Source organism: Rhinopithecus roxellana, chromosome 18, assembly GCF_007565055.1.
Source record: "Rhinopithecus roxellana isolate Shanxi Qingling chromosome 18, ASM756505v1, whole genome shotgun sequence".
NCBI lineage: Eukaryota > Metazoa > Chordata > Mammalia > Primates > Cercopithecidae > Rhinopithecus > Rhinopithecus roxellana.
The window spans coordinates 26076120-26652835 of NC_044566.1; the positions used below are offsets into that span (position 1 = coordinate 26076120).

Below are 576716 nucleotides of genomic sequence, written 5' to 3' on the forward strand. Positions count from 1 at the left end.
GCCAAGAAGAAATGGTTTTGCCAGAGCTAACTGTCAACCAAAGGACTAGCCCCACCCCACCTGCCTCTTCCAGCACCTACCCCTTCCAGCTTTTCCAGTAGAGCTGCAAACGACCTCCCCTGTTATAAATAGCAGCACAGATGTTGACAGAAAAATGCTCCCTTAATTACCATACAAACTGCTTTACTTGAGTGAACCGTTTAAAGCAGCCTCCAAAGGAAGTTCACTCAAGCAATTCCGCAGATTACAGCTAATGAACAATATTTCCTCGCACCTATTTAGTGCTCATTAAAATGAAAAAGCCTTTCATTTTAAACAGACGCACAATAAATAATTCCTCTCTATCTCTCTGTTTCTGAGCAGCTTGGATAAAAGCTGTGAGAAGAGGGAGCTGGAGGAGCAGGGCTGGACTGCTGCGGGTGGGTGGAGGCAGTAAGAGAGACAGCCAGGCAGAGAAGGGCGGATGGGGAAAGGGAGGCCCAAAAAATAGCTGTGGGCTCATTAATATCCTAAAAAGCCTCTGCTTGTCTGGTAGGAGGAATGTCCGTGTTTGGAGTTCAACAGACAGATCCTAGGACCAGACATATCCTACCCACTCATCCAGCACAGCCAGCCAGCCATGAATGAGTACAGCAAACAAAAGCTACAGCGGGCAACACTGTGAAGCAGAGAGGAGCCAACTCAAGATAGAGCTGGGGGTGGGTAGAGCCCTTCCAAAGTAATACATTACTAGTGCCGTGTTTCTTTAGAGAGTCCCTTATTTGTTTGTTTGTTTGTTTTGTCTTCATTTATTTTTAGGACTGAGGTTAGAAGATGAGTACCAGGTAAACCTTGAGGAGTTACTTGTTGCCAATGGGAACAGAGGGAGTCTATAGATGTTTTCTTGTTCCTGCAGGGCCTTGTACACCCACCTGTAGTAGTTTGGTTGTATAACGCAGGCAGCACGTAAGACGGAGAAATCTTTTGTGTGTTGAGTGAGTTGGACATGGGGGATGGTGGCAAAGATAGATTTTTAGAGGACTGTGACTGTTCTTTTTGAGATAAATAGGAAAAGAAAGTGGACCAGGGACTTGGTAAAATATATGCCTTGAGTGGATTTTAAAAATCTCTGCTTTTAATATTTTTCTCCTTAAGAGAGGTATCACTCTTAGAGATTGCTGGGACCAAAATAATGAAACCAGTGACAAATGAAACTGACAGGACTAATGCATAATAAATTGTCTCAAACTTTAGTCAACTTGTTGGCCCTGTGTTTAACATAAAGTTACCTTAATAATCAAGAATGACTAAGAAATTTCTTTCTCTCTTTTTTTTTTTTTTTTTTTTTTTTTTAAAAAAGCAATGGACAAGAAATCTTGATACTATCGAGGAACATTGTCTTTTAGCCAAAATAGGCAGTATTCCTTTTAACCTTATTGAGTCTGCATGGAAATACAGTGAGTAGAAAAGATGTCTGAAACCCACTGTGTTAGTCCGTTTTCACACTGCTGATAAGGACATACCATAATTTATATAGAAAAAGAGGTCTAATGGACTCACAGTTCCAGGTGGCTGGGGAGGCCTCACAGTCAAGGCGGAAGGCAAAAGGCAGGTCTTACATGGTGGCAGGAGAAAGAGAATGAGAGAGCCAAGCGAAAGAGGAAACCTCTTATAAAACCATCAGATCTCGTGAGACTTACTCACTACCATGAGAAGAGTCTGGGGGAAACCACTTCCCATGATTCAGTTATCTCCCACCAGATCCCTCCCACAACATGTGGGAACTACAATTCAAGATGAGATTTGGGTGGGGACACAGACAAATCATGTCACCCACCATCTTCTTTTTTTAGACCTCATGTATTTTTTACAATAGTATTGAGTGCCAGACATTGTGTCACGTATGGAGGACACAGAAATGAATAAGTGATGTTCCTCTCATGAGCCCTAAGACATGTAGAAGTCACTATGCTACAGTGCAATAAATGCTGTTACAGTGATATGGACCAGAAGTGCTCTAGATTCTAAGAGAGGTAGGAGGTTCAGGATACTATTGATACCTGAAAACTTCATAATCTCTACTGTAATTGGTTACATTGTTATAGCCTTATTCCAGAGCTCAGCAAATACTTGATTTGTGGCATGGTTTCATTTGCAGAAGCTAAATGTCTGTTAAGGAGTGGCGGGCAGGCATCTGGGAGGGGACATGCAAGTATACATTTGAACCTGTTTCCATGACCATGAGGAAGGCATGGTAAAGAAGAATTAAGTCTGTACTTGGCTTTTAACTAAGGTCATTTGAAAATGGTCTTCAACACCCATCTCATTTGCTTTTTTATGCCTGCCAATTTAGTGTTGTATTCAAAATGATTAATTAGTTTGTAGTGAACGTTTATTAGGTAATCTTCCTGTCAATCAAAAATCACTAGGGTTTCAGGGCAGAATAAAGAGTACCAAGCTATTTCATAAAGATGGAGAATTTATATCATTATTGCATTCAAAAAAGGCACAATCTTAACATTTTAGAGTACATAGTACATAGAGGAGTTAATATGGATATTATTGAAGTTGACACGAGAGATTTTGTCCTCCTGAATATTTATGGGTTTTTTTCTACTAAGAAAAATACAAAGTGTAAATTAACCTTTCATATTTTTTCTGTGCTACTGATTTAAACATGGAGTATTTTTACTTTTCTTATTCAGACCTATAAAAATATGGGAAACATAACAGATTAAAATACTTACTTAAAGCTATGTTATGCCTTAAACCAAGGTAAATCAAGGGGGTAATGATAATTCCAGAAATCAAAGATATTTCCACAGTTAAGAGTACATTCACATTGTGCTATTCTGGAAACTAACCCAGACCTAGAAGCTGTATTTCCTAAATAACAGACCATTACCTGACATATTTTGTTCCTCACATGTGTGTGTATTTTTTTCCTCATATGTGTGTGTATATGTGTGTGTTTGTATGTGTGTGTGTGAGTTATTTTACATTTAAATAAAAGTTTTATCACAACAATACTGCTTTCTTTGCAATCCTTAAAAGTTCTTGTTATTTAAATAATTTGATGAAAATCTGTGGTAAATATTACTGCTTAATGTCTGTGTTTATACAAAAATAACTATGCAAATACAGTAAACATGTACTGTAGGTAGTAAACAAAAGATGAACCTGTTCTTTGAGGGTTTTACTTGACATGCATTGCCAGATGTTTCCTTCTAGTCTACTACCTTAATAATTTTAAAATTTATGGATTTCTTTTTCCTAACATAGACATAAATGCCAAAAAAAAACTCTAACACATAGTGAGAGCTCAATAAATAAATATTATTATTGTTTTAACTAGTTTTTACTGACACAAAAGCATCTTTAACCTAAAGGAATTTTTAAGATTAAGTTACAAACTACAATGACTTATTTCTGATAACAGTGGTAGTATGAGTGTTTTTAAATGTTAATATGGGTTTTCAGGGTCATTTGTGCCTTTAACTTAAAATGTTGTTTTGCTTCTTTGAATTGGTGCACATTTTTGTGGATCTTACGGAATAGATTACCTGAAATATTGCACAAAATATTTCCTCGGAAGAAATAGCTCTTGGGCTGACCATGGGAAAAGAAAAAAAAAATGATAAATCAGAATTAACAACACAAAACAGCCCACTAAACACTACACAGCAATCCCAATTATGGTGGATTTAGTCTCTTTATCTAAAGCCATAAAGTGAATATGATTAGAAGGGGTAAAAGACAATTGTGTGTGTGTGTGCATACACACACACACATATATATACACACACCTACACATTTGTGTAACCGATGCAAATCAATAGCCCATAGCCAGAATTTTGTTGTTCAATGTTCCAGGTAAGGACCAACAAACGGTGAATGACATCATATCAGGAACTCTGGGATATAGCTTCAATTACATTTAAATTCACACAAATGCTTACATTTTAAAAAGAAAATATATTTCATTGATTTACAAAGGCCCATATAAATATAGATATGGTTTGGCCAGGGAATTGTAAATTTAGTCTCAGGTGGGCTTCACATTCAGCCTGAAATGAATCTGCAGAGAGAGGGAGAGTCTGAGTGTTACAAATTCAGTGGCTCTAGGGGAAATTTGTTAGAGATCATTCTGAAAGTCAGTGCTGCCTGAAAAATAAAAGAGAGAGAGAGAAAAAAACCCACCCCACACTGTGTTCAAATGATTTTCTCCCCTCTAACAACAGCATTTTAATTTAATATTTCTTATATTTGCCCTTCCTTCTGCCTTGTGGATTTTCAGAAAAGCGGTTTGGAACCATTTAGAGTTATGATTTTATGTATGTGACATGAAATGGTAAAACAAGCTGTCTTGGTGTATTGAACGAAGAAAGAGAAACAAAAATTGAGCAGGCTATCTTACTTGTCTCATTTGCCAGGCCCCATCATAAAAAAGTAAATGAGTTGTTTCGTTGTGATCCTTCAGAAAGATGTAATAACAGCGTTTGGTCCATAGGCACGCGGGGACGAGGCTACTCCGCACCCCCGCGCTAGATGGATGATACTGATGGTGAGTGAACACGCACATCCTGCCTGAATATGAACAACAGATTTGTCAGTGTGTGACAGGCTGACAGCCCAGCTCCCAGCTGCTTGTCCAGTGTTGTTATATCAGTACCTTGTCTAAGTATTCAGCAAAGAGGCAATCTGCTTCCTCCATTCATGGGAGGCAGGTTGCCAGTTAAAAAACAAGTATTGGCTTCAGGCAGCAGTGCCAGAACGCATTGAAAAGATGCAATTTAAACCCTTGCATGCTCCTCAGGCAACATATCACAGGCCTTAGAAGTCCAGTCCTCCAGATTAGGTTTGTAAAACAAAGACGGTAACTCAAAATGAGATCTATGCTGGCAAAACATCGTAATTTAACTTCCATAAGTGTCTCAGCGGAGCTTGGTTATGAAAGAAAAAACATGCTTGACTTTGGCACTGGGAGTGTGGCTGAAGTGAAAGTTTGCTCGGTGTTTCTGCTATTACAATGCTATTCTTAAGGGCAGTTAGAACTGTGTCAGTGAAAATGTACCATGGCTCAGAGACTTTTCAGAGTTAATGATGAGCATTAAAAGTTATCGTTTTTACTAATTGGGCCTTGTTGATATGGTTGACAACCATTAATAAAATATTTTACAACCTAAAAATTGTGGAAATAGATTTATCAGACTTTATTTGCATCATTATAAAAACCTGATTAAGTATCCAAAAATTTTTACTGTACCTAGTTCTAAAATCTACAGAAATTAATTAGAAAATGGGAGATAATTAAAGTAGCTAATGAGTTATACATGCTATTTTAAAATGTTAAGGAGAATGGATTCAATACATTAAATTTAAAAAAAAAGTAGAAGAATCAATGAATTTCAGAAGAAATTGCCAGTTTGCTTTGGATACCATGAATGTATTGTTCAGAAGTTAGAGCATCACTTACTACTTTCAGCAGCCTGTTTCAATGGCAGTCTCTGACAGTTTGAGTTAAATAAGAGAAAACCCAAAAGGATTTATACTATGGTCTTTAATGGCTCCTTCAAAGCAGTTATGGCCTGTCAAACCATTAATAAGCAGTATTTAAGAGTCCCTAAGTACACATTTGCACAACAGTCCCCAGGGACTAAGGGGAAGCCATTATAGTTTGCTGGATCAATAATTATCATCATTTCATTCAAGTCCACTGCAAAATGAAGAACTGGCTATGGGGTCTTCTAGCATCCTTGCCTCAGGTCACAGTGTGATGTTATAGGTCTTGGGAAGATTGCAGTGACTTTGTCCTCTAGCATCCCTGGAGACTCGGGCCCCACACACTAACCATACCCACAGTCCTTCTTTTGCCATGCGTAAGACTCGGGAGATGCCTACGTTCTTGTAAGTATGACGCACTCAACAAATCCAGTCTTTAGCTGACTAAGAAAATTTATTCATTGATGTTTTTCTTAAAAAATAACCTGAAAAACAAATAACAAAATGATGTTAGAAAGCATGCCTAGGCCGGGCGCGGTGGCTCAAGCCTGTAATCCCAGCACTTTGGGAGGCCGAGACGGGCGGATCACGAGGTCAGGAGATCGAGACCACCCTGGCTAACACGGTGAAACCCCGTCTTTACTAAAAACTACAAAAAACTAGCCGGGCGAGGTGGCAGGCGCCTGTAGTCCCAGCTACTCGGGAGGCTGAGGCAGGAGAATGGCGTGAACCCGGGAGGCGGAGCTTGCAGTGAGCTGAGATCCGGCCACAGCACTCCAGCCTGGGCGACAGAGCGAGACTCCGTCTCAAAAAAAAAAAAAAAAAAAAGAAAGAAAGCATGCCTAGCAATTTGGATAGAAGTGCTATACATATTTTTTTCTGCTAAAACGTAATAGCCCAAATATCTATTTATAGATGGCTAGTTGGATAAGTTATTAATCCTTTATACAATGGAATACTCTGAGGGTGTCACTAAAAATGGTATTGTATGAGACAAGAAAGTGTTCCTTATACTCGTAAGGGAAAAAAGCAGCTTAAAAAACTGTATGTTAATGTTTTGCGATTTTTAAATATTACATACAATTAATTATATACCCTATGTATAGATGAATATGTAGAAAAAAGAGAGTGAGAGAAGGATAAAGAAGGATGTATACTATACTGTAAAATAAAATGAATGTAGAACGTACTCTACTGAAAATTTTTGCGTTCTTCTTTGTGCTTTTCTGTATTTCTGATATTTTTCTCCATGACAATGTGGTGCTTTTTTTAATTAGATAAAATATGCCATTAAAATTAAAAGCTGACAACAATAGAGATGTACAGTTAAATTATAGAACTTTCCTACTTAGTTATTTGCTACTCTCTTATCTTCTGTTAGGTATTTGTGATAGGCATAATGTGATACATTAATATAATGTGAAATATCACAAATGGAAAGCCTGAAATTGCCTTTTATTCTTGTTATTTGTTGTATAATATGTAAATATTTTAATAAAGACTCTCTCTTTACAAAAATTAATGTCTTTGATGAGAAGATGAACAAATAATAGTATCCCATGCCCACTCTAGTTATACCCATTAGAGGTAATGGAAGTCAACAGCCTCCTTTCATATCTGTCCCCATGTTTGTACAAATATTTATATCTATATATAGATACAGAGTCTTTCTTCATAAGATCAAAATTAGCTTCTAGTATGAATGTTATTCTGTACAAGTGCTTCATTCACTCAACATATGCACAGCTTTCTAAACCCAAGCATATATAACCACTTATTACTTTTAAGATATTTTTCATTTTAATTGGCCTATCTGATAATTTATTCAACTAATAGACACTCAAGTTGCTCCCAGTTTATGCTTTTACAATGTTTCAATACATCTTTGAATTTATATTAATATGTGTCATGGCTTTTATATTCCTGATGTGAAAATTGCTGAGTCAATGGGTATACCCATTTTAAAATCTAGAAGATATTGTCATATCCCCTTCCCCAAAAGCTGTTTACCTGCAATGTTTGAGAAAGCCTGTTTCCCCATGTACTTGCCAGCACTGAGCTTTATGATACTAATTCTTTTCATTCCTATCAATCTGATGGATGAATAATGGTAGCTCCCTGTTTTGATTTGCATTTTCATAACTACCGGTACTACTATCTTGATTTTAGAACTAGGTTAATCTAAGGAGATTCTATCTTCTAAACAATGGCATCCTCTGTTTTTTGTCAACACTTTTGATTTATTTTTTATCCCATGTTGATAGTCAGGACAGATCTAAATCAGGCTGCAAAAAGGTGACGAGTTTTCCTGAAGACCTTAACATGACAGAGTTGGCACTTAAAATTAGATCACCTGATTTTAAAGACTGCACTTATTCTGCTGCATGTTAGGACCACTGAGAGAAAACACATCAAAAAAGGCTTTTGTCCATTCGTTTTCATTCCCTTCCTTCAGATCTCTCCCTCAATAACAAATTCTCCTTCTTCACTTTCTCAGTACATTCACCACACCTCTTGCTTTTTGGAGAGTATTATAATATTATATGTTGATCTTCCTCTTACACTCCACCATGCCTACCCATTCTTTGTGTTAACCATCCAGAGTCCTCCTTCTGCTCTGCATGAGCTACTTCTCTGGCAAACTACTAGGTTCCAAAGCATTAACGACCAATGAAGAGCTACTGCCCTGTTCCCTGTGGCAAGTGTTTGTATCTACACAGGGACATTACATCTATATTGTCTTTATTCAAGATATTTCTGCTCTGAGAAAAATAAATTCCCTGACTCATAAGTGAGAGAGATGGTTAGATCAGCAATGCTATCCATTAAAGAAATGGATTCTGGAAGAAGACCCTGTTTCTCCTTTTGCCTCTGACAATACATGTAGGCTCCTGTGTTAAGACTGAACAGAAATAAAGCCTATTTACTTTGCAGTCTGCTTGCCAACAGTAGCTTCAAGGAATTGAGCAATTTATTTCTCTTTGAAATCATTGTAAATTTATAGATTAAAATTCATAAATTATATACACAGTAAAATATATAGCATACATATCATTATATTTAGTGAAATAAAATACATATATAATAATATAATTATACCTATATACAATGGACACTCTTATAACTGACTTTCCACATTAACGAAAACTCGACATTTTCTCTGTAAAACATGTCAACTGATGTTCATAATCAGTTGAATCCTTGACTATATTTCACTTTCTTTTAATAACTGTTTTTAGCATTGCCATTCAGGATTGTATTTAAACTCTATTTAAATTCATTTATATTTCTCTCCAGTATGACTCCTTATGGGTAATGAGTTTTATAACTTTATAGCCTGATACACAATGGTGTACTTCTATGTATTTACACGTTAGAATGGATGACCTATCTTCATAATGTTAATTTCCATTATGTAATTCTTTCGACGAGAGTATCGTCTTACATGTCTGCTTCTATGGGTTTCCTGAGCTATCATGGATATATAAAAATCCCTTCATAAGTATTATACATTGTCTAGAAGACACTCACTAACTAGGAAATGTTCTCAGGTTTATGGAAGTAAGTTTCTTTAATCATGAATGTAAAATATCAGCTGAATAAAATGAACCCACAATTTAGCTTCACTTTATTTGCTAATGTTGGAAAATTATCAGACCAGGCAACACCTAATTTAATGTGTGTAACCATATCACCATGCCATTTGCTCTGGACATTTGATTTATGTAAGAGGTGTCAGAAATCAATTTATCTAAGGCTAGGAACTGGTAGAACGATAGACCACTTTAGATGGTATGGTTTGCAAATAGCTTTTAAGAAGGACCCTTGAGACCTAAAGAATGAGGAAGAGGCAGCTGTGTGACAAGACTGGAGGTGGAGCTACCTCTGATTTGTATTCATCTCAGCTGCGTTCAAATTCTCACACGGTAGGAACAATATCCCAAAGTTATTTTGTGTATGTTAAAAATAATCAATCCAGTCTTCTACAGGCCGATCTCATCTCCACGGCCCATGTTTTATTATGTTATTTTTACCAGTGATGTATTCATCGCGTATTTCTTAATTTATCAACTTAGGTAGACTATACTAACTAGCTGTGAGGAAATTAGCATTCTTCTACTCCCTCAGTTTTGTTTCTTATATACTATTTTTATTGTCATAGTTTATAATGTTTATTTTTCTTTGGTAATTCTATTAGACCTTTCAAATATTGTCTACAGGTTGATTAAAAATTGAAAGAAACGGAATCTAAAATATTACAGTTATGTAAATTTTGTTCGTTTGTTTGTTTTTTGTTTTTTGTTTTTTGTTTTTTTGAGACTGAGTCTCACTCTGTCGCCCAGGCCGGAGCGCAGTGGCGTGATCTTGGCTCACTGCAAAAGCTCTGCCTCCCGGGTTCATGCCATTCTCCTGCCTCAGCTTCCTGAGTAGTTGGGTCTACAGGTGCCCGCCACCACACTCGGCTAATTTTTTGCGGTTTTGGTGGAAACAGGGTTTCACCATGTTAGCCAGGATGGTCTCGGTCTCCTGACCTTGTGATCCACCCGCCTCGGCCTCCCAAAGTGCTGGGATTACAGGCGTGAGCCACCGTGTCCGGCTTTATTGATTGATTGATTGATTGATTGTTTTTGACTGTCTCGCTCTGTCACCCAGGCTGGTGTGCATTAAGGTGATCTCCGCTCACTGCAACCTCCTCCTCCCAGATTCAAGCAGTTCTTCCACCTCAGCCTCCCAAGTAGCTGGAATTACAGGTGCCCGTCACCATGCCTGGCTAATTTTTGTATTTTTAGTAGAGACAGGGTTTTGCCATGTAAGCAAGGCTGGTCTCCAACTCCTGGGCTCCACTCACCTCAGCCTCCCAAAGTGCTGGGATTACTGGCGTGTGCCACCGCGCAGGGCCTGGCTGTGTAAACGTTTTAAAGTTTAGAACAAAGTAGTGTAGATGGAGCCATTTAGAAGAGACGGAATCATGCAATCCTACATCATTTAAACTTTCCTAAGGCAAACCTTTCAGTGTGGAAGATTCTGTTTTAATTTTTCTGACTCCATCTTTTCTTTCTCTATTTTCATATCCCAGGATGTTTCCTTTCATAGATTCTTTTTTATTCCACTGGACCACTTACTCGAGTAATTTTTTTTCCTGTAGGGTTCAAAAGGGGTTTACTCATATCAAGTTTAAAAGCAGAATGCTTTCTGAGCTTTGGCACGTATAAAATGTCTCTATTTTGCTCTTACTTTTCATTGATAGTTTTACTAGCTAGCAGAACTCTAGGTTCAAAATCTTTTCTCCAATCACTTTGAAAACACTGCTCCAATGGTTTCTAGAACCCGTTAACTGTTATGAAAAGTCTGATGCCCATTTGATTTACATTCCTGTGTAGATAATATGTTCCACAAATAGACTTCCCTTACCTCTTCAAAATTATATCAGTTTTCTCTGTATTTGTCCTGTTTGGCACTCAGGGGATTCATTTCCATGTGAAGATTTACATTGTTTTATGGATTTATTTATTTATTTTGCCCAGGTAAATTTTCCTTTTTTTATTTGTTGGATTTTCTCTTCCTTCCATTGCCCAAATTCCCTTCTACTAGAACTCTTAGTAAATTAATGTTAAATATGACTAGTCTTCATTATTCTTAAGTTTCCTTATATTTACCATCTCTTTTCCTGCAGCCTTGGTAAATTTATCATTCACCTCCATTGTGGGACCTCTTATTTTGGCAGTTGTATTTCTTTTTTCTTTCTTTCTTTCTTTCTTTTTTCTTTCTTTCTTTCTTTCTTTCTTTCTTTCTTTCTTTCTTTCTTTCTTTCTTTCTTTCTTTTCTTTTCTTTTCTTTCTTTCTTTCTTTTTTTCTTTTTCTTTCTTTTTCTTTTTTTTTTTTTTTTTGGGACAGAGTCTCACTCTGTTACCCAGGCTGGAGTGCAATGGCACAATCTCAGCTCACTGCAACGTCCGCCTTCTGGGTTCAAGTGATTCTCCTGCCTCAGCCTCCTGAGTAGCTGGGGTTACAGGCACCCACCACCACACCTGGCTCATTTTTGTAATGTTAGTAGAGACGAGGTTTCACCATGTTGGCCAGGCTGGTCTTGAACTCCTGACCTCAGGTGATCCACCTAACTCGGCCTCCCAAAGTGCTGGGATTACAGGCGTGAGCCACTGCGCCTGCTGGCAGTTGTATTTCTAACTTCCAAGAATATTTTTTTGCTCTTTGATTTGTCGTGTTCATGACAAGTTCTTCATGTAATTGTTATAGCAGCAATAGTCTCTCTAATGTCTCTGAAGATATTAATTAACATATTTAAACTTCTCTTCTGTTCCCTGAATTATGGCTGTGCCTACTGGGGTCCGTTGCACTGTTTGTATTTTAGTTAACAAATACTCATATAGTTCTTACTATGTGCCAGGCTCTGTTCCAACCAGTTGTTCTTCTCTGTCTGGCCCCACTTCACCTCCATCATCTCATGCCACTACTCTCAAAAATCCTGCATTATACTTCTACGAAACCGTTTGTCCTTCCTAAAATTACATCATGTCCTCCCAGCTCTGTGCTATTGTCTGAGTGATTAACTTTCCCATGAATATTTACCCTCTTCTCTATTTGCCAAATTCCCATTCATTCTTTTTTTTTTTTTTTTTTTTTTTTTTTTTTTTTTTTTTTGACACATGGTCTCCCTCCATCACCCAGGCACTATCTCAGTTCACTGCAAACTCCACCTCCCAGGTTCAAGCGATTCTCCTGTCTCAGCCTCCTGAGTAGCTGGGATTACAGGCATCCACTACCATGCCCAGCTAATTTTTCTATTTTTAGAAGAGACAGGGTTTCACCATATTGGTCAGGCTGGTCTCGAACTCCTGACCTTGGGTGATCCAACTACCTTGGCCTCTCAAAGTGCTGGGATTACAAGCGTGAGCCACCGCACCTGGTCACCATTCATTCTTTAAGATTCAGCAAAAACATTGTCTTCCATGAAGACAGAATGGGTCGTTTCCTCCTCTATATTTCTTTAATTCTTTGTACAGACCCATCTTATAGTTTGGGTCAATTGTTATTGCAATTATTTGTTTAAGTACATAAACAAATAATTGTATTCTTCTGTCATTATTCAAGATTGTTTAAGGTGAGGAATTTAACTTAGTTTTATGTTTCTGCCTTCCCCACTTAGCTTCTCATATTACGGCTGGGGTATGGTGGGGTCAAAATTTGATGAATAAATGTCTCATTGGCCTCAAATAAAATAACAGATACCATACAAAGGTGACAAATACCAATGAATGTGACATTTTGAATTGATTGCTGGCTGCGACACCGTCTCTTATAAGACAAAATAAAATAATTATTTTTCCTTACACAACATTTTCTTTGAAATGTCACTTTAAGATTACTCTATTTGCTATAATCTCAATGTTATAAAGCCTCAGTCAACTGTTAGAAATTAACCCTGCAATTAGACAGGCATGGTGGCAGGTGCCTGTAATCCCAGCTACTCAGAGGCTGAGGCAGGAGAATCACTTGAACCCGGGGGGAAGAGCTCGCATTGAGCTGAGATCATGCCACTTCACTCCAGCCTGGGCAAAAGAGTGAGACTCTGTCTCAATAAATAAATAAATAAATAAATAAATAAATAAATAATTAAAAATAAAATAAAAAGAAGTTAATCTTCCAATATACACATGAAGATTACAGTTGGAGTTGTCACATAGTATGTATAAGGTAAGTACTTTCACTTGGAGGTAGGTATAACAAACCTGAAAGCTTATTTTAAAATAACAGCTTTACTCTTGCTTGCTTGTATTTTCATGATTCAATGGTCAAGAAGAAATAAATATTTTCTGAAACGAAGAGCAATTGATAAATTATAAAATACTTCATAAGTATAAAATAGAAATAGAAATGATGTGAAAAGGAAGATAAGTATTTTAATTGTATAGTATTAACCAGGATTTTAGGAAAAGGGTGTAAGTATCATTCTTTAATGTTATGTTGGTACACATGTGTGTATTTTACCCTAACCAAGAAAAATAGTCATTAGAAACTAACTGTTTTTAACATCTTAGGTTTTAAGAAGATATTTTCTAAGCTGATATGAATCCTACTTAAGTATATTTAAGATCTCTCATTTAGAGTTAAGTGGAAGAAGAAAAGGCAAAATTGTCTTTGCAGATGTTGAGAAGAAATTCATTGCAGGCAATCATAATTTAATACCCAGTACTGACTTTTTGAACAAGTGCTTTCTCTAAATGATAAATCTAATGTGTTGGCACTAACAGTAATCTCTTAGAATATGAATGAGAAAAGCAAGAATATTAAAACAATAGAAACATTATCATAAAATATCAGCCATTATAGCAAAGAACAGCAAAGGAAATTGGGAAATTATTTTGAATTTTTTTATGGCTCATGTTAACGTGGTCTACAGCAGGGACTATTGCATAAAAAAGCTAAAATAAGAATTGAGCTGTAAATATTTACCCATTGGCATTGTGGAAACTAACATTTGAAATGAAAGGATGGAAAATCTTGTGATAGACACTGAAAAATAATTTTTTTCTTAAATACTACAATGTCTTCTGCTCTAGACAAATGAGACTACTTTCTAGATTTTGAACAAGCCATATACACATTTTTCCACCTCGGTTTACATTCCTTTGCCTCCATTGGCCAAGCTTACCTCCATCTCTGTCTACAGAAGGCTTAATTTTCTTTAAGGCTCAGCAGGAAAACACCTGCTTTTATTACCTCTGTAGGCAGAAGTCATTAATTTTTGAATACTTAATGCATTATATAAGCTTTTGGGGTACTTGTCATAAACATTTTTGTACAGATTTCCATAGCATTTTAATTTTCAAAATGCTTTATATAATATTACTTTGTTAGATATTTTATGTGTGTGGTGAGGGGGTCGGGGACAGGGTCTTGCTCTGTTGCTCTGTTGCTCTGTCACCCAGGCTGGAGTGCGGTGGTACCATCATAGCTCACTGCAGCCTCAAACTCCTGACTCAAGCAATCCTCCTGCCTCAGCCTCCCAAGTAGCTGGGACTACAGGCACACACCACCATGATCGGCTATTTTTTAATTAATTTATTATTATTATTATTTGTAGAGACAAGGTCTCACTATGTTGCCCAGGCTGATCTCAAACTCTTGACTTTAAGCAATCCTCCTGCCTTGGCCTCAAAAGTGTTGGCATTACAGGCATGAGCCACCATGCCTGGCCTCATTTCATCTTCACTGTAACCCTCTGGCAAAACAGGAGAAGAAAACAGAAGAAACTGAGGCTTCCAAGGGCGGGCGCTGCCCAAGACAACCCAGTGTGTAAATGAAGGGAGAGGACTGTGCTCGTGAATCTGCTCCTTTCCCAGCATTCCACGCTGCATCTCAGCCCCTTACTCTCATCTTCCCTTGTTAAGTTGAATGCCAGATGAGGGCAGAAAGGAAACAAAATGAACAGATTGCTCTCCAAATACTAACAGGGTTTACGTGAGTGTATAGCAGCCCCAAACATTTCCTACACAGATTTAAACCCTCAATTTTATGAATCATTGTTTACCTTGCACATGTATCCAGATCCCATCGGGTTAACCCATATTCCATAAAAATGACCTTAGGCTCAGCAAATAGACAGGTTGCCCAGTGATGGAGGACTTGAGAACTCAGTTACTAGCAAAGCATTTTGGTTCAATAAAATTCAGGGAAGACTCCGCTGCCAGGCAGGGTCAGCATGGATGCCTCTGTACCAAGAACGCTATCCCATCAACATTGTCGTTATAGGGAGATTCTTCTTCTGTAAGAGGAAATGGAAATAACTCCATCCCTATCCCGATAGAGCATGTTAACACCGGGATTTTAAGGTGCATTTTGTGTTATTATCTGGTGGGTGTCAGGCTGGTTTCTGATTTTGAAATGCCTTCCCTTCTCCTGCCTGCCTCTGCGACGAAGTGGCATGACACAAACGTGGCTTTGATCCCCTTCTTTACATTAATTCTCTTTTTACAGATATAAGCCTTTTTGTACCCAGCTTTGCTTTTATTTTTATTCCTATTATTAAAGTGGTCTTTTGGCTACCAGCTGCTTCTTTTCAGCATTTATGAGGATTTGGCAGTTATTTTTTTATTTCAGTGGTGGGGAGCCCAAAGTTCAACTCTAGCAAGGGGTCCATCAGACTGCGTTTTGTAGGTGGATTATGCATAAGGCAGGCCCACACCTTGGCTCTGATTTCAGCTCTATGGGCTTCCTCTTGCCTGGGAGCCTGTGAAAAGTTGCATTCTTGGAACCTCCCAGAGCGGGTGGATGTAGCGGGAGAGACGAAGGCTTTAGGCTAAATTGCCAAATCCTATATTTGTACACCAGCAGGCAATAAGTGAAGAAGCTTAAGTATTGCATTCCCACTGTCTGAAGTCTGCAGACCCTGCAATCAAACACCGAGACCATATTCTGAAACAATTGTGTCCGATGACAGTTTATTATGGAAAGAGTCAGTATCGCTCAGGATGCTTGCCAATAAAACAAAGTGAAAAACAGGATCTCTTCATAATTTCTATTCCATGATCCACAATTTCATAGATGATAGCTGAGCTCTTATTCAGATTTCGAAAACCACTTTGTGTCCTTATGGGCCATTCACTCACACAGGGCCCGAGTTGGGGGAACCCTCCACGGGCAGCGGGCAGTGGCAAGCAGAGACAGCCTGCCTTTGCTAAGCCTATCCTGAGCCTGCCCGGTGACCTCCTCTCCCAGTGACACAGACAACCTCTAAAGACTGAGTTAAGTGTGAGATTCAAACAGCAGCCAGCGCTGATGATTTGCCTCTTATTTTGGTGTTAAAGTTGGGAATTATCATCCTGCAGAATGATTTTATAGACACCTCTGAGTCAATCCTTTATATCTAAATCAGAACAGCACAGTCACTAGCAGGTTTGACAACAGGTAAACTTTTGCAAAATGCCAGCTGGCCTCACTAAGAAATTATACTCAGTGGAAGGCATGGAGCTACATTTTCTTGTCACCTCTGGCAGACGTTTTGTTTACAGATTTAGCTGAATGTTCCTCTTAGTTAAGGAATGCAGCTGGAGGCTGCCTGTGTGAAATAGTCACACTCATTTCTTCTGCATTTGCTTGAAAAAATATTTTCCCTCAAATAAAATTGTGCAAGCAGCCACTCTGACTTTGGACAAGAAAGTCACACCCTCATGGTGTCTGCTGTGGATAAGGAAGAGCTGCATATCTGGCATTTACATTCCATCATATATATTGGCATTTGATTAGAACCAGTATAAGATTTTAGACATTTTTTTTCTCCAACAGTTAAAAAAAATCAGATGAAAGCAAGGCTGGTATTCACTGGCATGCACCATGACACTCTGTCAATTATTAATAGCTGGCATTCATTCAGATAAGATGGGTTTCCAGTCTCATTGGCTGGTGCCTGTGCCAGTCTGATTAGGAACTATTCTGAATACCATTCCTGAATATATGTTGCATATTTCCAAAAAGATTCTAAGTCCCTTGTGGGTGGAGAGTACAGTACAAAATTCTTATGAATCCTTGAAGCAACCAACTTGGTGAGAAACATATGGCAGATGCTCCATAAATACTTAGCAAGTGGCATTTAATTAGATAATAGGAATTAGACACATTCTGCATTGGCACAATATGACTATCATTGGTCTCATTTCACTCTGTAATGAGCCGTTTACCTAGCCTAATGACCTGCAAGGTACTGTGGTTATTTTCACTAGTGCAAAAGTCAGATTAAAGAACGGACCCAGAGTGGGTCACAGAAAAACCCTATGCAACTCATCAACACAGGAATGCACAATAATGCATACGCCCAATGTGAGACGCACCACAAAAACCTTTCCTGGCTCAACCTACTGCCAGACATGATTAGGAAATGGATAGAAGAGGTTAGACTCTTAGGTGTATTAAAACATTTCTGCCCATCACCCTGGAGTAGGGCTGAAATGTTGCCGTCAACGGATTCACAAAGGGTTTCAGCTAATTTAGACTGATATTTCATACTAGCTCATCTTTTGATTAGTTTAATGTCTTCTATTAAAATAAATGTCTTTTGGCTTCCTTTTACTCAAAACCCAGTGCCATCCCCCCATCTACCACCACTTCTTAAAAATTTTAAACCAACCAATACATACTTTTCACGTTCTAGAACTAAAGGGTAATTCTTGAAAAAAATTTTATTCCTCTTTGATGTTTCTGTCTTTAAGATATTCTTGAGGTTATTAAACCCTCTCTGTGGCCATTATTTAGCAAACTTTACATTATTCATTGCCTATATTTTCCTTAAAGTCAGTCCCTTTAGCCTTTAATCATCTGTGTGTTCTCTGAACCCATTCCAATTCCACAAATTATATATGGAGTTAGGGTCACTGACCCTGGACCCCAGTTCTTTAATAGAAAAAAACCCATGACTTTCTTCTTCATTGTTCTGGGAAATCATGCTCAGGCTCTTGTTCAAAGTCATGTTGCCGAGTTAGTGTTATTCTGTATCTATGATCTAGGAGACTGACATGTCATGAGACATACATCAGGGGACTGTCAAATGTTAGGTATGTGGGCGTTACACATTTTGAATTTGTGGTAATTGGAGCATGGGCTTGGTTAGTATGCCTGTGCACTATAATCATAGTTTTATCACATCAGTTAATGGCAGAAGCAAGTTACAGGGGAAATAAAGTAGTTAAGGAAAATCAAAGTTTTCGAAACTCTTGATACTATACAAACACTGTATACCAATGTGGATCAGAATATTCATTCAGTTAAATAAAAAATTTTATTCAATAAACAATAACATTGCCTATCTGTAAGTATTAAATAATGTGGAGTTTCTGCTAATTTAGGAATGAGATTTTCCCTAATTAGTCTGCATTGTGGAAGTGTCATCTAATCTTTGTAACTGAGAAGAACCTGAGTAGTAAGACTTTTCGGTGACGTCCACTGAGAAATGGTGTAAGAAATCTCCAGCACAGAAGAGGCACTTAGACGTTTCCCCTCAACAGCTAACAGCTGAACTGACTAGCCTGAGTGTGTGAGAAGCAATAGTTACAAGATGGAATGGAAAGACCAAAGGAAGTGGCTTCTGTTTTTCACAGCCTTGCCATGCTCTCCCTTACTCTGTGGCACATAAAAACTGTAAAATAGCTCCATGAAAAAATCACATGTTATACACCATTAGTAAAATACTACCATTATTTTTATGGTACTAATTCTCTGCTGGATGTTGTCCAACAATTTAGGTAATCTATTACTTATATGTAAAATAACACTAAGTATTACTCAGGATTCTCTTCCAATCTTATGAGTGTCCCTTGAAGTAATGGGTTTCCTCTATAGATAGGAATGAGAGGGTTAGAATTTGATAGAGTTTGGGTCAATTTTTAAAAAGGGAGACTGGGTTCAGTGGCTCACAATTGTAATCCCGGCACTTTGGGAGGCTGAGGTGGAAGGATTTCTTGAGCCTGGGAGTTTGAGACCAGCCTGGGCAGCATAGTGAGACCCTATCTCTTACAAAAAAAAATTAGCTGAGCATGGTGGTGCACACCTATAGTTCCAGCTCCTCAGGAGGCTGATGTGGGAGAATCACTTGAGCCCAGGAGGTTGGAGCTGCAGTGAGCAGTAATTGGGCTGCTGCACCTCAGCCTGATCAACAGAGGAAAAGACTGTCCCCACCCTTCACCACCAAAAAAAGAGAGCTAAACAGAAAAATTAGGCAATGTCCCTTAAAATGCTCTTCTGCCACAAGATAGAATTTTGTTAAAACATTATAAGGTGTAACAGCTCCTATAAATTCTGAGATGATTGCACAGAGAAAATTCAGTTGGTCAAACATAGTACTTTTCAGTGTTTTACAATACATTTAAACATTAGCCAACATCCAGCAAGAGAATTAGTATTATGTGGAAGTAACAGAAAACCTCTAATTTAGCCTGTAAAAAAAGGGACATGTATTATAAGATAAGGGGGTGTCTTATGGGATTGAGAATAAGACCTCAGAAAAGAATTACAACCGTGTTAGAACACTCGGGATGTATTAACCTGGGCAGGCTGTTATTTTAGCTTCTTGTCTGCTAACATAAAAATCTAAAAGCTGGACAATTAACTATCATTATAATTTTAGATTTGTGTTATCTGGATCTAGGGTGGATATTTAATAAATACTGGCTTAAACACTTTAGCTTTGACTTTTTCCCTCTGTTAAGTATTTAATGATCTGTAAATAAGCACTTCAGAAAATGCTACCTAAAAGGACTCTGTGCTCTTTTACAACATGAAAAATCTTTGTGTAATGTGAATGATTCACCCTCTGATTTGTCTGTTTGCTAATGAGATGTTTAGCTCACATGGTCAGTATCTTGTCCAATAATATATTTTGTCCAATAATGTGAAAGGCCAGTCCTATGGAAGGAGGTCATATTCTCCTAAAGAGGTGTTTCTTCCTCCACATTTCAGGTGAGGTTCCTCTTGTTTTTTTGGAAGAGAACATCTGACAACCTTAAGCCAGGTCTCTAGGGTTGTAGGAAACACACACATTTTCTCTCCATCTTTGTTCTCTCTGATCCTCTGTTTCATTTTTTTCTCATTTACAGACTTTCTCTGTTTGTTTGCTTCCCGATATCCTCCCTTAAAGAGAACAGTCACATCAAGGTTGAAATGAAATCTCTTAGTCCTAACACTAAATTCCCAGGAATTTTCTTCCACAGAGGGTCAGAGGGTGTTAGAACACTTCCCAGAAAAGGAGAGCTTGGGCAGATGACACAGTTAGATCCACCATAGAAGACCGAGCTTGGCTATGGGCAAAGGTTTGGTGATTACCTCATCTATTTCTTCTAAGACAGTCTTGCTCAACTGAATTCTCATTCTCAGGTGCCTCTTTGAGAGTAGAGTTTAAGAATATCAGTTTTTTTAAGTGCTCCTCTGGTGCTTCTTGTGCAGTCTGAAGACTGGTAGACACTGTTCTAGAATATACTCCCAAAACAACTGTGAAAAGACAGAGTTTCAACCTGCACATCTGTAATAAACAGCATATCTGAGGAAACTGTTAAAACATTTGCTATTCTTAGAGTCCTGAGACAACTCTATTCTCTGCTGGAGCTGGGCACTGGGTTCTGTGTCTCCCTTTCATGGTTCTGTGTGATCAGCTGCATACACAAGGGAGAGCCATGATAGGTTTCAAAGGCCTTGGTGGGCATGGCTGATGTTTCCTGAGTGACTTGCAGTCAGCTCTAGTAAGAAATTAGTCACTGAGTGGCAGGTAGTTAAATTCTGTACTTTTATTGTTTATAGGTTTTAGTTAAATGTAATTTTTAAAACCTAACATCATTTGGAGCCACAGCAAAAGTTTACTATTAAGGGTGTGCCCATGGTGGGGGCAGCTATGAAATTAGGAAGACTGTTTAATATGACTATCTTCATTGGGATTTTTTATTTTTATTTATTTGTTTTTTTGTTTTGAGAGAGGGTCTCTTTCTGTTGCCCAGGCTGCAGTGCAGTGGCATGATCTCGGCTCATTGCAACCTCCACTTCCCGGGTTCAAGCGATTCTTGTGCCTCAGTCTCCCGAGTAGCTGGGATTACATGCATGTACCACCATCCCTGGCTAATTTTTCTATTTTTATTAGTAGAGAAGGGGTTTCACCATGTTATTCAGGCTGGTCTGGAACTCCTGACCTCAAGTAATCTGCCTGCCTCTACCTCCCCAATTATTGGGATTACATGCATGAGCCACTGCGGCCAGACTTCATTGGGATCTTTAGGGAAGTAAAAATACATGAACATTTTTCTCCAACCCTCTCTCCCCAGAAAGCTGAAATTGGGTACGTTGTCGTCATGGGTGGTGCACTGCAATTTGGTAGTTTTTCTCTCTTTCTTAATGGTACATAACATTGAGGTGCATCTTAAGATCGATGGCATCTTAGATTCAAAGAAATATGGTATAGGCTGCTTTGATATTTCTTTCTTTCTTTCTTTTTTTTTGGAGATGGAGTTTCGCTCTTGTTGCCCAGCCTGGAGTGCAATGGCGCGTTCTTGGCTCACCACAACCTCCGCCTCCCAGGTTCAAGCAATTCTCCTGCCTCAGCCTCCTGAGTAGCTGGGATTACAGGCATGCGCCACCACACCCAGCTAGTGATCCACCCACCTCGTTCTCCCAAAGTGCTGGGATTACAGGCATGATACTGTACCCGGTCTTATATTTCACAGTCTGGATGCTTCCTATCAAGATTACATGGTAGAATTAGTGGTCACCAAGTATCCACATGCTCCCCTACTATCTACAGCTTCTCTGCAATTCATTTGGGCCCGTGTGGCCAATTCTGACCAATAGATCATGAACAGAAGTGACTCACGTCTCTCACCACTTCCTGACCTCCCACCCCAGCCCAAGGCAGTTAAGTGCTAATGTACCTCTTGTATCCCCTTTTCCCTGCCACAGCAAAATTGGGAGTCCGTAGGCACTAAATACTCATTTGTTTAACAGGCTTGAAGTAATATATACCCACCTGACAAGTGGACCATGAAAACTCCTCCTGCTGGGTTCCTACTAAGCAAAGACTCATTACTTTCCACACCTGACATTTTAAGTAGTGGCCCTGGGGTGCCGCTCCCCCTTGTTCCCGTGCATCTCTCAGCTTTTCATGATCAGCTAAACTTTCACATTCTTTTACCATAACTGGCTTGGGGATGGGGGAGAAATAATCTTCCAAACAGGAACACAAGGAAAAGCACTGGATTTCTGCTCTCCAAATATTTGGTGAGATTTGAGAAGCAACCAGGAATGTGAGCTTCAAAAAATTGGGCGATTCCTCCAAGGTGGAAATCTTTTGGCACACTGAATCTTTTGGTCCACCGGCTTCTTGAGAAGCCTTTAAGGTCATGATCCCCAGAACAAGATCTCTCTCGGGCGTCACTGGGAGTTATTCTTTTGAAAATGCAATTCTGAATTCACTTTTCATGTTGTCTCAGGAAAATCCTGTTTGTGAAAATGCCTCATGGTATCTTCCTGAATCTGAAGAAGTAAAGAGAAAGACTGTTTGCTTTGATGTAATCAGATTCTCTGGAATTTAATCCTATATCCTATTTATGGCTGAGCTAGCCATTCAAAATTAAAATGAACCTTTCATCCATGTGTATCATAAATGGGCATTTATCAGGATTATATGATTTTGCAATCCATCTGAATACGTAACCAGAATTTGTTTTCTTTCCGTTTCACTATGTAATTACCATGCAACAATAACAAAAGTGACATGTTTGAAGAACAGATAAAATGCTGTAAATTGGCCAGTAATGGTGATATTTCCTCATCTTCTGAAAAACCCATTTATTCTCTCTCTCAACAAATCAAGGCATTGTCAGCCCATACTCATCTTGTGGCCAGAGGGGCTCCACCAATTTCTGGATGTAAGTGAGTCCTGGAATGCAGATGAGGCTGGCTAACGAAGGCTTTCAGTGCAGGCAGCTGGTCTTTGCTTGCCTCAATTTCTAAATCATCTATAATGGGGCCAAGACCTCCCAAGCACTAAAAAGAGCGAGCTGACATGCTGGACAAACTGTTAATTTTTTCCTGAAGAAGCTGCTATATTGCACATCTGTCACTACGGTGCAGACAATTACTCACTGAGTCAGGGAAAAAAATCTGCCGCTTGTTTCTAGCTGAGTTGTTAAGGGACCTAATGGAGAAATACAATGGCGTGGGAGTCAAAACATGCTGGTTTCCTGTGTGCTCCGCAATTGTTCACTCCTTTTGGAAGACTGTCTTGTAATATTAAAACGTGTGAAGTAGACTAAGATGTGTGTTTACAAAAAACAGCAAAGGAATGAGAAGACGTACAATAAAAGGACAGGCATATAAAGAGGTAGGACGATCAAGAACCCAGCCTTACAGATTGCGGACCACTGTACTTATTGCTGAGAACGTAACAACGCTGTGGCCAGTGTATTAGAAATACTGTGATTTTGCACATTATACATTTTAAACTTTCAATGTGTTTTCCCCAAGTGCTTCACAGCCATCTAAAAATTATTTTATGAATTTCATGCCTCGTATATGAAAGATGGTTTATCTATACTGTTTCCATAATGAATTACAGGCATCAGTGAGACACTTTAGAATCCCAGATTTGTCAGTCATCTAACAGAACTTTAGTTTGGTTTTTTTTTTTATCTTCGCTAAACTCATTTGCTTATCATAAATATGAAATTCTGGCATTTGAAGAAATTAACTTCAATAAGTGATGGAAGAATTTGTTTGGATTTGAAAAGCATATATTGAGTGAGTATACTGTCTCTCAGTCTTTCTATTTTTATTGAAGAATATTGTTTTTATAAAGAAAGAAACTTTTTTTTTTTTTAGAAATTTAATAGGAAGATGCAAACAGAAGATAGTTTTGGCTATTTTACTTGGGATACTATTATAATATACTTTTATCTCTACAGTCTTACAGCTAGAAAATCAAGCATTCTACACACTCTTAATATACTAGCACTTTATCTTGAAAGTTCAAACTGAAAAAAAAAAAAAAGAAACATAAAAAATAGCCCTCAATTTTCACCTTACTTCAGCCTTGAAAAATTAAGAAACAAACACAGGACATTCTGATATTGCAACAGGAGGGAGGTATGTGGATCTGAGAATGATTTAAACTGTCTGACAATTCAAAGACAGGAGACAACTTTAATGTACAGATAAAACTAAAAGTGGCAATAGTAGATCATACTCCTGGTAGTTAATGGCAGTGACTTGCTGGAGACAAATCTGGATCTACTTAAAGTGTCAGGTGTGTAAAGTAATGAGTCTTTGCTTAGTAGGAACCTGGCAGAAGGAGCCTTCATGGTCCACTTGCCAGTTGAGTATATATTACTACAAGCCTGTTAAATCAATGAGTATTTAATACCTATTGCATGAAAAAAAAAAAACAAAAAAAACTCTACTTATTTTAACAATTTTACTCAGTTTTTTTGGGAGAAAAGATAAGTTTAATCAACATAGTGAAATGCCTCTTACAGAAAACAAAACTCAATACTTTCATCTGTATTACGAAACACTTAAAATGTCCAAGCAGCTTTATGAGAGGCACAACTTTCCAAAAGGAAATGGAGTGATTGTAACAGATTTGAACTCTGATACTTTAAGTGGTCAGAGAGAGCCTGCATACCCTGTTACATTAGAATCACAGAATCCTTGAGCGGAAAGAGACCTTAAGCAAGTTAGTCTAATCAAGCTTCACAGAAACAATAAAAACAGGGAAATGTGGTAGAGCAGCTCACAATCGACTATGAATACATTCGTGAATCAAATACATTTACCAATATTTTTCTCTAATTTTTTTGAGATATTGAAATTTTTCAAGGCTTAATAACAATGAACTTAACTGCATTATTAAATGCTAATTGTCATCGGGTACTCATTGAAACAAATTTTTGAAGTACTTTCAACTGTTAAAAAATTACTGTAAGGTAAAAGGGAAACATTTAAAGCACAAAGACAATGACTGCTTATAAATAATGGTCTTAAACATTAGGTTTTATTCTTTCCTTCTTTGTTGTACTATTAATATAACTTTCTGCCAAAAGAAAGAATAAAAAAAAAATTCTTTGCTAGCAATTTCTTTACAATGCCAATTTAGATCACTTTTCTTTTTGAAAGACAAAATACAGATGAAAATGGTTTTAAAAAGCATGTCAACAGCGATTTTTTTCTCTTTTGGGAAATATCCGCTCAAAATGAAATGTACTGAATAGAAGCAATTGTCAGTTCAATTTACAAGAATACCAATTCTCTATGTTAATATAAACATTAATAAAATGCAATATTTTCTAATTATGTCTGTATACTGCACATAGGCATTATAAATACACCTATAGGTACACATTATGTATATCTTTACACCTACTGTGTTAACTTCTGTTTGATAACCACAGTATGAGTTATAAAATATATGGTATTTAAATGCTGAGACCAATTTATTGGCAGATTTTAATTAGCAATGAATTCTTATTTAAAAGGGTGCCATATAGTTTAAAAATAAAAGCAACCAAATTAAATATTGTATTTGGGGAGCAGAAAAGAAGGAAACAAATGACTCCAGCACACAGTCTGGTCGTTATCAAGTATAACAAATAAATTTTTTAAACAGTCAAGTTGGTAATGTAATCATGCTCACTGTCTCTAGGCTATTGCAGGTAATTAGGATAGAAAAGGAAGACCTATGCACTCTCTAAAATTTTTAGTACAACCAGTTAATTTGCTATAAGGCTACAGATACTGTAGAAGAGTGGCTTCACAAAGGAGCAGAAGAAACATCTTACTACCTTTTAAGGGAAACATAAATCTTTCCTTTATACATTCTAAATCTTGGGGTTCTATGGACATCGTAACTGGCAAAAAATTAACTGTAACTATATATAAAACTCAAATTAGTGGGCTTCAGATGGTGAAAGACATTTGATTTATACTAAAAAAATCCTATTTTAATTGTTTTTGTTTCTCCAATTAAGTTCAGGTACAACCAGAACATCAGGTCTGCACTGAATTTTCTTAAAGACTGAATGCTGAGGGCATGTCAGTAGGAGTATGGGGGAAGCTTGGGATGTTATCACTTTTCTACTTTGAGTGCTGATTCACATATACTGTAGAGTACATATATTCTGCACAATTAAACACTTCAACAGAATAAGAAGTATTTTAAGTCCTCTGTGAAAAACAAAGAGGGTGTCAAGATGAAGAACTGTCTTCTATTAGCTGAAAATACAAAGAATAATTTTTTTGAGGTGTTAGAGAACCTAAATGTACATCCTACAGAAGTTGCTTTGGAAGATCTGTATCTGGCCAGAACAGCAACAATAAACAGCATTCATAAGGATTGCAATATTTAATGAAGAAGTTCCTATACACTAGTCTGATATATATACTGCTCTTCTTCACTACAAGGGTTTTTACCTCCATTAGAACACAGTAAGGTGAAAAAGAACAGCCAAGTCCTCAGAAGTTTGGAACCAGGCTCATAATGACCTCATTGTTTGCTCTTAGTGGCTTCACACTTGGCTTTCTGAGATCCTACGGTTTTTGCAGATCTCCAGGCAATTAAATTAAGAAAAAGCTCAAACTCCAAATTTTGAATAGATCCTAGAGCACAATACACTATCACAAAGAAGTTTTAAAACTTGTATATAATCTTCCCCCTTTCCCTGGCTACAGAGATAGAATGAGCATTTAGAAAATATCCATTTAGAAAATGGCAAATTTATAAGTAAAAAACTTGTAGAAAGTCCATGGGGTTACTTCATCCATTAAGAGTGATTCAAAAGAACATCTCTTCTGGTCGTCCATAGTCCCCTAACCAACCTGTCCTCTAGGCACAATATCCCTGGGAAAGAAGATGATTCTCAAGAAATGTACATTTGGCAAACTGTGAAGAATTTCAAATAGAAGGTTGGCCTTCACCTCCCCAGTTGGCAGGATTTTTTTTTAGGGGACCACCTGAGAAAGGTCTGTTACATGCATAAACTTCCTTTAACACCTTTTAAAACTCTTCTGGGGGCCAGGCATGGTGGTTCATGCCTATAATCCCAGCACTTTGGGAGGCTAATGTGGGTGGATCACTTGAGGTCAGGAGTTCAAGACCAGCCTGGCCAACATGGTGAAACTCTGTCTATACCAAAAACACAAAACTTATCCGGATGTGGTGGTGGGTACCTGTAATCCCAGCTATTTGGGAGGCTGAGGCAGAACAATCACTTGAGCCCAGGATGGGGAGGCTGCAGTGAGCCGAGATTACGCCACTGCGCTCCAGCCTGGGCGACAGAGCCAGAGCCAGACTCTGTCAAAAAAAAAAAAAAAAAAAGAAAGAAACAAAAAAATCTCTTTGGAAAGTGACAAGATTTAAAAAACCCATTAGAAAAGTGATTCAGGTGTGTTATCTTAGTCTTTACTCAACCAATAAAAGCCATTATAAATAAAATAATCATCATAAGTTGTTAATAATGAGGATAATAAATAAAGATCTTCTAAACTAAAAGCAATTTAGAATCTCTGATACTATGAAGCAAATGACTCAGAAATAGCTCAATACTAGGCACATAATAAAAAGGACTTCTTTTGCTAGGTTTTAAAGTCACATCTTGGGTCCTAGAAAGGGCAAATCAGTACCATTTACTTCTTCTGTTCACCTTCTAAATGGTTTGGGCCATTGCCAGAAATCTGAGTTCTGGGAGAGCCATTTAACTCTTCATATAAATTGACTCAATATTGTAATAAATTACTCCAATGATTAAAATTATAAATCCGTTTACTACACTTGAGTTGATGTTAAAAAAAATATCAGTTTTTGGGAAAACAGAGGTAGAAGTACATCTGGATTAATAGAATTTACAGTTCAATCATGGTGAATTTAAAAAATACATTTTTCTTTCAATAATCATTTTATGTTCTAAATGAGGTAAAATTTATAAAATCTGCATTAAAGTAATGTCGAGGGCACTCTGGTGATAACAATGATGAGGTTTATTTTTGTCAAAATGTCCAAGGGAAACATTAATTATTGTTTATCAACTGTGAACTTCACACTATATTATCTAAGGATAGAAAATTAATGGGTATCATTTGTCAGAAAATCCTCACAAAGAAGCCAAATTCAAGGAATATGAAATTGACAAGCCTTTCAAACAAAGATGTGTTCGGACTTCGCTGATGCGATGGCAGGTCTATTGGGTTACAATAGATAGGGATGATATAAAACACAATCCTTTCCTGCCTATCCCATTTTAGAAACCGGTGGGTGTGCTCACATTTGTCTGGGCATTGCAGCACTGCACACATACATGAATTAAGCAAAGCATCAGAAAGTACTGACACATGAGATTAAAATAAATAAGAGAAATGAGCTGCTCTTTATACCTAGAAATAGCTGGAAATTACTGAAAAAAATTAAAGGGCAGAGGTTTTCATTTTAGCACCATGAATTGTGATGAAATCCCATTTCTCTCACTATGGTAGGACTGTATGCAGTTAGGAAGCTAGAGTGATGTGTTTGAGGCAATGTAGATTTTTGCTTCAAAAACAGAAGTCATGTTATGATTTTAGAACAATGGGACATAGTGAATAAGGTCTGTAAAACATTTTTTCTTTGCTTTTCTTAGGCGGATTTTCCTGCATTGGGGGTATTAGTTGCAGAAGTACTTTTTGGTAGAGGAAATCCAAGTCCTAATCCCTTTGGCCTCTGCATGGCTTGAATTGGCTCAGAGATCCCCTTGCCATCTCGTCCAAGGCCTGACCCAGGCGTCCAGCCCATATTCTGAAGCATTCGGTTTCCAATATTATTTTCTAGGATTGGCTGGGCATTTTCACCTACAAATCCTGAAATGATAAAACAACAGCACACATTAATTAGTATGAACACAGGTGAAGATATTAGGCTATGAAAATGATGTTCTCCTTAGTTTTTTTTTTTTTTTTTTCCAACCAGGTACTAGAGGGGGCTGCATATTCATCTTTGGATACTTCTTGTAGTTGAGAGAACAATGGAAGAGGATCTTGTTTAGAATTTCAATTCTAGCACTTCACAGCAGGGTGAGCTATTCAACCTCTCTGGGATTTTGTTTCCTCATCTGTTAAATAGCCACAATACAACCTACATTGCCTATCTCACAGAGATCTGTAGGACAGATGAGATCATGTATGTAAAGAAACTTCTCAGTAAACCATAAAGTACCCTATGAATGGATTTATTTTCATTACCATGTTAGCCTTATGGATTATTCTGAAAATCATCAACCTATATGGTAGTATCTCACATTTGCCCATGACCTTGACATTTGACAGAACCAAAACTAAAACCAAACCAAACAAAAAGCACAATTGGTGGCATCTTGAATTCCTAGGAATTTACATTCTTATAATCTCTCTTCTTGTTATTTATTATTCAGTCTGTAATGTATGCATCCTTTAGTTCCTTTCCTCCTTTTCCTTCCATGGCCACATTTAAATGACTATATAATTAAGTTAGTAGAAATAAAAGAGGAAAATAATATTAAATATACATATATTATAAAATTTAAAAAATATATTATATAAATTTGCAGAGACATAGACCACAATTCCCTCCATAGGCCTCCAGGTATAGATATATTTCTCCCTATTTCCCTTCCTCCTTTCTTTCCTTCCCTCCCTCCCTTCCTCCCTTCATTCCTTATTTGAAAAAGGAGATTGGCTAGTGCTTAACATGAAATTTATATATAGATGTTGTTTACCATATTTTCTTAGCAGGCAATTGAGAAATGCATCTATTTTAAGCATTTTCTCTTTGATGACATTTTCAAAAATAGACTTCTAATTTAATTTTCTTTTGTAGGCCCTTATAGAAAAAGTTGAGCATAGATAGTGTATATTTGGTTCTAGGGAAAAACTGAGAAGTACTAGGTATCTGAAGTCCAAAGATGGAGAAATTAACAAACACCATGAAAATCAAAGAATACAAGAACTTGAGCTCTTTCATTCAATTGCAAGCTTGGGCTTGGCCTTGGCCATGGTCGGTCTATCCCAGGCGTGGCACAGGTTGGCTCTTTCCTTGATTGGTTCATTTCTGTTTCTCCTCTAGCAGCAGGTATCATATTATGGTGTATGAAAAGGGAATATAGCAAATCTAGAGCTAACCAGATACAAGCAATCAGAAATCTTAATTATCAGAGCATTTCTCATGGTTACTCCCCTCTTAGAAGAAAGTGGTTAACAAACAAACTAATATTGGAGTCTGTAAGAAAAAAAAAAAGAGAGAGATGAAAGTGTACCTTAAAAGAACCTTTGTCTTAGTGAGAACATATTTGGCCCAGCCCAATCTCTTATACCAGGGCTCAAATTTACAGGGATAGTGTTTGACACCATTCCCTCCATAGGCCTCCTATACTACACTTTCCAAATATCTATAGAATGCCTGTGGTATAGCAGCTGAGACCTGGCTCTAGCATATTCCTGCTCTGAAATGTGGACCATGTCTTCCCAGACAGAGGTTGAAATGGGCAGCTGTTGACATAACCACTCACTACCCTCAAAGATTCGTGAGTCTCTTTAGCACCAACCTACACCTCACCCTGCCACTACCCCTTTCCCATCATCAGTTTTCTTCTTCTCTGACTCAGGATTATTGCAGGACCTTCTCCCCAACTACCAAAAAAAAGCTGGAACTCTCTGTCCTACTGTTTGCACCTTCTCCCCACCTACCAAAAAAAAGTTGTAACTCTCTGTCCTACTGTTTCTCTGAGACTATGTTCAGAATGGTGGTACCAGCAGAGAAGGATCCTTGGATCTCAAACATCAATAAGAATAACAAAAATATTAACGATGGGACTCCAGAGTACAGTAGTGTTCTCTTTCTTATCCTGAGTTGTGGTTACCCAAATGGCCAATTTATTATTGCTCTTTAAACTGTTCATATAATTTTTTTTTTTTTTTTTTTTTTTTAGACAGAGTCTCACTCTGTTGCCCAGGCCGGAGTGCGGTGGTGAAATCTTGGCTTACTGCAACCTCCGCCTCCTGGGTTCAAGTGATTCTTGTGCCTCAGCCTCCTGAGTAGCTGGGATTACAGGTGTGTGCCATCACACCCAACTAATTTTTGTATTTTTTAGTAGAGATGGGATTTCACCATGTTGACCAGGCTGGTCTTGAACTCCTCACTTCAAGTGATCCACCTGCCTTGACCTCCCAAAGTTCTGGGATTACAGGTGTGAGCCATGGCACCCAAACTGTACATATACATTTTTAAGTGTATTCTTTGAACTATGTATTTCACAGTAAAAAATAAAATAATAGTAAAAGAAATGTCAGCGTTGAACCAAGTGTATCTTATCTGGTAATCTGTATCTCCCATTGTGGGGAAGAGCAAGCGAGTCACGCTCTGTGATTCTTACTTGTAGAATAAGGAAAGCCACAAAATGCTAGACATGGGTTTTAATACCTACAACCCTCTTATTTACCATGGAGTAATCATCAATTGATTTTCAAAGCCGTTTATTAAACATTTTGGTATTTTCAATCCTCGACGCATTTCAAGACCAAGAAGAGACCACATCACTACCATTTGCTAAATTCCTTACAGGGAGTAAGAACTAGCCAATGATTAATTGGCTTTGGATTTCTCAAATGAATTCATAGCTCATGGAAACAAGTACCTTAACATGTAACAGAAAGAACCTTCAACTACTTGCCTATTGAGTGGCAACATCTAATGTCAAACAAAAATTCTTGACTAACATTATTTACTGCATGAGAAGGGCAAAATGCATATACAGAGATTATAAATATATGTGTGTGTGTGTGTGACAGTGAAAAATGGACCTTAGTCACAAATACATACACGCATGCACAAAATAAAAGTCTTTTGTCAAAAATGTTGAATATAACACAAAAGCAATTAATTTTTTATTTTGAAGTCATGACTGTGGTGGTAACCAGGACAGACCTCCACAGACCTCCAAGGTACGTAGTTTTTTTCTGGACAGCTGCTGATAAGGTATGTCAGGTTAAACAGTGCCTTAGCATGTTGTCTCATATCCCTGATTTTTTTGGTGATTGTCATGAATTAATTTAATTCTACCCTAAGCTAAAGTCAGACCAGAGGTCTAATGCTGCTCTGGGCTGTACATCTGTTTACTCACATTTTCTTTTCTTTTCTTTTTTTTTTTTGAGACGGAGTCTCGCTCTGCCGCCCAGGCTGGAGTGCAGTGGTGGGATCTCAGCTCACTGCAAGCTCCGCCTCCCGGGTTCACGCCATTCTCCTGCCTCAGCCTCCCGAGTAGCTGGGACTACAGGCGCCCGCCACGTCGCCCGGCTAGTTTTTTGTATTTTTTAGTAGATACGGGGTTTCACCGTGTTAGCCAGGATGGTCTCGATCTCCTGACCTCGTGATCCGCCCGTCTCGGCCTCCCAAAGTGCTGGGATTACAGGCTTGAGCCACCGCGCCCGGCCTACTCACATTTTTGATAGGATAGCTTGCAAAAGTTCAGAATTAAAATTTGCTTAATATTTAAGAAAAGAATAAGGCCAATTTAAAATATTTCTATAAAAATTGCTAAATTATGGTGCATTTTCAGTCCTAAAGTGAGCAGCAAATGATAATTGATTCACTATTATAATTTTAAAATGTTGGTATTTCAAACAGGGTAGCCCAGGGGTGATCAGCATACTCTCATGCTTTTGTTTTTATATAGACAGAAAAGAACTCTTTCTCATTTTTTTAAATGATGGTTTCATTTCTCTTCATAAAAATAAAACAGTATGACACAAAAGAAAGCATTATCTTGTACTTGGAAGAAAAAAGAACGTTTTATTCCTCAAATGCCAAATCTTTCCTCATAGAAACACAACCTAAAAAACAAAAACAGTAACAGAGACTTCGTTATTCATGGAAAGCGATTCTAGAGTAAAATCTACTGCTGGCTTCTCATCCTTCTTTTATGAGACTAAGACTTGGGAGTGGAACAAGTCAGCCTCAGTGCAGTATACACCACAACCATAATTTCCCTTTCTTTTGCTCCTGGCAGTGTTAAATCCTTTAAGACCTATCCTAGAAGGCTCTCCTGCTCAGGCAGCTTTAGCAATACATCGCCTGTTAACCTTTCTGCCTGCTTCCGCTCCCAGCCCCCTGTCTGCTGGATCTCTCACATCCATTACAGCTGAGTCGGTCCTTTCCCCTCAAATCTTCCAAAGAGTACCGTGGAGGGTAATTCACTTGCATAATTGGCTCAAGAGATGAAAATCTTGTATCGGCCTCTCTTAGCCACTAATCTATCCAGCTGACTGCAAGCCTAATTGGCAGCTTGTTTAGTAATTTGGCTCCTAAAGTGTTGTATTGATGTTGGATAAACAGCCAATGGAAGGGGAGGTGACACATGCTGCTTCCCATAGAATAGCTAGTGCACTCCGCCTCTGTCCCTACCCTGTATTCACAAGGCATTTATTAGTTTGTGATCACTCTTTCTTCGCATACTTTTTTCGCCATTACTTGACTAGCCAGCTGAGAGGCTGGGCTATTCTCACTATTATTAGCAACGTTATAACAAGGGTAAGTTATAATAGTGTCCTCTGTTCTCAGTAACTAATTTAGGGACACGGATTTTTGATTGTTGTTATTATGAACTCAAGGAACAGCATTAAGCACAGTTTAAGATGAGAGAAAGTGGTAGGTGTTACTACTACTCATCGTCTAATGTTTTAATTATTTCATTTATTAATATAGAAAAGCTTTAATTCAGACTAGTTTATAATTTTATCTGCAATATTGCAGACATACTTCATGATACTTTTGTTAACTAAAATCAGTTTAAATAGTTAAGTGCATAAATATATGATGCACTGACTTACTTAAATAACAGAAATTTAATGTAAAACTAGTTTTTTTCCCTTAAGTGATAAAAACCTTGTAGAGAATAAAAGACATGATCTGTTATTGACATGCTTAGAGGAGGAAGTGTTCTTATTAACAGATGTTTTTAGTTAAACCGAAGTATATTTCTTATGGAATGCTTATGTATCAAACAGTATGTATTTTCAAAAAATTAAAAACAAATCTTACAAATAGAAAACTGTTTTGGCCCTGAAGTCAGATAGGAATGTTTATCTGCCACAATATAATCAGAATCATTTTTGGTCCTCCTACTACAAAGCATGTCTAAACAAAGCATGTGGTATATTTGTTAGGTATCTGATATTCACTATTTTTACTCTTCATTCAAAAATGAAATTTTAATGGTCCTCAGAGAGTTGAAGTCACTTAACCTTGACCACACAGTGAGTAAGCTAGGATTTAAACTTTGGTTAAGCTTACTCCAAAAGCCTACACACATTTCTTTACCTGATTTCCTATAAGAATTTTTAGCAGAGATATTGTACAAATCACTAAAAAAATTCATTGAGCAATATATGAATTGCAATATTAGGCTCTCTCAGTTTGTATATGAATAATATATCACAATTTGTATATGGACCATATATCACAAATATATCACAGACACATTTGGATAACGCTGAATACAATGATGTCTGCAGCCCTTAGAAATTATAAAAGCTTCCATATTCATAATTTCTTTTGATCTTTTCAACATGAAAGGGGAGTATTATTGGCCCCATTTTATAGATGAAACTGATGTTTGGAGAGGTAATTCAGCTGCCTGAAGTCAATTAGCTAAAAAGTACCCCAGTTAGAACTTGAACTTAGGACATTTGATCCCAGATGCCACCCTTTCAGTCGACTGAACACTGAACTTGCAATATTATATCATCAACATTTTCTGATGCATGGGGAGTTGCCCACAAGATGGCCGAATAGAAACAGCTCCGGTCTGCAGCTCCCAGTGAGATCAATGCAGAAAGCAGGTGATTTCTGCATTTCCAACTGAGGTACCTGGTTCATCTCACTGGGACTGATTAGACAGTGGGGGCAGCCCATGGAGGGTGAGCGGAAGCAGGGTGGGGCACTGCCTCACCCAGGAAGTGCAAGGGGTCAGGCAACTCCCTCCCCTAGCCATGGGAAGCCTTGAGGGACTGTGCCTTGAGGAATGGTGCATTCCAGCCCAGATACTATGCTTTTCCCATGATCTTCACAACCCGCAGATCAGAAGATCCCCTCGGGTGCCTATGACACCAGGGCCCTGGGTTTCAAGCACAAAACTGGGAGACCATTTGAGCAGACACCAAGCTAGTTGCAGAAGTTTTTTTTCATACCCCAGTGGCACCTGGAACGCCAGCAGGACACAACCATTCACTCCCCTGGAAAGGGGGCTGAAGCCAGGGAGCCAAGTGGTCTTGCTCAGCACATCCCACCCACACGGAGCCCAACAAGCTAAGATTCACGGGCTTGAAATTCTCACTGCCAGCACAGCAGTGTGAAGTTGACCTGGGATGCTCAAGCTTGGTGGGGGAAGGGGTGTCCGCCATTACTGAGGCTTGAGTAGATGGTTTTCCCCTCACAGTGTAAACAAAGCTGCTGGGAGTTCGAACTGAGTGGAGCCCACTGCAGCTCAGTAAAGCTGCTGTAGCCAGACTGCCTCTCTAGATTCCTCCTCTCTGGGTAGGGCATCTCTGAAAGAAATGCAGCAGCCCCAGTAAGGGGCTCATAGATAAAACCCCCATCTCCCTGGGACAGAGCACCTGTGGGAAGGGGCGGCTGTGGGCACAACTTCAGGAGACTTAAACGTTCCTGCCTGCTGGCTCTAAAGAGAGTAGCAGATCTCCCAGCACAGCGCTTGAGCTCTGCTAATGGAAAGAGTGCCACCTCAAGTGGCTCCCTGACCTCCGTGCTTCCTGACTGGGAGAAAACTCCCAGCAGGGGTCAACAGACACCTCATACAGGAGAGCTCCAGCTGGCATCTGGAGGGTGCTCCTCTGGGATGAAGCTTCCAGAGGAAGGAACAGGCAGCAATCTTTGCTGTTCTGTAGCCTCTGCTAGTGATACCCAGGCAAACAGAGTCTGGAGTGGACCTCTAGTGAACTCCAGTAGACCTGCAGCAGAGGGGCCAGACTGTTAGAAGAAAAACTAACAAACAGAAAAGAATAGCATCAACATCAACATCAACAAAAAGGATGTCCACACAGAAACCCCATCCAAAGGTCACTAACATCAAAGACCAAAGGTAGATAAATCCACGACGATGAAGAAAAACCAGCACAAAAAGGCAGAAAATTCCAAAAACCAGAATGCCTCTTCTCCTCCAAAGGATTACAACTCCTTGCCAGCAAGGGAACAAAACTGGATGGAGAATGAGTTTGAGGAATTGACAGAAGTAGGCTTGAGAAGGTGGGTAATAACAAACTCCTCTGAGCTAAAGGAGCATGTTCTAACCCAGGGCAAGAAAGCTAACCAACTTGAAAAAAGGTAACTGGAATAACCAGTTTACAGAAGAACATAAATAGCCTGATTGAGCTGAAAAACACAGCACGAGAACTTCGTGAAGCATACGCAAGGATCAATAGCTAAATTGATCAAGCGGAAGAAAGGATATCAGAGATTGAAGATCTACTAAATGAAATAAAGCATGAAGACAAGATTAGAGAAAAAATAATGAAAAGGAATGGACAAAGCCTCCAAGAAATACGGGATTATGTGAAAAGACCAAACCTACGGTTGATAGGTGTATCTGAAAGTGATGGGGCGAATGGAACCAAGTTGGAAAATACTCTTCAGGATATTATCCAGGAGAACTTCCCCAACCTAGTAAGACAGGACAACACCTGTCTTCTCACTGCCAGATTCATAAAACAAGTTCTTAGAGATCTACAAAGAGACTTAGACTTCCACACAATAATAGTGGGAGACTTTAAAACCCTGCTGTCAATATTAGTGCAACGAGACAGAAAATTAACAAGGATATTCAGGACTTGAACTCAACTCTGGTCCAAGCAGACCTAATAGACATCTACAGAACTCTCCACTGCAAATCAACAGAATATACATTCTTCTCAGCACCAAATCGCACTTATTCTAAATTGACCACATAATTGAAAGTACAACACTCCTCAGCAAATGCAAAAGAATGGAAATTATAACAAACAGTCTCTCAGACCAAAGTGCAATCAAATTAGAATTCAGGATTAAGAGATTCACTCAAAACCACACAACTCCATGGAAACTGAACAACCTGTTCCTGAATGACTACTGGGTAAATAAGGAAATTAAGGCAGAAATAAATAAGTTATTTGAAACCAATGAGAACAAAGACAAAACGTACCAGAATCTCTGGGACATAGCTAAAACTGTTTAGAGGGAAATTGATAGCACTAAATGCGCAAAAGAGAAAGTGGGAAAGATCTAAAATTGACATCATAACATCACAATTAAAAGAACTAGAGAAGCAAGGGCAAACAAATGCAAAAGCTAGCAGAAGACAAGAAATAATTAAGATTAGAGCAGAACTGAAGGAGGGAGAGATATGAAAAAAACTCTTCAAAAAAATCAGTGAATCCAGGAGCTGGTTGTTTGAAAAGATTAACAAAATAGATAGACTGCTAGTCAGACTAATGAAGAAGAAAAGAGAAAAGAATCAAATAGACACAATAAGAAATGATAAAGGGGATATCAGCACTGATCCCACAGATATACAAAATACCATCAGAGAATAGTATAAACACCTCTATGCAAATAAACTAGAAAATCTAGAAGAAATGGATAAATTCCTGGACACATACACCCTCCCAAGACTAAAGCAGGAAGAAGTCGAATCCCTGAATAGACCAATAACAAGTTCTGACACTGAGGCAGCAATTAACAGCCTACCAACCAAAAAAAGCCCAGGACCAGATGGATTCACAGTCAAATTCTACCAGAGGTACAAAGAGGAGCTGGTACCATTCCTTCTGAAACTATTCCAAACAACAGAAAAAGAGGGACTCCTCCCGGACTCATTTTATGAGGCCAGCATCATCCTGATACCAAAACTTGGCAGAGACACAACAACAACAACAACAACAAAATTCAGGCTAGTATCCCTGATGAACATCAATGTGAAAATCCTCGATAAAATACTGGCAAACTGAATCCAGCAGCACACTGTAGGTTTATCCAACATGATCAAGTTGGCTTCATCCCTGGAATGCAAGGCTGGTTCAATATACTCAAATCAATAAACGTAATCCATCACATAAACAGAACCACTCACAAAAACCATGTGATTATTTCAATAGACACAGAAAAGGCCTTTGATAAAATTCAACACCCCTACATGCTAAAAACTGTCAATAAACTAGGTATTGATGAAATGTATCTTAAAATAATAAGAGCTATTTATGACAAACCCACAGCCAATATTATAATGAATGAACAAAAGCTGGAAGCATTCCCTTTGAAAACCAGCACAAGACAAGGACGCCCTCTCTCACCACTCCTGTTCAACATAGTACTGGAAGTTCTGGCCAGGACAATCAGGCAAGAGAAAGAAATAAGGGTATTCCAATGGGAAGAGAGGAAGTCAAATTGTCTCTGTTTGAAGAAGACATGACTGTATATTTAGAAAACCCCATTGTCTCAACCCCAAATCTCCTTAAGCTGATAAGAAACTTCAGCAAAGTCTCAGGATACAAAATCAATGTTCAAAAATCACAAGCCTTCCTATACATCAATAATAGACAAACAGAAAGCCAAATCATGAATGAATTGCCATTCACAATTGCTACAAAGAGAATAAAATACTGAGGAATACAGCTTACAGGGGATATGAAGGACCTCTTCAAGGAGAGCTACAAACCACCGCTCAAGGATCTAAGAGAGGACACAAACAAATGGAAAAACATTCCATGCTCATGGATAGGAAGAATCAATATTGTGAAAATGGCCACACTGCCCAAAGTAATTTACAGATTCAATGCTATCCCCATCAAGCTAACACTGACTTTCTTCACAGAATTGGAAAAAACTACTTTGAAGTTCATGTAGAACCAAAAGAAAGCCCAGATATCCAAGACAATCCTAAGCAAAAAGAACAAAGCTGGAGGCATTGTGCTACCTGACTTCAAACCAGACTACAAGGCTCCAGTAACCAAAACAGCATGGTACTGGTACCAACACAGATATATAGACCAATGGAACAGAACAGAGGCCTCAGAAATAATGCCACACATCTACAATCATCTGATCTTTGACAAACCTGACAAAAACAAGAAATGGGGAAAGGAGTCCCTATTTAATAAATGGTGTTGGGAAAACTGGCTAGCCATATGCAGAAAACTGAAACTGGACCCCCTCTTACACCTTATACAAAAATTAACTCAAGATGGATTAAGACTTAAACATAACCTAAAACCATACCTTAGAAGAAAACCTAGGCAATACCATTCAAGATATAGGCATGGGCAAAAACTTCATGACTAAAACACCAAAAGCAATGGCAACAAAAGCCAAAATTGACAAATGGGATCTAATTAAACTAAAGAGCTTCTGCACAGAAAAGAAACTATCATCAGAGTGAACAGGCAACCTACAGAATGGGAGAAAGTGTTTGCAATCTACCCATCTGACAAAGGGCTAATATCCAGAATCTACAAAGAACTTAAACAAATTTCCAAGAAAAAGTCAAACAACCCCATCAAAAAGTGGGTGAAGGATATGAACAGACACTTCTCAAAAGAAGACATTTATGTGGCCAACAAATATGAAAAGAAAGCTCATCATCACTGGTCATTAGAGAAATGCAAATCAAAAACACAATGAGACACCATCTCACGCCAGTTAGAATGTTGATCATTAAAAAGTCAGGAAACAACAGATGCTGGAGAGGATGTAGAGAAATAGGAACGCTTTTACATTGTTGGTAGGAGTGCAAATTAGTTCAACCATTGTGGAAGACAGTACAGTGTGGTGATTCTTCAAGGATCTAGAACCGGAAATACAATTTGACCCAGCAATCCCATTACTGGGTATATATCCAAAGGATTATAAATCATTCTACTATAAAGATACACGAATATGTATGTTTATTACAGCACTGTTCACAATAGCAAAGACTTGGAACCAACCCAAATGCCTATCAATGATAGACTGGATAAAGAAAATGTGGCACATATACACCATGGAATACTATGCAGCCATAAAAAAGGATGAGTTCATGTCCTTTGCAGGGACTTGGATGAAGCTGGAAACCATCATTCTCAGCAAACTAACACAGGAACAGAAAACCAAACACCACATGTTCTCACTCATAAGTGGGAGTTGAACAATGAGAACATATGGGCACAGGGAGGGGACCATCACATACTGGGGCCTCTTGTGGGGTAGGGGACTAGGGAAGGAATAGCATTAGGAGAAATACCTAACGTAGCTGACAGGTTGATGGGTGCAGCAAACCACCATGATATGTGTATACCTATGTAACAAGCCTGCACGTTGTGCACAGGTACAGCAGAACTTAAAGTATAATAAAAGAAAAATGGTTGGGCATGGTGGCTCACACCTGTAATACCAGCACTTTGGAAGGCCGAGGCGGGTGGATCACGAGGTCAGGAGATCCAGACCATCCTGGCTAACACGGTGAAACCCTGTCTCTACTAAAAATACAAAAAACTAGCCGGGCGTGGTGACGGGCGCCTGCAGTCCCAGCTACTAGGGAGGATGAGGCAGGAGAATGGTGTGAACTTGGGGGGCGGAGCTTGCAGTGAGCCGAGACAGTGCCACTGCACTCCAGCATGGGCGACAGAGTGAGACTCCGCATCAAAAAACAAAACAAAATAAAAACAAAAAGAAAAAAACATTTTCTAGTACATCATTTCTTTTGCCATATTTCCCCAAATGTTAAGGTTTTATTCTATTCACAGATTTCTAACTCCTAGTAGAAGTACAAATCTAAACAAGTATAGCAAATCTGACTAAAGAGAGTATTCTAACTCCTGAAATACCTCAAGATTCATTTTGCTTGTTATAAACCCAGTTACTCTAGCTTTCTTTGGCTAATACTTAAATTAAACCTTATATTTAGTTGTATTTATGGTAAAAAGCATATAGTGAGTTTCTTCTTGTATCCATTATAATCTCTAAATTTAACGGATGTAGTTTCTCCATTTACATTTATCATGATTACTAATATACCTAGATTTATTTTTACTATATTATTTAATGCTATTAACTTTGCTTTTTATATGAATTTTTATTTCCTCCTTTCTGGAATTTATATCTTGCTTATACTATCTTGAAGACTATATACAATATTTCTATCCTTTTAAGTGATGACCTTTAAAAGTCAAAATGCATATCTCGCTTATTCCCTCACATTTTACATACTATTGTCCAGAGTTTTAGTTCCATCTTACTTTTATATATCCAAATTAATCATCTACATGGTCACTGTCTCCATCATTATTACTTTTATCCAGTTACTATTAATTTAGCTTTTAGTACATGCTCAACAATTTCTTTGCTCACCATTACTTCCTGAATTTCATTCTTTTTTAATGGATTCTGTTTTCTTCTACAAGAGGTATCAAATTTAGCAGTGGTCAGTCTTTATCCGAAATGACTTTATTTCATCCTCACTCTTGGGTAATAATTTAGCTGGATATGTAACTCAGGTTGATTTGATTATTTTGTCTTAGCACTTTAGAAATATTATCTCTTACGTTCACAATTGTACTGCTATTTTTAAGTTTGCTACCAGTACAATTGCATTCTTACGTAGGTTATATTTTTTCTCCTTGGCTGCTCTTAAGTCATTCTCTTTGTCTTTGGTGTTCTGAAGTTTAATTACAATGTGACTTTATTTATATTTAATATTTCTTGATATAGACTCATACTTGTTGAATAAGAAAATTCATGTTTTCCTTCCGTTCTAAAAATTCTTATTTTCCTAAATATTGCACCATCTTACTCTCTCTACTCTTCCTTCTGTAAGTTCTATTAGACACAGGTTGAACTTCATTGTCCTTAAGTCCTTCAGCCTCTTTTATATTTTCAATCATTTTATCTCTCTGTGCTGCTTTTATGTAGCATAGATATCACGCTTCAGATCTCTCCTAAAATTCAGTATCTTTTCCGTTATATCTGATCTGTCATATAACCCATTCAGTGATTTGTGTAGTTTTTAAGATATTTTCGTAATAAAATAATCTCAAATTTCTACTCAACTCTTTACCACATTTGTCTTTTCTTTGTCTACAATTATTTCCTCTCCTTTTTGAATTTGTTTTTATAACTAACTTTTTAGTTTTGGTTTATGAGATCGTCATTGGTAGGTTTTTATTTGTGGTGCTTCTTTGAGGCCTGGGTTGAAGGGCCTACACCTCTAGAGTGGCTTTGAATGTGCTTCTGAAACCAGTTTTTATGTTAAGTTTTGGCTTAGTGTAATTTAAAACCAGAAACTCATGTGAGGGCAGCCTCTTGGTCACAAATCTTCAGAGAGTTTTCTATTTGGAGCCCAGGCAGAAATAAGATTCTTTATCTTCCACTGTGCCTGTGGATGAGTTTTGTTTCCAGTCTGCCCATTTCTGAGGATGGAGCTTTTAGAGGTTCTAAGGAGACTTAACGCTCAGATCCTAGGCTTGACTTCCCGTCCACGGGGGAACTAACGAGCATGCCTTAGGTTTTCAAGCTTGCCAGTAGTATGAGTGGGTGTGGGAGCTGCTCAGGGCCATTTTAGTCTTAAACATTTCCCTTTCTTTCCGGTAGTCTCAGCTATCTTTGTAAAAAGATGGCTTCAAATTTTATTCAGTGTTTTCAGGTGTTTGGTAGTTTAAGTGTTTTCTCATTACTTAGTCTTTTATCAGGAAACAGCAATTCTTTTCTATATAACATGTGTGCTTACTCTGTCCATCCTGTACTGAATGATAATGGAAAACTGTTTATTAAGATTCTACTAAAATACATAACTGAAGAGTGGGCTGGTGGTGTATGTGTCAAGAGGTGAAGGATTGCATATATCCTAGGCTTTATTACTCATTCAGATAGAGCCTGATTTCAAAATTAATAAAGATCCCCTTGGAAAAGTCTGCCTGTTTTAAAATCCTGAAAGAGCTACAAATAATGTACAGCAGCTATATGGAACCAGGGATAGCAGGAAATAAAAATATAATTATTGATAAGATAAATTTGGACAACTACAATCTAGTACCTTGAAAAGGAGCTTGGTTACACCACACATTTCTGATTATGTTTGGTATGACTTTTAATTGCAAATGAGCCTTTAAAAAGTCTTCACCCATTATTATTATTGACAACCTGCCTTCATTGCCTTAAATATTCATGAAAATTATTTTCCTATTGAAATATCAGCAGGACGTGGAGAAAAAAGTCGAAAAGCCACAAAAAGCTGTAATGTAACCTCTTGCCAAGAACTCACATGTTCATGAAAAAAAAAACTACCCTAGAGCAATATGTATATGAAGACATTAAACTTCAAAAGGCATTTCGTTTCTATACTTAAAATGTATAGAAAAAAGGCTGACTCCTTATAATAAATATTTCACCATGATATTATTTCAATAGAAAGCAAAATAGTAACAGGCAATATTAATTGTGGATAACATTGAATTTCATACTGTATAGTGGACAAACTTTTAAAAAAATACAGTACCCACAATATCTCAATAAATGAACTTAAATCTTTTTACTATTAAATCCTCAATAAGCTATGCCTTCTACCAAAAACACGGACCATAACCAACATTGCTAACTGCCTTTTTAAAAAGTGTTAATAATATTCCTCTTATTTTGTTCGCTGCTTTTCTTCACCTTTACAGATGACATTTTTCAAACTATAAAATGCATTCTGCTGGCAAACCTTCTTGCTTCGATAGTTCTCAATTTTATAATAGTAAATCTACATCCTTTGCTACTGAGACATCCACTATCTTTCGGTATGTGACTTTGAATGAGGCAGAGAACAAGCTATACATTAAAAAAATCAATATCTAACCTTATCAATATTCATTTTACTTTGTCAATACAAAATACAAAGGTGAAAGAGCAGTAAATAAGCTAAAGCACTGAAATAAATTTGGTGTTCCTGTCACAATTAATAAATGTTCAAATGATAACACTGCTGGTTAGTCTAGAGCTTTCTAAAGCGACTGAAATTATGCTTCAAAGCTATTGCTAAAAGAAGGTGAGAAAAATTTTCAATACACTAGCAGGTAAACGTAATCAATTCTGGGTTATTAATTTCATAGGGGGCTTTAAATCTTTTATCAAAAGTGTTATTTATTATGAATACAATTTATCTTTAGTCATAAATTGTTATACAAACCCAGTTTTGGATTTAAAGGGTCTAATTATAGTTTTCTGACAACTTTTTGGTAAATCCTTTCTAAAGTTGCTGTTTGATTGCATAATATTTCACATATAAATCAGAGGGAATTATCAAACAATATGCAAGCTGTCGGTCTTTTAACTCTTACTCCCTATTTCAAATAAAAGAGAGTTATCGTCTGCATTTTTCCTGTTTAGAGTTAATGCTGACTAAAGGCAAAAGAAACTGAAAATATATCTCAATTCGATGTGTTTTTCAGGAGTTCTGCAAGGGCCTATAAAAGGGCAAGAATATTATCCTTAGCTAAAATTCAGAAGTTTACAAATACAACTGACTCTTTATTATGTGACTGACTCTTTTTCAGAATTTGAAAACTGTAATTTTCAGAGACAAGATGATCTAGATTTATACCCTCATTATCAAAGTGTATTTATGCAAAAACATTTCTTACTTGAATTTGGATAATAATCTACACTGTAGAGTTGATTCATTAGCATTAAAAGATATTCTATTTAAAACTGAGGACTTTAAACTTAATCTCTTCCTCTTTGAGAGAAACAGTTACGCACAGATTTTAAAAATGGGTCGAAAATGAGTGATGCAATTCTCCTGCTCCACTACTTTTTGAGTAATTAAAATTTTCTAAGAATTTTATCTTCTAAGTTAAAATGTAGTAATACCAAAATCCTGACTGTTAAGAGAATCATAACAATTCTGAAATATAAAATCTGGAATATGCTGGTGTAAGCTTACAAAAAAAACTGTTTTAGGCTAAAGCTCGATGCTTGTACCCATACGCCATATAAATGATTTCCTCTGATGTTACTGAGTTGTAATGTCAAAATCACCTTGCAGAAATAATTATATTATCCTCTCCTCAACCATTATGCATTTTCCTTCTCATTTCACATATGTTCAGAGTGTTAGGACGTGACCCCAGTATTTTCTTTTCCTTACTGCTGCCACTAAGGTGCTTTAGTAGCATTCCTAAGATTGTTCTTGTACTGTTTCTGCCGCTAATGCTTGAATCACTGAAAGATAAGAAAATTCAGGGACCGGCCGGGCGCGGTGGCTCAAGCCTGTAATCCCAGCACTTTGGGAGGCCGAGACAGGCGGATCACGAGGTCAGGAGATCGAGATCATCCTGGCTAACACGGTGAAACCCCGTCTCTACTAAAAAATACAAAAAACTAGCCGGGCGTGGTGGCGGGCGCCTGTAGTCCCAGCTACTCGGGAGGCTGAGGCAGGAGAATGGCGTAAACCCGGGAGGCGGAGCTTGCAGTGAGCTGAGATCCGGCCACTGCACTCCAGCCTGGGCGACAGAGCTAGACTCCGTCTCAAAAAAAAAAAAAAAAAAAACAACAAAAAAAGAAAATTCAGGGACCATTCAACTGGAATGGGGATGTTAAAGAATCCTATACCTGCCTTGTGAAAGATCTGAATTGCAAGACTAATGACATGTGTTTCATGCAAAATGTGGCTACATGTTCATGTATGAAGAGATATATTAGAAGTATTTCATGAATATTCTGCATTTCTACATAGTAATAGATAAATCTATAAAACTTAAGGCATACTATATGCCTTAAGTCAGCATACGCAATAGGACAATCTTTACATATAGGTAATATGTATATGAAGAATATATATATATATATGCTAACGAAGAGGCTGTAAGTACATTTTTATGGAAAGAACATGGATTTAGGAGTTAGGCAGACCTAGGCTTGAAACTTTCCCTTGCATTCAATAATTCTGTCATCTTAGGTAGCTAAGCTAACACTTCTTTGCATCTTAATTTTACGATCTGTAAGGTGCTGATAACACCATCTCCCTCATATAGTTGTTATAAAGATAAAATAATAAAGTTTCCGATACACAGTGGGTACCCAATAAGTGGCAAATACTATTCTACACAAATACAAATGCACTCTACACACAGGTGTTTCCTAATCTTGAAAATTCAGTACTGCCAGAAGACGATCAGGTATGCATCTAAATGCATAATTTTATGATGCAGTCCCTTATACAGAACAACTGCATTAGAAGTGCTCCAATTTTAAGTTATTCTTCAATTTTCTAGTGCTTAACTATGGAACAGGTTCCCTAAGTAGAGAACGTGGCTGGACGCAGTGGCTCACGCCTGTAATCCCAGCACTTTGGGAGGCCGAGGCAGGGAGATCACCTGAGGTCAGGAGTTCAAGACCAGCCTGGCCAACATGGTGAACCCCATCTCTACCAAAAATACAAAAATTAGCTGGGCGTGGTGGTGGGTGCACGTAATCCCAGCCACTTGGGAGGCTGAGGCAGGAGAATCGCTTGAACACGAGAGGCGGAGGTTGCAGTGAGCTGAGATTATACCACTGCATCCCAGACTGGGCAACAAGAGTGAAACTCCATTTCAAAAAAAAAAAAAAAAAAAAAAAAAATGGAGAATGTCAGCTTCACATCTTTTTTTCCTCTTAAACTCACCATGCAACCTCACCCCACCAAAACCATGCATATACTTATATATATTTTTCTTTTCACTGTTTACTCTCCTGTTGATATGAATCTTATTTTCATAGTCTATAATTAAAATCATTTTTCCTATAAAGGCTGCCCAAATGAAACTAAGAGAAAATTTATAAATCTGTGTGGTTATAGATCCCAGGCAATAGGGATATTATTTTCTGTTTCTACACTGAAAAACGTTTTCTCATAGAGCTTGCTGCACCACAAATCCATCATGGTTAACTGTTGTTTATTTATATGTGGGTGTCCACATTTTAATGCCTACTTGGCTTCCTCCTATCACTGACTTTATCTGTGCCTCCCTTACCACTGCTCTTGCATGAGATTTTCAATACATACTATTTTATTCACAACCTTCACTACAAGGTGAGTCTTTGCCCTTTCAGTAAGGCTTCCTGTCCTCTCTGACCTACAGTGACTTCCCTCTGATCAGCACTTGTAGTTTTCTCAAGACCACACTCATTATTAGAATGGCATATTATTAGAATGACATGATTTTTGAGGTAGAAATGAGAGCGTTCTCAGTCTAACGCTAATGTTGTCTAACGAAGGAATGAGGAATCTAAGACTGCTACAGAGCTGGGACTAGAAACCAGACTGTCACAGTCGTTCAGTCAGGTTTCTATCTCCTACTACATGGAGTCTTGTGTTTTGGGGCTGAGGCTATACTTTTTGAATTTATTACTATTAATCTCTTCTGGGGTTATTTGTCATTTCATCTCTTTATGCCTTATTTTCCAACAAGACTGTAAATTTATAGAGGCCAAAGATATAGCCTTTCAAGTTTTTGTATCCTTTTAATATCTTGCACGAAATCTTGCATTTGAGCAGGGATGTAACATATACATTAATGACTGGTTACCTGGAAAATCTACAAATGGAACATGCAATACATCCTGATACCACATGCAAACGATTTGTTTTAACAGCTTCTTGCAACTGTGCTTCTTCTTCTTCATTGCAAGTGATTAAGAACTGTCTACATTTTATTCTTCATGATTTATGAACTCTACATTTGTGCTCCACTCTAACCCTGCTTTTGTTTTACCTGTGGTAGTAGGTCCAGGCAAAGGTGCAGCTTTTCTTCTCCGTTTGATGTCTCCCGTGCATAAGGATCCTAAATGCATGCTTGTTTGCCTACAAGTAATTATCAGAAAAAACTATTAACAAAGAAGAAAAAAATGACACATAAATACACAGCTTGTATCATCTGAACCTAAATCAAAACATTCTCAACAAAGATGGAGCTGCATAGTAAAATCACCAATCTTGTTTATATCGAAACATAATTACGTTTGTTGACAAGCGTTCAGCAGCTAAATGCGCCATCATAAATTGTTACCGGAATGAATAATATAAAAGGAATGCTTTTTAATTTTCAAAACTGGCAATCTTTCTGGCTCAACATAAAATCAAGCACTGTTGCTTCTGACAGGAAAATGGCTAAGATTAATTATCTAAAGAGATCACAATATTGTTGCAAGGTTATCAATTGGTTGCTAATGCTTTACTGTCAGAACAACATCTATTACAGGAAAAGTATGATCAATTTCTTTTAGGATATTATGCAGCAGTGAATTCTCTTAAAATATTTTAAATAGAAGGAAATAGTGATGCTTCCCTTATAATTCATATGATTAGAATTCTTCAGTTAATTATTTATTAGCTGAGTGAGAAAACATAATTTGAATGCATTAATGCTGGTCTACTGCTATTTAACCATCTAATATGATACTGGATTGTATTTCTAAAAACATGATACATAAAAACTGAGAAGTGGATCTTCTGCTATTTTTGGAACAAGCTATTATACAATTAGTCTTCTGTCTAATCTTGGTCTCCTAAATTGAAAAGTTATATAAAAAAAATAAGAAATGGGCCAATTAGAAATCAAGACAAATACAAAAAAGAAAGGATTTAAAGTCTTCAAACTTTTCAAGCTATAGAAAGATTCTGTGTTCATTTCCTGTGTCATAATCCTTGATGCAGGGTTGGGATAGGGCCTGGGGAACATGAAGCAGAAATAAATGAAGCATGTTTATGACAGCACATGTTCTTTTAGGAAGAGAGATATCTGACAGTATCCTGAGGTTTTAAAGAAACCAATTTGAAAATAAACAGATTATTAGGGGAAAAAAAAGGAAAAATTAATTAAAATTAATTCAGGTAAAATTCAAAACTCAAGATAAATATTTAAACACATATACTCAGATGTTTAAATATAATGAAAAATTAGTGCTGGAGAGTCCAGTTATTTCAAATATAGATTTTATTTATAAAGCACAAAGTACAGTCATAATTAATGATCCGAGTAATCCAAGGGCCACAGGCAGCCAAAAAAATATACCACAAAACCTTATCAATGTATCTTAACAGGAAATGAGCATTTGTCTGTTGTCTTCTACCTTTTTATTGAGTGCATACTGTTTCTGTTACAAAATAATTACAATTATTAAAATATTTCAAAAAACCTTTCAAAAATTCATTCTGTTAATGACTAAATTAGCTCTGCTTTGCTCTCCAAATGTTCATTGACATGAATGACTATAACATTTTTATTGGATTTTGAGGTATGGTCTTGGCTCATGATGCCAAGAAAAATGAATAGTTATGACTGTGTCTCCTTTTTAAGATTATATATACATTTTTAAAAAGTAGAATGATGTCACAGGGAAGACATATTCTTTTTGTACAAATTTAAAGTTATTCCGTTACCTATTCAGCAAACATTTATCAGTATCTATTATGGACTTAGCATAAGACTCCAGTGGTGGTGAAAATAGGGAGAGGGGAAAAGAGAAGATGGAAGATACAAAGGAAATGAAACTTTCAGTTCTTCTTATTGGAAGAATTTAAAGTCTGAGTGGAGAAATAAAACATAAATCTGTGTATATGAAATAATTAGGTACAGTGGTAGTGGCAGCAGGCATAACCAACTTTATTAACGACTAGTAAAGGCTATATTATTTAGTCCTTACAACAATCCTAAATATGCTGCATCAAATACACATTTTTTCCTCGGTAGGATAAAATTTGTGATTCCATGGAAAAACTATGCTTTCAGGAGTATACCGTTTCAGTCACTGAATGCTAATTCTATGAAAGCTATTTTACAACTCTACCTTGTAGCTAACCGAAAGCAACGGGAAATACTTCTTAACTACAGAAACAGAAATAAATTCTGCTCTATGGAACGACAACCCTGCTATCTGTGGAAAAGCTAGTTTTGGGTCCATTTAAACAATCATTTCAATATTCCATTACTCTATATACACTTGAGCTTCTTTGACTTCTCCTTTCAACTTGTTATAACATCTGCCCAGTTCCCTCATTAGCTAATGAGTTAAATAAAACCTTTAACACATACCCACTTAATATCCGTATGACAGTCATAATATTACCTTTTTGTAAAAAACTATCCTTTCATATATCTTATGCCTATTGAAATCTCCCCTTAGCAAAAGACTGCAGTAAAGTTTACCTTCTGCAGAGCATATACCAGATAGACTCAGATATCAGAAATAGCTGAAGAGGAGGGGAAGGTACCATTCTGAAAACAGGGAATAAAGTGGGAATCTGAATTCTGCAGTGTGGGTCTTCTGTAATCAAGCTGTGAAAACCAACTCATGAACTAGCTACATCTCATCCTGTGTTAAAACATAATAAACATTCTTACAGTTTAAGCCACTGCAGGTCAGGTTTTCTATACTTGCTGCTGAACGAATTCCTGAGTGGTAAAGAGTTTGCTCTGTTCAGGGAGTTATGAGTAGTTCAGGATGTCTGCAGAGCAGTGTTTGCAGAAGGGACTGTACAATATAAATGGAGAAGAGCACTGGGGCTGGATCATGGGGCCATACATGCCGCCTTTGCCCCATGAAGGTGTTTGGACTTAACAGCAATGTGGAGTCACTAAAGATTTTATAAAAGGAGAGAAAGTAGACCAAGTGCATGGGTGCTGGTAGAGAGCTCGAGTTGGACAGAGTTGAGACTGAAGAGAGAGGAGACCAGCTAGGTGTGCCATAGTTCAGACACACACTTCCTCATTTCAGTTATAATAACTAAAGAATGAGTCAAGTTACTGCATAATGAAACTTCCTGGATGTACAAATATTAAATATCAATAAAAATTTAAAAAGAACTAAGGCTGGTTTTATTGATTTCAGATATTTTTAAAGCTCAAACTAAGCTAAAACAGTTATTAGCCAGGACACGTTTCTTAAGAAACACATTTTTAGAAATAATCAGAAGCAATACTTGAGTGTCTGATATCAGATGCTCACTGTGACTATTAATACCATTGGTTTCTACTTACTTTGTTCTTGCACTAGTTATATATAATTGGAGTATTCTAATTGCTTGAAAATAACTCTCTCAAGTCAATATTGCCTTTATAACTATTTTTTCATACTTCTTACAATTTATTAGGTAGGCCTATTTACAAAGACAGTGAAAAACAAACTTCAGGAACAACCAACTCCCTTTTCTAAACCTTTTTTTTTTTCCATCTGCTGGACCAAACATTTTGGGTATCTTCACAGAAATGAAATATAACATTTTCATTCAACTCCCTTCCCCCACCCCCAACATAGCTGCATAAAGGAAAGGAGAAAAATGTTCAAGGAGAATAAAGTTAATAAACTCAGCAGCACTGAACCTGAAGACCTGAGCCATAAGAAAAACAGCTAGCTGTATATTTCAGTAATTCTATCAAGAATTGACTATCTACTACAGAGCATTGAGAGATCTGGATTATTGATCAGTAAGATTATCCCATTTAGGCTTGCCCCACACTCCTCTTCTTTCAGACAGGTGCAGTGGAGTTGCTACAAATGACACTAAGTAAGGTTTACTCTGTTATTTAGTTGTAAACCATAACAGTTATTTTTTAATTTAAAATCAATGAATGTCTCAAAGGCAGCCTTGTTTCTTCAGTCTAAATGAGTCATTTGTCTTTGCAAAGGCGAACATTTGGAATACTACTCAAGGTGATGGTTGGCATTTTCTGTTTCTTTTTTTCTGTGGTGTTTTGAGAATGACAATGCAACGTCCTAGGAACGGACCCAAAGTTATTAAAGAACAATATTAAGATCCTTTTGTAAGGCGTGTCAGAAAAACACCAATCAACTAGATGAGTATATTTGTTTTAGCTGGGATATTTGCATGGGGAAGAAAAAAGGGGAGACAAATCAAAACCAACCTATCCTGAAGTGGAAAGGATAAAGACATGATGCTTTCTTGTTATAGGTCTGTCACTTACGATTTGAAACATGGTTTCCCATGTATTACTTCTGAAAATTTTCCTATTAAATATTAGAAAAGCAGAACTCAAAAATAAGTCTTTTTGTTTTATTTTGCTTTTTAAACAGACTTCACTTGGCTTATCCCCATCGTTTGCTGCAAGCTATCTTTTAAATGGGGTGGTGGCAGGAAGCTGGACATCTTATCTGGAGGGAAAAACGTAGAAACAATACAAAGCAAAACAACAACCCAATAAACTCAAAACAAAAAACAGAAACAAAAACTCTACTGAGAACCACCATGTCTGAAAACTTGGCTTTTGACATGGACTGACAAGGACTGAAGCAGGCAGTGTCAAACGCAATAATATTAAAGAGAAGACAATAGGAACTTGTCTCTTCATTGTATGCAATTACAAACAGAGGCTTTTCAGAGAATTAGGCCTAGTTAAAGCTGCCCCCTGGATAAAATGTGTTCCCAAGCAGCCCTGGACAAGCTGCGGAAGAGAGACAAACAGACGTGACTATGGGCCCTGGCATTTGGCAAGAACACTCACTGTCAGTTAGAAAAATATCAGCCTGGACAGGGCATCAGCTGCACAGAAATAAAGCAGGTCTGTGGTGTCACTGGAGGAGCATTCCAATGGCAGAGAGAAGGATGGGGGTTGGGAACCCAGCCCCATGTGAACTTCCTTTTCTAGATCCAAATTACCCTCCCCGCTTTACTTGGTGTCAATATGTCTCAACATATTAAACTGAACAGACAGACATCAGTATCTAGCTTTTTTTCCTTTAGTACCCAAATGCACAATACAATAAGTATCAAGCACTTTCAAGTATAAATGTTTTTTAACCATTAGGAGGACTGAATTAAATCCTTGTTTTTCTGGCCGGGTGCGGTGGCTCACGCCTGTAATCCCAGCACTTTGGGAGGCCAAGGTGGGCGGATCACGAGGTCGGGAGATCGAGACCATCCTGGCTAACACGGTGAAACCCCATCTCTACTAAAAATACAAAAAATTAGCTGGGCGTGGTGGTGGGCACCTGTAGTCCCAGCTACTCGGGAGGCTGAGGCAGGAGAATGGCGGGAACCTGGGAGGCAGAGCTTGCAGTGAGCTGAGATCTGGCCACTGCACTCTGCACTCCAGCCTGGGCAACAGAGCAAGACTGCATCTCAAACAAACAAACAAAAAAAAACAAAAAAAAAAAACAACAAAAAAAAGCTTGTTTTCTTTTTTTTCCTCCCTTTTTGAGACAGAGACTCACTGTCCCCCAGTTTGGAATGCAGTGGCGCTGCTCACTGTGACCTCTGCCTCCTGACTTCAAGTGATTCTCATATCTCAGTGCCACGCCCCCCCTCCCCCACCGCCCCCGGTCCCCACGGGACTACGGGCGCACACCACTATGCCTTACTAACTTTTGTATTTTTACTAGAGAAGGGGTTTCACCATATTGACCAGGCTGGTCTCGATTTCCTGACCTCAAGCGATCTGTCCACCTCTGCCTCCCAAAGTGTTGGGATTACGGCCACCGCACCCGGCCAAATCCTTGTTTTTAATGGTGGTGTTTTCTTTCAAAGCAGTTTTTTGTGCATGATCCCTTTGGACATTCATAGCAACACTTTGCATTTGGTATTGTGGATCACAGCCCGACCAGTTAATGGCTCTGGTCTTTTCTCTTGATGGCTTTGCTCATTTGACTTCACATTCTGCCTCAATCCCATTTATCTTCTCTTTGGAACAAACCTGACCTTGGCAAGAGGTGGTTTAAGTTTTAGCTCAGTGCACTGAAGTCAGTACTTGGGTTTCAGTAATTGGGTCCAAGCTTTATTCTAGACTTACTCTACCTTACCACAAACCTTGTAGTAACTTAGTTCTTTCAGAACTGGGTAATTGCCTTGACTTCCTAGATGCTCAACTCCTGGCCATGAAATGGAATCTGGTGATGGAGGCTCTTTATAATACTACCTGCTGACCCTTCTCCAAGCATCAGCAGCCCCTGGCTCCTATCCCTGTTCAGTGCCTACCTTTTGGCAACTCTTGACTCTATGTTGATTAACCTTCTACCACATGTAGCCTGAGGCTCTACCCCTTAGATAGAATGATCTGCCTGCCACTGTGTAGTTCCTCTCACTGCTTCAGATGGATCTGTCCTGTTAGTGCCTCTTCCACTCTAGTCAGAGGGTTCGAGTCCAAACTTCCTTCTTCCCAGTCTGCTTTATCCTGCTACAGGTAATTGGTGGCTTCTCCTGGAGCTACTGTTTATTGTGTTTCCTATGTGCCTAGTGTTAGTGAGCCACTGATATGGACAGGAGACAGGGAAATACTGGGTAGAAGAGGGCGGTTCCCCGGCAAAGGCCCCACCCTCAAGCTGTAGTCCTAAATGAGAACAGGCATTCCTGTTTTTGTGTCCAAAAGTTGCCTTTGGCCTGTCACACCTCCCTATCCTGTACTCATATAAACCCCAGGCCCCAGGCTCCAGAAGCAGACAAGGAGAAGACAGATAAAAGAGCAGAAGCACAGAAGAATGAATGGTGTAGCAGAGAGAAGAGATGGAGCATCTGAACGTCAAGAAGAATTTGGGGATAGTCAGAGAGGAGATCGGCCACTGGATGGCCAAATTCCATGGGAAGATAATCTTCCCACTCCATCCACTTCCCAGCTCCCCATCCATCTCACTGAGAGCCACCTCCACCACTCAGTAAAACCCCTGCATTCACCATCTTGAAGTCTGTGTGTGACCTGATTCTTCCTGGGCGCGGGACAAGGACCTGAGTACCAAGAGGGCACTGAGCTGGTTAACACTTAAACTGTCTGTAGATGGCAAAGCTAAAAGAGTGCACTGTAACACACACCATGCCCACTTGGGCTTTGGGAGTCACAAGTACCCACCCCTAGATGCTACTGTGGGGCCAGAGCCCCTGGCTCACCCCTGGCTCCTATACCTGCCCATCTGTGTGTTCCCCCTCCCGTAAAGGGTTTGAGGGCACACGGTAGACCAACAGACAAGTCACACCCCGTCACACCTCCTGCGAGGGGGCACAGGGAACACTCCCGTTTTAGCACCACTGTGTCAGAAGGCTTCTGAAGGAGCTCAAGGGCCTCATTTCACTCCTGCTGCCACCCGGCTAGTCAAGGACTCTCCTGGCTCCTCAAAGCAGTGTCAGCAGGGCTGAAATGTAGTGTGCAAGGAGGTGAGATGCAGGAGACAAGGTGGTAGCCTTCAGAAAGGCCAGAAACTTCCTGAAATTATGTGCGAAACACATGTATGCATACTTTTCTTGCAAGAGGATACATGAATTTTATGTGATTCTGAATGATTAACGGAGAGGGTTATCCAAAAAATAGACTCAGTAGTTTTAAACCAAACTATTCATAATCTAAAATAGAAAATGCTTGTCTTAAAATGTCATTGGAATATTTAAAATATGCCATATATATAGGTCACCTTTTAAAATCACAATATCAAAAAACACAGAATAGGTGTGTATACTAAACTAAAATATCCAAAGCAATGAATATGCATAGGATAGGGTTGAAAGGCATGGAAGACTGTGCAACAAAATACTGATGATAACGATCTGTGTGTGATGGCATTTTGTGGGAATTTTCTTCTTTACACTTCTCATTTATTACTATTTTTTCTTATATTAAGCATGCAATGAAAAAGATACAAATTATAACTAGATTAATTAGAAAAGAGAAAGACAATGGTATTGATAAATGTAAGTGGTTTTGGCAGCTGGATGAATTTCTCAAAGGCAAAGTCAAGCTTTTCACACTGGGGCAGCTGTGGTGTAAATTCAAGATATAGGTTGCATTGGTTTGATTTGCATTTGGGATGAGCCAGGGAGTCAGGACACGTTCCTTCTTGTATCATCGTGTCTGCTTTCTCACTAGAGCTTTGAAAAAACCCGCTTATCGATGTCTGAGAAGGCTTTTTATCAGCCTTTGGCATGTTACTTACATTCTCTTTGCCTCCATTTCCTGAACTTCAGGAATTATGATTAGACTAGTGCTTACCTCAAAAGGTTTTATTTAGAAATCATTTATGTAAAACATTTTAGCACATGCCTATACAATCAACAGCTGTTAGCTATTACTCTTACTATTACTATCATCCCCACCCTTCAGATAAGCAGCCCGGGCACAAAAAAGTTAAGTAATTTACCTACAGTGACAGTTAAAGGGAACAGATGGAAGGCACTTTGCCATACAATACATGCTGAAGAATGCTTAGTGTAGGGTGTCACTAAACTCATACCAAACAAACACATAGCAGAGTAAACTCATTACATCTGAAAACTGCCATTATGCTACAATAAAGGAAGAATTAGGGTCATTTAAAAAATCACGTAGGTATTTTTTTGGTAGTTAATAGAAAGGTTAAGTTTTTCTTCATTGTCCATTTCTGCTTGCTTTAAGTGTGTCATAACATACAAGAACGAAGCCCTCATTTTCATGTCAAAAACTCAATTAAAGGACCACAAGAGTCCTTGAGACGAAAACCCACTGATATTCTGACATCAGCCTATTGCTGCAGATTCTCTCTTGGCCACCATTTGGTACTATCTACTTCAAAGATGTCTTGCTTCCTTCATATGGTATGTTTCATGCTTTATCTAAAGCCTAGAGGGACTGCTAGTCCGATGATATCATTCCTTGTGTATGTTAAGAAATACACGACACCGTATTCCTTAACAGCTCAGTTAAATATTTCTTTTGTACTGCTTCATTATTCCACACAAACGATAACTGAAAATGGTAGTGGCTGTTCTATGAAATTCAGGTAATTCTTACAACTTCTTTAGTATATGTAAATGAAGACATTCTCGCATCTGGGGGAATGTTAGACTTTTCATAGAGTAAGTTATTCTAACTCGATTCAGGAGACCTGCTATTATAATCTTACCTTACATCATGCCCCGTATTTTTCCAGGTCCTTTAGACTTTTTTTTTTTAAACAGCTGCTAGTCATTGAGACCATGTATTTGTGTTAACATTAGAACAATGTATCTACCCACTTAAAAAAATTTTCTTTCTATGTTTCCTAATTCTGCCCTAAAACAGTTTCTTCCTATGTTTCCCAATTCTGCCCATGTTAGAGAGTCTGCTTTTTCCCTTCACTTCTCCAAGTGCCCTCAAGTCTAAACGTTCTTTCTCCTCTTTAAACTTTCCTAACCTCGCTACTCTTCAAGTGTTTTTCTCTGTATTTCCACATCAATCTGTGTATATTGTTGTCCATATCTTACCATACAGTATATAGTATTTGCCTCAAGTTGTTTTCAGATTAGAGGAGACTGTCAGCTAAATATATATAGAAAGCAACTTGAGGTCAAGAACCATGTCTAATTCCCAGAACCTAGCTTTGTTTTTCATATATTAAAAGCACAAGAAAAGCTTATTGAACTAAAATGAATAAAACTACCGTAACTAACTATTGTTGTTTCAACATTTCAGATGGCAATCAACCATGAATTTTTTTGAAATAGTAACACTTCTTTCTTGAACTGTTATTTAAATTTACTCAAAAACACTCCCTTAACAATTGACAAATTTTGACAAAGTGTCAGTTATTCTACTAGATGCTAAACTAAATAGAAGGGTAAGATAGCTCCCACCCTCAAGGAGTTCATAGCCTAAGGAAATGAACATGAACAATAAATTACTATGCAATGTAATAAATCCACAGGGCTATAGTAGCAGACCACCTCTTTGGGGAAATTGAGGAAAATTCATTTCGCCTGAATTGAAATTTGGATATTGTCTCGCCAAGTAGAATCTGATATTTGAGGCATCTTGGAGTATTCTTTTATTCTTCACACCACAGTACCTAGGAAATAGTAGGCACTTAGTAAACTGTTTATCTCATTCTCAGCTATAATTATACATTTCTGGAATCTGTTTATCATTGATATTTAGTGTAGAGTTTCAACAATTATGCTTACTGTAATTTGCTTAAAATGATATCTTGGATCTCACATAAAAAACCTATCAAAACAGACTATAGATTCAGATATAATCCCATACTCTCTCTTTGATGATGACACTATTATTAAACATTTCCTAGGACACTATGGTTGCCATTTATAATATCTATTAATAAAAGTATGAAATATTCCTAATATTCCTAACGTTTTTGAGGGAAGTCCATGCATTTACTCATTTTTGGATCTACTTCATCTAGTGCACTATATGATATTTGGATATGTTTGCTGAATTGACCTTTTACTGTATTCTTCTGTTTGATATCTCAGACTCTAAGCCAAGCTGTAAGTTCTGTTCTGAGGTAGCATTTTAGAGCAGATACGTGCTAAGTTTTTTCTTTCATCAGCAGAGGAAATAACAGAATTTAAAGAGCAAAGTAGAGAATATACATATTTATTTTTATTTTTCCATTTAATACATGTTGGTTTCTTAAGTATTGGAATTTATTATCTGAACTACTACAAACATCCAGGCTCACTGAGTTCCAACTATATAAAAGGTATTATGCCAGCTATTTTTACATAATGTAATCTTCACAAAATCCATTACATATCTGAGGAATCTGAAGTCCAGAAAAACTGTTACTTGTCAAAGATCCCATGAACAGAAAGTTAAGTTACTGTATTTGTGCCAAAGCTTTCTTGACTCCAAGGAACTACTCTTCCCCCATACCTTACTACATCATCCAGCTTACTTTAATATACCTTACTTAATAAACTTCTGTTGAAAATGTAATGCAAGACATGCCCTATGCTATCAGACAGGAAATACATTTTTTATTGAGAAATAAAAAAGATACGATGTTCATTTTCTAGGGGTTCAAGTCTATTGATCATGTGGGAAAAATGATTCCAATCCAATTTTCAAAGAGAATCCCCAACCAGCATATAAGGGCATTCTAGGCCCCTAGGTGAGAGAACACATTTGCAGAGGCACAAAGGCATTCAGGTGTGCACATGACATGCCATTGCTGTGTTGCTGTAGGTAATTCAGTATAACTGGAGTTGGCACATACGGAGCAGTGGGAGGAGATGACACCTCTCTGCACACATCAAGTTTTAGTAAATTCTATAAATCTGTCTATTCACAATTATTTAAAATTCCCCTTAAAAATCTTATTTAATTTATGCAGTTTATTAATCATACTGACAAACTGAATTCAATGGAAAAAGGTCACTCCATAATTCTCTATAGACACAATTCTGGAAGTTGCTCTCAGGCAGAGATGGAGTCAAATGTGGATCCATTTCCAAGGTAACTCTTGAAGTTGACAGGCTTCACTCATTCAAGAGAGTCTACAATTTACTTGCATAATTGAGTTGGCAAATACAGGCTGAAGACTGAGTTCAGCTTTGATTTTCTGCAAAGTGTCCCACGACTTTGCTTGTTGAGCAAAGTAATATGGTAATGATAATGTCACAGTTCTATATGCTATAATGTACATTTTCTGAGTAGGACTACTAAAGAGTAAAGAAAAAATGTGCTTGCTACTTTTATCTCTGTATTGAGAAGATAAGACTAGATGTCTTAATATTAGGCCAGAATATCAGAAACTTTTGAAATATATAAGAAGTTATTTCTATTTTGAAATATGTCAGACAGTGTTACCATGTAAATGCAAACTTACTTGCATTTAGGTTAAATTATTGCTTATTGGTAGAATTCAATTGGAAACCTATGACACACTTGAAATGCCACCTCCGTTATGCAGACTCTTCTGATACACATTGTCAGAAATAACCTCTTACTCATGGGAGTAAACAGTATTTTCTACCTTAAACTACAGCTATATATGTACACAAACTAGTATTCTAGCCAGACTGTATACTCCTTGAAGGCAGTAAGGCCCACATCTGATTTATTTCTTTAAGTACATTTTCCTTAGCAGTTACGTGCCTTGCCATATCAGGTATTTAATAAATAGTTATTGAATAAAATTTAACAAGGCATGTCAGGGTTTTATAAAATTAGTAATCTATTTTCATGTTAACCAGTCTTTTTATTGTGGTTCCAATTTCTTTACTATATAAATGCTTAGTTACAGAACACTACAAAACATATTTGGTCCATTTCTTGGGCTTTAGAATATAAATATCTGCAAAACTAAGCTTATTAACTGAAGCTAGTTTTTATAGTATATGCATGTACCTTTATTCTAAAATGTTTCCCTTTCTACACAATTTTGCATTTCACTAAGTGTAACTTTATGAAAAGAATGGTTTCAGACCCTCCTCTTCCATGATAGTTTTTGGTAGGTAAATGTTATATCCATAAAACTTTTACAGACTTGTTAACAAATATTTACTAGACTATAAAACATACTGTAATAGCTACATGAGGTATCAGGAGGCTTGTGATGAGTACATGAACATTAACGTTCAACAACTGGGAGGAAGAGGACTTCAGGATTCTCCTAATTAACTTCAACTGAAATAACTGGAAAGTTGGGGAGCATTAGCTTATATTCAGGATAGTTTTGACATTAAGACCTTTGAATCAAAGGCAGTTTATAATTTTGTTAATTTGGGTCTATTACTTGCTGTATTTAAGAGGTCTACTGATTTTAAATGTCTATGGAGAAAAATACTACCCTACAAAAATTAACCTCAAATATAAACTGTCTTTTCCTCTTCTCATTTTTACAATGCTTTTCTTTAGAAAAACATACAAGTCTCTATGTTTTGTAAATTTCAGAAATCAAATGTCAAATGATTCAACAATGATCAGGTTAGTCATGACTGCAAAATATCACTTTTCTTTGCACATAAATCAATCTACATACTGTTTAAGTGCTATTTTAGAGGAATCAACAGTTTTGATTAAAGGCAAGATAACAGATTTCAGAAAGCAGTCAAGTTTACTTTTAAATGGCATAGAAATAAGACAAAAAAAAAAAGACGCTGCTGTATAAATTAATCACCATTTGACCTGAGAAAGCTATTTAACCCTTCTGTTTCATCCTGTGTAAAATGGGGATAATAAGAATATCTACTTCATAGGGTAATATCGGAAATTAAATGAGTCATCGTTAACAATCAATGAATCTTAGCTATTATGGTGTTAGCTATAAACAGGATGGGGAAATTATTTTCTTCAGCTAAAGTCGTATATTTTAAATTATCTGTTTTTTCATTCCTCCTCACCTCCCCATCTACTCATCTTGTGAGGCAGAAGAGCACAGCGGTTAAGAGTGTGGACTTTGCAGCCCAAAGAGACAAAGTTCAATTCCTCCTCCCTCACTTAGCAACTTGGGTGAACCTGGGCAAGTTAGTTAATCCTTTTATGCTTGGCCTTTCTCATGTGTAAAATGGAGATGATAGCAGAACCAATCTCACAGAATTGATGTGAAGATCGAAGAAATGTGTGCCTCACATATGCATTCAATAAATGTTACCCATAATTTCCCATAAAGGAAATTTGTATAAAATAAATTGAATATGGCATAATTTGGCATTTTTGAGGCCCAATCATAAGTATAAAAGAGTAGAGAAACTCTGTGATTGAGATCGTATTTTATTGTTACAGTACAAACAGGAAATAGAATGGATTTATTAGTAGCTAATAAGGTCTAAATGTATTCTACAAACTAAAATATGAAAGTGTCATTTATGCTAACATGGCAGAACACAGCATACCAAATCATAGTTTCTCAAGCTGATTTCCCACAACACTTTATATCTTTTTTATGAGTCTTAAAATCTACCATAGAGAGGGTATAGTTTACTTGAGGAAGTAAAACAAGTTCATTACAGCTGGCACATGGCATTCAAGGTAAGAAGTAATTGGATATGAGGCTGAAAAAAATAAGAAAGGCTAGACCAGGAAGGCCTTGCAAGCCATGTTTAGGACTTGGTTTTAAGGCAATGAGAAGCCATTAAGAAATTTTAAGTAGGTCAGCAGGATGATATATACCTGTAATCCCAGCACTTTGGGAGGCTGAGATGGGAGGATTGCCTGAGGGCAGAAGTTCAAGACCAGCCTGGGCAATGTAGCAAGACCTTATCACTCCAAAAAAAAAAAACAAAAACAAAAACAAAAACAAAAACAAAAAAAAGGCAGGAACAGTGGTGTTCACTTTAGTGCTAGCTACTTCGGAGGCTCAAGGCTCAGGCAGAAAGATATCTTGGGCCCAGGAGTTCAAGGTTTAAGTATACATAAATAGATTTGGATTCCCCAAAAGTCATTCTGGTTATGATGTGGAGAATGGATAAAGAGAACAAGGGTGAGGATTGAAAGGAGTGAAAGACAGAATCCAGGTTTTTCTGGCCAGAATGTAAGTTCCTGGAATGCAGACAGAATAGCATCTGGGTCCCACACATATCACCTAGCCTAATGTCTTTTACATACTCAGAATAAAAGGCACTTAATGGTGTGTGAAGGACTGCATGAAACATCATTTTTTTCTAGGAACAGACAATATCATCCTAAAAGAAATAAAACCCTGACCACTTAGCACTCTAATAATTTATTTACTCCACTTAAAAATAAACATGCTATGTAGAAGGCCTGAATAGTCATAATTAAGAGTACTCTGGGAATATGGTGGCAACGACACTGTTGTTGAATGTATATAATAACATGTGGCATTACCGAAAACCCCTGTACACCAATACCTAGGCAACAAGGCATTCCCTAAACCCTCCCCTTCTCATCCTCAAACAGGTGGTTAGATAGAAATTATTGGCAGCTATGAGATGCCACATCAACACCTGGGTAGGAAAAAGCAGAGGAATCTGCAAATGGCCCCCAGCACAGGAAAACCTCCAAAGCTCTACCACTCAATGGAAAGTATAGGGAGACAAGATGAAAACAGATGCTAAACTTAGGAGGTGTTCTGAGAGATTCCAGTTTATAAATGAGTGCAAGAGGACCAAGATGTAATAGTTCTGTGATGTTGGATTAGTTGGATCATATACATTCTTGAAGTTAAAAAATTAAAGTGATTTCCCAGGATAAAAATCCTACACCAAGGAAAAACCGTGGAAGTAGACGTGAACTGGAGCAAAACAGAGGCCAAGGGGAAAAGGAAACAGAAGGTCTAGATAAAAATACTGAGAGGAATAGAAGAGGCAGATATCGGCAAATATGAGGCCAGAATCCTGACTGGTTTGTGAAAACAACAGAAGAGAGAGGTATAAAACCATGAAATTAGAAAGCTATCCTGTCTCATGGTCTCCTTCTTAAAAGTACAGGAAACCTCATTCACAACAGCATTGCAGATAATTAAATACAAACAATTATTAAAAGAAAAAAATAAGGTCCTTAGAGACTGTAAGAGTACTCTAAAAAGATATGCCCACAAAAATGAAAACTACACCTGATAATTCTAAAACAAGTTAGAGGAAATTAAGAAAATGATAGAAGATACTTGAAAAAGTCACAACTAGAGATGTTGAGAAATAAAGGGACTGGATAAAAGGAAGATTTAAAAGAAGAGATGGTAGCATTCAGGAAGCAATTAGAAATAAAAGGAAAAATTACTTCAGAAATGAAACTAAACTAAAAGGAACAGAGGAGTGAGCCATATGCTGGAGAAACAGAATATGAAAATATAATAAAAATGGAAAAGGCAAAAAATAAAAACTTTAAAAATTATAAAAAAGAAATTAAAAGTATTAGAAAATGATACCTACGGAAGACAGGCAAAGAAGATCCAATACAAGTATAAAAGAAAATTTTAAAACAAAGCCAAAGCAACAAAACAAAACAAATATAAAACATAATTGGAGAAAATCTTGAAATTTATCTTTAACATGAGATGGTTTGCCTGTGTCCTCACCCAAATCTCAACTTGAATTGTAACTCCCAAAGTTCTCACATGTTGTGGGAGGGACCCAGGGGGAGGTAACTGAATCACAGGGGCAGGTCTGTCCCATGCAATTCTCATAACAACGAATAAGAGTCTAACGAGATCCGATTGGTTTATCAGGGGTTTCCGCTTTTGCTTCTTCCTCATTCTCTTTTGCCGCCAACATGTAAGAACTGCCTTTCATTCTCCATCATGATTGTGAGACCTTCCCCAGCCACGTGGAACTGTAAATCCAATTAAACCTCTTTTTCTTCCCAGTCTTGGGTATGTCTTTATCAGAAGCATGAAAACAGACTAATACATAAAACAATAATAACTACCTATCAAAAAAGCATAACTTCATCCCTGGGAAAAATCACTTAAAATTATCAACATTAGAATATAGTCTAGTAAAACTCTTGGTCTTTAAAGAAAAGGAAAATACACATTGAGCATCCAGGCAAAACCAAGTCACTTTTATGTCTAAGAAAATCAGACACTATCAGACATCGAAAGCAACGTTTTATATAGGCATTGGAGTAACATATTTAAGATAGTTAAGAGAAGAAAACATGAGCAATGGATTGTGTATCTGGCCAAAATGACCTTTAAATATACAGTTCATGCATAAACTGCTAATAACAGGCAAGAACTCAGGAAATATTGTTTGAATGAGCACTTCCAGAGGAAATAACTAGAGAATAAACTTCAGACACAAAGAGTACAAAAGCATTGACTTAAGATTTTGTGGTGATCATTAAAAATATATTTAGTTATAGAACTAAAACTGAATGGACTGAACTAAAACTAAATAAAACTAGAACTGAAAAAGAAAAAAGGAGGCAGTATAGCACTAAATGGCTGTATGTGTCAGACAATGTACACACAGTATAACTACCTAAAAGTGGATGAAAATACCTGTTTTTTTCTTTCTTTCTTCCTTTTTGTGGAGAATGGGGTCTTTCTATATGGCCCAGGCAGGTCTCAAATTCCTGGGCTCAAGCTATCCTTCTGCCTCTGCCTCCCTAAGTGCTGGGGTAACAGGCATGAGCCACCATGCCTGGCTAAAAATGGATGAACATTAAAAGTATATAGGAAAAATAAAATAAATTTCCTGACTGTCTTACAGATATTAACAAATGAAAGGAGGGCACATGAGGCCAGCTAACTTCAACATTGCTCACAGTAGGGAACCAGCAGCAAGGGGACTCAAAATGGAAGGGAAAGGGCCTAAGACTGTTATATAGAGGTAATAATAAACAGGTAATTATTAGGGAAAAAAAAAAAGCCTTCCTCAAAGTCCAATGGTATACCAGAGTGAGAATGAGGGCAAGAGAAAGGAGAAAAAGAAAGGTAAAGGTAGTAAGAGAGGGAGAGAAAAAGAGATGTCTGTTTCTCTTAAAAACAGGGAAACAAAAGCCAATGAAAGGATGTATCGGCCGGGCACGGTGGCTCACGCCTGTGATCCCAGCACTTTGCGAGGCTGAGGCAGGCAGATTGCCTGAGGTCAGGAGTTTGAGACCATCTGGCCAACATGGTGAAACCCTGTCTCTACTGAGGCAGGAGAATGGCGTAAACCCGGGAGGCGGAGCTTGCAGTGAGCTGAGATCCGGCCACTGCACTCCAGCCTGGGCGACAGAGCGAGACTCCGTCTCAAAAAAAAAAAAAAAAAAAAAAAAATACAAACATTAGCTAGGTGTGGTGGCAGGTGCCTGTGGTCCCAGCTACTCAGGAGGCTGAGGCAGGAGAATCGCTTGTACAAACCTGGGAGGTGGACGTTGCAGTGAGCCAAGATCATGCCAGTGCTCTCCAGCCTGGGTGATAGAGTGAGGCTCCGTCTCAAAAAAAAAAAAAAAAAAAAAAAAAAAAAAAAAGAAAAAAAGGGATAAATCATAAGCAAAACAAAACCCATTTTGGGGAAGAAACAAATGGAGGGAACCAGGTAGAAGCGAGACTTCTTTGAAAATAACTGCCTGTGAAAATTTGATTATGGATCCCATGAGTATTTTTATATTATTATAAGACAAAATTAAACACATTAAAAAGAAACCTGTTGCTGAAAACGACACTAATTATACATTGGCATACCTAAACTTAGAAACTATTTCAAGTTACTTTAAAACACAGGAAAATGACTGCATATTCCTAGTGTACTTATAGTAAGCACCAAATAAATATAGAAAAGAGAAAAAAACACTTTTTAGTGATTATTTTACTGGTAGTGATGATAGTATGGTGATTCTGAGATTGCTGTCTGTGTATGGTGGGGTAAATAAAATGAGTGTTCCGATATCAAGATGTGATATTTTTAATACAGTTGGAAAAAGACTAAAATCAATGACAGAAAGTATAAACAATAAAGTCTTGAATTTGAACTGGAACTATCAGTATGAATCAATATTTTTTTTCTAAAAAAAACAAATCCTAACTCATTTATCTGAAAAGACCTAGAAACAGAGACATTCCTAACATCCAGACTGTGGCTTCTAAACCTATTTCCTATTATAGAAAAGGAATCAGCGCTTCTTGGAGAAATGGGTGACTCCTATTCTAAGTCAGAAAAGGTCCAAAAAAAGCCTAGAAAACGTAAACATACCAGAAAGCAAAGACTAGCAGCAAAGAAACACACAACTACTTTAAATAATCTCCCATTGGCCACAAATGGGACAATTTTAGCATCAATTAGAATTATAACTAACGGAGGAAACATATCAAATGTGTTTACATCAGTGAGTTCACCTTTGGAAAATGTTAGGAACCAATTCATTTTGAAAACTGACATCTAATAAGGGGAAAGAATCAAGTATTTCTCTTGCTTTTCCCACATGATCTGTACCTTAAAGTAATTGAGTAGTTGGAGAGGAGGAAGTTTTCAACAGAAGTAACAAGAACATATTAAAAGAATTTACACAGCTCTATTTTGCAACCCTTAATGAATAAATCTGGGCAATAATCATTATGGCAAATAAATCACGGAAAGAGATATAAGTGAGGGAAGTATACAATATCACCTTTGGAACAATCTTGCCAAACAAAACAAAACACCAAACCTGAATCTCTAATCAGTTCTCTAGATCTAAATACCAATTACAGGAAACACAGAGGACAATGGAGTATGTTAAATGACACCATGTAGAGAAAATCAGCAACATTCCAATACGTGAGAAATTTTACAGGCCAAACACCCGATGTCTTCAACCAAAATATGTCAAGGAACGCACGCGCGGGCGCACACACACACACGCACACAGAGAGAGAGAGAGACAGAGAGAGCTGGAGAAGGGGAATTTATATATCAAAGGAAATCTTAGAGATTATAAGGCAATAGAATAATAAAGGAAATGTAAATATCAACTGCATATATACATATTCATATATATTAAGGGATTATTGTTATTTTTTATAGATGGAATAAAGACACTGAAACTTGTTTTTAAGAAGTTGTTACCTTTTAGAGAAACACACTGATGTATTTCAGTTGAAATAAAGGAGTTGGGGGCCGGGGGGATACAGATGAAACAGGGTTTGCCACATGTTGATAATTATCTAAGCCAGTTAATAGACAATGAGTTTATGTTTTTCTTTGTATTTCTGTGTATAAAAAAATTGTTAAAAATTGCTTTCATCATCTTGACAATGTAAGTGAAAGAACATCTTTTAAAGCCTTAAGATTGCCAGTCTAAGTCATTACAGTTTTTTCAAGGCTTAATGAAAGAGACTCTTCATAATTTTTAAGTGACCAAATTTGAAATTAAATTAAGTTATTCATGAGGTCTAAATCATCTAGTCTGCATAGACCCCTGGACTGTAACTTGATTTAAAAAGATTACAAAAATCTTTATCTGAGGTTTATTGTCCTTAGAAAGGATAATACATAGTTTTTATTCCATCTTTCTAATTAGTAATTTAAGCATATGTTCAGCATTTAACTCTAAATGTTTGCCTTTTCCCCAAGCTCGAAGACAGCTGTCCAAGATTTGAATGCCAGAAAACATTTAAATATCAACATCTGTTGAATTATGTTAATTTAGTGTAATATAATTGGGCATGAGTTGGAACTGATCAGAAGTATATGAAATAAACAAAGGTAAATTCCCACCAATATCTTGGTATACAAACAAATCACTAAGGACTGATGAAAAACAATCTGAAAAACAATTATTCCTACAGAAAAAGGCAAAGGAAAGGTACTGATTATAAAGAAATTGATTCTTTTAAAAGCATAGTTCTAACTTTCAGGATATTATCTTGCTATTTTTAAATTGTTCCTGTAATTGAAAGGAAATGAAAATTATCTAAAATGAGTGATAGCCAAATATTTAATATTTGAATATTTTTACTCATTATATAGTAAAACATTCTAATTATACTTATATATGCATTAAATTTTTAGATTGCAGAATAATTCTTGTTATGAGCAGTAAATATTCAAGGGTTGATGTGATTTCTGTAGACATAAAGTAATACTTTAAAATTGTAAGTATTTTCAGTGTGGCAGATGAATTTAATAGGTTTTTTCCTGAGGACTGTAAGGTACAAATTATCAAGCAGCAGATGTTGTTTATTATTTTGCTGATTTAAAATATTAATTTTTACAGTGATTATCTTATTAGTAAATTAGGACTGCTTGTTTGTTTTGGGAAATATTCTGGCACATACACATTGGATTAACAGATCCCCAAATGTACCCATAATGAAGTTATAACCCAGGCTGCAGTAGTGATACAAGCTGTTGTGATATGGGCCTGCAGGTGTATCCTAATCATTTCCTAGGAGAATCATCTCTGGGAGTTAAAGGTTAGTTCTGTGTCCATGCCCATTTAATCATAGGACCAATTTGGAGAGTGCCAACTGTGAAACAAACACCTGTCCCTAAGGAAATGGACTTTAGACCACAAATTCATTTCAGCTAAGGGTCACTGGAACAGATTTCACATGCCAACTATCTTCCATCATTAGTGACCATGGCCAAATTCAACTGCAATCCTAGAGATGAGAGGCTGTGCATACTTTTGTCATTTGAAAATATCTAGTTCATCTACCAGAAAAAGAGAAGATATAAGTAATAAGAGTTTCACTAGTTAGTAGTAGTGTTTTGTTTTTGTTTTATTTACCACCTATTGGGCATATTACTTATTTCTAACTGTCAAATTCCTTTTTTTCTGTGTGGGTTTTTCATATAAAACTGAAAAGCAACCTCCAAAATTCTAAGTGGCTGATAACTAATTTTATTTAGTGTAATAACAATTTAAAATAACCCTCTATGATCATTAGTTTACAATCTTGGCAAGGAAGAATTTCAGGATGCCAAAAGGACAGGAAGCATGAGAACTGGCAAATTGAGAATAGTGTAGTTTTATACAATACAATAATTTGGTTATATAGAGTAAAACAGATTAATTAAATCCCTTAAAAACCATTTTATGTTGTATACATGGTATGCTTCCAATTATTCTCCTCTAAGGATCTCTATACTTAGATGCCATTTTTCTTTTTAATTGGAATAAATATGTAATTAAATGCATTCCAATTAAACAAATATAGAATGTATACATTCTAATTAAAGCAAATATGTGAATACTTTCTATTCATGCATACATAAGAATCAATAAAAAACTAAGACATTTTTCTATCTGAAAGGTTAAACTTTTTTACAACAATAAAATCTAATGCTAATTTTAGGTATGGAAAGGAAAAAATAAGAATAAACTAGAAATTTTACTTTTAAAGTTAGTTTAAAAGCAGTTTTAAACCATTATTTTGGACATATAAATATAAAATATATAAAATATAAAATGTCAAGTGATAGAATTTGCTTTAAAATATGACAAAAGATAATTTGTTTTAAAATCCTAAATTTACTAAGGTAGGATATACAACTTAAATCATTAAAATAAAGCATCACTTTTTGTTGATATACTTAATTTTGTTGATACATTTCTGGGAAAAGCAACATTAAACAAATATAGCCCATATCATTAAGCAGTACTCTAATGAATAGTTACCCAATCCCAATTTATTAACAGCTGCTCAAAAATTTCATAATTAATAGTTTCATTTACTTTTGGCAAATCTGCAAAATGACAAATAGTTTTGTATCTGTTGCAAATTATGTCTCCTTTCCAAACAACAAATGACAGTATGGGGAAGACTGAGCAAACTGAATCCTTGAACATCTTTGGATCTTTAGATGATCAAATAAAGAGCAGCTGTAATTCTATCTGTTACATCCGCAACAAAATACAGTGATCTGTATCATATAAAAACGAATGTGCTCTGTATTAAAGTAAATAGGAATGTTCTTTCTAACTTGACGGAAGAGGGTTGACATGAATGTGATGAGATCTGTTCTGTTTTTCTGATTAAATCTATTGTCATTTTTTTTTTTTTCCATTTTAGGAGACTCCTTGTATTGCTAATCAGGTAAAATGACAGGAAAAAAGGTTTCTTTCTTCTCATTATTAATACACAACCTAAGAAATTATGTCACATGGAATCCATGGATGATCAAATCATTTGACATTAAGTAGATGAAAAGTGAAAAATATAATGCATTTAGCAACTAAGTAAAAGTGAATTAAATGTTTCTAAAAGACACTTAAAAATTTAAGTACAATTTAATAATGTCAGCAATAAAAATGTTTTTACTTGATTTCAAATTACATGTCAGGCTACTAAATGATTTGGCTTTTGTGCTTCATAACAGTAAATGACAAAAATATGGAAGTAAGAAAACACGGCAAATTCAAATCCTACTCCTTCAAAAAAATGGTGCCATATCCATAAGGAAAGGCTTTGAATCTAAACAGTTGAATAAAGCTGCCCCAAATAATCAAGTTTGTTGCATGGATACTTACTTTAAGCTGTAAAATGTGTTAAAAGAGTAAGATCTTTTAAAAAATGCCGTATCACTTCATATTAGGCATCGCTTAATGCATGCCTAAAGTCCGTTTTCAACGAACTTTCTTTTTTGTTTTTTGAGACAGAGTCTTGCTCTGTCACCCAGGCTGGAGTGCAGTGGCCCAATGTTGGCTCACTGTAAGCTCCGCTTCCCAGGTTCATGCCATTCTCCAGCCTCAGCCTCCCGAGTAGCTGGGACTACAGGCGCCTGCCACCATGCCTGGCTAACTTTTTGTATTTTTGAGAGACGGGGTTTCACCACTTTAGCCAAGATGGTCTCGATTTCCTGACCTCATGATCTGCCCGCCTTGGCCTCCCAAAGTGATGGGATTACAGGCGTGAGCCACCACGCCTGGCCCAACAGACTTTCAATTTGGAAAAGCTATATTGAACTTTCTGGTGCTAACCAAAGGCTTCTGACATGAGAAACAACGTGACATTATTTAGTTGTAGCTCTAAAATGAGGTGATAGCAGTGGGAAAGGTCTTTCTAATTTTGTGAAGCATAAAATCATATTTAAATACAGAAATACCAAGAAAAAAAAGGATTGAAATTGCAGAACTGTTCTCCCTGCTTTCTCACCTGTAGTTCTCAAGAATAACTGGAGAAAGAACGTACAGAGGGAGGAACTGGCTGAAATGGCTTTGGTATTTGTCCTAGTCCCCCCTAGAAACAGGATGTCCTTCAACTCTTTAGCACTGCAAGTTCTTTCACCACTAAGGTATATAACCCAGGGCATGCTTACTTTCTGGATCCCTCAGCTGTGGTGCGACTGGGCACGCGTGGAGGAAACTCTATCAGCCCCAGGCAGCTTTCCTGTGCCTTGGGAGTCTGGCTCACAAAGGATCATAAAAACTTTTGTCCCTTACTACCTATCTGTGAGTAATCACTCTGCTTCATGTAACCGGTGGCACGTGAGTGTGTTCTGCCTTAGTAGACTCAGATAAGTTGGTAACGTGCACAGTGAACTTGCTTAATAAATCTAGACATCACTAGTATTTCTCTCTAAAAAACACTTGGCTCAAGGTTTTGTTCTGTGTGTGTGTGTACATGTGTGTATTTGTGTGTGTGTTCACTTTAGCTAATAACTGCTTGCATGTAATGACCACTCAAAAACCATGCCTGTTGATTACTAAATATTGAAAGTGACAGGTAATAGGTAGTTCTTTTTTAAAAAAAATATCAACTGGTCTCTACTAAAAAATACAAAAAAATAGCCAGGCAAGGTGGCAGGTGCCTGTAGTCCCAGCTACTCGGGAGGCTGAGGCAGGAGAATGGCGTAAACCCGGGAGGCGAAGCTTGCAGTGAGCTAAGATCTGGCCACCGCACTCCAGCCTGGGCAACAGAGCAAGACTCCGTCTCAAAAAAAAAAAAAAACAGAAAAAAAACCAAAAACAACTGTGTATGCTTTTATGCATTTATTTATGAAAAGAATTTCATGTTTTCCTGAGTTGTAGTCATGCCTTTCAAAGGTTTTGAGGTATATTAAAGTGACAGAACAGCATGAACAAACCCTGAGACATCCATAAAATATTAGACAGATAAGAGACGACAAAACTAAGATAAAACTTCATAGTAGGCAAATGGACAGAAAACACAGAAGAAATGGAAGAATGACTGTAAAAAAAAAAAAAAAGAAAACCCATGGACGTATCAAACAAAAGTATAGAAGGAAATAATCAACATGATATAAGCAATGTGAAAGAAGATGAGACAGGAAACATGTAACTCTAGGGACTATGAGGCTAAATCTCGGGAAAACACATCAAATAAATATATGAAAATAATGTTATGATGACAGTTCCTCACATAACTCACTATCTGACACATCTACTTTATGATAAGGACACCTCTCAGGAAATAAAAATGAAACAATAAACTAAAAGAAAGATTACATGACTAATATCACTTGAATCAATTAGATAAATTAAATCCGTATTAAAAATCAGCGTGTTTCTCCCTTGAAATTTGATTACAGGATCCATTATGCATACTATGTGAGAAGAATAAGAATGTTATTTACAATAAACGTATGAACAAATACAGTGAATCAATACTTTATTAGTAGTGAATATTAATATTCAGGATATGATGAAATGGCATGTAATGATGGGCACTGCTTATGGTAACTGATTCCACGAGAGGAGATAGTGAAGCATGAGAAGCAAGTCAGGAAACCCACAGGAACCCTGCCCTTTTAGGAAAAGAGAGAAGTATAGGATACCTTGAAGAATACAGTGTCCATTATTGATGAAGTAGAACTTCCTGATAGAAAGGATTAAAATAGTTAAAATGAGTTATTTGTTTAAAGGAAATTATAAAGGTCACTTGTTTGGATTGTTAGATATAGAAAGGTTAAAGAGTTGGAAGACAATTCTTTTGCACTCATAATTAAGAGTCTAGATGAAAATTAATGTGAATGTGGCAAAAAAGGAGAAATGGCATAAATTGGACATAAAGAAAACCACCACAAAAGTGAATTATAGTAAGTGGCATTGGTAAATATCTCCCCAAATCCCTTTTTACAGAGGTCCTGAAAACTCCCCTGAGGAGTTGAGGGTGAGATGTCCTACATTCCAAAGACTAAAGCCATAACTACATAGCACTTTATTCAGCGCTTTTGTGAGGAATGCCTACGTTAAGGGCATGCTTTAGTCATGCACTTCAAAGTCTTGGCTTTGAATCATGAACAGTGGACCGTTTATGCATTTATCTTTTTTTATCTGCTTGGTATATTTTGGGAGTAAATGATCCTACAATTTATTGATTTAATGTATTATAGTTCTCTTCTCTAACCTATGTTTTTCTACAAGTTGAAAAAGGGAACTGCAGTCACTCATCCAAAAGGGGTAAGAAAAGTCAAGATACTATTAAAAATACTAAGAAAATGGATTGCAGAGTAACATAGAAAAATGCATATAAATAGGAAAAGTGAAGAACTTTTATCTTGCATTTAACAAAACTTGTAACAAGAATTAAACATGAGTAGTCTTTCTCTTCTTACACATCTATTTCACCTTTTCAAGTTGCCCTGTGCTTAACAAAACTGAAGGCTTCAGAGAGAAGAAAAAATACGCACTCACAAACCAGTGAAAAGAAGGTATGAAAGGAATGCTCAAAGAAACAAGAGAAGGTTGGGCACAGTGGCACACGCTTTTAATTGCAGTACTTTGGGACTCTGAGGCGGGTGGACCACTTGAGGTCAGGAGTTTGAGACCAGCCTGGCCAACACGGTGAAACCCTCTCTCTAGTAAAAATACAAAAATTAGCCGGATGTGGTGGCAGATGCCTGTAATCCCAGTTACTTGGGAGGCTGAGGCAGGAGAACTGCTTGAGCCTGGGAGGCAGAGATTGCAGTGAGCTGAGATTGCGTCACTGCACTCCAGCCTGGGTGACAGAGCAAGACTCCATCTCAAAAAACAAAACAAAACAAATCAAACAAACAAACAAAAAATTAGAGAAACAAGAGGAGATCTTGGAAATGAAAAGAATAAGATAATTTTAAATATAATTAAGTTACTTGGGGCTGAGTGTTGAGAAAACTGCCCCCAAATCTTCCAAGAAAATAATACATAAAAGAAAAGTTTAAAAAGTTAGAGGATCATTTAAGGGTGCTCCAATACTGAAAAATTAGGAGCACAGAGAAAATGGTAACCACTGAAAACTGAAAGACATTGGATCAATGCCTTCAAAACCCTGAGGCAAAAAAATTTTCAAACTGGAACTCAATTCCCAGCTAAATCAATCAATGTGAGATAAGAATAAAGACATTTTCAGACATGCAAAATTCCATAAATTTAACCATCTCTGTTCTCTTCTGGGAAAGCTGAAGAAAAATAATGCCATTGGATCTAGGGCACATAAAATCCCACACGGGGGATATACGAAGGAAATCTCAAGCATGATAGTTAAGAGAGATGCCAGGACATTAGATGTGCAGCAGGTCCAGAGAGCAAACAGTCCAGCGTGAGCCTGAAAAATGGAGGGCTCCAAGAGAGATGCCACCAAGAAAAATAACTGAGAGGTGTCCAGCTTCTGTCAAGAGGCATCTGATGAGTTAGGGATAGGCACATAGAGCAAAAAGCAAATAAGAAACAAAACCATGATAACCACAACAACTAAAAGTGATATATCTGTGAATATCTACATAGATAATCATATTCATGAAAACAATGGATATTTATTTGGTCTGGGAGAAAGAGGGAAAGAAATCCAGATATGAGTGTGTGTGTGTGTGGATTGTTGGAGGGGGCCGGACCCAGCAAGAAATCAATATGCACAAGACTTGGGGTGGAGCAAGATGGCAGAATAGGAGACTTCACCAATTGCCACCCCCTCCAGGACACCAATTTAAGAAGCGCATTCATAACAACCACAAATAGGTGAGCATTCACAATACCTGGATTTAACTTCATACTGCTGGAAAAGGCACTGAAGAGGCAGGAAAAATAGTCTTGAATCACTGATGCTGCCCCTACCCTATTCCCTGGCAGTGGCGGTGTAGTATGAAGAGCATGTCTATGCTCTGGGGTGAGGTAGAGCACAGCAATTGTGAGGCACTGAACCCAGTGCTGCCCTGTTATAGCATAAATCAAAACAGAACCAAACTCAGCTGATGCCTGCCCACGGAGGAAACATTTAAACCAGCCCTAGCCAGAAGGGAATCACCAATCCTAGCGGTCCAAGCTTGAGTTTCTGCAAACCTCGCAACCATAAGCTAAAGTACTCTGGGGCTTTAAATAAATTCGAAAGGCAGTCTATGCCACAAAGACTGCAACTCCTAGGAGAGTCCTAGTTCTGAACTGGGCCCAGAGGTAGTGGACTGGCGGGGTATGCAACATACTGAGACAGCAGCAGGGGTGGTTAAGGGAATGCTAGCATCACTCCTCTCCTAACCCCAAGCTGCATAACTCATAACTCCAAAAGGGATCCCTTTCTTCTTCTGAAGGAGATGAGAGGGAAGAGTAGGGAGGACTTTGTCTTGCATCTTGGATACCAGCTCAGCCACAGCAGGATAGGGGACCGGTCAGAGTTGTGAGGCCTTCTTTCCAGGGCCTAGCTCCTGGATGACATTTCTAGATATATCCTGGGCCGGAAGGGAGCCCACTGCCTTGAAGGGAAGGACTTGGTTCTGACAGGATTCATCACTTGCTAACTGAAGAGCCTTTGGGCCCTGTATAGCAAGCAGCAATACCTAGCTACCACACTGAGGGCCTTGAGTGAGCCTCTGAGACTTGCTGACTTCAAGAGAGACTCAGCACATTCACAGCTGTGCTGACTCGTCTGCTTGAGAAAAGCAGAGGGAAAAGTAAAGAGGACGTCTTGCACTTTAGGTACCAGCTTAGCCACAGGGGCACGGAGCACCAAGTGGGATCTTGGGGTCCATGATTCCAGAACTTGGTTCCTGTGTGGCATTTCTGGACCTGTCCTGGGCCAGAGGGGATCCCACTGCCCTGAGAGTGAGTCCTAGGCCAGGCAGCATCCACCACAAGCTGACCAAAGACCCCTTGGGCCTAAGGGAACATTGGCAATAGTCTGGCAGTACTCCCCATGGGCCTGTGGTAGGAGTGGCCATGGGGTGAGGATCCTCTGCCTTTGGAAAGGGGAAGAAAGAGTGGGAAGGACTACAACTAGTGGTGTGAGTGCCAAATCAGCAGAGTGTAATAGAATACCAGGTAGACTTCTAAGCTTTTTGATTCTACTCCCTGGCTCCCACATGGCCCCTCTGGACCCCCCTGGGGTAAGGGGAAGTGGTTACAACAGGCCTTGGGCAAGACCTAATGCTGTGCTGGCTTCAAGTCTGACCCATGGTCCTTCTGGTGGTGTTCAAGGAGATGCTTGTGTCACTCTACTGCTAGCTTCATGAGACTCAGAGCAAGAGAGAAACTATATGTGATTGGGAGAAAGAAAGGGAAGAGAAGAAGAATCTCTGCCTGGTAATTCAGATAATTCTCCCAGATCTTGTCTAAGACTATACAGGCAATACCTCTACAAGTCTGCAAGAACTACAGTGTTACTGTTCTTGGGATGCCGCCTAAAGCACTACAGCTTAGATTACAATATCCAAGTCCCTTTGAATATCTGGAAAGCCTTTGCAAGAAAGATGGGTACAAAAGAGCCCAGACTGAGAAGACTACAATAAACACCTAATTCTTCACTGCCCAGACACAGACAAACATCTACAAGTATCAAGACCATTCAGGAAAACGTGACCTCACCAAATGAACTAAATAAGGCACCAGGGACCATCCTGGAGAAACAGACAGAATTTTAAATACCTATTTTGAGGAAACTCAAAGATATTCAAGATAATACAAAGACAGAATTCAAAATTCTATTAGACGCATTTAATAAAGAGATTGAAATAATGAAAAGCAGGATAGATCAAGCTGAAAAACGATTGGTGAGTTGAAGACAGGATAAAAACACATGGTCAGAAGAGACAAAAGACAAAAGACCAAAAAACAAGGAAGCACACCCACAGGACCTAGAACATAGCATCAAAAGGGCAAGTATGAAAGTAACTGGCCTTAAAAAGTGGGAAATGAAAGAGATAGGGGTAGAAAGTGTATTTAAAGGGATAACAGAGAATTTTTCAAACCTAGAGAAAGGTATCAATATGTAAGTCCAAGAAGGTTATGGAACACTAAACAGATTTAATCAAAAGAAAACTACCTCAAAGCATTTAATAATCAAACTCCCAAAGGTGAAGAATAAAATAAAGAACCCTAAAAGCAGCCAGAGAAAAGAAACAAGTAACATACAACAGAGCTCCAATACATGTGGCAGCAGACTTTTCAGTGGAAATCTTCTAGGCCAGGAGAGAGTGACATGACATATTTAAAATGCTGAAGGAAAAAATCTTTTACTCTAGAATAGTTTATCTGGTGAAAATATCTTTCAAACATGAAGGAGAAATAAAGGCTTTCCCAGACAAACAAAACCTGAGGGATTTCATCAACACCAGACACATCCTACAAGAAATGCTAAGGGAGTTTTTCAGTCTGAAAGAAAAGGACATTAATGAGCAATAAGAAATCATCTAAAGGTACAAAATTCACTGGTAATAGTAAGTACACAGAAAAACACAGAATATCGTAACACTGTAATTATGATGTCTAAACTACTCTTAAGTAGAAAGACTAAATGATGAAAGAATCAAAAATAATAACTGCAACAATTTTTCAAGAGATAGTACAAGAAGATACAAATAGAAACTACAAAAAGTTAAAAAGTGGAGGAATGAGGTTGAGGCATAGTTTTTAATTAGTTTTCTTTTTGCTTTATGTAAACAGTGTTGTTATAATCTTAAAATAATGTGTCATAAAATAGTGTTTGCAAGCCTCAGTGGTAACTTCTAATCAAAAAGCCTACAACAGATACACAAAAAAATAAGCAAATAACTAAATCATATTACCAGAGAAAAATCACCTTCACTAAAAGGAAGACAAGAAAGAGAGAAGGAAGAGAAGATCACAAAACAACCAGAAAACAAATAAAAAATGGCTGGAGTAAGTCCTTACTTATCAATAATAACACTGAATGTAAATGGACTAAACTCTCTGGTCAATAGACAGAGAGTGGCTGAATGGATAAAAATTCAAGAGCCAATGATCTGTTGCCTACAAGAAATACACTTCACCTGTAAAGACACAAATTGAATGAAAATAAAGAAATGGAAAAACATACTCCATACCAATGGAAACCAAAAAAAGAGCAGGAATGGCTATATTTATATGAGACAAAATAGATTTCAAGACAAAAGCTGTAAGAAGAGAAAAAGAAGATTACGTAATGATAACAGGGTCAATTCAGCAAGAGGGTTTAACAGTTTTAAATATATATGCACTCAACACTGGGGCACCCAGATATATAAAGCAAATATTATTAAAGCTAAAGAGAGATATAGGCCCCAATACAATAATAGCTGGAGACTTTGATCTGGGCAAAAATTTCTTGAGTAATACCCCATGAGCAAAGGCAACCACAGCAAAAATGGACAAATGGGGTCACATCAAATTAAAAATCTTCCGCACAGCAAAGGGAACAATCAACAAAGTGAGGAGACAACTCACAGAATGGGAGAAAATATTTGCAAACTACCCACCTGACAAAGGATTAGTAACCAGAAAAAAAAGGAGCTCTAACAACTCTACAGGAAAAAAAAAAATCTAATAATCTTATTTAAAAAATGGACAAAAGATTTGGATAGACAGTTCTCAAAAGAAGACATACAATGACAAACAGGCATATGAAATGGTGCTCAACATCACTGATCATCAGAGAAGGGCAAAGCAAAACCACAATGAGATATCATCTCACACCAGCTGAAATGGCTTATATCCAAATGAGGTAATAACGAATTCTGGCAAGGATGTGGAGAAAAGGGAACCCTCTAATGCTGTTGGCAGGAAAGTAAATTAGTACAACCACTATGGAGAACAATTTGGAGGTTCCTCAGAAAACTAAAAATAGAGCTACTATATGATCCAGCAATCCCATGGCTGGGTATGTACCTAAAAGAATGGAAATCAGTGTATCAAAGAGATACCTGCACTGCCATGTTTGTTGCAGCACAGTTCACAATGGCCAAGATTTGGAGGTAACCTAAGTGTCCATCAACAGATGAACAGATAAATAAAATGTGATACATATACATAATGGAGTAGTATTCAGCCACTAAAAATAATGGTTTTCTGTCATTTACAACAATATGGATGGAACTGGAATTGATTATGCTAAGTGAAATAAGCCAGGCACAGAAAGACAAACATCAAAACCACACTGGGGTATCATCATCTTTTCACTTAATTGGGGGATCTGAAAATCAAAACAATTGAACTCATGGAGATAAAGAGTTCTAGAAGAATGACTACCAGAGACTGGGAAGGGGAGTGGGAGGGTAGCAGGGATGTGGGATAATTAATGAGTACAAAACAAATAGAAAGAATGAATAAGACCTAGTATTTGATAGCACAACAGGTAACTATAGTCAATAATAATTTAATTATACATTTTAAAATAACAAGTCTAACTGGATTATTGGTAATAAAAAGGACAAATGGTTGAGGGGATGGCTACCCCATTTTCCATAATGTGATTATTATGTATTGCATGCCTGTAACAAAACATCTGACGTACCCCATAAATATACATACCTACTCTGTCTCCACAAAAATTAAAATAAAATGAATTTTTTTTTTTTTTTTTTTTGAGACGGAGTCTCACTCTGTCGCCCGGGCTGGAGTGCAGTGGCCGGATCTCAGCTCACTGCAAGCTCCGCCTCCCGGGTTTACGCCATTCTCCTGCCTCAGCCTCCCGAGTAGCTGGGACTACAGGCGCCCGCCACCTCGCCCGGCTAGTTTTTTGTATTTTTTTAGTAGAGACGGGGTTTCACCGTGTTAGCCAGGATGGTCTTGATCTCCTGACCTCGTGATCCGCCCGTCTCGGCCTCCCAAAGTGCTGGGATTACAGGCTTGAGCCACCGCGCCCGGCCAATAAAATGAATTTTTAAAAAGTCAACAGGCACTATTAAACTGAAAACTTCAAGAAACAGCAATATAAATATGCAATACTAGAAATATAGAGGTGAACAGAAGACATAGCTAAAACAGTTGAGAGTAGTTTCCTTTCAAGAGTGAAATTAGAGAATGGTAAAGAATAGGGCAGGGACCCACTGTATTTTGTTATAAGTTTATAGAACAATTTAACATTCTAAACGATGTACAAAAATAATGTGATAGAAAAATTCAACTTAACAAGTGCCTAGGTCCAGGCACAGTGGCTCATGCCTATAACCCCAGCACTTTTGGAGGCTGAGGTAAGAAGGTTCTTTGATGCCAGGAGTTCAAGACCAGCCTGAGCACACAGTGAGACTCCATCTCTACAAAAAATAAAAACAATTAGTGAGGCGTGGTGGTGGATGCCTGTAGTCCCAGCTAATCAGAAGGCTGAGGCAGAAGGATTGCTTGTGCCCAGGAGTTTGAGACTACGTATGATGAGCTATGACTGTACCACTGCACTTTAGCCTGAGAGATAGAGTGAGACCCTGCCTCAAGTAGCCCAAAAAACAAACAAACAAAAAACAAAACAAAACCAAAACCAAGTGCTTAGGAAACATACAATAAAAATAGAAACAATAATAATATAGTCATAATAACAGCTAACATTCACTTATTTATTATTGTTTATTCCTTAAAACAATGCTATGAGGTAGGTACTATCATTTTCTTTATTTTATTGATAAGTAAACTGAGAGAGAGAGAGGGTCAGATTTTGCTCGGGATCACCCAGTTAGTAAGTGATTAAACTGGAATTAGAAGTCAGGCACTTCAGTTCCAGGGCCTACACACTTAATCAGTCTACTTTACTCCTTAGTTTTCATTTTAAATTGATTCTATAAATATTTTATGCAACAAACATTTGCCTAATAGTGCCAGGCACTGTTTTTGGTATTGGGGTTACATGAGTGAGTAAAACAAAGACCATGTATTCATGAAGCTTATAAAGAGGAAAAATAGAGACAATAGGGAAGACACATAAAGCAGGGACAGGGGACAGGATATGATGCTACTGGTGGACAGTGGACCTTACACTGAGCAGAGACTCGAAGGAAATGAGGAGAAAGCCATATGGGCACTTGTAGACAGAGGGTTTTGGCAGAGGGAACAGCAGGTGCAAAGGCCCTGAGGTGTGAGTGTGGATGGTGTGCTGGAGGAACCACTAAGAGGCCAGTGTATCTGGAGCTCATGGTGAATAAGAGTTGAAGTGGGAGGAGACAAGGTCAGGGAGGAAGCCACAAGGGGTGAGTCACATCACATATAGTCTTGTAGGCCAAAACGAAAACACTTCAGTTTTTACTTGGAATGAAAGAGAAAGCCACTAAAGATTTTATTTAAAAAAAAAAAAGTTTGAAGAGTTTTGACAGTTTCCCTATCATCCTGGTGCCTGACACACATAACCTTCAAATACTTAAAGTATACAATTTGATATGTTTTGACACATTCATACACACATGAAACAATCACCATAATCAAGATAATGAACATATCTATCATCCCAAAAGTTTCTACATGCCCCTTTGTAGCCCTTTCCTCCCACATCCCCCTGGTCCTCACCCCATGCTGGGCAACAACTGATTCTGCTATCTTTCACTATATATTAGTTTACGTTTCCTAGAATTTTACATAAATGTGTTATGTATATCAATTCTTCATTCCTTTTTGTTGGTGACTGAGTTGCTTTCCACTGTTTGGATATACCAACATTGTTTATCCATATACTCTCTATCGAAGTTTTAGTATATATAAGTTGTTCCCTTTTTGATTTTACTATTATGAATAAAGATGCTACAAATATTTGTGTACCAATCTTGTTTTGTTTGTTTGTTTGAGACAGTCTCATTCTGTCTCTGTCGGTACAATCTTGGCTCACTGCAACCTCTGCCTCCCTGGCTCAAGCAATCCTCCCACCTCGGCCTCCTGAGTAGATGGGACTACAGGCATGTGCCACCATGCCTGACTAATTTTTTTCAGTTTTTGTAGAGATGGCATCTCACTATGTTGACCAAGATGGCCTTGAGCTTTAGAGCTCAATGAATCCTCCCACCTTGGCCTCCCAAAGTGTTGGGATTACAGGTATAAGCCACTGTGCCCAGCCCCCTGTTGCTTTTTTTGGAGACAGGGTCTTGCTCTGTCACCCAGGCTTCAGTGCAGTGGTGTGGTGTGTATAAGTCTTTTAAGTATTCGTGTAGAATGCATAGTAGGTCTACACTTAACATTTTAGGAAACTTCAAAACTGGTTTCCAGAATGTAATATAGTACATTCATTTTGTTATTTTTAGCTATTCTAATTGTTGTGAGTGATACCTCATTGTGGTTTTACTTCCCATTTTCCTAATGAGTAATGATGTTTAACATCTTTGCATATGCAATTTGCCATTTACATATCTTCTTTGGTTAGGTGTCTATTCAAACTTTTCCTTATTGTTTAATTGGATTGATTTCTTAACATTGAGTTTTCAGAGTTCTTTACATATTCTTGATATAAATGTTTTATAAGATATGTGATTACAAACATTTTTTCTAAGTCTGTGGCTTTTCATTTTCTGAACTGTGGCTTGAAGAATGTAAGTTTTAAATTTTCATAAATTCCAATTTATCAATTTATTCTTTCCTGGATTGTGTTCTGAAGTTTTATCAAAGAAATCTTTGCTGAAGCCAACGTATGTTGGTTACTTTTATGAATCAACTTGACTGGGTCACGAGGTCCCCAGACATTTGGTCAAATATTACTGTGTCTATGTCTGTGAGAGTGTTTCCAGATGAGATTAAATTTGAATTGGTACACTAAGTAGATTTATCTCCTAATTGTGGGTGGGCTTCTTCCAATCAATTGTTTTTTAGAACACAAAAAGGATGAGTAAGAGGAACCTCTTCCTACCTGACTACTTAGATTGAACATCAGTTTCCTGCTTTTGGATTGGAACTAAAAAATTGGCTTTTCTTGGGTCTTGAGTCTGTTGACTATCAGACTAGAAGTTACATCACAGATTTTCCTGGTTCTCAGGCCCTCAGACTCAGACTAGATCTACACCACTGGTTCTCCTGAGTCTCCAGCTTGTCAGCTGAAGACCTTGGGACTTCTCAGTCTCTGTAATTGTGTGAGCCAATTCCTTCAAATAAATCTTTCTATATATAATTATTTATATATATATATAGGATGCATCTATACACGTGTGTATAGATGCATACACATATGCATATGCATATACACATACATATGCATGTGTATACATCTGTACACCCATGCATACATACATACACATATATGTGTATACACATATAAACATATGTGTGCATATATGTGTGTATAGAGGTGATATATGTACATATGTATACGAATATATAGGAGGTATAGGTATATATAGGATGGATATATTCCCATATAGATGTATATGTGTATATATGTGTGTATATATTTATTTATATGAACTCAGTTTCTCTGAAGAACCTGGCCTATAAACACACCAAAGTTGCAAAGATTTTCTCCTGTGTTTTCTTGAGGTTTTATACATTTAGGTTTTACATTTAGGTCTGTTATCCATGTGGGTTATGTGATATATACACATAAATATATTTACTATAGAAATTGGCTCATGTGATTATGGAGGCTGAGAAGTCCCACAATCTGTGGTCTGCAAAATGGAGAAGTAGGCAAGTTGGTGGAGTAATTCAGCTGAGAGCTAGGGAGTAATGGGGTAAGACTTCATCTGAGTTTGTGGGTCTAAGAACCAGGAGTGCTGATGTCTAAGGGCAAGAGAATATGGATCTCCCAGTTCAAGAATAGAAAATAAATTTGCCATTCCTCTGCCTTTATGTTTTATTCAGGCCCTTAATAGATTGGATGATGTCCATCTGCATAAGAGAGATCTTTACTCAGTCTACCGATTCAAATGCTAGTCTCTTCCAGAAACACCCTTATGGACAAACCCAGAAATATTCATTGAGCAGCTATCTGGGCATCTCTTAGCCCAGTCAAGTTGACACATAAAATTAACCATTACATGCTGTACGGTGTTAGGTGTGGGTTGAAAATATATTTTTTTTCTGCAAATGACAATATACTTGATCCAGTACTATTTGTTGAAAAGACTATCAAACTTTCTTCATTGACTTTGTACATTGGTGAAAATCAGTTAGTTGTCTTTGTACATGTGGTTGTATTTCTTGACCTCTATTCCTCTCTAATGATCTGTTTTTCTATCTTCATATAAATGTAGTCAGGCATCAATTAATGACAAGGATACAAACCTGATGGTGTAGCCTACTACACACCTAGGCTATATGGTGTAACCTATTGCTTCTAGGCTACAAACCTGCACAGCATGTTACTGTACTGAATCCTGTAGGCAACTGTAATACGATGGTAAGTATTTGTGTATCCAAACATAACTAAACACGGGAAAGACACAGTAAAAGTATGGTATTGTAATCTTCTGGGACCACTGTTATATATGTGAACCCTCACTGACTGAAATGTCCTTATCTGACTGTACCAGACTGTCTTAATTAATACAGCTTTATAATAAAGTCTTCAAATAATGTAGTGTTAGCATTTCAAGTTTATTTTTCTTGTTCTAAGTTGTTTGGGCTAAGTCCTTTGCATTTCCATATGAAATTTAGAATTAGCTTATCTATCTCTGTAAAATTGCCTGCTGGGATTTTGATTTAGATAGTATTTAATCTAGACAATTTGGAGAATACTGATCTTAAGATATTGAGTCTTCTGACCCATGAACAAGGTGTATCTCTTCAGTCACGTATATCTTAAGACTTAGATAAATATCTGGTTCTTAATTATGTGTTCTTTTTCTTGCTTCGTATTGTAAATATCTTCCTATATCTATTTTGGTTAATATGTATCATGCTAATTACAGTTTTGTTGATTCTCTTGTGCCAACATTTCTGCTTCTATTGGAATCTGTAATCCAATTGATTGCTTTTCTTTTGAAAAGGCTGTTCTTGTCAAATGTCTTTTTTCTTTTTCTTTTTTTTTTTTTGTTTTTTGAGACAGGGTCTTACTCTGTTGCCCACACTGGAGTGGACCAGCATGATCATGGCTCACTGCAGCCTCAACTGCCCAGTTAGTTTTTAAATGTTTTATAGAGACAGAGTCTCACTATGTTGCACTGGCTGGTCTTGAACTCCTGGGCTCAGGTGATCCTCCCGCCTTGGCCTTCCAAAGTGCTGGGATTACAGGTATGAGCTACGGTGCCTGGCCTTTTCAAATGTCTTATCTTGGCCTATGAGTTCATTTTCCTCTGAGAATATTGGCTAGTCCGTCAGGCAATGGCATGAGAAAAGCAACTGGGGTTGTGAGCCTTAGAGAAGACAGGCCCTGGCACCAGAAAACCACAGTCATCACACCCCACCCCATGAAATAACCCCTTTGGTTAGGAGAATACCTTTTCCCTCTTCTCACTCCCAGAGAGAAGCAGAACTAATTCTTCAGCACTGGGTTTTAGAGAAGCTGCAGCAAGGACATTATAATCTTTCACCCAGTTCCATCAAGTTCCTCAAAAACAGCACTGTGAACTACTGAGTTTATTTCGGAAGACACTTAGACCAGAGGTCTGAGTCTTTGTGTGGGGCAGACAGCAGTTCTCCCAAGGCAATGGCCAATGATGAAAAAGTACAGAACTTCAAAGGTTTACCCTGTATTTCATATTTTATTCTCTCTCAGCCAGGCTAGATTGCCTCCTGTCTCAAGTCAAAGCCACCCTGCTTTACATACATAAGTTTAAGATAGCACTTATAATACCAAGGGCTTCTTGAAGTTTCCTATGTATTTTGTCTTTCTAAATTTCTGCTGGGTTGATCGTCAGGGAGGCAGCAGTAATCCTACAGTTCAGAAACTTGATTGTAACAGGAGCTGGGACTGAATTTCTAATGTAAGCAAACATTTAAGGCAGTAGAATTTCCTCCAATTACCATCTAATTGTAACCCACATGTCTTGATATTAATAAAGTTGCTTCTGACACGTGAGTTGCTTGGAAGAATACTTTGTGTGTGTGTGTGTGTGTGTGTGTGTGTATCGGAGTTTCACTCTTGTTGCCCAGGCTGGAGTGCAATGGCCCCATCTTGGCTCACTGCAACCTCCGACTTCCAGGTTCAGGCGATTCTCCTGGCTCAGCTTCCCAAGTAGCTGGGACTACAGGCGGGGGCCACCCAGCTTGGCACATTTTTTTATTTTTAGCAGAAACAAGGTTTCACCATTTTGGCCATGCTGATCTCGAACTCCTGAACTCAGGTGTCCGCCCTCCTCAGCCTCCCAAAGTGCTGGGATTACAGGCATAAGCCACTGTATCCGGCCAGAAGTGTACTTTTTAACTGTAACTTTTTGTTTTGGAGACGGAGTTTCACTCTGTCGCCCAGGCTGTAGTGCAGTGGCGTGATCTTGGCTCACTGCAACCTCCGACTCCTGGGCTCAAGTGATTCTCCTGCTTCAGCCTCCTGAGTAGCTGGGATTACAGGTGCATGCCACCACGTCTGGCTAATTTTGTATTTTTAATAGAGACGGGGTTTCACCATGTTGGTCAGGCTGGTCTCAAATTCCTGACCTCGTGATCCACCTGCATTGGCCTCCCAAAGATTACAGGCATGAACCACCGTGCCCAGCCTTTAACTGTAACCTTAAAAAAAAAAAAAAAAAAAAAAAAAAAAAAAAAAAAAAATTTGGTACCAATTGCTAACTTAATCACATTCCAGTAAAGGAATATATTTTTTATGATCCATATTCACTAAAATTTGTTGATACTAGCTTTTGGCCTGGTAAGTGATTAATTTTGTAGTGTTCTATGTGTCTTTGAGAAAAGTGTGTTTTTTCTACCAGTTTGGATGCAAGGTTTTATATAATATTACTAACTTCAGCTTGCTAATTTTGTGTTACAGAAATTTTCCGTTTATAAATTTTCTGGGTGGCTTAAGCTATCAATAATAAGAGTGTTATGATAGTGGGTTAGTGAGTTTCTCCATGTACTCCTATTGCTCTTTGCTTTATACATTTTTGAGGTTATTTAATTGAGTGCCTATACGTTGAATCTTTTATCATAAAATAATGACTTTTTAAAACTTGGTAAAGTTTTTCTTCCTAAATCACTTTGGTATGAGAGCTTTCTTTATAATGCATCTGGCATATATCCTGTTCCTTCTTTAGTTTTCCACCTTTCCCTGCCATATTTCAGGTGTGTCTTTTATAAAGAACATATACTAGATATTTCCAATAAGTCCAATCTAATTAGTTCTGCTTTTAACTGACATGTTTAATCATAAATTATTTTATTTCATTTTAATTTTTAAAAAACTATTTTTTTTTGGAGACAGAGTCTCACTGTGTTGCCCAGGCTGAAGGGCAGTGGCATGATCATGGCTCTCTGTAAGGTCCAACTCCTGGGCTCAAGTAGTCCTCCTGCCTCAGCCTGCTGTGTAGCTGGGATTATAGACATGCATCACCACAGACCATTTAAAAAAAAATTTTTTTTTTTTGTAGAGACAGAGTCTTGCATGTTGCCCATGGTGGTCTCAAACTCCTTGTCTCAAGTAATCTCAAAGTGCTGTGGCTTAACAGGTGTGAGCCTCTTCGCCCAGCCAACCATAAATACTTCCTGTGATTACTGATCTGTGTGTGTGTGTGTTTATGTGTATGACTCAATTGTCTAATTTTATGTTTTGTATGTATCTTATTTTCTCAATGCTTTTTCTTTTCACTTTTTTTTTTTTTTTTGGCAGAGATGGGGATCTCACTATGTTGCCCAGGCTGGTCTCGAGCTCCTGGCCTCAAGCAATCCTCCTGTTTCAGACTTCCAAAGTGCTGGAATTAATTACAGGCATACATCGTCATGCCCCTCACTTTTTAAAAAACGGATTATTTGGGGGTGGGGACAATATTTTAATTCCATTTCCCTCCTTCCACTGGTTTGGTAATTATATACTCCGTTTCTACTGACTTAGAAGTTATTTAGATATTTTACCAATGAATACTTAATGTAGTCTTATCAAGTGTTAAATGCTTGACTGACTAATGAGTTAGACATCTTAAACAATTCAAGGACCTTACATTGGACTTTCACTATAATCACCGACCCTGCAAACTTCACATGCTATTGCTGTCCATTATTTTCTTTCTTTTCTTTTTTTTTTTTTTTTTTTGTCCATTATTTTAGATTGCCTCTAAGTCCTACAAATTGTCCGGGCACGGTGGCTCATGCCTGTAATCCCAGCACTTTGGGAGGCCAAGGCAGGCAGATCACCTGAGGTCAGGGGTTCGAGACTAGCCTGGCCAACATGGTGAAACCCCGTCTCTACTACAAATACAAAACTAGCCAGGCGTGGTGGCACACGCCTGTAATCCCAGGTACTTGAGAGGCTGGGGCAGGAGAATTGCTTGAACCCGAGAGGTGGAGGTTGCAGTGAGTGGCGATTGCGCCACTGCACTCCAGCCTGGGCAACAAGAGAGAAACTCCGTCTCAAATAAAAAAAAAAAAAATTTTTAAAACGTCCTACAAATGGCATTATTACAATTATCACTCTATATAAGCAATGATTATTTATATAAACATTTTAATCAGTATATTGGCTCATTATTCATCCTTGCCTCTCAGACCTTCCTTGGGACTTTTCTTGAAATACACTCTTTAAAACTTCTTCACAAAGGTCTGTAAACATTCTCTCTTTTTGAAAATCTTAAAATTATTTTACTTCATCTTTGTACATGAAAGATGGATTTCCAGGTACATAGTTCTAGGTTGACAATTTATTTTCATGCAGCACAATGAGGATGATTCCACTGTCTTCTGGCCTCACTGATGCTACTGAGAAATCTGATATATCATTGTCATTCCTTTGTAGATAATTTGCCTTTTATCTTGATTCTTTTAACATTTGTCTTCGCTTTTGGTCTACTATGGTATATTATTAGGTGTGGATTTCGTTTTACTTATCGTGCATGTTATTCACTGTGCTTTTTGTATCTGTATCTATGGGTTTATAACTTTTACCAGGTTTGGGAATTCATAGCGACTATCTCATCAAATTTCATGTTTTTTTTCAGCTATTCTATTCTTTTCATCGAGGACTATATGATTGACTGTATCACAGATCTTCTATGTCTCTTACGTACTCCTTCAGTTTCTCATCTCCTTGAATTTTTATACTATATTCTGGTCCATTCTTCAGATGTATCTTTCATTTCACTAATTATCTCTTGAACAATCACATTTCCTATTTCTAAAAATTATATATATTTTTCACTTCTTACTGATTCATCTTTATAGTGATTTGTTGCTTGTTCATTTTATTTCTATAAATGTCTCAACCATAGTTATTTTATAATCTATATCTTATAATTTTAGGATCTGGCAGTCTTAGGAGAAAATCTCTTAGTCGTTTATGTTGACTATCACTGATAGTGAATTATCTCATTTTACGTTTGGTGATTTTTGATTGTCTATATTAGGTATGCTAGGCAGGATTTGCATTTGCTTCTGCAGACACCCGGTGGGATCTCAGTTGACATTTATCTGCACAACATGGCACTTTGAAGCTGTAGTTTGGTTACTTGGGAATGTTAAAGTCAGTGGACAGCACACTATCACTGGGAAGCCATGGGATGCAATGGTGGCTGCTGAGGTCAGTTGTCTCTTCTCAAGGATAAAACAAATGTAAATATCAGGGCAGTTTTTCTAATCAACATTCTGACAAGAAGGGTAGCCATTTTCATTTAAACAAAAATTAAGTCTCCAGAAACCCCATTTGCAAAATTTGAAAACATATTGTCTAAAAAACAAACTGGGGGAAATCCCTGATATTATGGAAAAAATCAACATTGGAAAAAATGAACAAGATTCTAAAAGCACTCTTTAAAAGAGACTACTTTCTTCCCAGTCTTTACTCATTTATATGTTATGAAAATATACATATTTCTCTCTCATAAGGTCTAAATGCCACTTAAGTTTAGGGAAAGAGATTAAGCCCATTTATTAGATTAAAAATGAATTATTATTGTAAATGTTGATCTAAAATTCAATAGTTAAGGGAGATAAATATTTTATTTTAAAAATTAATTATTTTTTAAAAGTTTAAAAAATATAAATAAAATATATTTTTATTCATTACTAGTAATCCTAAAATAGATTCCAATAAACAATACATAAAATATTTTAAGCTGACTTTTTAGAACCAAAGGCAACCTAACAACAATTCATTCCATTCTTATAGGCATAGAAAAAAGAAAATGAATGAATCAAAAGTGATTTTGAATTGCTTACCTGCTGGCTGTTTTCATAGAACAATTTTTCTTATGTCCTCTTTCAGCTCGATTATCTCTCAGAAGCTGATGCTACACAAAGTGTTAAGACAAAGTCATAGAAACAAAAATATTTTCATTATATTATTTTGCAAGTAGGAAAATATTCTCATTCAAAGGGACACTCTTCATTTATTTGCCTGGCTTTTTTTTTCTTTTTTTACTGGTTTCTCTTAAAGCAAAGATTGTAAGTACTACTTTTTCTGGAGTTCAATAGTTTAGGAAGACAAATTTTTCTTTTTAAAATTCATTTTTTATTGTCACTGTTGCAAAATATCAGCGAGAGTTAGCAATCCAGTTCTTCTGGGAGAGCTAAACTGCCCTCAGAGTCAGTTAAGATGTGGCCTGGGGATGGAAGTCTAGAACACAGTTCTTTTTCTGGTTCACTGCAGTAGCCCTGGTTGAAGTAATGCAACCTCTCTTGTCAACGGCCTTCACTGTCTCATTCAGCTGTGAATTTTTTAAGGCTTTGTTACCTATGCTGACATAAAGAGCTAATATTATTTTCTCTGTACCTACTGGCCTACCATGGTAAAGAAACACGCTTAAAACATTCTTCTTCAAAGAAATTATTGGCTTGGAAATATATAATTAGAAAAAAACATATTTGATTGCCTCCTCAAAATGCCTTACCATACACTTCCCTTCACACTTGCTTTACCCTAACTAATTGGAAAGAAAAAAACAAATAGTCAATATTCTTCACTATGTGCTCACTCAAACTCTAGCTTATCTTATTTATGCAGAAATATGATTATATGCAAGACCGGGCTAAAATGAAATTGTACAGAATATTAGCAATGAACCCCAACAAAAATAAAAGTCTTATAAGTAATAATGCAGGATAGAGCTGGGTTCTAATCTCAGCTGGGCCAGTAAATAAAAAGTCACTGGGTTCCAATAACAGCTTTACCATTAAGTACTTTAGGCAAAGTACTTAACTTCTCTAAGCCTTGGTCTCCACCTGTAAAATGGAGGTAACAATAATATCTACCTGTAATGCTATTGTGAGTATTAAGTAATATAAACCATTTAAAATATTCAGCACTATAAAACTGGAACATAGGAAATGCTGAGAAAGAATATGGCTTAAATGCTATTATTATAATTATGATGATAATTAATGGGACTGGCTCTCGGTAGGTATTATCTGACCAGTATCAATTATTTCTAATGACGAATAACTGCTTTGAACCGTTCAATTACATCACTTAGAATCAATTATTAGTTTACTTAGCTGTCCTTGAGAAGGAATAGACCTTAATTAGATGATCAAGAATATGGTTAGGCTCATTCTTTAAGGAATGTCTGAACTAAATAAGTATTCTTAAATTTTTTCTTAAATGTCTACTCTCCATTCCCATTGCCACCATCCTAGTTCAGACCATCATTTTCTCTGTCCTGGCAAAGTCTCCCAAATGATCTCTCTGCCTCCAGGCCTGCTCTCTTCTAATCTACTTTCCACACTGCATACTCTATGAGCTTTCTAAAATTAATCTCATTATGTGACTCTATGGAGATCAAACTCAAAATCTTGTACAAGGCTTTCATGACCCTTCATAATTTGATTACATCTCTAAATTCATAATTTATTATGTTTCCTCCTACCCCAACCTATCCTTCTTCCGTCTAAATGATATATCCTAGCCATATTGAACTTGTTAGTTTGGGGTATGTACCATGCTGTTGCTCATCTCTGGCCCTTTGCTTGGGTATGCAATTTGCCTACATCTTCAGGGTTCATGCACTATGTCTGGAGCATTTCAGTGCTCAAAAAATATTTGCTGAATGAATGGATGAATGAAATAAAGGAAGAGGGAGTGAGATCTGGTATCTGATATGTAGCTGAAGCCATATCTCGTTATTACTACTTATAGAAAAGAGCAACCAGTTATCCTAAATCCATTAATCTGAAAGTGTTTCAATTTAGAAACACTTCGTACCATGAACACTAAATTGTTTCTGAAAATCAAGAAAATTAATTACTTTGGCATTTCTAAGTCTAGTGCCTTTTAAAAAAAATATATATATATACAAACCAACATTTGTGACACAGATAGCTAGAAGTAGGATGATGAAATCTCTACCTCTACCTTAAATTGATAATAGTTAATAGTTAATTAAGTTTTCTAACTGATAAAAGACAGATACTTGAACACTATTCCTGAGGCTTGTGTTAAAACAGTTCAAACAAAGAACTCAAAATCCCAAACACAATGTTATGAAAAAAAACTAAAAATTTATAGTTTAGTTTTGAAAAATGCAATTATAAGGACCAAAATAAACATTAGGTTGTATCTACTAGGTTTGGATAGTTCTCAGAGAGGCCACCAACCTGGATGAACTTAAATGACATAGAACCCTCTCTGAACGTTGATGTTATAGCTCCTTTTATTAGATTTATATAAGAATATGTTTTCTTCTTCAAGTTTATAGTTTTGATGGGCTTTGTACATAAAAACAAGTCAAACAATGGCATTACTTAATGCAGTGCATCTGTATGTATAAAAGCCATCATAAACTTATTTCACCTTATCAATACAATTATAAATCTGGGGATACGACTGCAAATTTAAAATGAAGCTCAGATAAAACTACAGAGATCTCTGGGTCATGAATCACAAGTTAATATGTGAGCTTAGATCTTTTATGGGGCAAAGACGAAAAAAATAATCTAAGGTGTTACTTGAACAACATATATTTGCATTTAGAAGGCTCCTGGCCAGGCATGGTGGCTCACGCCTGTAATCCCAGCACTTTGGGAAGTCAAGGCGGGCAGATCACCTGAAGTTATGAGTTTGAATTCAGCCTGGTCAACATGGCAAAACTCTGTCTCTACTAAAAATACAAAAATTAGCCAGGCATGGTGGCAGGTGCCTGTAATTAATCCCAGCTACTCAGGGAGGATGAGGCACAAGAATTGTTTGAACCTGGGAGACAGAGAATGCAGTGAGCTGAGGTTGTGCCATTGCACTCCAGCCTGGGCGAAAAAGCGAGACTCCATCTCAAAAAAAAAAAAAAAGAAGACTCCAATATATTTTTTTTAAAAGTCAGATTATGAATTCAAAATAAACAAGAATCCTTGAACCCTGCTCTAATAAGCAAGAGTAGGTCAAAAGATTTTGAAAATTTTTTCATTCTTCTTGATACATATTTTTTTCTGGACCCTTGGACTCCTATCAGTGTCACAAGTGAGGTTACTTTTCTGGATTCCGACTCAATAATGTCAACTCTGATCAAAAACAGAACTTCTGAATATGGTGCGAAGTGCTTCTTACCTTCCAACTTTCAGATTGCTGGACTTAGGCCAAACGAAGATACAATCCCCTTATTAGTGACCTGCAGATGTATATTAAAAAATAACTCATATAAGAATTACATTAAAATCTGTAAGTAAAAACCTACGTACACAATTTGAAAAACTGCTGAATTAAACCAGGAAGAAAAGTATACCTTGTGGATAATGGTTTTTACATTTAAAAAAAGGAACTAAGAGTTTCTGTGGCTATTCATGACATTTTTCAAGATTATTAAAAGTCTCAAATCTCAAGAGGAAAGACAAAGAGCAGAAATCTCATTCTCCACCAGTCCTCCCTTTACTACCTGGTTATACATAAGGCACTCAAGCTCAGGAGTGCTTCTACTGGCAGCCACTGTTGAGGTAATTCCTCAAATGTCAGACAAATAATTTCAAGTCTCTCCGCACTCAGCAGTGTCCTCAAAATTAAAAGAGGAATTAGGTAAAATCCAAACTATGATCTGACTCACTAAGATACTTCTTGTAAACTCAGTCAAAATGCCTCAAGGAAGCAAAGCTTCCTTCCACCCCTGAACTAACTTCGACATTTCTCTTTTGTGGCCTTCATAGTGCCTTCTCTATGGTTTTCTGAAACATTTATCAACATAGTATAATTACTGCTTACCTTCTCCAGACTATGACCACCTCAGGGGAAAAATTGTGTTGTTTTTTTACAAATATCTCTTTTGATAAAAACAGAGAGTACTCAACAGATAGTGGCTGGTGGGTAAGTTATTTAATAAATGTATAGTAAAGGCATGATCACTATGCATGGTAAATTGAAATGGGACTTAGCACTGAAGAACAGCAAGAAAGAAAAATCATTAAGATGGAGAAAGGAGTGACAGATGGAATTTAAAAAGTAGGGTTAATATTATTGTTTCTTTGTGTTAAGTTGGTATGAGAAAAACATATGTTAATCATGCATGTCAATTAGTCAATCATTCAACAATAAACTAAAAGATTTTATACTTCATGGTCTTGCATTTCATCACTTGCACCTAACTTCAGACAACAGTTTAGTTTGCTATATAGTTAGGTCTGAGTTGAACTAAGAAATTATCCCTTATTTAAATAGAATGCATTGTACATATACATACATGTACAATTCATTGTCATTATTCAGACTCCATATACCTACTTGCTAACATTTATTTGTAACACAAAAACCAATGTTTCCCCTGCTTTTGCAGTCATGTGCAGACATGTGTAGGCAGAGTGGTAAAAATCTGAGTAGCTTCTAACACGTTTCCAGCTGAGCTCCAGCCCGGTGACACGGCCTCGTTTCAAGCTCTCATAGTATAAACAAGTGTATTTCGTGCAGTCTGTTTAATGCTATGAGTTTTTTGGTTTTTGGTTTGTTTGTTTTGCATAATTGTGCTTCTGTTGGTGACTTCACTATTTAAAATGGCCCCAACATAGTGCTAAAGTGCTGTCTACTGTTCCTAAGTGCAAGAAGACAGTGATGGGACTTAAAGAGAAAATATGTGCTTTAGATAAGCTTCATTCAGGCATGAGTTATGACGCTGTTGGCCGTGAGTTCAATGTTAATGAATCAACAACAGACATTAAATAAGGTGTCTTTAAACAGAAACACACACAAAACAAGGTTATGTATTGATCAGTTGATGAAGATGTGACGTGGGGTTCAAAGAAACCTAACCCTGTATTTCCCCTACAAGCAATGGTTCAGTATTCATTGATTCAGTGTTTGAGTTGACTACACAGAACATAACTACCATATGTAACAATAATTAACTGTATTTATTAATTAATAATCTACCTAGTAAGGATACAGATCTGAAATGGCACATCAAAGTTTAAGTAAAAAGCTGATTCAAAAATCGAGCAAAAAGATTTAAAAAGATTTAAAAAATTGGTCAATTTCTTCCTTATAAGGTATTAGCTGTTAAAGGTAACTTTTAATTTCAGAATAAAGCTTGGCTGGAAGCAACCAGGTATACCATAGTCTAAAATCTAGATTTAAGACATGGCTTTAGTACTTCTCAAGTTCTAAAGGGTAGAAAATGAGCTTTATAAAATTATATTTTCAGATAAAATATATCCTGATGCAACTTACTACTAAAAGCAGAATATTATTGTAAGCATTGTACATAGAGGGATATGAACCATTTAGGAAAGCAGAAAGTCTAATTTTTGTATTGTAAATAATGAGAGGAACACATCATAGATGTAGCTTAGCTTAGTTAATTTTGAATTCCTAGTCCATTATTAATATGAGAAGTATCTTTAAAGAGGTAACTCACTCTCATGGAAAAAAAGCAAGTTAAAAAAATCATGAAAATGAAAGGTATTTCTATTAAGCTTATGTGTGTTAAAAAATAAAGAAGGGTTCATAATGAAGTGCGTAGCACCTTCCTTTTATTAGTAAAAGGAACTATGGTATATGCAGCAGCTGTGAACCTGCTGCTCAACCCAAGAAAAATCAAACATTATAAAGTAATGTTACCAATTACCATTAAAGCACAAAGTCCTCTTTACTACCTATTTCTCTGCCTACCCCTCAGAAGAAATGATCCCTGAGGATTTGAGGTTTATCACTCCCCTTTATTTTAAAAATAACTTTTATCATTCACAATAAAAGATACAAACTTTGCAAGGATGCAAACTCTAAAATGTATATGCTTTAAAACATCACAAGTTTAAGCATGCTTCTGAGAAAGGACTAATATAATCAAGGAGTAACTGCTGATTTTATATGTAAAAATAACTGTAATGAACGTCAACTCCTCACTGTCAACTAATCATTGTGCTGCCATGTATACCAATGAGATTTTAAAAAATTCATCTAGAAATATAATGTAAAAGTATAAGAAACTCTTCACTCTACCTTCTAAACTTCAGATACAAATATTCTCTTCCTGGCTGAACTTAGATTTAATACAAATTAATTTTTAAGCACATGTACTGTTTTGATACCTTAACTTTGTGAAAAATAAAGATCAATAGTGAGCTCCTACAAATGAATGAGTTTCAGAGTCTTTCCACGGAGGTCACACATACGACTGCAGACGGTGGCAGTAAAGGAAAGAAAACTCTCATGCTGATTAAGGATCATGCATTTATTTGGTCAGTGTATTAATCACTGGCATAATTAACACCTTTTAAAATGAGCAGGGATTTGTATTTTTTCTCATAGAGCTGATCTACTCTCTTGAAGGGAGACAGTTAAATACTTGAAAGAGGCTGAGTAACTTCCTTTTGGATTACAATGGTCCTTACCTGGTCATGCTCTGTCCTAGCCCCAGGGCTAAACCAATGGCTGCAGAGGAAAGAAAAAGGCAGTTAGAGGGAACCTAACTAAAAGCACATGCCCTCACATGATCAAGCCACACGTGCTTTAAGGAATTTATTTGTCATCAGCAACAGAGCCTTCAATATGCTTTATTTTAATGGATATTTCATTTAATTCTAGACTTAGACCAATTCTGACAGAAATGTAAAAGTGCTCATAACCCGGTAATTTTCAATTTAATAAGCAAACTGAGTTAGAATTACATTTCCATTTAATGATGTTAACATAAACTGCTGGGACTGTATTCATTTTATGAATCAATTCTGGTTATAAAATCTACAAATGCTATCATTTACCACAACTTAATTACAGCATCATTACAACAAATTATGACCTTTTGATCGTTGGAGTTATAAAAAAATGTTAAAAATACAAGAATATTACATTGTCTAGCTATGCCCCCAGGAGCAATACACAAAGCCCTTGACATGAATTCTGCAGCATCAGCTGAGGTACCTTGGACCTATTCCCTCCACAGTTACAACAACCTAGATTCTGGCTGAGAACAAGTTCAACAACATCAAAAATATAGAAGTTACTGCATCATTAAAGCCTTGCCTTCTTACATAGCCTAGCCCAGACCATTTTGCTTCAGCTGCCCCTGGGACTCTTAACACTGACGTATCTGGCAGTACCTTTTCCATAGGAGTTGTTATCATTAGCTATGCGCCCAGTCCTCTGGCAGTATTCTGCATAAAAAACCTAACTGTAAACATCAAGGACTAGGAAATTGAGAGAGGTATTATGGCAAATCAATCACTAAAGGCCCACAATCACAGGGAATGATACTAACATTACTATTAATGCTATTTATGATTTCAACAACCATAATACCGAGTCCCTCTATGTACTAATTAAGCACGTGGCATGGTTTACTTCCCATCTTCACAAAATCCTTACAAGGTTAGGCTCATGTTCCAAATACAGAAATGAGGGCTCAAATGTTAGCTTACTTGTATAAGGTGTGTTTTCACCACACCACACTGCAGAAGGGCAAGGGGCTAGAAAGGGTTTACATGTCCTAGGACTCTCTAAGACTTCTTTGCATTCTCTAGCCTCTGTGGTATTAAAACCAGGAACAAACAGCCTCTTCATTAATAGGCCTTGTCTATGCATTAATATAGTATTTCTCAAGCTCAAAGATAGTGACAGTGATGCTCCTAGGCAGGTCAGATTCCACCAGTGATGGGGGAATGGACATTTATTGGTATTAGTCAATAACATCTGGATTAATTACCAAATTCATTAATCATTCACTGTAGTTCCTCTGACAGCTTGACTAAGATATTTCCCCTTTGATTTGGATTGTGCCTTTTCTCGATTCAAAGAAAAACATTTTTCTTAAATCAAATGCATACACACAGTTTAAAAGAAAAAAAACTAAAAGGATTAAAAATAGCAATTTCTTGTTCCATTTATCCTGACTCCTAAGCTCTGTTGAGAGAAACCACTGTCAACTCTTTTAGTCCTTTTGTTTTGTATTTAATGCTATATTTCTAAAGAATAAGGTTATACCAATAGCTTGTGATTCACTGATTTTAGATGTGAGGTACTGACTTTCTATTATCATAGACTTAGCTCTTTTTTTAATCTCCTAACCCTCTATTTCCAATTATAGCATCTTTTTAATTAATCAATTGTGAACACAGACATTATTATGACTACATGAATACTTTCTGCTGCTAAGGTTTTCTTTTTGTTTTTCCTAAAGTTGATATTTGTCTTGTTTTTGCTATTTTTTTCTATGTACCTGCCAGCCTTCTTAATTTTTCTAGTACCTGCCAGCCTATCTTTATTACATTCTTATTTTTATCATTGTTAGTTTTCAAATATTAAAACATATCTGAAAATATGCCCATCCCTTACTCCTCCCTCCTCTTCAGCCTCCAGTGATCTCCTCCCAAGGCCCTCTGTCTACTTGGTCTCATCTGAGCTGTTGTTCTCCAGATCTGTCCTAGAACTTCCTTGGCTCTCATTGGGTGTTCATGTCATTTCTCTCCTTTGCCGCACCGCTTGTTCCCTGGAGCCCGCACCTTCTCAGTTCATTTCCACCTTTTGCTGAAGAACTCACTCAAATAGTGAGAATGGTTGAGAAGTGTATTGTTTGAGTTGATTTTTTCCCACTTGTTTGTCCGTTTTCTTCTTCATATTCTTAAGTTTTCAATAGGCCGATAAAAAAAAATGCTTATTGGCCGGGCGCGGTGGCTCAAGCCTGTAATCCCAGCACTGTGGGAGGCCGAGACGGGCGGATCACGAGGTCAGGAGATCGAGATCATCCTGGCTAACACGGTGAAACCCTGTCTCTACTAAAAACTCAAAAAAAAAAAAAAAAAAAAAAAAAAAACTAGCGGGGCGACGTGGCGGCGCCTGTAGTCCCAGCTGCTCGGGAGGCTGAGGCAGGAGAATGGTGTGAACCCGGGAGGCGGAGCTTGCAGTGAGCTGAGATCCGGCCACAGCACTCCAGCCTGGGTGACAGAGCGAGACTCCGTCTCAAAAAAAAAAAGAAAGAAAAAAAAAAAAAGCTTATTCTCGTTGCTTTGAATGTGATCTGGATTTTTTTCCTCTGGATGCTGTTAGAAGTTTTTAATTTCTCTAGTAGTGTGCATTTTTCATTTGCTGAGTTGGGTGAGACCTCACAATCAAGAGATCTGGGTCCTTCAGTGTGAGAACATTTGTTTTCACTTTTTTCTCTCTCTGGAATGCCTAATAATTAAATGTTAGATCTTCTGAGTTGATCTGTTAGTTTTTCTTAGTTTTTTCCTCCTGAAATTTGTCTTTTTGTTTGCCTGCTAAATGATTTATCAATCTTTACATGAAATATTTATTTTGAGATAATTGTAGGTTTACTTGCAGTTGGTAGTGATCCTGTGCACCTTTACCCCCGTTTCCCAAAATGGTATTTTGCAAACTATAGTGTAACATCACAACTAAGATACTGACACTGATACAGACCAGATACAGAACAATTTATTACTACAACGATCCTTCATGTTGCCCTTTTACAGCCTTACCCATTTCACTCCAACCCTCAATCTCCTATATTTAATCCCTGTTAACCCACTAACCCATTCTCTATTTTTATAACTTTGTCATTTAAATAATGTTACACAAATGGTATGATGTAACCTTTTCAGACTGGCTTTTAAACTCAGCATAATTCTCTGAAAAGTCAGCGAAGTTGTTGATGTATCAATAGTTTATTCCTTTTTATTTGGAGTAGTATTCCACTGTATAGGTGTACATAGTTTGTTTAACCATTCATTTATTGGAAGACTTCTGAGTTGTATCCAATTTTGGGCTATTACGAATAAAGCTGCTGTTAACCTTAGTGTAGAGGTTTTTCTATGAACAGTGTTTTCACTTTGGTGGGATCAATGACCAAGAGTGAGATTGCTCGTTAGTGTCGTAGTTGCATGTTTAGTTTCGTAAAACTGCCAACATTTTCCAGAATGGCTACGTCATTTTATAATCTCATCAGCAATGTATGAGTAATCCAGTTTTTCCACATCCTCATTGGCATTTGATGCTGTCACTATGTTTTACTTCAGCCAATCTGATAGCTATGTAGTGATATCTCATTGTGGTCCTAATTTGCATTTCTCTAATAGATAATGACGCTAAACATATTTTTGTGTGCTTATCTGCTACTTGTGTATCCTCCTTGGTAAAATGGAGGTTCATGTCTTTTGTCCATTTTCTAACTAGATTGTTTTGTTTTTTAACTGTTTTATAACTATTAAATTTTGAAAGGTCTTTATATATTCCGATACTAGTCTTTTGCTAGATACATGGTTTGCAAATATTTTCTCTCAGTACGTAGCTTCTTTTCATCCCTTTAAAGGGATTTTTCCAGAACACTAGTTTTAAATATTGTTGAAAAGACTATTCTTCCTTCATTGAACTGCTTTTGCAACTTTGTCAAAAATCCATTGACTGTATTTGTGCGTGTGCGGGGGGGAGCTATTTTTGGGGTTCTCTATTCTGTTACATTGATTTATGTGCCTTTCCCTCTGCCAATACCACACAGTCTTGAATACTGTAGCTATACAGTAAGTCTTGAAATCTGGTAGGATGATTCCTACAACTTTATTGTTTGTTAAAAAATTGTTTTTGCGATTCAAGTTCCTTTGCTTTTCCATATACATTTAAAAATAATCTTTGCTGTATTTACAAAAATCTTGCTGGGATTTTGATAAGAATTGCATTAAACCTAACTATCAATTTGGGGAAAACTGACGTCCTTACTATGTTGAATCTTCCTACCTATGAACCATAAAGTCTGTTCATATTTGTGGATGTCCTGATTTCTTTCACCATTTTAATCTCCCACTTCATTTTTCATTTCTTTTACTTTTTCTTCAAAATGTATGAAATGTTCAAATATTCAATAAAGTTAAAAGCATCTTAGAATGAATACCCATATACCACTATCTAGATTCTACTATTAACATTTTACTCTACTTGGTTTATAAATTATCTGTCTATGGCATCTTTTGATGAGCAGGTCCTTTTTTCCTGTTTGTTCCTCTCTTTATACTGAAGTATTTTCTCAAATATCTGGTGATCCTTACTTATCTAGTCAATATTTAAAAAGGCACTACAAAACTGATTAGAAGAGTTTTTTCAACATATAAGTTTATCTACAGGATGATCATACAAGAGTCTCCTCATGGTGGAAACTTACAATGTTACTGTCTTGTCTATTTTTCTCAGATTAGTAAATTTCTGAAGAAAAGAAAGATTTACTTTCTTGACTGAGACATATTATTTCAGCTCCGTGCCCTACCCTATTTCGAAGTTTTCAGATTTTCTAGGGCCTGTGAGGGACAAATCAGCATTTATTTCATCAGACTCTTAAGTTTATATTTATTCTACCTGCCTACTTAGGTGAAAATCTCCAAGTACTTCTAGCTCTAGAAATTGGCTGAAATCTCTAATCTGCTGAAATGCTCCTTCTTTGTCATTGTGTGTTTACATCTTTTTTCTTCTTTCTAGTGGAATCTGGGTAGGACGAATAAAAATAAACGTTCAGAGCAGGAAACAACCCAAGCGACAGTGGTATCACTGAGGCCATGAAGAAATGTTTTAAGAAGGGAGTGGTCACTGGTGTTAAATATAGAGAAATCAAGTCTGACAGGAACTGAGAAAACACAACTGGAGGGGTCACTGGTGAGCTTTTCCAGAGAAGTTTCTAGAATGTGATGTGGGACCAAAGCAGGATTATAATATCATGGTAGGGTGGAGAAGAAGGAACTATACTGTAATCTACTCTTTCTAGAAGTTTGGCTTTCAAAGTATGAGAGAGAGAAAACACATTAGAGTTAAAGAAAATTAAAGGGGAGGTTAAAAAATGTAGTAGATGATGAAAGAAGCTTTTGGAAAAGAAAAAAAAAAAAACCTTTCAATCAAAAGCATAGGTCAAAAGCATAGGTGTTAAGAGTTAGCCTTGGACAGGAGAAGAGAGATCTTTTCCTCTAAGTCTAAGAAAAAGGGGAGTGAAAGCATATTTGGATAAGTTTATCCAAATTTAAATAGCAGTCTTAATGAGTCTAAAGAACATAGGTAGTGAACATAAGACAAAAAAGCGGAGAGAGTATTAGGTTGTGGTAAGAAAATGGTATAATACCATTCAAAATTTCGGAGCTCTATTAGTTCTGGGTGATGTTTATATTTAAGAGCAGCCAGGGGAGTTTCTCAAGTAGCAGTCAGATGAAGAACACTGGATTCCAGGAGGAAAAAAAAAAAAAACTGTGCTAGGTGCCAGCATGTACTATTCCATCCAATCGCTGCCATGGCTTTGTTGATCATAGGAGTATTCAACATGCATTGAGCCCTTACCAAGGCCATTTAATCCTTAAACTACTTTAGGGGTAGTTACTAATACCATTCCGCAAATAAAGAAACAGGCTCAGAGAGATTAAGAGGTTTGCCAAAGATTTCATAACTAAGCGGCAGAGCAGGAATTCAGTTAGGTCTCCTGATTCCAAAGCCCATGTCCCTTCCAACCACTACACATGTTGTCATCAATTAGGATAGCTGAAGTTGATGCAGGAAAGAAAGACTAATTCAAGTGCCAAAGTCCTGTATGAATGAGGGCAAATAAGGAAAGGCAGATAGTAGTATGAACCTCAGACAACAAAAAAAGTTTTACCCAGGAGTAAAAAAGGAATAATCTGGAAAGGGCAATAATGCTGTTGGAAAATGGTGGCCTCTGTGTCCTAGGGTTTATAGGAATGAGAGGAGGCGAATGGCTTCCTCCTTTGAGCAGCCTGTTGAACTCACCCTGGCAGCTTTAGATGCTTCCTCTTCTAAACTCCCAATGTCTCTGCCGATATCTCCACTAAAGCTATTATATTCGTATACTGCAGTTGATTATTTATCCTAATAAAAAATCAGAGGTCCTTGAGAAAAGGATAATGATAGTAACACTAACAGAAATAGTGGTAGCAGCTGTAGAAAATGTGGTAGAAGTAGTAATAAAAGTTGCAATAAAAGCACTATCACCACTCACTAAGTGTTAGTTGTGTGCTGGTTATCATTCTCATGGCCATACATGAATTATCTCATTCAATTCTTACAACAACTTTATGAAATAGTCCTATTACCATTCAAGCTCACACAGCTAGCAAGTACTGGAATCAGAATTTGAATTCAGTCTGTGTGATTCCATATCTTGTATTTTTCAACATATACTTCCCCTTCATTTCCTTCAAGTACTATCATGTTTTGGGGGCATAATGGAAAGGATTGGTTTTCTTTTCTTTCTTTTTTCTTTCTTTTCTTTCTTTCTTCTTTCTTTTTCTTTGTATTGCCATAATCTAGCATAATACATGGAAAATAAAAGTTACTTAATAACTTTCTAGTGAAAAATGAGCAAACAAGGAAACACAGGAAGTAGCATCCTTGAAAGTCAGAGTCAAGTGTACGCAAAGGCAGAGGAAGAAAAAAATGCTCTGAAAGAGAATGGGTATTTATTGATATGTATTTACACTGGAGCCAAGGTTCCACATGGGCTTCATGCAGAGACTAACAGTGATAGAAAAATCTGGGAGCAGGGAGCACAGAAGAGTTTAAAACTGATCGACTGTAAAGAATGGCTGGGCTTAGAGACACAGGCAGGTTGCCTGTTCTCACAATTCATAGGGTTGAATGTGGTTTCCAAATTCAGTTCTCCCTCTAGGACACAGACGCATTTTAGGGAGGTCTAGGAACTAAGCCTGGCATATTATTTCATTTACTCCTTACTGCGGCACTGCTGGTAACAGGAATAGTCATAACCTATCGAGCTCTCAGTACAGTGCTCTTTCAAGTACAGTACAGCAGTTGTGGTCGGTAACTCTGTGGAGAAGAAAGAATTTTTTTTTTTTTTTTTTTTTTTAAGAATGACCAGAAAATAAACCTTTAGGAAAGAAGGTTTTTAAAAACTAAGATCTCTGCAGATGCAGAGTTTCACACTAATTCCTTCTCACTGTTTCTTAATCCCCCCTTTCCTCACCCACAGTGTTGAACTACAGGCAGCAGAAATGTATAGGATTTCATGGGAAGTCAATTAATATTATATCTAGACAAAAGGACAAAATCAACCTCAAGATTCTTAACTGAGGTCTCCTAAAAATGTACTTTTCAGAAGGAAAGAGCTATTGCAACTTGTAATATGGATTTTTATTGTTAGAGATAAGTTTCTGTTTTTGGACTCAGAGGCATAATTTCATTTTAACTCATAATTTCATTTAACTTCTAGTATATATAAAATGATCTAAACCTGTGCTAATATGGTAGCCACTAGCCATATATGGTCATTTAAATTTATTTAACTTAATTAATTAATTAATTAATTTTTTGAGACAGAGTCTTGCTCCATCACCCAGGCTGGAGTGCAGTGGCACAATCTCGGCTCACTGCAACTTCCACCTCCTAGGTTCAAGTGATTCTCCTGTCTCAGTCTCTGAACTGGTTGGGATTACAGGCATGTTCCACCATGCCAGCTAATTTTTGTATTTTTGTAGAGACAAGGCTTCACCACGTTGGCCAGGCTGATCTCGAACTCCTGATATCAAGTTATCCTCCCATTTCAGCTTAAATTTAAATTAATATTAAAAATTAAGTTTCTTAATTGCAATAGTTACACTTCAAGTGCTAAAGGCATATGCGGTTTAATAACTACCATACTGGGCAGTGAAAATACATAACGTTTCCACTACTGTAAAGAGTTCTTCTGCTGGGTAACACTGGTCTAAGTGGATTATCACTAAATATACGAATTAACTTTTAAAATAGTATACAGTCTTCTACACCGACAGTTTCCCTGTGAACTATAACTACTTTATTGAAGAGACTTGCAAGTATGAAAAATTACACATGAGAGAGGAGGGAGGGGGACAAAGAAGTAGAAATATATGTCAAACTCCTAACCCAATATACTGTAACAGGGTTTCATAGATCGAGATACGGAAATAAAAATTAGGGCAAGACAACAGAGTATTAAGAAGCCATGTGACTAGGTAAGAACAGATCTTGGTAGCAATCATAAGGAGGATGCCAAAAGGCGAATAGGGCACATTTATCAATGTAGAAATTGACAGGGAGTTCATTCACACCAAGTGAACAATAAATAAGCAAAAGCAAACGAAAACCTTAAGTGGCTTTCCAAACACTCTTAGGAGAAAGAATCTGTAACATGACCTACCAGGTTTGGCATCATGTGCTCCTTGCTGATCCTTTTCTGGTCTCATTACACACCACATGCTTTTCCTTCCTGTATTGTTTTAGCATTCCTTTAGTTTCTTGAACACAACACATATGATTTTCTCTGCTTGAAATGCTTTTCTTGCCACCAATTCACTTAGATTCTAGAGATCTCATTAGCCGTCCTCATCTCAATGTCTAGTTCAAATTCAATTTTTACAAGTTCTTCTTTAGAGTACTTAGCTCAGTATATAATAATGCATTTATGTGTCAGTGTATAATTATACATTTGTGTGTGTGCTGACTAATCTCTATTATCTCTATCACATTGTAAGTAATGTGAGAATCACAACAACCGTGATCATGTAGTCTTATTCACTACTGTAAACCCAGCAACTAGTACACCCTCATAAATATCTTCTGAATGAACGGACAAATGAATGACTTGAGATATAGGATGGAGTTTCATCAACTATGGTTGCTATGTTATTCTATATGAAGGTAAAAGAATGAGAACACTGGGCTGTGTGATCTTTTAAGATTCCTTTGGGTTCTTATGCTCTATGGACTAGAAGACCACAATGCTAAAGGTATTCCTCACTCAATAAAATGTCCTATGCAACAAAAAGTCAACTCTAAAATTATGCTCAAGAGGCCCTGCTAAAACTTTCTTTCTTGTATTAAACTACGAATTTTACGTAAATTCAGGAAGTTCAGCCTCATGCGGTTACTAAATCAGAAAGACCTAAGCTTGGATACAGGCTCTGCCACTTACTGATTAGGTGAATTCTGACAAATTGTTTTATTTTCTGAGTCTCAGTTTCTTCCTCATGCATAAAATAAACTTAACCACTCTCAGTATTTGGAAGGCTTAAAACAACACTAAGAAATTGGCAGATGATGTTTATTAATTTTCTTCCCCTAACAGTACAGTGGAATATAGTAATATGTAAACCTTTATTCCGTAAGTTTTAACATGCAACAATTACCTTTTAATTTCTAACTCTCTATAAAGAAACAAGTGCTAAAGGGCGTTACTTATACCCTAACAAGTTTGGCATGTTAACCAACAATTAATAGAGGCTTAATAAATTTGTCTTTTTAATTAACTTTTGGTTGAGTGATGTGTAGTGTGTGACTTCAGAAAAGTCTAATTATTTATTAAATGGGGTCTAATACCTGCTATGACTATTTGAGAGAGGTAGTAAAAAATACTAAAAACAGTGGTGTATATGAAAATTGTCTGAAAAAATAAAATACAATGTACAATATAAAGTATGTCATCATTATCATCATCATTTTGAAATGTTTCATACCTAGTTTAATAATTTCTGTATTTTACCTAAGCACCTTGTAAAAATATCTTACATAAGAAAGGACTGTTACTATATTATATTTATTCTATAACTAAACTTAAGACATGTAAACTAAATGACTCACCCATGGGAATCACAATAAATCAGAAGAGGAATCGATCTGTATTTCTTATTTATCTCAATCTAGAGTTAAAGACACTTTCACTATAAAGCAATAGATGTTAAATTTCAAAGTGTAAAAAGTATTCCCAATGAACATAACCTTTAATCCAGGCAAATCTTGCTTTAAGCAAACTCGGTATTTACACAAAAGATAAAATAAGGGGTGAGTATTTGCTTTATAAAGGAATTCGTCATAGGATTATAATGAGTTACCCATGTGCATTTAAAATAAGTTTGATAAGTTTGATTTACATACAATTCCTCAGGTAAATATCCTCTACTTAAAACTGAAATAAAAGTAAAATATATAAATTGCACAATCGATTAAGAAATCATATTTATCTCTATTTAAAAGCAAGTATCTCACAAGTGATTGGAAAAAAAAAATTTCTGGAACCATTTACAGAGTACATAAAGGGAGGCTGAATTAATAAGAAGTAACTCCATTTTTATGCTTACATATATTTTTAATGTAGTCATATATTAATTTTATTTTTAACATTTTAACATTTGTAGCTTTAAAAAGTCAACAGAATAATTAAAATATAATTTCAAAACTTAGGTTACTTTTACTGAGAAATTAGATACTAATTGATCTTAGTCAATATTGATCTTAGTCAATATTTCATTTCTCTGTACTACATATTTCTGATTAAAAGAAACTTATCATACATTAATGATTGGACTTTAAATACAGTAATATGTTTTTCAAGGAAATAATTACTAGATGGTATTTAAAACAATTTGTACATTGTTGTGCTATTTTATTAAAATGATTGGATTTTTATATTATGACACTCTGGAAGGATTTTCTGTATTTGTCTTCAAAAATAAGACTGCAGCCTGGAGCAGTGGCCCACGCCTATAATCCCAGCACTCTGGGAGGAGAAGGCGGGTGGATCACTTGAGGTCAGGAGTTCAAGACCAGCCTGGGTAACATGGTGAAACCCCATATCTACTAAAAATACAAAAAAGTGGCTGGGCATGGTGGTGCACACCTATAGTCCTAGCTACTTAGGAGGCTGAGGCACCAGAATCACTTGAACCTGGGAGGCGGAAGTGGCAGTGCACCAAGGTCGCGCCACTGCTTTCCAGTCTGGAGTGAGTCATCTGGCTTTTTCGTCCTCTAAATATAAAAGTAACATGTCCACTGAAATAAAGTTTGGTAGATACTAACATGTACCCCTACCTCACCTGCTCCTAGTAAAACACAAAACGAACCTGCAATCCCATCATCCAGTGATGACCAATTTTAGTGTTTATTTCTGGTGGTGGTTTGTCTTATATATTCTGCAAGCTAGTCTCTGAACTGAGTCTTTCTGAGCCTCAAGTTCTCATCTATAAAATTCAAGTGACTGGACTGGACAGCACCTAAGGTTCGTTCTAGCTCTAGTATTTGCTTCTTCTGCCAATTATCAATTGTATTTAACAAGTATTCAGTTGGTGCCTTCATGGATGCTTTCCATCACTAGCTAGCAGTAGAATTTGATAATCTCGAACCGAGGCCTATGATTTGAGTGTAACGCATTGTGACGTACAATGTAAGAGATTCAAAGTACAAGACAAAGTCTCCAACCTCGGCAAGTTCTTGGTCCATCAATGGGAATAAAACATGCATTTTACAATTATATAACAAATAATAATATGATAAATACCACAATCAAGTAAAAATAAAAAAGAAAAAAATAGGAGATACAGAGAATGCTGATAGGAATTTGAGGGGAAACACCAATGATTCCCTAAAGGAGGTTATAGCAGATATTACTACTGCTTCCTCAATAGCTCTGCAATTGCCTCCTTCCAGATTTCGGGTTCTACCAGGAAACTAAACTGCTATTTGTTTAAACCATTACTTGTAGAATATTCTGTTACTTTTTCCTGAAAACATGCTATACAACAGTGGTCTTTACCATTTTTGAATATGTATTGCCTGAAATAGTTATGAAAACACTCTCCTCACGTAATGTTAGGAAGACATCTAACATTTTTCAACAAAATTTTAAACATTTGCAAGGATTTAATTTTCTATCAATTATAATTGATTATAAATTATCAATATATTGATAATTTAAAATAAAACCATTGCGCTACTCTTTGAAATATATACATTGGTATATAAATATTACTGTGATTTGATATCCTCCACCATTTATTTAAAACAAAAACCAAACCAGGATGCACATTTCTTTAAAAGTTGAAAACTTTACATAGTTTATTTTTCTCCTTAACTCCTGTTTAACATATATTTAATATATAATCATATATTGGGTAACAGTAAACACAAAAAATAAAACAACAGTAAACATAAAAAATAAAATTTTATTAGAAAGGCATCATTAATGAGCTTTCCCGCCATAGTTCATTGATGAGTACGTTTTTTAGTGTCAATTCTATTACCATCTTTTAATTCCATAGAGTGCTCAGAAACCTTGTTCACACAAACTGGTAAATGGAAATAAAAGGAACCTGGTTAGCACAGTCACGTGATTATTTAAAGTCTTTTGGAGTTTTATGCCCAAAGTCACAAAATGACTTCTAGGTTAAGAAATATTTTTAATAATCTAGCAGTTGCTGAAAAAAAAGAATTAGAGGCCGGGTACAGTGGCTCACATCTGTAATCCTAGCACTCAGGGAGGCTGAGGCGGGCAAATCACCTGCAGTCAGGAATTCGAGACCAGCCTGGCCAACACAGTGAAACCCTGTCTTTACCAAAAAAATCCAAAAAAAAATTATCTGGGCATGGTGGCGCACACCTGTAGTCACAGTTACTCTGGAGGCTGAGGCAGGAGAATCATTTGAACTGGGAGGTGGAGGTTGCAGTGAGCTGAGATCATGCCACTGCACTCCAGCCTGGGTGACAGAGTGAGAATTCATGTCAAAATAAAAAATAAAATAAATAAAATAAACATGAAATAAAATTAGAAACTGTATACCTAAATAGCAAAATGCTTTGTGATTTATTCATTAAATCCAATCCCTCAACATCAATATCAGCACAATATTTGAAATATCTGTTTAGAGCCCGGAAAGATTTTATAGCGTGCACCAAAGATTAGGATTGGTAGGGGTGTCTTTTTTCCCTAAGGAAGAAGAAAGCCACTGGGAAAAGTAAGAACCAGCAAAATAACCGGGGCTGATAATTTTCAGGAAAGACGTTTATACATGGAAGCAAGGGATTTGAAAATTGACTCCCTTAAAACTACTGGTGATTCTGCTAGAAATTATTTGTATATCCTGAGGGTATGAGCACCTTAGTTTTTCTACTATGAGATGCTGAATTTGATAATAAGAGTCAGTTTCATGTATCTAACTCACGGAGCAGGAGGAATGGAAGAAGGGTAACAGGCAGTATAGAATCACTTATTCCAGCTAGGAAGTTGGGAAACCATATAACTAAAACTCTCTGGCCAGAGTGGATACTGGCCATATACTTTCTTCTGTTAAAGGAGCTGATGGGAACATTTCAGATACTGAGTTTTTCTCCTAGAGCAATAAAAGAGACAAGCTGAAGTAAAATGGAGTCAGTTTTAAGGCAGACAGGCAGGCCAGTCCCTAGAAGGGCATCAACCTATGTAACTTAACTGGAAGTCTGTGTGTGTTTGTGTCTGCACAACATTGCCTACATACTTATTTATTTCTGTAAAAGAAAATTCCCATGATGTGGTGTCCTGTGGCTTCTCCTTGTCAAGAGTGGGATCTGTAAGGGACCTCCTCCTCATTGGCTCTACATAGGTAAGGGATGGGCCTGAATAAAGGGATGAAAATACAGACTTACTAAATAAGCCTATAAAACATTATCAAGGCCAAGCATGGTGGCTCACAGCTGTAATCCCAACACTTTGGGAGGTGGAGGTGGTATGATTGTTTGAGCCCAGGAGTTCATGACTAGCCTGGGCAACACGGTGAGACCACATGTCTACCAAAAAAAAGAAAAATTAGCCAGGCATGGTGGCCCATGCTTGTGGTCCCAGCTACTTGTGGAGTTGAGGCCGGAGGACCACTTGAGCCTGGGAGGTCGAGGCTTCAGTGAGCCATGAGAGTGACTGAGCAACAGAGCAAGACCCTGTCTTTAAAAAAATAAATAAATAAAACAAAATATAATCTAAATTGAATTAAAGTCTTATAATCAGGCAATTGCAGCTGGGGAAACCACGTTTGGAACCCCTAAACGGAAACAGGCAGTGGCATGGAAGGTAGATTTAACAAGCAAAATGACTCTAGTCTAGATCTTCCTGAATACCTCTCTGTAGGATTTCTCTGACAAAAAGCATGAGCCTGCTGAAAAAGATTTCCTAAAGACCTATACCTACTTGCTGGAGGCCATGGCTTTGAACTGCCTCAGGGCAGAAGCCATTAAACTAAGGAGACTAAGAGTAGAGGAAGAACATGGAGGCCAGCAGCATTTGCTGGCATGAAATTGTAACAACAAATACAACAGAAACCACTATATTTTTGATGAAATGCTAGTGCTGAAATAAATAACTTGGTCAACAAGAGTCTGTGACTGCTTAGTTCCTTAGGCAGATGACAAACCTCTTACTTTCACCAACAAGAAATGGGCTGATAAAACTGTGCAGTACCCTTTAAGGCATCTGCTGCTATGAACATACCAGTTGAGATCTTCAGAGGAAGAATAACAAGTTAGGTTCTCCAAGAGAGGAGAGAGGGAATTGCTTGCCAAACTGGACATATGCGTTGTGACATGCTGAGTATTAAGTATCTCATTTCCTGAATGAGAACTTTTGTTGAAATAGCGTACCTTAGGCCAGATGTAGTGGTTCACACCTGTATTTCCAGCACTTTGGGAGGCTGAGGCAGGCGGAAGGCCTGAGGTCAGTGGTTTGAGACCAGCCTGGCCAACATGGGGAAACCCCATCTCTGCTAAAAACACAAAAATTAGCCGGGTGTGGTGGCACGCGCCTGTAGTCCCAGATACTCAAGAGGCTGATGCAGAAGAATCCCTTGAACCCGGGAGGCAGAGAGTGCAGTTAGCCGAGATTGCGCCACTGCACTCCAGCCTGGGCGACAAGAACGAGACTCTGTCTCAAGGAAAAAAAAAAAAAAAAAAAAGAAATAGCCTACCTTCTCCACAATTCTATAGTCTATGCATGCACTTTGAATTTATAGGCCACTATAAGATTATTATATCATTTTGCTATATCTGAACAATAATCTCTATTTTTTATTTGTTAAGTAGTGATTTTAAAAAATAGAAACTAATGGATCCTAATATGTTTGCTTGCCACAAAAAATTTATTCAATAATTAATTCATGTCTTCCCAAAGGCCTTTTTAAAAGTTCAATCAAATTTGCAGGAGATATATGGTATTGATCTAAAATACACAATAAGTTAAGCTTTTCCAACAAAGATGTATTTACAGATAGAATTAACCCATGGAAATTCAAGCAATAATTTACCAAAGTCAAAGCTACAACTACTTAATTTTTAAAAATTATCTAGTAAGTAGTCTCCTCCTTTTGTTGCAAAATGGAAATACATTCTGGTTGTTTCACAGCTCTTTGTATTATTACCAAATGCTTGGCAGTAGCAGGAAGTAGAGAAGTAATTAGAAAAAAAAAAAAACCAGTCTTTTTTTTTTTTTTTTTTTTTTTTTTTGAGAGATGGGAGTCTCGCCCTGTTTTCCAGGCTGGAATGCCTCTGCTCACTGTAACCTCTGCCTCCCAGGTTCAAGTGAGTCTCCTGTCTCAGCTTCCCAAGTAGCTGGGACTACAGGCATGCACCACCACGACCAGCTGATTTTTGTATTTTTAGTAGAGACTGGGTTTCACGATATGTTGGCCAGGCTGGTCTCGAACTCCTGACCTCAGGTGATCTGTCCACCTTGGCCTCCCAAAGTGCTGAGATTACAGCCCTGAGCCACCACGCTTGGCCTCCCCCGCCCCCCCAAAAAAACAAAAAACAAAAAACAAACAAAAAAAACAACAACACAGTCTTTTACTCTTTTTTTTTTTTTTTTTTTCCGTCTGTGATGGAGTCTCGCTCTGCTGCCGAAGCTGGAGTACAGAGGCATGATCTCAGCTAACTGCAACTTCCACCTCCTGGGTTCAAGCGATTCTCCTTCCTCAGCTCCTGAGTAGCTGGGATTATAGGCATGTGCCACCATGCCTGGATAATTTTTGTATTTTTAGTAGAGATGGGTTTCGCCATGTTGGCCAGGCTGGTCTCAAACTCCTGACCTCAGGTGATCTGCCCTCCTCAGCCTCCCAAAGTGCTGGGATTACGGGCATGAGCCACCATGCCTGGCTTAGTACTCTTCATTTTAGTATTTTAGAAGGGTTGGGATAGAGAATAAGGATGGAGGTGTAGGAAAGCTTGATGCTACTCAATGTAATGAAAATTTAAATTTTTAAAGATAATACATACATTTCAATAATGCATGATTTCAAATACTATCACAAATAACAGAATAACTATATTTAAAAATCTCCATTTAAATTTTGTCATGGTTTTCATTTAAATTGTTCTTACATTATTACCAATGGTAAATTATACTTACTCTTTTTAAAAAGTACAAATTAAACCAGGTTTACTAGTAGTAGCTAATAATTTCCCCAAAGAGCTAAGTAGAATACTTCAATAAGGTTATATAAACACATTGAGTACTCACTCATGGTGATGAGAATCTGGAGAAAAATGAACCATTCTCTTGTTACCCACTGGGCCAGGAGTGGGTACCTACAGGGAAATTTAAAAAGAAAAAATAAATTTCAGATTTGTATATAAAACGACCATGGATAATAGTGATATATCAATTTGAGGACATCACTCTAAAATTGAGAATACAAGATTTTCATATCTCTGACAACATTGCATGGATCAAAAGTATAATTTAATTCCTGGTAAGAATACTCTACTTGTTTTGGTCTAGTGTATTTCCTCTGCTAGATTTTTTTTTTTTTTTTTTTTTGGAGATGCAGTCTCGCTCTGTCCCCCAGGCTACAGTGCAGTGGCCCGATCTCAGCTCACTGCAAGCTCCGCCTCCCAGGTTCACGCCATTCTCCTGCCTCAGCCTCCCCAATAGCTGGGACTACAGGCGCCCGCCACAACGCCCGGCTAATTTTTTGTGTTTTTAGTAGAGACGGGGTTTCACCGTGTTAGCCAGGATGGTCTTGATCTCCTGACCTCGTGATTGGCCCGCCTCGCCCTCCCAAAGTGTTGGGATTATAGGCGTGAGCCACGGGGCCCGACCCCTCTCCTAGATTTTTAAGACTATTTAAAAAAAATCTTGGCCGGGCACAGTGGCTCACGCCTGCAATCCCAGCACTTTGGGAGGCTGAGGTGGGCGGATCACCTGAGGTCAGGAGTTTGAGACCAGCCTGGCCAACATGGTGAAACCCCGTCTATACTAAAAATGCAAAAATTAGCCAGGAGTGGTGGCACGCACCTGTAATCCCAGCTACTCGGGAGGCTGAGGCAGCAGAATCGCTTGCGTCCAGGAGGCAGAGGCTGCAGTGAACTGCCAGCTTGTCACTGCACTCCAGCCTGGGTGACAGAGCAAGACTCTGTCTCAAAATAATAAATAAATAAATAAATAAAAGACTATTTACAATAGTGTAAATATCCTTTTAAAAAACACAGACTTATTATGTGACTTATTATATTAAAAAAAAAGTTTAATTAGATTAGTGTTAAGCAGATATTTCCGAGGACCAATGTACTTGTAGCTAGATCCTAAATATAAATAACATGTATTATAACACATACATTTAAATATATACAAAAACTTAGATCAAGGAAGTGGTGAGCAACCCTTTTCATAGTTTCGCCGAGAAGATAGGAGTCATCTGTGTATATACATAGTACAAAATACAATTTCATCTAAGAGAAAAATATTTTCACTCCTTTATTTCTAAATAAAATTTAAAATCTGAAGTAAGCTACTCCTATTTTTTTTTTTTTTTTTAGAATTTCATAACTTTCTTACATAGATGGTTCTCAAAGGGAACATAGCACTGCACAGGAATGAATCTATCAATCACAATTGACAAGGCATACATTTACAGCAAAAGGCTTTAAGTTATGTTCCATTTTAACAACAACAAAAAAAACCCTCCGTAATTATAGAAGTGCCATCTATATAGGATGGGGGTTGAAAAGCATGAGACAGTAATAAAATTCCTCTTAGAGAACACCCTAACATTTTCAAAACCTTACTTCTTCTAGTATCACTTGGGTTACAAGAATGCCAGCATATACTCAGAAATTCCAAGAAATGCAAATACTGCAAATGTGCACAGATGATGACATTAATAACCCTATGGTTTGAGCACCACAGGTAAACATGTGGCTCAACTCCAGGACTGCATCCTGCATTCATCTCAAAATGAGGTTTTCATGCTATTCCAGTGGGTATCCCTGGAATACCGTAATCCATTTTCTACACTGTGGCTATGAGAAAAACCGACTGTGCCTATGTCATGCTTTGTTAGAGGTTCATGATCACATTATCTCATGGTGGACCTGACACTTTTATTCAGTTTACAGTATGTTCTATGTACAGGCAACTTATTTCCTTTGCCAAGGCTGCTGACAACCTTTTCCACACTATATTAATCTTGTTTACTGACTTTATCTCGGTACAAATATCAGAAAACTAAACTTTTTATCTCAGAGAAAAAATAAACAACGTGTTGACAGAAGCAGAAGCTATTTTCAGGACTAAAATTGCTTGTTTACCTGAAGCTATACTTATGGAAAAATGTTTAAGTCTTGCTCTGGTTTGAAATACATAATCTGAAATTTAATAAATAAAGAAATTTCACATACACCCATGTGATAAATTGCCTGATGAAAACAAAGCAACTGAATACAATAAAACAGAATTTATAGCTAATTTATACCATAATACAAATGTAAGCTTTCAATCTAGTCAGAAATAATCATACTAGGTATTTCTCAGCAATCATATATATGTATAAAAAAACTGTAAGCTCAATTCAATTGCGGCAAGTAACCCACAAAAGATTTACAGTTTCAAGTGTAGATATTTACATGATTTTACATACTTACCTAGTACATGATCCCTTTAAAAAGACAGAGGTGACTATCCTTTATTGTTATTTTAACTAAATTTTTGTTTTACTTTTAAAGATATGCAAAAATAGGCACAGTTTAGAAATTTACTTTTTTTAATGAAATAAAGCAACATATCATGATCTCTTCAGGGTCAATGTCAGTGGTCTGTCTCAGGAGCAAAATGTTCTTAAAACGGGAACCTTTTGCTACTGTGGCAACTAGACACACTTACCTAAAAGTTGAGAATAATATCTTTAATATAGAATTCAGCTTGTGGAAAGCAGTGTTATACTGAAGTTTTAGTGAATTTTAAACTTTAAAACATGTTTAATTTGATTATTAGGAGAATACTTCAAAATACTGTCAAACTTCAAGGAACACACTTAAGGAATTCTTTCTAAAAGTTTCATCATTTATTCAAGATAGAAAATATGGCATAAGTATACATATGTAACAAACCTGCACGTTATGCACATGTACCCTAGAACTTAAAGTATAATAAAAAAAAAAAAAAAAAAGAAAAAGGACATTTATGGGATAATTGATGAAATTTAAATGTCAAAAAAAAATAAATAAATAAATAAAGTGAAAAAAAAAAAAAAAAAAAAAAAAAAAAAAAGAAAATAATCTTTATAAAAATTAAAGAAGCAGTTTTAAACATTAGATCAAAGTATTAAATTCTAGCATACAATTAAGTATGGTGACTGTTTTCTTCTCCAAAACATATGCTTTCTACTGATTTCAGAACTGTCTCAGAAATCACAAATTTTAAGAAATTGTTTCACTTTAAATATCTAAAAAAAATTCATATAGTAAAGTTTATTAGTGAGAAAAATACATTGTATTCCATAAGAATTCCATAAGATTAGGTAGGAAACAGGTATTCTGTTCTTCATGAGAAACAGTGTCTTCACAATCCAATTCTTATAACTGACAAAACCCTGGAGACAATCATTTATGTAATTAGCCAATATTAATGTTGATAACCTTAGACATCACATTACACACCCTGAATCCTTATGATTCATTTGTGAAATATTACTACATAAATAACGACTACAATCCGAAATAAAGCAGATATATTTCTTTTTATTAGATGTTTATCACACAAAGTCTTAGGAAGTAAACTGAAAGTTAGAAAGGAGTTGATGGTTTCTAGATAACATAACTTTTGTGTCCTAATTCTAAACGATCACATGGGTCATAGATTTTGCTGTTGCTTAAATATTATCAATGTCAGGAAATAAGAATGTAGTAGCAAGAGATGAAAATTTAACAACAGTTGTACAAGTACCACTATCGATTCAGGAGGTCAATATGCACCAATATATTGGAAATTCTGCTAAATGATAATTATCAATGACAAAATATCTGTTCTCTCAAAGTTATTAGACATATTAAAAGCAATTTCTTATTCTTTTTGTCCCTGATGTATTGACACCAATGTCATGATTTTACTTAAAAGATAAAAAGTTGGTTTTACTTCTCATTTTCATTTACTTGTGGCATTATCAAATCCAATGCATGCTATACTATTCTTTCACAATTATGTAACCAAACAAATAACCTTCCAAATCTGGTAAACTTCTCTGAGACACAAGAGTCTTGTAAGATTAATACAGAGGCCATTCAATATGGATGATATCTTACTTATATTCTCAATGATTAAGATTCCTTCTGTAAATTAATGAAGTTTCTTTTCATGGCCACATGTAAGAACAAGAAACCATCCACCTTTCTTCCCTCCTTCTAGTACGGCTGGTCCCCTTCAATTTTTGCTCTGCTTTTCAACTATATTTTATTTGCCTTCCAAATTCTACTCTGCTTCAGTGCCCACACTGACAAACACTTACGTGGGCAAGCTGCCATTCAAAAGAAGGCCTTTCCATTTTGTGAAGACTGGTCAATCGAATATGCCTGGTCTCCAGGCTGTCGGGAGGCACTGCCTCAGGCTCCGGGCCAGCTTGTCAAGACCCAGAGGTTTCTGGTTTCTCTTATAGCAATTATTAATTTGACTCAACTTCTTTGAAGAAAGAAACAAGACTTTTAAGTAAAATAATATTCTAAATGTTTTACAGTAATTCATTTTAATTAATAGACATTGAAATAAATGTGTTGAATATTTATCTCCATACAGAAGAATAAAGGAAGATTCTTCGAAAGCATTTCATATGAGCGCACTTTTGTTTTTTATTGGTGTTTTAAAAGTTCTGTTACAAGATAGTTGGAGGAATGAATAAAATATTTCATTGTATCACCTATTCTTATTACAGAGTGGTCACAAATCACAAAAAGCACAATCTGTTTGGGGATGAGAAACATATTCAAGGAAATAACATTAAAATTACTTTTAAAGCAACATACAAAAATGTAAAAATTACTTTAGAATTGCTTTTAAAGAAAATACAAAAAGTGATAATTCAAGGAGCATAAATTGGATATCATTTATAAGATTAAAAGGAAACAAAGTACTTATCTGATTTAAGAGGAATAAAAAATCATCTCTAAGAAGGGAGTTGCATGCAATTTATCTCCCCCTGCTCCAATACATCTTACCAATGTGCCAAATTCAACTTTCTAAATTGCTGCTTTTCACATGTCAACTTTCTCATTCCACAGCCATCCATGGCTCTACACTGAAAGTAAAATGAAAACTAATGAGATATGCATGCAAGGCTTTCCCTAAGCTGATCCTTACTTACTTGCCAATGTGATCTAGCACCTTATGCAGCCACCGAGAGCTTCTTATTCTAAATTCAATACTGCTTAGTTGGTACAATTAAACTAGTAACCTAACGCACATATAAAATTATGTTTAACCTTACCATGTAATAAGTTATATGTGTTCCCTTTCAATTGGGTGATTTTAGTTATATTGTTACATTGAACTAATCTTTTTGATGTCTTGATAAAAGTCAAGTTATGGAGCTCCTCTAATTCCAAGGGTTGTTTTGATTGTTGTTTTTTAAACCGAAAAATATTAGTAAATATAATTCACATAATAATTCATATTTCACCTTTATCTGTCTAGATTTCTATTAAAGTAAAAATGTATTCATATGGCAGGCCAGGAAAAATCCTCATCACTGGCTACAAGAAATGAAAAAATTGGTGCATATGAAATATATGTCATAAAAACGAACATCTAATGTATGCCTGGTAATGTGTCTAATGCTAGGGAGAAGTCACTAGAAATCCTTACCTACCAGATGTTTTAGTTTCAGACAATGTCCTCTTAGAAAGAATATTCAGGAAGGAAGATGATCCATTCCTGAGGACAACTGAATTACAGGAGTGTTCAAAACTGTTGTAGAAAATCACCAAGGTTATACAATATAACTCAGTTTTCCAACGGAGAAAATACCTCAAAGTTTGGAATTTTATAAAATCTAATAATGGTACAAAAAGCCATACCAGGTTCCTATCATTCATACCTTTAAAAATACCAATATTCACAAGCAATCTTGCTCTTATTAGCAGAGCTCACACTGTATGACTTTTAGGAAAAGACTTTGAACTAGGACCTATATAGTATTGACTATTCATAGCATTCATGTTATCTAAATTATAGTATAGTGGGTGAAACTGATTATTTTTACCTGTTAGTCAAGGTGAAAATAAAAATTCTGTATCGTTTGTTATGTTTTTACAATGCAATTTTAAATCTTTCTTGGTAGGACTTAAGCATGAACAAACTGACAAAGAATGTGTAATAATGAGCACAAAAGATATATCAAAAATTAATATAATTAGAAATATTTCTATTGTCATTAATAATAATATCCCTATTTTTATTTGTTTAAATTTATGTAAGTGTATTTACTCATTTGAGACAAGGTCTCATTCTATTGCCCAAGCAAGAGTACTCACAACTCATAGCTTAATGACAGCTCACTGCACCCTCAAACTCCTGGGCTCAAGCAATTCCCCTGCCTCAGTTGCTGGAGCAGCTAGGACTACAGGTGCATACCACCATGCCCAGTTACTTTTTAAAATTTTGTAGAGAGCTGGGGCCCTGCTATGTTGGGTGCACTGGTCTTGAACTTCCAGCCTCAAGTAATCTTCCCACCTCAGCCTCCCCAAGTACTGGGATTACGGGCATGAGCTACGGTGTCCAGTCACTCCTGTTCTTTATAGCCTGCTTTATGGCTTGCTTTTCATAAACAAATGTGCTTAGAGTGAAGAAACATCATTATTCTCAAATAATAGTGAAGAAACTAACACTCACAGAGGTGAAGGCACATGCCCTAGATGATAGGGACTGAATTAAGCTAACTTTGAATCAAAATTGTCCAATTTACCACCTAGTACTTTTTCCCCTACAGGGAGACTGCAAAAAACAAACAAACAAACAAACAAACAAAAAAACAAACAAAAAAAACACATCAAAACCAATGTTTTCTGTATTTGGGGATTTGTCCCAGGAAATGATGGCCTGAATCTGGAATACACTCTAGGAAAACCTTCAGCCAAGGATACTCTAGACCTTGCCTGTAACTTCTGGGTAGCATGTGGGCTATTTTAAGTATACGCAATGCAGGGCAGCGCAGCACTAAACAGGGTTACCAGCACATATTATAGAAGGACTAACAAGAATAACAAATGGCTTCCCTATTAATCATTACAGCAAAAGAAGGATAACATTTACAAAGTGTAGTAGAGGGGAGCAAACACTCCACGATGAGAGTATGTGAAAGAACGTGGGGAAAATTAGAGAACTTAGGCTATTTTTCCTTTGAAAGCAGATATAAATCTAAATACATGATTACATCTTTAAACCAGAAAGGTTAAAAAAAAAAAAAAAGCCAGAAATAAACCACAGAGAAGTACAAAGCTTGCCTTTCTATTGAGGATTAGCCTTCCTAGAGGAATCCATATGTGTGTTGCAGGGAAGATGCTAACCTTACAGCTGATAGCATTGCATTAAGTAGTGAATAAAGACATAGACTTCAGCTAGTTTCAAAGTGATCTTACTATATTCTTAAGAGCAGCACATATAGTTCTCTATGAAATGACAGAATGAAAATTACACTAAAGTTTAGAAATATATACATACACATATAGTTGTATGTATGACAACATTAGCAATTATGTTTTTAACATAAAACTAAACAATGTCATTGTTTTAAATCTTCATTTTAAACAATTTTTTTCCTAGTTAAAGCCAATCTGCATTGATAATTAAAAATTTAGAATTATTGGTCTATTACAATAATCATACATCTAATTATTAAATACATAAATTCTCATTTCTGGTATATACTACTAATGAAAAATCTAAATGCTTTCACAGAAAAGATTAATCAGTACATAATTCAGAAACAAATACAGCAACAACTTTTTTCATACCACTCCATCGTAATACTATTTTTGTTAAGTAAGGAACTAAAAATTAATCGATCAGAATGATGCCCAATACTGATAGTAAAGAGTTTCACTTCGCCATCCAGTTTTAGTAACAAGCTGTGAGTGGCCTCTACTGGCTGACCAAAGGCTTCCTAAATCCCTCATTTATGAAGCTTGCAATATTATAAGAGTCAAGAAAATAAGGATGTGTCCACGTATGTTTATGTAAAATCCACTGTGCATAAAGATCTTCTTTTACGAATAAATCACAAAGTAATAAACAAAATTGTATGTAAGATGGTGTAAAAAACTTTTATCATTTCATCCCACTGCTATATGCTTGGATTATATTGGCAATCTATATATCTTCTAAAATTCTAATTTATATACCATGATAATCTAAATGTGGATTTTCTTAATTCATATCAAAGCAATTCACATCTGCATTTAAAAATAAATTGTTTTGGGGACTCGTTCAATACACAAACACATACAACTTCTCAAAATTAAGTTTATATTTAGGATTGGCAAACTGACTTTGGAGGCAAACACAAAGAAGACTGAATTTAAAAACTTGAAAGAATTTTTAATTTTAAAAAATATTAATATTTTATGTAATGGTTTATGAAAATACTATCCTGGAAACACAGTAATCTAAAGCAATTTAAAAAATTTCTACATTGTTGCTCCTATGTTTGGGAGGGAGTAATTTTATATTTAAAATGAAATAGCAGTCAAGAAGGCAAAACCTTGCTTGTATTAGGAAATGTCCATTCAGTATTCATAATAGAGAAGAAAACAAATTTCAGTTTTTGCTCAGCAGCTTCCTAATAATAAAAGCTTCCCGTATGTGGGAAAATTTGTAATTTGTATTTATCTATTTAAACATACAATCATATATTTGATTCACTTCATCCTTTACCCAATCTATTCACCTGAAGATACTCTATTAAAAATTATTAGCAAATATATCTAATCATGTCAAAAGGTGACTACGTTTATTTTAAAAAGTTATTGTTCTTACATGTAACAATATTCCAGTATATTTCAACCTTCATTTCAGAATTCAGTCCCATTATCTTGCCTGCTCAAAATGGTTCAGAGGGTTATCTAGCTGACATATAAGATAACCCTCCATCTCACTAGACACCACTGGGATATGACACACTGACTCGCAGTAAGCCTTTATTATTATCCTGAAATATATAGCACATAACGTAGTTGCTGCCAAGGAATTTGTTTATAAAAATCTTTTTTTATCTCTCTGGACATTTAAGTCATTCTTTAAAAGTAATGTTCAACTATTTTAAAGAATTTCATACATGAATAAACGTTCTATTTTATGTTTAAAGTCTTCATTCCTATTTCCCACAATTTTACCAAAGGTTAAAAAAAAAAACCCACATACATAGAAAATAAAAGCCAGAAAGTATTTTCTCCTTGTTGCTTAGGTTACATAGAGCCTATTATATAAAGGATAAGACTTAAAAACAAAAGAGATGTCAATAGTTCATTCCTAGGGAGAATTATGCATATTGAAGCTCAATACATGTAAAATTAATTGTCTTCTTTTTAATTTTTTGGGGGGTAGCAGAAGAGGTCAGAGGGCAATACGGTAGTGAAGATAATGATGAGATTCAGCAAACATGTTTGAGGACATAACACATTATTAATACAGCTTTTTGAAAAAAATTCTACAGGCACATTAAAAAAATTTATTTAGGAATATAAGCAGACTAGGAAAACTTTTAAGTGCTTGCTTATAAACTACTTAAATTATTTCGGTACTCAAAATCACATGATCAACATTTTGGCAGCTAAAATTTATTTTCTTTCCACATTATTCAACAATGTGTCACATCATCCATTGTGCATACTTTTTGAACTGGGTATTATTTCTACTATTTTTCAAACTGTTTTTATAAACTAGTCAATTTCTTCTTAACTTGATAGTGGTGTTGCATAAAACCTTAATTTACATCAAGGGAAAAAATTACAGCTGGTTTTCATAATTAAAAATGTATTTCTAAGAATCTCAAGGACAAATGGTAATTTATAAGAAAAATGCTGATAGTCTCAACACTTCTAAACTGACAACTTAATGTGGTTTATATTTAGCAAATAAAACACTTAAAATATTGCTCTGTACAAGCTATTCTAAAGCAAACACTCAGGCAATCATTCAATCATTCAATCTTATCTGATGCAGTTCAAGACCTTATACTGTTAATTGCACTAAAAATTACCACAGCTAAAAAAAAAGTATGTAATCATGATTAGATGGGGGAAGGAAAAAGTACAAATGTACAACATATTGCAAACTATTTGCGGTATGAATAAATGAGTGAATGAGTTAATTAAAAAGAGGTCAAATATTAGTTAACAAATAGCAGTGTAAGTATAATCTTAGCATATTACATACTCAATAAATGACAACAAAAATCCCAAGTAACCTAAAACTTTTAACATTTTTTGGCCAATATCTATTTTAAGTAAATAACCACAGTCAGACTCTCACATTTTTGAAAGAGTTAATAGCTTTACCTTAATAGAAGTAAATGTCTATCCCAAGTCTGGTTGTTTACAGCAAGGGACCGCAACCAGGCCACACAGCAGAAGGTGAACAGCAGATGAGCAAGCAAAGCTTCATCTGTATTCACAGCTGCTCCCCACTGCTCACATTAGCACCTAAGCCCTGCCTCCTGTTAGATCAGTGGTGGCATTTAATTCTCATAGGAGTGTGATCCCAATTGAATTGTGCATGCAAGGGATCAAGGTTGTGTGTTCCTTATGAGAATCTAATGCCTGATGATCTGTCACTGTGTCCCATCAGCCCCAGAGGGGACTGTCTAGTCTCAGGAAAACAAACTGAGTGCTCCCACTAATTCTACATTATGGTGAGCTGTAGAAGTTTTTCATTATGTATTGCAATGTAATAATGATATAATTATTTCATTATGTATTACAATGTATTAATAATAGAAATACAGTGCACAATAAATGTAATGTGCTTGACTCATCCCCAAACCATCCCCCTACCCTCAGTTTGTGGAAAAACTGTCTTCCAGGAAACCAGTCCCTGGTGTCAAAAAAGGTTGGAAAGCACTGGTTTATAAAGTCAGTCAGGCAGCCAGAGACAACTCACCTCCTGTGAGGTGCGTTCTGGACAATAAGAGATATGTGTAGTCACCAGGTGGTGAAGTTTCTAAGGAAAGTTCAAGTGACTAACTCAGTTGGCATGTGCCTTGTGCCCTTCTTTGTACTTCATGGTACCTGGGATATGGCCAATAACATCCTTTTTTTTTTTTTTTTGACTAGGAGTTAAAGACCAAAAGAATCAAAGGTTTCCATCATGGTATCTTTTATCTGGGTAACCAAGCCACCAAGTGCCTTTCTATGTCATGGGGGAAACAAAATAAAACAAATCAAGCCATCATTATATGGATACCTTATTATGTACACCAAGCTCAATTCGTAATTAATAATAATGAAGCCAATTATATCCATTAAATTCTACATTTAGTCCTAGAAAACAATGTGTCATTTGGTGGACTAGGAATTCACTAATAAGAGAGGAGATTGTAAACAACTTCTTCATATGTCCAGCACTCGGGTGCTATATGGAAGATTCTAATGAATTGCACGGTATCAACCCTACTAGCTAATATGTTGCAGACTTAAAACATAAAGCCATCTAAAGATTAAACAACTACTAAACTGTGTGCATTTAGTTATAACTGCAACAGAAGTTAAAAAAAAAAAAAAAAAAAAGCATTAAAGCCCAAATTAGCAAATGTGGTTTTTGGAGGAGATGAGACTTATGCTGAGTGTTAGAGCTGGCTAGGATCTAAGCCAACAGAAGGAGGGGTGACTATATGCATAAACAAGTTATGAATCAAAAGGGTATATATATTGGAAATGAGAAAATAAACCTGACTAGAAGTTCACAGGAAACAATGGTTGGATAGGTAACAAAGGTTCAGAAATCTAAGAATATTGTTCATCCTGTAAAATAACCTCTATGTTCAAGTCTTTAAAAATTAAGCTAGATTTTCGTGACTAATAGACATCATCAGACTCTGTCAAGGGTGGCCAAGTAAAAATAAAAAGACACAAACAAGATGTTTTCATGTATTGAATTTCCATATTTTCACCTTTACTTCTTTATTGCTTTCTGGATCCTATGTCAAGAGCTTGAACATGGTTTCTTCTACACACAGCAGGATGAGGCAAACCCTTCTGCCTATGACTAGGACCTGAGGCATTCTGCCCCTTCCTACTCCTTGGTGCATGGAAAGGAGAACTAGGCTGAAGTAGGAGGAGTAAGTCAGAAACTAACATTCTAATGATCTCCATGCCTCTTGCATAAAGTAAGGTGGAAGGTCAGAGAAGCATGGGGGCACTGAGGGATGTTTGCTTCCTGAGGTACAGTCGGGGAGTAACATGTCTAAAAGAGGTGCCACATTTGAACTGACACCTTGTCCAACAGGCCACAGTAGTAAAAATGCTGCATTTGTGGAAGGTGGAGGCCAGAAAGATAGCCTGAGAGAACACTGCTGGTTCCCCAAGGTCTGAGTATGTGAGACAGGTGATCCAGGAGTTTCTGACCCTAATGAGGGGACCAGTGGGTGAGGACTGTCTTGGGATTCAAGAACGCAAGGGACTTGAAGATCCGAGCAAACGGCTGGAATCTGTGGGCTTCAGTAATGGGTACCAGAATAATACCCCCAAAGGCCAAATGGAACCAGACTCAGAGAAGTGAATGTGGTGCCAGTGTTCAGTCCAGACCAGCTAGAGGTCAGCAAGCAAAGAACAGTGATTGGACAGAGAGATGATGCATGGATCTGAGGTAACAGATTCCCCCATAACCCCCCCAGGACACATAAGCTCTGTAGTGCCACCTTGGAGAGAAAGAGATGGGGAGAGAGGAGAACTGCAAGAACAAGCATTTGTTAAAAAGGGGCTGAGTTACCCAAAGAAATAGTTTATACAGAGATAACTGTAACTGAAAAATCTGTTTCACTTTCTCCTGTGGTTTGGATATGGTTTGTTTGTCCCCATCAAAACTTATGTTGAAATTTGGTCCCTGGCATGATGGTATTGGGAGGTGGGGACTAGTTGGAGGTGTTTGGGTCATGAGATCCCTCAAGAATGGTTTGGTTCCCTCTGCATGGTAGTGAGTTCTCCTGCTGGAAGACTAGATTAATTCTTGTAGAAATGGATTAGTCCCCTCCAGAGTAAGTTGTTATAAAGCCAGGACATTGCTCAGGTTTTTCTCTTCACACATGTCTGTTTCCCCTTTGATCTTCTCCTCCATGTTATGATGCAGAACAAGAGCCCTCACCAGAAGACAGTGTTGTACCCTTGAAATTCTCAGCATGCACAATTGTGAGCTAAATAAACCTCTTTTATTTATAAATTATTCAGTCTTGGGTATTTTGTTATAGCAACACAAAACAGACTAATATGATTCCCAGATTCCTGTTCCTCCACCAATGTACTTCTTTCCCCACTTTCCCCACACCAGGCACTAACAGGCAGAAGCTCATGAGAAATAACAAATGTCGTAAATAAAGAAGCTACATTTTCTCTCACCCAAGAGTTAACGTTTTGCCTACCACACTTACAAACTGACATCAACTCTTTAGAACATATTCAAGAATACAGGAATTATCCTTACAAATTAGAACAGATAAAAATCTTTCAATGTATCCACAATAGTAAAGTACTAAATACTAGTTTAAGCTTTCTTGCTGTTTCATAGCAAAATACCACATAATGTATGTCATGCTTTTCAATCTACAGGTTACAAAATCAACAGTGACAAAGACATAACCTTTGTAATAAGTCTACAAAGTAATATGGAGTCCTAGCAGTAATTCTTGTTGTCCAATGCAGTGATCACAATGAAATATGCTATCCACCAAGTTTAACAAAATAAACTGAAATTTGTGGATTTCATCATTTTTTCCCCCTCCAGTATAAAGTAGTTCTTAAGAATTGAAGAGCATAGAGATGAAAACTGGGCTATGGAGCCAGACTGCCCAGGTCCAAATACTAACTTCTCCATGTTTCAGTGTTATGACTGTGTCAATTTCCTCATCTACAAAATGGAGGTGGATAATAGTACCTATTTGAGTGCTTTATTACAAAAATTAAATGAGATCATTTGTAAAGCATATAGATCAGTGTATATTAGTTATTATTATTTGTATTAATTGTTTCACAGTCTAATGAAAAGTACAATCTCAATAATAAGATGACAATAAATGTTACAGAGGATGTTAGCAAGAATAAGGAGTTTTTGTAGGGTTGGGGGGAGTGGGAGCAAGGAAGGCGTGTGTACACAGAAAAATGGTGCCATCAAAGATGTTTATTTATTGGGGCCATCACCACTTCTTTCCATGAATTAATTGAAACTATCTTGGTGGGGTTTGATAAAAATCAAACAATTTTTTTCTCGTGATTGTTTCAGAAGTGCAGATACATACTTAGTTTACAAAACACTCATTGTTTAAAAATAGTTTCTTAAAGCCTGTGGTACTTAGTCTAAATTATAAAACTTAATTCAATAATTTCCACAAAGACATTATTGGTGACTGTACAGGCTGATAATTCTGATGCTTTTCAATTAGTGTAAAGGTCATGAATTAAAATAAAATAGAGAAGTATTTTAGCTATAATAATCGTCACTAAATTGAATGTTTCACAGCGATTTGCTTTTCTTGGCCAATTCTAAGGGCCTGAAAACTCGAACAGGCAGATCAGTTGAATACATGGTATTCAGTTGCTGGAAGAAATAAAGGGAACGCACTTCCTCCCAAGCCCAGTTACACACACACACACACACAGACACACACACACACACTTTATTTAACTTTATGCAAAATAATACAGAACCTTGAAGGCTTCTCTGACCACACACAACAGAAGTAATTTCTTTATACAATTTTAATTCCTATATATCTCTGTATCTTTCCTATATCACTTAACATACTGCCTGCCTTGTGTTAGGATTACACATATGTTTGTCTTCTCTATAATAATATGATTCTCAAAAGCAGAGGCTATATATTATTTACTGTTGCATTGCCACCAGGATCTGGCACATTTGCCTACACTGAACCACGTGCTGAATTAGTCAAAAGCACAAATATTTTTCATGAGAGCTGATTAGCATTTTGCAATAGTCAAAAAAATTCAGTCTATACTTCGAGTAATTCACAAACAGGTTAAATACTATAGTATTTCAAAAATCTGGATATGGTGTTTTTGAAGTCACACTGCCATCTGCATAATTAAAACCACTCTAATACCAATCTCATGAAATAGTACACACACACACACACACACACACATATACACACACACACAAAACCAGTAGAGAATACAAAGAGAATCAATTGACTACAGGCATATAATTTACTCAGTGCTTTGCACATAGAGTAGTTCATAATTTTTAAAATATAGAAAATGAAAGAGATGCTCATTACTATAATTAATGAACACCTAAAACATTTTTGACAAGTTGGTCAAAACAGAGGAAAAAAGAATACAAGACAAAAGAAAAACAAATTGCTGAATTATCTTTCTGGGTAGCACACTGTTAAGAAATTCGTTGACAGAAAGGATGCTGTCAAGCACTAGCATATACTCTGAGACTATGGTAGGATATGTCATATGTGCTTACAAACCGTTCTAGAAGCTACCTTCAAAGAGGAGCATGTATGCATCAGTATAATTAAGAAACTGGAAATCACCAATTATTTCTTGAATTGTTTCACAGTATTAACTATGAGTTCTGTGAACATTAAACCACATCATGGAATCTGAAACAATAGGATATTGTCTATCATAGTCAGTCTGTGAAACATGGACATAATGTCACTGCAACCCAACTCCACTGAACTGGTACACAAACAGAATCCCAAGTAGCACACTCCACTGGGCTGTGAGCAACTCCAGGTGCAGGTGCACCATTTTATTCTTCTGTCCTCTGTGATTAACCCAGTATGTACTCAGTAAATAGTATCCATTACTATTGATTTCAACAAACAATGATTGAGTACTTCCTAGGTGGCAGAAACTCTCAGAAGTTGCATATTAAATATTTCTAATGCTCACAACTCTGCAAGATTCTAATTATTATCTCAATCTTACAAATGAGGCTCAGAGAGATTAAGACAACTTACCTAAGGCCACCTACCTGACAAGTAGCACAGCCACTATTTTGGTCCAGAAATGTCTGGTTCATTGACTCAACAAAAAACATATTGAGCCCTGGCTATGTATCCTGAGCAAGGAGGAGGAGATGTATTGGTGAACAAATGTATTGGTGAAAAGGCCCCTGCATTTATGGGACTGACATTTTACTCTAGGGAGTCACAATGAATAAAACAAACAGACAAGAACACTACAGATTTTAGAAAATGAAATGAAGGAAATAAATAAGAAGGTGGTAGGGAAGAGGAACCCCAGCTGACCTGACCCCTGAAGGATAAGATGGAGCAGCCAAGTAAAGGGCAGGAGGAATGAAACATTCCTAGATAAAGGAAGAAGGATATATGAAGGCCTGGAAGCAAGGAAGAGTTTACATGATCAAGGAGTAGGATGGAAGTCTGTGTGGGGAAGGGAAGACGGGTACAATGTGACGTCAGAGAACAGAACAGGGTCCCACTGTCCTTAATTGTAAAATGTTGTGCTCTTTCCTTATCTTTTGTTTTTTTGAGACAGGGTCTCGCTCTGGTACCCGGGCTAGAGTGCAGTGGTGCCATCATAGCTCACTGCAGCCTTGACCTCCTAGGTTCAAGTGATTCTTCCACCTCAGCCTCTGGAGTAGCTGCGACTGCAGGTGTATACCACCCTGCCCACATGGCTAATTTTTTTTTTTTTTTTAAGAGATGGGGAGATGGGGTTTCACCATGTTGCCCAGGCTGGTCTTGAACTCCTGAGCTCAAGTGATCTGCCTGTCCCAGCTTCCCACAGTGTTGGAATTACAGGCATTAAGCCACCACACCCAGCCTGCTCTTTTCTTTATAACAGCAATTCTCAAACTTCATACTCTTAAAAATGATGGAGGACTACTAAGAGCTTTTGTTTATGTAGATTATATCTATTGATATTGAGTGTATGAGATATTAACACTGTGTTAATTTTTAAATTCAAGAATCTACAAGCACACACTTCCTGGAGACTAGAAAATACCACTGTACAGTTGTGAAAAAATAAAGGTGAAAAAGACAAATAATATCTTAGTATTATGAAAACAGTTTTGCCCCTGAGGACCCACTCAAAGAGTCTCAGGGACCCCCAGTGGTTTCCAGATCACACTTGGAGAAGCATTGCCACATGCCGTGGTTGTCCAAGTGTGGTTCTCAGACTAGAATTAGCAGCATCTAGAGACTAGGAACTGTCTCTTACTCAACTGTGTTTCTCCCATACATTGCTCAGTGTCTGGCACATGGCAAATATGAAATAAAACAATACTCACTTGTTGACTTAAGTATTTATGTTTTCTCTTGATATTTAGATTGGTATCTCCATGAAAGTCATGCCAGATACTTTGTTCTGAATCATATATGACAGAATCCTAGGTGCACAGGTTTTCATTAAGCCCTTTTTATTGAATATAGATATAGATTTAATAAATAGCAAAGGGGATAACAAATATAATTAGCAAGAAAACTCTGTGCTCTTTTAATGATGTATAGAAATACTTAAATGAATATAAAATAAGATCTATCAAAAAGATTCTTATAGCTGGGCATGGTGACTGACACCTATAATCCCAGCACTTTAGGAGGCCAAGGTGGGCGGATCACCTGAGGTCAAGAGTTTGAGACCAGCCTGGCCAACATGATGAAACCCCACCTATACTAAAAACACAAAAATTAGCTGTGCATAGTGGGGGGTGCCTGTAATCCCAGCTACTCAGGAGGCTGAGGCAGAAGAATCGCTTGAACCCAGGAAGTGGAGGTTGCAGTGAGCCAAGATCACGTCTGCATTCCACTCTGGTCAACAGAATGAGACCCTGTCTCAAAAATAAATAAATAAATAAATGAAAATAAAAAGATTCTTGCAGTTCTTATAATTAATTGCCCTCTCCTATAAAATACAGACCATACTTTATGCCACCCACATTTTGAAGATTTAGGAACAGCCATGAAAACATCCTAGCAAACATTCATTCTCAAATCAAACACTAGACTGTAATTTAATCTTATTATCAACTGGGTAAAGTATTAGCTTTTAAGTAAAAATTGCCCATCTTCTTATTAGTGAGCATGGCCTTGACGGTCCAGTTAACTTTCACCTATAAAATAAGGCCATTTTTCATATTCAAAATGAAATTCTGTGTTAAACTCCTTCTTCCATTTATAAAATTACTTACAGTCTGTGAAAAAAAAAAAAAAACATTTAGGATATCTAAAGATAATAAAAGCTCACAACTGGTATCCTCTGCACTCACCACCACCTGGATTAAGCAAAAATTAATTGTCCTCTTTAAAGCTGGATCCTTTTGGCACTTTCCCAATTCTCATAGGGTGACCAGATGTCACATGACCACACAGTTGGATAGGGTACAAAATTTATTGCACCATGAGCTGTAAAGGTACTAACTACATTCAGTTGAGGATACTGCAGATGTCTGTCTCAGTTACTTAGCTCAACTTGGCACTAAATAATTGGAGATTAGTTTGAGTGTTTAAGTCAACTATCTTGTTCAAATTCATGCTTTGTCACTTTCTAGCTATTTAGTTATTTAGTACTTCCGTTGCCTTACAGGTAAAAAGTCAATAATAGTAAAACCTGCTTTATAGGGCTGTTATGAAAATTACATGAGTTAATACACATAAAGTGCTTGGAAAAATGCCTGGCACATAGTAAGGACCCAATAATGCTAGTTCTTATGCCTAGCAGATTTTATAGATTTTATAGTCCCAATCTGCTTTACCAACAGGCTTGACATTTCAACTCAGACCTAGTTATTAGGACTACTCATTCCTGGAACTGTTGCTGGTTTTTATTTCAATCACTTAACTTAATCGAAATAGAAAAAATAAATTCCTCTGTATTACACTGTTACCTCAATGTCAAGCATCTACTTACTCAACTTCAGTTGAGTGGGTGAGTTGATATTGAGGTAACAGTCTAAAAAGGAAGTTTTTATTCTCTTTTTAAGTTAATGTACAAGATTACTATTATTATTATTATTATTATTATTACTATTTGAGACGGAATCTCACTCTGTAGCCCAGCCTGGAGTGCAATGGCGTGATCCCAGCTCATTGCAAGCTCTGCTTCCCGCGTTCACGCCATTCTCCTGCCTCAACTTCCAGAGTAGCTGGGACTACAGGTGCCCGCCACCACGCCTGGCTAATTTTTTTTTTTGTATTTTTAGTAGAGATGGGGTTTCACCGTGTTAGCCAGGATGGTCTCAATCTCCTGACCTTGCGATCCGCCTGCCTCGGCCTCCCAAAATGCTGCCTGGCCAAGTTAATGCACAAGATTGTTTTAAGTAAAAGCCAGAAAGGAGACGGTTCAAAATGCATCCTGTGTCCCTAAAATACTACCTAGAATATTTGTTGAATGAATAGACAACTGACTCCGGTTTTACGAGAATAACCCCCAGTGTACTTGGAATTGGAACTAAAAACCAGCATTGAGGGAATGAGCAGCCTACCACAAACTCTGGAAATAGTTCCACCTCATCATTTCTACTGATTTCAGATTACAAAAACGTTTTTAAATTTTTAAATTTCTTTTAACTTTGCCCTTCCCTTTTTCTCCCTCAAATCACTTACACTGTTTTTGTATATGCTAAGAATCACGTGAAGCTCCTTATATACAAATAAATTTATTAGAATCTCTCTCAAATTAACATCTTTTCCTAAAGCCCAATTGTAAAATTTTATTAGTATTTATTTACTTGTTTTTGGCTACTGGCAAATACCAGTACTTTTTTAGTCTCATAGGTCAGAAAATCTGGGAGTCATCTGTTAATGACTAACAGGATAGTAGAGAAGAAAGAAGGAGTTCTTTGCAGTCAGATGAAGCAATCTCTTTTACTATGCAACCTAGCTATGTTAATTAACTCACTCTGTGCCTCAGTAATCTCAGCCATAAATTGATTCTAATTCTGATTTCATAGATTTTCTGTAAGGATTAAAAAGAGAAAATACATAGAAAAAATTATAAGCACAACACTCTGGCAAACAAGAGGCACACATGCACTGAATATTTTATGAGGACTTTTGTACCAGAAACTGCCACTCTTCTGCTTCTTATTTTCTTTTTCTTTCATTCAAACTGATAGTCTCCATTTATCCAAATAATTTGCTGATTTCTTCTGTAGTGTATTTTCCATTTCTATTAGCCTATTTCTAATGTTTTGGAAATTCCATCGCAATTAAGGTGAATACTATATAATTTTGAACTTAATTGCTTGCTTTCTAGTGATTAGGAAGGTTTTACCTAGATGGTAACCTCTACAAGTACACTAAATCTGTAATCAATAACTATATTCTTAAAAAAACAGATGTATGGCTAGGTGCGGTGGCTCACACCTGTAATCCCAACACTTTTTGGGAGGCCGAGGCGGATGGATCACGAGGTCAGGAGTTTGAGACCAGCCTGACCAACATGGTGAAACCCCTTCTCTACTAAAAAAATACAAAAATTAGTCAGGTGTGGTGGCGCATGCCTGTAATCCCAGCTATTTGGAAGGCTGAGGCAGGAGAGTTGCTTGAACCAGCGGAGGTTGCAGTGAACCAAGATCGTGCCACTGCACTCCAGCCTGAGTGACAGAGTGAGACTCCCTCTCAAACAAAACAAAACCAACCAACCAACCAGCCAAACAAACAGAGGTATAAGCTTTGATAAGTCACTTTAAGTCACTGGATCTTGATTTTTGAATCTGTTAAAAAAATTCAGTATTTTCTCTAAAATCCTTTGCATCAAAAACATTTGGTGATTCTATGTTGAGTTCTTAGGTCATTTTCATACAGATTAGAAATCAAAGAAAAGGAGTCCTTTTCGGTTTATTCCCTCTCTCTGAATTTCCTCAGCTTTTTGTTCATTCCATTAATAACACACTTTACCACATTACATTAAGCACGTCTACCCTGCTAGGTAGCAAATTCCTTGACAATAGGGTCTGTTTCAGTTAATAAACTTTGTATCTGGGCTACTTAAGACAGTGTGTGGAACATAGTAGGTGTTCAATATATGTTTGCTACATTGAAATTAATTATCTTAAGAAGTATGAGATGGGAAAACATTATAAGGCTTTATAATTATAACATATAAAGGTTATAATTATATATTACAAAGATTGTAAGTGCTTTGCACTGAAAACAGGTATTCTCTTTCTAAAACCCTGTCTCTCCTAACTACCCTCTCACTACTATCACTGTCCTGATGCTACTCAAAATATTAAAATATGAGGTGAAAGAATCATTACTGCAACAAATGAAACCACTTTGGTCTTACGTGATAAAAATGGTGAAACGAAAGAGCCAAATTCATCAAAGTAAAATCAAACCATTGAGGGCTTAAATGTCCATTTAGACTAAATAAGGAAAAAAGGAAATGCTTAAATTAATTTGATAAATACAACTTTTCCCACTAATTCAATCATCTGGATAATTCCAAGAATTTCAAATTGACAATAACATAGAAATTTCATCATTCCAGATTTTCTCACTGCAATTCATTTTTTATATCAAAAATTACAAAACTTCTTTAAAGACAGTAAGCAGATTATAATATCTAAGTACTATACATATTTATTTCTTTCAGTAATAAACACTACTAGGTTTTTAATTACACAGACGTTACCTCCTCCTTACCACGATCCTTTATTTTTAGACTGTATAAGGATGAAATAAGTACAAAACTATTCTCTCAGCCCTACCTTTCCATCAAAAAACGAATTGATTCTAACTTAGATAGATTCCTGTAGGTATCAACTAAAAAATCTACATCCATTAAAAAAAATAAAGTTTGAACTCAAGAAATTTTGCAAGAGAATATTCAAGAGATCCAAAAGGCATGATATATTCATTCATGCTTTTGTGGCAGTTCTAATGATGTGACTCACATACATGAAGTAGGTTCATGACAAGTTAGCTGAGCAGTCACATTTCAATACACCTTTGTACACCTAAATTTCATTACATCAATCTTATTTAAGATTTGCAGATTCTGTAAATTTGGGGTTAATGTTACTAAAATGTTATGTGCTATGGAGTTTATTTTATTGGCAGAATTTTCTTTAATAGCTTTATAAATAATTTAGTCTTGTGTTTATAGAATCCTTAATAGTCTGAAGGGTCAAAATGGTTTTTAGTTATACTTCACCAGATTTTATGGGGAAAATAATATGTAATTACATTTTCCCATTTGCAGATACATGAAGGTCTCAGGACAAATCTCTTGCAAATATCAAGGGTCTACTGTAATCGTTTCCAGTCTGCGCATTGAAACTTAGCAAATGGGTAACACCCTGGCCTCTCCATTCTGACTGTGGCTTGGATTGGAAGGTTAATCACCATGAAGAGCAGAAGAGCTGAACCTTAATGTTAAGATGGGCATAAATCCTAATCCACAATGTATGCTTTTAAAAAATATATATATACCAATAGGCTCTTTGGGTTACTATGGGCCAAGTTATGTCCATCATAGTCATACTTAACAGTGTTGGGTCCTAATTTTTCACACAGTTATGCATGCTATACTGTCAAACAGCATGGGCATTTAGGGATAGATTCATGCTGATGCCTTGTGCTGACTCCCATCACCGCCCCCTTTATCAAATCACTTTCTTATACCCTCTGCTTATCTAAAAGCAGATGAAAAGGTGTATCAATGTGGACAAGATTTGCCACTTGGGGTGTGGGTGTGGGTATGGCATATGAGTTTAATAGAATTTCTGTGTGTTGATAATTAAATAGTTCCATATGTGAAAGTTAATTAAATCCATAATTCCATATAGGAAAACATTACTACAATTTTTTCTTTAGTACATCAGATAAAAAAATAAAACACTGACAAGTATGAGCTCAATTCTAATATATTAAGGCTAATTTCAGAATGGCAAGTATCTCATACTGTTCCAAAATGTAAATACCATGTTGAAAAAAATGGTTATTCTCTCAGTAAAAGAAGGATCATTAATTTCAAATCAAGGAAGAGTTTTTATGATTAAACCAGTATATATTTGCTCAATTTACTATCTGGAGATTTTAACAACAAGATTGAAACAGACTGACTATTAGAAATTTGAAAAGGGCAATGTCCACATTGTTCCCCTGGTACTGTACAATGGCAGGTCAAACTTTTGTTCCTCTTGTCCTACAAACAATTTTCAAGCCCACGCTCAATAAATAAATTTGGTCTCAGCACTCCCAATCAGTGCTACACAATCCCCTCAGTAGCAGACCTATGATAAATGGACTTATTTTCCCAAATCAAACACTTGAATTTAAATTCAGATGAGTTAATGCAAAGGTCAACATTGTAATCAGTTCTTTTGATCTTTATAGAATTTCTGGAGTAATACATAATAAATCTGAAACAAGGCAATTTGCAGCTCTGTATGTGTGGCTGGCAATAAAAATCTTAACGATCAGAGCCTTTATGTACTTAGGGAACGTTTTATCGTAATGGCTATGGTGAGGGCTTCAATGCATAGGAAACAATGGCAATAGATAACCCTGAAAGCCCTGATTTCTTGATTGTTTTACAATTTATTTATATATGTATTTATAAGAAACTTAATGAATATACATCTATGCTTACTGTATGTTTGAAAGTCACTACTTTTATCACAACCACCTAGTTTTGCGTTAATAGGTTGGACATAAAAATTGCCTATGATAAACATTTGCATATCAGGTTCAACCTGAAATTTTCCAATCTCAGTTAGAATTGCATTTCTTTAGAGAGTTTTTACATTAAAGAGTTTTGGAAGGTTAGGCAATATAAAAATTAAATGCAATTCTTCAATTTTATAACTGATAAAGCACGATTAATTCATTATGGTACAATCACAAAGGGGTTCTAATGGTCTTTAAACTGAAATTTAAGGAAAGAAGGAAAGGAAGGAGGGAGGGAGGGAGAAAAACCAGATAGATGAACAGGAAGTAAGACCGACAGACTTGCAGCTAAGTGCCCCTTTTGTAGCTGGCTGCTAGGTACTATTGGGTCCTATGGCTTTAGGCTGTTCCTTTACTGTCCGTGTCTTGGAACCCTCTGACAACAATTTACCTTAAAGCAGCAGTCCCAGTTATTCAACAAAACACTACATGATTATGGGTGAAAGTAACATGAATTTTTACATCGATAGCAGTAATAAACAATAGCCTACTAGTGTTTTCAAAAAAATAGAATCTTTTTTATCTTAGTAACATAGCAGTGATTGATCCTTTCTAAACAATAAAACCATTTTTGTCAATTTTATTACACTAAAGTGCACAGTGTTTGCACAATAGTGCTACTCTTTAAAGCATCAATTCTGATCCATTTTAGTGGTAAACAGATTTCAACAAGTATGTAATATTCAAGGTAAGTCTTTTAATGAAATTATAAACATGAAAAAAAATCCTAATTTCTAGCAGTGAGGAACCTAGTATACATAAATTTGAAGTAGTAGCCTTAGGACTATGTAGCGAAAGGTGAAAAGAAAAACAGCTTCCAAGGTGGCATTTAATATCTGTTCCCACAGTGTCTCTCTTCAGAACAATCGACTCTTATTTTTGGCTAAAACACTGAGGCTGAAATATGGCATTGTGCACAAATTTATTGTAATACTGTTTTCTGGAGACTCAATGAGAGTACGTAAGAGCCAGATGTATCCTGCGTACTTGTGGCGTGACAACCGTAACTCCAGTTGGATCCAAATATTTCACTGAATTTGGCCAAACAACAAGGAATTTTAGAAACTTCTGGGACAAATACATTCATCTATAGCTTTTGTAATTAAGTTCTTTCATCGGCAGGAAAGTTTGGTTAAGGTCCATGAGCTCCTTTTGACGGAGTACTACAATGCCACACCTTCTATCATCCCAAGTTTCCTCTCTAAAGCTAAAGAAAAGCAAAATCATTACTCATACTGAAAATTCTGTCATTTTCTTCAAATTGTGACTTTATTTCTCTAATAAAGCCTTCATAAATCTCTGATATCATTGAATGCAACACAATTCGGCAGTAGAAATGACTGGGCACAAGGTAATAACTGCTCTATTCAGACGTCTGACATGAGTCTAAATTTCCATACTTCCTAAGAAAAATCAGCCATGTTTTTGTTTTCTCCCCCTGCAGTTTCATATTTAGGGTATACAGATGTCCTGTCACAGCAGTTAAAAAGTACAGTCTTGTGAGTCACTAGGGGTCTGACAAGTGGAGTCTCAAAGCCCGATAATTACAAAGAGTCCTTGATTTGAAGAGAGCTCATTTCATTTTTTGTCCAGCAAGTTTCTACATTGCAGCCTGCATTAACAAAAGAATCAAACAAAATCATAAAACTTAAGCTTCTACATTCTGTTCAGACACATAAGTATCCTAAAAATTAGCAATAGTTAAATGTATACATATAGTAAAAGTTCAATTATTTTCTTAATCCATGTGAATACTTATTTATCATCTACTATGTGTAAGACAATGGGTTGGGTAATTCAATACATCACATAAGAATCTGATTGGCAAGTTAACAACACAAGCCTTTTAGATAAATGACAAAGTGGAAGCTGAGAACATCCAAATTTAGTCTGAATAAAATGTTCAAGCCTCTTTCACAAGCTACATATTAGGTATTCCATCTGGGAAGACTGAAGTAGAGTTTTTTATAGAAAGCCCAAATATCCCAATTTTCTTATTAGCATGTCCTTTGGTTCAACTAAGTCACTCACGCTCATAAATCATGTAAGAACTTGCTTTTTGGTAAAAAAAAAAAATTCGAAGGGGGGGCTATATACCCTGAAGTCAAGAGGGTCAAGATTATATAATATAAGTTTTGTTTCTTAAGGAATCTTGCTGGGTTTACGTTGTGATGAGCATCTACTGGTTGGCTGACAGTGTCTATTCCTTCTTCTAATAACATCCTGATTTTTTCCACAAGAAAATATCCTTCTCTCATCCTTACCGTAGGAGATACAGTGGCATAGTCTCCAATTCCCTGGCCCAGGCCTGGGCATTCACAGCACCCCATACTATGCCCATTATAGTTGGCTCAGGGATGTGAAAGTCAACAAGAATCAATTCTAGAACAGTTTTGAAACTACTGAAAAGAAAAAAATTCCTCTTTTTGGGGTGGGAGAAGGATTCCAGAGATAAGATATAAGTTTCAAGTGCTGGGACCCCTCTGTCTCTAGAAGCGGGAGGGCCTGGCCAAGAATGACTCAATCCCGAGGAAAACAGCCAACAGATGGAAGGGGCCAGATTTAGGACCAAAGCCATCCTTTAAGCCTGCAGATTTAACATTTTAGTTCTCTGAGCCAATAAACATCTATTTCCTTGTAAAAATGTCTCAGCATAATAAGACTGGCTGAGTTGGGTTTCTCCTACTTAAAACCCAAAAAGTCTTAAGAATTAATACCAAAGTCCTAAACTGAAAGCTTTTGCCTAGGGTTTAGTATCCTCCAGAGTTGACAAGATATTTTCTTCCACAAGCTTTTCCACTTTTCCTTAATCTGGAAGTTTTCCCCCTACTTTGTCACTGGCATCATAAGGCAGAATAGTATAGGGACATTAAAGAAAGGCAGTCAGCTGCAGCTCACTAAAGAGAGTAATCCATCCCTGAGCTTAAGATGCTGGTACAGGTGGCATCTGGAGACAAGAAAGGGAACTAAAACTCCTAACACCTGCCATGAGCCAGGCACAGTTCTGCCTGTTTTACCTACATCAGTCCACTTAACCTTATTTCACATTTGCATAACATTATGAAGAAGAGACAGACGCCTTAGGGACTAAGAAATTGCTAGTCAGAGAATATAGTGGCATTTAGTACATTTAGTACAAAGTAGTGGCTAGGTGTATTGGCTCCAGAGTCAGTTTTAGATTTATGTCTCAGAGGCTACATCATTGAAAAGCATGATGATGGGAATGTTTTAAATCTGCTCCATGCCTCAGTTTCCCGACATGATTCAAAGTCATCTTTATCTTACTTATTGGGATAGTGTGAGAATAATTAAGACGTTACTCATCAAATATTTTAAGACAATACTTGGCATATTGTAAGCTGCTAGTAGCAAAGCCTGAAATTAAGTCATGATAAAACACCTGTATGTTCTGAGAAAGAGTGTATTAAATCAACTGATATGAGGAAATGACCAGTCCAGCCCACAGTTTCATGGACAAGAACAAATGTGTTGTCCACGGCTCCAAGAACAAACAAAGAAGGGCAGGAAGAGCCATAGTTATAACCAAAGATGAGAAACCAAGAAGAGAATCCTTCAAGAGGATTCCTTCTTAGGCTCGCTTGGCTAAGAGTTGTATTGCTTCTATAATGTGAATGGACTAGAAGTTAATATCAAGACGTTAATTTATCTTATTTGTAGTGTGTGTATATAGTTATACTTCAGTCACTACGTTTATAAAGTCTTAAAAAAGTTTACTCCAGATATTCTCATATTGAACATCTGAACTGAGATATGAAACTGCAATAACCTCGGCACATTGGCTCATGCCTGTAAACCCAGCACTTTGGGAGGCTGAAGAAGGCGGATCACTTGAAGTCAAGAGTTCGAAATCAGCCTGGCCAACATGGCAAAACCTGTCTCTACTAAAAATACAAAATTAGCCAGGTGTGGTGGTACACACCTCTAATCCCGGGAGATTAGCTGTTGGAGAGACTGAGGCAGCGGAATCGCTTGAATCCAGGAAGGCAGAGGTTGCAGTTAGCCAAGATCGCACCACTGCACTCCAGGCTGGGCAACAGAGCCAGACTGTTTCAAAAACAAACAAACAAACCAAATTATGTGATTCTCCTGTGTCCACTATCCTTTCCAACCCAGAGGCCAACATTCTCTAAAAACAAAAAGTTTAATTCCCTTTGTCAGTTCTTCTCTCCACACACCAGCATAAGTAAACCCTAATCAGAAGCAAGCCAAGATTTCTCCACACACCTGTAAATTATCTGCCTTCCATACCCAGGCTGCTAACTGCTGTTGGAAATAAAAAGCCACACAAATGAGATGAACTTGATCAATGCATGTGCAAGTGGGCAATCCCAACAGTCCCTAGTGCTCTCTCTCTTCAGTTCTTCACATAAGGCATTGAGAACTTTCTCAAGTCCATTCAAACCTTTTCACTACTTCCCTGCTATCCTCAACCTTAGCAAACAAATTTGCCTTCTATCTTACAAATAAAATATAAATGAACGGTTTTTCATTTCCTGCCCTGAAACTGTAAACTTAACTCCAATATACCTGCCCTTTATGTTCCTTCTAGTAAAATGAAAGAAATGTCTTTCCTCCCATTCACAGTGCGTAGCTTGAGGCTAAGCTCTTCATCTGTATTCTGGCTCCTGCTGTCTTTGACTTAATTAGAAATCTCTTTCAATTCATTAGCCCCTCTCCTTGTTTTCTCAACATCTCCCCGCCTACTGGAGGCTTCCCAATTGGCAGACATATTTTATGTCCTCCTTTATCAAAACCAACTGAAACTCTGAACAGTGCCATTTCCTTTCTCTCTCTTCCCTTGAAAGCCCAGCTTCCTAGAAGGACAGTCAATACATGCCTGTCCCCACTTTCTCACAAGTGGCTACAACATAAAATCTGGCTGAGGTAGCCCAGCAATCAGAGATTCCAGGTGACCTTCAATTCAGAAATGTGAGTGGAGAGCGACAGTGAAGCACTGTTTATTCACAGCAGGAGTTCCTTCAATGCACAAGCACTACCAAGACCATATCTGAGACTCTGGGAAGACGACTGGCTGGTAAGATCTTAGAGTGAGGCCTTGGCCTCTTTTCCTCTAGTCCTTGTCATAGAGGGTACTTGGGCAGCACCTAGAGTCTGAGTCCATAAAGGTGCATACTTATTATTTTTCTCCCACAGAAAGGGAAAATAAAAGAAAAGGATCTTCTTAAGAAATTCTTATCTTTCCAATCAAAATTGATCTGTCCTTCATTGAATGTCTAAACACTTTAACAGTAATTTGATTTAATAGCTACTTGTCTACAGACCTTTCTCTTGATTATAGGCTTCTTGGCAGTAGACTACGTAATTGTTTTTCTGTGTTGTCCATGGCTCCAAGCACAATTGGTCACAAGAACAAGCCAGGGAATCACGAGGCCAAACTGGGATTATGAGAGGCCCTGATGTGTAGAAAACTAAAATGAGGTAAAATACATAAAGGGTTTTATAAATTACAAAGCGTCAAATACAGATGAAATTATTTTACACACAGCTAGATCATAACGCGCATTTGCTGAGAAAATGGGTAACTGTTAAACAGACATTTGTAATGTTATAAAGCCAACAATGCCATTTCAATAATTTTCTCTGGGTAAAGTGTTAGACAATGGGTAGGATGAACTGTGGGTTTGAGTATCTGCCAACTACTATGTTCTTTTCTGTGAAATGAAGATTCTCTTACCAGTTTTTATATCACAAAGTTTTAAATCTTTTAAATAAAATTCCTAAGAACAGAGAGGTGAAAGATCTCTACAAGGAGAACTACAAACCACTGCTCAAAGAAATAAGAGATGGCACAAGCAAATAGAAAAACACCCCATGCTCATGGATAGGAAGAATCAATATCATTAAAATGAACATAATGCCCGAGCAATTTATAGATTAAATGCTATTCCTATTAAACTACCATTGAGATTCTTCACAGAAATAGAAAAAAAAAAAAAAAAAAAAACTATTGTTTAGGCAATTCTAAGCAAAAAGAACAAAGCTGGAGGCATCAGACTACCCAACTTCAAAGTATACTACAGGGCTACTGTAACCAAAACAGCATGGTATTGGTACAAAAACAGACACATAGGCTAATGGAATGTAACAGAGAGTCCAGAAATAAGGCTGCACACCTGCAACAATCTGAGCTATGACAAACCAGACAGAAACAAGCAATGGGAAAAAGATTCCCTATTCAATAAATGGTGCTGGGATAACTGGCTAGCCATATGCGGAAGATAAAACTGGACCCCTTCCTTATAGGAGATACAAAAATTAAGATGGATTAAAGACTTAAATGTAAAACCCAAAACTATAAAAACCCTGGAAGACAACATAAGCAATACCATTCAGGACATAGACATGGGCAAAGACTTTATGATGAAGATGCCAAAAGCAATGGCAACCAAAGAAAAAAATTGACAAATGGGATCTAATTAAAGAGCTTCTGCACAGACAAAGAAACTATCAACAGAGTAGCCAACCTAAAGAATGTGAGAACATTTTTGTAAACTTTGCATCTGACAAAGGTGTAACATCCAGCATTTGTAAGGAACTTAAACAAATTTACAATAAAAAACTCAAATAACCCCATTAAAAAGTGGGCAAAGGACATGAACAGACACTTCTCAAAAGAAGACATACATACAGTCAACAATCATATAAAAAAAAAAAAAAACACTCAACATCACTATCACTGGAGAAATGCAAATGAAAACCACAATGAGATACTATCTCACACCAGTCAGAATGGCTATTATTAAGAAGTCAAGGCAGGAATGGTGGCTCACACCTGTAATTCCAGCACTTAGGGAGGACAAGGCAGGTGGATCACGAGGTCAGGAGTTCAAGACCAGCCTGGCCAACGTAGTGAAACCCCGTCTCTACTAAAAATACAAAAAATTAGCCAGGTGTGGTGGCAGGCACCTGGAATCCCAGCTACTTGGGAAGCTGAGGCAGGAGAACTGCTTGAACCTGGCAGGCAGAGGTTGCAGTGAGTGGAGATTATGCCACTGTATGCCAGCCTGGGCGACAGTGCAAAAACAAAACAAAACAAAAAAAGTCAAAAAATAACAGACGCTGGCAAGGTTGTAAAGAAAAAGGAACGCTTTTACACTGTCGGTGAGAGTATAAATTAATTCAACCATTGTGGGAGATAGTGTGGCAGTTCCTCAAAGACCTAAAGACAGAAATACCATTCGATCCAGCAATCTCATTACTGCATATATACCCAAAGGAATATAAGTCATTCTATTACAAGGACACATGCATGCATATGTTCACCGCAGTACTATTCACAATAGCAAAGACATGGAATAAACTTAAATGCTAATCAATAAACTGGATTTAAAAATGTGGTACACTGACACCATGGAATACTATGCACCCATAAAAAAGAATTAGATCATGTCCTTTACAGGGACATTGGTGGAGCTGGAGGTCATTATCCTTGGCAAACTAACTGATATGGTTTGGCTCTGTGTCCCCATCCAAATCTCATCTCAAATTGTAATCCCCATGTTTTGGAGGAGGTCTGTTGTGGGGGTGATTGAATCATGGGGGCGAACTTCCCCTTGCTGTTGGGGAAGTGACAGTGAGTTCTCACGAGATCTGGTTGTTTGAAAGTGTGTGGTACTTCCCCCTTAGTTCTCCTCTGTCTCTCCTGCTCCTCCATGGCAAAATGTGCTTGCTTTCCTTTTGCCTTGTGCCATGATTGTAAGTTTCTTGAGGCTTCCCAGTCATGTTTCCTGTTAAGCCTGTGGAGCTGTGAATCAATTAAATCTCTTTTTTTCATAATTTACCTAGTCTCATGTAGTTCTTTATACCAGTGTGAAAATGGACGAATACACTAACGCAGGAATAGAAAACCGAATGCTGCATGTTCTCACTTATAAGTGGCAGCTAAATGATGAGAACACATGGACAGATAGAGGGGAAAAACATACTGGGGCCTATTGGAGGTTGTGGTGGGGGAAGAGGGAGATGATCAGTAAAAAAACCAATGGGTACTAGACTTAATACCTGGATGATGAAATAATCTGTACAACAAATCCCCATGACACAAGTTTACCTATGTAACAAACCTGCACAGGTATGCACAAGTACCCCTGAAAATGAAAGTAATCTTTTTGATTACATGTGCTGCAAATACTAAAAGAGACACCTGCTTCTCTCAATCTTTGCAAAATCAGAAATCTCAGTTGTGAAAAGAATACTTTGAATATTTTACAGGCTTTTTATAGTGAATTCAATAATTTATTCAGTGAACACAATTTTTATAAAACTTTCTTTTGTCCTAAACTGGGTGATATGGTTTGGCTGTGGCCCCACCCAAATCTCATCTTGTAGTTCCCATAATCCCCATGTGTCATGGGAGGAACCCGATGGGAGGTAACTGAATCATGGGGGCAGTTTCCTCCATACTGTTCTCATGATAGTGAGTGAGTTCTCATGAGATCTGATGGTTTTATAAGCATCTGGCATTTCCCCTGCTGGCACTCATTCTCTCTCCTGCTGCCCTGTAAAGAGGTGTCTTCTGCCATGATTGTAAGTTTCCTGAGGTCTCCCCAGTCATGTGGAACTGTGAGTCCATAAAACCTCTTTCATATAATGTACCCAGTCTCAGGTATTTCTTCATAGCAGCATGAAAATGGACTAATACATGGGGAGATATCACAGTTTGATGGTGGTGCCGCATTCTCTTTAAAAATAAAAATCACCTGAGGAGTGGTAGTTGCCAGGTGCAAACGAATGTCTGTATACTGTTGCTTGTTCTTTTCCTCTTTCTATACAGCTTTGTCTAGTAGTATCTAAACACATTCTTTTCAAAATACTTAAGTTTTGGCAGTTCTCATTTAAGGCCACAGTCTCTCAGTTCAATTACAAAACCATTTACTGAGCACATATTATGGATTAGACATCATGGGAGATATATTTTAATTAATCTCAATTAATGACCATACAATTTATAACTCATATCAATATGAGTTTTTAACTTAATTATAAATTTATATTTCTTAGGATATAGACTCGCCCCTCATGTTCCATGTGTCTGTTATGTCAGGATTGTCCATCGGAGCTAATATTTGGTAAATGAAGATGGTAAATGTTGCTTTGCAATGAAAATGCTCCAGAAACATTTAAGATATTCCTGCTACTATATATAGAAAGATTAGTATCCCATGAGAAAAGTTCATTTGATGTGGTATCTTCTTACCTCTCAGTCTTTGCCCTTATGATACTAACAAATGGCTCCATTTTATCTGAATTACATCTCACAGAAGACGATTCAGGAGAGAAGTAATGAAATACTTAGAAACTCTTGTCATTCATTCATTCACTCATGTGTTTATTCATTCTTCATTCAACAAGCATTTGCTGATAACTCATATTCCTTGGTAAGATAAATTTACTAAGAACCATATATGAGAAAAAACAAAGAATGGACTAATTTAGTTAAATGACTCAAGGACTATCAAAACATAGAAAGACTTCTTAATTAGCAAATTAATCCATAAACTAACTCATCTTATGCAAAGTCATAGGAATTAGAAAAAAAGAAAAGCCTAAAGACTAAAAATTTTCAGTGAATTTAGGTTCACATTTAGATTTGCTCTTAGTTGGCTGCAAACACCATACTTGGATGCCAATTGCTTTAAATTATATACAAACAAAATCAAACCTCATTTCCTTCTCATTAGTTCTTTAACGGGAGAACTCTGTAAGGAATAACTGTCTATTCACCATTTTTAGTTTCCTATTTTCCTAAATGCCAATCTCTACACTTCCTAAATATTATATATTTTTCTATTTTATCCCACAGAATATAAAACTTTGAGGCAGCACGATTTAGTGACAAGACTCTGGGTTCTATAACAGAAACACAAGGGTTCATCACTTGTTAGCTATGACCCATGGTAGGTTTCTGTAAGCTCAGGCTCCTCTGTGATTAATAATGTCTAATTTTTATAGGGCATGATGAGGATAAAGTATGTACATTCTTAACGAAAGATCTACCACACAGTAAGTGCCCAATAAAAGATCATTATTATTCATTTATTCACCAAATGCTTACAGAAACCTGTCTGGTCAGTGTTGAGTACTGATTTGACCTTAAGGATCTTAAGGTGTACAAAATAGACACTCATTACCCTCAAAGTTGATTCTCGTGAAGGGAGACCCACTACAAACACATGAAAAAAAACCTAGGAATAATGTTAAATACAAACTGAAATTATGCTATCATCGTTAATTAAAATTATTTTTAGTGAATGACACTCATCTATAAGTGAAAGTCAATTTTCTTGTTACCCAGTTGGTTTAAAAAAAAGACATAGCAAAAATCTATTGACAAAATAAAAAATGTTTAATAACTTGCTTCAATAACAGAAACCCCCAAAGTAAAATTTGTTTCAAAAAATGAAGCAGCTTTCTCTGTACTTATCACAATTTTAAAAACATGATTTTAAAATAATTTTTAACTTCCACTAGTCTGCTTTACACAATTTTAATGAACAAATATTTTCCCTATAAGCAATAAAATATCTGTGATATTATACTGTATTTTTGTAATTATATACTATTTTAATATAATTAAACACATGTAGGGAAGCAAGACATGCAATAATTAAGATAAGTAATTACATGATTAGTAAGTCTAATTACATAGCATATAATCAGAGACTTTATGAAGAATTTTTGCTTACATGGACAGATGATTTTTCATATGCTTATGCATTATAAATGTTAAAAAATTCATAATTTGAAATAATATTTTAATCAAAATCATTTAAGAAGCTCTAAATTCTTAAGAAAATATAACAAGAATTCTTCAGAAACCATGAAAAAAAAAAAAACCAGAGAGAAATCTAGACTAGTCAGGAGTGCAAATCTGGTTATGTCAGAAACAGAAAAAGATGTATGGTCAGTAAAGAAAGTCTTTGCTCTTTGTAGGCCTGCACGGGCATTCTATTTGATGCCAATGGTACTAAACACAAAGGCAAGGTATCATAAATTCATTCATTTCATTCTTACTATCATTTAAGAAAAGGTCTCTGTAGACCAATGTTCCTAAAAGCATCAGTGTCAATTGGGAACTTGCTAGAAATGCAAATTCTCAAACCCTGACAAAAACCTACAGAATCAGAAACTGGGAGTGGACCCAGCAACTCCTAATTTAACAAGCCTTCCAGCTGATTCTTACACATAGTACAGTTTGAATACCACTGCTCTAGGTTAATATTGAAAGAACCAAGACTGCTAGTCTTCTCTATTAATACTTTAACCTTGAAAACAGTGCCAAAAAAGTCTCCTTTGCCAGAAACATTAGCAATTTGAACCATGAACTGAGAAATAAGAACACAGATCTCATTCAATGTTGTATTTGTTGTATCTGAATAATATTTTTTAAGACTTTGCGCCATGTTAGGCAGAAATCATGTTAAGCTATTTATATCCATTAACACAAAAGAATGCTACAACAGAAGTACTATCATTAACCCAGTTTTCAAGGGGGGAAACCAAAGTTTAGAGGGGTCATGTAACTTGTATAAGGTCAAATGGCTAGAAGTAAAATGGCATGCTTGCCGATGATAAAATAACTACATATCATGTAACATCACCCATTTTCATTTAAATAATTTACTTTTCAGTTATCATAGCCTTGGATGCCACAGAAAATATTCTTTAACATTACAGGCTAAGAACGTTATTAAGACAATAAGATAATTTTTAAAATTCTTAACCTATTTTTAGATGGGTACGTTTGCAATTACCTGTCAGTTACTAACACAACTTTAAGTAGTATATCTGGTGGCGAAATACGGAGAAAGAATACTGACTGCCTTACCAACAAACCAACCTGATGTATATGAATAAAACCTTGCAAACTTCTCCTATGCATATGAATAAAACCTGTCTGATGTATATGAATAAAACCTTGTAAAACCTCTCAACATTTACTGAAGCAATCTCAACTAAAGTTCGGCCTTTACATATAAGGAGGCACTTCAAATATATTCGTATTCATTAGAACTGGAACAGATTCATATGGTATATCCATACACACACACATATACTATTCAGAATGTACTCATATAATTTAATTTAATAACTTATCTAGTTAAAGGTGTATGTGGCCTACTACAAATTCAATACCGGTTTACCTGTTCCAGAAGCAGTAAAGGTAGTAGTAAAAGTAGCCACAGGAGGGCAAAGGGAGAAGAGTCTATGTTCAACAGAGAATTTCAGCTGGACAGTGATGAAAAGTCCATATGGTACAGTGCCATCATAAATTATGTTGGAATGAATGGTCAGGCCACAAAGGGGTTCCAAAAATAGGTTGAAACTGCTCACACTCTGAAAACTAATTGCCTAAATTCCAATATGAAAAAAACAGTGTTCTTGACATATATTTTCATGTGGCCACTACTGGGTGAAGCTAGGTCTACAGGGATGAAATACAATATACTTTGGTTTTGAAATTGGAAGTTGTTACTCCATCAAGACACTAAAATGCAAAAAAATCTGCATGAGTCTAGTGCCTCAAGGCTTAAAGATTTATTATGAAGGAAAGACAAAATGAACGATGGCATGTCAGTTGGCCTGAATCCTGGGAGTGAACCTGCGTTTTGGAGAGACGAAAACCTCAGAAGTCTTACCTTTTAATCATCTCAGGAGTGTGAATTTGAATTATATAATTATTGGTTTATCTAAATTATAAATTTAAGTCATAATAATGGGAAAATCATTAATCAAAAGCAAAAGTACTCAGAGTTTCATTATTATTAACAAGTTCATTTTTCTTAAGGGGAAACACCAAATCTAAAATATTAAAAAATAGTTGTATGATCATTTCCCTTAAAAGATGGAAAATCAACAGAAAAAAAGTAATGAAAAAACTAAGGGGTTGTTTAGTTTATAATCCTTGTTCAAGATGTCTGTGGTTAATCACCAGGAAAAGCAGCTACCTATCAGTAACTAAATTTGCAATATTTCATTTTAAGAACCTCATAATCACAAAATACATAAATACATGGGCTTTATAAATGAATACTCAACAGACTCTATTCTGCACTTTAAAAAATTTGGTATGCATCTAAGGGAGAACAAGAAATCCAATCATCATATTTTATTGATTAATTTCATCGCAGGACTAAAATGCTGAAGGATCACGTGAATATGGCTTTAAGTCAAACAATATTCAATTGTGATAGAACTGTCACAGGTGTATCATTATTGTAATTGTAAGAATATGTATACTATATGTATTAATAATAGTAACGTATTTAGGGAATATTAAGCAATACTTTAAGAAAAAATTAATGTTCCAACATAATGTTTTGTACAGTCTACATTATTGTTTTGAAAATTAAAAGTGGTAAGTTGTATATAGAAACAACAAATGCATTCTTATTCTACATAAAAGCCTCACGTGATTCAGGACACAGGTTTCGATTGTGATTCAAGTTGCATTAAAATTATTTTCTCATTTGAGAAATCATTTGTCAACAATAGAAAATATCATTAGCTCAGTTTTGTGAAATACAATGGCATTTTTACATAACTAAAAAGTAACCAAAAGCTTCCAAACAGGGTAGAAATGTTACATTGAACAACCAAGAGAGAACCAAACAGTGTAAAGCCATATTGTCCCACAGCATGAAGTGATCAGATACCTGCCTAAAATGATGGACAGCTCTGGCCTAGTGAACAAGCAAAAAAAATCCCATTTACTTTCGTCCAGATGGGACCAACTGGACGCTTCAGCGCAAACAACTCATCCTTCTTCGGACCTTCTTGTCCAGCTCTTGAGCTAGCTCCAGCTGATAATGATGAATATCAAGGCTACAGTAAAGTGGGTGACAACAGAAGCCTTGTTATAGCTGCCAGTCTTTCGCTCTTGTCATTATTACACATTGAAGATTTATTTGAGTTTATTGTTGTGCACAGGGTCTAGCCATTTGCAATTCATCACCTACTACAGAAAGTTCAAGATAGTGGCCGAAGCTATAATTGCCACCTCCACCTGCTTCTGGAAATTATGAGGTCACGAGCTAGGGCAACCTAGCCCTCACTGAGCTCCAAAAGTCACAGCAGCATGTAGTATGAAATAGTCAGTCCCTATCTGTACTGGAGCATCTCTTGAGATCACATTAATAACACTACATTGCCTGGCAATTGATTAACTTGTATCTATAGTACAAAAAACACTAAGAGGTGACAGTCACAGCAAAGAAATAATGAAACTATTAGAACTGCCACAATTTGAACATTATTGTTATCATAAATGCTGTAGTTACTATGTGTTGATTCAGGAATATATATATCCATTGATAAGGCACATTCTTTTATTTAATCTGACATAATCTAATCTTCCAAAAGTCAAACTAGTCTAACTGTAAATCTATTTTGGAAGTAGGTGGAATGTAAATCCTATACAAATAATAGTAATATTTTAAAAAACAAGTACTTTGATATTTCTTACATGTTACTACACTAGAGTGTTAAATGAGTTTGACTCTGGGAAAAAAGTGAATAATAAAAAACCCCATTCTTTATTTTTAAACTGTCTTTTCTCCTATATTTATCCATTTTATTTTTATAAAGGTACAAACTTTTCCCTGCAAAAGAGTTGAAAAAACTTTTGAGAGCTTTTGCCTGTACTATTGAGCACTCAAGGTTTTACAGCCAGTGCTACAAAGAGTAGTAGCGTTAAAGATTTCCATTCTTCTAAAATACATGAATCACTCATCAGTTTGCTCAGTGTACAGATGGCTTCAAAATTTATGACACCTGAATCTTTTCCTTCTTCGTATTATGCCATTACTTGGTTGCTATATTCTCACTGTTAATGGATTTCTAAAACCAAGGTTTACTGAGATAGGTATTTTTTGTTCCAGGTCCTCTTTTTAAAAAATCAACGTGGCAAGTAATGCAGCAAAAGTAAGCTAGCATCATAATTTAATATAAAACCCCAACTATTATAAGATTGTCTACATCCTATTTTATTCCTCAGAGTCTAATGATGTTCAATAATTTCATTTTATACGACTATAGAGGATTCAAAATTCTAAGTGGGAAGTTTCTGTCTGCAAATTCTTTTACAAATGGTTTCAAATACACACTATTGTAGCTTTCTGCCACATTGGCTAAAATGTCAGCTTGAGCGGGACAATTTGCTACTGCTTGTACATTAGGGCATGAAGGTTTAGAAGTTCTGATGTAATTTTTTTTTTTTTTTTTTTTTTTTTTTAGACGGAGTCTTGCTCTGTTGCCCGGGCTGGAGTGCAGTGGCCGGATCTCAGCTCACTGCAAGCTCCGCCTCCCGGGTTTACGCCATTCTCCTGCCTCAGCCTCAAGAGTAGGTGGGACTACAGGCGCCGGCCACCTCGCCCGGCTAGTTTTTTGTATTTTTTTTTTTAGTAGAGACGGGGTTTCACCATGTTAGCCAGGGTGGTCTCGATCTCCTGACCTCGTGATCTGCCCATCTCGGCCTCCCAAAGTGCTGAGATTACAGGCTTGAGCCACTGTGCCCGGCCGATGTAATTTTACTATTAAAGGTTTGGCCTCATTTTGAATCTCACCTTTACTTACTCTTGGGAGCACTGTAAGGTAAGACAAGAAAAATGTCCATGATACTTATTAATCACATTGTTTCTCAAAAAACATGACAATGACATAACTAACATAAAGCCACATCTCAACCAAGTATTCCAGGTTATCACTTGGTGGAAAGCTGCAGAGAATTAGACACTGGAAGCCGTCCCAACTTTTCCTCCTCTGCTGATCAGCTCCATAAGAAAGTAGCATAGGACCAATGACCTGCAGTAACAGCTGACAGGGAAAAGCCTGCAGGCTTGGGAATAAGTCCACAAGAGTAGTGGACTGATAAAAATAACAAATGGGCATCAGCCCTGTTCAACCCATTTAGGAGATCGTTATGGTTCAAAACAGAGTCGACTATAATTTTCAAATCAACTCCAGCAAATAAAACTCATATTCAAGGTTTAGCTAGGACGCTCAGCAACAGAGACTGGAATTCTTATGTCACTTACATTTTTAACTAACACCTACACTACACTTCTCCTTAAAGTTTATGAACATCTGCACTTCACCTTAAAGTTTATGAACTTCTTTCATGTACCTATATCATACAATCTTATGAGGCACGGGCTAATACTACACGAATTTTACAGACGGAGAGACTAAGGCTGAGTCATACAGGTCATACTCCAAATTCTTTTACTTTGTACTACATGACAGGCAGAACAAAATAGTCAACTTATAAATCATTTGAACTGCTCTATCTTTCCTAATACTGAAAAGAGGTTTGAGATATGTAATGAATGGAATTACAACTTTGTAATTTATCCAAGAAAGAAATTTTCTTTTTCTTTAAAATGCAAATCTGAACCATTATTAGGATAGAAACAAAAATACATAAGAAAATTCTAACATCCATTGCTTTGATCCTTTTTAAACTCTGAAATACAGCTTATACAGTTAAGTCTGTAAAAAAATCACACGAGTAGTTTAAGGAGCAGTAACTCAAGCCAGGAACTAGAATGTTAACACACTCCAAGTGTCCCCATTGACCCTGCCACATTTATATCTTCCCCCTTCTCTTCAGGGGGCAACCACTACTGTGAATTCTGGTTTCATCATTCTCTTTCTATTCATTATTGTTACCACTGGTGTATGTATCCCTAAACAACACTGTTCCATCTTGCCAACCTTTGAACTTTACATAAATAGAAACACACTGCATGCATTATTCTGCACTTGCTCATTTTTTCTAATATTGTATTTTGAAATTTATTAACATTGATGCATCTAGCTGTAGTTCATTTTTACTATTAATATAGTATTCCACTGAATGAATATACCACAATTTATCCATTCTCCTGCCAATAGACATTTATGATTTTTTTGTCCAGTTTTATACTATCACAAAGATTGCTACTATGGATATTTTTGTACATGCCTCCTAGCACAAAAGGGCAGAAGTTTTCCTGAGAAATATACATTGCGAGCCATTGTAAATTCATGAGATATGCATTCTTTACGGGCTGGTGCCTTTTTCCAAAATAGTTAAATCAGTGTGTATTCCCAGATACAAGGTTTCAGGAATGCCAATGATCCTTACCTTGATAACAATTTGTACTGTCTGTTTTTAATTTTTGGTAATCTGGTGAAATGGTATCTCATTGCGATTTTAATTACAGTTCCCTATTTTCTAATTAAGTTGAACACGTATCATGTTTATAGACCCGTTGTGTTTCTTCTTTTGTGAAATATTTGTTCTTTTCTTTCGCTCATCTTTCTGCTAAGTGTTTTTCATTTGAAAAAGCCACTCCCAGTCTGTGGCTTGGGGTGTGTGTGTGCTGTTTCTCTCTCTTTACATCTTTTTAAAATGTCAAGTTGGCCAGGTGTGGTGGCTCATGCCTGTAATCCCAGCACTTTGGGAGGCCGAGGTGGGTGGATCACCTGAGGTCAGGAGTTCGAGACCAGCATGGCCAACATGGTGAAATTCCATCTCTACTAAAAATACAAAAATTAGCTGGGTGTGGTGGCAGGTGCCTGTAATCCCAGCTATTCGGGAGGCTTGGGCAGGAATATTGCTTGAACCCGGGAGGTGGAGATTGCAGTGAGCCGAGATCACACTACTGCACTCCAGTCTGGGCAACAAGAGCGAAACCCCGCCTCAAAAAAAAAAAAAAAAAAAAAAAAAAAAAAAAAGTCCATTCATTTTAATGTGGTTTACTTTAACAGTCTTTTCCTCTATAAACTTTTTTGTCCTACTTAAAAATTCTTTGCCTACAGGTCATAGAGTTCTTCAATATTTGTTCAAAAATGTTGTAGCTTTGCCTTTCCATTTGTGCATTTAATCCACTTGGAATCAATTTTTGTATGTGCTATAAGGCAGAGATTCCAACTTCATTTCACCCTACATGGATAACTCATTATCTCTTCATCCTTGGTTAAAAAGTCCATCCTTTTCCCACTGATCTATACTATTACCTTTGTCATATGTCAAATGAGACTATTTGAGTGCTTTTGCTTTGGACTCCTTGTTCTGTTCCACTTGTTTATTTTTCTTTCCCTGCACTGATACTATACTGTCCACTAACGTATCTTTCATAAGATGAAATTTTGAATTCCTAAAACTTTTCAGTACATGATAATCACACTGTAAAATAAGCAGAAGTAAACTTTATTACCATTTAACAAGTTAATAAGCTGAAGACACAAGTTAATCTGTAAAATGCTTCTGAATCATGATCCACATCTTATGATTTCCAAACCATTGACTTTTTAACCCGCTGACTTTTTTAAAGCATTTTCCTGTTATTTCATCAATCTTGAATTTAAAATGATACTAAATTTATATAATAGCTTTATATTATTGTAGAAAAACCACATGTTTTGAAATCACATGCACAAAAAAAAATTAGAAACAGGGCTCTAAAAAGACTGGCTGCATAATCTTGAACAAATCATTTACCTCTCTGAGGCTAACGTCACCTCATCAGTACAGTGTTGATAACCACTGTCTTGAAGGGTTTCTGTGTGTAACATAGGTAATATATTTAAACACTTAATACCATGCTTGAAATGTAGTATACACTAAATAAATAATAAATATTTTGACATTGAATACATGTGAACTCATGTATCTTTTACTAATAGGGCTCTCAATCCTAACATTAAACAACAATGGAATCAAACGTGGAAGGTACAAATTCCATGATCTTCTGTTATAATAAAGTGTCTCATAAAGCCTTTATACAGACTACATGCATCCAACTGATTACGAAAAAGTCAAGAACCAATCTAAGAAGTCCATCAGCCATCCTGCCAGCCAATGCCTATTCTTTAGCACTGAGGTATTTAAATTAAATTCTGGTACGTTCCCTGTTTAGAGTTCCTATATTCCACCCCATCAAAACTCAAACAAGTTATGGTCATCATTAAAACAAAACAAGGCCTGGAGTGGCAGCTCACACCTGTAATCCCAGTACTTTGGGAGGCCAAGGTGGGAGAAGCGCTTGAGGCCAGGAGTTGAGACCAGTCTGGGCAACAGAGTGAGACCTGTTCTACAGAAGGTTTTAAAAAATAAAATAATAATAATAATAAAACATCACAAAAGACTACAATCAATCAAAGTTAAGGCAAAAGCCTAGAAGTCATCCCTGACTACTCCTTCTCTTTGCTTCATCCAACTATACTTGGTAGGAAACAAATCAAGTGGGTCTACCACGCTCACTAATTCTTCCTCCAGCAATATCTCCCTTCAGGCTCCCATGATCTCTCTTCTTCTTCAAGTTCCTCACACTCAACTGAACATACTGCTTTAAATATTCCCTACTGCCTCAGGAATATGTATAATCATATTAATTTAAACCAATAATTAAACAATTAATCTAAAATGGCACCAAATGTTCTCAGATGTTACAACAAAATCCTGTAAAAATACGTTTGTTTTACAGCTAAGAAAAGTGAGGCACGAAGAGGTTAGATGGCATGTGTAGAGCTTTAGGTACTAGATCTAGAATTCAAACCAGATCAGCTAAGGCCAAAAGATACCTCTCAACCACTATACTGCGCCATGAATCATGACTCATTCTAAAACATAAACATATCACCCACTGCTAAAAAAAAAAAAAAAAAAACCTTCAAAAGATAAGGAAAGATCAGATTCTAGATATGTTTTCAATAGAAACCTTCAACAGCCCCTGCACACCTGTGACATAAAAAATCAAACTCCTTTTTCTAATACCCCATTGAGAGCTGGCTACAGTCCTATTTCTCATTATCACCCACTTTGCACTCTTCTCTCCATGCTTAACAAAGGATTATCATTACCTTCATCTTACGGCATTACAAACATATAAGCTAGCTCAAGGAAATGGAAAAAAAAAAGGGTAGAAACACTGACAAGCAGGCAGGGTGAAAGCAAAAGGGAGGGTGAGCCCAGGAGAGCCCAAGTCTGGTTGAGAATGAATGAGAAAGAGAGCAGGTGAGCCTGAGAGAGAGCAAGTGAGTTCCAACCCAGTTCGGGGAGAAACCAGAGACTGAGCTGGGCTAAAGACAGACACCACAACAAGTGAGAGCCCAAAAGTGCTTGAGAGAGACAGTCTATGAACCCATTAGCGCACCCAAAAAACAGAGACAGAGATCAAGAGACACAAAAATCCAGAGGGAGAGAGAGAGAGAGAGGTCTATAACTCACTGTCCCACATCAGGCTATTCTAGCTTGGAATGTCTTTTTTTTTAATTTAATTTTTTTATTTTTTTGAGACGTCTCACTCTGTCACCAGGCTGGAGTGCAGTGGTGCGATCTTGGCTCACTACAACCTCCGCCTCCCAGGTTCAAGCGATTCTCCTGCCTTAGCCTCCCAAGTAGTTGGGACTGCAGGCACCTGCCACCACACCCAGCTCATATTTGTATTTTTAGTAGAGATGGGGTTTCACCATGTTGGCCAGGATGGTCTCAATCTCCTGACCTTGTGATCCGCTGCCTTGGCCTCCCAAAGTGTTGGGATTACAGGCATGAGCCACCGTGCCCGGCCGGAATGCTTTTTATTGTTCCTCTCCACCTCATTTTCCTGGTTACTCCTGTTTGTTTTGCAAGGCTCAGCTTAAGAAGCTTGTACTCCAAGAGCCTTGCCCACATCCACCTTGTGAGTGCATGCTACGTGTCCTTCCTCGCTATACCCACAGTATCCTATTCCTTGTATGTTATCACAGCTCTGAGCAAATGGTTTTGGAAGTCACTGACTTTTTCATCATTTAACTCCTCAGGGGTATTTGTTTTCCTCATTGCTCATCAATGTCTTGCAAATAGTGGGGCTCAGTACATGTTGAACGAATGAAAAAAACCCAGTTTTTCCACTTCTGCAACAAACACTTTCCAAATATAACAAGATACAGCAGCCAATTCTCACCTATATACACTTTCTTGAACACATTCTCCCTTAATTAAGGTTATCAAATAAAACATTAAGTGAATATGCAAACTTCAAACATTCTGAATATAATGGCCCAACAATTATGAACCTCCAATTCTGTAGGTGCTTTATTTACAGCAGAATTTCTCAACCCCTGCATGATGGACATCTGTGGCCAGGTTAATTCTTTGCTGTGGGAGACTGGTGTGTACACAGGATGCTTAGCAGCATCCCAGGACTCTTCTGACTGGAAGTTAGTAGCAGCCCCAACCCTGTTTTAACAGCAAAGAATGACTGTCTGTTTCCTATGGCGGGTATATTTTCTTTAGGTACTAATCAATTAAAGTTTTCATTTTTCACTAACTTTAAAAGTTGGCATAGACAGTGGTAAGTGTTATTTAATGGGGTAGGAAAAAAGGATGCTCAGTTAGTCCTAATTTCACTTGAAAAGGTAAGAGAATACTCAAAGTTTAAAAATAAAAAGTTTTGATAATGTGAGTAATTTCACTCACTTCTGGAAAAAACAAACAAAAAAAAAAAAGAAAGAAAATACCTCTATACTAGTTGTGCATTATTTACACCTTCCTGAAATGCTGCAGTTTTCAAAGTCACTTCTGCAATACACTTGGTTTTTCCTTGTATGCAGAATCAAACCAGACATTTAAAATTACAACTCAACATGAGGGTAAATAACTGCATCTGCTACAAAACTTAATAAAATAATCACAAACACCATTGCTTTGCTGACAGGAGGAGCTCTGGTGTCACTAAAACTGAAGAAAAGGTTTATCTAAAAACATGTACAGCAGTTACTGAGATAAAATCACACTTAGAGAATAAAAAACTGAAAAAGAGATGACACTTCAAGCAGCCAGAAGATTTATGATGACGTTTGTCATCGAGGCGTGTGTGTGTATATTTAATGCATTTTAGGCAAGCCCACCACATTCAGTAGAAACTCCTCTTTTTTAACTGCACAAAATAATCCTGTTTATTCTTTTTAAACTTTGATTTATGCCAAGTTCATTTTCAAAACTGTCTTCACACATTGGTATTTCCTCTTCTGCCAATGGTCTTTTCCCCACTTTCCTCTGAGATACATGCAGTTATCTAGAGTCGGGCTCACTGAAAGTCTGAGTGACATACAGACTTTCAGAAACTGGATCATCACCACTGTTTTCATCCCCTGACAAGTGCAAGAAGTAGAGGAGAAACACAGGGTACACAGCTCACAGACACCCTCCTCTGCAGGGTATGATTAGGTACCTGCCTTGCTTCTGAACTGACCCAAAGGATCTCTGACAGGACTTAAGGACTTAAGGCAAGTCCTTAAGGACAGAAAAATTATTCTCTCTGGGGACTGGTTCTAGTTTGTGTTTTCTCAAGCAGGTATATTGGAATTTCAAGAAAGAATATCTCTCTTCAATCAGGCATGCCAAGTTCTGAACATACCTGAGCATACAACTTTTCTCCTTTCTACCACCAAGCACTGCAGTGCAAGAAAACTATCACCACACTAGTGCCCCAGCAGTCAAGCTCAACCTTAGCAATTCCAAATGATCTGAAAAGTATTCCAGCGCTTGGGGAGGAGACAAGTGGCTTAGAAATGCCCCCTAAAAAACAGAATGCCCCCCTCCGTTTTTTAAAACACAACATTGGGTTTATTAACTTCATAAACAGGTGTAAACAGAGGTCTAGGAATAATGTTACATGGAATAGAGCATATTATTTTTTAACTTTTTCAGCAGGGAAATTTTCCTAATAAAAATCTTGCTTGGAACCTTAAGGCTAAGTGAATTACTATGACTGATGGCAGGCTGGATTCCTATCCTCTTACCCATGCCTTGGCACCTTCACTAGGCCTGAGGCAACTCATGGGAATCAAGGGCTGCATGGAACACACTTGGAAAACTACTAGGACAGAGAAACACTGATCAAGAAAATATGGGGCTTGGCTTTAAGAATAGAAAAAGAAATTAACAAAGACTAGGGCAAAAACAATGAACCTACAGTGAAAAGATCCAGATGTGAACCACACTGTACATTTACCAGTGGTCTAATCTGAAACAAGTTTTCAGCTCACCATATTGTCATTAATAAACTAGAGATAGACACATATGTCCAAACCACAGGGTTTGCTTAGTATCATGAGTCACTTACTAGCAATGTGATCCTGAATAACTCACTTAACATCTCTACACTTTGGTTTCTTCATCTGTTAAAAAGGGATAATAGTATCTAATTCATACAGTTGTTGTAAAGGTTAACTAAGACATTTGGCACCCAAAAAAACAGTACAGATCAGCTATTCCTCCTACTGTTTCCTAGCAGTAAACTTTGAAAACTTTAACAGTACTATGAAATATTGGGCAACACACTATTGTTGTTCTATAAATAAACTTTTGTTGTTATTGCTATTGTTAATGACTTTGGACAAGTTGCTAAGTTGCTATGGGGTTTCTATTGACTCCACACTACACTTGGATTCCAAAGTATCCAGTTGTCTGATATTTATTCTCAAATTTAGACAACCCCACAAGTAAAGGTAATATCCCTTCCTACTACCCTAGCTTAACATCCTATCTTGAATTCCTTTGCAGAATTTTGCATTAAGCCAGAAGATTCTCCAAGGGAGCAACAATTTATCTTGCAGTTATACGGCCACTATTAGGTCTTTTCCTTGAAGTAATGAATTGCATCTAGTACATATTCAGGAACATTAAAAACCACACAAAAAAATAGTTATACTGTTCAATCCTTCAAACTTCAAATAAATAAAAAATTGTGCTGTATAAAATGCTGCCTCCTCGTGGACTGAGCCAAAATTAGTAAGACTGGTTCTATGGTAAACAAACATTTTTTTCTACTGAGACCTACCATGATAGTGAGACAGAAAAGACCTCAGGTTAATCAGTTCAGTCCTATATGTCCACAAGAAAGAAATCTAAATAAGAATTTGATTGACATTGATAAAGAAATAAGGTACATTTTCCTATTATGTGAACTGCTGACATCCTGTTTTCAATACCTAAAAAAGCTTAAACTTCCAGAAATTAAAACAGGAGAGAAATAATTTTTGACTCAACATAACTATAATGCTCTACAAAGTAAATAGAAAACAAATATTGCTATCTCTAAATATGGTTTTATAGACACGTCAGAAGAATGAAGAGAAAGTTTTAAAGAAGTATGTGTAGGCCGGGCACAGTGGCTCATGCCTGTAATCCCAGCACTTTGGGAGGCCGAGGCAGGCGGATCACCTGAGGTCAGGAGTTCGAGACCAGCCTGACCAACATGGAGAAACCCCATCTCTAGTAAAAATACAAAATTAAGCGGGCATGGTGGCGCATGCCTGTAATCCCAACTACTCAGGAGGCTGAGGCAGGAGAATCACTTGAACGCGGGAGGCGGAGGTTGTGGTGAGCCAAGATCATACCACTGTACTCCAGCCTGGGCAGCAAGAGTAAAACTCCATCTCAACTTAAAAAAAAAAAAAAAAAGAAGTACGAATAAAAAGGATAATTTATTCCAGAATAATTTGCAGACGGAAAGAAATGTTGTGAATTACTCAGAGTTCAAAAAGTTTCTTTACTTTTAATACTTTACTTGAAGTCCGATAAAAATCATCACTTAAAAAAAGGGTAATGTTATTTGCAAATTGAGCAAGAGGACCGATGATAGCCATATATAATCAGTTGTCACCTTGCAGCTCAATTAGCCCTCATGTAAAAACGAGGCATGTAAGGAGAAATGAGGTTTTGACATTATCTCTGCCAGCAAGATAATTACACAGCCTTCATTTAACAGTAGGGCAACACTACTGTAGCAACAAATTAACTCAGCTCCATTTGCAATTCATGGTGTGTTTTCTCATTTAATACCATTTGTCTTACCCCAAGTGAATGTTTCCATTAGTTTTCTCCGGCACAGCAAATACTCCGTTTGACTCCACACATTACATCACTGAGTCAAGGCTTACCTTCCAGCAACTCTTTGAAAACATACTCAAAATGCAACAGAATGTCCCATTTTTTTTTTTTTTTTCCATTTCAGCTACAACTTTTTTCTGGTTTATGGCCAAACAATACAGCAGGTGTATGTGTGTTGAACAACCAAGGACACGAAATTCCCCATAGCTACAATCTCTTTCAGAAGTGTCTGCTCCTTTCATAAAGAAAAATTAAGAAAGAAGCAAATATCAGTGAAGTCCTCACTTGGGTACAACCATATATTAAGTTATTAATACATCTCCATAATGCATACTTTAGGAAAGACAAAAATGTGCTGCTGGCTCTAAGTGTTAAGTTTTTAGATACCATAGCCTAAAAAAATAAAAAAATGACTCTGTGAGCTCATTTATTTCCTTTGCAAATATTACATTAAATACTTTTCCTGTGCCCCTCAAACTAACATGATTGAGGAGAGTTGAAAAAGAAGCAGCAGAATATTTAAACAGCAATGAGCACAAAAAACAGGAACTGGTAGGCTCCTGTGTTGTCATGAACAGGCTGATCATCAAATTTCACATTCAACTCTAAAAGGTAATGCTAATTTGACTAATGATTTATTATTTGAGATATTAGTCATTGAATTATTCACTCCTGGCAATACAAAGGCCCTAAAAATTCTAAGAACCTCAAGTCCCTGGAATTGCTTTAGTCCAATGCTTAAATTTATATATAAAATACTGATTTTCAAACATGCAAATGTATAAAGGCAAATGCATTTATTTATAATCAATGTATATTAATAGAGAAAGAAAACTTAATACTTTGTATTTGTATTTGTAACTGAATACAGAAAAATTGCAAAGTAGAGAAATTCAATTTTTGAAAATAAACAGTTATTATTCTTTATGAAATTTAAAGAAATTCCTGAAGAGAAAAACAATACTTTCCAGGAGTTTTATTTCACTTATCACAATAGCAACAAGCAAAAGCAGGCACAGAAAACTGTATTATTTTATACTCTTAAAAGAATTACGAAAACATACATATGCATGCATTTCACACACAGATTCATTGCTACATGGTTACTTTAACACTGTAAACTGGCAGATAAGTATCCATGATGTGTGAGGTTTCTTTTCCTTTTTTGTAACTGTTAAGACAATTCATCAACATTTCCACACTTTTAGGTAACCAAGTGTTCTAAGGAATATATTTAAGGCTTGAAACTTAACATATAAATAAAATGTATATATAAAAAAGTTCTATGCTTTTCTGTGTGATCCAACCTAATATCTACAGTAAAAGAGATCTCCAACAAAAGATGAAAGAGCAAATATTTTGCAAGTTTTTACCACAGCATTCTGGAAGTGTAACTTTCTTATAAATACAGAAATTTTAGATACTTGACTAGCAGTTATCTAGCCTTAGCTCAAGCAATTCAAATACGGAAAAAAGACATAAAATAAAGATATCGAAAAGTAAAAACTTTCTTTTGTGCTCACTTGTTCTTACCAACTGAATATTCATCCTATGCTGTGGGAAGGGTAAACTCCTTAATCTTTAGATATGCTTCTATCATTAGGTCTAAAACTGCATATGTATCACTATTACAGATCTCCATTTTGTATACTGAATTCATTCATTACACACAAATACGACAGGAATAACATTATTAATTTTTATATATAGTTCACACAAATCAATACATGGGCAAAAGATATGAATGAATAAAGATATGAATGAATATCATATCCATATATGAAAAATTAACTCATCAATCCAATTATTAATGAAATATATGGAAAATATCCATTCCTTTGTTTACTTTCCTTCATTATTCTTCTAATCAGTTTGATCACTTTGGAAAAGATCAAGAAAGCATGCATCCAAATGTGATATTTAAATTAACACTTAAAGAATGAGTACAAATTACCTTAAAAGTATGTTAAAATATGCAGTTGAAATACTGAGATTCCATTTTTGAATTTAATACAAAAGTAGACAGTTAAAATAGAATATAGACTGTTTTGCTACTGTGGCAGTTTTACTCTTAACAAACTTCACAATTAAAAAAAATGCTATTAAAACAATGGTTTCAACGAGAAACTTGTGGTTGGAAAATTAGGCTTTTAGATTCACAATAACAGTTATTTTCAGGCAAACAGTTAATACTAAGAGGTGCTTTTTATGGCTATGAGTGTATAGCTATCACATCACTCAGGAAACACAACTTTTTTTTTTTTTTTTTTTTGAGACAGAGTTTTGCTCTTGTTGCCCAGGCTGGAGTGCAATGGTGCAATCTTGGCTCACTGCAACCTCCACCTCCTGGGTTCAAGCGATTCTCCTGCCTCAGCCTCCCGAGTAGCTGGGATTACAGGCATGCACCACCTCACCCAGCCAATTTTGTGTTTTTACTACAGACGAGGTTTCTCCATTGGTCAGTCTGGTCTTGAACTCCCGATCTCAGGTGATCTGCCTGCCTCAGCCTTCCAAAATATTGGGATTACAAGAGTGAGCCACCATGCCCAGCCTAAATATAGCTCTTACTTACACCTACCATTTGCTTAAGAGTATTGGTCTTTCTTTTCCAGTTCATGATTAGCATTATCATTAATGTAATATTTTACACATTTTGAAAATCATCTATGATAAAGCACAAAGCCACTAAAACAATGCAACTGTAAAGTATGTGCAAGCATCCTACCTTAGCTGGTTCTCAGTGCAAATTGTGTTCCCTTATATCTGATTTGCTTTATGAACACACACACATAATACAGGAGAAATGCCCATATGTAATGTTGAGGACTGTCTAATGTTTCTGTTAGAGTTATCTAGACACCATTCATAAATTGGTACAAGCCTTTTGGCTTTAAACATTTAAGAATATTTACAGTTTTCAACAAAGTAATTTTATTGAAGTCACTCATTCTAAGGAAATAATTATATGCCTGTGCATGCATTGTGTGTGTCTCAGAAGGGAAAATCTCATTCACCAAAATGTTCATCAAAACATTATTTATGGCCAGGCCCAGTGGCTCACGCCTGTAATCCCAGCACTTTGAGAGGCTGAGGTGGGCAGATTATGAGGTCAGGAGTTCAAGACCATGCTGGCTAACATGGTGAAACTCCATTGCTACTGAAAATACAAAAAAAATAGCCAAGCGTGCTGGCGGGCGCCAGTAGTTCCAGCTACTTGGGAGGCTGAGGCAGGAGAATGGCATGAACCTGGGAGGCAGAGCTTGCAGTGAGCTGGGATAGTGCCACTGCATTCCAGCCTGGGGACAGAGCAAGGCTCCATCTCAAAAACAAAACAAACAAACAAAAATTATTTATAACAGTATAAAAGTGACAACCTAAACAAAGAACATATTTACATCTACATGATGAAATATCATGCAACCATTAAAATGTATGGTTATTAATATATACTTATATATTAAGTTAAAATGCAGGATTAAAAGCTGAATGTACAGAATGCATATATTCTCTCAAACACTGACCAAGTACTATGTGTCAGGCACAGTGTGCTAAGGCCATGGGCACATAGCTATGAACAAAACAGATAAGAATCTCTGCTTTCATGGAGCCTATATTCCACTAAGAGGAGACACGCAATAAAAACACATAGATCAGATAAGTGCTATGGGGGAAAAAAAGCAAAAAAGTGAAATTGAGAGTACTGGGGCAAGAGGGTTACAGTTTTTAAATAGTCAGAGAATGCCTCAAATAGGTGAGGAAGAAAGCCATGCTTGTACCCAATGGAACAACAATACAGGCTGAGGGAAGAGCTACCTTGAGAGCATGCAGGCAAGATTGCAAGGCCAGTGGTGCTAGACAGAAATGAGCAAAGAGACAGGAAGTAGAAGGTCAGAAAGATGGGGAGGGGGGCTTTGATATAGGGTCTTGTCCTGTAAGTTACTGTAGGATTTTATTTTAGTGAGATGGGAAGTCATTCAAGATTTCTGAGTATAGGAATGATGAGATGGGACTTATCTGACCATGGTCAATCTAGCTGTTGTTTTGAGAACAGACTGTAGAGAGCAAAGGCAAAGCGAATAGTTTTGTAAAAATCAAAAAAGGCACGTAGTAGTGCTAGAACAAGAAGGTGAAGTTGAAGGTGGTAAGAAGGGATGTGATTCCGAATACATCTGAAGATAGATCCACTAGGATTTACTAAGGAATTAAAATATTATGAAAGACAGGAATCAGGATGACAACAGCGTTTATAGTATCAACAACTAAAAAGACAACACTGATATTACTTAAAGAAAAAAAAAAAAAAAAAAAACTCCAGAAGAAAAAATTTAATATAAGACCGGTACAGATGACGAAATGGGAGTAGACAGATATTTGGGGATGCATGTTTTTAATTAGTTAAGTAATACGTTTGACTTGGATGAAAATACTAGAAGAAACTATATCATAAAGAAGGATATGTTACTTTCTTCAAAATTCTAAATAAAAACAATGAATGCTGTCATTAAGTAAGCAAGTGGAGGGTGGGGTGGATATGTGTAACCCATTTTATGAAGCAAGTATTTAAGGTAATAAATCAAATAAGCCTGGCCAGGCACAGTGGCTCATGCCTGCATTCCAGCACTTTGGGAGGCCGAGGCGGGCAGATCACCTGAGGTCAAGAGTCCGAGACCAGCCTGGCTAACATGGCGAACCCCATCTCTACTAAAAATACAAAAATTAGCTGGGTGCAGTGGCGTGCACCTGTAATCCCAGTTACTTGGGAGGCTGAGGCAGGAGAATTGCTTGAACCTGGGAGATGGAGGTTGCAGTGAGTCAAAATTGCACCATTGCACTACAGACTGCATGACAAGAGCGAAACTCCACCTCAAAAATAAATAAATAAATAAATAAATGAAATGAAATAAGGCCAAAGGTTAAAAGAATATGTACACGATATGGAATGAAGTCAAGGATGAACATAAAACATTAGCACAAACTCATCGGAATACCACGAGGAAGACAAGAGCCCAAGAGCCCAAAACGTAAACTGGAGCTAATGAAAAATGCTAAAGGCAAAAGAGAATGGGATTCTAATTTATATTTGGCAATGTTTGAAGCCAGAAAATGAACAGAAAACATGGAAATTCACTATTTGGAGGGTTGGTAGGGGTGACAAAGACTCTTCAAATCCTCAGATTTTTGAGTAAATTATTTAATCTCTCTAGGTCCCGATATAATAAGTAAATGTATGGGTAACAATATTTTCATTGTAAAGATATTTTGTATTTTTTAGTAGAGACGGGGTTTCACAGTGTTAGCCAGGATGGTCTCGATCTCCTGACTTCGTGATCCGCCCGTCTCAGCCTCCCAAAGTGCTGGGATTACAGGCTTGAGCCACCGCGCCCGGCTGAGGCAGGAGAATGGCGTGAACCCGGGAGGCAGAGCTTGCAGTGAGCTGAGATCCGGCCACTGCACTCCAGCCTGGGCGACAGAGTGAGACTCCATCTCAAAAAAAAAAAAAAAAAAAAAAAAAGATATTTTGATCAACAATAACAAATATAACCCAAAACATATATATGTTTTGAGACAGTCTCGCTCGTGTTGCCCAGGCTGGAGTGCGGTGGCTCAATCTCGGCTGACTGTAACCTCCACCTCCTGGGTTCCAGCGATTCTCCTGCCTCAGCCTCCTGAGTAGCTGGGACCACAGGCGCCCGCCACCACGCCTGGCTAATTTTTTGTATTTTTAGTAGAGATGGGGTTTCACCATGTTAACCAGGCTGGTGTTGAACTCCTGATCTCAAGTGATCTGCTCGCCTCAGCCTCCCAAAGTGCTGGGATTACAGGTATGAGCCACCACACCTGGCCCCAAAATATGTACTTAAAAGGGATATTAGTGTTTGTCTGTTTCCTTTTCCAACTCAAATGCTGCTTTTACTATAAATCTTTCTGTAAGTATCTTGCACCCCAAGACACAGAATATTTTTTTTTAATTAGTTCAAATTTCTAGGTTCATGTAGATATTCAGGGATAATTCAAATGTAATCCTGGAATTATATTTTACTTGTATCTAAAAATTTCAGGAGACCAACAAATTAATAACTAACAAAGCAATGGCGAGTGAAGGTAGAATTCTGCATCAGTTTATGAAGACCTAGGAACAGAGATGATTAATCACCAGGAGCTAGCATAGGTTCACTAAGAATAAATTCTGGAAAAAGTGTCATTTAATTTTACTGAAAAGGTTACTATTCTGAAAGGATGATGGTAAGAAATATCATGTATTAGAACTTCAAATGGGTATTTGACAGTCTTTAATGGTATTATTTGCAACAATGAAAGTAAACTATGGCTAGTCAAGAGTTTAGTTAGGTGAAATTATAGAGATTTAAACAAACTTAGGCAAAGAAAACTGATTAATGAATTGGAATAAATCTGTAAAGACATTTCCAATGGCAACCTACCAGGTGCTATTCTTGGCTCCTTCAGTTTAATCAGCCCTGTTTCAAAGTCTCAGAATGAAGAAATAAAATGTATACTTCTCAAATTTAATTATATCAGACCGTGTTAGGTGACAAAATCAAGACTCAAAAGAAAGTCTTGACAGGCTGAAATCCAGCCTTCAACTAAAAAGAAGAAGTGTAACAGGGACATTAAGCTGGAATTTATTTTAACGTACACACACTCTCTCTTTCTCTAACTGTTCTAGAGGAAAGGAAAACTGACCTCAACATGTTTGTATAAATTGAGTTTTAGTTGTAAACCCAAACAGGTGCTCAGTATAATGTTAGCCTAAATGCTAAATGTGATATCATAAGACCGTCTTCCCCTCCCCCAAAATGAAGCATTGTTAGACTGTTTTAATGTGACTTGTGTTCCCAGAGCAAAAGAAGACAAATATGCAATAAACTCAACAGTATTTTACTTCTGGGCACCACATTTCAAAGACATTTAAAGAAAAAAAAAGCATATTTAAAGGTTAGCAATCAAAAAGTTACAAGGGTTTGGAAAAGGGTAAAAAATAGCTGAAAGAAATTAGGTGATCTACACTTGAGGCCAGTCTGAGACCAGCCTGGCCAACATAGCGAAACCCCTGTCTCTACTAAAAATACATAAATTCACCCAGCGAAGAACAAAAACGAAACCAAAAAAAAAAAAAGAAGAAGAAGAAAAAAAGAAAATTAGCTGGGTGCAGTGGCACATGCCTATAGCCCCAGCTACTTGAAAGGCTGAGGCACAAGAATCACTTGAACCCAGGAGGTCAAGAGATGGAGGTTGCAGTGGGCCAAGATCACATGACTGCATTCCAGCCTGGGCCACAAGAGTGAGATTCTGAGAAAGAGAAAGACAGAAAGACAGAAAGAAAGACAGACAAAAGAAGAAAGAAAGAAAAGGAAGGAAGGAAGGAAGGAAGGAAGGAAGGAAGGAAGGAAGGAAGGAAGGAAGGAAGGAAGGAAAGAAGGGAGGGAGGGAGGGAGGGAGGGAGAGGGAGAGAAATTAGGTGATCTAGCATGAAAAAGATATAAGAAATGTGCAAGTATTTGTGGAACTATCATGTGGCAACTGTATTCCTTTCATTTGTCTGATATCTTGATACTTTTCTTACAGGTAAAAAGACTTAGAGAGGATACAATGATAGCTAGTAGAAGAATTAGAACTTAAATTTAGGTCTTGTGAAAAGGGGGAATCTAACTTATTCTGTGTAATTCAAGAGGGTAGAACTAGACCAATTACACTGTGAAGCCAGATTTCAGGTCACTGTAAGAAAGACATAAAAAGAAAACAAAAGCTTAAAACCATATTATATGATGATGTTCACAGTTTCCATAAAGTCTGGACACAAAGGCAAATATATACATTGTCATCAAGAACAACTTCAGTCTCTAAAACTTTATTATCTATTGTTTTCAGGCTTCATGGGCACCCCGTATTTGCTGAACAACCATTAACCATTATACTAGGTGCTCTGTAATCCCTTAATCTGCACAACAACTCCAATGAGAAAACAGAATCTTATTAAAGACTAGCATCATTTGCCCAAGGCCCCAAAGTGAATACATTAAGAAACAGAATTCAGCCGGGCGCGGTGGCTCAAGCCTGTAATCCCAGCACTTTGGGAGGCCGAGACGGGCGGATCACGAGGTCAGGAGATCGAGATCATCCTGGCGAACACGGTGAAACCCTGTCTCTACTAAAAAATACAAAAAACTAGCCGGGCGAGGTGGCGGGCGCCTGTAGTCCCAGCTACTTGGGAGGCTGAGGCAGGAGAATGGCGTAAACCCGGGAGGCAGAACTTGCAGTGAGCCGAGATCGCGCCACTGCACTCCAGCCTGGGCGACAGAGCGAGGCTCTGTCTCAAAAAAAAAAAAAAAAAAAAAAAAAAAAAAGAAACAGAATTCAATCACAGGTATTCCTGATTCTTCTAAAATTCTCTCACCCTGGTTGCATATAAGGATCACCAAATCTCTTTTAAAATGACAATGTCTGCGTTCTACCCCCAGACGTTATGATTTAATTGATCTAAGATGAGGCCAGTTGTTGAGAGCAGTATATGACTTCCCAAATAACTGGATATATACGTAGCCACACATAAAAGAGAGAAAGGCTACTTTTCTGGGTGAAGGGAGGGTTAATAGTGAAAATGTAAGAAGAAACCTTAGCAAAAGAGTGTTCAAGCACCTTTATAAAAGTAATTTTCAAATATAATTTTTATACCTACTTAAGATACGTTAGAACAAAATCCAGATGTCCTGCAATCCAAAACATCAAAAGTGCAAGAAGACAGGAAGTCTGACACAAAAGTTCATAACCCCTTCATCTAAAATATGCTTTTTAAGCAAATAAAATGACACTTTTTAAAGTCAAATACTGTAAAAGATTACTTGTCTTTTGCACAAGTGGCAGATCTGTTATCATTCTCATCATATTGAAAGCTTATCCAACAGATGCCCTCTCCGTACCCTCCAATAGCTCTTTGTGCACTCAAAATTAACCCCACTATCACAGTGTTTCTCTGCATTAACCAACGTAAGACATTTGAAGAGGGTCTTTGTTGTTGTAAAATGAGGAAAGTTGCATTAGAAGCATTAAAATAATTGTGCTCACTTGGAAAAAAAAACCAGCAAAGTACAGTACCAGCATTTTATGTGAGCCATTCCTTGCAAACAACTAACAGTTTTCAAGTCTTTAATTAAAGAGATATTCTTTAAAATTGGGAAGAAGTGTTAAGTTGAATGTCATCCCCTTTCTCCTAGAATGAATGACCTCTGATAAGCATCTGAACCACTTAAACACAAACACACATAAAATGTGATTTTATTAAATGCAACAAACATGAACTTTGGAGTGGCTGAAGAAAAACAAGAACTATTTTCTAAATTTAATTAAACAGAAAAAGACAGAGCTGACAAGCAGATGAGTTGTCTAAATAAACTTTACAAGTCAGGTATTAAAAAAAGGAGTGTCATTTTCTTGTTAGGAGCCCAAGGTGACTGCTTATGTTTTGAACACTGGTTAATTCTAGCTGGAGCACAAATCTATCTTTTCTTTCATAATTAATTGTCAGTGTCAGAATTGCTAGACGTCCTTTTCAGAATCAACCTATCCTGGCCGTTAATTATACTACAGAAATATGTTCAAATAATATTAATGGCCTGATTCTATGGTCACAGAACAAGCTGTAGGAAAAGCTCAATTAAGACTTTGCTAAATGTGTTTACTTAATTATTTTGCAGAGAATATGAGAATGGTTTACTTTGCAAAAGTGATATCTGAGAAAATGGTTTTTAAAAAGAAAAGCAACATGCAGTCTTAACACGGATACTAAATAGGAACCACTGTTTGAATATTAAGACAAATAATGATTATTCTTAGAAGTACCTAATAGTGAGATATTATTTTTTAGAAGGTTTCTCAAATGCTGAGTAAATAGAAAAATAAGAGAAATATAGTGACCAAGAAAGTCTTTTGAAGGATAGTGATACAAAGTGTGCCTTTTTTACATTTTTATATATTCAATTGCAATGGGCTTATTTTCTTAATCATCTACTTTGGGACCATCCTAGCCGGAGCCCCAGTGTTGCCATGGAAATTTAGATCGAAACCAATAAACTCAAAACTACCCAAGAGAGGCCTTGAAGCTGACTTCAGAGTTGACTAGGAATTTCCTACAGCTCTGAGACTAGTTTAAGTCCAGGGAGTGCCCTTCCACTTAGGCCTGCAATGTGGAATGATGACACTTAGTAACTGGGTTTAGTTTCTGGGTGGTTTACCTGCCTGTGGATAGCTGGCATGCAATTGGTCGAAGTGAGACAAACAATAAAAGGAATAGTCATAAACCTAAAATAAGGAAAAGATAAAACATTTTGGGCACCTGTGATGGGCCTGTCCTGTTGCTAAGTACTTTACATATGTTATACTCATTAAACGTCTCTTCTCCCATAAACTTTTCCAGGTAAAGATTACCATTCCCACTTACAAAAGTAGAAACCAAGGTACAGAGGTTAAGTAAAGTGTACAAAATCACTCAGTCAATAATAAGCGACAGGTCCAACCAGGATTTGAGTCCTGGTCTTTTTGGCTCCAAAGAGCAAGCTTATCTAGCAAACTACAAAGAAAGGCAAAATTTGAGATCAAATTCAGAGATAAGGGAAACAAAAAATTCAATCTCATATATTCAGTACCTGAAATATGAAAGATCATTTTTTTCACTTTTAATTCCTGATAAATCCACACACAGGGTTGGAAATGTGGTACTTACATGATTTTTCTTAGTCTCAGAAGTGATTTAGGCCTATGGCAACCTTTCTACTTAGCATCATTTATAGGTAAAAAGAATAATAAAATAAAAAGCTTAAGTTTCCTTCAGTCATATCAATGAGGAATAAAGACAAAATGCTCAAATGTCTTGCCTAAAGTCACAATGCTAGATTTCTACAAAGCTGGGATTAGAACTCAAAGCTGACCCATGGTCTACTGTTGTTTCCATTACAAAGTATTGTTTTATTTTGTTTTTCCTTGGCCCTAGAAAAAGGTGGAAACTGTTAGTTATCACATAAGTACATGAAACAGCCACAATTTGGAATGATGTTAAAAATCCTCTTAAGATTAGCACGTTCAACCATCACCTTAAAAAGGAAACCAATCATCTAGGTTTATGTCAATTTGGTTTCAAATGGCATTAAGAAAAAGACAAAACCGGGTAAGCTTACTTAATATAAAAGTTTGAATTTATTGGTCAAAATTCCAAGTGGCTCAGATTTAAAATACAACTGATGTAAAAAATCAATGCATCATGACATGAGAAAACTGTTACTGATTCTTTATGTGCTTCCAATTTGATTGCTTTGGCCTTCCAAACAAATAAATGGCAGTACCAGAAACCTATTAGTATGATAATAAAGCCTCGCTCCTGGATGTATACAATCTCTGTACTTGGAGGATAACAAATAAACAAACAAATATCAGTGTAAAGACCTGCTCTAGATTTCAATTTAATAGAACAATATTAGCAGAAATGATAAAACCTAAGGGTAATCAGAATGCCTTCATTTTAAGTCCCTATAAAAGTTCATTTCTGTAAGGTTTAAAAGCTAATAGCTTCTATTTCTTAGCCCATTTTTCCAACTTAATTTTTGTGTTTTTTCCAAAATTCTAAATTTTTAAAAATCCAAACCTAATAGCTTCACGTTATTATCATCTATTACTATCCAAGACACCGTGAGTGCAGTGGGTCCATTTACATACAGAAAATAGTATAGTTGGTAGATAGACATTAATCAAGGTTATGAACCAAAAAAATGAAAATGTACCAAAGGCATATATTAAAACACAGGTAAATATATCCACACATATGTACACAAACACTTACAAATCCAAACTTCAATATCTGGAATGCTTTTGCCTGATTATATACCTCCCATCCCAAAAAATCGAAGTAGTTTTATAATTCAAGAATGCATTTTCCTATTATGAATACATATTTTTCCTGTCACATGTAATGAATTACATTGAACCAGTGATGACACACTATCTGATAGTAACAGAATGATTAAGACCCTATTTAAAGTTAAAGTACACTTTCCTAGAACTTAACATTATTAAATCATCCATGTTTCATTACCACAAAGTTTATAACATCATAAAAGTAACAGTGATAGCAAAAAGAAAATGCTTAAGTGTTTTCCTATTTTTGTTGAACCTATGTAACTTCAAAAAAGAAACACATGTATATGACTATGCAAATGGTTCCCAAATTTTTATACATTCTATTTACTCTATTGTAGCCAGCTTCAGCCACATAATTCACATGCAGAACTATCACCCTTTGAACTAAATGAATTCTGTTATAATGGAGAGCTGAGACTTGAAAAAATTGCTTACAATTGCACATACAAGTGAAAAAGATAGCTAAGTCTAAATTAAGATGTTGGCTATGAGGTTTCCAATAGGACCTTGACATGACTGTTGACCTACTCATGACATGATCGCACCAGTACGGATTTGGAATTCTATTAGTATTACCAGAGGAAAAAAAGTCAAGGAGTCATCAAGAAAACAAATCTATATCTTCTACTCCATCAGCCAATTACTGTTGTTAAAGTGGAATTAGATGGGTATTGACAATGCGAAGGGGATAAGGATTAAGCAGATGACTGAATATATCGCAAGCACTGGTGATCGTATTTTGGATTTTTAGCATTGTTTTGCTTTTGCTGCATAGTTTTTAAAAACTCTAAGATAGGAATGTGCAAAGCAGATTAATTGCTAATATCATGCCTGAAAAAATGCAATTTATAATACATTTGCTAATTGGATAATGCACAAATATTTTCACATAAGAGTGCTATTTTATACCAGCATATATTCAGCAGCTAAGCAAAGATTTAATAGAAACCCGCATCTGTTTATAAGTATAGGACCATTGGAAAGATAATAAAAGGCTTAAAAAATTCCTTATCCTGGACTTCATGTCTGAAACACCAAAAGCAATGGCAACAAAAGCCAAAATTGACAAATGGGATCTAATTAAACTAAAGGGCTTCTGCACAGCAAAAGAAACTACCATCAGAGTGAACAGGCAACCTACAGAATGGGAGAATATTTTTGCAATCTACTCATCTTACAAAGGGCTAATATCCAGAACCTACAAAGAACTCAAACAAATTTACAAGAAAAAAACAACCCCATCAAAAAGTGGGCAAAGGATATGAACAGACATTTCTCAAAATGCATACAGCCAACACACACATGAAAAAATGCTCCTCATCACTGGCCATCAGAGAAATGCAAATCAAAACCACAATGAGATACCATCTCACACCAGTTAGAATGGCAATCATTAAAAAGTCAAGAAACAACAGGTGCTGGAGAGGATGTGGAGAAATAGGAACACTTTTACACTGTTGGTGGGATTGTCAACCAGTTCAACCATTATGGAAAACAGTATGGCGATTCCTCAAGGATCTAGAACTAGAAGTACCATATGACCCAGCCATCCCATTACTGGGCATATACCCAAAGGATTATAAATCATGCTGCTATAAAGACACATGCACACGTATGTTCATTGCGGCACTATTCACAATAGCAAAGACTTGGAATCAACCCAAATGTCCATCAGTGACAGACTGGATTAAGAAAATGTGGCACATACACACCATGGAATACTATGCAGCCATAAAAAGGGATGAGTTTGTGTCCTTTGTAGGGACATGGATGCAGCTGGAAACCATCATTCTCAGCAAACTATCGCAAGAACAGAAAACCAAACACTGCATGTTCTCACTCATAGGTGGGAGCTGAACAATGAGATCACTTGGACTCAGGAAGGGGAACATCACACACTGGGGCCTATTATGGGGAGCGAGGAGTGGGGAGGGATTGCATTGGGAGTTATACCTGATGTAAATGATGAGTTGATGGGTGCTGACAAGTTGATGGGTGCAGCACACCAACATGGCGCAAGTATACATATGTAACAAACCTGCACGTTATGCACATGTACCCTAGAACTTAAAGTATAAAAAAAAAAATTCCTTACCCTAATTTAAGGCAGAAAATTCCCCAGATTTTGAAAATGTTATCTTTTCTTAAAAAGTAATAATACAACTCAACTGATTATAAAACCAAAATGCTTTTATTGCAAGAGGTAGCAGTATCCTGTAATATTTAAGAGCATGACCTTTGACTCTATGGAGACCTAGTTTCAACTGTGGCCTCTGCCACTTGCTATAGCTTTGTGACCTTGAGGAAATTACTCAACCTATGTCTTGATTTTCCAATCTGTAAAACTGAGATAGAGTATCCAAGCTATATGGTACTGTGAGGTCTAATGAGCGTGCTTGTGTAAAAACTTTGCATAATATTTAACTAGTATTAGCTTCAGCTATTATAAAATGTTATCTCCATACATCCATTGAAGTCAGGCAGCTATTTTGTCTATAGAAAAAATTCAGTTTTGTTATATGGTGAATGGAATTCCTGAGGTACTAACAGGTCAAAGCCAAGAAACCTATACAAGTATTGGTTATCAATGCCAAAGTCCGAAGTATCATATAAAATCTGGTTTTACTTTTTATTATTATAACTATTTTGAGATGGAGTTTCGCTTTTGCTGCCCGGGCTGGAGTGCAATGGTGCAATCTCAGCTCACTGCCACCTCCACCTCCCGGGTTCAAGTGTTTCTCCTGCCTCAGCCACCCGAGTAGCTGAGATTATAGGAATGCGCCACCACGCCTGGCTAATTTTGTATTTTTAGTGGAGACGGGGTTTCTCCCTGTTGGTCAGGCTGGTCTCGAACTCCTGACCTCAGGTGATTCGCCCACCTGGGCCTTCCAAAGTGCTGGGATTACAGGCACGAGCCACTCCGCGCCTGGCCTGGTTTTATTTCATACTGCAAACTCCACTTCATTGGGGAGTTTGCAGTATGGGGCGCGGGGGGGAGGATCACAAAGTAGCAGGCAGATTTGAATTAACAGCAGGGGGAGGATTAGCAGTTTAAAGTGCAAGTAATACCACCAAGAAAGTAGTTCTGAGTTCTGTTTTGTTTGAAAAAGAAATATTTCTGCCACTTAAAAAATTTTTTAAGACAAGGTCTCGTTCTATTGCCCCGATTGAAGGGCAGTGGCATGATCATAGCTCACTACAGCCTCAAAGAACTTCTAGGCCCAAGGGATCCTCCAGGCTCAAGGGATCCTCCCACCTCAGCCTCCCTAAGCAGCTGGGAATACAGGCACATGCCACCAGGCCTGGCTAATTTTTTAAAATTTTTTGTAGAGACAGGCCTCACTATGTTGCCCAGGCTGGTCTTGAACTCCTGGATTCAAGCAATTCTCCTGCCTCGTTATCCTAAAGAGCTGAGAGTACAGGCGCAAGCCTCTGAGCTTGGGCTACTTCTTGATGAGTTCACTAAGTCCTGGTTAAGGTTTCTGGTACCATTTTCTGCCTTCTCTTCTTACATCAAAGCTTTTACCCATTTACAAACTATGTTTTACTGATTGAGTAACACCCTCACATCCCTCTTTTCACACAATCCACGTATTTTGATAGGAAGCATGCTTACTACATCTTTTGTCTTTTAAAGTCAACTTTGAATTAATGGCATATCATGACAGATATACTGATGCCAGTCTAAAATAGCTAAGTAAAATCATAATCCAATGAGTATATCAATGAACTTGGAGTAGCATCACTTGATGAATCAAGATTACTAGTATTTGTCTTCCTAGTGTGTGGACAAAGATTGACCAATACTCTCCTACATTCCAAAGACTTGACAACTGATATTTTGAGTTAGTGAAAATATGCAAATAGAGTTTTCACTTATAACATCAAACGTAAATCCTACATTCAGATGTACACTTCGATACTGTGGTGGATTATGCCTGAATCTTTTCAACCCTTGTTAAATATTTCCAATGAGTTGAGGTAATCTTACTTTGCAGTATGATTTTTTAAAAGGTGTAACGCACCTAAACACATACACAAAAAGGATGCAAAGAAATATAGCTTAGTTTTTCAACACAAATAAAATCTAAACAATGATATATCTTACAATAATGTAAGAATACTTAAAATACATTGTTTTAAAAAAACAGTGGCAAAGAATGCCAAGAATCTAATAAGGGAAGTGAAGGTTTGCAATTTATTAAAGAGAATAATCACACACAAAAAGTAAGAGGCATAGGAATGTGCTATTAAATTGTTTGTCGTATTTTTAAAATAAAATTCTAATCAAGAAAAAAAAGCAGAGATGCCCAAACACAGACAAGAAAAAAACCCTATAACAAATCTAATAAATTTAACTTGCCCTGCCAGATCTTTTTAACTTATTGGAAAATTCGCTTGACTTAATATTGACACAGAGATGTGTAAATCAATACATTCAGAATGAAAGATATATTTTAATTTAAAAATGTTCAAACTGCAGCAGTAAATCTATGCACTTAGCACATAAAAATCATTAAGAGTTTAAATGTTCAGACATAATATTGGGGTTGACCAACACACCTATAGGTGAAAGCCAACTACTAAATTCTGACCACCAAAATACTTACTTTTTATGTCACATATAAGGCAATCTTTACAAAATTTACTGCAAAATATTTATAAATACTAGACAAATGGATTTTCATTGAGAATCCATCAAAGCCTGCAACCAGGGCACCACCTATCTGCTGCTGAGAAAAAGTCCTACTTTTATATATTATACAACTATAGGCTATTGTGATCTATGAGATCAAATGAAATGAGAAAAGTAAAAGAAATGAAGCTATCCCTTAATCTCAGTGACTGTCTATGTGGTAAAAGCCTTTAGCTGTGCCATCCAACATGGTAGCCACTAGTTATATGCGGCTATTAAATTAAGATGTATTCAAAGTATAAAATATACAAAAGATTTTGAATTTACTCCAAGAAAAGTATAAAATACGTCATAATTTTTGCAACAATAATTTTATTGTTACATACACACATTTGCAGGATAAAAATCAAATAATTTGTTTCACTTAGGAATGTATTATACAAAAAAGCGAGACTTCAACAGACAAGCACAATAATTTACTATAGTTTAAATTTATCTCCTAAGTATTTCTGATGCACAAATTTAACTTGGTATACCACACCATAAATCTAAACTATCTTGAGTTTAAATAAATTGGTAGTGTCCTCACTCCCCCACCTTCCATGGATGGTGACATAAAGGATGAAACAAAGGATGGGCAAAAGGTGTGTATCAGATGATGTACAAAGGATGAAAAACCAGTAATTATGACCCTGATCTCTAGTAAGCTAACTTTTCAACTTACAAATTTATAAAAATAGGGAAACATTTTACTACTAGAAAAACAAATCTGTATCAAATAAGAAGTGCTTATATTTACTAAAATATATATGATTATAGTGAAAAATTTCCTAATTATCTCAAAATCGCAGCAAAGAGAACTGCTTCTCATGTTCTACTATAATTTTTCATTATAATTAGTGTACATTACCTTCGGTAATCTCAATCCCTTTACTTTTATCGTCCTTCTCCTTTAAAATCTTTCCTTTCCCCAACTATCTTCTCTTCTCAAGCTTTGCTACTGACTAAGAGTGGGCCCCAAGCCAACATCATCAGCATCTTCTGGGAGCTTGTTAGAAACGCAGAATCTCAAGTTCCTCCCACGACTTATTGAATCAGAATTGACATTTTAACAAGATCCACTCCCACCAGCCCCCAAGATTTGTAGGGAGATTAAATTTAAGCATCTCCGCTCAACATTTGGTGGAAAGAATTTCTAGCTTCATGGTCTGTGTCTCTTGTTCTTACCGTTTACACGTTTTCATTGGTCCTCAGGTTAATAAGGTTAGTAAGCATGTTAAAAACCATTGATTTCAAAACTTACATTTTATAGATAGCAAACTAGAAATAAACATTAATGTCTAGCACAAGACCTTACAAGAAAAGGCCCTTAATAAAAGACAAGTTGGAAGACAAACTCAAGATGAGAGAAGTTGAAGCTAAAAGAGGTTAAGGGCTTACACGGTTTCTATAGCTAATTAGTTGCATGGTGAGACAAGAATCTGTGTCTCATGTTGACCCCAAAGTCCAATGCTCATTCCAATATACGATGCAAGACAGAGCCAGAGTTTCTGAGTCCCACCTCTCCCAACTTCTCACCATGATTTACACAAGAGAGTATGTCCTTGTGAATAGGTGAATGTGCACACATGTGAAAACCTAGGCACACCCAGCCCTGGAGTGTTTCCCAAGAAAACAGTGTGAAATATTAGAAGTTTAAGCCAGGCACGGTGGCTCTCGTCTGTAATTCCAGCACTTTGGGAGGCTGAGGTGGGCAGATCACGAGGTCAGGAGTTCGAGACCAGTCTGGCCAAAATAGTGAGACCCCACCCCCCCGTCTCTACTAAAAATACAAAAATTAGCCGGCCGCAATAACAGGCACCTGTAATCCCAGCCACTCAGGAGTCTGAGGCAGGAGAATCGCTTGAACCTGGGAGGCAGAGGTTGCAGTGAGCCAAGATTGAACCACTGCACTCCAGACTGGGCGACAGAGTGAGACTTCATCTTAAAAAAACAAACAAACAAACAAAAAAACCAAGATAGAAGACTGATAATAAACGAGAAGCTATATTTGGATAAGGGCTGAAATTTTTTTTAAAGAACTGATTAAAGATAGGAATTCTCAGATATAGGAAGCACAACATAAAAAAAAAAGCAGGATAAATAAATTTACATCTATATATTGTTGGGAAACTACAGAATATAAAATACATATTTTTTTTTCTTAAAAACAGATAGGGAATAAAAATAAAATACATTATTTACCATTAGTGGAACAGATATCTCATAGCAATAGTGAATGCCAGAAGACAATACAAGAGTATCTTTCAAATGCTGAGAAAAATTATTTAACCCAGAATTATATACCAAGAAAAACTACTATTCATTAAAAAGGGTAAAATCAATGTAGTTTCATATTAAAAACGTGAACTTATCTGTTTTAGATTTTCACCAAAAGAACTTCTAAACACAATGGAAGAAAAATGACCCTGCAAACAGAGACTGAAATATAAGATGAAAGGTGAGAAAGAATCAGGTAAACCTTGTAGACCTAAATAAATGCTATACATTAATAATAATGTCTAATTTATAGGTTGACAAAACTAAAAGACTGGAAATCAAGAGAATATTTTATGTTCTAAGAGGTGCGGTCAAAATTAATGTTCTAGGCCTGGCACGGTGGCTCACGCCTGTAATGCTAGTGGGAGGCTGAGGCGGGCGGATCACTTGAGGTCAGGAGTTTCAAATCAGCCTGGCCAACATGGTGAAAACTCACCTCTACTTAAAAAAAATTAAAAAAATAAAAATTAGCCGGGCATGTTGGCAGGCGCCTGTAATCCCAGCTACTTGAGAGGCTGAGGCAGGAGAGTTGCTTGAACCCGGGAGGCGGAAGTTGCAGTGAGCCTAGATCGCACCACTGTGCTCCAGCCTGGGCGACAGAGTGAGACTCCATCTCAAAGAAAACAAAAAACAAAATTAATGTTCTAAAGTCCTAGTATCATTTAGGAGAGGTTTAAATATTGACAGTAGATGTTAAAAGCTGTTAAACACACACAACAAAACTTCAAAGACATCAGAGGCATGGAAGCAACCAGGGTAGATACCTAACTTCCAAACCAGTAAAATGGAGGAGAAAATTAGAACGGAAAAGAAAAGAGAGCAACAAGTCAATACTAGAGGGAAAAAAAACTTTCAAAATGTTAGAAAAATAAAAATATGGAGTTGATATAAATACATGTCCACATATATCAGAAATCACAATAATCTGAAAGCATTAGTTACATGGTGGACAATAACATATTAGATTTTTAAAAATCCAACTATATGCTGTTTACAAAAGATATACCTAAAACAAATGGACCCAGAAAGGTAGAAAAAATAAAAAGGTGGAAAAAATAATACCAGGAAAATATAAACTAAAGAAAGCTGAGGGCAGATATGTTAATATAATGCATAATAGACCTTATATAATCTTAAAAGCATTATTAAAAATAAAACAAATGTTAAATTAACCAGGAAGGTTAATCCACTTCAGACACTAGCTTCTTTAATTTTGTCTGTTTGAGTACATATTTATATGAATGGGATCTTACACTGTTTTCTTCTATAATTTGCTTTTTTTCTCTCAATGAGACTCATTCATGTTAATGTTTGCAGTTATATATAGTTCATTCCACTGCTGAATTCCATAGTATAAATGTATCTATGATTAATGTATTCTAATATGAATTGGTAAAAAGTGAAACAGGTGACATGTATAAGAACAGCAATGCCGGGTGCAGCAGCTCACGCCTGTAATCACAGCACTTTGGGAGGCAGAGGCGGGCAAATCATGAGGTCGAGAGATCGAGACCATCCTGGCCAACATGGTGAAATCCCGTCTCTACTAAAAATACAAAAATTAGCTGGCATGGTGACACACTCCTGTAGTTCCAGCTACTCAGGAGGCTGAGGCAGGAGAATCGCTTGAACCCGGGAAGCGGAGGGTGCAGTGAGCTGAGATCCCGCCACTGCATTCCAGCCTGGCGACAGAGCAAGAGTCTGTCTCAAAAAATAATAACAATATAAAAAAAGAACAGCAGCGATGTTTGTTAATAGCCAGAAACTTGTAACAATGTAGAGACTCATAAGATTGCTTAGATTGCCCAAATATGTGGCACTAAAGCCATGCATTGTTAACACCGGGGATACATTCTGAGAAATGTATCCTTAGGCAATGTCACAGTCACACAAACATCGTAGAGTATACTTACATAAACCCAGATGATATCGCCTGTTATCCACCTAGGCTATATGGTACAGCCTCTTGCTTCCAGGCTACAAACTTCTACAGCATGTTACTGTATTGAATAACATAGGTAACTCTCACACAATGGTATTTGTGTATCTAGACATATCTAAATATAGAAAATGTATAGTAAAAAATATGATACAAATGGTATACCTGTATAGGGCACTTACCATGAATGCAGCTTGCAGTACTGGAAGTTGCTCTGGGTGAGTGAGTGAGGGAGAGGTGAGTGAAAGTGAAGGCCTAGGACTCTTTTGGACACTAATGTAGACTTCATAAACATTGTATACTTAAGCTACACTAAATTTATTTTAAGATACACTCTTTCTTCAATAATAACTTAACCTTGGTTTATTGTAACATTTAACTTTACAGACATTCAAAATTCTTCACTTTTTGATTCTTGTAATAACACTTAGCTTAAAACAAACATTGCACAGCTGTACAAAACTATTTTCTTCCTTTATATTCTTGTTTTGTAAGCTTTCTTCTATAATTTTTTTTTTTTTTTACTTTTAAAACTTTTTGTTAAAAACAAAGACACAAACACACACATTAGCCTAGTCCTACACAAGGTGAGAATCATCAATATCACTGTCTTCCACCTCCACATCTTGTCTCACTGGAAGGTCTTCAGGGACAATAACACACATGGAACTGTCATCTCCTGTGATAAGAATGCCTTCTTCTGGAATACCTTTTGAAGCACCTGAGGCTGTTTCAGAGTTACATTTTTGAAGGAGGATACTCTAAAATGATGATTAAAAGTACACTATAGTAAACATATAAACCTACTCACATAGTTGTTTATTATCATTATCAACTATTATGTACGGTACATACTTGTATTGTGTATACTTTGGGAGCACAGTCATATGTTTACACCAGAATCACCATAAACATGTGAGTAATGTATTGCACTGCGTATTCCACGAGGTGACAGGAATTTTTCAACTCCATTATAATCTTATGGGATCACCATTGTAGAGGCAGTTCATTCTTGACTGAAACATTGTTATGCAGCACATGGCCGTATACACTGTGCTATAAAACAAACACAAAGCTATAAATAAAGGCGAGGATATGATTAACATAAAATTCTTGATAGTAGTTACCTCTGGGAGAAGAGGTGATGTAATCTGGAAGTATAACTAAAAGCCCTGGAACTACTGATGGTGTACGGTGGTGGGGGGAGGTTCTGCAAGTTTGGAGGATTTTCTTACCCTAGGATCAATTTATCTCAGAGAGCTAGTTAAAAGCAGTAAAGAGATGGAAAACTAAATTTCCTGACTACAAACAGTTTCCCAAAAGCATTTCCAAATGATAGTTCTAAAAACTGATTCTCAAAGAAAAAAGCAGGGTGGAAGGAGAAGTTCCTTTGGGAAATAGTACAAATCATATTTCTCCGCAAAAGTTCTACTTAAAAAGCACTAAAGTCCTAAATGTCAGAAACTTACTTAAATTGCTTTAATTTAGTGTTTCCCAGACAAACTGTACCACTGAACACTCCTTTTCCTTTTCCATATCCTACAAAATGACTACTTAAAATCCAAGATTAAATTTTTAAAAATTAAATCTCAAAGTATGGAAACCTAAGATAGAAAAAAAGAGACTGGTCAAATTTCAGAGGGCCTTGAAACCAGTAGGCAAAGGAGAACCAATGAAAACTTTGAACAAGTCCAAACCACAGCAATGAACAGAGCCAGGTTTTAAAAAGATTACAGTAAGAATAATAATCTGCATGAACAGTAGTGTGAAATTGTGGGGATACTAATCACAAGGCCACTGTTAGAGTTTGAAAACTAAGAAGAAACTGGACTAAACAGAGGTAGTACAAATGGAAAGGAGAGATGCAAATTTCAGCAACAATACAGAAGATTCTTCTGGATTGGTCAACTGACTAGGGAGGAGTAAGGAACAAAAAGAACTAAAATATTTTCAGTAGGATGACTAAAATACATAACTTCTTTAAATCTTTACAGCCAGCCTATTAGATAGGTATTATGAAAGACTCAAAACTTAATTTTTCCAAAAGCATAAAACTAGTAAATGATGAAGCTAAGAATTGAGTATTTCAGTTGATACCTCTAAAATAAAGAATGTATTGAACTTATCTTTGGATTCATAGCCCAACACTGTTTCCTTTACAGCAAGAATAAGACTTTAAGCTTTCTAGACAGGTGACTAGGAGATAATGATATTATTAGTATATAGAAATCAGAGGTGCAAACTTGTTGGTGAAGACTCTATCTTCAATTCCCTCCCTCTCTTGGATAATCCATCCTGCATATTCTTCCAGGGGACAGAAAAGACAGATCAATGAAGAAATGAGTTACAATTCTTGCAGAGAACTGAAAGAACTTAAAAGCTTTACTCAGAAGAATAGGAAACAACTGCTAAGAACAACTGGTAGCAATTATCTAAATCTGATACCTGGCTAGCACTGTGTCCAATGATGATACCTAAGAATACAATAACCAGAAAGGATCTACCTACTGGGAAGCTATTTCAATGGGAACAATTTTTTCAAGTACACAGCTGTGTTTTTTTTTTTTTTTTTTTTTTTTTTTGTGAGACGGAGTCTCGCTCTGTCGCCCAGGCTGGAGTGCAGTGGCCTGATCTCAGCTCACTGCAAGCTCCGCCTCCCGGGTTTACGCCATTCTCCTGCCTCAGCCTCCGGAGTAGCTGGGACTACAGGCGCCTGCCACTTCGCCCGGCGAGTTTTTTGTATTTTTTTTTTTTAGTAGAGACGGGGTTTCACCGTGTTAGCCAGGATGGTCTCGATCTCCTGACCTCGTGATCCGCCCGTCTTGGCCTCCCAAAGTGCTGGGATTACAGGCTTGAGCCACCGCACCCGGCCCACAGCTGTGTTTTTAAGTATTATTATTACAACTATCAGGATGACCTCATCATTAGAAAGGTCGAAGTTTTTTTTTTATTATTTAAATAAAGCACTTTACCTATTAAAACTTAATTGAACCATAAGACATTATCCAGTATATGACATTCTCAGAAAAATTCCAGTCACATAATTAAATGTCCTTCAAAATGAAATAGAGTAAAAAATAAAATAAATAGTGCACAAATCTTTAACTCAGTAATACTTTCTTTATGGTTCTTTATTCCTTACTCAGTATCATCATTCATGCAAACCAATGTATTTAACAACTGAAATGGAATATAGCCTCCTAAAATAATAGATTCTAAAAGGTAACTGTTATAAACTATTGTCAGCTGACATCAGTAAGAAAAGCTACCCCCTTTCCCCAAGGGAGATAACAATTTCATGGAGAGGACAAGTTAAAGAAATATCCCACTATTCCACTATGGACATATAAAACATTTTAAACACAATTTATCAAGCATGTAACTAATAACAGTTATGCAGTCATCTGCTTACATGAACTAGGCTGCAAACAACTTTAAAAGGACATTTTTTAGGACACTTTCATCGAAGGAAGTAAACTGAGCAATCATGAACAGGGCATGACAGCAGAAAGAGGTGAAAAGTGAGCCTTCCAGGTGGGGCCAATCATTTCAAACTCTGAGAAACAATTCACTCCTGTTTAGTAGTATTAGAGGTGATTTCTCCTACATGTGAAAGAATGTGGGCCCATATGTCATGTCAAGTCACTTAAAATCTCCCAGAGGACCTGACTGCTATAATGGAACTGTTCAATCTCCAAGCAGACCATGGCCTGCCTGTTCCTCCCTTTTCTGCTTCTTGCCATCCCTTCTTCGTTCCGTTCCCCTCTAGAAGCACACCATGTTGCTTCATGACCTAAGTCCCTGCTCATGCCCTCCCCTCTGCCCAGAGTGGCTACCCTGCTATTCTTCACCTGGATAATGACTACTACTTTTCCAAGACTGCTCTCAAGTTCTGTCTCCTAGAAAAGTAATTCCCAGACTGCAGAGATGGTCATTTCACTTGTAAATATGATAAAAATACAGAGTATATAGACACACTGCAGTCTTTTGGGTCTTTGGCATGTATGTTACTGTTTAACCAAATCTATATTACATTCTTCTAAAGATCCAAGAACTGTACCTAAATCTAGGTTTTAAAAATGGGTCCTAACACATTGGATGAGATATATTTAAATCTCTAAAGATGGGAAAATGAAGAGCACACATTTTCCAGATCCCACAGAAAAGAACCATTAAATCTCAAGCGCTAGGGTTTTCTTCAGCCAGTTGTCAAGGATCAGAAGGAAAAGCAATTGAATAAAATAGGCACTAGACTCAAACTTATTGCTCTATTCAGTCTGCTGGAGTCCACTAATGCAAAGAGACAGGGAAAAATAACATCTTTACAGTAAAATGCCTGAATTCTCAATTAATTATAATAGTGCTTCTATAACCAACTCTATTTGAAAAGGAGTTAAGACAAAAGTGTGCATAGTATATTTTCTAGGGAAAACCCAGAAAGCTTTCACTAGAAGACCAAAGAGAAACTATGGTCTGTACAATGTCTTTTATTATTATTATTTTATTGTTATTTTTATTTATTTATTTTTGAGATAGAGTCTCACTCTGCTACCCAGGCTGGAGTGCAGTGGCATGATCTCGGCTCACTGAAACCTCCAACCCCTGGGTTCAATCAATTCTCCTGACTCATCCTCCCTAGTAGCTGGGATCACAGGCATGCACTACCACACCTGGCTAATTTTTGTATTTTTTTTTAGTAGAGACGGGGGTTTCACTATGTTGGCCAGCCTGGTCTCGAACTCTTGACCTCAAGTGATCTGCCTACTTTGGCCTCCCAAAGCACTGGAATTAGAGGCGTGAGCCAGTGCGCCCGGCCCTGTACAATGTCGTTTTTAAACCTCCTGCTTGCTGATCAGGAAAATAGCTTAAAATGCAACCATCTCAATTCCCACATTACACATTAAACTTCACTTACTCATTTATGTCATCCACTTACCCACCTACCTCTACCACTTTAAGGTTGCATTAAGTACCTGCAACATGCAATGCTTTGTCAGAATGAAATGATATATCTTTTCAGCTTAGGCTAAGATAGGGAAGATGATATACACAAGGGGGCAGCAGTATTTGACCAATCAGTGGCTTTTCTCCCTTTTACGGCCATTATAGCATCTAAAGAAGTTTTGAATTTAAATATATTTGACCAGGGAATGCACTTTCTAGTGTGCTGATACATCCCCTAACACCAAGCTACTTCCCACATGTGTATTATCTGCCTGGCCCCTAGAAGGCATTTGAGCTTCGGACTCCTGAGGTAAATGAGTGATAATAGTTCCTTTACAGTTACAAAGTCCTATCACCTACACTATTTCATCTTATCTTTTATTATTCCTATTATAGGGATGAGAAACATGAAGCTCAAAGGGGTGATTTCTCCAAGGTCACATAGCCAGTAAATCATGGATCTGGGAGAGGTAATTCTGAATCAACTAGAGAGAATTCAGATATGAAAATGGAAAGATAAGTAGAAGCACTAGTGGCAAAGGCCTAGAATTGCAAGAAAAGTAATTTATATTTTATTTTGTAAACCAAGGAAAGGCAGTAAACAATTTAAATTAGAAGTCAAAAGGGTCACAAAGATCATATTAGAATTTGAGGAGACTTGATAGTGGTACAAAAGAAAGTAGAAAAGTTAACGAGTAAACAGGGAGAATAGTTAGGCTATGTCAACAGCCAAGAGATTGAAATGAGACATATATATATGTTGAACATATATACACACACACACATGCATATATATGATGAACATATATGAACTCTGACTTCTAATTTAAATTGTGTGTATGTGTGTGTGTGTAAGACTAACGGACCTGTTTAAAAAACATTTGTTTTGCTTGAAAATAGTAAAATTTCCCTGGTAATTCCTAAAAGCATAGTTAAAAGCATTGACAAAACGTCTGTCTCTAGGATGAATTCACACTGAACTAGAAAGATTAGCGAGACAGATGGAAGAGATAGACAATGGGACCAGAAATAACTAAACCCTGGCTAATATCTTATTATGTGAGTTACTTATTCTCTCTAAATCATAACTTCTTCTTTTGAAAGGTGAATATGATAAAACTGTTGTCCTTCAGAAAACTGAGTTTAACCATGCAAAGTTGACAACTGTGACATTGCAGTTATTGTTAAAGTCTACATTATTGACAGTAATAGAGAAAACCCTAAACCTTAGTAATACACGAACTCTGTATTAACCAATTTTATAAAATAACTAGAAGAAATCACCAAAAACTATTATCAGTATTTTAAAAGAAAGGCATAAGCATTTTAGTTTATCATTTTTTATTTAAAGAAACATGATCTGATTTACTTTTATATTTAATGTGATGGGAAAAACAATCAGGAAGTACACATAAGTCAGATTATTTTTAAAGTTTTTACAGCTAGCTAAATCTATTAAAACCTATAATTTGTTAATGTAGAAATTAATCTGGCAAGTTCAAGTGAGTAACAGATTTTATAATAAAGACTTCATATATCAAAAGAAATGAACAAGTTCACAACTTAAAAAAGGAACTACTTTTTGATAAACAAGAAAGACTTGGAATTAGTTTTTGATCTTTGCCTTAGAAAATGTACCTTTTCTTCGCCATGTAAGTAGCCCAAATAATTAATTCTACTCAGTCTATTCTGGCAACACAAGCTACATTTTTTGACTGCTAACTTAATCATATAGCATCTTGTATTATAGCAACTACATAAATTTGCCAATAAGTTACCAGTTTGAGTCGAATTAGTTAATGTCACTTTCTACTTTAGAATTTTAATTGGTATAACTCAAAAATATAGGCTTAACACCAAGCCTCAAAACACGTTGATTTCAAACACATTTTTATTAAATTGGTGGGAAAGTAGATGGCTTCTCACTTTCATTTTTAAAGTTTATATAATAGCACAGAGGAGGTGAAGGTATACAAAAAGGGAAACCAGTGTGACTTCACTATGGAATTAGTGAAAGTACAAAATTAAAATAACAGGAGTCACTGTTCACCATATGATATTGAAAAAAATCTAATTTAAGTAACATTAAAGAGTATAAAGAATGGGAAGTGGTCCTGAATCATTTATCGAATTTTTAAAACTGAGCACTACATTTTGTACATGTAGTGTTTGTGGAAAACCAAACTGATTTCAATCACTTAGGATACATTATCAAAAAAAAAAAAAAAAAAAAAAAAAAAAAACCTGAACATGTATATTTAGAGATTAAAAATGTATACCTGGGGATTAATAAGAAGATATTTCTGCAAGACATAGAGATAGAATATAGCTTCCTTTTAATGCCACTGTTGGGTTACTGCTATCAACAGAAAATAAAAGCAGATGCCCATTCTGATCAATATCTGAAACCTAATTCAAATGGTTATTTCTCTTCTTTGTACCACTTACATGAAATGATGGTACAACCCCATGTATTCCAGCCCACCCCCGACTTTTGATTCAAAAATGGATCTATGGCAACAATTATCTAACAACCTCTTAAGTGCTTGTTTTATGAATCTGGCCGTTACTCAAGAAGTTTCATTGAAAAGTCTTTTAATCTCCTTCTGAAAAGAATTTACAGGACTGCATTTAAGTTCAAGTTCAAGGGTATTAAAATGTACAAAGGAGGGTGAAAAAGGTGCTAGGTTATAGATTTTAACTTCTTAACTAGAAAATTGACTCAAAATAGATTTTCTAATTTACAATGAATCAAAAGAGAAAACATTAGACCATAGCAGAAGTGGCACAAATGTATCAAAAATGAAATGAATAAACATTTGAGGAGATTTATTATTAGAAATTGCAATAAATTTTGGAAAGATGAATTGATTTTAGTTAAAAGGTATAACTGACAATTTATTGGGCGGGAAGATGCATTATTTTCCAATTGTTATCCATCTAGAGTAAAACTGATTTGTGTCCTATTGTATTTTATGGAAAAGGAGAGTGCAACTTTCAGTGATTTAGATTAAATGTATTAATCATAACCAAGCACTGTGAACTATATATCTACTATTAAAGAAGATTTTTGACATTTAATTCTGTAGCAATATTTTGGCTCTGTACCACTCTTCCTAAATCCAATTCCTGCTACAGTTGGCAGATTTCTCCCTTTTAATTTTATGAGGCTTAAAGTAGCATTTAACCACCCATGCGGTAAATAATGCGGGATTAGAAATATTTAGTGTTTTGTTTCCCTTTCAAGAGTGGTAATCCATCAAATCCAAAAATGTTCTCTGAAATTTTTCTATATTTTCGGCAATCTGTAATATATCGTATCATAAAAACCATAAAATTAAATAAAATGCATTACATAGCTAGAATAGATCTGCTTTTCTAAAGAACTGCGTTAACCTAAAAAAGCAGGTAAAATTCACTTTCAACCAGAAGCACGAATCCTTATTGCAAAACAAAACAAAATTAAAATTAAAGATTAAAACAGGATACTTAATTAGAATCTTTTAATTTTGTTTCTTCAGGTAATGAATCTTAAGGAGTATGCAAATAATTTCTAAGTAGTTTAACCATTTAGCATCTATCTAAACAAGATACTGTTAGAAGTATTAGAATAATACAGAACAATTATTTAACATCTAGATGCTCTAGGTACGTGGCTAAGTGCTTCATAAATGTAAAACTAAATTTTAAACTTAATATATCACATGTGATGCACATTTGTTCCCAAGAAACACATTTAACTCATAATTTTTTCATACACGTGAGGCACAACGCAAAAACGAATTGATTCATCTTCAGGAGCTAATATTTCTAACTATAATTTAGAACAGTTAAAAACATTTTTATATTTAACATGTGAACTTAAAAATAATTAACAACTGCTGTTTAAAAAAGTATTTTTTATTATTAAATCAAATTAACCAACAGAAGTAAAATTGACTTTAAACAAAATCAAATTCTAACTTTTACAATTTAATTTATATGAAATGCTAATTTTGGTTATTAATGATTCCAAATTATTATAATAATCACACTGTAACTGCATGTGGTACTTTGAGATATATCAAAGGAATAAAGTAACCTGTCAAATGAGTAATTATCTATATTTAATCTATATATAAAACAAATGGCCCAGAAATGAGTAAAGTCTGTAATTCACTCAAGACACAGTGATACTATATATTCATGGTTAGAACATCTAATTTCTTCATACATATTCATACCTTAATTCACTTAAAAAATTCATGATTATAATTGTTGTAAAAATAAGTTTATGTCCTCCTAGTGACTAAATGAAATCAAGGATTATCTATTAGAAATAAGATAATCTAAAAAGAAAATGTGTGTGTGTGCATATGTGTGTAAAGGTACCTTTCCCATATATAAAGTGCCTGCTTTGCCCTCCTTGTCCTTCACAGTGCTCCACTGTGGAGCTGGGAGTTACATATCGAGGGAAATAGGATGAAAGAAAACGCATCCAGTCAGCTAGACAGCTAGCACCTTTAAGGAGCATGCCAAAGGAAAGTAAGGGCATTTCAGTAACAAATATATGATTACAGTAAGATGTTAAGGAAAGAGGGTGACTCTGAGATTACGTTCAATCAAGGAATGAGTTAGATTAACTGGTATTTCCTAAAAACAGTCAATTCCAAAAGTTGAGCAAGCACAGTTTTGAGAAGCTATATGAGGAAGAAGGATTAGTGAAGAAGGAATAGGTCTGATATTAGTATACATGAAAGGGGCTAATGCCAAATACGTGGCTTGAATTAAATTATTTATTTCAATATCATTTATAATTTTAAAGAGCAAACTAAGGATTCAACAGTAAAAACCCTTGAATCTTTCCCCAAAAGGGGAACTCAATCAAATTCTGAGACAGGCAACGTTGTAAAGTTTACAAGTAATGTAAATTTCAAGTCTCAGTGTTTTCAAAAGTAACATTCAAAAAAGCAACATCACTATAGCTCTAGCTGAAAATATGGAAAAAAGCATATTTTTCTGAGAATTTTAATTTACAACAGAACTGGAGTTCAGAGATCTAACTGTGATCCCTTTTTTTTTTTTTTTTTTGACGGAGTCTCACTTTTATTGCCCAGGCTGGAGTGCAGTGGCGCGATCTCAGCTCACTGCAACCTCCACCTCCTGGGTTCAAGAAATTCTCCTGCCTCAGCCTCCTGAGTAGCTGGAATTACAGGCGTGTACCACCATGCTTGGCTAATTTTTGTATTTTCAGTAGAGAAAGGGTTTTTACAAGCATGAGCCACTGCACCCGGCCGATCCTTCTTAATGTAGGTAATTATTTGAAAATCTATTTGTGAACCCATAAAATGGATCCTACAAAGGTGCTCCTTATAAAACATTAAGTGTTATTCAAATATTTACTATTGTCACTAACTTTTAAAATATATATATGTGTGTATATATATATGTGTGTGTGTGTATATATATGTGTGTGTGTGTATATATATAAAAGAAAACTGACAGGTAACAGAATAATTTACATTTTAATAAACTTGAGAAAGAAAAAACCTACATGTCACAGTAAGAATCTTTTAACATAACTTAAATCAAAAGATACCAAGAATAGGAGAGAAAATATTAAGTGAGGTGAAGTGGTAGAAGAAAGAATTGATAGAAAGAAGGATAAAGAGTATCTTTACATTATGAAAAACGATTACATTGAAAAATAAAACACATTTACAATTCAAAAAATTTAATTTCATAAACCAAACTCAGAATAATGATTTGCCCAGTATATTCATTAAATTGACCAAAATATCTGGCTGAGATATATTATTTTAGTGGGCAGTTAGGTTTATCAAATTTTTTAAAAATTAACTGGAAATATATATTTTACCGTTACAAGGAATGCTGTATAGCTTGATGGTTAAGTCCTTGGGAAATTGGCCACGAGGTAGTGTTAAAATCCTGTGACCTTGAACAAGTCATTTAAGCCATTTGTTCCTCAGTTTCCTGGTCTATAAGATGGAGAGGAGATAATATTGACCTAATTAGGCTTTTTGTGAACATTAAATGATTTGATATACATAAAAAGATTAGAATAAAACCTGGCAATTAATAAGAACTCAATAAATGTTAGCTATTATAATGAATAGTAATCAAATATTTCTGCCCTTTTATATTAGTTTAACACAAAAGCTGATATGAAAAATAATTTAATAATATTCTATAATGAAATATTATACTGCCAAACGAATGAAAATATAGGTATGATTTAGGATCTCTCCATCATTTTTTTCAAGTGTATAAAGCAAGGTTAAAGTCACAGAAGCTCTGTTTGTACAGATGAGTATGGAAGGGACTGGGCACAGGGAAGGACTTTCTACTGGATACTTTCTATTTGAATTTTAAAACCTGTGTATTTATTATTTTAAAATAACGATAATTAAAAGAAAAGAACACTAGCTAGGACTTCCCAGGAAATCTAACACACTGATCATACATTTATTTCAGCTTCCTCCCAAAGCCCCATTAAAATCAATAGAATAAAAAGGTACAACTCCACAAGGACAAAGAAAACAGAAAAGAAGATACCAACAGACAAAGTATGTCAACAGGCCAGGTGTGGTGTCTGTAATCCCAGCACTTTGGGAGGCTGAGGCGAGAGGATCACTTAAGGCCAGGAGTTTGAGAACAGCCTGGACAACATAGCAAGACCCCTGTCCCTACCAAAAAAAAAAAAAAAAAAAATTAAAGATTAGCTGGGCATGGTGGTCAGTGTCTATAGTATTAGCTACTCAGGAGGGTGAGGCAGGAGGATCACTTGAGCCCAGGAGTTCAAGGCTGCAGTTAGCTATGAGGGAACTACTGCACTCTAGCCTGGGCAACAGAGTGAGACTCTTGTCTCTTAAAAAACAAAAAAGGCAAAATCACAGAAGATGAAAATCAAACAGATGTGAGGCTGACCGATCAGCTTCTTCTATGTGCAACAGGGTGGGGAGAGGGTGGCAATAAAAAACAAGCTGACTGAAACACTACACTCCAGAAAAGTTCACACATTGGAGGCTCTAGATACCTCTTAAACAGGCAATTCATAGATAGTCTATTTTCTAAAACGTTGATCCCCAGATCCCATTTCTCAGCCCATACAGTCATATATTACAACTTCTACCCTATATCCCACCAGAAGCTCAAAACTGATTATATGAAAATGTTACACTAGCAAGGGGACATTCCTACAAAGCTCATGATACTCTTTTACTAAAATCAGGAAAATTCAGTGAAAACCTGCACAGTGAATAAAACCTGTCCTTCTTTACAACAAGAATGTTGGCTAGTGGACTCCATTGTATCCCCCACCCCAAAAAACAAAGGCATGTCATTCTCTCTCCAACTCGCCAAAGGGAAATCCCTATGGATAGCAGCACTTACAGATCCCCCAACCAAAAGGTCTAGCAAGCCCTGCATCTGCACACCAGGCATTCAATCATCTTTTTAATGTGCTGTCAACTGTAACTGCATATGCTATCATTTCATGAAGCATATAAAAGGGCAAAACTAAAACAATGAAAACCTTGGAAACTAATATTTGTCAGAAAGAATGCTGTTGTTACTTAAAGTTACACTGGCAATATAACTAGTGGTGGAAAACTGCCTATAAAACATAGGGTCGGTGGGTGCAGTGGCTCACATATGTAATCCCAGCACTTTGGTAGGCTGAGGTGGGAGGATTACTTGAAATAAAGAGTTTAAGACCAGCCTGGACAACATATCGAAACCCTGACTCTACTAAAAATGCAAAAAAATTAGTTAAGTGTGCTGGTGCATGCCTGTAATCCCAGCTACTCAGGAGGCTGAGGCACAAGAATCACATGAACCTGGGAACTAGAGGTTGCAGCGAGCCAAGATTGCACTGTTGCAATCAAGCTGGGGCCACAGAGCCAGATTCTGTCATGAAAACAAAAGAAAACAAAACAAAAAACCGTAAGGTCATACCCAGTAAATAACCATCAACATTAAAAAAAAAAAATTTTTTGAGACAGAGTCTCACTCCGTTGCCCAGACTGGAGTGCAGTGGCTCAGTCTTGGTTCACTGCAACCTCCACCTCCTGGGTTCAAGCGACTCTCCTTCCTCAGCCTCCCAAGTAGCTGGGATTACAGGTGCCTGCCACCATGCCTGGCTAATTTTTTGTATTTTTAGTAGAGATGGGGTTTCACCATGTTGACCAGGCTGGTCTCAAACTCCTGACCTCAGGTGATCCGCCTGCCTCGGCCTCCCAAAGTGTGCGATTACAGGCGTGAGCCACTGCGTCCAGCCTAAAAAAATATTAAACACATACAATGTGCTAATAACTCCCATCACTGGAGCTATTGTATGTGCTAACAGGATTCCCATCATTGGGTACACATAGTTAAAGCAAGCAGATGGTTAACAATATAATATACTAGGTTATCTGTGAATGAATTAATGAGTGGCAGAGACAGAAGGTATAATGCCATTTCGGATAACAGTGACTTCAAAAGTGTGAAGAGTTGGGGAAGGTTTTGAAAAAAAGGTATAGAATTGAACTGATACCTGAAGGACATGAATCTAGCAGGAAGAAGTGAGGGGTACACTGTTGTGAACAGAGGTGTAATATACATGGATATGGTTGAATATGGGAAGGCTGGAGAAAGGGTGGGGGCACTGAGAACATAAAACCATCTGGAAAGGAGTGAAGTATTATATAGGCCATAGGTGAAGAAGGAAAATAGAAAAGAACCAATCTGAATTTTATTAAGATGGCAATGGAAACTATTTCTTGGCACAGGAGTGACATGAGCATAACCACACTTTAGAAATGTTTACTTGGAGTTACGTGTGATATAGATTCGAGGCAGGAAAATCAAAAGACAGACCAGGGAGGAGGCTATAAAAATGTAAGGCTATGAGATACTACATTAGGGTAGTGATAGATGAAATTGAAAAGAAGGGGCTGCTATGACAGATGAAGAAATAAGGCTCAGACTTGTCTAGATGTGGCAAGAGTGGAGGCAGACAAAGATAACACATAAAACCAAATGTTAAGGACCAAAACCCACTTAGGATCAATGCTTCCCTTGACAAATGTTAGGTCTCTTTTTTTGCTCCTCCTTTCTCAATTTTCAGTAACCAAACTGTAAGGTACCTGAGGACAAATTTTGTATCCCCGGCCCCTTGAACAATGAAGATATCCTAAGTCTTCATGACATGTGCATACAGCTGAACCACAAACTTTATAGTTGAAAACACAATTAGGCAAGACATCAAGTTTTTGAGTCAAATGTAACATACACTTATTTTTTCATCTGACAAATGATATAAAATACTTTTGTGAATTTTTATGAGTATTTTTGTGAAATGAAAAATTAGAAGAATTTATTAAGGATACATTTAAATGAGATAAAATGAGATGAAATGTAAGTAATAAACGTTTATCTAGCCGGGCGAGGTGGCGGGCGCCTGTAGTCCCAGCTACTCGGGAGGCTGAGGCAGGAGAATGGCGTAAACCCGGGAGGCGGAGCTTGCAGTGAGCTGAGATCCGGCCACTGCACTCCAGCCTGGGCGACAGAGCAAGACTCCGTCTCAAAAAATAAAAAATAAAAAAAAAAGTAATAAACGTTTAGTTTTTAAAGAACAATTTCTAGACTGAATACTTCAAAATCAATTCAAATCTAAAACACCTCAAAAAAACCAAGTAGCCACCATTAAATGTTACTACATAGTTACATGTCACTTAAAGATAAACACTCCTGCAAATTCAGAATTGTATGGACCTGGAATACTTCAATAGTAAACTGTCTATGACCAAACATGAGATTGAAATATGAAGTTCTAAGAGGAAGATTAATGGCACAAGTCATTACTCCTTTGGTAAGAAAAAAAAATCATCAAATTGCCCCCATTAAGTACTGGTCAGTGTTTCAGATAACTGGGACTGAACAACAAAAATTTTACAAGTTTTATTGGCTTAAAACATACATAAGTACCTGCTGGCATCTCTGATTTATCACAATCCCCTTTCCTGGATGACAGTCAACAAATACCTGGTTGGCATTCTCTAACTATAGTAAAGAAAACTCCTATCTAGATGATTTCATTATGAATTTTCAGTTCTTCAAATTGACCTTCAGTTGGAGGACTTGCAGGTGACTTCTGTATAGAAAGTGCTTGTTAAATATTATTTGGAAGTGTTCTACTCATCATTGATTTTGAACTTTTCTGATATTCGGTATCTGACATATCTGAAGGGAAAGTAGAAAACTGAATTTTATAGACCATCAGAATAACTGTATCAGCAACATAAAAGGCAGAAAAACAGAGTAGAAGGTTCCTAGAAAGTAAAATGTTTGCAGCATTTCTGTTTCCCTGATTTTGATTTTTAAAAAATAATAATAATGGGGACTATGGCAATGTCATCACCCTTTCAAAAGACAACTAAAAAAAGGTGTTGTGTCTTCATCTGTGAAGTCAAATGGTCACCAATCAGCAGCCTTAATTTTGAAAGAAAGAGTATTTTAAAACATATTTCAAAGGTTTCTTAGGATACAAAAGAGAAGTTTTAAAATGACAATCATAGTCTAAGAAGTATTTTTAGAAAACCTCACATTTGCAAATTCAATGTTTTTAAAGAGATTCATTAAAAAGTCCATAGATCATATATATCTCAAAAACAAAAAAGTAAAATAAGCCATTTCTTTACTAATAAAGGAATGACTTAAGAATTTGTATGCAAATACTAAACTGAGAAAAATAAAAAGCAGAAAGCATGGTATTTCATGCATTTTTAAAAAGGTAATAAAAAGACTAGTTGTACCGCATAATATTTAAGTAGCCATGAAAGCAGAAGAGTAAACTGGTAACCTCTGTAGGGAAGTTCTTACATATTAAATTTCAGGACATATATTATGATGAAATCTAAAGGGAACATCCAAAATGCTATATAAATATTTAGCATCTGTAAACTTTCTGTAAAAAAAAAATCATTCAAAAGTTACAAAGAAATGATAAATGTTTGAAGTGATGGACATCGTAATTAATCTGATTTATTACATATTGCATATATGTTTCAGAATATCACAATACCCCATAAATATGTATAATTATTACTGTCTCAATTAAAAAAATAAACATAAAGGCAAAAAAAAATATTCAGAAGCATTAGCAGGAAAGATGTACCTAGTAAACAAAAGTGCCTTTTTTTGCTATTCACAGGCCTATCTATAATGACATTTAAAAGCTTTGGGCAATCTGATCAGGAATCACGAGAGATGGCTAAAACCTATCCCAACTTCTTGAATGAAAAGGGATGAATAATGTACGCCCTTGCTCCTTTCCCCAATTGTTACAATGGCAAGTAGAAGAAAGGCACTAGACTGTCCAAGGCTGAAAATCCCAGCCTGCAAATCATATTCTCTCCAATCAACATCATATCCTATAATTCTCTAACACTTACCCTACTTAATTTTCTCCATGTCCATTTTTATTTCCTTATTCTCCTCGCAACCTCCACCAGGTTTATTTTTATTCATTAAAATGTAAGCTTCAAGAGATCATATCTAACTTGTTCATCACTAACACCTGAGGCCCAGCAGTATCTGATACTGGTATTACCTAGTATCAAAAATCTTTGTTAAACGAATGGATGTCATGCAAGAGTTGATCAGAATATCAGGTCCAGTAAAAATTTAACGGTTCAGTCTAGTCTATGGATCCTACCTACTGTAGAAAAGGCATGGATCTTAGCCTCCTGATATAGTCTTAACGAGTAATTATCTAATGTACTCTCTACACTGCTGCCCGTGTAATCTTTTAAAAAACAAATCTGATCATCTTTAACCCCTTGGAGATTACATGGGTTCACATGCATTCCCATGGACCACAACGTCCATAAGGACCTAACCCCTGCCCACATTTTCAGCCAAACCTTCCCTGCTACATACCACTCCACACAAGCATATCTTATATCTCAGTAATACTGGATTCACGGTTTCCTGAATACCCCAGGCTGTTTCAAACTTAATCCTTGACCATGCCTTTCCGTCTGCCAATTTCCCTACCCAATCAGTTGGTAAGCTCTAACTTATTCTCGAAGTCTCAGCTAAAAAGATCAACTTCCTTTAAGAGGCTTTCCCAGAGTTTTGCTAAGTTATATGAGAAAGGAGGGGAAAGGAATATAAGAAATACAGAGGATATTAGAACAGCTGAACTAAAAGAGCAATGTGACAGCTATGAGGCACATTGTAAAACAGGTTGGAGAGATGAGGGACCATGGAAGTCAGGCAGGGAGAACAAGCTGAAACAGAGGAAGCAAGCAGACCAAAAGGTGCTAGAATTAGATCAGCAAAAAGGTATTATAGACTATCTGAGAAACATACAAAGGGAAGAAAGGGTGAAAATGGAGGATTGAGTTCCAGTGATTAATCTGATAGAAGCAGTAAAACATTTCATTATCATTTTTATTATGGCACACATCTTCATTATGCTTGCCATTCAAGATACAAAGAATGCTTGTGAGTATTTCAAAAATAACTCACACTTTGTAACCAGTCATTTTGTAACCAAGAAATGAAGACTACTTTGTGAAGCGAATTTATTTATATTTATTAATATTGGCAACATGACAGAAATATAACTTCCGAATCATATTAATTTTGGCTTGTCAAAGGAAGAACACGTAATAAACTGTTTAAGTTGTAAACATAAATGTATATTATAGATATGTTAATAAGATTAACGAAAATATATATATCTGTAAGTAGCCTGTAGAAAAGTATCTGGCACATAGTAAGTAAGCAACATTGTGTCTGTAGTAATTACTAAAAATACTAACATTCACTTTGCAAGATTCCAGATTTCTGAAGCATCACAAACTCAAATGACAATGAAGTCTTTGAAGTCAAGCCAATTCAAAGACTAAGTTATCAGAGAAGCAAGAACCAATATTTTAAATATATGGAAAAATATATGTTGTCAATTTTGGTAACATTAAAATACCAAGATTGAACACCTGTTCATGTAATTTTTCCTAAAGGATTTTTAAGACTAAATATGGAGAATATAATAAACATTAAAATACTGTTAATTAAATGAACAAATATACTACTGTATTGGCACTATTTAAATTTGTAAATATCTGCTCTTTTAATAAAGCATAATACAATAAGAATATCAAGACAAACAGATACCATTTAATAGAACTGAATGAAAAGTTGTTCAAGTCATATTTTCAAATAACTGTGGATATTAAATTTTTATGATATTGAATCTACATTGTAAATGACATCAAAATAGATTATTTATTTATTTATTTTTATTTTTTTGTGATGGAATCTTGCTCTGTTGCCCAGACTAGAGTGCAGTGGCATGATCTCAGCTCACTGCAACCTCCACCTCCTGAGTTTAAGTGATTCTCCTGCCTCTGCTTCCCTAGTAGCTGGGATTACAGGCACATATCATCACCATGCCCTGCTAATTTTTGTATTTTTAGTAGAGATGGGGTTTTACCATGTTGGCCAGGCTGGTCTTGAACTCCTGACCTTAGGTGATCTGTCTGCCTTGGCCTCCCAGTGCTGTGATTATAGGTGTGAGCCACCGTGCCTGGCCCAAAACAGAGAATTTTAAATGAAAGAGACTGTATTAAAATGTCTTTTGTAAAAGAAATATTTATTATAATTCTATTAAGTTGTACTTTTCTAAGATACAGAATCAAGTTATTTCAAAATAAGTTATTTTAAAAAGTGTCAGTTTCTGGCCGGGCATAGTGGCTCATGACTGTAATCCTAGAACTTTGGGAGGCTGAGGTGGAAGGATCACCTGAGGTCAGGAGTTTGAGAACAGCCTGGCCAACATGGTGAAACTCCGTCTCTACTGAAAATATAAAAATTAGCAGGGCATGGTGGCACACGAAGGTGGTCTCAGCTACTAGGGAGGCTGAGGCAGGAGAATGGCTTGAACCCAGGAGGCGGAGGTTGCAGTGGGCCGAGATCGCACTACTGCACTCCAACCTGGGTGAGAGTGAGACTCCATCTCAAAAAAAGAAAAAAAGTATCAGTGTCTAATGTGAAATCTTAATCTTAAACTGATTTTGAAATAAGATAAACACAAAATTAATATATAGTAATAGATTAGATTATACATGATATATATTTAAAATATAAGTTTAAACACACTTTCTTCTTGTATTCTCCAAAGTATCCCAAAATGTCTTACAGATACAAACATGTATCAGTTCACAGGGGTTAAAATAAAGCATTTCACTAGTGAATTCCACTCAAAAAATGTTAATCAGTCATGGTCAAATTACAGTTGAGGACACAGGTTGTGTGTATTTTTTAAAATCATTTTAGATTTGCTTTCTATCATAAAAGTTTTCCTTTCTCTTCGACTATCAAGTTCCCTTATGTAAATCAACTGCATTTTAAATGGCCCTTCTGGCCTAGTGTGATGGCTTGTGCCTGTAATCCCAGCACTTTGTGAGGCCGAGGCCAGTGGATCACCTGAGGTTAGGAGTTGAGACCAGCCTGGCCAACATGGCGAAATCCTGACTCTACTAAAAATACAAAAATTGGCTGGCGTGGTGGCAGGCGCCTATAGTCCCAACTACTGGGGAGGCTGAGGCAGGAGAATCGCTTGACCCTGGGAGACAAATGTTGCAGTGAGCTGAGATCTGCCACTGCACTCCAGCCTTGGCAACAGAGCAAGGCTTTGTCTCAAAAAAAAAAAAAAAAAAAAAAAAAAAAAAAAAACAAATTTAAGGGCCGGGTGTGGTGGCTCATGCCTGTAATCCCAGCACTTTGGGAGGCCCAGGCGGGCGGATCACGAGGTCAGGAGATCAAGACCATCCTGGCTACGGTGAAACCCCATCTCTACTAAAAATACAAAAAATTAGCCGGGCATGGTGGCGGGCACCTGTAGTCCCAGCTACTCGGGAGGCTGAGGCAGGAGAATGGCATGAGCCCTGGAGGTGGAGCTTGCAGTGAGCCGAGATCGCGCCACTGCACTCCTGCCTGGGCGACAGAGCCAGACTCCATCTCAAAGAAAAAAAAAAAAATTTAAATGGCCCTTCTGTTGTAAAAGGCTATAAAGTAGACTAAATATTCCTACTCTAGTTTCCTAAGAAACAACAAAAGTTGAGCAAGACATACAGAGTAAATCATTACAGTATGATTGTCATTAACAAAATGCCACTCATGTAATCCTGGTTTTCTATGACTTCACAGAAGAAAATACAATATTCTTTTTCTCCTATAGAATGAACTGACTCAAGATTCTAAACAGATACAAATTATTGTGTTCAGGATTTTTGTACAGTGAATGTAAACAGTATGTTTATTTGTATAGCATGATAAACTGGATTAAGAGCTAATGCTCACATTTTTTTCAGATTTTTGAACTTGATAAACATGTATAAATAGTCAATTAAATCAGATTCATTTTCTTTGGCAGAATAACCACCAATACCAGCACCAATGCATTCTTATTCCAACCATACAGAAAAGTGGACTGAGGCAATTATAAAACTTTAAACAAATTCCTATCACTCTTATATAAAATTTCTATGTAATATTTATGTTGGCTTTCAACAACTGTGTTTTAAGCTGAGTCATGTATTTCCTGATCTTTCAAAAGACTACACAGTTTGAATGCTGATTTTCGGTAGACCAATGTAACACCTGTTGAAAGACCATTAATTCAAATCAAAAAAGAATTTTAAAAAGCTCTGACCTACAAAAATCACTAATTTTTTAGTATGCACAGGAATAGAATATATCTTGGCTAACTGGAAGGTATGCTTACGTAAGGTTACTTGGATTCACTTTATAGGTACTATATCCCAAAACTGATTCTGGCATCATTATTCTTAGAAATATTATTTTGAATTAAGCTTAATGCACAAACTATGGAAATGTAAGAGATTCAGGCTGAATCTCCTGGATAATAGCCTCAGCATATCCCTTGAAATTAATTACCATTTGCTTCATTCTCCTAAAAGTGGAGAATAAGAGATGCTAGTTAGCTGGGTTTTAACAAACTGGTACTTTACTAGGATGGCAACAGTAATTCCTCTCAACACAAAAATCTCAGGACTCTGTTTGCATGCACATGAGCATAATTAATTAAAAAAATCAGGGAGGTCAAGTAGATCAGGACCCAAATCTCCTGAACAGTATAGGTTCAGGAATAGCTATTAGGCCTTCTCCCATCATTTAAGCTACTCATTTAGCTTAAATGATGGAGGGAGAAGGTCTATGTGCTCTGTGGTCAGGAGAAGAGTTTAGAGCAGTTTCTCAGTTTGCAGTTAAGTTTTGAGCTTTAGTGGAGTGGCTGTCAACCTAAATATTTGAAACTATGATTCACAGACCATATTAAAGAAAGAGGCCAGTTCAAATATAAATGAGGATATAAAAGAAACATAAAAGAATGCCATATAAAAAGCTTTAAATATTAAATGTAAAGGCAAATTTTATATAAAATATGAACAAGCCAGTTGCGGTACTTCACGCTTGTAATTCCAACACTTTGGGAGGATTGAGCCCAGGAGTTTGACACCAGCCTGGACAATATGGCGAAACCCCATCTCTACTAAAAATATAACAATTAGCCACATGTGTTGGTGCACACCTGTAGACCCTGCTACTCAGGAGGTTGAGGTGGGAGCATTGCTTGAGACTGGGAGGTCGCGGCTGCAGTGAGCCTTGATTGTGCCACTGCACTCCAGCCTGGGCAACAGAGCGAGAACCATCTCAAAAAAAAAAAAAAAAGAAAAACCAGAAAAGTTTAAGGTCCACAATTCTGCACTTCGACTCATGATACAAATGTTCTCTAAGTACCAGGTATTGTGTTTAATATATCTAATAATAGTAACTATCATTTATTTAACATATATTATGCACCAGAGATGGTGCTGGGCCCATTATGTATACATAATCTCATTTAAAAACCTGACGACACTTATGCAAAAGTAATTATTGTTGGTATTTAACAAAAGGAGGGAAGAAGGTTCAAAATGTAACTACAACTAAACTAAAAAGAAGAATCAGAGTGTGGATTCACAAAGGTCTGACTTCAAAATCTATAAATTTTCTACAATAGCACTTTGCTCTCTATAAAACTAAATACAATCAATCTCGTTCCCATTGTGGATTCCATATTTTTAAGTCAGCCTGCTTGCTAAAATTTATTTGTTAAACCCAAAATCAATACTCACAATTTCTGACTATCGTAGTCATTCAGTAACATGTACAGAGCAGTGAAAAATGCTGAGTTGCCTGACATACATGTGCATCCCTACCAGAGGTCAGCGAGGTGACTTTCTTCCTACTTGTTTAAACTATCATACTGTAAACACATGTCCTTTTTGTAGTCTAAATTAGTACCAGATTTTTTTTTTTTTGCATTGCTGTGCTTTTTGTGGGTGATTATTCTGTTTTAAATAGCCCCTTGTATAGTGCTGAGAAATGCCATCTAGTGCTCCTAAGTGCAAGAAGGCTGGATGTGCCTTATAGAGAAAAGACTTGATAAGCTTTGTTCAGACATAAGTTATAGTGCTATTGGCCATGAGTTCAATGTTAGTATATCAACAATATATATTAACTATCTTTAAACACAAACATAAAACAAAACAAGGTTATCTATTGATCAGTTGGTAAAAATGTTGTGACCAGAGGCTCGCAGGAACCTAACTCTGTCTTTCCCTTAGGAGCCATGATTCAGTATTCCCTAATTCAATGTTTTCAGCAAATGTATAGAATACAATTATGGCAAATAGTCAGAATCAACTATAATACAACTGAAAACTTTCCCCCAAAAACGTTTACATAGATATTTCAGTAAAAGATTCTCCCTCTGTCATTATACTTCAAAGATACTACCTCATTATATTTATGCAGTCATCATTCATCTGCTTAAGAAACCTTCTATTGGCCTTCTGTTTAATGGGTTGCAGTTCCATGTGTTGGACTTTGCTCAGAAAATTAATCTGTCTTAAAAACAATCTGGCTTTCCAGTGTGAAAGTTTGAGGCCATTAAATTTCACTTCTTATTATCAGATGTCATGGGTACTGTGCAAAGATGACTGTTTTGTGAGCTTATGATTTTTTTTTTTTTTTTTTGAGATGGAGTCTCGCTCTGTGGCCCAGGCTGGAGGGCAGTGGCGTGATCTCGGCTCACTGCAATCTCGGCTCACTGCAAGCTCCGCCTTCCGGGTTCACGCCATTCTCCTGCCTCAGCCTCCCGAGTAGCGGGGACTACAGGCGTCTGCCACCTCGCCCGGCTAGTTTTTTGTATTTTTTAGTAGAGACGGGGTTTCACTGGGTTAGCCAGGATGGTCTCGATCTCCTGACCTCGTGATCCGCCCGTTTCGGCCTCCCAAAGTGCTGGAATTACAGGCTTGAGCCACCGCGCCCGGCCAAACTTATGATTTTTAAAACTACATATTATAGTTGCACATAATATAAACAGCATAAGCAACAAGAACAACAACGAAAACTTAGCAAAGGAAATCAGAGAAATATCAGCACAAATTGGAACTCTTACCTTTCTTGCCCAAGTCAGAGATTTTATTGGAAAAAAAAAAATTACAGTACTTAAAAATCCAAACAAGGACAATTCAGGGTTGAAAGAAAGAAAACCCAAAGGAGTCCATTGTCTTCAGTAAAATTGTAAATACAAAAAACATAGACCAGAAAAACAGTTTATGGCCTAATGCACTAGTTCCATGATAAACAAACATATATAGTATATCTCCATCAAGTGAAACTTAATCACCTTTTTACAATTTAGAGAGGGAAGGCAGCTTTTAGTATGGTTAAGCCATGTATCATCAATACCATGAAGCTAGCCTATCAGTTGTAATAGCTTCTATAAAATACCACAGTGAGATTGCAATAAGCCTAGAAAATGGGCTACAAATCCCAGCTATGCTCAAGCAAGCAGTGAACCAAAAATAAAAATAGGTAAAACTGAACCAAGAACTAGATAGCATTCATCTAGATTAATGATTGATAAGGCAAAGTTCATAGGCCAAGGTTTTAAAGTGACTTATTCAGATCTAAAAGACAGTCATTATACAAAATAAAACAAAAGCATTTATGTAATTCAGAAAAAAAACATGAATTTTTCACTCCAGAGACACAGCACAGAAAAGCTTACTTACAATTACCAACACCACACTATTGTACCTTTAAATATCACTTTAAATATGCAAAGGTAAAGAGACTCAAAGTTGCACTTTACCATTTTTAATCTCTCCAAATTAGACAAGCAATCTAAAAGGAGATGTCACACATTCCTGCTTAATGCATTTGCTGAAATCTTTCAGATTTTAAAAACTCTAGGTAAAAGCAATGGCAACTTGAAGTTTCTTTTCCAATCATATTTAAGTTAGCCATTAAATGCTGAATTAACAATCCATACAATAATATAAAAATACACATATTAAATCACATTGTTTTTCATTATTGAAGCTTAATAAAAATATCATTTTAATATAACCATTTTGAAGAACTCAAATGGTCTAAACTTATTATAGTGTCTAAATTATACCATCAATAGAAACATTACATTTTCCCCCCGGTTGGTGAAAATGAGCTCATGCAAGTATTTCTGACACTCACAGTGACACATATGGTCTGCCATTCTAAAGATGTACAAGCAGCTCTCACTTTTAAACATGACAATATGATTCAGAATCACACAGTATTTGTTAAAAATACCAGCTTTCACATGTTTCATTAAGCTCTAAACCAAAATAATAATTTTGATGTGTTTCAGGTATCAGACAAAGCAGATAATTTAAAAGGTAAATGATTCTACTACTGCAGACTAGTTATCACTGTGGCTAATTTAGAACGAGGATGATTTTTGCAGTACAATGAAAGCTATACTATAAAATACAATGAGTTTGCAATACAGAGCAGATTATCCAAGTAGAAAGGAAGCTGAACAAAATACAAACTCCAGCAAAGATTATCAACCTCACCTACTACTCATCTTAGCCCTTGTTAAAATACCCTGAGTAAAATGCAAATATTTTAAATAATGCTGGTTATATAAGACTTCTCTAAAAATGAACCATAAATGTCAATGCATCACGATTTTTATTTACAACAGTCAGATATGTAAAAATTAATTCTTAATCAGTCACAATATAAACATTAAGGAATACTTGTCAGATCTGGAAGTTTAAAATTTTCTAGCTTTGTTAGCATTTTGGCAAAGCAAGTATACATAAATGGATTCAATGTAAAAAAAATCATAAAAGAGAAAAATATATAATTTACAGTAGTTTCTATCCACCCTGGGCCAATCTAAATCCCTAGAAAGCCTCCCCAGTCAGGTTCACTTCTGACTAAAAGTTAGAATACCAGTCCTCCAGCAAAAACAGCCCCATCTTTTCATCAAAGAGGCTCTCACTTCAATGATATTCCTCCAGGGAAGAGGACAGGAGCCAGGTTCCCTCGAATGTCATTCCCCAGATGTTCAAAACGTAACTAATTTATTAGCATTAGAAGATTTGGTTTATAGGGGAATCTCACTGGTCCAGTTTGTAGCCTACAAAAAAATGGATTATTTTTAAGTTTAACATTAGAATATGAATAAAGGATGAGGATGTGGCTTTTTATTCCATAGAAATGGAAACATTTCCAAACATGACAATTACACAAAAAAAGTATGCCTACCATTGAAGTTGGAGTCCCTCCAGACTTTTTAATATTCTTTGAAGACATTCCATGAAGGCGACTGAGTCTAGCTTGGAAACCTGGAAAATCAAAGTACTCAATTTAGAAGTTTTCTATGATCGCTGAAGCATAGAAGAAGAAGATCCTATCAATAGAGAATGAAAAGTAAGTTGGTGGTGGCGGTGAATGCCATGAATATTATTTGGGAAAATGCAAAACTCACACTTAAAGAAACTGAAGCAATACCTAGCAAAGTACTAATGTAGTCAGCCATTAAATAACCAGTGTTTAATCACTAGAGTAATAAATACCCATTTTCTTTTCTCCCAATTCATGTTCCTATCATTTCAACATTTTCTCAGTAAGTCTAGCAAGAAAGCAAGTCAATTTTTCAAATAATTTGAAAGCATGATAAATGTAGTACGTATATTAGTGGCCAATATGTTTCTTTACAGCATCTTGTCTTTACATTCTCTAATTTCCACTTTATCTTATCCTCTTTGAATGAATATTCCTGGATTGACCTTAAACCCATTATATCTACCAGGGAGCCAGTGCTACTGACCTCTTCTGCTTGAGTGTGACATAAGGGGAAAAGAACCAGTTAAGATACTTTCAAAGACAGGATCTGGTAAATTTTTGTCTAGCTCAGTAGGATCTTCCTTTTCCCACCAGGGCACGACTCCAGTGATACCACATGCTCCACCTGATTCCTTTTCATAGAACCAGTCACTCTGTTCATCATCACCTGTATAAATACAAGAAACCCCCCCACCAAAGATTCAGTTTTATCATCCAGTTACACAATTAGTCTTAGGTAACAAAAATACAAGATGACAGTTAAATTTGAATTTAAGATCAATGACTAACTTTTAATATAAGTATATAATACTTGCATTAAATTTTTAGTGGAAATATGTCTAAGTATTGCATGGGACATACTTGTACTAAAAAATTATGTGTTATTTACCTATAATTTAAATTAAATTGGGGATCCTATGTTTTATTTGATAACTGCATATATAATCTATAAGGAAAACTTTTTATTTTATACCACAGCTTTACTTAAGAAATATTATCTTAAGACTATAAGAAACTGTCGGCAACAAAAACACAAAATTTTATGTTTTAGAACCAATTTTAAAATGTGAAAAACAATAATAAGCTGGTTAATCCTTTGGCAAAACCTATTAGAAAATCCATTTAAGTTACTACCCCGTCCACATTAAGAAAAAACAAACCTTAATCTGCTCCCAGGAATTAAGAAGTGTTAAAACTGTAGAACCCTTGCTTTGCAGTAGATATGGGTATATAATTAGCTTAATTTCATGATTTGTAGAGTATAAAAGGGGAAACAATCATGAACAGATGTGACTAAATGAAATTAATCCCATTAAGCTAATTAAGAAATTGTTTTGAAAAAGTTGATTTTAAATGAAAAGTGACAATACCTTAGAGTTTATGAAGAAAGTGTATTAAATAAGTGAGATGTTTTTGCCCAACACTGTCCAATAATTCTGACTTTTGGGAACATCCATGAGTGTAACCATGGAACAATAAATGATCAATTGAAAATTCAGTTTGAAATGTGCCATAGGTGAGAATCAGTATTTTGTTTTTTGAACAAAAAGTAGTTATGAAGAGACAAAAATACAGAAGACAGATGGCTTTTAAAAGAAAGAGAGACTGGCCAGATATGGTGGCTCATGTATGTAATCCCAGTACTTTGAGAGGCCAAAGTGGGAGGATCATTTGAGGTCAGGAGTTCCAGATCAACCTGGGCAAGATAGCGAGACCCTATTTTAAAAAGATTAGAAATTAGCCGGGCATGGTGACATGCACCTGTGTACTCCTAGCTACTCGGGAGTCTGAGGCAGGAGGATCCCTTGAGCCCAGCAGTTTGAGGTTACAGTGAGCTACGATCGTACCACCAGCACTCCAGCCTGGATGACAGGGCGAGACCTTGTGTTAAAAAAAAAGAGAAAAAAGAAAAGAAAAACAGAAAGAAACAAATAGCATTTTGAAGATGATCTGAGATTCATTAAAGTCTCCTTCCCTTGATTATGAGAAGCCACCACTAATTCTGGTTTCTAAGAGGGTCATCGTGATTGTCATAAACTGTTTCCCTTTAGAGAAAGATATTTCTGATTTCTAAAATCTCTTTCAACAAACGTCTTTAAAGGAAAACTAAAAATACTCTTAAGTTTCAGTTGAAAATTATTTTATGAGAAATAGCTATATTTCAACTAAGATGGAATCGAAAGTTAAAGGCATTTCAAAAACTAGAGTCACCAGCTTGTTTCTATTGGGGAATTAATAAAAAACTTTTTTTTTCAAAAAACACAATTAACAGCACTTAAATATCAGGACTTTCACTGAGCTTTATATTAAAATTACACAGATCAGGTTTAAGCATAAGAAAAAACAGGGCCTCACTTGAAACTGACTACTTTATATCTGAATTCCAACACTATTACAGAAAAATAAAGTTATTTTATTTTTGATGTAATACACAACTTTATTCTTCAATAGGGAAATCAAATAGTCATTGGTTAAGAACTTGCTCTGAAGTCAGACAGACTAATTAGAATTCTAGTGTTCTACAACACCAGGAAAGTTACTTCAACTCTATTAGAGTCAGTTTCTTCATTTTAAAAAACTGGGAATCTCAAAGGGATTTTAAGAATTAATTAAGAACTTAAATGCAAGAAAAACACTTAGCAACGTGAAACATAGTAAGTTCACAGTAAATGCTAGCATATCATTGTAAGCCCTTCCATCCTTATCAAAGATTGATAGGCTTGTCAAAGTTATTTTTTTCATTTTATTTCATTACCAATATCATGTTTATAATACAATCCTGAGGAAAGATCTGTATTTTAATGAGAATTTAAGTATATTATCAAAGTAGTTACCCTCGCATTTAGCCCCAGCATTCTAACATATTTCAGCAAAGTATCAATTTCAAAGTCCATGGCCTTTCAAATAGTTACGTACCTATTCATCTAAGACAAATAGTTTACAAGTAGGCAGAAAAGAATGATCACTTCATTTACGTTTTTTTGTACTGCCAAAAGGATGAACAGACTAAGAAAAAAAGTGTAGGCGGCTACTACTTTGTCCTTTTCTTATAACATCATTAAATAAATTTATAATTTAAAATTTATGTTAGTGTTTTTCACTTGGAACTTACTGTCTTCCACTAATGTATTCTTAAGAAAGGAAGAGAACGTTTATGATAGGTATTTGTCTGTATTAATTTCATGATTTGTGTGGAGTGTAAAAAGGGAAACAATCAGGAAGAGGTGTGACTAAATGAAATTAATCCTATTAAGGATTAATCCTGCTCTTTATTAAGGTGTTTTAAATTTTTCATAGCTTCAAAATACTGCCATGTTAATGACTGAAGCTTCCTGAAGTTTCAAAGATGGAAAACATATAAGTTGCAAGACATTTCCGTTTAACGGTTTACAATATTGAATTCATAAAAATCATCTAATTACTTACAAACTGGATAGAATGAATTAATGTCACAGTTGAATAAAAATGACAAATGACTTGGAAATCCACCTTTATGAATGCTTAAACAGTTTTAAGTACATTTGGAATTAGGTAGAGAATGAGAACCGGTTTCTTTCAAATTTGCTAAAAGAAAGAAAATCAAAAAGGTACGTAAAGCTTTCTCAAACAAGATAATCCTTCCTTAATATTATTAGCTCTACATACTAGCTTTTGGAGACAATCGATTACTTAGGTCATGAAGGCAGAACACCTTCCATAGCATATAAAAAACCAGCTACGATACTAAATCCTAGTTCACTAAGTAATGTGTGTAAGGTAAATGGACTGCAGTCATCAACTTATGAAATAACAAGTAATAAGCACAACTTTAGAATGAAGAAGATTTTCCACAGAGAGAAAAAAATATCATTTCAGTACCTTGTCTTCCCTCATCATTGGTAAACAATCCAGCATCAGTACTGCTGAGACTGCTGGAATCACTGTAATAAGGAAAAAGAAAGAAACAGATCAAAAGAACAATTGATCTCTCAGTCGTAAAATTTTAAAGAGACATGGCAGCTTAGAGATGGAACTTAAGCCTGACAAAGATCTGAAAGAAAATAAGATGTTTTTTTTTAAATCAAACTGCTAATATCCTGGTTCCATTCACTACAGAGCATATTATTTTTGGCACATAAAACCACAGGAATCTAATGGGACCCTGACAGTAAGCCAGATGTGACTGCAACGAGATGCTGACACAATTGATGCATTTTATTATGTGCTTTCATCAAATGCTCACTGCTCCTTTCTTATGCCACGCAATTCAGCTTGAGCCTGGAACACCACTGCTCAATAAAATGTGAAAAGTCTCAATCAAAAGCAGGCTAAGCCTTTTTTCAGCACATGAAATACAAGGGACTAGGATGAGATTACTTTTCATAACCACATTTGCAAATATTCTGAAGAAGACATTACTTAAGAATTCACAACAACTCTATTAGTTTGCAAGGAAGAAAAAAGTTTAAAATGGTGATAATTCATTATATCGAAGTTAAGGTCACTTTTAAGCAAAACAAAAGAATATTACAAATATTAAGGGGGGAATGTGAAAAAATAACACAGGCTCTCATTGCTACCACAGAATCTCCAGAGTCAAATCTAACATACAAATAAAACAAACAGTAGATATTTGAATAACATAAACAAACTGTTACTATTAGTTCTAACAGAAGTAATGCTTATATGATGGTCTAGTTTAAAATATTAGGAGAACAAGGTCATATAATGAGAGGCTTAGCTTTCAAAGAAAATTTAGTGATGTTCTTTAAAAATTCTCATGTATTTTATTTTTACCATAATTCTTAATTTTAACCAATCACGAAATCATCCCTTTTTTAATTAAAATATTTAAATTGAGAAGTTTAGGATTAAAATTATAGGTGAGATCTAAATCCACATACAATTTCTGAATATAATTTCAGTTTCTGTTTGATTTCTTAAAAAATAAATATTAATGAAGAATATAGGAATTTCTTAAGAGGCACATTCTTCCAAGGAGTTCTGAATTTAGACCTCTCTCTAGCTTTCTTCCAAATTAAGTGCTGTATGAAGCTCCCTATATTGTGCAATTGGTAATGAAAAAAAAAATTCTCTAAGAGCATCACAACCATATTTTCTTATTTACAAATATATATGGTCTTCTATGTACCATGAGAGTATTAAAATCACCTCAGAAACTATCTTTCTGACATTTTGCTTTCTAAACTACTATTGATACTTTCCTCTTTCCTGTGTGCCCTCCATTAACACAACTCAAATGAAGGGTCTTATATATACCTCAAGTCACAGTTCCTTTTCTGAAACCCTTGAGGCAAAATGTATTTAAAATTCTGAATTATTCCAATTTCAGCAAGGTATATTCTACACTGCCTCAGAGGAGTCTGGGATAGTGCTCCATAAAACAGATTAATATATTTTTTTCAATTAAATGAATGAATATCCACACTAAATACAGGTCAAATTAAATTTGGCCACAAATCAATTAGTTTTTCATAACTTTTCAGAGTTCAGATTTGCAGACAAAGAATTATGAATTGATAAGCTATTTTTTCTAGACCATGATCTTCTAATCTGAATTCAGATTTACCCCGCTCTAATCTATTCTACATACAGCTAGGTTCATCTTTTCAGAATAAAACAAGTTGACTAAAGGTAATATGATATTCTGAAATCAAAAACAGGATATTAAAAAATAGCAAAGGAAATTCTAATAAACTGTGAACTTTACTTACAAATGTATCAATTTTGTTTCATTAATTGTGAGAGATTAACCATAGTAATGTACAATATTAACAATAGGGGAAAGTGGATTTGGGATATATAGGAATGTGATATACATGAACTCTCTGAACTATCTTTATAACTTTACTGTAAATTTATATCTATTCAAAAAAGTAGTTGATAAAGTATGTACACACACAAAGTATGTACACACAAACACACACACGTGTATATTATAGAACAGTCTTCTATTTAAAAATCTAAAATTACTTCAACACTTGTTGAATTAAATTTAGATTTAGATTTGAAGACGTTCTATGGATGGGCCTCCATCTAAATCTTCTTATTCTCATCTCTGGTCCTTTCGTTTATGTTCTTTTCACAGTGGTATGCTTATCTCCACTCTCTTCCCTCTCCACCTGTCCAAGCTCTTGAAGATATAAAGAAATCAGGATTCCCTCTCTTCCAGCTCTTAGTCCTTAATGATGCTTGTTCTACTTTGAGATATGTTGGCATGTATGTATACAACATGTTTCTTTATTAACATTTCACCTTATTGGTATCCAGAGTCGCTCCGTGTACATTACGTATGTGTTTCTATGTTCAATAAATCAGAACAAGAACTTAAATAGAAGCAAGCCTTTTACTTTCAGCAGTTGACAGTCATTACAGCTTACCTCCAAGGACACCCTTTCCTTGGAGATTCACCTTTTTGGAGTGAATTTTATAACATGGTATTTGGATTAGAATATATTCCATATACGCTAGATGAACAAATATATGTACGCTAATACCAATCACTTGCCCCAATTTGTTCAATTCCTATATTTTCTGTAGAGTCCTCTTTCTCATTCATCCTCTCAAATACAGTCAGTCAACCTCCCGTCGATTCTAACTCTTAAAATTGGTCTCAAATACTCTCAAATACTTAGTTCTTTCTGCTAGCATATCATAATTCACCTCCCACTTAAGCATGGACTGGAGGTCAAAGATAAACAAAATACAGCTGTAAAGATCACACTATCTTGTAAAAATGTAAATCAACTTGAGTTTCTTCACTGTTAAAAATTCTTCACTGATCCCATTAACTATAAGATGATAAAATCCAAACTATTTACTGTAGCACATAGACCTCTGAGAAATGCTTTTTGCCGTAATTCTGATCCCATTTTATTTCTGGTAAAAACGAAGTATGTATACTTCCCCAAATACACCACTTTCATTTCACAATTCATGCCTTTGCACAAGCTGTTCGCTCTCTACCTATGGATGCCATTTCCCTCTCTTGACTCCCTCAATTCCTGAACAAGTCTTAGTACTTCCTTTAAAGTGCAGCTCCCTTAGGAAGTCTTCCTTCACTAATACTTTCCACTCAGCACATTTCGTTTTTATCATTTGCTTGTCTGGCTATTCCAGACTATGCAGCTGTTGAGAACAGAGTCTCCATTATTAGTCCAGGTGCCACCAGTGAAGAGTAAATAGTAGTTAATCATCAAATGTTTGTTAAATCTGACACACACACACACACACACACACACTCCACACAGTGAAGTTTCTCTTATTTATCAATCAACCCCAAGGAAATACAAAGCTTTTTGTAGTAGGAAAGCTTTGGAAGTAATCTTGAAAACACTTATACTTGTTACCAAAATACCTTAAATATTTAGCAATCTTTGCACAGATGGAATTTGCACCTAACTTTTAAGTGACAACAGAAAATAGTTTATAAATAAGTTTTACATCAGAGAAAATATATATTTTTAACATTGATTCAAGAGTAAAAAACATACTCTGAAAACGTGTAGCTGGGCTGTTTGTGGACTGCTAGGTAGCCTGATCATGCCTAGTGGATACTCAAATACTTTTTACAATGAAAAGAAATGAAAAATGGGAGTTTGATCTCATTTCCATTGCCAGTTACATGTCCTATAAAAAAGCAGATCAATAAAAGCCAGAAATTAAAAAAAGGAGGGGGGGTTTGCACAATGAATCCAAAAAGCTGGTAATCTAATTGTGAATAATCCAGAATTGAGTATCTTCTGCCATATACTGTCCCTCCCGGTAATTGAGTCAATTACTTTCAAGTAAGGTTGAGTAGTCTTAAGTCACAATGGCCCAATATAAATAATAGTTATTTCCATATAAAAATGACAATTTTCTTGCAAGAAAAACAGATACCATAAACTTTTCAAAGCCCTCTGGAAACTTATTTATTTATTTATTTATTTATTTATTTATTTATTTATTTGAGATGGAGTCTTGTTCTGTTGCAGTGGCGTGATCTTGGCTCACTATAACCTCCGTCTCCCAGGTTCAAGTGATTCTCCTGCCTCAGCCTCCTGAGTAGCTGGGACTACTGGCGCACATCACTACACTCAGCTAATTTTTGTATTTTTAGTAGAGATGGGGTTTCCCATATTGGTCTGGCTGGTCTCAAACTCCTGACCTCAGGTGATCCACCAGCCTCAGCTTACCAAAGTGCTGGGATTAAAGGAATGAGCCACCATGCTCAGCCACATTGTTTTTATGTAAGTAATTTTTACTTCTTTAGAAAAATTATATGACTAGCACACCATGTCTAATAAAAGGATAATTCCATAAACTTTTACCATGTCCCACTCACATTTACAAGCAAAAAAAAAAAAAAAAACAAAAACAAAAAAATAAAAAAATGAAAACCAAATAAAAGATTGAGAGCTCACCACAATTCACGTGATTAAAATGATCCCAGCCCTTGGGAGGCCAAGGCAGGTGAATCACTTGAGGTCAGGAGTTCAAGACCAGCCTGGCCAACATGCTGAAAAGTCATCTCTACTAAAAATACAAAAACAAGTAGCCAGGCATGGTGGTGTAATCCCAGCTACTCTGGAGGCTGAGGCAGGAGAATCACCTGAACCCAGGAAGTGGAGGTTGCAATGAGCTGAGATCGCACCCTTGCACTCCAGCGTGGGAAACAGAGTGAGTCTCTATCTCAAAAAAAAAAAAAAAAAAAAAAAAAAGAAACCAGTCCTACAAATTAAAAATCAAATACTCTTTCTCAGACCGTTTTTACAGACTGTTTTTTTCTGGCTCATAGTTCTGCATTTGGTTTTGCAGACCCATGCCTAAAAGGATAAAGCGTTAACACATTCTCATTTCTTGCAAGTAACATGACTTCATCACTTCAGTATAAAAGAAAAATGATCACTTACCTTTCAATGCCGTCAAAATAGTACTTAACAATTATCATTATAGTATACCTGCTTCCTAGAATAGATTAGACTAACTGCCACAGGACCATTGTTTTTCCTATTTTTCTAATGACAAAACCAGGTGTTTCTAGCCTATAAATTAGGCTTTACAATTCATAAGTGATCAGAATTCCTAGAAAGTTACAGATTTTTTATGTCAAGCCACACACGTTGAAGTGGTATAAACTTTTGATTTTCAAGAATCAGAATAGATTAATGAATTGTGACACTCTAAAAAGTACCAAAAGCTAAAGGTCTATAATTAAACATATAAATAATTATATATCCAATTCTGAGTTACAAACGTGCTGTTATTCAAAAGCACATTCTTTTCCACTGAAAATCCATTTCCTTTTCTCCTTGTAGCTGAAAATTGAGTCATTATAATATAATCAAAAGACTTCGTATAAATCAAATAAGCAATTTTGCTTTGTGCTAAACATCATAAATTATAAGGAAATATAACCAGTTAAACAGTAATAATATCACTATCATTATTACAATTTATAATTATTTTAAAATAGAATTAATTAAAATATAAAACATTCAACCACAAACACTGGAGATAAATATTTTTATATTTAGAGAACATAAAAGTCACCTTTCACTCATGAGCTCATCTGAGACTTTTTGCTCTTCACATTCCATTTTGTCCTTATTGGTCTGGCTCATTTCCTCACTTTCTAAAACTACTCCTTCATCTTGGATTTTTGGTCCTTGTCTGATTATTTTCAACTTTCTTTTTTTGACTTTGATCTTGGTAAATTCTTGATACTGGTAGGCTCTATCACTGTCCATGTCCTGATCCCTACAACCCTCAGGTGGCTGGGTCATTGTCCGTTTGTTAGAGATGTCCTGTGGGAGATCTACTGCCATGCGTTTTACCTTTCTCCTCCTGCGCAGAGTTCTATTGCCAACATTGTCCACAGCAAAATCAGACTCATGCCATAGAGGTCTTTTCCCTCGAACATTATTATTTAAGTTTGATGATGGCCTGCGCTTTGCTACTAACATTTGGTCATCAGAATCACTGTGATCTTTTTTATTATTATTGTGATTCTCTCTGTAGTCCTTGCTTGGTTCTTCTAAACTAGAATCAGAGCCTTCACTTAAGCAGTGACCAGTCTCCCACGGGTGATGCACATTATAGGACCTCCGTTTTCTCCCTCTCCTTTTCCTTGCCTGGCGTTTCAGAGGGCAAGATATACTCCGAGAATGGTCTCCTGTTTCAGCAAATCCACCTCGAGCTTGCTCTGAGCTCTCTTCCAATGCTGAGACAAGGTCATGAACCAGCTCCTCCATGGTTCTACTGAAATGCCTTCATTTTTTAGAGAAATAAAAAAGAAAATAGTCAATCTTAACCACAGTAACCTCGTTTTCTATAACAGATAATTCATTCTAAATTTGACAAAAATTAATAATGATTACAAAATGTTTCAAAGCTATTTTTCCTATCCAAGATATTAGTTTTAAATATTGATTCATTTTTGGCCTCTTCTTATATAAGTTACTTTATTAAACATAGGAATTACTTCCAAGATAGAATAAGCTTATGAGCAATGAAAGATCCCAGTACTTTTATATTTTTACTGTATAATTATGGAAAAGTTCTGTTTAAATCCCTATCCGCTGGCCCACTCCTACCCCTTTTCTAGAGTCAGTTTTCCTACAGCAGATACAGAGAGAACTTTCTCAGTCCCCTCTTCGCCCACTAATCTCTAAGTGAAAAAAGAAACATGAAATCTTCTATTCACCATGTGTTCTAACCAGTCACTGCCATCATATAAGAGGCAGTTAGAAAGACAGACAGGTAGTTTCAGGATTAGTAATATATGTGAAAGTTTAACCAACACCATGCATTTATTTAGGCCACACTAATCTCTTAACCCAGTGAAGCAGAAACTACATTCGCATTCAAATTGCAGTCTCATGGGTTTAAAAGGGCCCATCATTACTTCACTCTGAAGCAATTTCTTAGGCTTTCCTTTTTTAAGAGCATTAAACTATATTACTAGTATGAATTTTTTTCAGTAGTCAGCAAGGATAAGCATCAGCATTCTTTGGGAATTTTTATAAATTATACTTGTCCTTTTAAAACCCAATTCCCAAAGATTTTAAATTAGTTGGTATGACATACAGCCAAGGTATCTGGTTTTATTTTTTAAACATTACAGATAATTGAGATTTGCACCCTTCTTATGAAGGCCACAGGCAATCATTTGTCAAATAGAGATCTAGAGGCACCTAGGGATTGAAATATTCTCAACAGCCATACAGAGCTTCTAGAGCCTACAGCAGGAGCAGGCACACTTTTAAGTAACTGGCCTGCTAGTAAATACTCTAGGCTTTGCAGGCCATTGGGTCTCCCACAATTACTCAATTTGCCACTGTAATGCAAAAATAGCCATAAGCAATACATAAATAAATGGGTATGGCTATGTTCTAATAAAGTTTTATTTATAGAATCAGGTTATAACTGGTTATAGTTTGCTGATCTGTGTTCTATATAGTCTCTACAGTTATGTATAGTCTCTACAGTCATGTATAGTCTCCAACAGTCAATAATTTCAGGCTTTTGCAAGTTCCTTATAACAGCTTTCAACTTTTGTGTTTTCATTTTAATGATAACCTAAAAACAACACACATTGTGATTCAACTGGATACACCATTTATAATGTGATGCACACACACGCTTGCTAACATTTGTGTATTTACTATTTGCCAGACCCATTCCTAAGTGTTTTACATGTATTATTTAATTTCATTCTCACACAATAACCCTATGAGGTGGGAGATGAAATACACAAAGGCCAAAAGATTCCTGTCGCAATGTGATGCATCTAAGTAGTGGAGAGAGGATTCAAACTCCAGCAATCAGGTTCCAGAGCTCCAACATTGAACAAACTACAGCCAAGATCAGCGACACAATCCCAGTAGACAGTTTGTATTTCTGTTTATGATTAATTTAGCACCAGGTAGCATTACTGTAATCCTCAAGACAGATTTAATATACATCTATGTAAAACCCAAATGACTCATAGGGAGCTATTATATTGTTTTGAATAGAAAAAAAAAAGAGGTGAAAGACCTGAATCAACACAAGGGACAGGGTGGTATAGCTGGTGAAAGTAAACTGAGCTCAAAGAACCAACCCTGTACTGGTTAGTAAAATGTACACTGTGAGCAACTAAGTAACATGGCATTGCATTTGGTTAATGTGAATTGGTATTTTCCAGATGTATTTCTGTGGGCATTCTGAATGTATTTAATATGAACAAAAAATCTAACGCATACAGCTTTTTAAAAAATGTGGTGATTCACATATCTATTTTAAATAAACTCTGGAGGGCCACTGAGATTTGATTTTTCTTTTCTAAGGATATTATATACAACTCAGGTTTTTTTGTGTTTGTTTGTTTGAGACGGAGTCTCGCTCTGTTATCCAGGCTGAAGTGCAGTGGCATGATCTCGGCTCCCTGCAACTTCTGCCTCCCGGTTTCAAGTGATTCTCCTGCCTTAACCTCCTGAGTAGCTGGGATTACAGGCACATGCCACCATGCCCGGCTAATTCTTGTATTTTTTAGTAGAGACGGGGTTTCACCGTGTCGGCCAGGCTGATCTCGAACTCCTGACCTCAAGTGATCCACCTGCCATGCTTCTCAATGCTGGAATTATAGGCGTGAGCCACCATGCCCAGCCCCACAAATCAGGATTTAGAACACTGAATTTGATTAAAAGAAATATGTATCACATAGGAATTAGCTTTAAGCCAAACAAAACAGAGGCTTTGACTACACTGATAAGCCAAATGAATCTTTTTTCTATTATCTATGTCAACAAATGCCCTTTTCCCTTAAAACAATGAATATTGTGTTCTTTTCCTTTGACATTATTTCATTAAAAGAAATATAGTCTGAAAGACCCATTGTCTCTGAATATAATATTGCACCTTAAAAAAAATTCACTTGAAGCCACTTTAACATGTATTAAAATTAGTATCCTTTCTCTCTATTATCTGGTTCTGGAGTAACTTATTCTTGGAAGACAGAGTTTTCTTATCAATGGGTGAATGGCCAGTTCAAAATAATAAAACATGAAATTAACTCGATGTATGAATATAATATCTAATTAAAGTCAGTTTATTTTGGATATTACAATTTAGTGCTTTACTGTAGCACAGAAAATTTATAGTACTAACATTAGAAAAAGGTTAGTACATCTGATACAATCCATCGAAATCTGATACTCTTCAATTAATTTTGTTTAAAAAGTATTGCTGTAACCAATAGTTTAATAAAATACTAATACTAATACTAACGAATTTCATTCTTAGTAATATTAGCAGTTATATACACAAAATTTCTCTAGAATCTCATGAAAACTGTGTCAGCCTTATTTGACTTTATGTTGCTTCTCTTGAGAGAAAATAAAACATATTTTTAGGCTGGGGGTGATGGCTCACGCCTGTAATCCCAGCACTTTGGGAGGCTGAGGCCAGCAAATCACCTGAGGTCAGGAGTTTGAGACCAGCCTGGCCAACATGGTGAAATCCCATCTCTGCTAAGAATACAAATATTAGGCCGGTGTGCTGGTGGGTGCCTGTAATCCTAGCGACTCGGGAGGCTTAGGCAGGAGAAGTGCTTGAACCCAGAAGGCAGAGGTTGCAGCGAGCTGAGATCACACCATTGTACTCCAGCCTGGGCGAAAAGAACAAAACTCCATCTCAAAAAACAAACAAAAAAAAAACATATTTTAAAAAATACTGTAATTAGAAGAATCCAATTTATTCCATGATGTCACTCAAATATGAACCAACTACATATTACTTTTAAAAGCTTTTTTAAAAAATCCTATAAAAACACAGACAAAATATAGATTTAACAAGTCCTACTCAGAGTTCAAATTACCTTTTTCGCCTTCAGTTTCAAATAACTAGACTCTTCTCCAAGTCAATACCAAGCAAAACCCATGCTAATGAGCCGGTAGTATTATAGTCAGTTAACCTCAAGCTGCTTCACTAACATCCCTCAGTTAAAACTGGCATCGGCAGGGCACAGTATCTCACGCCTGTAATCCCAGCACTTTGGGAGGCTGAGGCAGCAGGATCACTTGAGATCAGGAGTTCAAGACCAGCTTGGCCAACAAGCTGAAACCCCATCTCTACTAAATATACAAAAATTAGCCATGCATGGTGGCGATGCCTGTAATCTCAGCTACTCAGGAGGCTGAGACAGGAGAATCGCTTGAACCGGGAGGCAGAGGCTGTAGTGAGCCAAGATCATGCCACTGTACTCCAGCCTGGGCGGCAGAAAGACTCTTGTCTCCTACTGGCTGGTCAAAACCAAAGTGATCCTAAGAGACCATCACATGACCAATAGCTCTTTTATTTCCTTTGCCTTGGCAGTTTACACTGATGTATCAGAAGACTAATGTATTAAAACACTTTATCCTAGAGATAGTTTCTTAAATAAGACTTTCCTATTAAAGGGGAAACCTGGAAATGTAGAAGTTTTCTATACAAATCAGTACTTACTGAACAACCGGTTTTAAAGTTTGAATTATACTAAATTCAGTGAATGTACCACTTAACTAACTTGAGATTTTTATACTCATAATTGTAAAAGCCATTTTTCTTCATTTAGAACTCATTTGGAAATGAAATCTACTGGGAACAGTTCATATTGGGTAATGTCTAAGATAACAATAGTTCATCAATAGTTTTATTAAGACACTCTGAATGAACAGAATACCCCAAAACAAAATTATGGCCCCAACATCTATATAAAGATGGATTTTATGAAAGGAAATGACTTGTGCAGGTGAGTACTTTGTTTTTTCAGGTGGTATTGGATTATGCTGAGCAATATAAAATGTATGATCAATCCAAGACTTGATATGCAAGCTTTATTTAAAAATTTTAGGTCAAACATCAAGTTTGTTTGTTTCACTTCTTCTACCCAATACCCAGTAAATAAGTGAACTATTATCCTTGTGTTCCTTATCAGCAGGCTCTAATAAATTCAGAAAAAGGCTCTCCTAAAAGTGGATGTTTAAGTGTTTTTCTTTCAAATATTTCTGGTTCAAGGAAGAAGAATCAGGAAGATGCTTTAGTCCTAATTTACTGCTTAATCTACCCTAAGAACTGGAAGTTAATTGATGGCCCATGAGCTCCTAAATGTCAGTCCACAATATATTGATAATAAACCCAATATATAAATAAACCCAAGTTCATATTAAAAACAAAAACTGGCAGGAAGCGGTAGATCACGCCTGTAATCCCAGCACTCTGGGAGGCCAACCGAGGTGGATGGATCACCTGAGGTCAGGCGTTCAAGACCAGCCTGGCCAACATGGCGAAACTCCATCTCTACTAAAAATAAAAAAATTAGCCGGGCGTGATGGTGCACACCTGTAATCCCAGCTACTCGGGAGGCTGAGGCAGGAGAACTGCTCCAACCCAGGAGGCAGAGGTTGCAGTGAGCCAAGACTGTGCCACTGCACTACAGCTTGGACAACAGAGAGAGAGACACCGTTTCAAAATAAAACCTTCTGGATAGAACTAAAGGATAATTGATTATAGCAAGTAAGTAACTAGTTAAAGAAGAGGAAAGTAAATACTGTTTATCACCTAGTACTGGGTAAAACTCTCATCTTTACTTCTCTAAAACGTGGATTATCAGTTCTACAAAGTTAAGTAATTTTAGCAATGCAGTGCTAAAAGTTAGGTGGTGTTAAGTGCATCTGCTTACTTCGCTTACAAAAATTTAAGGGAACAAATAATCATTAATGTATTAGTTTCTGTATGAATAAAAATTCAGTGTGTACAAAAACACTGTACTAACACAGAGTACATAGTCAAGGACTATGCTGCTGAATGTTATAAACTACTCACAAACTTAAGACAAAGACAGTCTTGGACTTACATGTCTCCATTATCACGTTAGCTTTTATAAAAGGTTGGCTAGTGCTAAAAGTATGCAGCAAACAGCTGAACCAAGCAGATTAAAATTAATGCATAATAGTGCAGACTATGAAAATGAGTGACTAAACATGCAAATGGTGAGCCTTCAAGATGCCACATCAAGGCTAAATGACTAATGACTTTATGACTAATTTCACACCATATTATCCATAAGAATTATCTTCAGATTTCTGCTGCTTATGGGAATTTACATATTTCCCTCCTCAATGGGAATATTATTCATCAAATAAGTCCTTATCTCAACCTAGAAATCTATTAAAAGACTTTGTCTTCAATTTTCTCCTTTTATATATATGTGGGGGAGTGGGTGGGCATTATCTTAGGAAATTATCAATAACCCTAACACGAAATGTTGACACTTACGCTAGTTTAGAAATTCCTTGACTTACCTATTTAAATTATTAATCAAAAGTAAACTTCTTCTGTCTTTTTGAAAAAGGTAAGGTGGGGTAGGGAAGAATTATCTTACTCTGAAACATGTAAATGATTAATTACAACTTTACATTAATATTAGGCAATAAATAGGAAACACCATTCTCTGGGGAAAAAAAAAAAAGGCTGGGAGAAAACTACAGAGAACATGAGCTTAGAAATCAAGGCTACGAATTTGGAAGCTAATTCCAGTTATATTCATTAGCTATCGGACTTGGGACAAATTACCTATCTTCTGATCTGTTTATTCATCATAAAAATCAGCATAATTTCTACCTTGAAAAGATTTTTCTGAGGATGAGTGGGTACTTAATGTTCAACAGAAGTTATTTCATGTTTTCACGACCTCTACCCACAAATAAGAGAAACTGGTCACTAAAAGATCCCAAATTATTCTGCTTTTAAGGTATAACCATACTGGGAATCTTGAAGGTATTACAGTTAAAGGCCTTCAATCTTTCTGAGGTGATGAAGCATTCTGAATGTTGGGAAAAGGAAGGATAGCAGACATATATAACTTGCTGCATACAATTTCAATAAGTTCATGGACTCCTTGAAGACTCTATGAAGCTAAAAGAAAATTTTAAATCTCAAAAAATTAATGCCGTGTATCTGACTTATTTCCACCTTAAAAATATACATATGTAAATTTAAAAAGATTAAATAATCCTTCCCAGTTAAAAGTGGAAAGGAAGCAAAAGCTCCACTGACTTATATTCAATCACAGGTGCTCCTGGCAGCTTCTACTTTGTCACCTTTGTCACCATAGGAACTTTCAGGAAGTTTTCTTTCCTCTTTACCATGGCTTGCTCAAAATCAAACCATGAATGGCTTTAAGAAAAAAAAAAAAGTCTAACTCTAGTTTCCAAATTAGTGATTTAATAAGGCAAGCTCATTTATTATTTACATCTGAAGATGACTTCATGAGTCATTCAAACTTTTCCTTACACTTTAATTACTTTCAAAAGGTAAACTATTGAAAACGCTGCCTATATGAAATAAAGTCAGTTTAAAACAAAACAAAAAATTTAGCATCTAATAAGTAATTCATTCTAGCTCTTGTCAATATGCATATATTCAAATGTATAAGGCAAACAGTAGGTAGGAAATGAGACTTATTTAATGTTTATATTAATATATGGTAACTGTTCAATAAAAATTTACTGAACATATAACCTGAATTCTTATAACAGGAATGAGAATAAAGACAAATGAATATTAATTACAAGTAGCATACTGCTTGACACATAACAGATTTTAAAAAATAATCTGCCAGACGAGCAAACCAATGAATGACTAAATGACTGATCAAATAAAAGAAAAACATAATGACTAAAACTTTTAGACAATCCATATTCCAAATTTTCTGCTACATTAACAAGCCAGACACTCTAGGTTTTTAGCTAAGTAAATGTGAAGTTAAGGAAAAATTATCAAAGGCAATGTAAAGGCTTCCAGCTTGACATAAATATGGCTGCTAAGAAGCTATACCAAATTTAATGAATTACTTGAACAAAATCATACTGTTTATTGCTTTGATTCTTAATTGTTGAAACAAAAACCTGACTCAAACCTGCTGGTACGCAACAAAGTTCAAGACAAACAAACTCCAAAAAACAAGTAATTCAAAAAAATGCACACATTTTACTATGCAGTTTTCCAGATTTCAATACAATCAAAATACCAAATAGGAATGAAAATGCAGAAACAAAAGTCCAGAGTCAATATAGTTTATTTTAATGGCTTTGTTTTTTTAAGCAAAGCCACATAACAAAGTTAAAAAAAAAATAGAATACCATAGTTGAATAAAGAAATTATCTACATTTACCCATTTGGTGCCTAAAAATTGAAAGAGCAACCTCCACATTGGAGAAGTTGAAAAAGTCAAGACAGGAGCTAAAAAGTCAGAAAATCCAGACTGGGTAACAAATTTGGGTATCTAACCGCTAGGTTATATATTTCTTGAGATATTTTATCTCATTCAGACACATAGGCAACATATAAAAGTGGTTAAGAATTTTGGGGGTGGTATACTGGAATCATCTTGCAAATATGATACTTAGGCCAGTTACTTAAACCATCTTTGCTTCTGTGTCACCTTATCTAAAATGCAAAGAATGATACACCTACCTCAAAAGATTTACATGAGATGACACATATTTGTAAAACCTGGCACCTAGTTAACTCCTTAATAGCAGTATTCCCAGTGGGACTGGAATTTACTACTGGGATCAAACATATATGTTATATAGTAAATATCTGTTCAATTAATGAAAAAGAAAATTCCATTAAGAAATCTGGAATGACTGGATGGTCGTACAGATAGACTAGAAAATAAAGATCCAGTTTTCTGGAACATGTTGATACTGACAAAACAGGAATGACTTTAGAATTTCATTAAAAAATACTAAGTGCTACCACTCTATTATACTATGGTGCCATAAGAAATGGTGAGTTGTATGACAAGAGAGCCTTTAAAAGAGAATTGAAGGAGGTTTCTCTCAGTACCTAACCATGATTTGGAAGGCAGAAGAAGCTGAGAGAATCAATCATATTCTGATGTAGTCACCTATCCTACAAATCGATAGCACCCTAGGAAGAGCAGACCAATCTACATAGGATATTTTGTCTCCCTGACTTCACCAAGATAATGAATGGTGAAACATTAAGACAGGTATCCTTGAGAGGGAACTGTGGGGTGATGGACAAATCCATTATCTTGTTTTGTGTGGTGTTTACTTAAGTATATACAATGCCAAAACTAGTAAAATTAAGCATGTAAGAATTGTGCATTTCATTCTATGCTAGTTATACCATTAAAAACTGGTTCATTTAAAAAGTGCTCCCTGCTTTTCTCCCTGGAAAATGTAATAATTTACTAATAGTATAATCAAATCTATATTAACTATAAAATTAACTACAGGATGATGTCACCCAACTAAAAATATTTTGGATAAGGTAATTCTTTTAACTTTTCAGTGACAGATGATGTAAAAGTAATTCTTTGAGATCACAGACTACTAAAATTCCTTCTGTTCTAATTTTTGCAGAATCTAGGAATGAACATGCACCGTTTAGCCACATTTCTTTCACTTGTTGGTCAAAACTTTATGTTTGAGAGAATTTTCAATGGGAAATTGCTTGTTTGTATCACTGGTTGTCTTGTGTTACTTTCGGAGGAAAAGGGCTTGGGAGAAAAATACGACAGATATTACAGTGTATATTACAGTGTTCAACTAGAAATCCCAAAACCAGGATTCTAGCTCTAGGATTAAAATGTACAGGGCAACTTTGGACACGGCACTTGAATATTCTGTGCTTGTGATATTCTGCTATCACAGGGCTGTCATAGGATAAAGTGTATTAATTTGTGGAAATACTTTGAAAAGTCAAAGCAATGTATTATTCTAACGTGGCATTGGTGACATGATACCACAGACATAGTCAAGCCCCAAACTTAATCCTGACAGTTATATGTTCTTGGGAAGTCCCCATATACATCTCCCTTGAACTTGAATAGAATATTCAAGAGGGTGGAAACAGGTAGGTTATCCCCTCTCTCTAAAAAAGTGGGTGAGAGGGTGATGTGTTTTCCACTATTGAACTTCCATAATTCTACATTTCTGGAATTTATCTTCCAAAATATTTGATATAATCTGGTAAATATTGAAAGAGGAGTGGGGAATAAGGCCCAGATTAAGATAGATTCTTCCTGTCCCCAGTGTTGTCAACAATCAATGAGGAGATAAATTGCTCCTGGAGTACAGGAAGCTTGACTTCTAAAATATTGTTAAACAAGCAATCAGCAAACATTTACTGTATTCTTTAACAAATCTTTGGCACACACCCAAGAGCTCCCTCAAACTGCGTGCATCCCAGGAATGAGTGAGAGTAAGGCCTAGATGTCTTCAGATCATCCATCACAGCTCTCTCCCGCCTCCATTCCAGGTCCAGCAGAGCGGCCTCGGGCAATCACACCCTTCCCTGACCTCCCCCTCCCCAGGGCCGCCAGCCTCACCAGCTGTTCCCGGCTGCTGGAGCTCCGATCGGTTGGCGCCCGGCGGCCCCGAACATTAACGACACCCAGGAGCCTGGCCTCGAGGCTCAGGCCCGTGAACAGACTCCAACTACTACAGCACCGGCGACTTCCAAAGAGCAGTTCAGCATTTTGAGATGAGCTTCCGGAAGCCGACAGGAGGCGGAAACCGGATGCCCGGAGCAACCATTAGTTCTCCGCGTCTACTGTTTTCCGTTCCTATAATCCCCTCTTCCTACTCGCAATAGAGACAGAGATAAATAAATTAAACTTTTTGTGCTACACAGAAATTTCTTAATTCTCTTTTTAGTACTCTTAAAGTTGAAGTAGCGTGAGAGAAAAGAGGAGTGAACAAAAAGTCGGACCCCGAGAATGAACTATGGTTTAGCCCAGTTACCATGGAGACCGGTAGTAACACCAGTTGTAAACCCAAGGCCAAAAGACCATGGCCACATTAGCCCGGCTGCAAGCTAGGTCGTCGACTGTAGGAAATCAGTACTACTTTAGAAACAGGTAAGTCAGAAAGAGAAAGATCGCGTAAAGGGCAGGCGTGACATTATACCAGTTGTTCCTCAGCGGGAGTTTCCAATTAACGATTTCCCTGATTCATTAAGTAGTACCCAATTCTTCCCTTAATGGGCTGCAAACAGAATCGGGAGTTTCTGTTACCATACAACGAAATTCTAAACAGAGAGGGGCCATAGATACTCGGTGTGAGATGATTTAGAAAAACTCCCAGCATAGATAAACTTGTAAAGTGCTTTTTTTCTTCGACATCACCACTCTGCAATTTCATGAAACCTTTGTTCTCCGGGTTCAAGATTCAATACCTGACTGGGGGTCACCCTGGCTCACTAGCCCAGTGAGCTCAGACTGTTTCCCATCTACCTAGGGATTTGAGCCTCCATTATTTTACAAACATCACTGAACCCAATTGTTCTATGACTCATTTGCCTTTCTAAAATGAACGTATAGGCCGGGCGTGGTTGCTCACGCCTGTACTCCTAACACTGTGAGAGGCCGAGGCAGGCGAATCACCTGAGGCCGGGAGTTCGAGACCAACCAGGCCAACATGGTGAAACCCCGTCTCTACTAAAATATAACAATTAGCCGGGCACTGTGGCTCATGCCTGTCATCCCACCTTGTTGGGAAGCTGAGGGAGGAGAATCGCTTGAACTGGGAAGCGGAGGTTGCAGTGACCTGACATTGTACCACTGCACTCCAGCCTGGTTGACAAATTAAGACCCTGTCTCAAAATAAAATAAAATAAAATAAATAAAATTAAATAAAATAAAATAAAATAGAAATAAAATGAAAGTGTCTAAACCATTCTGACACAGTAACTAGTACCAATATATTAATTAATAAACAATGGGCAAGAAAACCACTAGCAGTCTTCTTCATTTCCCTACACCCAAACTTCTTGCCTAGGAAGAGTTTCATTTTAAAGAAGCATTGCCCCAGGAGTTTTTGTAACTTAAGAGAAACTGCACAAAAGTGAATTAGACTATTATGGAATACAGTGATATGACAGACCAATGGAAAATGTGTCAATGAGATAGGGTCTTGCTGAGCTGTTTTTATTCTAACGTTTATCTCACCTACCACATCATTATTTCACAACATACCTCTCTTACAGCACTGATCACAATTCAATTTTACATTCTTTTATGAGATAATATCTATCTCCCCTCTTAAACTAGTAGTAGAGACAGTGTCTCTTATTTGACTCACTAGTATTTTTGTCTGCAATGTCTATGATAGCTCCATACAAATAATAGTAACACAATAATTGTTGAAGACTCACATTAATGAATCTTTCAATAAATCACTAGCCCTGGTTTAAGTAAACATACTAACAATAGCTAAACATAGGAATTATCTATTTATTTAGAGTATGTGGCAGATGCTGTATTTATGACATATATAAATGAAATAAGCCCCATCCATCATGATGTTGACATCCTAGTATGGAATATAGGCTTTTTAAAAATAATTACAATACTAGCTGGGCTTGGTGGCTCATGCCTATAATCCCAGCACTTTGGGAGGCTGAGGCGGATGGATCGCTTGAGGGCAGGAGTTCAAGACCATCCTGGCCAACATGACAAAACCCTGTCTTTACTAAAAATACAGAAATTAGCCAGGCATGGTGGCGCAGGCCTATAGTACCAGCTACTCTGGAAGCTGAGTCAAGAGAATCCGTTGAACCCAGGAGGCAGAAGTTGTAGTGAGCCGAGATGGCACCACGCATTCCAGCCTGGGTGACAGAGCAAGACTCTGTCTCAAATATATAAATAAATAATAACAACAATAGAATAACATGGACAGGAAGGGAAACAACCAGTATTTTTTGAGGACTGCATTTATGAGGGATTGCACTAGGAACTGCTTCATATGATCTTTCATTTGGTTATGACAATGTTACAAGTGAATGTAAAAATTATCTATTTATTAGATAATCTATATTTTTAGAGCTATAGAACAGTGTCCTAGAAAAGCCTGATGAAGTGCCAAGCAAACACAAATAATTGGCCAGGAATAGAGACTCAGGCCTGTAATCCCAGCACGTCGGGAGGCCAAGGCAGATGGATGGCTTGAGGTCAATTATGAATTATCAGAGCCAAGTAATCTAACTCTAAAACCTATGCTGTTCCTATCACTAAACAAAATTTTCTTCCCATTAAGCTGATTTAATTAAATTGCAACAAGCACCAAGATCCAGAGGTCCAAATGGCTTGAGTATACTGTCCCAAATCCATTAACATGTAGGGAACAGAGTTGTGGGAAACAATTTAAAGTCTCCTTGGTTTCTTTCGATGTCTTCTGTTTTGGTAACAAGGTAGGGACAAAAATGCTTCTTCCTAATGGCTAGCATCAGAATAATGCTTAAATTGAAAGATGACTTTGTTGAGAAAATATATTCCTAAGTGGTTAGGTTAGTATCTGAAACTGCAAGGCCTGGAAGTCCAATGTGGAAAAGAGAAGCTCCTCTGCCTAACAAAGAGAAAGGATCTTGAACTCCAAGAAGTGAGCAGCAAATACAGGAGATTTTGAACTACAAAGAGTAGGAGGAGTGTGGGTTGCCCGACTGATGTAATACTCTGGAAAGTTGCTCCCACAGGGAATGTTTGGTGTGTGTTTATGTTTTGGTCTGGTCCATCAAAGAGGCTGAATATTTTGTCCTGGACATAAGGTGAGCAAAAGATAGTAGGCCATTGTTGTAACTGCCCAATGTGTTCACCTTGCCTGTTGCCTAGACAGAGCCAATTTATCAAGACGGGAATTGCAATAGAGAAAGAATAATTCACACAGAGCCAGTTGTACGGGAGACCAGAGTTTTATTGTTACTCAAATCTGTCTCCCTGAGCATTAGGGGATCAGTTTTTAAGGATAATTTGGTAGGTTAGGGTGAGGCCAGTGAGTCAGGAGTGCTGATTGGTTGGGTTGGAGATGAAATCATAGAGGGTGGAACCTATCTTCTTGCACTGAGTCAGTTCCGGGGTGGGGGCCACAGGGTCAGAGCCAGTTCATCAATGAGCCAGTTTATCAGTCTGGGTGGTGCCAGCTGATCCATCAAATGCAGCATCTGCCAAATATCTCCAGCACCGATCTTAGATTTTCCAATACTGATGTTATCCCAAGGAGCAATTTAGGGAGGGTCAGAATCTTGTAACCTCCAGCTGTGTGACTCCCAAACCATAATTTCTAATCTTTTAACTAATTTGTTATTCCTACAAAGGCAGTCTAGTCCCCAGGCAAGAAGGGGATTTGCCTTGGGAAAGGCCTGTTATCATCTTTGTTTTAAACTGTAAACTAAGTTCCTCGCAAAGCTAGTTCAGTCTATGTCCAGGGATGAACGAGGAGAGCCTGGAGGTTAGAAGCAAGATGGAGTTGGTTAGGTGAGCTCTCTTTCACTGTCTCATTACAGTTTTGCAGTGGCAGTTCCATTGTCACTTGACAGAGTATTGGCCTTTTTGTTGTTGTTGTTGTTGTTTTCACTTTCTCTGGTAATTCTTAGCTTCATTTCTGTTCTTCCGAACTATGAGATTTTCTTTGTGACTTATTGGTCATTTATACTACACACTATACTGCACTGTGTGGAGAGAAGAGTTCAGTATATGTTTATTGATCATATTGTTCATTTTCGCCATATTCTTATTTAAATTTCATCTAATCTGTCAAATTCTAATAGGAATAAGGTAAAATGTTTCTCTTCCACTGTGTTTCTGTAGTGTGGGTGATCCCAAAGTATCTGAGACAGGCTTCAGTCAATTTAGAAAGTTTCTTTTGCCAAGGTTAAAGATGCACCTATGACACAGCCTCAGGAAGTCCTGATGTCATGTACCTAAGACAGTCCGGGTACAGCTTGCTTTTATGCATTTTATGGAGACATAATACATCTATCAATACATGTGAGATTTATATTGATTCCACAATGCGGGGGCCTCTTAGGTCTTAGGTAGATTTAAAAATTTTCTGGCTGGGCGTGGTGGCTCACGCCTGTAATCCCAGCACTTTGGGAGGCTGAGGTGGGTGGATCACTTGAGGTCAGGAGTTCCAGAACAGCCTGGGCAACATGGCAAAACCCTGTCTCTACTAAAAATACAAAAATTAGCCAGGGGTGGTGGTGCGCCCCTGTAATCCCAGCTACTCGGGAGGCTGAGGCAGGAGAATCACTTGAACCCAGGAGGCAGAGATTGCAGTGAGCCAAGGTCGCACCATTGCAATCCAGCCTGGACAACAGAGCAAGACTCAAATTCTGATTGGCAAGTAATTGAGTGAGTTATTATCAGTAGAAAGAAATGAGGAATGTCTGGGTTATGATAAGGGATTGGGGAGACCTAGGTTTTATCATTTTATCATACAGATGAAGTCTCCAAGTTGCAAGCTTTAAAAAGAATAGACTGAGGCCAGGTGCAGTGGCTCAGGCTTGTAATCCCAGCACTTTGGGAGGTCAAGGTGGACAGATCACGAGGTCAGGAATTCGAGACCAGCCTGGCCAACATGGTGAAACCCCGTCTCTACTAAAAATACAAAAATTAGCTGCAAGTGGTGGCAGGTGCCTGTAATCCCAGCTAATCGGGAGGCTGAGGCAGGAGAATCACTTGAACCCTAGAGGTGGAGATTGCAGTGAGCCGAGGTCATGCCACTGTACTCCAGCCTGGCGACAGAACGAGACTCTGTCTCAAAAAAAAAAAAAAAAAAAAAAAAAAAAATGGTGTTTTCAGCAGAGGAGTGACATGATGTGACTTCTGTCTATAAAAACAATAAATAAGAAAGTAACCTTTGACTTATTATTATTATTGTAATTTTTAGACAGAGTCTTGCTCTGTTGCCCAGGCTGGAGTGCAGTTGCGTGATCTCTGCTCACTGCACCTCTGCCTCCCAGGTTCAAGAGATTCTCCTGCCTCAGATTCCTGAGTAGGGGGGATTACAGGCACCTGCCACCACACCCAGCTAATTTTTTTCTCTTTTTAGCATTTTTAGTGAAGATGGGTTTTCACCATGTTGGCTAGGCTGGTCTTGAACTCCTGGGCTCAAGCCATCTGCCCACCTCGGCATCCCAAAGTGCTGGGATTACAGGTGTGAGCCACGGGGACCAGTCCCTTTGACTTGTTTTTAAGTTGGATAAAGGATTTTGCTTTTGTTTTTCCCATTTCTACTTTCTTCCTCCACTTCCATCTTTTAACTTTTTGGGGCCAGTTTTTGCTTAACAAAATTTAAATCAAATCTGCTTGTGTCAATGAAAAAAGTAAATAACACTTAAAAAATTTTAAAACACATACGCTTTCTAACAATATGTAAGCAGAAATCAGCCAGATATATGTAAAATCTTTTCTAATTGGCTTAGCTGAAGGGAAAAGTATGTTGGAGAATACAGAGAAAGCTGTGGCTGAGGAAGAGGGCAAGAAGTTCTGTAGAGACATGCTATGTAGACCAACTGTCAAATGTCCACATCTCTTAATATCTGAAAGGGGGTTTGAGGAGTGCATGGGGATAGACAAAAAGAAATAGAAAGAAAAATAAATGTTATCGAATATCTACTACATGCTGAGCACTTCCTTCCCAAACATTATTTTATTTGATGTTTACAATAATCTTATGAGGTTATTTTTCTTATTCCTGGTTTACAATGAAGGAATGTGAGATTTAGACAATCTATATTACTTGCCAAAGATAAAGAAGATCAAAGATCTAGTGATATTTGATCCATTTCATTCCACATTTTTACCTGGGAGAGGGGGATCTTTAGATTATTAAGTCTCTGCAGGGAAGTAAGTTCATCAAATACATAAGGCCTAACCTGTCTTTCCAAGATCAGGTTGAGAAAAAGAAAACGGGGCTACATTACTCTGTGGTACAAGACTGGTGATTTGCACGTACTTCATTACCCTGTATCAACCTAAGGTATAATGTTCCTTAAATTGGCCTGATTTCAGGGTATATGATTCCTATAAACGTAATAAATTTGTTTCTGACTCTGACACAGTAAATTGACTGTGGTTCCTCACTGTATTCTTAGTCTAATAATTTTGTTCAGTGTCCTTGAATTTGGACGATCCGCTTAGTCCTATTAGCCTAAATAAATAGCAGTTTAGTTGAATAGATGTGAGTCCCTTCCCCTGATTCTAATTAATTACTGAAATTTTTCTTACAGGTGTACTCAATTCTGACAAGTAAAACTTAGCAAAGCTTCTTCCAAATATACAAGGAAGATTTTTGCCAAAGTGCAACAGTTCAAATCCTAACTCTGTGTTACTTTAGGTTTAAATGTAAACTTTTATACTTATATTCTTACCTTACTTAAACTCTTTAGATTTTAGTTTTCTCATCTGTAACAGGGATAATAATCCCTAGTGATACGTTAACTAAAAAGATTAAATGACCATCTGGTATATTAATAAACACCCAATAAATTCATAATTATAATAGGAAATTGCAACAGAAGGGCAAAGTATAAAATACATTATGATCGACTCAGTGAATATCAAAAAGGTAGTTGAAAAATTTTACAGCTATTCATAAATATTTTTCTTTTTTTATTAAAAATGTAAAACTTTTTATTGCTGTATTATATACATTAAATAAAGTATATAAACTGTGTGAAGTGTACAACTCAGTAATTTTCCATAGGTATATACCTGTCCAAACTTCAGTCAGATAAAGTTCTTCAATGTTTTAAAACATGTTTACAAAAGAAATAAAAATGTTTTAATAATGAAGAATATGTTTCTAAAACCAACAGCCAACATTAGATGTGCTGCTGGAATACAATAGAGATGGTTCCATTTAATTCAAAAGCAAAACAAAACTGCACACTAAATCTGCCTATTTATCATGCCCTGAAAGACAGATCCCTGTTTGCCAACATGTTCACTGCTGGCTCATTGATGGGGAAAAAGAAAATTGAAAGTACCTTTTACTGTCTATCAGTTTATCACTGCCCAAGTAACCTGAGCGGAAAGCCCTGTATAGGTATCAACAGCTGAATATCTATTAAATAGGCAGATAAGCTTCACAAGACATTTAAGGAAATGTTAGTATGGAGGAAGGAGATTAAGCTAAGAAACCAGAACAGATGGCTACTATGGAGTTAGAACTAATGGATGAAATAGATACAAACTTCAATAAAAATGTAATGAGAACTTTTAGAGAGATAAAACTAGAAGAAAAAAGTTACGGTAACCAATTTTTAAAAATAACAATTTTCCATTTAAAAATGTAATAGATGAATTAAAAACTAGAATAGTCACTACTGAAATATAAATATGTTAGGAAAGCAAATAAAGGAAATATCCATAAACACATGTGAATAGAAATCATGAATAATAAGATTAATAATACGGAGGACATACCCAGAGGACTTGTTGTGTGAATAATAGTCACTGTAGAATTCTGACTGGGATTGGGGTAGAGATAGAACAATAATAAAGAAATACTCTAGAAGAAAACTCCTAAACTGAAAAAAAAAATATGGCTTAGAATAGAAAGGATTCTCTGAGTCCTATATAGTATTTCCTTTAACACCTACTTCTTAGATTTTATCTGGTAAACTTCCAAGAATACAGGAAAAATAATCTCATAGGATTCTATTCTAGACAGAAAATAAAAATAGTTATTTGCCAAGGAAATGAATGCCCTCTCTGCTCAACACGGGAACCCAAAAGACAGAAAAACAATAATTACTAATTATTCAAGACCATAGATAAGAATTCTATCAAAGATTCATTTGGGGATGGGGATGAAGGAAAGACATTTTCAGACACGTAAAGATTCACAGTTATGTCATCTATGTACCCTACCTGATGAAATGTACTCAAGAAAGTACTCGCCGTAATCAAGTGAAAATTAAATTGGAACAAAGATCTCAAGATAGAGAAAGAAGAGCAAAAGAAATAATAGAAACAACAATGAGCAATTCTACAATAATTTTCATTTAATTAAAAATTAAATAAGCATTATATTACTGTGATTTGCCCTATATTTAATTAAGATAAATTAATCTAGAAGAAGTAAAACAAACTAAGCTAGAAGAATCCTATTGGTACTTTAACGTCCTTTCTAGATATCTCCTTAGGCAAGTTCAAAAGTTCATTGTACATTTTCAGTCTTCCAAGTGATCACAGGCAATAGTCTTACTATAATAATTGTCCCACTCTCACATAATAGAGGTTCTTTTTCCAGTTTCTAATATCAACTTTTTCACCACTCTTCCAGCCCACACGTATGGTCTTTCAATGACCTGTGCATCTTCTTCACCTTCTCGCGCATCACCCAGTCTCAAAACCAATATCATAATGTTTCAGGTTCTTGCCGTGGCCATCAACCATTCTATCAGTTTTCTTTTATGCTTTTACAGTCAAATTAGTAAATTTATTCATCTGGCTTTAGCAATCTTAGTTGTTCTTGGAACAGTCTTTTCCAGCCTAAGATTATATTTATTTATAATATTTAAAAAGTTTTGTTATATTTTTCCTTCAGTCTATGTGCAGTTGTGTTTATGTGCATGTATTGTGTGAGACAGAGGCCTAACTTTTTCTATAGAATACAATAGTCTCAACACCAGCTATTAAATAGTCCATCCTTTTCTTACTAGTTTTAAATGTTGAATGATAAGTAAAAGGCATAAAAATTGCAAAGAAAGAAGTAAAATTGTCTTTACTGACAGCATAATTATATGTATAAAAAAGTCTATACCACATACAAAAAGAAGATTTAGAAGTAATACATGAACTTAACAAGTTCTCAGGATGCAAGGGCAATATGCAGTAGTCTTTACATAACAGCAATGAACAATTATAATTTAAGACTTCAGCAATACCATTTTTAATAGCATCAAAATGCATGTCATTTGAGTCAGAACTGTCAGTTGTTCTATTGGCCTCATAAAAATGCTCTCGTGTATACAAAAGTTGTGTACAAGAGTATTTTATATACAGGATTATGTACAAGGTCATTCATTAAAGCTTTATTCCTAATAGGCAAAAAATAAAAATAAAAACTGTAAATAACTTGTATCTATTTGCAACTACTCTGACTAAATAAAGACAAGCATATGAGGGAAAATAAATAGCCGTTTTAAAGAGTGAAACATTTTATACATAATGACATGTTCTAAATCTCTGAGACAAAATAAGGTTTAAGAAAAGCCCAGATTATAGAAAATATATAATACATTTAGTGTTTTTTATGTAAAACAAATGTGAAAATACATAGAGATACAAAACTGGAATTAGATAGATCTGGAATTACACGTAATAAGTTGCTAGTAGTGGTTAAATTTTAAAAATTGAAAGAAAGGGAGGTTGAAATAGAATCTTTTTTCTCTCTGTTTTTCTATATTGTTTAACATTTTGTATTGAGCATTGGTTAATCAGGTACTTATTTGTGAAATAAACAGTAGATAAATAGGAGAAAGTTTGTCCTAGGACAAAAATTTTGTTTTGAAAACAAAACTAAACATAGAAAACAAGTGGCCGTGGAAGATTTAACTGGTGTAAAACTTGTCCTCCGACCATGAAGGACTAGAATACTTAACAAAATATGTGAACATTTTTAGATATTGATACAGTAGGCAATGCAGGATTTGATCGCAAGGAGAAAGATAAGCACATAAGATTAGCAAGACAATTACCGTAGCTTTCTTCTTGGAGGCAATCTCTGAACAAAATTCAAACTCTCAATAGTTCAACATTCATGGTGTCCAGCATCTATTCGTAAATTAGTAGTAGGATAAAAATGTAGCAAACTGTGACCCACAATCAAGAGGGAAAAAACATCAACCAATAGATACAGACCCAAATAAACAAAGATGACATAATTATCAGACAAGGATTTTTAAATAGCTATTTGAAATATGCTTAAGGACTTAGAAGTAAAATATGAACATAATTAGGAGTTAAATGGAACATTAAAAAGAAGCAAATTAAATGTTGAGAGATTAAAAACACAGTATCTGAAATGTAAAATTTATTAGATGCATACACATACACATACACATTTATTGAAACAATCTCAAATTTACAGAAAAATAACAAATATAATACAAGGTATTTTTTCCTGAATCATATGAAAGTAAGTTGCAACCTGATGTCCCATTGTGCCCCAAATTCTTTACACACAAGGACATTCTCTATATAATCACAATTCAACCATCAAAATCAAGAAATTAACATTGGCACATTTCTACCATCTAATCTTCAGACTCCATTCAAGCTTTGCCAAATTGCTCCAATAATGTTCTTTGTAGCAAAAGGATCCTGTTTGTCTTGTCTCTTTAGTTATCTTTAACATGGTACATTTTCTCAGTTTTTCTTTGATATTCGTGATCTTGACACTTCTGAAGATTACAAATCCGTTATTTTTTAGAATTTCCCTCAGTTAGGTTTGTCTGATTTTTTCCCCTTGATTAGATTCAGGTTATGCACCCCTGGCAGGACTATCACAGAAGTGATACTGTGATCTTCTCAATGCATCCTACCAGATACTACATGATTTTGATTTGTCCCATGACTGACAATATTCATTTAGATCACTTGATAAAGCTGTTGTCTGCTAGGCTTCTCTACTGGAATATTCTTTTTTCCTTTGTAATTAATAATTATTTTTTAAAAGCAGATCGTTTGAAACTATGTATGTATCCTGTTCCTCATCAAACTTAAAATTTATTTATTTGTTTATATAAGTATAGACACATAGTTTCCTATTTTATTCAGTGGGTTAAAATCTGTCACTCTTATTTATAGTCATGCTAATATTGTCCCGGATTTGGCTAGTGAGAGCCACTTCAGTCTTCCTTCTGTGTCCTCATTGTTTTAATGCTTTCTTGATTCCTTGCTTTTTCTTGACACACAAAAAGTTGCAGGCTGATATGGTTTGGCTCTGTGTCCCCACCAGATCTCATCTCGAGTTGAAATCCCGCTAATCCTTACGTGAGGAGGGGAGGATCTAGTGGGAGGAGATTGGATCATGGGGGTGGTTTCCCCCATGCTGTTCTTGTGAAAGTGAGTGAGTCCTCACCAGATCTGATGGTTTAATAAATGTCTGACAGTTTCTGTTTTGCATGCTATCTCTCACCTGCTGCCATGTAAGACATGCATGCTTCCTCTTCCACCATGATTGTAAGTTTCCTGAGGGCTCCCAGCCATGCAGAACTGTGAGTCAATGAAATCTCCTTTACTGACAAGGAGGTTTATTTATTTACTTACCCAGTCTTGGGTAGTATCTTTATAGCAGTGTGAACACAGATGAATAACAGAGGCTTATCTTGTACTTTTCCTGCCAACCCCTAGAACCATCCATTTCTCCAAAGAGCCTTTGTTTCTTTCAGTGGTTGCTCTCTGGCCCTCTCAGTGGAAAGAACAAAGGAGTATGTGTTTGTACACATCTATACACATTTTACATCTATACTTATTTCTCTATCTATTGATGAACATATATATTAAAATTCATGAGTTCACATTGACTACTCTATTTCAGATTCAGCACAACACGTTTATTCTAGTTTTTTTCTCTTACCTTTTCTGACAGAGAGAAACGTGGCTCCCATTATCTTTAGAATATTTACTTATCTGATCAGTTCCTCTGTATGTAACCAAACTGTTGTCACCACAACTGCCTCTTCTCTTAGACCCAGTGCGGGGCTCTACCTCTGCATGCTGAACCATCGCCTCCCCACCAACTTGGATGTTTTCGTCATCACTCTTGGGCTCTGATTCTCTATGCTGGCTACCTTCATGTGCAGATTCTTTTTTCATCTTCCCTCTACACCCCAAAGCCAGGCCTCCTCTCCATGGAACACACTGTCCTTGCTAAACTCAGACTATGTCATCTTACCCCAGGCAGCCCCCACTTGTGGATGCTCACCTTACCCCACACAGGCTCTGACACCTCAAGCTGAGCCACTGTGCCTTCATCCTCCCACACCCTTTGTAGCATAGTACCCTACTTTTCCTGCCCATTTCCAAGGCCTTTGAGACTTAATTGTTCAGGAAATGAGGTAAAGAGAAGTGAGGAGAAAGAGGAAGATAAAGAAACTATATATATATATATGTTTTTTTGTTTTTTTTTTTTTTTTTTTTTTTTTGAGCTGGAGTCTCACTCTGTTGCCCAGGCTGGAGTGCAAAGGCACGACCTCGGCTCACTGCAAACTCTGCTTCCCAGGTTCAAGCAATTCTCCTGCCTCAGCCTCCCAAGTACCTGGGATTATAGGCAACCACCATCATGTCTGGCTAATTTTTGAATTTTTATAGAGATGGGGTTTCACCATGTTGGCCAGGCTGGTCTTGAACTCCTGACCTCAGGTGATCTGCCCCCCTCGGCCCCCAAAGTACTGGGATTACAGGTGTGAGCCACCACACCTGGCTAGGAAACAAAATATTTTTGAATGCACTAATATTATAAGTTCCAGTTCTAAATTATAATGACCTTGTTTTCCATGACTTCTGCACAGTATTTAACATTCGACCAACTATGGTAACTCTGGGTATATGATCTAATACTAATGCATTTGCAACCCATTATTCCTTGAGCTGTGAAATAATAATAATGTTGAAGACTATTAATGAAATATGAAACATAGATTCTAGTTCTAAAATATAGTCCTATTTCTCATCATCAGGCATCTATTACTAAGCACATGGGTGATAACCAGAACACAAAATATAGATTAAGTGTATGTAGTTTCTGCCTTTAATGAGCATGAAATCCTTAAGACCTAGTAGTGAAATTATATGCACACCAATAATCATTTTACACATCAACATATCTGACAGCACAGGGCAGCTAATAATGGAATTTTATTCCTACTGTCCAAAATAGTTACAAGTTATATGATAATGAAAAAGAAAGAGTATTGAGTTTTTAATCTAGTATTTATTCATAGGTAATATACATGGGTCAGACAGCACAGTCTGTTGATGTGTAAAATGCATTTTTTTTGCATATTACTGGAAAGATATTTAACTACACGTTGTTTTTTTTCCTTTTCTACTTATTGTCAGTTAATTTCTGGCCACTAATGATATACATGAATATAGTGTTATCCAGGGTTATAGTACTTATTTCTAGTTGATGATGAAGTGACTGGAAACTTCCAGTTATTTCTTGATGTTTTATTACATTACTGGTAGTACTTTTGGTCTTTCATCATTATTAATTCATTTAGTATTCATTGTGATAATACTGATCATAATAAATTTATTTCAAATTCATGTATGTGTCATATTTTATTCACTGCTATAGGATTTTCATTGTAATTTGGAACTAATTAATATACCATTAAAATAAAGTGTTACTCACATTTTTCATTTTAAACATAAAATGTCTACTAGTTCATGACATATTATATGAGTATTCAGCATCCCAGTGGTAACCCAGCATCTGTAAATTTTGTTTTTAAGCAGTTAAAAAAAGGGCAACAGAGAAACATGTATAGAAGTCGAATTGTAGTACATACATTGAAGTTCAGTAGTAAGTTAACTACTAGTCAATTTTTAGTGCCTCCTTCCTTTTAATTGCAATGTATAGTTCTTATTAATATATGTGCTTGTATATATACACATTATTAATATCCCCAAAATAAATTATTTAATATTCCACTTGACTGGTGCCACCACGAGAGATTAAAAAACGTAAACCCGAAACAGTTAATTTGACTGCTTCTCTTCTGTGTTTCTAATGACAATTATAAATAAAGAGTGAGTTCACACTAATACATAATAACTAATACAGTAACTTCAAAAGAAGTATTAGATGTATCTATGTGCCTTTTTCATATTTTTCGATTGTTGGTGGGAAAGGAGAAACAAATGTTTTCAGTAATTTAAATGGACTATATGAAGAAGATGAAAAACATCTAGTATAGTTGTGTTAAATATTAATGGTAAAAGGTTTAAGTAACCATAAGAAACAGTTGTATTCTATTATCACGAATTTTATTGCACATTAGCCTTATTGAATGAAATTATTCTTATTTTTTCCACACTCTATCTTCTTTGAGTTGCCTGCTCTACTGGACATTGTGTTGTTGTATCTTTTCCATGTTGGCCATTAATGACAGTGTCTTTGTTCCACTATCCCATCTTGTTATTAGTCAGGATAAGATTTTAAAAGAAAAATGAAAAATTTCTTCTGACCCTGCAACCAGTTGAATAACGACCTTGTTTTCCAGGACTTCTGCACAGTATTTAACATTGCTTAATCGTGATCTCCCATCTTGATGCCTTCCCATTAACTTCTATGACACTGCATGCTATACTTGCTTCTTATGATTGGACCTTGTTTTTTTCTTTTTTTCTTTAATTGTTGTTATTTAGTATCTTTTACTGTAAATCTTTACAGAGATTATCAGACTTTGAGGATATGTGTTTCCATGGTCAAAATTTTGATAATCAAGTCTAGAATTCTTTAATATTATGCATAAAACTCTGAAAACCAAGGCCTTTTGCCTTGGCTTCAACTATTAATCTCCTCATTTCCCCCAACCTTCATTTCTGTCTTGAAATTTGTGTTTTATCATTCTCCTTATAATTTTACTACATGTGTATACATCCTTAATGAACATCCCTAAAGTTTTGTGTGGTTTTTACTTATGTAAGTAAAATTATTCTGTATATGTTCAAAGGTCAAACTGTTTCTTAGCAGCAATATATATGAGTTCTTATCAGTAACACTTGGAACACTTCGAACTAACAGTTTGAAATTTTAGGGTGTTGCTCTAGATGTTGGTATCATTTCATATTCTTAGTCTCTCAGTTTATTTTATTGTTTTAGGGAGATTGGTGCTACCTTTTCCCACAAAGTCTCAATACTGCATTTAGAAATTGATTACATGAATATTTTTTGCATTTTCCTTTTCTTCCATTTTACTTTCCCTTTCTTCTCCTCTTTTCATTTCTTACTCTCTTCCACTTTAGAAGCAGTGATGGTTAAAAACCCAGCCTCTGAGCCGGGCGCAGTGGCTCACTCCTGTAATCCTAGCACTTTGGGAGGCCAAGGAGGGTGGATCACAAGGTCAGGAGTTCGAGACCAGCCTGGCCAATATGGGGAAACCCCGTCTCTACTGAAAATACAAAAATTAACGGGGCATGGTGGCGTGTGCCTGTAGTCCCAGCTACTCGCAGGCTGAGGCAGAAGAATCGCTTGAACCTGGGAGGCAGAGGTTGCAGTGAGCCGAGATAACACCACTGCACTCCAGCATGGGCAGCAGAGCGAGACTTCATCTCAAAAAAAAAAAAAAAGAAAAACAGACAAAAACCCAGCCTCTAGAGAAGGACTACCAAGGATTAAATGCCAGCAGTGACACTTACTAAAGATGTGACCTTGGGCATATTACTATGCTTTCTCCACAGTGGTATCTTCTTCTGTCAAATAGGGATAATAATTCTCTTCTTCATAGAGGTATTGAAAGGATTACGTATGAGTTAATTCACTGGTATGTAAAATGTTAGGAACAGTGCCTGACACATAAGGTTTTATTTGTAAAACATATTTATTTCCTTCTATTTCTCTCAACAGCTCCTTTCATGTCTGCCTTTTTCCCATCATCACTCAGGGTTTAAGTTACTAAGAGGATAGGGGCACTCATGGGCTCTCAGCAGCTCTGTCATCCTAAAGTAGGGAGAAGTTTCAATGTTGGGAGTAGATCTAGTGAGGGAAGCCTGTGAGTGGCATTTCTCACTGGGATGGAAAATGCCAACAGGCATGTTTCTCCCTCAGGTAGCATTTTTGGTAAGACAAAGGTTGAGTGTTAGAAGTATACACCAATTACCTTTCCTGAGGCCATGGGGAGTACAGTATAAGACAAAATAGACAAGATTACTGCCTTTGATGATTTCAAGTTTAGTGGAAGAGACCATCGTTAAATAATTTTTAAATATGATCGTGGTACATATTATGAAAAACTATGAGAGTGTAACATGGAAAGGCCTAATTGTAGTCTGGGAAGTCAGGGAACGTCTTCTGGAGGAAAGGACTTTAAGCTGTTCTCCTTCCCACATGGAGGACAATAATATGATGCCAGAATACACTTTAGTCAAGCCTCTTTTTTAAAAAAAAATTTTGTATTTTGAGATGGAGTCTCCCTCTGTCGCCCAGGCTGGAGTGCAATGGCGCTATCTCAGCTCACTGCAACCTCCGCCTCCTGGGTTCAAGCGATTCTTCTGCCTCAACCTGCCGAGTAGCTGGGATTACAGGCACCCGCTACCACACTTGACTAATGTTTATATTTTTAGTAGAAACAGAGTTTCACCACGTTGGCCAGGCTAGTCTTAAATTCCTGACCTCAGATGATCCACCCACCTTGGCCTCTCAGAGTTCTGGGATTACAGGAATGAGTCACTGGGTGTGCCTTACTCAAACCTCTTCTGTAATTTGTTACATGCAGTACAAATATACAACAATAAGGAATCTTTCCTTTCTTCTATTCCTAATTGTCTAGAGTGGTCTTACACTCTTAATTATTTCCAGCAGATTTTGTTGCATCATATAGTAATCTTATCACGGTGCCTTTTGTTCATTATCAGGTAATGCAACTATTTATATATTCTCTTGTGTGGTTTTTACAGTTTATTTTACACTTAATCTACACCTTATATAATCTTACTGATTTATGTGAATTCTCCCTATATTGTACATGTCTCACATCTGGATCATTGACTTGAATTTCTTATCTCTGTATAAGCCCTATGGCCCTCCCCCTGCCTAACTTTCTGAGAATTCCAGCTATTAATGGAACATGCATTCTGTGATGGATTCAACTCATGAATGAGTGAAATATGTGAGCATTTTATTCTTGCATGATACATGTGTAGTAGCATTTAAATAGTAAATTCAAATGGTTATGTTTTTAAAATAATGTCAAAATAACACATTTATTTCTTACTCCCTAATAAAAATTACTGGCAAATTAATTAGTTGTAAAATTGGTGATTATCAAAATTAAAAAAGCAAAGCTGTTGAAAGCACATGGCTTCTCAGAGAAAGGTTAATTTTCAAAACATAGCTCATGGTTTTTGAAATGCCTTATTTATTTATATTTTAATGTTATTTAAAATGACATTTGAATTTATAATTATCATTTTGGAAGAAATTAAAAATCAAGTTTAACAGGTTGACTTGCTTTAGAATTATATTGGTTACTAATGAAGTGCTTTTTAAACATTTTGTTTTAGTGTTGTAGATCCATTTAGAATAAAGGAGAATGATGCAGCAGTTAAAATCCAGAGCTGGTTTCGAGGATGTCAAGTTCGGGCATATATCAGGTATATTGGTTTTGTCATGGAAACCTCAGATATATCATAAAAATATATTCCTTAGAAAATGTAATTTATTCATGCAGTGCTCATTTCAAATAATTTTTTATTTTGCTCATAATGTAGTTAATAAATTGTATGGTATTCTTTTAAAAGAAATGCACAGTATTTCTGATCTTTTCTTACCAAAACTAAATTATATTGACTGTATCTCTTTTTAAAATTCTCAATATTGGCCGGGCACAGTGGCGCACTCCTGTAATCCCAGCACTTTGGGAGGCTGAGGCGGATGGATCACTTGAGGTCAGGAGTTCGAGACCAGCCTGGCCAACATGGTGAAACCCTATCTCTACTAAAAATACAAAAATTAGCCCGGCATGATGGTGCATGTCTGTAATCCCAGGTACGTAGGAGGTTGAGGCAGGAGAATCCCTTGAACCCAGAAGGGGAAGGTTGCAGTGAGCTGAGAAGGTGCCACTGCATTCCAGCCTGGGCAACAGAGTAAGATTCTACCTCAAAATAAATAAATAAGTAAAATTCTCAATATTACAGACACACTTGCCCAGATTCCTTTTCCCAAATTCCTAAGGATCTACAAATGACCGGGTTTGTATTTATAGCAAATAAATTCATTGGCTGGTAAGAAAGGGGAAAAAGAGAAAACAGTTTCAATCCTTTCCACCATGTTGGTAGATAAACGAAAGTGATGCGTGGATGATGTCATTCTGACTATACAAAGAGATGGAAATTTGTCCCTATCTTAACTCTTAACTCTATCTTAACTTTTTTTTTCAGTGCCCAAACTTTCCCTCAGTGTCCCATCAATTCTTAAAAATATTTTCCTGGATAAGGTAGATGAAAATATGCCTACTCCAATAATAACTCATCAGGCTGGGAAATATGCTATATAAAACTTCCTTATACTGTCTAGTAAGAGCTAGACATGCAGATTTAAACTGTGAAGACAAGGCTTCCTCTCTCTCTCTCTCTTTTTTTTTTTTTTTTTTTTTTTTGAAATAGAGTTTTTGCCCAGGCTGGAGTGCAATGGCATGATTTCGGTTCACCGCAACCTCCTCCTCCCAGATTCAAGCGATTCTCCTGCGTCAGCCTCCCAAGTAGCTGGGATTACAGGCATGTACCACCATGCCCAGCTAATTTTGTATTTTTAGTAGAGACAAGGTTTCTCCATGTTGGTCAGGCTGGTCTCCAACTCCCGACCTCAGGTGATCCGCCCGCCTTAGCTTCCCAAAGTGTGGGGATAACAAGCATGAGCCACCGCGCCCGGAAGACAAGGTTTCTCTTTTGGCCACTATATAAACTAAGGATCATGGTGACAAATCGAGGATTTTTGAGTTCAGCAGACTAACATGATGTTGGCTTGGATAGACTGAGGATTACAGGAAAAGAATGAAGAGGAGAACTATTTGTTAACCTCATGAATTTCTCTCTCTCTCTCTCTCTCTCTCTCTCTCTCTCTCTCTCTCTCTCCCCTCCCCCCCGCCTTTCTCTCTTTCTTTCTCTTTTTTTTTGAGACAGTCTTGCTCTGTTGCCTAGGCTGGAGTGCAGTGGCGCGATCTCGGCTCACTGCAACCTCTGCCTCCCTCGTTCAAGCGATTCTCCTGCCCCAGCCTCCAGAGTAGCCGGGACTACAGGCATGCACCACCACACCTGGCTAATTTTTGTATTTTTAGTAGAGATGGGGGCGGTTTCACCACGTTGGTCAGGCTGGTCTCAAACTCCTAAGCTCAGGTGATCCACCTGCCTTGGCCTCCCAAAGTGCTGGGATTACAGGCATGAGCCACTGTGCCAGGCCCTCATGAATTATTTCTAATTGTTAATAATGATTTACATCAATAGTGCCTGGCTTATTTCTCAACATGTCACTGTGACCTGTTTTATAGTCTTAACATTCAGAAATATTTTAAAAAGTAAGTGTTGAAGAAGAATTGGGATTAAGTATTGTGTAATAATAAGCCCCAAAGAACTAACGAATAGTTACCAATGCTGTTTTCTTCTACTTCTAGAAATGATTAAGTCTATCCCACAATAACTTTCTCCTCTTTAAAAGTGCACATAAACTTGCTCTTGAATTTGAATTCTTGAATTGTAGGAGAGTATTCTAACAAAGATTTAACTGACCTCCTTGTTTCAGTGAAAGGATACTAATAAGCATATTTTTTATCCTAGGCATTTAAACAGAATTGTAACAATTATTCAAAAATGGTGGAGAAGTTTCTTAGGCAGAAAGCAATACCAACTAACTGTGCAGGTAAATATAAAATGTACATATGTTAGCATTTGAATTGTACAATATGCTGTAATTTATTCACCTTAGTCCTATTTCCATATATTTTGGAAATTACTGATGATGAGTATTTATGTAAGGACAAAATTGGGCTTACTTTCTAGTATGAGACCTCTTTTTGAAAGCATTTTCTGATATTTCCATGGATAATTGACCCATTTTTTTGGTACCCAAACTACACTGATACTATTTTTGCTTGAAATACTTTTCACAGTATATGCATTTATGCTTATTCATTAATGATCGTTTGTACTTTGTACATGGTGAGCTTTTTGAGAGTGGGCGCTGCAGCCCACTTCCTTTTTGGATCACCAATATTTTAGGCTAATGCTTTGCCCAGAACACAGTCAATAAATATCCTCATCAGGACGCTAAATTGGTCAAAGCAAACAATAAGCCTTCTTTTGTCTTCTCTTCAGGACTTTCTGATAAATTTTGTTTCATGGGTGTAAATAAGATTTAACTAATTTAATAAATGATGTATCATTCTAGAATTTTTTTTTATAGAAAGTTAAACTTATTTGTGGATTATCACAAATTTGTTTGTGATTAATTATTATTGGAAAGCAACAATGATTATATGGTGCTGTTATACTAGCTATTATTTATTAAACAACTGCTGTATACCAGGCATTTTGTGTAATTATTTAATTCATATGTTAGGATGCTTATTAAAAGTAACTGTTGTTACTTTTAACAAGGAACAGGCTAGGAAACTGAGTCTCATCCACTTGTCCATGAACGCATAATGGTACATTCAGTATATGTAGCAACCTTACAGTTGCTATAGAAGTTTTTACATTGGGCACAGTTGTCTGGTAATTGCCAAGATCCTCTGCCTAATCTGCTAAGGACAGAGACTATGTCTCATTAGCGTTGCACTCTCAGAGCATGGTGCCTGGCATATATTAAATAATTAGCACTTATATCTATGAATAGAAGAATGAACAACAATTCTGTTTCTACTATGCTGTGCTCCCTTTACTGGTAGAAGCCAAAAATTGATACTGATTGGTCATCAGTCTGAGTATAGTAATTTTTTTTTTTTTTTTTTGAGACAGAGTCTCACTCTGTTCCCCAGGCTGGAGTGCAATGGCATGATTTCATCTCACCGCAACCTCTGCCTCCTGGGTTAAACGATTCTCCTGCCTCAGCCTCCCAAGTAGCTGAGATTACAGACCCCAGCTGCCACACCTGGTTAATCTTTTTATATTTTTAGTAGAGATGGGTTTCTCCATATTGACTAGGCTGGTCTCGAGCTCCTGACCTCAGGTGATCTGCCTACCTCAGCCTCCCAAAGTGCTGGGATTACAGGTGTGAGCCATCATGCCCAGACAAACTTTTTTTTCCCTTCTCCTGTCTTGATTTTGGTTAAAAACATCATTTTAAAAAGTAACTCTTTGAATTGCTCTGAAAGCAAATTCCTCTATTTCTGTTTCTGCTTAACATTTTGGAAAGGAAAAATTGGGAAGAAGATGTAACTTATAGTTACAGAGTATATGCTAGGTGCCAGATACTGTGGTAAACATTAATTATGCAATATCTCTGAGTCTTGCACCTACCTTTTGACTCTCACTGAACTGTAGAAAGAACACAGGCTTTAGACCTGATGACAGAGGTTTGATGACTGTGGGCAAGTTATTTAACCTGTGTGGACCTTGCTTATGTACCTTGTCTTTAAAATAAAGATAAGAATGTGTGGCAGATTTTTGTTAAAATTAAGTGAAACACTGTACGTAAAATACCCGGAACTGTGATTGGCACCTAGGCAGTGCTCAAAAATGGTAAGTTTTTCATTTGTGATGCTGTTGTTAGTATTATTCAAAAACTATCGAGGCAGTTTGCTTGGAGTAATATAAGTGAGAGATTTTCAAATCAGATTAGCTCCATTTTACATTTCTCTCACTTATGCATAATCACATGATGATTTTATTATATGTGAAGTGTAGTGTGTGGATAGATAGATAGATACGTAGGCATACGCTTTTTATACAGTCAGTCAGGAAACCCCCTATGTTTTGAAGCTTGTCTTTCTTAGAGTTAGTGACAATAGAAATTAGGAGGACAGCAAAGAAAGACAGATGTCTTTGAAGCTGTATTTACAATAAATAGGAAAGAAAACTGAAGAGGGAAAAGAGACTTTCAGGGTTTAAGTGTAGATATTGGATTCACTATCAATCCATCTAAAGTGCTATTCAACTGATAACCCTAGAATCTACAACTTGATATTTTAGAATATTAAAGGTGATCAGGATAATTTGTATTTCCTTCATATTATCTATGTCTCTGTGTTTATATACTGAAATTAATATAGTTAAATATATACTCTTCTATATTGTTGAAGAGTTAAATTTGCATGATCTTCATGAGATGCTCTTCTGAAAAAAATGAGTGTGGTTGTAGAAACAATAGTTTTAAGAATCTTTGACAATTGCTGACATTGGACAGAGCCAATGGAAGCAGATGAAGTCAGATAGAAGGAAGTGTTATAGATGTTTCCTGGGCATAATGTTATATTCTTAAACAGTGAAGAAGAGATTTGATTTTTCTTCTTTTATTTTTTTCAATTTGATTGCTAGGGATTTTGGTAATAACCTTTTATCTGGTATACAGATGAAAAACCCGTATTTTCTATTTAAAGACACATAAAACCAAAGAATTCCATTGGCTACAGTATATATTCTATCCAAACTTAATTTATACCATTTTAATACAGAATTTTTATTTCATATTTGGGTCCATATGTCTCACAGGTATGGAAAAAATGTAAACAAATATCAGTGCTTCTTTTGTATGTGAAATTCCTATTGATGGCTTTTAAATACTATTTTTAAACATAAGTTTTCTTACTCCACCTTTTTTCTCCCTTCCTTTTCTTCTTTCTTTCCAATTTTGATATATGATTTTTATTTATTTATTCTTATTTACTTATTATTATTATTTTTTTGAGACAACGTCTTGCTCTGTTGTCCAGGTTGGAGTGCAGTGGTGTGATCTTGGCTCACTGGAACCTCTGCCTCCCTGGTTCAAACGATTCTCCTGCCTCAACTTCCCGAGTAGCTGGAATTACAGGGATCTGCCACCACGCCCAGCTAATTTTCTTGTATTTTTGGTGTAGACAGGGTTTCACCATGTTGGCCAAGCTGGTCTCCAACTCCTGGCCTCAAGTGATCTGTCTGCCTCTGCCTCCCGAAATGCTGGGATTATGGGCATGAGCCACTGTGCCCAGGTGGCATATGATTTTTAAAATTTATTGTGCTATCATTTACATTCAGACCACTTTAAAATAAATTTTAAATTTTGAAAAAAAATCAGATTTACAGAAAAGTTGCAAAACTAGTACAAAGAACTTTCATATATTCTCCACTCACATTTTTTTAATCAAGTGAAAAAATTCGCATTATTATTTCCTCTTCTCTATATACATTTTTTCCCTATATGCATTATTTTATTCATTTGACACTAAGTTACAGAAGTTATGTCCCCTTATCTCTCAATATATTGTATGCATATTGTTTACATAATCTTTTTTTTTTTTTTTTTTTTAAAGACAGAGTCTCGCTCTGTCGTCCCAGGGTGCAATGGCACAGTCTCGGCTAACTGCAACCTTTGCCTCCTGGGTTCAAGCGATTCTCCTGCCTCAGCCTCCCGAGTAGCTGGGACTACAGGTGCCCACCACCACACCTGCCTAATTTTTGTATTTTTAGTAGAGATGGGGTTTCACCATGTTAGCCAGATGGTCTCAATCTCTTGACCTTATGATCTGCCCACCTTGGCCTCCCAAAGTGCTGGGATTACAGGCGTGAGCAACCATACCCGGCCCTACATAATCTTATTACAATATTAAAATCAGGAAATTGACATGTGTACGAAACTATTGTAGAGACGCTATTCACATTTTACTGATTGTACCAGTAATGTCATTTATAGCAAAAAATCTTTTCCAGGGTACAAACTAGGATTTCACTTTGTAGTTAGTATTTGTTGTGTCTGTTTAGTCACCGTTAATCTAGAATAATTTTTTCGTCTGTCTCCACTTTTCATAACCCTAATATTTTTGAAGAGTACAGACTAGTTATTTTTCAGATTATTTCTCAATTTTTGTTTGCTAGTGTTTCTTCAGTGTTAGATTCTGGTTATGCATTTTTAGCAGAAATACATCTCAATACATCATATTATGATGCATATGTCATCAGTTTGTCCAATAAATGTTGTTAACTTTGTTTAAAGTAGGGTCTCTTGGGTTTCTACACTATCAACTTACTATTTGTCTCTCATGAGGGGATATTTAAATGCTATGTATACATCTTTTTCCTCATTAAACTTTTGTGTGCTAGGTTTAGCATCCAATGATGATTCTTACCAGAATCAATTATTACTGTAGTGGTCCAACAGTGATTTTCTAATTCCATTGTTTCTCCTACATTTACTTACCAGCATTTTGCTATAAAAGATTTTCGTCTCTCCCATTTATTTATTTATTCATGTATTTATATGAGTATGAAGTCATGGATTCCTATTTTATTCAATGGGTGGGTTATAGTCAACTACTCTCACTAAATGGTTTGGTGCTCAAATAGTCCTTGGTTTTCTCACTAGGAGCTTCTTCAAACCAATTTTTGATAGAATCTTGTTACTTAACCAGGATGACCAAGAAATTAAAGTATTCTGTGGAGTAATGAGCACCTTTAGTCCCATTATTTATAAGCGATCGAGGTTGTATGTTAATGGTATGGACCAAGACAGTAGAGTATACTTGTGCATGTAAGACGTTCCTGGGTTCAAGCGATTCTCCTGTCTCAGCCTCCCAAGTAGCTGGGATTACAGGTGTCCCCCCACCACGCCCAGCTAGTTTTTGTATTTTTAGTAGAGAAGGGTTTCACCATGTTGGCCAGGCTGGTCTTGAACTCCTGACCTCAGGTGATCCACCCTCCTTGGCCTCCCAAATGCTGGGATTACAGGCATGAGTCACTGCACCAGGCTGAGACCTCTTTTTAACCAAACATAGAAGAGTTAATACATTTCAGTAACTGTTTTCAAAGTATTCACCTTGGGAATGTGTATTTATTTTAATGATGCTGGGGTTGCTGGTTAAAAAAATACTTTTAAAAGTTCAAATAATAAGCCACCTAAGAATATTTGTTTTGTTACTTTAGCATCTCAACTGGATTTGATCAAAAAGGGTATCACCCAGCATAATCACCAAATCTAATTATTTTTTGGTTCTTTTGAAAACAAAATCAAAACATGAAGCTTTTCCTCGTTTAGATTGGTTCGTGATGGTTTTTAAATCTGGTAAGCTCTAAGCTCCTTGAGAATAGGTCTGATTTATGTATGTATGCATGTATGTATTTATTTATTTTTGCCATTGTGTACACACTGCCTAACATAAGGCATGAAACATAATGGAATCTCAAAAAATAATTATCAAATGAGATTAAAATCGCTCCCATTTCTTGATTGCCTAGTGAAAGTGTAATATTGCTTTAAGCATTTTACATTCTTCATGTGTATACCAACTATGGATAGTATTATACCAACCCTATGAATATTATCACTATTTTATAGATGAAGAATCTGATGCTCAGCTTCCTTCCTCAGGGACACACTGCTATTGCTGTTATTACTATTACTGTTATGTGGAGAAGAGTTCTCAAAGTCAGTTTGACCTGATTTCAAAATCCTTATATATTGAGCTGGTAGGCAATTCAATCTCAGCCCTTATTGGGGATTTTTCTCCTTTATAGGGAGGTCCTGTGGGACTTAACCTGTGCCAGCGTTATCAGAGATTCTTGCCTTCATGGAGCCTTCATTCAAAAGATGTCCACTGTCCAAGATGTTGTGTTTGAACCTTCCAAGTTAATCCTTAGAAGACTCTATGGCTGCTGAACCACATTAAGGGAATGGGAATTTTTACCAGAGTTGATATCCCTAGTGCTTAGAGGCCCATCTTCCCCACAGCTGCCATGAAGCTTACCCCTAGAGTTTTAGCCACCTCCCAGGAGCCATAGGGATGCCAAATGCTGTATTGCTTCATTTCAGAAGGCTAATGTTCAGTTCTTTCCTAGGCATGTGGAATCTTTCCTCTCTTTTCATCCTATGCCCACACCACTTCTTTTACACCTCACACTGCTCTGCCCACCTTCCGCCAACATATTGCCTCAAAGCTTAGGTTTTAGAAAAACAAAGCCAGGAATGGACAATCACATGTAAACCTTCTGAAGCAAGAGTACATGAAATGATCTGCTATTTTCTTGGGTTGGGCAGTGGGACATGAGTTGAGGATACTGTTTGAACCTCTGCACTGTCACACCCTTAATCCTATATTAAGTTTGCTTAAATCATCATTTTCTTAATTTCTGCTGCATAATTTTTTGGCCTTACAGTTATATATAATAATAACCATATCATACAGTATATGATTAAGTTATAAAATGAATGGTATAGAACAGTCATTTTAAAACTAGTAATAGAACCATCTCTAACTACAATTTTAGCAAAATTCTTAGTCCTATGTGTAAAAGAGATATGATCTAGTTTGAATATTTGTCCCTGTATTAGTCTGTTTTCATGCTGCTAATAAAAACATACCTGAGGTAGGGTCATTTATAAAGAAAAAGAAGTTTAATGGACTCACAGTTCCACATGGTTGGGGAGGCCTCACAATCATGGTGGAAGGTTTGGCATGTCTTACATGGTGGCAAGCAAGAGAGAATGAGCAAAAGGAGGAAAAGCCCCCTATAAAACCATCAGATCTTGTGAGACTTGTTCACTATCTATGAGGACAGTATGAGGAAAACTCCCCCCATGATTCAGTTATCTCTATCCGGCCTCACCCTTGACACCTGGGGATTATTACAATTTAACGTGAAATTTGGGTGGGGACACAGCCAAACCATATCAGTCCCCTCTAAATCTCATATTGAAATATAACCCCAGTGTTGGAGGTGGGGCCAGGTTGGAGGTGTTTGGGTCGTGGGGGAGGATCACTCATGAAAGACTTGGTCCCCTCCCCACAGTAATGAGTGAGTTCTGGTTGTGTTAATTCACATGAGAGCTGATTGTTTAAAGGAGTCTGGCAGCTTGAACTGCTCCCTCTTTTGCCATGTGACATGCCTGCTCTCCCTTTACCTTCCACCATGAGTAAAAGCATCCTGAGCCCTCACCAGAAGCTGAGCAGAGGCGGATACCAAGTACAGATGAGCCAAATTGACCTCTCTTCTTTATATATAAATTAGTCTGTCTGGGGCTGGGTGCGGAGGCTCAGGTCTGTGATCCCAGGACTTTGGGAGGCCAAGGCAGGTGGATCACGAGGTCAGGAGATCGAGATCATCCTGGCTAACATAGTGAAACCCTGTCTCTACTAAGAACACAAAAAATTAGCCGAGCGTGGTGGTGGGCACCTGTACTCCCAGCTACCCAGCTACTAGGGAGGCTGAGGCAGGAGAATGGCGTGCACCCGGGAGGCGGAGCTTGCAGTGAGCCAAGATCGCGCCACTGCACTCCAGCCTGGGCGACAGAGGGAGACTCTGTCTCATAATAATAATAATAATAATAATAAATAAATGAATTAGTCTATCTCTGTATTCCTTTATAGTATGCAAAATAGACCCATGCAATGTATAGGTAGTGCAACTATTTTGGAAGCTAGACAAATGCAACTGTTTCATTTCTTTTCCTGTGTTTTCTATTGTCTCCTGAGCCACCAGGGCATTATTTGAAAGCCACTGATTTAATTTGCTTGACTCTGGAAGGATCTCTGGAAAGATCACACACAAAAAACCTGATGATATTAACTGCCTGGGGGGAAGAGAAATGAGCAGTTGAGGGACAGGCATGGGAGAGAGACTTCAATGTCAACTCATTTGTAGCGTTTGAATTTTAAACAATGTGAATGTATTATCTATTAAATAAATTAATTTAAAAAGAAAGTCAATTTAAAGGAGACTTTGCCCATCAAAACACACACATACACAGACACACACACACACAAATAGAGGTAATAAGTATTCAGGTGGGAAGTTAGCATAGGCTCTGAAGGTCAAGGAAATGACACTTGAGCTAACCCTTGGGAAGAAAACATGAATGAAAGTTTGAAATTAGGAATGAGCATAACGTATACAGAAATAGATAGTTGCTCTAAATTATGCAGACAGTGGGGAATAACAGAAGGTTGGTAAGGAGTTCAGTATGACTTTTATAAAATAATTTTATATTAATATGTTTTTAAATGATTTTTTAATTTAAAAATAGTGTTTGCAATTACTGTCTCATTATGTCATGAGCAATGGTTCTGTTAAGAAGAATGTGCAGGTGGTATCTGTTTTATAGATGAAGAAATTGGTACTTAGGGAGACTAAATGATGTGCCTAGGGTTCTCAGCTCCTGATCCACATTTATCTATATAGATCCACATACTAAATACTAAACGTCTTCTCTAGATGTCCCTCAGAAGGCCCAAATTGGCTCCTCCTATAGTCCTTTATTTCAGGTAAATAGTACTGCAATTCAACCAGAAATCGAACCCAGAGAAACAGTCATCCTAGACTCTCTGCCACCTCTTGTTCCCTACCCCACCTTCTATTGGTCATCAAATCATTTTTACTTTCCCTCTTAAAAGTCTCTTGATTCCAAACTAAACTGCATCATTTCACTGTCATGCCTGTGGTCCTCCTTCCCATAGCATACAATGTAAAGTCCTTGCTTTTTCACATGACATGTGAGGTCTTCCATGGTCTAACCATTGCTTCTTATCTAACGTCACTTCTTGCTATACCTGTATAAATATGCTTTAGTCATATTCAACCACTTGCCATTGCCCAAATATGCAGTGTCCTTATCACCTAAAGATTTTTGGCAAATGCTGTTCCCTCTGCCTGGAATGCTGTTCTTTACTCTAACATGCCTCTCATTGCTCTGATTTCCTACGTATCCCTCAAGACTTTACTTGAAGATCAACTTTTCCCAGTCTAGTAGAAAGTAAAATTCAGGAATACTGAAAATATTAATTTTGTCTTCTTAAATGCTTGTCATATGGGCATTTGTCTCACTGATACATTTGTTTATTTACATCTCTCTCATTTGATGGGAAGCTCCTGGGTAGCAGTGATGAGCCTATTTATTATATCTCAAAAATATCACAGTGACTGACACATAAAAGGCCTACTGAAATTTTTACCAACTGGATAAATAAATGATTCACAGGGATACAAGTTGGAAGATGTTTGCTATGGTCAATGTAGATGATGATTAACATCGATATATGCCAGGATGGATTGTATTCTTGTTCAAAATTAGTCATCCCATCTCCCCTTCTTCATAGAAAGGATGATTCATACCCATCCCACTGATGTGGGGCTTGGCTGTGTGTTGTAGGCAGATGGGATATACACCACACCCAAACTGAAGCTTTAAAGAAGTGTTCTCAGTCTTTCCCTCTGGTAGAAGAATGGCATACCTTAGATCCAGCTTGCTCCTTCAGCCTTAGGGCTGAGATGAAGAGATATGTGGGACATAGCTACAGGGAACCTTAGCTCACATGCAGTGTGAGTAAGAAATAAATTTTTGTTGTTTTGCAACCTACTGTGATAGTTGTATTTTTATCTCAGCAAAGCTGATTGATAGTTGTAATGATAATGAAAGCAAGGATGTTTATAAGAAACATTCTGAATGGGTTACTTGGTTATGCTTACAAAAAGATGTTTGGAGCTTTTGGAGTTTGTGATGATGTTAGTACACCTCCATGTGGTGATATCTTGTAAGGCGATGGTGCAAACTCAGCAAAATCTCTCACACATTAAAATTAGAACTCAACAAATATTTGTTAAACCAAACTATTGAATGGGAGTTTAGATTAAAGGTCGGCACTGGAGATAAAATTCTAGATCCATAGTTATAAGATGACAGGAGTTTCTACCTAATGAAAAAAGTATGTGAACAGTACAGAATGGTGTCTTAGAATTGAGGCTTGTGGAATGCATTAGGTAGGATTTAGGAAGAGGAAAGGGAATTAAAAATGAGAATAAACAAGAAAACAGAGTGATATTATATCACAGGAATCAGAGGAGAAAACTTATAGGAAACTTGGAGTTGTCAACAGTATCAAATGTGAAGTTGAAGCAGAAAGAGGACTGTGAAAAGATAGAAGTTCTAGGATCTCTTTAGTGGGGAAAGTCAACTTTCCTCAAAATTCTCCTATACCAAAATATTTCTATCCAGCTTTTAAATAATTCTCATGGTGACATCAAATAGCCTTTCAAGTCCTAAAGGGTCATGTGCTCTGCACTACAGTGACTTCATTAACCCACAATAATAGAGCTATTCCAGTCTTGTTTTGTGATGTGTTTGGCTCTTTTTGCTTCCTGTATGACTGTTGTTTTCGTTCTTCTTTTCAACTTCCATTTTAGGCCTTTCCATTGACTTTCATGCTGCTATATCTAGCAACATAACCCAAATTTGCCTATCTTAGGGGTACAGAACTGTTGGGTCACAGCTGTGAAAATTCTTTCCTATTATTGAGGATGTGCTCTGATTCTTCTTTTTATTAGTAACAAACTTATTGTCACCTGGTGCATGTGCTCAGTGCACATGCATTTTATGCATGCTGAACTCTTGGTTTTTTACTGTGGCCTGTTCATTTCATTGTACAATCAAATAGTCCTACTCTTTGGGGACCCATCTTGTTTTAACTGTGTAGTGTTCTAGTTAGCTTTTCCTTACCCCTTCCTTACCGCATTCATTTCATAAATGGGGAAATAAAAATAAGTCATTCTTTTAAACAATAGTACCAGAAAAATGTAGAAATATCCTTTAATTTGCTTCTTTTAGAGCACTAACAATTTGAGAGTTCCCTGAGTGAATTTATCTGTAAAAACTAAATAGGATGGCTTGTACACATTTTGTTATACTTTTAAATTTGCTTTCCTTTTTTATATTTTATCATTACCCAATTTACATTATGTTTAACATCAAATGTGCTATTTTTGAATAGTCTGAGAGCAGAGAAGTATAAAGGCTCTTGTAGTACATAATTAGTTTGATATGAGGTGTTATAAAATAATGATATATAACTGTAGTCCTAGACAGGTCAATGTTATGTTTTTAAATTAAGATCATCTAGTGAAGAACATATGTATGGCAACCACATTAAAACTCAATTTAATTAAAATTTTTTGTTGAAATGTATTAATAGCCTATGGTAGAGCTATTTAATTTAGAAAAATTACAAAGATTAATTTACAATAAAAAAGAGAAATTAACCAAATTATAAACATAACATTATACTGATGAAATCAAGGTTCCCAGTATTCATACATGGCTTTCCATTATAACACTTCTTTCAATGTTTTCATATATGATTATTTAAAAGAGGAACAATTAAAGTTTTATTAACTTTAAATGGGAAAAAAGATTACACGTATCATCAAATTCCATTGTATGTTGTTATGATAAATGCCAACAATTTGATCTTTTCATGGTTGACAAAAATGCATAAAATGCCAATCACTAGTTTTAAAACTGATAAGAGATTGACATAGTTGCTTCCATAGATGTTTTTCTTTCTCTTCATGAGATGAACACACGTTTACTTTTAGATGAGAAAATGCCCAATATTTTTGAAACTTTTCTTTATAGGACTTCCAAATCAGTTATATGATAATAAGGCAGCATTCTTCACCTTTTGGTGTCATACTAGAAAACTGAAACATATATATATATATATATGTGTGTGTGTGTGTGTGTGTGTGTGTGTGTATATATATATATTTTTTTTTTTTTTCGTTAGGATCTAAACTCCAAAGACAGGACAACTTAAGACTCTGAGTTACTAATATTAATTTAAAACTTTAACAACACATTTTCATCATAATTATAAGTTTAGATTTGGTTCACCTAATCTTGAAGATAATATTATTGGTAACTGGGAGAAAGAATATAATTGGCCATTAATTCTTTTTATGGAAAAGATGGTATTTTAAAAATGAACTGTTGAGGCCAGGTGCAGTGGCTGATGCCTGTAATACCAGCAATTTGGGAGGCCAATGCGGGCAGATCACCTGAGGTGAGGAGTTCGAGAACAGCCTGGCCAACATAGTGAAACCCCGTCTCTATTAAAAATACAAAAATTGGCCAGGCATGGTGGTGCGCACTTGTAATCCCAGCTACTCAGGAGGCTGAGACAGGAGAATCAGTTGAACCTGGGAGGCAGAGGTTGCAGTGAGCCAAGATCTCGCCATTGCACTCCAGTCTGGGTGACGAGAGTGAAACTCCATCTCAAAAAAAAAAAAAAAAAAAAGAACTGTTGATAATAACCAATTGTCATCAATTGCCAGCAAACAAGGCAAAACATATGCACAAAATACTCATAATTACTTGATTAGAAATTAATTTAATAATTATACTCAAAATTATGAAATGTGGATGGCCCTAATACGGAAATGAACAAAAACTCAGGCTCATCAGATCTGTTATCCATTGTGCATGGCTTCTAAAGGTTTCATTCTTATCACTTTAATGCATATATTTCTTTTGTATTTTTCAATCTACCAAATGATGCCAGTTGATCTCATCATGTTATCTAGATACGTTACTCAAAATTATTATAAATATATATTACTTTAAATGTTTTGCTCTTGAAATGGTTAATCATTTCATCCTTGAAGCTCATATTTTCTTAGTTTGCAACCAAAATGCTCAACAATAAAGGAAAGATTAAATAACTTATGGTATGTTCATATAACAAAAAAATGCAGTTATTGTATATTGTACATGAAAATATGTGAAGAAGGATTTTAAAACTGAGGAAAAGAAGAGATCTGTACTAGATCTGTTTAGAGTAGGTGAAACAGTCTTTTAATAGAAATTAAGCCTCCAGGGCTTTACAGAGAAGAATTTGCAGTCTGGGTCTAAAACAAGAGGTGGAATGGTGATAGTTGACAAAGTCTGGAGCATGCTTTGGGAACATGAGGCTAAACTGAAACGGGGGGTCATTGGGACTGGAAAAGGCGGGTAATTGTAAGATTAGGGAATTGAATGTGCTGTTGACATGAATATGAAAAGTCTTGGGATAGTGGCAGAAGTTCCAATGAAGAATAAAACTTTAACCTAGGTGTCAAAAATCTTTTTTTGAGATGGAGTTTCACTCTGTTGCTGAGGCTGGAGTGCAGTGGTGTGATCGCTCACTGCAACCTCTGCCTCCCAGGTTCAAGCAATTCTCCTGTCTCAGCCTCCCGAGTAGCTGGGATTACAGGTGCCCACCACCACGCCCGGCTAATTTGCTTTTTTGTATTTTTAGTAGAAACAGGGTTTCACCGTGTTGGCCAGGCTGGTCTTGAACTCCTGATCTCCAGTGATCCGCCCACCTCAGCCTCCCAGAATGCTGGGATTAAAGGCATAAGCGACCATGCCTGGCCCAAAATATTTGTACCCTGTAGCGGGAGCAGGTTGGGAGGGCAAGAAGGAGAGATAGAGATTCAGAAGCCTAAAGGAGGGTAACAACACCAAAAAGGGATAGAGCGTAATAAAATTGAAAAACCTTAGATTAAAAATGGGTTCTTTAATTTATGTATTTATGTATTTATTTATTTAAAGGAGTTCATCCTACTGGTTTGACATGGTTTGAAAGTACCCTTGGAGTTAGGAGAACGCTAGCTTCTTATTCCAGTTGGTAGCACTTGTAGTAGAGAAGAAAAGGTAGTTTCTCCTATAAATAAATGCTTATAAGGATAACAGGGGAGATAGGATTTGGACAGCTAGAAAGGAATGGTAAGATACTTCAGGCAAGCAAAGTCATATGAATATAAAAGTGGAGAAGAAAAAAATGTGCAGTAATTTGATCAGATTGAGGTTTAAGGGAAAGGAATAGGGAGGGATAATTGGAAAAAAGCAGCTGGCACCTGATTGTGGTGAAAGGCTTATCACTTTGACCTGTAAGAGAGTAGTTCTCATTTGTCCCCCACCACCATTGTAATTCACTTGATAGAGAAAAAGGAAACTTAAATACGGGATATACTCTCATCAGTAATCATTATCCTACTAGAGAAATAAAAAAGTTAAGTATCATGTGCCTTAGCTTGTAACTTTCTCTCTCTCTCCTAGTGATCTGAAATACTCAAGTGTGTTAGTTACATCAGTCAGCCCAATTAGGATGCCTTATTGGAAACTATTGAAATTCTATGATTTTAAAACTTCAAAAAAGGAGTTGATAAAAGCAATACTTTATAAAAGTAATCTAGAAGAGTTGTTCCAAATGGATTAAACATAATATTAAGCAGGTATGAAGACTGTAGGTTGTTCAGTCACAGGAAAAGAAGATTTGACAAAGCCCAGGGATTAGTTGGAAATCATAGGTAAAAATGAAAGAATCAAATCCTCAATATAAAATAGAAAACCAACATAGCCAATGGTGAAACTGAGTTCTCAGAAGTTTGTCTTACAGGCAGGATAACATTCAAAATACTTAGCCATGTGTACAGTAGGGTCACTCATCACAGTTCATGGACAACAAATCAGAAAGGACACCAGTTATAAATAATAAGTATAACCTCTCTGGTCTAATTCCACTGAATAAGAGCTCAGTCTAAGAGATCCATATGTATATCAACCAGTCAGAAAATTAATTATGTTTTCAAAAGGAATATATTCCTTCTAAAAAATTTCAGAAGCTTTCTAAAAATTTAGCTAGGTAATATGACAAAGGTCACATAGAGCTAACAAATGGATGATAATGTTCAAATGCTATTTTTTAATCCCAAGAATTCTTCCTATCCTATCTGATGTAAATGCAAGACATCAATGCTCTCAATCTTTCCTGTTCTTTTCCCCTCCCTCTTTTTCTTCATTTATTCAACAAACATTTGGTGAACATCTAAAATTGAGCACCATGTTTCCACTCCAATAAAACAATCTACTTCTGTTGTACTTAATTTTCACCCCAGATCTTTAATCTTCCCCTTTAAAGTAGACTTGATATCTTGATGATAAAGGAATAGGTAATTAATAAGTAAGAATATTGCCTGCTGAGACATTAAAATGGCTTGTCATTCTTGGATATGTTATTAACATTTGGTAGGTATAATATGCTTTCCTCACTGAATTTCATGGAAAGAAAAAAAAAACTTTTAAGACAGAATTCTAGAAAATATTTTTTTAAGAACTAGAGCCTTTCTATGAGTTATATTTTAACTGTTCAAGTAACCCAAAGGGTTAATGTTAATATAATAAATAATCATCATTTTCAGAATATAAAAACAAAGATAAAATTTTACGAAAGTTTAAAGTGTTTATATGTATCTCTTAGCTTATGGAAATGCAGTTCACATTCACATGTGATTTTTTTTTAGTTTTTTAAAAAATTATGGTGAAATATGTGTAGCATAAAATTTACCACTTCATTTTTAACTGTGTTATTCAGTAGCATTAAGAATATTCACATTGTTACATAACCATCACCACTGTTCATCTCCAGAACTTTCTCATCTTCCAAAATTGAAACTTTGTCATGTTAAATAATAACTCTCCTTTCCCTCCCGTCCCTGGTAACCACTTTCTACTTTCTGTCTCTATGAATTTGACTATTCTAGTACCTCATGTAAGTGGAATAATAAAATACTGTGTTGCATATGCTTCTTTCAGTACTTTCTAAAGCATCTGGGCTAGACAATTGAGAATAAATGTGGTATCGATTAGTGGTATCATTCTTAATCAATTAAGAATGTTATATGAGAATCAAAGTGCTTTCTCACCTCTTAACTACAGGATTCAGAATTCTTTAATTCAAAATCTGAATCTCTTTTTCCTGTTAGTTCGTAATAAAATTGAGCCCTTTATACTTTTTGGAATTTTACTTTTTTTTTTTTTTTTTTTTTTTTTTTTTTATTGAGATGGAGTCTCACTCTGTCAGAATGTCAGAATGCAGTGGTTCAATCTCGGTTCACTGCAACCTCCGCCTCCCGAGTTCTAGCGATTCTCCTGCCTCAGCCTCCTGAGTAGCTGGGATTACAGGCGCCTGCCACTACGCCCAGCTAATTTTTTGTATTTTTAGTAGAGACGGGGTTTTGCCATGTTGGCCAGGCTGGTCTCGAACTCCTTACCTCGTGATTCGCCTGCCTCGGCCTCCCAAAGTGCTGGGGTAACAGACATGAGCCACCAGGCCCGGCCTGGAATTTTACTTATAGTTAAATTACATACTTTTAACTAAAAAATGTGTAACGTGAGCACTACTGATAATCCCTTTCATGATGACTATTAACTGTGTCCTGAGCACCTTAGATACTTTATCTCATTTTACTCTTCACGACAACTCAATGAAGCACATAATGACCAATTTTCTAAGAACAGAAATCAAGACTGAGAGACTTTCAGTAAGTTGTTCAAGTCCACACAGCTGTTAAAAGCAAAGCCAGGAATTGAACACAGGTCTGTGGCTCAAAAGCTCACACATACACTCTACTGTTAACTAAACAATGATATGATAAAGACAAGAAACATCTTTTTCTGAACCCAAACTTTTGGAAATATATAATATCCAATGTATTTCTTCTTTATAGAAATGTTTAACAGCAATGTCTGCTTCAATATGATGTCAAGAAATGCAGTATTAAAATAAATATTTTAAATCACCTCAAACACCAATTATGCCTTGCTTACAATCATGAAGAAATAGAATTTAAAATGAAGAAACATTGTTGTGTTCATTTGTAAATAACATATTGCAGCCAACTGTTTCTTAATTGCTCAGACAGTTGATAAATAATCCAGCCCTGCTGCTCTCCACAGACAATTTGCTTTGGATCAGACCAGGCAATTCAAACAACACTAATTACAGTGAAACCCTTTTATATGAATTTCTGTTTGTCATGGGGCAGAAAGCCCCTTTATAAAGAGTTAAGGCACTTTTTTCTGATTTTTGCCTGAAACATAACAATTATTACCTGGGCTCAAGTTATAGTGAATAAATTTCGGTTGAATAAAAATGGATAAAGTTGTATATCATGTTAAAAATATGTATCTCATTGCTTTTATTGTTTATTGTACATTCATGAATTATATTAATTTTATATTTTTAATTAAAAGATAGAACAGATGGGGAAGCTTTATTTAAATAATACTTTCATTGAAATAAGCTACATTGTTGAATGATTTACTGTAACAGAAATTTGTGTATTAATATATAGATGTGTCTTTACTGGAGAGAAACCAACACTTCAGGAAGTCTTCACTATACCAAGGGATTTGCTGTAACATGATATCATTGTATTTATGATTTTATGGTGTTAAAATGAATATTAAATGAAACAAAATTCCCAAGGATTACTCAGGAGGCAGCTAAGTACATAACATTTTGCATAGATGGTTGGAAGGCACAATTTTGCTCCATCACTGCATCCATATCCTTGAACGATTTCGACTGAAGACAGCATTTCTTTGAATTTTTCATTAAACCAGACGTCTTGAAATATGAATTCCTTTTATGTTTCTGTGAGTTTTGGCTAAAAGAACCCCAGTGAATAAATCATACAATACTACATGTCACCAGCACTTGTGAATATTTCTGCTTTGTTATTCTATTCTCAGTGGAGCACCATTGATTATCAAACTCAGCGGAGAGCATTTTATGATCATATATCTCCATTAGCTCCTAGTTTGACTACCATAGATTTTTCTGGTTAAGCTTGCATTATGTATTAGGAAGCCTATCTCTTCAATACAACGTTTGATTTCATTTTTCTAAGGCTAGAACTCTTATTATGTATTATGTATAAAGATTCTTATCTTTTATATGTAAAAATAGGCTGCACTGTCTTTGTGTAACTGAAATGTATGCCATCTTTTTTTCTTGATTCACAGGTAGCATATTATACTATGATGATGAATCTCTACAATGCAATGGCTGTCAGGGTAAATATTTCTTCACTTGTTAAACAAATGAAAAGTCAATTGTGCCCTGAATTCGCTTTTAATAAAATGAGCAAAGCAGAATAATGCAAATTTGATTGATATGCTAATGGTAAAGAGAGAAAGAGTATGTAGTTAAAAAGTTAGTTATGCTAAATAATCTTGGCAGTATTAAAAATTAGAGTAAAATGTAAAACATGTAATTATAAATGCTTATGTTTTAGAATGTTAAATATCTCTGAGCCATAACTAGAGAAAGACTTAAATATTAATGAAGCAATGTATTAGTTTCCATATGTCATATAGAATACATTGTGATAAATAGATGAACATGGTTCTGGAATATAAGATTCCTGCCCAATACAAATCAATTAGAAATTATTTATATGATTTAACAGTAACGAAGTCAGTTTCCAGCTTAGAAGTTTTATTTCTATCATTTCTGTATTCATTTTTACTGTGTTATTTTCCTAATAGAAAACTGAATTTAGCAATTATGGAGCTTGAACTGGGTTTCTGTACTGATCTTGGGAATGGACACAACAAAAATATTATTTCTTTTGTTTCAGACAATATGATAATAATTTAATTGCTAAGCCATTATAAATGGAGAAATTTCTTAAGTGAACTTCATTAGTGTCCTTAAAATCTATGTTGCCTTATATTCTTTTTCATTAAACTGTTAGTTCTTCTGCAAACAATGGATTTTATTTTGAGTGAGGCACGGTAGTAAAATTCTTTCAGAAAGTGCTGGGGTGAACCATAGTGGGTAAGATAACATTATTTTGACTATGTATTTTTCTGTAGAAAGAGGCTCTTTCCTTTTCAGGTGAGTGTGCTGGTAGTCTAGCCGGCTCACTCTAGTATTTCTTCATCCTCCTCTCTGCTTGCTCTCCTGGAGTTTGAGGAAAAATATAAAAGGAAGAAGTAGATCTTCCTGCTGCTTCTCTTGAGCCAGAGGCAGATACTCTAGCTGCAATGGGCTATTTACCTTTCTCAGTAATATTCATATAGGAAAACAATTTTTCTTTTAATGGGAATACTTTGGACTGGGGATTTCAGAGATTTTGTACCGCTTTGCTATAAACCTAACCTCAGAGACTAAAACACTATTGATTATTTTCTGCTTACTTCATGTCAGATGTGTCTCCAAAGTAAAAAGTCATATATGACTGAGAACCTAAAGCAGTTAATGACCATCTAGCTATCTCCACTGGTCACCAGGGGAGATTGTAGAAGAATATTCTTCCTCTCTTCTGTGCTACTAGGGAGAAGCACAGAAGATAGGGTTAGAAAGGTGCATACTTTTGTGTATTATTTTACCACAAACCTTCATATTGAGTTCTGGTCTGACTTATTAAGGTTTCTTTTTCCTAGACTAAACATATGTTAAGAAATTCACATCAATGCAAGTCCCTCAGAAGGCAGTTTTTTACTTATTCCAGCATATACTGAAAGCTCAATTTTCCAATAGCATCATCCAATGTCAATTTATCTTTGATTAATGTCAATGGACAACGTTGAATTTTACCTGAGTCTTGTGATACTGGAAAACAACAAAGGTTAAGAAATTCCCCACACCTGGCTGGGTGTAGTGGCTCACACCTATAATCCCAGCACTTTGGGAGGCCAAGGCAGTTGGATCACCTGAGGTCAGGAGTTCGAGGCCAGCCTGGCCAACATGGTGAAACCCCATGTCTACTAAAAATACAAAAATTAGCTAGGCGTGATGGTGGGCGCCTGTAGTCTCAGCTACTCAGGAGACTGAGGCGGAGAATCCCTTGAGCATGGGAGGCGGAAGTTGCAGTGAGCCGAGATCCCACCACTGCACTCCAGTCTGGGTGATAGAGCAAGAATCCATCTCAGAAAAAAAAGAAAAGAAAAAGAAATCCCCACACCCTTTTCTGTTTTAGAAACAGCTTACTGCAAAATAATTAATAATAATAATAATAGAAAAAGAAAAAAGTTACTCTTCCCTTGTATCAATTAGATATATACAGGGATGCTCCACTTTTTTACCTATGACAAGGCCAGGTGCATTCCCTCCAAATTTCCATTCTTTACCTCACAAATGATTAGCTGAATTGCTTGTTCCTACTGATCAATTGGAACAAAATGTCTGTTAACCAATCTGTGATTTAGCTTCTCTCCCTCCTCTACATCCCTGAGCCTTGGCCAGCATGTAACATCTTAACGTCCTCTCCTGATAATAGACTGACTTTAGAATAAAAGATTCTCTGATCTACTATTCAATCATGCCACCCTTTTATCCCACTTCTCCACCTTAGATTCCTTCTAGCCTTGTTTTACCTTCCTAGAAAGGAAAAATTCATTGTGCCTTACTCTTGACTTGCTTGTAAATCTTGTGGTCAGAGTGCTCTCCCTATTGCAGTAGTCTGCCTCTGAAGATTGCAGTAGTCACCCTCCCACTTCCTCTTGCAATACTCCTTTCAAATAAAGTCTCTCCCTTGTAATTCTGGATCCTTTTTCCCATCCCCTTCCTTTCTCTTATGCTTCCCTCTGCTCCCCTCCCCACCTCTCCTGTCCACTCCTATCCTCTTCTTATTGCCTTTTCTCTCTGACACAACATTTTGGGATATCAGAGTAAGGGTGGGAATGCAGTAGGGATTAAAGTGAGGGGAGGGAAGACTTAGCATTTACCTGGAGGTTGGAACAGTCTACTTAATGACACTCAGGAATTTCTGCGAGGCTGTGTGGAGCACATAAATATTACTATGGGAAATTTCTAATAGAGACATTTCTCTAACAAGTTCAAAGTCACTCTTCAGAGGTCTGAGATGGGTTAACCTGGTAGTAGACTATGTGCTACTTCATGTTCCTAAGTTGAGGAATCCGGAATGAGGCTCACTGGCATAAAGACCATAAATGATTCCATAACAATGATAAGTTTATAGCATTGGTTGATCCAAGTGACCAGTGACCAGAACTGAATCCATCAGTGGACTCCAACCAATTTATTTGTAAGTGGATTTTTGCGAGATGGCGCTCTTAAAATTCTGCTACTTGGAAGAGTGAGTGGCCGAAGAAACCAATATGTGGCCCAGATACCTTTGTGTTGTGTACATCTGAAGATTACAATCCTAACTGGATACCAGTAGCTGAAGTTTTATTTCTAATACATACAAATCTGCTTTTTCAGTTCATAAGCTACCCGGTAACTTAGTTCAAAATTAGAAGTGATTTAAACATGAATGGCGAGTGTTCAAAAGAAAGAATCTCTAAGGGTAACAGATATCTACCAAATATCTATATGGCCAATAATATCCAGACAGATATGTAGGTACCCAAATTATGAATAAGACCTTCATGAACGACATATAAGAACAAAACTTTTGTCTTAATTTTCCTTATGAACAAAGCCTATTGTAAGTTATATATATTTGGCTATTGATTGCTACCATGACAACTAAAATGTATTCAATTGTCAAAGAGGCTAGTGGAGCATTTCTGAAATGGCAGGGTTTTACAAATTTATTTATAGTCTATCCATCCCTAAATAGATATCACTCTTTTGTAATGACGAACAAATTATATGTATGTGATTTTCTTTTATGTAATATATATTAATATCCTGATTTGCTGCATTTAGTTTTAAAGGGTCACCTTTTCTCTAAAGACTTTATGATGCCCCTACCCCTGCAGAATTCATCACTTTCCTTTTTTATGTTCCTGTTTTACCATCGACATACTTCTGTTATAGAACCTGTAACATTTTATTATCCTTACTAATTTACATGCCTGTCTCCACCCCAACACCTCCTGCCCCCCTACACACTGTAAGTCTCTTGAGGCCCAGATCCTTTCTTCTCCATCTTTGTATCTTCAATGCTTGGCTTATAGTAGGTGGTTAAATAAATATCCCTGAATAAATCAATGAATGCTGAATGCTGGCCCATTCTTCCTAAACAAGGAGTAAAAAAAGTCCTTTACTTTAACACATTTTTTTCTAAGTTTCAAAGCACGTTTGTTGCAAACTATTTAAGCCTTTGCTAGGGGATCTTTAAACATTTTTTGATTATCTGACTATACTATTATGATGTAGATAAACTGGACTTGCTAAGGTAAAATTCAGTTTGCGCAGTTCATATGTAAATGAACGACTTCACGAGATTCAGGATTTTGCTGAAGTGTCATAATGCATACCGATTTGAAGGAGGTTTGCTATGATATAAGCTGCTGTCAGAACCTACAGTATGCCTTTACAAAACCCCTGTTGCTGATTTGCTGCTAGGCCAGTGACAGTCAATTAATATAGCAATAAATTGCTCAGTAAATTTTTATCTTAGCTCCTGGGGCCCTATTCCTCCTGTTTCTCTGTGACACTTTATTTCCTTTTTAGTCTTCAATTTGACTTTACTCCAGTTAGAGTTCTGCTTTTCTTCCAGCATCTTTTCTACTCCATTGTGGATCTTATTTAAATTTGGCCCCCAACTTTTATTTTCAGTTCTCTTTCTTTGAACAGCTGTTAGTATCTTATGCAAATGCCATGAGCTGATTCAGTTGCACAAGTCATTTCTCTCCCTCTACCATCTAGATGTACAATTGTATATCTTCTGACAGCCTCGTATAAAACTGACCCTCCATTTTCTATATAGCGAGCACTTGGGTGTCATCTTAGCCCTCCAAATACTGGGCTTAGAGAGTCCGGTTTCTGACAATATTATAAAGATGAGGGTAGGAATTACTTATGTGGGGAAAACTCATTTAAAAATATCCCCAGGTAGTAGAGTTTAGTGGAATTATTTTTTCCATCCTAAGGTCTATTTCTTGTCCCTTTTTCCCATTACCTTGATTCATAGTTTTCAATATTTAGTGTTTTGTCTTGCTTATGGCTTTTGCTGATTGGCTGACCCCATCCAGGAAGAAGTCTGTCATACAAACGACATATATCTTATACCCAATTCTTACATTTGTAGGGGGAAAATAACCTAAGACCAAGATTACATGCATTCAGCCTCAACTTTGTTGCTGATGTCTCTATGTTTCCAATAGAATGACTCCAGATTCTGAAACTTATTCCCTGAGAATAAACAGCTATAGCTGGGGCATACCACCAGCTATACAGTCAGTGTACTGTAGTCAAACTGACTGACAGTGAGGAAGCAAGGATTTAAAAAAGGTAACTCCCCAGATTCTGAACTTAAGTCAGACTGAGCTCTGGCCAGACTTCAGTGGATTCTGTTTCCTTGGTTCTCTCTCTTTCTAAGGACTTCTTATTTTATTTTTGCCCTCTTTTAGATCAATGCTCCTTTGATTTGTGATGCAGGATTTTTCTTGGTCCTTTTGCAGGGATTATAGCAGGAGGTGCCTCATCGACTTGGCCTGCCTGGCTTGTGCTCCAGCCACTGGCCGCTGTGACTGCACGCTCAGTCCCTGGCCGGAGAGTGTGTGTGAGCAAGTGAGTGCAGGGTCTGTCCAGCCATTCTCAACACCAGCACAGGGGCAGGCTCCATGCAGGGCTTGTGGCTAGACTAGGTGTGTTGTCCAAGGGGAATGCGGTGGAGCCCAAGCAGAGGTGCCCACAACCCAAAGCCCCAGAAGGGGTGTTACAACATTCTAATCAGCTCCTTTAGTTCTGCCATCTGCAGCTGGATGGATGGTGATGTGTTAACAGCTGGGTCAGTCCCTTGCCCTGCTCTGGCCTGCAGCTCCGGGGCTGGTTTGGCCCCACCATTGCTTCCTATGATGTGGAGCAGCTGCCCAAAGGTGTTCTCTCACCTGAAGTTGGGTCATCTCCCCCAGTGTGACTGAGTCTGGCATTTTTATAGGCACAGGATAAGGGAGCAGGGAGCTGTAGGTAGTATTGGAAAAGGCAATAGCTGAGTGGGTAAAAAACATTATTGAGAAAGAACCAAGTAGGAAAGGGCAGGCAAACAAGAACAGAAGTTCTCACTCTGGGTCGCGGGTTTTATCTGGAACCTGCAGTCTGGTCTTTCAGCCTTCCAACTATTTTTGGCTTAAAGGTGGGGTTTCACTGGGACCACTCCTATCTGCTGAGGCATTTGTCTGACTCCTGCCACAATTATATGGGTATGTTGAGCTTTGTAGAGAAGGAGGATGGAGAGTAGATTAGTAATGTTCCAAGAGTGAGATTACAGTTTGTTAGAGTGTAGGGGGAACATTAGACTTATTTTTTCCTACATGGGATATAACACTGAAATTCAGTTTTCAACTGAATGCCCTGCAATTCTCCTGAAACATAGTTATTTCTTTAATAAAGTTTGCACTAATGTTCGTAAATTTGAAAGACAAATTGCTAATCTGTCCACTTCAACTTTGTTTTAGTGTGCAATTCATACTTTTGACATCAGTTTCTGATATGAAATGTTCATTGTCTTGTAGTATCCTACGAAGAGTTCAATTGTGAGTAAATTATTGTGGCTGCTAATTTTTGAAAAACAAAATGGATCTCTGAAGCTAGGCAAGAAAAAGATTGCTATGTCATGTATTGCCAAATCTTGGTAGGTTAGAAGCACTGATAAATAATAATAATGAGTTAACAATTGTACAGCAGTTAATACTTCCCAGGCACCATTCTAAGTATTTTAAATATTTTAACTATTCTCTGTAATCATCATAACCAATTCTCTGAGGTATAGGTATCATTAAGATTACAACTTAAAAGATGAGGAAAGGGAATCACAGAAAGGTATCTTGCCCCAAATCACACAGCTAGTAAGTCATAGTGTTAGACATTGAACCCAAGAGGTCTGGCACTCACATTTCTGTCATTGCTGGTCACTTGTAATCTTGGCTTTACTTCCAATCCTCTTTTTCTGAAAATATGGAAGAGAACAACTATACTGACCTAGACTGAGCTCTTAGGGACATTTCATTACTCATACCCTGTTTTCTTGGAAAACTGACCTTGTGGCCTGATAATTCATGAGCATCCTTATTGGTAGTACATTTCATGCGGGAATTCTAAATTAAGTGACAATTAGCTAAGGAGTAAGTTGAGGCATTCCAATGCAGTGTCACATGCTTCCCCTTGTAGACAGAATTAGAAGGCCCATGACAAAAAACCTCACCATCTAAAAGAATATTCAGGCTGTGGCCTCCCCCATTCCTATTGCCAGCTTCAGGATTTGTCATCCATCATAAGCCTAGATGAAACACCATTCCTGCTCCAATTTTAAATGGATTTTTGTGTAGGATGTAACAAATGATAACAAAGAGAATTCATCATTTCTTTGCTGGTTGAAGTCCAAGGTGTAGATCACACAGATTTTTGAAATTTAAAAGTCTGTGTTTAGTTTCATTTATACCTCTGCCATGCCTGTTTTGGGCCCTGAAGCATCAGTGGAAAAGAAAAGGGACTCTAACATTTTTAAAACATTAGGAACAATCACAAAAGTGTTATTAGGACTGAAAAAGTCAACTTCTGTTTCTAAATTAATGTTTAGAGTATAGTAGTCTTCAATAAACTAAACATAATGGGGACATATAATCTGTCACAGACCTTGGAATGTAACAAAGGTAAACTTTATGGGAAATATTTATTCCTTTTAATGACTTAGAAAAGCCTCCTTTGTATCATGTCATACATCTTGAGTCTTCCTTTGCCTGTCTGCCCTAGAACAACTGGAGCAATATCACATGAATGCAAATTTCAGGAGGTGCTGGTATGCAGCATCTTAGAGATCTCTCTTATAAAATGAATTCCGTCATACGTTTTTATCTTAGTTTCAAAGATCTATGAGGAATGAAAAAAATGGTAATAATCAAAAGCTTACAGAGTGTTAAAGAACTGCAGATGTAATTAATTGTTTCAAGTAAAATTCCTTTTTCCCTGAAATCCCCGTACCAGTTATTGATCAATCACCTATACTTACTTAGTGAAATTCCACTGGAATCTGCAGTTTCAACGATTCTTTATTATTTTAAATTATTTGACTTGATTATAGTGCCCCCAAACAATTTTTTTCAGATTGAAATGCTCATATTTAGGGAAACAGAAGCAATAGTAACAGGAGAAACAGTGGAACAAAGGTCATTTAAACAACAAATTTGCCAAATAACATCACTTTATTGGCTTATTTCCCCTTAGAGCTTTCTCTATATATAATAAAAATTTTAATTTATAAAAATTAATCTAACTTGATATATCAAATAATCATTTTCTTTTGTTTCCCACTTGAGTCTAAAATACAAAAAAAAGTTAGAAAAGATTATATGGTGGCTTTACTTAAAAATGATTAAATATGTGTCAGATATATAAAGATTAATCTCAATCCCTTAAAGTACTTTTAATACTAGTTTCATGTTTATAATACTAGGAAGTAAGCATTTGTATTTAGAATAATGACCCCAGGATTGCATAGTTAGAGATAGATAAGTAAATTGATCCAGAAAAAGGATATGGAAGGTCTTTTATATGCTAGACATTATGTTATGGTTCTGGGCATACAGAATGAATAACAGTTTTATTTATACAAAAAAAAGGTATCCCAAAATATCAGCCTTGGGAAGAAAAGAAGGGGCCATGTGGACAACAACAAACTTTTACCTGATGATGGAATAGATACTTTAATGTTCCATTCTCATGTAAAAGTATATTTCTTCCTCCCTCCTTCTACTTCTAGTACCAATATCATTGTGAAATGATTAAATAGATTTGTAGAGAAAGGAAGTATAAGGCCAGTGAGAGTGGGGAAACAGAATATTAAAGAGAGGAAACTGCACATTTAATAGTTATCCAGAATCTTTTGCTAAAAATATCTAGTTAAGATTTTCACATATATGTCCTATATGTGTGAAACTGTATTTTCATATGATAATATTTTATGTATAAATATTAATGGTTGTGACAAGACAATGCAGTGATACCTAGAATGAAAACTTGGGTTATATTATTACTTTTTACATTCCTAGTCTTTGAAGATTTAGTAAACCCGCATTTCTGTGCTCACTGTACAGTCTTTTTTTAGAATGTTGAGCATTCTAATGAAAGTATAATTATGGATAACTGAGTTCTACTTCTGTGCTCTCATATACATTTAGGGCATTAATACTGGGTGAGCTATCATCAAGGAATTTGTTTTCCATGCCTTCATTTTTCTTTTTCTTTTTTCTTTTTTTTTTTCTTGAGATGGAGTCTCGCTCTGTTACCCAGGCTGGAGTGCAGTGGTGCGATCTCGGCTCCCTGCAACCTCTACCTCCCAGGTTCAAGCGACTCTCCTGCCTCAGCCTCCTGAGTAGCTGGAATTACAAGTTCCTGCCACCACACCCCGCTATTTTTTTGTATTTTTAGTTGAGACGGGGTTTCACCATGTTGGCCAGGCTGGTCTCAAACTTCTGACCTCGTGATCCGCCCACCTCAGCCTCCCAAAGCGCTGGGATTACAGGCATGAGCCACCGCTCCCAGCCCCATGTCTTCATTTTCCACGTTAAGAGAGAAGACATTTTTTCTTTTAGTGTCGTTAAGGTTACTATAGATTTTCAGGAATAAAAGTAAACCCAATGGAGGGAAAATCTTTTCTATGGCAGATGGTTTTTAATATATCAAGGATTTGCCATTTGTTTTAGTGCTTAAAATAAACATTATTTATAAGACCACTTACATTTTGATGTTACTTAATGAGGAATATGCATCATTGATTTGACTAGCTTAAGAGGTCATTTAGAACTTGCCCGTTAACAAGCTGTAATCTGCTGAGCACACAATGACTTTGTTGAAAATTATCTATTCAGAGCTGATCAATGACAATAGTTGTTTTATACCAATCACTTTTGAAAGTTGCTAATTACTTTGAAGGGCATGAATACAAGTCATTTTTCTTTTTTTTGAAGTCATAACCCATTTACCTTGAAATTAAGAAGAAATGTTATAAAAAATCATCTTGCTGCTTGAAAGTACATTTAAAAAAATTAAAAGTGTATTTACTAGTACTGGAATATTAACAGAATATTTAGGCAAAATTTAAGATGTCATTTGTTTCTATAATAGCAAATATAGTACAGTCTCATCTATATTGTATTTTGCAATATCAGTTAGCTATTAGTTAAACTAGTCTCCCTAAAGTATAAGAAAATACCATATTTTAAAATAAAGAACACGCATATACTCTCTCTCTTTATACAATATATATGTAAGGTGTTTTAGTGGAAAGAGTGGGCTTTGAAGTAAGACAAACCTGGGTTTGTATTCTGACTTTCCATTTACTGTTTTACTGGTTATGTGACCCTGAGCAGATTATTTAACCTCAGGTTCTTCATTTTTAACATGGAGATCATGCCCTGTTCACAAGGATATTGTGAGAATAAAAGCAGTTAGCATAATACCTGGCACATTCATGGAGCTCAATAAATTTTAGATCCTTCATTTCACTGATGGCAGCTTCTTCACCCACTCAAATGCTGTTTCCTCCAGATCTTTTTATCCACTCATCTCTAAGAAAGCCACTTAAAGACTGATTGATTATACTTAAGTGTGGATGAGTTTTAATTTGTTACCCTAACCATCACTTACTTATTAAATTCTTTAATATCCAATTTTGAATAAAAGGAATTATCTTGGAGAGGAATTTTAGCCAGCCTTTGGAGAGATGCATAGGGTGTTAGGCCAATAGAATGTTTTCTGAAAGCATACCAGTTGTAGTCTCTCTAGATATGGTTGGTGCTGTTTCCAGTAGTTGCTGGGTTTGGAGAAGGAAAGAGCCCATGTTGTTGCATTTTTTTCTGTTTTAATTACAAGAAACTTTTCTTATTTGAATGCAAATCTTTCAGCCAATTTCAGTTTTTTTCCTTTAACATCTCTTTCTTAGAAATGGGAATATCCACTTCTCTGATATTACCAAATCATAAACCCCCATCATTCTTCCTTCCTCACAGTATGCCAACATGCATCTTTTGTGTTTTCTGGCACATTTAATCTTACTTTATTTGTAATGTAATGATATTTTAATGTGATAGGTAGCCCCTCCCTTAATACTATTTGATATCTTAATATTTTCCTGTGCAACTTGAATAACTTCTATTGCTGATGATGGATTTCCTGTCAGTACATGTATTTGCAAATGTTCCCTTCATTAATAAAATTGTTACTATATATGCAGTAAAAGTATGCTGAAACATTTGAAGCCATCCAACCAGCTATAAGACCTTAGGCAATTAGTTAACCTCTCTAAACATCAATTCCCTCTTCTCTCAAATGAGGCTAATAATAATCTCCACCTCAGAATGATGCTATAATGATCAAATTAGATAAGCTAGGAAAATATGCACTTATTTGCATGTATGATTTATATATATATACATATTCCAATTGATTCTTCTTTTTCATTAGGAAAGTGGTTCTGTCAATTCCTTCTTTTTCCTTCTCAGTCATAATACAATATTGGTAAAATGAGGGAGAGCTTCTAAATTGAGTATATAATTTTAGAATTTTTTTAAATTTAAAGAATTGATCTTGCAAATAAGATCATTTGAGAAGTATTTCAAAAGACACTTTGAATACTTTTGTTACATTAGTTTGCTATACTACTAGTTTCACTTTCTAAAGTTATTGTTGGCTGGGTGTGGTGGCTCACACCTGTAATCCCAGCACTTTGGGAGGCTGAGGCGGAAGGATTGCTTAAGCTCAGGAGTTCAAGACCAGCCTGGCCAACATGGTGAAACCCTGCCTCTATTAAAATTACAAAAATTAGCTGGGCATGGTGGCACATGCCTGTAGTCCAAGCTACTCAGGAGGCTAAGTCAGGATAATCGTTTGAACCCAGGAGACAGAGGTTGCAGTGAGCCGAGGTCATGCCACTGTACTCCAGACCTGGTGACAGAGCAAGACTCCATTGAAAAAAAAAAAAAAAGGCCAGGCGCGGTGGCTCACGCCTGTAATCCCAGCACCTTGGGTGGATCATGAGGTCAGGAGATCGAGACCATCCTGGCCAACATGGTGAAACCCCCGTCTCTACTAAAAATACAAAAATTAACTAGGCATGGTGGCGCATGCCTGTAATCCCAGCTACTCGTGAGGCTAAGACAAGAAAATCGCTTGAACCAGGGAGTTGGAAGTTACAGTGAGCCAAGATCATGCCACTGCACTCCAGCCTGGCGACAGAGCAAGACTCCGTCTCAAAAAAAAAAAATAAAATAATTAATTAAAATAAAGTTATTGTCTCTTATTTGTTCTTACAAGCTGTTTTGCATATTTTCAGTTACTTTAGTAATTCTCATACTGGGAGTCTGACAAAAACACTACCTTATAATCGTCATGTTTAATATCTTTTTTTTTCTTTTGAGACGGGGTCTCACTTTGTCACCCACGCTGGAGTTCAGTGGCGCAATCTCGGCTCACTGCAACCTGCGCCTCCCCCGTTCAAGCGATTCTTTTGCCTCAGCCTCCCAAGTAGCTGGGACTACAGGTGCATGCCACCATGCCCAGCTAAGTTTTGTATTTTTAGTAGAGATGGGGTTTCACCATGTTGGCCAGGCTGGTCTCGAACTCCTGACCTTGTGATCTGCCCACCTTGGCCTCCCAAAGTGCTGGGATTACAGGCATGAGTCACCATGCCCAGCCATGTTTAATATCTTAAGTTGCAAAATGATTATAAATGACCTTTTAAATGACTGTGTTTTAAAAGAGAGAAAAATAAAGAATCAGAATTTAAATAAACAATTTTTCCAGTTTACTTTTTATTGATCCAATATTCAACTTATACAAATTTTATACTAAATATTTTTTAGCTAAAAGAAAGTAGACTTTGGGGATAAAACCCAATGGACTGGTGCTTAGTCTCCATATTTCTCTTTTCTATTAAAAAAAAAAAAGTTTAGGGAAGATGTGTGTTCTCTTAGCGTAGCAAACTGTGCTAAAGTTGGTAAGACTTCATATCTGAAAAGAGAATCGTTTAGGATATGTGAGTCATTCATACAGATATTTAAACTGTTGGAAAATTTTAGGGCGAATGATGCTAAATCTTTATGCAAGACTAAGTTAATATTTTTCAATATGTGCTATTTCTTTTTCCTCTAATCCTTTAAATAATTAAGCTGTTTTTTCCTAATTAATATCATATATTACTTTATTTGAGTTTTTCAAATGGGGGTATTAGAAAATATAGCAAAAATATTTATATTAACAAAGATAGGACTTAAGGACAGTGACTGATTCTCATGGTTCCTGGGGTTGTATAAGATATCTAGAAGCTGACTTAGGTATGGTCTCTCAGACCCCTAACATTCCTCTCATCCAAAAAAAAAAAAAAAAAAAAAAAAACACACACACCCTACTTTGATGATGTGTTCTAGTAAAAATAAAACTATTTGAATGTCAGCACTGAAGTAAAAGATGGAAGAAGCAGATAATTTCAATAAAAATGTTCTTTTATTGAAAATCATAGTTCTCTTTTTTCCCAGTTCTACATGGCAATGGTTATGAGAGTGGGCTCTCTGAAGCCCTAACTTGAAATTTGATTCCTAGATTCATCCTAATATCTATATAATTATAGGAAAATTGTGTAATCTCTCTTTTTAACTGTTTCCACATCTGTAAATGAGGTAATGAGTATTTATGTCATAGTAGTATTCTAAAGATTAAATACATAAGTGTAAGCAAAAACCCTTAGGTTAACGCCTGGCACATAATAATTCAATAAATGTTAGTTATTGTTGCTATTGTTAAGAAAGTATTAAAATGTAAGATACAAGAATTTGTTTAAATATTTTGATACCACTGAATTTAAGAAGCCCATTAATGAGACAAAATACAAAAACTAAATGTGTATTTCAATGAGACCAAATACAATCTTAAAGTGAGTTGGCTATGAAAAAAAAAAATCCATTTGCCCAGGAAGTGGAAATGGTAGGAATTTATAAAGCACATTTTTATAAATCTTTCCATAGTTTAGTATTCTGTGAAATAATTATAAATAATTTAAAGTAAATTATAATAGCCTATAATTATGTTTATTTTTATAAAATTTTATAATAAATTTATTAGCAGAACCTATATTTACAGCTAATATACTGTTATATTAATGGAAAAGCCTAAGACTTTATTTGATAGGAGTTATCGGCCATAATTACGTTAATTTTGAAGCGCTATTACATTTTTTAATGAAAGTATTTACTGGCGTATTTTATCTCTTTATTTACTTTAATAGATTCAGAGACGATGGCGAGGCTATAGGGTTCGGAAATACCTCTTTAATTATTATTATTTGAAAGAGTACCTCAGAGTCGTTTCAGAGACCAATGATGCAATTAGGTAAGTAGTGCAATCATCCGTTCACTAGGAAAAACTTTGGAAAGATTACTCAATACCTGTTGATCAACACCATAGTTAGAAATACTTTTTTTGTTGTTGTTGTTAGACAGAGTCTTGCTCTGTTGCCCAGTCTGGAGTACAGTGGTGCAGTCTCGGCTCACTGCAATCTCCGCCTCCTGGGTTCAAGCAATTCTCCTGCCTCAGACTCCTGAGTAGCTGGGATTACAGGTGCCCACCACCATGCCTGGCTAATTTTTTTCTATTGTTTAGTAGAGATGGGGTTTCACCATATTGGCCAGGCTGGTCTCGAACTCCTGACCTTGTGATCTGCCCGCCTCAGCATCCCAAAGTGCTGGGATTATAGGCATGAGCCACTGCACCCGGCTAGAAATACTTTCTAAAAGTCAGTGATATTTAGGCAGACGTTTACTGATTTTATATATATATATATATATATATATGTATATATATATATATATATATATGTATATGTATATATGATTGTATTTACCTTAATTTAGTATTATTATATTTTTAAAATCTTGTATCCTTCACTGCAAGTTATTTATGTGTGTAGTATCTTGTATATTTATTTATGTGTGTAGTATCTTGGTCCTATACACAATAGTTTCAGGAAAATTATTTCATGATGAGATGAATTTATCTGTAAAACGATCTAGAGATGCAACATTAAATATGAAAAGCCTCAGATGCATTTGAGAAACATATTCCATAGCAAGAACTTGCCTCTTCTAGAATAAAATATCATGGGACATATTAAAAAGGTCTGTTCACTGTCAGTTTTGATTTGCTTAAACACATAGGAAGATAGGACATAGGTTTAGGATATGGCATCTGTAGAATTATGCAAAGTAAAGGCATCATAATACTACTCAGCAGCTTTTCCAAAGTTCTATATATTAAGTTTCCATATTACTTTGAAAATAGCTTTTTCCTCCTGTGATATGTCCCATTCTAATAACATGTAAATGACCATATGCATAAGTACATTTTGATAAAAAGGAAATACTAATTAATAATAGTTGGTATTTATAGAATAGTCTCACTTTCAAAATGTTTTCTGCATATATCGTATATTATCTTATTTTACTCTTTTTTTATTTTTTTTTTATTTTTGAGACAGAGACTTCCTCTGTCATGCAGGCTGGAGTGCAGTGGCACTATCTCAGCTCACTGCAGCCTCTGCTTCTGGGGTTCAAGTGATTCTTGTGCCTCAGCCTCTCGAGTAGCTGGGATTACAGTTGCGTGCCACTATGCCCAGCTAATTTTTGTATTTTTATTAGAGATGGGGGTTTCGCCATGTTGGCCAGGCTGGTCTTGAACTCCTGACCTCAGGTGATCTGCCCACCTCGGCCTCCCAAAGGGTTGGGATTACAGGCATGAGCCACTGCGCCCAGCCCCTTATTTTACTCTTTAAAATTTCTGAACTGAAGAGAACAAGTAATTGGCAATAAATTATTAAAATAAAAGTTTTGTATGAGACCCTAAAATAATATATATTATAAGATATATATGAAAACTAATTTCTCAACTACTAACTTTCTCACATATGTTGTGAATATAAAGGGATCTGGTCTTTGAGGATTACCTACAGAGAAATCTGTTAATTTGATTTCTTTGGAAAGAGAGCAGTTAAGGTGGGAAGGCTTCAATACGATTTAGTCGATGGGAGAAGTTGGAAAATTCAGAAACACATGAATCATAGGGGACTACTGTTTAATTTCTTCTTGAAACATCTAAAATTCTAAACACTAGCTGACTTTCTACAAATGGCTGACTTTAGCTTGTCAGGAGAAGAGCTAATAGAATTTACAAGAGAGAAGGAATACGTGCAGGACTGGAACTAGGGTGAGACAAGTGAGACTTTTAACGGAGGGAGGTGCTCACTCTCAGGGTCACACAACTATCAACCTTGAACTTTCATAACCCCAAGAGTAAGTATGTCCTTCAATTCTGCACTTCAGGGGCCTTACTTGCTTCACTCTTGTCTGAGCCCCGAATAGGAGAAAGTCAAGGGGGCAAACAGGTGAAGAGGTAGTTTTGGAAAGGTCTGAATCTTCTATTTGACAGATATTTCCAGTGATTCTTATTTTCCTCCTGATTGTAACGGGATATCTCTAGTCAGTAGAGAGTCTGGTGTATCAGTGTTGTAAATTTGTTTTACAGTGGTATTCTTTAGTATATTACAGAGCCATTCTATTATTTCTAGCTCTCTTAGAGTTTTTTAAACTAGGAATGGAAGTTGACTTTAGCAAATGGTTTTCTATCTATTGAAATAATTATATAGGATTTTTCTTTTTTATTTACTTTTTCTTTTTTATATACTAACATGCATAGAGCTATATCCTATTAATAGATATACTAATATTAAACCATCATTTATTTTAGGAATACATCCAACCAGGCCATTGTTAATTATTCTTTTGAGTTTTCACTAAATTATATTAGTATTTTATATCGGATACTTACATCCTCTTCTGTATATGTGATTGGTTATACAGCGGTCCCTCTTATCCATGGTTTTGCTTTCTGCACTTTCAGTTATTCACAGTACAGTACAATAAGCTATTTTGAGAGAGAACAAGAGAAAGAATGAGTGAGAGCACCCATTCGTATTATCTTTATTACAGTATATTGTTATACTTGTTCTATTTTATTTTTTGTTTTTGTGGCTAATCTCTTACTGTGCCTAATTTATAAATTAAACTTTATCATAGGTATGTATGTATGGGAGGCAACATAGTATTTATAGGGTTCAATATTATCTGCAGTTTCAGGCAGCGACAAAGAGCCTTGGAACATATTCTCTGTAAATAACGGGACTACTGTAATTTTCTTTCTTATATTGCTATTGTCAGATCCTAGTGTCAGATTTTTGCCACATTCATTAAATGAATTAAGTAGATTTTTTGATATGGGGATTACTAGTCTTTGGAAGTTTAAAGTAAACATTTTATAAAACTCCCTGGACCCAGAGCCTTTGGGGGAAGGTAAATCGTTAACATTTCCAAACCTTAATTCAGGTTTTTATAAATTTATTAGAGTCCATTTTATTTCCAGATAATTATTAGTTCACTGACATTTAAATATATCTAGTGTTATTTATGATATTTTAATTAAAATATGTACTTTAGTTGTTTTAGTCCATTTCTCATTATTTAATTTGCTTATTTAAATACTTCTCTCTTTTGTTCTCAAATTTGTTAGGCTTATCTGTATTTTTTAAGAGAAACGTCTCTCAGATTTTTTCTTTTCACTTATTTTTGTTTCCTAATTAGATGTTTTGCTTTCATCTTTAAAAGACCCATAATTTCTTTGTTTCACAAGTAATACATGCCCCTTGTAAATGTAAAACAAGCTAAATAAAAAGATAATGTAAAACAAGCTAAATAAAAAGTCATCTATAATTTCATCATTCAGAAATAAGCACTATTAACTTTTTTTTTTTAATTTCTTGAGACAGAGTCTCGCTCTGTTGCCCAGGCTGGAGTATAGTGGCATGATCTTGACTCACTGCAACTTCTGCCTCCCGGGTTCAAACGATTTCCTGCCTCAGCCTCCCGAGTAGCTGGGATTACGGATGCATGCCACCATGCCCGGCTAATTTTTGTATTTTTAGTAGAGATCCAGTTTCTCCATGTTGGCCAGGCTGACCTTGAACTCCTGACCTCAAGTGATCCACCCGCCTTGGCCTCCCAAAGTGCTGGATTACAGGCGTGAGCCACTGTGTCCAGCCTATTAACATTTTGATGTATTTTCTTCCAAGCTTCTGCCACTTATTAGCTCTGTGACCTTGGGCAAATTCTTTAATTTCCCTTATCTTAAATCTCACAAAGTGGGGAAAGTAATAGAATGGCTACATAGGTTTATTATAACCATAAATAAGTCAGTATATGTGAAATGCTTAAACAGTGCCTGGTATATAATGTGCACTTAATAAATGTTAGTTTATTTTTTTTATTTCTATGCTTACATAGATATATTTTATAAAATGACATCATACAATATGCTATTGTTAACCTGTTGTCTTTCAACTTACAAAACATTGTGAACATTTTCATGTCATTAGCTATGCCTCTATCATTGTTCATAATAGCACTTATATATTCATTTATTTGCGATGGAGTCTCGCTCTGTTACCCAGGCTGGAGTGCAGTGGTGCAATCTTGGCTCCACCTCCTGGGTTCAAGTGATTCTCTTGCCATAGCCTCTTGAGTATCTGGAATTACGGGCGCCTGCCATCATGCCTGGTTAATTTTTGTATTTTTAGTGTAGGGGTTTCACCATGTTGGCCAGGCTGGTCTTGAACTCCTGACCTCAAGTGATCCACCTGCCTCAGCCTCCCAAAGTGCTGGGATTACAGGTGTGAGTCAACGCATCCAGCTCCATGATAGCTTTTAAATATTTTTTATTGTTGGAGATACAGTTGTTCTAAATTTTTGCTATTGTAAACATCGTGTTATTTTAGTACTACTACTAGTTAATATGGAGTTTCTTACAGTTCTTGCATTCATTACTTTCTTTACTGCCTTTTTAGTAATTAAAACATTTAAGCTATGATGTATTTCATGTGTAATATTGTCCACATTTAATATATTTTTATATATAATGTTCTCATATTCTAATTGCATTTTTTTATATTCTCTTTGAAATTCATTTTTCAATCTCCAGTGACTTGGCTTTTTCTCGTAGTTTAAACATAAAACAAATTTATTTCTGGGTTTATTGTGTTGTAGTCAGAAAATATATTTGGTGCAATTATTATCTCAGGGAAATTATTTAGTTTTTCACCTTTTATATACGGTCACATACCACATAATGATGTTTTGGTCAATGACATACGACATTTATGATGGTGGTCCTATAAGATTATAATACGATACTTTTACTGTACGTTTTTTATGTTTAGATATGTTTAGATCCACAAATAGTTACAATTGTATTACAGTTACATATAGTATTCAGTACAGCACCATGCTGTACAGGTTTGTAGCCTCAGAGCCAGAGGCTGTACTATATAGCCTAGGTGTATAGTAGTCTGTACTATCTAGGTTTGTGTAAGTACACTCTATGATGTATGCACAATGATGAACTTGCCTAAGGATACATTTCTCAGACTGTATCTCTGTCATTAGTTAAGCAACTCATGACTGTATTATTTTGTTTTAGGTATTCTCTTCAAGGCAAAGGAATAGATTTTGTTTTCTTACCCAAGCTAAGTTTTTGTATTTTAATTGAGCAATAAAATGTTTACTTTCATTATTGTAACATTTAACTCTTTCTAACTTCTCTCTTCTTGCTTTATGTTTCTGCTTTTTCTGTTTCCTTTTATATATAAACTATGATTAGTTATTGTGAACTTTAAAAAAATTATACATATTAGAATCATGGCCCTTCTGCACCTCATCTCCAGTTAAATTGGAAGTTGAACTTACCTCTTAACTTTTCAAACCAGAGGGCTAGGCACAGTGGTGCATGCCTGTAGTCCCAACTACTTGGGAGCCTGTGGCAGGAGGATCATATCACTTGAGCCCAGGAGTCTGAGGCTGTAGTGAGGTGTGATTGTATCACTGCACTCCAGCTGGGGCAACAGAGTGAGACTCTTTCTCTAAAAATATATAAATAAACAAAAAATATTTTAAAAAATAGAACTGGTTATCCTTCTCCTCCCCACTAGTTAACACAGAAATTTTTGGGGGCTTCTTTCTACCAAAACACCTACTCTTTAAATAAATGCTTCTATCATATCTTGCCTGGACTCTTAATTAAGCGAGAACATTTAACAGTTCTCTTTTCTTTTGGTTTTGCCATTCTTCAAAACAGTGTTAAGAGAGAACTCTTTTAAATCATTTTTCTCTGCTTCAAATCCATCAAAGTCTCCCTGTTGCTTTTAGCATGTCACATATTTTAGACTGTCACATAGGTCAACAGCCCCATCTTCAAATGCTCATCCATTCTGAATGTCTTATCAATTTTTAGAAGCATCATGTTTCCTTAGACTTCCAAGCCTTTGCACGTGCCATTCTCTGTATCCCTCATCTGCCAATGTCAACTGCTCATCATTCTTTATGTTGCTGCTTAAATGAGCAACATAAAGAGTTGAGGCACTCCTCATCTGCATGCCCAGAGACTCTCAAACAAAGCTATCTTATGCCATCTGCCTTATGGTGTTATAATTACTTACGTGTTTGTCTTTACCTTTATATTATGAAATCAGTGGGGGAAAGGAGCTGGCACTTGAACACTCTGCCTTAATTATCTTTGAAACCTCAATGCCTAGCACAGTTACTGACATATAGTAAGTCCAAGGTAATATTTGCTGACTAAAAGCTTACTGAATGAAAGAATGAATGAGATTAGATGAAACTCCAATATATTTTTCACTCTGTCAAGCAACTGCAATTTTGAGAATATTGCTTTTTTTCTGTATTAATTAGTCATGATTTAATACTTATTTAGCAACTACTGTGTGATCAGGTACTAGGTAAAATTTTGGGGATACAGTGATTAACATGGTAGACTCGAGCTAGCCTTTATAGAGCTTAAAGCTTAGTAGGGCAAAATTACAATATAATCATCACAAAACAGATAGCATTTATGTTGTCTTTTTTTTTTTTTTTTTTTTTTGAGGCAGAGTCTTGTTCTATCTTCCAGGCTGGAGTGCAGTGGTGCAATGTCGGCTTACTGCAATCTCTGCCTCCTGGGTTCAAGTGATTCTCTTGCCTCAGCCTCCCGAGTAACTGGGACTACAGGTGTGTGTCATCACGCCTGGCTAATTTTCATATTTTTAATAGAGATTGGGTTTTGCTATGTTGGCCAGGCTCCTCTCGAACTCCTGGCCTCAGGTGATCTGACCACCTCGGCTTCCCAAAGTGCTGGGATTATAGGTGTGAGCCACCACACGATGTCTTATGTGCCAGAAATTATACTAAATTCTGAGAACTATTACGGGCAAGTATAAGACAATGTTCTCAAAAATCTCTGACTCTCAGAGACCACTCTATCCTCTAATATTCAAAATAAATATAGTTTAATCAGTCCTTCAAACTGAGATCAGTGCACCTTCCCTTTCAATATCTCCTAGTTCTGAAGTAGCTTTTCTCTCTATTTCTTTTCCTGATGGCATGTTTCAGTTGAATTCTCATTCTAACTCTGTATTTCACTCACTTTTTGCATTTACCTTCTGCTTTTTTCATTGCTTCCTTCTCTCAATTTTTGATCCTAGTCAACCCCTGTACCATCATAGAAGCCTGTTGGGAGCTTCATTTCACTGCAGGTTTGAGGTCATTGGTAGGTAGGGGGTAGATGGTGTTGACAGTCGAAAGCATAATATAGGCAGGTCCTGACAATGCAGTATTTTCTCCATGATGGTTAATTTTCTTACTGTTTTGTTTGTTCTATAAAACCCTGCTTATTACTATTTTCACAATCCTTTATTATTTTTCTCTCTCACTCTTTCTCTTGTTCTTCCCTCTTTTTGTCTCTTCCATGCTCCTCATTTCAGGGCCTCACTCCATCTGCAGTACCCCAGTACTCTCAAATTGCTCTGAATAGATTTAAAGTTCTCTATTATCTTCTAATGTCAAGCAATTTCTGCTTATTTTTCTTTTACCCTCTTTGTGCCTTACTGTTTTATTTTTCTTAACTGAAAAGGTTCTTAAAATGTTTTCCTAAACCAAAGAAACTATATTCTCATGATGAATAATGCTGGTCCCCTAGAATGTAGTGGCCACATTGACTACTACATTTAAACATAAACATATACGTACACTCTCTCAGTACCTATAGAAAATAAGTTTACAGCCGGGCACAATGCCTCATGCCTGTAATCAATCCCAGCACTTTGAGAGGCCGAGGCAGGAGGATTGCTTGAGACCAATGAATATATGTTTAAAAATTTTGGGGGGTAGGGCTCTTTTAATAAAATTCTCTCCCCCTCTTTATTTCATGTACTCTTATAGTTGCTATTCTCTAGTTTCTCTTTAAACATTTTATTTTTTTTGTTTGTTTTTTGTGTATTTTTAAAACTCTTTTATCTTAGGTGCAGGGCACATGTGCACCTCTGCTGTATAGGCAAATTGCATGTCACGGTGGTTGGGTGTACAGATTTTTTCGCCACCCAGATAATAAGTATAGTACCCAACGGGTAGTATTTTTTATCCTAACTCTCCTTCTTCCCTCTACTTTTAAGTGGGCTCTGAAGTCTGTTGTTCCCTTCTTTGTGTCCATATGTCCTCAATGTTTATTTCCCGCTTACAAGTGAGAACATGTGGTGTTTGATTTTCTGTTCCTGTGTTAGCTCACTTAGGATAATGACCTCCAGGTCCATCCATGTTGCTGCAAAGGACATGATCTCACTTTCTTTTTTTTTTCATGTGTGGGTAGTTTTCCATGGTATATATGTACCACATTTTCTTTATCCAGTATACCATTGATGGGAATCTAGGTTGATTTCATGTCTTTGCTATTGTGAATGGTGCTGAGACTAACATACATGAGCACATGTCTTTTTTTTTTTTTTTTTCCAGACAGAGTCTCGCTCTGTCGCCCAGGCTGGAGTGCAGTGGCGCAATCTTGACTCAAGCTCCGCCTCCTGGGTTCACGCCGTTCTCCTGCCTCAGCCTTCGGAGTAGCTGGGACTACAGGCGCCTGCCACCTCGCCCGGCTAATTTTTGTATTTTTTAATAGAGACGGGATTTCACCATGTTGGCCAAGATGGTCTCTATCTCCTGACCTTGTGATCTGACGGCCTCGGACTCCCAAAGTGCTGGGATTACAGGTGTGAACCACCGTGTGCGGCGGAGCATGTGTCTTTATGGTAGAATGATTTGTATTCCTTTCTGTATATACCCAATAATGGGATTGCTTGGTTGAGTGGCAGTTCTGCTTTGAGTTCTTCGAGATCACCAAACTGATTTCCAAAATGGCTCAACTAACTTACATTTCCACCAGCAGTGTATAAGTGTTCCCTTTTTTTGCGACCTTGCCAGCGTCTATTTTTTGACTTTTTGAAAATAGCCATTCTGATTGGTGTGAGATAGTATCTCTTTGTGGTTGTGATTTTCATTTCTCTAACAATTAGTGATGTGGAGCGTTTTTGCATATTCATGTTGGCCACATGAATATCTTCTTTTGAAAAGTGTCTGTTCATGTCCTTTGCCCACTTTTCATTGGGATTGTTTGTTTTTTGCTTGTTGATTTGTTTAAGTTCCTTATAAATTCTGGATATTAGAACTTTGCCAGATGCATAGATGCAAATATTTTCTCCCTTTTTGTAGGTTGTCTCTTTGCTGTGTTCATAGTGCTTTTTAAATTTTGCTGTGCAGAAGAAGCTCTTTATCTCAATTAGATCCTATTTGTCTTTTTCTTTCTTTCTTTTTTTTTTTTTTTTTTTTTTTTGAGACGGAGTCTCACTCCATTGCCAGGCTGGAGTGCAGTGGCATGATCTTGGTTGGCTACAACCTCTGCCTTCCAGGTTCAAGCAATTCTCCTGCCTCAGCCTCCCAAGTAGCTGGGATTATAGGTGTGCACCACCATGCTCATCTACTTTTTGTATTTTTAGTAGAGATGGGGTTTCACCATGTTGGCCAAGATGGTCTCGATCGTGACCTTGTGATCCACCTGCCTCAGCCTCCCAAAGTGCTGGGATTATAGGCATGAGCCACTGTGCCCAGCCTATTTGTCATTTTTTATTTTTGTTGCAAATGGTTTCATTGTCTTCTTCATGAAAACTTTGCCAGCATCTTATCCAGAATGGTGTGTCCTAGGTTATCTTCCAGGGTTTTTATAGTTTTAGGTTTTATGTTTAAGTCTTTAATCCATCTTGAGTTGATTTTTATATAAGGAAGAGGTTCAGTTTCAATCTTCTGTGAATGGATAGCCAGTTATCCCAGCACCATGTATTGAACAGGGAATCCTTTTCCCATTACTTCTTTTTGTTGATGGTTGTAGGTGTGCAGCATTATTTCTGGACTCTCTATTCTGTTCCATTGGCATATGTGTCTGTTTTTGTAGCAGTACCATGCTGTTTGGGTTACTGTAGTCTTGTAGTATAGTTTGAATTTGGGTAACATGATGCCGCTAGCTTTGTTCTTTTTGTTTAGAATTGCCTTGACTATTTGAGCTCTTTTTTTGCCTCCATAGGAATTTTAGTAGTTTTTTTCTAATTCTGTGAAGAATTTCTTTCATAGTTTGATAGGAATACCATTGAGTCTGTAAATTGCTTTGAGCAGTGTGGCCATTTTAACAATATTGATTTCTTCTATATGATATGGTTTGGCTCTGTGTCCACACCCAAATCTTATCTCAAATAATAATCCCCACATGTTGTGGAAAGGACCTGTAATCCCCATGTGTTGAGGAAGGGACCTCTAATCACCACATGTCGAGGGAGGGAAGTGATGGGATTATGGGGACCATTCCCCCATGCTGTTTTGTGATAGTGAGTGAATTCCTACAAGACCTGATGGTTTTATAAATGGTAGTTTTTTCTGTGCTCTCACATGTTCTTGCTCTTGCCTGCTGCCATGTAAGATGTGCCTGCTTTCTCTTTTGCCATGATTGTAAGCTTCCTGAGGCTTCCACAGTCATACAGAACTGTGAGTCAATTAAACCCCTCTCCTTTATAAATTACCCAGTCTCAGGAAGTACTTTATAGCAGTGTGAAAATGGACTAATACACTATCGATGAACATGGAATGTTTTTCCATTTGATTGCATTGTCTCTGATTTCTTTGAGCAGTGTTCTCACTGGAGAGATCTGTCATCTCCCTGGTTAGCTATATTTCTATTTACTATGTATTTCTTTTCGTTCTCTTTTTTTTTTTTTTTTTAGAGACGGAGTCTCACTCTTTCACCTAGGCTGGAGTGCAATCATGCGATCTCAGCTCACTGCAACCTCTGCCTCCTGGGCCCAAGCTATTCTCCTGCCTCAGTCTCCTAAATAACTGGGACTACAAGCACGTGCCACCACGCCTGGCTAATTTTTGTATTTTTCGTAGAGATGGGGTTTCATCATATTGGTCTGACTGGTCTTGAACTCCTGACCTCGTGATCCGCCCACCTCAGCCTCCCAAAGTGTTTGGATTACAGGCGTGAGCCACCATGCCTGGCCCTGTATTTCATTGTTTTTGTGGCTATTGTTAATGGGATGCCTTCTTGATTTGGCTCTCAGCTTGGATGTTGTTGGTATATAGCAATGCTACTCGTTTTTATGCATTGATTTTGTACCCTGGAACTTTGCTGAAGTTGTTATCAGGTCAAAGACCTTTTAGACAGAGACTGTGGGGTTTTCTTGGTATAGAATCATATCATCTGCAATTAGGGATAGTTTGACTTCATCTCTTCCTATTTGGATGCCTTTCATTTCTTTCTTTTGCCTGATTGCTCTGACTAGGACTTCGAATACTATGTTTAGTAGGAGTGGTGAGAGAGGGCATCCTTATCTTATTCTAGTTCTCAAGGGGAATTGCTTTCAGCTTTTGCCCATTTATTATGATTTTTGGCTGTGCATTTGCCTATGAAGAGACTTAGATTTCCACACAATAATATTGGGAGACATCAACATCCCACTGACAGTATTAGACAGGTCATTGAGGCAGAAAACTAACAAAGATATTCAGGACCTGAACTTGACATTTGACTAAATGATCTAATAGACATCTATCTACAGTACTCTCCATCCCAAAACAATATGCATTCTTCTCATCTGAACATGGTATATACTCTAAAATTGACCTCACCATCAGCCATAAAATAATCCTTAGCAAAATCAAAAAACCTGAAATCCTACCAACTACACTTTCAGACCACAGCACAATAAAAATAGAAATCCTTGCTAAGAAAATTCCTCAAAGCATACAATTACATGAAAATTAAACAACTTGCTCTTGAGTGACCTTTGTGTAAACAATGAAATTAAGGCTGGAATCAAGGAATTCTTTGAAACTGATGAGATCAAAAATACAACATACCAGAATCGCTGGGACACAGCTAAAGCAGTATCAAGGGAGAATTTCATGGTGCTAAATGCCCACATCAAAAAGTCAGAATATCCCAAATTAATAACCTAAGATTGCACCTGGAGGGACTACAGAAACAAGAACACATCAACCCCAAAGATAGCAGAAGACAAGAAATAACCAAAATTAGAGCTGAAATGAAAGCAATTGAAACAAAACATGATACAAAAAATCAACAAATTCATGAGTTTGGCTTTTTGGAAGAATTAATAAGACAGACAACTAGCTAGACTAATAACAAAAAAAAAAAGAGAGAGAGAGAGAGAAGATACAAATAAACACAATCAGAAATGACAAAGAGAATATTATTATGCTACTGACCCCACAGAAATACAGAAAAGCCCCAGAGACTACTATGAATACCTCTATGCACATAAGCTAAAAATCCTAGAAGAAATAGATAAATTCCTAGAAACATACAACCTCCCAAGATTGAACCAGGAAGAAATTTAATCCCTGAACAGACCAATAAGGAATTCTTATTAAATCAGTAATAAGAAGCCTACCAACCACCAGAAAAAGCCCCAAACCAGACAGATTCATTGCCTTATTTGATCAGGCAATGTAAACAAGGGCTGGTACCATAAATTCCTACCAAAACTATTAGCAAACTATCTCATTCTATGAGAGCAACATCATCTTGACACCAAAACCTGGCAGAGATGCAACAAAAAAAGAAAACTTCAGGCCAATATCCTTAGTGAACATAGATGCAAAATTCCCCAATGAAGTAATAGCAAACTATATCCAGCAGCACATTAAAAAGGAAATCCACCATGATCAAGCGGGCTTTATCCCTGGGATGCAAGGTAGGTTCAACATAAGCAAATCAATAAATGTGATTCATTACATAAACAGAACTGAAAACAAAAAACACATGATTGTCTTAACATATGCAAAAAGAAGGCTTTCAATAAAATTCAGCATCCCTTCATGATAAAAATCCTCAACAAACAAAGCATTGAAGGAACATACTTCAAAATAAGAGCCATCTATGACAAACTCACAGCCAACTTTAAACATTTTAAATATACTGGATTTGGAGTCTCTTTCAGATGTTCACCATCAGGCAGCTTGCTTTTTCACATTTCGTTATTCTGTTTTTCAGTGAAAATCACCAGTATCAGGACTATAATTGCCATTTGCTGTATAAGAAATTATACTCAAAGCAGTTTAAAACAGTAAATATTTAGTATCTCATGGTTTTCTTAATTGGGAATCTGGGAGGGGCTTTGCTGTGTGTGTAGGCTTCAAGTCTCTTTTGAGGTTGCAGTCAACCTGTCAGCCAGGGCTGCTGTCTCATGTGAAAACCACCCTGGGAAAGATTCACTTCCAAGCTCACTCACATAGGCCTTAATTCCTCTGGCTATTGGCCAATGGTGTCCCTCAGATTCTTGCCATGTGGATCTTACCATCAGGCAGCTTACAACATGAAAATTGGCTTCTCTCAGGCAAGTGACTGGAGAACACAAGAGTGCACCGAAGATGGAAGCTACATTTGTCTCATAACCAAAAATCAGAAGTGACATCCCATCGCTTTTCCTATTCTGTTCATTTAAAGCAAGAAATTGGCCCCTCCCACACTCAAAGGGAGGAAATTATGCAATGGAATGAATACCAGAGTGGGGATCATTGGAAGCCTTTTTAAAGGCAGTCTTTCACACTCAGTGACGCACATACTGTATTTCAAAAAGCATGTTGATTTTCAGCATTTCGCCTAGGATAAAAGTTACTTTACATGGACTTAGGGCAATATTTTTATGTCAGGTCTTTTAATATTATATTTCAATCTTTAATGTTGTCTCGAGGCAATTATGACTTATCCTGATTACTTATACCAGCAACAATTGAGATTTATGTCTTAGTTTCAAAGAGAATATGAAAGATCTAGTCCAATCCTCTGTCTTTGGGGGTTAAATCATTTAAAGAAGAAAAGTAGCAAAATATTTTACATCAGAATATGTTTTTCATTTGAATTGTGTAGGATTGTAGGATACCAGACAACGTTGGTCTTAACTTTAATTTATCTGCTCTTTTGCTAATAGAAATAGTTTATCTATTTCATAGTTAATAGTAAAAAAATTGTGTGGTACATATGCAAAAATATATTTTTTAACCAAGAGTGGACCTATTACAAAGATAAATGGGATTGATTAATTTAAGGCTGAGTTTGCACTTGGTAGACATGTTCTTTTGTAACCTCTAGACTGATATGCAAAAACTGCCCCAGGTTATGAATAAGAAAATTATGTAATGAAATTAGAAACTAACTACAGAGTTACAGATTGGTAGCATTAATAAAACATTATTAGCTTGGAGTCAGAGAAGTGACTTTAAAAAAAAAACAACTCTTGACAGAAATTTAAGATCAATGTAATATATTCCCCCAAGTATAATGCTTGAATATAGTTGCTGATGGTTAGTATCTCATAACAGTAGCTCTGTTTTGAATGTAAATTTGTCATTCATCAAAATGAATTAGTTTCTTAGCATGTTGATTTTATATAATATAGTTTGACTAGAAAGATTTTTATGGATATTATTTTCTACCTTTCCTTTTTTGTATCATGAAAGTTTTTTAAAAGGAAATATTTATTTGCTTTGTTTTTATTATAACAGCTTTTTTTGATATAAAATCCACATAATATATGAAACACCCATTTAAGTACTATGGATTTTAGTATATTTGTAGAGTTTTGCAACCATCACCACAATCAATTTAAAACACTTTTATTATACTAAAATGCAACTCTATACCCTTTATTAGTCATCCCCATTCTACTTGTCCCCCCTCACTTCTAGGTAACCACCAATCTATTTTCTGGCCCTATAAATTTGCTCAGTCTGGACATTTAATATTAATTGAACCCTTTATGACTTCTTTCACTTAGCATGGTGTTTTCAAGGTTCATCCATGTTGTAGTACATGTATATCAGTACATAATTCCTTGTTATTGTCAAATAACATTTCATTGTATGAATAAACCACATATTTATATCTGTTAATCAGTTGATGGACATTTGAGATGTCTTCACTTTTTGGCTATTATGAAAAGTGCTACCATGAGCATTCATGTACAAGTGTTTTTTTTAACCTTTATTTTAGATTCAGTGGTACATGTACAGATTTGTTATATAGGCAAATTGCGTGTCACAGGGTTTGGTGTACATATTATTTCATCACCCGGGTAATAAACATAGTACCTCAAGAGGTAGTTTTTCAATCCGCAGCCTCCTTCCACCCCTCACTGCCAAGTAGGCCTTGGTGTCTGTTCCCTTCTTTGTGTCCCTGTGTTCATATACAAGTTTTTATGTGTACATATTTTCATGTCTTCGTTTATCTTGGGTACATCATGAAAGCTTTAAGATAAAAAATATAAGATATAAGAGATTGAGAACATTGGCCTGGATGCAGGTAGATGTGAATTTGAGTCATAGTTTGTCCACTTTCTAGCTATGTGACCTTGGACTAGTCGCTTAATCTTGACAGAAATCAGATTTCTTCATCTTTATATTGGAGCACCAACATTTACTTTGCAGAATTTTTGTGAAATATACAGTATATGAAACACTGAGCTTATAATTGACACGCAACAAATAGTGGCTATGATTATCAAGGACAAGGTAGAGAAATTAAGAGCTAGTACTTATAAATGGGAGAAGGTGAAGAACACTGTTATTCCACAATGCAAGTCTGACACTTGTAGAAAGAGGGGAGGAAGAAGATTGGGAAGAGACTGGGACTATAATACATTTCCAAGAAATCTTCAACTAGGCCGATGGGTTGTCCGGAAGCTAAAGTTTCCCCATGAAGGAGTCTGTTGCCTTGCCAGAATGGTCATGCCGTAGTACCCCACCATTCTCAATTACTGGCTGGAAGGGACTTGAGGGAGATATGTTCTTGGAAGTAACATGTTGGTAGAGCCAGCAGTACATTTTTAGGGCAACTAGGTTTTTTTATAGTTTCTTTTTTCTCTAAAGTTTTTATAATTTCTCAGAATTATTACTTTATGGGCATTTTACATTCAGTGTACTGAGCAGTCAGTGGACCCTTAAGTTCTACAATATGTTCTTTTTTTTTTCCCTAAGGAGTTTTGCTCTCGTTGCCCAGGCTGGAGTGCAATGACACGATCTCGGCTCACTGCAACCTCCACCTCCTGGATTCAAGTGATTCTCCTGCCTCAGCCTCCCGAGTAGCTGAGATTACAGGCATGCACCACCACACTCGGCTAATTTTGTATTTTCAGTAGAGATGGGGTTTCTCCATGTTTGTCAGGCTGGTCTCGAACTCCCAACCTCAGGTGATCCACCTGCCTTGGCCTCCCAAAGTGCTGGGATTATAGACGTGAGCCACCGTACCCGGCCTACAATATGTTCTATTATTTCTTACATAATTATCTCATTCTATTTTCTTTTCTTCATCCTTCATGAGGTTCTTATTGGTAGGATGTTGAACCTCCGGAAGTAATGCACTCAGTCTCTTAAATTTTTCTGCCCCCTCCTCCAGCCCCAGGCCTTTTCCTTCCATTCTGTTTTTGTGAGAGACTTCCTTCTCACCCTCCTACTGACATTTTTATTTTACCAATTGTTTAACTTTCATGAAATATTTCTAGCATTCTGATCATTTTTATAACATTCTGTTATTTTATTAATAAAATATCTCATGTTTCTCTAAAAATACTAGAGCAAATAGTGTCTTTGCAGAAAGCAGAATTGACCTCAGGTGGCTCAAAGAGAGTTACAGAGGGCTCAGCAGGGGATATTTCGGCATCCAGAGACCAGCAGCACTCGGAAGGTATTCCTACTGCCACAGTTGAAGTATTAAGGGGAAGAAATGGCATGAATGGGACAGTCAGAGCCAAGAGATTCACTCCCCGAACCTTGGCCATGAGCTAGACTTGCAGGGGAACGCAGCTATTGCCAGAGGTGTTTGGCACCAGTGGAGACAGAAATGAAGAAATACCCCTAATTTCTTCGTTCTCCTGCACTCTAATTCTCTTTAAGACTAAAGCCACTGGAAATCAGCTAAGATGATACAATCTGCAGAGTTCATCTTTCTCGGTCACAGTGTAGGGCAGAGGAGTATGTAGAATGGAGTGAAGGTGTGGCAAATGGAAAATAATTAGCATAGATAATAATTCAGGTTAAGGTTAAGTTTTATTCCAGTGTGTGTGCTATCAATTTCCTTCAGGATGTTTTTTTTTCCAAGTGATTATTTTCATCTTCCCTTTTATGTTGGAGTCTTGCCTCACACAACTGGTGATCTTGAGCTGTTTGTTTATGCATAAGCATGAGAAATTTAAATGATGATTTGAATATATACATACATAAGCAGATATTGTTGAGTGATAGGCTTTGGTTGCTTTTAAAGTGATACAGTGATGACTCACTAGGGCACCCCCAAACACCAGGTCTTTCTTTGAGAAGTATTGAGTTTCTCCAAAGAAGAAATTTCTAATGATCTATGGAGGGAATAGATTCTCCATCTGCATTTGAGTGAAGGGGGAAGAGATGGGCCTGTGTTTCATACCCACAAGTCACTGTACTCCGAGGCCGAAGCTTTTTTGCTGTTCCTTCAGAAGGCACATTTTTGATCCCTCAGCTAAGAAATCGATGCTTGGATGCTGACATTCTCTGTGTGTATGTGTTAAAGAAGCAAACAAAAGTGGGTAGCCATTGTGCTTTTGAAGCCCAAGGATAAATTTTGAAATTGTAGTAAAACTGCGATGGAATTCTAGACCTTATGACCTCAAGAAGAGTGCTCCTTCCAATATATTACACTACTTCATGTTTACAAAATGAATGAAATGAAAGATCTTGGAGAATAAAAGTTTTTCAGTTGGACTACATGTGGTGTCCAGTGAGAAATTCTGGATGAACGTTGTTATTTCTGATGAACATTGACGAAAAAAATTTGCATCCAGCAGAAAGCAACCAGGAATTTTATAGGGATTGGAAATCACAAAGACATGGCCCAGATTGGAAAATAGAAGCCTAAAGGAAGACACAATATTGGCTTTCACATTTTTGAGAACCATCGGCTGGGTGCGGTGGCTCACACCTATCATCCCAGCACTTTGGGAGGCCGAGGCGGATGGATTACTTGAGGTCATTAGTTCAAGACCAGCCTGGCCAACATGGTGAAACCCCATCTCTACTAAAAATTAAAAAAATTAGCCAAGCGTGGTGGCGGGCACCTGTAATTCCAGCTACTCAGGAAGTTGAGGCAGGAGAATCTCTTTAACCTGGGAGGCAGGGGTTGCAGTGAGCCCAGAATGTCTCAGGAAAACAAACAAACCAAACATCATGCACTATATTTCTGAAGAGGGAAAAAGTTAAGACAAATAGGTAGATTTGAGTTGAACATGGAAAACGTGTTTCTAATAATGAGAGCTATTCAATAATAGGCTGACTTGTACTCTGACAGAAGGATTTATCTAAAATGTCAGGACATAGGTAGAAAGGATTTCTGCATTTGATGAGCAATTAGATTTCCAATATCCCTTTAAATCTGAGAAAATTTGCCTAATATGGTAATAAGTATATTTTAAAAATACAAAAATCTCTGTATTTATTTACCATGAAACTCAAAGTGTGTTGAATGCCTTAAAAGTGCAAGAAACATTTAAATGAAATTAATCTATAGCATAAGGGATTTTGTACCATAAATTCATGATATAAAATTATCCCCTACCATGACCAAGATGCATATGATAATACATGTAAATCAAGATGTATATACACACACATTACATTATATGTTTAAAATCAGAAGTTAAAAAACTATCATGAAATTTTTAAAAATCTTTACAGTATTGACAGATGATATTGGAATATCTTTTTTACTCCTGAAGCATAAAGGTTGTTTTGAATTCCCAAAGATAGGACACGTTATCTCAGAAGTGGCAACACCTTTATAAATTACTAAATTGACCTTTCAGAGTTTTGGAGAAGAATGACTAATGGATTTATCATTAATATGAACATTATTCCAATTTTAGTCTTATATTAAAGAGTTCTTAGATTCATTGACATGCTTGCCAAAATGCTAATAGGCAAGGTCTATTAAAATGCATTATCAGCCTTTTCATGATCTGTGTAGTGCTGATGAAATATCACATTTATGAGAACAATCTCCAGTGCTTTCAAGATCCCTAGGCAGCTCTGTCATATTGGCATCGACTGGGCTGTGTGCTTAGTTTCCTTGATTATTCTGAAATCCATACATTCACGTACTTAGCTTGTCATGCAAAAAAAAAAAAAAAAAACTGTTCTATGCCTATTGCGGTTATTTTTATGTGAACAACTTCTAGTTGTACTATGAGAAATTCTTAGATCTTAAAATTCTCAGTTTCTTTCTCTTTGTTGTATTTCCTCTGTTACACTGTCAGTGTTTCCCAGTGATGATCATCAGAATCCAGAACTAACAGCTAACTAACAGCTTGCTGTTTCAAAATATTTATATCAATATTTGTGTTAAATGCTGTCTTTGTAGTCTGCGAATTTGCATTTGTTTTCAAGGATGAAGCAAAAAAACTTTAAAAGTGATGTTTATGAATATGCGTTGAGTTTCTAGGAAACTCAACTCAAAAGATTTGAACATAATCTCTCATCCTTATAATGACTAACTGGCAGCTTCAATATGCTCACCATCACACTTTTTAAATAATCTTCCTCTGGCAGAAGAATATACAGAACCAACAAATGCAATAGGCTAATGACAAACCTAAAATTAAAAAAAAGCTTTGAGACGACTTCTGCATCTGGGAAACACAACACTCAAGATTTTTAGTTTTCTAGAGTTGAAGTCTGTTAATATATTAAGCTATCTAGGCAGCACGTTTCCAATTGTGCTTTAATTAATAAAGAAATAAAAACACGAAAGAAGTCAGCATGCCCTTTCAGACTGCTAACATGTGCAGTCTAGAAATCAAAGCAGCATCCTAAGGTAAAAATCTACAGGGTGGTGTTTGTATTTGCCCTCCTTTTGCAATCACATATCAATTCTTCAGAATTTTCACCAACTTCATTTTAAAGTCACAGTTAATATTAAGTGGAAAATAGAAATGCAAATGATAATAATCTGGAATATATCCAGACTATCGGCATTGAATAGATTCTCGCTGATAAAATATTTCTCTTTAGACACATGTACAGGGTAGACAACATTATAACTGAGTAGTTACTGAAATGGTATAAACATAAACAAAAGAAATAGTTTAATTACAGACATTAAACATTTCTCTATGTAGGTACAGAATACATACATGTTCTTGGTAAATAACTGTAAGAGACAGATCAATCTGGCATGTTATAATCAGAAATGTCATGATTATCAGCCCAAACATATAGATGAACAAATTTAGACATTATAAACAAGGATTAGCTCAGTAAATGGAGGGCAATCACAGCAAGTCATTTATTTAGCACCTATTGTGTGCGTGGTGTTTTATGTGTTATCTTGTCTATCTATACAAATCCCCTTTTGGGATCTGTCTCCTTACATTTAAAAGATGAAAAATAAAATTCAGGGTTTAAGTAAAGGGTAAGGGTCACACAACAAAATAATGGAGAGTCTAGGGGTTGGAACTCAGTCTTTTTTTAAGCAAAACCACACTGCCTCTTTATACTTTGAATTATTACAAGTTCTATTGGTCATATTTCAATTGAAGCATATACCATAAATAACTAGGCTCATGTTAAGACCCATACTAACCTCTTTATAAATTGCCTTCTCTGCTATTGAGGCTAGAAAACTGAGTTTCATAGATTTCCTTATTTTTAGTGTTAGCCATGTGACTTGGTCAGTGGCCAATGAGACATAAAAAGGATATTAAAAATTAAAAATAACAGAACTTAAAATGGAAATTTGGCTATTGGAGATAGTTTGGTGCTAGATTGGAAAACACTAATTTGGCCAGGCACGGTGGCTCACACTTGTAATCTTAGCACTTTGGAAGGCCGAGAGAGATGGATCACCTGAAGTCAGGAGTTGAAAACCAGCCTGGACAACATAGGGAAACCCTATCTCAACTAAAAATTCAAGAAAAATTAGCTGACAAGGTGGCGGGTGCCTGTAGTCCCAGCTACTTGGGAGGCTGAAGCAGGAGAATCCCTTGAACCCAGGAGGCGGAGGTTGCAGTGTTCTGAGATCACACCACTGCACTCCAGCCTGGGGGACAGGGTGAGACTCTATCTCAAAATAATAATAATAAGTAATTATGTAAATTCTTATGGATTTTTTAAAAAATCCCATCTTCTCTACCATGTGATGCAGATTATTATCATTTGAGGGTTTGACATAAATAGAAATGATAGGCGCTTTTAAGAATATTTGTGTGTGCTGCGTCCTCTTTGACCCTTTGAGCAAATTTCTGTGAGGAACAGATGAACTTGGACTGGAGGTTGCCAATCTGCAAGCAGAGACAGAAGTTAATAACTGCTTTGCTAACATAGATGTTCAACATGTACAATGTGTGTCCGTTTAATAAGAGTCCTGTAATTTGGCACCTTAAAATGTTGAAAAAAACAACTGCTATGCCCCAACCTAATGAGGTCATAAGCAGTGGCTATGAAATTGTAGGCCTTTAGCTAGAGATAAGCCTCAGGACTTCACAAGTATGTGAGTCCATGACAAAGATCAGATTAGGAATGTTGTTTTGTCTAATAATGGCTGAGTAATTCAAAACAACTCTCCCCTTGCTGACATCTAAGCATCAAAGAGCTATCAATATAGTAAATAATTTACTAGCCAAAGCACAGGAGAAGATGAGAATTCAGATATGAGTCTACCTCAAAACTGCTTTTGCCCTGAAGTCATGTGCCTATCTAAAAGAATACTTGACTAACTGAGAAAGAGCCGTGCTTTTGGCTGCATTGCAGGAGCGGGAAGAAAAAAATTCCAAGTCATAGCAACCAAAGGTAAGAACTCTGATTAACTTCTCCCTCTTCTTTCAGCCAGGATCCCCAAAAGCCATAACCTTAGAGTAAGTAATAATGGAAGTAAACTAGCTTAATATGAGATTTGCAAGCACACTGCTAGTTATCCTGGTGGTTTAGATAACTTAAAGTCTTGAACCTGAACTTAGAAGGTTTCAGACTGATAGTGACCCAGGAACCTGACGGAAACATTTGAAAAGATGCTGTAATTCTAGTACTAAGAGTAATCCTATGAAGTATTTTTCAAACGCAATGGCCAGCACAGCAAAGGTACCAGGGAGTTAGAAAACAAGACACCATGAGTGAGAAGTAGGAAGAAGTAGAAGAAAGAAGAAGAGAACAATCAGTCAATCTTACTGTGTTTAAAGAATAAAATCCAAGCTAGAAAAATTTAACAATTAGTGAATTGCTGCCCTGCCACCCAAATTTGTTGTTTTAGATTAATGCAAGTACTGGCTGCTAAACAAACAAATGAAACAAAACAAAACAAAACAAAACAAAACAAAAAAAAAAACAAACCAACAAAAAAACAGCAGCAGAACTTAGAAGCCACCATCTAAGACCATAAATTCTAGAAAACTGTCTAGACCAGATTCTTGCTTGTGGTCACTTGCTCATGAAACTGACCACAAACAAAGAAGCCAGAAGCCTGCAATGTCATTGAGAGTTCCTGTTACCAAGGAAATACCAACTTGGCCAGCTGTGACCTGCCCTCAGGCAATCATAAAACTACTGAACTTGGACCAATAGGCCCCTAGTGGGCTACTAGAGCAATGCATTCTCCAGAAATACTGTCCTCTACAATGGCCACCTCATATGTGGTCATGGAAGATAACAGACATGGAATATTCTGTTTGTCTACCCAAGAAAATACCTCTTGAACAGGAACTCTTCATTATACCTGTGTAGCAGGATTTCATGTTTGCTCTGGGTTAGTAACTATTTCTCTCTCATTTTCTCTTTTTCCTAATGTGGATGTTTTGTTGTGGTTATTCTTATTCCATTCCTTCTCCACCATGCAGTGCTGGTGTGTTATAGGCAGATAATTTGTATTTTAATTTAGTTGACAGATAACTAAGAGTTACACCTAAACCTAATGGACAGGACTGCACATGGCTTTAAATTAAATACAGTAACAGATGAAACAATTGTACCATCATCTTTGGGAAAAGAATGAAGCACTTTATATAAAGTTTAAGTAAGGAAGGAGGGTTGTTGGATATCAGTCAGGGACTGGTCAGGAGACAAAATCCACACCAGTAATTTGAACTAAGAAAATTTAATTGAAACTTTATTAACTAATACAAGAAGAATAACTTTTAAAGTGAACAAAAGGGAACTCTAGAGAATACAAATATAATAAATAAATATTGGGAGAAGTTACCACCTCTAGGCCTGTGGGAGAGAACCCAAAGGACGGAAAAGTTTGGAAGAGCCTCTCCCCACCCATAAGCGATGCAATTCAGACTTCATTGGAGAGGATGTGGCTGCAGCCTGCTGGATTGTGGGGTTCTCTGAGATGTCATGGGCGAGAGCTGTTCTGCAGCTACTGGTCTGACCCTGATGAACAGAAAACTGCCCATGGTGGTGCAGATGGGCTGGAATTGATAAGCAAGGACCTACCTGTTGGAATACCAGCAAAACTCACTAGCTGTTAGGCACTACTGGTTCTCCTGCATAGAGCTAATAGCCAAGCCACTGAAGAAAAAAAGCAGACAGTTGGAACCGGAGGAGGGAAATGGTAACACTTTCCCCTGTCATGCATTGACATATCCCTCCAGAACCCTTTATTTTCAGATTAATGTTATAAAAATTAATAAAGGTAAAATGTTACGGGTCCAGGTCCAGTTTACCAAATATAGCAAATAGTAAATTTTTTGAAACTGAGAGGTAAAAAATTGGTAACTGACACAAATGTTGATTCTGCAATGAGGTGGAGTATGGAAAATTTCATAGATTTGATCACTCAATGTTCATCCCAACACTGCAACTTAACTCATGTTATTATTGTTTTTCTAAACTTCTTTCATGTAAGAGTGGCAATGTGACTTCATTTTGAGCAATGAGATCTGCTAGTTCTTCCATTTTTTTCTTTTTTCTGAAATATGCACAAAATGCCTGCAGCTGCAACAGTCGTCTTAACAGTGATAACTAAAGGAGAATGCTGGACACAGCGGTGCATGCCTATAGTCCCAGATACTTGGGAGGCTGAGGTGGGAGGATCATTTGAGTCTTGCCTGGGCAATGTCACAAGGCCTTATCTCTAAATAAATAAATAAACATTTGTTTTAAGAAAGAAAAGAAGAAAAGGCTAAGACTTTTACACATAAACATAATTTACAAAAACATAAAGCATTATAATTTGTATAAGAGAGAACTCTAGAGAATACAGAAATAGTAAATACTAGGAGAAGTTAGCACCTCTAGGCCTAAGGAAGAGAACCCAAGGAAGGAAATGTTTGGAAGATCCTCTCCCTACCCATTAATGATGAGATTCACACTCCAGTGGAGAGGATGTGACTGCTTATCCCTTAAAGGATATGCTTGAACTTTGGTCCTTCTAGATGATATAGGAGTCAAGGAAAACATGAAAGTACTAAGCCCTTTCTATCTGACCTCACTGTTTGATCCTCTTTACTGTGCTGGAACCATCCTTATTGTCTCAAGGCTATCTTGTACAAATGATGTTTTCCCAGAAACCCAAGTAGGTAGGAAAACACCTGTCTTTGGCATTCCTCTCAAACTAACAAATATTCCTCTCTGCTTCTGCAACTTGGCAGGTCCAGGGCACAGGACAATGCATTATGATCCATCTCCTGCCTTCCACAGTCCCTTGGGGTTGGAAGAGGCAGGGTTGTCATCCTTTTTTCTTTTTCCAGCTCCTCTTCCATCCCTTCTATTTCTCATTCCATGGTAGGACCTATTCTCCCAGTGGCTATAATTAGATGTAGTGCAGGAAGGGAAAATGACTTTCTGATAAAGAAAAGTAAATGAGGGATACTTAAAATATGTACCTATTACACAGACTTTAGCATGCTTTCTACTGGAATTTCCCATTTCTACCATCTTCTCAGTGACATTATTCAAACAGATTGGAAATGGTTTTGGAGAAAGAAACAACTTGCATGTTGGAGTAGTAATATTTAACATTAGCCATCCTGTAGGTAATACAAGATTAGTAAAAATTTTATTAAATATATTTACGAAACTTATTTATGTCAGCTCCACATTATTTTCTGTAACTTTTTTGATAAAAATAATGCATGTATTATAAAAACTTCAAAACATGTAGAAAATTAATAAAAATACAAATAGCAAACATTTTATAAGTAAAATAACATAAAACCTCTTTCAAAATCATACCAGACAAGCACTTTTAGAGAATAACCTTTGATATGTGTTTTTTTGTGTGTATATTGTCTATTACTATGTATATTTGAATGAGCCTTTTTTAACCCTTCAAAGAATAAATCTTTTTCCAATTAATTTTTCTCCTCCTAAATTGTCTAAGGACTCTGGAACTTATTTAGCCACTTTTGCTTTCAGGACTTCATATGTCAGACAGAAAGAAAGAAAACTGGTAATTCCAATCTGTCCACTGACCCATTGTTTTAATCACTACCCCACTATGTCCACTGATCTTTGGTCTGTAAGGTATTGTGACTTTTTTTTCCTGCTGAGGAAGTCCCTTTGGTATTCTGGATTATTGTCAATGCCATACTGGCACTCCACTCTGGCCTCTGAGGTTACCACTCATTGCTCACACTCATGTACCATTCATTTTTCCTAAAGATGACACTGTGTCAGAATGTCTGGGTCCATGGGGTCAAGAGGGACTTAGTCTGGAGAAGGTAGGCCTAGAGAATCTTCCACATACAGACCCAGGATGTGTTAGCATCAGCCCTCTCCCTGGTGTTGAGGCCAGAACTCCAGTGCACAGTCCATGTAATGCTTCAAAATCATGTTGAGTTACCCTTTATAGTGTTTAATATTCTTTCCTGCCAGCAAATATCAATTGAGACCATTCCAATTTATCTTATAAAAGGGTTTATAGTGAGCCTGAAAAGTAAAAGGATTGGGATCACCATTCCTTTCCTTCAAAGAGGAATGATCTTTTTTTCCCCACCTTTATTTTTTCCCCACTTTTATTAAGTTGCATATAACCTCCTCAGTGAGCTGAACTGCATACCATGAACACATATGTTGGGTCCTCTTTGTGAAGCCATATAAAGTTTCTTTCCCAAAGTAAAGGGGCCTATAAAAGATTTGTTTCTATCCTTCAGATATCCTCTTAAATGTCACCTCTTCAGGGAAATCTTTCCTAACCCTGAATCATCCCACCCAACCTATAAATAGATTTAATCTTTCTTTGGTATACTTCCATAATTCTCCATAATTTTCCTCCCCTGAATTTATCCCATTGTAAAATTTTTGGAGTTATTTTCATATTGCCCATCCTTCCTTATAAATCACTATACTCCTAGCACCTACCATGTTACTTGAAACATAGTGGGAACTCAAGCAAACAATTATTGTTTGATTTGGAACTAAACAGGTCTGAGGAAGTCTATCTAATCTCACTCTTTCCTAACTGTGATCTAGGCCAATGGGGAAATAAGACAAAATAGGGAAGATGAGAGACCAAAAAATCACATGTATGATTGCTAAAGCTAGTAATATAGAATACAGTATGTCTGCAGATAAGGGGCTTTTCAAATACTGCATAACAGGAGTTAGATTTTCCCAGGCAATCACCACAGTACTAGACAGACATTTCCTGTCTGCATTAGCCTCTGGTCCTGCCAAGCTCAGCATGTCTGCTCCCACCCCTGTTCTCTGAAGGGATGTGGGTGGAGCTAACCTCCAATCAAATTAAACTGCTTTTCTAGCCGTTGTACATTCCTCCACATGGAAGGAAACAGGAGTGAAGGAATTATTTACCCACCATGACAAGTTACATTTTCTGTGTCAATAAATATAAATTTCATGTCAAAATTTTCAATGCCTATAGTATACATGTATGTACATGGTATTTGTGCCATAACTTCTATTTAAATAAGTTCTACCTATATTAATGGACGTTTAATATATCATTTCTCTGCATGATATCATTTGCATTTGTACTGTTACCTTCTTTTCTGTATAATTCTATAAATGAGGTTTTGGGTAAAAGTTTAAACATATCTTATATTTTATTTGAGACTCTGTCTCAAATAAAAATAAAACAAAAAATTTAAAAAAAAAATACGGTGTAGTTTTCCATAAGAAAAATACCAATTTGTACTTCTACCAGTAGTGCACACAAATTCCTGTTTCTTTATACCTTTTTAAATAATTTCTCATCTAATAAAGAACAATTATAATTTTTAATTTAACTTTTGAATTTTAATAATTTGAATATCTTTAGTAGTCGTTTGTATTCTGTAATGATTTTCCTGTTTATATTTGTTCTGTTTGCCTAATTAGTTTATTTTTTTTTTCCTATGCACTTGTAGAAAGGCTTATGTATGTTAAAGAAACAAATCCTTTATCATCTGTGCTGAAATTATCTTTCTTTGTTTGCATTTGACTTGCAAACATATTTATGGAGATTCTGAAACATGTTGGCCTTTCAGTTCTTTATGTCGCTATATTTGCCAATAATTTCTTTTATAATTTCTTCTTTGTATGATTTTAAGAATAGTCATCCGTATTTTCTTTTGATATTTTAGAGTTTCTTTTGTCACACTGAATATTGAATCCTCTGGAATCTATTTAATACAAGGAATACATTTGAAATTTGGCCTAAAAAATGTTTAATGACCAACAAGTTATTCCAAAGCATTTATTAAATTATTGCTTCATCTCTTACTGTAAGTGCCATCTTATCACATACTAAGTCCCCACATGTTCTCGAGTGTATTTCTTATCAACCTGTGCTGTCTGGTTCTTCTTTCTTTGTAATCCTACATAGTATCACATGACTTAAATAGCTATAAAATACTTTTTCCCCCCCAAAAAATATTGTGGCTTGCTTTTAAAATTCTCTATCCAACTAAATTTTGAAGCATTTTGACATGTTTCAAAAATACCAAATTGTGTTTTTATTTTAATTAATGAATTAATTTTTGGAGACAGAGTCTTGCTCTGTCACTCAGGCTAGAATGCAGTGGCAAGATCTCAGCTCACTGCAACCTCTGCTTCCTGGGCTCAAGGAACTCTGGTCCCCCAGCCTCCTGAGTAACTGGTATTACAGGCCTGCACCACCATGCCTGGCTAATTTTTGTATTTTTAGTAGAGACAGAGTTTCGCCATGTTGGCCAGGCTGATCTCAATCTCCTGACCTCAAGTGATTGATCGGCCCATCTCAACCTCCCAAAGTGCTGGGATTATAGGTGTGAGCCACTACACCCAGCCCAAAATTATGATTTTAAATAGTTTAAATTAAACTTGTAGTGGAGGAAAAAGTTATATTTTCATAATTTTAGTCTCCTTGTAAAGGAATGCTTCCTTATTTATGTGGAAATTTTAAAAGTTTTCCTCAGTAAATTTTTATGATTGTCTTAATATAGGCTGTATTTTTATTTGTTAACTTTATTTCTAGAAATATTGTATTTTTCTATTGTGTTTGTTAATGATATATTTTCTTTCATTTTCCAAGTGATTATTGTTTATATACAGGAAAGTAATATATTTTGTTGGAGTAATGTTATACCTTACCAAAATCTGTAATTGTCTAAAAATTCTTGTACGCTGCTAGAAGGCTGGATATTGATGGCTTGTTTTCTTGTTCAGTCATTCAACTATCTGATGAGGAATGAAGAATAAACTGGAGAAATGGGCAGCTGTGCTTTTGTCACTATCCTCCCAAGTCCTGTTTGACCGCCTGTCACAGTGGATATTGATTTTGTGAAGTGGGATTAGTGGGAAGTTCTACTGCTCATAAACTGGCTTTTGTTTCATCAGTTGACTTTATTCAACAGCTCTCAGGCTGCTTTTCCTCATTTTCATCCAGTCCAATTTGCCATCAGTTGTCAACCCAGTCAGAAGTTCTGGTCAACAAAAAGGGAAATTGTTTGGCTGAAAATTCTCTCTTCAGTCCTGCATTCCTGTTATCCCCAAGTCGTTATAAACCCTCTTGACTGGGATTCTCACTAGGGCCGTCAAATTTGTTCAGTATTGAATGTGCTCATATGTTACACTGATTTTGCGATTAAGGAAGGTACAGTGTGGTTTGGCTTTAAATTAAATTGAACCTGGCAGATATTCTTCCTTCATTCAGCTTCCAGTTATTGTCCTGAGTTTGTGATGGCGGTTGTGACTGTTTCCTTGTTTTCATGCAGCATTTTCCCGTATTTGTGTGTGTGTGTGTGTGTGTGTGTGTGTGTGTGTGTGTGTCATTTTGGCTGCTTTTAGAAAAGGATTATAGGCAAAAGAGCACATATTCATTGTCTTTCCTAGAAATCCACACATTATTACTACAATAAGCACTCAATAAATATTGGCTATTATTATTATGCTTTCCTTAAATGGAGTGTCATCTTTACTTTTGTTTGGTCTTACTCTTTCTTGAAGTTGTGAAACCTAAGTTGTTTTAAATTTATAAATACATTTAAAGCCTTAAAAAAAAAAAAAAAAAAAAACTATTGGCCAGGTGCGGTGGCTCACGCCTGTAATCCCAGCACTTTGGGAGGCTGAGGCAGGTGGATCACCAGAGGTCAGGAGTTAGAGACCAGCCTGACCGACATGGACAAACCCCGTCTCTACTGAAAATACAAAGTTAGCCGGGTATGATGGTGTGTGCCTATAATCCCAGCTACTCCGGAGGCTGAGGCAAGAGAACCGCTTGAACGCGGGAGTCGGAGGTTGCCGTGAGCAGAGATCGCGCCATTGTACTCCAGCGTGGGCAACAAGAGCAAAACTCCGTCTCAAAATAATAATAATAATAATAATAATAATAATAATAATAACAACAACAAATTGTTATACATGGCTTCTCTCTTAATTAAAACTATTTTATTTTGGCCCTTCATTATAGCATTCTGTCACTGAGATATGGAAGTTTTATCTTCTATTTTGAAGATCATTGATATTAATATATAATTGACAATTTCCCTACTCATTACAGTTCTTGATGCACGGTGTTCATTGAAAAAAAGATTGTATATTGTAAATGTATGATTGCATAAGTTTTTGAAAACGGGTTATGTATTATTTTTTAGTACATAAATCTTCAATAATGAAGTTATCTAATATAAATTTGGAGGAATATTTCAATAGTCAAAGAGTCTGATTCCCTTAAAAGGTATAATATTCTTTTACATATTTTTCCTTTCATGTTGTATAGTAGTGGATAATTAAGCAAACATTTTCAGTAATATTCTGGCATTATCTAAAATGCCAATTCACACATTTTATGGTCTCAAAGTCTGGGTAATAAGGAGGAAAAGGCAAGGACAGAGTCTCAGTAGACCTCAGCATGAATTTCACCTACACCAATGAATAGTTTCGTATCCTTAGTCAAGTTATTTACTGTCTCTGCACCTCACTTTTTCCATCTGCAAAAATATGTCATGAAGTTGTTTAAATGTTAATACATTTAGTTACTTGAACTTTTTGTGAGCTTTGTTTTGGGTTGACTAGTTGCCTGGAGTACCTTTTAAAATCATCTTAACATTTTGATTATTAGTACCAAATCATTTGCAAAGTGCCTGTATTGGAAGGCTATCTAATACTGTCTTGGATTTTGTAAATTCAACTTATAAGAAATAAAAGAACAGTACTGGAAGCACACTAGATGTTAAATTTTTAATACTTATTTAGTTACAACAGAGGTAATGGAAGAAATAATATTATGAAATAAAATATACTCTGATAAAACAATAGGAAATAATATTTTAATCATATAGAGCTAATGTCATTCAAACACATTAAAATTGCTAACATATTTTGAGCACTTATGGTATACCAAGCATGGTGCTAAGCCCTTTATTATCTCATTCAATTTTCACAACAAATTTGTAAAATAGAAATCACCTGTTTTTAATTGGTATACAAATATTAGTATAGATATTTGATAAAGAATGAATAGTTATCTCAATGTAAGGTTAAGCATAAAATAAAAACAAAGAGCTATTTCATAGTTGATTATTTGCTTAAAATTAAGTGAAACTCAGAGTCAATATTAAGATTAATTTTTTTGTGTTTTCTTTGATAAAACTCATTCGTTTTCTTTTTGAAATATATTTCATTTTAAAGCTATCCCATAGGACGATTTTTGTTAAACTAATGATTTTAAAGAGTGGCATGTTTTCAGTTTTTGATATATGAAAGATATTTGAATCATTAAAAAAAATGGCTGTTTTGTAGGTTCATTAAGTACATAGGTAAACTGTCAGATTTACCCTATTGGGCTGTCCCTAAGTGGGCTGTCATGTTATTTCATTTATTTTTATTATTCAAACTCAAATTAACTTTGCAGTTTCACAATTTATCTATCGTGAATCTGAACAGTTAAGTAGGATAGAAGAAAAGGTGCAGTTCCATTAAGCTCTAACATATCATTGGCTGTCAGGTAAGCCTTGTTATGCTGTCCATCCTCATTTAACTATCCCACAAGATCTCTTAATGAAGTTAAGCCCCAAGTTCACTCCAATAATTCTGTGGCAAGAGTTTGTGCATTGTAACAATTCATCACTTGTCAGGAAGGCACTTTTAGTTTATACATTTAATAAGGGCATCCTCTAGCTTGGTTAATTAGAAGTGAACAGTTTGCATATTTACTAAATGCGGAGTGTCATTGCCACCACGGCCTATTGCCTACATGAATTATTTCTCTATCTGCAATAAACAGCTGGGTAATTATTACTGCCATAATCAGATAAATTCCCTCTGTAAGGCTTTTCTTACATGGCAATTCTTTGAACTCATCCAAAGCTGAACAAAATTTATGAACTCCAGCATCAAGGCCACTTTTTCATAGTATGGTGTCCCTGTTCCCTATTTCAAGGGCATGAGTAGAGCACCATAGATATTGTGTAAATAAGGAGAATAAATATGATTACCTCGAGATAACATTTCAGTAAACCTCATTTTAAAAACGTAATATTACTATCTCAGCCAAGTAAATGATAGCAGTTTAGCTTTATCTAATTGTATGCTGATGACAGGTTCTTTTATAGTAAGGTCTATCCCAAAGAGGTAAAGAAAACAACATTTTAGTTTTCAAGAAACAAATTAGTCTGTAATGTTAACTATAAGTGTAACTTTTTTTCTGTAGAATCATTTTATATATCAAGATACAATAATTATAGTAATTAATTTGGTAGAAATTACATAATAACACAATCCAGGGTGTCCAACATTAAATGTAGAATGTATTCTTTGCTTTAAAAACAGTCTGCCATTTATTCATAATTACTAGTTAATGGCGTAATCCATGTAATCACTTTAAAATAGGGAATGATATTAACCATTTGATCACAGTCTTTTCACATACTATATTTTAACAAGAATGTACTACTTTTTACAATTTGGTATTTCAAAATATTTAAGAGCAAAATATACAGAAAGGAAAAAAATGCTTCAGTCCCTAGAAGGAATTAACAAAAGGAAAAAGCTTATTATGTGGGTGTTTCAATTTAACTCTTTCCACAATGAATTTCAAGCAGTTTACAAAGGACATAGGGACCACAGTAAAGGAAAATACAGATATGATAATGCTAATGGTATAATTGATCAGGGAAGATGATTAGCTAAGTATGTCCCATTAACAAAATGGAGAAACATTACTGCATATGCCAAGAAACAGTTTTTTCTAGCACTGATCCTGAAAGAAATTTTACGTGAATCCTCAGTAGCAGACACTAAATAATGTAATGAATGATGTCTTCAGTAAGGTGATCTTTTTTTTTTTTTTTTTTTTGAGATGGAGTCTCACTGTCGCCAAGGCTATAGTGCAGTGGTGTGATCTCAGCTCACTGCAACCTCTGCCTCCCGGGTTCCAGCAATTTTCCTGCCTCATCCTCTGAGTACCTGGGATTACAGGGACACACCACCATGCCCGGCTTATTTTTGTATTTTTAGTAGAGACAGGGTTTCACCATGTTGGCCACACTGATCTCGAACTCCAGACCTCAAGTCATCCACACACCTTGGCCTTGCAAGTGCTGGGATTACAGATGTGAGCCACCATGCCTAGCCAAGTTTTTTATTTTTTTATTTTTTTCCTCAAATACAAAAAAGCAGTCTGAATTTCAAATCCTTCTTTTTTGTAGTGATCTTTTGAGGAAAAAAGATTCCTGGGGAATGTACTAAAATGTTACTCATTTGAAAGTAAAGGACTAAAATAGTATTAGTCCATAGACTTAGCCTTACGGTTGTCCAGCTTTGAGAAATGGATGGACTTGGAAGTTCTTATCTCTCACTTTTCTTACCTGATTTTTTGATAGACAACAAAATGAAAGTTTCTTTTTTAAAAAAATTATGTGATAAGGATTGAGAATGATATTTTTCATATTGCTGATTTTGAGTAGATTTATCTCAGATGCAGATGCTTAATATATTAATAATATGTAAACTTTTTAATCATATTTGGAGATATGTTTACATTATTATGAAATTCTATTGAGAAAATGTTATTAGTGCCAAAAAAACATTTATATGTAATACTGTCCTGTGGACTCTTTTGGCCTTCATCTTATTTTATCTCTTTGAAGCATAAAGGCACCATAAACCACTTTCTTCTCTTCTCTTATAACTTAATTCTTTGCTACCACTTTCTCTTGGTTTCTTTTCTCCATTTCTAATGGTTTCTTCTCCGCATTCCTTGTGTACTCTATTTGACCTTAAATATTAGTGTAGTATTCCCTCCTCGATGCATTTACCTTTTCATTCTACACTCTATGGGTGATCACTGTCACTTCTGTGACTTCTGCTAGAACTTGTATGATTTATAACTCCAAGCATTCTTCCACCCAGACCTCTATCTTGATTGTTTTAACCATCTATTCAAATGCTTGCTATCATTGCCACTTGGACATCCCACCGACATCTCAAGCTAAGCATGTTTAGATAAAATTATTTCCCTAAACTTATTCCTCTTTCTATGGTAAATTGAACCATTCTTCATTTAGGCACCCAAGCCAGAAACATGAGATTTTCATTCTAAAAATTCTTTTCTCTATTGGTGGCTGAGCCCTATCAATTCTGTTCCTAGCTCTCCTCTTCAGTCTCCTCCCTACTGCTGCCTTACTGATCTTGCTGAAATATAAATCTGATCACCATAATCTGTCTATTTCCTTCCTTTTAATTGTTCCATAGTAAAAGATGACCTAGAGGTTCTAGAAACATGTGAAATATAAACACTGGGATTGCATTTTAGAGTATATTCTTAGCATAAGAATTAAGCAAACCCAAAATAAATACTTGAATCATATTCTTTAACAGTTTTAATACTAAAAAACATGAATCTTTGGAGAAGAATGTTAACATGCATTTTAGTTATAATATTAGCATAGAATGGGAATTCATAGAACATATGTATACCTAAATAAACAAATTGTATGATAAATAGGAAATTATGTAGTGTTAATCTACTACAAAAACAGCAAATTGATAAAGAATCATGTATTTTTTAATCACTTTTTTATTACTCCTTTGTAATGCTTTACAGCTTTTCCCATTTCCTTTCCTTCTAAATCTATCCTTTTCCCCTCTTGGAGTTGACAATGAAAAGAATGGAGAAAGAAAATTACTCCAATTTATTTCTCTCTCTCTCTCTCTCTCTCCCCCGCCCCCACCATGACCACTATTTTGTAACAGTTTCTTATCCAACAATAAATGGGATGGTATTCCCTGTGGCATTCATATGAAAATGATTTCTAAGATCAGCTGTAAAAGAATTGCTCAATAAATAGTTTCCCAAAACTCATTAGATAATTTCTGAAACTACATACTGCTTTAAAATATGTTGACATCATCCTATGGTATGTTATTATTGCTTTATGTTAGCATCAAGATTAGTTGAGAGATGTCCCTTGTCTGTGTTGACTGGATTGCATGCAAAAGCAGCAGCAATTATTTTTGCTTTAAAGTGAGGTTAACACATTTTAAATGAGAGACAGTGTGTGATGTTTGACTAAAAACAAAATAAACAAGATCATGAAATTCTTTTTATAGGAAATGGGAACTGTAGCTACCTCAATTCTGAACTCTACCCAAAACATAAACGTAGTGGGTTGATCCTCCTCCTCTACAGCTGAATCACTGTGAAGATGGGCAATGGAGAGAATATGATATGCCTTCATCTGTCTTTATGCAGGAAAGCCCCCATGCTGTGCCTCAAAGTCACAATCTGTAAAGTCATTTTATTTCACAAAGACGAACAGAGACCTTGTTAATAATATATGCCCCTTACCAACCTTAGTAGAATGTTGTGAGACTGAATTAATGTCTGAAAGCATTTGGAGCCCTGAAAATAATGTACTGTATAAATACATTTTATTATTATTGCTATTATTGTACTTATGTCATTCTCAGTTATTTGACATCATACATATTATATAAAATTTTACTTCCTTTTAGAGCAACTCTCTAGATGATAAAAAATAAAATAATTTTACAGTGAAATATGTGCATATTTTTAGAAAGAATACTATACAAAAATTCTTTTCAACCAAGTTGATTCAAAAAGTCAGAAGAAGAAAAAAAATTATTTTCATGAATGATCTTTGAATGGAGTCTTATTGCTTTTTATAATCATGCTAAGCAGGTAAATGAAATAATAGAGCAATTGGACAATCCATTTGTATGATCAGACTAAAGTCATGGTATTGTAATTTTATAACGTTGACCATTATCATCTTTTTTACTCTTTTCATTCTCAAAATGTCTTGTCTATAGAGAATAAATTTGCCAGCATTACCCTTAGAGAGCCCACTTAGGTGTGGCCAGGACACCTTTCTTCTCAAAAGTGCATTTCTGTCCTTTGCTGTTGATGGTCAAAGCCTACCAAAGAGAGCAAGAGTTTCTAGTGAATGATCCAGCCTTATTTCAACACCACTCCTCCCTATCCCTGCTCTCTCTATTTAGTGAAAACTTGCTCATGGTTCAGTTCCCAACTCCAATACCATCACCTCCATGAAACCTTTTCTGATCCCTCTAATCAGAAGTTATCTCCCTGAACTTAAGCACTACATATATATTTCTTTCACAGACTTATTTTCTACAGGCTGATAAATTATCAACTATTTTGTTTGCAACCTACTTGAATGCAAGTACTACTCTTTAAACATCTTTATTTCTCTAAATATCTTAAACATGTTTGTGAATATCTGCCTGAATAAACAAATGAGTGTTAATTCTCTACATGGTATTAACTCTTAAAGTAGCTTAGATATTTTTGAAGAGAAACTCTTCTATACTGCAACAAAGGATTTTGTAACTAAACATTTTTGTTGTTGTTTTTTTTACTAAAGGACCTTTCTAAATGTTTCTAAAATGTTAAAGTTTCAACTCTATGTTTCAGAGTAAGGTGTGAAACAGGTGCAACCTGAGTGCTTGAGTTAATGACTATGTGCTACAGAATATTTCATTTTAAACATATTTTCCCCTTGTGAAGGGCTGCCCTAATGGAATTTGCAACACCTGTCAACCAGATGCAGGGCGTAGGTAACCAGTAGCAAAATAAGGTAGATGAAATAAGTGGTGTAAGTTGTTTGACTGACTTAAATTTTGTTTCTAATGGGAATATTTTAGGTATCTTAATTACTTCCAGATAATCTATTCCAACGTTTTTATCACTCACAAAATATTTTTAGATGTCAAACAGAATCCTAGCATGTAAATGACTTTTTTATGGTTAGTATTTTTATTGTATTTTGGACTCAGCATTCTCTTTTTGCTTTTATGGCTTACTTATTTCGTTAAATTAATGTGAACATATTCAGAGCAGACAATTGTTAGAGATAAAATGTAAATACATTCAATAAATTTAACTAAAATACTTTTATAATATACCACAGCAGACTAATGCCATTTGACTATTTTGATTTTTTTGAGACGGGGTCTTACTATATTGCTCAGGCTTGTCTTGAGTTCCTGGGTGCAAGTGAAACTCCTGCCTCAGCCTCCTGAATAGCTAGTATTACAGGTATGTGCTACCACACCCATGAGTATTTTTATTTTGAAGGCATCTTACAACAGGATCACACACTGACTTTACTTGCCATGAAAACAGAGTAAGAACAGTACAGAATTGTTTAAATCCATTTCCTTAGAATTTTATTTTTTCTTAAAGGTGGTGCAGATGATGGCATTCTGTTTTATTTGAGAAATCTATGTAGCATTATTTATTAGCAGTTGCCTCTGCATCTTTTAGGAATTTGTGCTTTTAAAACAGTCTTGGTAGAATTCTTTATTTCTTTGTCAAAATTATGATTTTTATGGAATTATTGTGAAGTACATTTTGTGTCTTCTTTGTAATATTTCATAGACTGTCTCAGGGTTCCACCTCCAGAATGTTTAAGCCAATCTGGGGTGGGGTCTGAGAAAGTGCATTTTTATTAGTTCCAAGGTGAAGTTGATGCTGCTGGTCCAGGGACCACACTTTGAGAACCACTGTCCTAGGCAAAGAGCTGGAGTTCTGGTTCTACCCCCACTTCCCAACAGAGGACTTTCACAATGTAGTTTCTTCTCTCTCCTTATCAAACCATCAGGAGTGATGAAATGTACTAGTCGACTGGGAAAGAGTGAAAGAGAATGCTGGCACCAAATTCATACTAGGTATTATGCCAAGTGTTTTGGGAGGTGCACATCAATAAATCAACAGTATTCTTGACCTTCAGGACCTGTCTTAGTCAGTTTGGGCTGCTGTAGCAGAATTCCAGAGAGTGGCTAAACAAGAGAAATTTGTTTCTCACAGTTCTGGAAACTGGAAAATCCAAGACAGGTGCCAACATATCCATCTGGTAAGGGCACTCTTCTTCGTTTGCAGACAGTCGTCTTTGTCTTCTCCTTGTGTCCTCACAGAGGGAGAGCATCTTTCTCATGTCTGTTTTTAATCCCATGGCACTAATCCCATTGAATGGGGGCTCCGCCTCCATAATTGAATTACCTCCCAAAGGCCCTACCTCCAAATGCCATCACATTTAGGATTTAGGCTTCAACATGTGAATTTGGGGGGACTCTAATATTCAGCCTATTGCAGGGCCTTAGCATTCAGGAGGGTGAGTTGGCAAGTCATGCATGCATACCTACAACTGTAATGTATTGCAGAAGGTAATGGACATATGAAAGAGAAATAAAGGATTCATAATCAGTGAGATTATGACAGTGGGAACAACTAAAATTTAGTTTTTGTTGAGGGGATCTATGAAGCCTTCTTAGAGGAAAGGATGGACATTTTGTGTTTTTGTTCTTGACTTAAAAAAAGAGAATATAAAAATTTAAAGATTCTGTTTTTAGTATTATACTTTGAAATGGGCAAGAAAAGCAAAAAGAATATGTGTCCATCTTATTAATAATTTTCATTATGGTGAATAAAGCATTTAATGAGTATACTGAGCAAATATTGAACTGTATATAATTGAGTCATTTATATAATATGTTATATATCATACATATTTTTATATATTAATATATTAGGATTATGAGTTTGGATATTTTATCTTTTATCACTTTTGGAAATAATATAATTTTGAGCAGAGTGCTCTTGTTCCTCAAAAATATTTTATAGAAATATATTATTTTTCTCCTTTGGTATAGACATTAGACAAAATCAAGAAACAGTTTAAAAAGAAAAAAATGTAACAAGGAAAAGAAAATCTGCAATGCAAGAAAACATGAATTATTACATGATAGGAAGTAATCGTTACCATTCATTTGGTCTCGGGATTGAGCAGGATTATATACTTGTTTTTGCAGTCACTTCTCTGTAGTTCCTATCATCATTCATATACATAAACCTACACACTTACATGGAGACAGTAGTCTTTTAAAAATGTTTACTTATTCATTCAAATGGACATGGGCAACATAGACATAGTCTTTATTTTTTACAGAGTTTGCAGTCTAGTAGGGAAGACATATATTAAACAAACAAATATATCCATAAATGTATGATTATGCATTTTATTAAGTTATATGGAAGAAAAACAAAATTACGGTGTTTATGAGTGAAAAGAACAGTGAAAGGAGAATTCAGATTGCTGTAAAGGAAATCCAAGGCAGAAAATACAATTTAAGTGAAGATCTTGAGGTAGAAATAAATGGTTTGCTAGGAAATGAAATACAGCCATTGTGACTGAAGCATAGTGATTCCGGGAGAGAGTGATATGAAGTGAGAAGGAGAGGGAAGCAGGGGTCAATGCTGAAAGGCCTTGTAGGTTTGTATTGTGTGTTAGTTGTATTGTGCCAAATAGCTTTTAAGCATCTTTTCAGCTTCAGTCTCTTTTTATACATTAATGTTGTACATTAGAATTATTTACTTGCTGAAAAAATAACAATACCAGCTCAATGAGGGTTAGAAAAAAGAGGTCATAGATGGAAGTTTCATAGATGGAAACATCACTGAGACAGTGATTTGTTGCATGAGATTTATTGGGGAACAACATCTTTAAGAGAAGGGAGGAGGAAGGTTGAGGGAGAAGTTGAATTGCATCATGAGGTCTCAGTTCTGGGATCTGGATGGCCCTTTATGTTGGTCCCAAACTGAGACAAAGGCTCTGGGCCTATGTACTCTGTCAATTCCCAGTCATTGATTGAATCCAGGCTGGGGGCAGTATAACAAAATCTACCTGGGGCAGGGCAACTGATTTTCTCCAGTGAGATATAGTTATGAACAGTCAGCAGCCAGCACTCCTGGCAGTTGGAACTTTGGGTTTGGTTCTGTAGGTAGGAATGAGACATGATGAGCTCCTGCAATCCTGGCCACTGCTTCACAAAGAACCCCATAGTGATGTGATATAGCACAGCAGACATGCTTGTTGTCTTTTTTTTTTTTTTTGAGATGGAATCTTGCCCTGTCACCCAGGCTGGAGTGCAGTGGTGCGATCTCGGCTCACTGCAACCTCTGCCTCCCGGATTCAAGCAATTCTCCTGCCTCAGCCTCCTGAGTAGCTGGGATTATAGGTGCCCACCACCACACCCGGATAATTTTTTGTATTTTTAGTAGAGACATGATTTCGCTATGTTGGCCAGGATGATCTCGAACTCGTGACCTCAGGTGATCTGCCCACCTTGGCCTCCCAAAGTGCTGGTATTATAGGTGTGAGCCACTGCACCCGGCCATGCTTGCTGTCTTTAGCCACACAGGTTATCTTCAGTTTTGCAAGGAGAAACCATCCCTCAGATAAGCAGGTGGAGAACAGGGAAAGGAGAAATTTATTTGCATAGTCTTTTCTGTCTCCTATTTTCCACTTATCAGCGTTTACCCCATAACCCATGCATCTTAGGAAGCCATATTCTATGCTCTGCATTGTGGGATTTCATTCATAAAATACACTCTCCTCAGGAGAGAGAAAGGAGGAGACAACCAAGGGAATTAGAGAAAGCATATCCAGTTGAGTAGGTAAAGCATGTAGCCTAGTACTTGGCTCATAGTAAATGTTCAATAAATAGCTAACACTTACATAGCACCTTACTGTGTACCAGCCAATATTTTGAGCACTTTACATTGATTAACTTATCTCATTCTCACAATAATTTAATGGAAAAGATACTAATACTAATATATTTACATTTTACAAATGAGGATATTGCAGCTCAGAGGGTAAACAGCTAGTAAGGAGCATAGCAGAGCTGTTATAACCGGGTGCCATTTCAGAGTCTATGCTCTTGGCCAGGTGCGGTGGCTCAGGCCTGTAATCCCAACACTTTGGGAAGCCAAGACAGGTGGATTGCCTGAGGTCAGGAGTGGCTAACATGACAAAACACCATCTCTACGAAAAATACAAAAATTAGCTTGGCGCGGTGGCACGCGCCTGTAATCCCAGCTACTTCGGAGATTGAGGAAGGAGAATTACTTGAACCAAGGAGGCAGAGGTTGCAGTGAGCTGAGATTGTGCCACTGTACTCCAGCCTGAGTGACAGAGCAAGACTTCGTCTCAAAAAAACAAAACAAAACAAAAACAGAGTCTATGCTCTTAATCACTCCACTATATTGTGTCTATTATTATTGCTATCATTATTAGAATATGTAAATACTTTATTATCCCTATAAATATCTTTAGCAAAATACATTCAAATATGTAAAGCTTTTCAAGAGTTTCAGTAATTTTTATCTTTATTTTAAAACTATATCAGAAAATGTTTTATAGATTTGAAAACAAGGCAGGAAGTCTTGGAACTTACTCAAATTTCTTTATATGGTAGAAGACAGGATTATAAGATAAAAGAAAATATGCGTGGCTAATTCAATAAAAATATATTTGGCATAATATTTCTTGTGTCAGGAAGATGACAGCCTGGTCTGGAGTTAGAAAATCTGCAAACACAGAGGTTCTAATTCCATTTCTGCCATTAACTTATTTGTTAATCACGGTAGGTCATTTAATCTCTTTATGTGTTTCTATATTTGCAAAATAGAGTAATTAGTAAAAGCTATACTATATATATCAGAGGATTTTTTTTCTTTCAGGATAGAAATGAGAAAATACATCTGAAATGTAAAAACAGAAAAACAATCTATTTAAATATCTTAGAAGTACTGCATTTTAAAAACCTCCACATTAAAAATATAGGTAATTTTTATAATTTTATAGGGAATCCTAGTTAGAATGGTCTCCATCCTTTTATTTTTAATGAGATCATAATTTTTATTGCATCCTGCACACTGAGCAATATCTTCACCCTGCTGATATAACAAAAATTTATATATCAAGAATAATTTATTTAGCAATTCCTACTTCATCATTCAACAAAGAATGTTTGACAAAAATATTACTGCCTTGTTCAGTATATCCACACACTCTCAAATATTACAAGAAATCAATTTGGGGCCGGGCGCGGTGGCTCAAGCCTGTAATCCCAGCACTTTGGGAGGCCGAGACGGGCGGATCACGAGGTCAGGAGATCGAGACCATCCTGGCTAACACAGTGAAACCCCATCTCTACTAAAAAATACAAAAAACTAGCCGGGCGAGGTGGCGGGCGCCTGTAGTCCCAGCTACTCGGGAGGCTGAGGCAGGAGAATGGCGTAAACCCGGGAGGCGGAGCTTGCAGTGAGCTGAGATCCGGCCACTGCACTCCAGTCCGGGCGACAGAGCGAGACTCCGCCTCAAAAAAAAAAAAAAAAAGAAAGAAATCAATTTGGAACCTAAGAATTGATTTTTTTCAATAATTGGATGAATTTATTAAATTAACTACTTTTGTGTTTTGAGATTACACCAGATGAGTGTTTTTAGTGTTTCCTACGTGTTTTCTTTTTACGCTGGAAAGTAACATTCTTTTCCATTATCTCACAGGTTTAGTTCGCTGTGCCATGCCACTCTATACATACTGTTTTTATTTTACATTTCCATATTCTGAAGATGAACTGTTTTTACTACTTAAAATAACTTACACTTTTGATTTTGTATCCAAGTTCTATGTACATCTTTGTACCTTACCCGTTCATATATGTTTTCAATTATATTAGGCGTTTCTTCTTATCTAAAGAGACCTTTTCATATTTATTAAATTATTTATAGAGCACAAACTTCCCTATAGATTTTTTATTTTTATGATTGCTTAGAAAATTACTGTGCTTACATTTAGAGTAATATAAAATTAGATACATGCATTTCTGAGTAATTATCTTTACAGTGGTAGTTCTCTGGTTAATTTTTCTTTTTTTCGTAATAACAATAGTAAAGATTAAAATGAATAATGTATTCACTTTTTAATGTAACGTGTGATTGTTATTTTTCCTAGCAAAAATTCTCATTTATTCATATGTTACTGCCTTGAAATTTGTACTTTAAGGACAAAGAAAGGTCACCAATCCCTCTAACTCCTAGTTCTTTGTCAAAAATGGACACAGTTAATGAGGTTTGTTTGGTACAGAACAAATTCTCAGACACAGATAGAGATCCTTTCAATGGAAACAAATTTGTTTGGCTTTACCAGGTTACTTAGCGATTAATAATAGCCTTGAGATGCAGGTCAGAGAGGTCATTGTACCAGCTTGCCAACACAATCTAAACCTGCAGCTAGCCTGGCTCTGTGGGCGCAGAAGCCCCCAAAATACTATGCGTAAAGTAAAACAGGCTATTTTCTGACTCCTTTTTTCATATTAATAAGCAATTTTCAAGAGAAGGGTGGCAAAATGGGGGCCATGCCACTCCAAGTAATTCATTTATTTTGCAATTTAATCTTATGTTGAAAAAAATTGCTCTGCTGCAATAGCATAGCTTGGTGATTTTTAAACGTCAATGTGTTTCATAAGTAACCTTGTATGAAGTATTGTATTGGTAGCCTTTAACAGAAAATTGCAGCAAAAATATTTCTAGACATTGAAGTAGAAAGGAGAATCTCTTTTATTTTTTGAATTTTTTCCTCTACTTTCCTCAAATATCTTTGAGAAAAATGCCCAATTTATTTAAAACTTTACTTACAGAACTAGACACTAAGTTACATACCTACTTTAAAAAAAAATTATAGTACAATTTCAAAACATTATTTTAACACAAAAAGTTAAGTTTTCCTTGAAAATAAAGGATTTATTTTTCTCCATATTTGATATCATAATCTGTTTAGCAGGTGTTTTCACATAGTATACTTAAAAGCTTTTTTTGTTTATATTTCTTAGATAAACATAAATAATGAAAAGTTTCATTATTTTAATAGAATTTATTATGCTTAGAAAAGACTTGCACTTTCTCACCTAATTTAGCTTTTATTCGAATTATCTACATAATTGGACAAAATGTCAGCCTTTGAAGTGCAAGATAATATTTGTAATCTTATTGGTATTGTTTGAACTGTCAACTGAAGTAAACCTACAATAAATTAAGTGTATGTATAAAACCTGTCACATTTTTTAAATTAGGCCATTAGTTAGTATGCAAAATAAATGATTAGAGATTTGAAAATACAAATCTAAAATGTAAGGGAAAACAGTAGCTCAGATGCTTTCTTGGGAGATTTAAGTATGTCCAAAAAAGTTCATCTTAAAGCAAAAAACCCTGATATTTTAGTAAGACACTTACTTTGCATTGGATATGAGTATTTTCTCAGCTTTGAATTAATTATAATATACTCATTTGATCTCAAAAACTTAATCACCGAAAAATCACATAAATGCTTTCTAAATTTTGCAAAGATTCTTGTAGAAAATGCAGGTGAGATAGATTACACCACTGATTTGGATGGATATGGATGATTGTTGCCCCTCAAAAAAACGGATTTATCGTCAGTGAAAGAATTAAAATGTGAACACATAGTATCATAAATAACTGCAAATGGTTTTGATGCAGGAAGGCACTGGAGGAGTTTGCAGAAAGGAAAGAAAGAGAAGAGAAGAAAGCTAACCTCGAAAGGGAAGAGAAGAAAAGAGATTACCAAGCCCGAAAGATGCATTACCTCCTCAGCACAAAGCAGGTTGGTCTACCTGTCCCTGACAGCTCCTGTAAGCCACTTGGGCCCCTAGCCTGACAGAGATAAACTAGCAGGCTGAATGGGACATGACTTGTTGAAAAGATATCACAAAGACACTACTTCGAGTTCAATTTCGTGCTTCTGTGTAGATGCGCACAGGCACCATGACTCGTCTGTGACAGCGGCTTCATAGAGGCAGCCGCTGCGATGCTGGCAGAAAGGTCCAAGTCAGCAGTGTGATCTGCCACGGTGATAACACAACACGAAGGGCATAACTTCGCTTTCAAAACTCATTCTGAATGGCTTATTGTTGTGTTGTGAATTGATCAAGAACTAGCAAGTTATTAGGCTGAAGTGGCTTTCATGTTTTCTCTTTTAATTGAGCTAATGTTGAGATTAAAACCATTTTTTGACCCTTTCTAAATTTTGATGGAAGTTTTCAAGTAAAGCTTTTAACAAAATTGCTTCAGCAATTACATCTTCTTATAGAAATATAAGCATGAAATTTGGAATACTTAGACATTTATTTTACAATGCTTGCTAAAATGTCAATACTTTGGATTTTGTCCTGGTTACTAGGAAAGAATACATGGCATGTGGAATAGTCTCAAAAAGAAATACAGTTCTAAAAAAGCATGAATTTGGGGGCTGAGATGTGTTTTGTTACTAGGGAGCTAGTCAGGAAACTAGTAATTTCTGGGTTTTTATTTTTTCTCATAGACCTTCAAGTCCTATGTTGTAGTTTTGGCCAGTCACATAATCGAATGTCTCCAGGCAGGGGCAAGTCAAGTCCCAGTGGTGAAGGGTGAGCCCCAAGACTGAATGTCATCCTTAGAGGCATCCAAATTAAAAAAATATATTAAATCCTGGCTGGCCATGTACATTTGGAACATAGATTTAGCCTCTGCTTGGTAGTCAAAATATCAATACTTTTTAATCATGGTGACTATTTTCATATTTACTTGGATTTGTGTAGCTGAGTTATCTTCATGTGACAGGTAAGGAAACAAACTCTGAGGTGTTACGTGGCTGAGTTAGAGATACAAAGCTAGTAGAAATAGACATGGCACTCGGCACTCTAAGGTCACTGGACTTCAAATACTTAGGCAATAATTTAAAGATCCTTTTAAAAATTGAAAGTCAAAATATTTTAACTTTTCATTAAAATCTATAGTAGCAACAGTTTTAGTTGTATAATTGAAGTGCTACATTTTTATAAAGAATTTCAAATAAAAAAATTCCTTTTCGCAGCAATTTTTTAACTTTGGTTATTAGTAATTTCAACTTTCATTAAACTAAGAGTACTATTAATACCCTTATTTCTTTAAATCTGATATTTTATTTTTTACAATACATTTGTTAATCATAGTAACTCTGAACATCTTTATACTCAATCTTTCTTAATATGAGTTCTAGTTGTGCTAAGTATACTTATGATGGGTATTGTAATACAGAAAGCATTTTTTTAAATAGTGAAATCATTTTTATTTTAAGAGGGAGCGAAAAAGAGTCTCATCCTGTTGCCCAGGCTGCAGTACAGTGGCGTGAGCTTGGCTCACTGCAACCTACGCCTCCTGAATTCGAGCAATTCTCCTGCCTCAGCCTCCAGAGTAGCTGAGATTACAGGCACCCGCCACCACGCCAGGCTAATTTTTGTATTTTAATAGAGATGGGGTTTCACCATGTTGGTCAGGCTGTTCTTGATCTCCTGACCTCAAATGATCCCCCCACCTTGGCCTCCCAAAGTGCTGGGATTAAAGGCGTGAGCCACCACACCTGGCCTAAAATAGTGAAATTGTATTTAACTGAACGTTTGTTAATTCTGTTTTATTCAAGGTTGTTGAGATACTGAGTATCTAGTGAAATGATTTAGAAAGTCCATGAAGACTCAGTTTTTTTTTTTAACTAATAAAAATAATCTGACAGCAAATATCTATGGAGTGCTTATCATGTGCCAAACAGTATTGTAGAGACTTTCTATGCATTATTTCTTTAACTAATTTCATTTCATTTCATTTTTTAAATTAAGCACCTGGTTTGACAAAGAATTTTCACAAACCTGACTAAAACACTTGAATCATAGACCTTAATGGATTTTCAGATATTACCGTTGTGTTTTAAGTATATTTGTATTAACAAATACAAGCTGTCAATGCGTTTTTCTCCTTCTTTATACCATATAGGCTGCTGATAATATCAATGTGTGTAAACTTTACTTTAGTGATCCCTAGTCTCCAAAACTCCTTGGCATCCAATAAAATAATTGTTTTTGAGGCACTATGGCAAGGTTGAAAGAACCCAAGTATTGTCATCAGACAGAGCTGAGTTGACATCCCAGCTCTCCCACTAAGGGTAATATATTAGGAGATTACCTTCAGTTTTCTGAGCCTTTCTTCGCTCTGCATTTGTGGGATAATGAAATCCACCTTGGAAGAATGTTATGAGGATTAAATGTCATGTATTTAAAACAGTGCCAGACCCTTAGAGGGCATTCAGTAAATGGTAACAATCATATTATTAGAATTTAACCACAGGTAAACCTAATGTTTTCTTCTTTAATTATCTTCCATTAATCTTACCAATTGGAAGCATTCATTTTCTCAATTCTTTTCTTGGCTTTCCTTTAGTTAGTAAAAAAAAAAATTAGTTAGAAATCTCTATACTGGTGTCCCCCACCTCCATTTGACACTTGACTTCACAGACCTGAGGACATTACAGGTGAAACTGTATTCTCAAATCGCTTCCCTTGGAGAGAAATATTACAAAAATAACAGGGATTTTCATTTGGACCTGGACAGTTGGTAAACTTCATCATAGTGATCTTAATATTTGATCACAGGTAACTAGAGATGAAAAGACAACCCTTTGAACCTATAGAGCCACTTTTGTTTCCAAGACAAACTTTTTGTGTGTGTGGTGGTAAAATAGAATAGCAGTGTCATCTTAGTCTCATCTGTTCATTTTGTTCAAGCGATTAGTTGTACTGACAGAATGATACTGGAAAGTTCATATGTTCTATTCCTTATATCCCAACAGATTTGCTTTACTTAGCTTTTAATCAGTATTTTTTCATCATGATATAAAAAAGTTGAACTTTAAAACATACTACAAGTCACAACTATTAATACAAACTGTCTCCATCTAAACAAAAGCATGCAACACTAAGATTTAATAAATACAATAAACATGAATCTTAAATTCACCAGTTAATCACTTCCAATAATATTTTTGAGTACCTGCCATCTAATAGTAGTGTGCTAGGACTTTAGTATATATAAATATATACTATTTAATCTTTAACCGCAAAAAGCACTAAGCCTAATTTCAGTCTAATGTCAATTTTTTTGTAGATGGAAATTGCCAACTTTTCACTACTCCTTATACAGGCGATCTCACTGAAGTTAATAACCATTTATACTTATGATTTTGCTGATGTGCTATTTTATTTTAATAAAAAAATAACATAACCTTCCTTCCTGAGCCTAAGGAAGATTCAGAGAATAAAAGACACATATTTCAATCTGAGTGTTGTTAGTAATTTTTACAGCATGTCTGGACTATTGGGGAGAAATTAAGCTGCAGATTTTAAAATATTCCTTACTTAGTTGTTTACAAATTAATTTCATTGTTTGTTTTAAGATTTTGATTTCAAATTATATTTATAGACCTTTAAGTACAAATAAAAGCCAAATAAGAATTAATAATATTTATTTTAAAAGATTTGTATCAATTTTAACGTTCAGTGCCTGCAGATATTTGAAAATTCTCCAAGTAAATATTCAAGTTTGAATAATTTTATAAAAAGTATATCAGGATAGGAAAAGCTGTATTGATCTGCTTAAAAGGAATAAATCTAATAGCATTTTTAGCAAAGAGGGGGACATTATTTATATTGATGATTTATATTGGCGATTGGTGATTAGGAATGATGTTAGTATGGTTTATAGAATAGTAATTTTTACATTACATTTTTATTGTTCTAATAGCTTACTTTAGATGAGTAGAAATAAAACATTAATTTTGACAGTGCTTCATAGAAGATAATTTTGTAAGTCAAAATTGTATTTGTGAATTCAGATATAGATGGTGTAAGATTATGAGTTTTTTAATATATTAGTAATTTTAGGATGATTATGCTGATATACTCATATACTCATATGCTGATTGCAAAGTTTTAAAGTCAAGTTTAAGCTTATATTTAGTACAAATTCAATGTATACCTTAAAATATTTCCAAAAGCTATTACTAATTTTTGATAGTATTAATTATCTCATCTTTATTCAAGCAAATATGTTAGCGCTAATAGAAATTACACAAGTAAATAACTAATATTGCAATGAGTGAATTAATAGACCCCTCAGGGTTTTATTAATTAAAAAGTTCGAGTCATATTAAAACACCTTTTGTATGTGTTTATTTCAATCAGAAAGCTGAATATGGTAACTTATTTGCATAAATAATCAATCACCATTTACTAGTAGTAATAAGGTTAATTTGTTGCTACAGACATAATAGGATTAGTCAATTATATTTCCCAGAAAATACTATTTGGTATGCACCCCATCACCTGTAAAACAGGATTGGGTTTAGCACCCTTATTAAATGAACACATCAAAAAATCTTTGTCCCTGTAAAAGTTTTATGAAGGGAAGGCTAATTTTGGTTGATTTGGATAAAATAAAATGCAAATATTGCGTCCATTTGTAAATTTAATTTATCTTTCTCTAAAGATTGGTTACTTAATAAAGTTATTTATTTTGATTCAGCAACTAGTCAAACTAAATCTAACACATATAAGACATATTTCCTTTGAAGAAAATCTCATTTGCAGATTTGTTTTATTCCAAATAAACTGACTTTCCCCCTGCCCTTGTTCTTAGGTAATAAATTATGTTGTCTGCTCCACCTACTGGTGGATATATGCAAAGGCTTATTGTTGGATTTAGTAAAAGATGCCTGTAAAATATTGCCAGAATTTTTGAGAGTCTTCTTGGAGATTAGAAAAATTACAGACAAATGTAAAATTCAAGATCCAAATTATAAAAGGTTAGTTTGGAAATATTAGTTATTACGTAGAATTATACACGATAATAGTTATCTTATTAGTGAAAATGTTACCCTGTTTTTCATTTTAATGTGATAATAAAAAAGGTAAATAAACATAAAATATCCATATAACTCAGTATAACTATGTCTATTTTATTTTAGAGTGGCATTTAAGAGTTTACAAATATTGAAATTAAAACCAAAGTAGAAACAAATTTACTTCAATTAAAATTGTTACATGTATATAATGGAAATAATTGTCATGTCATAATTTATATGATAGATTTTTGATATTTTTCCTCACTCCCCACTAAAGTAGTGAAAATATTACTGAAATAACTATTTTATTTATTATTTTAAAAAGACCCTATACTGTGTTTAATACTGATAAAATTTTACTTTGAATTATATTTTTGAGGAAGCCAAAATGGTTTCAGCTACTTTTTTCCCAAATGATATTAAATCATATTTGTATAGAGACTGTCTTAATTTTAAAAATTAAACTTGGCCAGGCGCAGTGGCTCACACCTGTAATTCCAGCATTTTGGGAGGCCAAGGCGGGTGGATCCCGAAGTCAGGAGATCGAGACCGTCCTGGCTAACACGGTGAAAACCCGTCTCTACCAAAAATACAAAAAATTAGCCAGGTGTGGTGGCAGGCGCCTGTGGTCCCAGCTACTCGGGAGACTGAGGCAGGGGAATGGCGTGAACCTGGGAGGCGGAGCTTGCAGTGAGCTGAGATAGCGCCACTGCACTCCAGCCTGGGTGACAGAGCAAGCCTCCATCTCAAAATAATAATAATGATAATAATAATAATAATAATAATAAAATAAATAGACAAAGTTGACATACCCATAATTAATTGGTAGTCTGTTGATATGAAAAACAGTTTTATAAGACAAATCCTTTTTTAAAAACCTATTTTAATTTCCAGGATGCAAATCTTATAAGGTGAAAAATATTTAAATTAGGAAAATTTTGACCGGGTGTGGTGGCTCACGCCTGTAATCCTAGCACTTCGGGAGGCCAAGGATGGCAGATCACTTGAGGGTCAGGAGTTCGAAACCAGCCTGGCCAATGTGGTGAAACCCCGTATCTATTGAAAATACAAAAAAAATAGTTGGATGTGGTGGCAGACGCCTGTAATCCCATCTACTGGGAGGCTGAGGCAGGAGAATCACTTGAACCCGGGAGGCAGAGGTTGCAGTGAGCTGAGATCCCACCACTGCACTCCAGCCTGGGTGAAAGAGCAAGACTCTGACTCAAAAAAAAAAAAAAGTAATTATTCCAAATCATTTATTGCTTTCAACTCTATCTTTTAAGTATCTGGGTGGAGAGATCTTATGCATATCAAGTGCTCAATATGTGATTATTCACTTTTACTTTGAGATGATGAAGCCCTAGAAAAATGGCAGCCTTACCATGTGCACCTGCCAACGTGTGCGCATATGTGTGGATATGTGTATCTGTGTGTCATATGTCTTTGTATATTTGGTATATTTGGAAAGTACCTTTGGAGAGGCTATACCGTTGCCTAATGTGTGGGTACTGCATTGCACATTGCGTATGTGTGGGTATGTGTATCTATGTGTCTTATGTCTTTGTATATTTGGTATATTTGAAAAGTATCTTTGGGGTGACAGGGAAACTCAAGAGTAATGTTAAGATGTACCTGCAATGACTTTCTGGAGCACATATTTGGACCTTATAGACCTTATCTCAAAACCACTTTTCTGACTTGGAAAACATTGATTTTGTTCCTTTCTAGTTTCTTAGTTGGACCTTTTTTCCGTCTTTTGTATTTCCATGATATATATGCAAAAGGATGTATGCCTTGATACTTATGGTTGCCAATAGTACCCTTATCTTCACTGCACTGAGTATTATATTTATGATCTTTGTGGTTTGATGCAACCTGAGTTTGAGCATTCACGTGTTCTTTGTGAAATTTTTCAGGCTTTTTTTTTTTTTTTTCTGTGTGTGTGTGTGTGTGTGTGTGTGTGTTTTTATTTTTCAAATCAGACATTACATTAAACAATCCACGATTCTAAACTATCCCCAGTTAACCAAGGTTTTGAAGTAGTTGACTCTTCTTCATTTTTTGCTATCATCTTTCAGTTCATCATTCCAGGTGTCTTTCAAATCAGTCCCTTCATATTTATTTCCTGAACCCTGAGCAATTATAATAGTCTCTAAAATGATTTTCTTTTTAAGTCTTTTGTCCTTTAACCCAGTTTATTTACCACCATCAGGTAAATCTTTCTAAAAGAGCATTTTTATTTCATTTATCTTTGCAGTTTGTAAGCCTCCAAAGCTACCCTGTTATCCATAGGATAAAATCCATATTTTTCAGCGTAACTGTTCAAAATTCTTTATAATCTGACTTCACTCTGCTATTCAGTCTGTTCTGCCTCTGCTCCTCAATATGAGCATACTGATACAGTCTGACTTTGTATCCTAGAGAAATTGTATCCTAGAGAAAAGATTCTCTCTCTCTCTCTCTCTCTCTCTCTGTCTATCTCCCTGTCTCTCTCTCTCTATATATATATATAGGTAGGTGACTTCTGGTGACTTGTCATATTGTGAAAATTCAGAAGCCTCCCCTCTGCCTCTCACAGTAAAGGAGAAATATGTTACAAGCTTTTTGCTAATACTTCGAATTTTACTGTTACTTTACCATTAAAGATGTATTTCTTTCTCCTATTAAATTTAGATAACTAATTTAGATTATTTTTAGAAAGGAGATATTTTAGCTTTCAGGTTGTCCTTAATGGTATGTCTTAGTGAAAATTGATAAATTGTTAACAGCTTCTGATAAGAATGGGAGAGAAAAGTACATTCAGAGACCTGAGGCAATACCTAGAGTATAAAGACCCAAATGGGCATAAAGTTGGTAAGAAAGAGATCCAGGGATGCTGAAGGGTGTAATGCATTCATGAGATGTCTGGGGAGGAAAGTAGGTATTTATGGCACTAAAAAGAATATTAAGAGGACATGCAGAAGAAATGTATCAGTTGTGTCATTTTGCTTAGGGTCACTGTTATTTAGCATCAATTATTAACACAGCATTCTCCAAAACCAATTCTTAATTCTTACATTCCCTGCCACTTATTTAGCAAACTTATTCAGGAGTTGGAAAGGTCTGGTAATAAGACAGAGTTATGGATGTATGGTTTGGGAAGTGGATTCATATGTTTTACATGAAGGATCTTATATTTGCTTTTGCTAACTCCCCAGTAGTTTGTATGAATGTTTTCACGCAGAAAAATTTAACAATAGGAGCTCACACTGACAGAGGCGCCACTCATCGAAATGTGCTAGAGCAGCATGGGATCTTTAGGATGATCTTTCCAGCGTTCTCTTTTAACCGACTAAAGAAATTAAGACTAGAAGATGAAGCAACCTGCTCAAGGTCACACAAATAGTTTGAATACATTCTGTAAAGCTGGGGCATCCTCATGGGGCATGGTTTACCATGGTCACAAAATAAACCTGAGTTAGTCATCTACATCTGCGATCTACACCTGGTTCACCTAAATAAACCCTACATGGAAGGAACTGTATACTACTTTTATGACTGTCCAGCCATCCTTCTTTAAAGGATATTCACTGGTTTTTCATTGAATTCCCTTTTATCTCTTTCTCTGAAATGGTTTGGTACTTATAAGAAACATCGATTCTAAGTGAGTTCATGTACAAAGATAAAAACTAGGGCCTGTATATAGAAGCATAAAGAAAGCCAGGATGTAATTTAGATATCTATGGTACCTTCTGGTGAATTGCTCAAAGCAATTTATTGTATCTATTTTCAGAATATTCTATAAAGCAGAAATTATCTTTCTGGTGACTAAAATGTTGTTTGGGACTCTTTTTTTTCCCCCTTTGGACCCTTGGTAGATTTATTCTTTCAAGATTACATAGAGATCTGACTTACGATCTTTGGATCCATAGTTTAAGAGGCAGGCCCTCAAGTTTGGACATTTATTCTTAATCCCAAGTGAACAGCTCACATCACAAAATCGTCACATAATTTGTTACTATTGGCAGTCTCTGTGCAGAAAGGCCAAGGACTGAACTAGCATGGAGAATGAATTACCTATTAACTTTTACATTTTATTTCCTCCCTCTTTAACATTGTAGTTTTTATTATCCTGTAATATATGAAAGGGATGGCATTATTATCCATTGTCAGTTCTCTTTGAAGAGACAGAGCGAAGTGGTTTAAAAAAAAAAATCTTGTTGTGTTCTCGAATGAATTCCTTTTCTGCTCTTCTTTTAACTTTTAACTCTTGCCGTCTTTTAACTACCTCACATCTAAGAAAGAGGCAACGATTTCCGAAAGAGGCAAGAATAAAATAAAAATAAATTAAAAGAGAGCCACTTAGGTAGAAAAGTGCCTTAGTTCTTTCCCTTATGTATTTTTTGCTTTTAAGTGTGCAGCATTTTAAAATAAATTATTTAGCAAAACACATTATAAACCTCCCCCTTATGTATGACTGGGGGCAGATCCATGTGTTATGGGCCTGAAGCTTATACAATTTGGGGAGTACACCTTTAAGGATAAAATATGCAAAGTTTCAAATACAAGAGGATAAGTTCATTATTTCTTTTTTCTTTAGAGACAGAGTCTCGCTCTGTCACTCAGGCTGGAGTGCAGTGGCATGATCACAGCTTGAATTCGTGGGCTCAAGTGCTCTCCTACCCCAGCCTCAAGTAGCTAAGACTACAGGCAGGTGCCACCACACCTGGCTAGGTTTGTTCACATTTTTTGTAGAGATAGAGTCGTGCTGTGTTGCCCAGGCTGCTCTCAAACTCCTGGCCTCAAGTAATCCTCCTGCCTCAGCTTCCCAAAGTGCTGAGATTACAGGCATGAGCCACCACAACTGGCAATAATGTTTATAATGAGAAAGGAAATCATTTCAAGCACATTTCAAATTTTAATGGTCTGATACTACCCAACATCTTAGAAGTCTAAAAATATAGCATAGTGCTTTAATGAACTGCCTGGCACAGCTCTGGAGCATTTGTTTTCTATATTTTGACTTCATACTCTTTGATTGCTTCTTTTTTGACAATAATATTATTATACTTTCTGAAGTGAGAAGAGATGGATTATTTACCCTTTTGTTCTGACAACATTGATCTAAATTTTCATTACTATAAAAGTGTTGTATAATGCGTTATGTTGAGTATATTTTTGAAAGGAGAGTCTTCCATTTTGTATAGAAAATTGTAAGAATTGGATTCCCCATTTATGATTTACACATCTGAATGTCGGAATAATTTTTTACAGACTAGCTTTAGGCTGGGTACATTTTAAACCTCACTTCTTCCTCACTACTCACAAACTTTCGTGGTGAGGCACTTTAGCAAGTTCCTATTGCAATGAAGCCCCTGGCCCTGCTCCTTCATTCAGAGTGCCTCCTATCCACACAGTGGGTGGTAGGAATATTCCTGGGAGATATTTCTGTATTGGGATTGCTAACAAATATTAACTAAATGTGGAAGTGACAGAAACCCCACATAAATATATTTAAACCTAGATTAAAGATGTACCCACCTCATCTTTTTCACAGCCTGATCCCAACATGCCCACAGCCACTCTCATACCACCCAACCCATGGGGAAGTGTGATAGAGGATGTCAGAGTATAAAGAGACAGTGGCATTCACTGATATCTGACTTTTGCCAATTTTACAAAAAGCATGACCACATGAGCACATTACCAGGGTCCTACCCTGTGCCTTGGAAGGGGCCTATGAAAGCAAGGGGCACCAAAGCTTAAGCTTCGTTAGTTTCACTGTTATTTCACCTCTGAGTAGACTCCATTCATGTACTGTGTGAAGACTCTGCTGCTCTTGTTAAACTTGCTCAAATAAGTTTTAACATTTGTTTTAATGTGCTATACATAATCATTGGCATACCAGATTTCAAATCCAGCCTTCAGACAATTAAGTAAACCTTATCATTTTAGGCCTATCTGTCTTTAAAGCTGAATCTCCTAATTTTCTTTGGTTCTTTCTCTTTTTTAAATTGAAAACAAAATTTGGACATCAAACTCAGGATCAGTGTATTTTCATTTAGTAGATTGGGTGCCTTTTTAAAATTAATGTATTCAGTATGCGGTAGAGATAGTTATTAAGTATTGAAAAGACCAATATATTTTGTATATGTATATATATGTATATGTATACCTTTGTATGTGTACATATGTATATACATGTGTACATGTTATGTATGTATATGCATATACACACACACAAATACAAACGTATATAAAATTTCAAATACAGTCTTAATAAAACATTCAAAAACCAGAAAAGAATTAGAACGAAGTACATAACAAATGTAGCTCCCATTTCTTACCTCAGTGTAAAATGTTCCTCCACTTACCCCAGAACACCATATTTTAAATTGCATTGTATGCAAACAATTTATACAAGGCAATTGAAAGTTAATTAGTATTTGCAAATTTCTATTGGTTTCATATAAAACTCCTGTTGGCCCAGCACAGTGTCTCAAGCCTGTAATCCCCAGCACTTTGGGAGGCCGAGGCAGGCAGATCACTTAAGACCAAGAGTTCAAGACCTGCCTGGGCAACATGGCAAAACACCATCTCTACAAAAAAACCAGTTATCCAGGCATGGTAGTGCGTGCCTTGGGAGGCTGAGTGGGAGGCTTGCTTAAGCACAGGAGGTCGAGGCTGCAGTGAGCCATGATCGCGCCACCATACTCCAGCCTGGGCTACAAAGCAAGACCCTGTCTCAAAACAAACAAAGAAACAAAAAAATCCTACAGTTATTGTCAAGTTAATTACAATCGATTCTATCATTTTCTTCATTGGTTAGAAGAGACGAAGCTTTTGGTGGTTCCTTTTTTATCACTAATTAAATTTATATTATAGTGAAATCCAAATCTTAGAAACACAAGAAGTTAGGTCATTTCTTTAACTAGATTTAATGAAAGAAATGGGGCTGTAATAGTTTTGTAGATTTAAATTTTTATTTCTATTACTATTATGGCTATTTTTCTATTTTGGGGACACTCCAGAAATATTTTGGATTGAGCCCAGTTGTGAGTTAGATGCTGTTATCTATAACTGATAAATAATGAGTTTGTGAAGTTTGTCAGGTTATAATTTGTCCTAGCTCTTCGATGAGATTAGAAGAATAACTTTATATAGATATCCCAGTGTCTCTGATATTTAATCCACTCCTTTGGATTGAAAAACTTCATAATCTTTCTGTTGAGTATCTGGCAGCCAGATTTTAAAATTTCAGACTCTAGTCTAATCCATTGTCTTCTTCCTTTAATCTTTCTCTTTATTACCCTCCCTACTCTATGAACCCTATAATGAAATACACTATGCCTTTTATATTAAAACTAGAGACTTAAGGAGAGAGATTATACTCCCAAATGTTTTCTTAAAATAAGATCTTAACTGAGTCAGTGGTTAAGATACTCAAACATTGACTAATGTGACTCATGTGGTCATTAAGATCACTGTTAAGATCATGAGTATTTAACTTCTGAGATCAAAGTATAGTCCAACACAAGAAATAATCTATGATTTTTGGATTTTATGCGATATAACATATGTAAATATTTTAGAAGACACAGAAAGTTTGCTTATTATATTGCGTATTTGTTACAATCACAAAACAAACAAAACCAAAGAGGAATTCCAATTTTTTATTTAAAAAATATAAAATTGATTTCATTTTGGTGTGATATGATTTTAAGTATTTTAGTGTAAAATGGCAGACAGGTTTTCTGTAAAACTAACAATCTTGTCAATTGCTGTCTCTATCTACTGTATCTTTTGACAGTTGGAAATATTTTACTCAGCAATGACTTATGTTATTCACAAAGTATCACAAGAGACAGTAAAATAACAGATGAGAAAATGAAGATGTGGAGAAGAGAGAAAGGGAAAAGAATCTTTCTTTAACTTTTAATTTGTGAATATCTCTGAGTGTAAAATAAATAAGCTGCATATCTCAGTAGTTAGCATTATGCTGAGAAGAAACTCTTGCCAAAAAAATTTTTTTCTGAGTTTAGAGAAAAGTTACATCTACAAGGTGCTTATATAAGGAAAAGCATTCCTAATTTAGTCATCCCCTTAAGGGCTTGAATTTCAGAGTTTTTTCTCAAGTTTATTCAGCAATATTTTCCATTAGCTTTTAAATTAATTCATGTACACATATGTATGCATATAATTTCTGTTCTAACATCCCATTAAATAAATGTCAATCCCCTAAAATAATGTAATTTTGTTGTATTTATAATACATAAATAATGTTATTTATATTTATGTTCTATGTACGTAAGTGAACTTATGATCATCTGTATTGGTCTTAAATTCACGTCACTAAAATGATTCAATTTATTTTACCTCTTTTTTTGTTTATATGTAATCTATACCAAAATCAACCTCCCTGTTTGCTATTATTTGAATATTAAAATTTTTGAGTTTTCCTTGCTTTTTCAAGGCAGAGTTTTCCCTTTTCCCCCTCCTATGTCTTAATGAAGCATTTGCTATTGGTTGTATGGTTATAGCTACCTCCCTCTAAGGTAGGTGAATTCATAAAGGAGAACAATCACACCATTTTGATATCTCCAGTATTTCATACCAAAGTAGGCTCTCAAGTAATGTCGATTAACTAATAAATGAATGGTTTATGTACATGTCCTAATTCTGATTTATAATAATTTTGGATACAAAACAAGATAGGCAGCTTTTATTTTCATTCCAATTATTCACTCTTTTTTTTAATGAAACAAGATTGTAAGTAAAACAAAATTATTTTTAAAGCAACAATAATTTTTTAGTAACTTATGTCTATATTTGCCCAAATATATTTTATGTGGTTTTTTTTTGAAGGACAAATCTTATATACCAAGAAAAGGCAAAGGGGAAAGCTAACAGTGTGCCCCAAATGAAACCAAGTTACACAATAGATATAGGATGCAACTACATTTCAAACTTAGCTCTGGCTGTCTTCAAAACCATGCTTTCCATTTATGGACGGTTTCAAGGGAGCTGAGAAAGGACCTACTTTAAGAATATTTTCCTGGATTATGAGTGAAATTGTATTTTAAGAGTTCTGTTTACTTGAAAGCAACTACTAGACAACATATTCAATATTATTAGCCTTTAATACTTTGTGGGAATTAGGTTCTCAGTTTCTTCAGAGATCAGGAGGTGGAAGAGACAATTCAGATGCAAGGCCCTCTCACAGGAAGTCAAGCAAGGCTTCATGGGTCCTTATGGACACTTGTTAAGCAATCTATTTGTCATGCCAGAGAAAGAATAATGAAGAGAGGAATAAGTGGGTACTTGTCATCTCCTTAGTATTTTCATCTTTGAAACACCAGCTGAAATTCTGAAATAACAGAAACCCTGTTCAACTTCCTGTTACACATTGGTTTGTAATCATTTTATGAGATGAAGGGATGTTTATGAAAATACAAATGTCTTCGACATCTCATTCTTGATCTAATTAGCAATGTTTCTTTTAATTAATGAATACTCATGACAATTAAAAACTGAGCTTGCTACATCCCAAATGATAAAACTGAAGATACATTTATTGGTATATTCAGCAGCACCTGAGACATTAATATAGTTAATGGCAAAAGTGAGACATGATATTTGCCAAAGTACTGTTATGGAATAGTCAGGGTGGAAACTTGGCTAAGACGGGAAAGAGAGGTGTTAGAGCCCAATACATAAACCCCCTTTTTCCTGTCTGATTTCAGAACCAGTGGAGAGAAAAATAAAAAAGACAGATAGATAGAGATAAAAACATACCTCTATCTCATAATCAGTAATGAAAGCTGAATTGGAAGTTTACATCTGAATCAATAATGAGCTTGCTTCTATTTAGTTCCATCATTAAATCTACCTCCTAGTCGCAGACAGTGGAGGAAAACTAGGCCTGTCCCTGTGAATCTGAAAGGAAGTGAGAGCAAAGGATATTTGTTTCCCATAAATAGGCTGGCTTTCAAGAGGTGGGGGGAAGGGGCCAAATTAGGTTGGATCAACTCCCTTCCTGATGCACAATACTGAAAACCTACTCCTTCTTGCTTGACATACTGAAGGGCAGAGAGAAGCCCACGAAAACACGAGGAATGGGAAATATTTACTTCCCACTAACTAGATGTGTCGGGTTGGCAAGGAAGCAAGGTTAGAGACAGTTTTAGAATGGTAGAAGCTTGTATGTGTTCGTCAGAGCTACTTGAGGGAGAAGGCTAACAAATATATAAGAAAAAACAAACAACCCCATCAAAAAGTGGGCAAAGGATATGAACAGACATTTCTCAAAAGAAGACATTCATACAGCCAACAGACACATGAAAAAATGCTCATCATCACTCGCCATCAGAGAAATGCAAATCAAAACCACAATGAGATACCATCTCACACCAGTTAGAATGGCAATCATTAAAAAGTCAGGCAACAACAGGTGTTGGAGAGGATGTGGAGAAATAGGAACACTTTTACACTGTTGGTGGGATTGTAAACTAGTTCAACCATTATGGAAAACAGTATGGCAATTCCTCAAGGATCTAGAACTAGATGTACCATATGACCCAGCCATCCCACTACTGGGTATATACCCAAAGGATTATAAATCATGCTGCTATAAAGACACATGCACACGCATGTTTATTGCGGCACTATTCACAATAGCAAAGACTTGGAATCAACCCAAATGTCCATCTGTGACAGACTGGATTAAGAAAATGTGGCACATATACACCATGGAACACTATGCAGCCATAAAAAAGGATGAGTTTGCGTCCTTTGTAGGGACAGGGATGCAGCTGGAAAGCATCATTCTTAGCAAACTATCACAAGAAGAGAAAACCAAACACCGCATGTTCTCACTCATAGGTGGGAACTGAACAATGAGATCACTTGGACTCGGGAAGGGGAACATCACACACCGGGGCCTATCATGGGGAGGGGGGAGGGGGGAGGGATTGCACTGGGAGTTATACCTGATATAAATGATGAATTGATGGGTGCTGACGAGTTGATGGGTGCAGCACACCAACATGGCACAAGTATACATATGTAACAAACCTGCACGTTATGCACATGTACCCTAGAACTTAAAGTATAATAATAAAAAAAATTTTTTTTTAAACATAAAAATAAAAAAAAAAGAAAATACAGAAGAGAAAAAAATAGCCAAATAAACATGGACCCAGAAAGGTGAGAGAGGATGCAGTGAAGATCATTAAGTTGTAGGCTTAAATAAGTGGAAGAAGACCTGAACTTCTACGTCAAGAAGGAATAAAATTAATGTAGGATCATGTATGGATACTTTCGTGGGAAAGATTAGATGTTAAAGTAATTAATGTTTGAATACCTCAATATTCTGGTTGATCTTCCAGAGTAATCCTTAGAAGAATGAGAGAAGGTGGAATGTTTAGTGGTACTGGGGGCCAGCTAGATTTGAAATCCACAAATAGCAGTCTGCCTGGTTATGTAATTTATTCCAGCAGTTATCAACGACCTGATATTGTAGGCATGCAGAATGATAGTAGTAATAACAACTAATATTTATTGAATGCTTACTGTGAGCCAAGTACTCTTATAAGTGCTTTACATGAATTATTTCTTTTAATCCTCACATATCGTATGAGATAGACTATTACTTCCAATTCTCAATGAGGCACAAAGAGATTAATAAGTAGCCCAATATCAATGTTAGTATTTGATGGTCTAGAACAGAGCCCACATGTACAATGACGACATGACACTATCACTTAGGAAAAAATAGCTAGCATTTGTTGAATACTTATTTTGTGTCAACCACCATTCAAAGTGCCTTAGCTTTTGAACAGCCCAAAGGTACTAAAGATTTAGTACCTTTAATCTTTATCAACTTTATGCAGTAGTTCCATTATTATGGAGGGGAAAACAGATACAGTGAGGTTACATAATGCAGGTTAAAATTACAAAGGTAATAAAAGGTGGAGGTGGGAATTTGGATTTTGTTAGTCTGCCTCCAGAAGTCATGCTCATAACCACTAAGCTCTACTGCATAGTTGAATTTATTCTCGTTTGGGCTATGGCCCAGTGGGTATGGCAAGATGATTGATGTTAGAGCCTTGAGTGATTAACATAATCAACAATGGGACTCAGATGAGCAGGGAACTAAGTGAGGGTGAAAAGGAGACAATAGATTAGGAAAGGTTGGAAGAATCAATTGACTTGAGACCTCCAGGGAATGAACTTACGGGTAACAAGAATAAGAATATGAGATAACTAACAGACCAGAAAGTTGTGGTAAGAGGGTGAAATATTGATCTTTAAGAGTATATAATTACACAGAGAAGTCTGGATGATGGGGATGTATGGGGTGTGGTCATCATTCCATAAATGTGAAGGTCAGTGGAGATGAAGGCATCAAAGAACTATGAAGCTATAATATTGGGATGGGATGCCACTTGCATATGAAATCACCTAAAATTATCTAGGAACATGCAGTAAAAGGGAAGACTGGACCATGTGCCAAGGGCTATTGTGAATATGGGGGAATAACCAGCAAGTCAGTTTATGGTAACTGCAATAGGGAAAAATATGAGATATTCAGATTACAAAAAAGTAGATGAGGCCAGGCTTGGTGGCTCATGTCTATAATCCCAGCACTTTGGGAGGCTGAAGTGGGCAGGTCACCCAAGGTCAGGAGTTCAAGACCAGCCTGGCCAACATAGCAAAACACCATCTCTACTAAAAATACTAAAATTAGCCAGGTTTGGTGGCAGTCGCCTGTAATCTCAGCTTCTCGGGAGGCTGAGGCAGGAGAATCACTTGAACCCGGGAGGCGGAGGTTGCAGTGAGCCAAGACTGCACCACTGCACTCCAGCGTGGGCGAAAGAGCAAGACTATGCCTCAAACACACACACACACACACACACACACACACACACACACACACACACACAAAACCATACATATATATATATAAATAAAACAGTAGATGAGTACCACATTGAAAGTGGCAATGGGGAACTGAGTTAAGGAAAATCTTTTTGTGGTGACTGTGATACAAAGGAATACTAAAATGTTTTGCTCAGTATGGCAGCAAGGGAAGTGGTTTTCTAGAGGAGAAAGAAGTTCATTTATAATAAAAATGCATTTATTGAAAAGTTGAGGCAGACAGATATTGTTTCATATAGATGGAATAGGAGTTCCACAGGGCAAGGTTGAAAATATTATAGGCAAGGAAATCAGAAGTCTTCAGAAAAGTAGTGCAGTAGTTTGAGAACGAGTCTACCAAAAATATAGTTAAAAGAGAGATATGATTAATTTGGCAGAAAATTATTTGGTCATAAACAATTTGACTAAAAAGCAAATGGGTCAATAGTTGCTTGATCCAACCATCTTCTATTGTGGATAAACTGAAGTTGCTGTACTGTCCTTATTTTAAGTACTAAAGTAATGATAGACTGAAAGTAAATTATGTATTTGAAGGTACAAAGGAAAAACTATTTTCTCAAATTTTGAAAAAAGGAAAAAATATAGACATATACAAACAACCCAACAGTACACCCAAAAATCCGGAAAGTAGGGATTTTGTTCATTTCAGAGATCAGTTTTTCGATCAAAATGTGTATTGACCAAATTATTTTTGCTCTAATTACTTTGTGACCAAATTATGTTACCACAGAGAGACTTAAAGTTTGAGTGGTGATAAAAGATAACTGGGTTGTGAAGAATAGTTGTGTTTCCTGGGCTTTCTACTATCAAATAGTTGAATTTTCTGGGCCTTCTACTATCAAGATCAGAACAAAATAGGAAAACAAAAGATAATCAAAAAATATACAATTTTATTGAAGGATAACATACAGAAAAGTGAAAAAAAATTAATCACTTAGCTCAATTAATAATCACAAAATGGCAGGTATAATCTATATCTAATAGATACTTTAATAATTTTCCTGTAAGAAGCCACAAGTTTATAGAAGAAAACTATATAAGGGCTCAGTGTTCTGAAAATATTTAACATCTGGATACAAGATTGTGGCCAGTCAGATAAGGGCAATATAGCATTTGCCCCTGAGGCATTCAACCATACTTGATGAAACCTAAAATGGCTTCTTTCTTCTTCAAAGACTGGTGGAAAATCAGTTTTTTTGCAGAATCCCACATAATACTAGAAATAAAGTTTGACAAATGCCCAATTCTCTTATTGCATTTTCTTTAACAAAAGAACATTTTCATTCACTTGTCTAGTTCTGTAATTCTGGAGGTTTTTCTTTCAACACCAAGTTGTCTTGGAAGCTATCTTTTAAACTCAAACTATGAAATCATTTGTAAGTCAAATCACTTGTAGAAGAATCCCAGTAAGTGAAAACACTAGGTATCCAGAGGAAAAGAGTATATAATGGAAGGTTTGTAGGAGGATGGTGGTCATAAAAACATACTTTGTTATTTTCTTCTATTTTTCTTAGAGCATACAAGTATTGTCAGTATGCCCTAAGAAAAAATAAGCCAGGTCACAATATGTAGAAATGGTGCATAAGGGAACCATAGTGAAGTCTAGAAATAACTATGGAATTTGATATCCACTTCTACTACTCTACTGAAAATAACTCTTGATAAGGCCACCAGGAGTCTCCTAAGTGTAAACATATGGGACCTCTCTGAGATCTGCACACTGCCCATCACACTTCAGTTCTCAAAACCTCCTTTGGCCTTTGTGACATTATGGTCATCTTTTTCTCCTTCTCTGGTCATTTTTTCTCAGTCTCCATCAGGAATTTCTGTATGTCTTATATATTCTGATGTCATATTGGGGCTATTTATAGTTCTTTAGTTCCAAAGTTATTTAAAGTTTCTGTTACTTTGCACTCTTGTTGTTTTCTGAGAATGCCTTGCCACACCTTATACACCAAACTCCTTCTCTTCCTTCCCAATACTGCTCAAACACCAGGCATCCTAACTCCACAGAATAGTATATTTCTAGTATATATATATATCTCCACATCAACATTTATCAGAATTACCTAATTATTTATAAACTTATCAGGGTTGTGACTCAAATGGAAGAGCAGGAATCAGTCTTGAGAGGTTGCAGATAAAGGAGTTCAATGAAGCCATATTGGAGGTAGGGGGTGGGCTAGGGGTAGGGGTAGAGCGTTGATAGAGTTTAGAGAAAGGAGCAAGCCTAGAGAAATTGCCTAATCAAGAGAACAAGCAATTTTAGTCTGGTTCTTTCAAGGATCAGTAAAATAGTGACCTGATATTTACATTTAAAGAGATCATTGTTTAGTGAGGAAGGTGTCCCAGAAAGTTCTATAAATGGAATCTTTCTCGTAAAGTCTTTCAAAATGCAATAGGGTTAAAGAGAAACCCTCTTTCTTTTCTCACATTCATTGAATTACAGTGTAATATCAGCCACAAGAACAGAATCTGCCGCTGCAGAGGTCACCCGTCACCTTCTAATTACCATTCCAGGTGTGCGTTCTCCGTCCTCATGCTGTTCCACCTCTCTGTAGCATCTGACACTTCTGACCTCTTTCATGAAATGGTCTTCTCCCTTGAGTCCTGCTTCTCCTCCCTCACTATTTGCTCTTTTGAGTGCCCTTCATGGGCTTCTCTTCTCCCACTTATTTCTTTAATATGCACACTCCTAAGACTTTCCCGTTGGCTCTTCTCTCAGTCTACACTCTCCCTCAGTAACCCCATCCATTTTTCACACCTTTAACTATTTTTATTTAGAAAACACTCCAGTTGCTAGCTACGACCTCTTTTTTAAGTTTCAGACCCACTCTTACAACAATACACTGGACCTCTCAACGTGAATGTTTTAAGGGAAGCTCAATCCTAATACTCCAAAACAGATATTAATATTCCTGTTTCTACCTTCTCTGACTTGGTTCCAAACCTAAGCTTTTCCATGACTTCACATTCTCTTATATTCCTCTTAATTAATCCAGTATCAATGCCTTTTGATTCTAGTCTATGGAATGTTTCCCCATCCGTCTCATCCTTTATTTTCATTGCTCTTTTTCCTTACCTCTGAATAAGAAATTTTAACCTCTCTATAGACCCGGGGTTTTATATCAGTTTTTCAGGTCATGATAGATTGTCTACTCTATGCCAGTTATGGAGATAAGCAATAGTCAGGGTTCTCAGCCCTGGCTGCACATCAGCTTTAAAAAACAAAACTAAACTAGACCAGGTACCGTGTCTCACGCCCATAATCCCAGCACTTTGGGAGGCTGAGGCAGGCAGATCACCTGAGGTCAGGAGTTTGCGACCAGCCTGGCCAACATGGTGAAACCCCATGTCTACTAAAAACACAAAAATTAGCTGGGCATGGTGGTGTGTGCTTGTAGTCCCAGCTACTAGGGAGGCTGAGGTGGGAGAATTGCTTGAACCCAGGAGGCAGTGGTTGCCACTGCACTCCATCTTGGGTGACAGAGTGAGACTCTGTCTCAAAATACCAACCAACCAACAAACAAACAAACACAAAAACAACCCCACTAACTAAACTAGACAAATGCCCAGACACATGCTTCAAAGATTCTGAATGAGTTAATTTAGGGAAGAGCTTGAACATCAGTATTTTTCAAATTTTTCTAACGTGCAGCCAGTGTTGAGAACCAACAACTTATCCTACATAGAGACCAAGAAAATGGACACAGTCCTTGTCCTTTTGCAACGTAAACTGGACTTGGGGAGATAGACATTATAAAACAATTACTCATATATGCATACAATTAGTTACAAGTGCCATGAAGAAAATGAAAAGGGTCCCATGAGAGAAAGAATAGAATAGGACAGTCTAATTTAGAATGTGTGTGGGTCATGAAAAGTCTTTCTAAAGAAATGATATTTAGTGTGAATTCTTAAGGATGAGTGTGATTTGGCCAGGCAAATAAGCAGATGGGGAAAAAAAACATTTTTGGTGAGTTTGAGTCATGGATATAACTGGCATGTATTGAAGAAATGGGAAAAAAAGATATGGCTGCTGTGTAGTGAGGGATGAGAGAGTGGCTAAAATGAGGTTGGAACAGAAAAGAATGGGCCTTGTTAAGAATTTATGAGATCTTCTTAGGTGCATTGAAAAGGTAATGACAGCTTTTTGTTAAGGAACTAAAATACTTGTTTTATTGCTTGGACTTCCTTGCAGGTAGGGGGTAAGCACAGCAGATGGAGAGAAATTGTAAGTGTGAAGCACTTTGGTAAAGATATTATGGTTGCTTGCACAAGGATGGTGGCCACGGATATGAATAGAAGCCTATGGATTCAAGATGTATTTTGGAGCTAGAATTAATAGAACTCGTTGGTGGGTTGGATATATGGGGTAGGGGAAAATCAGTAATTATCATGGATGATTCTCAGGTTTTTGACTTAAGAAGCTGAGGAGCTGGTGGTGCCATTTACTTTTTTAAAAAATAGGCTTTATATTTTAGAATAGTTTTAGATTTATAGAAAAATTGATAGGAAGTCACAGAAATTTCCTGTATACTGCCTTCCACTACACATGCACAACCTTCCCCACTGTCAACATCCTGCATCATCCAATCATCCAGTAAATGGTGCATTTATTACTATTAATGAGCCTACATGGATAAGTCATTATCACCCAAAGTCCATAATTTACATTAGGTTTCATTCCTGATGCTGTATGTTCTATGAGTTTAGCAAATTTATAATGACATATATCCACCATAATAGTATCATACAGAGTAGCGTCACTGCCCTAAAAACTTTCTGTGCTCTGCCTCTTCATCCCCAACTCCCTACAACCTCTGAAGGTTTTACTATCTATCTCCAAAGTTTTCTCTTTTCCAGAATGTCAGATTGTTGGAGTCACACACCTTTTTAAGATTGGCTTCTTTCGCTTAGTAATATGCATTTAAGGTTTCTGCATGTCTTTTCATGGTGTGATAGGTCATTGTTTTTTAGTGCTAAATATTTTTTCACTGTTGGAGGTACCACGGTGTATTTATCCAACATCTTGGTTGCCTCCAAGTTTTAGCAATTATGTAAACAGCTGCTATAAACATTTTTGTGCAGGTGTTTGTGCAGCCGTGAATTTTCTAGTCAATTGAGTAAATATATAAGAACACAATTGCTAGGTTATATAAGAGTACGTTTAGTTTTGTAAAAAACTGTCAAACTGTATTCCAAAGTACCTGTATCATTTTGCATTCCCACCAGCAATAAATGAGAGTTCCTGTTGCTCCACACCCATTGCTAGCATTTGTTGGTACCAGTGTTCTGTATTTTGGCCATTTTAGTTGGTATATAGTGATATTCCTGAATGACATATGATAATGAACATCTTTTCATATACTTATTTGCCATCTGTGTATCTTCTTTGGGGAGGTGTCCAGGTATTTTGCCCATTCTATAATTTATTTAAATTCCAGTAATTTAACTTCCAGTACAGTGTTGGAAAGAAGTGATGAGAGGAAACATCCTTGCCTTGTTCCTGATCTTAGTGGGATAAAGATTCTAGTTTCTCACTGTTGAGATGAAATGGAAATTGGTCCATTTCATCTAGGTTATAAAATTTGTGGGCATGGAGTTCTTTATAATATTCTTTTTTATTACCCTTTTAATATCCATGAGATCTGTAGTAATGTCTTCCCTTTCATTTCTGATATTAGTAATTTGCATCTTCCTTCCTTTATTCTGTTAGCCTGCATAGAGAACAATTAATTTTATTTGTCTTTCCAAAGAACAGCTTTTGGTTTGTTGATTTTCTCTATTGATTTTTCTGTTTTCAATTTTATTATTTTGTGCTCTAATTTTTATTACTTCTTTTCTTCTGCTTGCCTTGGAATAAATTTGCTATTTTTTTTCAGTTTCCTAATATGGAAGCTTAAATTATTCATTTTGTATTTTTTTCTAATATATGCAGTCAATGCAATCAATTTTCCTTTAAGCCTTGCTTTTGTTGAATCCCACAAATGTTGATAAGCTGTATTTTAAATTTGACTTATTTCAAAAAATCAAAAATTTTCTCTTTAGGTTTCTTTTTTGTTCCATGTGATAAAGTGTGTTGTTTAATCTTCAAGTATTTGGGAGGTCTCCAGCTATCTTTCTCTTATTGATTTCTAGTTTAATTACACTGTAGTCTCAGCATATTTTGTATAATTTCTGTTCTGAATTTTTTAAGATGTGTTTTATGGCCCAGGATGAGTGTTCTATGTGAGTGTTTAGGTGAGTGTTCTATATGAATCTGAGAAGGCTCTATTCATTTCTGATAGAGAGGTGTTGAATTCCCCCACTGTAACAGTGGATTCATCTATTTCTTCTTACAGTTATTGGATTTTGCCTCACATATTTTGATGCTTTGTTACTAGGCATATACACTTTACAAATTGTTGTGTCTTCTTGGGAAATTGAGCACTTTGTCATTATGTATTACCCCTCTTTATCCCTGATAATTTTCCTTACTTTGAAGTCCATTGTACCTGAAATTAATATAGTTACTCCCAGTTTCTTTTTATTATTGTTAGCCTGGTATATCTTTCTCTAGCCCTTTACTTTTAATCTATATGTATCTTTATATTTGAAGTGGGCTTCTTTTAAACTACTTATAATTGGGTCTTCTTTTTTTATCCACTCTGACAATCTCTATCTTTTAATTGATGTATTTAGACCATTAATGTTTAGTGTGATTATTGATATTAGTTACAGATATTAGTTGGATTAATATCTACCATATTTGATATTGATTTTCATTTGTGCCCCTTGTTCTTTGCTTCTTATTTTGTCTCACACTCTTTTTCTGTCCTTTGTTATTTTAACTGCCTATTTTATATGATCCCATTTTCTCTACTTTCTTAGTATGTAAGCTATATTTCTTTATTTTAACTTAAATTAGCAGTTGCCCTAAAGTTTGCAATACACATTTGCAACTCATCCAACTCCACGTTCAAGTAACACTATACAACTTCATAGGTGGTACAAGTACCTTATAATAACAAAATAATTATCATTTCTCCATCCCATCTCTTGTGTTATCATTGTCATTTATTATACTTATACATAAGCATTTATATACATATGCGTCATAATTGAATACCTTGACGCTATTATTTTGAACAAACTGTTCTCTGTTAGATCAGTTAAGAATAATAAAAATAAAAGGCTTTATTTTACCTTGATTTATTTCTTCTCTGATCTTCCTTTTATAAAAAAACATAGATCTGATTTTCTGGCCTATATCATTTTCTTTTTCTCTTTTTTCTTGTCTTTTCCCAACTCTTATTTTAGGTTCAGGGGGCACACGTGCAGGTTTGTTATGTGGATAAATTGTGTGTTGTTAGGGTTTGATGTACAAATGATTTTGTCACCCAGGTGGTGAGCATAGTACCTCATAAGCAGTTTTTAAGCCCTCATTCTTCTTTCTTTCCCCTTCAAATGGGCCCTGGTGTCTATTGTTCCCATCTTTGTGTCTATGTGTACTTAATGTTTAGCTCCCACTTATAAGTGAAAACATTGTGATATTTCATTTTCATTCTCTCTGAAAACTTATTTTAATGTTTCATGTAGGGTAGATCTACTGGCAATAAATTCTCTTAATTTTTCTTTATCTGAGAAAGTCTTTATTTCTCCTTTATATTAGAAGGATAATTTTGTAGGGTAGAGTCTTGGACGTGGTTGAGCATGAAAAATGCTGGTGGCATTTTTCTCTAAAATTTTAAATATTTCACTCTATTCTCTTCTTGCTTGCATGGTTTCTGAGGATAAATTGGATGTAAAATTCTTGCTTTGCTCTTAGGGTAAGGTGTTTTTTTCTTTGTGTCTTTTCAAGATTTTTTCTTTATCTTTGATTTCCTGAGATTGAAAGTAATTTGCCTACTGTGGTTTTGTCCTTTTTAAAGTTTATCCTGCTTGATTTTTGTTGAGCTTTCTAGGTCTGTGATTTGGTGTCTAACATCAATTTGGGTAAATTCCCAGTCTTTCTTGCTTTAAATATTTCTTCTGTCCCTTTCTCTCACTCTTCCCCTTATGTTATTTTTACCACACATATGTTATACCTTTTGTATTTGTTCCACAGCTCTTGGATTTCTGTTTCATTTTTAACAGACTTTCTTCTCTGTGCTTTTCCATTTTGGAGGTTTCTATTGACATATCCTCAAGTTCAGAGATTCTTCCCTCAACCATGTCCAATCTACTAATAAACCCATCAAAGCCATTCTTCATTTCTGTTACAGTATTGGTGCTTTAATAGTTTTCCATCTCTCTGCTTACACTGGCCGTCTTCCTTGCAGGCTGTGTACTTTATTCATTAAGCCCTTAGCATAATTAATCTTAGTTATGTTAAATCCTGGCCTGATAATTACAACATTCTTGTCATATCTGAGACTGGTTCTGATGCCTGATTTGTCTCTTTAACTGTGTTTTGTGCCTCTGTGTTTCCACAGAGGCTGCATCTTCAAGTTTCACACACCAGTATGGCCTGCTTCTGACTTTTTTCTGAATTTACCTTTTAAAGGAGATGTGGGCCCAGTGCAGTGGCTCATGCCTGTAATTCCAGCACTTTGGGAGGCTGAGGTAGGCAGATCACGATGTCAGGAGATCGAGACCATCTTGACCAACATGGTAAAACCTCATTTCTACTAAAATACAAAAAATTAGCCAGGCATGGTGGCACACACCTGTAAACCCAGCTACTCAGGAGACTGAGGCAGGGGAATTGCTTGAACCAGGGACGTGGAGGTTGCAGTGAACCGAGATCGCTCCACTGCACTCTGGTCTGGCGACAAAGTGAGACTTCGTCTCAAAAAAGTAAATAAATAAAAAATAAAGAAGATGTGAAAAACAAGAGATTCTCATTTTATACAGAAATAAGTCCAAATTTTCAGCCTTCTAGAATTGACCCCAATCTTGACAAGCTCATCTCTAACAATAACCTCATGCTTAAACTGGCCAACTTCATGTTTCTTTAACAAATGTCATATGGTTTCCCACAAGCATGTGTTTATTTTTTTTAAATTCTATTGGTCTCGAATACCTTTCTTTTCTTTATTGCAAAGCTCTACTCATCTTTTTTTTTTTAAGACAGAATCTCACTCGGTCACCTGGACTGTAGTGCAATGGCATGATCTCAGCTCACTGCAACCTCTACCTCCTCGGTTCAAACAATTCTCCTGCCTCAGCCTCCCGAGTATCTGGGATTACAGGCGCCCGCCACCACACCCAGCTATTTTTTTGTATTTTTAGTAGAGATACGGTTTCAATATGTTGGCCAGGCTGGTCTCCAACTTCTGATCTTGTGATCCACCTGCCTCAGCCTCCCAAAGTGCTGGGATTACAGACGTGAGCCACCGTGCCCAGCCAGCTCTACCCATCTTTAGAACAAATTTGAATATTTTTTACACAGAACATATACTTTTACTGCAGCCTTTGATGTGTACCTCTTCAACAGTTATTAGAGGACACTTACTACTGGCTGATTATGTAGTAGTCAATTACAAAACCATTCTCCTAATGCCACCCACCCCCACCACTGAGAACAGCTTGATGGGAGTGATAACTTTTTATTCACTTCTGTGCCTGTTTTGGATCTAGCAAGGTGGACCCTTTCTCAGTATTCTATTTAAATTTCTTCATTTTGATAAACATTTCATTAGGATGTTTAATGTATGATCATATGGGTGAAGATATCAAAATGATTGCTAAAGATATACATGTTGGTTAAATAGCTATATCAAAGGTAACATTTCATTTGCAATATCTATTTTCTATCATGTGAGAAAAAAAAATCAAAGTGTACCTTTGGTATATGAAATACATGAGGAAAACAAATGTGTTCCAGAATGAAGATGTTAATAGCACTATAGTTAGGAGAACCTTCTAAAGGTGAATTTTCCAATAGATCTACTTGCCCCTTGCACCATATCGCTCTGAGGATTCTAGAATTCTCCAAGCAAACTCAAGCTGAATGCAGTTATTATTTTTAAAATACCCTCTTATATTTTTTAAGTACCCTTGAGGAACTCGGGAAGAATGGTCTTAGAATGAGCATACAAACAATCTCATGTTCTTGGCTGAAATGCTCCTCTTGATGGTGTTCTTTAGGGCTTGAGTTCTTGGAAGAATTCCAAATGACCCCTTCAAGTTACTTTTTCAACTTTCTGGGATCTGCATTTAATGTGTCCCCTCTCTGTAATATGGCTCAAAACATTTAAAAATTCCTTCTTAACTGAAGTAAAACAAAGAAGACTAAAAGCATTTGTCATAAAAATATTCCTTTATCTAGATAAGTTCTGACCACATATATCCTTTGTGAATCCCTAATGTTTCCATGAAATTCTTATTCCTTCTGGGGTGCTATATCTGAGGGTTAACTATTGTCTGAAATGCACATGGAAGCATAACTGCTGTAGCTGAGAAATGACCATGTTTCCTTTTACTTCTTAGCAAGAGTAATTGAATGTAGAATATCTTACTAAATGCTAGACTGTGACAGTGTGTTAACACTCTGACTATCTCCTAACAGCAGGGCAATTATTTGCTGAGTGAGATTTTTATAAATCCTCTGGCAGTAGTATGTCCTGATAATTATGATGAAGTGCATTGGTCAGTGTTGATTCAGCAGTCCCTACCCTAGCAAATATTTCATTCACAGTTCTCTGGCCCACTTGTACTTTTCTAGTTATTAGAGACAGATCTTTACTACTCTTCCCTACTGGCTTAGTATGTCATTTTTTAGAACCAAATGTGATTAAAACTTAGAATCCAAACATATTTTAGCCTTCTTTAGGAACTGTTTCTCTCTCATGGCATTCAGAAATTTTGAATCAAGAGGCAAGAAAATAGTTTTAAATTTTATTCCTACTTGTGGTCAGCCACTCTTTTTTGCTGCATAATTGTCATTTGTAAAAGTAAAACGAATTCTTCCACCTATCCTGAATACTTAAATCATTCTTCACACCCAGAATGAGCAGTTCCTTGGAAATCATGAGAAATTATTATTCCTGTTATGGTAAATTATGAAATTAGAACGTTAGTAATTGTGATTTGGGAATTGTAGGTGTACACTATCCTGTGTCTTATTCTTTCTATTTCATAGAAACTTGTTTTAAAAGTACACCTTGGTAACAAAGAGAAGAGGAAAAAATTAGACTATAGCTTCCCCCAGGCAATTACGAAGTAAAGGTCAGTGTATGAGTGGAAAATGGTCATAAAAAACATTTTTTATGGAATAAAATAGTAGATGCTTCAAATAAAACAAGTATATCCATTTATTTTCAAATCAACTGTACCGTGTTAACACTTTTCTATATAATACTTAGGTATAAGAATGAAAACTGAGAAGAAAAGAGCCAATTGATAGATTGTTAGAAATACGGAATGGTTCAAAATATTAATGTAATGCTAAGGGTGACTGGGTAACAAATGGTACATTTGCTCGTTGCTCAACCTGACATAATTAATATTCTAGGTCATGCTTAAGTTCCCATGATGGAGAGTCTGAAGGGGGGAATTCAAGAAAAATATATATCTATTATATAACTCATTGCCTTTTTTTTTTTTTTTTTTTTTTTTTTTTTGCCTTTTGACGAGTCAGAATCATAGCCTTTAAAAAATATCAGTGCTTTCACACCTCATTTGCCATATTCACCACTGGGCCACCAGTCAGCAGCCGGGCCTGATGCAAGGAGGTCAGTAAGAAGCTATTAGCAGAGTCCTCTCCTGAGATTTCTTGGGTCTTATTGAGTTGAATGTTAGCATGACAGTACTGCAAATAACTCAGTTGTAGGCTTTTTCTTTTTTTTTTAAGACAGTTAGCACAGATTTCCCCATAGTGTTGGTCACTCTAGAAAATTATTGCTGAAAATGAAGTCCCCAAAGCTACCTTGGCAGTAGCCCTTCTAAGTTGTGAAAAATGTGAAAACTGAAAAATATGCCGTAGTCCCTGAGGATTAACCCTGTCTTTTGTGACTCAGGGTAATATTTTTAAAAATCAACAAGAAACCATTATTCATAAGTGACTTACTAATGATGAAATATGGCAATTGAGACAATAGTATGTTAAGGTTATTGTATTTATTTAAATAAATAATAAGTAAATGAATACTGTATCAATATAAATAGTGTATTTGCTTGCTGTAGGGATTGTGGGAGTGCTGGACTGTTTTTATTGACATAACTTAGCAAATGTATTAAATTAATTTCTAAAATACTGACACCTTGAAGACTTTAAATGATACATTTGAAATTCAATTAAAATATATTTTCGATCTATATTTGATTTAAATTGCAAAGAGAATACACATGAGGAGGTCTCCATATAGGTTGCAAAATATAATTTAAGAAAGCTATCATGTCTACTGATCCATTTGCATTTCCCATCTAGCCTATGTATACAAGTGCATGCAAATGTGCAAGGAGATCAAAGAGGATTTCTAATGGGGTAAAGTTAATAACTGGTAGCCGTTATTCAGGTAGGTAGATATTTTCAAATGATAAATTATAATCTAGCTAAATTGTATGTATTTTACCATTTTAATCTGTAAGGTTGCAGCAATGTTAATAAAAAACGAACAGACTTCAGTTTATTAGATCATCACTGATGAGAATGGTATTCTCGTATCATTTTTATAGACTGTAGATTTAGTTATACTTTATGTCACAATAGTCTTTAAAAATATAACATTTATTTTTTCTCATTACAATCAATAAATTCTAATCTTAGAAAATCACACTAGAAATTATCTTTGTAATTACCATCCACTTAAAAATTACTGTCCATGGAAAGCTATTGTCTGTGTATTTACCTTGTCCATATTTACTGTTATAGCGAGAACATGTTAACGTGACATTAAAAATGGTTTATATAACCGTCTTTAATGTTTTTCAGCACAGTGTTTTTCTTGTATCAATTGTAATAGAGAATAAATCTCAAAGAAGAGCCAGTACAAAAATATTTTTAAATGTTTAAATGCATTTACATTAACTGTTTTGCATTCAATACAATTTAGTCTCCAATTATAAAATAGGAAAATTTGAGTTGGAGGTGACTTGAGTAGGTCTTTGACAATGTGTTTTAAAGCCAATTTAAACTGTTCTGTTAAGAAAGAGAAAAATGATATAATCTGTATATTCTTTGAAAGCAGTTAATATGATTTTGAAATAAGTCTCTAACTTTTTATTAAGATAATTATGTTGCTTTGGAAAGCAAGAGTGAAATAGAGGTTTTCATGGGCCTTTCTGAACTGTGTGTTGTTGTTCTAGATGAGCATTTAACATTTATTTATTGAGTGCCTACTAAGTGCCATGTACCCTGCTCTTCCCTGGAGTTGCAAAAATACCTGGAACAGACTCTCTGTGCTCCAACTGCTAGCTTATGGAAGACATACATGCAAATATAATTTTGAAACAGTGTAATGTGATAGGTGTTGTGGTGGTTATCACCATAGTAAGGAAATATGTGAGACAGGACATTGCATTTGGGATAGGATGTTGCATTTTGGATAGGACATTCATTTTGGGATAGGACATTGCATTTGGAATAGGACTTTGCATTTGGGATAGGATATTACATTTGGGATAGAACATTGCATTTGAGATAGGATGTTGCATTTGAGATAGGACATTGCATTTGGGTTAGGACATTGGCTTTGGGATAGGACATTCCATTTGGGATAGGACTCTGCATTTGGAATAGGACATTACATTTGGGATAGACCATTGCATTTGGGATAGGACATTGCATTTGGGATAAGACATTGCAATTGGGATAGGACGTTGCATTTGGGATAGGACATTGCATTTGGGATAGGACGTTGCATTTGGGATAGAACATTGCATTTGGGATAGGACATTGCATTTGGGATAAGACATTGCATTTGGGATAGGACATTGCATTTGGGATAGGACATTGCATTTGGGATGGGACGTTGCATTTGGGATAGGACATTGCATTTGGGATAGGACGTTGCATTTGGAATAGAACATTGCATTTGGGATAGGACATTGCATTTGGGATGGGACGTTGCATTTGGGATAGAGCATTGCATTTGGGATGGGACGTTGCATTTGGGATAGGACATTGCATTTGGGATAGGACGTTGCATTTGGGATAGAACATTGCATTTGGGATAGGACATTGCATTTGGGATAAGACATTGCATTTGGGATAGGACATTGCATTTGGGATAGGACATTGCATTTGGGATGGGACGTTGCATTTGGGATAGGACATTGCATTTGGGATGGGACGTTGCATTTGGGATAGGACGTTGCATTTGGGATAGGATGTTGCATTTGGGATAGTACATTGCATTTGGGATAGGATGTTGAATCCAGCCTGGGTAGGTATTTGATAGACGTTAACACTTATTGTTGAGTTAGGCTGGAAATACAAACTTTTCTTAGACAGTTTTTCGAAGACAGCTATCTTAGTTAATGCTTTGGAACTGCTGATTCCATGAAGTAAATGTAGCAAACAGGAATGTTTATAGATATTTTGATGGCATAAGAGAAATCACATTTTTAGTAAGAACAGATAAATTTAATGGATATATTCTTTATATAGTCCAGAGTGTCTACAAAGAAACCAAACACGTCATACTGCCCTTTAAAATGTAACTTCTCCTTTTGAATAGGCATTTGTGTATGATATTTATGTATACACATATGTGTATATATTTTGATATAAGGCTTCATGGAACCATATATCAAAGATTGATATCTAATACCATTAAAATATAACACCATCAAAATTTTGTTCTATGCAGTTTGTATATTCAAACAACATTAAATTTTCAAAAATGAACGCTGCTAAATTTGACTTAACATTTGTCACACATGCATCTATTGAACCTCTGTTGTGTGGTAGGTACTCTTGACTATTTTGATGCAGTGCGTGACAAAGTCAGTGATAGAACAGCAAGGATAATATGACACTACAGAAGCATAGCACCTAACCACGTGAATACAACTCATGAAATACAGGATGTTATTTTGAGCAATATATAATGTAGTATTATAGCCTATATTATAGGCGATACCTATAGCATTATAGGTGATATCAATTTGATTATTAAAGTACAAAAGTTAAGATAGCTGCCCTTAGTTTATGTAATGAATAATAATTAAAATAATCAATCAAATATTTGAGTACTTATTTTGTACCTGAAACTTGTTCAAGCATTGTATATTTGACTTCCTGTGAGTGAATGTGTGACTTACACGTATAGTTAAATATACATAGCATATAGTTAGAATATAAAATGAATGACTTAGGGTCTTACCGTAATTTTTTCTTAAGTATAGTGATATAAAAAGGTTGTGTGACAGATAAGAACTTGAGCTCACTAGTTTTTAAAATGTTTAGTGCTCAATCTTGAAAGGTGTTGAAATTGCCTTTACTTGTGTAGAGTAAAGACAAGTATAAGTATTGTGTAAAATCCCCTTAGGTAAATCTGAAGTCCACCTCTGGTTAAGAACCACAGTTGGAGTTTAAAATATTCTTTGAACATAAGAAAAAATATCATGGTACAACTGTATCTTTCATTTCATCTGAAAATTAAGGATAAAAATAAAAATTGCTTTCTTCTTCTTTAGATTCCAGGAATATACAATTCACCCTTCAGAAAAGAGCCTGATCCATGGGAGTTACAATTACAAAAGGCAAAGCCTTTAACACACCGAAGACCTAAAGTTAAGCAGAAAGACTCCACCAGCCTTAATGATTGGCTAGCTTGTACAAGCGCCCGTTCTTTTCCTCGGTCTGAAATTCTACCACCTATTAATAGAAAGCAATGTCAGGTACTAATTTGCTGTATAAGAATTCTGTCATTAATAAGATAATAATAAAATAATAGAAATAAAGGACAAACTTGACATACCCATAATTAAGATTGGTAGTCCGGTGATATGAAACAGTTTTATAAGACAAATCACTTTTTAAAACCTATTTTAATTTCCAGGAGGCAAATCATTATAGGTGAAAATAGTTAAGATTGAAATTTTGACGGTGTGGAGTGCCACGCCTGAATCTAGCACTTCGGAGGCGCAAGGATGGCAGATCAATTGAGGGTCAGGAGAGTAGTTCGTAACCACCTGGCCAATGGTGGTGAAACCCCGTACTATTGAAAATACAAAAAAATAGTTGGATGTGGTGGGCGACGCAGGAATTCCATCTACTTGGGAGGGCTTAGTCGAGAATCACTGGAACCCGGGAGGCAAGTTGCAGTGAGCTGAGATCCCCCACTGCACTCCAGCCTGGGGAAAGAGCAAGACATCGACGCAAAAAAAAAAAGTAATTATTCCAATCATTATTGCTTGCAACTCTAGCTTTAAGTAATCTTGGGTGGAGAGATCTCTTATGAATTCAAGGCTCAATGTGATTATTCATTTTAACTTGGAGATGATGACCCTAGAAATGGCAGCCTTACATGTGCACCGGCCAGACGTGTGGCGCATATGTGTGGATTGTGTATCTGTGTGTCAGATGGCTTTGTATATTTGGTAGATATTTTGGAAAGTAACTTTGGAGAGGCTATACCGTTGCCTAATGTGTGGGTATGCATGCACATTGCGAGGGGTGGGTAGGTGTATCTATGTGTCGTTATGTCTTGTAGATTTGGAGAATTTGAAAAGTATCGTTGGGGTGACAGGGAAACTCAAGAGTAATGTTAAGATTACCTGCAAGGACTTTCTGAGCACTATTTGGACCGTATAGACCTTTCGCAAAACCACGTTTTCTGATTGAAAACATTGAGGTTGTTCCGGTCTAGTGCCTAGGGGACCTTGTTGTCCGTCTTGTTGGATTTCCATGAGTATAGCAAAGGAGGTAGGCCTTGATACTACTTAGGGTTGCCAGAGTACCCTTATCTCATGCACTGAGTATTATATTGGATCTTTGTGGTTTGATGGTCGACGAGTTTGAGCATTCACTTTCTTTGTGAAATTTTGCAGCAGGCTTTTTTTTTTTTTTTCTGTTGGTGTGTGGTGTGTGTGTGTGTTTTTATTTTCAAATCAACATTCAGTAAACAATCCCGATTCTAACTATCCCAGTTAACCAGGTTTGAAGTAAGTTGAGACCTTCTTCATTTTTGTGCTATCTCTTCAGTTCATCATTCCAGGTGTCTTTCTAATCACAGTCCCCTTCATATTTTATTTCCTGAACCCTGAGCAGGTTAATATAGTCCCCTCTAAAATGATTTTCTTTTTAAGTCTTGTTGATCCTTTAAAACCCAGTTTATTTACCACCATCAGTAATCTTTCTAAAGAGCTTTTATTTCAGTTAGCTTTCAGTTTTTTGTAAGCCTCCAAAGCTACCCTGTTATCCATAGGATAAATACATATTTTTCAAGCGTAACTGTTCAAATTCTTTATATCTGACTTCATCTCTATCAGTCTGTTTCGTGCTCTGCGCCTCAATATGAGAGCATACTGATACAGTCTGACTTGTATCCTAGAGAATGGTATCCTAAGAAAAGATTCTCTCTCTCTACTCTCGCTCTCTCCGCTGTCTATCTCATTCGCCTCTCGCTGTTATCGTATGGAGTACTTCTGGTTACTTGTCATATTGTAAAAATCAAGCCTCCCTCTGCCGCTCACAGTAAGGAGGAAAAAAAATTGTTTTTTACAGCTTTTTTGCTAAACGTCGAAGTTTACTGTTACGTTACCCATTAAAGATGTATTTCTTCTCCTATTAAATTTAGATAACTAATTAGATTAATTTTTAGAAGGAGATTAGCTGCAGGTTTTCCTTAATGGATGTCTTAGTGAAAATGATAAATTGGTTTTAACAGCTTCTGATAAGAATGGGAGAGAAATACATTCAGAAGACGGAGGCAATACTAAGAAAAGACCCAAATGGGCATAAGGTGGTAAAAAGAGATCCGGGATGCTGAAGGTGGAAGGCATTCATAGATGTCGGGGGAGGAAGTAGGTATTGTATTGGCACTAAAGATATTAAGAGGACTGCAGAAAAATTATCAGTTAGTGTCATTTTGGCTTAGGGTCACTGTTATTTACGATCATTAATTAACACAGCATTCTCCAAAACCATTCTTAAATTCTTACATGCCATGCCACTTATTTAGCAAACTTATTCAGGATTGGAAAGGTCGGGTAATAGACAGAGGTATGGATGGAGGGTTTTGGAAGTGGATTCATATGTTTTACATGAAGGAAGCTTATATTTGCTTTGCGAACTCCAGAGGTTGTAGGAATGTTTTCACTTCACGCAGAAAAATTTAACAATAGGAGATCAACACTGACAGAAGGCGCAACTCAGCGAAATGTGGCGAGAGCAAGCAGGGGAATCTTTAAGGATGATCTTCCAGCGTCTCATTTACCGACTAAGAATGAAACTAGAAGAGATGAAGCAACATGCTCAGGTCACACAATATTTGAATACATGCTGTAAAAGCTGGGCATCCTCATGGGGATGTGTTACCATGGTCACAAAATAAACCTGAGTTATCACGACTCTGGCGGTCGTACACCTGGTCACCAAATAAACCCTACATGGAAGGAACTGTTACGACTTTGAATGACTGTCCACATGCTTCTTTAAAGGCGTCGACTGGTTTTTCATTGAATGCCATTTTATCGCTTTCTCTGAAATGGTTTGGTACTTATAAGAAACATCGATTCTGAGGGTGAGTTCATGTACAAAGAAAGATAAAAACTAGGGCCTTATATAGAATCATAAAGAAAGCCAGGATGTAATTTTTAGATATCTATGGTACCTTCTGGTGGAATTGCTCAAAGGCATTTTATTGTATCTATTTTCGAATATTCTAAAAGAGAATTATCCTTCGGTGACTAAATGGTTGATTTGTGGGACTCTTTTTTTTTTTTTCCTCGCCCATTTGGTACCCTTGGTAGATTTATTCCTTCAAGATTACAAGAGAGAATCTACTTCGATCTTTGGATCCATAGTTTTAAGAGGCGCCCTAAGGTTGGACAGTTTATATTCTTAGCCCAAGTGAACGCTCACATCAAAATCGTCACATAAGTTGTTACTATTGGCAGGCTCTGTGCAGAAAGGCCAAGGACTGAACTAGCATGGAGAATGAATTCCTATTACTTTACATTTTATTTCCTCCCTCTTTACAAACATTGTATTTTTATATCCTGTAGAATATGAAAGGGATGGCATTATTATCGCATTGTCGTTCTCTTGAAGAGACAGAGCGGAAGTGGTTTAAAAAAAAAAATCTTGTGGTGTTCTCGAATGAATTCCTTTTCTGCTCTTCTTTTAACTTTTTAATACTCTTGGTGCGTCTTTAACTACCTCACATCCAAAAGAGGCAACGATTTCCGAAAGAAGGCAGAAGAAATAAAAAATAAATTAAAAGAGATAGCACGTAGTAGAAAGTGCCTAAGTTCTTTTCCCTTATGTATTTTTTGCTTTTAAGTGTGCGCAGGTTTAAAATAAATATTTAGCAAAACACTTATAAACCGCCCCCCTATGTATGACTGGGGGGCAGATCCATGTGTTATGGGCCTAAGCTTAGACAAGGTGGGATACACCGTTAAAGGATAAAATATGCAAATGCAAATACAAGAGGATAAGTTCATTATTTGCTTTGTTTCTTTGAGACAGAGGCTCGCTCTTGTCACTCGGGCTGGAGTGCAGTGGGCATGATCCAGCTTGAATTCGTGGGCGCAAGTGCTCGCCGAACCGCCCACCCAGAGCAGAAACGACAGGCAGTGCCACCCACACTGGCTGAGGTGGGGCACATTGGGTGGAAGATAAGAGCTCGTGCGTGTGCCAGGCTGCTCTGCAAACTGCCGGCCTCAAGTACCCTCGCCAGCTCTGCCCAAGTGGCGGATTAGGACACATGAGCCACCACAACGCAATAATGTTATAAGAGAAAGAATCAGTCACACAATCAAAGTGTTAATGGGCTGATACCGACCCGAACAGCTACGAATTCCTAAAAAAGAGCAGTGCTTTAAATGAACTGCCTGGCACAGCTCCGAGGCAGTTGGGTTCTATAGTTGACGTCAGACCTGTAGCTTCCTGTTTGAGCAATGAATGATGATTATACTTTTCTGAAGTGAGAAGCATGGATTTATTACCCTTGGTTTGAAATTCGAACATTTTCATCTATAAGTGTTGTCATGAATGAGAAAAGGGTTAGCCATGGATATGTTGAAAGGAGGTCTTTCCATTTTGTAGAGCAAAATGTGATCCCTGTGCATTCCCCCTTTGAGGGTTACACTCTGAATGTCGGAATAATGGTTTTTCACAAGCCTTTAGGCTGGGTACATTTTAAGAACCTCCCTCTCTCCGCACTACTCCAACGTTCAGTGGTAGGACGGCATGTTAGCACGTTCCTAGTGGCAATGCAAGCCCGGCCCTGCTGCCTGTCATTCAGCGAGTGCTCCTATCCACACGGTGGGTGGTAAACACGGAATATTCACTGGGAGATTGTCTGTATTGGGTTGCCTACCAATATTAACTACTGTGGCAAGTGCCAGAAACCCCCATCAATATATTCAACCTAGATTAAAGATGTACCCCACCTCATCTTTTTCACAGCCTCGGATCCCAACAGGCCCACAGCCACCTCATACCACCCAATCCCTGGGAAGTGTGATAGGATGATCAGAGTATAAAGAGACAGTGGCACTTCCTGAACTTACTTTTCAATTTACAAAAAGCATAGGACCGACATGGAGCACATTAGCCAGCGTCCACGAACCCTGTGCCGTGGAGGGCCTAGAAAGGCAAGGTGGGCACCCAAAGCTTAAGCTCGGTTGTGTTCCCTGTTATGCCTTCAACCTCTAGTAGACTCGCCCTGTCAGTACTGGTGAAGACCGCTGCGCGCTGGTGAAACTGCTCAAAAAGTTTAAATTTCAGTGTGTAGGGCTATAACAATCAGGGCATGACAATTGGCAAAATCCGGCCTTCAACAATTAGGTAACACCTGGATCATTGGGAGGCCGACTGGCTAAGCTGAATGCCCGAATTGGCGGGTGGGGCGGCGCGTTGTTAATATGGGAAAACAATTTGGACATGGCAAACTCAGGATCAGGGATTACGATATGGAGAGGATGGGGGGGGGCCTGGGAAATAGAAGGCAGTATGTGCGGTAGAAGAGAGTGATGGAAGAGAAAAGACCAATAGTGTTGTATAGTAATATAGTAGAGTGGATGACCTTGGATTGTGGGACATAGGGAATACGGTGTACCGGAGATGTACTGTGATAGGCGAGAGACAACACACACAAATACAAACGTAATGAAAAATTTCGGCAAATGCAGTCTTATATAAACATCAAAAACAGAAAAGAAGAAACGAAGTATCAGACAATGGAGCTGCCCAGGCTTACCTCAGAAAAATGGGCTCCTCCGGACTCTACCCAAGACACCCATATGTGAAATGCTTGATAGCGAGAACAAGTTACAAGGCAAGGTGAATAGTGTTGCGCGAGGATGTGCTATGGTGCAGTGGGGAAGAAACTGCCTGTGGGGGCCCGACACAGAGTGCTGCAAGCCTGTAATATGCCCAAGCAACTTTGGGAGGGGAGGCGAGGCAGGCAATCACTTAAGACGCAGATGTCAAGAACCTGCCTGGGCAACAGCAAAACCACCACCACAAAAAACCAGGTGATCCCGGCAGGTAGTTGCGTGCCTTGGGAGGCTGAGGGGGGCGGGGCTAAGCACAGGAGGTCGAGGCGAGTGGAGCCATGATCAGCGGCACATACTCCAGCCTGGCTAAAAGCAAGACCCGGTCCAAAAACAAACAAAAACAAAAAATCCTACATGTAGTGCAAGGTAATTACAATCGATTCTATACATTGCTTCAGTGGGTTAGAAGAGAACAACTGTGGGTGGTTCGCTTGTTTAATCACTAATTAAATTTAATTAAGTGAAATCCAATCTTAGAAACAAAGAAGTTAGTCATTTCCCGTTACTGAGATTTAAGAAAGAAATGGGGCCTGTAAGAGGGTAGATTTAGATATTTTATTTCTATAACTATTTGGCCTATGTTTTTCTATTTGGGGACACTCCAGAAATATTTTGGATTGAGCCCAAGTTGTGTGAATTAGATGCGTGGCTGAGTCTATACTAACGATGAATAATAGTGTGGAAGTTGGTCAGGTTATTTGTCCTAGCCTTCGAGAGATTAGAAGAAACTTTAGTGAGATATCCCATGTCTCTGATATTTAAGCACCTCCTTTGGATTGAAAAACTTCATAATCTTCTGTGAGTATCTGGGCAGCGCAGAATTTTATAAAATTCAGACACTATCTAATCCATGTCTGTCTTCCTTTAAATCTTTCTCTTTATCCCTCCCTACTCGATAGACCCGATATATGAAATACACTATGCCTTTTTATGATAAACTGGACTTAAGGAGAGAGATTATACGCCCAAATGTTGTCTTAAAAAGAGATCTTACTGAGTCAGTGGTTAAGATGACCAAACAGTACTAATGTGACCTCATGTGGTCATTAAAGATCAATGTTAGATCATGAGTATTAACTTCTGAGACAAAGATAGTCGGCCAACCAAAAAGAAATATATGAGGTGGATTTTAATGCGATATAACATATTAATATTAGAAGAAACACGAAGAAGTTTGCTATTATATTGCGTATTGTTCAATCACAAAACAACCAAACAAACCAAAGAGGATTCCATTTTTTTTATTAAAAATATAAAATTGATTTCATTGTGTGATATGATGTTATATTTTAGTGTAAATGGGCAGACAGGTTTGTCTGTAAAACTATACATACTTGTCAATTGCTGTACTCTATGCTACTGTATCTTTTGCCAGGTTGGAAATATTGTACTCAGGCCACGACGTAGGTATTCAACAAATTACCAACAAGAGACAGTAAAATAACAGATGAGAAAATGAAGATGTGGAGAAAGAGAAAGGGAAAGAATCTTTCTAACTTTAATTTGTGAATATCTCTGAGTGTAAATAAATAAGCTGCAATATCTCAGTAGTTAGCATATGCTGAGAAGAACTCTTGCCAAAAAATTTTTTCTGAGTTAGAGAAATTACATCTACAAGGGCTTTAAGAAAAAGGAAGCATCCTGAATTTAGTCATCCCTTAAGGCTTGAATTTCAGAGTTTTTCTCAAGTTTATTCACAATTTTTCCATTAGCTTTTAAATTAATTCATGTACACATATGTATGCAATAATTTTTCTGTTCTAACTCCCATTAATAAGTCAATCCCCAAAATAATGTAATTTTGTTGTATATATACATAAATAATGTTATTTATATTATGTTCATGTACGTAGTGAACTTATGATCATCGCTGTTGGCTTTAAATTAACGTCACTAAATGAGTCAATTATTGTACCTCTTTTTTTGTTTATGTAACTAAGACCAAATACACAATCAACCTCCTGTTGGGCTATTATTTGAATATAAATTTTTGGTTTTCCTTGCTTTTCAAGGCAGAGTTTCCCTTTTCCCCCTCCTATGTCTGAATGAAGCATTTGTTTGGTATTGGTTGTAGGGTTATACGACCTCCTCTAGGTAGGGGGAATTCAAAAGGAGACATCACACATTTGTATCCCATTATTTCATCGGCAAAGGCAGGCTCCTCAAGTAATGTCGCAGTACACTATAAATGAATGGTTTATGTTACATGCCTAATGCTGATTTATAATATTTGGATACAAAACAAGATAGGCAGTGTTTTATTATTTGTCATTCAATGAGTCACTCTTTTTTAATGAAACAAGAGTGTAAGTAAAACAAAATATTTTTAAGCAACAATATTTTTTAGTAACTTATGTCTATTATTTTGCCCAAATATGATTTATGTGGTTTTGTTTTTTGAAGACAAATCTTATTACCAAGAAAAGGCAAGGGGAAAGCTAACAGGTGCCCCAAATGAACCAGTTACCATAGATATAGGATGCAACACATTTGCAATCAGCTCTGGCTGTCTTTCAAAACCAGGCTTGCCATTTATGGACGGTTTCAAGGGAGCTGAGGAAAGGACGAATTTAAGAATATTTTCCTGGATTATGAGTGAAATTGTATTTTTAAGAGTTCTGTTTACTTGAAAGCAACTACTAGACAACATATTCTATGTATTAGCCTTTAATATTTGTGGGGAATTAGGTTCTCAGTTTCTTCAGAGATCAGGAGTGGGAAGAGACATTCAAGATGCAAGGACCCTCTCACAGGAAGTCAAGCAAGGCTTCATGGGTCTATGGCACATTGTTAAGCAATCTATTTGTCATCCAGAGAAAGAATAATGAAGAGAGGCTAAGTGGGACTTGTCATCTCCTTAGTATTTTCATCTTGAAACACCAGCTGAAATTCTGAAATAACAGAAACCCTGTCAACTTCCTGTTAACACGTGTTTTAATCTTTATGAGATGAAGGGATGGTTATGAAAAGACAAAGGGTCTTCGACATCTCATCTTGATCTAATTAAGCAATGTTTCTTAATTAATGAAAATACTCATGACATTAAAACGGAGCTTGCTACATCCCAAATGATAACAACTGAAGATACATTTATGGTATATCAGCAGCACCTGAGACATTAATATAGTTAATGGCAAAAGTGAAGCTGATATTGCCAAAGTACTGTTATGGATAGTCAGGGTGGAAACTTGGCTAAGACGGGAAAGAGAGGGTGAGAGCCCAATACATAAACCCCCTTTTTCCTGTCTGATTTCAGAAACCAGTGGAGAAAAAATAAAAGACAGATAGATTAGAGATAAAAAACATACCTCTATCTCATAATCATAATGAAAGCTGAATTGGAAGTTTACATCTGAATCAATAATGAGCTTGCTTCTATTTAGTTCCATCATTAAATCTACCTCCCTAGTCGCAGACAGGGGAGGAAAACTAGCCTGTCCCTGTGAATCTGAAAGGAAGTGAGAGCAAGGATATTGTTTTCCCATAAAGAGCTGGCTTTCAAGAGGTGGGGGAAGGGGCCAAATTAGGTTGGATCAACCTTCCTGATGCACAATACGAAACACTCTCTTGCCTTGACACTGAAGGCAGAGAGAAGCCCACAACAGACAGGAATTGGGAAATATTTACTTCCCACTAACTCAGATGTGTCGGGTTGGCAGGAGCAAGGTTAGAGACAGTTTGTTAAATGGTAGAAGCTGTATGTGTTCGTCAGAGCACTTGAGGGAGAAGGCTAACAATAGATAAGAAAAAACAAACAACCCCATCCAAAACGTGGGCAAAGGATATGAACAGACATTTCTCAAAAGAAGACATCTACACAGCCAACGACGCATGAAAAATGCTCATCATCACTCGCCATCAAGAGAAATGCAAATAAAAACCACAATGAGATACCATCTCACAACCAGTTAGAATGGCAATCATTAAAAGTCAGGCAACAACAGGTGTTGGAGAGAATGTGGAGAAATAGGACACTTTTACACTGTTGGTGGGATTGTAAACTATTTTCAACATTATGGAAAACATATGGCAATTCCTCAAGGATCTAGAACTAGATGTACCATATGACCCAGCCATCCCATACTGGTATATACCACCGGCAATGATTATAAATCCATGCTGCTAGAAAGACACAGGCACCGCAGGTGTTATTGCGGCACTATTCACAATAGCAAAGACTTGGAATCAACCCAATGTCCATCTGTGAGACAGACGGGATTAAGAAAATGTGGCACATAACACCATGGAACACTATGCACCATAAAAAGGATGGTGTTTCGTCTTCTTTTAGGGACAGGGATGCAGCTGAAAGCATCATTCTTAGCAACTAATCACAAGAAGAAAAACCAAACACCGCATGTTCTCACTCATAGGTGGGAACTGAACAATGAGATCACTGGACTCGGGAAGGGGAACATCACACAACCGGGCCTATCATGGGGAGGGGGGAGGGGGGGAGGATTGCATGGGAGTTATACCCGATAAAATGATGAATTGATGGGTGCTGACGAGTTGATGGGTGCAGCACACCACATGGCACAAGTATACATATGTAACAAACCCTGCACGTTATGCACAGGTACCCTAGAACTTAAAGATAATAATAAAAAATTTTTTTTTAAACATAAAAATAAAAAAAAAAGAAAATACAAAGAAAAAAATAGCAAATAAACATGGACCCAGAAAGGTGAGAGAGGATGCAGTGGAAGATCAATTGTTGTAGGCTTAAATAAGGGAAGAAGACCTGAACTTGCTACGTCAAGAAGGAATAAATTAATGTAGGATCATGTATGGATACTTTCGTGGGAAGATTAGATGTTAAAGTAATTAATGTTTGAATACCTCAATATTCTGGTTGATCTTCCAGAGTAATCCTTAGAATATGAGAGAAGGTGGAATGTTTAGTGGTACTGGGGGGCCAGCTATATTGAAATCCACAAATAGCAGTCTGCCTGGTTATGTATTTATTCCAGCAGTAAATCAACGACCGGATATTGTAGGCATGCAGAATGATAGAGTAAACCAACTAATATTTATTGAATGCCTTACGTGAGCCAAGTACTCCGCTTAAAGTGCTTTACATGAATTATTTCTTTTAATAATCCACATATCGTATGAGATACTATTACTTCCAATTCCAATGAGGCACAAAGAGCATATAAGTAGCCCAATATCAATGTTTAGTGATTTGATGGTCTAAACAAAGCCCACATGTACATGACGACATGACACTATCACTTAGGAAAAAATAGCTAGCATGTTGGTTTTGAATTTATTTGGTCAACCACCATCAAAGTGCCTTAGCTTTTGAACACCCAAAGTATAAAGATTTGTACCTTAATCTTATCAACTTTATGCAGTAGTTCCATTATTATGGAGGGGAAACAGATACAGTAGGTTACATAATGCAGGTTAAAATTACAAAGGTAATAAAAGGTGGAGGTGGGAATGGATTTGTTAGTCTGTCGTGGCCTCCGAAGTCATGCTCATAACCACTAAGCTCTACCTGAAGTTGTTATTCTCGTTGGGCTGGGCAATGGGTATGGCAGAGATGATTGATGTTAGAGCCTGTGAGTGATTAACATAATCAACAATGGACTCAGATGAGCAGGGAACTAAGTGAGGGTGAAAAGGAGACAATAGATTAGGAAAGGTTGGACAGAACTAATTGACTTGAGACGCTCGCACGGGAAGGGAACTTACGGGTAACAAGATAAGAAGATGGATAACTAACAGACCAAAAGTTGTGGTTAAGAGGGTGAAATATTGCTTTAAGAGTAATATTAACAGAGAAGTCTGGATGATGGGATGTATGGGGTGTGGTCATCATCCATAAAGTGAAGGTCAGTGGAGATGAAGGCATCAAGAACTATGAAGTATATATTTTGGATGGGATGCCACTTGTCATAGAAATCACCTAAAATTATCTAGGAACATGCAGTAAAAGGGAGACGATGGACCATGTGGCCAAGGGCTATTGTGATATGGGGAATAACCAGCAAGTCAGTGTTATGGTAACTGCAATAGGGAAAATATGAGATATTCAGATTACAAAAAGTAGATGAGGCCAGGCTTGGTGGCTCATGTCTATAATCCCCGCACTTTGGGAGGCTGAAGTGGGGCAGGGTCACCCAAGGTCAGGAGTTCAACCACACCTGGACAACATAAGCAAAACACCATCTCTACTAAAAATATAAAATTAGCCAGGTTTGGTGGCAGTCCGTGTAATCTCAGCTTCTCGGGAGGCTGAGGCAGGAAATCACTTGAACCCGGGAGGCGGAGTTGCAGTGAGCCAGACGGCACCACCTGCACTCCCGCGTGGGCGAAGAGCAAGACTATGCCTCAACACACAACACACACACACACACACACACCACACACACACACACACACCATACATATAATATATATAATAAACAGTAGATGAGTACCACATTGAAAGTGGCAATGGGGATCTGAGTTAAGGAAAAATCTTTTTGTGGTGACTGTGTACCGAGCTACTAAATGTTTGCTCAGTATGGCGAGCAAGGAAGTGTTTTCTAGAGAGAAAGAAGTCTCTTATAATAACAATGCATTTATTGAAAAGTTGAGGCAGACAGATATTGTTCATATAGATGGAATAGGGAGTTCCACAGGGCAAGTTTGAAAATATATAGGCAAGGAAATCAGAAGTCTTTCAGAAAAGTAGTGCAGTAGTTTGAGACGAGTCTACAAAAATATAGTTAAAGAGAGATATGATTATTTGGCAAAAATTATTTGTCATAAACATTTGACTAAAAGCAAATGGGTCAATAGTTCTTGGATCCAACCATCTTTATGTGGATAAACTGAAGTTGCTGTACTGTCCTTTTTAAGTACTAAAGTAATGATAGACGAAGTAAATTAGTATTTGAAGGTACAAAGGAAAACTATTTTCTCAAATTTTGAAAAAGGAAAAATATAGACATATCAAACAACCCACAGTACACCCAAAATCCGGAAGTAGGGATTTGTTCAGTTCAGAGATCAGTTTTTCGATCAAAATGTGTTTGACACCAATTATTTTTTGCTCTAATACTTTGGGCCAAATATGTTACCACAGAGAGACTTAAGTGTTGAGTGGTGATAAAAAGAACTGGGTTGTGAAGATAGTTGTGTTTCCTGGGCTTTCTACTATCAAATAGTTGAATTTTCTGGGCCTTCTACTATCAAGATCAGAACCAAAATAGGAAACCAAACAGAGTAATCAAAAAATACAATTTTTGAAGGATAACATACAGAAAGTGAAAAAAAATTAATCACTTAGCTCAATTAATAATCACAAATGGCAGGTATATCTAGATCTAATAGATACTTTAATAATTTTCCTGTAAGAAGCCACAAGTTTATAGAAAGAAAACTATATAAGGGCTCAGTGTTCTGAAAATTTAACATCTGGATACAAGATTTGTGGCCAGTCAGATAAGGCGCAATAGAGCATTTGCCCCTGAGGCATCAACCTACTTGATGAAACCTAAATGGCTTCTTTTCTTCTTCCAAAGACTGGTGAAAATCCAGTTTTTTTTGCAGAATCCCACATAATACAGAAATAAGTTTGACAATATCCCAATTCTCTTATTGCACTTTTCTTTAACAAAAGAAGTTTCATTCATTGTCTGGTTCTGTAATTCTGGAGGTTTTTCTTTCAACACCAAGTTGTCTGGAAGCTATCGTTTAAACACTCAAACTATGAAATCATTGTAAGTCAAATCACTTGTAGAAGAACCCCAGTAAGTGAAAACTAGGTATCCAGAGGAAAAGAGTATATAATGAAGGTTTTGTAGGAGGATGGTGGTCATAAAAACATACTTTGTATTTTCTTCTATTTTTTTAAGCATACAAGTATGTCAGTATGCCCTAAGAAAAATAAGCCAGGTCAAATATGTAAAAAGGTGCATAAGGGAACCAATAGTGAATCTAGAAATAAATATGGAATTGATATCCACTTCTAACCTACTGAAAATAACTCTTGATAAGGCCACCAGGAGTCTCCTAAGTGTTAAACATATGGGACCTCTCTGAGATCTGCACAGGCCCATCACACTTCAGTTTCTCAAACCCCTTTGGCCTTTGTGACATTATGGTCATCTTTTTCTCTCTTTCTGGTCATTTTGTCCCAGTCCCATCAGGAATTCTGTATGTCTTATATTTCTGATGTCATATTGGGGCTATTTAATAGTTCTTTAGTTCCAAGTTATTTAAAGTTTCTGTTACTTTGCACTCTTGTTGTTTTCTGAGAATGCCTTGCCACACTTATACACCAAACCCTTCTCTTCCTTCCCAATACTGCTCTCAAAACACCAGGCATCCTAACTCCACAGAATAGTATATTCATAGTATATTATATATCTCCACATCACATTATCAGAATACCTAATTATTTATAACTTATCAGGTTGTGACTCAAATGGAAGAGCAGGAATCAGTCTTGAGAGGTTGCAGATAAAGGAGTTCAATGAAGCCATATTGGAGGTAGGGGGTGGGCTAGGGGTAGGGGGTAGAGCGTTGATAGAGTTTAGAGAAAGGAGCAAGCCTAGAGAAATGCCTAATCAAGAGAACAGCAATTTTAGTCTGGTTCTTTCAAGGATCAGTAAAATAGTGACCTGATATTTACATTTAAAGAGATCATTGTTTAGTGAGGAAGTGTCCCAGAAAGTTCTATAAATGGAATCTTTCTCGTAAAGTCTTCAAAATGCAATAGGGTTAAGAGAAACCCTCTTTCTTTTCTCACATTCATGATTACATGTAATATCAGCCACAAGAACAGAATCTGCCGCTGCAGAGGTCACCCGCACCTTCTAATTACCATTCCAGGGTGTGCGTTCCTCTCCGTCCTCATGCTGTCACCTCTCTGTAGCATCTGACACTTCTGACCTCTTTCATGAAATGGTCTTCTCCCGAGTCCTGCTTCTCCTCCCTCACTATTTGCTCTTTTGAGTGCCCTCATGGGCTTCTCTTCTCCCACTTATTTCTTTAATATGCACACTACCTAAGACTTTCCCGTGGCTCTTCTCTCAGCTACACTCCCTCAGTAACCCATCCATTTTTCACACCTTTAACTATTTTATTTAGAAAAACACTCCAGTTGCTAGCTACGACCTCTTTTTTAAGTTTCAGACCCACTCTTACAACAATACACTGGACCTCTCAACGTGAATGTTTTAAGGGAAGCTCAATCCTAATACTCCAAACAGATATTAATATTCCTTCGTTTCTACCTTCTCGACTGGTTCCAAACCTAAGCTTTTCCATGACTTCACATTCTCTTATATTCCTCTTAATTAATCCATATCAATGCCTTTTGATTCTAGTCGAGGAATGTTTCCCCATCCGTCTCATCCTTTATTTTCATTGCTCTTTTTCCTTACCTCTGAAAGAAATTTTAACCTCTCTATAGACCCGGGGTTTTTATATCAGTTTTTCAGGTCATGATAGATTGTCTACTCTATGCCAGTTATGGAGATAAGCAAAGAGTCGGGTTCTCAGCCCTGGCTGCACATCAGCTTTAAAAAAACAAAACTAAACTAGACCAGGTACCGTGCTCACGCCCATAATCCCAGCACTTTGGGAGGCTGAGGCAGGCAGATCACCTGAGGTCAGAGAGTTTGCGACCAGCCTGGCCAACAGGTGAAAACCCATGTCTACTAAAAAACACAAAATGCTGCTTGGTTGTGTGCTTGTAGTCCCAGCTACTAGGGAGGCTGAGGTGGAGAAATTGCTTGAACCCAGGAGCAGTGGTTGCCACTGCACTCCATCTTGGTGACAGAGTGAGACTCGGTCTCAAAATACCAACCACCCAACAACAAACAAACACAAAAACAACCCCACTAACTAAACTAGACAAATGCCCAGGACACATGCTTCAAAAGTCTGAATGAGTTAATTTAGGGAAGAGCTTGAACATCAGTATTTCAAATTTTTCTAACGTGGCACCAGTGTTGAGAACCAACAACTTATCCTACATAGAGACCAAGAAAATGGAACACAGTCCTTGTCCTTTTGCAACGTAAATGGACTTGGGGAGATGACATTATAAAACAATTACTCATAATGCATACAATTAGTTACAAGTGCCATGAGAAAATGAAAAGGGTCCCATGAGAAAAGATAGAATAGGACATCTAATTTAGAATGTGTGGGTCATGAAAAGTCTTTCTAAAGAAATGATATTTAGTGTGATTCTTAAGGATGAGTGTGATTTGGCCAGGCAATAAGCAGATGGGGAAAAAACAATTTTTGGTGAGTTTGAGTCATGGATATAACTGGCATGTATTGAGAAATGGGAAAAAAAGATATGGCTGCTGTGTAGTGAGGGATGAGAGAGTGGCTAAAATGAGGTTGGAACAGAAAAGAATGGGCCTTGTTAATAGAATTTATGATCTTCTTAGGTGCATTGAAAAGGTAATGACAGCTTTTTGTTAAGGAACTAAAAACTTGTTTTATTGCTTGGACTTCCTTGCAGGTAGGGGGTAAGCACAGCAGATGGAGAGAAATTGTAAGTGTGAAGCACTTTGGTAAAGATATTATGGTTGCTTGCACAAGGATGGTGGCCACGGATGATATAGAAGCCTATGATTCAGATGTATTTTGGAGCTAGAATTAATAGAACTCGTTGGTGGGTTGGATATTGGGGGGGGAAAATCAGTAATTATCTGGATATTCTCAGGTTTTTGACTTAAGAAGCTGAGGAGCTGGTGGTGCCATTTACTTTTTAAAAATAGGCTTATATTTTAGAATAGTTTTTAGATTATAGAAAATTGATAGGAAGTCACAGAATTTCCTGTAACTGCCTTCCACTACACATGCACAACCTTCCCCACTGTCAACATCCTGCATCATCCTCATCCAGTAAATGGTGCATTTATTACTATTAATGAGCCTACATGGATAAGTCATTATCACCCAAAGTCCATAATTTACATTAGGTTTCATTCCTGATGCTGTATGTTCTATGATTTAGCAAATTTATAATGACATATATCCACCATAATAGATCATACAGAGTAGCGTCACTGCCCTAAAAACTTCTGTGCTCTGCCTCTTCATCCCACAACTCCTACAAACCTGAAGGTTTTACTATCTACTCCAAGTTTTCTCTTTTCCAGAATGTCAGATTGTTGGAGTCACACACCTTTTAGATTGGCTTCTTTCGCTTAGTAATATGCATTAAGGTTTCTGCATGTCTTTTTCATGGTGTGATAGGTCATGTTTTTTAGTGCTAAATATTTTTTCACTGTTGGAGGTACCACGGTGGTATTTATCCAACATCTTGGTTGCCTCCAAGTTTTAGCAATTAGTAAACAGCTGCTAATAAACTTTTTGTGCAGGTGTTTGTGCAGCCGTGAATTTTCTAGTCAATTGAGTAATATATAAGAACACAATTGCTAGGTTATATAAGAGTACGTTTAGTTTTGTAAAAAACTGTCAAACTGTATTCCAAAGCCGTATCATTTTGCATTCCCACCAGCAATAAATGAGAGTTCCTGTTGCTCCACACCCATTGCTAGCATTTGTTGGTACCAGTGTCTGTATTTTGGCCATTTTAGTTGGTATAAGTGATATTCCTGAATGACATATGATAATGAACATCTTTTCAAACTTATTTGCCATCTGTGTATCTTCTTTGGGGAGGTGTCCAGGTATTTTGCCCATTCTATAATTTATTTAAATTCCAAGTAATTAACTTCCAGTACAGTGTTGGAAAGAAGTGATGAGAGAAACATCCTTGCCTTGTTCCGATCTAGTGGGATAAAGATTCTAGTTCTCATGTTGAGATGAAATGGAAATTGGTCCATTTCATCTAGGTTATAAAATTTGTGGGCATGGAGTTTCTTTTAATATTTCTTTTTTATTACCCTTTTAATATCCATGAGATCTGTAGTAATGTCTTCCCTTTCATTTCTGATATTAGTAATTGCATCTTCCTTCCTTTATTCTGTTAGCCTGCATAGAGAACAATTAATTTTATTTGTCTTTCCAAAGAACAGCTTTGGTTTGTTGATTTTCTCTATTGATTTTTCTGTTTTCACATTTTATTATTTTGTGCTCTAATTTTATTACTTCTTTTCTTCTGCTTGCCTTGGAATAAATTTGCTATTTTTTTCAGTTTCCTAATATGGAAGCTTAAATTATTCATTTTATTTTTTTCTAATAGTCAGTCAATGCAATCAATTTCCTTTAAGCCTTGCTTTTGTTGAATCCACAAATGTTGATATAGCTGTATTTTAAATTTGACTTATTCAAAAAATCAAAATTTTCTCTTTAGGTTTCTTTTTTGTTCCATGTGATAAAGTGTGTTGTTTAATCTTCAAGTATTTGGGAGGTCTCCAGCTATCTTCTCTTATGATTTCTAGTTTAATTACACTGTAGTCTCAGCATATTTTGTATAATTTCTGTTCTGAATTTTTAAGATGTGTTTTATGGCCCAGGATGAGTGTCTATGTGAGTGTTTAGGTGAGTGTTCTATTGAATCGGAGAAGGCTCTATTCATTTCTGATAGAGAGGTGTTGAATTCCCCCCTGTAACAGTGGATTCATCTATTTCTTCTTACAGTTATTGGATTTTGCCTCACATATTTTGATGCTTTGTTACTAGGCATATACACTTTACAAATTGTTGTGTCTTCTTGGGAAATTGAGCACTTTGTCATTATGTATTACCCCTCTTTATCCCATATATTTTCCTTACTTGAAGTCCATTGTACTGAAATTAATATAGTTACTCCCAGTTTTTCTTTATTATTGTGTAGCCTGGTATATTCTTCTCTAGCCCTTTACTTTTAACTATATGTTATCTTATATTGAAGTGGGCTTCTTTTAAACTACTATAATTGGGTCTTCTTTTTTTATCCACTCTGACAATCTCTATCTTTTAATTGATGTATTTAGACCATTAATGTTTAGTGTGATTATTGATATTAGTTACAGATATTAGTTGGATTAATATCTACCATATTTGATATTGATTTCATCTTTGTGCCCCTTGTCTTTGCTTTTATTTTGTCTCACACTCTTTTCTGTCCTTTGTTATTTTAACTGCCTATTTTATATGATCCCATTTTCTCTACTTTCTTAGTATGTAGCTATATTTCTTTATTTAACTTAAATTAGCAGTTGCCCTAAAGTTTGCAATACACATTTGCAACTCATCCAACTCCACGTTCAAGTAACACTATACAACTTCATAGGTGGTACAAGTACTTATAATAACAAATAATATCATTTCTCCATCCCATCTCTTGTGTTATCATTGTCATTTATTAATTATACATAAGCATTATATACATATGCGTCATAATTGAATACCTTGACGCATTATTTTGAACAAACTGTTCTCTGTTAGATCAGTTAAAATAATAAAAATAAAAGGCTTTATTTTACCTTGATTTATTTCTTCTCGACTCCTTTTATAAAAAAACATAGATCTGATTTTCTGGCCTATATCATCTTTTTCTCTTTTTTCTTGTCTTTTCCCAACTCTTATTAGGTTCAGGGGGCACCGTGCAGGTTGTTATGTGGATAAATTGTGTGTTGTTAGGGTTTGATGTACAAATGATTTTGTCACCCAGGTGGTGAGCATAGTACCTCATAAGCAGTTTTTAGCCCTCATTCTTCTTTCTTTCCCTTCAAATGGGCCCTGGTGTCTATTGTTCCCATCTTGTGTTCTATGTGTACTTAATGTTTAGCTCCCACTTATAAGTGAAAACATGTGATATTTCATTTTCATTCTCTCTGAAAACTTATTTTAATGTTCATGTAGGGTAGATCTGGCAATAAATTCTCTAATTTTTCTTTATCTGAGAAAGTCTTTATTTCTCCTTTATTAGAAGGATAATTTTGTAGGGTATGAGTCTTGGACGTGGTTGAGCATAGAAAATGCTGGTGGCATTTTTCTCTATTTAAATATTTCACTCTATCTCTTCTTGCTTGCATGGTTCTGAGGATAAATTGGATGTAAAATTCTTGCTTTGCTCTTAGGGTAAGGTGTTTTTTTCTTTGTGTCTTTTCAAAGTTTTCTTTATCTTTGATTTCCTGAGATTGAAAGTAATTTGCCTACTGTGGTTTTGTCCTTTTTAAAGTTTCCTGCTTGATTTTTGTTGAGCTTTCTAGGTCTGTGATTTGGTGTCTAACATCAATTTGGGTAAATTCCCAGTCTTTCTTGCTTTAAATATTCTTCTGTCCCTTTCTCTCACTCTTCCCCTTATGTTATTTTTACCACACATATGTTATACCTTTTGTATTTGTTCCACAGCTCTTGGATTTCTGTTTCATTTTAACAGACTTCTTCTCTGTGCTTTTCCATTTTGGAGGTTTCTATTGACATATCCTCAAGTTCAGAGATTCTTCCTCAACCATGTCCAATCTACTAATAAACCATCAAAGCCATCTTCATTTCTGTACAGTATTGGTTTTAATAGTTTTCATCTCTCTGCTTACACTGGCCGTCTTCCTTGCAGGCTGTGTACTTTATTCATTAAGCCCTTAGCATAATTAATCTTAGTTATGTTAAATCCTGGCCTGATAATTACAACATTCTTGTCAATCTGAGACTGGTTCTGATGCCTGATTTGTCTCTTTAACTGTGTTTTGTGCCTCTGTGTTTCCACAGAGGCGCATCTTCAAGTTTCACACACCAGTATGGCCTGCTTTGACTTTTTTCTGAATTTACCTTTTAAAGGAGATGTGGGCAGTGCAGTGGCTCATGCCTGTAATTCCAGCACTTTGGGAGGCTGAGGTAGGCAGATCACGATGTCAGGAGATCGAGACCATCTTGACCAACATGGTAAAACCTCATTTCTACTAAAATACAAAAAATTAGCCAGGCATGGTGCACACACCTGTAAACCCAGCTACTCAGAGACTGAGGCAGGGGAATTGCTTGAACAGGGACGTGGAGGTTGCAGTGAACCGAGATCGCTCCACTGCACTCTGGTCTGGCGACAAAGTAGACTTCGTCTCAAAAAAATAAATAATAAAAATAAAGAAGATGTGAAAAACAAGAGATTCTCATTTTATACAGAAATAAGTCCAAATTTTCAGCCTTCTAGAATTGACCCAATCTTGACAAGCTCATCTCTAACAATAACCTCATGCTTAAACTGGCAACTTCATGTTTCTTTAACAAATGTCATATGGTTTCCCACAAGCATGTGTTTATTTTTTTTAATTCTATTGGTCTCAAATACCTTTCTTTCTTTATTGCAAAGCTCTACTCATCTTTTTTTTTTTAAGACAAATCTCACTCGGTCACCTGGACTGTAGTGCAATGGCATGATCTCAGCTCACTGCAACCCTACCTCCTCTGGTTCAAACATTCTCCTGCCTCAGCCTCCCGAGTTACTGGGATTACAGGCGCCCCCCCACCAACCCAGCTATTTTTTTGTATTTTAGTAGAGATACGGTTTCAATATGTGGCCAGCTGGTCTCCAACTTCTGATCTTGTGATCCACCTGCCTCAGCCTCCCAAATGGCTGGGATACAGACGTGAGCCACCGTGCCCAGCCAGCTCTACCCATCTTTAAACAAATTTGAATATTTTTTACACAGAACATATACTTTTACTGCAGCCTTTGATGTGTACCTCTTCAACATTTATTAGAGGACACTACTACTGGCTGATTATGTAGTAGTCAATTACAAACCATTCTCCTAATGCCACCCACCCCCACCACTGAGAACAGCTTGATGGGAGTGATAACTTTTTATTCACTTCGTGCCTGTTTGGATCTAGCAAGGTGGACCTTTCTCAGTATTCTATTTAAATTCTTCATTTGATAAACATTTCATTAGGATGTTTAATGTATGATCATATGGGTGAAGATATCAAAATGATTGCAGATATACATGTTGGTTAAATAGCTATATCAGGTACATTTATTTGCATATCTATTTTCTATCATGTGAGAAAAAAAAATCAAAGTGTACCTTTGGTATATGAAATACATGGAGGAAAACAAATGTGTTCCAGAATGAAGATGTTAATAGCACTATAGTTAGGAGAACCTTCTAAAGGTGAATTTCCAATAGATCTACTTGCCCCTTGCACATATCGCTCTGAGGATTCTAGAATTCTCCAAGCAAACTCAAGCGAATGCAGTTATTATTTTTAAAATACCCTCTATATTTTTAAGTACCCTTGAGGAACTCGGGAAGAATGGTCTTAGAATGAGCATAACAACAATCTCATGTTCTTGGCTGAAATGCTCCTCTTGATGGTGTTCTTTAGGGCTTGAGTTCTTGGAAGAATTCCAATGACCCCTTCAAGTTACTTTTTCAACTTTCTGGGATCTGCATTTAATGTGTCCCCTCTCTGTATATGGCTCAAACATTTAAAAATTCCTTCTTAACTGAAGTAAAACAAAGAAGACAAAAGCATTTGTCATAAAAATATTCCTTATCTAGATAAGTTCTGACCACATATATCCTTTGTGAATCCCAATGTTTCCATGAAATTCTTATTCCTTCTGGGGTGCTATATCTGAGGGAACTATTGTCTGAAATGCACATGGAAGCATAACTGCTGTAGCTGAGAAATGACCATGTTTCTTTTACTTTACTTAGCAAGAGTAATTGAATGTAGAATATTTACTAAATGCTAGACTGTGACAGTGTGTTAACACTCTGACTCCCTAACAGCAGGGCAATATTTGCGAGGTGAGATTTTTATAAATCCTGGCAGTAGTATGTCCTGATAATTATGATGAATGGCATTGGTCAGTGTTGATTCAGCAGTCCCACCCTAGCAAATATTTCATTCACAGTTCTCTGGCCCACTTGTACTTTTCTAGTTATTAGAGACAGATCTTTACTACTTCCCTCCTACTGGCTTAGTATGTCATTTTTAGACCAAATGTGATTAAAACTTAGAATCCAAACATATTTTAGCCTCTTTAGGAACTGTTTCTCTCCATGGCATTCAGAAATTTTGAATCAAGAGGCAAGAAATAGTTTTAAATTTTATTCCTACTTGTGGTCAGCCACTCTTTTTTGCTGCATAATTGTCATTGTAAAAGTAAAACGAATTCTTCCACCTATCCTGAATACTTAAATCTTCTTCACACCCAGAATGAGCAGTTCCTTGGAAATCATGAGAAATTATTATCCTGTTATGGAAATTATGAAATTAGAAGTAGTAATTGTGATTTGGGAATGTAGGTGTACACTATCCTGTGTCTTATTCTTTCTATTTCATAGAAACTTGTTTTAAAAGTACACCTTGGTAACAAAGAGAAGAGGAAAAAATTAGACTATAGCTTCCCCCAGGCAATTACGAAGTAAAGGTCAGTGTATGAGTGGAAAATGGTCATAAAAAACATTTTTTATGGAATAAAATAGTAGATGCTTCAAATAAAACAAGTATACCATTTATTTTCAAATCAACTGTACGTGTTAACACTTTTCTATATAATACTAGGTATAAGAATGAAAACTGAGAAGAAAAGAGCCAATGATAGATGTTAGAAATACGGAATGGTTCAAAATATAATGTAATGCTAAGGGTGATGGGTAACAATGGTACATTTGCTCGTTGCTCAACCTGACAATTAATATTCTAGGTCATGCTTAAGTTCCCATGATGGAGAGTCTGAAGGGGGGAATTCAAGAAAAATATATATCTATTATAAACTCATTGCCTTTTTTTTTTTTTTTTTTTTTTTTTTTTTTTTTGCCTTTTGACGAGTCAGAATCATAGCCTTTAAAAAATATCAGTGCTTTCACACCTCATTTGCCATATTCACCACTGGGCCACCAGTCAGCAGCCGGCCTGATGCAAGGAGTCAGTAAGAAGCTATTAGCAGAGTCCTCTCCTGAGATTTCTTGGGTCTTATTGAGTTGAATGTTAGCATGACAGTACTGCAAATAACTCAGTTGTAGGCTTTTTCTTTTTTTTTAAGACAGTTAGCACAGATTTCCCATAGTGTTGGTCACTCTAGAAAATTATTGCTGAAAATGAAGTCCCCAAAGCTACCTTGGCAGTAGCCCTTCAAGTTGTGAAAAATGTGAAAACTGAAAAATATGCCGTAGTCCCTAGGATTAACCCTGTCTTTGTGACTCAGGGTAATATTTTTAAAAATCAACAAGAAACCATTATTCATAAGTGACTTACTAATGATGAAATATGGCAATTGAGACAATAGTATGTTAAGGTATTGTATTTATTTAAATAAATAATAAGTAAATGAATACTGTATCAATATAAATAGTGTATTTGCTTGCTGTAGGGATTGTGGGAGTGCTGGACTGTTTTTATTGACATAACTTAGCAAATGTATTAAATTAATTTCTAAAATACTGACACCTTGAAGACTTAAATGATACATTTGAAATTCAATTAAAATATATTTTCGATCTATATTGATTTAAATTGCAAAGAGAATACACATGAGGAGGTCTCCATAGGTTGCAAAATATAATTAAGAAAGCTACAGTCACTGATCCATTTGCATTTCCATCTAGCTATGATACAAGTGCATGCAAATGTGCAAGGAGATCAAAGAGGATTTCTAATGGGGTAAAGTTAATAACTGGTAGCCGTTATTCAGGTAGGTAGATATTTTCAAATGATAAATTATAATCTAGCTAAATTGTATGTATTTTACCATTTTAATCTGTAAGGTGCAGCAATGTTAATAAAAACGAACAGACTTCAGTTTATTAGATCATCACTGATGAGAATGGTATTCTCGTATCATTTTTATAGACTGTAGATTTAGTTACTTTATGTCACAATAGTCTTTAAAAATATAACATTTATTTTTTCCATTACAATCAATAAATTCTAATCTAGAAAATCACACTAGAAATTATCTTTGTAATTACATCCACTTAAAATTACTGTCCATGGAAAGCTATTGTCTGTGTATTTACCTTGTCCATATTTATGTTATAGCGAGAACATGTTAACGTGACATTAAAAATGGTTTATATAACCGCTTAATGTTTTTCAGCACAGTGTTTTTTCTTGTATCAATTGTAATAGAGAATAAATCTCAAAGAAGAGCCAGTACAAAAATATTTTTAAATGTTTAAATGCATTTACATTAACGTGTTTGCATTCAATACAATTTAGTCCCAATTATAAATAGGAAAATTTGAGTTGGAGGTGACTTGAGTAGGTCTTTGACAATGTGTTTAAAGCCAATTTAAACTGTTCTGTAAGAAAGAGAAAAATGATATAATCTGTATTCTTTGAAAGCAGTTAATATGATTTTGAAATAAGTCTCTAACTTTTATTAAGATAATTATGTTGCTTTGGAAAGCAAGAGTGAAATAGAGGTTTTCATGGGCCTTTCTGAACTGTGTGTTGTTGTCTAGATGAGCATTTAACATTTATTTATTGAGTGCCTACAAGTGCCATGTACCCTGCTCTTCCCTGGAGTTGCAAAAATAGTCAGGAGATCGAGACCATCCTGGCTAACACGGTGAAGCCCCACCTCTATTAAAAATACAAAAAATTAGCCGGGCATGGTGGCAGGTGCCTGTAGTCCCAGCTACTCATGATGCTGAATCAGGAGAATGGCGTGAACCCGGGAGGCAGAGCTTGCAGTGAGCCAAGATCGCGCCACTGCACTCCAGCCTGGGTGACAGAGCGAGACTCTGTCTCAAAAAAAAAAATAAAAGAAAGAGAGTTCCAGTTATTTACCCTCCCTATGTCCACACCCTTTAACATGACCTTGCCTTGCAGACTCCTTCAGTAAAGATATGGAGTTTACTTTCCTGTTCCTCAAGTCTAGGCTTTGGATTTCTTTGTCCTCAGATGATTTCATTTTCTTTAATCAATGCTGTTTTGGGTATGAGGGATTTCTTTGGCCAATGGGTTATTAGCAGATAAGACACAAACAGGAACTTGGAAAGTGTTGATGCAATTGGGCTTGCATGCTGTTGCTCACTGGCATCGACATGAGAAGGCCATGTTTGTGTTGACCCACTGTTCCAAGATCAGAAATGCCAAAGATATCCTAGTTGACAAATTCCTAAGTCACTCAGTAGCCATCACCCCTCAGAAAAATGAGTGAACCCAGCCCAGATCAGCTGAAACTCTCAGATTTTTGAGTGCAATAAGTGCCTGTTGTAGCCACCACAATTTCATTTTGTTTGTTGTGGGACATTATTGTGGCAATAGACAATTTGTATACTTCATCCAATGGTGGTTATACAAGCTGGTCCATTCAATTTCTTCTTTCTATCTAGCCTTCTTTCCCTGATTCCCTTTTCCTGTGCTCAGGTAAACACAAGGGAAGAGCATCATGTTGACTGACTAAGCAAATTGTCACAAACTTTGAAGAGTCTGAAACTTACTTCTTCTCTCTTTTCACAGGTGTCAAATCTGCATTGAGGCCTGGAGGTTTTCCCTATCTACCCCAATCACATTTATCCTTCACAGGCATTCCCCCTAACCAACGTCTCTGTAGATGTCTGTCTTGGTGCTTCTGTTTCCTAGAGGACTCAAACTGACACAGGAACCCAATAAAAGATAGTAAAATATTTGAACAGGGCTGGGTGGGGTGGCTCACACCTGTAATCCCAGCACTTTGGGAGGTTGAGGCTGGTGGATAACTTGAGGTCAGGAATTTGGGACCAGCCTGACCAACGTGGTGAAACCCCATCTCTACTAAAAAAAAAAAAAAAAAAAATGCAAAAATTAGCCAGGCGTGGTGGCATGTGCCTGTAGTCCCAGCTATTCAGGAGGCTGAGGAAGAAGAAATTCTTGAACCTGGGAGACAGAGACTGCAGTGAGCCAAGATCACACTACTGCACTCCAGTCTGGGTGACAGAGCGAGATTCCATCTCAAAAAAACAAAACAAAACAAAAATCTACTTCAATATATGAAACTGAGGATCCACTGAAGGAAAGAAAACGGAATTAGAATTCAGAAAAGTAAGCCCTGTTGAAAAAAGTGGGGTTATTTATGGACCAAGGAAAGGACCATAAAGATCAGTGGTCCTGGTAATTGTAATGGTCTATATTTACTCAGCTCTTACTATGTGTTGAGCACTGTTCTGAGTTCCCACGAACAAACACAGGTACTACTATAACCTCTATTTTAGAGATGAAGACATTGAAGGACACAGAGATTAGCTAGTGTGTCCAAGTTATTTAAAAAAGAATCCACTCAAGTTCTATTTAAAAGGTCGTATACACACATGGTTTAGAGAATCTATTCTAAATGCTATTTAAAAATATGGTGAGAAATTAAAATAGGAAGAAATAGAGCATTTAACAACATTTTAATTTTGTGATCTTGGGCAAATTTTCTTTAACCTTCCCGGGACTCAATTTCCTAATCTAGAACATAGGGATGGTGCTTTCTAAATTTTGAGACAGGGTCTCACTCTGTCACCTCGGCTGGAGTGCAGTGGTACAAGCATAGCTCACTGCAAGCTCTGCCTCCTCAGCTCAGGTGATCCTCCTGCCTCAGCCTCCTGAGTGAATTGGACTACAGGCATGTGCCACCACACGTGACTAGTTTCGTATTTTGTGTGGAGTTGGGGTCTTGCTATGTTGCCCAGGCTAGTCTTGAACTCCTGGTCTCAAGTGATCCTCCCTCCTCAGCCTCCCATAGCACTAGGATTACAGGCATGAGCCACCACACCGAACCAATACTTCTATTAACAGTTACATTTTGGAAATTATGTTTAAATCTATAGCATGCTATATTAATATCAGTTTATTTGCTAAAGAAATTGAATTTTTAAAAAGAGGATAGCATACAGCTTAGAAAATCCTAAATTTGAAGGCATGTAATAAAGCCAAGTATCAACTGAAAATTTACTTTAGCAATTATTTTTATTCTTCCTCAGCTATGCAGCTATGTATTTAGGCATACATGCACTACTGCATTACTAAAGATCTGTAAGCAGGTATATATTTTTGCAGAGCTCATAGAAAGTAACAAAGGTTTAATATCATTACCTTTCAAGTTCACTCTCTTGAAAATTAACAATGAATCAGTTTACTGAAGTTCTTTTTTTGATAAATAATTTATCAAAATCATAAAGCACAAGATGCCACAGTGATGATTTCTGTGCAGAATGGAATGGGAAGAACCAGAATGAAATGTTCTCATTGATTCTGTAAAATTCTGCTAAACCTCTAATTACTTTAATGCTCTGTCCTCTTACATTTTCTCTCTCCAATTCAATTATTTCCCTTTATGAAATTCTTTCTAAATGTTACCTGTATTAACATGGTCAAATAAACTAAAAAGTACAATGGCCCCAGAAGTATTTGACTTTATTTATTTATAATAAGGCTGTACCATAAGCCCATATGGTAACATATCCATGTCATATAGGACACACTGTTTCTGTGGTAGTCTACAGAGGTATTGTTCTATAACCAATTACATAAAGTATCAAACCATTGCAGTGGGATTTACATAGTTTATAATAGTTTATTCAATAGTTATACATGTGCAATTATTAAAAAGCAATAACTTTAATAAGTAAAAACATCTACAAAATAACCCTGATATTCTGAATTTTTGAATTGTAATCATACTACTGACTAATGTGTATATCAAATCTTGAATTGGGGGATGTACTTTTCTTGAACAGCACAGGAAATTGATGATTTCCTTTGTATTATTTTATATCAGGGTAAAGAAAGAAATTTAGGGGTGCTCCTCAGTTCTGTAATGGTGGCTAGAAAATGGATTAATGGCCAAGATATCATATACATACACACACACACACACACACATTGAGACAATGCTTCCTTTTGTCAAAAGAATTACTTTTCTCTTGCATTCTGTAAACACCCTTATGACAGGCCAATGTTCATTTTTAGAGGCCTTATATTGTTTTGAAATAAAGATAAATTAAAGAATGTTAGAGATTTGCAACTAATTCAAGTACATTAAGCACCAATATTATAAACAATATTGGGTGGCTTCACTTTCAGAATTTACCATCTGGTGGCACATGTCTGCAGTCCCAGCTACTCAGGAGGCTGAGGCAGGAGAATCCCTTGAACCTGGGAGGCAGAGGTTGCAATGAGCCTAGATCATGCCACTGCACTCCAGCCTGGGCAACAGAGTGAGACCCTGTTTCAAATAAAAGAAAATAAAATAAAAAAGAATTTACCATCATCTGATTTTCTCATTATATTTTCCTTGGTATAAATATTAAATAACGTTAACTTTTTAACCTATTAAAGAAAGATTTTGTTATTTGTGTGGGAAGAAAAAGGGGATTGTCAAAGGAGATGAGTATGTCAAAAAATTTATAATAGCCTTCAAAACTGTATGTTTCCTGTGTTTTAAATATTACGGGTTAAATTAGTCACTATTTCCACTTATAAAGAGTAACACTAACTTTTCTCTTTCCACATTAGAATTGAGGCCAACCGAGTTCCTCAAACTAAAACTGAAGTAGACATACTGGCTGGCTTAGGCGGGGAATTTCTCTCTGTGGTAGAATACTCAGGGGGCTTCCACACGTGTTCAGTTTTTATAAAGCATGTAGATAAAGCTTGATGTGAAGCTGGATTTCTCTTGCCCTTCTTGAAATAGGTTAAGAAGGAAAACAGATACTGTTTACCCGAGACTATTGTAGCAACAGTAGTTAAGTAAGTATGCCTCTACATCCTTTCCATGATATACTTCTCAGGGGCCATTCATACCTTACACAAGTGTTGACTAACAGAGAATCATTTACGATTTCCTGAGTAGACGCCGAATGATGATTTATGAGACTATTTTAGTTAGAGACCTTGCCTCTCTACTGCTCTACCAGCAGGAAAGTAAAACCTATATACGACACAAAGAGAGCAGCAAATCTCTACCCAGCCGGGAGGGCAGTGTTTGCCAGTCAGACCAAGAGAATGGCATGTGTCTACTAGACCAGACATGTGATATCTTCCTACCACAACCAAAGGTCAACATCTGTCTACCAAGCAGGAGGGTAGCCTCTGTCTACCAGTACAGGAGGGTAACATTTTTCAGAGCCAACATTAAGTGCATTTATGTGGCTTTTGTATTTGCCTACTTGCTTTAAAAGGTTATATTGTGAAAAATGCGAATGATTTAATGACCAAAGATCCATGTATGTATTTTGATATGAAAGTATAAATATTAGAAAGCAAATCCTTGAATGCAGAGTAGTAACACATTATACTTACAAAAGCAATAGGAAGTCATAGAAACAGATTATTAGTAGATACGCCTCTAAATAATTTAGTTTCAGATGGTAAATATATTCTAAGCACAGTATTTATTCAACTTAATATTTTAAGGAAAACTATGTGATAAACATATTTGTATATAGGTTGGCCTCACTAAAAGGTGGTCTAATGGTATTTTTCTTGAGAACATCTTAATATGAGGTAAAGCACATTGCAATGTCAGAAAGCTAAAATAGTTATATATAATTTGTTTCACTCAAAAATATGATTATGTAGTAGATAAAGCAAGAAGTCTTTTATATTAAGGTACACAATAAAACAAAACAGTGTTAATACAACACATATCTAGATTTTATTAATCTGGTTCAAACAAGAAAATAACAAAGAACTATTTTGGTGGGAGAAAACTCAGGTTTAAAGATACATATTACATATTCTACAAGTATTACACATTGTCATAATTAGGAAAAATGCAAAGCTAACTATTTACTTATTCATTCATTTACTTACATTCTCTGTGCTATTGCTCAGAGATTTGAGTTGATTTGGACCCAAAGCACACATTTTGAGATAGTAAAATATAAATCAAAGCAGAATATTAAAATCAAGGAGAAGACAAATATAGAAACCAAGCAGGAATGCCAGACTAGTAATCAGTGTTTTTTTTTCAACCCTATCAGTACACCTCCTCTTTATAACAAATATGCAATAACTTCTTTACTACCCTGGTGGGAAATTTAAAAATACAGTTTATGTAAGTAATAAAGAATACAAAAGAAAACTAAAGTTAAAAATAAATGTACAATACTTTGGCAAGATTTCACTACAAGACATGAAGAAGTAATCGGATACTTGAGTATAAATGTTGAGTCACCACGAATGAGACAACTCCAAAGATGAACTGATACAGGATACAGGTGTGTTATATCGATCACTCAGACACAACCAGTGAAATTCCAAGCCAAACAAAAGTCACATTTCCCTTGGTTTATACCTTTGTTATATTTCTGGAAAATTCTTACAGCTGGATAAAATCACTAAGTGTCTGAGTGAGGTAACTAGTGTCTGAAGTTGGCCCTCAGTCTTCCTCTCCTCCCTGTACTGGCAAGCTGCCTCTCACATCAAGAGTCAAGTTTACTTGTCCTTGCCTTAAGCCTGGACCAGCCCAGAGTCTGGCCTTGACCAACAGAAAGCAGCTGAAGTTCTGTTTTGGGGCTCCTGAACCCAAGCCTGAAGAGGACTGGCTGTTCTACTTGCCACCTCTTGGACCTCAGCTACCATGCTATGAGAAGCCCAAGCCCTCCATTTGATGGAGGCCTGAGGTGCTCTAATTAACAGCTCCAAACTCAAGTGGCAGCCATGTGAGTGAGCTATGTTGAGCCCCCCGCTGACTGTAGTGCCAATTAATATCACATGGAACAGGGGAACTGCCCAGGTGAGCCAGTCGTCCCGTGGGGTCTTAGCAGATAATAAACTTCTGTGGTTTTAAACCCTTATCTGTTGGGTTGTTTTATTATGCACCAATAAACAACCAAAACATCATTTATAAGTAAAATGGTATTAAGTTCTAGTTTCAGAAAGATATAAATAGGCTTTTAATCTATTTGAAAATTCAGTGGGACACTTGAAAGTCTTGTTGGACAGGGGATAGTTGTTCATGATGAGTGATTGTCCCATTTAATGCAGGATGTTTATCATCTGTGGCACCTACCCTAAATGTAGGTAGTGTTTCCTGGTTATTATGACAACCAAAATCATCTCTACACATTTCTAAAGTGCTCTCTAGGCGATGGTACTGACTCTGACTAAAATAATTATTTAGATAGTGACTTATGGTGGTAGGTAGTGGTAAAGGTAGAAATGAATTATAGTCTATGTCTTCAAGAAACATTTAATTAGCGAGGCAAAGAAATGTCAAACTGTAACACAAAATAGTAAATGTTGGCCGGGCACAGTAGCTCATGCTTGTAATCCCAGCACTATGGGAGGCTGAGGTAGGGAAATCATTTGAAGCCAGGAGTTTGAGACCAGTCTGGTCAACAAAGTGAGACACCCATCTCAAAAACAAAAAAAGGACACAAAAATAGGCTGGCCATGATGGTGTGAGCCTATAGTTCCAGCAACTCCCAAGACTAAAGGTGGGAGCACTACTTGAGCCCAGGAGTTTGAGGCTGCAGTGGGCTATGATTGTGTCATTGCAACCCAGCCTGGGTGACAGACTGAGACTCTGTCTCAAAAAGAAAAACAAAATGGAAATGTTATGATGGAGACATCTTCCTGGGACTGTGGTAGCACAGAGAAGCAGCTTAGGAAGGGATGGTCAGGATAAATTTCCTGGAGGAGTTAATTATTGAGATGAATTTTGAAGTAAATACATGAGTATCCAAGTGGAGGAGAAGGAACATGGAAATTCAGGCAGAAAAACAGCTTACGCAAAAGCACAGTGTGGGGCAGCGGCAGGTATAAAGATGGCAAGGTAGGTTGGGGCCAGAGGGTAATGTGTCTTGTATGCCTTTTTAAGGAGTTTATTAAAGCCTGAAGGCAATTTCGTAGCCAAAGTCAATGTCGTATGTTTGCCACATCACTCTCCCAATCTCCCTTGCAGTTGGCTTGGGGCCTTGTGACTTGTTCTGGCCAAAAACAAGAGTGGAAGTGATATAAGCCACTTCTAGGCCTGGCTCCTGATAGCATCCCAAGTAGTCTTCCAACTCACTCTTCCTCTGCGTCATGTTGGAGGCCATGTATTCCAGATGGCAGAGCTCTAAGAATAAAGAGGCCTATCTGACTTGTGTGAGACTGGCATGTGCAGGAATTAATCCAGTATATTATCACTGAGTTATCACTGAGATTTGGGGGGTATCAATCAGAATTCTGTCAAGAGACAAATTGCCCCAGATGGTTCGAGTAAACAGATTTTAATGAAAGAACTCCTTTCAGAATTGTGGCAGGGTACGGGCAGAAACATGATAGGTGGGAAGCTGTTACGACCTCTAGATCTGAAGGGGCATAGAGAGGAAGTGGAGTTATGAGAGCCCTAACAGTGGAGTCAAAGAGGAGAAGCTACCCAGAGAAGCTCTAGTCAGAAGCACAGCCTGGGCGCGGTGGCTCATGCCTGTGATTCCAGCACTTTGGGAGGCTGAGGTGGGCAGATCACCTGAGGTCAGGAGTTTGAGAGTTCGAGACAAGCCTGGCTAACATAGTGAATAACTGTCTCTACTAAAAATACAAAAATTAGCCGGGCATGGTGGTGGGTGTCTATAATCCCAGCTACTCAGGAGGCTGAGGCAGGAGAATCACTTGAACCTGGGAGGCAGAGGTTGCTGTGAGCCAAAATTGAGCCACTGCACTCCAGCCTGAGTGACAGAGCAAGACTCTACCTCAAAAAAAAAAAAAAAAAAAGAAGAAGAAGAAGCACATAGTTCCTGTCAGAGGCTGTGAACCAGGAGGAAGCGAGGTGGAAACAAATACCCTGAGCTGCCTCTTCTCCTGCCCTTCCATCTCCTGAGAGGGGATCCCCATTGGCCAACCCCAATCAGAAGGCAGCCTGGAAGGAGCCCAGGTGGCAGTGCACAGGGGCCAGCCTCCAGGGGCACAAAGCCGTTCAGTAAAGAGAACAGAATGCCTCTAGGGGGTGAAGAGATTCAGCAGCTCACAGGTTTGGCTGTTGTGGCAAATAGCTCTAATTACACTGCTTAATAAAAATTATGGAAGGATTTTAAGTGGATTTTAAAAATAAGATTTATTGAAATATAATGAACATACCGAAAGATTCATCCTCTTAAAGTACAATTGAGTGCTTTCTGTATAGTCACAGTTGTGCAATCATACACAGTAATTGTAGAACATTTTCATCACCACCCTGCCCCCACCACCAGCCTGCACACACAAATCTCATACCCGTGAAGCAGTCATTCCCCAAACTCCTCTCCACCCCCTCCCCACCCAGCCACCGGAACCACCAGTCTACACAGCCTGTTTCAGTGGATCTGTTGACTCTGGATGTTCCATATAAGTGAACCCACATAATATGTGGCCTTTTGTGTCTGGCTTCTTTCACTTAGCATTATATTCTTTTTTTTTTTCCCATGGTAAGAAAGACTTCATTCAACACAATTTCAATAGGTATAGAGACTACTACAACAGGGTCTGCAGTGAATGGGAGAGATTGGCCTCAACCTTAGCAACATATTTTCAAGGTTTATTCATGTTGCAACATGCATCAGTATTTCATTCTTTTTTATTGCTAAATTACATTTCATTGCATATGGTACAATTTTAAAAGATCACAACAGTGTGGAGAATAGGTTGGATGGATCCAAAATCAGTGGCAGAGGTATGTGTATAATGTATATAAGTGGAGGAGTGATCATGTTCTCTAAATATGTTTTCTCAAATTCTTATCAGACCAGGAAACAAGTTAGAGAAGATAAACAGCACTCTTCATCTCCCATCCCCAAATCTCCTCCTTTCCCTGGACTCCCCATCTTGATGAAGCATTATCCATCCAGAATCTGGGGTCCTACTAGGAAACTCCATTTTCCCCACCCATTTTAGATCAGTCACTTTTTTCCTGTGCATGAAACTTCCCAAAGGGCCCTCTTTTCTCTATACCAACTGTTTCCACTGAGGCCCTCAATGGGGTCTTGTTGAACTACAGCAGTAACTGCCTAACTGGTATCTTTGTTCATGGTGCCCAGCCACATTGTATCACTGGGAGAACAACAATGATAGAATATCGGTAGTGAAGTGTAACAACTTATTTTATTGTTGAGTTAGGAAGGAGAAATCAGGCATCAATAGCCTATATCCCCTTCCTCTTTTCATCCAACGAGGAGGTAGGAGCCTTCAAGGACTATGCAGTTTTCTCCCTGTTGCATAGGGAGAACTGCCCTGCCTGTACTAAAATGGGTGGATGGATACAATTGCTAGCATTTGAGGTTTAGAGGAGAGAGCTTTCTCAGCTTTACATTAAGCTGTATCCTCCCATTAAACCATTATTGTAAAAAAAGTGATATCGACTTCCATTTGCTGCAGGTGTTTTAACCATTTTTTCAGAATTTGGGGAAGGACTGTAACAAAATATCAAGTTTATTCTCTCAGTAGCCAAACATAAAGGGAATAATGATCAATTGCCTAGTTTTCATTAATAAAGGGAGAGAACGGGTTTTCAGGAGAGTAATGTCTTCCTGAGTACTTAATTCTAAAACAAAATCTTCAGGTGAGAAATTCGGGTCATGACACAATGTCATAAATAATGTCATCAATATTTTAAGCAGGTGAAATGACAGATTACATCCTTTACTCATTATAACTGTCTTGGTTTCAGTTCCCCAGGAAACCAGCTCTGAGGCAAAAACTTGTGTACAGGAAGGTTACTAGCAAGTATACTCAGGAACACAACCTGTAAAGATGTCAGAGAAGCAGAATCAGATAGAGGGAGAAGTGAACTGAGGATAAATTAAAAACAGGGGTATCAGCCAAACCCACAGGGAGTTCTGGAATTGGCCTGGCCCTTGGAGTTGCCTACGCATTAGGGAGACAGGACTAGATCTTTGTACCACTGCAATGTTAAGTCACTTGAAGCAAACTGCACCTCAGGGAGGTGACATGACCATAAGCCAGGCAGCAGTCATCAGCTGAGGACAAGTCTCAGCAAAGGGCTCAGCTGTGAGCTGTCGGCAGCCAACACTTCTGACAGCTGGGAAATAAGGGACTCTCTCCCAAGAGAGCAATCTGGGCAATGCACTGCAAAATCCATTACAGTCCATCCCCAGCATTGCTCAGACCTGCTTGCTTCTCTAGAGAGTTCATCCTGTGTCCAGGATTGTGGGTAGTTGTTTGTTTTTTCCTGTTGAAACCTAAAAGAGGAAGACACATGGTATGAACTGGAGCCCTTGTTGCTATAGCTGGTTTCAATGCTACAACTGAAACTCATAATGCCTTTCTTCCACATGCATCCTAGATTGCTTTCTCCTTCAGCTAGAAACCCTGCTAGTCTAGAGGGCCTATGAACAGAATCACCCACACCCTCATCTCAGAAATCTGAGTCCCTGTTCACCATGCCCTTCTCAAACCATGGTGACTGTACTTGTTCATTTAATGTCAAAATTAAGTAAGGAGTACCAAGAGACACAGTCATGGATCACCTAAGTGCTAGACATATTCTTCCCTGTAGCCATATGTAATGGCAACCCTATCTACTCCTGCTAATAGAGGTCACTTATAGCTGCCAGTGTAGGACTCCTTTCTTTGTCTGCTGGTCTCTTGGACTGAAGGGTCTGAAGCAACTGAAAGCAACCATAATTTAAAGTCCAGTGGGGTACTTACTATGTCCTGTGGTGGAAGCGTTACACCTTTTGGAACCAGGAGCCTGAGCAGAACAGAAACCACAAATTCTCTAAGAGGTCACTGAAAGTAGAGCTACTACCACTTCTGCTTTGGACCCCTGAACTCATATATTCCATCAGAAACACAGCATCACAGAATAGGTGTTCACTTAAAGTCTACTATGTGTAGCTGTGCCCCAATGAGACCTTCAAAAGACCACAGCACTATTCCATCAGCAGCAGGTTCTGGGTGGCATTTTAGGTAATAGGATAAGTGGATCCAATGGACATTTTATCAGTTTCCTATTGCCGTTGCAACACATCTCCTGGATTAAAACAAACTATCTTGTATTTCTGGTGATCAGAAGTCGTGAAATCAAGATGTAAGCAAGGCTACATTTCTTTCATAGGTTCTAGGGGAGACTTTGTTTCCTGATCTCTTCCAGCTTCTAGAGGCCACCTGCATTTCTTGGCTCCCGGCCCCTCCTCCATCTTTAAAGCCAGCAGTGTAGCACCTTCAGATCTTTCTCTTTCTCTTGCAACTCCACTCCTTTGTGGCATCTTCTTCTCTGACTCCGCTTCTGTAGTCACATCGCTTTCTCCCACTCTCACCCGCCTGCCTCCCTCTTATCAGAACTCTTGTGATTACATGGGCCCACCTGGATAAGCTAGGATAATCTCTCCATCCAAAGATGCTTAACTTAATCACATCTGCAAAGACCCTTTTGCCACGTAAAGGAACATATTTACAGGTTCTGAGGATTATAACATGGACATCTTGGGAAGGGGGGCATTATTCAGCCCACCATAGACATGTATCTACTGTCACATATCAGATACCATAAGGTAAGTGGGCTCCTTGGTCTGCTACCGTCACATATCAGATACCATAAGGTAAGTGGGCTCCTTGGTCTGCTACTGTCACATATCAGATACCATAAGGTAAGTGGGCTCCTTGGTCTGAGCCAATGCTTTTCAGGATCCCATATCTATGTGAGTCTTCAGATAATGGTGCTGGCCAATGAATGTCCTATGGACAAAGAGGGCAAACCCATATCAGAATAGGTACCAATCTCAGCCAAGTTAAATCACTGACCCTTCCAAGGTGGAATGTAATCAACTATCCAGCCAGTGCCTGGCTGGTCGGCTTGAGGGATCATGCTGTCTTAAGGGCTTAGTGTTAGTCTCTTTTGCTGGCAGTTTGTGCATTTGGCAGTAGCAGTAGCTAGATCAGCATTACTTAGTAAGAGTCCTTGCTGCAAGTTCCATGCATAACCTCCATCCTTGCCACCCTACAGAGCCTCCATCTCTGCACCAGAGCTACTCCATACATGTGCCTTTTGTGCCACCATCGGGTGGACAAAAACAGAGAGTAACTTCAACTGGTGGAATCGTCCTATGTGATTGTTCACTGACTCTTCCAGGTGAGATGCTCTCTGATGGGCATCACTATGTGATTCAAAGATATTCATGCTTCGTGCTCACTCCAACTCCACTCACATGCCTCTTTTACAGACCTTCTTCTCCCCAATCTTCTAATCTTTTTGCTTTCAGTCCGTTGACTAAAGAGCCAAGCCATCTGCCATTACCATGAGCATTACATATTCTTACTTCAGACTACTTCTTTTATGTGTAAAATGAATGAGAATGTATACTGCATAAAGACTGAACCGCTGAGAGGATTTTGCCTGATTACTATCTAGTGATCCTGCACTGTCAGGATCACAGTGCAACAGCTGTCCATTTTCAGCTTGCTCGCACTCACCAAGCCAACCATCGAATGAACCAAGCTCAACCTTTTTCCTCCCCTACACAAACAGCCATATATTTGAGCTTAGAGGCAGGCACCAGTGCAATAGTGGGGGACAACATGGGCGTCTGGCCTCATCCTCATGCAGCTTACTTATGCTATGGCCTGCCCATGCCCAGTTCTGGGTATCTTCACCTTATCATACGTTGACATTGGGCCCACTGGACCTTATGAGTTGGTGGGTCTGACAAAACGCAGCTCCTAGTGGGCGGTTCTAGCCACTCGACATATCTTGTGATCACCTGACATCTCAAGAGGAGATATTCTGTGTCTCTCAGAGCTCAAATAGTATGCCAAGAGCCATTTTTCAAATAGTGTATAATGTTTTTGCTAAAGATCACATGGTCTTGTTCCAGAGTCCTTAAGCTCTTCTTTGTGATTTTCCCACTGAAACTTCTCATTAATTCCAAAGCATCTTTTCCTGTCACTGACATCTGTAATTTCATAGGTTCTGTCATGTTGTCTGGCCCAAGGAGCAGAAGTGCTTTTTGCACAGCCTAGAAATGATGCAGAATTTTTTTTTCTGCTTTGGGCATCACTTAAAGCTGTCAGTCGTGTGTCATTCAGGAAATGTGTCAGAGCAATATTCTCAAGTAAATATTGTGTCTTCAGAAAATAGAGAAAAAAGATAGGAAGAACAAGATGAAATAATTTACCCTTTACCTTGTAGGAGGTATCTGGCATGCCTCAGACATCTATGCACTCAACAAGGGGAATCTAATTCCACTAACTTTATAACTAACACCTTTCTTGAACCTCTCAAAAGCTTGAGCTACTGCACCTGCAGGCGCACTGACATCCACAGGTATCTGATCCTAGCCATCTCCAGTGAAAGTTTTAGCAATTGCACAGCTACACTTACCACATGTGAGGGCTATCAGTGCTCCATATTCTATCCATCCATCATCAGTGATGGCCCATTAGTATTCTATTGCTGCATAACAATATTACCACAAACTTAAAATGACACACACTATCTTCTAGTTTCTGTGTATCAGGAGTTTGGGCATGACTTATCACTGTCCTCTGCAAGTCCCTAATCAAGATGTCAGCTGAGGCTACAGTTCATCTGAGGTTCAACTGGAAGGAACCACATCCAAACTCATATGGTATTTGGCAGAATTCAATTCCTTGCAGGCTGCCAGGCTGAGGACTCAGTTCTTCATTGGCTGTTGGCCAGAAACTATCATTAACCCTTTTATCATATGATCTTCTCTGTATGATGGCTTACAAAATGGCAACTTGCTTCTTCAAAGCCACTAAGGGAGAGAGGGTCCCAGCAAGACAGTTATAGTAGTATGCAACTCAATTACATAAATATAATCAAGTACATCCTGTCACTTTTCTCATATTCTATTGTTTTGGAGGAATTTGCAGGTGCTACCCACAGACAAGGGGAAAAGTTTATACAAACACAGAGATATTAGGATATAGAGATCATGAGGTCACCTTAGAAACTGTCCATTACAGAGGGCCCTCATTGCCACCTAACCAGTGGATAATCCAGCTCCAAAATTCCATTTTAGAGTTTGGTTCTTCAGACCACTCCCCTTACAACTGAATTAAGTTGGGCTCCCTGGGAAAGAGACTGGGAAACAGATGTAGACTTGCATGCAAGAAGTTTATTGCAGAGTTCTTCTGACAACACTACTAGTGAATGAATGAGGAAAGCAGGATCGGTTGAGAGAGAAAAATGGAACTGTAATGTAACCGCAGCAGATTTTATTGCACGAAGGGTTCTAGGAGCTGGGACGGCTCTTCAAAATCATTCTGAATTAAGGTAAGAGTGCCTGGTCTTTGTGTACCACTTCGAGCAGTTATTTGATGCAGGCACTCCCTGGAGAGGGGTTGTAACCTGGCATAAGACAGTTCCCTAAGGCCAAGAGCAACTTATGGGAAGTCATTTAGCCTTGAGTAGCCAACAGTCAATATTCTCAACAGCTGGGGAATAAGTCTCATACCAGAAAGAGTATCTGGGAGGTACACTATTGTAGTAATCTTTAATAAAATCCAAAGGTATCATATAAAATACAATTCAGTGAACTTTCTGATGCTTTGACTTGACTAAAGGAAGAAAATTTAGGACCCAGGGGAATGAATGGGTTTTTATGCTTTTAAGTATTTTCCATAAATACATATTTCTTTCAGACAGATTACTGACAGATTCTAGACAGGGAATGCATCCTGAGAAGATGCTGGAGTTGGTATATCAAGTAGAATGCTTTGACTGCAAGTAACAGAATACTTCATTAACAGTAGCTGAGACAATTAGGAATTCGATTTTTACCTTATATAAAAATAAGTTTGAAACTTTGTTCAATGGTTCTATGATGTCAGGGGCAATATTTGTGATGCTCTTGGCCTTATCGCATGCCTCTTGTCTTAAGGCTAGGAACATCAGCCATTCTGTCCATCTTTTATGTAGAAAGAAAGGGAGAGAGAGAGAAGTAGTACCAGCAGATTTTCTCTCATTGTGCTGTTCTGAATTGTGTCACAATGCCAACTCTAGGTACAGAACAGACTCACAGAAAAAATATTTCACGTTTTCCAGCATCCAGAGTGGAGGCAGGCAAGGAAGGGGATTCAAAATGGGTGTGGGTGAGCCAACTAATATTTTCAAAGCAGATTTCTGTTTTGCTACTTGAAGTCAGATCTGCAAGCTTTCAAGACCAGATGAAAGATAATAAAATGCCATGCTTTGGCTGAGAAACCAAATCAGGTTTATTATTTGGATGGAAGACCATCTGTATCATTCAGGGTCCAATCAGGAAAACAGATAAATGCATGCCAGGTCATTAAGAGAGAGAATTGAATATGGGGAACTAATTGCAATGCTACTGAAGGAATAGAAAAGCCAAACAAGGAACAGAGATATTTACAATCCCTAGGGCTGGAGACACCAAGGAGAAAACACTGCTACCACGGTCTACAAGCTGGGGCTGCTCAGTGAGAACTGGCTCTACAAGAGGTTACCTGATTGCAGCTGGACCATGGAAGGAGAAGCTGTTCAGCAGGAGCTGGAACCACGGAGGAGATGTTGCCTAAAGGACAGAGAGAGAGAGAGAGAGAGAGAGAGAGAGAGAGAGAGAGAGAGAGAGAGAGAGAGAGATTCTCTTGCTGCCTACTTGCCAGTCACCCATTTCGCCCCCAGGCTGAAGCTAATTTGAAACTAGCTGGCAAGGGAAGCCTGGCAAATGGAATTTGTAGGGATCGTTCCCCTGCTATACAGAGCAGAGCAGAAGAATGGACAGGAATGGACTCAAGAGCAAATAAGGAGATTCCTGTCACACCACTCCACCAACACCGAGGCAGACTTTAGAAGTACCTGCAGGAATGTCACAGTTTGTCTCTGCAAGCAGTGCTCTTTGCAGCACCACAACAATTAGTAATTGATTCAGTTCACAACATTTGGCATCAAATAGATAAGATTATTTTGTCTATCCAAGAAAATTCTGTCACCACATATTAATTTAGGAAGACTGTGAAATATTTTTTATGACTTTTTTGTTCTAAAAACTTTTTAAATAGCTTCCGGTCTAGTTTGAAGGCAAACCTGATATGATATCAAAAAAGGGGCAAAATATTCTTAAGAAAAAATTTTTTATGAAGGACTGGTAAATTGGCTTTTTACTTTCTAAATATAAATGTAGGAATATTCATCAAAATAGAAAGCCAAACTAGGCAAGGTCAAGATTTTGATGTTAAATTTAGATTAACCTACAGAAAATGTAAATTATAGATGATTTATACTTTTTGAACCTGGAGAGATACCTTAGCTACTAGCCTTTTGAGAAGAAACTATAGTCTGTTTTGGCTGTTACATGTCAAAATGTATCCATCAGTGAAAATTCAAAACACTTATTGAATTTTTGAAGGTAGGCAATGTGTTTTGTGAGTTAACAAATTACACAAGAATGAGTATTTTAGGGAAACAAGTATTGTCTTTGGATTCTATTCTTCCTGTCATGTCAAGACACAGTAAATCTTTATTTGTGGACAGGACTCTTTGTTAAGAAAACAACAACAAAACCAACTTTCAAATCCAGCGCTGTGTAACTCAAATTGTATAACTCTTTTGTTACTTCTTCAAGCATAAGATTAGGACATCCCTCAAATAAGGGATCATTAAGATATTAACATAATATTGACAATAATAGCTATGGCCTGCTAGGTAGTATGTTAAGCAAGTAAGTCATACAGATTATTTAATTTAATCCTCAAATAATCTAATGAAGTAGGTGCTATTATTATTCACTTTACTGATGAGGAGATGTAGCATGAGAGAGGTAAAAGTCTTTGAAAAAAAAAAGACCATGACTAATATAGTCATTTCAGAGCCATTTAGTTATATCTGGTTATCTGGATTTGGCAATAACCCTATTAAATATATTTAAAAGAAACACTAATACAACAAAATTGCTATTCTATGTAAGAATTTCAATTATCCTCTTATTATTTAATTTTAATAATAAAGATCAATCTAATATCACCCCAGTTAAAAATGGCTTATGGCCAGGCGCAATGGCTCATGCCTCTAATCCCAGCACTTTGAGAGGCCAAGGGGGGCGGATCACCTGAGGTCAGGAGTTTGAGACCAGCCTGGCCAACATGGCGAAACCCCGTCTCTACTAAAAATACAAAAATTTGCCGGGTGCGGCAGTGCACGCCTGTAATCCCAGCTATTTGGCAGGCTAAAGCACAAGAATTGCTTGAACCCCAGAGGCAGAGGTTGCAGTGGGCTGAGATCACGCCGTTGCACTCCAGCCTGGGTGACAGAGTGAGACTGTCTCAAAAAACAAACAAACAACAACAACGAAAAGGTTTCTATCCAAAAGACAGGCAATAACAAATGCTGGCGAGGATGTGCAGAAAAGGGAACCCCTGAACACTGTTGGTGGGAATGTAAATAAGTACAACCACTATGAAGAACAGTTTGGAGCTTCCTCAAAAAAACTAAAAATTGAGCTACCATATGACCCAGCAATCCCACTGCTGGTTATATACCCAAAGGAAAGAAAATCAGTATATAGAAGAGATGTCTGTGCTCCTGTTTGTTGCAACACTTTTTACAATGGCCAGGATTTGGAAGCAAACTTACTGATGTAAATGTCCATCAACCTATAAATGGATAAAGAAAATGTACACACATACACAATGGAGTACTATTCAGCCATAAAAAGAATGAGATCCAGTCATTTACAATAGCATGGACTGAACTCCAGATCATTAAGTGAAATAAGCCAGACACAGAAAGACAAACATCACATGTTCTCACTCGCTTGTGGGATCTAAAAATCAGGCCGGGCGCGGTGGCTCACGCCTGTAATCCCAGCACTTTGGGAGACCGAGACGGGCGGATCACGAGATCAGGAGATCGAGACCATCCTGGCAAACACGGTGAAACCCCGTCTCTACTAAAAATACAAAAAAAGTAGCCGGGAGTAGTGGCGGGCGCCTATAGTCCCAGCTACTCGGGATCCCGAGACAGGAGAATGGCGTGAACCCGGGAGGCGGAGCTTGTAGTGAGCCAAGATCGCGCCACTGCACTCCAGCCTGGGCAACTGAGCAAGACTCCGTCTCAAAAAAAAAAAAAAAAAAAAAAAAAAAAAAAAAAAAAGGCCGGGCGCGGGGCTCAGGTGGCTCAAGCCTGTAATCCCAGCACTTTGGGAGGCCGAGACGGGCGGATCACGAGGTCAGGAGATCGAGACCATCCTGGCTAACACGGCGAAACCCCGTCTCTACTAAAAATACAAAAAACTAGCCGGGCGAGGCGGCGGGCGCCTGTAGTCCCAGCTACTTGGGAGGCTGAGGCAGGAGAATGGCGTAAACCCGGGAGGCGGAGCTTGCAGTGAGCTGAGATCCGGCCACTGCACTCCAGCCTGGGCGACAGAGCGAGACTCCGTCTCAACAACAAAAACACCAAAAAAAAAAAAAAAAAAAAAAAAAAATCAAAACAATTGAACTTATGGACATAGAGAGTAGGACGGTTACCAGACTCTGGAAAGAGTCATGAGGAGTTCAGGGAGGGGAGGGTGGGGATGGTGAATGGGTACAAAAAAAAAGAATGAATGAATAAGACCTACTATTTCACAGCACAATAGGGTGAGTATAGTCAATAATAACTTACTTGTTTATTTTAAAATAACTGAAAGAATGTAACTGGATTGTCTGTAACTCAAAGGATAAATGTTTGAGGGGATGGACACCTTATTCTCCATCATGTGCTTATTTCACATTGCATGCCTGTATCAAAATATCTCATGTATGCTATAAATATATATACCTTCTACGTATCCAAAAATTTTTTTAAAGTAATAACAAAATTTTAAAAAGATTAATCTAATAACTTATAAATGATACTAAAGTTTTCAAGGTTGAAATACTATAGTTTTAAAATTTCTCTTTTTAGGACAATTATACTTTAATAACTTTCTACATCAGTTGTGAAAACGTCCTCTGGGCTAAATGCATCACAACAATGAGATTTTGAAAGAATGTGATTTGCATTCAGATATATAGTATTGAGTTCACATACTTAAAAAACATATACTAATACATTTTAGAATAAATTTTCAAGGATGAAAATGTCCATATATAACTTAGGACCCCTGGAACTTAAATATTTGGATGTGGGAAAACTTGGACATATAATTTACATCTTTTAAAATTACTATGAATAAAAAAGAAAAACATTAACTCATTATGCTTACGAACTACTGAATATCCCAAGGCCCTAAAAATATACTTGTTTAAAGCAAGAGGTTAAGATAGCCAGGGGATACAATATATAATTTATGTTTGAAATAATTTCGATCGCCACGTTGAATTTTTCCCTTCAGCTTGGAGTATTAAATATATTATATGAAATATACTTTATTTTACGGTGCAATATATTTAAGAATGCATTATCTTATTACCCTTAAAAAGCGAAGGTCACTGAAGAGTAAAGCATGTCTTCACTCTTCAAGCCTTTTTTTTTTTTCCCAAATTGTTCTTAGCTACCAATTTTGTTTTTAAATTCCCCAATACATTGTTGTACAAATCCAGGAAACAAACGCAGGCTTGACCACAGCATTTTCAGCAGTCCTGATGTATCTGATAATATACATACTTCCTGTGTTTGTAATCTTGTAGGTTTAGTACAATATTAACCTTTTAAATGAAATTAACAAACAACACTAATCTGTCCTCTTATATACGCGTTATGGTTCCTGTCCTGTCATTTACTACATCAGCACGGGTAGCTTCCTTTAAAAACAAAATCGTTAAAGATGAGAGTAGGAAAAATGTAAATGTGATAAGAGTTCAAAAAGCTATGGTCCAGGTTTGTAATGTTAAGTGGAAAAGAACGACTAAATTTGTGATCACAAGGTGAAAGATGAAGCCATAGTCTTATACATGGGCAGAGGCCAGAGAGATCTCTTTGCGAAATGAGCATACCAACCACAAAGACTAAAAAATACTACGCCCGTAATAAAATGGGCACAGGCAGGATTTGCCGTAGTTCAGTGCTATTCTTTGAGGGCGAATGTGTCGTAGGTGAACTGCTGTCTAGCCCATTCCGACACCCAAGCCGCCCAGGCGGCCCCCACGCCCCCCCGGCTGCAGCCCTCCCTGTTCACACAAACGCACACACGCCCAGCCCGGCCGCTGGAGGAAACTAAGATGGCAGCGCCGAAAGCACGGGGGCCGTGCTCGGTGGGGTGGGGAAAGAAAAGCAAAGTCCTCTGTGTTTTTTTCATTCTATATAGGTCCCCCTCTTTCCCCAAACACATGGGCTGCGTAAGGCATTCAGTAGTAGAGCTCGCAGGAGAGGTGGGAGGGGACGCTTGCTTTGCATATTGCCAGAAACCCACGTCTCCGATCTGCAGCGACGGTTCAGGCGATCCTCGCGACTTGGGACCACACTCCCCTTCACGTCCCCTTGACAGTGGAAGTAAGGGTGCCTCCAAAGGCCTTTTTCTTCCTGGCATGCGCCCCACTCCCCCGCTATCCCAGGGGAGCCTTCTAAGGTGCCCAGCTGTCAAGGCGGTAGCTGTGGCAGTTGCGGGGACCGGGGAGCGCGCCGTGCGGAGGCAGGAAGAGGAGGAGGAGGAGGAGAAAAAACGCTGCACTGGCTATCAATTTAGAGGAGAGCGACCACTGCCGCTACCGCTGCCGTGGAAGGAAACGCTGCCAACCGCAACAGAAACGCCACCCTCGGATACCTAAGTGAGCATGTGTGCGACTCTGCGCACGCCTAGTTGCGCAGCTCAATGACACCGGCCTTTTTAGGAAGTTATCCAGTTTCCGGGTTTTGAGTATACCCAGGAGGCTCCGAAGGGGCCTGTCTGGGACTGAACAGCAGTAAGGATTGAAGCGAAATTAATGAATGGTGGGAAGAGCCCGGAGACCAGGGCAGCCGCGCGGGTCAATGTCCACTAGAAACTCTAAATGGGCAGTGACTGCACATTCCACCACCTGACCCTGCGCTGTAAATGTTTTCTGTGCAAGCAACATTCATTTAGCCAACATCTATTTCCCTCCTGTTTAGGGCTAGACCCTGTGCTAGGCGCCTGTGATGGTTGAACAGACACCATTGCTACCCTACGGAAACCCTAGTGTTTTGTTTAGTATGTGCTACCATTTGTGAAAATTCATGTGCCACGTTGGACATCCTAGATCCTTTAAGTCCTCCCTCAATCTCATGTAGTGGGTATTCTTTTGAGCATTATTCAGAGGAGATATTTTGCCCAAAGCCAGACAAGTATTAAGTAGCAGAATCAGGATCCAATTCCAGGGCTGTCTGATTTCAGAACCTTTTAGCTACCCTGCTAGGTCTTGCAATAGTAATGGGCCCTCTCATTGCTTACCTGTCAGGCCTTAGAATTCTTAGAATTTAGCTGCCTCTACACCCCTCCAGGGTGAGGGGCTGCCTGGTCAACACTGAGGTCTTTAACTGTGCTGAAGCATTAGGATAGAAATTTAGTCTAATAAATACTTACTGGATATCTAGTACGTGCAGAGTCCTGAAGTGGCTGAAGAAGACACAAAAACAAGCTCTGAAGGAACTTAAGATAGGTAAGGAAACAAGACAACAAAAACTTAACAGGACTAATTACAGTACTACAATACTGTGATTCCACATGTCTGTCCTTTGTTCCTATGTTTATCCCACTGCTAATTATCTTTAAAAAAAATCTAAATGAAATCCATCTATTATTTAAAGCTTCAGAAAAAATGCATTGCTTTCAGCAACCTTCAACCCTAAAACTCGAATTAATTTACTTTCTTATTCCCTGTTGTTTGCACTTCTCAAACACTAAGGAGGATTTTTTTAAATTTATTTTTTTTTTTTAAGAGAAGGTCATCCAAAGAAGAGGCACAGATATAAGAACTAGTACATAGATGAAAGATACAGTACGGGGATGACAGAACTTAGAAATTATTTTGTCAGGACTATAAATTAGGCAACTCTTCAAATTGAGAGTCAAAGGATAGAAAGGTAGTAGGAATCAAGGTGCATTGGCACGTATATTTCTAGAGCATATACTTAGATGTGGTTTGTAGGTTAGTTTGGAACAAAGGACTGAGCACATGTTACTTTTTTATAGATAACAAGATCTGTGAGGGATCTGACATTTTCAGATGCTATACAGTCTCAGTCACAATTATTGTTTCAGATCACATTCAAGAATTATCTTTAAAAATGTAAGTTTGGGCAGAGAAAAATAAACAAGTAAATGGCCACTGCCAAGAGATAAAAGTGCACTCTTAGGTGAGTGAGGAGTCAACAAAAAGAGTAATTTAAAAAATATTATTGCTCTGTTGAGAACAAGAATTTAGGAATGATTCTGGCTTGTAAATACTAGCCTATCTGTTAATTCTACTTTCACACACAAAAAAAGAATGTGCTAGATTACTACCTCTCTTTGTAAGTAAAAGCTATGTTAAACAAGCTTAAATCCTAATGACAAAAACCATCTAAAATAAGATCTCTAAAGGCACTTCTAATTGGGATGGTTTTCTCTGCCTTAAACTCAGCACAGTTAACCAGCACAGTTCACAGAAAATCTTCCTGTTGGGAGCAGAGCCTTAGGGATGAGGTAGCAGGAGTGCGTGCCACTCCTCCTCGGTCGATGGGCACGTTCCCTCTTGCTTTCTGGTCCTTGTTCTTCCACCTGGAGGGAACCTGAAGTCAAAAGCCAGCAGCTGATAGCCTCCCCAGCACTTTCCTTACTCTTCCTCAAGCTGCCAGTAAAACCCGGAGAAGTGGATTGCTTCGGATTCCGCACCACCCAACCGCCCCGAGGCGGAGGGAGTGGTGGCGGAGAGGGGGTGGGGAGGGAAAGGGGCTGCAGTTACTGAGCATGTGCGAGGAGTGGCGCATGCTCTGTGAGGCCGGCAGCTTCCCATTGCGGGTAGCCCGGGCGGTGGTAGCAGTGGTGGCGGCGGCAGTGGCGGCACCGCCTCCTCCTCACACTCCCGGGGTGGCGGGGTTAGATGAGCGGTCCCAGTAGCGGCGAGGGCGGCGCGGGGGGGAGGAGGAGAAGAAGGAGGAGGAGAAGGAGGTCGCTGTCTTTGTAGTCTCCCTGCTGCGGGAGCCAGAGGCCGCCGCCGGAGCAGTCGTCGTTGGAAAAGGGCTGTGTGTGCGCGCGCGTGTCTGCCCGCCTGGCCCGCGGGGACGAGGCGGCGGCGGCGGCGAGGATGATGATGTGCGCAGCGACTGCCTCCCCCGCCGCCGCCTCCTCGGGGCTTGGCGGGGACGGATTCTACCCAGCCGCCACCTTCTCTTCCTCCCCGGCGCCGGGGGCGCTGTTCATGCCGGTTCCCGACGGCTCCGTGGCTGCGGCAGGGCTGGGGTTGGGGCTACCCGCCGCGGACTCCCGGGGTCACTACCAGCTGCTGCTGTCAGGCCGGGCCCTGGCCGACCGCTACCGGAGGATTTATACAGCTGCGCTCAATGACAGGGACCAGGGGGGCGGCAGCGCTGGACACCCAGCCTCCAGGTGCGTCCCCAGGGTGCCCTTCCTTGCGCCCCATGCCGCGCGTGCAACCGCGTGTGTGTGTGCGTGCGTGTGTGTACCTGCGCATTTACTGAGCTTTCAACCCGCTCTGGATGTCGGCTGGTAGGAGCGCTTATCGAGATAGGAGGGTGCGGTGGCTGCAGTTTCTGCTCTAAGTGTGTGTATGTGTGTGAGTGTGTGTGTGCGCGCGCGCGCCTATGTAGGGGGATAGTGAGGAGTGGCAGGGGAGCCTGTGATCCTGGAAAAGGCGATGGTGCTGGCCGGCTGTGACACGTGTGTGTATCGTTGAGGTAGGAGGTGGCATGGGTAGAGTGGGTAAGAGGATGATACACGAAGAGAATGGCAAGAGTGGCAAGGGAAGTGGCATTTTCAGTGTCTCTGCCGCAATGTTATTCGCACGTGCCCCCTCTCCCATGACATTCCTTCCAGCCCTTTCCACCTCCCTTCAATCTGCCTTTCACGAGTCATGGTATAGATTGGTTGAGTTTTGGATAGGCAGGCCCGAGGGATAGGCGTGAGGTCTGGTTTGAAAAGATTTATGAATAAGGGACGCAGACGGAGATCTATGTAGATGCGAAAGGTGTCTGATTGAGATTTTTAGAGCTGTACTTTGATAACGGGGCCTTTTGGTCTTCTCGAAATGAGGTTGCAGTTACTCTTGTGATCTGATGTCCTATCGGCCATTTCTCTTCATCCTCTGTTCGATTTCCTCTGTTACTTACAGGCTTTAGAGTAGAGAGGGTTTTGTAGGGAAAAGGAGAAAACTGCAGAACTTCAGAATATGACAGCTGGTACAGCGTTCAACGGCCACTAGCTAGAAAATCTGAATAGCGCGTAGATCTCTCTCTTTTACTTAGGCTCACTACACCTTCAGCTTCCTTGATGTAGATGTTCAGTTAGTTTCATTTTCTTTTTCTTAAAATGTGGGTGCTATTTTTTTTTTTTTTTCTGAGGGCTCTCCTATTGTTTTCTTTTCCATGCCCTTGCATGCCGCATACCCTGCAGGATGGTGACTGACTTGTTTCACCAGCTTTGACAGTGGTAATTGGGAGTTGGCTTCATCTTCTTTTCCCACAGCTTCTTGCAGTACATGGGGAAAACATAGTAGGAAACTGTCAAAATGAGTTAAAGAGTTTACTGTTATTTATTGAATGTGCAACTTATTAGGCAATTGTTAGATGTCTTTTTCTGCCATTATGAAAGGGACGAGGCAGTAAGTCAGGTATTTGTAGTTTATCACTATGTATTATGGCTTATCTGTTGGAGAGAGTTGTAAAGATGGAGCTTCGCTCACGCTTTTTATAGGTTAACCAGTCTTTTCATGTCTGTGATTGTTTACAGGATTGGGCACAGGAGTAGTTTTACCATATGGATGTAAACGTGTGTAACTACTTTTTGCTATCTGAACTGAAGGCCAGAATGGTACAAGTCTGTTTTTGCTAATGTTTTTGAAAATAGCATAAAACCACATGAGACAATTTGCCCTGATAATTAGGTATGATTTTGATCTGCAGATCTCTAAATTATGGCACCGCAGGAACATCTTTACAAACTCCTCTCAAAGAATTTAAATTTATTTTGCATATGGTTTCCAGACTTATTTAATAATTTGTGACTGGTATATTCCTGTTTTGACTTTCTACTACTAGTGTAATATGATTTCTGTGTATCTAGAACTATATTAACAGTTTTAGACAAAATTAACATAGATTAATCACATAACATTTGTGAATGATTTTTTAGCCTTTGGTCCATTTTTGTACAAGCTGTCAATGAAAAGTAATGAAGAATTAGTTCAAGTATTTCGAGAACTACTCATGGAAATCAGCCTTACATTATGATATTGCCTGCTAATGCTTGTTCAACACATTATTGTTTATTAAAGTGCACATTATTTTATTACAAAAAGTAGCCTGCAACTTCTCTATTGATGATTTAAGAATTAAATCACATTTTTATTAAAGATGTTGGGGAAAGTAGAACTGGGGTTTCAACTCTGAATGAATGATAGAATTATTTGTATAGGGACACTAGTTGAGTTAGAGGAGAAGATGAGATCATTTAGACTGAATGGAGGAAGAATAGAGAATGATGCTATAGTGAGCATCAGGTTTAAAGGTGTGAGAGAAAGGAGACAGTGAAGGAAACAAAATCAAAATTAAGAAGAAAATCATGAGACAGTAGCCTCTGTGGCTCTAGGAGAGTGGATTGAAAATTCTCAGAAGTGGTAAATGGTGAAGAAAGTGAGAACAGTGTTCAGGTGATTGATAACTTTTGAGGAAGTGGTGAGAATAGAGGGATGTGGTGAGGAGTGAATGGAATGTGTTTTTGGTAACTCAAGGGGATTTCAAAGTTGAGGGAAGGATATTCAAATATAGGAGGTTGGGTGGGATATGCAAATATGGGAGGCTAAGTGGAGAGACAGAGTGAAGAAGTGAGAGGGGATAATTGATAGGAAAAGGTCAAAGGGATCTCAGGGACAGAATAAAGGTGACAGGTGGAGAGGTTAGCAATTGAAAAAAGGAGCAGTTAACATAGAAGGAGTGGAGGTAAGTACTTGTAAATATAAAGACTGGGAGTTTATTGAGGATAGGAATCATATCCTGTTCGTTTTGAAAATCCCAATGTCTATCACATTTTTTGGCATGAATTCTGTAAACATGAAGTGCCTGCTCTGTGCCAGGCACTATTGCGGGTGCTGAAGAGGTAGCGGTGAGCAAGATAGACAAGGTCTCTGCTGTCTTGAAAAATCCACTCCAATGCGAGAAATAGACAACTCATAATTTCACTTAGTAATAAGTGACTGTGAAGCCAATAAAACCTATTTCAGGTGATAGGGCAATTTGTAGTGGGGCTATTTTAGGTAACATGGTCAGGAAATGTCGCTTTGAGAGTTGGCATTTAAATTGGATTGCAATGATGAGGAGGCAGATGTAGAGGAAGAATGTTCTGGGAATTTATAAAGGCCTTAAGATGGGAACAAGCCTGTGTTCAAGGAACAAAAACATGATGAGTGAGTTATCAGTCAATGTCGAATGAATTAATTACTCTTTGCTTTAGGTGTACAGTTGAGAAGTTGAGAGTTTCAAACCTAATGGACTCAGTGACTTTGATGACAGTCTAGCGAAGTGGTTAAGAGCTTGGACACAGAAGCTAGACTGGTTTTGCATCCTGGTTTTGTCATTTGCTAGCTGTGTAACCTTGAGTATGTTACATAACTTCTATGCCTCAGTTTTTTAAATATGTAGAATGGGGATCATAATACGTGAATTGTTTTGTAGATTAAATCAATGTATGTGCTTGGCATGTTGGCATGTTGAGTGCTATGAAATATTAGTTACTGTTTTTTTTTTTTTTTTTTTTTTTGCTGAGAGTGAGGGTTTTGGGGACTTGAAGAGAAGGCAAGGATCATGTCTTACTCTTTTATTTTTGGTCTCAATGACTGTGTAGAATGTGGGAATAACTCTTTCATTTATCCAGTGACTGAATAGATATATTTTTGGATGAATGAGGCCAATCAAAATCGGAACATTCTCTTGGGGAAAAGGGGTTGGACAGAAAATGTATAAAGGAATGTTTGATCTGTTCTGAATGTGAATGGCGGTATAGCCATGCACTTGGGAGGCACCATAGCACAGTGGCTAAATGTTAGAGCTTTGGAGGCAGACTCCCTTCAAATGCTACATCTCCCTTTTTCTATTTGTGTTAAATTGGGGAAGTTAATTAGACTTTCTTTGTCTGTTTCTTTACTTGAAACTTTATAGCGTTATCAAAAGGACATTATGTCTGCACCTGGTAAGTGCCCATTAAATGTTACCTGTTATTATTAAAATCACATTTAAAATTCCAATCAGTATGGCACTGTATGTTTTCTCCACACAAAATAGAAATGGAGAAAACCTAGTTGAGTTGATTTAGGGTTAAAGAAAAAATAAAAGGAAGGTTTTGGGGACAGTGTTTGACCATATGGTAAAAAGGAAAGTGATGCCAAGAGGGAACTGATAGACTGGAAGATAAAGAGGAGTCAGGGTATCTGGGTCCTGAAGTCGTAGAAGAACAATGTTACTGAAAACAACAGAGGGGATTGTGACCAAAATGGGGAATCTAAATTTAACCCCCGTAGTCCTTTCAGCTGCTTTATCTCTTTCTTGTTAGAAATGGTATTTGAGTCCATCCTTCAGATGCATGGGATTTTGGTTGTAAGAGGTTAAGTAGTCATTTTAGCAAAACTTCAGGGATTATTTTATTTATTTTGAGACAGGCTGCAGTGCAGTGGTGCGAACGTGGCTCACTGCAGCCTCAACCTCTTGGGCTCAAGTGATCTTCCTGCCTCAGTTTGCTCCAGGGACTACAGGCATGCACCACCACGCCCGGCTTGTTTTATTATTTTTTGTAGACACAGAGTCTCACCATGTTGTCAAGACTGGTCTTGAACTCCTGAGCTTAAGTGATCCTCCCACCTCCGCCTCCCAAAGTGTTGGGATTACGGGTGTGAGCCACCATGCTCAGCTTGTTCAGGGATTATTACTTGGCACTAACCATTAGCCCTATAAAAATTTATAAGACACAAATTCATAAAACACAGATTCTAGACTTGAGTTTATTGTTTATCTGGGAGTGTAAGATACAAAGGCAGATACTTATAGAAGTGTTAAATGAAATGACCAAGAAAGTAGAACCTAGTATGACAAAGCCATGGCATTCTAAGCTGGCTCAAAAGCGTGGGCAGAGATAGGAAAGCACAGTTTGTATGTAGATAACAGCAGTTTGTATGTAGATAATCTGTTAGAGCTAGATTGCAGGTGTCATGAAGAACAATAGTGGAATTCATTCTGGAAATGGAGGCTTTGGCTAGGATGGGGCATCTTGAAGACCAAGGTAAGAGTTAGATTTTATTCAGTAGACACTGATCACCCTTGATGGTTTTAAGCTGTGAAGAGACGTTACTTATTGCAGGAGTATGTCAGGAAGTAATGTGGGATTGAATCTGTATGTGTGCATTTGTATTTGTGCATAGGTAGTAATTTTCTTCATGTCGCTGTTACATCAATGAAATGTGTATGGGTATAAACACATGTTAAGGCAAAACTGCTCTGTTGGTATACTGGTAAGTAGAAATGTGAAATGAATTAGTTTCCTAACTCAAGAGAAGAGAAAAATCTTGCCTTTGGGCTTAAGAGGAAAATAAAAATATCAATCTAAAAATACTTTTGTCCTTTAAAATATTTGTTTAAAAAATCAGCAGAATAGCCTCACTTTTTTTCTTAAAAACCAGATTAAACATTTAGGTTTTCTGAGGAGGGGTTAGGTTAATTGAGGTTTAATTTACATATAATAAAATTCATCGTCTTTAAATGTTCATTTGAAGAATCCTGAAACCATCACCATAGTCAAGTATAAACTGTTTCCATCATTTCAAATAAAAAGTTCCGTCAGACCCTCCTACCCCTGGTTCCTGACCACCGCAAATCTGTCACTAACATTTTACCTCTTCTAGAATGTCATATAAATCTAGCTCCTTAAGGGCAGCGCCCCCAGGTATTGTTCATCTTTCTGTCTTTTATCTGTATTTCCTGTAAGTGGAAGTTAGACCTTAAGGGTTTATTGGGTGTTGGTTAGAAATGTTTTAGCAAGAATATTGTATATGGTGCTGGGTACTGCATGTTGCATTCCATCCAGAGGTTGTGAGTTTGTCTCACTATTTAATACGTTAAATCTGATTACTTGGGTAAGACGGTACCTACTAGATTTCATCTCTGTAAATGTATCTTTTTTCCATTTGTAAAGAGCAAGTACTCACAGGGTAAAAACTTGAGCACATTGTGAATATCTTTTACCTAATGCTTTTAGCATTTTTTGATAACCTTGTCTGAGTCAATAATTTCATTAGGGTTTGCAAAATGATGAATTAAAAAATAATTCTGTTATTTCTTCTATATTTATTAGCTGGGACTCTTCTGCAAAGAAGAGTTTGCCTTCACTGAATGTCAATGAAATGTAGTTTCTCCTAATAAAGCAGCATAAATGCTTAATTCTCTTCCCTCATTAGCCAAATTGATGTAATAGTCCAGTGGTAGTGTGGCAGGTGCTGTGGTTAGCCATTCAGATCCCACTTTCAGGCACATGTTCCCCTAGCTGTTGGGAATATTGGCAGCTAAAACCGATTGCAGCTGAGTCCAACTCCACGCATTGCCCTGAGCCAAGAGTTACCTTCCCCCAAAGTCATGCCTCCTCTTCGGGGCAGTTTACATCTAATATCTATACAGTGTAGAAATATAAATGCCTGGCACTTTTGCTGTAAGACAGGCCAACCTTGAAGTGTATCCCAACATCAGAGAGCTCCCCCATGGGTCTGGCTGAGGCCTTCCTGTGACTGCATTGCAGATCAGCTCCTTCCTCTGTTCAGTCTTATATCTTTCACTGCCCCACAGTTTTTGGTTCGGAGAGCACTCCCCAATAAACTTCTGGTGTGCACATCTGCATTTGAGAGTCTGTTTCCTGGGAATCCTACTACCCAAAATAGTTGGTGCCAGGAGTGGTCTCAGAAAGTAGACTTTATAGTGAGGTTTTGAAGCTGGATTATTGGCTGGCTGGCAATGAGAATCGATTCTGGTGCTAGATGGAGCACTAATACTGATAACGCTTGGCATGCACTATAGTTATGCGAAGTGTTAAAACTTTCACTGGTGGTGAATTGGAATGCTATTTCTGTGGAAGGTAATGCGCTGGTGGGTACACTAGGCTTTTGAGAAGTTCAGAAAAATTAATTGTGAGGACAATCATCAGATGGCTTTTGGTAAATAACATTGATAGACTGGAGAAAGATGATGCAAGGTGGAAGATAATTGGGGGCAAAATGTAAAAGGAAATTTATTTAGCAGCATGTAAAGAAACATATATACAGTAAGAGGAAAAATCTAAGGATTAGACCCAAAACTTAATTTTAAGGGTAGCAGAGCACCAGGGTGGGTAGAATTCTCTCTCAGCTATGCTGAGGTCAGTGTTCTGGTTGGGAAGGAATCCTGACCCTTAGGATGGGGCATCTGAGTGCACTTGAAAACCCTGAAACCCCAGATTCCTCTTAACCCTTTGGGCCTGCAGAAGTGGCCTTCTTCTGCTAGCTAGAGGGTAGTTGCTTGAAGATTGTGCTGTCCCTCTTAACCCCAGCTCCTCCTGTCTCCCCTGCTGGCTATCACCAAACCAACAACTAGGGTTAAGTCACAAGAACACCTAGTTCGGGGTGCTGGATCTGCGAAGAGAGGAACGGACTGTACACACACACACGTTCCCAAACTGCACTGAGGCACCCTAAAGCACTAGCACGGACACACAAGAATACCATGGGATATTTCATAATTTTAAAGGAAACACAGCAATATCTGTCACAAACTACTAGCTCGAGGTAGTTCACAGTTTTGATATTAGCTCATGCTATATTCCTTTTGATGATGTCATATTTTTGCAGGGTTGGATTTTTACTAGTTGTGATACAGATCAAGCACTGCACAAAAATCAGTGTGGAACAGGAAAGGAGGGTGGTGTGTTCAGTCTGATTTCAAGTTTGACAAGTTGTTCTGTGTCTAACAGGCACACATGTCCTATTATCAAGTAATTGAAGTTGTTTGTTTGTTTTGAGACAGAGTCTCGCTCTGTCGCCCAGGCTGGAGTGCAGTGGCGCGATCTCAGCTCACTGCAACCTCCGCCTCCCGGGTTCAAGTGATTCTCCTGCCTCAGCCTCCTGAGTAGCTGGGATTACAGGCATACGCCCCCACACCCAGCTAATTTTTGTATTTTTACTAGAGACAGGGTTTCACCATATTGGTCAGGCTGGTCTCGAACTCCTGACCTCGGGATTCGGTCACCTCAGCCTCCTGAAGTGCTGGGATTACAGGCGTGAGCCACTGCGCCTGACCCAGTATTTATAGTTTTTAAGAAGGAAACAAAAATATTTTTTTCTTCCAATTTATACGTGTTATTTTCTCAAATGTCTACTCATTTGTTAGGACATGAATTCTTATTATTTGGATCTAACTACTTAATAAACACTACTGTTTGGTATTTCTTTTGGACTGTGAGTGCATGGAAAAATTACTGATGATGGCTGTGCATGGGCCCAATAAAAGGATTTTCATTCACCAGTGCTGATCTAGCAACTGCTGCTGCTGAATATCCAGCCTGACAGCAGCAGAGACCAATCATCCTTCAAGCAGGCCAACCAGTCCTTATCCTGTGGAAAGGACTGTGATTCATTTAGATTGGATTTGAAACATATTCTGGGTCTGAATTTGTCTTTCTAGCAGGGTCTCACCCAGGACTACTGTTTGAGGGCTTGCAGGATGTTTGATCCTCCAGCACAGGGATCATTTCAGACTAAGGAACCCACTCTTATTTATTTACTTTAGTTTATTTTTTGAGATGGAGTCTCGCTCTGTTTCCCAAGCTGGAGTACAATGGCATGATCTCAGCTGACTGCAACCTCTGCCTCCCGGGTTCAAGCAATTCTCCTACCTCAGCCTCCTGAGTAGCTGGGACTATAGGCGCACATCACCACACCCGGCTAATTTTTGTGTTTTTAGTGGAGACGGGGTTTCACCATGTGGGCCAGGATGGTCTTGAACTCCTGACCTCGTGATCCGGCCACCTCGGCCTTCCAGAGTGCTGGCATTACAGGCGTGAGCCACCGCACCTGGCCGGAACCCACTTTTATAGAGTAGGAGAATCGTTTGTCCCATCTTGCACCAACCATCCAGAAGCTGATGACTTGATAGAGCAGTAAAACAGTCCTTTGATGGCACAACTGATGATGAGATCCTAGAGCTTGGGCATGATACCCTGTAAGGGTGAAGTGCCCATTCTCCAGTGTTCCCAGTAGGAAGAACACATGAAAGTAGGAGTGGCTCTGTATAGCATCACTCTGTGATTCACCTGGGCAGTTTCTGCTTGCTATCTCTATAGCTCTGATCGCTAGGGGTTAAAAGATCCTGGTTCTCAGAAGAGAAACGTTTCCAACAGAGGGCGCTATGAGAATCTTGTTCTATTTTAAGCTACAGCTGCCCCTGGGATTTGGGTCTCCTTTGCTAAATAAAGAAGTCACCAGGTCAGGCATGGTGGCTCACGCCTGTAATCCCAGCACTTTGGGAGGCCGAGGCGAGTGGATCACTTAAGGTCAGGAGTTCGAAACCAGCCTGGTCAACATGGTGAGACCCTGTCTCTACTAAAAATACAGAACAATTAGCCAGGTGTGGTCCCAGCTAATTGGGAGGCTGAAGCAGGAGAATTGCTTGAACCTCGGATGTGGAGGTTGCAGTGAGCTGAGATCGCACCACTGCACTCCAGCCTGGGCAACAGAGCAAGACTCTGTCTCAAAAAAAAAAAAAAAAAAAAGTCAACATTTGGACAGAGTTAATGTCCTTGTTCATGTGGAGGAGATAGGGCTGTGTTCCACAATGGAGCATGGAGGTTTGGCACACGGGTGATCTATAGGTAGGTGTCTCTTGGTACTTCCTTGTCCAGTGTTTCTGATAAATGGACATGAGAAAGGCCCAATGACCACCCCATGAAGTCAGCCACCTGGACCAGCAGATATACCAGTCATAGATTAAAGGAATCTAGAATGGCTAGTAGAGAAGGGTTGTCAATATCAATTTTACCATCTGTAGTGGCTGGGACTGTGGTTTGACCCACTTTCCTTCCTCTGGAAAGTTTCTCCAGGAAATGACACTCACCAGAATTCTGGAGGAACTTTTTCCATGCCTTATTTGAAGCAAGTGAATCCTAATCATATAATAGGCAAAATATAGTGAATCTTGTAGTGTGGAACTCAGAGCCCCTGCCCAGCACTGATGTGCTCATTCCTCCACAACTGCTGGGAACATTGGTTGGCTACAGACTCTTGCGTAGTTCCAATGTGGGCATTGCCTTTGGCTGAAGAGAGCTGCCTTGCCCTAGGTGATGGATCATTCTTGAGGGCAGCGTGCATGAACTGGTTGATCGGGGCATTTTATGGTTTTTAGTGCTACTATAACTAGTTTTTCCTATTTTTCAGTTGTTTGATATGAATGTATAACAATACAGTTGCTTTTGTATGTTAACTTTGTATCTCTGATCTTTTTAAGCTCATATATTAATTTTAATGGTCTTGTAAATTCCCTGGGATGTTCTGTGTAAATAATCATATTGTCCTTCTTTCTGATCTCTAGGTTCCCTACCCCTCAGCACCTACTTTATTCAAATTAGAAAAGCCTCATTCTTCCTTGTTTTCAATCTGAGAGAAAAACAACTATAAATTAATCTTACAGTTTTTTTAATCATTAAGTATGATATTAGCTGTAGGTGTTTCAATGGCCTTTATCAATTTGAAGATATTCCCTAGTATTCCTACTTTGCTGATAGTTTTTATTTTTTATATTTTATTTTATTTTATTTTTTGAGACAGAGCTTCGCTCTGTTGCCCAGGCTGGAGTGCAGTGGCATAATCTTGGCTCACTGCAGCCTCTGCCTCCCAGGATCCAGCAATTCTCCTGCCTCAGCTTCCTGAGTAGCTGGGATTACAGGCACGTGCCACCATGCCTGACTAATTTTTGTATTTTTAGTAGAGACGAGGTTTCACCATGTTGGCCACTCTGGTCTTGAACTCCTGACCTCAAGTGATCCACCTGCGTCAGACTCTGAAAGTGCTGGGATTATAGGCGTGAGCCATCACTCCCAGCCTGCTGATAGTTTTTAATTATAAATATGTATTGAATTTTGTCAAATGCTTTTCCTCCACCTGTTAAAATGATCATATAGTAAAAGAACGAAGGAAAATTGAATTACATTAATTAGTTTTTGAATGTTAAATCAACTTTGCATTCCTGAGATAAAACCATCGTATTTGGAATATATTACTGAATTTGATTTGCTGATATTTTGCTAAGAATTTTCAGGTTTATATTCGTGAGGGATATTGGTCTGTAATCTTTTTTTTTTTTTTTCTTGGTAATTCTGTCAGGCTTTAGAATTAGTTATCCTCGTCTCATAAAGTGAGTTACATAGTAATCCTACCCTACCCAATGCTACTCAATTTTTAAAACGTTTGGGTAAGATTGTTGTTATTTCTTCCTGAATGTTTGATAGAATTCACCAGTGGCACCATCTGGTCCTGGAATTTTATTTTGGGGAAGCTTTTGACAAATTCACTTTCTTGAACAGATAGAGGGTTATTCAGATTTTCTGTTGTTATTCCTGTCAATTTTGGTACCTTTTTTTTGGAGAAATTCATTCATTTCATCTAAGTTGTTGAAGTTTTTAGTGTGAAGTTATCCATAGCATTCTTTTATTATCCTTTAAGGTCTATGGGATCTATTGTAATAACTCCCTCCTCTGTTTTTTTTTTTTTTTTTTTTTTTAATGTCTTTGAAGAGCAGTCTTAAGTTCATAGCAAAATTGAGAAGAAGGTACAGAGATTTTCCCTATATCCCTTTCCCCCACTCATGCATAGCCTCATCCATATCAACATCCCCCACCAGAGTGGCATTTTTGTGGCTGTTGTTGAACCTCCACTGACACATCATAATCACCTTCAAGTCCAGAGTTTACATTAGGGTTCACTCTTGGGGTTATACATTTTTTGGGTTCAGAAAAATGTATAATGACATGTATTTATCACTGTAGTATCATACAGAATATTTTCACTGTCCTCAATATCATCTGTGCTCCACCTATTCCTGTTTCTCTACCACTCAACCCCAGGTAATCATTTACTGTCTCCATGGTTTTGCCTTTTCCAGAATGTCACATAGTTGAAATCACACAGTATATGGCCTTTTCAGATTGGTTTCCTTCACTTAGTAATGTGCATTTAGGTTCATTCTTTTTTTGTGTGTGGCTTGATAGCTCATTTCTTACCGCTGAATAATCCACCATCTAGATGTACCACAGTTTATTTATCTGCTCACCTACAATTTGGTGAATTTGGAGGACAATTTGGTTGCTTCCAAGTTTTGGCAATTATGGATAAAGCTGCTATAAACATCTGTGTGCAGGTTTTTGTGTGGACATAAATTTTCTTTTTTAGAAATTGACAAGTAACATTGTATGTTTTTATAATGTACAGCATGATGTTTTGAAGTACATATACATTGGGGAATGGTTAGGTCTAGTGGATATGTTTTCAGCTCCTTTGGGTTAATACCAAAAAGAGTGATTGTGGGATCCTGTGCTAAGAGTACGTTTAGTTTTTGTAGGAAATCACCAAACTGTCTTACAGAGTGGCTGTTTCAGTTTTCATTTCCACCAGCAATAAATGAGAGTTGCATTAAATCCTCACCAACATTTGATGTTGTCTATGTTCTGGATTTTGGCCATTCTGATAGGCGTGTAGTAGAATCTCATTGTTGTTTTTTTGCATTTCTCTGATGACATATGATGTGGGACATCTTTTCATATGCTTATTTGCCATCTATGTATCTTGTTCGGTGAGATGTCTGTTAAGGTCTTTGCCCCATTTTTAATTGAGTTGTTTGTTTTCTTATTGATTAGAGTTTTGAAAGTTCTTGGTATTCTGTGAGGGTATAACTGAGGAGATGGGGAAAAAATTTCTTGGTATTTTGGATAACAGTCCTTTATCAGATGTGTCTTTTGCAAATATTTTCTTCCAATCTGTGCCTTGCCTTCTCATTCTCTTGGCATTGTCTTTTGCAGAACAGAAGTTTTTAATTTTAATATTCAGCTTATTAATTTTTTTTAATGGATTGTACCTTGGTGTTGTATCTAAAAAGTCATCTAGGTTTTCTCCTGTGTTATTTTCTAAGAGGTTTATAGTTTTGCATTTTACTTATAAAGTCCGTTTTCCATTTTGAGTTAATTTTTGTGAGGGTGTAAGGTTTGTTTCTGGATTCATTTGTTTGTAAGTGGTCCAAAGAACCAACTTTTGGCTTTCTTCATTTTCTCTATATTGATCTGTTTTCTATTTCATTGGCTTTTCCATCATCATTGTAATTTATTTCTTTCTACTTTAAGTTTACTTTGCTGTTTGTTCTAATTTCTTAAGGTGGAATGCTAGGCCATTGATTTTAAATTTTTCTTCCAATATAAGTATTTAAAGCTATGAATTTTTATCTAGACTGTGCTTTAGTTACATCCCACAAATTTTGATTGCTATATATTTGTCATTTAGTTCAAATTATTTTCCAGTTTGTTGTTTAAAATTATTATAACTTTCAGATACGGTGTTTTCTTACATATTAGTATATTATTGTTTTTACTTTCTAATGTAAACCTTGTATGATTTTGATCTTTAACATTTATTGAGATTTGTTTTATTGCCCAGGATATGTTCTGTCTTGGTGATTGTATCATACACGCTTGAAAAGAATGTGTTCGGTCATCTTTGGACATAAAGTTCTCTAAATGTCAGTTAAAGTTGGATGATAAGTGTTGTTTGGATGTTTATGTTTTTATATTTAAAGTTTCTCCTCTTAGGCAACTAGTACAGACTCTTGCCCTTAAAAAAAGAAATCCACTGTCAATTTTTGCCTTTCAATTGGAGTGTTTAGATCATTAATATTTAACTTGATTAATTATTGACATATTTACCATATCAACAGTGATAGGTCTGCCACTTTATTGTCTTCTGTTTCTCTTTTTTTGTTCCTTTCTTCCTCTTCTGCCTTCTTTTGGATTATTTTTTAGTATTTCATTTTAGTTGATCTGTTGGTCTTTTCTGCGATATCTCTCTGTATTTTTTTATGCCCTAGGGATTACAGTATGCATACCTAACTTTTTACAGGCTACTTAGGGTTATTATTATACGAATTCACTTAAAACACAGAAACATTGCAACCATACAGATCCTTTTATTCTCTCCTCCCCCACAGACCTTTATGTTATAGTTGTCATGCATACTATACTTTGCAAACCTCACCAATGTTATAGTTTTTGTTGTTGACAGTCACGTATACTTTTTAGAACTTAAAGGAAAAATCTAGTATTTTGTGTTTTCCTATATATTGTTTCTATTGCTCTTTCTTCTTTCCTGAAGATACAGCATTTCCTTTCAGCCTAATGTGGACCTTAGCTTTTCTGGCAGATCAATCTGCTGGGGATACATTCTCTTTGTTTTTCTTTGAGAATGTGTTTATTTTACTTTCATTCCTAAAGGATATTTTAGGTGGATAGATAATTCTGAGTAGATACTTGCTTCCTTGAGCACCTTAATGATGCCATTTAGCTGTCTTTTCACTTCTCTGATTTCTGGTTAAAAATCTTTGTAATGTAAACTTTATTCCCCTCTATGTAGTGTGTAATTGTTTTCTAGCTGCTTTCAAAACTTTTTTCTTTGTTTTTGGTTTTCAGCAGTTTAATTTAATGTGTGTCTAGTCATTTTCTTTGAGTTTATTCTCTTTGGAGAGTACTGCGCTTCTCAAATCGGTAAATGTTTGGCTTTCACTGAGTTTAGAATGTTTTCTGCCATTGTGTCTTTCTTCTTAACCTTTCAAGAATCTCGCGGCGATTATGATAAAACTTTTGAGATTGTTTCACAGGCCTCTGACTGTTCAGTCTTCCTCCTATCAATTTTTTTCTCTGTTTTTCAGATTAGATTATTTTTATTGATACCCATTCAAGTTCACAGACTCTTTTCTCTCATCTCCATTTTCTTATTGAGCCCAACCAGTGAACTTTTTATGTAGTGTTTATTTCACTTTTAACATTTACATTTGGTTAAATGTAAAAAAAAACAAAAAACAAAAAAAAACGTCTTTTTCTCTGCGGAGAACCTCTTTCCATGCCATTCAGTTGTCCTTATCTTTCCTCGATGTAGCGTATAGTGGTTACTTTCCAGTCATTGTTGAATAATTACAACACGTGCATCGTCTTAGGGTTGGCATCTTTTGATTGTCTCTTCCCTTGAAGTTGTTCACATTTTTCTTTTGCATTGTGAGAATTTGGAGTTGTATCTTAGACGTGGTTAATGTTATATTTTGTAAACTCTGGGGTTTATTATAATTCCCTGGAGGATGCTGTGTTTTTTGTTGTTTAGGGGATCCCTTTCTGTGTCTTTCTCTTTTTCAGGACTTCCTGCACATTTTCCATCATATCAGTTTCTTTTCTCAGTTCCTCTGGCCAGAAAGAGTTTTAACTTGGACTTTTCGCTTCTGGGTTGTGGCCCTGTAATGCAGTGATCTCTTCCTGGCCTTCAGGCAAAGCTGTTAGTGAAAGGAGAAAAACAACCAAACTGGGAAATTTACTCTTCTGTGGATCACTTTTCCAAGTTTTGTACTCCCCTCTAGAATTTGCTTTTATTTGTTTTTCAGAGTTCTGAAGTATTTTTTCTGTCTTTTTAAAAATTTTGCCCAAAGTAGTCGTAAACAGTAGGGAAAATAGGCCGTTTTGGGGTTTATGCCAATGTGCTGGAACCGGAACTGTCTTATCTGGCTTTTAAAAAAGATTTCCCTTTTTATTGATTTTTAGCAGCTTGACTGTATTGTACCTAAATATGGTGTGTGTGTGTGTGTGTGTGTGTGTGTGTGTGTGTGTGTCTCCTGCTTCGTATCCACTGAGTTTCTTAGATCTGTGTGATGTTAATTTTTATTTAACTTGCAAATTTTGGTCTTTATTTCCTCAAATATTATTTCAGACTCAATTTCTTATTTCCTTCTGGGAATCCAATTATATATATATATATTTGTATATATATATGAGATACTGTTTGATATCATATGTGTCTATAATCATATATATGACATATTTATATGACCAAATAGTAAATAACTTAGACTTTATGGGCCATAGAGTCTCTGTTGCAACTATGCAGCTCTGTTCTTTAGTTTGAAAGCAACCATAGACAATATATATAAATGGATAAGCATTGCTGTGTTCTGATATCACTTTATTTACAAAGATAGACAGGAAGCTGTTTTTGGCATGTAGACTATATTTTGCTGACCCCTGAGTAGGTGGTAATAGTTGCTGGAGCTACATTGTGAATTCAGGGATAAAAATCAAAGAAGTGCAAAACAGAAATGTTGGAAATAGCTGAAATGTAGGGAGTGGGGTGTATGCGAATGAGGAGGTGGGAGATATGACTAGAAAGATACGTTAGGACCAGGTTATTATGTTCCATGTATTGCTTTATTTGAAAATAGTGTGGAACAATCATAAGGTTTTTTTGTTTGTTTTTTGTTTTCTTATTTTTATTTATTTTTTTTTTTGAGACAGAGTCTCACTCTGTTGCCAGGCTGGAGTGCAGTGGGGTGATCTTGGCTTACTGTAACCTCCACCTCCTGAGTTCAAGAGATTCTTCTGCCTCAGCCTCCTGCGTTGCTGGGACTACAGGCACCCGCCACCACTCCCAGCTAAGTTTTGTATTTTTAGTAGAGATGGGGTTTCACCATGTTGACCAGGATGGTCTCCATCTTTTTACTTCGTGATTTGCCCGCCTTGACCTCCCAAAGTACTGAGATTATAGGCGTGAGCCACTGCGCCCGGCCAATCATAGGTTTTTTAAGTAATGTAATGGAAGAGTTAAACTTTCAGTTTATAAAGATAATCTCTAGTAGCATTATAGAGGATGAATGAAAAGGAGCAGATCCCCAAAGCAGGGCTACCTTTAAAGAGGCCGTTGCAGTAATTCTGACAAGTGAAAATAAATGCTGAGAAAAGAGAATGGGAATAGATGGAATAAAGTGGATTTGATGATATATTTAGCAGGTGACTAGATCTCAAGTGCAAATATAATAATGACTTTCATCTGGATAGAAAGAGCGGAAGAGCTAGTTTCTCAAGAGTCCATTCTTGGGATTCTTCTCTCTGAATTTTCTGCTTTGATTATCTCAGGCTTATGATTTCAGATATGCATTTGATTTCCTGGTGTGTGGTTTTTAGGTAAAACCTCTTTTCTTAAGCTCTAGCCTGTATTTTGAAAAGTCTACTGCTAGGATTCTCTCAGTCCTGTTCAGATACATTATGTTCAGTATATTCAAAGTCTCCTCGTGAACATACTGTCACTCACAAACTGCCTCTTTTCCTTTAGGCCAGTGAAACTGATCTGAGATAGGTCCTTGAATTTGGCAATAAGAAATTATAATGAACCAACACCCACTCACTATACCTCGTTTTTCAGGAGGTGGGGAGAAGTCACATTTCAGTGGGAAAGTGAGGCAGGACATGGGAGTATTTAGAAATAGTGTTTAATAGTGCTTAAAGGGAAAGAAGGAAAGCAGTAGCTTAAGGAAGGAGACAAATAATTAATTTATCTTTTGGATTAGATACCTGTAGCAGATGTTCTTAGTGTCCTAGCCATATCCCTTTGGCATCTATTTGCATACTGTCTTCTGCAAACATCTATGACTATCTGCCTGAAAAGAAATACACTTGGCCTGTGTGCAGGGCAACTCACACATGCCAGAGAGTTAATGCCTTCAGAAAAACTTTCCACCAGTGATGGATGGGGAGTTGGTAGATAAATACCTTTGTCTCACTTGCATTGGGATAACTGAGGCATGTTTTCTGCTGTCTACCAGAGTTTTCCACTGGATCAGGCCCTAGTTCCCCATCAGGGTAACTGGCTTCATAATGTGTCCTTTCTTGACTTCCTTCTTTTCCCTGTTTTACTCTTGTTTTCCCTACTGGCGTTTTTCCTGGGATCACCTCTCAAAATAATTACTGCACTTGAATTCTTGAATTGAGGTCTGCTTCTGGGGAAACCCAAACCAAGGTAGACATTTGAATTTGGCATGGGAATAATAATAACAATGTGTTTAGCACTTACTAAATACCAGGCATAATTCTAAGTGTGTCATCATCCAATGGGAGAGGTACTGTTTTCACTCTGTTTTATGGATGAGAGAACTGAGACACAGAGAGGTTAAAGTAACTGCCAAGATCGCAGTGCTGGTAAATGACAGAGCCTGTATTTGAACTCAAGTCATTTGTTTCTAAATTCTGTACTCTTAACCTATCTTGACCTAGTAGACTGAAGGAAAAGGGCAGGGACAGTAAAAAAGAGAGAGAGAGAATGGGAATAATTAATAGAAGAAGGCCCTGGGGTAGAGATCATTTCAAGGTGGATAGAAGAAAAGTAAAGGGAGTGCATTTGTAATGGTGTCTCTGTTTTATTGGTTAAGTAGATGGTCAGATTCTCTGCTCTGAGTTGATGAGTAGGGAAAGGATTTTGAAGTAGTGGGAAAGGTTCTAATTTTCATGGTAGATGTACCTTGATAGAGAACTTAACTGGCTCTAGACCAGCAGTCTGATGATGTTCAATAACTCCAATAGCTATTATTGTTTAGGGTTGTTATAGCTTATTGAGTAAGATTTGTAACTAACTGGTGTAGAAGTAAATATAGAACATGAGCAGACAGCTCACATTAGAAGTGGTATATGTAGTAAAGGCTTAAGGGACAGGAAAAGGAAGAAAAAGGAGCCAGTAAAGAAGACTGAGAAGGAACCATCATCAGAGATAGAAGGAACACTAAAGTAGGGGTTCTAGAAGCTGGTTGGACAGGGGGCAGGGATGTAAAGAAGTAGGCACTGTTTGGTAGTTATCATATGTGGGAGAATGTGAAGGATAAAGACTGAAGATGGGCAGTTGAATTGGCAACTAGAAAGTTTGCGTATTGAGACGTCTCACAGACTTGCATGAGTTTGATAGTAAGGTGTTAAAAAGTTCAACACAGTGAAGCTTTTTTTTTTTTTTTTTTTTTTTTTTTTTTTTTTTGGAGACAGGGTTTCATTTTGTCATCCAGGCTGGAGTGCAGGTGGCGTGACTGTAGCTCAGTGCAGCTCTAACTCCTGAACCGAAGTGATCTTCCCACTTCAGTCATCTGAGTAACTGGGACTACAGGCACATGCCACCATGCCTGGCTTTTTTTTTTTTTTTAATAGAGATGGGGTCTTGCTATGTTGCCCAGGCCAGGACCATTTTTTTCTTCAAGAAATTTAGTGATGAAGAGGGATAGAGGATTATTTAAACTTTTTTCCCTTTTTGAATGGGAGAATGACAGTAGGCCTCTAAGGTTAGAAACCACAGAAAAGAGCATAAAGGGTAAACAAAGAGAGGGATGTGTTGTTGAGCAAAATCTCAAGGATGGTGAATGAAATGGGATCTGGTGTATGAGAGTGAGTGCATTGTTGGATAGAGTAAGGGCTGTCTCTTTTGGGATGGGGAAGAAGGAAGTTCAGTTTGAAAAAGGTCTCAGGGACATATTTTTAGCCTTTTTATCTTTCTGTGAAGAATTCCAGGTTTTTTTTCTGATCTCTTTTCTAGATCTTAAATTTTCTATTCAGCTGTGTCCTGTACACTTAAACCCACCTATGGAGTCTGTAGTGTCAGTTACTTTTCATGTCTAGTTTGATTTTTTTTTCAAATGTGCTCGGTTGTTCCCATTCCCTGCAGATATTTTAGCGGTAGTCTTTTATTTCTTTAAATTTGATAAACATATTATTGTTACAGTCTTTCAGAAAATCCCACCATCTGAAGTCTATTTGGGTATCTTTCTGTTGCCTTGTTCTGCTGTTCTCACTCAGGGTGCCTTGTATCTCTGTGTGCCTAGTTATTTGCTTGCTCTCATTCCTTTTGTAGTTCTCTGAGGCCTGGGATGAATAGATTGTCATTCTTGCTATCATTAGAAAGTATTACAGTTTTACAATTGCTTCAAGGCTTGAGTTTCCCTGGCCTACCTAGGCCATGTTTACTTAGAGTACAGATATGTATGAGGCTGGGTCTATAGCCACAACTTTTCAGAGACTTCTCCCCTCACTCATGCTCCCCTCCAAGTTCCCCTACCCTCTTTTCTTTTTTCTTCTGCTGCTCTGCCCATTGCCAAGGTAGCTTTATTTATAGTCCTCCTCCCACGTGAAGACTTCCAAATAAGATCAAGAGACTGAAGCTATGTATAAGAAATCTATTTGCATCTTTCCCCTAAATCAAGTTGAACTGTTAAAAATCTCTTTGTTATTACTAATTAGCAGGCTAGGTTAAGTAAATAAAAGTTTTCTGCTTAGTAATGAGACAACTATTCCTCCCTAATTTATTCATTGATGCTTGAACATAATGGGAGTATCATTACATTAATTACACAGAATGAGTCTGGCTTCTATGGAAAAGTTTCAGTTTATATAAGGTGCTTCATAGATCAATTTTTAAAAGTCTTGTATCCAGTGACCTTGATAATTCACTTGTTAATTCTTGTGGATTATTTTGTATTTTCTATAAATATAATTATCTACAAATAAAAAATGCTTTACTTTTAATTTTTAACCATTATGACTTTTATTTCATTTGCATCACTTACTGACCTTCAATATTGTGTTAACAGAAGTGGTGATAGTACAAATCCTTGCATTTTCGCCCCGTGCTTAAGTGGAAATATTTAATTTTTCAACATTCAGTATAATTGAATACACTGTTAAAAGTAGGTTTTTTGTAGACAATCTTTATTAGATTTAGTAAAATCTGTTCCTGGTTCATCGAGGAGTTTCATCACTAGTGGTTGTTGAGTTTTAAAAATACTTTTCCTGTTTCTATTAAAGTGATCATATGTTTTGTTTCTTTTGTTCTCTTGTTATATTGAATTATGTTGATTATGTATTTATTCTTTCCATATGTTGTTAGACAAAATTATTTGTAGGTAAATGACTCTCTCTTTTTTAAAAAATAAAAGGGATAATTCACATACCATAAATTCACCCTTTTAAAGTATACAACTTACTGCTTTCCAGTAGATTCTCAAAGTCATACAACTAAACATTTTTGTCACTCCATAAATCCCAAAGCTATTAGCAGGCAGTTTCTATTCTCCTTTCTATCAGTTTCTGGCAACTACTACTTCCTGTTTTTATGAATTTGCCTGACTAGACATTACATATAAATGGAATTATACAATGTATGACCTTTTGTTGCTGTTGTTTCTTTCACTTAGCATAATGTTTTCAAGGTTCATCCACGTTGTAGCATGAGTCAGTACTTCAGTTCTTTTTTTTATGGGTAAACAACATTCTCTTATATGGAAGTTCTACACTTTATATATTCATTAGTCGGTGAGCATTTGGGTTGTTTCTACTTTTTGGCTCTGAAGTATTTTTGCTTCTATATTCATAGGAGATACTGGTCTGAAATTTTTGTATTTTGAAATATTCTCTTCAAATTTTGATATCAGAGTTATGCTTGTCTTATGAGTTGGGAAATGTTTCTTCTTAGACTCTGAAAGAGTCTAAGATTGATAATGTTTGAAAGAACTACTAGTGAATTTTTAAAGTATTTGGAAGAATTCACCAACAAAGCCATCCAAGTCTAGCGTTTTCTTTGTGGGTAGGTTTTGATTAGGGATCCAGTTTTTTTTTTTTTAGTATGTAGAAGGCTATTCAGACATTACATTTTTTCCCTTGTTCAGTGTTGAGAAGTTATATTTTTTCAAGGAATTTATCCATTTTATTTGTCAAATTTATAGGCAGCATCTGTAGTGATGCCTCCTTTCTTATTTCTCATAATTTGTGCTTTTACTTTTTTCCTGACCATTTTTGCTCTAGGTTTATATTTATTTCATTTTATTTAAAAATATTGTTATATATTTAATTCACAAATAATTGTACATATACGGGGGTATAATATATTTTGATTCATGTTTACAGTGTGTAATGATCAAATCAGGATAATTAGCATATTTATCACCTCAGACATTTATCATTTTATCATTTCTTTGTCATGAGACCATTCAAAATCCTGTCTTCTAGCTGTTTGAAGTTGTATGATACATTGTTGTTTATGATAGTCACCCTGTGATGCTATATAACACTCAAACTTACTCCTACTTTCTAGGTCTGATTTTGCATCTATTAGCCAACCTCTGGCTACTCTTCAACAATTCTTCTACTCTCTACTTTTATGAGATCAACTTTTTTAGCTTCCACATATGAGTAAAAACATGCCATATTCATCTTTCTTTGTCTGGCTTCTTTAACTTAAGATAATGTCCTCCAAGCTCATCCACGTTGCTGCAAATGACAGAATTTTACTCTTTTTTTAATCACTAAATAGTATTTCATTGTGTATATATATCACATTTTCTTTATCTATTCATCTGCTCGTGGAAACATAGGTCGATTCCACATTTTGGCTATTGTGAATAGTGTAGCAGTGAACATGGGAATTCTGCTATCTTTTCAACATACGGATTTTTTTCCTTTGTATGTATACCCAGTAGTGGAATTGCGGGATCATATGGTAGTTCTGTTTTTAGTTTTTTCAGGAGCCTCCATTCTATTTTCCACAATGGTTGTACTAATTTACATTCCCATCAGTAGTATATGAGTTCTACTTTCTCCACATCTTCAACAGCATTTATTTTTTGTCTTTTTGTTGCGTATACTAATCTTTTCAGAGAACTAATTTTTGGCTCTTGATAATCTCTATTGAATGTCTGCTTTCCATTTCATTGGTATCTACTCTTATTTTTATTTCCTTTCTACTACATATTTTGCATTTAATTTGTGGTTTTCTTTTTAGCTTCTTGAGTTGTAAGTCTAGATAATTTACTTTCAGTGTTTTTTCTCAATATATGCATTTATGTGTATGCAAAAAGCTATGCATTTTGTGGAAGTACTGCTTTAGCAGCATTCTACCAATTTTGTTATGCCATATTGCATTTTCATTTTATGGAAAACACTTTCTGATTTCCATTGTGACTAGTTCTTTGACCGATAGTTTATTTAGAAGTCTTGTTTCTTTGATTGCCAAACATTTGGGGATTTCTTGTTTTTTTTTTATTTTTTTTATTTCTGGTTTAAGTTTTCAGTGACCAGAGAATTACCTTATGATTCAGTCCTTGGAAATTAGTTTAGACTTGGTCTGTGGTCCAGCATATTATGTTTTGGTAAATGTTCTATATGCACTGAAAAGAATATGCATTCTACTGTTGTTGGATATGTTTCTGTATGTATGCCAGTTAAGTCAGGTTGATTAATCATGGTTTGTTTGTTGGTTTGTTTTGAGACGGAGTCTTGCTCTGTTGCCCAGGCTGGAGGACAGTGGTGTGATCTTGGTGCACGGCAACTGCCACCTCCCGGGTTCAAGCGATTCTCCTGCCTCAGCCTCCTGAGTAGCTGGGACTACAGGTGCCTGCCACCATGCCTGGCTAATTTTTGTATTTTTAGTAGAGATGGGATTTCACCATGTTGGTCAGGCTGGTCTTGAACACCTGACCTTGTGATCCACCTGCCTTGGCCTCCCAAAGTGCTGTGATTACAGGCGTGAGCCACCGCACCCAGCCGATTAATCATGTTTTCAAATTTTTCTATGTCAGTGCTGTTTTGGTCTCTACTTGTTCTGTCAGTTACAGAGAGGTATGTTAAAATCTACTCTTTCAATTGTGGATTTGTATTTTCTCATTTTACTTCTGTCAATTTTGCTTTATATGTTTTGAAGCTGTGTTACTGGATGCATTCAAATTTAGGATTGTTATGATTTCCTAATGATTTGACCCTTTTGCCATTTAGAAATGCTCGTCCCATTTCTTATAATACTGTTGCCTTAAAAATTACTTTGTCAAATATTAAAATAGCCACACCAACTTTTTTTGGGACACTGGTGGGTGTGCTTGTGATACATCGTTTTCTATCCTTTTAGCATGTATCCTTTCGTTTAAAATTATGATATTACAGTTACTAAAGGAAGACTTTCCTTCAGTATTTCTTGTAATATTGGTCTCTTGACAGTGAATTATGTCAACTTTCATGGATCTAAAAACATCTTTATTTTTGTCTTCATTCTTAAAGGATACTTTTAGAATCCTTTATGTGAATTATGTCAGCTTTCATGGATTTAAAAACATCTTTATTTTTGTCTTCGTTCTTAAAAGATACATTCTTAAAGCTTATATGATTCCAGGTTGCTTCCCCCAACCTCTAACCCCCATCCCTCCAGTCCACCACCTCCCCTCCCCACCCCCCAGCACTTTTCAACACAAAGAATGGAAACTGTCAATTTTATTGTTCCTTTAAGTGTATCTCTTCTCTGGCTGCTGTAAAGGTTTTCTCTTTATGCTTTGCTTTTAGCACTATGACCATACTGTGCCTAGGTATGCTTTTCTTTGCATTTTCCTGCTTCAAGTTCCCTGAGTTTCTTGAATCTCTCAGTTGATTTCTTTCTTCACTTTTGGGAAATTGTCAGTAATTATCTTGTCATGTATTGCTTTTGTTCCATTCTTTTTTCTCTCTTTCTGGGATTCCAGTTATATGAATATGAGACCATTTGACTTTGTCCCACATGTCTCATTCTCTGTTTTGTTTATCCCATTTTTGTTTCTGTGATTGAATTTATTTATTTATTTATTTATTTATTTATTTATTTATTTATTTTTGGCCTGTTTGCAAGTCTGTGAAACCTGTTTTCCTGTAACTCACTCTGCTCTTAAAATCATATGAGAAGTTCTTAATTTCAGATGTTTGTTTTTCAGTTTCAGAATGTCCGCTTGGTTCTTTTTTTTATAAATTATGTTGAAAATTGCCAATTCCATTATTTTACACACTTTGTTAATCTCTGCTTCTCAGGTACTTGCCTCCTAATGTTAATATCTGGGTTTTCTGTGAGTCTAATTTTCTGGTTTTCTCTTGATTATGTGTCTGCCACATGTTTTGCTTCTTTTGATGTCTCTTAATATGTTTACTTAGTGTCCCCAAACTAGAGTAACACTGTGTATGAATGAACATGATTTTCTTTCAGATGATGTGTTTTCTCCCAGAGAAGTTTGCTCTTTGCTGTGTCAGACAGATAGAATGAGGAGTTTGATTATCTCAATCCGGTGAGGAATTACAGAGACCACTCCCTCCGTCTACTAGGAATCTGTCTTCTTACAGAAGTTTTCTCTTCCCTTTTTACTCAGCCTCTCTCTCTCTCTCTTTTTTTTTTTTTTTTTTTTTTTTTTTGAGATGGACTCTTGCTCTGTAGCCCAGGCTGGAGTGCAGTGGCACAATCTTGGCTCTTGGCTCACCATAACCTCTGCCTTCCAGGTTCAAGCGATTCTCCTGCCTCAGCCTCCTGAGTTGCTGGGATTACAGGCGTGCACCACCACAACCAGCTAATTTTTTTGCATTTTTAGTAGAGATGGGGTTTCACCATGTTGGCCAGGCTGGTCTTGAACTCCTGACCTCAAGTAATCTGCCTGCCTCAGTCTCCCAAAGTGTTGGGATTACAAGCGTTAGCCACCACCACGCCCAGCCTTGACCCAGCCTCTCTATCGTCCTTCAGTGTTCCATTTCTGAGGAGATATACCACTGGGAAAGCTGTTTATGTATCTGGAGCTTTTCTAGATTCTAGTCTGTCATTTCACCCCACGTGGACATCTAAAGCACTACTAGTCTCCTGTTTCCTTTATTAGAGTTCCTCTGCTTAAGCCAAACTCAGTCCTTACTCATGCCCAAACTCTGCAATGACCCACATGGAAGAACAAGCCAGTGGTGTCAGCTGCCTTGAAAGTGCTCTTCCATCTCTGGATTTTTTGTTCTTTTAGTCCTCATTGCTTCCACAGCTTTCTTGTGTTGGTTATTCTAGCCTTTGAAGCAGGCGCATTGGCCTGCCTCCTATCTAATCACTTACTTTAGGGAAGTGGAAGTCCGAAGTTTATCTTTATAAAAAGAAAAGGCAGATAATTTTAGGAGTGCTTATTTTTATAAGCATGGTGATGTTTTGAATAGTTTTATCTGTGCTGCATACTCATAGCTATAAAGCATTTTTTTCCCTTTCTGATATGGACGTGTTTATCAAAATATGCCCAAGATCTGGGGTGAGCAAACAATGACCCACAGACCAGTGAGGCCCAATTCTTGTTTTTATGTAGCCTGTGAGCTAAAAATGGTTTTTACATTTTTAAAAGGTTGAAATGAAAATAAAAAAGGAAGAGAATGTTTTGTGAGCATTTTGTGAAATTCAGAAGTTTTATTGTAATATATGCACACTCCTCTCTTTATGTGCTGCCAATGGCTGCTTTCATGCTGTAACCATTGAGTGAGTAGTTGCAGCAGAGATCTTGTGACTCACAAAGTGTAAAATATTTGCTATCTGGCCCTTTGCAGAAAAAAATTCCCTATTCCTGCTTTAGATCACAGCCTCAGGAATTTTTTATTTCTTATTACTAAGGGAAATTAAGCAAAAGATTGAAACCATTTTATTCCAGAAGTTCTGTAAATTTGGATTTATTAAAATCTTAGCATTTTACAGGATTTAGAAGAAACCTCAGTCTCCTTCATCTCTTTATTTTACAAATAAAGAAGCAGATTTGAGTGAAAGAGATTTTAAAATTATGACTCTATTTTTGGTATAAAGTATACTCAGTAATAAGCTGATAGAGAAACTGTTGATCTATATCACTGAACAATTTGCAAAATTCATTTGTTCTTATACTGCAGAAGTATTTGGTTTTTCTTAAACAGCGTAGCTCTTAAGAAAATCTTTTTGGAATTTTTAAAGTAAATATTTTAAAATAAATATTTAAGACATGTTAATAGCCTTTCCCTTTTATTGTCAACCACAATTCTTTCAAATCTCATGGATATGAAGTTATTTTTGTGAGAGGACTAAAAGTCTTACAGGACCAATTCCAGACATTCTTCATTAAGCTTCGATTGATTTAGAATATCAAGCCCTAAATCATCAGAAATTTCAAGGTAAATTGTAAATGTGTAAGACTGGTTTTTAGAGTTTCTCTTTTATATTTCTGTCCTCAGATATTGTGAAAGGTTTAAGCTTAGTTCTCAAATATAGAGATATAATGGTGTGTTATATTACTAGCAAATGGCATTTTTACATTTTCCACTGTTGAATACAAATTTTGTTTGTATAATTTTCAACTTATTACTGGCTCTTTTAGAAAACCTCTACCTCTACCTCTAGCTCTACCTCTACAAACCAAATCAGCAGCAACAAAAAAAGAAAACACACAGTAAAAGTAATTTATAATTAATTTGGGAATAGCTAATTCTTGGATGGTCTATACTTAAGAATTGATGGGTTCAGATTCATTAGAATTGTTACAACCAATTAAATGCCATCATGCATAGAAAGAAGTATTTTAGAAATGTACGTAAAGTCATTTGAACTTTAAAGAAGTTCCATTAGATAAAACAGACACAAAAATTGGTCTCTAATTGAGAAAATTTAAGTCAGTTATAACTAGTCTTTAGGAAGTCTATCTGAATTTGGATTTATATATTCTATTTCTCTGAAAATTGGTTTGGGATAAATTTTGATGCTTTTATAAGTTATATAGAAGGGGCTAACCTCTTAGTAGTTATGTATTCCTGTTGCTCAAATACTTGATTTCACTCAGGTAATCTTTAATATAGAGGAAAGTTGGTTTCGTAAATAGTATGAAGAATACTTATTGTGTTTTATTTGTTTATTTGTTCATGTGATATTTATTGACCATCCATGATGTTTCACATTGATGCAGGTGCTGAAAGTACACAGTTGAAATAGACATTCGGCATGCCCTCACAGTGCTAGTAGTTGAGTAGATTCTATAAGCAGGTATATGCATTTATGTTTAGCATTTGGTACTGTTAATCTTTCTCTTTCTCTTTACTTTTATGGCATACTATCTTGTGAAAATCTCATCCACATACATAGTTTCCATGACCTCCTTTGTACTAAAGTCTGTGCAAAATAATCCCATGGATAACTCCTTAGTGGGCCTTTCTGGCTAGATATGCTTTAAATGCACTCATGTATCCATACCATAGATGTAGATACCTTATTTTAATCTCTGAGTAAGGCATGTAGCTGTAGCTCTCAACTTCCGCATTTATCCTCTTCCTCACTCTTTCTCTTATACTTTCTCTTTCTCTTAAAATACTTGTTGAGTACTATATCCCAGGAACTTTTCTGGACACAGGCTAGAGTAGTGAACAAGAAAGATAGAGCCTCTGCACTGTTGGAGCTTATAGCTTGGCGAGGAAGCAATACATTAAACAGTTCCATACATAATTACGGTTATTGACTATACAATGAAACGTAAGTATACGATGAACTGAGAGTGTATATTAGGGAAACTCATCTAGTGTGGGGAGTTAGTCTTAAGTGACACTTATGCTGAGACCTCAAAGATAAGTAGTGGTTAGCAGGAGAAGATGTGGTAGAGAATTTCAGGAAGAGGGAAAACCTTTGTGAAAGTTGTATGAAGCTTAACAGGTTCAGACAACTGAAAGAATATCCTTCTTGCTGGAGTAGGATGAATCAGGTGGAAAAGAATGCAAAATGAGGCAGGATAGATGGGTGGAGGTCAGTTATTGGAAGAGGATCTTTTAAACGATGTTGGTGCTTTTGGACTTTATCTTCAGAGAATTGAGAAGATACTGATTTTTAAGCTGGGGAATTATCCACTCAGGTTTGTGTCTTTAAAAGTTCAGTTAGGTTCCTGTGTGAAGAATGGATTGAAGGGTATGGATGTGCAGAAATGAGTTAAACATTTGCAGTGGTCCAGGTAAGAGGTGGTGGTAACCTAGCTTATTAGCATTGCAGCAGTAAAGATGGTGTGGACAGATTCAAGAACTGTTGATGAGATAAAATTGACCAGATTTTGTGATTATTTTGATTTCAAGAGTGAAACTGAAGGAAATGTCAAGGATAACATTTTCATCTGCCTGTTACTCTTATCTATTTGTTGACATTTTGGTATTTTGAAGTTAAATATCTTCAAAATCAAACCCATTACTTTTTTTCCAGCAGACTAACTCTTCCTTCTGACTTCTTGATTTTTATGAATGACATTGTCTACCTCCAGGTGACCTAGGCTTTAAACTTTTCTATTTTGTCACTGCTCTCACTAAATTAGTTACCAAATCTTAAGGACTTGACCTCTTCAGCATCTGGAACAACCTCCTCCCCTTTGCTCTCCCCTCATTCCCTCTTTTTTCCCTCCTGCTCCTCCTTTACCCCTTTTTTCTTTATTACAGCAGTAGCATCCTCTTGTTAGATCACTAAACTGTGCTTTCCATTCAAGTCTCTGAGCTCCTTGAGGACAAGAACTGTCTTTTTCATTTTGTGTCTTTACTACCTAGTGTCTCAGCATGGTGAACATAAAACATATTAAGTGAAATGAAAATAAAATGTTTTCCTTGCTTCTTGTTTCTTGCACCATAATTCTTATTCTTTATCACATATTTTTTTCTGTTTCTCAAAGTTATTCAGAGGCTTCCTTTTGCTTAAAGAATAATTTGGTCTTAGGGCTATGAGATAATGAATGTATCCAGACTGGTTGCTGGATACATAAAGTATACGAGTTGGGAATTTTCCTATAGTAGTTTAGCAAAAAGGGGCTTTTAAGTCCCTTTGCGCTGTAACCCTCACTACCAAAAAGAGCACATTTTTTTCTTGGAAACATTACTGATATTTGTAAACATCCCCACTATGGATAAAGTATAAAATACTTCATTTAATGCCTTTTTAAAGTTTTAAGTTTATATATGTTTCTGCAGAATTCAAATTTTTATTATCATTTAATATATATTGCTTAGCCGTCCCATGTTATCTTCTCAATAGCTACTTTATATGTTAGTATCTTATATGTGTATGTAAAGTATATTGTTTCACATAAAGAAAGTTTGCAAGAAAAAGATCCAAATGTCTATTTTGGAAATACGCATTTTTGATAGCTTTGTATGTCCTAATATGAACATTCATATGTTTTTTTCCCATTTTTCTTTTAATTTTTAGGAATAAGAAAATATTAAATAAGAAGAAATTGAAAAGAAAACAGAAGAGCAAGTCAAAAGTGAAGACAAGAAGCAAGGTAAAGCTGTTGGTAATTTATAAGGAATAGTAGTACTGTTTCATATGGTGATTTGAATAAAAATGCCAAGATTTAAAAGTATAAGTATAATTCACAAACCATTTTGTTTGTATGTGCTGAAGTAATTTTGTAAAAGCCCTTTATGATTTGGTTCCTCTTTTAGTTTCATCTTTCTTTTCTTTTCTTGCCCTTTTTTTTTTTTTTTGTTTCTTTTCTTTCTTGCCCTTTTTTTTTTTTTTTTGAAACAAGGTCTTGTTCTGTCACCCAGGCTGCAGTAGTTTCCTGGGCTCAAGTGATCCTTCCGTCTCAGCCTCCTAAGTAGCTGGGACTACAAGTAAATGTCACCACACCTAGCTAATTGTTAAATTTTTTGTAGAGACAGGGTCTCATGGTATTGGCCAGGCTTGTCTCGAACTCATGGGCTCAAGCAATTCTCTCACCTCAGCCTCCCAAATACTGGGATTGCTGGCATGAGCCACTGTGCCCAGCCTATTTTTGGGGGGTTTCTTGACCAGTAGCCTGGAAGTTAATATCTGGATGTTGAAAATTATTTATTATTTATTCTTATTATCTTTGATCAGTCCTTTGGGGGAATATATCCACTTCTGTTCTCTTTTTTCAATCTGACTACAGGTACTAGAAACTTAAGTAAAATTAGCTTGTAAACCGGGACTTGGGTTTGGGTTTGTCATATGCCTTTCTTGACAGAAATTAGGGAAACTTGGTGTGTCCATATTGTTCTGAGCCTCTTTTGACTGTTGGTAGCTGTACAAAAGAAAAGGCAATATGGAATATTTGAATTAGGTGAGAGCTTAGAAACCAAGAATCTATTTTCACATAATGCAGAGATCTCTGTAAAATCCATCTTTTTTATACTAAACATTTTCAGTGACCAGAGCACTTTATATAACAGTCTCTTTTCTGTTGAACATCTAGACAGAAGGAAGAGGAGAGTCATAACTGTGATTCCTGAACAGCTTCACTTGGAGTTAGAGAAACAATAGATGGGCCGGGCACGGTGGCTCAAGCCTGTAATCCCAGCACTTTGGGAGGCCGAGACGGGCGGATCACGAGGTCAGGAGATCGAGACCATCCTGGCTAACACGGTGAAACCCCGTCTCTACTAAAAAATACAAAAAACTAGCTGGGCGAGGTGGCGGGCGCCTGTAGTCCCAGCCATACGGGAGGCTGAGGCAGGAGAATGGCGTGAACCCGGGAGGAGGAGCTTGCAGTGAGCTGAGATCCGGCCACTGGACTGCAGCCCTGGCGACAGAGCAAGACTCCATCTCAAAACAAACAAACAAACAAACAAACAAACAAACAAACAAACAAACAAGAAACAATAGATTTGCTGGGCCTGTGTATCAACTGTAGAGGCAATTGTTTCCTACACTTTTAAGTTAGTGTTCTTGCTATTGTAACTGAGAGAAATCTACTTCAAAGTAGCAAACCTAAAATAAAATGAAAGGTTGGGGGATGGCATTTATTTGGTGGCTCTATCTTGAGATACAGCTGGATCCAGGGATGAAATAATATCATCGGCGAGCCACAGTGTCTCATGCCTGTAATCCCAGCACTTTGGGAAGCCGAGGCTGGCAGATCATGAGGTCAAGAGGTCGAGACCATCCTGGCCAACATGGTGAAACCCTGTCTCTACGAAAAATACAAAAATTTGATGGGTGTGGTGGCACGTGCCTGTAGTCCCATCTACCCAGGAGGCTGAGGCAGGAGAATCGCATGAAACTGGGAGGAGGAGGTTGCAGTGAGCTGAGATCGCACCACTGCACTCCAGCCTGGCGACAGAGTAAGACTCCGTCTCAAAATAAATAAATAAAATCATCGAACCCGTATTTTCAGCTCTTGCTTCTGCCTTCCTCTGTGTGTGGACTTATTACCTGTGACTGAGGACTGAGGCTGCCAGCAGCTCTAACTCCATATGCTCTGAGCAAGAGGCAATCTGTTTTACTAGTCATAGCAGAAAGTCTTGGGTAGGATTTTCAGTTTACCTGCATCATTTGCTTTGACTACGGAGACATGGGATACTTTGGTTAGACTGAGTTATATTTTTAACCCAGAGATGGGCAGGGGTGAGCACCCTGGTGAATAGGCCACATGAAATGAGGGAGGAATAGTTACCCTGAGGAAAGTGTTGCTGGGCGGCAGAAAAATAATGTCTGTTCACTGTATCCCTTCTCATTACTTCTGCTTCTGGGATAGAGGAGGGAAGTGGAACGTATTCTCAATATACAGAAAACCTCTAACAAATACAGTCATTCAGATTTCCAACCTCTGTCCCTTTTCAACTTTTTGGTGCTATGTGCAAATCAGAGTATGGGAATTTTGAGTATCTTTTAAGTTTTTTTAAGGTTTCATTTGGTGATTTCCTGAGGTGGTGGCATATGATATCCAGGAAGAGATGAGGAGAAGTTAAGGTCTTTTGTCCCTTTCGATTCGGCCTCCAATTAGCTTTGTGCCCTTAGCAATTCAGTTTTTTTCCTCTTGCCCTCAGTATTTATATATCTTCTTTTTAAGAGTAGTTTGAGATAACAATGATATAAATAAGTTCATTAATTTATTCCTCAAACATTAATTGCATGCTGAGTATGTGCAGGCATTATACTGGATGTTTGGGATACAAAGATGAGTAAGAGGGATTTTTTGCTCATGGAAAGAATATAAAGTAGTAAAATGGTGTTGTTAGTCTCCTTGACCTGTATTACTTTTTCCAGGTTATTTTTCATCTACTCTGTTTTTGAGAGTTATTTTCAAAATGCCATTTAGCTGGCATTTTATCTACTTTATGTATTATATATACATAGCCTGTTATATCTACTTTATATCCTTTATGGCTGTCAACCCCTCTATTTCTCCTCATCCCATCCATCAGTCATCTCCTCTATTTAATTTCCATCTTACCCAGATTAGATACCACAGCCTTTCTTTTTAGGAAAACTCTTACTTAATCTGTAACAAATTACACAAACTTGGTGGTTTAAAATAACACTAGTTATCTTACAGTTGGAAATCTGAAGTCCAAAATGGATCTCACTAAGCTAAAATCAAGGTATCAGCAAGACTGTATTCCTTCTGGAGGCTCTAGGAGGGAATCTGTTTTTTTGCCTTTCCAGTTTCTATAATAGAGGCTGCTCAAATGTCTTGGGTTGTGGCCCTCTTCCATCTTCAAAGCCAGTCGGTGGTTGGTTGAGTTTTCTCATGTGGCATCACTGATAGTTTTCTGTTGTTTTATCTCCTCCTCTCACTGTCCAGCCCTCCTCTTTCACTTGTAAGGACCCTTGTGATTACATTGGCCCATCCAGATAATCTGTGCATGTATGCTTAGTTTAATCACATATACAGCGTCCCTTTTGCCGTGTAAGGTCACATTCACGTGGGTTTTGGGGAATTAGGGTGTAAATGTTTTTGGAGGCTATTATTTACCTACCATATCTCACTTGTATACTTTTGCATTAATCTGACAAAACTCAATCTTGTATGAATCCAGTTATTTTGTCCCTCCCTTAAGGTGAGTTTCATGTGCTGCCAAAGAGAGTTATACAAGAGTTAATTGATAACAATACACATTCATGATCGTCAGTCTCAAGTATACCATAGCCAGACTATCTTATTATTTTTTCTGGTCAAATAGTTCTCTTTTCTTCTGTGATTATTTCAGACCTTTGCCATGCTCCTCAAACCTCTGATAAATTCTACCCTCCAGCATATGACTTCACTTTCTTAGAGGAGAAATCAAATTCATTAGTCAGAAAACTTCCTCAACTTCCCGATCCCAAATGTGTCTGTCTTAGATCAGGCTTCTCAGTACCTGAGCCTGACATAGAGATTTGAAGTTTGCAGTTCAGTGAGTTTTGGAAGTTAGCATTCATGCATAGAAGCACTACTGCAGTCAAAGTTCAGAACACTTCCATCATCTCCAGGGGTCTTCTTTTTATTTTTTGAGACGGAGTCTCACTCTCTTGCCCAGGCTGGAGTGCAGTGGTGTGTGATCTTAGCACACTGCAGCTTCTACCTCCTGGGTTCAAGCAATTTCCCCGCCTCAGCCTCCTGAGTAGCTGGGATTATAGGCACCAGCCACCATGTCCAGCTAATTTTTGTATTTTTAGTAGAGACAAGATTTCACCATGTTGGCCAGGCTGGTCTCAAACTCCTGATCTCAGGTGATCCACCCGCAGTTGGCCTCCCAAAGTGTTGGGGTTACAGGCGTGAGCCACCGCGCCTGACCGGTTTTCCTATCCTCTTCTGATTCTGTCCCTCCCTATAACCCTGGCTCTAGACAACCACAGATATATTTTCTGTCACTGTAGATTAGTTTTCATTTTCTAGAACTTGGTATAAATGTGATCATATTGTGAGTACTCTTTTTTTTTTTTTAAATCTGGTGTCTTTCCCTCAGCATAATTTGTGTTTATGTTGTTGTATATCAGTAGTTCATTCCATTTTTTTGCTGATTTTATTATATATATATATATATATATATATATATATATATATATATATGCACGTGTGTGTGTGTTCATTTTTCTTGGGTGCATACTAGGTAGTGGAATGGTTAAGTGGTTTTTCCTTTGATTTGCCAGAAGTACTCATAAATCTCATAAGCAGTTTATACTCATGGCTAAGATTTATTACAACAAAGGATGCAGAGCAAGCAGCAGGAAAAGGTATGTGTTTGTGATGTATAGGGAGTTATGGCATAGGCTTCCTAGTTCTTTGTTGACTGAGCACACAGACATGTTTTCTCTCTGGCAGTGAACTACAGAGAAATGTGTGTATTGTTTTTGCTCAGGTGAATTTTAGAATTCAAGACTTTTTGTGGGTTTGGTCACATAGACATATCTTGTTAGTCAGACACAGTAAGTGAAACTCAGGTACACATCGTAAAGCTTGATGTTTGTACATGCAGAGAAGTCTGACAGGCCAGGAGGCATGGTCCATTGCTCCACGTGTTCATAACAAAATCATCAATCACTACCACAAAGAAAACTCTAAGCATCCACATTCCCGAAGGTTGGCCAAGGGTCAATCATGGTTTCCTTGGGGAAATACAAGGAGTAAGCCATCATGCCTGCGGCGTTAACTTTTTCCTCAGCATTGGCATGGTAAATGTACGTTTAGCTTTTTAAGAAACCAGAAAACTCTTTTCCAAAGTGGTTGTTCCAATCTGTAGTCCCACCAGTAGTATATGACCAATCTAGTTGCTTCACATCTTTGCAAACACGTGGTATTAGCTTTTTAAATTTTAGTCAAAGTCTACTGAGTAGGGGTTTCCTACTCAGTAATTTTAGCTTGCTTTTCTCTAATGACTAATAATGTGAAATCTTTTCATGTACCTTTTGCCATTCTTATTTTTTTGATGTGAAATGTCTGTTCAGATCTTGCCTCCTTATATTTGTAATTGTCTTCTTATTACTGAATTGCCAGAGTTTCTCATATATTCTAAATACAAGTCTTTTGTCAGATGTCTGCATTCCAGATACATTTCTCCTGTTCTAGTGGCTTGCGTTTGGGGGAAGAATTGCCATTTTAATGATATTGAATTTTCCAATCCATGAACATGGTATATATCTCCATTTATTTAAGTCTTTAAATTTCACTCAGCAACACTTTTTTGTTTTCAGTGTGTAGGGCTTACACATATTTTCTTACTTTTATTTACAGTTATTTTATATTTTTGATGTTATTGTAAATGCAATTATTTTTGAAAATTTATTTTGCTTTGAGATGATTTCAGTATGAATGCAGTGTGTATGTGTTCGTGTGCACCTAAGTCTGTGTAATTTTATCACATGTGTAGGTCCATGTGACTCTTACTACAGTCTGGATATACAGCAGTTCCATCACAAGGATTCTCTGTGATATCCTTTATAACCTTTATAGTGTCTTCCTTCCTCACCCTCTCCTTAGCTTCTGGCAACCACTGATCTGTTCAGCATTTATAATTTTACCATTTTAAGAATCTTATCCAGTGGAATTGTGTAGTATGTAGTCATTTAATGATTGGCGCTTTTTCCCCCACTTGGCAAAATGTCTTTGAGATTCACACACATTGTTGTATATTGTTTGTTCCTTGCTGAGTAAGCATTTCATGGGATGTACCATAGTTTATTTAACCATTTACCCATTAAAGGATATATCGGTCGTTTCTAGCTTTTGACTATTTTAAAAGAAAGCTGTTACGAACATTCATGTACTGGTTTTTGTGTGAACATAAGTTTTTTTCCTCTGGTGTAAATGTCCAAGAGCATAATTGCTGGATTATATGGTAAGCACATACTTAGTTTTGTAGGAAATTGCTGTACTTTCTTCCAGGGTGGCTATACCATTTTACATGACCATCAACAATGTATAAGTTTCTCCTCATCCCCACCAGCATTTGGTGTTGTCACTATTTATTTTAGCCATTCTGATAGGTGTGTACTGTATCTCATTTTAATTTGCATTTCCTGGTAGCTAATGATGTAGAAATTCTTTTCATGTACTTATTTGCCCTTTGTATATCTTCTATATTGATGTGTTTATTCCTGTCTTTTGCCCATTTTCTAATTAGATTCCTTATTTGTTTTTACTGTTGACTTTTGAGAATTCTTTATATATTCTGAATACTCATCCTTTGTTGGATATGTGGTTTGCAGATATTTTCTCCCAGACTGTGACTTCAATGCTTTTATTTTTGAAATTACATTTTTCAATTGTTCATTCCTAGTATGTGGATATACTACTCTTTTTATATAGTAATCTTATATCCTGATTTTGTTAAATCTACATACTATTTCTGGTAGCTTTTTTGCAGATTCCTTAAGATTTTCTATGTTTTTTTTATAAGTAAAAACATTTCTTTTTTAGAAAATACTTCTTCTTGCCTTTTTCCCTTGGCTGGATAGGATATTTTCCTTGTACTAGATAGGATATCCAGTACAATGTTGATCAGTTGCTGAGAGTAGACCTATTTGCCTGGATCACAATCTTAGAGGGAAAGCATTCAGTCTGTTACCACTTTAGCTGTGGTTATTTTGTAGGTACCCTTTATCAAGTTGAGAAAATTTCCTTCTATTCCTAACTTATACATTTTTTTTTTCTGTCATGAATCAATACTGGATTTTTTGTCAAATGATTTTTCTATTTGCAGTATAACATATTTTTTTTCTGTTATGACAGTGATTGCTTTTCCAGTGTTGCACCAACATTGTCCCTGGATTAAAACTCAGTTGGTCATAATATATTACTTTTTTATATATTGTTGGATTTGGATAGCTAATATTTGTAATAGCTCTGGATAATTGGATAAGAGATATTTGTAATATCTCTTATGCATATACTCATAAGTTATATGCCATGCCAGTTTAACTTTGATATATTTCTTATTTAACAAGAGTATTTTGTTTGTTTTTTTCCAATTCTTTATGGAAGAAGAGTCGAATTTTTGGGACCAAGTTTTTTTGGTACTTGTGGTATCATTTTGTTTGTCTTAGATACTTCCTAGACATACTTTAATTATTGGAACTTGAATTTCCAAAATATCTTAAAACAACTTTTTATATTTATGATGTAAATGTTGATCTTGAAATTGTAGTTGCTGTCTGATGAATAAAATATTGGTCATAAAAGAGAAACTGTTTAGTCTTAACAAATTACCAAGCACATGATTTTTAGCCTTCATCAATACTGATAGATGAGAGAGAGCTTAGGGAAGCATCTACAGTTTACTTGGCATTACTGTTATTTGAATGAGGATGAAATCAGTTGATGAAAATTAAGTTTTTTGGGGGCAGACCCTCATTTCTGTGTAAACTTCTGTATCTACTTATAAAAGTATTCAAAATGCAATCTAATATTTGTAGTAAGTCACTGAGACTCTACAGTATATCTGGTGTCTCTTAGCAAGGCATCAAATGAACTTCTTTGATCCAGAACTCTAGCAGTTCAGCTTTGTTGAGTCTATTCCTGTCGTGACGATAAGAGAATATTTTTAAGTTTTTTGCCTATCCCTTTCAAGCGCTTGTCAGATTGGTTGGTTATTGCTGCGTTACTCAAAAAAGAGTGAGGTATAGAAAAAGGGACTAGAACTTGGGTCCATAAACTCAGACTGTCTCTGCTGTGTCACAAAAGGTGTCTTCTGCAAGTCAGTTAGCCTGTCTAATCTTTACTTTTATTTAAAATGGGACTTGATGATAGAAAAGAGTGTGAAATGGAAGTACTCTGTTTTGTATTTCAGTCTGAAAACTTGGAGAATACAGTAATCATACCAGATATCAAACTACATAGCAATCCTTCTGCTTTCAATATTTACTGTAATGTACGCCATTGCGTTCTGGAATGGCAGAAAAAGGAAATATCGTTGGCAGCTGCATCTAAGAACTCTGTGCAGAGTGGAGAATCAGATAGTGATGAAGAAGAGGAATCCAAAGAGCCCCCTATCAAGCTTCCAAAGGTAAGCCACTGAGTTCTATTAATATTTAGATGTATAACCTGCAGGTGTTCTGGCTATAATGCATATATATGCATTGTTAAAATATCTTGCTTTATGTAAGATTGCATGCTAAAAATAACATGGCTAATGGGCAAAAATAGATTTGGAGCAGAAAAGGAAAACTCTGTGCAACTTTATATCTAAGGTGCTAACAAAGTCAATAATTGATAATTCACTAGAAAGCGCAGGAAGGGAGATGAGTGGATTGGAGTCTGTTACAGGGGCAATTAAAAAATATACAAAAGCAGTAGGCTGGAAATGCTGATACAGAGGCATGGAGCCATGGCAGATGGAAGTAGAGCTCTGAGCCAGTGGGCCGAGAGTAAGGTGGACACAAGAAAAAGCCAAGAGCCCTGGAAAGCTGGGAGGTACTCCTTGCCTGGGATGCAGGTATGCAGTTTTATTTCTCTTGAAATAGAACTACAAAGCCTGTCAGCTGTGTAGTAGCTAGGCTGAGAGCCTTTTCCTTTCTGCCTAAGCTTATAATTGTATTCTTGATATTGTGGCTTCCCTTGATTAGGAAAAAAAAAAAAATCCCATATGAACCAACTTAACTTCTGCATTATTCTGATATTACTCCCTTATTTACCAGGAGCATATAAGCTAGTTGGTATTTCTACAATAGAAACATGTATTGTAGGCTGGGCGCAGTGGCTCACACCTGTAATCCCAGCACTTTGGGAGGCCGAGGTGGGTGGGTCACCTGAGATCAGGAGTTTGAGAACAGCATGGCCAACATGGTGAAACCCCGTCTCTACTAAAAATACAAAAATTAGCCTGGTGTTGTGGCAGGTGCCTGTAATCCCAGCTACTAAGAGGCTGAGGCAGGAAAATTGCTTGAACACGGGAGGCGGAGGTTGCAGTGACCTGAGATCATGCCATTGCACTCCGGCCTGGGCGACAGAGTGAGACTGTCTCAAAAAAAAAAAAAGGGGGGGGGGAGCGGAGCAAGATGGCCGAATAGGAACAGCTCCAGTCTCCAACTCCCAGCGCAAGCGACACAGAAGACTGGTGATTTCTGCATTTTCAACTGAGGTACTGGGGTCATCTCACTAGGGAGTGCCGGACAATCGGTGCTGGTCAGCTGCTGCAGCTGGACCAGCGAGAGCTGAAGCAGGGCGAGCCATCGCCTCACCTGGGAAGCGCAAGGGGGAAGGGAATCCCTTTTCCTAGCCAGGGGAACTGAGACACACAACACCTGGAAAATCGGGTAACTCCCACCCCAATACTGCGCTTTAAGCAAACTGGCACACCAGGAGAATATATCCCACACCTGGCCGGGAGGGTCCCACGCCCACGGAGCCTCCCTCATTGCTAACACAGCAGTCTGCGGCGATCTAACCGCAAGGCAGCAGCGAGGCTGGGGGAGGGGCACCCGCCATTGCTGAGGCTTAAGTAGGTAAACAAAGCCGCGGGGAAGCTCGAACTGGGTGGAGCTCACAGCAGCTCAAGGAAACCTGCCTGTATCTGTAGACTCCACCTCTGGGGACAGGGCACAGCTAAAAAACAACAGGGGAAGCAGCAGAGGCCTGTGCAGACGCGAACGACTCTGTCTGACAGCTTTGAAGAGAGCAGTGGCTCTCCCAACAGCGGAGGTTGAGATCTGAGAACGGACAGACTGCCTGCTCAAGTGGGTCCCTGACCCCTGAGTATCCTAACTGGGAGACATCCCCCACTAGGGGCAGTCTGACACCCCACACCTCACAGGGTGGAGTACACCCCTGAGAGGAAACTTCCAAAGTAAGAATCACACAGGTACACTCGCTGTTTAGCAATATTCTATCTTCTGCAACCTCTGCTGCTGATACCCAGGCAAACAGGGTCTGGAGTGGACCTCAAGCAATCTCCAACAGACCTGCAGCTGAGGGTCCTGACTGTCAGAAGGAAAACTATCAAACAGGAAGGACACCTATACCAAAACCCCATCACTACGTCACCATCATCAAAGACCAGAGACAGATAAAACCACAAAGATGGGGAAAAAGCAGGGTAGAAAAGCTGGAAATTCAAAAAATAAGAGCGCATCTCCCCCTGCAAAGGAGCGCAGCCCATTGCCAGCAACGGATCAAAGCTGGTCAGAGAATGACTTTGACGAAATGAGAGAAGAAGGCTTCAGTCCATCAAACTTCTCAGAGCTAAAGGAGGAATTACGTACCCAGCGCAAAGGAACTAAAAATCTTGAAAAAAGAGTGGAAGAATTGACAGCTAGAATAATTAATGCAGAGAAGGTCATAAACGAAATGACAGAGATGAAAATCATGACACGAGAAATACGTGACAAATGCACAAGCTTCAGTAACCGACTCGATCAACTGGAAGAAAGAGTATCAGCGATTGAGGATCCAATGAATGAAATGAAGCGAGAAGAGAAACCAAAAGAAAAAAGAAGAAAAAAAATGAACAAAGCCTGCAAGATGTATGGGATTATGTAAAAAGACCAAATCTCCGTCTGATTGGGGTGCCTGAAAGTGAGGGGGAAAATGGAACCAAGTTGGAAAACACTCTTCAGGATATCATCCAGGAGAACTTCCCCAACCTAGTAGGGCAGGCCAACATTCAAATTCAGGAAATACAGAGAACGCCACAAAGATACTCCTCAGAAGAGCAACTCCAAGACACATAATTGCCAGATTCACCAAAGTTGAAATGAAGGAAAGAATCTTAAGGGCAGCCAGAGAGAAAGGTCGGGTTCCCCACAAAGGGAAGCCCATCAGACTAACAGCAGATCTCTCGGCAGAAACTCTACGAGCCAGAAGAGAGTGGGGGCCAATATTCAACGTTCTTAAAGAAAAGAATTTTCAACCCAGAATTTCATATCCAGCCAAACTAAGTTTCATAAGTGAAGGAGAAATAAAATCCTTTACAGATAAGCAAATGCTTAGAGATTTTGTCACCACCAGGCCTGCCTTACGAGAGACCCTGAAGGAAGCCCTAAACATGGAAAGGAACAACCAGTACCAGCCATTGCAAAAAACATGCCAAAATGTAAAGACCATCGAGGCTAGGAAGAAACTGCATCAACTAACGAGCAAAATAACCAGTTAATATAATGGCAGGATCAAGTTCACACATAACAATATTAACCTTAAATGTTAATGGACTAAATGCTCCAATTAAAAGACACAGACTGGCAAACTGGGTAAAGAGTCAAGACCCATCAGTCTGCTGTATTCAGGAGACCCATCTCACATGCAGAGACATACATAGGCTCAAAATAAAGGGATGGAGGAAGATCTACCAAGTAAATGGAGAACAAAAAAAAGCAGGGGTTGCAATCCTAGTCTCTGATAAAACAGACTTTAAACCATCAAAGATCAAAAGAGACAAAGAAGGCCATTACATAATGGTAAAGGGATCAATTCAACAGGAAGAGCTAACTATCCTAAATATATATGCACCCAATACAGGGGCACCCAGATTCATAAAGCAAGTCCTTAGAGACTTACAAAGAGACTTAGACTCCCATACAATAATAATGGGAGACTTCAACACTCCACTGTCAACATTAGACAGATCAACGAGACAGAAAGTTAACAAGGATATCCAGGAATTGAACTCATCTCTGCACCAAGCAGACCTAATAGACATCTGTAGAACTCTCCACCCCAAATCAACAGAATATACATTCTTCTCAGCACCACATTGCACTTATTCCAAAATTGACCACATAATTGGAAGTAAAGCATTCCTCAGCAAATGTAAAAGAACAGAAATTATAACAAACTATCTCTCAGACCACAGTGCAATCAAACTAGAACTCAGGACTAAGAAACTCAATCAAAACCGCTCAACTACATGGAAACTGAACAACCTGCTCCTGAATGACTACTGGGTACATAACGAAATGAAAGCAGAAATAAAGATGTTCTTTGAAACCAATGAGAACAAAGATACAACATACCAGAATCTCTGGGACACATTTAAAGCAGTGTGTAGAGGGAAATTTATAGCACTAAATGCCCACAAGAGAAAGCAGGAAAGATCTAAAATTGACGCTCTAACATCACAATTAAAAGAACTAGAGAGGCAAGAGCAAACACATTCAAAAGCTAGCAGAAGGCAAGAAATGACTAAGATCAGAGCAGAACCGAAGGAGATAGAGACACAAAAAACCCTCCAAAAAATCAATGAATGCAGGAGTTGGTTTTTTGAAAAGATCAACAAAATTGACAGACCGCTAGCAAGACTAATAAGAAAAGAGAGAGGAATCAAATAGACGCAATAAAAAATGATAAAGGGGATATCACCACGGACCCCACAGAAATACAAACTACCATCAGAGAATACTATAAACACCTCTACGCAAATCAACTAGAAAATCTAGAAGAAATGGATAATTTCCTGGACACTTACAGTCTCCCAAGACTAAACCAGGAAGAAGTTGAATCCCTGAATAGACCAATAGCAGGCTCTGAAATTGAGGCAGCAATCAATAGCCTACCCACCAAAAAAAGTCCAGGACCAGATGGATTCACAGCTGAATTCTACCAGAGGTACAAGGAGGAGCTGGTACCATTCCTTCTGAAACTATTCCAATCAATAGAAAAAGAGGGAATCCTCCCTAACTCTTTTTATGAGGCCAACATCATCCTGATACCAAAGCCTGGCAGAGACACAACAAAAAAAGAGAATTTTAGACCAATATCCCTGATGAACATCGATGCAAAAATCCTCAATAAAATACTGGCAAACCGGATTCAGCAGCACATCAAAAAGCTTATCCACCATGATCAAGTGGGCTTCATCCCTGGGATGCAAGGCTGGTTCAACATTCGCAAATCAATAAACGTAATCCAGCATATAAACAGAACCAAAGACAAGAACCACATGATTATCTCAATAGATGCAGAAAAGGCTTTTGACAAAATTCAACAGCCCTTCATGCTAAAAACGCTCAATAAATTTGGTATTGATGGAACATACCTCAAAATAATAAGAGCTATTTATGACAAACCCACAGCTAATATCATACTGAATGGGCAAAAACTGGAAAAATTCCCTTAGAAAACTGGCACAAGACAGGGATGCCCTCTCTCACCACTCCTATTCAACATAGTGTTGGAAGTTCTGGCTAGGGCAATCAGGCAAGAGAAAGAAATAAAGGGTATTCAGTTTGGAAAAGAAGAAGTCAAATTGTCCCTGTTTGCAGATGACATGATTGTGTATTTAGAAAACCCCATTGTCTCAGCCCAAAATCTCCTTAAGCTGATAAGCAACTTCAGCAAAGTCTCAGGATACAAAATTAATGTGCAAAAATCACAAGCATTCTTATACACCAGTAACAGACAAACAGAGAGCCAAATCATGAATGAACTTCCATTCACAATGGCTTCAAAGAGAATCAAATACCTAGGAATCCAACTTACAAGGGATGTCAAGGACCTCTTCAAGGAGAACTACAAACCACTGCTCAGTGAAATAAAAGAGGACACAAACAAATGGAAGAACATACCATGCTCATGGATAGGAAGAATCAATATGGTGAAAATGGCCATACTGCCCAAGGTTATTTATAGATTCAATGCCATCCCCATCAAGCTACCAATGAGTTTCTTCACAGAATTGGAAAAAACTGCTTTAAAGTTCATACGGAACCAAAAAAGAGCCTGCATTGCCAAGACAATCTTAAGTCAAAAGGACAAAGCTGGAGGTGTCATGCTACCTGACTTCAAACTATACTACAAGGCTACAGTAACCAAAACAGCATGGTACTGGTACCAAAACAGAGATATAGACCAATGGAACAGAACAGAGTCCTCAGAAATAATACCACACATCTACAGCCATCTGATCTTTGACAAACCTGAGAGAAAGAAGAAATGGGGAAAGGATTCCCTATTTAATAAATGGTGCTGGGAAAATTGGCTAGCCATAAGTAGAAAGCTGAAACTGGATCCTTTCTTTACTCCTTATACGAAGATTAATTCAAGATGGATTAGAGACTTAAATGTTAGACCTAATACCATAAAAACCCTAGAAGAAAATCTAGGTAGTACCATTCAGGACATAGGCATGGGCAAGGACTTCATGTCTAAAACACCAAAAGTAACGGCAGCAAAAGCCAAAATTGACAAATGGGATCTCATTAAACTAAAGAGCTTCTGCACAGCCAAAGAAAGTACCATCAGAGTGAACAGGCAACCTACAGAATGGGAGAAAATTTTTGCAATCTACTCATCTGACAAAGGGCTAGTATCCAGAATCTACAAAGAACTCAAACAAATATACAAGAAAAAAACAACCCCATCAAAAAGTGGGCAAAGGATATGAACAGACATTTCTCAAAAGAAGACATTCATACAGCCAACAGACACATGAAAAAATCCTCATCATCACTCGCCATCAGAGAAATGCAAATCAAAACCACAATGAGATACCATCTCACACCAGTTAGAACGGCAATCATTAAAAAATCAGGAAACAACAGGTGTTGGAGAGGATGTGGAGAAATAGGAACACTTTTACACTGTTGGTGGGATTGTAAACTAGTTCAACCATTATGGAAAACAGTATGGCAATTCCTCAAGGATCTAGAACTAGATGTACCATATGACCCAGCCATCCCACTACTGGGTATATACCCAAAGGATTATAAATTATTCTACTACAAAGACACATGCACACGTATGTTTATTGTGGCACTATTCACGATAGCAAAGGCTTGGAATCAACCCAAATGTCCATCTGTGACAGAGTGGATTAAGAAAATGTGGCACATATACACCACGGAATACTATGCAGCCATAAAAAAGGATGAATTTGCGTCCTTTCTAGGGACATGGATGCAGCTGGAAACCATCACTCTTAGCAAACTATCACAAGAAGAGAAAACCAAACACCGCATGTTCTCACTCATAGGTGGGAACTGAACAATGAGATCACTTGGACTCGGGAAGGGGAACATCACACACTGGGGCCTATCATGGAGAGGGGGGAGGGGGGAGGGATTGCATTGGGGAGTTATACATGATATAAATGATGAATTGATGGGTGCTGACGAGTTGATGGGTGCAGCACACCAACATGGCACAAGTATACATATGTAACAAACCTGCACGTTATGCACATGTACCCTAGAACTTGAAGTATAATAAAAATAAATAAATAAATAAAGCTAAAAAAAAAAAAAAGAAAGAAAAACCTGTGTTTCTTTTTGTACTGTGTTCTGTTTAAGTATTGCTATATTTAAGACTGGAAGGTTATTTTATATATTTAATGTATTTTTTTCTATATAGTAGGTATAGTTAATATTTATAACAAAAGAATAGGTGAAAATATAGACATTTTTAAATAGTGCCTTTATATGACTTATGCATGTTGCTTTTTTTCTAAACAGATACTCAAAATGATTTTATAATTATAAGTGATTTATGTACTATTGCCTTTTTACTAAACTGATAACCTTAAAATTATGCCTTGAAAACTTATACATTTCCACAAGGGATTGTGTAAATATTTTTTATGACTTGGAAATAGCAGCATAAATGGAACCTGGTCTGAGTTCTTTTGCACATTTTATGGTGGCTGAACTAAGTACACCACCATCCGTAATCATATTGTCAGGTTCTTCTCACCTTATTCTTGGCACATGGCTTGCTTCATATTTCATAGAGTAATAAAGGTTTTGTGAACTTACTCAGCTTCTTGATCAGCCATCTTCACATGTCCTTTTTGCCTCCTGTTTTAGAGTTGAGACCCTTTTCTTCTTCTTATTTCCTTTGTCTGCAACGTCCTAACTGCTACTCTAATAGCTCCTTCCTTCCTTCCTTCCTTTCCTTCCTTTCCTTCCTTTTCTTTCTTTCTTTGATGGAGTTTTGCTTTTGCTGTCCAGGCTGGAGTGCAATGGCATGATCTTGGCTCACTGAAACCTCTGCCTCCTGAGTTCCAGCAATTCTCCTGCCTCAGCCTCCTGAGTAGCTGGGATTACAGGCATGTGCCACCACGCCTGGCTAATTTTGTATTTTTAGTAGAGATGGGGTTTCTCCATGTTGGTCAGGCTGGTCTCGAACTCCGGACCTCAGGTGATCCACCCACCTCGGCCTCCCAAAGTGCTGAGATTACAGGTGTGAGCCACTGTGCCCAGCCAAAAGCTTCTTTCTTTAACCTAAAACAAACATGTTTATCTTCACTATGGGAGCTCCTCTAGGTAGAAATTATGGTCTCTAATTGTAATTTCTTACGCTTAACTAGAGAGATTGAGATAAAAAAACATAGTTGAGTTAGGACGTAAGGCTGCAAGACTTGTATAATTTACTTTTTAGTTAGAATACCAATTCTGTGTATGTGTGAGTCACACTGTATTATAGTAATTGTGCTACTTAAGTTCAGTATTGTGAGAGAAAACAAAAGCCTGGATAAATTGTTTACATAGGTATGCAGGTTTTGAATAGTAAACTGTAGTTCAAATTAAATTGCATAAACAAGAACAATGGATTCTTAGGCTGTTTTAAAACATCAGGATTGGTGAGTATTAAATAAAATATCAGGCATTCTTAAGATAACCTTTTGCAGCATGATTAACAGAGTCAAAGGGGGATCTTTCAAAGAAAATTAAAGATGATCAGATAGCCCAAGTGATTAATACTGAATTTTCCACCAAGTACTGACCTGTCTGTAAACAGGGTTAACATGGGTTATGGAGCCAAACTGCTGGGGTTCAAACACCGTTAAAATTACTAGCTATGTGACACTGGAAGTTATTTGACACATCCATGCCTCAGTTTTGTCATCTATAAATTGGGGGTTGCATCTACCTCATAGGGTTGTAGTGACAATTTAAATGAATTAATGGATGTTGAGTGCATGAGAGAACAGTACCTGGCGAAAAGAAGTGCTCAGTAAATGATATATATAGTTATAAGTGTCAGGTTAGGTGCAAACAAGAAAATGTGTAGGTGCAAATGAATTTGAGTTACTTGTCAAGGAACTCGTCAGTTTATTAAAAAAATTATGCAAGCAAATGAAACTTCTAGAGAATCAGTGCAATCACTTGATGAATGAGAGATGAAGAGAAAGGAAGAAGTGATGAGATGCCTTTATGCAGAGGCAAGCAGATACTATGGGTGGGGAGTGAAACTTTCAGGTTTTTTTTTTGGCAGTCATTTCCATGACATGAAGGATTGACACTGAAGACAAAATTAGTCTCGTAAAGTTTGAGGTGATGGGATTTGAAGGCAAGTGGGAAATATTGGCATTTTTCTTTTCCTTTTGATCATCTGTGTGCCCCAGCCTCAAATGCTGCTATCTAGTATCCTAGTTTGCTTCCTTTCTTTGTTCCTCTGTTGCTCCTCCTAAGCATGTGGCTGTCCCATTCCTTCTCGCATGAGGTTTCTGTCTCTCCTACTCTTTTTTTTTTCTTAACATGATTAAGACGGTTTTTAATCTGTTGTTGAAGTGTTGTTGTAATACAATTTTATTTTTCCCATTCTTGAGTTTTAAAATTTAGTTATTAATAAATTGAGTTTGACTGTTATATAGATCTTGTCACCCTTTTTTTGCTTTTTGCTTTTGTTTTTGTGTTTTGCGGATCAGTAATCATTGATATATTTAAAGGAGCTTTCTGTTCTCTGAACGCTTCTGGAACATTAAGTTTTTTACCCAGCTCAAACTGTCACTAAAATCTACATCCTCTAAAACTTTACAGATTTTACACCTACATAATTTTTATTATTTTTAGTTTTGTTTTTATTTTCATTTTGAGACAGAGTCAGGCTCTGTCACCAGGGCTGGAGTGCAGTGGCATGATCTCAGCTCACTGTAACTTCCGCCTCCTGGACTCAAGCGATCATCCCACCTTAGCCTCCCATGTAGCTGGGACTGCAGGCGTTTGCCACCACCCCAGGCTACTTTTTGTATTTTTAGTAGAGATGGGGTTTTGCCACATGGCCTAGGCTGGTCTCGAACTCTTGAGCTCAAGCAATCTGACTGCCTCAGCCTCCCAAAGTACTGGGATTACAGGCATGAGTCACCATGCCCAGTGCATAATTTTTAAATAGTAACACTTAGAATTCATATTTCCCATCTGAACCCATTTGAAACCAGTCATACCACATTATTAAAAGATTTAGACTTACATAGGATCATTTCTTTCTTAATTCAGTATATTCTTTTTGAATTTGTAGCCAGCATTTTATTAGGTCCTGAGAACAAAAGGATGAAACATAATTCCTGCCCCCAAGAAAGCATTGTCTTGCAGGGATAAGAACCAGGTCAGTAAATATTCTCTAGTGCCTTAAGGATTGATAGGGAGTGCTAGATATAGTGGAACATGTTAGAGAAAGGACTCAACACTGGCTGAGATAGAGCAAGAGAGAGAGCAGGAAGCTAAATCATGAAGGGCCTTATGTGCCATGTATTTCAGATGTTATCTCGTGATTAGTAAATATTGAAGATTTTAAGCAAAAGAATATCATCAGACTTGCATGATTGCATCGGACTCACGACCCTTTAGTTATAGATATGCCTTACTAACAGGAGTAAACTTACAAAGTTACTCCAGTCTTAGTAAGGCATATCCATAACTAAAGGGTGGTGAGTGAGACTGGAGACAGAGGAACCATTTAGGCAATTATTGCAGTTGTCTAGAGAGTGTTAATGAGGGTTGGAATTATGGTAGTGACAGTGTTTTGAATCTAAGAAATGTTAAGCAGAATTGACAGGAATTAGTAATAAATTGGCTCTAAAGCTGAAAAAGAAGGCAGAATCTAAAGATATTCTTTAAGGTTCTGTGTATTGAGGCCATTTACTGAAAGAGGGAAAACTGGATGAGGAACAGTGCTTGGCTGAAATGATGATCAAGTTTAGTTCTGCACATGCTGATTTTGAATTAAATGTCAGGTGTCCAGTGTGTGCTGTGTAGGGCTGAAGTTCGAAAAATAATTGCCAGCTAGAAATATAGATTTGGGGGTTATCACTATGTAGGCACAAGTTGAAACAAATTTCTGTGAGAGATGGAAGGGAGTGGAATCAAAAACATTGAAAAAATAGCTTTGAAAAGTTGAAAAGTTTTGAAAAGTTCTCTGAGTGTGAAGAGAAGGGAAGATGGTAGTAGTCATAGATAAACGTGTTTTTTAGACAAGGAACTCAGAAACTTCACACTCATACTTTTTTTTTTTTTTTTTCTGAGATGGAGTTTCACTCTGCTTGCCCAGGCTGAAGTGCAGTGGCATGATCTTGGCTCACTGCAGCCTCCACCTCCTGGGTTCAAGCAATTCTCCTGCCTCAGCTTCCCAAGTAGCTGGGATTACAGGCGTGCGCCACCATGCGTGGCTAATTTTGTATTTTTCATAGATAAGGGGTTTCTCCATGTTGGTCAGGCTGGTTTGCAACCCCTGACGTCAGGTGATTCACCCACCTCGGCCTCCCAAACTACTGGGATTACAGGCGTGAGCCACTGCACCCGGCCCCACATTCGGAATTCTCTGCCTTAGCCTTCTCCTCCTCTCCCTCTGCTGCTGCCTCTTTCCCCTCCCTTTTCCTCTGTCTCTAGATTTTTAAATTTTTTATTACTTGTAGATATTATCACTGTACCACATATTTGCTTTATACAAACAATTTTAAAAGGCAGTATACTTCACTCTGTGGTAATATGTAAATATAATTTTGATTTCCTTTTGAGCTTTTTCAAATATATAAGTATTGGAAGTGATTTTAGGACTTTTAACTGAACAAGATACGATTTTTAAGGGTAAAGAGTTAATTATTAAATACAAATGTGATGTAACTGAAGTTTTATGATCACACTTATTCATGAAATAATAAAGTCACATTTGGAAATATACGGTTTGAGTTGGGCAAAATAAAACCTTGAAATTATATATCATTTTATATCATTTTTCTTTGGCCAAATATGTTTTTATCTTACTTTCCTAGCATATTAGACTGGCTGTATCAGGTAATTATTTCGGCTTTATGTTTCTTTACCTTTCAAATATAATAGATAACCTTCTAAATTTAATTATTTGAGAGCAGCAGTAAAGATAAAATTCAGTAAATTTACAAAAGACTTTTCTGAAGAGAAGTGTGAAACCGTGTGTTGGGTAATTATAGTTCGTTATCAAAAGTATTGAAGCTTCTTGTGTTCTTTTATTGTTGTAATTATTATTTTTCTTAAGTGTCACATTTATTTATTTTGCTAATTATACATATTTATTGTAGATAATTTGAAAAATCAGAACATTTTTCTAAAGAGGAATTAAAAATGAAAAGTAATATTTGAAATCCCAGTTAAGCAAAATATACCCCTACATAAACATTTTTATTTCTTTTGTCATTTTTTTCTATGTATACATTAAAATATGTTTTTTACACACAAATTAAATAATACTATATTGGCAGGACTATATTTTTTCTGCTTACGCTTCCTTCCTGAGACTGAAGGAGGGAGAAATACATGTTTTCACTGACTATAAGACTTCTGTTTTAAAGTCTACTTTCAAAGTTCAAACTTTTGGTAAAATATTTTACACTTAGCCAAAGAGCAGAAAAAGACTTATTTAAAAACATGTATGGTAACTGTGTGCAATAATCCATAGCTAAATATTAAAAATTCTTTAATAGTTGCAGAACGTGAGGTTGATTTTTGTTGTATATTGAATATATATTACTATTCTGAAAATGAATGTTTTCCCATTTGTTAAACAAAAAGTCTACAATGAACCAAGATGTAGAAAATTGGTGAGACTTCCACAGTGTTTAACCCAGACAGATGAAGAGTTTTCTATCATGATCATTGTGACCAAAGTTTTATGGGCCAGTCTCACTAAAACTGGCTGGCTCTGTTTCTAGGCAGCCTACCTGAGTTGCCTATTGCCATTAGCTTGTTATTACACCTTAAACTTACCAGAGAGATCAAGAACCTGTTCATTAGGTAGACTTACTGTTTCTGGGAAGGTTCAGTAATTCCTTTGTCACTATAATAAATGAACCTTAGCCAAAAATGTCATCTGTGAAGAATCCTCTTGGAGTTGTGAAAAATCATGGTTGGTAGCAGAGTAAGCAATCTGAAAGAATAATAGAATATAGTAGTCTTCCATTGGCTTGAGAATAGAGCCCCACATTTTGTACTCTGGAGATCTTTGATTTCAGATTTCTCTTTCCTGTAAGTACATAAGCAGATACAAATCTTGGACAGTATGTTTTTATTTTCTAGTCCATTCCAGGAAAAGAAACTATATCAAGTGTGAAAGTTTCATCACTTAATGTGTTTAATCAATTGAAACTTGCTATGCAAATTCTTCTGTAATATTAGTTATAATCAAGTCTGTTAGGATTTTATATAACTTCTCTAAAGATAGTCCCCCTAGTCATTTGACTTCTCAGCTGTAGCTGTTGTTTCCAGAAAACTTGTAAATGTTAATCAGAACTACAAATGACTTACCTTCAGCTGATTTGCCTCTTGTCTAGAAAATGTCTTTCTGAGATACAGTGGTTTTTAGCAAACAACTTAGTGAATAATTAAACAAATATTTAATGTATGCCTACCATATGCTAGGTAATTGGCTAGGCATGAGAGGTATTAAGCTGTTTAAGACATGTTCCTTGTGTTTTGGAAGATCGCAGTATAGTTGGGAAAATGAAAACAAAAATAGTTATACTATAATGTAATAAATGCTACAACAGAGGTCTGTACTGAGTATGAATTATATACATGACTAATTTACCCTATTAGATTATAAACTCTTAGAGGACGGGGTCTAGTATACCTTCATATTTCCTAAAGTGAGTTTGCACAATGTGAGTGCTTAGGAGGTATTTATGTAATATGTGAATTAATGCAAAAATATCAGCAGAGAGAATATTTTTCCACTGTTGTGTTCAATAGAATTAATGGTTTCAGGAGTTTCTACTAATTAGTCTTATTTTGATTTTTCTGTTACTTCTCCAAACAATTTACTTAATACTTCCTGAACTGGTTCTCAGAATGTTGACATTGCCTGAGAAATGGAATTTGTTTTTTATCAGTCTTGTGAAGGTATATCCTTAACTCATTCATTGCAATTTGCTCTCTCAATCTTTAGTAACAGATTTATCTCTTTTGCTGGATATAGAGTCTGATTTTTCTTGTGCCTGATGAGGAATGGTAAGATAATTAAAGGAAAAGTACCAGTGATATTTTTAGCTAAGCCGTTTTAAATTGTTTTGTGATCATCCTACAAGAAGGGATATCACCTATAAATAATAATATAGTGATTGTACCATTATAGAAAAGGCTAAGATGAAAAGCTCCTTATAAAATCTTTTTACTGTGTGTGCTCTGTTGACTTTATTTCTGGTTATAGGTAACAATTAACATGACTTTTGACAAAAAGAGTACTGAGTTTTCCTTGAGTATAACCAAATGAACTTGGCAAATTAATACAGTTTATTTCTTCTGAGTGAATGCAATCTAGTCTCTAGTTCATTGTTATAAGCCATTTTCATGATTTTTTTTATGGCTCCATTATATACATACACATACACATTATCATTGGCTGTGGAAGTAACTTGTACCAACTAAACTGCTTAGAAAGTGTTACTAGCTTACCTGTCATAAAGTATATATATTTTTTCCTTTTAAATAGATTATTGAGGTTGGCCTTTGTGAAGTTTTTGAATTGATCAAGGAGACACGATTTTCTCATCCATCCCTGTGTCTCAGGAGTCTTCAAGCCCTGCTCAACGTGCTGCAGGGCCAGCAGCCAGAAGGCCTCCAGTCTGAGCCACCCGAGGTCCTAGGTAAGAGCCAAGGCTCAATTCAGTGAAGCATTTAAAAGTGAATATGGTTAATAATAGAGTATTATACACTTCAGATTGTTAAGAGAATATTTCTCAAGTTCTCACTACAGAAAATGTTAAGTACTTGAGGTGATAGATGTTAATTAGTCCACATTTTAGTCATGAATCATAACATCACTTTATATCCTATTAATTTATACAATTATAAATTGTCAATTTACAGTTTTTAAAAAGTGAAGAGCTTCTCTTATGAAGCACACACAATAGCCTATAATGTAGTCTTTATTTAATTGTGGTATGGAAACAGCAGGGGTATAAGTTTTAGAGTATTTTTTTTTCTGTGTTCCTCTGAAGTTATGGTTTAAGAGTTGAAGTTCATGCACACACATTTCTCAATTAGCATGATGAAGCAGGGGGCAAACAAAACATAAATGCCTGGAATGCAGAAATAATCCTCAAACCTTAAGGTCACTATTAAATTAAATCGTTCTTATTAAACTTTTGGCCAAAATAGCTATCATTCACTTTCTCTATACTCTCAATAGTTTTGAAAAACAGGGAAAAGGAAATAAATGCCACAAACCCAAAACAGTACAATTAGTTTCTAAATTGAGGGGAAATTTTTTGTATTCATCATAAATAATCTATTTGTGTTATGGATTAAACTTCTGACTTAGCAACTTTCATTAAGTAAATAAAGTGTTTGCTTTTCTTAAAGTGTGTTCCGATTCTTGCCTTTCATATCAGTGACCTAGGCTCGACATGTAATCCTTTAAATAAGATAGGAGCTTTTACTCAAAAGGTGTTAAGGAATAGAAATATAGATGGAAGCATAATTTTTAGCTGGTTAATTGCTTTTTTTCTCCGATGCTAACTATGGGTCTTTAAACTGTCTAAAGTTTTCTAGATCCTTCTAGTATTATAGGAGAATTCTCCGAAGTACTAGATCTGTGGTTCTCATTATGTGGTTCTCAATTCGCGTTAGCATTTATCAGAGTTATTGAGGCCTTCCCTATGGTGTTTCTGATTCCATAGACTTGGGGTGGGGCCCAAGAATTTGTATTTGGAATAAGTTTCTTGGTGATGCAGATGCTGGTTTGGGGACTACATTCTGGTTTAGACTAAAGCTTGGTCTTTTTTTTTCTACTTGGCTATTTAGATTTTGTAGGACTCACCTGTGAGAACCAAATTGCATGAACCTAGCTACATGTCAGATTTTTCTTTTTTTGGTCGCATGTGGTGATTCAGTTTTTGTGTTTGACTTGTTTGTTGGTTGGTTGGTTGGTTTTAATGGGAGGGAGGATGCTGGTCATTAAAACAAGCTGAGGATTTTTAAACCATCCCCCTCACATACACAGTTATTAAAAGCTATTTTCAAATAAAAGCTGTCATGTTGACAAGCAGGCGCCGTGTTGGTTATTGTTAAGATAGCACCATTGATCATATTAATATTGTGAAGTGCTGCTTGACTTGACAGCATTTTACTGAAGATTTGACTTATTTAACAATATTGTGCTGGGTTTTCTTGGCTTTGATTTGTCAGTTAGCAAATAATTGGAATGTTAAAATACCCACTAAGACTTGTATGTCATATTTCCTACTTTGAACATGTTATTTCTCTCCTCCTAAGTCTTCTACCATTCTCATGTCTTATGTCAATTGTTATATACTTTTCCTTTGTATTCATTCTGTACATACTTTCTTTCCTTTATTCTTTTAAAACTAGACTTGTTCTTAATACTAGCTTTGAAATATAATGTGTGCTTTAGTCTTATTGTCTTCCATCAAAACTTTCACATTGGCTGGGTATGGTGGCTCACGCCTGTAATCCCAACACTTTGGGAGGCTGAGGCAGGAGGATAGCTTAAGGCTGGGAGTTTGGGACCAGTCTGGGCAACTTAGACCCCATTTCTGCAAAAAATAAAAAATTTGGTCATGGCAGTGAGTGCTACTCAAGAGGCTAAGGTGGGAGGACCGCTTGAGCCCAGGAGTCTGAGGCTATAGTGGGCTGTGATTGTGCTACTGCACTGCACTCTAGCCAGGGTGACAGAATGAGACCTCATCTCTACCAAAAAAAAAAAAAAAAAAAAAAAACCCGAAAAAAATCCCACAAAACCCAGAAACCTTTCACCTTATTAATCTGTTCATTTTTATTTTCTTGTTAAAAGTTTCTAATTCTGCTGTGCTGCCTTTCGTCTGTCTTCCATCCTTTCAGTGTTTACTGCTGATCTCATCACGGCTTTGGCTTATTTTTCTATGTAAGGGATTTCTTATCACTTCATATTTTCTATTTTGTTAAATTAGCTCAACGATAAAAGCACTGATTTGGTTCTTTTATAATAAATTTCTGTTGAAACTTGCCTCTTCCTCCTTTTTTAAATCTAATATCCCAATCTTATTGGTTATTCTTTTTTTCCCCATTTGGTTGTTTTCGTGTTATTCATGAAAATATGTGTGTATTTATATAACTCTTACTGTAGAATATCTTGATGATTAGTATACACCAAGCCTCCTCTCTTTGCAAATAGATTTTGATTTTTAAATTATTTATTTAAAAATGTATTCCCTTCTGTTTAGTTAGATTATATTCTCAAGTATTCACTGGAATGTAATAGCATCCCCTTTGTTATGTGCTAAGAATGTATGATACCATTGCTGTTATTATGGAACTTAGCATCAGATATGTGTATAATTACAAATGTGGATAAATCGTATGGAGGAAAGTAGAAGGAGTTCTGAGAGTCCTTTTTTGTTTTTTGAAACAGAGTCTCGCTCTGTTGCCCAGGCTGGAATGCAGTGGTGTGTTCTCAGCTAACTACAACCTCTACCTCTGGGGTTCAAGCTATTCTCCTGCCTCAGCTTCCTGAGTAGCTTGGACTACAGGAGTGTGCCACCATGCCCAGCTAATCTTTGTATTTTTAGCAGAGACAGGGTTTCACTATGTTGGCCAGGCTGGTCTTGAACTCCTGACCTCAGGCAGTTTGCCTGCCTTGGCCTCCCAAAGTGGTAGGATTACAGTCATGAGCCTCTGCGCCTGGCCATGATTCCTTTTTTAACTTAAAAAATTTTTTATTTACTTATCTTTAGGGACAGGATCTCACTATATTGCTCAGGGTAGACTCAAACCCTGGACTCAAGTGATCCTTCTGCCTCCACCTCCCAAGTAGCTGTGACTATAGGTATGCACTGCTGCACCCAGCTCCCTAAAAGCCTCCTTGAAGATGCGACATTTGAGATTTAGAGGGTGAATAGGAGGGAGTGAACTAGATTGTAAGTGCTCCAGGTAGAAATAACAGCATGCAATAAGGCTCTGAGACAAAAGGAGAATGCATGAAAAAAAGAGCAATATGGCTAGAATGTGAAGAGTGAAGGGAACAGTCTTGTAACAGGTGAGGAAAGAGGCAGGGACATGTGGAGCTTTACGTGCCATGTTAAAGAATTTGATTATTGGGCTGGGAGGAATGAAAGGTCATTCTGTATTTCATTACACTAAGAATATTGTTTTTAAAATAGCCTGTTTTCTTAAATTATTTGCTTAAATTATTGACTATTTTCTTTCCCTGGAATCTTAACCTTTTTGAAAGGGTAGAGACTTTCTTTGTCATGTTTGCCAATACCCTAATGCAGAGTAGTTGCTAATGTGCGAGAGTTCAGTAAATATTTGCTGAATAATCAACAGATGTACTTGCTGAAGGGTAATAATTGGAGGAAGGATGGGTAGATGGAAATATGAACCAACAGGAATAGATGAAAGGATGGAAGGAAGGATAGCTGGAGGAAAAGGTAGAGGAAAGGATAAATGGAAAAAAAATGAAAGTATAGGATGTGTACAGACAAGTGAAGAGAGGAAGGGAGAAAGAAAAGTAGGAAGAGGAAGACAGAAGGGAGGAAGGAATTAACAAAAGAGTGGAAGAATTTTAAGTAGACAATTAGATTTTTGGTTTGAAATTCTCCCTATTGGGGCAATAGCGAATGGTAAGAGATAGTTTCTTAACACTTTTTAGTCAAAGAGATGATGATAGCATGGATTGGAAAGATGGTGATGAGATAGAGAAAAGTGGTTATCAGTTAGGATGTAAAATAAACAGGGCTTAATTTGGGATTTGCTGTGGAAGATGAGGGATTGGTAGGGGCTGCCTAGGTTTCTGTAAGTTACCAGATAACCCACAGGTGGCATTTTAGTTTTTAGAGAATTGCAGTACATTACTCCTCTTTCTCTTCTTCTTCTCCCTCTCTCCCTTCCCTTTCCCTCTCTTCATCTTTCTCAGTTTTCTGACTCTCTTTTTCTCTCTCCATCTGATTATTCACTCTGTAAGGATTTTTAGATCTCCGTTCTATGGAAGAAATACCCAGATGTCTGTTGATTGAATCTTGGATAGAGGTGTTCAGGGAATTTTGTGTGGAGACCTCTGCTGGTTTTAAAACATTTGTGTGTGTGTGTGTGTGTGTGTGTGTGTGTGTGTGTGTGTTTCATCTTCACCACTAAATGACTTTATGATTTACGAAAAATCTTTTGACTACCCTGTATCTCAATTTCATTGTTAAAGGAAGAGAATATCTGTCCTATTGACTTGGAGGTTTTTCTAGGGTATAAATGAATTACAGCCTCTCTAAGTGTGAATTGCTATTATGTTAATGATGTAGCCAATTTTTTATTAAAGCACATTATGGCATATGTTTTATGTTTCTATTACTTTGAAAATACATACATAATTTCCTGGACACTTAACATCTTAAGAAACCTCCTAATCTAAAAGTTAAAATAAGTATGATGAGTAGTCTGTTATTTGATAAGATGAGTTTCTTGAATATGTGAATGTCTCTAGGCAAGCTTGTTTTAAAAGACCTTAGATTTTCTCTTTTTACTAAGAAAAACAAGGAGTTGAACTGAGTGTTCTTTAAGGCCCTTGTTACATAAATATTTCAACTTTTGGGGAAAAGAGTAACTGGAAAGAAACTAATGCAAAGTAATTGTTCTAGATTCCTTAAATTTTGTTTATAATGAGACAAAGTAAAAATAAATAAATATAGGCGTATAATGTTCTGTATGTTGGATGAATATAATTGAATTCTATTTATCCACAGAGTCTCTCTTCCAGCTTCTTTTGGAAATCACTATTCGAAGTACTGGGATGAATGATAGCACAGGACAGTCCTTAACAGCACTTTCCTGCGCTTGCCTCTTTAGTCTGGTGGCTTCTTGGGGAGAAACAGGAAGGACACTTCAGGCCATCTCTGCTATCCTCACCAACAATGGAAGCCACGCTTGCCAAACTATTCAGGTATTTGATATTTATATCTGCTTAGAAATTTGTAAGATGACAAGTTACAGTTTCATCTCAATTTCTATCAATAGGAATTCTGCTTTTTCACATTCGTTACAGTAACTTGATCTGTCTAAGATTGATACGTAAGTAATCTACAGAATTTCAATTACATGATATGTATGTTTAACTCTGAAGCTTTAAATATAATAAAATGAATTTTGGCCAGACCTCTTAAATCTTTAAGCTGATCTTTGCCTTAACACCATAGCCTCTCTTTCCTTGCTGTTGTCTTGCTGTCTGCGTTCTCCCCTCTTCCCATCTTTCCCTGAATTTTTTAGAATGGAATTCATTCGTAGTTTTAAATATCTTTTCTGTGTTGAAACAAAAAGATATGGTATCCATCTGATACATTTTTGATTGGTTGATTATATGATTTTTTATGAGTTGATTTGTTTCTGAGTTGCTTCAGCTATGTATAAAACATTTCAGGCTTTTAATATTCAGTTGTGGAACAGACAAGCTCATCACCATTTTAGTAGTGGAAAAAATAATCCTTCTTACAGGCAAACTTGACTTAATTATTTGGGAAGGCTCTGGAAATTGAGAAAGAAGTTATGATTTTAAGACCTGACTGTCTACTCTTCTCTGGCCCCTTGGGCAACCCCAGAGCAAGTGGAAGGGCTGCCCCAATCCTGTTATTAGCAGACCAAAGATAGCAAAAGGAGTATATTGGTCATTTTCTGTCTTATTCAGTGATCTTGAACTCCCCTTGTCAAACAAGAGCCATTCCCTTACTCTAGATTTCTGCTCTTTTCTTCCTTTCTGCCTTGCTTGGAAGCCTTTTGTCCCTTTTTATGGTCCTTAATTGTTTTGAAGTTGCTCTAATACAACTGTGGTTTTCAAGCTGTGTTCTGTAGACATGTTTTCAGGGTTTGGCAAATGTTTAATTTAAATATATGTTTAAAATATACAAATATTTTAAAAATTGTAATAAAATAACACAAGCATTCAGATACTATATACCAGATTTTAACAGGATAGTGACCACCAACATATGAGCTTATGAATTTTGATATGATTTGTTTTTATGTAGAGACTTAGGAATGCCATTAGAGCTCATAGCAGGAGTACATGAACTACGTTCATGGAAAGCCTCCCAGAGGATATGAGGTGAGATCTAAACAATGGGTTGAAATTAGCCAGGAGAAATTGTTGGTGTTGGTGGTGTAGAGAGAGAATGTTCTAGGTATCCACATGCTAAGGCATGGAGGTGAGAGTAAGAGTGGAGTATTTGAAAGCTGAAAGAAGTTTAGTATAGCTATAGCATAGAGAGCTGGCAAATAGTATACCCACAACATAGAGAGCTGGCAAATAACAGAGACAGGACTCGAGGGCTTATCTGTCTCCAATATTTTCAATCACTAGACAACACAAAACTACTTGATCCTCTGAATCAATAGCTGCGGTTCTCTACAGACCTGCCACATCACTACGTCCCCAACTCTAGCTGAAACACCATATTAAAGCCCATTACCTTAACATGACTTACAATGCTCTTCATGATTTGGCCTTTTATCTACCAGCTTCATTTCTCAAAATGCTCCTGGCCTGACTATTGGTAGAGGGAGAAAAGCTTTCCCTGATGATGTGTGCAGTAGTCTATTTTCATACTGTTGATAGAGATGTCCCTGAGACTGGGCAATTTACACAAGAAAGAGGTTTAATGGATTTACAGTTCCACTTGGCTGGGGAAACCTCACAATCATGGTGGAAGGCAAGGAGGAGCAAGTCATGTCTTACGTGGATGACAGCAGCCAAAGAGAGCTTATTCAGGGAAATTCCTCTTTTTAAAACCATCAGATCTCGTGAGGCTTACTCACGATCATGAGAAGAGCACAGGAAAGACTTGCCCCCATGATTCAGTTAGCTCACACTGGGTCCCTTCCACAACACATGGGAATTCAAGATGAGATTTGAGTGGGAACACAACCAAACCCTACCAGTGTGTATAACTATTCACGTCTCAAATTTATTTTGGCACCCAACTGCATATTACTTGTCCATTTCAAAAAGCTTAGCAGAGAGTTTAAAGCAGGGTAGACATGGTAGTACTGCAAGGTGCTATACTGAAGGAGACTGAAATCCTTTCTGGAGGGTTGAACTCTCGACTTCAAAGGTTTTCTGCAGATAAAACACTGTTTATTGCATTTGAGCTCAGAAACAAATCAATAAAAAAAGCACATGGAAAAAGGCACCATTATTGAGAATTAGCAGAAACAAATATGGTAGAATCAATCCTGCCAAATCCTTAGATATTGAAATTATTTGATATAGAATGTGTATGTGTATGAATATATAAAGTTGGTTAAAGTAATGAAAGAAAATACCAAAAGTATGATTAAGGAGTGAGAATATAAAAAGTAGTCAGACATTAGGAAAAAAAACAAATTGAATTCCTGGAAACGAAAAACCAAACAATTACAATTAGAAACTTAAAATGGGTTAACTATTGTATAATATGATTGAAGGTGGAAATGGCAAACTGAAGGATAAAGAGGAAGGAATTATCTTGAATGCAACAGAGTGACAAGGAGAGAAATATGGAAGATAAAATAAGAAACATGGATCAAGAATGACAAAATCTAATGTAATACAATCTGAGTTCCACAAGGCAATAATAGATTTGTGGAGATAGAGTACTTGAAATAATGGCTAAGATTGTACAGTATTGGTGAATGACATGGAATCCCAAGAGTAAAGAAGTCTACCTTACTTGAGATTTGCTTCTTATAGATGAACTTTTAGTTGGTACTTTTTGCTGGCATGCGAAATATCATTCTGAACAGTTTATTGTCTTATAAATGATGCTATGTTACCAAAGTATCTTTGTTTTGTGTTTGTAACATTTAAAAATGTTTTTTCATTTTTTTCTTCTCTTTTGACTAGGTGCCAACAATTCTAAATTCGCTACAGAGAAGTGTACAAGCAGTTTTGGTGGGGAAAATTCAAATTCAGGACTGGTTTAGTAATGGCATTAAGAAAGCAGCTTTAATGCACAAGTGGCCATTAAAAGAAATATCTGTTGATGAAGATGACCAATGTCTACTTCAGAATGATGGATTTTTTCTTTATCTGTTATGCAAGGATGGATTATATAAAATAGGCTCTGGATACAGTGGAACAGTTAGGGTAATGTGCTTTCTTACAGTTCCTTAATTATACAGAGTTATAACCATAATGAATTGTGTTCTGTGTGTTTCTAGTTTCATTTCTAGAATGTGACCTAATTTGGGTGTAATAATATTTTTTTGAAAACTATAATTAAAATACATGCATTAAATGTCATTCACCCATTTGTATTATTTTTCATTGACTGTTGATTATGAAACCACTGATAGACTAACTTGTTATTTTGCAGGGTCATATATACAATTCTACATCCCGTATTAGAAACAGAAAAGAAAAAAAGTCTTGGTTAGGGTATGCTCAGGTAAGAGACTATCCACAATAAACCAAAATTTTCTTATCTTTTAAAACATGTGATTTGTCCTTGTTTAATCAATAATATCACTTCTATTTAAACAAAAATGATATAGTTTTACTAATATGGCCATAACAACTGAATAGTGTAGTGTAAAGAACACTGGCTCAGAATTCATAAGAGGTTCAGTTTTAGTTCTGGCTCTGCTTATTACTAGATATATGACTGGACAACTCATTTAACTTATTTGGTCTTCTGTTATTTAGCTTTAAGATGGGATTAAACATACCTTCTTTAGAGTTCTTGTTTAAGTGAGTCTCTAGATAAGAACTGAAGACCACCTTTATCATTAGCATTTTTTTTTTAAATTGAGACAGAATCTCACTGTGTCATCCAGGCTAGAGTGGAGTGGCACAGTCTGGGCTCACTGCAACCTTTGCCTCCTGGGTTGAAGAGATTCTTGCGCCTCAGCTTCCTGAGAAGCTGGGACTACAGGCCCATGCCACCGTGCCTAGCTAATTTTTTTTGTGTTTTTAGTAGAGACAGGTTTTCACCATGTTGGCCAGGCTGGTCTTGAACCCCTGACTTCAAGTGAGCCACCTGCCTGACCTCAAGTGAGCCAAAGTGCTGGGATTACAGGCCTGAGCCACCCCACCCAGCCTGATTAGCACGTTTAAATTGGAAATGTATACGTGTCCTGAGGCCAAATTAGGGTTTCTTACCAGAAACTCTTTCATTTTAGTCTAGATTCAGTACTTTCTAGGAAACAGTGCTTGGCCTGCTCAGTAGACAACTACCTGCATGGAGAATATGCAAAGAATCACAAGAGAGAAAAGCCATGGGCTGATGTGTCTTTCTTAATGTTGTGATCTTATCTCCTGACCAACATAGCCAGATAGGTGTCAGCCTTTTATAAGGTCAGCAGCCAGATGGATACATTACTCCTCCTCTTATGGAGAAAAGCAAATGAAGGATGGACAAGAGGGACTAGAAATATTTTTTTCCATATGGTACCCACCTGAACAGTGAAGCCCAAGTTCCCTTGTATAAGGATAGAGAATAAAGATTTCCCTGCATACCTGCCTTGCTGAGCTCATGAGATTTGTTGTCAGGATCAAATGATAAAAGATATTTGAAACTATTTTGAAAACTATGGAAATTATTATTATTACATGAAGAATAATTCTACTGTATCAACTATTGGGGAGAATTTGGAATTAAAATTTTTTTTGGAGTTGTAGTTTCACTCTTGTCACCAAGGCTGGAATGCAGTGGTGCGATCTCAGCTCACTGCAATCTCTGCCTCCCAGGTTCAGGCGATTCTCCTGCCTCAGCCTCCTGAGTAGCTGGGACAAATCCCAGCCTTTCAGAGTGCCTCAGCCTCCCAAAGTGCTGGGATTACAGGCATGAGCCACTGCCCCCAGCCTGAAATTAAATTTTAGATAACAAATTAGTTTCTCAGTAATTGTCTCTTAAAAGATGAACTTAGCTTAAAATATGTCATTGAATTTTTATTTGCCACTCTACTATGTTTTATCTAAGAAATAATGCCGTGGAAAATATTTTATTATAGAAGTGTGTTCAATGACATTTCACACCTTCTGAAACCGCTGTGCTATTCATTTTCAAATAGCAAACTCAATACTTGTTATTTTTCTTAAATTATTTGTTAAAGTAACAGTGATCATTTATATTATTTACTTGGCAAGTGATATGGTCATTTTGAACAAAATGTTTGTACCTGTACTGTCCTGTTTAGTATACCTAATTATGTTTCTGGGAATGTGTTAAATCAATTTTCAATAATGACTTTTCCTCTAAATGAGAAGAATGTTCTTATATTTTTAATCTTTAACATCTTTTAGACATCAATATTTATGTATTATTATAACTCAAAAACCTGTAATATGGAGTTGTATGGCTGCTGTTTCTGCTGAATTAGTAATAAATATTTTAACAGGAAAATGTTTTGCTGTTATCAGGGTTATTTATTATATAGAGATGTGAATAACCACAGCATGACAGCCATAAGGATAAGCCCTGAAACACTGGAGCAAGATGGTACTGTAATGTTACCAGGTATGTTTCAAGTAGTCATTTTTTTTCCACAAGCAATTTTAAGAAATGTGCCTGTTAGGCTATTTAGACAAATAAAGAATGATTAGCAAGGGATAGTGCTTGCTTATAAAAGGGTTTTAAAAATCTTGACATACAAAGCGTTTTATAGTCTATGTAAAGTTAATACATATCAAGACAATAGACATAGAAATATAATAAGTTTTAATATTTGTTTTCAAACTTGGTCATCTATGGCCTAATCTCTGACCTCACCCCACCACAATTTTCTTAGCTGCTGAGTTAGTGAAGTGATGTAACTGTGTTGCTCTTAATAAAATCAGAACTCTGACTCTCATATGATCCAGTATAAAGAACCTTCTGTTTATTTTTACTTTAACAACACTGCAGTTGGGTTTTCCTCCTTTATTTTATTTTATTTATGTTAAAGGGGTTTCAGAGACAGAGAGTTTAGGGTGGGTCAGGAATTTTTTTAAAATTTCATCATTTATGCTTCTTATGCTTCTTAATAATGCTTTGATAAAGGTCTTTTGACACAGTTTATTTTGCTTTAATTTTGAGGCTTTTATATACTCACTTAAATCACTGCTAAATTCTCAGGCAGTAGGTCTAAAATTTTGTCAAATGCTGGAAAAATGCATATTCTTTATTGTAAGGTCTTTGAATTTGCTTATAATGTTGATACTTTCTGAAGCTGTTTATATTAAAATCTTGAATGTCTAATGTGTCTGTCAATAATTTCATAGTAGCAATATTACTTGTAAGCACTTGACCATCTGAAAGCGAGAGCTACTTCTGAAGAGTGCGTTGAGAAGAATAGCTGCTCCTGGGCTGCCTGTTAATTTTTAAATATAATCTTAATAACTTCATCAAACATTTATTTGAACCTTACTACTTATACATAGATACATATTAGTGTACATGATACTATGTTAAAGTAAATACCACATTTCATGTCCATTTCAGTAATAGAGCACGTTTGGAAAGCGGTTGACTTAATAAAATCATTTTGAAAATAGCCGTCTATTTTCAGATATGTCAACAGGGTTTTTTTTTTTTTTTTTTTCTTTTTCATTACAAGTCCTGGGCCATGTCTTTGGTTATAACAACAATAATGATAATAATAATATTAAAAAATACTTTTGATAACATGCACACTCCCTGCACATATTTATACATGTATTAAAAGTAATCATGTTTGTTGTATAAAAATCATATGAACTAAAAAGAATGAATTGAAATAATTATAATCCCACTTCCCATATATAAACACTATGAACATATTGGTAAATATCCTTCTCGTATTTTTCCTGTGTGTATATGTCCATACTTGTAAAAAAGTGTGATCATATGCTACATATTGCTTTTTTAATCTATCTCTTTCACTTAATATTCTGAAAATATTTCTAGGTCATTAAATAGTCTTCTACAATATCACTTAAATGTTACAAAATATATTCCATTGATTAATGTTTGGGAATGAAAGCCTTCCAGTGTTTTGCTATATAAATTGCACTGTAATGAGCATTCCTGTTGTGCTATCTTTGTGCCAGTCATTTTAGGATAATGATGTAGAGGAAAAATTCTGAATTGACACATGCCCTCCGCTATAACACATGGGTACTAATATCAAGGATTTACTTCTGAGAAACCCTGCACATGTAATAGAGACGGTGACTGAGAAGACAATTTGAAAATATCTGCCTATAGCTGTTTTATTTATTCCGCCTTGATAAAAAAATTACTCAATATCTTTATTCAGTTTAAATTCCGTTGCTTCGTTTAACTTCTGAAATGCAACTTTGAACAATACAAGCGTGACTTTCTGTGTTTCATAAGTGTGTGCTGTATTAGTGGTGAAGAGAAAACCAAACTTTGGGAAGATAGTCCCATATTTGTCTTCAGAACTGGCAGACATTGCTTGATATATTCCTGAAGATATGATCTTAAAATACTACATGATGGATAAAGAAAGGATAAAGAGAAAATCTTGAAACCATGTGGCAGAAGACTCCTCCCTCAAGCCTAAAGAAGCCTTTTGTAATTTTCTCATTCTTTTGACCTGGACTGAATTTCCATCAAATAGCACTTTTTGTTTTTCCTGGGTAGGGATAGCTCCGCTCTGTAGCCTTCCAATCAAGGAGCAGAAGTAAATTGTCAGGTTTATAGATGGTAATGAATACCATGTTTCAAGTTGACATAAATCAGGTAATTCCCTGAGCTTCATGTTCCAGCTTGTCTTACAGTATAGTTTATTTAAAAAGTATTTCAACCTAGTTTTGACGAGCTTAAAACATACTTTTTTTCTCTGATAATTGTCATTTTATTCTTTAAACCTCAGCTTATCTTACAGATTGTATCTTTATGTCATTTTCTCCCCATGTCTGGTGACAGGTTGCCTCAGTTCTGAGGCTTTTTGCTACTCTTCTTGCGCCGCTTCACTCCTCACCCATGCATTTATCGAAATTATAATGAGTTTTTCTTCTTTGCTTTTTAGTTTAAAATCTTACTGCTTAGAGCTTGAGAAGCATCTTTCTTGCGCCTCTTTGTGTTCTGTACAGTGGACTAGGAACTCTTTCTTTTGATTTCTCCTCTCTTTGATTACCAAGTCTCTTGGGCTACCAGTGGGCCTTGTCTCCCAGTTTCTATTTCCAGTTTGTGATCCCTGAATTCTCTATTTGGTAAGGGTCTGCCTGTGTTTTGCATATTTATGATAAGGAAGTATGCTAGTATGAAGCTCCTGGGCAAAGATAAAGAATAATCTAGCTTATTCGGGTGGGCTCCATTACTGCATTCCAAAATCAGAATTTTATGTTTTGTTGATTCAGGTGCAACTAGAAATGAAATGTTATTTTTTGTTTTGGTATTGTGATTAATGGAGAGATTCATCCTAGTTCTCTGCAGTTATTTTGGGAAGTATGTGTGTATGTGTGCTTTTAACTTGCTTGCTGAAAATTTGTTTTTCCAAAAGGATAGAATTTATACTCAGATGTTGATTTTGCTTGTAGTTTTGTGTTATTTAGTAGCAATCACTAACACATGTTCCTGTGGTCCTTCTGTAATACTGGTATCCCTTGTTAGAATTGAGCTTGTGCATCATTTTGATCAAAGTATGTGGTGTACTATTTTATGGAGATGCATACAGTATTGATGAAATACGGTATTCTAGCCAAGATACATGACTGCTTTGAGATAAAAGTAAAAACGTTTAAGCATGTATTTGTGTGCTCTGTGTTGGACAAATATTTAAAAAGTTTAGAGCACACTAAATGCTAAAAATGCTGTGAATAACCACAGAATTTCTAAGTGGGAAATGCACAATTGGTTATGAATATCCATTTTACAAAGCAAGGGATATCTAGTTGGGCACAATAGACATCAAATACAGAAGCTGTAGGTCTGTATTTTTCTGTGACACTAATGACTGTGATATATGTCTGAGAGTAGAGTGTTGCCTCCATTGCATGTGATTGTATTGAAATGATTGTAACCAACATTATAGTTTGCTCATTGTGGTGCATGTTTACTATCAGACTATATCTAATACTAACTCATTTTGAAATGAGGTGAGATCTCAGGTCCTTGGTTATGGAAGATTTATAAATATAAGCAAAAATGTAATAAGTATGATGAGTTGAATTAATCTCTGCTAATTTGTAATTCTTTATTAAAAAGCACAGTCTCCTTTTGAGTTTAAGTTTATCCTTATTGCGTGGAGAACTCTCATTTTGACTTCAACAGAGGAGTAAATTCATTTTGCAAGGTATTTGCTTGTATTGTAATATAAATACTTTTTCTTCTTTTTGCACAGATTGCCACACTGAAGGTCAAAATATTTTATTCACTGATGGAGAATATATTAATCAGATAGCTGCTTCAAGAGATGTAAGTATCCTGAATCTTAAGTAACTAGTGTAAATTGAATTTCTCTGCCTTAAATTATTTAGCTTTTATTAGATGGACTGTAGAGCCTTGAACGACCTCTTTCTGTAATGTAATGCTGTGGATGTTTTATTTTTCTTAGGATGGCTTTGTTGTCAGAATATTTGCCACAAGCACTGAACCTGTTCTGCAGCAAGAATTGCAACTTAAACTGGCTAGAAAATGCTTACACGCCTGTGGTATCTCACTATTCGATCTGGAAAAGGACTTGCATATTATAAGTAAGATAGCAAATCAAGTGTTTTCCCTGTATTTTAATTTTCAAATTTTAATTCTCTTAAAAATGAATTGTGTTTTCACCAGTTCAGCTTATATTGTAGCAGCTATTTTGTGTCTGTTACTATTAATATAAAGGATAATTTTGAATTAATATGAATAAATAGGAAATGTGGCCTTTAAACAAAGTATGATATTTGAAGATCATTCTAAGGAAATGACTAATAATTTCTCATTTTTGTTTTGAATAGAGCAAAAGAAAATAAAATTTAATGAGAATTATGGATGGATATTGGTGAATGTCATTAGTTTGTATGCTGCATCATTATTCAACTATATAAAAATTTGAAAACTTACATTGTAAATGTCATTACTACAATATGCATAGTTCTCTCATTGAAATTGTTTAAGTTTTTACTTGAACAGATTTTCAAGGTAACTATAGAATGATGTTATAGATTGTGACAGTGGTAATTGGCCTTACACACAGGTCAGTAATCTTTCATTTGGATAGAGAAATGCAGATAACCACAGAGTATTTCTTGGACTTAGATTATTTGCTCTTGTAATGTTGTAAAAGTAATTAGGATCATGAATTCTCCTGAGAGTTTTAGTTTTGGCTTGCCACGCTACTCCAGGTTTAATAGTGACCTTCCATAACTTGTAGGGTTCTTTGCAAGATCCTCCTTTTTTGACTGTTATCTCATTATATTTAATAAACTTGGCATTAGTGCTTTACTTTATGTATTCTAATTTTGTAGTATTTTTATAATTCTTCCTAGAAAAATATCGAATTGAAATTACATATTTAAAATTTTAAAAGCCCATAAACTAATTAGTAGTTTGTATAGCTGGACAAAATCATAAAATGTAGTATATATAAAGTTACAATTACTCATAGTTTTACAATTTGAAAATATGCGTAAGGATCTGTGTGTATATGCATTTTATATATATATATATAATATATATTTGAATTTATGGAGTAGCTATATAAGATGTTCTTCTGTAGAAAAAGACATAGGCAGAGAATCTGAAATACTTTAATTCAGATATCTGCATGGCATTGTTCTAAGCTCAAATGACTCTGTGTCTGGACTAACCTCTCCAGCCTTTATATTTGCTTATTTGTAAACCAAGTGGTATAGTTGAGGAATCAAATGAGATAAATTTTGTGAATTGTATAATGCCTGGTACCTAATAAATGCTCAATAAAAATTTGGCCATTTATACATTAATTCAAGGAATATTGCTGACAGTGAATTTTTAAAATTTTTTGTTGTATATTTAAAAAATTAATTTGGTACTGGTTTGGAACAAGAAAAACAGATTATGATAGCTTTATCATTCCTTGGAGTACTATACCTATGGTTAATATGTTTAAAAATTTGAGTGTGTAACATTTTGTCATCGTTGTTTTTTAGTGATTTTGAATTGACATTGCAATCACTCAAAATAGTACATGTTATGTTTAGAATTCTTCGTATTAGAAATGCAATAGTATTTATTAGTCTCGTATTTCAGGTACAGGATTTGATGAGGAGTCAGCAATTCTTGGTGCAGGACGAGAGTTTGCACTAATGAAAACAGCAAATGGAAAGGTAAGTTATTCTGTGGATTAAAAATTAGCATTCTCTGATTTAAGAGATTAAAGTACAATCTGTTGATTAGTTTATATAGTTTGCATCTTTAAGGAGAATAATCTTTTAAATTTTGATTTAAAATTATTTTTTATGATATAAAATTTTAATTCATGTTGGGAACAGTACAGGCATGCCTCATTTTATTGTGCTTAGTTTTGTTGCACTTTACAAATAATTGCTCTTTTTACAAATTGAAGGTTTGTGACAACCCTGAGTTGAGTGAGTCTGTTGGCACCATTTTTCTAACAGCATGTGCTCACTTTGTGTCTCTGTGTCACATTTTGGTAATTCTCTAAATATTTCAAACTTCTTTATTATTACATCTGTTATGGTGATCTGTTATTTTTGATGTTACTATTGTAGTTATTTTAGGGTACTATGAAGTGTGCATATAGAAGACAGAAAACTTAATGGATAAAAGATATAAAAAAGCTATTATGAACTGTGTCTTCTTGGCAAAATATGTGTATTTCTTGCTCAATTCCCATAAGTTGAATAGTGTAAAAAAGAGTTTGTTTTTATGTGAATTTTGTTTTTCAGTAAAATATTGATGTCCTTTTTTCTCAAGTGAAATGTGATGCACTATTATAAAAAGCACCATAATTCCTTTTTTTTTTTTTTTTTTTTTTAATATATAAGATATATTACACTGGCAAATACCAGAGTCTTGGAATCAAACAAGGTGGTCCTTCAGCAGGAAAATGGGTTGAGCTGCCAATTACAAAATCTCCAAAGATAGTACACTTCTCAGTTGGACACGATGGCTCTCACGCCCTTTTAGTTGCAGAAGATGGGAGCATATTCTTTACAGGATCTGCTAGTAAAGGAGAAGATGGAGAATCAAGTAAGTTGAGTGATCAACTATGCATTTAGTAAAAATAAATGCTCTTTTTTAGTAAAAATAAATAAAACTTTATTAACATAAAGTTACCAGTTTCAACAACACTAACCTCACCAAGTTAATAGAGGATTTTACACTCGGGACATATTTAGTTAATGGCAGTGGGTTATTGTTCATTGAAAAAAAAATGTGCTTGCTAATTTCATTCTAAAGTTCATATTTATGAATTTTTATGCTTTATGGGAACGTGGCTATTCATCTGAGAGTATATGCTTTTTTTATAGCAGTTAATGTTATTTTAAAAACTTACTTGTTGCAATAGATTATTTTAGGAAACCCAAAACTTTAGAAGGAATGTATACTTCAGAATGAAGGTAAACTTTACATAATCTTTTGTAATGGTATTGGCTATGGATTACAGTTTTTTGTTTTTGTGTTTTTTGAGACAGGGTCTTACTCTGTGACCCAGGCCAGAGTGCAGCAGTGTGATTAGCTCACTGCAGCTTTGACCCCTGGGCTCAAGTGACCCCCTCCACCTCAGCCTCATGAGTACCTGGGACTATAGGCACATGCAACTGTGCTCAGCTAATTTTTGTATTTTTTGTAGAGATGGAGTTTTGCCATGTTACACAGGCTGGTCTCAAACTCCTGCATTCAAGCAATCTGCCAGCCTCCCAAAGTGCTGAAATAACAGTCGTGAGCCAGCATGCCTGGACTGGATTACGATTTTTGGTGTTATTTCTCTGTGATGGAATCATTGCTAAGCAATGACAAAGAAAATTATTTTGTTTATGTCTCATATTTCTTACGTTTCTGTGCAGTCTTCCTCAAAGTGTCATTTTTCTCTTTTTATAACTTCTCACGTGCTTTATACATTTTAGCACATTGGAGAACCATCTTGTAGGGATTAGGTTGTAAAGCCAATACATAATGTAAAAATAATGTGAAAATAAAAGTTATTTGGAAAAACCCTTTAAAGTAGCCATAAAAGTGTATTATTATCTCTCAGAATAATTTTTCCTTCTGGCATTTGGAGGACATTGTCCTTTCTTTGAGGACCAGGTAAAGTAGTTGTAGTGTATGTGTCTGTATATATGTGTGTGTTTGCATATACATATGTGTGTGTGTGTGTGTATGTGTGTGTGTGTGTGTGATGTCATATGAAAAGTAGAGTATTTTACGTCCTAGCACAGCAGCAATACATTTTTGTTCTGAAAGACATGCAGGGACTGGGGTTGACTAAAGGAACAATTGGTTTCTTGTTTCCCATATTTTGCCTAGTTCAAGGATTTGGTTTTTGAGAGCAGTGGCTGCTTGAATCACCACATTTAAAATTATTCACTCTCCTTCCATATATATATATATCTCCTTTCCTTATAATATCTCATTGACGGCCAGGCGCGGTGTCTCACACCTGTAATCCCAGCACTTTGGAAGGCCAAGGCAGGTGGATCACGAGGTCAGGAATTCGAGACCAGCCTGACCAACATGGCAAAACCCCATCTCTTCTAAAAATACAAAAATCAGCCAGGTGCGGTTGCGGGTGCCTGTAATCTCAGCTACTCAGGAGGCTAAGGCAGGAGAATCACTTCAACCCAGGAGGTGGAGGTTGCAGTGAGCTGAGATCATGCCATTGTACTTCAGCCTGGGCAACAGGAGCAAGACTCCATCTCAAAAAAAAAAAAATAAAATAAATAAATAAATAAATAAATAAATAAATAAATGTGTGTGTGTATATATATATGTGTATATATATATATATAATTGACTTGATGTAACTGCTTATTCAATATATATGTTGAATGAATGAGGAACTTCTTTTACTTTACAGGATCTAACAAGAATACATGTGAATTACAACTTGGAAAAAAAGATTTTAGATATGTGTTAGTAGAATGGTATTAATAATGCAATAGCTAATTTAGAGATTGGGCCCTCCAGGAGTTTGGTGGAAAACTAGTATTACTCACTGAGAATTTGAATGTACTTCAAGGAATGAGGATCTAGCAATTATAGTATAAATATTAATTGACCAGATGAGGCTAGCAGGTTCACTAATTTTAAGTGACGTGTTGGGAAGCCCAGGCCTTTGTGAAAATGGACAAATAGTGTCATAAATGCAAATAATACATGTTTTTTTTCTTTGAGCTTTACATACAAACCATTATTATTATTTTGGTACATAGAGGTCTTGATTTAATCTAATTTCTTTTTTAAAGCTAAGAGCAGACGGCAATCCAAACCTTATAAACCTAAAAAGATAATTAAGATGGAAGGAAAGATTGTGGTGTATACAGCCTGCAATAATGGAAGTAGTTCTGTTATTTCTAAAGATGGAGAACTCTATATGTTTGGAAAAGATGCCATTTACTCTGATAGTTCAAGTAAGTTAAAAAAAAGTTTTATGCAAAGAAGTTTCAGTACTAGTTTTGTATGACAAAGACATATCTAGAAAATTTATGTTTGTAGCATGCTTTCTCTACATTTTTTATATTTCCTTCCAATGTGAAATATTTCGAAAGAGAAATTTTCTGTCATATCTTGTCATTAGGAGCACTGTCCCTAGTTTCATGCAGAGCTAATCATAGAGCTTGGCAAGGGAAGCTTCACTGTAGCTGTGACTTCTGTGGAATGCTTTCCCTAGACTCAGGTGCTTATGGGACATGTCCCTGGGACAGTGGTAGTATCCTGGAGAAGTGATTTTCATGACAAAGCTAGTTTATAATTGTTGAAGTATTTCATCTCCCCCATTAGGGTGTTTGGCTGGGATGATCTGTCTTATTTACTGTTCTATCACCAGTGCCTAGCACAGTGTCTGCCACATTGTAGGGTCTCAAGAATTATTTTCTAGTGTCTGGGTGACTGATAAACCAAGTTTAAGAAGTGGATATGAGGGGTAGAACTATCTAAATCGTTTTATATTTATAAATGCTAATCTCAAAAACTTGTCATATTTGGTTACTAGATTTTCTTTCTAGCAGCTAGAAATGAATGTAATGAATGAGGCATCCCACTTGGAGGGATTTTATGTGTGATAAGTATGTAAAGCCTTTGAGTTTCTTTGTAAAAAAGGAAACTAGAATTAAGGAAGTTTATAATTAGAAGTTTATGTGATTGTCCCATGCTGGGGAAATTACACCTGCAGAACATTTATAACCATTAATTATTAAGTCGAGAGGTACCCAGATGATAAGTGAACTGGCTTAATGCTATAATATTTAGATTCTCAATTGGATGCAGCTATCAGAGTAAATCAGAATTTGGGAGTGGGCTCTTGTACACTTTAAAAATAATATTCAAAATAATTGTTGCTTACTAATATCCACTGGGTAGAGCTGATGGAAACTTGTATATTTCTTCAACATATATTTATTGAGCATGGATGATACATTAGTGATTGATGGACCTGTCAGACCTGGTTACTGCCTTTTTAAGGATCTGAAGGACAGTTGGGTATTACAGGACTTAAATGTTGGGGAAGTGGCATTGAATGGTTATGGACATAGACTCAGATCCTAGCACCAACACTTTTTTTTTTGGTGGGGGGCAGGGATGGAGTCTCACTCTATCCCCCAGGCTGGAGTGCAGTGGCGCAATCTCAGCTCACTGCAACCTCTGCCTCCTGGGTTCCAGCGATTGTCCCACCTCAGCCTCCCAAGTAGCTGAGACTATAGGAATGCACCACGACGCCCAGCTAATTTTTTGTATGTTTAGTAGAGACGAGAGTTCACTGTGTTGGCCAGGCTGGTCTCAAACTCCTGACCTCAAGTGATCCACCTGCCTCTCAGCCTCCCAAAGTGCTGGGATTACAGGCGTGAGCCACCGCACCCAGCCCCTGGCACCAACACTTTTAATTGGGTAGCAGTTTTCTTAACCTTTAACTGGGTATCGGGTTACTTAACGTTTAAGAGTTTTCTTTTTGTTTTTTTTTCTACCTGCAAAAAATAATGATAGCACCTGCTTCGTATGGTGGTTGTGAAGATTATAGGAGGTAGAGCTTAAGAAATGCTTAGCACATCATGTAAGGTCTCAAAACATGTCAGCTAGTACTGTTAATAATAAATAACTACTGTTTTATGTATCATACACATACACTTAACCTTTTTCAAATGTGCTAGATATTAAAAGTGGAAATTTTTGAGGTATAATTAACAAAAAGACCTAAACTAGTGTAAGGTGAAAGTGAAGGCCACCTCAAGGTAGTGATATCTGAGCTAATAATGTACAACAGTTTTCCCAAAGCATACTTTGAGATTGATATTATTTGTAATTTAAAACAAATACTTGAAAACGTGTTTTTATTTTAATGTATATTGGAAAAATAGTCAATAATCTTTGTTTATTAATGTTATTACTACTTGATAAGGTTGAAGATGCTGCAATTTAGAGTTGATACAAAACATATTAAACAGATAATATGAGTGGCACTTGGATATGACAAGTATAATGAAAATAATATATGGATAAGTGAAGTTTAGAAAATAGTTGTGTATTGGATTATGGAAGAAAGCATTGTAGGTTGAAAAGGATTGAAAAATACTGTTTTAGAAAGTCTCACTAGTTTCTACAAAAACAATTTCATGTCAATATACTATGGCAAGTATTTTACTTTGTTTTGCTGAGGCAGGTCAAAGCAGGTAAAATAAATTATATATGGACTCCTTTGTGCTTAGACCAGAAAAGTTTGAGATTTTCTGACCCTTCTGAGTACTGTGGAGAGGGATTACCATTTGCAGGAAGCATTCAGGAGAAGTAAGCTTGAGAGAAAGCTACAGTGAAGTTATGTCCCAAGTCTGGATGATAACGTTTTAGGATTCATTGAAGCTACATTACAATGTTACAAAGTTAATTCAGTGATACTCTTGCCAGTCTTTTGGCTACTTATTTCTCATTTTGTTGAGTTATTTTGCCCCAGAAATAAACAGTTCTGCATTGAGGTAGTTCTTTTACTAGGCTCAGAAGGGCCTTTTTATTGTTTTTACTAAATTTGTTTCTTTCCTTTAGGTTTGGTAACTGATTTGAAGGGCCATTTTGTAACTCAGGTAGCTATGGGCAAAGCTCACACTTGTGTTTTAATGAAGAACGGAGAAGTGTGGACATTTGGTGTAAATAATAAAGGACAGTGTGGACGAGACACTGGTGCCATGAACCAAGGTGGGAAAGGTAGGTCTTTAATTCTTAGATATTACAATTTGTGTTGTTTTTTCATTAGTTTTTCAGAACAACATAGTGAAAAGTCTTGTTCTTTTCAAAATGAGTGGCTCTTCTTTTTCTTTTTGTTCCTATTTAAATTTTTTTAAAAAAATTTTGATGGTTAGATAGTAGGTATATGTATGGGGTACATGAGTTATTTTGATACAGACATACAATGGGTAATAATCACATTAGGGTAAATGGTGTCTCCATCATCTCCAGCATTTGTCCTTTCTTTGTGTTATGAGCATTCCAATTGTACTCCCTCAGTTGTTCTGAAGTGTACAACAAATTATCGCCGACTGTAATCACCCTGCTGTGCTATCAAATAGTAGATCTCTTGAATCTAATTATGTTTTTGTGCCAACTAACCATCCCATTTCTCACCCACTCTCCCCGACTACCTTTCCCAGCCTCTAGTAACCAGCATTGTACTCTCTATCTTCATGAGTTCAATTATTTTAATTTTTAGCTCCCACAAATGAGTGAGAACATGTGAAGTTTGTCTTTTGATGCCTGCCTTCTTTCACTTATCATAATATCCTCCAGTTACATCTTGTTGCAAATGATAGGATCTCAATCTTTTTTATAGTTAAATAGCACTCCATTGTGTTTATGTACCACATTTTCTGTATCCATTCATCTGTTGATGGACACTTAGGTTGCTTCCAAATCTTGGCTATTGTGAATAGTGCTGCAATAAACATGAGAGTGCAGATATCTCTTCCATGTACTAGTTTCCTTTCTTTTGGGTATATCCGTAGCAGTGGGATTGTTGGATCATATTCTAGTTTTGGTTTTTTGGGGAAGCTTCATACTGTTCTCTGGAGTGGCTGTACTAAATTTACATTCTCACCAACAGTGTACCAGTGTTCCCTTTTCTCCACATCCTCTCCAACATTGGTTATTGCCTGTCTTTTGGATAAAAGCCATTTTAACTGGAGTGAGATGATATCTCAGTGTAGTTTTGATTTGCGTTTCTCTGATGATCTGTGATGTTGAGGACCTTTTCATACACCTGTTTGCCATTCATATGTCTGCTTTTGAAAAATGCCTATTCAGATCTTTTTCACATTTTTTTAATTGGATTTGAGTGGCTCTTTGACTTTATACTTGTGAATTAGGAAAACCACTGAATTTCTTATTTATTTGATGATAATTATGATAAAATATCACTGGAAAAGCAAATATACTTTAGATTTTAGATTTTTGAGCAAATGAGCTGGCTTGCTCAAATCATCTTCTAAATTCTACATAAAATCGTGCTTCTTTGACTTAGCATCTTTGATGACTACGTTACCCCAGAAAAGTCTTTTCCAAACTTTTTGTTATTAGCTGCTTTTATACCACGTTTGAAATTTTAACCATTTTTGGCAGTAGTCTATCTGGCAAATATTATCATCCCATTTAACAGCACATGCTACCTGTAATTTAACCTGTTCTTGACAACTAAGAGTGATCCATATGAATATCTGACACTTTACCAAGAAAAGACTAAATTATAGACACATCTTCTTCACATTATCCTTTGCCCCAACCGTCAGGCCATTGAAGAGAACAAAGGTCTTTATCCTTTGATTGCCCTGTATTTTGTGGTCTTGTTTTGTTGTTGTGGTTTTAAATAGCATGTCTACTTCTTGCCTTCAATTTTTACATCTAGCTGCTATCATTATGTTTATACCTTTCACTGCAATTTCTTATTTTCTGTTTTAAATTTTGTATGGGCAAGAGAATAAAACAATACATATATATTATTAGAACTAAGCGTTGAACTTTGGTTAAAGTACCAATAATTTTGAGGATTAATGCTATATAAATTAACAGAACCTGGTTTTTCTGTTTTGATGCTTTGATGTCAGACTCATGTGGATCTCAGGAACCCACCCTTCTTTGTCTTTGCCTTATTTGTGTGTCTGTGTGTGTATTTAAAATGTATCACTTTAAAAATGAGCAAGTTATTAGAATATATTGGCAAATGAGGAAGGAACAAAAGAAAGAAATGGATTACTTCACAATGGAAGTACTTTGATTTCTTGCTAAATTAGTGAACTTGTTTTGGACAATAACTGCTAGGACAAAGGGGATAATCAGTTTTTTTTTTAATGTATGTTCATATTATGTTTTATAAGAAGTCTGAACTGAAACATTGTTTCCTCATTATTGTGAAACTCTTTTGTGAAAATTGAGCAGTAAATTTACACTTGTGTTCTAGATTCTTCAGTGAAATTTTGTAATAATCAAAGTAAAATTGTTAAAAGATTTTTTTTAATAGAAATGATACCTACCCTGTTGGTAAGTAATGAATTAGAAAGCAGATGAGTAAAGTAAGACACATACAATGCATACTGATTGCAGAGTCATAACGGATGCTGGGGAGGATGTGGAGAAAGGGGAATGCTCATACACGGCTAGTGGAAATGTAAATTAGTACAGCAACTAGGGTAAACATGGATTTTTCATTCGTATGAAGGTGACTCAAAAAACTGAAAATAGAACTGCCACATGATCCAGCAACCCTACTTCTGGGTATATGTATCCAAAAGAAAGGAAATCTGTATGTCAGAGAGATGCCAGCATTCTCATGTTTATCACAGCAGTATCTGCAACAGCCAAGATATGGAATCAACTTAAGTATCCATCAGCAGATGAATGGGTAAAGAAAATGTGATACATATGCAATAGAATATTATTCAGCCCTAAAAAAGAATGAAATCTTGTTATTTGCAGCAACATGGATGGAACTGAAGAACATGACGTTAACTGAAATAAAATAAACCAGGGACAGAGGGACAAATACATGTGGGAACTAAAAAATTGATTTCATGGAGGTAGTAAATAGAATAGTGATTACCAGAGGCTTTATAAGGATAGTGAGAGGGGGAGAAGAAGAGGGGTTGGTTAATAGGTACAAAAATACAGTTAGAGAGAAGGAATAAGTTCTAATATTCAGGAGCAGAGTAGGGTGAATGTCGTTAACAACAACATATTGTATATTTCAAAATAGCTAGAAGAGAGGACTTAGACTATCCCAGTTACCCTGACTTGATCCCACTTACCCTGATTTGATCATTAGGCATTGGATGCATGTATGAAAACTCACATGTATGCCAGAAATAGGTACAACAGTTATGTATCAATTTAAAAAGAACATAAAGGAATATTTTAAAAGTTTATTTAAACCAGGAAAGTACAGAAAATATTGAAATATTAAAAAATTGTGTATCTACCATGTCTTGTCATTTTTTTTCAGTTAAAAAAAAAATCACAGATAAGATTCAAGTGCCCCATATTCGCCTTCCAAGGCTTATTATCATATTCCATTTCTCTCCGGAGCTAACCGCGATCATGACTGTGATAAGTATATGTTCAGTCATGTTCTTATATATTTTTACATGTTCTTTTATGTGTAAAATAATATTGCATAATCATATCTTTTACACATAAAAATATACTACTGTTTTATGTGTTTTTATAAGTGTTAATCTGTTATTTATATTTTTCTACAAATTGTTTTCTTCCTCATCATTCTGTTAGAAATATGTCCATGTTGGTTCATATAAATTTAAATGGTTTATGTTAACTAATGTGTAATATACCACACAATGAACATGCCATAGTGTATCCATTCTCCTGTTGATGGATGGGCTTATTTCCAATTTTTCATTGTTATAAATTAGTTTAAAACCTGCTTTATACATGTTTCCTGGCAAACGTTTGAGACTTTCTGTGGTGTAATTGCTCTATTGTGGATTTCAGTTTCATTGGATTTTTCTTGAAAGAGATTGTACCAGTTTATACTCTGACCGTTAGAGCTGGATTTTCCACATCACGTCAAATAGTTGATATTGACACGACTGATTTTTGTCAATTTGGTGGCTATGAAATGGTATCTTATTATAATTTTTTGTTATATTGAAGTATAATATGCATGCAGGAAAGTATACATAGTATCTTGATGAATTTTCTCAAATTGATTGTATTCATGTAATCAGCACCCAGATTAAGAAACTACGTATTACCAGCACCCCTGAAAGCCCCACTTTATGTTCCTGTCTGCTCCCCAGTTAATTACCATAAATTAGTTTTCTTTTTATACCTCATATAAATGCAATCATGCAGTATGAATTCTTTTGTGTCCAGTTTCTTTTCATTGTTTTATGTTCATGAAGTTCATACATATTGTTACAAGTAGTTATAGATTGTTCATTTTTGTTCTATTAAATTATACATAGATACTACGGTTTTAAAATTCTTTCTAGTATTTGGGTATTTGGATGGTTTCCAGTTTTGGTTATTATGAATAATATTGCTGTGAACATTCTAGTAAATGCCTTTTGGTAAAAGTCTTTATTCATGTCTTTTGGGTATATACCTAGGAGTATAATTGCTGGGTCTCTCATTTTTCTTTTAATTTTCATCCCCTTGGTTATTAATACTGAGTTTGAACATCTCTTCAAACTTTATTTTACTTACTTTTAAAAATTGATTTGTAGGAGCTTTTTTTGCGTATTATGTTTTACGTGTCTTTGACTAACTGTGGTTTAAAGTTTCATTTGTTATACATAATTTCAAAACTTTGATGTCAAAATTTCCAATCTTTTTCTTTATAAATTTTTGATGAATGTAGCCAGGTGGGAGATTTTATTTTCCATGTAAATCAGAACCAACTCTATCTGCTTGACATTGTGATTGAGATTCCATTGACTGTAAAGATTAATTTGAGGATAATAGTTCCAGTACTGCTGGAATGATTAAATGAGTAATGCTTATAGAACTAGTTACAATAGTGCTCAGGACATTTTAGCTATGATTATTAAAAATAGTCACTGAGGCTTCCTTCAGGATCACCTTATTTTAATCCTAGATATAGTTATCTGATGCTTGGTTGTCTAATTTTTCTGCTCGCCCATAGATCAGAAGTGGCAAAACTCCAAAAGGCTACATATGCTATGAATTTATTTCTTGATTAGATAGACCTGTATTGAGTGATAGCTATATGTTAAGTGGATGTTATAGGTGTAGGAGAATAAGGTTGACTAAGAATAAGAGATAGTATGAGCAAGACATAACCTCATAACTTAGATCCCTTAGGAAAGTCAAATATAAAATATAATTACTAGACTCCCACAGATTTGTTCTCCCATCATATGGTCTTATAGTACAGTGTTCCTTAAAAACCCTATCAGTTGTAGTTTATATTTTTATTTGGTTATTTGATTAATGTCTGTCTTTCTCACTATATTATAAGCTTTATAACAGCTCATTATTAACAGTCTTCAGTTTCTAGAGCAGAGCTCTGCAGAGTATATAACCTGATGTCATTTTTTACATAGCCCTCCAAGCTAAAAATTGATTTTACATTGTAAGGATTGTAAAAAATGTGACAAGGATTTGTATGGGCCACAGAGCCTGAATTATTTACTGGCCCTTTATAAAAGTTTTGTTGATTTCTTGCCATGAAGGAATCCCTGGAGTATAGTAGGTGTTCAATTTAGAAAAAAAAAAGAATGAATTGTAACACCATTTTAAAAAGTGGTAAGTGAGGTATAAAGAGGCACTAAGGAGGCAGTGACTGCCTGCCTGGAAAAGTAGCAAGTGCTTTCATAGGGAATGACTTCTGAGCTGAATTTTTGAAGGCTGAAGTTTCTCTGCTAGATGAGATAGGCAGAGACATCTTGTAAATGAGGAAGGAAGAGGCAGAGGGAACAAGAATGAACAAAGGCCCTAAGCATATGGAAGGACACAGAGTATTTGGAGAGCAGAGGGAAAAGAAATGAGATTGGAGAAAATTAGGAGCCATCTTGTGCCTACTGCGTCTTGCTGAGTTTTGCTCTTCTGAAGACCTTGGAAAGTCATTGGGGGTTTGTAAATTATGAAGTTGTGGGATCAAATGTGTGCTTTGGGAGGATGATTGGTGGCAGTAGGAGGATGATCTAGAGTGGGGGACTCTTGGCGTGGAGCATGGTTGGGAGGCTTTATTTGGTCTATTGAATGAAAGTGTTGGTAGTGAGGATGGAAAACAGGAAAAGATTTAAAAGTATGATTGACAGATGGTAACAGTCAAGAGACATTTGATAATAGCCTTCCTTGCCTTCTTTTGCAGAAATGAAATGGGGAGAGTGTTTATTAGTGGTCCGTAAATTAAAATTTATTTTCGTTACTCAAATTTAAGCATTTCTTTGTATAATTGCTTGGATTAGCACGTTGTCATTTTTTAAACTGGGAAGTATAGTCATCCATCTTTTATACATGAAAGTAATCTGTATAACAATTATAAATTGATCTGTCGAATAGGGTTTGGAGTTGAGAATATGGCAACAGCAATGGATGAAGACCTGGAAGAAGAACTAGATGAAAAAGATGAGAAGTCTATGATGTGCCCTCCAGGCATGCACAAATGGAAGCTGGAGCAGTGCATGGTTTGCACTGTCTGTGGAGACTGTACAGGTTATGGAGCCAGCTGTGTCAGTAGTGGACGGCCAGACAGAGTCCCTGGAGGGTAAGAGAGAGTGATTCCTACTAGAGAACATGTGCAGAACACATTTCTTTGCAAAATCATTCCAGATTATACTCTACTATTAATATTTTTTTCTTAAAGACACCATGGCATCTTCATTTGATCTTAGCCAAAAGGCCAAGAAAGTATAATTCTTATAGTTGTTTTCTGTTATAATAATTTATATTTTAGTGTCATTTTTAAGGTTGCCTTTCTTTCATTTGATTCGTTTAAACCATTATTTAAAAACAGGTCGTAAGTTCTTCAAGGTTTGGGGCTGTGCCTTTATTTGTATCATTTTTCTAAGCCTATTTACTGCCAGATATCTATTATATTTCTTTTTGTTGAACATGAATCTTTTCTAAATAAAATTATCAATATCATATACACTACTTGATTAGATATATATTTTTGTTTTAAATTGAATTTACCATTTATAATTTTAGAAATTTTGTATGCTTCTAAAGTTACATCATACCTGTTATATTTATCCTTGTTCTCAATGGACCACATTTTTCAGGATTCTATATTATTGTAAATTTAAATTTAAAGTTAATATGTAAGTTTGGCAGAAGAAGAATGCAGGTTTTCTGCTAGGATGTTAGGAAGAATTTTGAATCTGTTTTCTACGTTGCTAGTTATAGTCACTGTAACATAATGGGATATTCTTTGTAAGATCAGCTTTCTGATAATTGGCTGATTTGGGGGAGTAGAGAAAATTTTGCGAAGAGAATCCCAGAAGGAAGACAGCCATCCCTGCATCTTGACCTTCCTCTTTGGCAACTCTGTAATAGTTGCTTCTTCCCAAATACTGTCTGGATCTAATAGGCATTTATTTCTAAGTTTATGTTTGGCCTATCATAATTAGATAGATCATATATAACAGGCCTTTTCTTTAAGGCTGCTGAGATGCGATTTTTTAAAAACAAATTTTCTTTATATTATTAGTGTAAGCAATAAATAGTCATCTTTATCAAAGGATAATACTTATTCTGTCGTGCTTTATGTTTGGCTCTGTTTTCTGTTTTTAAGCACCTAACTTCTTTATTTTTAAATTTAATTCGGATGCAGATAGATTCTATGATTATTTTTTAACAGTGTTGGAATTGAAATTTATTCTCCTGGATCTCTCCAACACTATTTCCATTAAAATTCAATGTTAGCTGGGTGTAGTGGCCCATATCTGTAATCCCAGCATTTTGGGAGGCTGAGGCTAGAAGATCACTTGAGGCCAGGACTTTGAAACCACCCTTGGCAGCATAGCAATACCCCATCTCAAAAAATATATAATAAAAATAAAATTTAATATCCCTACTCTCTGAACTTAAGCAGCCAGTATATATCATGAACAAAATCTATAAATTCTCTGGTCCCTTTTGAAATTAATATTTTTTCCCCCAGAGACTTATATAGTTTATAACAATTATTCATAGACTTATATGGACAATACTAACCAAGTATAATAATTGCTTTATTAATGAAGCAAACTGAATATATCAGAATACTAAGGACTATTAAGCTGACTTCAATTTTTATAAAATTGTGACTACATATCTTATGATAAAATAAATATAAAATTGACCAGCTTAACCATTTTTAAGTAGACAGTTCTGTGGTATTAAATCCATTCATAATGTGCCACTCTTACCACCATCCATCTCCATAACTCTTCATCTTGTAAAACTGAGACTCTGTACCCGTTAAACGATGACTCCTCATTCTTCGCTGTCCCCTGCCTCTGGCATCCACTATTCTGTTTGCTTTCTTTCTCTATGATTGACTACTCTAGGTACCTCTCGTATAAAGAGAATCATAGAGTATTTGTCTTTTTGTAACTGGCTTATTTCACTTAGCATCATATCCTCAGGGTTCATCCAGGTTGTCACATATATCAGAACATCCTTGCTTTTTGAGGCTGAATGATGTTCTATGGTCCGTGTATACCTCATTTTGCTTATCCATTCACGCACTGCTGAGCAACTTGGGTTGCTTCCACATTGTAGCTATTGTAAATAATGATCCTGTGAAGATGAGTGTACAAGGAGCTCTTTGAGACCCTGTTTTCAGTTCCTTTGGGCATATACCCAGAAGTGGAATTGCTGGACCATATGGTAATTTTATTTTTAATCTTCTGAGGAACTGCCATACTATTTTCCACAGCAGCCAACCAGTTTACATTCCCACCAATAGTGTACAGATGTTCTAGTTTCTCCACGTCCTTCTTAACACTTATGATCTGTTATTTTGGTAGTGGCAACCTAATGGGTATGAGCTAGTATCTCATTATAGTTTTGATTTGAATTTCTCCAGTGATTAGTGATGCTCAGCATCTTTCATATGCCTGTTGGCCATTTGGAGATCTTTGGAGAAATTCTATTCAAGTCCTTTCTCATTTTTGAATTGGGTTGTCGATTTCTTTTTATTCAAACTACATAGTTTGAATATTAATTCCTTATCACATATATGATTTGAAAGTGAAAAGCCCTGTCTGTGGGTTATGTTTTTACTCTGCTGACTTTGTCTTTTCAAGCACAAAGGTTTTTAAATTTTCATGAAGTGCAGTTGTCTGTTGTTTTTTTGTTGTTGCCTGTTCCTTTGGTGTAATATCCAGGAAATTATTTCCCAATCTAGTGTTGTGAAGAGTTTACTGTATCTTTTCTTCTAAGGGTTTTTTTTTTTTTTTTTTTTTAAATAGTTTTAGGTCTTACATTTAGGTCTTTGATTCATTTTGAGTTAATTTTTGTATATGCTTTTAAAGAAGTATCCAAATTCACTCTTTTACATGTGGATATCCAGTTTTCCCAGCGATGTTTATTGAAAAGATTATCCTTTCTCTATTGAATCATCTTGGCCCCTTTGTCAAAAATCATCCGACTGTATATGTGAAGGAAGGTTTCTCGGCTGTCTGTTCTATCCCATTGGACTGTATGACTGTCTTTGTGCCACACCATATTGTTTTGATTACTGTAGATTTGTAGTAAGTTTTGAAGTCAGGAACTATGAGTACTTTGTTCTTCTTTTTCAAGCTTGTTTGGCTCTTTGACGTCCCTACAGATTTTCTGTGAATTTTAGGATAGGTTTTTCTGTTCTGTAAAAGACGTCATTGGGATTTTGATAGGGATTACAACGAATCTGTAGATTGCTTTGGGTAGTATGAACATCTTAAAAACATTAGTCTTCTAATCCATGAACATAAGATGTGTTTCTATTTATGTCATCTTTAATTTCTTTCAGCAATGTTTTATAGTTCTCATTTCACCTCCTTGGTTAATTGCTAAGTGTATTCTTTTTGATGCTGTGGAATTGTTTCTGTAATTTCCTTTTCATATTGTTCATTGTTAGTGCCTAGAAATACAACTGATTTTTGTGTGTTGACTTTGTATCTTCCTACTTTGCTGAATTCATTTTCTCTATTGGTTTTTTTGAGTGGAATCTTTAGGCTTGTCTACTTATGAGATTGTATTATCTGTGAACATAGGTAATTTTACTTCTTCCTTTCTACTCTGGATGACCTTTATTTCTTTTCCTGTCGAATTGTTCTGGCTAGAACTTCTAGTGCTGTTTAGGAGTGGTCAAAGTGGGCATCCTTGTCTCCTTCCTGATATTAGAAAGGAAAAACTTTCAGTCTCTCACCATTATGATGTTCACTGTGTGTTTTTCATGTGTGGTTTTTATGTTGAGATCATTTCCTTCTATTCCTAGTTTGTCAAGTGTTTTTATTATGAAAGGGCATTGAATTTTGTCAAATGCTTTTTCTACATCAATTGAGATGATCGTGTGTTTCTTTTCTTTCATTCTGTTAATGTATTATATTACGTGGATTGATTTTCGTTTGTTGCGTTCCGGGAGTAAATCCCACTTGGTTATGGTGTATAATTATTTTAATATCCTGCTGAATTTATTTTGTTAGTATTTTGTTGAGGATTTTTACATCATTATTCATACGGGGTATTGGTCTGTAGGGTTTTTTTCCTGCCACCTCCTCCGCCCCCTTCTCTCCGGCTCTCCCTCCTCCCTTTCTTCTCTTTCTCCTTCTTCTCCTTCTCCTTCTTCTTTCTTCTCCTTCTCCTCCTTCTTTTCCTGGAACTTCTCCTTCTCCTCCTCTTCCTGCTCCTTCTTCTTCTACTCCTTCTCCTTCTTTTCCTTCTTCCTTCTTCTTTTTCTTCATCTTTTGCCTGACACTGGTATCGGGGTAATACTGGCCTCAAAGAATGAATTAGTGTTCTCTCCTCTTCAATTTTTTTTGGAAAATTTTGAGAAGAATTGGTGTCATAAATACTATCTTAAAATTAGTGTCAATCTGGCATACTATGTGTCATAGTTTTTGCTGTGTAGTAAGTGATCTTCCAAATAGTTTGTAATGCTTGCTTTTAAAAGTGACACATTTCACAGGGTGTCTAGCTATGTCGTTTAAACTGCTGCCAGGTATGTTCTTCCTTTTGTACCTTCCGAAATCTGTATAACCTGGGGTTCAACAAAGCTGTCAAAAGTTTTAAGGCCTGATTCAATGAACTACATTAAAGCTATGCCTTCTACAAAATATGTGGCTAAGAAGTTAGCTTCCGTGACCCCAAGTCAGTTTCTGGGAGTGTCTTTGTCAACGAATACCCAGTATGGTTCACAATTGATAAGAAAGGGATGAAGGAGAAAAAGAACAGGTAATTGGACTCTGTGAAAGGAGAGAATGGGAGGTGATGGCATGTAAAGAAGAGAGGGGGAAGGAGACGTGTGTGTGTGTGTGTGTATATATATGTGTGTGTGTATATTTATGTATTTTATTTTTCCTTTCCGATGTGTGGATATTTTTATTTCCTTTTTGTTGTTGTTGTTATTTTATGTTCTGGAATACATGTGCAGAACATGCAGGTTGGTTACATAGGTATGCACATGCCATGGTGGTTTGCTGCACCCATCAACCTGTCATCTACATTAGGTATTTCTCCTAATGCTCTCCCTCCCCTAGCCCCCACCCCCCAACAGGTCCCGGTGTGTGATGTTCCCCTCCCTGTGTCCATGTGTTCTCATTGTTCAACTCCCACTTATGAGTGAGAGCGTGCAGTGTTTGGTTTCCTGTTCCTCGGTTAGTTTGCTGAAAATGATGGTTTCCAGCTTCATTCATGTCCCTGCAAAGGACATGAACTCCTTTTTTTATGGCTGCATAGTATTCCATGGTGTATATGTGCCATATTTTCTTTATCCAGCCTATCATTGATGGGCATTTGGGTTGGTTCCAAGTCTTTGCTATTGTGTAGTGCTGCAATAAACATACATGTGCATGTGTCTTTATAGTGGAATGATTAATAATCCTCTGGGTATATACCTAGTAATGGGACTGCTGGGTGAAATGGTATTTCTAGTTCTAGATCCTTGAGAAATTGCCACACTGTCCTCCACAATGGTTGAACTAATTTACACTCCCACCAACAGTGTAAAAGCTTTCCTATTTCTCTACATCCTCTCCAGCACCTGTTGTTTCCTGACTTTTTAATGATTGCCATTCCAGCTGATGTGAGATAGTATCATTGTGGTTTTGATTTGCATTTCTCTAATGACCAGTGATGATGAGCTTTTTTTCATGTTTGTTGGCTGCATAAATGTCGTCTTTTGAGTAGTGTCTGTTCATATCCTTTGCCCACTTTTTGATGGGGTGGTTTGTTTTCTTGTAAATTTGTTTAAGTTCTACTGCATAAATAAACATCTTCTTTTGAGAAGTGTCTGTTTATATCCTTTGCCCACTTTATGATGGGGTTTTTTGCTTTTCTGTAAATTTGTTTAAGTTCTTTGTAGATTCCGCATATTAGCCATTTGTCAGATGGATAGATTGCAAAAATTTTCTCCCATTCTATAGGTTGCCCGTTCACTCTGATGATAGTTTATTTTGCTGTGCAGAAGCTCTTTAGTTTAATTAGATCCCATTTGCCATTGCTTTTGGTGTTTTAGTCATGAAGTCTTTGCCCATGCCTGTGTCCTGAATGATACTACCTAGGTTTTCTTCCGGGGTTTTTCTAGTTTTAGGTCTTATGTTTAAATCTTTAATCCATCTTGAGTTAATTTTTATATAAGGTGTAAGGAAGGGGTCCAGTTTCAGTTTTCTGCATATGGCTAGCCAGTTTTCCCAACACCATTTATTAAATAGGGAATGGAAAATATTACATGAAGCTGGCAAGCTTAGGCTCTCTTGCTGAAGGCTACCAACACCTGCCTTCACTTATCTGCTGGACAGCAACATTGTTTGGTTGTTTTTAGCCAACCAACCCATCTTGGTCACTTAATCCTAAAGCTTATCTGCTGGACAGCAACATTGTTTGGTTGTTTTTAGCCAACCAACCCATCTTGGTCACTTAATCCTAAAGCTTCTGGTGCTTCACTAACTGCAAAAAAACTTTTAAAAAATTGTTTTTAAAATAGTGACTTTGATGATAGTTGAATCTGTGTGTATTTTCTGTAGAAATATACTAATTATGCCTATTGGGAGCTTAATCAGAGTCTTGTTTTTAATTATTCTGCTATTTATACCCTTTCTTTCAAATGAGCAATCGTGATCTAAAGAGATGATTTCATTGCTTACTCATTTAACAGTTTCAAAAATGTGGAAAATGAGTTATAGAAAAGAGTTTTAAGGAAAAATTAGGAAGATCTCAGTTGTCTTTTTTCCCCCCCCAGGATCTGTGGTTGTGGTTCCGGAGAATCTGGTTGTGCTGTGTGTGGATGTTGCAAGGCCTGTGCAAGAGAGTTAGATGGTCAAGAGGCAAGACAAAGAGGAATTCTTGATGCAGTGAAAGAAATGATACCTTTAGATCTTCTTTTAGGTAATTTTGATTGATTATACTATGCTACACTGAGTTGTCTTCAACTCATTAAGTCTGACAGTTTAAACAATTTCTTTTAGGTATATGTTAAAAAATTAAGATAATAATTAATGTATGCAATACTGCTCTTATGGTAACTGACACTATGACATTGTTTAAGGGATGAGATTCTTTTTTTTTTTTTTTTGAGACAGAGTCTCGCTCTGTTGCCAAGTCTGGAGTACAGTGGCTCAATCTCAGCTCACTGCAACCTCTGCCTTCTAGGTTCAAGTGATTGTCCTGCCTCAGCCTCCCAAGTAGCTGGGAGTGCAGGTGCCCACCACCACACCTCATTTTTGTATTTTTAGTAGAGACAGGGTTTCACCATATTGGCCAGGCTTATCTTGAACTCCTGACCTCAGGTGATCTGCCCGCCTCTGCCTCCCAAAGTGGTGGGCCACCATGCCTATCCAGAATGAGATTCTTTTTCCCTTTTTGGCTAAGAATTCTTAAAGTAAAAATATTGTGTGTTTTAGACAATGTTTTTGCTAGCTTTTCTTTCTTGAATTTTAAGTAGTTCTGTTATAGTTATTATATAACATGTATGTATGTATGTTGTTTTTTTTTTTTTTTTTTGGCCAATCCTCTAGCTGTCCCAGTGCCCGGGGTTAACATTGAAGAACACCTTCAGTTACGACAAGAAGAAAAACGGCAACGTGTAATCAGAAGGCACAGATTAGAGGAAGGAAGAGGTAAGATGTAGCTACAGAGAAAAAGTACATGAAAATCCACTTTCCTACCCTATCCTGAAACCACTGAAAAGTTCACACAATAAACTAATTTTGGGTAAGAAATCATCCAAATTAAAATTAATAATATTCTGATAACTCATGAATATAATGTGAAAATATTCAAGGTATTCATAATTGTTCTAATAACATATGTTGAAGATATTTGTAATTGTGCTGGTAATATACATTTAATTCAGCAGGGTATTTATGGTGTAAGTCACCATATTAAGAATTGTGCCATCTGCCAAGTATCAGTAACTATTAGAAATGGCTACTTTTTAAAAATAGATATTCTCACAACTTGTCCTTCACTCAGACTTTGGACTCATCTATTTGACCATGGAACAAAATTCAGTTTAGTCTTTTCACTTCTGTTTTCTTTTTCTTTTTTTTTTTTTTTTTTTGAGACGGAGACTCACTCTGTCGCCCAGGTTGGAGTGCAGTGGCCGGATCTCAGCTCACTGCAAGCTCTGCCTTCCGGGTTTACGCCATTCTCCTGCCTCAGCCTCCCGAGTAGCTGGGACTACAGGCGCCCGCCACCTCGCTTGGCTAGTTTTTTTGTATTTTTTAGTAGAGATGGAGTTTCACTGTGTTACCCAAGATGGTCTCGATCTCCTGACCTCATGATTCGCCCATCTCGGCCTCCCCTGTTTTCTTATTTTTTTATGCTCCCTATCATTTGGGCATAGTCCTACTATGCTTTGCTTTAGATCAGTGCATAACTATGCTTTTGTGTGTTTTTTTTTTGGAAAAAGCTCGTTCTAGTTATATACAGGAAGGGTAAGATGGCAGGTCTGCAGGTTTTATTTACAAAGATGTTTATCTTTTCCTCATTGTTTATGATAACTTCTTAGCTTAAAAATACATTTAACTGGCCAGGCATGGTGGCTCACGCCTGTAATCCCAGTGCTTTGGGAGGTTGAGGTGGGCGGATCACGAGATCAAAAGATGGAGACCATCCTGGCCAACATGGTGAAACCGCATCTCTACTAAAAGTACAAAAAAATTAGCTGGGCATGGTGGTGTGCACCTGTAGTCCCAGCTACTCAGGAGGCTGAGGCAGGAGAATCACTTGAACCCGGGAGGTGGAGGTTGCAGTGAGCCATGATTGTGCCACTGCACTCCAGCCTGGTGACAGAGTGAGACTCCGTCTCAAAACAAACAAAAAAAGTTTTAACTGTGGTTATAATTGGTATTTGAATACGCAGAGATAAATATATGTATTACTAAAGATTTCCTTGCTCAGTAAATTTTTTTTTTGTAGGATTAAGACAAATTGTTATGGAGGTCTATGATTTTATTCCTCCACTAGGCAAAATTTTGGTTAGAAATGTTTACTGATACTGCATGTTTTATAGATACGGCATGATATTTGATGCGTGAAATAAACCTTTTACCCATTTGACCATCATTATACATTTTTTTCTAGCTATTCTTTTTGTTAATATATGGAATAAGTAGTAAAATATATGATACACATGGTGAATTCTAGTTTTATTAAACTTAAATTGTAAAACATACTTGGCACATGAAGAGTGTTCTTCATAGCATCTGATAAGTGAAGTTGATTGAAAAGGTGAAAATTTACTATTGTTTGACTTTCCTTGCATAATGTTCTTTAAAGGATATTTTAGGCCAGGCGCGGCAGCTCAAGCCTGTAATCCCAGCACTTTGGGAGGCCGAGAGGGGCAGATCACGAGGTCAGGAGATCGAGACCATCCTGGCTAACACGGTGAAACCCCGTCTCTACTAAAAAAAAATATAAAAAACTAGCCAGGCGAGGTGGCGGGCGCTTGTAGTCCCAGCTACTTGGGAGGGTGAAGCAGGAGAATGGCGTAAACCCCGGAGGCGGAGCTTGCAGTGAGCTGAGATCCAGCCACTGCACTCCAGCCTGGGCGACAGAGCGAGACTCCGTCTCAAAAAAAAAAAAAAAAAAAAAAAAAAAAAAAAAAGGATATTTTAATGAGATTAATATAGATACTGTCAGTATTTACATTATATAAGTATGTGGGAAAATTGCATGTTAAATGTTTCCTACAAAACAGGACAGAATTAAGTTTCTGACATGTGGTAATTAATACTTTTTTATGTTGATATAATTTTTTAAGATTAGTTATTATATGTTTACTACCTGTTTTTTCTTTCTTTAGAAATATTAGGTTGAGCGACATGAATGGACCTACAAAATGCAGCTATCTCTTACGTTTAAACTACAGTATAGCACATCCTTACACTTAATTATTCACATTTAATTACTTGCCAAATGCTGTTTATCTTGTTACTCTTTTTCTCTTCCCTCCTAAAAAAGCTATTCTTCTCTAGGTATAGTATATTTGTGCATATAGGAAATAAAGGAACATTGAATTGTGCATTGGTAACTTGACATAACTTGGTTGATTTTGGAATATTCTTTTGCCATTTATTTTTAAATTTGACATAAACCTGTGAAACATAATTGTAAACACTAACCCTTTAAAGTTAAAAAAAATCTTCAACTAGTTAAATATTTAAAGAAATTATGTTGTTGTATCTGAATTTCCAAAGATAGATTGAGGTTCTAGGCACTTAGTGTATATTTTGTGACAAATAGGTTTCATCTGCAGTCCTAAATATGTAGAACATCTGTAGAAACACTTTATTCAGATTATTGGTGCACATAAATTTTATCTTGTCCTTATTTTTTGGTAGAACTCTTTCTTACACAGATCACCCTCCTTCATTTTTGTTAAAACAGTATGTAGTGAATATCTTTTCTTGATGAGTGGAATCTTCAGTGTGAACCTCAATTATGGCAGTCCTTGCTTTCCATGGAACTGAGATTAACAGAAATTTGTGCACATTGAAACCATGTCCTCCCCTTTCACAGTCACCACAGTTACCTAGAATCATGCAAAAGGAGGACAGAGTTCCCATATGCCTGTGTTTCAGTTAACACAGCACTATGCAAAGTGATGCCTGCTTGTATGTTTTGTTTGTTTGTTTGTTTGTTTATTTATTTTGAGATGGAGTCTTGCTCTGTTGCCCAGCCTGGAGTGCAGCAGCACAGTCTTGGCTCACTGCAACCTCCCCTTCCCAGGTTCAAGCGATTCTCCTACCTCAGCCTCCTGAGTAGCTGGGACTACAGGTGCCCGCCACCATGCTCGGCTAATTTTTGTATTTTTAGTAGAGGCGAGGTTTCACCATGTTGGCCAGGCTGGTTTCGAACTCCTGACCTCAAATGATCCACCTACCTCAGCTTCCCAAAGTGTTGGGATTATAAGTGTGAGCCACTGCGCCCAGCCTATTTTATTTTAAACAAATATTTTTGCATTTGGACAAGAATTCTAACTGTGTATTCATTTTTTAAAATATCAAACTTCAGAGTCATTCAGTGACTTTGGAAATCCTTATGCTGTATTAAGTAATTAAAAAACTATTCTGATATGACACTTTTATGATTTTATATTATTCTTAGCACTCCATTAAGCAATTTTATTTAAAAACACATTTTTATAAGAAAACAAAATTAGATGAATACGATATACCCACACTCCCATAGGGATAAAACAAGAAAGATAAATACCAAAATATTAACAATGCTTTTTCCTGACAGATGAGTTTATAGATGATTTTTTATTTTCTTCTTTACAATTTGTTTCCTAAATATTCTCCAATAAGCATATTAGTGTGTAAATAGAGTAAAAGTTACGTTTTATAACTGAAGCCATTTAAAAAAACTGATTAGGTTTAAGGCATCTATACTTTGCTTACCTTTGCTTTTTAAGAAATATTTTTATTTTAATTGGATGGAGGAATCTCTTTCAGGTGCTGTGCTTTTCATTACTTTCGGGCCATGGTTCTCAAGTTGTTCTCAAAGGGACCAGCATCACCAGCATCACTTGGGCACTTGTTACGAGTGCTCAGGCCCCACTCCAGATCTCTACTGAAGCAAAAACTGGAGGAGTACAGCCAGTAAACTGTGCTTTAATAGCGTTCCAGGTGATTCTGATGCTCCCACAGTGTGAGACTTAGTGCGCTAGGTCAATTGTTTGCACTTTGTGGTTTTATCCATTGACCTTCTGTATCAGAATCACCTAGGCCTAATGAATCAGAATTTATGGGTCAAGGGCCTTCGAAACAGATTTGAGTCACTTGCACAGTGTTCTAAGGCTCTTCTCGGGCACTGTGCTAGAAAAGATTGTATTGGCTTTGCTCCCGTAAGGAATAGAAACATCAAATAAAATTTTAGTTTTCCAATTTCCATACATACATGTCTTTTATTTCTTTGGTCTGTTGATACTTTTTAGAAACTAACAATTTAGTAGTATGTTAGTAATTATACTTGCTAGTAATTGGCCTTTACCTGTGTTAACATTTCAGAATTTAAGAATTAGATTATGTTAGATTATTTTACTTGACTTTTCTGTCTTATTTACCAAGTCTGATCTAAGTTTTTCATAGTTGATCAGAACTTTGGGCTCTAGTTCTTTTTTTTTTGAGTCAGTGTCTCACTCTATTGCCCAGAGCCGGGTGCACTGGTACGATCTCGGATCACTGCAACCTCTGCCTCCCGGTTTCAAGCAATTCTCCTACCTCAGCCTCCCGAGTAGCTGGGATTATAGGCATGCACCACCACACCTGGCTAATTTTTGCATTTTTAGTAGAGATGGGGTTTCACCATGATGGCCAGGCTGATCTCAAACTCTTGACCTCAGGTGATCGGCCTGCCTCAGCCTCCCAAAGTGCTGGGAGTACAGGTGTGAACCACTGAGCTCAGCCTGGGCTCTAGTTCTTGTACTAAAGCCTTGCTCAGATAGCCTCAGGCCTGTTGATGTAATTTAGTTACTGTTTTATCACACCAGGTCTCCTATAATGGAATGTGCTATTGAAACCCAAAAAAGCAATGTTATTACTGCTTTTTCATAAATTCTGAACTTTGTCTTTAATTTTAAATCTTTGTGTTATTAATATTCTAGTTAATTTTTTTCTTAAATTTATCTTTTTAGGTATTAATAGTATTCATTTATAGATTTTAGTTCAATGGTTTGTGATAATTTTTTAGATTATATTGGGTTGGTTAGTGTATTAATTTAACTGTGTAAGTGAAGTGGTTATTCAGTGAAATTCTTAAGTAGGGCTCTTGAAGTCATCAGAAGAACTAATGGATGATTATATTAAGGATTTAATCTTTATATTCCTTATCAGCACTCTGTTTCATAAGGAAAATTAAACTCCAATAATATTAGCTTTTTCTTCTTTCTTCTAAGTATCCAAGTTTCATAATTATGAGCTGTGGGTGGGCTAAACCCATGTCCTGGCTTAACTGGGAGAGTCCCATTTTATAGGTGTCCAGGCATATTTCTTAATAGTGCCCTTTTTTACTCTCAGTAGAGTCTCATTTGGGTAGTAAGTTATATGGTTAGCCTCACTATAGAATATGGTGGTTGAGAGCATCTGTTCTGCAGTTTTTAGACTTGGGATCAAATCCTGGCTTCTTAAGTTTTACCACCTATATATGACCTTGGAATTTTAATCACCCTGAACATCAGTTTTCTTACCTTCAAAATGGTGATAAATTTACCTACCTACCTAAGGATGTTCATGAGGATTAAGGGATACAGGTAAAAGTGCCTAGCATATACTAATCCCTAAATAAATGCTTCCTGGTGATTGTGGTGGTGGTGGGAGACTATTTAGTAGTCTATACTTTTCTTTGAGTTTGATTCTCTTTCAGCTCTGGCCTTGACTTAATTACTTTTCTTACAACATTGGCATGCTAATCACAAAACTTTGATTATTACTGGGAAAAATCCACAACAGCTTTTCTAGAATAAAACATTCAATTTTCATAGGAAAAAATCAGTTACAAATTAGAAAAAAAAATATTTTTTTATTTTTGTTATTTTTTTGTTATACTTTAAGTTCTAGGGTACATGTGTACAATGTGCAGGTTTGTTACGTATGTATACATGTGCCATGTTGGTGTGCTGCACCCATTAACTCGTCATTTACGTTAGGTATATCTCCTAATGCTATCCCTCTCCCTCCCCCCACCGCACGAAAGGCTCCAGTGTGTGATGTTCCCCTTCCCATGTCCAAGTGTTCTCATTGTTCAATTCCCACCTATGAGTGAGAACATGCGGTGTTTGGTTTTTTGTCCTTGCAATAGGTTGCTGAGAATGATGGTTTCCAGCTTCATCCATGTCCCTACAAAGGATGTGAACTCATCCTTTTTTATGGCTGCTGCGTAGTATTCCATGGTGTGTATATGCCACATTTTCTTAATCCAGTCTATCATTGATGGACATTTGGGTTGGTTCCAAGTCTTTGCTATTGTGAATAGTGCCGCAATAAACATACGTGTGCATATGTCTTTATAGCAGCATGATTTTTAATCCTTTCAGTATATTCCCAGTAATGGGATGGCTAGGTCAAATGGTATTTTTAGTTCTAGGTGCTTGAGAAATCATCACACTGTCTTCCACAGTGGTTGAACTAGTTTACACTCCCACTAACAGTGTAAAAGTGTTCCCATTTCTCCACATCCTCTCCAGCACCTGTTGTTTCCTGACTTTTTAATGATCGCTATTCTACCTGGTGTGAAATGGTATCTCATTGTGGTTTTGATTTGCATTTCTCTGATGGCCAGTGATGATGAGCATTTTTTCATGTGTCTGTTGGCTGCATAAATGTCTTCTTTTGAGAAGTGTCTGTTCATATCCTTTGCCCACTTTTTGATGGGGTTCTTTTTTTCTTGTAAATTTGTTTGAGTTCTTTGTAGATTCTGGATATTAACCCTTGTCAGATGATTAGATTGCAAAAATTTTCTCCCATTCTGTAGGTTGCCTGTCCACTCTGATGGTAGTTTCTTTTGCTGTGCAGAAGCTCTTTAGTTTAATTAGATCCCATTTGTCTATTTTGGCTTTTGTTGCCATTGCTTTTGGTGTTTTAGACATGAAGTCTTTGCCCATGCCTATGTCCTGAATGGTATTACCTAGGTTTCCTTCTAGGGTTTTCATCATTTTAGGTCTAACATTTAAGTCTTTAATCCATCTTGAATTAATTTTTGTATAAGGTGTAAGGAAGGGATCCAGTTTCAGCTTTCTACGTATGCTAGCGAGTTTTCCTAGCACCATTTATTAAGTAGGGAATCCTTTCCCCATTTCTTGTTTTTGTCAGGTTTGTCAAAGATCAGATGGTTGTAGATGTGTGGTATTATTTCTGAGGCCTCTGTTCTGTTCCATTGGTCTATATCTCTGTTTGGGTACCAGTACCATGCTGTTTTGGTTACTGTAGCCTTGTAGTATAGTTTGAAGTCAGGTAGATGCCTCCAGCTTTGTTCTTTTGGCTTAGGATTGTCTTGGCAATGCAGGCTCTTTTTTGGTTCCATATGAACTTTAAAGTAGTTTTTTCCAATTCTGTGAAGAAAGTCATTGGTAGCTTGATGGGGATGGCATTGAACCTATAAATTACCTTGGGCAGTATGGCCGTTTTCATGATGTTGATTCTTCCTATCCATGAGCATGGAATGTTCTTCCATTTGTTGGTGTCCTCTTTTATTTCACTGAGCAGTGGTTTGTAGTTCTCCTTGAAGAGGTCCTTGACATCCCTTGTAAGTTGGATTCCTAGGTATTTTATTCTCTTTGAAGCAATTGTGAATGGCAGTTCACTCATGATTTGGCTCTCTGTTTGTCTGTTACTGGTGTATGAGAATGCTTATGATTTTTGCACATTGATTTTGTTTCCTGAGACTTTGCTGAAGTTGCTTATCAGCTTAAGGAGATTTTGGGCTGAGACGATGGGATTTTCTAAATACACAATCATGTCATCTGCAAACAGGGACAATTTGACTTCCTCTTTTCCTAATTGAATACCCTTTATTTCTTTCTCCTGCCTGATTGCCCTGGCCAGAATTTCCAACACTGTGTTGAATAGGAGTGGTGAGAGAAGGCATCCCTGTCTTGTGCCAGTTTTCAAAGGTAATGATTCCAGTTTTTGCCCATTCCGTATGATATTGGCTGTGGGTTTGTCATAAATAGCTTTTATTATTTTGAGATACGTCCCATCAATACCGAATTTATTGAGAGTTTTTGGCATGAAGGGCTGCTGAATTTTGTCAAAGGCCTTTTCTGCATCTATTGAGATAATCATGTGGTTTTTGTCTTTGGTTCTGTTTATATGCTGGATTGCATTTACTGATTTGTGTATGTTGAACCAGCCTTGTATCCCAGGCATGAAGCCCACTTGATCATGGTGGATAAGCTTTTTGATGTGCTGCTGGATTCAGTTTGCCAGTATTTTATTGAGGATTTTTGCATCAATGTTCATCAGGGATATTGGTCTAAAATTCTCTTTTTTTGTTGTGTCTGTGCCAGGCTTTGGTATCAGGATGATGCTGGCCTCATGAAATGAGTTAGGGAGGATTTCCTCTTTTTCTATTGATTGGAATAGTTTCAGAAGGAATGGTACCAGCTCCTCCTTGTACCTCTGGTAGAATTTGGCTGTGAATCCACCTGGTCCTGGACGTTTTTTGGTTGGTAGGCTATTATTGCCTCAATTTCGGAGTCTGTTAATGGTCTATTCAGGGATTCAACTTCTTCCTGGTTTATTCTTGGGAGGGTGTATGTGTCCAGGAATTTACCCATTTCTTCTAGATTTTCTGGTTTATTTGCCTAGAGGTGTTTATAGTATTCTCTGATGGTAGCTTGTATTTCTGTGGGATCCGTGGTGATATCCCCTTTATCTTTTTTTGTTGCTTCTATTTGATTCTTCTCTCTTTTCTTCTTTATTAGTGTTGCTAGCGGTCTGTCAATTTTGTTGATCTTTTCAAAAAACCAGCTCCTGGATTCATTGATTTTTTGAAGAATTTTTTGTGTCTCTGTCTCCTTCAGTTCTGCTCTTAGTTATTTCTTGCCTTCTGCTAGCTTTTGAATGTGTTTACTCTTGCTTCTCTAATTCTTTTAATTGTGATGTTAGGGTGTCAATTTTACATCTTTCCAGCTTTCTCTTGTGGGCATTTAGTGCTATAAATTTCCCTCTACACACTGCTTTAAATGTGTCCCAGAGATTCTGGTATGTTGTGTCTTTGTTCTCATTGGTTTCAAAGAACATCTTTATTTCTGCCTTCATTTCGTTATGTACCAAGTAGTCATTCAGGAGCAGGTTGTTCAGTTTCCATGTAGTTGAGCAGTTTTGATTGAGTTTCTTAGTCCTGAGTTCTAGTTTGATTGCACTGTGGTCTGAGAGACAGTTTGTTATAATTTCTGTTCTTTTACATTTGCTGAGGAGTGCTTTACTTCCAATTATGTGGTCAATTTTGGAATAAGTGCGATGTGGTGCTGAGAAGAGTGTATACTCTGTTGATTTGGGGTGGAGAGTTCTGTAGATGTCTATTAGGTCTACTTAGTGCAGAGCTGAGTTCAATTCCTGGATATCCTTGTTAACTTTCTGTCTCGTTGATCTGTTTAATGTTGACAGTGGGGTGTTAAAGTCTCCATTATTATAGTGTGGGAGTCTAAATCTCTTTGTAGGTCTCGAAGGACTTGCTTTATGAATCTGGGTGCTCCTATATTGGGTGCATATATATTTAGGATAGTTAGCTCTTGTTGTTCAATTGATCCCTTTGCCATTATGTAATGGCCTTCTTTGTGTCTTTTGATCTTTGTTGGTTGAAAGTCTGTTTTATCAGAGCTTAGTATTGCAACCCCTGCCTTTTTTTGTTTTCCATTTGCTTGGTAGATCTTCCTCCATCCCTTTATTGTGAGCCTGTGTGTGTCTCTGCACATGAGATAGGTCTCCTGAATACAGCACACTGATGAGTCTTTATCCAATTTGCCAGTCTGTGTCTTTTAATTGGAGCATTTAGCCCGTTTACATTTAAGGTTAATATTGTTATGTGTGAATTTGATCCTGTCATTATAATGTTAGTTGGTTATATAGCTCGTTAGTTGATGCAGTTTCTTCCTAGCATCGGTGGTCTTTACAATTTGGCATGTTTTTGCAGTGGCTGGTACCAGTTGTTTCTTTCTATGTTTAGGGCTTCCTTCAGGAGCTCTTATAGGGCAGGCCTGGTGGTGACAAAAATCTCTCAGCATTTGCTTGTCTGTAAAGGATTTTATTTCTCCTTCACTTGTGAAGCTTAGTTTGGCTAGATATGAAATTCTGGGTTGAGAATTCTTTTCTTTAAGAATTTTGAATGTTGGCTTCCACTCTCTTCTGACTTGTAGAGTTTCTGCTGGGAGATCTGCTGTTAGTCTGATGGGCTTCCCTTTGTGGGTAACCTGACCTTTCTCTCTGGCTGCCCTTAACATTTTTTCCTTCATTTCCACTTTGGTGAATCTGACAATGATGTGTCTTGGAGTTGCTCTTCTCGAGGAGTATCTTTGTGGCGTTCTCTGTATTTCCTGAATTTGAATGTTGAGCTACCTTGCTAGGTTGGGGAAGTTCTCCTGGATAATATCCTGAAGAGTGTTTTCCAACTTGGTTCCATTCTCCAGTCACTTTCAGGTACACCAGTCAGACGTAGATTTGTTCTTTTCACATAGTCCCATATTTCTTGGAGGCTTTGTTCATTTCTTTTCACTCTTTTTTCTCTAAATTTCTCCTCTGGCTTCATTTCATTCAATTGATCTTCAATCACTGATACCCTTTCTTCCACTTGATCGAATCAGCTACTGAAGCTTGTGCATTCATCTTGTAGTTCTCGTGCCATAGTTTTCAGCTCCATCAGGTCATTTAAAGACTTCTCTATACTGGTTATTCTAGTTAGCCATTCATCTAATCTTTTTTCAAGGTTTTTGGCTTCTCTGTGATGGGTTCAAACTTCCTCCTTTAGCTAAGAGAAGTTTGATCGTCTGAAGCCTTCTCTCAACTTGTCAAAGTCATTCTCCATCCAGCTTTGTTCCTTTGCTGGCAAGGAGCTGCGTTCCTTTGGAGAGGATGAGGTGCTCTGATTTTTAGAATTTTCTGCTTTTCTGCTCTGCTTTTTCCCCATCTTTGTGGTTTTATCTACCTTTGGTCTTTGATGATGATGTCGTACAGATGGGGTTTTCGTGTGGATGTCCTTTCTGTTTGTTAGTTTTCCTTCTAATAGTCAGGACCCTCAGCTGCTGGTCTGTTGGAGTTTGCTGGAGGTCAACTCCAGACCCTGTTTGCCTGGGTATTAGCAGCAGAGGCTGCAGAACACCGAATATTGCTGAACAGCAAATGTTACTGCCTGATCGTTCCTCTAGAAGCTTCGTCTCAGATGGGTACCTGGCCTTGTGAGTTGTCAGTCTGCCCCTACTTGGGGGTGCCTCCTAGTTAGGCTACTCTGGGGCCAGGGACCCACTTGAGGAGGTAGTCTGTCTATTCTCAGATCTCAGACTCCATGCTGGGAGAACCACTGTTCTCTTCAAAGTTGTCGAACAGGGACATTTAAGTCTGCAGAGGTTTCTGCTGCCTTTTCTTCAGCTATGCCCTGTGTCCAGAGGTGGAGTGTACAGAGGCAGGCAGACCTCCTTGAGCTGCCATGGACTCCCCCCAGTTCGAGCTTCCAGGCTGGTTTGTTTACCTACTTAAGCCTCAGCAGTGGCGAGTGCCCCTCCTCAGCCTCCCTGCCGCCATGCAGTTAGATCTCAGACTGCAGTGCTAGCAATGAGGGAGGCCCTGTGGGCCTGTGACCCTCCGAGCCAGGCGTGGGATATAGTCTCTTGTTGTGCAGTTTGCTGAGACTGTTGCAAAAGCACAATATTAGGGTAGGAGTGATCCGATTTTCCAGGTGCCCTCTGTCACCGCTTCCCTTGGCTAGGAAAGGGAATTCCCTGACCCCTTGGACTTCCCGGGTGAGGCAGTGCCTTGCCCTGCTTCCTCTCACGCTCGGTGGGCTCCACCCACTGTTCTGCCTCCACTGTCTGACAAGCCCCAGTGAGATGAGCCCGATGCCTCAGTTGGAAATGCAAAAATCGCCCCTCTTCTGCGTCACTCGAGCTGGGAGCTGTAGACTGGAGCTGTTCCTATTCGGCCAGCTTGGAACTGCCCCCCTAGAAACAAATTTATTAAAGCCTCTTATTTCAAAGTGATTGAGTTGATATTGCTATTAATTTTTGTTTGTTTGTTTTGTTTTGTTTTGAGACAGAGTCTTGCTCTGTTCTCCAGGCTGGAGTGCAGTGGCACGATCTCGGTTCACTACAACCTCCACCTCCCAGGTACACGCTAATCTCCTTCCTCAGCCTCGCGAGTAGCTGGGACTACAGGCGCGCTCCACCACGCCCGGATGATATTTTGTATTTTTAGTAGAGATGGAGTTTCACCATGTTAGCCAGGATGGTCTCAATCTCCTGACCTTGTGATCCGCCTGCCTCGGCCTCCCAAAGTGCTGGTTTACTGGCCTAAGCCACCGCACCCGGCATGATGCTATTACTTTTTAAGCCCTTAAAAACATCATGGTTTTCTTGATTTGATACATCAAATCCAAAATTAGCTGATATTCCAGTAACACATAAAAGTCTCTTTTTTAAATTAAAATATTATATGAATCATTTAAAGAATATAAGTAAGAAAAAGTAGATCAGTATAACCCTTTATACAAAAAGAACCATTAGTAGAATTTTAGTGTAATTTCTTACACTTTTTTACTTATTTTATATAATTTCATACTACAATAGATATTGATGTCCTGTTTGTATTCCCTTTAATATTATATCATAAAAGTTTTTTTGTGTTTTATTGCAAATACCATGTTAAAGTAATACAGGAATTTAGGTCAAGGTTTTGCATAAACCTATTCCTTAATTCAATTATTGTTTTTATTTCGTTGTCATCTTCTAATCAAGTTTTACTTATTTCTGGTTATATCATTGACTGAATTTTGTTTTATGTTTTTGCTTAGTGTTATAATACATATATTTTTATATTTTGCTAGTATTTTACCCCCACCTTCCCATTTCCATCCCCCCCAAAAGTAAATGTTAATAGTCTAATATCTTGCTCTATTAAAATATAATCATGTGTAGAGACTTATACATACGTGAAAGTGTAGGCGTATGTTTATTTACGGAAGTATTATTATGTATACATTTGGAGCATCTTTTTCTCATTTTACAATACAAGAAGAACACACTCTAGGTCAGTAAGTGTGGATCTACCACATTCTATGCAATAACAACCTAATATCATAATATGGCTATACCATAGTTTATGTGACCATTTTTTATTGATAGGCATTCAGGTTATTGTAGGTTTTTGTGGGTTTTACTGTAATAAATATTCTTAAACTTAGAGCTACATATTAGTGTTTATATAGTAGAGCTTTCCCGAAATAGAATGTATGGGGCAGAGAGTGTAACTATCTTAAATTTTAACAGGTAATTCACATTGTTTTAAAAATGTTACAGGAATTTATACTCCCTAGACTGATGTATAGGAGTAGTGTTTTCCTCTAGCATCACCTGTATTCGTTATTCTTTTATTTATTATTATTATTTTTTTTTGTAGAGCAGAGTCTTGATATGTTGCCTAGCCTGGCCTCGAACAACTGGGCCCAAGTGATCCTCGTGCCTCAGCCTCCTGAGTAGCTAGGACTGTACAGGCGTGTGCAACCACACCTGGGTTTAGTTACTCTTTTTAATTCTTGGAAAACAATGGTGAACAATGTTATCTCATTGTTAATTTAACACAAAATCATATTCTGTGTAAAATTACTTCATAAATCTCATTTTAATGGCTGCATATTATTCCATTGAGTAGATGTATTAGAATTTTTAATTAATTACTTTCATTTGGGTATTTTTACATGCTTGCTATAATGAGTAAAGTTGTAGTAAACACCTTTGAGGTGAAATCCTTTAAAAATATTTTAGAGTTTTCTTTAGGATAGATTCCTAGTGTACAGTTACTAGGAAAGGATAATAATTTTTAAGATCCTGAAATGTATCACCGAGAGCTTTCTGAAAGGCTTGTACTGTTTAACACCACCACTTATTCCATGCTTTCTGCCTGTGTGCCTACAGATGAACTCTGAATTACCCATTGTCTACACATGAGTGTAGCTTCTATTCTAAACCTGGTTATCTCATACCCCTATTTTATTCACTTCTCTCCCAATGAAAGAAAGAAATCACTGAGTTCTATTTATTCAGCCTTCTTAATTCTTTAATAGCTTTTTAATATCTACTTTTCAGAATTTTACTGTTTCCTTAGCTGAGGCTGCTTTTCTTCTTTGCCTGAATGACAGCAAAAAGCCTTTTAACTGGCCTTACCTCCACTCTTATCATCTTCTAAGCCATTAGCCACCTTCTTTCCAAAATATTCATTCTGCAATACAGATCAGATCAGTAGCACTTCTCTGTTTAAAACCAAAAGGCTATTCATAGTCCTTAGGATGAAGGGTACACTTTTATCTCTACAGCCTCATCTCTCTCTATTCTCATTTCTTTTCCCTATCCCCTCTTTTTTTCCCCCTATCTCTGAACCTTTGTGCTGCTTGCTACCTCCTTTATTTGACCTCATCTTATGTGGTGGTTTCTTTTATCTCTATACTGTCTACCTTCCGACCTTCAAGTTTTGTTGGCTTCTCCTCCAGTTTGTGTGCCTCCTTTAGTCATAGCACACTGTCATAATTTCTTGTTTAGTTGTGTGTAAACCCTCCCTCCCCTCATTAGAATGTGAGCTTCTTGAAGCAGAGATTGTATCTTGTTTATCAAGGGTTCCCAGAACTTCACATGGTACCTGTTAGTACCATGATTTGTAGTATGTCTTTGTTGACTAATTGAAAGCAGTTTAGGGACTTATCATCTCTAGAATGAAGTTCTATGGTATAAAAAGGTTTTAATTATCTGCTTTTTTGGATGCCTTTCCAAACAAATTTCCCAAGACTTTTGCTCCTTCACATATACTCTGTAAAAGTCAGCTACGTGTGTTTTTAATGACTATGCAATACTGTTTAACATCTTTATGCTTTTACAAAATCCTAATTTATATTCTATTCCTTTTAACTGGAATGCCCTCCCTTCCTTGCCTTTTCTCTTGTTAAACTTTTTGTCATTCTTTGAAACCTCGCTGATTGTCCTGAGTTTATTTAACATCTTTTCATCCTTTAGGACGTAGTGTGTATAGATTTCTTTTATAGCATTTATTGTAATGTTTCATAGCTGTGTTTTTCTTTTTTTTTTTCTCCTAGTGGACTGAGTTCCAATGAGAGCTATATCTTTGTCATTATATTCATTTCACCTAGTGTCTGCTAAATAAAAGATTATCAGGAAATTTGGTGAATAAATTAGTGACTCAGCTATATTTGAAGAAACATTATTTTAGCCCATGGGATACAATATTATTTTAGAGCCTGATTGCTTTAATTTTTAGACATGATTGCCCCTGGGCCTTTTTGATTTATAAATCAAAAGATTCTAAAAAGATTGAATTTAGCAAGACACTAAATGGGTGTGGGTGTAATGTATTTTCATGAGGAGAAACAATATTGTAGACAGACCATAGAAATCAGAAAATGGTAATATAACAATATTATTACCTTAATATCTATAACTTTTTTATATAGTTGAAAAATACTTTTTATAGTAATTTTCATGTCTGCTTTGTAACGGTTGAGAAATAATGCATGTTAAGAAAATAAGACATTTTGTTCATATTTGAAATATCAATTTTATTACATTTTAGAAATGGAACTCAGTTTACATAACCTTAGCTTGAAAATAATTGGTACTGCATTACTGGGAAATAACTTACTCTTCTGTTAACATTAAATTAGCATGTTTCTATCTGTAGTAGTCATAGAATATGTTATTCATGGTTTTTCATACAATTTGAGTTATTTCCATTCTTGTTTATATCTGGAAACATAATTGAAATATGGTTCCTTTACCCACTTGTACATTTAATTTAGGATACTTTGGTATTGAATTTGACATTTATGAAATTTTATTAGAGGGCAATAGGCTTAATTTGTTCCATCATTAGAAAAATTAATTAAACTGAAGATCAGTAGGGAATCATGAAAAAACTTGTTTTAATTAAAAATGTTCATTGCTTATATAGTGTCATAATTCCTGTTTCAGTTAATGGTAACCTGTCAAATTTAGAGTGTTTTCAAATTTGAAGACATTTTTGATCTTGTTAAAACTCAAGGAAACGTAGTTCTGCTGTATAAGAAAAAAACTAAAATTTTAAATTATAACTTAAGTTTATTTTTCTTTTCAAGGTAAATGTTAATGGGAAAAGTGATTTATTTTATTTTATTAAAATAAATTTGGCTGTAGATTTTTTACTTAAATACCATATAAGTGGAAAGAACTATAACCTGTGTGGGTATGTATTTGTATATGTATATATATGTACCTAGTGGCATTTTAGAAGAAATGATTTAATGAAAAACGTTTCCAAAATGTTATTTGGGTAAAGTGCCGCCTTTACCATCAATATGAAGCCCAGGCTCCTTCCTTTCTGTCTCTCTCTTGTTCTCTCTGTGTGTGTGTGTGTGTGTGTGTGTGTGTGTGTGTGTGTATACATGTATCTATATGCAGAATATAGACATTTTTGTTTTGTTTTTGATCATCTGGTTTTCTTAACCTCTATGATGTGTAGTAAACTTGGTAACATTTTTATTTTGGTTTTGTAGCAAGATTAATACAAATATTAAACCTGGAAGACCTTGTTAAAACGTAATGGTTAATTTAAAAATCAGTTTTTATGTTTCAGTGGGAAAGATATTTGTCTTCAGTGAACACATGTCTTACTGACTGTGAATATATATGATATTAAAAAGTATTTGTAAGATAATTTGATTGATTTAAATTTAACTTCTCCATTATCTATTTGAGACTATTAGTAACTACTCAATAATTTTATAAGTATAGAAGATGGGATTTGTACTTTATAAATTATATTTAAGGTATTAACTTTTATGTGAAATGGTGAGTAGGTTATGGGTGGGGGTGGGGAGCTGGAGTGGGGAAATTGGAAGAAAAGTATAATGTCCAAAACCATTAAGAATAAATTTTTATGCTTTTTAGTTTGAATTATTTTTTGTTCATTATAGTGTTTTCATTTTGTGAGTTTTTCTATGCACATACAAAATGTTTCTCCTCAGGCGCCCTTGTATTTGCTGGTCCTATTTTTATGAACCATCGAGAACAGGCTCTAGCCAGACTCAGATCCCATCCAGCACAGCTAAAGCATAAACGGGACAAGCACAAAGGTATTTGGTCTTCCTTATCACCTAGGTGGGATACTTCCCCAATTTCTTCCACTTATTTGAATTTTGTCTCTGGGAAAATGCACAAACCTGATTCTTCTACTTTGCTTCTATCATTATGATGTAGCCTGAGGAGAAAGAACATGCTGAAAGTGGTACCATTTGTCAGTGACTGTCATGCTTCTTGTTTCATTTTTGTTGTTGTTAGCTTTCATAAAGGAGACATTTTACAGTATTTTTTTTCCATTTCTTTTCAAATTTCAAAAAATTAAGGGAAGGTGGAAAAAATTATTGCTTTCTATCTTACATCCTTTGTTATTTGCTCTTTAATGACTGATCTGGCCTTTTACAATTCTTTTTTGAATGCTGTTTATATGCTTTAGGATGAACAATATTACTAAATTCAGTATATTAAATGATGATAGTAAGACTGCCATTACACTTTTCCACTGTTTATTAATTAAGTTTACATATACAACAAATGAATATACAAATATTTGATGGTTGTGGGTTAAGTAGAGATAAGTGCAAGCAAAGCACAAATCATGAAGACTTTCTGTAGTCCCTGGCATTGGTCAGAGGGCTCTCCTAGTCTGTGAGGAAGTAGGAATCTAGCTTGATATTATTGTTCTTTGAGATCTCAGAGTTCTGGGTTAATTAAATATATTCTTAAAGCATGCTTATTTTCTTATAAACCACAAATTATGGGTCAGCTAAGATCAGGAAAGAATTTAATACGAGGAATTTATAAATTTATATAAAATGTTTGCCTTGTATCCTGGCCTTTGAACCAGTGCTCTTCCTTGGCTAGCACAACTGAAAATTGCTATTTTCTTACATGCCTAAGATAGGTCCTGCAAAATAGAATAGGAAGTTTTAAAACATGCTTTCCATGTGGACAAATTAATCTAATTAATATTTGGATCCTTTTCTTTTTTTTTTTTTGCTGCAAAACTGTCATAGTGTAATTTCAAAAAAATTTTCTTAGGCAATGTAGTTTAATCAACTTTATTTTGATCTGCCTCTTTCAGTCTGTCAGTTTGCCACTCAAAACAAAAACATAAAATAGACAAAACTCATATTTAGTAAAGGTATAAATAGAGCACAACTTAAGATATACTCTGCAGAAATAAAAATAGTGTTTTAAATCTAATGCAATTAACCACAGTAAAATTTGTGACTGCTTTATTTACTGAGTGCTTTAACAATGCCATAAATATTTAAGAAATTTTCAACCTGAGACAGCTGATTCCAAAAAGAAAAGATATATATAAGGAGTAATATTTGGAGTATGCAATGAAATTGTTATTGCCAGAATGTCTGATCTCTTATGATTTCTACTATGTCACAATTTGAACGGATTTTTTTCGATTTCTTTCTCCCTGCAAATATATCAAAGTGAAGCTTTTCCCAATAGTTTACCTGAGGTTAATTATTCACATTTCATGAAACAGTTTAAAACCTTTTCAGCTCCATGTGAGTATCTCATGGACAAGTATCTTTATTCTTTCCAGATTTTTAAATGAAATGTTAAATGAAGACCAAGGTTACAAATTTAAAGCAGACTTTTCCCAATGTCACATAATGATTGGCTGTAGAAATTATTCAGTGAGGCTGGACACAGTGGCGCACGCCTGTAATCGCATTATTCAGTGAGGCTGGGCACAGTGGCGCACGCCTGTAATTGCAGCACTTCGGAAGGCTGAGGGGGTGGATCACTTGAGGTCAGGAGTACGAGACCAGCCTGGCTAACATGGCGAAACCCCATCTGTACTAAAAATACAAATACAAATAATAATAATAATAATAATAATAATAATAATAATAATAAGCCCAGTGTGGTGGCACATGCCTGTAATCCTAGCTACTCAGGAAGCTGAGGCAGGCGCACAATAATCACTTGAACCTGGGAGGCAGATGTTGCAGTGAAAAAACAAATTGTTCAATGATAGCTAGCCTTAAAGTTTGTTTGTCAGGGGGTTACTTTATAACAAGTTTCTTTGTATACTTGTGGCAACCACTCTGTGAGGACCTACTTTGTAATATCACAGTGTAGGACCAGTTTTATTGGATTTTAGGGTTTTAAAGAGTGAGATAGTTTTCTCTTTTTACTCCACAAATACATTTACAATGCAAATAATAATTTATCAATTGGTACCCTGGTTTTTTTTGTAAAGAGTATTAATTTACTGCTCACTAATTTCCCTCCAGCCACTAACCATTTACACTCACTGTCTTGTCATTTAATTCTCTCTCCATTCACTGCTTTTACTTTTACGGCATGTCGAACATCCCTAATTTGAAAATTCTAAATGCTCCAAGATCTGAGCAACAACACGAAGCCCCCAAGTGGGAAATTCCACACCTGACCTCCTGTGACGGGTTGCAGTCTCAGCACACAGCTTATTCAGTGTCCTTAAGTAAAAACAATCCTCTCAGCCCTCTTCAGCTGTGATAAAACTTTTCCATGCACAGCATGATGGTGACACCAATCACAGTTTGTCTACATGGGTGGCGGGAAGTACCTTTGCTTTCTGATAGTGCAGGGTATACAAATTTTCTTGCACCAAATTATTTAAAATATTGCATAAAATTATCTTCTGGTTATGTGAGTAATGTGTATATGAAAAACAATGAATTTCACATTTAGACTTGGGTCCCATCCCCAAGATACCTCATTACATATGTGCAAATATTCCAAAATTTGAAAAAAGTCCAAAATCCAAAACACTTCTGATCCCAAGCTTTTCAAATTAAGGGATGCTCAACCTTTACATATTTTCATAGTCTTGATAAATATTTTTTCGACATTGATTTTTCTCTTCACCTTACCCAGTTTATCTTCTAGTTTATCTACTGATAAACTAGAAGTTTATGGTATTAATTGTTATATTCTGTCTTACATTTAATTATGTTGGTACAAATTATAGGATGATAGTAGTTAAAATTTTTTTAGACTGTGACTTTTTTGTGACAGCGTATGGAGAGTAAGAACTGTGGATTTGTTGTTAACAGGGCTGAGTTCTAAGATGGAAAGTTGGAGAACTTCTGGGTGATGGGAGAAAATTCAGAGGAGGTCACAGAATTCATCCTATACAGGCAGATATTTACTAAAGGCAAAATAGAGTATATAGACTGAATCAATAAGTACAATTCCATATGAAATACAGTAAATTATTCTAAAATGCACCCATAAACTATATTTGAAACAGAATTAACATTTGTTTCAGCTATTCAGTACCCTACATAGAAAAATATGTTAATAGTATACATAGTTAGGAACATCTGAATTGTTTTAGAGATAGTCCTAAAATCTATTTTAAAATGACAGATGTGAAAATCTGAAGACACACTGATAAATATCCGAGTCTATTTTGCACTTACTTTCTGTTTGGAAATGTTACAGTATGATGAAAATATCATAGCCTTTGGAATTAGGCTTCAACTTTATTTCTGATTTTGTCATTTACTAGAACTACATGGCTGTGCAAAATGTCTTAATCTCTTTGGCTTCAGTTTTCTTATTTAAAAATCAATAGCAGTAATTCTTAACTGATTGTGTTGCTATGAAGATTAAAATATGTGTATAGTCTTTGCACACATACATATGTAGTCTTTGCACACATAAATCTTCCATGAATATTAGCTTTAATATTTTTAATTGAATTATTTGTTTTCTCTTTCAGAATTATCTTAAAGTACAATATTTGAGATTTATGAAATGCATAGTTTATTTTTACAAAAGATTTAAGGTTTCAACCATTTGGTGGTGGTAAAATGCATGAGCCTTATTTATGATTAAACTCCAAATTCGTTGTGCCGTTTATGATTTTGGGCTGGTTACTTAACCCCTTAACCCTTCAAGCCTTATTTTTTTCATCTGTAAAATGGACAAAGAATGCCTGTACCATCAGATTGCTTTATTCATTAAAGAAAGCAACAATAGTAAATATTGATTGAGCACTTTTCATGTATTATTTTATTTAATTCTCATGGGACCCTGATGAGTTATATGTCATTGTTACTATATTATAGATAGGCAAGCTAGGACCAAAACGTCCAGTGTCCAGTTGTCATACAACTAGCAAATGGTAGAGCCAAGATTCCAATCCAAATTCTTAGGTTCCAGTACCCCCAAGCACTCATCCACTGTGGTATTTGTTTACAGTGTTCAGTTAGCACACAGCAAGTGCTTAGTAAATTGGAACTACTTTTGTCCTTGCTGATTTGTTTTAATGATTTTACTCAAAGTACTCACTGTGTTCTGTGGTAGTTTCTGTTATATGCATAACTGTAGGATTACCCTCCCTAAGTATAGATTTCAGTAAAAATTAAAATTAGAAGTTAGAGATCCTTAGATACTGAACCCTCTTTTTTCTCTGTGTATACAAATATGTGTATATAATTATATATAATGTGTACATACATACAATATTTTAGTTACATAGTTGCCAAGGCTTTGTAGCTACTGTAGTTTCAATGTTACATGGTACACACACACACACACACACAACATATTCATCTTAGGGAAAATACAGATGTGCTCATACTTAAATGACCAATTATAAGATTATTCACATCTGTCAATTTTGTTTTGACAATGTTTAATTTTTTATATAGATGTAAGCTTTGGTCTTATTGCTGCTCATTAACACTTTACTGAATAATGAGCTTGAACAGATTTTTTTTTTTTTTTTTTTTTTTTTTGGAGACAGGATCTCACTCTGTCACCTAGGCTAGAGTACAGTGGCACGATCACAGCTCCCTGCAGCCTTGACCTCCCGGGCTCAGGTGATTCTCCCACCTCAGCCGCCCAAGTAGCTGGGACTACAGGTATTCACCACCACACCCAGCTAGTTTTTTGTATTTTTAGTAGAGACAGGGTTTTACTATGTTGCTTAGGCTGTTCTTGAACTCCTAGGCTCAAGTAATCTGCCTTTCTCAGCCTCCCAAAGCCCTGAGATTATAGGTGTGAACCACCACGCCCAGCTTGAGCAGAATTAATCTTGCTGAATTCACTTGCTGGTTCTGGAATTTTCACTAATTTTTTGGCCACTTAATAGGTGCCTTTTTTCTTTGATAAACTTTGATTAATATCTGAGTTATAGGAATTATACTCAATTTTTGACATCAAATACCATATACATATATATTTTTTAATTCTGGCACTGCTGCTGATATTAAGACCCTCATCTCAATTTTTTTACTTGTAAGATTTTCACTATCTATAATAATTGAGAAGTAGTTTTGTATAGATACAGTTTGTTTCAATGAACAAAATGTTCTAGTATTATTTTGACCTCTAAATAATAGCTGCTACTTTTTTAGTCATTGTAGTTGTATTTGGTAAATTACCAGCCTTTAAAAAAAATATCCTTTTCTGATGCTCTGTCTGTATTGTGGGATTTATGCCTATATTTAATCTTCTACTCAATGGAGGAGACGAAATGCTAAATTCAAAGGTAAAACCTTCTAACTAGGCATCAATACATTTATATAAAGTGGAATGATACTTGAAATGTTTAAGTCTGGCAGAATTGTATGAATGCAATGTATTTTCTATGTTAAATCTCATTTGGTTTTAATGATTAAACATTTTTACCAATTGAGATAAAGCTGTAAAATTTCTTTACATCTGGTGTCTTATTAAATAGCCTTTGGAAGATATGTATCTGTGTGTGTGTGTGTGTGTGTGTGTGTGTGTAGGCCTTTCGCATATATTTTACCATTCCACTGTCTTTCCGACATGAGGAGATTTTAAACTGAGTATATTTTATCTTGGATGGAGTGAAACTAAATGCTGTGTGTTTTTTGTTTGTTTGTTTGTTTTTTAGTCCATCCATTCTTTGGTTTAATTTGGCAAACCCACATTAGATAATTTAGCAGAAGAGGAATTATATTCTTCATCCTATTATAGTAAAACCTCTCACTAATTCTGAATTTATGATACTTGAGATGCAGTATTTGTGATCTTTTTTGAGTAAAAAATTCAAAATAATTTCTTCCTCTGAATTTTCAGGGTCATACTTATAAGGGGAAACCTGTCTAAAATCACTAGCTTTTCAAACCAAGGGCTCAAGAAATGAAGGATTCCTTCAACGTGCCTTCAGCCTCTGGGTCCAGCAGTTAATTCTTGTATGTTAAAGGACTTTTATGTTTATGGTACATTTTAAATGTAATATTGGCCTATTTTGAAATATAATGTAGGTAACCACACTCTATTTATTGTAGCATTTAGTTTAATCTGTAATCTGTACTGCTTGAAGGTAACAAAACTGAATTTTTACTTCAGTGTTCTGTATGATTAAGACTTCCAGTGAGCCACATAGGCCTACCTGTTCTATGTTATTCCGAATTAGTGAGATTTTACTGTCCTAGTGTCGTAAAGAGTTTCAGGCTTTTTGAAATCATAGTCGTTTAGTTATGGAAATGAAAGTAATAATGTAGGTGGATTTTGTCTCACCTGGATGTTACTAAAGGTTAGATAAAAAAAGAATAAACACAAAATGATTTACTATTATTCTGTTTAGCATTCTAAAATGCACAATGAAAATACAGAATAAAAGTGTGTGTCTGTAGATTCACATATGTATCTTCATATAATACACAATTGTTTAGAGTTGCTATACCACTCGAGAGTGGTTTAGACTAGTTGAACTTGTGAAATTCCTTCCAGATTTACATTTATTCTGTGTACAAGGAATTTGAATCTTGATGATATAAAGGTCATATGTTAGTGATGTATAGGAGAAATACATTGTGATTAGAAAAAGTAAGTTGTTGTTATTTACACATTCCAAACAAAAATTTTTATATTCTGGAATGTGGTTTTTGATGCTATGGTTAGATTGTTGGAAAATTCAAAGTTGGATTGCGAAAACCAGGGTAGAGAAAAGGCTTGAAGCAAGCTAAATGAAGGAAATTATAAGAAGGGAGGAGGAAAGAAGGAATGAAAACAGAAAAAAGGTTTGGTTGAGGGTAGTGATTGGGGACAGGGAGACAACCACAAAGCAATATGACTGAAGGTGATGGTGGCACAGGAAACATGAATAAGAATAGGCCATTGAACTGCAATATATTGAATAAAGCTCTTTGGTCTTTATACATTTTGAAAAGTTCAGTTGAGTTTCACAATACTGGTGGACAGTGTACCCTTTCTAAGATCTGTTTAGGAAATCTAAGTCACTTGTGAATCCATTAGGAATTTTTTAAAAATGGCTAGTACTAACAATATCACTAAGTTTAAAATAATTGTTAAATGACTTTGCATGCAGTAATTTTTTATGCAAACTAAATTTTCCCATATAAACGGTTACATTTTAAATTTTGTTATTTCTATAACCTAATGACCCATTTATTATATAAGGTTTTATCCATAACTAGATTTTTATCTCTGTTTTTATTAATTCAGTGATATTCACAAATGGGAGTATATAGTCTATCTTTTCAAAATTGCTTCTTTGCAGGTAGATTCTTGATCTATCACTTCTAACAGCTACAGATTCTTCTTGCTTGTTCCTTTTAACATTTTTCTCTTGTTCTTCCATAATAAACTGATTTAAATTTTTATTTTGAAGATGAATAATGGCTTAATTATTCATAATTCACAAATTATAACACTTGCAGATGGAAGTGGGGAAAGAGGCGAAAAGGATGCAAGCAAAATCACAACGTACCCTCCAGGCTCTGTGCGATTTGACTGTGAGCTCCGGGCAGTCCAAGTCAGCTGTGGATTTCACCATTCAGGTAGCAGCTGGAACTTTAGGGTATAACTGCATTTTTACAATTGTGCTAAGTAACTTATTTGTTCAGATTTGATTAACATAGCCTGTTAACTGTGTGTTAAAAGCTATAGTGTGGCAATCTCTCAAATCTGTAAGATCTTTGTATTTATTACAGAATCTCTTTAAACAACTGTGGCATGATGGAACAAATACTTGTCTAGAGATCTAACTTCTAATCTGTCTTCCTATGGACTTCTTTTATAATTCAAGACATTCTCCAAGATGAAATAATCCCTTAAATCTCTTTCAATTCTAGAATGCTGCGGTTTTTGTAACATGTTCCCTTATTTTATTAATGTTCAGTGGTAAATGTACGTCAACAAATTTACTTTCTTAAAATGTAGAAAATAATTAAATTCTTAGTAAATTATTGGCATTTGGGTTAGCTTATGCTGTACCGTTCAGCCTTTATAAAAATGAAAAATGTTAAATTCCTTCCTTGAAGATTATTTGATAAGGCATTAACAGACATTAAAGTTCTGCTCTTTCATTGATGTTATACGTAATTGTGCAGATCTCCTATCCTAGATAGGAGAGAACAATATTTTATATGTAGTTACTCATTATTAAGATTTTACAGTTGACCTGAACCAGTGTGTTACTAAGAATTAATGTTATTAAATGGCATTTATAAGAATTTTTAAGTATGTATTACAAAAAAATTATACATTTATATGACCAAAAAAAATATTTTGCAGAACTAAAATTAATTTCTCATTAAACATACATTTGTCCTTCAGTTACCTATTTTTAATGGTGCTATAAATCTTAAATAGTGAAAATTACACTGCTTTTAGTATAGTTGTGATAGAAGTGTAAAATGCATATAATGAAAAAGTAAAGCTGTGTGTTTTGGTTTCAGTGGTTTTAATGGAAAATGGAGATGTCTATACATTTGGTTATGGGCAGCATGGGCAGCTAGGACATGGAGATGTCAACTCCAGGTACTTGCTAACTTTTCATTTGAAGATCCTGACTTATTTTTTCTTCATTTCTCTTTTCCTTCTTTTTTCTTTTTTTTCTCTTTTTAAATATATATTTCTATAATTAAAATAATAATATACCACTGCTTTGCAAAGTGTGGCCCATGAATTATTGGGTGGTTTCTGATCTTATAGTTGAGTGCTTTTGTGGGGATAAAGGATTTTGTAGTTTCAGGAGAAAAGTTGATACATATTTTAAATAGGAGAGTGATTATGATTGTCACAAAATATCACTATATTCTTAGCAGTTATCTTTTTAAAGGCTGTGCATGGCAATAGAAAAGATAGTGAATTGTGTTTTTTAAAAATGTCAGCAATGGATTCAAACATATTCCTGATGTCTGTTTTGAAATTTTGGTCTAGTAACATGCAGCCATTGAAGCTTTTGAATAATTTTTTAACAGAACCTATTGGTCTCTCTTGAGTAACTATTTTGACTTATTGCAAATAGCAAAGAACTAATTGTAGTAGAGTGACTGGTAGTAATTTCCTAATATCCCTACTTCATTTGGTAGTGGAGTTTTAGTTTGTGACATGATCATGCAGCTAAAGATTCCCTTTCTCAGCCTCCATTGCAGCAGGATGTGGCCATGTGAACTTAAGTGATAGGTGCCACTTTGGAATCTTGCTGTTAAAGGGAAAGGGTGTAACTTTCCATTTTCCCGTCTCTCCTCCCAGCTTGCTGGCTGGAATGAATACGTGGTAGCAGAAACTAAAGAAGTCATCATAGAGATAAGTTGGAGACTGTGTATTGAGAATGGCAGAACTATAAGATAGGAATAGACTGGGTCTCTGACACCATGAACTGCCTCATCAGCTTCTTACAATTGCATGCTTCTTGCGTGAGAAATAACTTCTATCTTGAAGTCCCTCTTACTTGTCTGTCATTACAGCAGCTGAGTTTGTGTTCTACATAATGCCGTCAGAATACTTTTGGTCAAAAGTAATAGAAAATCCATCTTTATTTGTTCAGGTCTTCCAGGAAGCAGATGCCAAGACAGGATTAGATGTGCAAATAATTTATTAGGGGAAAACTCCTGTGAAAAAGATAAAGGGTTTTTAAGCACAAGCACAGACAGGGAACACCTTCGGATACGATGTAGTTTTGACCCTATGAAAGGAGAAAGAGAAGGAAGAATTGGGTGGGAGGAGTCTAAGTTACAGCATAGCATTAGGAGAGTTTTAGCCAGGCCAGTGATGTGTCCCCAAGCTGAGGATACCTTTGGAAGGGTCCTGCGTTGGGCAGGAATAGACCAACATTCATACCTTCACCATGCTCAGTCACAGCTGGTAGCATCCCAGAGGACGAATGTCCTCATGCCTCCAAAGGGACAGCACCTGAGGCTGTTATAATAGTTACCTCTGCTCTCTATAGCAGATTGTCTTGAAGGAGATCTGAGTGGTCTGTGTCTGTGGCTGTTTCACCATGGAAATGGGAGTATTTATGAAGTCTGGAAAGATACAGAGCAGCTTCAAGCCTGACTTCACTCAGCAATTCACTTTGCTGCAAAAACTCGCCTTTTTGACCCTCTGCTCTGCCTTAGTCTTCCTTGTAGTCACAGTGTGAATCAAGTGAAGACTTTTATGGTTTCTCCTTTACATACAGTGAAAGAAAGAGAACTTCTCTTCATGTAATCATTAAATAAAATTCAAGGTTGTTACTGTGTCTTGAACTCACCCTACTATTGTGGCAGGGATGGAATTCTGTCATTTACATGGTAAATACTAGTGATTCTTAACCCTGGCTGTATATTAGAATTACTTAGGGAATTTGAAAAAATATCATACATGGATTCTACATCCAGTATTTCTGAGAGATGTGTGTGTTGGAAGGCTTGTGGGTGGGACAGGGGTGGGGAGTGGTCCTCGATAGGATGCCGGCATCAGAGTTTTTTTCTAAAAGGTCCCCAGATTCTATATGTATCCAGGATGAGAACCACTCTCTACCCGTCGAGCTGAGGCAGGGTCAGATCCATGGGCACTGCATTAAAAAATGGCAATGAAAGGGAATGTCCTGAGTTACATTTATGAATTTTGTTCCTAATGATAAGAGACTATTGAGATATCATTGAGTTGAACTTCTTGTTAAAAATTGATACTACTATTAAGAGGTTTGTAAAACTATCACAATCACAAATACTTCATGATGAATATCATGCTTGCAAAGAGCGAAGATGTCTTTGGCAGAATTACTTTATCAGATGTATCTGCTGGATATGACATAATATCAACAGTGTTGAGCAATTACTGTCACAGGTGTTAGATGCCAACTGATATTTTGCTCTGCAATTGAGTAACATTACTGAAATGCAGAGGCTGAATCTGGGTTGTAATTACAGTTGGCCCTCTGTACCTGTGGGTTCTGCATCTGTGGATTCCATCAATCTTGACAGGAAACATAGTTAGGCCTATGATAATTGCATCTGCACTGAAAATGTACAGATGTTTTTGTCTTGTCGTTATTTCCTAAACAACAGAGTATGACAACTATTAACATGGTGTTTACATTGTATTAGGTATTATAAGTAACCTAGAGATGTTTTAAAGTATACAGGAGGATGTACATAGTTTATGTACAAATATTATGCCAATTTGTATAAGAGATTTGAGCGTCCATGGAGTTTGGTAGCTACAGGGGATCCTGGAACCAATTCTCCATGGATGTTGAGGGATGACTGTAACCTGTGTGGGGAAGAATGTGGCAACATTTTGTTCTGTTTCTCATTTGAGAGTTGGGACACAGAAGAAGAGTGTTTATTTGTATCATCATGGCTATTGTTGTTGTTGTTGTTACTTAGCTGTTGGTTATTTTGTGAGCCATAGAAACTGTGAAAGGTGCATTGCAGTTAGGTAAGATGGCGTCTGGCGTCTCAGTCATGTATGCAGCAAAGAGGGCACTTCACAGAAAATAATTGGCAAATGGCAGTATTTCATGGTCTTGCCAGAGTGGAAAGGGAAATAGTGAAAAGTATGGCCATGTTATAGTTAGGTTATGTTATCTTACTCTGCATTTGACACTCAGAAGAAGGAGCAGCGTGAGCACAACATCCTTCCACACTGCACTGAGGTGTGATGGCGACTGAGAGGGAAAGTATTCATGTCAGCTTTTAAAATGAAGAGATTACCTAAAAACATTACTTCGTGGTCCTGGTTATACCACTGAACACAATTCTTTGATTCCCAAGTCTGGAGAGAGATAGGGCAGTTTCAGGCCAGACTTCCTCAGGTGATAATATTGTAGTAATATGCTCCATATTTTAAATAGCTTGAATTTATCATCTTCATGAAATATGATAGCATTTAATGTTGAAACAAAATATCAGGGTTTCTTATGAAGATTAAACATTGGTGGGATCTACACAGTGGTGTAGTAACTGGTAGATGCTACATAGTCGTGGAACCTGGAACTGTAGAGGCAAGGTTCAGCCCTTCACTTCTTACCAACCATGTGACTATAATTTCTTAAGATTAAACACTGGTGGGATTTGTTTTAACTGCCCAAAGTTCTTTTCCAACATGGAATGTTTTGGTCCTTGTTCCATTGAGTGGTAACTGAAAGACTGATTGCATGAAGTGTGAGCAGAGCTAAAATGGATAATGCAGTAGTCATACCTATATACTGTGCCTAGTGGATTAGATATTCATCAAGACTGCTTCAGTCTTAAGCACTCAGTTACCCTGTCTGTCTGGACCTTTGTGGGACTTGCAAAGTAGCAGCCAAGAACTCTGTTATTAATTCAGAAAGGAATTGATTACGTCTGTGGAGGAACAATGTTGGGAGGAACAAAGCTTCTATAGCATATGTATTAACTACAACAAAGCAAAATATTTACAGATAATTGAAATAAAGGGTTACAGTTGGAGAATATTTTTGAAAAGTCTCTAGTAATCAAGAGCTGTTAACTGGAATTTATGGTATAGCACACATTAATAATGTGTTGATTAAGATCAGTATTGTGGTGTGCATGATAATGAAAATGGAAAAATGTTGTTGATATTCTGTTTATTTAATGTGTTATATTGCCAGAGTGACCAAGTTCAGTCTCTAGGTTGGGTCCTGATTCTGTCACTTGGTAGCTGTATGATCTTGGCCAGGTTACTTAATCTTCTTGTGTCTCAGTTTCTTCTTCTATTAAATGGAAATAAGTCTCTCTCCCACAGCAGATTGTGTGAGAATCCAGTGAAATGACAGATGATTTAGCACAGAGCCTAGCCTGTAGTTAGTGCTCAATAAATGTTAGTTGTTCCTATTGCTACTTTTTAAAGTGAATGTCAAAAAGCCGATGAGGGCTTTTATATATTCAGTCATGCCGTGTCTGCCAGCCCTCTTTTTTTGGTTGATTTGGTGTGCTCTTCAGTTTCTGCATTTCAAATTCTTTTACCATGTTTAGTAAATTAGGGGTAAAACTGTATAGTTTAGCTGCTTTTATTCTCTTTTCCAGCAGAATTTTTATAATTCTTACAGTGTTTCTGAGTTTCATCCTTTTCTTGCTCTCCTATGCTCCTGCACTCATGTGCTACACAGTCATCAAACCTGGAACCGTAGAGCCAAGGTTCAGCTCTTTTGCTTCACTCCTTATCAACTGTGTGACTATAATTTCTCTAAGCCTTAGTTTTCATATCCCGTAGGATTGTAGAATTAATGTGATGTGTGTAAAGTGCCTGTTGTGCACACATGCATACACACATACACACAGTTTTTCTTTCTGTTCTTCCTCTGTTTTTCAAGTAATTTAATGAATGGACTGTGCTATCATTTAAAGAGTTTGAAGACTATGTACTAGAAGACCTGCCACCAATTCTTGAGAAAATCTTTCAAACTCTTCAGATCTCCCCATAGAGTTATTTTGATAATCAGTGTTACAGTTATCACAGTGGTGATACAATTTCACATTTTGTATGTGAAAGTGATTTGTAAATTGCAGATGAGTAAACTGTTACAGGAATTCTCCCTTCAGTTTCTTGTTTGCATTGGACTGAATGCTTCTGTGGGGCGATTAGTTCCACTTATGGCCCTTTGAAGTGGTAATCATTTGCAAAATCTTTCTGTACTGAGAATTGAGAACCACTTTCCTTTCCACTGTTGTTCCTAGCTATATTATTCCATCCTCAAGTGAAAAACTACTGCTCTTCTGCGGCATGGCCATTCCTCTCTACTCTCTTGTTGTTACCTACCTACCTTTCAGTCACTGCCTTTCATTCATTGAAAATTTAGCATCTAACTCAGAGTATTTTCTTACCCTGAGTCTTGTTACAGACATGAGTGATGTTGGTGTCCACATGAATGGTCCCATACAGCATTCTTACCTTTACATCTGTATTTCTGCATTCACAGAGGAAGTTCTGTGAACCCATGCTGGATCTAACACAGCTCTGACTCTGAATTCTCAAGTTTAAATATCCATAATCTGATGATACTTTCTTCTTCTGTGATGCAGCCCTACGTTACTTCCCTTTGACTTTATGCCCCACAACCCTCGACCTTTTTACTCTTTTTTTTACCCTTTTTTAACTTTATGTCCTACTCAAGTTGAAGACTGTTGCTTAATTTCTTCACCTATACTCTTACCAATTTCTTCAATTTTCCTACTTTCTTGGTCATGGTACTAGGACATGATAAAACCGCAAGCATGAATCAATCTGTTAATATTTCCTATGCCTACTCTTAGGCTTCTGGAAGGTAAGAAATACCTATGCAGATTGACACATAATTTCCAATTTCAACCAGTTCTTCTACAATGGTCTTTAACCCTCCGGTTTTATAGTATTGAACTATTTGACTTAATACATTTTGAGAGTTTGATGAAAGACATGGGGTCTCTATCCAGAAATATACAAGAATATACACGTAAAAATTTGCTTGCAAATTTAAGGGATCTTTTGAAGCTCACTCTTGGACTTCCTAGAAGTCCTTTATATCCGAGTTGAAAACTCCTGCTCTTGTTATGTATCTGTTCCATCTACCACCACACCTTTTCTTGAATCTTCAAACTCTTCACTCACCTGCTTCCTCCTTTTAGCATAGGACCTCCATGTACATTGCAACAAATATAAGAAATTATTCAGCCCACCAACCCTGCAAACCTACTTGTATCCATACCACTTCTCTGCTTTTTTCCTCATATTATAATTAAAGAGGAACCTGTCATGTCCATGCTGTGAAACCTAGCTGACTTTTCCTTAGAGATCTATTTCTGTTTCCTATCTTCCCTCTAACCTTTGTCTTCAGTGTCTTTATCTTGAGTCGCCATTTAAACTTCCTCAAATCTCTATCATTAAAAAAAAAATCCTCTCCTTCAGCTTCATTTTTCCTTTAGCTGCTGGCTCTGCTTTCTTTTTCCGTTTAGTCCTGGGATACTTAGAGCTGCTTTGTGTATTCTCTGACTCCTTATCTGCTGCAGTGTGGTTCCTGCTTCCACCAAAGAGACCTCCTTCTGCTAAATCGAGTGGTTAGTTGTATGTCTTCTTAGAGCATTTGGCATGTGCTTTATTTTCTATGCTTGAAACCTACTCCTCCAATGAGTCTCTTCAAGTTCTTTCTTCCTGCGTGGTTGATTCTAGATGTCTGTGAGCTCTGTCTATATCTAAAATGTTAGAAGATACTCATAAGGGAAATTAGGATCTCTTCTTTTCTCTCTCAGAGTCTTCCTAGATCTCATTCATTCTTATAGCTTAAGTGAATATTACCACTATCTACTCTGTTGCTTAAGCAAAAAAGACTTCCTTGCCCCATGTCAATCATCTGCCAAGTTTCGTCAATTCTGTTCCTTACGTAGCTATCAAAGTCACCATCTCTTTCACTCTGCACTGCTCCTAGTTAAGGCCTTCATCATAAATTACCCAAACTGCTATAACAGTTTCTTAACTAGGTTTCCAGCTGCTAGTCTTGCCCTTTTCCAATTCATTTTTCATTGCAGTCTCAATAATCACTAAAAATATATATTTTGTATAATTTTTAAAATTTAAAGTGTCACAATTACATTGTCTGAAAAGCAGAGCTCGCCTACTATGTGTGGACTATTTCTATAATGGTTGTTTTTCTAATTACAGATAATGGCTACTAAAAATGGCTATTAAAAGTAGGAAAGGATACTAGGATGTCATTTATCATAATAGTTACTGTTCATTAAGTGTTGACTGTGTGTGTGCCAGACACTGATGCAATGTCTGGCACACATTGACCTGTATGGGCCTCTTTATTGTTCACAGGAACTCTGTGGGCGTAGACACTGTTTGTTAGTATTTTCCATGTGATAAAGAGAAAGCTGGAATACAAAAAGAATGAAAAACTTGTTCAAAGTCTGGTCACATTATTATTAAGTTGGGGAGCCAGGATTCACACCCAGCCACTCTAGCTTTAAATCCTGAGCTTGTAGTCGCTGCTCTAATGCCTCTCATGATACTGTGTTTTGCCTCATTAACTATGATTCTAAGATCTAAACTTACAGCTTAGTGATAAAAGTTAGAAAAGAGGATCATAACATTTTTGTCTATTTCCTGGATTGAATTTCTGTGAAGGCATTACATGATTTTTATTTCATCCAATAGATATTTATAAAGATCTCTAACAGGCCAGTCAGTATACAGAGTACCAGATTAAAAATAAATGTAGCACCAGTTTTTCAGAAATATTAAAAAGTATGTGTCTATAATTAGGGTAATTACATTTAGAAGATCTTTTTGATGATCTCCTTAAAGTCAGCAACTGTTTTTTTCATCTTTGTTTACCTAGTACCTGGAATGGAGATAGGTGTTTAGCACTTAAATGTTTACTGAATATTCTTATTAGTGCCTTTTATCTTTTCTGCTCCTTATTGCATTGTTTACTTATTGTTTTTATTTTAGTTGAGTTTTGTAAGAAATTGACTTACTTTTTTTTTTTTTTTTAACCTAGGGGATGTCCCACTCTTGTTCAAGCATTGCCAGGTCCTAGCACACAAGTCACTGCAGGCAGCAACCATACGGCAGTACTTTTAATGGATGGACAGGTCTTCACATTTGGAAGTTTTTCTGTAAGGAATTTTTAAAACATTAACAATATTGCATTATATCATTGCCTCATAATTTGTCTATATTAGCTATTTTTTTCTGGTTCCAGTGCAATTCTTATAATTGTTACATATGCATATTTCATGCCTTCATCCACAACACACACAAAACTTGAATGATATTCTTTGAAGTAATTTTCCTCTCTAGCTCAGCATTAGAATTTATTGAATTTAACAGCTTTGTTAGAATTGGACATGTTTATTTCAGATTAAAGTCCTTTAAGCATTCAGTAGAGCTAATTCTGTCATATGAAAAGTTGTTTCTCATCTAACTGGTAGAGATGAATTTTTCTCAACATATAGAACTATGCTATTTTGTAACCTTTTAAAAGCCTAGTTTTATTTGTTCGATTTGTTTAAAATTATACTTTCCTTTTTCCTTTTCAACCCTCTGAGTCTATCTGCCTGTCTGTTGCATAGGCGCTTGTGGGCATTCTCTCCCTCTCTCTGCACCACAACTTAAAGAGTGGAAATGCTCTAAGAATTTTGTGTAGTTTGGGCATAGTAGATATCAAGAAAAATCTTTGCGAGACTGTGCTAATACACTTGTACCATTTCTGACGTGGATAATTACTAAGAACTCTCGAACTTAAGTGTCTGGGATGACATTTACAGCTTCTGATTTTTAAAAAACTGTAAACATGTACTTAAAATATTTTATTTGGAAATGGTTTCAAGCTTACAGAAAGGTTGCACAACTAAGAACAGTGCATAGAATATCTGGTTAATTGTCTTTAACCAGATTCACTTGTTGTTAACATTTTGATCCAGCATTTGCCTTATTATTGTACATGTGCCTGTTCTCTCTCTCACATACATAGTGTGTGTATATGCACAGATGTGTGTGTATGTATATAAAACTTTTTTTTATCAAATCCTTTAAGAATGTCTTGTGTACATTGTGGCCCGTTACCTCCTACATACTTTAGTTTGTATTTTGTGAATTAACCTAATAATTATTTTTTGTCATTTCTTTCCCCTCCAATCTAGGATCAGGCATTATGTTTGCCTATTGTGTGTCTCTAGTCTCCTTTAATCTGTAACATTTCCACAGCTGTGTATTGTCTATTATGACATTGACATTTTTGATGAGTGTATAGTACTGTTTTAAAAAATAGAATCCTCCTCATTTTTGTTTCTCTAATATGTCCTCATGTTTAGATGCAGGTTGTGCACCCAGGCCAAGATACTCTGTAAGTGATGTTGTGTTTGCCTCACTGCATCACATCTGGAGGCTCAGAATATCCATCTGTTCCTCCTTGATTATATACATTTTGATCACCTGATCAAATGTCTGATTTCTATACTGTTTCTTCTTTGAAACTATAAGCAGCCTGTAGGTTGACACTCTTAAGATTCCTGCTTCTCATCAAAATTTCTCCCTAGATTTAGCATCCATTGATCATTCTTTCCTGAGCTAGTCTTTACTATAATGTTTAAAAAATGGTGATTCTGCATGTTCTCACTCATAGGTGGGAACTGAACAATGAGATCACTTGGACTCGGGAAGGGGAACATCACACACTGGGGCCTATCATGGGGGTGGGGGGAAGGATTGCATTGGGAGTTACACCTGATATAAATGATGAATTGATGGGTGCTGACTAGTTGATGGGTGCAGCACACCAACATGGCACAAGTATACATATGTAACAAACCTGCACATTATGCACATGTACCCTAGAACTTAAAGTATAATAAAAAAATAAATAAATAAAATAAAATAAAAATAAAAAATGGTGATTTTTTTCTACTCCAGTAGGTACTTCGCATTTTACTCTAAGCAAGAGCCCTCCTTTCCTGTTTACTTGTGTTTCTACTTACTATTGATATAGATTCAGGTATTTGTATTTTCTTCATTATCATCTTTAATTATTTGGGTGCTTAGATTATCTCAGATTTGGCCGGAGGGGGCTCTTCATGCTGGCTCCTGTATGCTTGTGACATACCCCTTCATTTTTGGGGGCACTTCCTTTCATTCCAGCATAACAAGTTGTTCAGTTGTACAGGCCCTGTATCAGTCCTAGAATCAGCCATTTCTCCGAGCACCCTGATTCTTTTTGGTGGGGAATAGTATTAGACACCAACTGGGTGCTAGATGTGTTCATTGCTACAGGACGTCTTTGGATCTCCAGTACACATATATTTATATGTCCACATATATGGATGTATTTTAGAAATCATAGGCCAGGCGTGGTGGCTGCTACCTGTAATCCCAGCACTTTGGCAGGCGAGTGCAGGAGGATCACTCAAGCCCAGGAGTTTGAGACCAGCCTGGGCAACATAGTGAGATCCCATCTTTATTAAAAAAAAAAATTAGCTGGGTGTGGTGGCACATGCCAGTGGTCCTAGCTGCTCAGGAGGCTGAGGTAGGAGGATCACTTGAACCGTGGAGGTTGAGGCTGTAGCGAGAGCCGTGATTCCACCATTACCCTCCAACCTGGACAGCAGAGCAAGATCCTGTCTCAAAGAAAGAAAGAGAAACAAGCCCACACTGTGACTTCTGCTTCCAATCCATTCCCACAAGGTTCTTTCTTACCTGTCCTGTTCTATATTTATGTTTTTTCTTCCTCAGTAAGAATCTTTCCTCTCAACAATATCAATATGTTTATTTCTCACTTAGTCCCCAGATATGTTTAAAATAGTTTTACATTTGCTTTGCCTGTACAAGTTCAAAAAAACAAATTCACTGAAAGGTCATTCTTGCGCCTTCCCCTCCCACCTGCTCCCCACCCAAGTCTGAAGGTGTATAGTCAAGCACTGTCTATGTATGGCCTGGATTCTCTCTCTCACTACCTTTTAGTGGAAACTGATTCCTTTGGAATAGAGTGGGGCTCATTTGTTTCAGTTTAAGATTCCCCTCACTCTTTCCTTTGATTGAATTTTATTTCCTTTTTTAAATATATAGAACATTTATATGTTGCTAAAAGTTAAGTTATACAAAAATTGTATACTCAGAGGTGTCACTTCCTCCCGTATCCTTGACATTCCTGCCTCCCCACACCTTTCACTCCACACTTGGAGGTAATGAATGTCATTGTTTTACAGTTTATTCTTCTTGTGTTTCTTCTGGTGAAGATACATAAGCATGCACACACACTGTTTTACCTATGTATATCTATATGTGTATGTATGTGTATACACAGTTATGCACTGCATAGCAGTATTTTGGTCAGTGATGGACTGCATGCATATGCTAAGGTGTTCCCATAAGATTATAATAAGTACTTTGACTATACCTTTTCTGTGTTTACATGCAGAAATACTAATGGGTTACATTACCTACAGTGTTTAGTACACCAGCATGCTGTACAGGTTGGTAGCCTAGGAGCAACAGGCTACACCATATCGCCTGAGTGTGTAGTAGACTATACCGTCTAGGTTTGTGTAAGTCCACTCTGATGTTCGCACAATCACAGAATCACCTAATGACACGTATTTCAGAACATATCCCTGTCATTAAGTGACATGTGACTGTACATAAATATATGTATTTCCCCTTTCTCATTTTTTAAAGGTAATAGTCTGTATGTGCTCTTTTGCACTTTGCTCTTTCGCTTCAGTATATCTCCTAGAAATCACTCCATATCAGTTCATAAAGCTCTTCATTTTTTTTTACCTCCATCAAATACTCCATTGTGTGTATATATGATAGTTTATTCATTCAGTTTCTTACGTTTGTATATTTACATGGCTTCCAATACTTTGCAATGATAGTAATGAATATTGTTCGAGATGTATCTTTGAGATAAATTCCTAGAAGTGAGATTACTGGGTTGAGGGTTAATGCCTATGTAGTTTTGTGAGATATTAACAATTCTCCTGTATTTTGCTTTCACACTAACAGTGTATAAGATTGCCTGTTTTCCAGAGAATTGCCAGCAGAATGTGTTGTGGTACCTTTAATTTGTGCCAGTCTGATGAGTGAGGAATGGTCCTGCTTACTTTCAAGTTCCTTTGCCTTTAGTTGGTGCTCTGATCCTTAAATTTTGGATCCATATTTAGTATTCTGGCATTGAAGGTTAACTTTCTCTTTGGAGGGATGTGTTTCCCTGTGCTTTTTCTAACTTCTCCACACGCCTCTCTGTTCTTCTTAAGAACTTCCCCTTTCATGCTCTGTACATCCTCAGGTTTGCAGTAGCAGGTGGGTAGAGAGAACTCTTGGAATTTGGCTTCTGCTTACAGGAAACATAGAGATCATGACACCCGCTGTCTCCTTATACTGCTGAAGGTTTGAGTCACCTGTAGATTTGTTTGCACAGCATGTTTTTGTGTCTTTTGAGGTGGTTATGTAAGTGATAAGATTTGAAGCCAGACAGTCATTGTCCTCCAGTCGCAGCCGTCCTAGTTGTGAGCTTTTATGAATTTAAATGTAGCTTATTTGTAACCACATTCTGAGTCTTTACAGGGTTGTGCAGATATCTAACACATTTTTGGACTGCTTTTCTTCATGTTAGTTGGTAGTAAGGGAATACATATTTATTTCAATAGTCAATGAAAAAGATCAATGAAAAAGAAAAGAATTTATTTTTCCTCCAAAAGCAGAATATATCCCTGAATGTGATATATTTTGCTCACTATTTACTTTTTTTTTTTTTTTTTAATAAGACAGAGTCTCACTCTGTCGTCCAGGCTAGCGTGTAGTGGCGTGATGATCTCAGCTCACTGCAACCTCTGGCTCCCAGATTCAAGTGATTCTTATGCCTCAGCCTCCCAAGTAGCTGGGATTACAGGCGTGCACCACCACACCCAGCTAATTTTTGTATTTTTAGTAGAGATGAGGTTTCCCATGTTGGCCAGGCTGGTCTCAAACACCTGACCTCAAGTGATCCTCCCACCTTGGCCTTCCAAAGTGCTGGGATTACAGGCATGAGCCACAGCACCTGGCCTCTGTTTACATTTTTATGCTCTCTTATTTTTCTTTGTCAAAAAATAAGGACAGATTTTAAAAGAGGGTGAGAAATAAATGTTGAATGTTTTGGCTGCTTCTCTAATCACATGCTTGCCAAGTTTCCTTTCCTGGTTCTATCCAGGGATTGAAGCTCAGTTACTTCCACAGTTAGTTTGTGGTTATGTTTTCTTGCTGTGCTACCTGGTGGTTGGATGAGAACGTGACCAGAGTGTTTGCAGTGCTCCAGGCTCCCTTGTTCCAGAATGCTGTGGGGGGAGAGAGGTCCTGAGCCAGGGGTGGAGGAATGTCTACTGAGTTGATGTCATCATTCTTTTATTCTTTTTCAGCTACAGGCTTACTAGTGAGAAACTTCCTATTACTTTTTAAATTAAACTCCTACCTGACCAGGTCCCTATAGACAGCCATACTTTTAAAGTGGTTAATAGTTATTTACTTAAAACATGATACTTTGCCATTGGTTGTGCTGTTTGTTTTAAAACATAAATGAAATAACTTAGGGACATACCATGTGAAAACAACATTACATATTTTTCTAATTGTATTCACAGTTCCAGTATTTATTTTGGTCTTTTTACTTGAATATTCTCAGGTTATATGAGTTCAATAGTGACTTTCTTTTATACTATCAACTTATAATGTCAAAGTGACTTTTTAAATGAATAATTTGGAATACTAATATTTTAACATATTGTGTATATTTATCATACTTTTCATTTAAATGTAGGTGAAGACAAAGTATTTTGGAGATACTTCTTGTGTGGAAAATATTTCAAGCTTTTTTTTTTTTTTTTAAATAATGCACTTTATAAGACTTTACAGGAATAATAGAAATTATTTTATTACTTTATACATGTTTGGTCCAAATTTCTTATATATGGTATTTATTTTAAAAACCCAAACTAACAATTGGTAAAAAATAAGTTTTCACAGAGTGATTTTTATCTACTGCCTCCTTAACTTTATGAAAATTAGATTGTTTACACAGCAATATTTTTAATACGGTTTATTTAATCTTTTAGAAAGGACAACTGGGCAGACCACTTTTGGATGTGCCATATTGGAATGCAAAACCAGCTCCCATGCCTAACATTGGATCAAAATATGGAAGAAAAGCTACTTGGATAGGTGCAAGTGGGGACCAGACTTTTTTACGAATTGATGAAGCACTTATTAATTCTCATGTACTTGCTACATCAGAAATTTTTGCCAGTAAACACATAATAGGTAATACCAAAAATAAACAAATGCCCCTTCCAAACTCTTCTTGATTGATAGTAAATGGTTTATCTTTCCCTATAATGAAATATACTTTTATAGCTTTTTGTTTTCTTTCTGGTCAAAGAAATTTAAACAAAGCCTATAAATGTCTGTATTTATATGTGTCTGTGTGCTGAAAGAATGGAATAATTGGGAGATCTGGAAACCACAGTATTTGTGAGCTAGACAGTAGTAGAACTAACTATAAACTAAATTCTAGTAGGATAAAATCCATATTGGAGTAAGAGATTTTTATCTATTGTTTCTTGCTAAATAAATGTTAGAAATTAATTTTTATGGGAGGTTATATAAATCAAACTTTGAAGTTTCACGAAGACCAACGTATCAATCTATACTGTGTCCATGATACTGTGAATAATTATATAATAGAGTCGTATAGCAAGAGATTAGGAGCATGTGTTGTGGATTTAAACATGTTGAGGTTTTACTCCTAATTCTCCTACTTAAAGATTTTTTAATTACTTAGCCTCTTTCATTCTCCACTTATTCATCTGAGAAATGGAGGTAATATTACTTACTTTATGGGTTTTGGGGAATTAAAAAAGGTAATATATATTAAAATTATATGTAAGTGTTTTTTTCTTAAGGCTTAGTACCTGCTTCTATATCAGAACCTCCTCCATTTAAATGCCTTCTGATAAACAAAGTGGATGGGAGTTGTAAAACTTTTAATGACTCAGAACAAGAGGATCTGCAAGGATTTGGTGTGTGTCTTGATCCTGTATATGATGTAATTTGGAGGTAAGCATCTCAGTTTATAAAACAGTAATAAATAAGTTTTGATGCAGTTATACTCTTATGGTAATATAAACTTTATTTATAGGTGGACTTTTCACACATGAGTACTCTCCTGTTTATCTAATAACTGCAATTCTGTCTCAGTGATTCACAGGGACCTTTATAGTATAGCATAGTGGCTAAGAGCATGCATTTTGAGCAACACTACCTAGGTTTATCCCAGCTCCACAACTTGCTTTTTGTGTCACCCTGGAGAAATTTTGACTGTGTGCCTCAGTTTTCTCATTTATGACATGGGGATGTTAGTACTACACAGTGCATAGTAGGTGCCATAGAAGTGTTTGCTATTATCATTATAATTATTAATTTTACTGTTGAGTGTTCTGTTGTTATTTTTAGTCTGTCATCAATTCTGTTTATATTGTATATAATTCATTCTATTTTTTGTTCTCATAATTATTACTATGAGGAGGAAATTATGCTAAAGACAATAAAGAACAAAGAAGATAATTGAGCTTGCCCTTTAGAAATGTGCATTAAAAATACTCTTACTGGTAGAGAAATATACAGGATTATATGCACTCTGGGAATTATTATAAGGTAGAGATAAATAGGGCACAAAAGAGACTCAAGAATTGCATGTGTTTAAAATTTATTGTGGTGCTTTATATACATAAATGAATAAGTAAGTTACCCTTCTTAGGGTTGCTAGCTTTGGATACTAATAGGAGGTGTACCCTGCCATCACCACAGTGTCTCATCACAGGGCTGAGCACTTCTTTCCTTTTGCAACCGGCTTTAGTAGGCAAGATTCCAGTGAGTTGAAAGGTTGAAGTGGTGTGAGTGAGGAGAGTAAGGAAACTTTTTCACTGTCTTCCTTCTTCTACCCATGCCTGCTTGCATTCTCATCAGACAGCCAAGTTCTGAGAGGCTACATGGTAGCAATGGGATAGACTATCTCAAATGCCTGCCAACTCCTTGGTAGTTTTCTTCCTTGTTCCAAAATAGAGATTAATCATGAGGCTTGCATTCAGAGTGAAGAGACTGCTGCACTTCCCAGGTTGCTGGCCAGCTTACTGTCTTATTTGGGCATTTTATGAGAAGGCATAGTGGCCAGTATTGAGTTGAGTACATCTCAAATCAATTACATCTCCCTGGCAGCATGGTGCAGGGTAGATGAAATAACAAGAGACTATGGGTGAGTGGTCTTTTGTGATCATTCTTAGGCAGACATGAGGTATTAAGAACCAAAGTTAGAGTGGTCACAGTGGGATAGGATGGAGGGGATAAAGAGGAGAATAGATGTAAAGATAGAATTGGCTGCAGTTACTTACTGATTAGAAGTCAGTGTTCAAGAGACTTAGTTACCAAAGAGCCGGCTCTGGTTTGGACTTAGGTGTAAATTGATGTTTTATTGTTTTGTAGTTTTTACATGTTTTATTTTTAAAAGAAGAAAATTGGAATTAACAAAACAAAAATAAAAATTGGCAGTATGGAATCTGTTTCTGGATGCGTTCACTAAGTTAGCAATAATGGTGTAACTAAGTCTAATGGCAAAAACTTACTTGAAATAGAACCATTTCCCTGGGGTCTTAACAGAACTCTGAAGTATGATATTTAGCTGGTCAAACCTTGTCTTTTTCACTTATGGTGGTAGCAATGGGACAGATGATGTCAAATGCCTCGCCAGCTCCTTGATCAGTTTCTCCATTGCTGGAAAACAAAGATTAAGAGATGTTTTGGTAAAACAGCTGAGAGGTATTTTTCTTTAAATCAGGATCAGAATTTCTGTTATCCTGACTTCTGGCTGCTTTGTGTCTTTTGTGTTTTTCAGTGGGGCACTTATACTTTACAATTATCATATGCATTGCACATCCAATATTAGCTTACTTTCCTTCTGGCCTGCATCTGCTTCCTTTTATATTCTTCAGGAGCAAACTTTGCCTGAGTAATTTGAAACGTCTATAAAGAGCAGATAAATGTTAAGAATACCTATTTTATTTCCCACATACAGATTTACACAAATAATATGTGAATTTGTGTTATTTAAAAAAAAAAAAAAAGCAAAAATACATATAGGAAAAAGGATGGTCATACTCTATATCTGTTTCTTTTCCCATACCAGATCCCACTAGCCTTCTCTGTGGATCACAAGTATGAAGTTTGATTTATGCTATCTGCCACCTTTTAAAATGCATGTATTTTTCTTTTTATGTAAATAAAAACATTCCTACTTTAGATTTTTGCTCAAAAATAATGTTGAGATCTTTCCAAGTCAGTATTTCAAAAACAGCTTCATTATTAAAATTGTGGAATTCTATAGTCTGGATAGACCAAATATACTTAACTGTTTGCCCATCAGTGAACATTTTAGATTTTTTTAATATTACAATATTACCTACAATGCTACAGTGAACAAGTACACAGTTATCTACATACAGAGTTTTATACACATGTGGGAGTATTTCCGTAAGCTAGCTTTTAGAATTGCTGAGTTAAAAGATAGGCTCACAGAATTGTGAAATGACTGAAGTAAGTCTCAATCACTTTAGAAGTTTATTTTGCCAAGGTTGAGAAGATGCCTGGGAAGAAAAGACAAGCCACAGAGATCTGTGCCCTGTACTTTTTCTGAAGAGGTTTGAGGGCATCAGCATTTAAAGAGGAAAAGCGAGCAGGAGGAGAAAGGGAAAAGAAAAAATTAGAGGATGTGGTCACATTCTTGTAAGGTTTTGATTAGGCTTACTGAATCCACATGTTGCACATGAAAAGGAAGGGGTAGAGGAAACAGTGAATTTTGTATTTGGAGTTAAAGTAAACATAGAGTAGAGGAAGCAGTCAAATATGCATTCATCTGGAGTGGGTGGGGCTTGGTGGGGGGTGCAGATAATTTCTAGTCTCTTCTTGTCCCTTACCATGAATTTTCCAGAACCAAAAGGAGATTTTAATCCATGGATATTAGAAACTATGTGTTTCCATTATTTACCATCAAGAGAGTTAATGAAACTGTTGAACACTGAAGACCAAGAGAAAATCTTAAAAGCAACTAGAGAGAAAAGAATGATCACCTGAACAATGAGATCAACAAGACTTCCCAAAAGCAATAATGCAATAATACTAATGCTACTAATTATAGAAGCTACCATGATATAATTTATTTTCCCCCAAAGGCTATTTTAAGTGCTTTTGAAAAATAATTAAAAAATTTTTAATTGTGGTAAAAATACAATGTAAAATTTACCATCTTAATCATTTTGAAAGTCTGCAGTCAGTAGTGTTTAGTGTATTTATGTTATTGTGAAATAGATCATCAGAACTTTTTTTTCTCGGAAAACTGAAACTCTGTATTTATTAAACAACAGCTTGCATCCCTCACTTCCCAACCCCTAAAAGAGGTCGGGAAGTGGAGATAGCTTTTTGAAGTTTTTGTTACAAAAGAGATAAGAGAAATGGGATGATGAGGATGTTGTGGGTTCCTAAGTTTTTATTGGTTTTTGCTGTTTGTTCATATGGTTGAACATCTACATCCATTCTATCTGTGCTTCCTTTCTGTGGATAGCATTCCATGTCCTTGCCCATTTTTGCTATGGATTGATTGTTTCTAGCTCTTATACGTTGAGGATATTGTAGCTTTGTCTCCATGTACATTTCACATTTTTCTTCAACTTGTCCTTTGTCTTTAAACTGTTTTAATGGGGTATTTGTTGAGTTTCATATTTATATGTATGCATCAAAACTTTAAGTATACAGTCAGTTGCTGTATTTTTTAAGTATTATAATCTACATTACTGTGTTCAAATTATTTCATGTTTAGTGATGTAGTTTTTTTATATGTTTAGCTTAGATCCATAAGATAATGAGCTATATTTGTCCTCTTTGAACTGACTGTATTATTTATTCTCTTTGTATCATCAGTTATGTTTTAGGAATTTTTTTTAAAACAAAACCACATGGAGGAGCTGTAATTATTCTTTTTCTTTAAAGGTTTCGACCAAATACTAGAGAGCTGTGGTGTTACAATGCAGTGGTTGCTGATGCCAGGCTTCCCTCTGCAGCAGACATGCAGTCCAGATGTAGTATTCTAAGTCCTGAACTTGCCTTGCCAACAGGATCAAGGGCCCTCACTACCCGATCTCATGCAGCTTTGCACATTTTAGGTAGGGTTGCCATTTGATGTACCATTAATTCACATAAATGTGTGCTGTCCAGGGGTTTTTTTAGAGTATTTAAATTTATATGTAATTCTGTCTTGTTTGTTAAATAATAATAATATAAAAAATAAGTTAAATCCTCTAAGAGGCTAATTCCACAAAAAACAATACCTGAGACCTGTACTAACACCATCAAAGATTTATGTATGCGCATTTGTTTAATTTTCCCAGAGGTAGACCCTTAAAAATAATGTTTTTGCTCAACTTGAATGTATTAACTTTTAAAGATAAGATAAAATGTTTTTGCAGCATACTTACTTTGTAGCTGGAAACTTTATATCACTCTACATAACTATGTGTTTTGTTGCTTTTAAAAATGATCCTTAAAAAGACTCATTTTAAGACTCTAGCACTTGCAGTTGTGAAATCATATTCCTAAGTGTAATTACTAGATCATAAATGGAACTCTTTGTTTCTTTTTTCTCAAATTTCATTTTGGTTTCCATTGTAGACACCCAAACTAGCATTGATTAAGGTTGTGTGACACTAATGTGTCTTCCTCAAGTAGTACTTTAAAAATCAAACTAATTTGGAGAGTTTCATAAAAGGAATAACCTTGTAAGAATTCAAAGGTTAAGTGATTTCAACTTTTCAGAGATCCAGTTTTCTGTAAAATGTTGTCATATGGCATGTTTAAATATGATCATTAATCAGACAAGGGAGAATTTGTATTGGTTTTAAGCATTCTTCCATTAAATGAAGAAAATTATTTATTTTAATTTATCCCCTATAGCATTTAATGTCATCAATACCATAGGACATTTTGATTTCAAGGAATTAAATTTTGTTTATTTATTTTTAGGTTGTCTTGATACCTTGGCAGCTATGCAGGACTTAAAAATGGGTGTTGCAAGTACAGAGGAAGAGACTCAAGCAGTAATGAAGGTTTATTCTAAAGAAGATTATAGTGTGGTAAACAGGTTTGAAAGTATGTATACTTAGGTTTAGGAAATATTGTCTTACAACTGAAATATATATGAATCTTTTAAAATATAGATTATGATTTATATGTTCTAGGTCATGGAGGAGGCTGGGGTTATTCTGCTCATTCAGTAGAAGCTATACGTTTCAGTGCCGACACTGATATTTTACTTGGTGGTCTTGGTCTGTTTGGAGGTAGAGGAGAATATACTGCTAAAATTAAGGTAAAGTTCATCAACAGTGTTGCCCTTTTTTGTTTGAAGATACTGATTTGTACTTAATTTATTATTTTATTATTTTTTCCTTTTTAACTTGGTTTATTTTGTTGTTTTTAATGCTTCTTTTTTAAAAGGGATAGAGAAAACATTGCTAAAATCGAATACAGTAATACTACATTAGTAATTCATTAAAAATCAAAATTCTGTAAGAAGAGAAGAAAAGAAAATTATTTTTCAACGATTTACTACTGAAAAAAGGCTATATCTCAGTCCTTTGTATGGAACTTCTGCTGGCCTAGCAATACCAGCACCTGTTTATGTGGCTACTTTCTTATAGCCATTTTAATGACAGAGGAGGCACAACTGTTTAGGGACATTTTGATGTAGCTAAATGTTTTGAGCATTTTTAGTGCCAAATACTATGTAAACAGACATCTTCACCCCAGGAGTGGAGACCATGTATGAGTGAGAGATAGTGTTAGGGGAGGATTCCATGTGATAGGCAAACTAAAAATCATCAAGAGTCATATGTTCACTACACCTGTTCGTGTCCAAAAGGGCCAACAATCATCCTAAACAAAGTATATGTTCATTCTTTGAATATCCACTAATAGCTTGAAGGTTCTGCTTCTCAAATTACCTGATTTTGTTCTAAAAGTGAAAGAAAAAACTAGTTTCTGCCTGGATTTCAATAGCAGGCTTCCCAAAAAAACTCGATTAAATGTCGTCTGTTCAGGAGGTATTTTCTTAGTTCTCTCAATAATATCTAAAAATGATACCAATATGTTAACACTCTTCTTCATGATGGTGGTTTCCAAGGACATTCCCCCATGGAGGCTCAACTAGAACTGACAAACTTAAAGAAGTATTTGCTTATTTCTGGTTATAGTTGGAATACATATGCTAAAAAAGTAGATAATGTAAGAATGAATAAAGTAAAAATTTAAAGCTCCTGTAGGTATATGGAGTATAGTGATAGAATAATGATTAAGAACTCTTGTAGGACATGTATTTTGATAATAAGAAAAACAGTAGTTTGGCTCTTTTCAGTGCAGCTGCTTTAAGGTGGTTATTTTAGGATGTCTTGATTCATCCTCACGTTAGAGAAGCAACCTCAATGTATTATGTCGTTCTACTTGACAACGTCTAATAAGCTCATCAGGAGGATGTATTTTTTCTAGCTCTAAGAGATTTTTTATTTTCGCAATAGTGAACAACATAGTGGACCTTATCTTCAAACACTGTGGTATGTAGAATTATAGAGGCCTTCCATATATGTTGTTTTTATATTGGCCTTATTTTTCTTTTTCAAACTCAAATTCTACCTCACTCCTCCTGTCCTCTGGAAATGATCTTGCCTTTTGTATTCAATTATCCAGTGAGTGGACTAAGGCCTTTCAACAGTAGTCAGTCTTTTTTCCCCCTCACTTTACCTCTCTGTAATGTATACATTAGTTAAGCCCTTCTTTATTTTTTTGTTTTGTTTTCATACCTCTAGTTGTTTCTTCTATCTCTTTGTGGTTCATTCCCTTCCACCTGGACACTGAATGTAGGAGTTCCTCAAAGACCCAGCCCTAGGCCCTCTTTCTTCACATATTCTCATATGTATTCTCTTTTAAGCCCAAAGTTTTAATAGCCATCAGCATACCATAATCCCCAAATTTGTATCTCCATTTCAGACTTCTTTGATGCATTTTCATATAAATATGTTAAAGGCACATCAGTTATCAGTCATAATATCTCAACTGAATTCTTGCTCTTCCACTGATCTCTCTCTCTCTCATGATTAGTACCATCCTCCATATGCTTGATACATAGGCCAGAAACCTAGACATTTTTCTTGATAGGCCTCCTATATCTCTATCTTCCCCACAAAAAAAAACACTTCTACCACTACCCTAGGCAAAGGTATTTGTCTTGGACTATCCCCCTAGCTAGTCTCTGTACATATTCTTTCTATATTTTCTGTCTCCATTCTCTCTCTCACCATTCCTACTTGAACCTACTCCAGTCAGATTTTCGCCCCCACCACTGACATTGCTCTTATCAAGGACACTGATGACTTTCATATTGCTAAATTCGGTAGTCAAGCCTCAGCTCTCATCTTACTAAACCAGTCAGCTGAATTTAACCCAATTGAGCTCTTCTTTGAAATACTTTCTTCCCTTGTTCCCAGGACACCACACTTCATTTTCCTTTTGTCCCACTGACTGCTTTTCTTAGTCTCCTGCTGGTTGCTCATCATCTTCCTGACCTGTAAATGTTGGAGTGCCAAGAACTCAGTTTTCGACATCTTTTAAAAATATTCTCTTCCTCATAGTGGTCTAGCCTCATGGACATTTATCTCTGATGACTTTTAAACTTGCAGACCTCTTCTCTGACCTTTAAACCAATATGTACAACAGCTTACTCTGTGTCTCCACGTGACTGTCTGATAGGCATTTTGGAGGTAACGTATTCAGTACTGTGCTTCTGATGATCTGCCTAAACCTGCTATCCTCATGTTCTTCCCCATCCCAGGTAACTGACTCAGCATGGAGTTAACTTCATTCTTCTGTTTCCTCAGGCCAAAAATCTTGGAGTCATCCTTGATTCCACTCTTTCTTCTACACACATCCCTTTGGCAGCAAATATTGTCGGTTCCACTTTCAAAATAAATCCAGAATCTAACCACTTCTGAAAACTGCCACTGGTATCAGGTTGGGTCATGCCACAGCTATTCTCATCTGAATTATTACAGTAGCCTCCCAACTTGTGTTCTGTGTCTGCCCTCACCCCATTTATTCTGTTCTCAGTATGGCAGAGTGATTCTCTTAAAATGTACAACAGATTGCGTCACTATCTCTTTAGAATCCTGTAGTGTCTTCCTATGTTAGAATGAGAACCAAAGGCCTTAGAAGGACCTACAAAGTCCCCATCAGAACTGGCTGTCATCACCTCTCTGACCTTTTGTTCCACTAGTTGTTTCACTCTAATCTGGTGACACCTGCCTGCTTATTGTTCCTCAGACATTCCAGGCACAGTCAAATCTCAGTACCTCTTCACTTGCTGTTTCCTCTTAACTACAGCTCTCTTCACTTCAGCACCTACATAGCCTACTTTCCCATCACCTTCAGAGCTTCATTCCCTGGTAAGCCTATTTAAAACTGTAAATTCAATTCCCAACCATAGACTTACTCCCAATAGCCCTAAATTCTTTGTTCGTATTGTTTGCCCCTTTATGCCCAATTTCCAGAACTGTGCTTGGCATACAGTATGTGTTCAAAAATATTTGTTGAATGTAAATACAGGAGTCGGGTTAGGGATAAATTATTAAGAACCTTCATATCATGCTGTGGAGGAGATGAGAAACCAAGGAATAATTTTAGATTAAGAAAGTATTCTGATAAGATATTTTTATAAGGGTACTAAGGGTCATGAAACAATTGCAAAAATCCTCAACTTTGTGGAAAATGGGTTAGAAGAAGAAAAGAATGGAGATAAGACTAAATAGTTGTTGAAATATTCCAGCCAGCAATAGGGGATATGGCTGAACTGACAAGCTTTGGTACCAGTAAGAGAATAGATGCAGTAATGGCAGAGAAATGTGGAAAAAGGATTATTTCAGACTATTTTGTTTTAAGACAGAGTCTCTTTGGTAGCCCACACTGGAGTGCAGTGATGCCATCTTGGCTCACTGCATGGAGCCTCTGCCTCCTGGGTTCAAGGAATTCTCCTGCCTCAGCTTCCTGAGTAGCTGGGACTACAGGCATGTGCCACCACACTCAGCTAATTTGTGTATTTTTAGTAGAGACGGAGTTTCACCATGTTGACCAGGCTGGTGTCAAACTCGTGACCTCGTATGATCTGCCTGCCTGAGCCTCCCAAAGTGCTGGGATTACAGGCGTGAGCCACCAGGTCCGGCCTATTTCAGACTTTTTATCTGAGAGACTAGGTGAATGAAAGTACCATTAACCAGAACAGAGAAGGCAGGAGGAAGGTATAGAACTAGTAGGATGAGGGGAATCCAATGACTGTTGAGAGTAAGAGCTGAGCTGGAGAAAGATTTCTAAGTCATTAGCATATAATTTTGCATTTTAATCTTTATCTGCCTCTCTTGCAATTCACCTGCCGTAATTATTGAGAAGAAAGGCCTCTTCCTCGTAATTCTTATTTTCACTTAATTTCGTAACCTTTTTCTATTGGATATTTTTTCTGTTTTTTTTTTTTTTCTTACCCAGAGGATCTTCCCCTCTTTTTTAAGAGTCATTTTTTTCATGCTTTTTATCTATCTTTTTCTCACGCCATATTACTTCGAACTATATTTTGTTACCTATTGTTTTTAAGGATTCTTACATTGCTCTTATCTCTGTGTAGCTAATATTTTTCTACCCTTTTTTATTTATTTTTTAAAGAATTCTACAGTATTCACTGAATTTTTAAAAGTACTGTGAGATGGTAACTGTTAGTATCCACCCACCTTTTATGGATGAGGAAACTAGGTCCCAGGATCTCACAGCTAGTAAGTGATGAAGCTACCTCATTCTAAATGAGGTAGAATCTCACCTAGTGAGAAACTCACTTAGCTAAAATTTTTTGGTTGAGTACTCTCACCTTTTTCAGATGCTTATGTCATGTACAAAACTTGTATAGAACTATTTAGAGCATTTGATGTAAGTAGATAAATATATAAATTAGGAAAACAGAGATTAATGTAGGCCATAAAACCTTGTTTCTTAATTTAAATACATGTGTTTGTGTATTTCACATAATGTTAAAAAAGCAGGTACTCTGATTTTTACATTTGATATGGTCCAGCAAACATTGATCATGCACAACATTATGAACACATTGTTTATCAGATTTGTATAGCTGATTTATATAAATGATTATCTTTCTCCTTTCCTTAGCTGTTTGAATTGGGTCCTGATGGAGGAGATCATGAAACTGATGGTGACCTTCTTGCAGAGACTGATGTATTGGCTTATGACTGTGCTGCTAGGTAAATAATTTGTGCATTATTCATTGTAACTCTTGCATACTTAATATTAAAAATATATTATAAATGAATAAACATACTTTAAAAGGAAGTTTTAAATCTATGAATATCAAATGCTTGAGAAATTAAATTATGTATTAAGCAATGTAAGTATTGCTTTCAAAAATACTGAATTAAAACTAATAATACACTTCATAAATTTATTTCACAAGTTAATTCAGTTGTTTCAATATTGAAGATAAAAAGGGAAATATGCATATATTTTACACACCTTTATTTTCATGCATCTCTTACGGAATACCTAGTGTGTTAGTGTTCTAATAATAATACAGTTATTTATTACTCCTAGCATTACAGGCAATAAGTAATTAGTGTTAAGTGGTCATATTTGGCCATAATTCAGATTACGCATGTACTCTGACATCATGCTGGTAGAATATACTTGATAATAACACACTTGGGGAGGTGAGCAGCTTTACTGAAACCTTTTGGGAGTTTATAAAAATTAGTATGTTTATTTATGAAGCTTCATTAAGTAGGAGGATACTTACACTTTATCAGTCCTCTTTATGTAATCCTAAGAATTATCTCAACATTGTGTTATGAGCAGTATTCCCTGGTTTGAAGCAGGGAATATTATGATAAGAAAAATTATAAACTGAGCTTCATAGTAGTAATAGTGTGCTATGTTTCCCACCAATAACTATGTTAAAACCTTGTAAGTTTTTTTGCTAGTGAAAATATATATTTTCAGAAACAAGGATGATCGTAAGATACTGACTTTGCTTGTACAAAATAGAAATACTTTTGAAAATGAAAGAGTAAATCTAAAGAAAATTTTGACTATTTCTTAGGCATTAACTAGTATCACAAGTTTTTTTTAGTAACCTTTAGTGTTTTATGCAAATGAATATTAGGGAAAAATCTAAGAAAGCTAATTGATTAATTTTCAGCAAAGCCTTAAGGTACCATTGACATTTGCTGTATTTATTTATTTATTTGCTTATTTTTTATTTTTGAGACAGAGTCTCACTCCGTGGCCTAGGCTGGAGTGCAGTGGTGTGATCTCAGCTCACTGCAGCCTCTGCCTTGCAGGTTTAAGCGATTCTCATGCCTCAGCCTCCTGAGTAGCTGGCACTACAGGTGCATGCCACCAAGCCCGGCTAATGTTTGTATTTTTAGTAGAGATGTGGTTTCACCATGTTGGCCAGGCTGGCCTTGAACTCCTGACCTCAAGTGATCCTCCTGCCTCGGCCTCCCAAAGTGCTGGGATTACAGGAATGAGCCACTGTGCCTGGCTACCATTTGTTTTTGACCATATGAATTTGAGTCGAAAATGTAAAGCACAGTTTCATTTACAGAGAATCATCTAGGATTTCTTCATTAGCTCATGTACAAAGCCCAGACTCCTAAGGCATTGGGAGCATTAAAGGATTTCCATAATATCCAGCATCTTTTTTGACTTTCTACCGCTACTCTTCTATAGCTATCTTAATGCATTAATGAAATTAATAATGAACACCTTGCCATTTCCTGACCTCTTTTGTACTTCCATACCTCTACAGATTTTTTCATGACATTCTCTTGTTTCTTTAAATGCCCTTTATTCTTCTTTCAATTCCAGCTACAACCAATAAGCATTATTTCCACTCTGTTACCTAGTACTTTGTAACTTGTTGATAGCCTTTAGAAGATGCCCTTATTTATTGTCTTTTTTTCTTCTTCTAAATTAATAATGTTTGTATAGATATTATGTGACAGACTGCAAACACCTATCTGACTTTTCATTATCTTCAGGACAACCCTATGAGCTAGATATTATTTTCACCCCAGTTTTCAGGTGAAGAAGCTAAGGTACTGAGAGGATAGAGTAACTTGCCCTGTGTTGCCCTGCTAGCAGGTCACAGAGCTGGGCCTTGAACCCAGGCCACCTGACTCCAGGGCCATTTTCTTAATATTCTGCCTCTCAAAACTATTTAACTGAATGAATGAGCTTTAAAACTAAAGTTCAGATTTTTATTTTCTAGCAAAATTTGCATGTTTTTTAACATTAGTTTAAAACATTCTATCTTATTGTAATATGAAAGTTTTATAACATTTAAGGATATTGTAGAATTCAACAAGAGGAGGAAGAAATGTAATTCTATCACCATAACACAAATGACTATACTTGGCTTACGTTCTTGTCCAGACTTCTTAGAGTGTTTTTAATGTTGTTTGATAAGAATTTTGTAATACAGTTAGTTTCATGTTTTTCTTCATAAGGGATTTTGAAAAAATAAATATATGTGACAGAGAAGTAAAAAAAATACTGTCTTTGACTCACTAATTTTTTCTCAGAGAAAAATACGCAATGATGTTTGATGAGCCTGTTCTCCTGCAAGCTGGTTGGTGGTATGTAGCATGGGCCCGAGTGTCAGGACCCAGCAGTGACTGTGGATCTCATGGACAGGCGTCTATTACCACAGATGATGGGTAAGTAAATGCCCAAGTGTTACTTAAGCAATTCTTATTTTTGTTAGAGGAATATTGTTTTGAAACCTCAGAGGACTTTCAGCAGGATTCAAAAGCTTAGGAAGACTAGAGCATGATGTAACTGCTAAAAATTAAATTCATGTAACCTCATGCCAAGTTAAGGTCTAGACAGAACAAGGAAATAATAAGACCACTGTGCTTTGCTCCTGTCAGATGGTATTTGTATATATTTCTGGTTATTACATTGTTTATGAGCTTGATTACCAAATTAGAAATTATATAGAGGAAGGTGACAAGGATAATGAGGAGTTTGGAACCATAAAAAAGAAGTAGATATGTGATACTAAATTTGATAATGCATGAGAAAGCAGTTTAAAATTTCAAAGCTTCAGCAATGTGTGTTATTTTAATAAAATATAGGGAAAATTTTGCTGTTTTAAAATAACTTTCATTGTATAGAGTACTTTTCAGTTTATACTTTCTTATGTTTTATCTGATTTGATGCCCTCAATAGCTTTGTGAAGCAGTTATTAGCCCCATTTTATACTCCAGGGACTACAGAAATAAAAAAGGTGAAATTACTTGCTATTTCCTGAGAGACTTGCAGTTGAAACCACGTTCAGACCTGTAACCTGTTGACTCTAAATCCAACATTTCAAATATTCTATTACTGTGATTTATGTATTCTAAAGGACTATCATTTGTAAGATAAATTCAATTTATTCTTGATTACTCCTGAGCATAAACTATTTGAAATCGGTTGAAGTTATATAACAGTATATATTTCAGTGCAGGTCAGTTCATAACAAAGCTGACCAAAAAAGAAATAGACTTATTTGTGAGGTGAATTTCCTGTTGCTGAATATTCAAGGAGACTACTGTGGAAACATCACATCTGTTGTGTGCATCCCTTCAACTTAAGAATGTATTTAGAACTAAGAGACTACTTTGACCCTGGACTGTATGATTTTCTTAGACTATTCATTCAGACTTGGGATGTCATGGCACACCGAGGCTAAAGCTTATCATGCAGCTAGTCAAGCAGATATTATACTACTACTTGTAAGCAGAAATTTTAGAAGTTTCCTGCTGTGGTTAAAGCTGAGTTGGAGAGCTAGGAGGGACAGGACAGCTACTCATTTAGAAGTCCTAAACGGGTTCAGTTCTTTCGTTTTACTGACTAACCCATTCAGAGCTAGAATGAAAATCTAGAAAATACCTTTTTGCTTTTCTTTATTTAAAAGAGTGAATCATTTTCATTGACATAAGATTTGAAAATATGTTTCTTAAATTTCTTATTTCCTGTGATGATCATGTTGTTTTTGGTGTCATTGTTTTCTCTTTTTAGGGTTGTTTTCCAGTTCAAGAGTTCAAAGAAATCAAATAATGGTACAGATGTTAATGCTGGTCAGATACCTCAGTTATTATACAGGTATTTAGCATATTTATACTGAATTAGTATGGTTTATTATTTTGCTATAATGAAGTAGAATCATTACAAAATATGTGGCATAATAGGGAGAAATTATTTGAAGCATTCAACAATTATAATATGCCAGTAGAACTATAAATATATTTAAGAAAAACAGTTAATATTTTGTATGTTTTTAAACATTTTCCACACAGGCTTAATTTTAAACTTTGCCTGATTACTCAGATTATCTGTATTATACCAATAACAATATTTTACTGACTTAAAAAAAAAATCTATCCATTGATTTTCTTTAATTTCGAATGTTATAAAAGAATAAAATTTGTCTTAGAGAAGTGAGATTCCAAGGAAGATGGGGAGGACTGTAGATGCAGGCCTGGTTGATATATTGTAGTCTTATAAGATTGATAAAATGAGTTGAAAAATTCCCTACTGTTGGTAAATTTTCACCTTTAGCTGAAATACCAAATAATAACTTGCTCATATAAAAGTATTTACTATATTTTAACATTATGTAAAAATTTTAACTTACAATAATTTAAACGTGTATAAAGGCATATGCCTATGTGTGTGTCTTATTTATTTCTAGACTACTGCAATACTGTCAGAATAAAGAATTCAAATGGATGTAAACCTTATTTTTCCCCAAAAGCGATTTTTGTTTGTTTGGTTTTTATGCAATGTGCAATCTATTATAGTTACTGTTTGTAATATGTAGCTTTACAAACATAACATGTTGGATTGGACTACTCCCAGGTACTCACTGGTTGAAAAACTTTTAAATAACAGCATTAATAGTAGCATTACTAGAGAATACAAGTTATATGTTATATATGTTCTCTAATAAGAGGAAAGAGCCTCTACTACTCAGTCTTGCGAAGGTAGGATTTAAAGGAAGTGCCCATATGCTAAAAGCCTTGTTTAGCTTGGAAAAATGTTTCAAAAAAGCCCTGTATTGGCATTTTACCTGGCAAAAAAATTTAAATATATAATTTATTTTCCCATTCAAAAATGTATAATATACTTTAAAAGGAAAAAATGACATTGGACTTTCTAACATAATTTTATGTGTGTCTACTACCTTTAGACTTCCAACCAGTGATGGCAGTGCTTCGAAAGGCAAACAGCAAACCAGTGAACCTGTACACATTTTAAAGAGGTCTTTTGCAAGAACTGTCTCAGTGGTAAGCCATTTTTTTTTATTTCAGCTTTTCTCTTCAGTCCTCAGATACATTTTGATGTTTAGAGTTTAGCTGCTATTCTAAGTTTATCTCAGGCTAGATTTATAAACTCAGATTTGGTTTTGTATTAGCATTTATATTCTAGACCACAGATAATGTATACTTTAAATCATAGAAAAATGGAGGTGTTGCCTGTGATTTTAACATGACTGGATGAATTGGCCTTGCTGTTTTTGAAATAAATAACTGGTTGCTTTTCTAATAAATCACGTATGATTGCATATGCTGAATGAATTAGAAAATGAAGGAAAAGTTGAGGATGGTGCTGACCCAAAAAAGCATTACTACTACTTGAGGAACTAGGTGGAAGAGTTGCATATCTAAGTAGGAAGTTTGTTGAACCACTTGCCATCCCCATTGTACACTTGAAGAAGCACAATGCCATTGAGGTTAACGGTGCAGAATGGAAAGTCAGCATGATGTAAATAAATGGAAGTTTAAATTAAGGTCTAGATCTCTCATGTATTAATTCAGGATTCTTATGTACGTTACCTAAGTAAATTACATCATAGCATTTTGAATTTCTAATGAGATAAGGGGTATAAGATGTTTTTGGAACTGTAAGATACCATCTGAATGTGATTTATTAATGTAGCTAGTAGTCTTTCATATTAGTAAAATGCATAGGAAGAATGTTTCTTTCCCTTTTAAATTTATTTTTTAACCCACGAAGTGAATATATATTCCTGGTAGGAATGAGATAAAAGTATGCTAAAAGTATATGAAAGTTTTTTCCCCCATTCCCATTATCACCATATATATCTACTATTTACATTTTGGCGTATATTTTCCCAGACCATTTTTATATGCAAACAAACTTATTAGTGTGTATCAAATACAGGATGCTCTACAACATGCTTGTTTGTTTCTCATGATACTTACAGTTTTCATCTTTTTTAGAAAATTTCATATTATATATCATGGACATCCTTCCCTGGCAGTACATTTGGCTCTCTCAATCTTTTCCGTTTGCATAGTATCCCATAGAATAGTATTAGTCTAATTTATTCACCCTGATTCCTATCAAAGAACCACTTTGATTCTCATTTTTTACTGTTTCATCTTGCTTCATGAGCATCTATTCACATGTATCTTTAAATACTTGTGTGCTTATGTGCATACTCCTACTGGAAATGTGCCCATTTAAATTTTGGTATATCGTCTCAAAGTTGACCTTCCAAAAGAGCCATGGCAGTTTGTAGAGCTTGTGCTTTGAATAAGAGACTATGAGAACTTTGGCTTCTTGGTAACTTTACATCCTGTTAGTATTGAGTTTGGTATCTTTTGATTCAAATAAGGATCTTTGACTCTGTTATGCTTTCTCTAGTGATCTCATTTTCTGTGCTTGGTAACGCCTTTGTATTTATGTCTAAGTGGTTTTGTGGCCATTAGGTAATTGCAGACTTTATATACAAAACTTTTTCAGTCATTTATTTAAAAAGTAAACTATAGAGCTGAGCACATTGGCTCACATCTATAATCCCAGCACTTTTGGAGGCCGAGGCAGGAGGATTGCTTGAGCTCAGGAGTTCAAGACTAGCCAGTGCAATATAGTGAAACCCCTATCTACCAAAAACTTAAAAATTAGCTGGGTATGGTGGTGCACACCTGTAGTCCCAGCTGCTTGGGAGGCTGAGGTGGTGGGAGGATAGCTTGAGTCCAGGAGGTTGAGGTTGCAGTGACCCATGATCACACCACTGCATTCCAGCCTGGGTGATAGAGGAGGACTCTGTCTCACAGAAAATAAATAAAATAAAATAAAATTGAATATATAAACTCATTTTCAGGAGGTCTGGGATTTGGTGGGAATGGGGCAATAAGTGCTCTGCTTTGAGATTCAGATAGTATCTGTCATCATGTAACCATGATAAAACCAGAAGACTAGCTAGAACTGCAAAGAAAATCTACCATCTTAAACTCATATGCTAGAATTTTAAATAATCAAAATAGGAATTTTTTAGTATTTTCTAGTCAATTTTTATCTTCTGTGAATGTATTTAACAATAATTGACTATAGTTTGTATTGCAAATTTTAATATGTAGACATAAAATAAGTTATTTGATAGTGTCAATATATTTAACACTAAAACTCTTTTATTTTTTACTACAGTGACTGTAAAAAGCTTTATTTTTCTGTCAAGTAAACATGCATTGTTTTATAAGTGTTTCTTATTTTTCTCTTGTTTATATGATAAGCTAGATAGCTTGATAGCAGGAAAACTGAAACATTTATTTTTAAATAGGTAAATATTGAAGAATGTTGTTTTTATAAATGCTTAACTACTTTACCTTTTTTGTAACAAAGTTCCTGTTAAGGGTAGTTTAGTAAATGAACTATAAAAGTGTCTTGGGCTCAGTAAAAAAAATTCAAGTAAAACCTCAGTAAAAAAATTCAAGAGAAAGTTTTGAAGTTATCTGCCATTGCCTTTCCATTTGATTCAGTTTCTGGTATCCTTAGAATTAATTGTTGTCTGTTTTTTCATATTCTGGATTAGGAATGTTTTGAGTCATTGTTGAGTATTCTTCACTGGAGCTGGACCACCTTAGTCTTAGGAGTTGAAGAACTTCGAGGATTAAAAGGATTCCAGTTCACAGCTACACTTCTAGATTTAGAGAGACTGCGCTTTGTGGGTACCTGTTGTCTGAGGTTGTTGCGTGTCTATACCTGTGAAATTTACCCAGTGTCAGGTATGATGCATTTTTTTAAATGACTGTAGGGAGAAAATATTAGAGACATTGAGAAGATTTACTTTGAGATAACTGAGCGTTTATAACCCCCAGCTGCCTTTAAGCTGCTTCTAAAATAAGGGGAGAAAGTCAGCTTGCTCTGATGCTTATGTATTTGCTTATAAGGAATAAAATAGATTACATGTCATTCTGATAACAAAAATAATAGTGGGCCAAAATTAAATAATCTAATAAAGTTTAATTTTAAACAAATTCTGTCAAATAGAAATATTTTGAACAAGCAATTTGGACTTAAATGCTGAAACTAGATTTTTATTCCCCCTCCCATTTAGATTAAAAAAATAATTTGAGACTACAATTAATCTCTAAGTTGTTTCGTTTCTAAGATAGGAGTACTTGTGATATTTAGCTGTATAGGGAATTACTGAATTATATTGATTGTTTTCATGCATATTTAATATTTTGCTTAATTATCAATCTGCTTTTTTTCCCCTCAAAGCTACAGGAAAAGCAGTTGTAGAAGAAACTAGCAAATTAGCAGAGTGTATTGGAAAAACCAGAACTTTATTAAGAAAAATTTTATCAGAAGGAGTTGATCACTGCATGGTGAAATTGGATAATGATCCTCAAGGATATCTCAGTCAACCCCTGAGTCTCCTAGAAGCTGTCCTTCAGGAGTGTCATAATACTTTCACTGCCTGCTTTCATTCTTTCTACCCAACTCCTGCCTTACAGTGGGCTTGCCTTTGTGATCTGCTGAATTGTTTGGATCAGGTAACTTAAGTTTGTAAAATGTTAGTTGAAAATCTGATATATTGCTTAATTCTCTTCAAGAAAATAAATTGCAGTGTCCTATCTTCTTAACTTGTATAAAAGATAAATTAGGAAATTGTTTGGTGTACATGACTTACATAAGCACAGTTTAAAATGTTTTAAATCTGCTTCATTATCTTTTAATTACAAAATTGGTAGGCACATTGTGCAGTTGCTGATTGGTCTTTGAATTGGAATGAGTGATTCTGAGAGAGAGAGAGAGGAAAAGAACTGTAGTGACCAGGTTAGAGCAGGGATAGCACCAGGAGGCCCCTGCCACCCTTGTCTGTGAGAACAGGAAGAAGAGAGAGCTGCAAGAACAGGCATACTAGCGTTGTTCATTCATTCATGAGGAAGCCACAACCTTTGTAAACCTTTATGCACCAAGTCACAGCGTTTCACAACACCTGAGGTAAAACACTGACAGAACTACAGGGAGAAATAGATTCACATTGACAGCTGGGGACTTTTAACGCTCCTCTTTCAGTAATTAACAGAGGAACTAGGCCAAAAAAATCAGCGATACAGATTTGAACAGTGCTGTCAACCACCTTGATCTAACTGACATTTATAAAACAGGATATGAAACTACAAAATACATATTCAAGTACACATGATTTTTAAAAGAAATATTTGGGACCGTTCACCAAGGTAGATCATATGCTAGACCATAAAATAAGTCTTAATAAATTTCAAAAGATTAAAATGTGAAAGAATATATTTTCAGACTACAATAGAATTAAAGTAAAAATCCATAGCAAAAGATATCAAGAAAAGCACCAAACATTTGGAAAATGACAGCACTTCTAAGTAAGCAGTTGATCAAAGAAGTTATAAAGGAAATTTTAAAATGTTTCACATAGAAAGATAAAAATATGATATTAGAATTTGTGAGATTTAGCTAAAGCATTGCTTCAAAGAGACCTTTATACCCTTAAATGCTTATATGAAGAAGACAGGTTTAAAATTGGTGACCTAAGCTTCTATGTTAAGAATCTAGAAGGCAAAGCAAATCTAACCCAAAGTTAGAAGAAGGAAGGAAATAATAAAGGTAAGAGCAGAAATCAATGAAATAGAAAGTAGAGAAAAATTAACAAAGCTAAAAGTTGGTTTTTTGAAGAAAACAAAATTGGTAATCTCCTAGCAAACCTGATTGGGAGAGAAGAGAGAAAGAAAAAACATGAAATACCATAATCAGAAATGAAATAGGGGTTCACCGGGCATGGTGGCTCATGCCTGTGATCCCAGCACTTTGGGAGGCGGAGGTGGGTGGATCACTTGAGGTCAGGAGTTTGAGACCAGCCTGAGCACCATGGCAAAACCCTGTCTCTGCCAAAAATACAAAAATTAGCCAGGCTGGTGGCGCACAGCTGTAATCTCAGCTACTCAGGAGGCTGAGGCACGAGAATCACTTGAAGGCGGGAGGTAAAAGTTACATTGAGGCAAGATTGTGCTACTGCACTCCAGCCTGGGTGACAGAGTGATACTCCATCTCAAAAAAAAAAAAAAACAAAAGAAAGAAAGAAATAGGGAATATCACTATAAACAACTTTATACCGGTGATTTTTTCAGCCTTAGAGGAAGTTGACAGATTCCTTGAAAAATATAATTTTATCAAAACTAACACATTAAGAAATAGAAAAATCTGAATTGCCTCATATCCATTTAAAACTTAGCAAATACTTTCCCACAAAGAAAATTTCAAGTCCAAATATTGTCATTTATGAATTCTATTAAACATTAAAAAAAGAAATAATGTCAACCTTTTACAAACTCTTTTGGAAAATACAGGAGGCAATACTTCCCAACTAATTTTATGAGTTCAGCTTTATCCTATACCAAAACCTAACTAAGATACTACAAGAAAAAATTACAGATGAATATCACTCAGAAATAGATGCTCTCTAAATATTATCAAACCAAATTGAGCATGTAAATAATGTATCATGACCCAGTGGGATTTATCTTAGAAATGCTAAGTTAGTTAAATAATTGAAAATCGATGTAAGTTACCATGTTAACTGAAAAAAAGAAGGCAAATTGATGATTTCCTCAATAGCTACAGGAACAAAGGTTGATGAAACTAGCTGTTATTCGATGATGAAAACCTCTGAGGATATAAGGAAACTCCTAAATCCGATAAAACGATATTTGCCATAAAATCTACGCTAACAACATCCCACTTACTGGTGAATTCTGAATATGCCCCTAAGTTTGGAAACAAGACATGTGGTATCTACACTCACTACTTCTATTCAACAGTGCACTGGAAGTCCTAGACCTCCCCGCCCTCCTTCCTGAAAAATTCATTGTCATCACTTGTAACTCTGTGTCCATTTAGTAGGGTAGTATATTTTAGCACTCAGTTTCCAGGGGCAAGATTATTGCCTGGACTAGTGCACAACTTAATTATCTCTCACTCTGAACCTTCCCAGTCAGATAAGGTGCTTCTTTGCTACAGAACAGGCTAGGTTTAGCAAATGTTGGTTTAACATATAGAATGTTACTCTGCTTTTATGCTTAACTTTGTAACACAGATGTTTGAAGATCTAGGTAATGTGTACACAGTTTTGTGAATTAGGGTATCCTGTGTTGGTTTTAATGCTTTAAAATTTTATAAGTATGCTACTAATTTTTCTTGATAAACTATGAAATGTGATAATGTAATTTTGTGACCTCAGTGAAATGTTATAGTAGCACAGATTTATAATTTGCATCATTTATTATTTGAGAAAAGTAGTCTCAGTCCTTACTGAAAATGACTTAGATATATTCTAATTGGGGCCTTTTTGGCATCTCCATTTGAAACAGTGCTAGGGAGTACTGTGATTGTGAGGATATGAAAATATAAAAATGCTCACTACAGAAAAGGAGGCTGATTTTTCTTGACCAGACTTAATTTTTCATCTTCATTGAATAGTAACTTAAATAGTTGTTTTTTTAATGTATTGATGTAGTGTTATTCTATAACAAGACAATTTAAGTGACCGAGTGACAGAAAATTTTGGTATAATTTAAAAGATGGTTTACCTTTTATATATCCAGAAACTTAGATTATACTGATGCTATCTTTTTTGGTGGTGGTGGGGCGTATATTTTTGTTTTTAAAAGGATATCCAAGAAGCCAACTTCAAGACATCAAGTAGCAGACTCCTAGCAGCTGTTATGTCAGCTCTGTGTCACACATCTGTTAAGCTGACTTCCATCTTCCCAATTGCGTATGATGGAGAAGTATTACTACGATCAATTGTTAAACAAGTTAGCACAGAGAATGACTCAACACTAGTTCATCGTTTTCCCCTTTTGGTGGCACATATGGAAAAACTTAGCCAGGTAGGTCTTTCTCTGAAATCTCTTTTATACTGAGGCAATAAAACTAAATGGAAGTGTGTTTAGCTTTTTGCTTGTTCTTCTCTATTAGTATATTTACAGAGTGATTATTTAATGAATGACATCTGTTTTTGAAATAATATTTTTAAAAAATTTTTATATTTACCTATAAAATGAAGTTTTTTTGCTGTAATGGTTTAAATAATCACTCCCTTTAAAAAAATTTGAGAGTCATACAATGGATACCTACATATTGGTTTTTCCTGAACCATTTGAAGGTAAGTTGCAGATACTTTACATTCTAATATAATATTTTAGATTTCTAAGATAGAATGATAAGAAAATAAAGGATTTTTAAAATACCGTCTTAATAACACTTTGGCATATTAAAATAAGCACTGTAAATAATAGGTATAGGAAATATTCAGATAAATCATTTTCATGCTGGAAATCAGCTATGTTAATAATCTTTTCCCTTTTTTTCTGAAAAATAAAGTATTTTTCCTTTATTGAGACTCTGTGACTTCTTGAAATTTTTCTACTGGTAGGGGTTGGAATTTTCTTGTCTCCACTTAGGAAATCAAATACAGTAGAAATTATAAAACTACATAGGAATCATAAGTATGTACAAAAAGAATTTTGTTAAAAAATTGATTTACACAGACTAGAGATGCATTATAGCTAAATATACTGGAATTTATTATCTCAGATTAAGATCTTGTCCTATAGAAGAAGCTTTTTATTTTTGTTTTTTAAGACGGGCTCATTCTGTCACCCGGTCTGCAGTGCAGTGGCGCCATCGCAGTTTACTACAATCTCAACCTCCTGGACTGAAACGATCTTCCCACCTCAGCCTCCCAAGTAGCTGGGACTATAGGCACATACTACCACACCTGGCTAACTTTTTAAAAAATCATTTTGTAGAGACAAGGTCTTACTATGTTGCCCAAGCTGGTCTCAAACTCCTGGCTTCAAGTGATCCTCCCATCTCAGCCTCCCAAAGTGCTGGGATTGCTGACACCACAGCCAGCCAAAAAAGCTTTTTAAATTGGAAGAATAGTTTTCTGTCTGTCATATAGGATTGTAAATGGAAAGTTAAATAAGAAAATAAAATATTACTCAAAGCTAATAAAAACATTTTATAAATGTGTGGTACTTTGATACATAGAGACACATAATTCATAAAAGAACTTCTAAGTGAAAAGTAGATACAGTGGCTCCACATATAACCAGAAAAATTTGTAGAAATTGACTCTGACTCCAAAGTCTGAATTTTAAGAGTATCAGAAAAACAAGGTTTTCAAATTGAGTATTCCTATGAAGGAAAATGAAACAATATCTTACAGTGTTTTCTTATGTATCATAGAGTGAAGAGAATATCTCAGGGATGACAAGCTTCCGTGAAGTTCTGGAGAAAATGCTGGTCATTGTTGTGCTACCAGTCAGGAACAGCCTGAGGAGAGAAAACGAACTCTTCTCTTCCCACCTCGTCTCGAACACCTGTGGATTACTGGCCAGCATTGTCAGTGAACTGACAGCATCAGCCCTGGGATCTGAGGTAATACGTTATATTTTGACACTGGATAAAAAGCACATGTGTAAATGTTTTACACAGTTTCTTTTTTTCATCTATTTTGGCTTTGCAGAAGCTAATTTCAGATTGGATTAGCAACCCCAATGCATTGCTTTTCTTTTTTGTGCTTCTCTCTACTTCCTGCTTGCTCCGATTTGTTACTTCTCCGTCACCAGTTTACCCAGCATCCACAGGAATATAAAGTATACGTTTTCCTCATAGAGCAGGTTGTCATCTGCCGCAGTGCACAAGCCCACCACCATGCCCCAGGAAAAGCAAAGATAGTTCTCACTGCTGGGAGATGAGTGACGTCCACTCAGCTGACCCTAGAGAAATACATATTTAAAATCGGAATAGTAATTTTTATTTCACCTTTATCACAGGTTTTTTGAAATTGCAGTAAAATGTACATAATATAAAATTTGCCATTCTAATCATTTTTATGTGTACAGTTCGGTGGCATTAAATGCATTCACTTTGTTGTACTTAGTTGTACATTGTCACAAAGGTTTCAAAGTATCAAATGTTATTATGTTTGAGAAAATCACTTTGAAAGTGCCTTTACAATTTATACAGTAACATTATTTTATTCCATTTCACTGTCTTACTCTTTCTTATAACTTACCTTAATGTTTTGATTGAATTTGGGGAATGTTTCTGTTTTTTCCTCCTAAAAAACAGACAGTAGTTTGGTTTGGAAAATCATGTCCTAATGTGAAATATCTTATATCATTCAAATGAATGTTTAATAACCAGCATGTATTCAGTGATCCTAGCTCTCAAATTCTTGTCAAGGAACTTCTTTTCTCTATTTTACTTTTATAATTCCTAATCTTTGCTTTTTCTTTTAAATTTATTTTAACACCTATTCTGAATTAACCCATCCAGTGTATATGCATTATTGATTCATTGTAACAGTTTAGCCTTTAGAATTTGTGGTTCATTGCATATACTTGAGCTAATTTTAGTCTCTCATCCTGGGAAGCACTTTCTAAGTTTCTTGGTTAACTTTGAGTTTGGCCTTGGAGATGATTGCAGCCCTTGTCAGAAATTTTTTAATTTTTTACATTTATTCATTTAGTCTACAATACCTTCCTACTCTGCAGGATGCAGGAAAGTCTGTAATGTAGATCCCCTTCCAAAGTTTACTAAAGAGTTCTCCCCTTTAAACTTACCTTTCCAATGAAAAGGAATACCAAAAGTTACAGGGTGCCTGGTATACAACTTTGGGAGTTCCCACAGGTCCTGGCTTAGAGATGAATATTTCTTTCTCAGAGCAGTTTGCAGTTTTTGTTAGAATCATAAACGTCCATATTTTTCTCTATTTAGTCTCCCAAAATTCTGCAGCCGGCTTAGATTAGAAGTAGGTTTTGTAAATAAAAAGAGCAGTTTCAGCCCAAAATAAGTTCTCTAATCCTCTCTAGTGAAAGTCTATAATTAGTATGGTTACACATGTGTATGTGTATTCAAATACTGAATGCTGTTACAGAAATATCGCTGTGTATATTCGTAGTATTCAATCTTAGGCTATAGACCATTTTCTTCAAATGAAGTCTTACTTGCAAATTCACATGTGAGAGGAGAGAGGACATAGTCTGGTTGAAGAGGGGAACCATAAATTTACCTCTTCCTTGCATACCTTTCTCTGCAGAATTCTAGAGCTCTATGTCACATAGTTTGAAAACTGTTGATCTATAGAATTTCGATGACATTTTTAGCATCTTTTTTCAAAGTCTGGTGATTTATTTATACATTGTGACTGATAAGACAAGCTTGTACTTCTGACGTTATAAATTAAGTGGAAAGTATAGTTTCATATGGCTGAAGGAAGAAAATACTGTCAAGTGACATTGATTTGTGAATTTAGAATGATAAAATCTGGTTTTATTGTGAGTTAATCTCTCAGTAGAACATACCTTTAGAAATGCTTATACCCACTTATTAAATAAAGGTTATTTTATTGGACTTCTTAGAAACCTTTAGATGGTTTTGTTAAAGGTGTACAAACTACTGATGCAGTTGCTTTTGTTGTTCACAGGTTGATGGACTTAATTCTCTTCACTCTGTAAAAGCTAGTGCTAACCGATTTACAAAAACAAGTCAGGGCAGAAGTTGGAACACTGGGAACGGGTCCCCTGATGCAATCTGTTTTTCAGTAGACAAACCTGGAATAGTTGTGGTTGGTTTCTCTGTCTATGGAGGAGGTGGAATTCATGAATATGAATTAGAGGTCTTGGTTGATGATGTAAGTATCACCCTTTCAGCATTTATCCTGATTAGTGGGTTGTGTATCGGGATTTACCATTGTCATAGTATGATGGGTCCATACCTTCAAGGGTTTACTAGATCAATCACAGATGAATGACACTAAAGAAACTGAAAAAGGCTGGCCACAGTGGCTCACACCTGTAATCTCAGCACTTTGAGATGCTGAGGCAGGTGGATGACTTGAGCACAGGAGTTCGAGACCAGCCTAGGCAACATGACAAAACCCCATCTCTACGAAAAATACAAATATTAGCTGAGTGTGGTGGTACACACCTGTAATCCCAGCTACTCCGGAGGCTGAGGTGGGAGGATCACTTGAGCCCAGGAGGTTGAGGCTACAGTGAGCCATAATCATGCCACTGCACTCAAGCCTGGGCAACAGAGTGAGACCCTATCTCAAAAAAAGAAAGAAAGAAAAGAAACTGAAAGATAATGATTTTACCTCATTGCTTGTGTTCCATCTTTCCACCTGGGATCACTACTTCTTATATTTTTTGTACTTTCAGAAAGAGAAAGATTTAAAGTGAAATTAAAGACTAAAAATTATTTAGCTAAGTCCCTGATGACAAGTCTTGAGTAGTTTTTTTTATATTGTAATTTTTCAAGAAACACAATGTTCAGATGGACTATGTCATAGAGTACTAATGGACAATTCTTAGTGAAGACACTATTTATTGATTAATTCAGCTATATCTTTCTAATCTATTCTCTGAAATTACTTAAAGTACCTGAGTTTTATTAAAATAGGACAGAAAGGGGTAGCGTGTAAATCATTGCCTAGTAAATAGCAAGTCTATCTCTATCTCTAACTTGATTTTTTTGTTTCATTTTTTTTTTTTAGAGTGAACATGCAGGAGATTCAACTCATTCCCACAGATGGACATCTTTGGAGTTAGTGAAAGGAACTTACACAACAGATGACTCACCCAGTGATATAGCTGAAATAAGACTTGACAAAGTGGTTCCTTTAAAGGTAGTTTCAACTGTATGTTTCTATTGTGAATAAGAGGAATTATTATGTAGTTAAAATAGCGAAGAGTATTCCATGAATTTTGTTTGTTAGATACAGCTATTCGTAAGTTATCCTTTATATGGTAGGTACTTCAGATATTTATGGAGTACCTACTATGTACCTGATGTTGTACCACATTATATTACATTTTTGTATAATGTTTCTTAAAGTCTGGAGTAGTAGGAAGTTTTGTAGTCAAACAGACTAAACTGTGGATATCTGCTGTTCCAACATACTAGCTTTAAGACACTGACAGTTCATTATTTAACCACTTTGAGACTTATGTGTAGATTGGAAAGAATAATACCTGCCTTGTAGTATTGTTGAGATTAAATAATAGAAATAAAACACCTGCCTCAGTGTCTAGCACAGTATGAAAAATAAACAGTAGCCCTGTCTTTTCTTCTCTTATTTTGCCATAACTCATTTAAAAAAAGCAAGTGCGGTTTTGTTGTTTTGTTTTACTTTTGTTCTTTTTTTTTTTTTTTTTTTTTGAGATGGAGTCTCATTCTGTCGCCCAGGCTGGAGTGCAGTGGCATGATCTTGGCTCACTGCAACCTCCACCTCCTGGATTTAAATGATTCTCCTGCATCAGCCTCCCGAGTAGCTGGGATTACAGCCACGTGCCACCATACCCAGCTAGTTTTGTATTTTTAGTAGAGAGGGGCTTCACTGTGTTGACCAGGCTGGTCTCGAACTCCTGCCCTCAAGTGATCCACCCCCATCAACCTCCCAGAGTTCTGGGATTACAGGCGTGAGCCACCACACCCAGCCTATTTTCTAACAATATTTGGCAAAATAGAGAAATTTTACCACATCAAAGTAATTATAAATGTTAAAGTAACATTAAAAGTCTTTCTGAATTCAACTGAAATAAATTTCATTATAGGGCAAAATTTTGGATAAGATCAGTACATGAGAGATTTTGTCAGGAAAAATTTAGATACTGAAAAACCAAAAAGCTTTTATTGTGAAATTTATATCATGGGTCATAAAGCATTAGTTTCTATAGCTCACATTTTCAAAGTACAGTGCATTATATTTTGGACAGCTTTTTTCCTGTGGATTTTTTTTCTCATGTCTGTTTGCCTGTAAATTTCTGTCTCTGAGTTTTTCTTAAAAATATAACAGAGTCATCATTATTTTTTTCTCACATCTAAAATTATTTTAAAAGTTAAACTAGTCAAGGAAAAGTATCAGCTTATGCAATTAAAATCTCATATTGCTGGGCACAGTAGCTCACACCTGTAATCCCAGCACTTTTGAGACACCAGGGAGGGAGGATCACTTGAGCTTGGGAGTTTGAGGCCAGACTGGGCAATATAGTCAGACCTTATCTCTACAGAAACACCTTAAAAAATTGGCTGAGTGTGATGGAATGCACCAGTGGGAGAATTGCTTGAGCCCAGGAAGAGGAGGCCACATTGAGCCAAGATTGCACCACTGCACTCCAGGCTGGGTAACAGAGCAAGATCCTGTCTCAGAAAAAAAAAAAAAAAAAAAAAATTATTATGGCTAATATTCTAGCAGTAAAATTACGAGCAGGCACTAGTTACATTGGTTGTGTTCAGACCTAGTTCCATCACTTACTAGCTGTGTGACTTAGAACAAATTACTTAACTTCTCTGAACCTCAGATTCCTCATCTGTAAAATAGGGATAATAATGATACTTACCTCATGAAGCCATTTTAAGGATTAATTAAATTCCATAAAGTACTTAGGACAGTTGCTTTTATGCAACAGGCATTCAGTAAATATTAGCTGTCATCATGTTTGATTCATTAAAAACTTATTATATCATCTGTAAATATGATAAAGAATTTCAGTGTATTTGCCTGTTTTACTGCTAGAGTTCTTTTTGTATATCCTCTATACATCGTGAGTAAATGTAAACATGTTTTACATCTTTATAATGAAGGAAAATGTTAAATATGCTGTGCGCTTGAGGAACTATGGAAGCCGTACAGCCAATGGAGATGGAGGAATGACCACAGTTCAGTGCCCTGATGGTGTGACGTTCACATTCAGCACGTGCAGCTTGAGCAGTAATGGCACAAACCAAACCAGAGGACAGATCCCACAGATACTGTACTATAGGTGGGTGAATGTATAGAGATAAGGGAAATAGTTTACGGTGGTAGAACATACACAGTCTATTACCAGGTAAAATTGCTAAGTGGATAATTATATTTAAATTATACAGTGTATCTTCTTAGCACATACTCGTACAAATTCATACAAAGAAATCTTTTAATATATAAATTCAATGTTTGCTACAAAAGTGAATGCTTTAGAATATTTTTGCTGTTATTTCTTCAATATCATTGAAATGTTTGTGCACTGGGCATATGTGCTGTTGCTGTCACTCTATAATTTCTGGTCTGCAGTTTCAAATTTAAAGGGTATTCATTTCTTTTTATAAAATACCTCAAACTAATGATCAGATAGACTGTACTCAGATAGTGGTGTTGCCTAGATCCTGTTATCCAGTCACAGAATATTTTGATGTCTGTGAATCTTGGACCTGCCCTGTCTAACCCCTGGGGCCCTAGAATATATAGTAGTGTGTTTCTTATAATGTTTTTAACAAAAACTGTTCCTTATGTAAACCGTGGAAAATAAAAGAATGATAACAACCCTTGAGTTAAAAAAATCTTTTAAATACACATTTCTCACTGAGTCTGAATTTTTCTTGTAGTGGCGAAGCTGATATCTTAGGTAGTCATGAGTACCGTTTGCTACATTTGTCCTCAGCCTGACTTAGCATTAAATCACTGAATTTCTGTATCACTTTCAGAGGCTTGCTGCTTCCTCTGTTTCCTTCATACAGAGTCTAGGGATGGTGCCTAGGTAGATAGTATAAAATAATTTCCCTAGATATAGATTTTCTGCTTCCTCTTTCCATGAGAAATAGAATAGAAATAGCAGGCAGTAAATAGCTATGTAGTTCAGTGTTGCTGCTGAAATACAAAAGCTGTCTAGTCTTTTGCCCCAGTCAAGAAAAACTTTCTGTTCCATAAGCACTACAATAAATGGTACATTATTCTCTTTCTTAAACTATGGATTAAAAACTCTGTTATGCATATGAGTTACATATTTCAGAAAGCTGGAGAGCCACTAATAGCATCTGCCATCCAAACTTTGTATCTTATACAAAATACAGTGTTTTGAGTATTTTCTTGTTTTCTATAAAGCTTTAAATACCCTTAGCTTTAAATTTTAAAAAAATGAAAAATGTTAAAGTCCTTTAGTTTTAAATACCATCCTACTCTGATAGCTCCCAAGTTTACATCCCTAGCCTTCATGACCTCTGAACCCTGGACTCCAGGTCTCTCTCTGACATCTTCATTTGGATGATACTAGTGGAGGTGGTGTTAGTTACTGTGTGCCAGGCTGTGCTTTGAGTATGTTACCTGTGTTATCTCAGCTTGTCCTCGCAGTAACCCCAGGAAGTAGGTACTTTTCTTATCCGTGTTTCACAGATGATGGAACTGAGACACTGGGTAGTCCAGAGTCACACCTCTGGTAAATTATGCTACTGCGACTTGTAGGTAGGAAGTCAGATTTCAGATGATACACCCTTAACCAGTATGCTGTACATTCTCTTTAAGGACGTTCGCTATAGTTGGCTAGTAGACATCTGAGGTTTCATGTGGCCAGAATATTCATCTCCCACAGTTACAGCCAGACACCTTGGAGTCATTCTTGATTTCTCTTTCCCTCATACTTTAAACCTAGGTCATCAAGAAGTCCTGTCAGCTGTACTTTTAAAATATCCCAAATCTGATGTTTTCTTCTACCTCCATATTTAATAGTCTAGACCAAGCCACTGCAACCTCTACCTGCTAACTGTAATGAGCCTCTACACTAGTCTCCCTCCTTTCACTGTTGGTCTCCTACAATCAGTTCTCCACAGCACAGTCAGAGTAATCTGGTAAAAGTATAAATCATACCAAGTTCCACCTTTGCTCCAAACCCAGCTTCCCATTACCGTACCAGTATAAAATATCATTATGTTGCCTACAAACCTTACACAGTTTGACTCCTGTTTCCCTTCCCACCCATCACCCTTCACTCTTTCTCCTTTTCTTCTAGCCATACATGTCTTCATTCTGTTCCTTGAATTCACTAGTGTGTTCCTTTTGCCCTGACAGTTTTCCCTCAGCTCTTCGCATGAGTCTTTAAAAAAAAACAAAAAATTCCCGTCAGCTGAGCACGGCAATTCACTCCTATAATCCCAGCACTTTGGGGTGGATCACGAGGTCAGGAGTTGGAAACCATCCTGGCCAACATGGTGAAACCCCATCTCTACTAAAAACAAAAATTAGCCGGGCGTGAGGTGCATGCCTATAATCCCAGCTATTTGGGAGGCCGAGGGAGGAGAATCGCTTGAACCTGGGAGGCAGAGGTTGCAGTGAGCCAAGATCGTGCCACTGCACTCTAGCCTGGGCGACAGAGCAAGACTCTGTCTCAAATAAATAAATAATTTAATTAATTAATTCAGGTCTTTGTTAAATATGAGTTCCTCAGAGAACTGATCTTATTTAAAATAACACCCTTCACTTTATGCCCTATGCTGGTTTATTTTTCTTCAAAGCCCTTATCATTCCCTATAATTATATAGTTGCATGTTTACTTTTTTAACTTTAAAAAAACTATAAATTAAATGAGGATCTCAGATCCTAGATATGATTTCTGGCATTGGATCATGTTTTACTTACCACTGTAAAATAATCTCATGTTTGCTTATGCTACAGGAGTGAATTCGATGGAGATTTACAATCCCAACTTCTGAGTAAAGCCAATGAAGAAGATAAAAACTGTAGCAGAGCGCTGTCTGTTGTAAGCACTGTCGTTCGAGCCTCTAAGGACCTTCTGCACAGAGCTCTTGCTGTGGATGGTAAGACTTTTTCCTTCTCAATAGTCATATTTTAGATTCTTTATTCGCTAAATTTTTGCATAGAACTATTGAAGAGGAACCTTCTATTATACAATTGTATAAATTCTTAAGTGTTTATTTATAGATCCACACGTACATTAATTTTGGATAAGTCACACTCTCCATACCGTAATGCAGAATTATTCAGAATGCTCAAAAGGAGTTATCATATATTCTTATTTTGTTAGTTAATTTAGTAAAAGAAAAATTGTATTTGGTTTAAACTGGGTCTTTATTCTTCTTTTAGTAGTCAAAAAGCTTTTTCTTCCTCTCTGTTCTGTTTCCAGTAATGTATCGCTATCCACCCAAAACTCTGGGGAACCCTAACCATCTCCTCAGAGGCACTTGTCTAAATTCAACTCTATGAGTTTTTCCCCTAGAAACTTTCTAGTTTGTATTCTCCTCTCTCTCAGTTCTTCCTGCCATCGTTTAGGCTGCCATGGTGCAAGTACATGTCATTTTTTAATATAGAGATAATACCCAATAATGTCACTGCTACCTTTCCCCCATTCTCCATCTAGTTGTTTAGTTATTCTTCACACTGACACCAGAGTTATCATTATGAAAACATTGTTATGGCCGGGCATGGTAGCTCACGCCTGTAGTCCCAGCACTTTGGGAGACCGAGGCGGGTGGATCACGAGGTCAGGAGTTTGAGACCAGCCTGACCAACATGGTGAAACCCCATTTCTACTAAAAATGCAAAAAATAGCCAGGCGTAGTGGCAGGTGCCTGTAATCCTAGCTATTCAGGAAGCAGAGGCAGGAGAATAGCTTGAATCCGGGAGGCGGAGGCTGCAGTGAGCCGAGATCATGCCACTGCACTCCAGCCTGGGTGACAAGGTGAAACTTCATCTCAAAAAAATAAATAAATAAAGGAAAAGAAAAAGAAATTGTTACTGCCACCTCCTTACTGTATAACGTTAATTCCTAATCCTAGTTTAACATCAGAACCACCTGGAAAGCTTGCTGAAAATAAAGACTGTTGGGTCTATCCCCAGGGCTTGAAGCTAGGTTAAAAAACTGTTTTTTAAATAAGTGTGCAGCCTGTTTTGATGTAACAGCAGACCTGGGAATCAGTATTTGGGAGAATAATTGGCCTATAAAATAAAGGTCTTCACAGTATAGGCTTAGCTTATCTTTGCAGCACCATGTTCATGGATAACTGAGTAAAATGTTAATCAGTAAAGTGCTTTTCTTGGAAAAACAGAAAGCCATGTAGCTTAATAACAGTAAATGTTTTTGGAGTGCTGAATATGTGCAGGTGTTGTTCTCAAGTGTTTTACATATATTACCTTGTTTAATCTTCACAACATCCAAATAAGGGGAATACTGTTGTGATCCTAAGTTAAAGATTAAGTAAGTTGCCTAATGTCACTGATAGAGCCATGTTTGGTGCCAGAATGGTAATTTAAAATAAGGGCTCCAGCATTGCCAAGACAATCCTAAGTCAAAAGGACAAAGCTGGAGGTGTCACGCTACCTGACTTCAAACTATACTACAAGGCTACAGTAACCAAAACAGTGTGGTACTGGTACCAAAACAGAGCTATAGACCAATGGAACAGAACAGAGTCCTCAGAAATAATACCACACATCTACAGCCATCTGATCTTTGACAAACCTGAGAGAAACAAGAAATGGGGAAAGGATTCCCTATTTAATAAATGGTGCTGGGAAAATTGGCTAGCCATAAGTAGAAAGCTGAAACTGGATCCTTTCCTTACTCCTTATACGAAGATTAATTCAAGATGGATTAGAGACTTAAATGTTAGACCTAATGCCATAAAAACCCTAGAAGAAAATCTAGGTAGTACCATTCAGGACATAGGCATGGGCAAGGACTTCATGTCTAAAACACCAAAAGCAACGGCAGCAAAAGCCAAAATTGACAAATGGGATCTCATTAAACTAAAGAGCTTCTGCACAGCAAAAGAAACTACCGTCAGAGTGAACAGGCAAGCTACAGAATGGGAGAAAATTTTTGCAATCTACTCATCTGACAAAGGGCTAATATCCAGAATCTACAAAGAACTCAAACAAATATACAAGAAAAAAACAACCCCATCAAAAAGTGGGCAAAGGATATGAACAGACATTTCTCAAAAGAAGACATTCATACAGCCAACAGACACATGAGAAAATGCTCATCATCACTTGCCATCAGAGAAATGCAAATCAAAACCACAATGAGATACCATCTCACACCAGTTAGAATGGCAATCATTAAGAAGTCAGGAAACAACAGGTGTTGGAGAGGATGTGGAGAAATAGGAACACTTTTACACTGTTGGTGGGATTGTAAACTAGTTCAACCATTATGGAAAACAGTATGGCGATTCCTCAAGGATCTAGAACTAGATGTACCATATGACCCAGCCATCCCACTACTGGGTATATACCCAAAGGATTATAAATTATTCTACTACAAAGACACATGCACACGTATGTTTATTGTGGCACTATTCACAATAGCAAAGACTTGGAATCAACCCAAATGTCCATCTGTGACAGACTGGATTAAGAAAATGTGGCACATATACACCATGGAATACTATGCAGCCATAAAAAAGGATGAGTTTGCGTCCTTTGTAGGGACATGGATGCAGCTGGAAACCATCATTCTTAGCAAACTATCACAAGAAGAGAAAACCAAACACCGCATGTTCTCACTCATAGGTGGGAACTGAACAATGAGATCACTTGGACTCGGGAAGGGGAACATCACACACTGGGGCCTATCATGGGGAGGGGGGAGGGGGAGGGATTGCATTGGGGAGTTATACATGATATAAAAGATGAATTGATGGGTGCTGACGAGTTGGTGGGTGCAGCACACCAACATGGCACAAATATACATATGTAACAAACCTGCACGTTATGCACATGTACCCTAGAACTTAAAGTATAATAAAAATAAATTAAAAAATAATAATAATAAGGGCTCCATTACCCTAGGTTCTGATTCCAGCTCTATTATTTTACAGGTACGTGTATTATGTATTAAGTATTTTGGGTAAGATACTTAAACATTGTGTGCCATGGTTTTCCTTTCTAAAAATTGGGGATAATAAAAGTATCTTATTGTGAGTATTCGTTGAGATAAGGCACGTATTCTAAAAAGCCTTCAGAATAGTACCAGGCCCTTGACAAGCACCCAATTAGTGTCAACTCTAGTTCTCAAAAGAACAGAATATAGATTTAGTATAGCATGTATACAGTACAATGAAATTACATTCTAGCTGTAGTTTTAATGCCTTTTATGCCTTTTTTAGCTGACGACATTCCAGAACTGCTGAGTTCTTCTAGTCTGTTTTCCATGCTGCTCCCCCTTATTATAGCCTACATAGGACCAGTAGCTGCTGCTATTCCCAAGGTATGTAATTTAATTCTATAACTTTGAATGTTTTTTTAAATACCTTTTAAAAACAAAGACTTTGTGTCTTGTCTTTACAAAAACTTGCATCTTTGAGGCATCTGGGGTATAGGTAACAAGCAGAGAGATACACTAATTATTAAACTTCTCTGTTCTTCTTAGTATTGTTTACTGGATTGCTGTGATTATTTGTTGGCTTTACATTTGAAGAATTTGTGAATGGGAAATAGATTTTAGAAATTTTAGAAATGTGATATGTAAGGAAAGATTATGTTAACTGAGATTTTTCAAATTTATGAAGTTGATCCCAGATGGTCTTCATTAATAACAATAGCAATGTTAAAGGACAAGAGCGTTTTAAAACAGTGACATATTCAAGAGATGGAAGAAATGATAAACTATTGATTCTTTGGCATAATTAAGTAAAACGTGATTTACTTCAGATCATGAAAAAACGAAAGTGTTTAAAAATATAGATTTAGATATTGTCATGTAACAGCTAAGATAAATCTTTTTTTAATCAATTGAACAGATTTCCCTTTGAACAAAAGCTTAACTAGTAGAAAATTTAGACAGAAATTGTTATTAGAGTAGCCAACAATTATTGTAATTCATAATTTTAGAACTACTTTCACATGTATCTCATTTAACTGTATTTTTATATGTGTGCTAGGTGGCTGTAGAAGTCTTTGGCCTTGTCCAACAATTGCTTCCGTCAGTTGCCATTTTGAATCAGAAGTATGCACCCCCTGCCTTCAACCCTAATCAGTCGACAGATAGCACCACAGGAAACCAGCCTGAACAGGGCCTCTCTGCTTGTACAACCTCCAATCACTATGCTGTCATAGAGAGTGAGCACCCGTATAAACCTGCCTGTGTGATGCACTACAAGGTAGGCACCAGTTCTTAGTGTGATTTGACCGTAAAACTTGGTGTGAGGTTCTCTGATGATATCTTAAAGAATGCCTGGCCTGCATTTATGAGTATAGCTTCTTTTATTGTATTTACATATAGAGAATCAGCAGGTGATTAGGCATTGTTGGATATACAGAATAATTTAAGACGGAATTTTTATCTCAAAGATGATAAAATTTTATTGGTTTATGAGAGTTGTTCTGAAATCTTCTTACAAGTATAGTGTGGTATATAATGCTAAACTTCATGCTGTGGTTTATAATAGTAGTAGATATAAGCATTAACAATTTTGAATTGTATTTTTTGAACTAACATTATTTGTACCACAGCCTGAGCTCTGAAAATTTACAACCCCAATGTAAGATTTAAACTAGTCTATACATAATGTTAAGAAAACTATGTATAAAATGATTATAAATTTAGTGTTATTAGAGAGTGTTCAAAATCCATGTTCTTTGTTTTTTCATTGTATCATGCAAATTAAGGAAGAAAAGGATAAATTTATATTTTGTGTGCTTATAAAATATTCCACTTTTCATGGTAGAAGCTATTAAGCGTCTGTAGGTAAATAGGCTAGTACAGTGCACTTATTTATCCATCTCCCAGATTCAGCAGTGTCAACTCTTAGTCAGACCTGTCTCATTTATTCCCTACCTGCTTCCTAACCTCTTGTATTGTTTTAAAGCACATTTATAATATTTATTGACACAATGTCTCCAAAATATAAGGACCCTTAAAAATAACCATAGTATTATCACACTGAAAAAAGACAATTTAATGTCTTCAAACATCATGTAAATTTTTAATAATTTGAGTTAGAATCCATGTAAGATCCATACATTGTGATTAGTATGTCTCTTAAGTCCCCTTTAATCTTAAGTTCCTTTAAATCTGTAAGACTCCCTCTGTCTCTCTCTTTTTTTGTTCCCTTGAGTTCTATTTGTTGAAGAAACTGGATCCTATATGTTTGTTAGATGGGAGCCTCTTC

The 576716-nt window shown here is 36.5% G+C and overlaps 3 protein-coding genes across 17 annotated transcripts in view; 2 read left to right on the forward strand and 1 right to left on the reverse strand.

Moving 5' to 3' along the window:
- Positions 1 to 24447: 24447 nt before the first annotated feature.
- Positions 24448 to 229475, reverse strand: GPATCH2 (G-patch domain containing 2). 2 transcript variants are annotated; one of them, XM_010363215.2, is made up of 10 exons: positions 229301 to 229475; positions 218470 to 219186; positions 212794 to 212855; positions 209420 to 209602; positions 208855 to 208934; positions 113901 to 113968; positions 97036 to 97075; positions 90457 to 90527; positions 47767 to 47855; positions 24448 to 28848 (listed from the first exon to the last, which is right to left on the reverse strand). In XM_010363215.2, exons 1-10 carry the CDS (start codon positions 229354 to 229356, stop codon positions 28628 to 28630), a joined length of 1587 nt encoding a protein of 528 aa, XP_010361517.1. In that variant the 5' UTR covers positions 229357 to 229475; the 3' UTR covers positions 24448 to 28627. The 2 variants fall into 2 exon arrangements, with proteins under 2 accessions (XP_010361517.1, XP_010361525.1); XM_010363223.2 differs by lacking the exons at positions 24448 to 28848; positions 47767 to 47855; positions 90457 to 90527; positions 97036 to 97075; positions 113901 to 113968 and adding an exon at positions 206707 to 208726.
- A 288-nt stretch (positions 229476 to 229763) lies between these two features.
- Positions 229764 to 360765, forward strand: SPATA17 (spermatogenesis associated 17). Its single transcript, XM_030922423.1, has 8 exons — positions 229764 to 229831; positions 246995 to 247084; positions 249263 to 249344; positions 267228 to 267278; positions 281399 to 281502; positions 325916 to 326039; positions 359646 to 359844; positions 360665 to 360765. Exons 1-8 carry the CDS (start codon positions 229764 to 229766, stop codon positions 360763 to 360765), a joined length of 819 nt encoding a protein of 272 aa, XP_030778283.1.
- A 47356-nt stretch (positions 360766 to 408121) lies between these two features.
- Positions 408122 to 576716, forward strand: part of MYCBP2 (MYC binding protein 2) — a 292153-nt gene continuing 123558 nt past the window's right edge. For 11 of the 14 annotated variants that reach the window (XM_030921889.1, XM_030921891.1, XM_030921901.1 and 8 more), the window contains exons 1-40: positions 408132 to 408724; positions 438426 to 438501; positions 446732 to 446947; positions 461548 to 461701; positions 466787 to 466983; positions 469915 to 470157; positions 470387 to 470458; positions 472432 to 472528; positions 476337 to 476410; positions 476550 to 476688; positions 478208 to 478284; positions 478966 to 479170; positions 481387 to 481551; positions 484172 to 484330; positions 490655 to 490859; positions 497520 to 497665; positions 498295 to 498396; positions 515495 to 515602; positions 523226 to 523345; positions 524246 to 524327; positions 532261 to 532378; positions 538346 to 538550; positions 539192 to 539345; positions 543324 to 543496; positions 544353 to 544478; positions 544568 to 544695; positions 549579 to 549670; positions 552008 to 552142; positions 553491 to 553574; positions 554662 to 554758; positions 557311 to 557503; positions 558003 to 558277; positions 561428 to 561649; positions 563013 to 563204; positions 565258 to 565464; positions 566329 to 566460; positions 568419 to 568597; positions 571258 to 571400; positions 574713 to 574813; positions 575487 to 575705. In XM_030921889.1, coding sequence (XP_030777749.1) covers positions 408423 to 408724; positions 438426 to 438501; positions 446732 to 446947; positions 461548 to 461701; positions 466787 to 466983; positions 469915 to 470157; positions 470387 to 470458; positions 472432 to 472528; positions 476337 to 476410; positions 476550 to 476688; positions 478208 to 478284; positions 478966 to 479170; positions 481387 to 481551; positions 484172 to 484330; positions 490655 to 490859; positions 497520 to 497665; positions 498295 to 498396; positions 515495 to 515602; positions 523226 to 523345; positions 524246 to 524327; positions 532261 to 532378; positions 538346 to 538550; positions 539192 to 539345; positions 543324 to 543496; positions 544353 to 544478; positions 544568 to 544695; positions 549579 to 549670; positions 552008 to 552142; positions 553491 to 553574; positions 554662 to 554758; positions 557311 to 557503; positions 558003 to 558277; positions 561428 to 561649; positions 563013 to 563204; positions 565258 to 565464; positions 566329 to 566460; positions 568419 to 568597; positions 571258 to 571400; positions 574713 to 574813; positions 575487 to 575705 — 6114 coding nt within the window. In that variant the 5' untranslated portion in view covers positions 408132 to 408422. Of the gene's footprint in view, positions 408725 to 438425; positions 438502 to 446731; positions 446948 to 461547; positions 461702 to 466786; positions 466984 to 469914; positions 470158 to 470386; positions 470459 to 472431; positions 472529 to 476336; positions 476411 to 476549; positions 476689 to 478207; positions 478285 to 478965; positions 479171 to 481386; positions 481552 to 484171; positions 484331 to 490654; positions 490860 to 497519; positions 497666 to 498294; positions 498397 to 515494; positions 515603 to 521623; positions 521735 to 523225; positions 523346 to 524245; positions 524328 to 532260; positions 532379 to 538345; positions 538551 to 539191; positions 539346 to 543323; positions 543497 to 544352; positions 544479 to 544567; positions 544696 to 549578; positions 549671 to 552007; positions 552143 to 553490; positions 553575 to 554661; positions 554759 to 557310; positions 557504 to 558002; positions 558278 to 561427; positions 561650 to 563012; positions 563205 to 565257; positions 565465 to 566328; positions 566461 to 568418; positions 568598 to 571257; positions 571401 to 574712; positions 574814 to 575486; positions 575706 to 576716 lie in introns of those variants that run through there. The other 3 variants (XM_010374615.2, XM_030921893.1, XM_030921900.1) reach the window with 3 other exon arrangements.

Bases quoted from the DNA above. Each gene is read 5' to 3' on its own strand.
- GPATCH2 (XM_010363215.2), bottom strand. From the start codon at position 229,356: ATGTTCGGGGCCGCCGGGCGCCAACCGATCGGAGCTCCAGCAGCCGGG. The intron at 212,856-218,469 runs GTGACTTTTATG...TCCTTATTACAG, and splicing joins GATGAGCTCATGAGTGAAAG to TGATTCCAGCAGTCTCAGCA. The intron at 113,969-208,854 runs GTAGGCATACTT...ATTTCCCTGTAG, and splicing joins GAGGGACTCCAACTTCAATG to GTACCCACTCCTGGCCCAGT.
- SPATA17 (XM_030922423.1), top strand. From the start codon at position 229,764: ATGGCCACATTAGCCCGGCTGCAAGCTAGGTCGTCGACTGTAGGAAAT. The intron at 247,085-249,262 runs GTATATTGGTTT...TTTTTATCCTAG, and splicing joins CAAGTTCGGGCATATATCAG to GCATTTAAACAGAATTGTAA. The intron at 326,040-359,645 runs GTTGGTCTACCT...CTTCTTCTTTAG, and splicing joins ACCTCCTCAGCACAAAGCAG to ATTCCAGGAATATACAATTC.